General features: G+C 52.3%; 138 protein-coding genes and 6 non-coding genes across 144 annotated transcripts; 77 read left to right on the plus strand and 67 right to left on the minus strand.

Annotated features, from left to right (window-relative positions):
* Positions 1-6613: 6613 nt before the first annotated feature.
* Positions 6614-7510, plus strand: ColSpa_07571 (uncharacterized protein; the record flags this gene model as incomplete). Its single annotated transcript, XM_049273783.1, has 2 exons — positions 6614-7295; positions 7356-7510. The coding sequence occupies 2 exons, from the start codon at positions 6614-6616 to the stop codon at positions 7508-7510; spliced, it is 837 nt and encodes a 278-aa protein (XP_049129740.1).
* Positions 7511-8164: 654 nt separating this feature from the next.
* Positions 8165-8676, minus strand: ColSpa_07572 (proteasome maturation factor UMP1; the record flags this gene model as incomplete). Its single annotated transcript, XM_049273784.1, has 2 exons — positions 8165-8602; positions 8671-8676. The coding sequence occupies 2 exons, from the start codon at positions 8674-8676 to the stop codon at positions 8165-8167; spliced, it is 444 nt and encodes a 147-aa protein (XP_049129741.1).
* Positions 8677-8970: 294 nt separating this feature from the next.
* On the plus strand, positions 8971-11076 carry ColSpa_07573 (putative ABC transporter ATP-binding protein; the record flags this gene model as incomplete). The annotated part of the gene is made up of 1 exon (XM_049273785.1): positions 8971-11076. The coding sequence occupies one exon, from the start codon at positions 8971-8973 to the stop codon at positions 11074-11076; it is 2106 nt and encodes a 701-aa protein (XP_049129742.1).
* Positions 11077-12082: 1006 nt separating this feature from the next.
* Positions 12083-12555, plus strand: ColSpa_07574 (uncharacterized protein; the record flags this gene model as incomplete). The annotated part of the gene is made up of 2 exons (XM_049273786.1): positions 12083-12228; positions 12354-12555. The coding sequence occupies 2 exons, from the start codon at positions 12083-12085 to the stop codon at positions 12553-12555; spliced, it is 348 nt and encodes a 115-aa protein (XP_049129743.1).
* A 316-nt stretch (positions 12556-12871) lies between these two features.
* On the plus strand, positions 12872-15791 carry ColSpa_07575 (chitin synthase 2; the record flags this gene model as incomplete). The annotated part of the gene is made up of 2 exons (XM_049273787.1): positions 12872-14534; positions 14584-15791. The coding sequence occupies 2 exons, from the start codon at positions 12872-12874 to the stop codon at positions 15789-15791; spliced, it is 2871 nt and encodes a 956-aa protein (XP_049129744.1).
* An 899-nt stretch (positions 15792-16690) lies between these two features.
* Positions 16691-17853, plus strand: ColSpa_07576 (uncharacterized protein; the record flags this gene model as incomplete). The annotated part of the gene is made up of 2 exons (XM_049273788.1): positions 16691-17189; positions 17276-17853. The coding sequence occupies 2 exons, from the start codon at positions 16691-16693 to the stop codon at positions 17851-17853; spliced, it is 1077 nt and encodes a 358-aa protein (XP_049129745.1).
* A 3724-nt stretch (positions 17854-21577) lies between these two features.
* Positions 21578-22240, minus strand: ColSpa_07577 (uncharacterized protein; the record flags this gene model as incomplete). The annotated part of the gene is made up of 3 exons (XM_049273789.1): positions 21578-21996; positions 22055-22112; positions 22178-22240. 3 exons carry the CDS (start codon positions 22238-22240, stop codon positions 21578-21580), a joined length of 540 nt encoding a protein of 179 aa, XP_049129746.1.
* A 2290-nt stretch (positions 22241-24530) lies between these two features.
* On the plus strand, positions 24531-24840 carry ColSpa_07578 (thiol-specific monooxygenase; the record flags this gene model as incomplete). Its single annotated transcript, XM_049273790.1, has 2 exons — positions 24531-24585; positions 24716-24840. The coding sequence occupies 2 exons, from the start codon at positions 24531-24533 to the stop codon at positions 24838-24840; spliced, it is 180 nt and encodes a 59-aa protein (XP_049129747.1).
* Positions 24841-25110: 270 nt separating this feature from the next.
* ColSpa_07579 (thiol-specific monooxygenase) lies at positions 25111-26412 on the plus strand (the record flags this gene model as incomplete). Its single annotated transcript, XM_049273791.1, has 2 exons — positions 25111-25386; positions 25468-26412. The coding sequence occupies 2 exons, from the start codon at positions 25111-25113 to the stop codon at positions 26410-26412; spliced, it is 1221 nt and encodes a 406-aa protein (XP_049129748.1).
* Positions 26413-27153: 741 nt separating this feature from the next.
* On the minus strand, positions 27154-28327 carry ColSpa_07580 (uncharacterized protein; the record flags this gene model as incomplete). Its single annotated transcript, XM_049273792.1, has 2 exons — positions 27154-27952; positions 28014-28327. 2 exons carry the CDS (start codon positions 28325-28327, stop codon positions 27154-27156), a joined length of 1113 nt encoding a protein of 370 aa, XP_049129749.1.
* Positions 28328-30046: 1719 nt separating this feature from the next.
* On the minus strand, positions 30047-31230 carry ColSpa_07581 (uncharacterized protein; the record flags this gene model as incomplete). Its single annotated transcript, XM_049273793.1, has 5 exons — positions 30047-30439; positions 30529-30596; positions 30661-30697; positions 30751-30929; positions 31077-31230. 5 exons carry the CDS (start codon positions 31228-31230, stop codon positions 30047-30049), a joined length of 831 nt encoding a protein of 276 aa, XP_049129750.1.
* Positions 31231-32174: 944 nt separating this feature from the next.
* On the minus strand, positions 32175-32300 carry ColSpa_tRNA_204. The gene is made up of 2 exons: positions 32265-32300; positions 32175-32210 (listed from the first exon to the last, which is right to left on the minus strand). It is a non-coding gene; the product is annotated as a tRNA-Arg (tRNA).
* A 2753-nt stretch (positions 32301-35053) lies between these two features.
* Positions 35054-37833, minus strand: ColSpa_07582 (uncharacterized protein; the record flags this gene model as incomplete). Its single annotated transcript, XM_049273794.1, has 2 exons — positions 35054-37245; positions 37302-37833. The coding sequence occupies 2 exons, from the start codon at positions 37831-37833 to the stop codon at positions 35054-35056; spliced, it is 2724 nt and encodes a 907-aa protein (XP_049129751.1).
* A 1435-nt stretch (positions 37834-39268) lies between these two features.
* Positions 39269-39794, minus strand: ColSpa_07583 (ATP synthase subunit f, mitochondrial; the record flags this gene model as incomplete). The annotated part of the gene is made up of 3 exons (XM_049273795.1): positions 39269-39294; positions 39370-39435; positions 39500-39794. The coding sequence occupies 3 exons, from the start codon at positions 39792-39794 to the stop codon at positions 39269-39271; spliced, it is 387 nt and encodes a 128-aa protein (XP_049129752.1).
* Positions 39795-40306: 512 nt separating this feature from the next.
* On the plus strand, positions 40307-41043 carry ColSpa_07584 (NADH-ubiquinone oxidoreductase subunit, mitochondrial; the record flags this gene model as incomplete). The annotated part of the gene is made up of 3 exons (XM_049273796.1): positions 40307-40500; positions 40558-40668; positions 40734-41043. 3 exons carry the CDS (start codon positions 40307-40309, stop codon positions 41041-41043), a joined length of 615 nt encoding a protein of 204 aa, XP_049129753.1.
* An 857-nt stretch (positions 41044-41900) lies between these two features.
* On the minus strand, positions 41901-43020 carry ColSpa_07585 (glucose-induced degradation protein 8; the record flags this gene model as incomplete). Its single annotated transcript, XM_049273797.1, has 3 exons — positions 41901-42353; positions 42544-42739; positions 42971-43020. 3 exons carry the CDS (start codon positions 43018-43020, stop codon positions 41901-41903), a joined length of 699 nt encoding a protein of 232 aa, XP_049129754.1.
* A 1172-nt stretch (positions 43021-44192) lies between these two features.
* Positions 44193-46105, plus strand: ColSpa_07586 (uridylate kinase; the record flags this gene model as incomplete). The annotated part of the gene is made up of 9 exons (XM_049273798.1): positions 44193-44375; positions 44436-44513; positions 44566-44615; positions 44721-44865; positions 44919-44961; positions 45023-45141; positions 45164-45191; positions 45336-45567; positions 45622-46105. The coding sequence occupies 9 exons, from the start codon at positions 44193-44195 to the stop codon at positions 46103-46105; spliced, it is 1362 nt and encodes a 453-aa protein (XP_049129755.1).
* A 968-nt stretch (positions 46106-47073) lies between these two features.
* On the plus strand, positions 47074-49209 carry ColSpa_07587 (external alternative NAD(P)H-ubiquinone oxidoreductase B1, mitochondrial; the record flags this gene model as incomplete). Its single annotated transcript, XM_049273799.1, has 2 exons — positions 47074-49138; positions 49193-49209. 2 exons carry the CDS (start codon positions 47074-47076, stop codon positions 49207-49209), a joined length of 2082 nt encoding a protein of 693 aa, XP_049129756.1.
* A 278-nt stretch (positions 49210-49487) lies between these two features.
* On the minus strand, positions 49488-50921 carry ColSpa_07588 (ribosome biogenesis protein nsa2; the record flags this gene model as incomplete). Its single annotated transcript, XM_049273800.1, has 2 exons — positions 49488-50694; positions 50770-50921. The coding sequence occupies 2 exons, from the start codon at positions 50919-50921 to the stop codon at positions 49488-49490; spliced, it is 1359 nt and encodes a 452-aa protein (XP_049129757.1).
* A 934-nt stretch (positions 50922-51855) lies between these two features.
* Positions 51856-52367, plus strand: ColSpa_07589 (Ras-related protein RABB1b; the record flags this gene model as incomplete). Its single annotated transcript, XM_049273801.1, has 2 exons — positions 51856-51982; positions 52042-52367. 2 exons carry the CDS (start codon positions 51856-51858, stop codon positions 52365-52367), a joined length of 453 nt encoding a protein of 150 aa, XP_049129758.1.
* Positions 52368-53321: 954 nt separating this feature from the next.
* Positions 53322-54188, plus strand: ColSpa_07590 (inositol phoshorylceramide synthase regulatory subunit kei1; the record flags this gene model as incomplete). Its single annotated transcript, XM_049273802.1, has 2 exons — positions 53322-53363; positions 53454-54188. The coding sequence occupies 2 exons, from the start codon at positions 53322-53324 to the stop codon at positions 54186-54188; spliced, it is 777 nt and encodes a 258-aa protein (XP_049129759.1).
* Positions 54189-57026: 2838 nt separating this feature from the next.
* On the minus strand, positions 57027-60963 carry ColSpa_07591 (uncharacterized protein; the record flags this gene model as incomplete). The annotated part of the gene is given in 4 exon segments (XM_049273803.1): positions 57027-58923; positions 58935-59917; positions 59984-60813; positions 60825-60963. 4 exon segments carry the CDS (start codon positions 60961-60963, stop codon positions 57027-57029), a joined length of 3849 nt encoding a protein of 1282 aa, XP_049129760.1.
* Positions 60964-63594: 2631 nt separating this feature from the next.
* ColSpa_07592 (DNA replication licensing factor mcm6) lies at positions 63595-66579 on the minus strand (the record flags this gene model as incomplete). The annotated part of the gene is made up of 4 exons (XM_049273804.1): positions 63595-63732; positions 63792-64987; positions 65225-66240; positions 66302-66579. The coding sequence occupies 4 exons, from the start codon at positions 66577-66579 to the stop codon at positions 63595-63597; spliced, it is 2628 nt and encodes an 875-aa protein (XP_049129761.1).
* A 548-nt stretch (positions 66580-67127) lies between these two features.
* On the minus strand, positions 67128-67717 carry ColSpa_07593 (uncharacterized protein; the record flags this gene model as incomplete). Its single annotated transcript, XM_049273805.1, has 3 exons — positions 67128-67169; positions 67221-67489; positions 67576-67717. 3 exons carry the CDS (start codon positions 67715-67717, stop codon positions 67128-67130), a joined length of 453 nt encoding a protein of 150 aa, XP_049129762.1.
* A 2699-nt stretch (positions 67718-70416) lies between these two features.
* On the plus strand, positions 70417-72029 carry ColSpa_07594 (tuberous sclerosis 1; the record flags this gene model as incomplete). Its single annotated transcript, XM_049273806.1, has 4 exons — positions 70417-70824; positions 70898-71562; positions 71612-71867; positions 71919-72029. 4 exons carry the CDS (start codon positions 70417-70419, stop codon positions 72027-72029), a joined length of 1440 nt encoding a protein of 479 aa, XP_049129763.1.
* Positions 72030-72196: 167 nt separating this feature from the next.
* Positions 72197-73171, minus strand: ColSpa_07595 (RNA helicase aquarius; the record flags this gene model as incomplete). Its single annotated transcript, XM_049273807.1, has 1 exon — positions 72197-73171. One exon carries the CDS (start codon positions 73169-73171, stop codon positions 72197-72199), a length of 975 nt encoding a protein of 324 aa, XP_049129764.1.
* Positions 73172-73559: 388 nt separating this feature from the next.
* Positions 73560-75142, plus strand: ColSpa_07596 (histone acetyltransferase ESA1; the record flags this gene model as incomplete). Its single annotated transcript, XM_049273808.1, has 2 exons — positions 73560-73645; positions 73723-75142. 2 exons carry the CDS (start codon positions 73560-73562, stop codon positions 75140-75142), a joined length of 1506 nt encoding a protein of 501 aa, XP_049129765.1.
* Positions 75143-75697: 555 nt separating this feature from the next.
* Positions 75698-77246, plus strand: ColSpa_07597 (uncharacterized protein; the record flags this gene model as incomplete). The annotated part of the gene is made up of 3 exons (XM_049273809.1): positions 75698-76234; positions 76351-76506; positions 76572-77246. 3 exons carry the CDS (start codon positions 75698-75700, stop codon positions 77244-77246), a joined length of 1368 nt encoding a protein of 455 aa, XP_049129766.1.
* Positions 77247-77831: 585 nt separating this feature from the next.
* On the minus strand, positions 77832-79687 carry ColSpa_07598 (meiotically up-regulated gene 157 protein; the record flags this gene model as incomplete). The annotated part of the gene is made up of 4 exons (XM_049273810.1): positions 77832-77923; positions 78056-78223; positions 78275-79482; positions 79551-79687. 4 exons carry the CDS (start codon positions 79685-79687, stop codon positions 77832-77834), a joined length of 1605 nt encoding a protein of 534 aa, XP_049129767.1.
* Positions 79688-80897: 1210 nt separating this feature from the next.
* Positions 80898-82454, minus strand: ColSpa_07599 (DNA polymerase delta subunit 3; the record flags this gene model as incomplete). Its single annotated transcript, XM_049273811.1, has 5 exons — positions 80898-81067; positions 81121-81850; positions 81900-81967; positions 82025-82202; positions 82401-82454. 5 exons carry the CDS (start codon positions 82452-82454, stop codon positions 80898-80900), a joined length of 1200 nt encoding a protein of 399 aa, XP_049129768.1.
* A 2041-nt stretch (positions 82455-84495) lies between these two features.
* ColSpa_07600 (uncharacterized protein) lies at positions 84496-85993 on the minus strand (the record flags this gene model as incomplete). Its single annotated transcript, XM_049273812.1, has 2 exons — positions 84496-85873; positions 85944-85993. The coding sequence occupies 2 exons, from the start codon at positions 85991-85993 to the stop codon at positions 84496-84498; spliced, it is 1428 nt and encodes a 475-aa protein (XP_049129769.1).
* A 679-nt stretch (positions 85994-86672) lies between these two features.
* On the minus strand, positions 86673-88985 carry ColSpa_07601 (transporter aclS; the record flags this gene model as incomplete). The annotated part of the gene is made up of 1 exon (XM_049273813.1): positions 86673-88985. The coding sequence occupies one exon, from the start codon at positions 88983-88985 to the stop codon at positions 86673-86675; it is 2313 nt and encodes a 770-aa protein (XP_049129770.1).
* A 631-nt stretch (positions 88986-89616) lies between these two features.
* On the plus strand, positions 89617-90624 carry ColSpa_07602 (pre-mRNA-splicing factor CWC26; the record flags this gene model as incomplete). The annotated part of the gene is made up of 1 exon (XM_049273814.1): positions 89617-90624. One exon carries the CDS (start codon positions 89617-89619, stop codon positions 90622-90624), a length of 1008 nt encoding a protein of 335 aa, XP_049129771.1.
* Positions 90625-91044: 420 nt separating this feature from the next.
* On the minus strand, positions 91045-93295 carry ColSpa_07603 (transcription initiation factor IIF subunit beta; the record flags this gene model as incomplete). The annotated part of the gene is made up of 3 exons (XM_049273815.1): positions 91045-91313; positions 91361-91829; positions 91883-93295. The coding sequence occupies 3 exons, from the start codon at positions 93293-93295 to the stop codon at positions 91045-91047; spliced, it is 2151 nt and encodes a 716-aa protein (XP_049129772.1).
* A 1982-nt stretch (positions 93296-95277) lies between these two features.
* ColSpa_07604 (terpene cyclase atmB) lies at positions 95278-98207 on the plus strand (the record flags this gene model as incomplete). Its single annotated transcript, XM_049273816.1, has 2 exons — positions 95278-95511; positions 95577-98207. The coding sequence occupies 2 exons, from the start codon at positions 95278-95280 to the stop codon at positions 98205-98207; spliced, it is 2865 nt and encodes a 954-aa protein (XP_049129773.1).
* An 871-nt stretch (positions 98208-99078) lies between these two features.
* ColSpa_07605 (ribose-phosphate pyrophosphokinase 2) lies at positions 99079-100793 on the minus strand (the record flags this gene model as incomplete). Its single annotated transcript, XM_049273817.1, has 4 exons — positions 99079-99633; positions 99823-100292; positions 100358-100505; positions 100683-100793. The coding sequence occupies 4 exons, from the start codon at positions 100791-100793 to the stop codon at positions 99079-99081; spliced, it is 1284 nt and encodes a 427-aa protein (XP_049129774.1).
* An 826-nt stretch (positions 100794-101619) lies between these two features.
* Positions 101620-103188, plus strand: ColSpa_07606 (uncharacterized protein; the record flags this gene model as incomplete). Its single annotated transcript, XM_049273818.1, has 1 exon — positions 101620-103188. One exon carries the CDS (start codon positions 101620-101622, stop codon positions 103186-103188), a length of 1569 nt encoding a protein of 522 aa, XP_049129775.1.
* Positions 103189-103400: 212 nt separating this feature from the next.
* On the minus strand, positions 103401-104990 carry ColSpa_07607 (uncharacterized protein; the record flags this gene model as incomplete). The annotated part of the gene is made up of 1 exon (XM_049273819.1): positions 103401-104990. One exon carries the CDS (start codon positions 104988-104990, stop codon positions 103401-103403), a length of 1590 nt encoding a protein of 529 aa, XP_049129776.1.
* Positions 104991-106167: 1177 nt separating this feature from the next.
* ColSpa_07608 (liver carboxylesterase 4) lies at positions 106168-107660 on the plus strand (the record flags this gene model as incomplete). Its single annotated transcript, XM_049273820.1, has 2 exons — positions 106168-106432; positions 106495-107660. The coding sequence occupies 2 exons, from the start codon at positions 106168-106170 to the stop codon at positions 107658-107660; spliced, it is 1431 nt and encodes a 476-aa protein (XP_049129777.1).
* Positions 107661-111733: 4073 nt separating this feature from the next.
* On the minus strand, positions 111734-113628 carry ColSpa_07609 (efflux pump aflT; the record flags this gene model as incomplete). The annotated part of the gene is made up of 4 exons (XM_049273821.1): positions 111734-112181; positions 112241-112450; positions 112511-112910; positions 113070-113628. The coding sequence occupies 4 exons, from the start codon at positions 113626-113628 to the stop codon at positions 111734-111736; spliced, it is 1617 nt and encodes a 538-aa protein (XP_049129778.1).
* Positions 113629-114617: 989 nt separating this feature from the next.
* ColSpa_07610 (WW domain-containing oxidoreductase) lies at positions 114618-115753 on the minus strand (the record flags this gene model as incomplete). Its single annotated transcript, XM_049273822.1, has 2 exons — positions 114618-115282; positions 115354-115753. 2 exons carry the CDS (start codon positions 115751-115753, stop codon positions 114618-114620), a joined length of 1065 nt encoding a protein of 354 aa, XP_049129779.1.
* A 1286-nt stretch (positions 115754-117039) lies between these two features.
* Positions 117040-118036, plus strand: ColSpa_07611 (hydroxylase/desaturase asaB; the record flags this gene model as incomplete). The annotated part of the gene is made up of 3 exons (XM_049273823.1): positions 117040-117341; positions 117441-117535; positions 117606-118036. The coding sequence occupies 3 exons, from the start codon at positions 117040-117042 to the stop codon at positions 118034-118036; spliced, it is 828 nt and encodes a 275-aa protein (XP_049129780.1).
* Positions 118037-118568: 532 nt separating this feature from the next.
* Positions 118569-119433, minus strand: ColSpa_07612 (short-chain dehydrogenase/reductase tropE; the record flags this gene model as incomplete). Its single annotated transcript, XM_049273824.1, has 2 exons — positions 118569-119092; positions 119151-119433. The coding sequence occupies 2 exons, from the start codon at positions 119431-119433 to the stop codon at positions 118569-118571; spliced, it is 807 nt and encodes a 268-aa protein (XP_049129781.1).
* Positions 119434-121415: 1982 nt separating this feature from the next.
* On the plus strand, positions 121416-122534 carry ColSpa_07613 (hydroxylase/desaturase asaB; the record flags this gene model as incomplete). The annotated part of the gene is made up of 2 exons (XM_049273825.1): positions 121416-121867; positions 121934-122534. The coding sequence occupies 2 exons, from the start codon at positions 121416-121418 to the stop codon at positions 122532-122534; spliced, it is 1053 nt and encodes a 350-aa protein (XP_049129782.1).
* A 678-nt stretch (positions 122535-123212) lies between these two features.
* On the minus strand, positions 123213-124891 carry ColSpa_07614 (citrinin biosynthesis cluster MFS transporter mrr1; the record flags this gene model as incomplete). The annotated part of the gene is made up of 4 exons (XM_049273826.1): positions 123213-123363; positions 123432-123870; positions 123924-124489; positions 124551-124891. 4 exons carry the CDS (start codon positions 124889-124891, stop codon positions 123213-123215), a joined length of 1497 nt encoding a protein of 498 aa, XP_049129783.1.
* A 1336-nt stretch (positions 124892-126227) lies between these two features.
* On the minus strand, positions 126228-127148 carry ColSpa_07615 (fasciclin-like arabinogalactan protein; the record flags this gene model as incomplete). The annotated part of the gene is made up of 1 exon (XM_049273827.1): positions 126228-127148. One exon carries the CDS (start codon positions 127146-127148, stop codon positions 126228-126230), a length of 921 nt encoding a protein of 306 aa, XP_049129784.1.
* A 460-nt stretch (positions 127149-127608) lies between these two features.
* Positions 127609-129486, plus strand: ColSpa_07616 (laccase abr2; the record flags this gene model as incomplete). The annotated part of the gene is made up of 1 exon (XM_049273828.1): positions 127609-129486. One exon carries the CDS (start codon positions 127609-127611, stop codon positions 129484-129486), a length of 1878 nt encoding a protein of 625 aa, XP_049129785.1.
* A 341-nt stretch (positions 129487-129827) lies between these two features.
* ColSpa_07617 (bifunctional pinoresinol-lariciresinol reductase) lies at positions 129828-130855 on the minus strand (the record flags this gene model as incomplete). Its single annotated transcript, XM_049273829.1, has 2 exons — positions 129828-130751; positions 130808-130855. The coding sequence occupies 2 exons, from the start codon at positions 130853-130855 to the stop codon at positions 129828-129830; spliced, it is 972 nt and encodes a 323-aa protein (XP_049129786.1).
* A 741-nt stretch (positions 130856-131596) lies between these two features.
* ColSpa_07618 (bifunctional solanapyrone synthase) lies at positions 131597-132958 on the plus strand (the record flags this gene model as incomplete). The annotated part of the gene is made up of 1 exon (XM_049273830.1): positions 131597-132958. The coding sequence occupies one exon, from the start codon at positions 131597-131599 to the stop codon at positions 132956-132958; it is 1362 nt and encodes a 453-aa protein (XP_049129787.1).
* A 1206-nt stretch (positions 132959-134164) lies between these two features.
* On the minus strand, positions 134165-135232 carry ColSpa_07619 (ketoreductase azaE; the record flags this gene model as incomplete). The annotated part of the gene is made up of 2 exons (XM_049273831.1): positions 134165-135109; positions 135137-135232. 2 exons carry the CDS (start codon positions 135230-135232, stop codon positions 134165-134167), a joined length of 1041 nt encoding a protein of 346 aa, XP_049129788.1.
* A 2637-nt stretch (positions 135233-137869) lies between these two features.
* On the minus strand, positions 137870-144459 carry ColSpa_07620 (non-reducing polyketide synthase pks27; the record flags this gene model as incomplete). The annotated part of the gene is made up of 5 exons (XM_049273832.1): positions 137870-138530; positions 138593-139980; positions 140042-140251; positions 140307-143759; positions 143815-144459. The coding sequence occupies 5 exons, from the start codon at positions 144457-144459 to the stop codon at positions 137870-137872; spliced, it is 6357 nt and encodes a 2118-aa protein (XP_049129789.1).
* A 1684-nt stretch (positions 144460-146143) lies between these two features.
* Positions 146144-148790, plus strand: ColSpa_07621 (O-methyltransferase aurJ; the record flags this gene model as incomplete). Its single annotated transcript, XM_049273833.1, has 2 exons — positions 146144-146362; positions 146424-148790. 2 exons carry the CDS (start codon positions 146144-146146, stop codon positions 148788-148790), a joined length of 2586 nt encoding a protein of 861 aa, XP_049129790.1.
* Positions 148791-150177: 1387 nt separating this feature from the next.
* ColSpa_07622 (O-methyltransferase aurJ) lies at positions 150178-151560 on the plus strand (the record flags this gene model as incomplete). Its single annotated transcript, XM_049273834.1, has 2 exons — positions 150178-151331; positions 151389-151560. 2 exons carry the CDS (start codon positions 150178-150180, stop codon positions 151558-151560), a joined length of 1326 nt encoding a protein of 441 aa, XP_049129791.1.
* A 6063-nt stretch (positions 151561-157623) lies between these two features.
* Positions 157624-159024, plus strand: ColSpa_07623 (high-affinity glucose transporter; the record flags this gene model as incomplete). The annotated part of the gene is made up of 2 exons (XM_049273835.1): positions 157624-158709; positions 158782-159024. 2 exons carry the CDS (start codon positions 157624-157626, stop codon positions 159022-159024), a joined length of 1329 nt encoding a protein of 442 aa, XP_049129792.1.
* A 1288-nt stretch (positions 159025-160312) lies between these two features.
* On the minus strand, positions 160313-161086 carry ColSpa_07624 (uncharacterized protein; the record flags this gene model as incomplete). The annotated part of the gene is made up of 1 exon (XM_049273836.1): positions 160313-161086. One exon carries the CDS (start codon positions 161084-161086, stop codon positions 160313-160315), a length of 774 nt encoding a protein of 257 aa, XP_049129793.1.
* A 1219-nt stretch (positions 161087-162305) lies between these two features.
* Positions 162306-164277, minus strand: ColSpa_07625 (ATP-dependent RNA helicase DBP9; the record flags this gene model as incomplete). The annotated part of the gene is made up of 4 exons (XM_049273837.1): positions 162306-162573; positions 162659-163411; positions 163464-163939; positions 163990-164277. The coding sequence occupies 4 exons, from the start codon at positions 164275-164277 to the stop codon at positions 162306-162308; spliced, it is 1785 nt and encodes a 594-aa protein (XP_049129794.1).
* Positions 164278-164628: 351 nt separating this feature from the next.
* On the minus strand, positions 164629-166424 carry ColSpa_07626 (lactose permease; the record flags this gene model as incomplete). Its single annotated transcript, XM_049273838.1, has 7 exons — positions 164629-164820; positions 164893-165323; positions 165382-165632; positions 165689-165840; positions 165933-166199; positions 166253-166365; positions 166418-166424. The coding sequence occupies 7 exons, from the start codon at positions 166422-166424 to the stop codon at positions 164629-164631; spliced, it is 1413 nt and encodes a 470-aa protein (XP_049129795.1).
* Positions 166425-167324: 900 nt separating this feature from the next.
* Positions 167325-168582, minus strand: ColSpa_07627 (cytochrome b2, mitochondrial; the record flags this gene model as incomplete). Its single annotated transcript, XM_049273839.1, has 3 exons — positions 167325-167339; positions 167459-167532; positions 167592-168582. The coding sequence occupies 3 exons, from the start codon at positions 168580-168582 to the stop codon at positions 167325-167327; spliced, it is 1080 nt and encodes a 359-aa protein (XP_049129796.1).
* A 2717-nt stretch (positions 168583-171299) lies between these two features.
* ColSpa_07628 (regulatory protein gal4) lies at positions 171300-173669 on the plus strand (the record flags this gene model as incomplete). The annotated part of the gene is given in 3 exon segments (XM_049273840.1): positions 171300-171468; positions 171479-171500; positions 171596-173669. Coding segments are annotated over 3 exon segments (2265 nt in total).
* Positions 173670-174264: 595 nt separating this feature from the next.
* Positions 174265-174855, minus strand: ColSpa_07629 (uncharacterized protein; the record flags this gene model as incomplete). Its single annotated transcript, XM_049273841.1, has 1 exon — positions 174265-174855. The coding sequence occupies one exon, from the start codon at positions 174853-174855 to the stop codon at positions 174265-174267; it is 591 nt and encodes a 196-aa protein (XP_049129798.1).
* Positions 174856-175771: 916 nt separating this feature from the next.
* On the minus strand, positions 175772-176241 carry ColSpa_07630 (uncharacterized protein; the record flags this gene model as incomplete). The annotated part of the gene is given in 2 exon segments (XM_049273842.1): positions 175772-175843; positions 175855-176241. 2 exon segments carry the CDS (start codon positions 176239-176241, stop codon positions 175772-175774), a joined length of 459 nt encoding a protein of 152 aa, XP_049129799.1.
* A 6270-nt stretch (positions 176242-182511) lies between these two features.
* On the minus strand, positions 182512-183365 carry ColSpa_07631 (ubiquitin carboxyl-terminal hydrolase isozyme L3; the record flags this gene model as incomplete). Its single annotated transcript, XM_049273843.1, has 2 exons — positions 182512-182882; positions 182993-183365. 2 exons carry the CDS (start codon positions 183363-183365, stop codon positions 182512-182514), a joined length of 744 nt encoding a protein of 247 aa, XP_049129800.1.
* A 607-nt stretch (positions 183366-183972) lies between these two features.
* Positions 183973-186275, minus strand: ColSpa_07632 (ATP-dependent RNA helicase suv3, mitochondrial; the record flags this gene model as incomplete). The annotated part of the gene is made up of 2 exons (XM_049273844.1): positions 183973-186136; positions 186241-186275. The coding sequence occupies 2 exons, from the start codon at positions 186273-186275 to the stop codon at positions 183973-183975; spliced, it is 2199 nt and encodes a 732-aa protein (XP_049129801.1).
* Positions 186276-186812: 537 nt separating this feature from the next.
* On the plus strand, positions 186813-187591 carry ColSpa_07633 (vesicular-fusion protein sec18; the record flags this gene model as incomplete). The annotated part of the gene is made up of 2 exons (XM_049273845.1): positions 186813-186850; positions 186922-187591. The coding sequence occupies 2 exons, from the start codon at positions 186813-186815 to the stop codon at positions 187589-187591; spliced, it is 708 nt and encodes a 235-aa protein (XP_049129802.1).
* An 841-nt stretch (positions 187592-188432) lies between these two features.
* On the minus strand, positions 188433-188675 carry ColSpa_07634 (uncharacterized protein; the record flags this gene model as incomplete). Its single annotated transcript, XM_049273846.1, has 1 exon — positions 188433-188675. The coding sequence occupies one exon, from the start codon at positions 188673-188675 to the stop codon at positions 188433-188435; it is 243 nt and encodes an 80-aa protein (XP_049129803.1).
* A 398-nt stretch (positions 188676-189073) lies between these two features.
* ColSpa_07635 (putative oxidoreductase) lies at positions 189074-190327 on the minus strand (the record flags this gene model as incomplete). Its single annotated transcript, XM_049273847.1, has 1 exon — positions 189074-190327. One exon carries the CDS (start codon positions 190325-190327, stop codon positions 189074-189076), a length of 1254 nt encoding a protein of 417 aa, XP_049129804.1.
* A 548-nt stretch (positions 190328-190875) lies between these two features.
* Positions 190876-191601, plus strand: ColSpa_07636 (uncharacterized protein; the record flags this gene model as incomplete). The annotated part of the gene is made up of 1 exon (XM_049273848.1): positions 190876-191601. One exon carries the CDS (start codon positions 190876-190878, stop codon positions 191599-191601), a length of 726 nt encoding a protein of 241 aa, XP_049129805.1.
* Positions 191602-193180: 1579 nt separating this feature from the next.
* On the plus strand, positions 193181-195643 carry ColSpa_07637 (protein transport protein SEC1; the record flags this gene model as incomplete). Its single annotated transcript, XM_049273849.1, has 5 exons — positions 193181-193214; positions 193298-193335; positions 193408-193495; positions 193555-193904; positions 193958-195643. 5 exons carry the CDS (start codon positions 193181-193183, stop codon positions 195641-195643), a joined length of 2196 nt encoding a protein of 731 aa, XP_049129806.1.
* Positions 195644-201770: 6127 nt separating this feature from the next.
* Positions 201771-205276, minus strand: ColSpa_07638 (uncharacterized protein; the record flags this gene model as incomplete). Its single annotated transcript, XM_049273850.1, has 2 exons — positions 201771-205063; positions 205120-205276. The coding sequence occupies 2 exons, from the start codon at positions 205274-205276 to the stop codon at positions 201771-201773; spliced, it is 3450 nt and encodes a 1149-aa protein (XP_049129807.1).
* A 415-nt stretch (positions 205277-205691) lies between these two features.
* On the plus strand, positions 205692-206442 carry ColSpa_07639 (mitosis protein dim1; the record flags this gene model as incomplete). The annotated part of the gene is made up of 5 exons (XM_049273851.1): positions 205692-205772; positions 205836-205971; positions 206074-206162; positions 206223-206322; positions 206417-206442. 5 exons carry the CDS (start codon positions 205692-205694, stop codon positions 206440-206442), a joined length of 432 nt encoding a protein of 143 aa, XP_049129808.1.
* A 509-nt stretch (positions 206443-206951) lies between these two features.
* On the minus strand, positions 206952-214267 carry ColSpa_07640 (cell morphogenesis protein PAG1; the record flags this gene model as incomplete). Its single annotated transcript, XM_049273852.1, has 3 exons — positions 206952-207860; positions 208086-213932; positions 213992-214267. The coding sequence occupies 3 exons, from the start codon at positions 214265-214267 to the stop codon at positions 206952-206954; spliced, it is 7032 nt and encodes a 2343-aa protein (XP_049129809.1).
* A 16768-nt stretch (positions 214268-231035) lies between these two features.
* On the plus strand, positions 231036-233229 carry ColSpa_07641 (NADPH--cytochrome P450 reductase; the record flags this gene model as incomplete). The annotated part of the gene is made up of 3 exons (XM_049273853.1): positions 231036-232817; positions 232875-233153; positions 233212-233229. 3 exons carry the CDS (start codon positions 231036-231038, stop codon positions 233227-233229), a joined length of 2079 nt encoding a protein of 692 aa, XP_049129810.1.
* Positions 233230-238643: 5414 nt separating this feature from the next.
* Positions 238644-240306, plus strand: ColSpa_07642 (sporulation-specific protein spo7; the record flags this gene model as incomplete). The annotated part of the gene is made up of 5 exons (XM_049273854.1): positions 238644-239554; positions 239610-239700; positions 239753-239842; positions 239902-239993; positions 240045-240306. 5 exons carry the CDS (start codon positions 238644-238646, stop codon positions 240304-240306), a joined length of 1446 nt encoding a protein of 481 aa, XP_049129811.1.
* A 66-nt stretch (positions 240307-240372) lies between these two features.
* Positions 240373-240644, plus strand: ColSpa_07643 (uncharacterized protein; the record flags this gene model as incomplete). Its single annotated transcript, XM_049273855.1, has 2 exons — positions 240373-240452; positions 240509-240644. The coding sequence occupies 2 exons, from the start codon at positions 240373-240375 to the stop codon at positions 240642-240644; spliced, it is 216 nt and encodes a 71-aa protein (XP_049129812.1).
* A 424-nt stretch (positions 240645-241068) lies between these two features.
* On the minus strand, positions 241069-242372 carry ColSpa_07644 (serine/threonine-protein kinase RUNKEL; the record flags this gene model as incomplete). The annotated part of the gene is made up of 2 exons (XM_049273856.1): positions 241069-242256; positions 242310-242372. 2 exons carry the CDS (start codon positions 242370-242372, stop codon positions 241069-241071), a joined length of 1251 nt encoding a protein of 416 aa, XP_049129813.1.
* Positions 242373-242879: 507 nt separating this feature from the next.
* On the plus strand, positions 242880-245745 carry ColSpa_07645 (26S proteasome regulatory subunit rpn-1; the record flags this gene model as incomplete). Its single annotated transcript, XM_049273857.1, has 4 exons — positions 242880-243000; positions 243054-243124; positions 243186-245663; positions 245719-245745. 4 exons carry the CDS (start codon positions 242880-242882, stop codon positions 245743-245745), a joined length of 2697 nt encoding a protein of 898 aa, XP_049129814.1.
* A 5797-nt stretch (positions 245746-251542) lies between these two features.
* On the plus strand, positions 251543-252465 carry ColSpa_07646 (isopentenyl-diphosphate delta-isomerase; the record flags this gene model as incomplete). The annotated part of the gene is made up of 3 exons (XM_049273858.1): positions 251543-251735; positions 251824-252164; positions 252226-252465. The coding sequence occupies 3 exons, from the start codon at positions 251543-251545 to the stop codon at positions 252463-252465; spliced, it is 774 nt and encodes a 257-aa protein (XP_049129815.1).
* Positions 252466-257102: 4637 nt separating this feature from the next.
* ColSpa_07647 (putative N-acetyltransferase) lies at positions 257103-258174 on the plus strand (the record flags this gene model as incomplete). Its single annotated transcript, XM_049273859.1, has 3 exons — positions 257103-257407; positions 257549-257801; positions 257923-258174. 3 exons carry the CDS (start codon positions 257103-257105, stop codon positions 258172-258174), a joined length of 810 nt encoding a protein of 269 aa, XP_049129816.1.
* Positions 258175-258818: 644 nt separating this feature from the next.
* ColSpa_07648 (replication factor A protein 3) lies at positions 258819-259835 on the minus strand (the record flags this gene model as incomplete). Its single annotated transcript, XM_049273860.1, has 3 exons — positions 258819-259463; positions 259555-259769; positions 259832-259835. 3 exons carry the CDS (start codon positions 259833-259835, stop codon positions 258819-258821), a joined length of 864 nt encoding a protein of 287 aa, XP_049129817.1.
* A 1234-nt stretch (positions 259836-261069) lies between these two features.
* ColSpa_07649 (LON protease 2, peroxisomal) lies at positions 261070-261735 on the plus strand (the record flags this gene model as incomplete). Its single annotated transcript, XM_049273861.1, has 2 exons — positions 261070-261538; positions 261602-261735. 2 exons carry the CDS (start codon positions 261070-261072, stop codon positions 261733-261735), a joined length of 603 nt encoding a protein of 200 aa, XP_049129818.1.
* A 14-nt stretch (positions 261736-261749) lies between these two features.
* Positions 261750-264205, plus strand: ColSpa_07650 (LON protease 2, peroxisomal; the record flags this gene model as incomplete). Its single annotated transcript, XM_049273862.1, has 3 exons — positions 261750-263681; positions 263752-263921; positions 264118-264205. The coding sequence occupies 3 exons, from the start codon at positions 261750-261752 to the stop codon at positions 264203-264205; spliced, it is 2190 nt and encodes a 729-aa protein (XP_049129819.1).
* A 21683-nt stretch (positions 264206-285888) lies between these two features.
* On the plus strand, positions 285889-286551 carry ColSpa_07651 (uncharacterized protein; the record flags this gene model as incomplete). Its single annotated transcript, XM_049273863.1, has 1 exon — positions 285889-286551. One exon carries the CDS (start codon positions 285889-285891, stop codon positions 286549-286551), a length of 663 nt encoding a protein of 220 aa, XP_049129820.1.
* A 1571-nt stretch (positions 286552-288122) lies between these two features.
* ColSpa_07652 (uncharacterized protein) lies at positions 288123-289052 on the plus strand (the record flags this gene model as incomplete). The annotated part of the gene is made up of 1 exon (XM_049273864.1): positions 288123-289052. The coding sequence occupies one exon, from the start codon at positions 288123-288125 to the stop codon at positions 289050-289052; it is 930 nt and encodes a 309-aa protein (XP_049129821.1).
* Positions 289053-292851: 3799 nt separating this feature from the next.
* On the minus strand, positions 292852-293490 carry ColSpa_07653 (uncharacterized protein; the record flags this gene model as incomplete). Its single annotated transcript, XM_049273865.1, has 2 exons — positions 292852-293323; positions 293414-293490. The coding sequence occupies 2 exons, from the start codon at positions 293488-293490 to the stop codon at positions 292852-292854; spliced, it is 549 nt and encodes a 182-aa protein (XP_049129822.1).
* A 1466-nt stretch (positions 293491-294956) lies between these two features.
* On the plus strand, positions 294957-297282 carry ColSpa_07654 (DNA mismatch repair protein MLH1; the record flags this gene model as incomplete). Its single annotated transcript, XM_049273866.1, has 3 exons — positions 294957-295055; positions 295112-295291; positions 295345-297282. 3 exons carry the CDS (start codon positions 294957-294959, stop codon positions 297280-297282), a joined length of 2217 nt encoding a protein of 738 aa, XP_049129823.1.
* A 2727-nt stretch (positions 297283-300009) lies between these two features.
* Positions 300010-300784, minus strand: ColSpa_07655 (uncharacterized protein; the record flags this gene model as incomplete). Its single annotated transcript, XM_049273867.1, has 2 exons — positions 300010-300494; positions 300733-300784. 2 exons carry the CDS (start codon positions 300782-300784, stop codon positions 300010-300012), a joined length of 537 nt encoding a protein of 178 aa, XP_049129824.1.
* A 469-nt stretch (positions 300785-301253) lies between these two features.
* ColSpa_07656 (uncharacterized protein) lies at positions 301254-302182 on the plus strand (the record flags this gene model as incomplete). Its single annotated transcript, XM_049273868.1, has 5 exons — positions 301254-301357; positions 301454-301563; positions 301650-301829; positions 301928-301989; positions 302051-302182. 5 exons carry the CDS (start codon positions 301254-301256, stop codon positions 302180-302182), a joined length of 588 nt encoding a protein of 195 aa, XP_049129825.1.
* A 185-nt stretch (positions 302183-302367) lies between these two features.
* Positions 302368-304462, minus strand: ColSpa_07657 (uncharacterized protein; the record flags this gene model as incomplete). The annotated part of the gene is made up of 2 exons (XM_049273869.1): positions 302368-303137; positions 303190-304462. The coding sequence occupies 2 exons, from the start codon at positions 304460-304462 to the stop codon at positions 302368-302370; spliced, it is 2043 nt and encodes a 680-aa protein (XP_049129826.1).
* A 1519-nt stretch (positions 304463-305981) lies between these two features.
* ColSpa_07658 (putative aryl-alcohol dehydrogenase AAD14) lies at positions 305982-308062 on the plus strand (the record flags this gene model as incomplete). Its single annotated transcript, XM_049273870.1, has 2 exons — positions 305982-306377; positions 306443-308062. 2 exons carry the CDS (start codon positions 305982-305984, stop codon positions 308060-308062), a joined length of 2016 nt encoding a protein of 671 aa, XP_049129827.1.
* Positions 308063-308551: 489 nt separating this feature from the next.
* ColSpa_07659 (J domain-containing protein spf31) lies at positions 308552-309272 on the minus strand (the record flags this gene model as incomplete). The annotated part of the gene is made up of 2 exons (XM_049273871.1): positions 308552-309121; positions 309198-309272. 2 exons carry the CDS (start codon positions 309270-309272, stop codon positions 308552-308554), a joined length of 645 nt encoding a protein of 214 aa, XP_049129828.1.
* A 346-nt stretch (positions 309273-309618) lies between these two features.
* Positions 309619-312380, plus strand: ColSpa_07660 (ATP-dependent RNA helicase DBP10; the record flags this gene model as incomplete). Its single annotated transcript, XM_049273872.1, has 2 exons — positions 309619-309898; positions 309955-312380. The coding sequence occupies 2 exons, from the start codon at positions 309619-309621 to the stop codon at positions 312378-312380; spliced, it is 2706 nt and encodes a 901-aa protein (XP_049129829.1).
* Positions 312381-312780: 400 nt separating this feature from the next.
* ColSpa_07661 (uncharacterized protein) lies at positions 312781-313623 on the plus strand (the record flags this gene model as incomplete). The annotated part of the gene is made up of 1 exon (XM_049273873.1): positions 312781-313623. One exon carries the CDS (start codon positions 312781-312783, stop codon positions 313621-313623), a length of 843 nt encoding a protein of 280 aa, XP_049129830.1.
* Positions 313624-313909: 286 nt separating this feature from the next.
* On the minus strand, positions 313910-314350 carry ColSpa_07662 (N-glycosidase R617; the record flags this gene model as incomplete). The annotated part of the gene is made up of 1 exon (XM_049273874.1): positions 313910-314350. One exon carries the CDS (start codon positions 314348-314350, stop codon positions 313910-313912), a length of 441 nt encoding a protein of 146 aa, XP_049129831.1.
* A 3095-nt stretch (positions 314351-317445) lies between these two features.
* On the plus strand, positions 317446-318171 carry ColSpa_07663 (uncharacterized protein; the record flags this gene model as incomplete). Its single annotated transcript, XM_049273875.1, has 1 exon — positions 317446-318171. The coding sequence occupies one exon, from the start codon at positions 317446-317448 to the stop codon at positions 318169-318171; it is 726 nt and encodes a 241-aa protein (XP_049129832.1).
* Positions 318172-319167: 996 nt separating this feature from the next.
* On the minus strand, positions 319168-319255 carry ColSpa_tRNA_203. The gene is given in 2 exon segments: positions 319168-319203; positions 319220-319255. It is a non-coding gene; the product is annotated as a tRNA-Cys (tRNA).
* Positions 319256-319600: 345 nt separating this feature from the next.
* ColSpa_tRNA_199 lies at positions 319601-319688 on the plus strand. The gene is given in 2 exon segments: positions 319601-319639; positions 319653-319688. It is a non-coding gene; the product is annotated as a tRNA-Lys (tRNA).
* A 1452-nt stretch (positions 319689-321140) lies between these two features.
* ColSpa_07664 (uncharacterized protein) lies at positions 321141-321632 on the minus strand (the record flags this gene model as incomplete). The annotated part of the gene is made up of 1 exon (XM_049273876.1): positions 321141-321632. The coding sequence occupies one exon, from the start codon at positions 321630-321632 to the stop codon at positions 321141-321143; it is 492 nt and encodes a 163-aa protein (XP_049129833.1).
* Positions 321633-322497: 865 nt separating this feature from the next.
* Positions 322498-323547, plus strand: ColSpa_07665 (uncharacterized protein; the record flags this gene model as incomplete). The annotated part of the gene is made up of 1 exon (XM_049273877.1): positions 322498-323547. The coding sequence occupies one exon, from the start codon at positions 322498-322500 to the stop codon at positions 323545-323547; it is 1050 nt and encodes a 349-aa protein (XP_049129834.1).
* Positions 323548-323870: 323 nt separating this feature from the next.
* On the minus strand, positions 323871-324869 carry ColSpa_07666 (WW domain-containing oxidoreductase; the record flags this gene model as incomplete). Its single annotated transcript, XM_049273878.1, has 1 exon — positions 323871-324869. The coding sequence occupies one exon, from the start codon at positions 324867-324869 to the stop codon at positions 323871-323873; it is 999 nt and encodes a 332-aa protein (XP_049129835.1).
* Positions 324870-326352: 1483 nt separating this feature from the next.
* Positions 326353-326598, minus strand: ColSpa_07667 (uncharacterized protein; the record flags this gene model as incomplete). Its single annotated transcript, XM_049273879.1, has 1 exon — positions 326353-326598. The coding sequence occupies one exon, from the start codon at positions 326596-326598 to the stop codon at positions 326353-326355; it is 246 nt and encodes an 81-aa protein (XP_049129836.1).
* A 2505-nt stretch (positions 326599-329103) lies between these two features.
* Positions 329104-330546, minus strand: ColSpa_07668 (putative transporter; the record flags this gene model as incomplete). Its single annotated transcript, XM_049273880.1, has 1 exon — positions 329104-330546. One exon carries the CDS (start codon positions 330544-330546, stop codon positions 329104-329106), a length of 1443 nt encoding a protein of 480 aa, XP_049129837.1.
* A 6440-nt stretch (positions 330547-336986) lies between these two features.
* ColSpa_07669 (carboxy-cis,cis-muconate cyclase) lies at positions 336987-338294 on the plus strand (the record flags this gene model as incomplete). The annotated part of the gene is made up of 4 exons (XM_049273881.1): positions 336987-337184; positions 337243-337332; positions 337404-337851; positions 337906-338294. The coding sequence occupies 4 exons, from the start codon at positions 336987-336989 to the stop codon at positions 338292-338294; spliced, it is 1125 nt and encodes a 374-aa protein (XP_049129838.1).
* A 3284-nt stretch (positions 338295-341578) lies between these two features.
* ColSpa_07670 (alcohol dehydrogenase) lies at positions 341579-342554 on the plus strand (the record flags this gene model as incomplete). Its single annotated transcript, XM_049273882.1, has 2 exons — positions 341579-342469; positions 342522-342554. 2 exons carry the CDS (start codon positions 341579-341581, stop codon positions 342552-342554), a joined length of 924 nt encoding a protein of 307 aa, XP_049129839.1.
* Positions 342555-346099: 3545 nt separating this feature from the next.
* Positions 346100-347236, plus strand: ColSpa_07671 (uncharacterized protein; the record flags this gene model as incomplete). The annotated part of the gene is made up of 1 exon (XM_049273883.1): positions 346100-347236. The coding sequence occupies one exon, from the start codon at positions 346100-346102 to the stop codon at positions 347234-347236; it is 1137 nt and encodes a 378-aa protein (XP_049129840.1).
* A 3155-nt stretch (positions 347237-350391) lies between these two features.
* Positions 350392-352317, plus strand: ColSpa_07672 (membrane primary amine oxidase; the record flags this gene model as incomplete). Its single annotated transcript, XM_049273884.1, has 1 exon — positions 350392-352317. The coding sequence occupies one exon, from the start codon at positions 350392-350394 to the stop codon at positions 352315-352317; it is 1926 nt and encodes a 641-aa protein (XP_049129841.1).
* A 2009-nt stretch (positions 352318-354326) lies between these two features.
* ColSpa_07673 (putative inactive purple acid phosphatase 16) lies at positions 354327-355628 on the plus strand (the record flags this gene model as incomplete). The annotated part of the gene is made up of 2 exons (XM_049273885.1): positions 354327-354504; positions 354571-355628. The coding sequence occupies 2 exons, from the start codon at positions 354327-354329 to the stop codon at positions 355626-355628; spliced, it is 1236 nt and encodes a 411-aa protein (XP_049129842.1).
* A 798-nt stretch (positions 355629-356426) lies between these two features.
* ColSpa_tRNA_202 lies at positions 356427-356509 on the minus strand. Its single transcript is given in 2 exon segments — positions 356427-356462; positions 356474-356509. It is a non-coding gene; the product is annotated as a tRNA-Arg (tRNA).
* A 1102-nt stretch (positions 356510-357611) lies between these two features.
* Positions 357612-358819, plus strand: ColSpa_07674 (putative methyltransferase tdiE; the record flags this gene model as incomplete). The annotated part of the gene is made up of 4 exons (XM_049273886.1): positions 357612-357763; positions 358003-358122; positions 358231-358654; positions 358706-358819. The coding sequence occupies 4 exons, from the start codon at positions 357612-357614 to the stop codon at positions 358817-358819; spliced, it is 810 nt and encodes a 269-aa protein (XP_049129843.1).
* A 736-nt stretch (positions 358820-359555) lies between these two features.
* On the minus strand, positions 359556-361417 carry ColSpa_07675 (bilirubin oxidase; the record flags this gene model as incomplete). The annotated part of the gene is made up of 4 exons (XM_049273887.1): positions 359556-360800; positions 360853-360972; positions 361032-361257; positions 361314-361417. The coding sequence occupies 4 exons, from the start codon at positions 361415-361417 to the stop codon at positions 359556-359558; spliced, it is 1695 nt and encodes a 564-aa protein (XP_049129844.1).
* Positions 361418-362931: 1514 nt separating this feature from the next.
* ColSpa_tRNA_201 lies at positions 362932-363021 on the minus strand. The gene is given in 2 exon segments: positions 362932-362967; positions 362986-363021. It is a non-coding gene; the product is annotated as a tRNA-Pro (tRNA).
* A 1464-nt stretch (positions 363022-364485) lies between these two features.
* ColSpa_07676 (sulfate permease 2) lies at positions 364486-367043 on the plus strand (the record flags this gene model as incomplete). Its single annotated transcript, XM_049273888.1, has 3 exons — positions 364486-364762; positions 364825-364970; positions 365025-367043. The coding sequence occupies 3 exons, from the start codon at positions 364486-364488 to the stop codon at positions 367041-367043; spliced, it is 2442 nt and encodes an 813-aa protein (XP_049129845.1).
* A 4111-nt stretch (positions 367044-371154) lies between these two features.
* Positions 371155-373485, plus strand: ColSpa_07677 (uncharacterized protein; the record flags this gene model as incomplete). Its single annotated transcript, XM_049273889.1, has 1 exon — positions 371155-373485. One exon carries the CDS (start codon positions 371155-371157, stop codon positions 373483-373485), a length of 2331 nt encoding a protein of 776 aa, XP_049129846.1.
* Positions 373486-375378: 1893 nt separating this feature from the next.
* Positions 375379-376983, plus strand: ColSpa_07678 (uncharacterized protein; the record flags this gene model as incomplete). The annotated part of the gene is made up of 1 exon (XM_049273890.1): positions 375379-376983. The coding sequence occupies one exon, from the start codon at positions 375379-375381 to the stop codon at positions 376981-376983; it is 1605 nt and encodes a 534-aa protein (XP_049129847.1).
* Positions 376984-378676: 1693 nt separating this feature from the next.
* Positions 378677-379718, plus strand: ColSpa_07679 (uncharacterized protein; the record flags this gene model as incomplete). The annotated part of the gene is made up of 3 exons (XM_049273891.1): positions 378677-378841; positions 379082-379352; positions 379387-379718. The coding sequence occupies 3 exons, from the start codon at positions 378677-378679 to the stop codon at positions 379716-379718; spliced, it is 768 nt and encodes a 255-aa protein (XP_049129848.1).
* Positions 379719-380729: 1011 nt separating this feature from the next.
* On the plus strand, positions 380730-381950 carry ColSpa_07680 (mannose-6-phosphate isomerase; the record flags this gene model as incomplete). The annotated part of the gene is made up of 1 exon (XM_049273892.1): positions 380730-381950. One exon carries the CDS (start codon positions 380730-380732, stop codon positions 381948-381950), a length of 1221 nt encoding a protein of 406 aa, XP_049129849.1.
* A 3470-nt stretch (positions 381951-385420) lies between these two features.
* ColSpa_07681 (pleckstrin y domain-containing family A member 8) lies at positions 385421-386340 on the minus strand (the record flags this gene model as incomplete). Its single annotated transcript, XM_049273893.1, has 4 exons — positions 385421-385715; positions 385783-385901; positions 386042-386100; positions 386196-386340. 4 exons carry the CDS (start codon positions 386338-386340, stop codon positions 385421-385423), a joined length of 618 nt encoding a protein of 205 aa, XP_049129850.1.
* A 979-nt stretch (positions 386341-387319) lies between these two features.
* On the plus strand, positions 387320-388439 carry ColSpa_07682 (gibberellin cluster GA4 desaturase; the record flags this gene model as incomplete). The annotated part of the gene is made up of 3 exons (XM_049273894.1): positions 387320-387480; positions 387583-387780; positions 387911-388439. 3 exons carry the CDS (start codon positions 387320-387322, stop codon positions 388437-388439), a joined length of 888 nt encoding a protein of 295 aa, XP_049129851.1.
* Positions 388440-391189: 2750 nt separating this feature from the next.
* Positions 391190-393946, plus strand: ColSpa_07683 (phospholipase D1; the record flags this gene model as incomplete). The annotated part of the gene is made up of 3 exons (XM_049273895.1): positions 391190-391378; positions 391473-393666; positions 393732-393946. The coding sequence occupies 3 exons, from the start codon at positions 391190-391192 to the stop codon at positions 393944-393946; spliced, it is 2598 nt and encodes an 865-aa protein (XP_049129852.1).
* A 663-nt stretch (positions 393947-394609) lies between these two features.
* Positions 394610-396673, plus strand: ColSpa_07684 (tryptophan--tRNA ligase, mitochondrial; the record flags this gene model as incomplete). The annotated part of the gene is made up of 10 exons (XM_049273896.1): positions 394610-394720; positions 394780-394818; positions 394884-395061; positions 395150-395244; positions 395372-395439; positions 395488-395592; positions 395616-395821; positions 395880-396125; positions 396187-396298; positions 396373-396673. 10 exons carry the CDS (start codon positions 394610-394612, stop codon positions 396671-396673), a joined length of 1461 nt encoding a protein of 486 aa, XP_049129853.1.
* Positions 396674-396938: 265 nt separating this feature from the next.
* On the plus strand, positions 396939-397570 carry ColSpa_07685 (uncharacterized protein; the record flags this gene model as incomplete). The annotated part of the gene is made up of 2 exons (XM_049273897.1): positions 396939-397034; positions 397061-397570. The coding sequence occupies 2 exons, from the start codon at positions 396939-396941 to the stop codon at positions 397568-397570; spliced, it is 606 nt and encodes a 201-aa protein (XP_049129854.1).
* Positions 397571-398533: 963 nt separating this feature from the next.
* ColSpa_07686 (thaumatin-like protein 1) lies at positions 398534-399639 on the minus strand (the record flags this gene model as incomplete). Its single annotated transcript, XM_049273898.1, has 3 exons — positions 398534-398641; positions 398701-399327; positions 399526-399639. 3 exons carry the CDS (start codon positions 399637-399639, stop codon positions 398534-398536), a joined length of 849 nt encoding a protein of 282 aa, XP_049129855.1.
* Positions 399640-400619: 980 nt separating this feature from the next.
* Positions 400620-401620, plus strand: ColSpa_07687 (uncharacterized protein; the record flags this gene model as incomplete). Its single annotated transcript, XM_049273899.1, has 2 exons — positions 400620-400636; positions 400699-401620. The coding sequence occupies 2 exons, from the start codon at positions 400620-400622 to the stop codon at positions 401618-401620; spliced, it is 939 nt and encodes a 312-aa protein (XP_049129856.1).
* Positions 401621-402580: 960 nt separating this feature from the next.
* Positions 402581-404275, minus strand: ColSpa_07688 (uncharacterized protein; the record flags this gene model as incomplete). The annotated part of the gene is made up of 2 exons (XM_049273900.1): positions 402581-403178; positions 403236-404275. 2 exons carry the CDS (start codon positions 404273-404275, stop codon positions 402581-402583), a joined length of 1638 nt encoding a protein of 545 aa, XP_049129857.1.
* Positions 404276-411554: 7279 nt separating this feature from the next.
* Positions 411555-412679, plus strand: ColSpa_07689 (pantothenate synthetase; the record flags this gene model as incomplete). Its single annotated transcript, XM_049273901.1, has 1 exon — positions 411555-412679. The coding sequence occupies one exon, from the start codon at positions 411555-411557 to the stop codon at positions 412677-412679; it is 1125 nt and encodes a 374-aa protein (XP_049129858.1).
* Positions 412680-412847: 168 nt separating this feature from the next.
* ColSpa_07690 (dihydroxyacetone phosphate acyltransferase) lies at positions 412848-415463 on the minus strand (the record flags this gene model as incomplete). Its single annotated transcript, XM_049273902.1, has 3 exons — positions 412848-413309; positions 413362-415216; positions 415306-415463. 3 exons carry the CDS (start codon positions 415461-415463, stop codon positions 412848-412850), a joined length of 2475 nt encoding a protein of 824 aa, XP_049129859.1.
* Positions 415464-416307: 844 nt separating this feature from the next.
* ColSpa_07691 (ribonuclease P protein subunit rpr2) lies at positions 416308-417000 on the plus strand (the record flags this gene model as incomplete). The annotated part of the gene is made up of 1 exon (XM_049273903.1): positions 416308-417000. The coding sequence occupies one exon, from the start codon at positions 416308-416310 to the stop codon at positions 416998-417000; it is 693 nt and encodes a 230-aa protein (XP_049129860.1).
* Positions 417001-417980: 980 nt separating this feature from the next.
* On the minus strand, positions 417981-418054 carry ColSpa_tRNA_200. Its single transcript has one exon. It is a non-coding gene; the product is annotated as a tRNA-Asn (tRNA).
* A 925-nt stretch (positions 418055-418979) lies between these two features.
* Positions 418980-420371, plus strand: ColSpa_07692 (uncharacterized protein; the record flags this gene model as incomplete). Its single annotated transcript, XM_049273904.1, has 2 exons — positions 418980-420025; positions 420080-420371. The coding sequence occupies 2 exons, from the start codon at positions 418980-418982 to the stop codon at positions 420369-420371; spliced, it is 1338 nt and encodes a 445-aa protein (XP_049129861.1).
* Positions 420372-420842: 471 nt separating this feature from the next.
* On the minus strand, positions 420843-421763 carry ColSpa_07693 (short-chain dehydrogenase chyC; the record flags this gene model as incomplete). Its single annotated transcript, XM_049273905.1, has 1 exon — positions 420843-421763. The coding sequence occupies one exon, from the start codon at positions 421761-421763 to the stop codon at positions 420843-420845; it is 921 nt and encodes a 306-aa protein (XP_049129862.1).
* Positions 421764-422696: 933 nt separating this feature from the next.
* Positions 422697-424818, minus strand: ColSpa_07694 (uncharacterized protein; the record flags this gene model as incomplete). Its single annotated transcript, XM_049273906.1, has 2 exons — positions 422697-424422; positions 424487-424818. 2 exons carry the CDS (start codon positions 424816-424818, stop codon positions 422697-422699), a joined length of 2058 nt encoding a protein of 685 aa, XP_049129863.1.
* A 782-nt stretch (positions 424819-425600) lies between these two features.
* On the plus strand, positions 425601-425899 carry ColSpa_07695 (uncharacterized protein; the record flags this gene model as incomplete). The annotated part of the gene is made up of 2 exons (XM_049273907.1): positions 425601-425653; positions 425689-425899. The coding sequence occupies 2 exons, from the start codon at positions 425601-425603 to the stop codon at positions 425897-425899; spliced, it is 264 nt and encodes an 87-aa protein (XP_049129864.1).
* Positions 425900-426486: 587 nt separating this feature from the next.
* Positions 426487-428214, plus strand: ColSpa_07696 (putative ethanolamine kinase; the record flags this gene model as incomplete). Its single annotated transcript, XM_049273908.1, has 4 exons — positions 426487-426868; positions 426901-427689; positions 427746-427932; positions 427995-428214. The coding sequence occupies 4 exons, from the start codon at positions 426487-426489 to the stop codon at positions 428212-428214; spliced, it is 1578 nt and encodes a 525-aa protein (XP_049129865.1).
* Positions 428215-428648: 434 nt separating this feature from the next.
* Positions 428649-429259, minus strand: ColSpa_07697 (enoyl reductase LovC; the record flags this gene model as incomplete). Its single annotated transcript, XM_049273909.1, has 2 exons — positions 428649-428654; positions 428693-429259. 2 exons carry the CDS (start codon positions 429257-429259, stop codon positions 428649-428651), a joined length of 573 nt encoding a protein of 190 aa, XP_049129866.1.
* A 1299-nt stretch (positions 429260-430558) lies between these two features.
* Positions 430559-431146, plus strand: ColSpa_07698 (levodione reductase; the record flags this gene model as incomplete). The annotated part of the gene is made up of 1 exon (XM_049273910.1): positions 430559-431146. The coding sequence occupies one exon, from the start codon at positions 430559-430561 to the stop codon at positions 431144-431146; it is 588 nt and encodes a 195-aa protein (XP_049129867.1).
* A 763-nt stretch (positions 431147-431909) lies between these two features.
* ColSpa_07699 (thiamine transporter thi9) lies at positions 431910-432968 on the minus strand (the record flags this gene model as incomplete). The annotated part of the gene is made up of 1 exon (XM_049273911.1): positions 431910-432968. The coding sequence occupies one exon, from the start codon at positions 432966-432968 to the stop codon at positions 431910-431912; it is 1059 nt and encodes a 352-aa protein (XP_049129868.1).
* A 5263-nt stretch (positions 432969-438231) lies between these two features.
* ColSpa_07700 (uncharacterized protein) lies at positions 438232-438702 on the plus strand (the record flags this gene model as incomplete). The annotated part of the gene is made up of 1 exon (XM_049273912.1): positions 438232-438702. The coding sequence occupies one exon, from the start codon at positions 438232-438234 to the stop codon at positions 438700-438702; it is 471 nt and encodes a 156-aa protein (XP_049129869.1).
* A 494-nt stretch (positions 438703-439196) lies between these two features.
* ColSpa_07701 (mannan endo-1,6-alpha-mannosidase DCW1) lies at positions 439197-440891 on the minus strand (the record flags this gene model as incomplete). Its single annotated transcript, XM_049273913.1, has 4 exons — positions 439197-439871; positions 439934-440041; positions 440097-440719; positions 440801-440891. The coding sequence occupies 4 exons, from the start codon at positions 440889-440891 to the stop codon at positions 439197-439199; spliced, it is 1497 nt and encodes a 498-aa protein (XP_049129870.1).
* Positions 440892-443259: 2368 nt separating this feature from the next.
* ColSpa_07702 (uncharacterized protein) lies at positions 443260-443676 on the plus strand (the record flags this gene model as incomplete). The annotated part of the gene is made up of 1 exon (XM_049273914.1): positions 443260-443676. One exon carries the CDS (start codon positions 443260-443262, stop codon positions 443674-443676), a length of 417 nt encoding a protein of 138 aa, XP_049129871.1.
* A 5786-nt stretch (positions 443677-449462) lies between these two features.
* On the plus strand, positions 449463-451911 carry ColSpa_07703 (putative metallocarboxypeptidase ECM14; the record flags this gene model as incomplete). The annotated part of the gene is made up of 4 exons (XM_049273915.1): positions 449463-449804; positions 450020-450280; positions 450317-450699; positions 450762-451911. The coding sequence occupies 4 exons, from the start codon at positions 449463-449465 to the stop codon at positions 451909-451911; spliced, it is 2136 nt and encodes a 711-aa protein (XP_049129872.1).
* A 4637-nt stretch (positions 451912-456548) lies between these two features.
* ColSpa_07704 (uncharacterized protein) lies at positions 456549-457092 on the plus strand (the record flags this gene model as incomplete). The annotated part of the gene is made up of 2 exons (XM_049273916.1): positions 456549-456725; positions 456778-457092. The coding sequence occupies 2 exons, from the start codon at positions 456549-456551 to the stop codon at positions 457090-457092; spliced, it is 492 nt and encodes a 163-aa protein (XP_049129873.1).
* Positions 457093-461438: 4346 nt separating this feature from the next.
* On the plus strand, positions 461439-462224 carry ColSpa_07705 (uncharacterized protein; the record flags this gene model as incomplete). Its single annotated transcript, XM_049273917.1, has 2 exons — positions 461439-462129; positions 462202-462224. The coding sequence occupies 2 exons, from the start codon at positions 461439-461441 to the stop codon at positions 462222-462224; spliced, it is 714 nt and encodes a 237-aa protein (XP_049129874.1).
* A 936-nt stretch (positions 462225-463160) lies between these two features.
* On the plus strand, positions 463161-464084 carry ColSpa_07706 ((R,R)-butanediol dehydrogenase; the record flags this gene model as incomplete). Its single annotated transcript, XM_049273918.1, has 2 exons — positions 463161-463244; positions 463368-464084. The coding sequence occupies 2 exons, from the start codon at positions 463161-463163 to the stop codon at positions 464082-464084; spliced, it is 801 nt and encodes a 266-aa protein (XP_049129875.1).
* Positions 464085-467577: 3493 nt separating this feature from the next.
* ColSpa_07707 (uncharacterized protein) lies at positions 467578-468276 on the minus strand (the record flags this gene model as incomplete). Its single annotated transcript, XM_049273919.1, has 1 exon — positions 467578-468276. One exon carries the CDS (start codon positions 468274-468276, stop codon positions 467578-467580), a length of 699 nt encoding a protein of 232 aa, XP_049129876.1.
* A 53-nt stretch (positions 468277-468329) lies between these two features.
* Positions 468330-468584, minus strand: ColSpa_07708 (uncharacterized protein; the record flags this gene model as incomplete). The annotated part of the gene is made up of 1 exon (XM_049273920.1): positions 468330-468584. One exon carries the CDS (start codon positions 468582-468584, stop codon positions 468330-468332), a length of 255 nt encoding a protein of 84 aa, XP_049129877.1.
* Positions 468585-474950: the final 6366 nt, after the last annotated feature.

A 474950-nucleotide genomic window follows, 5' to 3' on the forward strand; every position in this document is an offset into this window, starting at 1 on the left:
TCGACGACACGCTCATCTCGCAACGACCTCTTCCATTGGCCGCAACCCCCCCGGCTCAACGACGCATGTGACATCCCTCTGCCTCTGCACCCCTCCCACCATCCAAGACAAGTCAGGAAACACTGCGGCTTCCCGCCAACTTTTGCGACCGATTTTCCATTGGGTGGCTTGGCCCTAGTCCAGGGAACCCAAAGTCGACATAGATCGCGCAGCTGGGCGTGAGGGGTCTGTAGCGTTATCGCCCACCACTACGCGATCAACCACCGGCGGAAAGCTTGGTGGAGTCCCGTTCGGAGGGACTTGTCTGAGATTCGCGTTACGTCCTACCACACCGGTATCTTGTACGAGAAGAAGCCGTCACTATGTCGGGCCCTCAAGGTGGAGATTCCAAGCTGTTTGCCAGGGTAAGCTCTGGTTCTTGTCTCTCTTGGCCTTGTTTGCAAACCCCTCGCTGTTGGATATCTTCAGCTGCAACAGTCCTGCTTGCTTCTATCCAACCCCTGTCCTAGACTGCTAGGAACTTGATGTCCGGGGCTTGACTTCTGCACGCTGTCTTCCCCGCCATCCCCAATATCAGCCTTGCTGTGCCTCGTGTGGTTGAGCTAGCACTCCCCTCTCAGACGTTGACCCCCCCTTTTCGTGATCCGCTCAAAGCACTTGTTGTGTTGGATACCTTCTCATGCACTGCCCATCATGTTCATGGCTTATGTGCCTCCGCCAGCTTATTTGCCGAAACTAACAACCTCCAAGGGCAAGGTCGCCGAGCTGCGGCTTGAGTTAAACAGCGGCGGCAAGAAGGACAAGAACAATGCGAACAAGAAGATCGCGCTCAAAAAGATTGTCGCCAACATGACCATGAGCAACAATGACATGGTCGCGCTGTTCCCGGACATTATTGGCTGCATGCATATCCAGAGCCTGGAGATCAAGAAGATGTATGTCTTCTGAGCGCTCTCACGTCAAGTGGATTGATGTTGATGATCAATCTAGGTGCTTTTTATTTCTGGTAAACTATGCACGGATGCGACCTGAGATCTCTGTCCAGGCCATTCCCGTGCTGGAGCAGGTGAGAGCGCAAAGCCATAGCCGAGCGTAGCAACTCGAATGGACTGACAATCATCCAGGATATGGAGGATCACAACCCACTAGTCAGAGCTCTTGCTCTCCGTACGATGTCCTACATCCACGTTCGAGAGTTCGTCGAAGCGACAGTGCCTTTGGTTAAGCACATGTTGAAGGACGCAGACCCATATGTCAGGAAGACGGCAGCTTTCTGCGTAGCGAAGCTCTACGACCACGACCGGCGCATGGTAGAGGCTTCAGACCTGATCGACAGGCTTAACACCTTGCTCAGAGATGACAACCCAACCGTTGTCGCCAGCGCACTCGCATCGCTGATGGACATTTGGGAGCGCAGCGACGCCATCAAGCTCACCATCGACTACAGCAACGCCTCCAAGATGGTCGCTATTCTCCCTGACTGCTCTGAGTAGGTACTTCAATGCCGCTTGGTGATCGATTGCTAACAAGATGTGACAGGTGGGGCCAGACGTACATTCTCGAGGCGCTGATGTCCTATGTTCCCCAGGAAACAGGGGAAGCCTTGCTTCTGGCTGAACGCATATCGCCGCGCCTTTCGCACTCCAACTCGGCCGTGGTTCTCACTTGCATCCGTGTTGTGCTCTACTTGATGAATTACATCTCGGACCAGAGACAGATCACAGCACTATGCAAAAAGCTGTCGCCCCCGCTGGTGACCCTCCTGGCAAAGGGGCCAGAAGTACAATACCTCGCTCTGAGGAATGCGCTCTTGATCTTGCAGCGTCGACCCGAAGTGTTGCGCAACGACATACGTGTCTTCTTCTGCAAATACAACGACCCCATCTACGTCAAGGTCACAAAGCTAGAGCTCATCTTCATGCTCGCCAACGAAGGCAACATTGACGAGGTTCTGACAGAGCTTAGAGAGTACGCAACAGAGATCGACGTTCACTTCGTGCGCAAGGCTGTGCGAGCGATTGGCAAGTTGGCCATCAAGATCGAACCGGCTTCGCGGCAGTGTATCAACCTGCTGCTCGAACTGGTTGCGACCAAGGTCACATATATTGTACAGGAGGCTACGGTCGTCATTAGAAATATCTTCCGCAAGTACCCCAATCAGTACGAGTCCATCATTGGCACTCTGTGCGAGCATCTCGACTCCTTGGACGAGCCGGAAGCAAAAGCCGCCATGGTATGGGTAATCGGACAGTACGCCGACAGAATAGAGAACAGCGACGCCCTCCTCGAGGACTTCCTGTACTCGTTCGCAGAGGAGCCGGTGGAGGTGCAACTAGCGCTGCTCACGGCGACCGTCAAGCTGTTCATCCAAAGGCCGACCAAGGGCAAGAGCTGGTGCCGCGGGTGTTGAAGTGGGCAACGGAGGAGACGGACAACCCAGATCTCCGAGATCGAGCCTATATGTACTGGCGTTTGCTGTCGACGGACATGGCCGCAGCCAAGCAGATTGTCATGGGAGAGAAGCCGCCCATCACCGCCGAGTCCGAGCGGCTCGACCCGGCGACGCTGGAGGAGATGTGCCTCAACGTCGGAACACTGGCAACGGTGTACCTCAAGCCTGTGCAGACGGTGTTCCGCTCGGCACGTCCAAGGAAACTGCTGGACTCGCCGGCGCTGCAGAAGCACCTGCTCCCAACATCGATCGAGAACCAGAAGAGCTTGAGCATGCTTGGCATGGGCGGCCAGCCGCAGGACATGAACATGCACAGTCAGCACGTCAACCAGGCCAATGGGAACCTGTCACAGGCGGTCAACGACGCAGACGCCTACTTCAACAGCATCGGGCCCCAGCAGATGGCGGCCATGCGGATTGACCAGGGCGACGTGTTTGGTGAAACGACGGGATACGAGACAGGGTACGTTGTCAACCAGCATGCGCCTCAGCAGGTGGTGCAGCCGGCGCAGGGTAACAACGGGGATCTTTTGGTCCTGTAAGGGTAGACACGGAGTGCGAGACAAGGACGGAGGAGGAGAAGGAGCGGGATACGGGAGTTTGCTGTAGAATACGGACGATATCCCCAACAATCAGTAATGGCACGGCGTGTGCTGACAATTGATTTAATCTAATGCGCGCGGAGGTGACACGTTCTGGCGTGTTGACTTCATGTATCCTTTATCTCAAGGTTCCATTCCCCTTGCCCCGTTCAAAATGAGTCGAAGCAGGGCAGAACACAGGTTGAATTTAAGGGGTGGCTCTGTAGTTCAGACAAAGAAGAGACCAAAATCGCGCAATGCGGGCGCGAGATGTGGGTATTAGTTGACGGGCCAGACGGGAAGTCTAAAAGGTCGGAACCATAGATCTCAAGCGGGTGGTACAAAAAAGAGGAGTGGATGAGATCGTGACAGCGACAGCATGTGGTGGAGCTGAACGACCGGTCCGGCTTTGTGGACGACTCACTGGAGGTGGACGGCACGACAGGATTGGGAGAGGGAAACTTTGGATACAGAACCGGTTTCTTGGGGCAGCATGTGTGGTGTACTCTGCTCGTCTTGGCAGCGCTCGGCGGCCTTCGCAAGCAGGTGGGGGAGGGTCTGGGGCTTGGTTGGAGCCAGTCCGTCCTCCCCACGATTTCTGCCCGGGGTACTGGACTGGTGTTTATCAGTAGTCCGGGGGAGGGGAACTGGGGATGGTGGAGTTGGGAAGTATCGAGTTTCCCTCCTTGTGAGAAGGGAAAGAGAAAGATGGGGTCAGTCTCTCTCCGTACTGCCCTGGAAGTAGAGAGATGCCCCCGGTTCCTCCGACAAAGCTGTTGACGATGGCGTTGAATAGGCGTTGACCAATGTCCAAAGAAGAAGGTGGTTGTGTCTCTTGGAGTTGACAGCTCAGTGGTTGAATCGACCTCGTCTTCTGGCCCGTGAGGGGATTGGCTGGAGTGCGGACGCATTCTCCCCGCTGAAGGCGTGGATAGAGGGGGGAGCTAGTTCGCCCTGACGACACCGCCTCGAATCTGCACAAGTTGGGGGACCCAGATACGTCGAGTTTGGCTGCCCGTGTGGAATTGTTGCTCGTTTCCCATGTGGTGTTCTGTCTTGGGCGTATGTTCAGCCTCTGCATCGTCAGGGTCTGTCCTCCGCCGTGATGTTAGACCCCCCGGCAGATCGGCAAGCGGCTCGCTGTCTCCCATAAGCGCAGCTAAACAGCAAAGGAGTGCTTAGAAAGCTCGTGCCTGCCTCTTCTATTCTGCCACCATGCTTTGCGAGTTTGGAGTGTGCATGTGCGTCGTGTCGTTCCCGGCCTCTGTCCCGTGCAGCGGTGAGTCTCGAGGAGAGTTTCGCAGGTTCCTAACCGTCTCGCCTGTGCAGTCCCATATTCAGAAACATAACAACCTTGATGCCGCCTGAGTGGTAGAAAAACAAAGCGGTGAGTAAAGGGAATCCCGCCTTCCCACTCGCGTTTGGGGGATGACTGAAACACCTCACGTCTTTTCCCACGTTGGAGGGCTGCCTTTCCCTCTCGGACTTGGGATGCCCAGACACGGGCAACCCAGGGGCCGCAGACTGGCCATTCCCTGTGAAGACGAGGGAACGCCGCCGATATGTACCCGCTTTTCGGTCACCGAGGTACTAGAAAAGACGGCTGAGCCTCTTTACGTGCACTGGCGGTGTCATTCACAGTCGATCCTTCGGTTCTCTCGCTGCCCCAGATTGGGAGCACAGGAGACAGTGCGTGCGGTTGGGATGCGTTACGTCCGAGATAGCGGCCTCTTTGAGGTGTTGATGGGCGGGGGCATCCGTGGGCGCCGCCGTCATGTTTGGTGCTGGCGAGGACTTGCCACTCTTGGCCAGGACGCTAACCTAGGCGGGGCCTAGCATCGCTAGTACAGTACGAACTTGATGATTAGAAACATTGTATCTTTGGCTGCAGGAAGCACCCGATCTGAAGGGGGAATGGCACAATTTGACGAGAGGGGACGGACGGGATTGGGATTGATCGGTGGATGGAACCGGGGAAGAACGAGGGCAGAGGAGGCCGAACGAAGGAAGGTATCGGGAAAGATGGGCCTGGGTGGATGTTTCCCTTCCTGCCCGCGTTCGTGAACCAGCAGTTCATTCCCCTCTTCAACAAAACCACACTGGGAAAAAGATAGCTGCATCCTCTTCCCCCGGACAGTTAAGCACACTTCGCAGCAAGTATCGCGGCATATTCCGCATCCCTACTGCCAAAGAAGACCCTGCGTAGAAAGGAGACGGAAGTGACAGACGAGGAGAATCGCCGTCGAACAAGTGCGCAGTACACCATTTGCAGTTCGGGCACCACCTATCATCTCTAGCCTGGAGTCTTGCACTTAGTCCTCATAGTGTACTAGCTGCCGATTAGGACGCGGGGTTGCTTTACTGTTGTGTCTCATTCCCACGTCAACTTGTGCAGTCATTCCAGCATTCGCGCTATCGTTTGCCGACAACGGCATTGGAAGTTGACTCCGAGAGAGGCTCGACCTGAGAAACAAGGGGACACCAGACAGAGAAAGAAGGCCTGTGATACCGTCTCTGCTTCTCAACGTTCCCAACCCTTGGCCAGCTATCTTCCTTTGATGCCGGTATCCGTCGCCGCCGCCGCCGCCATCGCCGTCGCCGTCGCCGAAGGAGTTTCGTCCAGGAGGGCCTGATAGCCGAAACAAACTGCACGACTCGACTGATACCGACTGCTCGGACATTCGACGGGAGACAGCTTCGAAGGCCAGGAGCCTCAACACGCCATCACTCTGTCCTGTCTCTCGTCTTTGATTTCAAATAACTGACTTGCCTGCCTTGCTGGCTTCGATAACGCAAAGGCGACGTAAAAGAAGACACCGCCGCATCTCATCAGCAGCAGCAGCAGGTGCACGACACCAGGTAGTGCATATAGCCAATTGCCAGCTGCCGCCAATCCTATGCCCCCATCAAAACGGGCTTATTGCCGAGCCATCCAGCCCAACCTGGCCCCAGCGACCAGCGCCCCCAGAGTCGGTCCAAGTCCACCACGGCCCACGGCCACGCTTCCGCCAAGGTCTAGGTAGGCTCCAGTCTCCATTCAACCTCTCCAACTCGGCCCCGGTCCCCATTTTATCCTTCCTTCCTTCTCCCTTTTCCCACCTGGTTAGAGGATACGACCAGCATTGGACACTACCTAGACACTACACTGCAGTTGACCAGCCGCTGGACGCTGGACCTGGATGCACTGATCACCCGTCTTTCCATCCCCCTTCCTGTCACCCACCACCACCACCACCACCACCACCACCACCACCACCATCACCCCAAATCCAAACTCCCCCAATCCACGTCCCGATCCTGGCAACTGTCACAACACCGGCCTTGCTGCCCACGCCAACTGGTACCATCTCCGACCGACCTGCGTCTGACCGTCTCACCCGACGACGAAGAACAATTCATCTTCCCCAATTCCTTTCCGCGCAACATCGATCGCAGTTATCGAATTGTCGTCGTCACCTAATCGCGACCTGCCGCATGTATTGAGCCATTGCGTCCGAGTCAATCCAACGACCTCCGTCACGAGCCCGCATCCCTCCCCGAGGCTCGTTGCCCTGTGTGCCTTTGCCGCTTCCTATCCGCAATGGCCGACACCAAACCAGCCGACGCCAACATGAGCAGCGGTCAACCAGCCAAAGACTCGTTGCCCGAGTCCAAAGACGCCGTACCCATGAAGACGCTGCCGCAATCCTCATCGACAGATGCCGATGCCGCCGCCGCCGCGAATACAACAAAGACGACGACCACGACGACGACTTCATCAAATGGGGCACTCGGCGCTGCTGCGTCAACATACCTCGAAGCCAGCAACAATACCACCACTGATACCGCCGCTGCGACCTCGACGACCAGCGATGTCAGCGACTCAATCGAACGATCCACCAAAGGGAAGGAGAAGGAACCCACTCCCCCGCCAGTGGCCAAGAGCCAAGATGACGCCATGGCTATCGGCCCTTCCGTCGATGATGTCCAGTCCATCAACAACTCTCCATCAGATGGTCCAGTCTGTAACATTACGCTCCTGTTAACGACTGGCGCACGACACCCTTACAAGCTGGATGAGAAGTACCTGACAAAGAGAAACGTGAACGTCCCTGGGCTGACCGAGGCGGGAAAGAAGGACCCCTTTACCATCAGCGTATACACGTTAAAGGAGTTGATACTGCGGGAGTGGCGTGAAGAATGGGATCCCAAGCCGGCGAGCCCCAGCAGCATACGGCTGATTCACTTTGGAAAACTGTTGGACGACAAGGACCAACTGAAGCGTAAGCGTGCTCCAGCGATCATGTCCTGCCTACACCTTTCCCTTGCTAACACATCGCTAGAATATCATTTCAGCGCAGAGGCAGCCAATGTCGTACACATGACAGTTCGGCCAGCCGACATTGTTGAGGAGGAAGAGCCCAAGGGAGGCAACAAGTCAACCTCCGGCGGTGGCCGCAGCCGAGAAGGTGGCGGCGGATGCTGTGTCATCTTATGATCCAACCGACCAGCATTAGCTTTCTTTCTGCGGCCAGTACTTTTTTTTCTCACAAGAACCATTCCTTTTCTATTGGAGAGAATGACGTGCATGGAGGAAGGTCGGGGCGAGGACAACCTGTCTGGTCTGATCCAGGCCTTGGTGCTCTGCGTGGTACACGACCCAAAGAGGCAGAGGCTTGGCTGAGGTCACGGTTTTCGACACTGCATACAATTCCAGATGTGCCCACAATGGGTGGGCTGGCTGGCCTGGAGAGGTTTTTGGGATGGATTGCTTCTTCAGGCCCCTTTTTCTCATGTCTTGTGTGTTATCTCTCTTTGGAGACACCACCCCAACATCCATCGAGCGTATTACAAAGAGCGAAGACGATAAGGGGAAACCAGGAGTACGGCGGCGTATCATAGCTTTATGTATTTGTTCTGTTTGATTCTCTTCCCACGCCCCCCCCTCCATAGGGTGTTTTGTCCATAGGATAGTAGAACGCAATCTGTTCCCTCTTCCCTGAACCTGAACGCTCTAGCGAATCGTTGGTCTATGGTCTTGATGTCCCCTTAGCCACGCCGTCCAGAATTCGTTACGCATGTCGTGGTTGTACAATTCCAATCATCCTCTACCCATGTGCACCTGTCCTAGGCATCAGGGCCCCCCTCGGTCTCAAATCTTCAGCTTCCTCTCCATTTCATCGTGCATGCCCACAATACCCACGCTCTCCTCGCCCGAGTAGACATCCTCCCACGTGACGCTAGTGTCCTTACCGCGAAGGATCTCCTCGTGGACGCTGGGCCTCTGACCGCCGAGGGCAAGAGGCCGCCACTCGCCCGTCTGGGTAATCTTGAGCTCCATCTGGCGGCGGATGGGCTCCGCGAGGCCAAAGGTGCGGCGCAGCGTCTCCATGCGCATGTTCTCCTGCGTGGCCTCCCAGTTCTTGAGGCGGGACTCGAGCGGGTGGGCACTCGCAGGGACGTTAGACTTTGCGTCGAGGGCCGTCTGACCGACGCCCGCGCGGAGGGTGTCGTGGACGCCGGGCGCCGAGGGAGCGGCGGCGCCGGCGGCGAAGGTTGTGGGTTGGTTCGCGGCGGGGACGATTCGCATCTGAGAGAAGTTTGTGTTAGCTATGTTCCATTGCAAGGTAAGCAATAGACTGGGGGGGTAGGACGTACAGCCATCTTGAATAATTTGGAGGTGGTTGTGTTGGAAAAGGTTGTTGGTGTTTGGTTTGATGGTGATGCAACTTGACGACGAGGGACTGACTACTGGGAGCTTGCGCTTCGGTGATGTGCCTGGAGCTTTCCGCCTGGTTGCGTTGCTCTCCCCCAGTCCAGTCCCGCCATTAGCTAAGGCATTTGCACGTGACGTCCAGGCTGAAATGCAGGCGCGGCAGCCAGCTTACCTTATCCCTGTCGCTGCCTCCGCTCCCCGAGGAAGGTGGGACCGTGCGGTGGGGCGATGACAGACGAGCTATGCACCGAGATCGCAGGGCGTTACGTACAAAAAGTCTGGGGAAAGCTATCAGCCCCAGATTTGAAGAGGAAGAGTCACGATGTGGACTACCAGCGGGAACGCAGGGACGATACTCAATCGACCTTGGAACCTTTACCAAAGATGCGGCTACCGAATCGCTCTCCCCGATCTTGCGGATTGCCAATGGCACCTTCTACCGCCGTCACCCCAACGCGCATTCGACGCAGCCGAACCCGCCGCTCTTCAGCGAACTGAGCTTCGAGCTGCCGTCCTTTGCCGAGACCAAGAACCACTGGTGCGTCGTCGGGCCCTCTCTTTCCGGAAAGACGACGCTTCTGCAGGTTCTGAGGGGTCAGCATCTTGCGGTTCCGCCGACGGCGCGGACATATCCCTATCTCTCGACAGATGAGGTGCCGGCGCGGTTGCGGAGCGCGAACCGGGCGATCCAGTACGTCGGGTTCGATGGCGAGCAGGGCAGTGCCATAGGCGGGCCAACAACGAGCGCATATCTCGCCGCGCGGTATGAGTCAAGAAGGGAGAATACAGACTTCTCGCTAAGGAACTTTTTGCTGGGGAACACGGAGCTGAATCCGCTAGAGACGTTGCCGGGCGAGGAAAATCTTATTTCCAAAGAGCTTTTGGAGAGGGTGGTCACGGACTTGAGGCTGGAACAGCTTCTAGAACTGCCTGTTGCCTTCCTGAGCAACGGCCAGGGAAGGAGGGCGCGCATCGCGAGAGCGCTCTTGACGACGCCCGAGGTTCTGTTGCTGGATGAGCCTTTCATGGGGCTCGACCCACCGACTGTTGCGTCGTTGAGCCCGCTACTTCAGTCGTTGGCTGAGAGGCAGAGTCCCAGGCTTGTTCTGAGCGCGAGGCCTCAGGATCCCCTACCCGAATGGATCACGCACCTGATCTATCTGCGGAGTGACTGCCAGGTCGGCTCGATGGGTCCTAAGGATATCGTACTGGAAGGGTTCAGGAAGTATGTCAGGGGCGTATGGAAGGGCGGGCTCCAGGAGGATGAGAAGCTTCCTGTGCACTCACTAGTGGAGATGGGTAAGACATTGACCGTGAAGGGCATTGAAGGCGACGGGCTTTTCGAGTCAAAGGAGAAGGATCAGCATGCTGCTGAGTCGACGGCATCGGCGGATACATCGACTTCCGAGGTGCCACTCGGCGAGCCTTTGGTCGAGATGGACGGTTGCCAAGTGAGATATGGAAGCAAAATCGCACTGGGCAACTGGTCTCAAAATACACCCTCCGGGCCAAAGGACGGTCTCATCTGGACGGTCCGAAGAGGAGAGCGATGGGGAGTGTTTGGTCCGAACGGGTCAGGCAAGACCACTGTCGTGTCTCTCCTCTGTTCCGACCACCCTCAGACATATTCTCTACCCATCAGGCTTTTTGGCAGGAGTAGACTGCCTGAGCCTGGATCGGGTCGACGGCCCCTTACATTTTGGGACATCCAGTCACGGATTGGACACTCGAGTCCCGAGGTCCACCAACACATGCCCCGCGGTCTGACGGTACGGCAGGTCCTGGAGAATGCGTGGGCAGACACGTTCAAGGGGATCCCCAAGCTCGATGACGAGGCACGCGGCAAGGTCGAGGCAACACTGCGATGGTTTGCTCCTGAGCTGAACCCAGGCCACCAAAACTCACCCGCCAGCAGCGTCGACAACCTGTCTTGGTCTAATGAGCACCTCTTTGGTGGTCTCTCCTTTAGCGCGCAGCGCATCGCCCTGCTGCTACGGGCCATCATCAAGAACCCTGACGTCGTGGTGCTCGACGAGGCATTCAGTGGCATGGACGATTTTGTCCGGGATAAGTGCATGCTTTACCTAGCCAAGGGCGAGGAGAAGACGTACAGCGGCGAGCGAATCGTGGATAGCGAGGTCGCCAAAGCAGACGAGGTGAGGGTCAAGGGTCTCACGGATCAGCAGGCGTTGATCTGCATCAGTCACATCAAAGAGGAGGTTCCGGATTGCGTGCGCGAGTGGATCTGCCTGCCCGAGGCCAACGAGGGGCTACCGGCACGGTTTGGGCGATTTGATGGACCTTTGAGAACGGACGAGAAGCGGTGGAGGGCGCTCTGGGGCGTGTAAGAAGGTGCTACAGGTTTGGAGGCGTGGAGATGGTTGTTTACCCCAGAGACGAATTGCAGACGTATAGAATAGACAGAGCCACTTATGCACATGAAGGACGTGGGCAATGCCAAGAAAATATTACTGAAGCCCTCGGGGGCCTGTTCGACTCCGGATGGAGCAAAGATCGTATCGTGGCACCCAGTGCAGATGTTGACAGATGCAGCTCAGGCGGAGATCACGTCACCTCAACGGACAAAGAGGATACCATGGGCACTTTCATGTCAGGTGTTACTGGGATCCGGTGATGTGCAGGCGCAGGTGAGTGATCTTGCGAACAGATGTTTGTTTGCGCAGCCGCTTCAGGCAACGGGTTCAGGAACGGTCGGCGGGACCCAGAAGCGCTAGTGGGTCGCTAACCGCTAAGAGGTTCCCCGACCAGGCTCAGCCCCCTGCGCCGGCCCGCTTTGGAGAACAAGGACACCACACGAATCCCATGCAACCGCGTCCCGTTGCCGTGCCAACCTGATACAACTCTCCGATCCGCCCTGTTGCCCCTCGACACTCGCGGATGCGCTGGGCGACAGAGCACGAGAGAAAGAGAGGGAGAGCGAAAGAGCTGCGCAAGCAATCCCCGACACTCGACCCTCCCTCCCGCAGCTCCTCTGCCTTACCTCCTCTTATCATCTCCTCTGTATCCCACTTTGCAGAAAAGCTAGTCTCCGTACTATCGATATTGCCTGCCACTGGGAATTCCACCGCGAAATTCTCAAGGCGACACAATCGTCACTCGAGACTTACACGCCCCGATTCTGACTTTGCAACATCAAGACACTGGAACCAGCCCAACGCCACGAACCGACTGGGAGCTACGTCAATTCCTCGCTCGCAACAATCTCATCGTGGCGCCGGCTCGTTGTAGACAAAGAAAACTCCACACCACCGGCCTCTCGAGAAGAATCGTCCTACCATTCCTCAGACCGTTTCGTCCCAGTAACCATCGGGGCGCGCAAACAACACTCTCGCCATGGACCCAAATACCCCCTCGCGGCCGCCCGACTACAGCCTCCCGCCCTACGATGATCGCGACGACACACCGTCGGGACGCTCCAACAATCCCGCCGCCATTCGCCTCTTGACTTCAGTGGAGGAGCCCATTATGGACAGCCGACCGTATGTAACACCCAGCTCTCACATCCAGACACCACCCGTCAGCAGTAGTCGCCCCAGCGCATCGCGACCCCTTCATTGTGTTTCTACTCCTGTATCTGCGTCTTCCATTCCTCGCCTTCGCCAAGTTCACAAGACGCCCGAGTTGTCGCCCAGCCTCTTCCCGCGCCCTCTCTCTCTGCGCAGGAAGAAGTCGGACGCTACAGACCCGGCGGTCTCTACCCCAGATCACTTCGATGCATTGCGGCGGCAGGAGGAGGCACGGTTAACCACGATCTCGTCTCCGGAGCCTGTCTACACACCACGTCGAAGCGGCGTGAGTGTCGTTGACTTTGCGGATGCAAAGCCTGCCTCCCGCATCCCGGTGCGGTCCACTACTGTTAAGTTGCAGAAGAGGACAAGGCCCAGATCCATGAGAGAAGCACAGCTTCGGGACAGTCTCCCGACCATACCAGAGGGTCCCTCGGTGCGGAAAAGTCAACTGCACCAGTCTTTCAGCTGCCCCGTCGCTCCTCTATCAGATGATTCTAGTAATAGCATAGGCACAAGCTCACATCCAGAGAATCATAGGCCCCGATCCAGTCGACGATCCTACGCGTCGTCCATCTTGTCCGACCGATCCGCCTCTATCCGAGCCCCTCCCAGCATGCCGCCGCCCGATTCGACTTACGTTCCGTTCCAAGGCCGCGACTACGCCCGCGAGTATGAGCGCACTTATGAGCAGGAGTACCAAGACGATTACCCCTACGAGTACCAGTCCGGACGCGAATCGCCGACCAGGACATACAGCCCGTCCCGCCTTTCCTCAGACTTCACCAGGCCACCGCCGTCTGGAGTATACGAACCATCGGACCTCAACGGTAGCCCAAGACCAGGAACTCCGTCATCCAGATACGGTGGAAGTCCCAGACGACCGCTTCCTCCTGCGCCGTTATTCTCAACCGGCGTGAACCGCAACTCGGCTGCTTTTGCAGACGATGCGACAGTCTCGATTCCTCTTCATGATACCGACGACGTCTTTGGACCAGAGACGGACATCAGTGAGACTCAGCCCATGAGAGAGTCTTACTTGTCGCAAGACCAAGTGACCCTTAGCGAAGGCGAGACAGACACCGACATTAACGAGAAGGTTGAGCACTATGGCCCGGCGCCGGATGGCATGCAGGAACGCCGAGGCGTGCGTGCGCCCCAAATGTCGAGAAAGGAGGTCCAGCTTATCAACGGAGAACTGGTTCTGGAGTGCAAGATCCCCACGATTCTCTACAGTTTCCTGCCTCGTCGTGACGAGGTTGAATTCACCCACATGAGATACACAGCCGTCACCTGCGACCCCGACGACTTTGTTGAACGCGGCTACAAGCTCCGCCAGTCCATCGGCAAGACCGCCCGCGAGACAGAACTCTTCATCTGCGTCACCATGTTCAACGAAAACGAGTTTGACTTCACCAGAACAATGTACGCCGTTATGAAGAACATCTCTCACTTCTGCGCCCGTTCCAAGTCGCGCACGTGGGGAGACAACGGTTGGCAAAAAATTGTCGTCTGCATTGTCTCCGATGGCAGAGAAAAAATCCATCCTCGAACACTCGACGCGCTGGCGGCCATGGGTGTTTACCAGCACGGCATCGCCAAGAACTACGTCAACCAGAAGGCCGTGCAGGCTCACGTCTACGAGTATACGACACAGGTCTCACTTGACTCTGACCTCAAGTTCAAGGGTGCCGAGAAGGGTATTGTTCCTTGCCAGTTGATTTTCTGTCTGAAGGAAAAGAACCAGCGGAAGCTCAACTCGCATCGTTGGTTTTTCAATGCTTTTGGAAAAGCGCTCAACCCGAATGTCTGTATTTTGCTCGATGTCGGTACGAGACCCGGTGGCACATCGCTCTACCACCTGTGGAAGGCCTTTGACAATGACTCCAACGTCGCTGGTGCTTGTGGAGAGATCAAGGCTATGAAGGGCCGTTTCGGAGTCAACCTTCTGAACCCACTCGTTGCCTCGCAGAACTTCGAGTACAAGATGTCTAACATTCTCGACAAGCCATTGGAGTCGATCTTTGGTTACATTACCGTCTTGCCTGGTGCGCTTAGTGCATACCGCTACCACGCTCTGCAGAATGACGAGACGGGCCATGGTCCTCTCAGTCAGTACTTCAAAGGAGAGACGCTGCATGGACAACACGCAGACGTATTCACGGCCAACATGTACCTAGCTGAGGATCGTATTCTCTGTTGGGAGCTTGTCGCCAAGCGTGGTGAGAGTTGGGTGTTGAAGTACGTAAAGGGATGTCATGGTGAGACGGATGTGCCAGGTAAGAGTCCACGTCCACTGAATGTTAATGCCAACTAACGAGTTACCAGACACTGTTCCTGAGTTCATCTCACAGAGACGTCGTTGGCTCAATGGTGCCTTCTTTGCTGCAGTGTACTCACTCGTCCACTTCAAGCAGATTTGGTACACCGACCACACCATCACGCGCAAAATTCTCCTCCATGTCGAATTCGTCTACCAGTTCCTGCAGCTTATCTTTACGTACTTCTCCTTGGCAAACTTCTACCTGACCTTCTACTTCGTGGCTGGCGGTCTCGCTGATCCCTTGGTTGATCCCTTTGGTCACAATGTCGGTCAATACATCTTCACGGTCCTACGGTACATTTGCGTTCTGCTCATCTGCGCGCAATTCATCCTCTCTCTGGGCAACCGTCCACAAGGAGCGAAGAAACTGTACCTCTTCAGCATCATCGTGTACAGCATCATCATGATATACACAACATTCGCTACCTTTTACATTGTCATCCGTCAGCTGAAAGAGAAAGACAATCCGGATATCCAAATGGGCAACAACGTCTTCACCAACTTCATTGTCTCGATTCTTTCCACAATCGGATTGTACTTCGTCATGTCCTTCCTGTATCTTGACCCCTGGCACTTGTTCACCAGTGCGGCCCAGTACTTCATGCTATTGCCAGCGTACATCTGCACTTTGCAGGTATATGCCTTCTGCAACACGCACGACGTCACATGGGGCACCAAGGGAGACAACGTCATGAAGACAGATCTGGGTGGTGCCATAGGCAAGGGCAACAGTGTCGAGCTTGAGATGCCCTCGGAGCAGCTTGATATCGACTCCGGATACGATGAGGCGCTGCGAAACCTCCGCGACCGCGTTGAGGTTCCGGTGCCGGCCCTTTCAGATGCGCAGCTGCAAGAGGACTACTACAAGAGCGTGCGCACTTACATGGTTCTATCGTGGCTCATTTGCAATGCCATCCTTGCCATGGCCGTGTCTGAAGCGTATAGTGAGCGCGGCATCGGTGAGAACTATTACCTTGCCTTCATCCTCTGGTCCGTGGCGATCCTGGCGCTCTTCCGCGCCATCGGCTCTACCACTTTTGCGATCCTCAACGTCGTCAGCATGATTGTTGATGGCCAGGTGCGCATGAGTCTTAAGGTACCCAAGTGGATGGGCGGTTTCGGCGAAAAGGTCAGCGAGAAGATGAGCAGCGTTGGGAGTAGCGTGGGAAGCAGTGTTGGCGGCAGCAAGCTCAGCAGCATTTTTAAGCGCTGATGAACTCTCCTCTGCGCGCGGCAACTTTTGACGAAGGCATGACTTGCAGCTTTTGGCGTTTATGGTTTTCCCATTGTTGTTCATCTTTCTTCCTCAACATCTCCCACTGCAGAGCCAAAGCAAGGAGAGAAAAAGTTGCAAGGAGGTAGGTTTGGGTTGTTCCTTTTTGCTTTTCAATGATATCAGACTGTTTTATATTGTTTGCGGGACGAGAGATGTGTGGGACGAGGAGATAGTTGGGCTTTTGCTTCGTGATGACTGAAGGATTTTGTTGGATTTCGGATTGGACATGGCGACGAGAGACGACGAGAACGACTAATCGACGACTCGACGCCTTTGATGTATGAGGGATGGAGAGAAGACTCCCATGTAGATAGATGAGATTGAACAAAATGAAAAAGGGAGTGGATCCTCAAGGGGAACACCCTAGTGTGCTCGCGAATATTGTTTCTGTTTGTGTAACTTGTATGAGGTTGACACAAACCACTCTGAACTCCATGATCCTTAAATGTTGACAGTTAACACAGGCACGTGTCTATAGAGGATAATGGCATTCCCGAGATGGCATTCACGAAGAGGAAGGCCAAATCTGAATAAACTTGTATAGCTTTATTGACTCTCTGCTTAACGAGTGTATCCTATTTTCTGCTTCATCGCTCGCTTAACTATCTACTTGCGTTTCTTCAGGATGTTGTTATTGTATTCGCTCAGCACTATTCACAATCTATGTCTTCTGCCAGATCCGCCACGGCTGCCAGTTGTCAGCTCGGTTAGCAATTAGTATCCAAGATACGTAAGCTTAGCCCTACTCTCAGTATCAGTGCAATGTCCTACAACTTCCACTCTGTCCATGGATTTTGCTCACAGCAACCACCGCAGCAACGCAGAATATCGAAAACATGCCTCAAATCACAGCTGAGCAGCTTCCCACCCTCCCCGTGGATGTCACTCCCGAGTGGCTGGGGTCAAAGCTGGGGCATAAGATCAAGTCAATCAAAAACACGCACACCATCTGGGGTACGGGCAGCAAGCTGTTCTACACCATCACGTACGAGGATGAGAGCAGCAACGACGACAGGCCGACGCACATTTGCGTCAAGGGCGTCTTCAGCCCCGAGATTATCAAGGCACAGCCGTGGACCGTCAGCTTGGCACAGCGCGAAGCGGACTTCTTCTCCAAGGTGGCGCCTAACGTCAAGAACATGCTCTACCCCAAGGGTTGGTGGAGCGGGACGAGCGAGACACAGGGCATCGCCGTGATGAGCGACCTGGTCAAGGACGGCTGCACCTTTCCCGCCGAGGTCGCCTCGTACCCGGTCAAGAAGGTCATGAACGGTGTCGAACAGCTGGCAGGTCTGCATGCGCAGTACTGGGGCCAGAGCCAAGAAGACCACCCTTGTACGAAAACCCCGCCCCCTCTCCTCTCCTCTTTCCTCGTAAGGCCTTCGACCAGCTCTGGTTGCTGACGGACCCCCCTCGGACAGGGATCTGGAACAACTACGATCCGGCCATGAAGTTCATGTGCACGCCGTGGGACGAGGTGGTGCGGACACCAGGCCGGCCGCAGCTGCCCGACTACCTGATGGACGGCAAGCGTTGCAACGAGGCGCTGGACCGGTACTACGCCGAGCGCAACCCCCGGTTCCGCACGCTGTTGCACGGCGACACGCACATTGGCAATGTCTACTTCACCGGGGACGGCCGCATCGGGTTTCTGGACTGGTCGGCCTTCCACTTCGGCTCGTGCTTCCACGACATTGTCTACCACATGACGGCCATGCTGAGCGTCGAGGACCGCCGCGCCCACGAAATGGAGATCCTCGACCACTACCTCGAGACGCTGCACCGCCTCGGCGGGCCCAGGTTTGACCGCCACAACGACCCGGAGGTCATGGTCGAGTACCGGCGCTCCTTCATGACCAACGTCATCTGGCTCATCTGCCCCGACGGCCTGCAGACTAAAGAGCGCGTTGCGGCCTTGTGCGAGCGCACTGTTGCTACGTACGACGACCACAGAGTCATTGATGTTATTCTGGGGCAGCCAAAGCCTGCTACTGCTTAGGGAACGAGAGAAAGGGATACTAGTTCAATATTTATCCTACTTAGCAGTAGTTCTTCCCGCACTAGTGATTAGTAGTACATTCCAGTACAAAGAGCAGCGATGTGCATTCTGACCGTACTTAGATACCGTTCTTAAGCGATGTACGAACAGCAGCTCTGTCTCTATGCTCACCTGAAGATTGCTCTTGTCCATTGTTCCAACTTTAACATTGATCGAGTTCCCTTGCATAAAAGCCAAGTCAACACCCGCGCTCTCCAATTCAGGAGCGAAGACTTGGAGAAGGCCCTACTCTCACTATACACTTTAGTTGCTTCATGAACACAAGACTTCATTCCTACAGCTCTTCAGTGTTCATCCACTCTTGCATTAGTCATACTTGTTCTTATGCGTTGCAACACTGAATGTTTATTTCGGAAAAACATCGAAATCCGACAGCATTTCTTCTGTTAATACTTCTTTGACATCATATTTTCTGCTGCTAGTGGCCTTGTCGAACAACAACACACCACCGAAGTCTATGGAGAGAATCGCTTCACCAAATATCGAATGTTGTGTGTTCAAGATTCGACAGGTGCCCATTCATACTTTTCAATGGATTTGCCATGCAACTTAAGTAACACTTCCCAGAAAGCAGTTGCCACCCACCAGCGGTTCGAGGTCGGAGCAAACTAGGGTACTTCAATCCATTGAACACACACAGGACGTCGCCTTCAAGGGCCTCCTCTGGAGCAAACCCTAGCTCGCCTCTGGTGTCCAGGAACATTACGCGGTTTTTTGTATTCCCATTAACATTATCCAGTTCCTCGTCATCGTCAAGAAGTTCCCTATCTTTGTTGTATCGGCGGTGCTGTACATATTAGTTAGTTTAATGCTGTTTGTCCATACTATTTTTAAGTACCTACTGCTTGAAAAAGAAGGGCTAAATGCCCGGGTTTTAACGATAGTGCTTGAATAGCTGTGATGAATTCATTAGTATAATGTTATACACACAGTCACTTCGGTAACCATACCTTCAAGGATCGTAAGCGCTAGGCTGCAGTGCATCGGTTTACCTTGGTTGTTAAGTTTCATATTGCCACTGACAAGATCAAACACTTCAGACATTTGTTTTCTTACATCCGCTAGGTCCTTATACCATGTTGGTAAACCAAGATGCTGGATGTGAGAGAGCTTAAAGCCCTTGGTTTGGAGAACCAGGTGAGAGCCTTTACAACTACCACACTGGCAACTCCGATCTTGTAAAGAAATACTCTCATGCCAATCCTCCAATACAGGCGATAGGTGTTCTGGATCAAACCCTTCGAAATAAATAAAGCTCACTGTGGAGATATGTCTAGTTTGTGTCCAGTCGGGCACCCAAGAAGGCATGTTCATCGGACTAGGATGCTCAACAACAGAAAGCATATGCAAAACCGGCTCATGCCTGAGAAGGTACACCGCAACATTCGTAAAAGCTTCCTCTGGGCTGGCGTTATAGTCTATCAAACTGTCCAGGTCCGTGTCATCGTCATATACCAGCGCCCGAAGCGCAAAAGCCTTGTCTCGAGGATCAGTGGCTTGGCAGGCGTAGCTATAAAGAAGAGCCTTCCATAGGGTGGAATCTCCTTGGCGGAGAGATTTCATTAGGTACGGCCATTCGTGACGTGTAACCCGGTTGTTAGAATAACCGCCTATACATTGATCTAGGGAAGTCAGAGATGCCGTTGATTGCCCGCAAACAATATAAGTTTCAGGATTAGCAGCAAGTTTTGAGTTGTGGACCTCCTGCAGAACCCAGACCCTTTTGAACCAAGGTCTCTCCAGGAGAGTGTCCATTGCGTCAATAATGTCCTTTCCAGGTGTAGGGCGGTCTGGAAATGGCCCACGACTTCTCTTCTGCACCCAAGGAATGTGATCTGCCAAGGCAAGTTCTTCGAACAGCAAACGACTGGACTGGGTTTCTTCTTCAACATAACTAATCACCTGATGGGCAGACGCAAAGATACGATCCATCAGGCGAACTTGGCTTGTTCTTTCTATTAAGTCGTCTTGGTTGATGCAGAGAGCATCAATCCATAGCAGAAGATTTGAAACCGACATTCGGAGGCTTTTTAGAGCTTCAAAGCAGTTCCGGGTTATCATAGTAGAAGTCCCTGTGGGCTCTAAAATGATTGGCAGTCGATCTGAGGCATCGCCCCATGTGTAGGACAACGCGTCGTAAGCCGGAAATTGCGGTAGTCGAGTCACGCTACGGTGAAACCGATTGAAATTCTTTCGTAGAGGCTCTGAAAATTCAGAGTCACTGCGTGCTTCGTCGTCCTCTCCGTCGTCCTCTTCGTCGTCCACGTTGTACGGCTCTTATTCAGAAACGACGTAATACTTGTCGCAGATATCATCGCTGCAGCTGTCTTCTCTCTTATCAGACCCATGGTTAAGTCCGATAGGGGCTTCTTCGATCTCGGAATCTTCCTCATTAACATCCTCATAAGAGTTGATCTTCGGTATATTAAAATCACCGCCCTCCCAGTCGCCACTATTTCCCATGGAAGTTCCGTTTGAAGGAAGGCCATAGCTAGATGCCTCTTCGAGACATTCTCCGGAACACGTATACCAAACAGGAACTCTGCATCTTTCTTTTCGAATAACCGGCAAAATTGGGGTTTCGTCCAGAAAACTGCATCTGATCGGCGCGTAGTGAACCTTGGCCGGGTGCAAGACGAGTATTCGTATTGATTCAGGATGCTCAAGAGCATCGTACCGATGCAACTGAAGCGTTTCGATGTTTCCGGTCATCTTGATGTCTGTTCGTAGCTCGAATGATTCTGAGGGAGGGTAAAACTCAATTATCGTACCAGCGCCCCTAAAGACTCGCTGGAATCTCTACACTAATGGTGATGACGACGACTGAGAAAGGGAAGATGCTGGTTGTTCGCTGATTAGGGGCCAAAGGGGTCAAAAAGCGCGTTCAAGGCATTCGTGTTCTGGATGTTTCCTAAAGGTTGCCCGCCCCCTCAGGGATCTGGGTGCGCGGACTTTTATCCCCAATTCATGATTGTCTGAGTAATAAGCAGCTTCCACTCTGACACAAATTCAACTCTAATCCACATACACACTCATATCTTACAGCAGATAACCTCGCTAACAGTCCGTTTCTGTCCTATCAGGCCCCGTCACGTAGCAGTACGACCCGACTACAGCAGCGCTTGTACTGCAAGGCATCTGGTGTGCAACCCACCAAGGCATCTGCAGCCAGTCGAGGGGGGTGCGTCAGAGCCTGCTTAAACGTGGGTCAATAACTTGCTAAACCTCGGAATGCAGCAACCCTGCCGTACTTGTAGGTCCAAACGATCATTGCCAATAAACCCACCTGCAACAGCAAATGAAAGTAGGGAAACATCAAGAGCATTCATTTTTGAAACGGATTGTGCTGTGCTCGCTGAGTTGGGTTTCCCCGACATGTTGCCGCCATCATTACCATGCGTTGGAAGGGATCAGACAGCGACTCTTCTTTTTCACTATTGTTTTTAGGTGTCATCACCCAGGCACACCAGCGCTTGACAGAAACAAGTGCCAAGTTACTAGAGCTGAAGCCACAAGAATCCCCTCCCCCCCCCCCCCCCCAGAGGTTCAACAGAATGTCTTCCCCAGAGACCTCGGGAGATGCGCAGGCTTGGACAATTACCTCGTGATGCCAGGGCTGGCCCAAAGCAGATTGTTTTATTTTTGACTTGTTTTGCCTGTGTCTTTAGCTTCTTCGGATACCATTCTGTACGAGTGGTTTCATAGTTGAAAAGGCGTATCTTGCAATCTTCCAGCTTCCACTTTCCTTCTTCATGATAAATAGCTCCTGATTCGCGTGCGGCTCCGACTCTTGCGTCGCCAACATCGTCTTAGTGCCCTCCGCCGTTGTTCGTGCGAACGCCCACTCAGAGGACATGACAACCACCTCCTCGATGTCAAACTTGATGACTAGCTGGATCGTTGAGAAGATACGCGTGTACGATTCATAGAGAGCACTGGTGCCTTGGGCGGCTGTGAAGTGAGGCGGCATTATAACACCATCAGATGTGTAGAGGGCCACCGCATCTTCCACTTTACGACTCTTGAGAGCCGCACCGTAGGCGTGGAGAACGGCGGTGATACTTTCGGCGTCCGAGGATGACACTAGAAGTTATTAACGTTACTTGGCTTGTCGAAGACATGTTTTTCTAGGGCAACGTACTAGTGATAGGGAATTGTATGTTGGGTTCCAAGAAGTTTTTGAACAAGAGGCTAACGACCTAAAGCGGAGTATAAATATCATGTCGCCTATAGCTAAGTGAAGCGATACTGAACATTCACTTACATCCTGTGATGGACCGTAAGTGGGGGTGGAGTTATCTCGAAAGTGGACGATACGATAGCACATGGATGGATTATCTCTATCTCGGAAGTGGAGGTTCACAGAAACGGTGGAGGCTGGCCTCCACTATGCTATCCATCAACCTCCTACCCCAATAGCTTCCATTAGACCTTGGCTAAGCCAAAGGAATCAAATCAAGGTGAGAGACTAGGCGAGGCGATTTCCGAACAAAGGAGTCCTACGGCACCAGACATGCTCAATACATAATTATAGCATCAACTATACAAGCTGTCACTGTGGTATGAGTAAGTCGCGTGATCAGTGGAAGCCTATGGGACCAAAGAGTATACAAACGGAAAATGCATACATCGTAGAGCAGATATGGAGGTTGAGACTTAGTGTTATGCCTTCTATATCGTACTTAGCACGGCCAGATAGTATTAATTGATGAAAGGTGCTTATGAGCATTTGTTCAATAAGTAGTGCATTGATTTTCAACCTTGAAAATTATACTTTTGGGAATCTGAAGCAACTGCAATAGGGCAAGGCAATTCCAATTCATTGGGTCCACGGGTCTACGGCATGACATTTATGGGCTACAATAACGTTAACTAAGCTCTGAACATAGCAAAGGGTAGTATTAACGGACAACCACAACACTCTATCTTGTCAACTGGGTTACATCCTTAAGCTCCAGGCCATAACTTTAGACTGGAGATTCTGTAGATCTCAAAGTGCCATCTATTGCCGGCATAGCGTTGTCGGTTTCGAGCACTATTGCACTTCAAAGACACCGTTACTAAAAGCCAAAGAAAAGAAGTGCCCCCTCGATTTTGTTCGAACGGCATATGGGCCATACAAAAATCCGGGAACATTCCGTGATTGTCAACAAGCCACTAGCAGTAGATATCTTTTTTGAAGGCGGTCGAATTGATGATCTATTGTCTCTCAGGCTGTATTTGCTTCTCCGTTTCCGTCAGGCGATATAGGCTCGTAATCTTTTGGCCCCTTGTCTTGATATCTACTCTTCTGCTAAAGGAGCGGTACTCAAAACTTCCTGTAGTTCTGTGGCATTTGCGCCATTTTTTTTATAAAATGCACCATCATGCTGATTATAGCTTGTCATAACAAGGCTCTGGGAGAGATGTCGGCTTGTATGACCTTGCGGAAACTCCTTTTACACGTTTTGCTCACATTTTAATGCGACCATTATTACTCTCAACGGTGCTTCTTTCAGCCGATCTCAATAAACAACAGGGATTCGATAGATATGATCGAGTCCAGACGTATATTGACAATCCTCAAGTCTTATGAAACGAAGTGAGTGTAGGGATGTAGAGGTTGTTCTTAGATCCATCCGAACGTACGCTAGAGCCGCCATCATACACCGAGCCCCTTTAATTCCAACGCAAGTTGTACTTTGATACTGATTAATCAACAGCCCTCTACTTGCTGAACACGCCCAGCTCCCACTACGCTGTGTATCCGCAATTCAACTACATCTAAGGCAACACAGTAAATGCCGTCTTCGCGTTGCCTTAGACCTTCTAGATTGCAAACCTTTTCTCCTTGGATGGCTTACATATGTCTCACAGCCGACATCTATATCTGCTTCCCTGATAATTTTTTATTACCCACTAACTTATTCCCTTGATCGAAGCTTGATGATTTTGGAGGCCATACTTCAACCTCAAAGCTTTTAATAGCCCAATCAGTGTAGCCCGAGATGGTTACAATATAGTTAGTTTTCAAGCAATACTAGGAAACTGGTCTTGATGACAACGCGAGTCGGAAGACTTGTACATTGCTGGACCGGCTTTCTCGGACGTTTTCCCTAGAGAATTGCTCGGCGAAGCGGGGCATTTGAGTTCGCGACTCATCAGCCGTAAGGCAGGAGAACCATGCAAGTCGGGTACATCCGTCCTAATCAGCTTTACTTACCTTACACAAAGCATCTGTATCTACAAACTCAATTGAACCCCAAGTTATTTATTAATCGTTTCCCTATTCTCTTAAAGGGATTCCAAAGTTTGAGTCTGCTGGTTGCCCCCCGAAAGTGCCGATTCCTCACCCGAACACTCACGTGATGCAGCGATGGTGAAATCGCTTCTGAGGATGGCGACAGATGGCGAATGCATCCGATCAACCCAGTATCTCTCCAAAACCCCTCTCAGAGCCCTTCAGATGACAAATTACCATGGGCTGACTCGTTTGCGAAGCTCTTCTTGCTGTGGGATTCGCTCTTTCTCAATACTATTTGTACATGGTGCATTCCTTGTTAAATTAAATTTTGATTAAAGAATCCGGGCCTTTCTTTGGATTGTTTTGGTGTACAGCTTGAAAAGAAAGGGAAATCATGGGCGGCGAACGCAAGATTAAGTCCGTTGCCATCATTGGGGCTGGTGCTGCAGGTAAATTTACATCCAAACCCCCATTGTCTGGCGCAGCAAGAAAACCGACTCGAAACCTCACGAATCGGCTTTCCATGCGTTGAGATCGTCACGAGTTGGACTGACTAACTTTTCCGTGTGACCGCGATAGGCGCTGTTACTGCTGCCGCGTTCAAGGCTGAGAACTACTTCGAGAGGATTCAGGTCTTCGAACGGCGAGAGTCTGCTGGCGGAACATGGTATTCTGTCTTGATACAAGTCCGCGAAAGCCAATGATTAACATTGCGTCGCAGGATTTACGACCCAAACCCGTCGGAGCTTCCACCACTCCAGCCAGGAAGTCTTCCCCCAGATGTCGATCCCGCTGTGGAGATTCCGAGCGAGCTACCCCAGGTGAAACCTCACAGCCAACGGGAAAGATACTCTCAGACACCAATTTACCAATCTTTGACGTAAGCCTGGATTATTCTTAGGTAATTGTGTGGGTGAAATCAGACACAAAGTTACTAACCGTATTATCACAGTACTAACGTTCCCGATATTGCAATGTCCTTTTCGGACGCGAGATTCGCCTATGGTCCATTTGCACCGCACTATATTCCTCGGCAATACATTGAGAACTACTTTTCGTTGCACAAGACTGACTCTATCTTGGTGCTCAACACGACTGTTGAAGATGTCTCCAGAATTCCGGCAAAAGACAGACCTGAGCAGTGGAGATTGACACTGCGCAAATTTGATGCGGCGCGGAATGTCGATGTCTGGTGGCAGGAAGTTTTTGATGCCGTTGTTCTCGCTAATGGGCATTACTCTGTTCCTTACGTATGTATCACCCGGATCCCCTTTAACTTAGCAATGATTCAAAGAGCCGTCAACAATGGTCAAGTGCTAAGAGCTTGTTAGGTGCCTCATGTCAAGGGTCTGGACGAATACATCAAGAAGTTTCCGGGCCGGGTAGTCCACTCTAAGACCTACCGCTCCCCACAACCCTTCACTGGAAAAAAGATTGTGACTATCGGCAATTCTGCATCAGGCCACGATGTCACAGAAGAGCTGGTCCAGACAGTCCAAACCCCAGTATTCCAGTCTCGGCGCTCGAAATCTCGCTGGGATGGCGACGAACCGCCCAAAGGAATCGCATGGAAGCCTGTCATTCAAGAATACCGTCTAGACGGACGGATCATCTTTGAAGACGGTTCATACCTCGACGATGTAGATCACGTCATCTACTGTACGGGGTACAAGCCTTCTTACCCCTTCTGGAACTCTGATAACAACGGCGGGAGGGCCTTGTACGACTATAAGAAGGGCAAACTCATCAAGACATTTTGGCATACCTTCTTCCAAGATTTCCAGACTCTCGGGATTGTGGGCATGCCGCGAGTTTTGACGTTTCGAAGTTTCGAGTACCAAGCCATTGCACTGGCCCGTGTGTTTTCAGGAAGGCATTCTGTTGCGCTGCCGCCTATTGAAGAGCAGGAACGCTGGGAAAGGGAGAGAGAGGAATTAGTTAGGAAGGATGGGCGGAAATTCCATGATATTGCATGGGAGACAGGCGAGACGTTTGAGTGGCTCAACTGGCTCTTCCGGGTTGCGGGCTTGCCTACGCTCAGGGGCAAGGGGCGGACACCGCCGGTGCTCTCAGAAGAGCTGATTTGGGCTGTGGAGCATTTGAGAAAGTATCCCGAGCCTGGAAACCCTGATTATGACGACGATGCCCCGAAGAAGAAGGTCGAGATAGCCAGTACGGGGTTCTACGGAGATGGCCATGAACATCATGGAGAGGAGCAGAAGGCAAAGTGGATTCTAGTGCAAAGGCCTAAGAAGGACTTGCTAGGGTTCATATAGAATGGTCTCACTGCATTTATCTCAGATAGAGCAGACTTTAGATTAGTGTAGACCTCCTTCCGTATATATATGAGTTTTGACGGCTCTGATGACGATCCTAAGATTAGTTCTGGGACTTATCCTAGCCAGGTCGGTCCCCTGTACTCAGCCAAGCCAGCATCTCAAAGGTGCCAAGGTTATGGTAAGACAGTTGGTGCCCTTGTCACATCGTAGCCATATTCGAAGAATAGCTTTCAACGAAGGAGTCAGGGGCATATATTTGGACATGATAATCAGGACAAGAAACCAAATCCGTAAAAGCCGAAAACTTATCTTTTGAAAACAAATCAAGACAAGAGTTTGGAGTAGAGAGAATAATCTACGGTCTTCAGTTTAGCACTTCAAGGCTTGAATACGTCAGTACACTGACTGACAATAAGACAAATGTTAATACACCAGCCCTTTCAAAGGACGAGAAGGTCTTCAATTCGCAACCAGCTTGAAGTCGAGCAAGGCCATGACACAGCATTGAGAAACCCTTCAGCATTGCCTTGGGCTTTAAAATGTCATTTCCTATTCTATCGTCTATATTTCTTCGTCGTGTATTGTCTATGTACCTCGTCACACATTAATTGTACAGACCCGTCACAAATCGTTTCTCGGAGTAACACGTGTTTCTGAGACAGTATCGAGGCTCCCGGACTAATGCAGCCAGCTACTCATGTCGCCTAGTCTCCTATTTCAACCCTCTACAGTGTCAGCTTACAAAGCCTCGTCATACTCTTTCCGGGGGATGTTGAAAGGCGAATCCCTTCCAGTATAGATGAAGGCATCGTATACACTAGCGCCCATCACGCCGCCGGCTATGGCGGCAACCCACGGCGCCCAGAGCCAGTAGAAGGAATCGTGAGTGAAGACGCCGGAGCCATAACCGACGATAGCCAACGCGATACGCGGGCCAGTGTCACGGGCACCGTTCATAGCATAGCCCGTGTTAATGCCCAGAGCGGAGCCAATAGCCAGCAGGGCCAGGAACATTGCGAAAGGCTGGGTGCCCTTAGGCGGGGACAGATTGTTCTTGTCAGCCAGCGCGAAGACAATTGCGACCAGCGTGGCCGAGGCGAGGAACTCAGTGTAGAAGGCACCCGCATAGGGCAGTCCGGCGGCGGGAAAGGTGAAGAACAGGCCGGCGGTGGCGTGCTCGCCGACCAGCGAGCGGGACGTGCCACCCTCATATGCAGCAATGCTGGTGGAGTAATTGAGGTAGACGGCGAGACTGGCGAGGGTGGCACCAAGCACCTGGGCGACCAGGAAGCCCGGCACCTTGCGCCAGGGAAAGCCGCGGAACAAGGCCAGCACAACGGTCACGGTCGGATTGCAGTGGCCGCCCGAAACACCGCCCGACATCCACACAGCCATCGAAACTCCTGCTGCCCATGCCAGACGGCACTGCAGGAAATCGCCAGCGTTCTCGCGGATGTCGGACCCTCGGTAATTCAACCGCGTCTCACACTCTACGCCTGCGCCGAAGAGCAGGATCATGAACGTACCCCAAAACTCGCTGTCTTTGGTCAGCTCCTAGATTTTCTTGTTTTGGCGAATGGCATCAGGTGGGTACTTACGCAAACTCCTCGCGCCAGGTGTGGCGGATTTGAGCCCACGTGTTGGGTGGCCTGTCGCTCAGCGCCCATTGGGGTTTGTGCAGACGAGTCTCATGGTGAGCAGCGACAGGGGCGGCCGGCAGCACTGGCTCGACGTCGTCGTGGTGAGGATGCACCTCCAGCAGCGAGGCGCGCCGTACCGATAGGGGCGACACGCGCCGACCGCTATTAAATGAGGGCAAGTTAAAGCCGAATGTGCTGGTGTGTCGCCGCTGCTGCGAAAGCAGCGGCTGGCTGGGGTCGCCCGGGTCGTGGATGGAGGATCTGGTAGACATAGTACAGCGGGATAAGGGCGGATGTGCTTCAATGACTGTCCGTATGAGTAGACCAGTAGACGGCTGAGAATGAGAAGAAGAAGAATAACGGTTGACAAATTTACAAAATAGCGATGCCCCTCGTCAACTTATGTTTCCAAGGCTCGTGTCTGTTTTGTCGATCCATCGCAGCACGGTTGCCTCTGCTCACCGTATCAACATGATGCATGGCGAACCCGCTAACCAAGTGGTCCCAGAGGCCAGCATTTTATTTGATAGAACAGGGAGTAACAGTGTCTTTCTGTGGGTTTTGGGCGGATTTGTGGTTCAACAAGTTGATAACACTGTGAATTATCCACCCGGCGCATCCACTTGCTTTTGAAATGGCACAGCCCCCTGTCAATACGCGGTTTATCTACTAAATATATATCTAAAGAATAGCATTGAACTTGGGATGACTTGGATGTAATGATCATTTGTTAAGTTTCTCAATTTCTTTTTGCTTTTCATGTGTAGCAAGGCCGTTCAGAGGGACTCGCTCTGTCCGAGTCGGAGCCGTCATCCTCTGATTGGCGCAGTTAAGTAACCGGCTCCGTCGATATCCACTTTTCCGGTGCCGAGCCCGGCTCCCGGTCGCTGCATTTGACTGCCGGTGTAGTTGACCACGATGGCAAAGTAGGTCGTACTCTGGTAGTCTGTTGCGCCGTTCGAACGCCAATACCCTCAGATTTGGAAATGCACAACACAAAAGTATCTTGTAAAGTGATCTCCTAACCTCCCCCAGACGTGCATAGTCCTTAACCAGCCTGTGTTTCGCCCCTTCTATTCCCTCTCACCCTGATAATGTCTTTGGGTATCCGTGAATCTCGAATTTCAAAACCAAATTATTTACGACCATGATGTTTGATTTGTTAGCTTTTGAGCCGAGAAGCATGGACATGGATCAGACGTGTGGCATTCTTCGTCAACTCCAGAGGTCTTATTAAATGAGAGCCTGAACAATGAGACCTATCCCATCGTTTCTTCGAAGAGTAACGTAATGAAACATATAAAGGCTGGGCTCGGAATCCTGGTACGGAGGTGCTCCCACCACAACTTCTCCATCACCCCAACGTGATCCCTGTGGTCCATAATCTGATCATTACATAATAGTACATGGCATTAACTAGTCGGAGCGGTGCATAAAGCCATCGGGGCTTCAACCGGGTCGCATGAGATACGACGGAAACTCATTCTAGCTCTATGGTATGGGTTTGTCCTGGCTGGTGCTCATGAACAGTATAGCCTTGAGCCTTTTGGTGGAGTCATCCTGTCGTGCATGAACTTGATACGCTGGCGAACCAAGACCGATCGATCGTAGAAATTTGGGTACCAAATGCCGCCAAAGTTGGCGCGCTGCCGGAAGGCAAGCAACTACTACTCCGACAGAAAGTTCTAAATAGGACCACATGTGGAGATAGAAAGAATCGTCTATGTAAGAGAAGAATCGGCGATGAGCAAAGTTCGTGAAGGAATCGGGATGAGGCTTGGATCAATGCAAAGGAAGAGTCTCGTGCTTACATGTTGGATCTTTGAAGCTCTCTGTGCTCAACAATACTTTCATTCGGATGGCGCTAACAATCGTGATGCTTTCCAAAGTCACTGGTTAGCTATGAAAGATCTCACGCCGATACACAAACTGGACATGAGGAAGCTGACGAAGGGAAAGAAATCGAAAAGGGGGACACTCGTCGTCTACACTTACAACACTCCAAGCCCAAACATGAACATAATCTCTGCCTTCTGCCTTTTCCTCAAATTAAGCCAGAGGACCTGTGTGACCGGTAGCACCAGCAACCATACGTCGAAGGTAATATTAATAGCGGCGTGCGAGATGAACATGGCGTATACATTGATACAGTAACCCGGGTGGTTGCCGTCCCATGCCTCCCAGGCGTTGCTGAAAGGGTGGCACTGGGCCAGGTTGGCGATGGTGAAAGCAATGCAAAAGGCAAGATTGAAGGCCTGCGTAGACCACAGTACGATGGTGAAGGTACTGCTGACCATGCTGAAGACGCGAATATAGAAGAAGAGTATTGAGGCCTTGAGGGCAGAGATGCTAAGGGTGTAGATCACCTCGAAGGCGAAGAAGACCTGTAGGTTATATGCTTAGTCTGGTGTGGCTCTATGTCCAAGAGATCCGCCGTCGTGCTGTCTAGAATATCCAATGCAAGGAGGCTTACCTGCATGAAGCGAGTAATTTCATCGTATGTTAGCGTCCATACATCTCGACCGATGCCGAGCTCGTGACCTGGAACAGTGTTAGATACGACAAAGGGAGTATAAGATTTGAAGCGAATCGCAAGGGAAATTACCATGAAACTTGGAGATGGCGAATGATAACGAGAAGAACTGCATGTCTGATTAGTAAGAACACCGTGGAAAGAGAGGCAGCATAGACTTACATATCCAATGATCAATGATACATCATCCGCTCCCCAAGACGATAATCTCAAAGCCTTGGAGAGCAATCGCACGGCAACGAAGAAGGCTGTGCCGATTACTAGGGTGAACCTGCCGGCCACGGTACCCGTCTGGTTGTGATATGCGAATCCGCACCTCGTCCATGTCGCGTTCTTAGCAACTGAGAGAGGTCAGCATGTCAGTTGCCGGCGGGGGCCGTAGATGGTGAAGTGAGATCCGAGAGTGGCTTGCAAAGCCAGGAAGATGTATTGCAGGAAGATGAAGTTATATGGACGAAAGAGTATGACAGAAGGCAAACATGACTTACTATATGACTGCTCCAAATCACAGGCACCGCGTATACAGCTGCGCAGGGTGCTGATGTAAGGGCCGTCCTGACACAAACATGCCGAAGTCAGGTTGGCCACGGCACACGTGGTGAAGTTGAGCGCCTGCGAGACGCATGGAACCTGGTCAAGCATCACGAGCATTAGTGACGCCCGTCCTATATGCATGACGTTGTGGGGAAATGTCGGGGGAAGTCGACTCACGGCGCAGGCCGGCAGACTATTGGTCAACGGGGCCGCCATCAAATTGGGTGTTGACTGCAAGACACTGCGATGGAGCAGGGACAGACACACAAGCCAACGACAACGAGAAAGGCATTACGAGTCCAAGGTTCACTCGTTGGGAGACCGGGGAGGGGGCAGCGCGGGCCGCGGGGAAGAATATGTTTATGTCTGCAGGAACGGTCTTTTTGTTGCGGATGCAAATTAGATGGCGTTTTACGCCGGACGATGGGCTCGCCTGAATCCCACTCTTCCGTCTGGGTGGAAGATCAAACTGCGGTCAGTGGCTGAACCGTTTTCGGCGAGATGAACGGTTTGGGATCGGCGAAGGCGACTCTTCCTTTATCAGTATAGAAAGAAATCAAGGGGACGCTGATACGGTTTGGCCAGACACATGCACTGGCGCACCCATGATTCCGGAGATCTGGTAGGAGGGAGGGGGAATCGCCGTCGTTGGTGGACGGGCAAGACAAACCCTCGATTCATTTGCCCAGGACCATTTTCCCAGTCTTGACTCGGCCACTGCTCTTGGGCACTCAGATCCCGGAAGTCTAGACTTTGGTGATTGAACACTTGGCAGACGTCGCGATTTGTCAACTGCGGGCTAGAAATGATCGGTAGTTGAAGCGTACGGGTTGGAGAACCCCAGGGAAAAGGGTTGGAAGAAATGGCGTATCATTACCGCACATCCACAACGCGTTGGTTCGGGGGACAAAGCGTCCTGAATGAAGCGCGAAGAAAATTAGAAATTTCACCATGATTGCTCGAACCACGAGAACATTAGTTTGTGGAAGGCAGGCAAACGACTGAGCCTTGTCGCATTTATGTGAACCGTTAGGTTTATAGATTAAAAATTATGACCAGCCTGGGGGTCGAACCCAGAATCTCCTGATAACTGATGTAGAGCCCGTCCTATCCGCTCGAGATGAGGGAGATGGGGGTTGAGATCGTAGTCAGACGCCTTGCCATTGGGCCAACCGGCCAGTTGATTGCCATGATTCGAGGACCTCATCCTCGGAGATGCGGATCTGCCGCGGAGGAACAATACTTATTGTTTGTGGGTTGTGGGTTTCGCGAGTGGATGCGGGCTCTCGAGGTTTGGTGTTGATGGCATGGATGGGTGGAGGACGAGGAGGGGGACGACCGCGACAGAAGAGACACTAGTTGATCCCCCTTCGAACATGGTGACATGCACGAGACATTGCTGAACCGCAAAGGGACTAATGTCTGCGACCGCCGCCACCATTTCCCAAATGCTCAAAGTAGGGTCTCAGACTGAAGCCACAAACTCCCCTACACCACCGCCCAGACTTGGGCTTATATTTGCCCTCATGACGAGTTTGACCGCAAACAGCCAGAAAGAGTCGCCAAAACCTACCCACTCTGCTCTCCAACTCGTTCAACTACGAAATGGTATCCGATAATTAAGAGCCAAAGAGAAATTCGGCACCAAAAAGCAAGCCCCCCACCCTGCCCATTCCTCTCCCCCGTTATCCGCTCCACCATTTTCTCCCCTGTCAACCTCAGCTGAAGTCCGTCTCTTTCTTTCTTCAAAAGGCAGCGCTGCTCTTGGAAGAATCCATACCCCAGGCACCCCAAAGACGCGGCACTTCTCCGCTGCAAGGCCGCTGGTCCGACTCGGTGAATAAGGACGCTTGCGAGAGAGCACACGCCTCGGCGGCTCGGCGATGAAGATGAATTTGATGTTGGTATTGCCTCGTTTACAAGAGAAAGAAAAATTATGCCCCAAGCTGTGCATGCCTTCATGTATCTCAGTCGTCGTCGCACTGAGTATCCGAAAAGTCATCAAAACCATATCTTACGAATCAAGTATCGGAGTTTTTTCTTGAAGATAGAACCAAGGCAATACTAAGAAACAGTTGCGTTTCAAATAGGTAGGATAACACAATGCTGCGATCCCTCATGCGACTTGCGAGAGCTGGGGAAGGAGTAGTTTGTGAGACATGCTTACAAAAGGAAGATCGGCACCGTTTGAACAGCATCATCTACATGTGGTGTCATCTACATAGCATCAGTGTATGGCATTCGGCAACTAAAACCGACACGGAACTACTGGTGTTTTCTTCATTTGTTTGTGTATTTTTTGAACTGCAATTACCAAGGACATCCATTTGCCCGCAAGCATTTACAGCCTGTTGGTCTAGCAGTAACCGAGTATGTGCCAGTCACAAGACAACCGCCCTTATCCGAGTCCTGTAATGTCACCTCATTCGCATCAGGTGTTTGTAAAAGACCGCGACCGTCCTAATATTCCCTTGGACACCCGCCACCTCGTCCATAGTCCCCCCTTCCGGCCGTTTCGTTATTCGTGTCATGGAAACCAATCATACGAAGAAACACTTGACCTTGGTCAACATGACCAGTGCTTTTCCTTGTTGATCTAGCGGGGACTTGGTGTTCGTGTTGAGTCGGGATATTGGTCGATGGGAGTGGTCGAAGTTTCGTATGTCGTGAGAAGCGGTCGAGAGAAGAAAGTCACAAATAGAGTTCGCTCTCGCTTCCACACAACCCGTGTGTCCACGTCCTTGCGAAATTGGTCATGCTCATATGCTGACCAAAGCAATCCGGTTGACTCCGGGTCATCAAAGTCTGAAAACGCAAAACGCTCTCTGCGGAAATAATCAAAATTTCGAGATGGTACATACTGCCTATCGCTCGTAGCGGAGGAGTTCGCGCATGCACACAGTTACAGCATGCAGAACAGTATCCATACGTTTCGTGTGGCCTTCGCTTTTGTCGGCTACGATTGGTAGTGCATGCTGCCCACCACAAGTGAACAACTTGTTATCGTGTTTTCAAAGTTTTATGTTGACAGCACTTTCTTATGCTGCTTGTGTGGGAGGTGTCCGACGAGACCAGTTCTCGGATCCGCGCCCACGAAAGCCGCCGCGGCTTCCACGGCTGGGAGGTGGTGTCGAATTGCTTGTCTCGCCAGAGTAAGAGGGCTCGCGACCTTTACCGCCTCGATGGTTTGGGCCGGACCCACGCTGCCCACCTCGCCCACTGGATCGTCGTGGGTTGCTACCCGATCGAGAGAATGGAAGGGCAACGGTCTTGGCCTCGGTCATCCCGGGTAGTAGAATACGGTACACACTGCCGCTAGAGGACATCTCATGAGGGAACCACAATGAGCGGACCGTCTCAACATCGGACACCCAGAAGCGCCTCGGCAATGGCTTGGTTGGGGCAGCAGCTGGGTGCCATGCAGCGTCCGGCGTCTTGTGCGGGAGTCGAATCTGAGGGAGAGATCCCATCTCCTGTTCCTCAAAGCACTCCTCTGCCATTGGCTTTGTGTTGAAAGACTTTGCGTCTTCTGACGAAGACTGTTGAACACTCGAACGAGGCAGAGAGACAGTAGCCGGATTGAAGTGACCCGAGTAATCGAGAGCACTCTTAGTGACAGGCTCGACGCCCGGCGCTTTCGGGGGGGAGTTCGGCTTTCGTCCTGTAAGCAGATTGTTGATACGATCCTGCCAATTCTCGTTTCCCGTTTGGTCTTGCGACCGATGCGGCGCGTGACTCGGCTGGTAAGGCCCGCGCGCATGGGATCCAGGGCCGTCCTTATACCCGGCTGGGGTAGCCCAAGCGAATTGTCCAGAAGATCTGGAAGCAGGAGGCTGCGCAGCCGAACCTGAAGGGGGTAGCTTCACAACGGGATGCGGGCGGGGAAGGGATACATGGGGATGAAGGGCGTCTCCGTCGAAAGCTGGGTGACCTAGCATATCCGGAGGCGGTGGTGAAGGTGAGTTGGGCCTCGATGGCTCCGTATGGGAACCTGAAGAATCATGTCTGCTGTCCTTGGGGGGAAGAACCTGGAAGAGGTGCGAGACTGGGTTGCTGCTGACGGACCGGTGGGAGGCAGTATCGAACCTGCTGATGAGCCAGTGGGTGCTGAGGGGTGGTCAATGCCACGACCGGAGACGTCATGGTGAATGACTTGTGCGGGATCGCGTCTGCCGTCTCCAGAGGGCCGCCATGTGTCTTTGATAGAGGCCTGAGCTTGCTCAATAGTGAGCCCACGCTCGGCAAGAGTTCGGTCGCGCTCGAGACGCTGTGTTCTCTTCTCGTCCAGAACTATCTTATCCCCTTCCAACACCGAGTTGGCCCATCTGTTTCTCATGTCGCTGACTTCACGTGGGCCTCCAGGTGCAGGGCGAGGCTGGGTGGCCGCCGGAATTTGAGGCGGGGCTCGTTGCACGCTGGGTGGTGCGATGGGCGCAGGTCCCTTCTTGCCCTGAGCCTGAGGAAGCTGACCAGGCAGCTGAGCCAGGTCAGTGCTGAAAGTCCCGTTGCCGAGTCCGCGATCGTTGTTGGGCGACCCCCAAACGTTGCGAGGAGCTTGAGGAGCAGAAGTACCCCAGGTGGGAAGACGTTCCTGCTGAGGTGAAGGTGCCACCCAAGAGCTAGATTGTTTAGCTTCTTGACCGCCAGGTCTTCTTCCATGATCTCCACCAGCAGTGCTGGGCCTGTCGCTGAACGGTTTGTCACTCGCGTGAGAAGTAGTCACTGGCGCGGTAGATGAATCAGGGCTCGCTGCTGGTGGCTGAGAGCCCGAATCGGCGCCAGCAGAGCCGTCCCGTTGTTGAGATTGCGACTGTGCTTGAGCAACCCTGCTGAAATCCTCGGGTGATGATTCCTTCTTAGCACTCTTGCGTTCCGGAGGTGGTCCCATAGCTTCCAACTTGGCCTTGATGCGCTCTTTCCTTGCGGCCTCCTCGCGGGCCTCTTCTTCGCGTCTTCTCTGCATCGCCAACTCACGCTTCTCGCGCATAATCTTCTTCTGTAGTTCAAGGTCCTCCTCTAAGCGGGCCATCGGGGGTGGCTGTACTGGTCTGACATCCGGCTGGGAGCCAGCGGAGTGCAAGCTAGCATGGGTAGTTCCTGGCGATGGCCGAGGCTGCCACTGCTGGTTCCCGTGCATCCGAGGACCCTGTTGCAAGCCTGAGGGGGAGAAGTTTCGTGGGGAGACTGGGCTATCGACCGACCCGGCCATGGACCCTCTACGTGCGTTCAGCAAGTCCTGGGGAGGCATCGGCAACTCGTGGCCCTTGCCCGGTCGTTGCAGATAGGATCCGCTACCAACGCTAGCAACAGAAGATCCGCGACGTCTGCCGTAAGGACCATCGGGTACCGAGTTTCTACTAGTCTGAAAAGCAGCGGACGGCTCCGGGTGATCAGACTGGGATGGGCGCTGCAACAAGGCAGGCTGTCTAGGGTGAGCGTCGGACCGCATCGAGCCCCTTCGATCAGGTGCCGGCTCGTAACGTCCAGACTGAGAGTTGAAGAGCTCCCTGTTTCCACCCGCGGCGGGCCCTTCCCTCCAAGCCGATCGACTGAAGTCATCGGCGGCGATCTCTTTAGCATGGTGAGGCGGCGGGGTTTTGCTCTTGGCGATGTGGTCTCTTGCAGAATATCTCGTGCCGGCTTGAGGCGCAGGTGGCTCTGCGACGACTGGTGGAGCCTTTTCGATAGGTGGAAGAGGAGCCCATGGTGATTTTACTGGCGTCGGAGGCGCAGGCGGCTTTGCGACGAGTGTTGGCTTGTCGGCAGACCCAGCCTTGAGAATCAACCCCTTGCCAGAAGCAAGACCTCCAGACTTGATGGAGGGCGAGGCGGTGGTGCGAGGCGGTGGTGCGGGTGACTTTGGCTTCTCTATTGCTTTCTCTTTCGGCGGCGCTGGGATCGGCTCGGGCGGCGGTGCAGGCGTTTCGTCGGGGTGCGGGAGCGTAGTCTTGGTACCATCTGTCCAAGTAATAGTCTCAGGAGCCCAATCATCGTCGTCATCCTCTATGTCCGCCCAGTTGCCTTGTGCCTGACCGCTTTCCGGAGCAAGCCGGCTTGCCATATGAATGCCATACTTCTTAAGTTCCTCGTCTGTCAGCTTCTTGGGTTCCGGAACAGGAACAGCTGAAAGTCCTCGTTAGCAACAGACCGTAATCGCCATGAACACCCGATAGCCTTACGTCGGTTCTTGTTCCACACTGCGTTGGGATCAGGGCCCGAGGCGGGCTGGGCGCCATTGGCAGCCGAGTTCACGCGCGGAGTGGAGCCCGTGCCAGTCCCCGACTTTGCGACAAGTCTCGGTCGCGACGACAGAGTCGAGTTTCCCGACGGTGAAGAGCTTAGGATCGACGTCGAGTTCGTCTTCTCGCCGGGTTTGGTCGTCGAGGTACTCACGGGGCCTTTGGAGGCTAGAAACTTTTTGTTGACCGACACAGCCTTGAACGTCGCAGGTTTCTTGACGGATGATGACGTCCTTCCGTGACCCTTCTCTCCATCTCGGGCAGCCCGCGATGCTTCCGTATCCGACCCTCCACTAACACTAACATCTGCTGAAATGAGCTGATCTTCAACACCGGTGATGTGCTTATTTTCTAAGTCATCGACGGCGGGACTACCGTTCAGATCCGCGCGGTCTGGGCCGACATTGTGCGAGTGGTTGTCAGCGTCGTTAGTCTGTTGAACGGGGGTCCCGAAGGATCCCAGATTAGCCATGGCAAGCGACAGGGTGGCAGGCAGGGTGAGGTTTGCATGGGGGACAAATGAAGAGGGGGACGTGGGGATCGTTGGGCGATGGGGCTGGCGCCAGCGGTGAAGTTGGAAGAGGGGAAAAGAGGGAACTCACGAGCTTGGAGTCAGAATGGACAGAAGCATCAACGGGGGCGGCGAGGGTGGCTTCAGTTGCCATCATACGTCGTCGGATGTTCTGCGCTGGAAGAGCGAGGTTGGGCTTTTCCGGACTCGAGTCTGAGCGAGGGAGAAGACAAGTCTGGGGGTGGTAGAGGACGGGTTGGTTTGGTCGGGTTCGTGGATGATTCTCGACTGGGCGACGAGTCGCAGAAATCAGGTGGTTTCGTGGATCGATGCGCGGGGTTTATGCGATCTCGTAAGTCGCGGATTCGGAACTCCCCTACCAGAAGGACGGGTATCGTCGTCAAGGTAGTCGTTTGGGGGGAGATTTGGGAGTCGGGAAAAATAAAGGAGCGCTGGGCTGATGGGGGTGAGGTGGTGGTAGAAGGGCACACCTATGCGGCTGTGATGGTTGTGAGGTCGATTTTCCAGAGGAGCTGCAGTCGCCTAATCAGGGATTAGCGTGCGGCAGGGGAGCAAGCCCGAGGTGCTGTGTGTCCAGTGTCCAGTGCAATGGGGGAGGCAGGTGAGGGAATAAAGAGTGGACCCGATGGGGGTCCTGCCCGCCGACGTGGTCACTGGAAGGCTGTGACAGTGTCGGTACATGACCCACTGTGCGCTGCTAGCACTGTGCCACGGTTGGCTCTCAGCTCGGGCTGGGAAGGAAGGTGGGTGGGTGAGTGGGTGTGTAAGAGTGCTCCTGGGTTGGCTGGGGTGGAAAGAGTCAACGCGGGATCCCCCGACATGGAAATGGGCTATTCTTGGACCTTTCTGCATTGATGCGCAACGCCATGGTCTGAGCATTCATGGGTTCAAAGGTTGGCGCAGCCCAGCCGCAACCTCTGACTGACAGGTGTTTTACCGACCGTGAAAGGATGAGTGAATTGATGGTATTCTTACATTAGACTACGAAACGGTCCCTCACCGGCTGCGCGCATGGCCAACCAAAGTCAATGAGTGTCCCCTTCTTGCAAACTTCAACCCACTACACGTTTTTCTTCAACATCGCATCAAGCCTATTTTTCTTGCAATCAGGGCCAGTTGGGCACTAGCACAATACCACTCAGTTAATCTTCGACTAGCTGAAACAAACTCTCGGCACTAGCTCTACGTATCGACGGCCTGGCTGAACGAGGAACCGGGTCTTTCGTCGGGTCACATTGACGAGTAGATGGTGGACACACATAAAGGAATTTGCCGAGGAGCCTCCTCCTGGAGAATAGGTTCTAATTCTTATATACACAGTCCCAATGCCATTACACAGCCTTAGGCTGGACTACAACCGCTGATTGGGAGTCGCTTAGTGAGCATTGTTCTTGTGGTGGCCTGGAAACCGTTAGCATCGTCGCTCGCACATCTTCTTGTTTTCGCCGAGTTGGCGGAGCCAACAGGCCGACTTACGGAGGTGGAAGTAGTAGTTCTGGGCGTAGCCGATGACGAGAAGAAGGCCAATGGCGTGGACGATGGCTACACACGAAAAGTCAGACTGTTGCTTGGAAACGATGCACATCACGATCGGGAAATGACATACGCTTCGCCGAGGCGTTCTTGCCGCTGAAGTGCTTAGCGGCGTAACGACCGAGAATGCCAGTGGCCTTGGCCTCGGGAGCCGGGCCACGGGGAAGCTTCTCGTAGAAGTTGACGACGCGCTGCATGCGAACAGCGTTGGGGTCCGCACCAAGGGCCTGGAAAGAGGTTCGTTTGTTAGCCCATGTTGATTTTCCCATAGCTCCGAGCAGCTCCGTCCGGTTTTCTTCGTTCTCCGTGTTCCGCGCCCAAGCTCCGATTTGCGGTGCAATCTTCGCAGTGGCGTCGCATCCATCCATCAAAACAACTGCAAGTCGGGTAGATTTCGTACCTTGGGAGAGGCAACCTAGTCGCATTCAGTTAACTCGATGTTCCGCATACCTGCTGTTCGGGCGGAGGGAGAAGCGCACCTTGGGGGGAATGAGGGTCGAGAGACCGCGGCGGGGGACGAAGCTCATGGTGCCTGGGTATCGAGATCGCGAAAAAGGATGGAGGGAAGTTTCGTCGGTCGCTCGGCGCAAACAGTCAATTGAGCGGGATCAATTGACTTCGATTTCGACGTGAGGGAGGCTGATGCAGTAATGTGGACGAGGTGACGCTCCGTTGCCGAAGTGAGGTTTGACGAAAAGCACTCGTTTCTTCGGGTCAAGGTTCTTGCGGCGACCAATCAGCGGTCACCAAACGGAGCCCCAGCAAGGCCCTTTCGCCTTGCCAATACCGAACGTTAACCACCACCATCACATTCCCTGAATACCAACCCGACGACGACGACGATTTTCCGCTGCATCAATTGAGGGAGCGAATCGTCGCAATGGCATCCCTCCGAGCCTTTAATGCGGCGCGCCTGCTGCGCAGCGCCGCTCCCTTCCGAGTTTCCGCCCCGATGACCGCTCGCCGATTCGAGAGCCAGCTCGCACCCGGCACCACAGGAGTGCCCGCCGCGGTTCCCCCTTCCACTGAGCACAACGGGCCCGACTACACAATTGCCGCCGATAAGGCGACCTCGTGAGGACTTTCTAAAGGTCTCAAAATATTGGAAACCATCGCTAACTCCCATCGCAGCACCTTTACCCCCGTTCCCAAGAAGGTTCAGAACGGTAGCGAGGACGTTCCCTACCTCCAGGCCGCCGTTATCTCGGGTGCCCCCATGGAGCTCCAGGCCCGCACTGTCCGGTACGCATACAATCCTCGCGTCAAGGCTCATCGAGACAGGTTACTAATCAATTGCTTATATGCAGCATCTACCAGGAGGCCAAGCCCGCGACGCAATCCGGCAACTGGCAGGGCCACCACTGGCGCATGGACTGGGATATCCTCCCCAAGGGCCACCGATGGGAGAACCCCCTGATGGGCTGGCAATCATCAGCAGACATGATGCAAGGTACCAAGCTCAACTTCAAGTCCAAGGAGGACGCCATCCACTTCGCCGAGAAGCAGGGCTACGAGTACTTTGTGTCGGAGCCTCAGTCGAGGAGAATCAAGCCGAAGGCCTACGCCAACAACTTCCTTTACTCGCCCAAGAAGCTCAAGCATATCCGCACCAAATAGACGTTGTACCAACTGTATATAACCCTTACAAGAAGTTTCTTGATTTCCTATCTTATGATACTGAACTAAGCCAATAGTCCCTTTGCTTCACTTCCATGTGATCAGATAGCTTGAACATGAACTACTATAGTACACAAAATAACACCTGAAAGCTGCCAGACATAGCGTGAAAGCAGAGGAAACCGGTGAGCTCTTGGACATCATGCGGTTGCTCAGTTGTAAGCGGACTTCTCTGTATGATGATTGGCCACTCAGGCCCCACGTCGAACAGGCTTCTTTGAAAGAGTTGGCCGACGGGAGTAGAAGGCTGATGAGACATTGTGTGTAGCAAATCTGATGTTCTTAATCAAGGAGAACGGTAAAGCAGACAATCTGAAAGCGCAGTTGCTATGATAGCTTCTATTCATATATCGGTCCTCTGTTGACCCGATGCCGAATACTCCTAACAATGCTATATGTACCATAATCTCATTCAGTCATGACCGAATGCCAAACGCCTCCAGGATATCCCGATCCTGTTGTCCATATTCCTAAATCAAACCTTGCTCTTAAACGCCGTGCGCTGATTGTATTTCCAAGGCCAGTTATTCAGGCCGTGATCCCTTAGATGATTCATCGACAAGCATGTGTGACAGCGCCCTCGCTCCCACGCCGATGCTCGCTCAACGACTTAGGTTTGTGTGAACTTAAAACCCAACCAACGTCTCTTCCGCATAGCCATTCTCCGCCATAGCCTGAGATCGCTCGCGCATGCGCGGCGGAACATGGTACAAGTCGAGGTCCATGTTATCCACCAGAGCGTCCATTGGTGGGCCCAAGTCCTCTTTGTCATTCTTGAATGCGTCACTGCCATCGTCCTAAGACAGCTGCATTTGATCATGCCCGTCACTCTCATCTCCATTCAAGCCGAGTCCAATTCGGTCGGGAAGTGCCTTCTTCTCTGCTCTCGCAGTGGACTCGGCCCAAGCCCTCATCTTGACTAGCTGTCGAATCGCTGCCTCCCTACGCTCCGATTGACGCTGCAAGATGGCCTTGTTGACGTCATCTGCCACATCCCGTCTCAGGTCTGGGTGCAGAATGGCTGCCAGCTGAGGTTCAAGATCGTTGTGAGGAAAGATCAATAACGCCATCGTCTCTTCAAGATCCTTGAGGAAACGAGAATCAGTTGGCGCCCGAGGCCCTAGATGATTTGTAGCAAACGTCAAGGCGGGAGTAATATCACCGCCAGGAGTGTTCGTGCACGAACGAATCAGTTCAACGAGCTGCAGACGAAGCAGAGCGAAGTGCAAAGTCGGATCACGGTCCAGGATCTAGTGTACTTGTTAGACAATGTGCATGGAATTGAATGCATATTGAAAAGTAGAAGCATGAAGGAAAGCTCATATAAAAAGTGGTTGTTTCTCATCAAAGACCCGAAGGTGCTATGAGTGGTGCATGATAACTCAATGTCTAATCACGGCAAAGTGTGGGAGGGCAGAATAAGAAAATTGCAACACGTACCTCCGAATCAAAATCATTCAGCGCCTCAATGGCGGACTGAATGCTTCCGGTGTGGATTGACTTCTGGATCTGCTGACGGACCTTGATCGTCTCGTCGATTTGGTAGGGTTGCAGATTGGCTTCCTTGCTGAATTTTGCGGCAGCATTAGGATAGCCCTCCATAGTCAGGTAGTCGAGGATCAGGGCGTTGATGTCGCTAGAGAATCATGTTAACAGAAGTTCTCCTCTGAGTGCGCGTCGAAGTTGTAGATATGTAAAACAGCAAAGGTATCAGGGTAAATTTTATATCGAGTTCTCCGCATGGTAATTGCTAGGAGAGATTCCCATTTGATAGTCGATCATCATGTGAGCTGGAGGGGAGGGTGATATGGGCCAGCTCGAGAGCTAGCGCCGGGCTAGTAGGCAGCAGGAAAATGAAAAGGCTTACCTCTTGGGCGACTGAACGTCCTGAACACGCCTCTCGAAGGCATGCTTCATGGGAGTAGCCGTCGACGCAGACGAAGTCTGAAAGACATCTTAGCTGCTGTCCAGCAAGACCAGGGCCAGAGCCCGGCAGGAGGGCACACAGGAGCTCAACGGACCATGATTCTCTCCAAGGTCTCCCGCACGAGACGAGCAGCAGCTCTGTTCCAGACTGCTATCGCTGTTGGATCGTTGATGTCCGGCAATCCTGACATGCGATGGAAGGTGCGCAAAGCAGGGAAAGCAAGGCAGGATCAGACTCTAGGCGGCCGTCACATTTGAGTGGCCGTTCGAGCTCCCGTTTGTTTGTTGTTTGAAAGGTTTGAAAGAAGCTGAAGAAGAAATGGGATTGGATGTGGAAGAAGGAGAAAACGTCAGAACAAAGAGAAAGAGGCTGGAGCGGAGCTTTATTCGGTTCCAGAGTTTGCGGCTGCAGGGGACCAATCGCAGAATCAGCCGGTGCTTGACGTGGGGCAGCCATGATTATGTAATTCCGGCCACATGAGCAGAAGCTGCAAGCGGGCTCGACAGGGCAAGAAGTGCAGGGCGAACTCCACCAGAGGCACAAGAGGCAGGTACCTACGAAACCTAAGGTACCGCACCGCAGCCTACCTAAAACCGAGCAGCGTGCCTACCCATCGGCGGAGAGCTGCGAGCGTCTAGACCCTGAGCGCCATGGGAGGCCCAAGAGGCAAGATAGCACACGAGCACTTCTACTTCTTCGTCCTTGCTGAAGTTTCTTCCTTTTCTGATGCTTGGTGCTTGAATCCAAGCAAGACGACAAGATTTTCCAACTGTCGAAGCTTTTTCTAACAACCTTCCGGCTACAGCTTCGACCAGAGGTTCTCTTCCTGCTGGCCTGTCAGCACCTGTTACAACGTAGCACACCCTTGATGTTCAGAAGCTCCACCTGCCCAGGCTTGTCAAAGTCCAGCATCCCCCTCAGCGCTTATCTTTGGATACCTGGACCCTGACTTTTGCCTCCTGTTTTCATTTTATATTTGAGCCTCTTTTCTTCTTCACCCCCTCGCAAGGAAGCAGACCCGAGGCTCCCAACTCCTGCAGCGTATTGTCGGCGTCGTTGTCGTCGTCTTTGTTCGCCCAGTTGCAGTTTCTCGAGGTCCTAGCTGCAGTTAACCAATACCATCCTTCCCCCGCGCCTCGACATCGGCGACCTCCGACTCACAATGGCTGACGACCACAGTGGCACCGAATCTCATGTGACGGTTCAAAGACGAACTCACTACTCTCCACCATGGGCAGATGTCAGCATCATTGGCATTGCTGGCAGTTCGGGCTCGGGAAAGTCGACTTTGTCGCATGCCATTGTGAGGAAGCTGAATCTGCCTTGGGTGGTGATTTTGTCAATGGTATGTGTGCATCTACCCCGCCAACCGTTTAGCACCGACTCTGACTCCTTTTGGTGACAGGACTCTTTCTATAATCCCTTGACTCCTGAGGAATCCAAGAGGGCTTTTGATAACGACTTTGACTTTGATGCGCCTGATGTGAGTCGTGGCTTGTGGTTGTTGGCAACCTGGTTGCTGACCATGTTTACAGGCCATCGACTTCAATATTCTCGTGCAATGTTTACGGGATCTCAAGGCTGGGTAAGTTAATATGCCATGGCACTCGCGTCCTGAATTCGTTTCGATAATGGAGCTGTGTACCTGCATTCTGTGGTGAAGTAAGTTAACCATCTCACTCAACCTTAGTAAACGGGCTGAGGTTCCTGTTTACTCCTTTGCCAAGCATCAACGACTAGATCAAACCACAACCATCTATTCGCCTCACGTCATTATTCTGGAAGGCATCTTTGCTCTTCACGATCCCCGTATCATAGATCTTTTGGACATGAGGGTATATATTCCCTAATTAGACCAGGACTTGAATCAGGCCTGACAGAAATCTAGATATTCTGTGAAGCGGATGCCGACACATGTCTTTCCCGAAGAGGTTGGTCATATACAGCTCGGAGATAACACTTGTCTAGATAGAGGCTGACCATATGTGGTAGTGTTGAGAGATGTCAAGGAGCGCGCCCGAGATGTTGAGGGAATCATGAAGCAGTGGTTCAAGTTTGTGAAGCCCAACTTCGAGAAGGTAACGGAGCTCAAATCAGAGTCTCTCATGTCTGTCTGTTCTGACGCATCACCAGTTCGTTGAGCCTCAACGCAAAGTAGCAGGTAAGTTACACCCTCTTCGCAAAGCCCCTGCCTGGATACTGACAACAAGAAGACATCATCGTGCCCCGAGGCATCGAAAACCATGTCGCAATGGGTAAGTATGCCGATCCACTTGCGTCAGCTCTCAACTAAGATATCAATTAGCCATGGTTGTTCAGTACATCGAGCGAAAGTTGATCGAAAAGTCAACTCACCACCGGGCAGCATTAACACAGCTTGAGCTCGCTGCTGCCAGCGACCCTCTGTCTGACAGAGTTGTGATCTTGGACCAGACACCACAACTCAGAGGCATGTGTACGATCATCCAGGACATCGACACGTCGGCAGAAGACTTCATCTTCTACTTCGACCGCCTTGCCTGCCTTCTGATTGAGCAGTGAGTATCGCCGGATTTGGGGTTACCACGAACGCATCAGGCTGACTCCTGCAGGGCGCTCAACAATGTACAGTTCAGAGAGAAGACAGTTTCCACGCCACAAGGTCATAAGTATAACGGACTTCAGCCTACTGGCGATGTTAGTGCGGTGCTTGTTCTCCGAGGTGGTGCTGCCTTCGAGACTGCGTTGAAAAGAGTTGTCCCAGACATGAGGACGGGTAGAGTCCTTATTCAGTCCAACGTACGAACTGGAGAGCCCGAGCTGCATTATCTAAAGCTTCCGGACAACATCGACGAACATGAGTCGGTGTTACTGATTGACACACAGATGGCCAGCGGAGGTGCCGCACTCATGGCTGTGCAGGTCCTTGTGGACCATGGCGTTGCCCAGGAGAAGATTGTACTGGCATGCTATGCCGCCGGAAGGCTTGGTGTTCACCGGCTTGCTAAGGTTTTCCCTGGCATCACCATCGTCCTTTGCAATATGCTTCCGGATATCGAGGATCGCTGGGTTGAGAAGAAGTACTTCCGATGCTAGCTCATGCCCGTTCTTGAGGAGGTTTGCAATTCAGCCGGTCGTAGTCCACCTGCAACAAGCAGCCATATAGTAACAACAAAGTCAGTCAGTAGAAGAAGAAGATGCATAGGCAGTGCCAACATAAACCAAGCTGTATCTTGAATCTCGGTACAGCGCGAGCTTGACTCAAGACAGCCTCAGCTTCGCATGTAAGGCAACATCCGTCGCTTCCACAGTTCTGGCCGAGCCGCAGATAAGATTCTGGTTTACTGGGTGACGTCGAGCTTCAATTGGCCGAGTGAGGCACCGAGGAGTGGATATGGTGGTGGGGATTCCGGCACGCGGCATGCGCCTTTGATGCCGCTGACTGAGATCACAGTCGCTAAAAACCTGGTCTTGGCGAGCGAACCCCCCGTGAAGATCCTATCAGCTCGGAGGACGAGGAACGCGGCACCGACCACGGGACGAGGAATCGAAACGAAAGTCCGAGTTGTCGGCGGGAGGCGATATGCAATAACATGAAAGATTGGCCAAGGATTCTTCTTTCTGATCAGCTGCAGAGAAAAAGCCCGGCGGCTCTTGGAATATTCTGGCGCTGCCTGCCGTGCTGGGTAATTGCATGGGAGGCGGGTTTTCGGCTTAACCGAACAATGACGTACTAGCTGGAGCTACCGGGACAGGAGCTCCTCGGATTTGTCGCTCCTGACTTGACCTAGTACGAGCATCATTACGCATATGTCAGGGAGCTGTCCCGCCAGCCCCTAGATCGTTGTTTTCCGTAGCCATTACGCCTTGGATTTTCTGTTCCTTGAAAATCACAATCATCAATTCGTTTCTGGTTCTCCAATTGTCAGAACCAACGACCCAGCGACACCACCAAACAGCTTCAACTGCTTCCCCTTCACTCGTTTCGACATGACATCTCCCTGTTGAATGTACACACGACTCCATCGTCAGACGTTCCAACCCAACCGAGTCGCGATAATTAAATGCCTCCCACCACATCGGCGCTGATGCGCCTTCCTCGCGCCACTTTCCAGATCTTGCCAACCAGCCTTGTTAAGACCTCGCCGATATGCAGAGAACAGGTTGTCGCCTCTCAGAGGCGCGCCTTTGCTAATTTGCCTCCACGATCACGAACAACCCGGACACCTATCGCAAACTCCTTCTTCAATGCTCACGGCCTGCCCAAGGGAACCGCTATCCGATCCGTCTCAGGCGCAACTCCTCTTACTAAACCAAAATCACGAATTCTTCGCTTCGCATACCGCAGCGCGGTATGGCTCGGCAGCGGTGTCATCTTCGTCGGCCTGGGCGTGGTTGGGTTCTTCGTCTACGACGCCTCCACATATAAAGAGCACCCCGATCAATCCGAAATTAATGTATGCGAGTTGGCGCTGAATCCCAAGAGGGGCGGACCCAAGAATCTGCCAATTGCCGAGGTTTTGATCGACGACCTGGATAACGAAGACATGAAAAGCGCAAAGGACAAGCCGAAGCTAGTTATTCTCGGCGGCGGATGGGGCGGCGTGGCCCTCCTCAAAGAGCTCAACCCGGACGAATACCACGTTACCGTTATCTCGCCAACCAACTACTTCTTGTTTACGCCCATGCTCCCGTCTGCTACTGTAGGAACACTGGAACTCAGATCTTTGGTTGAACCGGTCCGTCGAATCCTTTCTCGCGTTCACGGTCACTTCATCCGCGCATCAGCAGAGGATGTAGAGTTTTCCCATAAACTGATCGAATGTTCTCAACCCGACGCCTCTGGCAAAGAGACCCGTTTCTACGTTCCTTACGACAAGCTGGTTATTGCTGTTGGATCGACTACAAACCCCCACGGTGTCAAGGGACTGGAAAACGCTCATTTCCTCAAGGACATTAGCGATGCGCGCAAGGTTCGGAACCAGGTCATGCACAACCTCGAGCAGGCATGCCTGCCGACGACTGCTGATGACGAGCGCAAGCGTCTCCTATCCTTTGTCGTCAGTGGAGGTGGACCTACCGGTGTCGAGTTCGCGGCCGAGCTGTTCGACATGCTCAACGAAGACCTGACGCAGCACTTCCCCAAGCTCCTCCGCAACGAGATCTCTGTCCACTTGATCCAGAGCCGCAGCCACATCCTCAACACCTATGATGAAGCTGTCTCCAAGTACGCTGAAGAGCACTTCGCCCGCGACCAGGTTGACATTCTCACAAACTCCCGCGTCAAGGAAGTCCTCCCTGACAAGATTGTCTTCACTCAGAAGCAGCCCGATGGGTCTCTCCTCACTAAGGAGCTCCCTATGGGCTTCTGCCTTTGGTCAACCGGTGTCGCCCAAGCCGACCTTTGCAAGCGCCTGGCCGCCAAACTCGGGCCATCGCAGACGAACCGCCACGCCCTCGAAACTGACACCCATCTCCGCCTTAATGGCACGCCTCTGGGCGACGTGTACGCCATTGGCGACTGCTCGACGGTCCAAAATAATGTTGCTGACCACATTATCACCTTCCTTCGCGGAGTCGCCTTCAAGCGTGGCATGGATCCCGAGACCCTGGAGCTGCACTTCAGCGACTGGCGTGATGTGGCCAACGACGTTAAGAAGCGCTTTCCCCAGGCCGTCAGCCACCTGAAGCGCCTCGACAAGCTTTTTGAGCAGTTTGACAAGGACCAGTCTGGCACCCTCGACTTTGGCGAACTTAGGGAACTGCTGAAGCAGATCGACTCCAAGCTTACATCACTGCCCGCTACGGCGCAGCGCGCTCACCAGCAAGGCCAGTACCTTGCGCACAAGTTTAACAAGCTGGCGCGCACTTCGGACGGCCTGAAGGCGAACATGGTCTTAGACGGCGACATCGATTCCGTCGTGTACAAGGCGTTTGAGTACCGCCATCTCGGCAGCTTGGCGTACATTGGCAATTCGGCTGTGTTCGACTGGGGCGAAGGTTGGAACTTTGCCGGCGGTTTGTGGGCCGTCTATATGTGGCGGTCCGTCTACTTTGCGCAAAGCGTCAGCTTGCGGACACGTATTCTGCTTGCCATGGACTGGGCCAAGCGCGGTCTTTTTGGAAGAGGTAAGCTGCCATTGACGTATGCGCTTGAAGGTATGATTGCTAACAAATATCTAGATTTAATGAGCTACTAGATACGACCAACAGTGCCGTACGAATGAGTTTTATTTTCCTTTTGTGTCAGCATACCCTGTGGAGTACGAGGGATAAAAGGCACCTGGCGTCATGCAGAGAATAGAGTTGCACGACCAAAGGTCAAGAGAAGAGAAAGAGACGAGCTACGTAGATGTCTGTTATTGTTATGCCGCTCGAAGACTTTTGATAGCACCCTATGTATGACCGAGTCAAGTGAAACCCCAGAATATGCACGCTTTTGAATTATTATTCCGATGCCCTTTGATGTAAGTCCCCTTTAAATCTTGAAGTCCTTGTACGACCACTTCTCCGTGAGTTTCGTCCTCGCCTGCTTCTTGAACGGAATATGTCTCCTGGCCTCCACCCTGCCGCGGACGAGCAGACTGCGGTACCGGTCCTTGAGCAGATTTCCTTCCGGTCTCAACAAGCGCAGCGAATCCTGAAGCTCATCAGGGAGCACCAGCTCAAGGTCCTTCTCCGGCAGCTTCATCTTGCCGAGCTGTCTCCTCCTCAGACGGCCCTCGTCGACGACCTCGTCATCATCATCCGCGTCACTGCCCTCACCGACCTCCTTCGCCAACGCCAGCGCGTTCTTGGATGCGTCCCGCTCGGCAATCTCCGCGGCGATCTGCTTAATCTGCTCCGCCTGCGCTGCCTTCTTCTTCATCGCAAGCTGGTGCTTGGCCTCGCGCTCGGCCTCCTTGCGACGCTTGATGCGGTTTCTCTGTTGCGGCGTCTTGCGCTGCGGTCGCTTCAGGGACGGTTTGTCGTCGTCGACGCCGCTCTCGAACCCTTCCCAGGCCGAGTCTTCATCCCACTCGGACAGCTGTGCGCGGGCCTCGGCCGCCTCGGCCTCGGCTGCGGACCGGGCGACGGCTTCACGCTTGACGCGCTCCGCCTCCTCGGCGGCCAGACGCGCTTGCTCCGCCGCCACTGCCTTGGCGCTCTCCTCTTCGAGCCTGTCGGCGTAGTCGTCGAACGTCGGGTTGTACGAGTAACCACCCGTCGGCTTGAGAACCGCAGGGATCTGCTTGCCGCTGGCGGCAAGGGAAAGAGGCTTGTGCTTGAGTGTCTTGGGAGGCTTGGCTTTCACCACGGGCGGGAGGAAGTTGTCTTCCTTGGTGGTGCTGGGGTCCGCCTTTGCCGCCGCTACAACGGCAGGCGCGGTGGCGCTCCAGAGATCATACGTCGCTTCCTGGGGAATAATGCTCGACTCTTCTTGACCATCGGCGACCCTGCGCAGGCGGTCGAGCTCCTTGTGCGAGACCCAGTCGGTGCGCTGGCGCTTCACGGGCAGGAGGCCGTTGGCCGTCTTGGTGCTTTCGTTTTCGCGCTTCTTGCGGGAGGAGACGGCGGGCACGGAGGAGCGGGCGGCAATAATCTCTTCCGACTTAAGGGTCTTCTTAGGCTTGGGGCGCTTCTCGATCTTGCCGACGGTGTCGAGGGTGAAGAGGTCGGCCGAGTCCTTCTCTGCGACGACACCACTTGGGGCTTATTAGTATTTTACTCATGCTTTTGTGACAATTGGATCCTCCTCGCAGGAAGAGACTGTATCGTACCCCGTGATGATTTGCTTGTTCAGCTCATCAAGACCGTCCTGCACCTCGGTAACGTCGACGTTCTTCCGCCACGCCTTCTTGCCTTTTCTCGAGGGTTGCTTGTGTTGCTGCGGCGCATCACCGTCGCCCGAAAGGGGCTTGAGAACAGGCATGCTGACTGTGGGCCAAAAAAACAGTAGTGGTCACTTTTCGGTATGTTCGAAATGTGAAATAATCCGTGGAATATTCCTAGGGGAAGGTTTCTTTTGGCTGAAAAAGTCGATCTGCGCACCCTGCCGTTTGATGGACGTCGGTTTCTGCACTCTGCACCACGGCGGGGCCTGGACCGTCCAGAAATTTTTGAGATACGGTTAACAAGGTCTCAACGCTAATCGATTGTCTTATCCCTTATCTCGTATCACCACGTGATCTTCCCCGTCTTTTTGGATGGATCCTGAAAGTGGATGACGGGGGGTGCAATGCGCCCAGAGGGAAGGAAAGTTGACCTCCTTTTACCGTCCAATGCTCAACCCAGGTCGCGACCCAAAAGCCACACGTCCCCTCCTCGCTACCTGATCGCCCTCGATCTGTTCCTCCTCTGTCCCCGGCCTTCCGCTTCGTCCCAAAACTCATATCCCTTGCATCAAGCGTCTTTTGCTGCAACCGTTAGTGTCGATCGTCCCACAAACCAACCGGTCCCTAATACTACTTCGAGCTTCCCTTTGATCACCACGAGCACTTAGCAACCATGGCGTCCGGCGGAAGCGGGTCTTACAACAACCCTCTCAAGAAGTTCAAGTACGATGCGCAAACTCGACAATGACAATTGAATATCCCACTGACAACATTTAACCAGGCTTGTCTTCTTGGGCGAACAGAGCGGTTTGTTTACCGGTTGTCCTTTAGTCTTTTGCATGCCTTGCTAACAAGCTCTTTGTTGCAGTGGGGAAAACATCCCTCATCACTCGATTCATGTACGATTCGTTCGACAACATGTACCAAGCGACGATCGGAATCGACTTTCTTTCCAAGGCAAGCTGTCAATGATCCTCGGAGGGGCCGCCTTCCCGGTCCGGCTCGAATACACCGTCTAACTCGTTGCAGACCATGTACCTTGAGGACCGAACCGTCAGATTACAGCTTTGGGATACCGCCGGACAAGAACGTTTCCGCAGTTTGATTCCCTCATACATCCGCGACTCAAGTGTCGCGGTCGTTGTCTACGATATCTCAAGTATGTGGCGGGCGAGGCAGAAAGGAGCAACGGGTCAGCAGCTAACAACAGGTCCACAGATGCGAAATCCTTCCAGAACACAAAGAAGTGGATTGATGACGTGCGCGCCGAGAGAGGAAACGACGTGATCATTGTCCTCGTTGGCAACAAGACGGACTTGAACGACAAGAGAGAGGTGACGACCCAGCAGGGCGAGGAAGAGGCCAAGAAGAACAACCTCATGTTCGTGGAGACTAGCGCGAAGCTGGGTCACAACGTCAAGACGCTGTTCAAGAGAATAGCGCAGGCTCTCCCGGGCATGGAGGGAACAGACGCCGCGGCGCAGGCCTCGAGCCAAAGTGCGTATTCGCTCAACAGCAGCAGGCATCAGACCGAGATTTGCTAACCTCGACGCAGTGATCGACGTGAAGACAACCCCGGCTCAGTCCTCGCAAGAGGGATGCGCGTGCTAGACGGATTTGAAAATAAACGTGGAATGACTGTAGCAGCCCTGAGACGAACCGTCGCGGACGAAGCAGGGGTTGAATTGCCGTTACGTTACGAACATGACTGGCGGGGCAGGACATCTTAAGCATAGCGTGCAATGGGGATTTTCAGCATCAAGTTACAGTTTGTATAATAACGGGCTATAATCCACAGTCGTTAGTACATATCTACATTTAATGGCTCTTTTTTCTTCTTCTTTTATCCCGAAATTACTATGCATTTTCCCATTGCAAGCCTTGCTGACGTGTGAGATGATGAGGGTGCCCGTCTTGGCGAGAGGCTGGAAATTTGGCTTGTTCACCGCCCGAAATGACACGAGACCACATTGACCAGACTCCAACGATGGTTCGACGTCCGTGGTGCCGCGGCGGGCTGTCTGTCACCAAGTACCGGGGTCCATCGAGCATGGTGCCAGTCCGGCGGGCCAAAATCGATTTTCACCTCCTGGATACGACACTCTCCGCAGCCGGGTCATGGTGTCAGTGTTGCAATCAGCAGTGCCAGCAACACCGGCACCACCAATCGCCGCGGCTGCTGCTGCTGTTGCTGCAGAGAGCGGCGCTCAGGCACGAACGCCCCGGGGCGTGACGCTATGACGGATGCGGTGGGGCTCATCATATGTCATCGAGAACGCAGGGTCTTTCCACTCTTTTTTTGCCTAGTATTTTTCCCATGTCATCCGGCGCTGCCGCTTTGGTTAAATGTGACGGGCCTTCCTTTTGCGACCGATTCCTCCAAAAGCTTCCCACCACCCTTTATCAGAGCTCCTGGACCCCTTGTTTCTGACGCAATACGCTCACACGACAACTCTCCACCATCACCAAGTGAAGTACGAAGTGAAGACGTGGACATTATGGCGCTCTCGAGATTCAGGTTGCGGTTCCCGCGTCCAAAGGTATGCCTTACATGATCTCGGCCTGACATCCAGCCGCGCATCCATGATCGTAATCGCAAAGGCGGCTAACACGCGATGCTCTCGCAACAGACGTTCCTGGGCTGCATCAGCCTCCAGACGGGCACTGAGGTCATCTCCTTGATTCTCCTCTTCAACAGGCTCACCGGCCTTTACGGTCTGCTCGCCATCCTCACGGGCTACGAGCTGTCAGTGACGCAGCTGTCCATGTATCTCTATTCGCTCGGCGTGGTTGTGCTCCTGGCCATGTTCTTCCCCCACATCCGCAAGCAGAGCCCCTTCGAGAACCTCGGCCTTGCATGGCTCTACATCATCGACACGATTCTCAACGCCGCCTACACCACCTTCTTCGCCGTCAACTGGTACCTCAACAGCACCGCCCTCGACAAGCACCCGGGGAGCGCCAGCACCCCCGCAGGCGCCGAGATCGCCGAGACGGCCCTTGCCAACGGCGCGCCCGTCGTCCCTGACGTGCCCAAGACGACGAAGCACATTGGCCCGCAGGAATCGTGGATGAGCTTGGGGCTCATCTGCTTCGTAACCCTCGTGCGTGTCTACTTTGCGCTGGTGGTCATGTCCTACGTGCAGCAGGTGTTGCAGCGGTACACCGAGACGGGTTGGGAGGAGGAAGGCCGCAAGAAGGGCCCCGATGGTCCCTTTTCACAGGGCGAGCCTGGCGGCGAGGGATCCCGCGGCCGCCTGGGTCGCGTGATGCTCGCGCTCGGTCGTGGGTACTGGATGAGCGAGAGGCCGCAGGAGGAGTGGGCGAGCGCGGCGAGCGCCAAGTTCCGGCACGCCGGGGTTTAAGTACGTGGGAGTACGGGAGGCTACGGCGGTTGTTCGGTCGGGTGTGATGGGTATCGGCGCGGCAGGTCGGCGGCATCGCGGATGGCCTGACCGCCCCTGGGCGGGTCCGGGAACGGGTCGTGACCCGTCACCCCAGCGATGGTGGTTGGGGTGCGATGATGCCATCTCGCGATGGTGTCATTGGTCGACAGTGCATCGCTGGAATGGGGGATTTGGTCAATGTGGATGGAACAGCGCACGCGATCCAGTGGATCACCGAGCGCTACAAGTCGGGATTTACTGGCTTTTATTTTATTTTAATTCTTATTTTATGTAACAAAACGACTGCTGTGGTATGAGGATGTCGGCGTTTGGGATGACTGGGAAGCGGAAGGGATCATTAGGTTGTGGCCAAGAGGTGACGAGGAGTGGGACTTTGGGTCACTGGTCAGACGCTTCAAATCCCGAATAGGGACAGTATGATACATTATACAAGACGCTTAGTACAATAATAATCCATGAAAGAAGCTGCTGCTGCTCAATGAAAGCCCGATGATTCGATGATTTGGAAACCAGTAAAATGCCGGCCAGGCTGGGCTTCGGAGAGAGCATCCGGTGACAGGCAGAAACTGCAAATACAGTGTCAAGCATTTGTAATCCGAAATATTCCCCGGGGGATGGGGACGTGGGCTGGGCTCAACGGGGTCCACGACGGGATATGGAGCACATGTACTCCGTACGGATGGATAAGATGCTGTAGCGTTGGAGGCGTTCGGTGTTAGTTTGACTCGCCTCCATGTGGATGGGAAAGATTGTTTTCTCCATCCAGCGGCCCAGGTCTGCGGACTGAGGAATGAGTGAGAGAGTTCCCGGCCGACAACGGCCTTTTTCGGCATTCGGCCATTGGTTTTCGGTCTGTCTTGGGACAGCAGGCGACTTTGTTTTTTTCCCCCCCATTTCCCTTCCTCATTGTCCCCGCTGCTGGCAATGTGTTCATGGGTATTTGGGAAGCCAAGAAGTGCCATCTTTCTTTGGTCACTAGCGAGTACATTACTTACTTCACTGGATGATTTAAAGAATAAGTGAGGGTCCTGGAAGGACATCCGACACCTGCTGCCCGTCAGAGACTCCAAGTCATGATTAATACAGGACACTAAACGACAGGGACAAGAGTCAATGATGAAGAACTGCGAGGTACCCAATGGGGCAAAAGTTGCCGGCAATGGTACAGAGGGACACCCGCCCGCCGTTGGCCACCCGCGCACTGGCTGACGAGCTGCTGCGCCGTGGCCGGTCGCTACTACGCAAGTACCTATTGCCATGGCGGCATGGGGGCATGTTCCCCCAAGAAATGCGACCCCCCAAAGCCGCAAGAAGAGCAGTGCGGCCATCAGCCCGCCAGCAAATTGGGACTGGGGGAGACGCTGCGCTAGCCGATCACGCAATCGACCCTGATGTCGACAAAATTCATTGTTTTCTGCGGGGCAAAATTCATCGGTGGGAACGAAGACCAGCAAGAGCAAGCCGTGGCCCAGCTTTAAGACGTGCTGAGGACGACGAAACCTGGACCAGGGAATCAAATCCGAAAGTAGAAAGCATCGGAGCTGTTTCGCAGTTTCTGGACTTTTTTTTTTATTCCCCCCTTCCACTTTGCTTTCCCTGCCTTGCATCCCTCCCTCTCCGTCGTCAATCTCCATCACCGGTGGTTGTGTTGCTGTTGTTGCTACCGCTGCTGTCGTATTGTTCACTCTTTTCTACCAACAACTGCTTGTAAACCGGTTCAGAGGAGGAAAAGCGCACAGCAAAGAGCATCTGTTCGACGGCGAGACCAGCGACTTATACGATACCCCCCAAAAAACAAAAACCCCAGACACATCGACAATGGCACCGACAAGAGGCCAGATCCAGACGCCTGGAGAGGCCGGTGAGTAATACCCTATTCCCCTGTTTTACGGCCTGCAGCGGCGGCGTCCTTCAGCGCATTGCCCGCTGTAGCTATAGCGAAGCTCCAGCGACGCCGAGGACGGGCCAATCAGAGCTCTGCTATTTGTCGCATCCCAGCGTCCAGCGCCCCCCCCCCCCCCCCCCCCCCAGCGCCCGCCACCGGAGGGACGATGGACGATGGGAAAGACGAGATAGAGAGAGCGACGATGATGGACAACGACGACGCCCGCGCAGGCCCACGACAGCAACAATTGCATTGCTAACATTGCGCCCTCCCCAGTTGCGAGAATCGCATACCTCTCCAGCGATGTCGTCGTCTCCGTCCAGCCGTCGCTGGCCAAGGACTCCGAGTTCTCATCCCACCTGAAGCGCTACGTCGCTCGCGGCGACAAGAGCCTCGTCGCAAAGGCCTCTGTTCCCGAGGTGAGCATCCAATCCTTTGCCCGTCGTTGCGGCGCAAGAGAGAAGACACTTGCTGACTGAAGTCTCCCCCAGGTCCAACACGTCAGACACAATGCCGACCCCCTTCTCTCCGTCTTCGCGCCCTCGCGCGCCGGCAAGCTCGTCGCCGTCACGACATCCTCAACCACCCTCCTGCCCGCCGTCTCCCACCTGTACAAGCTGGCAAACTACCCCGTCGTTTTGCACGTCTCACTCCAGCCCGCCGGCTTCCCCGACTTCTCCGCCATCACAGCCATCCGCAACTCGGGATGGACCTTTCTCCAGTCCGAGTCGCTGCAGGAGGCTCAGGACATGGCCCTGACGGCACACGCCCTCGCCCTGCGCTCCGGTAAGGGTGTCGTTCACTTTTTCGCCTCGTCCTCGAGCGACAACGACGCGCCCATCGACGCCGAGGACCCTGAGCTCGTGCGCCAGATCCTCGACGTTGACGCCGCGAGGCGCTTCCAGCAGCCGTCAAACGGCACGGGAGCGGCTGTCGGCATCTATGCCGATGACGGCCGACTGCCGGTCGCCTCTGACCGATCCGACGTGCCGCCGACCGGCTCCTCGCCCATTAGTGGCCTGAGCTCCTCCGAACTCGCTTCGTCCGTGCACTCCAAGCTCGACTCGTCCCGAGCCTCGGTACAGTCCAGCGCCGAGCATAGCGTCACCGACAGCCCCCCTTCGGTCATCTCCTCCAACGCCACCACCATCGACTCGTCGCTGCCCGTCGTCTCCTCCGAGGACATTCTCAAGTACGCCAACGGCATCTGGGCCCACTTCAAGAGGCTCACCGGCCGCGAGTACCAGGCCTTCTTCTACGCCGGCCCCACCAATGCCGAGAACTGCCTCTTCGTCTTCGGCTCTGGCGCCTACTTCTTTGGCGATGTTATCGACCAGGCCCGCCGCGGCGGCGACTTTTCCAAGGTCGGCATCATCACCCCGAGACTGTACCGCCCCTGGCTCAGCTCTGCTCTGGCCGAAGCCCTTCCCAAGTCCGTGAAGCGTATCGCCGTCCTCGAGCAGATCCACCGCAAGACGACAAAGTGGGGCCCCGTTCTCATCGATGTTCTCACCAGCGTGAAGAGCGGCTTTGGTGGCGTCCAGACTGTTGTCGGCTACCAGCTTGGCTACATTGACCCCAAGACCGTCATCCAGGCCCTGCGCGGCGTCCTGCAGAACCTGACTTCCGAGTCGCCTGTCCAGAACCTCGAGGTCGGCCGCAAGGAGATTCCCCAGGAGGCCCTCGAGTACGGACTCGAGAAGCCCCAGGTCGAGAACTCTTACACCAAGATCCTCGACCAGCTGTTCGGCCAGAGGGCGTACGTCGCCAACGCGCTGAAGGCTAGCAACGCAGGCATCAACTCGTCCATCCAGGCCAGCCCCGAGTTCGGCTTCGGTTCCCTGTTGGCCCGTAAGGAGCGCCGTGTGCGCTTCGTCGGCGAGGTCAAGGAGGCCGCCAACAGCAACCAGTTCGTGACTGATGCACCCAAGAGCTGGCTCGCTCGTTGGGCCGCCAACGAGGCCGATGCGAAGAAGGCGAATGAGATCGCCGATGACCTGATTCCTCGTCTCGAGACTGATGGTTCCTCCATCGCCCGCAACCTGCTGTCCAGCAAGCGTCTGTTCCGCAAGGAGTCTCTGTGGCTCGTCGGGTCCGATGCCTGGGCTTACGACCTCGGCAACTCTGGTGTGCACCACGTTCTGGCCTCTGGCGAGAACGTCAACATGCTCATCATCGACTCGACTCCCTACTCGGAGCGTGCCGCTGCCGACGCCAACCGCCGCAAGAAGGACATTGGTCTGTACGCCATGAACTTCGGCAACGCCTACGTCGCCTCCACCGCTGTCTACGGCTCCTACACCCAGGTCCTGCAGGCCATGCTCGAGGCCGACCAGCACAACGGCCCCTCCGTTGTCCTTGCCTACCTTCCGTACTTCGGCGAGACTGACTCTCCCCTGACCGTCCTCCAGGAGACCAAGAAGGCCATCGATGTCGGCTACTGGCCCCTGTACCGCTGGAACCCTGCCAACGAGGCCAAGGGCCAACCCAACTTCACCCTCGACTCCGAGCGCATCAAGAGCGAGCTCAAGGCCTTCTTGGATCGCGACAACCAGCTGACCCAGATTATGCAGCGTGACCCCGTCTTCGCCGCCAACCTGTCGCAAGACTTTGGCACTGAGGTCAGAGCCCAGCAGAAGCGCAAGGCCAAGGACGCCTACGACCAACTGCTCGAGGGTCTCTTCGGAGCCCCCCTCACGGTCCTTTACGCCTCCGACAACGGCAATGCCACCACCGTCGCCAAGCGCCTTGGTAACCGCGGTAAGGCTCGCGGCCTCAAGACCAAGGTTATGACCATGGAGGACTACCCTGTTGAGGACCTGCCTTCCGAGGAGAACATCGTCTTCGTGACCTCCACTGCAGGCCAGGGTGAGTTCCCCAGAACGGCCACGCGTTGTGGAACGCTCTCAAGGACAACACCGAGCTTGACCTCGCCAACGTCAACTACTCCGTCTTCGGTCTCGGTGACCGCCACTACTGGCCCCGCAAGGAGGACAAGATCTACTACAACAAGCCCGCCAAGGACCTCGACCGCGTCCTTGCCAACCTTGGTGGTAAGAGACTTGCCGATGTCGGTCTCGGTGACGACCAGGACCCCGATGGCTACCAGACTGGCTACCAGGAGTGGGAGCCCAAGATCTGGAGCGCTCTTGGCGTCGACAACGTTGACGGTCTCCCCGAGGAGCCTGCCCCCATCACCAATGAGGACATCAAGATTGCCTCCAACTTCCTCCGTGGTACCATCGCCGAGGGTCTCAAGGACACCAGCACCGGTGCCATCTCCGCTGCAGACCAGCAGCTTACCAAGTTCCATGGTACCTACATGCAGGATGACCGTGATGTCAGAGACGAGCGCAAGGCCATGGGATTGGAGCCCGCCTACTCCTTCATGATTCGTTGCCGTCTGCCCGGTGGCATCTCCACTCCCCAGCAGTGGGTGCAGATGGATGATATTGCCAACGAGCTGGGCAATGAGACGATGAAGCTCACCACTCGTCAGACCTTCCAGTTCCACGGTGTCGTCAAGGGCAAGTTGAGGCCCGCCATGCAGGCCATCAACCGCGCGCTCATGACTACCATTGCCGCCTGCGGTGATGTCAACCGTAACGTCATGTGCAGTTCGCTGCCCACGCAGTCCAAGTACCACAAGGAGGTCTGGGCCAGCTCCAAGAAGATCAGCGACCACCTGCTGCCTTCGACCACCGCCTACCACGAGATCTGGCTGGCGGACGAGAACGACACTAAGACCCAGATCGCCGGTGACGCTGTCCAGGACTTTGAGCCTCTGTACGGACCCACCTACCTGCCCAGAAAGTTCAAGATCACTATCGCCATCCCTCCCCACAACGACACCGACGTCTACGCTCACGACATTGGTCTGATCGCCATCAAGGGCAAGGACGGCAAACTCGAGGGCTTCAACCTGCTCGCCGGTGGTGGTATGGGTGCCACGCACAACAACAAGAAGACCTACCCCCAGGTCGGCCGCATGTTTGGCTTCGTCAAGACGGACCAGGTTCACATTGCCTGCGAGAAGGTCATGCTCGTCCAGCGCGACCATGGCGACCGCAAGAACCGCAAGCACGCGCGTCTCAAGTACACCATCGACGATATGGGCGTCGACGTGTTCCGCTCCAAGGTCGAGGAGCTCTGGGGCCAGAAGTTCGACAAGGAGCGCCCCTTCGAGTTCAAGTCCAACGTCGACACGTTCGGCTGGCAAAAGGACGAGACAGGCCTCAACCACTTCACGTTCTTCATTGAGAACGGTCGTATCGAGGACACCCCCGAGTTCCAGATGAAGACGGGTCTGCGCGAGATCGCAAAGGTGCACAAGGGCGAGTTCCGCCTCACGGGCAACCAGCACTTGATTCTCAGCAACGTCGCCGACGAGGACCTGGACTCCATCAAGGCGCTCATGAAGAAGTACAAGCTCGACAACGTGCACTTCTCTGGCCTGCGCCTCAGCTCCTCGGCCTGCGTCGCCTTCCCGACCTGCGGTCTCGCCATGGCCGAGTCGGAGCGTTACCTGCCCGAGCTCATCACCAAGCTCGAGGGCTGCCTCGAGGAGAACGGCCTGCGCCAGGACTCGATTGTCATGCGTATGACGGGCTGCCCCAACGGCTGCGCCCGCCCATGGCTCGCCGAGGTCGCCTTCGTCGGCAAGGCGTACGGGGCGTACAACATGTACCTCGGCGGTGGCTACCACGGACAGCGCCTGAACAAGCTGTACCGCCAGAGCATCAAGGAGGACGAGATCCTGGCCATCATGAAGCCGCTGCTCAAGCGGTACGCGGCCGAGAGGGAGGAGGGCGAGAAGTTTGGCGACTTCTGCATCCGTGCGGGCGTCATCAAGGCTACCAAGGAGGGCCAGGACTTCCACGAGGGGGTGAGTTGATTATCCCGCACAAGCATCTTTTTGCAACCGTGAAGCAGCGACTAACGAGACAAACAGGTTCCCGAGGAAGAATCCGATGAGGAGTAAATTGCATTCGTCTACGGACTGACGTGAAACGACTTTGGCGCGAGGAAAATTTTGAAAAGAGGGTGATGATGAAGAAGGGCAAAAAGAAAAGTAAAATCTTGTAAACTGTATGTCTTATATCCGCTTTAGCTTCAGCATCAGGGGCAGGCGTTGCGATGTTGTTTTTTTCTTGGTTTACACTTGCCATATATCAAATCGTACTTCAAAGTTCCGAAGTTTGTCTTGCCCTTAACAATGTGAAGACGCCTAGATTGACGTTGGTCTCCGCGAGATCCAGCTTGATACGTCATTTAAAACTGATACCTGCATTCTGTCGTTGCTTGATTCTCGGTGCATACGACTGGGACGATGGCGGAAACGCCTAAGTGATACACGGGCATAGAGCGTCTCGGGGGTAGACGTAAAGCTGTGCTGCTAATGGTAACCCAAAACGCAGACTCGTTGCTTTGTTCATTGACGCATACCGTTGCCAGCGAGTCCGCAGAGCTAGCAACAGCCGCCGGCTTTGCTTGGCGTTTCCTGCGCGTGAGGGATGTGTTTCCATACAGCAAGATGGCGTTGAAGGGACCGAGCAAGGCTGTATGGATGCCTCGGTGCATTTGACTGCTCCCATAGGCATGGATGCACAGAGATATAACACCATTCAGACACTGAATCCCATAGTGGTGATGTACCAGTAGCAAACAAGCTGTCTGGTGTAGATTATGCTCGTTGATGTTGCCAAGAATGATTCGGCACTTGATGTAATGGGTTTTCTGCTGATCGGAGCCTCCGACTGTCGTTTTGCCCTCGAGCATTTGTAGCGCATCCCATGAAGATCACCCGCCATGAGAAATTGACAGGAATGTGTGTCTTGGGCGTTTATAATTTGCTAGATTTCATGCAGGGACGTCTGCCGAGCATAGGTAGAAGCATGTGTGGTGACTACATCGTCGATTCTCCGCCATCAAAAGGGAGCAGAAGGAGTGACTAGGGGGGTGGGTGTGTTGCCACTTGGAGTTGATGCGTGTCTATGTATCTTGCATCAGGCTAGCAAACGCGGAGACGATATTATGGCATACATGTTGTTACAGTCGACAACCTTTTTGTGATGATCAGGCACAGGAAAAACATTAGCATCTGGTATATTTACTGAGTTCAGACAGTTGTATCAAGACTTCTCATCTTGAAATTTAAAGAAAGGGACTGCTTACCTTGCCTATGGTTCTCATGAAATGATCACATGCATGATGGATCTCGTCTAATTCCTCCATGGCTCTGTCGTAGTAGGCCCTTAGGTAGAACTCCAGGTTTCAGAGGGCAAATGCGGGCTTCGATGGGAGTTGATACGATAGCGGTCTAGTCTTTTTTCTTGCTGTTGACTGAGTGAACTTTCGGGATCACTTATGTTGGGGCTACTCTCCTGTCTCTTTCTGAGAAGAAACTTAAGGCGTGGCCTTTGCGTTAAGGAAGGCTCGAGTTTGGCGAGTACTGGCAGCCTGCGTGGCGAGAGGGAAGCGGGAGCTTTGATTGCTGCAGCTCCATGCCCATACATCGCTCTCTATCCAATGCTGGTCCTCGTGGTACGCGAAATCCATACTGTGGCACAGAACAAGGGCATGCGTGCAAACTAAGCTGGGCTCGGCGGATCCATCAAGTCGTGAAAGGCATGAAGCCCATCGCAACGGCGTCGGTGGGCTCATGACATCAAGGTTGAAGAATGAACAGGCACATAGCGACCTCAAGATAGTTGCGGGATCCAGTCTGTTCCTTTGTTCAACGTGAAAATGAAGCCAAAGATAAGAATCTCTAACCTAAAGAGCCCACAGTGGCTCTAAAATTTCCAAATCGATTATTCTGGTCAGTACAACACTGCTTTACCAAAGGCAACCAGCGACCAGTAACCAGCTCAACAGACTGAAAGATATCCAGAATCGTATGAGACCACACTGTTCTTGGGCACTTGGTTAGCATAAATATCGTCAGAATTTGCGTTTTATGATCCGACTTGGCTGTGCCTGCCTTTGGGGGGTTCACGAGTCTGTGCTGCCGTGCTGAGGCAGGCTTTTCGGCGTATCTTGCCCAGGACTGATGTCTGACATGCCCAAGAGCGCTTAGAAACCAAAGTCGATGGTGTTGGCCGAGGCGGGTGGGTTCATATGATGACGTTCGTTATCCAAATGCGACGGGATCTGGAAAACAACGCACGAGCGCGCAAACAGTAGCTTGTCACAAGGATATGAAAACCAGACAGCAGAAACATTCTAAATGGGGTTCTCTTTTTTTCATATGCATCTTATCTCAGTATAAGACAGCTCAGCTCGTCCAACGAACGCCCCAACTCCTGGGCTGCATTAATACAAGCCCATGATCCCTTCCACCCATTCATGGCTGATAAAAAGTCCAAAATGCCGCGGACATTAGCTTTACTTTTTCTACTCGTCATACTCGTCCAAACCAGGTCCAATCATCTCAGGACGACACTTAAATCGTCAACATGCATGTGATGAAGTCATTGTTTAGAAATCCTCGACAGCACAGTTGGGATGCAGGACGTAGACAATGCGCTGGTCCGCCTCGGCGGCCGCAGCCGCTCCTTCGCCTGTCTCGTTGTCGTCGGCAAGACCCTGGCCGCGGACAGCCATGAGGATGTTCTCCTGTAATCCGCAATTAGTTTCCATTCTGACATCGACAGTGACAGGAAAAGACCACATACCTTGACCATCCTCTTGAGCACCTTCTTGGCCAACGCCTTCTCCTCCTCGGCTTGTGCGACGTCTTCCAACTCTGCTTCCTTCTGCTCCAGGTACCACTCTACGAGCGTGTCGCCGTCGACGCCTTCGCCATTCTCGGCCTCGGCCTCGCTGACGCGCTCCACGAACAGGTTAACCATGCTCGAGTACTTCTCAAACGTGATGGTCTGCTTGGGCCGGGCCGCGGCTGCTGGTGTCTCTTCAGCTCCGTCGACGGCCATGCCACTCTCTTCAACCGGCTGGCCCGCCGCCTCAGAGGCCGCACGAAGCAGGGCTGCGCCCTCCTCTGGCAGCTCCTCGTCATCGATGTCGACATCGTCGTGTTCGACGGAGATGATACTCTGTCGCAGCAAGTTGAAGGCTTCGGTGACCATGGGCGGCTCGATCTCCTCCACGCAGTTGACCTTGGCGATCGCCTCGGAGAGACGAATCATACTTTCCAGTTGACGGACAGTGATGCGGTACGAGTTCTTGCCGATTCCGCCCTGTGCGTCGTCGGCGCGGAGCTCCTTGTAGTGCTTTACGAGCAACTCCTTGGCCGCCGGAGTGAACTCGGGGCGGAAGGTACGGGCGAAGCGGATGTATCTTTGCAGGCATTCGGTGCTGAACTCAGGCTCGATAGCTTCGTCGCGCAGCTGGTGGATTCCAACGATGTGTTCCGCAAGGTGGCGATCTACGGATTCGTTGCACTCATCGAGAACGACGAAGAAGAGATCGAAACGAGACATGATGGGGGCGCTCATGTTGATGTTGGCGCGGAGCGTCGTCTTGCGGTTGTAGCGACCGCCAACAGGGTTGGCGGCAGCAAGGATGGAGGTGCGAGCGTTCAGGGTGGCTTGGATACCGGCCTTGGCGATAGAGATGGTCTGCTGCTCCATAGCTTCGTGGATGGCAACCTGGTCGGCAATATCCATCTTGTCGAACTCGTCAATGGCGCAGATGCCGTTGTCTGCCAACATGAGGGCACCGGCTTCAATAGTGAAGTCGCCAGTCTCTTCGTCCTTGACCACAGCGGCTGTGAGACCAGCGGCGGAAGATGCCTTACCACTGGTGTAGACGGCGCGAGGAGCGAAAGAGCAGATGTACTTGAGGAATTGGGACTTGGATGTAGAGGGATCGCCCACGATACAGATGTTGATGTCACCTCTCAGCTCCATGCCTTCAGCTGTGGTCTTGTGCACACCAGACATGAGTTGAAGCAAGAGTCCCTTCTTGACAACCTCATGGCCGTACACCGTTGGTGCAATAGAGTTTACCAACCGAGAGTAGATGTGATCGCTGTGTACCATGTGACGCAGCTCCTCAATCTCTGAGGGGTTCATGGATGCAAGCACAGCGGCCTGAACATCTTCGACCGACTCTGAAGCATCATGTGTGTTGTTCTGGGTCAGCGAACTGATGATGTCTGAAACCTGTCCACTCGCCGACTGGCCTGGGTTAGAAACGTCAGGGGTTACCATACAGGCAAGGAAGGCCAGACGGTAGGTCAAATCGCGGACACCGAGAGACTTGAGACCACTGACACCAGAGCCACCAACATCGGCACCGTTGGCATTCTTGTCATCTCGAACGGCGCTCGGCCTCAGACCAGGCAAGCCCATTTGGCTGACATCTGGCACCACGATGAGCGCACCGGTGAAGATGCACTTCTCTCCAGCCTTGGCCCGGTCCACGATCTCTCCGCGCATGATGACGTCCATCGTTCTCGGCATGCTTCCCGTGGGTATTTCTGAGCTGTTCTCTTGGATGCGCACCTTTTGCCAATCGACGAATGTGCTGTGCCTAATGTCCAACTGCCACGCCTGGCGGTTAAGGCAGGTCATGTTGGGGCACTGGGTAGGCTCTGTGTATCTGAAAGTCTGTTCAACATTGGGGACAACCGTCCTGCAAGCCTCGCACACAAAGGTACCGAGCGAAAGCTCAGGACGAACTTCTGACGTCCGCGTGACGGTTCCGGAGATGGAGAGAAGCTGTCCAATGTTGGCTGCTCTAAGACTGCGCACTCGCGAGATCAGGGGCAGGTTGTAGAATGCAATGGCGAACAGTTTGTCGGTTTGCTGGTTGGCGGTCTTATCGCCCATCTCTGTTTGGCTGGCGGAACCCAACTGGCTGGCGGCAGAGTTGGTCGGGTTGCTGGAAGAGGTGGGCTGTCTATGTTCGCGGAAGTACTGCGGCTCGTGCTTGGCGATCATGTTGTGTAGGGCGGCGGTAAGAAAAGGCAGGAAGCGGTAGTAGCCACGCATGACACCATCGGCCAGCTCGCCGTTCTGCCATGTGACTAGGTGCTTGAAGTCGACATAAAAAGTGGAAAGCTGATATGTGCGCATGCCGTGGATCTGGGCAACATAGTATTTGTCCGTTGTGACGGCGCTGGATGTCGGTGCGCCAGAAGAAGTCGGGTCTTCTACGAATCTGCATTGCCGTATGGTCAGGCCTGTTACATAGCCAAGAGAAGCACAGCTCAGCGACTTACCCCTCGATGAAGGATTCAAAGTGGTCCTGAACCATGAGACCAATCCTGTCCTCCACACGAGGAATGTTTGCGATATCGGGTATCCTTGATCCGCGAGGAACCTGGTCGTCGGCGAAGCCCTCGGCCTCGTCGTCACTAGGAGCGCCCATGCTCTCGGAGGGCGGCACTCGTGGCCTGCCGCCAGCAGAGGAGCTGGGCATGAAGGAGCGCTTAGGGGTAGCCGCTGAACGGGACGGGGCGTCCGACATCAGGATGCCGGCGTCGCTGGAGGGAGCCATTGTTGGTAGTTTTCGTCTGCAGCGACTGCTAGATGTCGTCGTTCGGGGTGGGAGATCAACAATGGGTGAAAGAAGCGCAAGCGGCGGAGATGAGGCTGATATGCGGGATGTTGTTTTTTGGTGGAGGTAGTATTTTGGGTGGTGGGATGCGATGGATCCTTTTTCGCAGTTGGAGGCGGAGACACAGTAGGGGCTTAATTGATTTTTGGCGCGTGAGGGGCAACCAGCGCGTCGGCGCGCGTTGCTGGCGCGACGGCTTTAATTGACTGCGTCGGCGCTAGTCCTCTTTGGGAACACTTTCCCAATGGCTGTCTGCTCGAAACTTGTGATGCTTAGCATGGTGTGTCGCAACACAGAAGGGGTGTAGCAAACAATGCACCGAAGTTTATATGAGCCAGCTGAAAATTGGGATCAAGTCATCTTGTATTCGTTCTGCTTCACAGAGCTTCCGTAACGCCTAAACCATGCAATACCCCTGCTATTCAGTGTGCTCAGAAAAACTCAGCTAATAACCACCCAACACCCAACTCTGCTGGTCCTTCGTCTACCTATGCGCCAGTCTTGGTCTCCGGAGAAGGGTATGAGTGTATCTGCAGTCAAGTTAGTCGAGTACGTCTCTTGAAGATTACAGAAGGATATACCGATTCGGCCACAGTCAGCCATTCCTCAATACTCCTCACGTAAGGATCCGACGCCGCCTCGGCGCTCGACTCGTGGCCCCAGATGACCATCTCGTCAAACTCGGCCTTGACGTCCATGGTACCCAGCTCAACTAGATCGCCCTCCGCCTCTTCTCCCTCGCCCTCGATTTGCTGGGTCTCGACCTTGTCGCTCTTTTCCATTACAACGCCTCGGTATTGTTCCGGCAGCCTGACAGTCGTTCCGTGAAGTTTCCTGCCACGGAAGTACGCTACACGTTTCCCATCTGATGGCGGCGGTCAGCATCGATTAGAGTGCACTCCTGTATCCATGGCTCGATCGAACGTTTTGACACACCTTCTGACTGGATGGGGTTCCAAAAGGTATTGGCATCACCAATAGGTCCATCGTGGTGGATTCGACATGGCAGCAGGTTGGCGACTGCTTTGTTGTTCTTATCGGCGTCGTTCGACTGAATTGAGAGGATTGCTTTCGACATGATGGCCTCTCTTGTGTGTTCGGCGATCAGCTTGGGTTGGTGATGGGTGCTCTTTTGCTCAGCGGTTTACAGATACTCTGGGTCCCTAGACGCGTCCTATCCCACGTTACTCCCCCAACGACGCGTGTTCAATTAACCGCCGATAAGGAGTCGCGATAAGCTCATCGCTATCGATAAATCAGTCTTGTCTCCCGGGGGCACGGGCCGCCTCCTTCAGGACCACGAGCCTGTGGTTCTTGCCATTCCCGTTGTTTCAGCAATCGAGCCAATCGAGGCAGGGGCTGGTGCGTCACTGCATCTGTGCGTGTTGCTCAGCGCCTCAGCAGCGGGAAAAGGCCTCACTGGCACCTACGCTGGTGGCTGGCTGCTGTTGCAGGTGAGAGACATGCGTGGTTGCGTAAGCCATCAGGATCGCTGTCACTGAGACCTTCGGGTCGGTATCAGGAACTTGTCCAATCCTTAAGCACCCCAGCCCCTCTTCATGGCGTTCTTACATCTCTAGTCGGATGGCCAACAGGGTATTCACCCTTTCTTCTGCGGAATAGGGCTAGCCTTTGACATGGCTGGGCGGGTTAGGTATCCTGTGACAAATGTGTGGCAGGTATCCAGAGTACCCGACTAAATGCTAGACACTTGAAGCACCTCCCCGGCGAGAAAGTTGTCTACCGCCCCTTTCCGGTCGAAATATAGATCTCGTCCATCTTTTCCGTAGACTCCTCTAGGGAATTCTTCAGCGCAAGGCGATCCAGGGTTCATGCTCGGAGCCAGGTCCAGAGATTCTAAGCGGTCAGCTGCCGTCGGCCGATGGCCTGTAGTGGGGGATACCAAAAGTCTTGATGTCATTGATCTCGAAAGACCCCAACCGAAGTTGGGAATTCGGGTTAAAGCTCCGCAAATTCGCACAAAGACCCTGCCGCACGATGGAAGCCGGGGAATGCCCAAATCGGGCAGACCCCTTCTTCTTCGGATTTACGACGGGGTTTCTTGTAAACTACGAATGTCCATAGGGCCCGATCATCGGGGTTTGGATGCTCGATCGGCCGGTCTCTGCCAAGAGCCAGACTAGGCTTTGATCAAGACGAACAACCCGTCGGGATCAAGATTCACACCAGGCGTTGACGGCTCAACTGGCGCAGCCACATGTCAACTCGGGAAGTGGCTATTCGAAGCAATGCTACCCAAGTCTTGCCCGGGAAACGCTCCTCTGTTGGGATGCAGGGACCTGCCGAGCGCATCTACTGCCGTACTGCGTAGTACACGCGTGTGTGTTGCCCAAGGATAGCAGGTCGCATGTTCGTTGCTCATGTCGACTAGTTGCTGAACATGCACACTCGTGCCGCTTGCAGAACCTGGGTTTTTGTCTTCCGGGATGAAAGGAAACTTATCTTCAGGCCAGCGCGCTTGAAGGCAAATTCAGCCTTCATCCGATGACCAGAACCTGAGTCGTCAACCAGACGCTAAGCTGTCCGTTCCCTCAGTCGGGGCCCTACAAGCCGGGACAGATTCCGACAATCTTCTCGAAACCTGCAGCTTGGGCTTCTGTCGTCTTCTGCTCTTCTCCCTAGCACCAACGGTTCGACTGAACGTAGCCGGACGCTCCGGCGGCGCACTGGCCCAATGTCTCTTACATCGTGCTACGGGTAGGCCTTCATCGCATATGCCTCGTTGACGAATGAGCTTGCTGGTCCAACTTGCGACTTGAGCTGCAGGAGTACACACATGCGTTCCCATGCGCTCGGTTCGCTGTCCCTCCGTTAGAGGTTGCTATCGTCCCTAGCCCTGCCCTAAGCAAATTTGACGAGTCTCTTTTTTCATTCAGTAGGCTTATCCGGCGCAATGTTTCACAGCTGATTAATGTTGCTTCGACCTTGAAGATTGGTAACAGACTTGATGCCATGAGTGCCCAGACAATCTCATATGGCGGTCAGTCTAGCTACAACCTAAGAAACCTTATGTAAGGTATTTACGATGGTATGAACATCAGGTGCCGATGAGATCGTCAGCTATACCACCCAAATGTGTCGATTCCCTCGATGAAACAAGCGATGGCCAAGGCCTCTCTCTTTCCCCCCTCCCGAGTGATTCCCGTCTGAGCTACCCTTGCTGCAACCCACTCCCGCATCCATGCTGGGTCCTAGTTCGGATCCTCCTGTGCCCACATTTTTGGTCCTCGGGCTTGCGATGGTACCGATGGGCGAGACAATAGCACGCGCTTTCATACCTTCTTTTTTTTCTATTCGTTTTGGGCCCCCGCGAAGAAGGACAAGATTATGTGCCAGGGTTCCTGTGCTAGACAACAGGCCTGCGACCAGGACTGTGTGTATGTGCGCTTGACCTAGGTAGCATGGCCTCTCGTAACTAATAGCATGCATGGGCGCATTAAAACAATCGTCCTGCCCAGCCGTTGAGTCTCAGATGCGAACGTGTTCTGCTCCTGTTGACTTTCGCATTCCACCCCTCCTCCAATCCCCCCCCCCCCTTCGCTCCCATCCACCTTCCAGAAACTCAGGCAAGCATCCCAGTGTACCTCACTACCTGGAGAGCTTCATTTAGGTTCCTCAGTGGCTGCTCAACTCAATTGGCCTTTAGCCTGCGCCAACCCGTCTCATACAAGCCATTGGGCTTCCGTTCCCGTGTACATTGACATACACAGCCGACCCCGAGATTCTCACGTCTCTGTCCCTCCCGCGCGCGCAGTCATGCCCAAGCTGCCCTCGTTAGTCCCGGCGGCCGTCGCCCTGCCGCTGTCCCGCGGTACAGAGTTGGTAAGAGGTGCCGTCGGTAGTTTGACCTGGGGTCCGGCTCTGTCCGTAGCCAAGCCTGCGATCCTCTCCGTCTTCTCCAAGATCGAGCGCGGTACGCTTCTCCTAGTTGACGAGCCTGCCGAGATCAGGCAGGTGTTTGGTCAGAAACTGGGCGCAAAGTATAACGAGAACCTCACGAACGGTGAACACGTTCCCCGCCGCGCAGATGCTGTCCCTCGGGTCGAGCTGGTTGTAAAAAGTGAGGCGTTCTGGATGCGTCTGTTCTTGTTCGCCGACATGGGGTTTGCCGAGTCGTACATGCTCGGTGAGATCGAGTGCAAAGATTTGACTGCCTTCTTCCAGGTCAGTAACCTCATAGCTGGCTCCGGTCACCCATTCCCTTGCCGTTCTTGCCGCTGACTTGATCCCGGTGCAGCTCTTCATTGTCAACCGTGAGGAAATGGGCAATGGGACAACATGGTTTTCAAGCTTATCCACCGCGATCTCGAGCCTGGCACGAACCACCAACACCCTCTCGAACGCGCTCCTCAACATTTCGGCGCATTACGACATTAGCAACGACATGTTTGCTGCATTCTTGTCTCCAGACATGACCTATTCGTGCCCAATTTGGAGGACGCATCCCGATCCGAGCGAGCCAGAAGAGACATTGGAAGAGGCGCAAATGACGAAGCTGCATCGCTTTATTGACGGCGCCCGCATAAAGTCATCGGACCATGTGTTGGAAATCGGCACTGGTTGGGGCTCCTTTGCGATTGAGGCGGTGAGGAAGACTGGCTGCCGAGTGACAAGCCTGACGCTCTCCAAGGAACAAAAGGCGCTTGCGGAAGAGCGCATACAAGCAGCAGGCTTCTCCGATCGCATCGACGTCCGTTTGACGGACTATCGAGCCTTGGAAACCCCGGAAAACCCTTTTGACAAGATTGTGTCGATCGAAATGCTGGAAGCTGTCGGCCAGGAGTTCCTCGGGACGTACTTCGCTTGTATGGACAGATTGCTGAAGAAGGACGGAGGCATTGCCGTCTTCCAGTGCATCACCATGCCCGAAGGCCGTCACGAGGCGTATTCCAAAGGAGAAGAGTAAGTAAAGTGAGTCGCAGCAGAGGAGTATGCCGCTGACAGGTGGCAGTTTCATCAACCATTACATCTTCCCCGGAGGATACCTCCCATCGATCACTCAGCTCCTGAACCACATCAGCAAAGAGTCGAGAGGAACTTTAATCGTTGAAAATGTCGAAAACATTGGAGGTCATTATTCTAAGACCCTGAGATTGTGGAAAGAGGAGTTCATGCGAAACTTCGACTCGAAGATTCGACCGGCGTTGAAACGGGAACACGAAAATATGAGTGAAGAAGAGATAGATGTATTCAGAAGGAAGTGGGAGGTAAGACACATACCATCTGTTCCTCGTATGCTCTATGCTAATTTTGTGCAGTATTACTTCACATACTGTGAAGCCGGGTTCCTAACGAAGACGCTGGGTGACGTTATAATAACCGTGGGCCGAGAAGGTGCTCTAGAGTTGATGGAAGGCATTCCGCTATGAAGAGTGTTGGCTCACGGCGGCAACCAGGATGAGATCCAGTTGCTGCTAGGTTTGACTGGATTTGACATTCAGGCATTGAAGGGCCTTAGAAAGTAGCCATAACGCTGGAAGAGGTGGTTCATGAGGCTCGGGCCTTGATGGGATTTGTGTGTATTAGAATCATCAACTCATTTCTTCTTCTTAGGCTTTTTAGATTTTGGCCTCGATTTTGTCGATGCGCCTGCAGAGCCAGGGAAGCGATTTGCATGATCGACGTCAAATCCAGATTTGTGTTTTCTGAATAAGAGCATTGTCACTCTAGCATCTTCAATACTAGAGTGCGCGCCGCTCTGGATCGTGACGCCAAGTATCTCTTCCGCCAGTCTCCTTAGCGCTGGCTTTCTGCCATTGCCGTATTGCCTGAACGGCGGGTAACTAGATGTGTCGCGGACATCTTTACTCGGGTGGCTTAATTTGAGTACATCCAAATCGTGCTTGATGTCGTGACCGACTAAAATCCTATCCTTCAATAGTTTGGCGACGTCGGCCTGGACCTCGTCGAAATCTCGGGCGAACCTCATGTGCTTGGGGAGGATTCCGCTGACGGCGCTCCGCCAATCGGTAACACGTTCTTGAGGCCGCACGTATGAGTCGTACACCTGGCGCCCGTGAAAGTCGACGATGCTCACGCGAGCGAGCACAGATTCGTGTCCTCCTTGTCCGACACCCACCATCTCGCAGTCGATGGCGACGTACTTGCCGACATCAAGCGCTTCCGTTAGACCAGCGTTGATCTTGTCTTTTTCCGAAGCGAGCATAGAGTTGTTCTTCAGACCCAGACCATAAGCCTCGGCCAGTGCTTCGGTGGAGATGTCATTCTCCTCAGCCCAAAGGGCAAGGGACGGCGAAGGGCCGACCTTGGGTTCAACTTCGACCTTTGAGCTTTGCGTGACACCCATGCGTTCTTTTTTTGCTTTTTCGCTCTTTTGGAAGAGTTTGGCTGGTGCTTTCTTGTCAGAGTTGAGTTTTGACTTTTTCGGCGGCTGTTGATCAGAGGTGTCTGCTTTCCTCTTGACGGGCCCAGCTGTTGTGGAAGAAGATGAGCTCGCCGCTTTGAGTTGGGCCTGAAGCTTCTTCCAATTTGACGATAGCTCCGGGGCCATATTCTCTGCCTTTTTGAGTTCAATAATTACCAGGAACTCGAATCCTGTGGAACAAGAGACATGAAAAATTTTCCTCGAATATTTGAGATTCGATGACCAAGAAGCAGCTGAATGTGAAGTCAGTGATGGATGATTCCCAGTAAGAGAAAATTAAAAATGCAATTATCGAGGCGAGATAATTGGGACTATCGCTTATCGCTGCTTGGGCCCCCCCGTATCAGCGTGCAGGGGTTCATGGCAGTATATCCACCGCCTTTGGGGATTCGCGTTTTCTGCCACACCACCTTCCTCTTCCCGCTTCTACTTTGCCATCCTTTGCGACAGGAACGCAGGAAGCCAACAAAACTATACTTCCATCAACTAACAACCACGACCTGGAATTTCCATCATGGCGGCACACGGCGCCAATGGCGAGCCCACTGTCGGCTCCAGCGAACCTCGCCAGAAGGGCAAGGCCACTCCGGAAACCATTAGGTGCGTCTTGCTACGACCCTGCCGTCTTGCAAGTGAGGCGGTCCCCTTGGAGCAACCCACTAACCCATACGCTGTAGAGTAGGATGCATCGCCATGGTCAGGAAAGAGGGCATACCACGCCGAGCCGAGATTCTCAGTATCAAGGAAACGAAAAGCGGCCGACAGTTCTACTGCAACTTCGATAACTTCAACAAGCGTCTCGACGAATGGGTGCCGACAGTCCGCATCGATTTCGATCACGATGTCGAATGGCCTTTACCCGAGAAGGAGAAACCCAAGGACCCGAAAACGAAGAAAGGCGTTGCCACGTCGAAGAAGCAGATTTCCAAGAAATCCCAGAAGAGGCCCGCGAAGAGGGAACAGTCGGCGCCGTCCGAGGCTGCCACCCCACACCCATGGACCGAGTTTGTCGAGTCGCAGAGTCGCAAGATAACGCCTACAGCCGAGGAAAGCCAAAGTCAAACACCAGCAACTGGCGATGCGACCGCTACACCCGCGGCGGGAGGCGACGAGATGGAAATCGACCTCGAAGAGGAAGTGCAAAAGAAGGACCTACTCAGCGGCTTCAGCCGCGAGGACGAGATCGAGAAACTCAGAACACACGGCTCTATGACACAGAACCCTGCCGAGATCTCACGTATCCGAAATATCTCCAAAGTGCAGTTCGGAAAGCACGATCTATTCCCCTGGTACTTCTCACCGTACCCTGAGGTCTTCAACCAGGAAGATGTTATTTTCATCTGCGAGTTCTGTCTCGGGTACTACGGCGATGAGAAGTCCTTCACAAGGCATAGGCGCAAGTGCACATTACAGCATCCTCCCGGTAATGAAATCTACCGAGATGACTCGGTATCCTTTTTCGAGATCGATGGAAGGAGGCAGAGGACGTATTGCCGCAACCTCTGTTTGCTGTCCAAGATGTTCCTTGATCACAAGACGCTCTACTACGATGTCGACCCTTTCTTGTTTTACGTCATGACAACCCGAGACGACAAAGGCTGTCACATTATTGGGTATTTTTCCAAGGAAAAGGAGAGTGCTGACGGCTATAACGTTGCTTGTATTCTCACACTGCCTCAATATCAGCGAAAAGGTTACGGTCGCTTGCTAATTCAGTTCTCGTACGAACTGTCCAAGATTGAAGGCAAGCTGGGGTCGCCGGAGAAGCCTCTCTCCGATTTAGGCCTGCTGAGTTATCGCCAGTACTGGGGTGAGAACATCTTGGATCTTCTGATAGGGTACAATGAGCGTGACGAGAAGACGACGATCGAAGCCATTTCGACAGCACTTGCCATCATTCCGCAGGACGTGGAACACACATTACAAGCGCTTAAGATGCAGGTGTACCACAAGGGCGAGCACAAGATTGTAATCCCGGAGAAGTTGATACAGCAAAGGGAGAAGCAGAAGGTGAAACAGAAGAGGCTCATCGAGCCTAGCAAAATCCAGTGGAAGCCGCCTGTTTTCACTGCTTCAACGAGGACATGGGGATGGTAGAGGTGTTTTGTCATTTGTGGCGAAACGTGTTGGCTACGATGTTTTTGAAGCAATGATACCCCTGTCTTTAGCCGCTTAACAAAATAAACTTCTATCTAAGTATTCTGTTTGTATGACAACGAATGATGTTGGGTATTGACCTGAGTCCGAGGGTCAGCTCAATTGCGAGATTCTGCGTGGGGCACACCCTATCTACATGCACCGGCATGTCTCCGAATGCGGAGGTAGCTCGTTGAACTTCGACCTAACAACAAATCCTCGTATAAATCATCGGGTGTCCTTCTCAGGACCCATTGCGGTATCACCTTTTGGTTCGACTAGTGTACATTTTGTTCAGTGGAGGTTATGAAGCACGGCGTGATAAGAGTCTCGAAGCACCTCACTCAATTACCTTACCATCATCAACCCCTCAATCACAGCACACGCATCATACCGACTCTTTCCAACGCTGCAAAGACGTACAATCGGGGCCCATCCTCTATAGACTTTCCCTTCTTGTACAGGTATACTCGGTCTCGTTGCTTCTCCTCATCAGCGCCACCGTCAAATTTGAAAATGAACGCCCCTCTGCATAAGAAACCTATCAACCTCCTCCGAGGCTGGCCCTCCCCCTCCCTCCTCCCAGCAGCAGCCCTCTCCGCCGCCGCCGTCAAGACACTTGCCGACCCCGCCGTCTACGTGCCGGGACTCCAGTACGGTCCGGACCCGGGCTACCAGCCCCTCCGTGAGTCACTCGCCCGCTGGCTTTCGGCGTTCTACCCCGCTGTCGACCCCGCACCTCCGTCGGCCACCGGTACGGCCACCTCGGACCTGGGCAACGACGGTCGTCGCCAACATCACCCGCCCGACGCCCGCCGCATCTGCATCACGGGAGGCGCGAGCCAGAATCTCGCGTGCATCCTGCAATCCTTCAGCGATCCACTGTACACGAAGAATGTCTGGATGGTTGCGCCGTGCTACTTCCTCGCGTGTCCCATCTTTGCCGATGCCGGATTTGACGGGCGCCTCAAGTCGGTTCCCGAGGACGATGACGGAATTGATATCGAGCATTTGAGAAAGGGGCTCGAAGCCGCAGGAAAAGGTGGCGATGAAGTGAGTTCAGCCCACCTCGGTGGTTCCCTCTCGCCGGTCTTCGTGCTTCTCACCATGAGAGGACTTGTCCTGGCACAGCCAAGGTGAAATGAGGAAAATCCACTAACAACAGACAGCGCTTCAAACAAGCGAAGAAGAGAAAGCTCTACCGCCACATCATCTACCTCGTCCCAACCTGCTCCAACCCGACCGGCAAAACAATGTCCCTCACCCGCCGCTACGAGCTCGTCGCCCTCGCCCGCCAGCACGACGCCCTCATCATCACCGACGACGTCTACGACTTCCTTCAATGGCCCTTAACCTCCTCCGACACCCCCCGGGCCCCTACACCCCTGAGATGCGCCTGCCCCGCCTCGTAGACATTGACCGCGCCCTGGGTGTCCCAGACGCCTCCTTCGGCAATGCAGTCTCCAACGGCTCCTTTAGCAAAATTGTGGGGCCGGGCGTGCGGACAGGTTGGGCTGAGGGGAGCCCGGCCTTCGCGTACGGTCTGTCGCAGACCGGGTCGACGTGCAGTGGCGGCGCGCCGAGTCAGTTGTCTGCGATGTTGGTCGCGGAGCTCCTCGAGAGCGGGGAGTTGCAGAGGCAGCTTGACGAGGAGACTCGGCCCGCGCTGGCGAGGCGGCATCGGGCCATGATGAAGGCCATTGCGGAGCACATCCAGAAGCCGCTGGGCGACGGGGTTGTGGTTCGCGAGTCGGCGCTGAAGGGCGCCGGGGTGTATGGTGGGTATTTTGTGTGGTTTAGCCTGCCGGAGGGCATGTCGAGTCGAGAGGCTGCGCTCCGGGCCAAGGAGACGGAGGACTTGGTCATTGGCCACGGTGCTCAGTTTGAGGTCCATGGGGACGAAGCATCTGCGCGGTTTGACAGGGAGATTCGATTGTGTTTCTCGTGGGAGCCGGAGGGGGATGTTGTCGAGGGCGTGAAGAGACTCGGTGCCGTGTTGAAGGCAATGAAAGACGGCGTTCGATGGAAGCCGACGAGCAGACTTGATGTCGATAACGTAAAATAGGCGGTTACATAAATCCATGGGAGTCCGTGAGATGAAGTGGCTTCTTTCCTTTATTCACTATTCACAACGCTTCGGTCAGTCTATACTAGACACATTGGGCTACTAAGTTGGCATCTTGTCCAGCATCCTCACAGAAGGCACCTGAAACTTCAAAACGCTTCAGCAACCATGGCGATGGCCATTGTATCGTTTTGTACAAATAGATACTTATGTACAAGCGGTCTTATCACATTCTCTGCAGTCCGACACTGGCCTCAGTAGAAGTGGGCCAACCGGCAAAAGACAAAAAACACTGTGTCAGCTTTAATATTACGATTTGACAAAAATAAAGTCGACGAGTCTACCGAACGGCTATGATGTGTCGACTAAACAGCTTCAGTCTGGTGTCGACGGTTCTATGATTCCAATGATGTTTATTCACGTCAGTCTTTCGAGGGAGCTCTGTGGGTATATAAAATGCAGGTAGTCCAGTCGCCACGCCTGACTCTGCTCCTTTGTTGATGAGTCTATCATAAGGCCAATGCCCGCAATGCTCTGCATTGACCAGCGGACCTCCCACATCAGCTTGGGCGGTCGCTGCCACGTCTAAATGTTGTAAGGCTTTTTATCCGTAAAGATAAGGTGAGGCTTCCGTTTGGCGAGGTCTAGGATCGTTTCGGCGAAGACACCATTGGCCCCTGGGTCTTTGTTAGTACGATAAACATATCATCAAGGTTCAGCGTCGGTTCTTACAAGCAAACCAGCTTCCTATGGTGTGTTGTCAGTATTAGATCAAACACCGGGTCATCGAGACGCGTGGGTTTACTCACTGGTATATGAGGAAATGCGATTGACATCAACACTCTCGTGGACCAAGCCCAGTCGAGCGGAGCGGAGAACCAAGTCAAGACATTCTGTGATCTCCTCATCGTCCTCACTCGTCTGTGCCTGAATCAAAAGACTCATCGGCCAGGCATTGGACAAGCCAATGTGGGGGCCTGTGCAACGTCAGCAGTCCAGTTTTGGTTCTCGCATCAAGGATCACTCACCTCCAATTCCGTGGAAAGCTGCGCCTTCAAGATAGTACGGATTACCAGTCTTCTCCAAAAGCATCTTCCTTGTGTTTCGGTATGTTTCATCGGCCGGCGGCAAGAATCCCATCAAGGGAAGAGCAAGCAGTGAAGGGTAGTTTGCATCATCCATGAGGATAGAGGAGCCGTAGCCGTCAACCTCATATGCAAAAACATTTCCATATTTGGCATGCTTGACGACACCATTGTTCCAAACGCCATCCGTGATGGTCTGGCTCCACTTCTCCACTGTCTGCGCGAGGACGTTTTTGCCGGCGTCCTTTAGAATCGCCGCCGTACGCTTCAGTTCCACGGCCATCATGGCGTTCGCCGGGATGAAGAAACCAAGAATGGTAGCATCGTCACTGGGTCGAAAGGCTGATCTGACGAGACCAGTGCCGTTGTTTAGGGGGTTGCCGACACCCTTTAGGTTCAGCGTCTCGGTACCTGCATCCGTCTTGCGCTGGAAAGTGTATTCGTTCTTCAGGAATCGCCGCGTTTCCGGATCAAATGTCGAGCGGGACTGTTCCTCCAAAACATTGAGCAAAGTTTCCAGAGCCAAAAACCATCTCCCCGTCAAGAAGTCCTTCGACTCTGTGTGCTCGTAAAAGTCATTGCCCAACGCCAGGAAATGTGCCAACGAATCCAGCTCGTATTTGCACTCGAAAACGAACGAGGGCTCGTATATGGGGTGTACGATATCGTCCTGTCCATTATGGCTCGGCTGAAGGTTCGCTATTGGTGGCGGTTGGAACGCGTTGCAGTACGGCGACTCGATAACGTACTCAGCCTGGGTGTTGATGGCCCCAAGGATCAATTTGAAGATGGCTGGGTCCTTCTTGGCCAATGATTGGTAGGGGGAGAGCTGGTTCGTGCTGTCACGCAGCCATTCGGCAATGATGTCGCCTGTGATGATGAAAGACTGTGGTCCCTCCCATTTGCCCTCGTCGCGCAAGCTGCGGCCGTTCACGTCAACAAAGCGCGTGTCGGTTCCATCGGTATGAAACTTGACGGTGGTATCGGTCGTAGAGGGGAATGCGTTTTCGAAGAGCCGTGCCAGGTCGGGATCCTTCATTCGAGACGTGACATCCGTGATGACTTTCTCAATGGCATTGGAATTGAAGGTACGGCATCGGGGGTCGGGTCGTTGGTATGGCAGGGCGAGGGGCCCTTCGCTTAGCGGTTTACTAGCAAGAGGTTGTCAGTACTGGGCTGTATCTCACAGCAAGATGCCAAGATTGATCCTGCGACTCACTGGGGAAAGGTAGAGTATTGCGCGTAGTTTGGGCATGCTACACGATCTTCGCCCGTCAAGGGCTCTTGCGCCGCGTAGGCCTGGCCGGCGAAGAGGCCTAGGGGGAGCAGCAAATCGACAATGGATCGTAAAGACATGATTACGAAGCCTAAGAGGCAGAAGAAATTGAACTCAACTCTATGTCCGCATAGGTATTTTCGAGAACTTTTGCAAAAGGCACAGGGGTGGCAGTGGCATGGACAATGAATTACGAAGCAGAGCAATGTGCGACGCTGAAAGTGATACGGCAAATGGAAAGTCGGGAGAAAGCTCTCACAAGACAGCCAGGTGTCCGTAGTCCTTAGGGATACCGCAGCGTCACTGTGGTCCCTTGCAGGAGCTCTGGCTGGGGCCTAGGCTATTAAGATGCGACGCTAAACTACCCAGCCCACTGCGGGGTTGCGCGGGGCACTTCCGGCGTCCGTGGCGCTTTCTCTCACCTTGGTAGGCCGGCGCCGTTGGTTATGGGAGCCAACATCAACAACTCGGTGTAATTGCCAGTCCCGAACGCTTGGAGTTGGGACTCCGAAGCAAATGAACAATGAATATTACGAAACATTTGACTGGATCGAGACTTGCTCACTAGCCACTAACCTCCTTGTCATGAGATACCTATTCCCTCGCCCTCAGAGGTAGGGTACGCAAATTCACATGCTAAATAAGTGATAGTGCTGCTGTATCGGGTTTCCTTTGGGAAGGGGTTTTCGGCAGTGTTTTTTATTTTACTAATCTTATTCGGAGAACGAAAAGAGACACAGAGTCCAAATGGACATGAGGAGTAACGTATGAGCAAGCTACGGCAGTCAATAATTGTTAAACATGAAAATTGACGATTCGGAATTCGAACGTCCAAGGGGCGCTAAGGTCATCAGATCTCTGTCACAAGCCTGTCGTACCACGGTGATACTTTACCAAAGGTCACATTTTCTGCGGGATCTGTAGTGTCGTTTGTTAGTCGAACCTAAAGCTCTCTGCGGACTACTTTGTTGTTCGGAGAACGGACATATTGAATGTTGATGATCATTGACAGACCAACTCCGATTCCACACCATTATCTAGATCACATGCACCTCTTCGTCCTTATCTAGGTAGAATTGTCCATGCATGATATAAAGCCCTGTTCATAATCCTGCAAGATGCTTGCAATTCAAGACCGCTTACTTCAAAATCCTAATTCTTGTATGGTTTGGCAAATCCATTCATGGCAATCCATCGTCATTCGCAACATACGGTCACGTTGGGTTAGACAATACCGTTTTTCATGCCAACTTGATAGGTAATTTCCCAGCGAGAACAGTCTACATAGCATTACTTCTTTGAAAAGAAGGACATGATATTGCCCTGTCCCTTCGGCGCCGCCTTCTTCCCCTTTGAAGCCTGGCTTCCTGAACTAGGCGCAGATGAAGGCTTAGCCTTAGATGACGGCGGAGGAGCCTCGTCTTCGGAAAACTCTTCCCAAGCAGGTTCTTGGATGGTCACTGGTAGTGCGTGGTCAGTATCACGAACAGCAGATGAATGGTTTCAAACTTACCCAAGTAGCCCTGGTCATCCATAATCTGCTTCTTCTTCATAATTCTCCGCTTGCCACGTCGGCGGCCATCGCTGGTGCTAGAGACGACTTCCGCAGGTTCGGGCTCGGGCTTCAGTTCTGGTTCTGGAGCCTCCTCCATCGGCTCGTCCGCAGGCTCCTCCTTTTCTTCAGGCTCTTCCTCTTCCTCGCTCTCCTCCATCATCCGCTTCAGTTCGGCCTCACGGTCCTGTCGTGACTTTCGGCCAGGGTTCGCGGAAGATTTGGCAGCTGGAATGTCTTCATCGTCGTCTTCGCCATCGTCAGACAGTGCAGCCGGGCTTTCTGGTTTCGGGGCCTCCTTCGGCTTGCTTGAAGCCTTCGCCGCAGCCTTGGCAAATGACGACATGATGCCCGAAGAAGCGCTTTTTTTCAATGCTGGCGGTGCCGCATCCTTCTTTGCAGCTGCGGTTGATGACGGGGCCTCCTTGACGGACGCCTTTGCCTCTTCCTTGGCCAGCTCTCCTGCCTTGGGCTCAGAGGGTGCGGCCCTGGCTGCAGATGGTGCGAGCTCCTTCTTGACAGGCTTGGCCGCTGGCGCCGCAGCCGCGGGAGTAGGCACTGGGCGTCCTTGGCGATCGCGTTTCCGAACATTGGGGTTGGTGATGGTACCATATGTCTCGGCCATGGATGAGCTATCGTCAGTTGACTGCTCCTTGATTTGCTGCGAGACATCTGCCAGCATTTGCAACTCCTGAGCGGCAAGTCAGTATTGACGAAAGAGATCGAGTTAAGAAGCTTACTGTTGTGGGATGCCTAGCCAGGCTATAGATATGGAAAGACGACAACTCTTCGTATGTGGCCAGCACTTCTAGAAGGGGGTTAGTGGGCCAAGAAAAGTCACTGTATAAGTGAGAATTGGACATACCCTTCAGGCGATCACCAGGGACCAAGGTCAGGGAGCGGGTGACGACCTCGTCAGACAAAGGCTCAGCATCAGGAGGAGAGCTGGTCATCTCGACGTCTCCATCTTCTTGAACCTTCACCGCCTTCTGGATACCATAAATAAGATAGGTGGCGTGGACTGTGCCAGGACGCATGCCATTCTGTGACCTATGGAACTCATAGAGCATTCTGTGGAGTGGTGAGTAGCTGAAAGGTGCAATGGAAGGGGCCTGACGAAACTGACCCTTTTGCCGAATTGACGTGCACTTTTAGTGCTCTGCTGAGGCTACGATATGTGACCTACGCAAGTGTCAGTGTCGAAACCAACTTCCAGCAGGGGCTCCGTTTTCTTAGCTTACAATCTTCTCCTCACTGAGGATTTGATCCGCCAGGTACTTCTTGAATTCGTCCATGGTGAGGTGACCAGAGGGGAGAATATGGAGACCAACTTGGAAGGTATTGGTGATACAGAGGGGGCCAAAACCGCAATCGAATCTTTTGCAGGGAGTGTTGGGATGCTTCCTCGTGAAGAAGCGACAATGGGGTTGGTGAGACGCGTCCTGGAAGGTAAAGACGCGGTTCATACTTCCTCTTAATTGATTTTCTGCGCACACCCCCCTACTTGGACCATTAAGACAAGAGCGATTGGTGAGATTGGTGACGTTATCCACTAAAATTACACCCCAGCCTCTAGATCCCTGACTCCAAGCGCGCTGCCACTCGACGCGACTTTCACATACTCCCAAAAGTTCCTTGGAGCCTTCACAACTGGTTGCAAGTTTCGTTGTGCCCGTTTTCTCTCCAGTCTCCCCATGTAAGGCACAAAGAGACCCCTCAACCATAACCAATCCTAGACTCGAGACCTTACATACATACTGCCTCCATCACCCACAATGACCGACTTCGAGGACGTCCCCGATTCAACAGACTGGTTGTCGACACCCCTCCCAGCCCTCTCAGCGGTCGAAGCCTCCTTGCGATGCCAGGTCTGCAAGGATTTCTTCAAGACGCCCATGCTCACATCCTGCTGCCACACATTCTGCTCGCTATGCATTCGCCGCGCCCTCTCCAACGACGGAAAATGCCCCCTTTGCCGTGCTTCAGACCAGGAGTTAAAGTTAAGGAGTAATTGGTCAATGGAGGAGGTTGTTGAGTCGTTCGTCAAGGCAAGGAAGGATACACTGCAGTTCGCGCGGACAGCGGGCCAGCAAGTAACGAACCGAGGCTCGCCCAAGAGGAAACTGGCCGACATAGACCCTGCAACAGGCGAACATCAGCCCGAGACCAAGCGACTTAGGAGTTCTGCGAGGCTCAGCAGAACGAGATCGGGACAGGCGGCGGCTGCAGCGACCCACGAAGAAACCGAACCCGAGCAGCCACAGTATGTGGAGGATGACGACGAGGCAGAAGACGAAACGTTTGGTAAGTCAGCCTATGCCATTGCACGCCTTTCATCTCGTTCTAACATGTAACTCTTAGCTCCCGACGACGGCCTTGTTCCGTGCCCTATATGTAACACCCGTATGAAGGAAGCGCAAGTCTTCCGACACCTCGACACCTGTACCGGCGCGAAGCCCCAGACGACAGCTCGCACCAGCTCTAGCCGTACACCCACCCCCAACACCCCTGCCCGGGGCGGTTCTCGACCGACTCCGGCCCCCGATCGCCTTCCGGCCCTAGCCTACTCCATGCTCAAGGACGCCGCCCTGCGCAAGAAGATGTCAGACCTGGGCCTCTCGACGACGGGTACGCGCCTGCAGCTCGAGAAACGCCACAAGGAATGGGTCACGCTGTGGAATGCGAACTGCGACTCTGCGCGCCCAAAGCGTCGCGCCGAGCTGATGCATGATCTCGACGTGTGGGAGCGCACACAAGGGTCCAAGGCACCCATGTTTGTGCGGCCTGGGGTGGCGGTCAAGGACAAGGAGTTTGACGGTACGGCGTGGGCGGCAAAACACGATACTTCGTTCAAGGACTTGATTGCCAACGCGCGCAAGTCGCGGTCGCAATCTAAGCCGAAAACAGAGGAGGCGGCCCTCCCTGGCTCTGGAGACGGATCACCTGCCGCAGCACCGGATGCCGTGACAGGCCCTTCGGGAACGGAGGTGATGATGGTTGATCTTACCGAACGACCGACAAGCACCGCAATTACCCCAGAGGTTGATGGAGATGGCCCGGAGGGTGGGACAGACAGGAATCAGGGGTTTGCGGTGGAACACGGGGACCCGACAGTAAAGCCTCAGCGGCCAACAGTGGCACATTGCTTGCACGACAGCATCTCTGAGTCGCAGATACCAAGCAGTCAAGAAGCACAGTGATTTTGCGTTGCGATATCATGGCATGACGCTTCGTTGTTATACCCATCGGATGTAAGCCGCACAAAGCTTACTTCAATTCAAACCAAAACGCCGTGATCTAAAACCCCAGAACCCCCAATGTTATAAACGTGGCCATCTACTGCGCGGGCAATGGCTTCTCCCGCTCTCCGAGCTCCAGCTTCTCCAAGCTGTCCGCCGTTTCCCCCGTCGGTGTCTGCGTCTTCTCCCTCGTGCCCTCCTTTTCCGAGGGCTCCGTGACAGGCGGCCGCAGCTCCGCCATTTCCTTCTCGAGCCGGCGCCGCGTCTCCTCGGCCTCCTTTGCCTCCTGCGCCTCCTTCTTGGCCCGCTCCACCGCCTCCTCCTTCTCCCTTTCCTCGCGTTCCATAGCCTCCAGCTCGTCATCGACCTCGAACTCATCCACCGGCGCCGCGCCAGCCTCGGAGATGATCTTGCCAACCTCGTCGACCTCGCCCATTTGCTCGCGCAACCTGTCGACGACATCGCCCACGCGGTCCGCACCGCCGACCTTCTCGTTGAGACCCTTGAGCGCGCCGGCACTCGCCTCCATGACTTTGACGAGCTGCACGTTGTCCCTGGCCTCCTGGATCCGCGACGCGACGTCCTCGAGCTGGTTCAGCGTAGCGAAGCGCTTCTCCAGCGATGCCTCGGTTATCTTCTTCGACTTGAGCGCCGCCAGCGCTGCGACCTTGTTCTTCTTCGAGACGGCCTCCTTGGCCGCGGCCGTAAGATCATCGACGCGTCGCATGAGGAGCTCCGTCTGTTCCTTCATATCGGCGATGAGCTCTTTGAGCGACGAGACGGCCGCGTCCTCCTCCGTTATAGCGGACTCGTCCTCGTCTGTGGTGCCCTTGATCTTGACCACCTGTCCGTCGTAGACCACGATGCCCTTGTCCCGCGAGAGGAAGACGAGGAGGATGTCAACGTCCGTCTCGGATAGCCTGCGATCTTGGACCAGGGTGTCGGCGAAGGTCTTGCGGAAGTGGGATTTTGTATACGTTCTGTCGAATCTTGTGTCGGACGAAGTCACTTTCTCGGCGAGGCTCTTTGCAGTCGTTTCGACGTTCTTGATGACCACGAACCGGCCCTGTGGCAGCTTGTCCTCGCCCGAAATCGACTTCCCACTGAACCCCAGCTGCCCTGCCGCCCACGATACCACGCTCCACGGCACCTGTGCCCATGTCTTCCCCGCATATATGCTCTCCTTGGCGCTCAGGAACTCCTTGAGCGGGTATAGATCCTTCTCGCCTACCGCCTCCCTGACGACCGTACCCAGCGCCAATGGGCGGCCGAATTGCTTGCTTTCGAGGGAACGCACGAGCTGCTCGTCTACATTTACGACTAGAAGGTTTGGGGCCGAGACCTGGGACGCTATCCTGCCTTCCCAGGCGGCGCGGGCGAGAGCCTGACGCCAGGCGCTGACGTTGGCCTGGAAGCCATCCGGATTGAGGGTTCGTTGGGTGCGGAAGTCGGAGTAAAGGGCGGGTAAACGGGCTCTGAACAGGTAATGCCATGTGAGTGAGCTGTTTTTGAGAGCGGGACCTGTGAAGGGCGAAAAGTTCATACTTGCGGAAGTTCTCGTCTCGTTCGACGAGGAAATCTGCCAGCTCTCCCATCCTGGCCGAGTGACGTCGAGGTTTCGATTCGTCTTTGGTTCTGTAAGTTTCTTGGGGTTCCTCGTTTCGACGTCTGCTCGACCGATGAAGCCGTGCAAACAAAGTATACTTCGGCAATGAGTAGCCTCAGCAGGCGAAGAGATATCGCTTTGGGGGGATCCCGGAAAATCGCAGGTCGAGGAAGATAAATCTTGTGACTTTCCAACGATGCCAGTGGAAGGTCGCAGCTTGTTCGGCGGAACGGTGGGGGTAGTGCCTTATCGGCGCGCACCTACCGATGTTCTCCCCCTATCGGTTGCCTGTGAGATCACTGTGGGACGGACTCAAGGGTCCCCAGCAGGAGCTGCTGTGGGGTACGTACCTGAAAGCTAAGGTACTGACAACCGAATGAATGTCACCCGCATCAACTCGAACCTCAGTCTCGGGATGCAGCCAACTTATGGATGTAAACGAGAAAGCAAAAGAAATGGAATGGTTGAAAAATCCCGTACCATATGAGTACGTTCCATATCTGTCCCTCGGTTTGATCTAGGCCTCAGGGACGAAAGCTTTGATACAGATAATCACAGCTCTGCGACAGGCAAAAAGGCAGGCATAATGCTATTAATCCGCTTCATAAACGCATCTACCACTTTACACATCGAGCGCCGTGACCCCCTCCGTCGTCGCCGCGCTCTTCTTAGCCGAACTCATCCTGTATCGATCCGTCTGCCTTCTCCTTGACAGGCGACTTCACCTCATGCAGCGGCGCAGTCTCAAGGCTCGCCGCCGGCGCCACCCCACGCCCCATCATGCTTGCCCTCCTCGATCTAAGATCCAAGGGCTCGCTCTCCTCGTCAAAAACGAGCTCCTCCACGTCCTGCGAAGGCGATTGGTTGCCCTCGTCCTCTACGTCGAGCTTCTCGTCAAGGTCATGCTGTAGGCCACTTACAAACTCGTTGGCAAGGTTGAACTTAGAGATGCCGTTCTCGTGCGGTAGTTCAGAGTATATCCGCCCGGCCTCGTTGAGACACCGCTGGGACTGGATGTACTTTTGTTGGGTATGCCAAGCCTCTCCAGCGAGGATGCACCACATAGACGACTTGCGCTTCCGATGACCCCATGCGCCGGAGCCGATGCCTGGTTTCGAGGCATAGCAGACTGCTAAACGTTCCTTCATGAGAGCGTCGCCGACGGGACCAAGGATCTTCGAGTCGAGAAGGCGGATGCCCCATCTCACAGCATCGTCGACGCTGCTTCCACCCCTGAGTCGCAGAAGCTCAATACCCAAAGTCAGGGACCGCAGTGCGCCAAAGGGGGAGCTGCAACGTGTGTGGTAGGAATAGAATGCCGCCTCCAACATCTGGTCGATCGTCTCGGCGCGAGACTTGGAGGGCAAGCTCTGCGGCATGATAAGAAGACTAGCGGCAGCCATCTCGTTGGCTGCTGCATGATACTTCCATGCTTTAGCGTCGCTGAAGTCGGATCTCAGCAGGTCATAAGTTGAGTGTGCCAGTTTCCAATCCCTCAACATGAAGGCGAAATCGGCGAGTTTCCGCATTATCGCCTCAGATGCGTCTGGACGGTAAAAACCGAGTGCGTCGTAGGCGCTGGACGAGCTGCCACCTCCCACCACCGAGTTCCGTGAACTGCTGCCGAAACCGCCCCACTTCCTCGACAGATTCATGAATCTTCCCGTAATACCTCTCCTACGAGATGCCACTTGATCGTTCCAGAGCGAGACATGCCGCTCCATGGTGGGAATAATGGACTGTGTCACCATCTCCCTCACAAAAGTCCGAATCGCCGTCGCGTCTGACTCAAAAATGTACCTCGTTGGATCCTCAAAATCTTCCTGGTCTTCGCTGTGCCGGATATCCGCCATCTCTTCGGCCGCCGACATCCAGTCACTCCTGGGTAGCGGTATGCTATCATCGTCGGTCTCGGCGCTCTGTGTGCTTCGTAACCGTAGCAAATGACAATGCAGGCCTAGGTGGCGCTTCATTTGATCGAAAAGAGCGAGTGATCGCGTGATGTCGTCGCGCTCCTCGTCGTGTACCAGAACATAGTACCGAAGGTAATCACCGTCTACCCAGACAGGCAACTTGTTCTCGCCGGAGCTCGTGTCGTTGTATAACTTGCGAAGGTCCTCTATAGGCGATGGACTGCGTGAGCTGATGGCAATCACGCAGGCTACTGGATGCGCAAAAGTCTCGTGAGGTGACACAGGGATGCCAGACAGCAGCCTACGTAGGTATAATGAGTAGTAGGGCGAAGTGGCCTCAACATCCAGACCCTGTCTTGTCAAACCATGGTGCGGCGCGTTCAGAAACGATTCTTCAGCATAAGAGAGGTGGCGGTCGACCACGCTCTCAACATCCTCGTAATTGCCCCTTGAGCTTGAGGAAGACCCGGATTGCCCGTTGGCAACGGCAGACTGTGCTCCTTTCGCACCGCCAGCGTCTGGGTGCTCAATGTTGTCTCCGAACTTGACGAATCGAATAGAGTAGTCCTCCCACGATCTACTGGCACCGTTGCTGTCTCTGATGGTGACTTTGCCCTGGATCTGCTCTCCGAATGGGCGCAACAGTTCCCACACGCCGTTCTTGAACCCTTTGTCCTTTGCCAGCTCCTCCGTGTCTGGCGAGGCGTAGATTGCAACGTGGGGTACGTACGCCTTCATGATGAGATTACGCGGGTCACCTGGGCTGTCGGAAGCGCTCTCGATGAGTGACCGCCCTGCTGGGCCTCCAAAGACCGAACCGGAGAGCGGGCGACCCGGCGAGCCCCTCCCCATAGGAGAACCCGATCGCGATCCCGGGGGCGTCAGTGTCGAAGCGAAGAGCGGCGCAACTGAGGGGTTCGATCTCCGGTACGGCAGGCTGACTTCGGATTGCGATAGCGGCTGGCCCTCCGGTACGGACTGCCTCTTGGGCAGTCTCGCAGTGGATGCCGCCATCGGCAGCGCCTGGAGCGGATCGGTGGGCGATGCATCGTTGTCCGGTGACTGCATGAGGAAGGCTCGGTGAGGCGTATCAGTCGAGACCGACTTATACCCTTCTGCCTTGGTCTTGTCGAAAGTGGGAATTTATTATCCCGGTCAAACGTCGAAAGGTGTATGCTGTTCTAGCATTCGTATTGCAGCCGGATGGCTTTGGGCGTCGTAATCATTAGGGGGGGCCCGTGGGTGGATCGCAGGAATAAACGGATGGTCGGCTCAGTCTAAAGCTACAATAGAGGTCAGCAATCATGATGTCTGTACCAGACATATTCGGCAGTGACGACGTACAGAGACTGTTCCATGACGATGCCACAAGGTACGCTGCAGCATGGCCAAATTACCTCCCAGAAGCCGTCACTGTCAGGTTCGACGTGGGAGACCACTCGACCCTCTGATAAGTGACTAGCGCCCCGTCACATGCATGCCCATTCGCGGAAGACGGGGGATGTAGGGGACCCCTTGTTGCTCCACGGCCCCTGCTTTTCTGGTCGGGCTACCACGTCCGTGCGTCGTAGATGTGCAGTGATGTCGATAGCTGGGAACATTTAGCAATTGTTGAACATCAAATTGTATAGCTGAGACCAACGCAACTCCCGCGATACCCCTTTGCAAAACCCTCTGCCGGGAGCGAAAGCCTGCGATCATGCCCTCCGATCTGTCATCATACCTAGCGACGCGCTACCTAGTAGCAGATCCGAAACCCACCAAGAAGCGCAAGCGCAAGCAAGCCACCGAGAACCAAGGCCTCATCATCGCAGACGACGACGACGACAGCGGCTGGGGCAACTCCACAACACAAGACGACGATGCAGAGTCGGGACCCGCGCTCGTAGCAGGGACATCAGCAGAATTCCGACGCACGAAGAAATCAAACTGGAAGACTGTCGCCGCCGGTGCCAGCAGCACTACAAAACCAAAAGACGATGACGGCGCTGCGGCAGCCGACGCGATCCTCGCCTCGGCGGCGGCAGAAAATGCCCGAGCCGCCCAAGCAGACGACGAGATGCCCGTCATCGAGGGCGGTGAAGAGGCAGGGGTGATCAAGATGAGTGACGGCACGCACGCGGGCCTGCAGAGCGCCGCCGCCGTGTCGGCGCAGCTGCGTCGCAGACAGCAGGCGGAGGAGGCCGAGTTCGCGAAGCTACGGAAGCACGGCAAAGAAGAGGAGACTGTTTATCGCGACGCCACGGGCCGACGAGTCGACGTATCAATGAAGCGCGCCGAGGCCCGCAAGCTGGCGGCGGAAGCAGAAGAAAAGGAGCGGCAGGCCAAGCTAGCGCCCAAGGGTGACGTGCAGCTTGAGCAGGCGCGGAAGCGCAGGGAGGCGCTCGAGGACGCCAAGCTCATGACATTTGCGCGGACGGCGGATGACGAGGAGATGAACAGGGAGCTCAAGGACCAGGAGCGCTGGAACGACCCCATGGCGCAGTTCATGAGTGAGAAGACGGGCGGTGGTGGCGCGAAGGGCAAGAAGGGGAAAAAGAGGCCGATCTACAATGGCGCTGCGCCGCCGAATCGTTATGGTATCAAGCCAGGGTACAGGTGGGATGGCGTGGACAGAAGCAATGGCTTCGAAGGGGAAAGGTTCAAAGCGATCAATCGTAGGGAAAGGAATAAGGGGCTGGACTATGCTTGGCAGATGGATGAATAGTGAGGTGCCTAAAGACAAGCCATGGTTGAGGATCACGAAGTACCCGAATCCACGTCTGGTGATGGTAGTCATTACAGCCAGGCTCTATTCCATTTGAAAGTCTGAAGAAACTTCCAATATGAAAGGTTCCCACGATCACGTATAGAGTCAGGGGTAATTATCGGCCACAAAGCATGATCCACCATCTCAGGCTTATTTATCAGTTTCTATAGCCCAAATCATCTGCATTGAAACGCTGCATAGATGATCTAAGCTCTATGTCTAGGAGCTTAGCAACGTTGAATGTCTGACTAACATCCAGCAGCTGCTCACGTCATCTACTACTACTCAAGTACGAAGTTGAACCCTACAGAGCTGGACAACCTGTGGGAAGCACCCATATCAGTGCGGCCTCGCAGAACACCCCCAATCGTATGGCCCCTAGGTCGCCCTGCGTCGAAGGATCTTGTCGGGCCCGTAAGCGCAGTTTGCTTTGACGAGCTTGATCCACTCCTTGCGGTCCATTTGACCAGGGCCGTCACCAATACGGCCTTGGAACCTCCTCATGAGGTTGCCGATGCTAATGCCACCAGGCAACTCGGGCAGGGCGTCAACAATCTCGGAGGCCTCAATAGGCCCGTTGGGCGATCCAGCACGTGGAGCCGGAGAACCTTCAGGGAGAGGCGAACCGGGCTTGGAACCTTCATACACTGTCAGCATATACATCGCAGAGGGAATATTTGAAGAGCATGCTTACCAGATGTGGCGGGCATGGGACTACCGGCCCTCGAACCGACAGGTGTACCTCTCGCCCCGCTGCCAACGAGCTTGATTTTCTTCTTTCTCAACTGACCATCTGACATCTCACCCCCGGTCGCTTCTCCATCACTCATGGCCCCCTTGCCCAAGTTGCTCTTCAGGCCAGCCGAAGGCGTCGACGATCGACTTTGGTGCACTGAAGCCGCAGCATGCTTCTTAAGCTTCTTCCGCGATGACTCGTTGCCGCTAGATTCGGACAGGTTGGGAGATCCTGGACGCTTCAAAGACTTGCCCTTCTTAAGAGCATCTGTGTGTTTCTGTCGGCCAGACGGAGTTGTGTTGCCCTTGGAGGAGATGCCCGATGCTGTCTTGTCCTTTGAGTCTGGATCCTTGTCCTTATTCTCGTCTTCTTTCTCCTTGTCTTTGTTCTCTTCCTTCTGCTTCTCTTCATCGGACTCATCTTCGCTCTGCAGATGCAGTTAGTCGAGTTGAGACTTCTAGAGTACTTTGGGAACCTTACCGATGAGGATTCAAAAGGATCGTAGCCACTGGAGTCGGACTGGTAGATGGTCTCCTTCTCTCGCTTGATGAGAGCCTTCTGGGTCTTTTTACCCTCTTTACGGCGCTCCTCCTCGGCCTTCTTCAGCTCGTTCATTTCCTTCTCAACTCGGCGTTCATCAGCCTCGCCGAAGAGGTTGGCGCCAAGCTGGTCGCGACGAATGCGGTCATTTGCCTCCTTGTACTCCTCGTCGTTGTCCTGCTCCAAGCCAGGATTCTCATCGTCATCTTGGAACTCGTCGCCCTCCATGTCAATCTGATCGTGATCCAACTTTTCTTCCCTGGAAGCCGCTCTGAAGGTGCTACTTTCCGTCTTGATTCTGGCGGGGCCATAGAGGGCATGTCTTGTGGCCTCCCACTCTTCTTGCTCGCTCTTCTTCTGCTTATCCCGCATGTACCAACGCCCAATGTCTGTCTTTTTGCTCATCAAAGCCTCGGCTTCTTCGAGCCTCATGGTGTTGAAGTGAGGCTTGGCGGTGAATTTGTACCATTTCTCCAAGGGGACAGCAGCAAACTTGCCATCGCGAGTAGCAACGAAGCAGACTGTGGTCTCCGACAAAGGAGCAACATAAGATCCCACCCAGACATTTTTGCCATCAGCATCCTCTAGATGCCAAGGAAGTGCCTCCTCGTATCGTAATTCCTGTTGCTTCTTCTCCTTCTCCGATCTGGGTTGTCGATGGAACTGGACGTCTTTCTCCTTTTCCTTTGGCTTTGGCTTCTTGTCAGCGTTGGGGTCCTTCAGGCTAGGCGCACTCTTTGCTAGCTCAACAGCCCGAACGGCTTCACGCTCGGCCTTGAGTTGTGCTAGTCGTTCCGCTTCCTTTTCGTCGACTGGCTGCGGCTCGGCTTGTTCCTGTTTCACTTCGCGACCCGGAGGTGGTTGGCGCGGGTCGCGTCGTTGAAGAGTAACAGGTCGGGTGAACTCCTCCTGGTTTGTAGGATCGATGCCTCTCTTTTCGAGGTCGGCTTTGGCAGACGAGAGTTTCATGACGTGGTGGCGTACGCCGTCCCTCAACGCCTTCTTCGTCGTCACGATCTTGAACTCCCTCACATTCTGAGGCGCGGGATCGAGCCAGCCACCGTTTGCGGCTCGTCTAGCCTTGATATCTTCTTCGGTTTCGGGTCGATGTAGGCCATGGTGGCCCGATGCGCCGGGTGACGGCCTAGCTCCCGACGCAGTCTGCAGACCCCCCGGCGGGGGCCGCGAGGCAGCTGGTCGCGGAGCTCCGGGTCGTTTGCGGGCAACGAGGGGATCGCCGCGAGGTCTTCGCTTGATCGGAGGGGGGCGTGGCTGGCCGGGCTGCGCAGGCTGCTGGGGTTGCTGGCCATTCGAATTCTGGCCGTTTGGTAGGCCGGGCGGAGGCGCGCTCATGATGTAGCTGTAGCGCACGAGGGGAATGCCCTGAGCTCGGCGGATTTCTTTGAAGATGCCGGTCCGCGAAGTTCTTTCCACGATGACCTCCCGTGTTTCCTGTCAAGCCCAAGGCTGAGGGGAAGAACTAGGCGTGACGACGAGAGGAACCGCTGCGGCGCAATAGGCAAGAGCGGATGGCAATAGGCGCGCTCATGCGACTGAGCTGCGAATATCAATGCTCGCCGAAAAACCTGCTGAAATGCCTCGGCCGATGGCTAAAAATCCACGAATGGATGAATATGAATGAGATCGCGAAAAGAAAGTAGTCGAGGCGATGACAATGAGTAGAGAGCCACAGTAGGGACGAGGTGCGAGCGGGAAAGGTTGATTGGAAGGCGCCCCCCGAAACCAGGCCAGACGCAGTCAGCTTGGGAAGCTTGCAGAAAAGCTAGGCGGTGGGCTGCCTGGTCGAGGTACCAGTGCGGCTGTACTCTGCCGGCAAAAGTCTGGCGCAAAGTACATGAGGCTTTGGGGCTGCAGGTTCGCAGTACTTTCCTGGCGGGTCTGTCACAGTGCCTAGTAATGGCAAATCCGCCAATGGCAGCCGCATCGGGAAGGGGGTCCACAGGTGCCTTCGGCCTCACCAGGACGTCATAGCCGTACATGGAGCTCAAGGTGCAGCCGCCAGGATTCATATTAGTGAGCACGATCTTTAATTTGATGCTGCGCTGAACAAAGTTTACTCGACCGAGGGGCAGAGAAATCTAGAAAATGATTGCTCTTGAAGGTATTATGTACTCAACTATTATCTTCCCGCTTATTCCTAAGCTGGCTTGTAAACCTACTGAGCGGGCTTTCTTGATGAACAGCGGTACCTCGCACAGCAAACAACTGACAAAAGAAATTGTAAGGAGACACGGTTCCTTGGGGACACGACAGTATGGGCAAAGGGATAAGAGAAATAGACGTCACGAGAGCGAGAGCGAGAGAGAGAGAGAGAGAGAAAGAGAAGTGGAAAGGCGTGTATGCTTGGAGCCGTCCCTGGTTGTCTTGTCAATAGTGAGTTCGGTAACCTACTCCGCTCCCTTGCAGTGTCTGATATGTACAGTTTGAAATTCAATCAATCCATAGACTTAAGAGTTGTGCATGCCAAACAATCCAATTCATTCCACGGATTATTGGTCTCGACTTTGCAGCTGTTCCACATCCAAGTACAGTTAGCGGAGGCCAGTTTCCGTACAGTGACAGAGCGCGCTTGTGCTGGGCAGAGAGCCACGGTGTGGATTGGGTTCATACTGTAGCCCCTCATCGCAGAATGTACCTTCCCCCACGTACAGCTTTCAACTTACTGTCAGTTTCATTTACACAACCTCACCTTACAGTTCTGAGGTGATCAGCAATCGGGAGCTGATGCCGAACTGCTCCATTTTAGAACACCCTCCCCCGCCAGCACTCCATCACATCGCGAATCTTCACTTTTCCCCAAAACATGCGTCCTGCACGCGTCTGACCAGGTAGGTTCTCTCTGGCGCCACTATCCAACGGCACACATGATTGCTCATCCACCCCCACAGCAACATACCCTTCCCTAACCGTGGCCAAATCCACTGCCTCACATGCGAACGGACTCGAAGGAACTATCACCATGCAAAACAGCCCGGGAAGATCTGGTCTTGACCAGTCCAGTGGCTCTCATACCAATGGCCTTGAGGATCACTTGCGAAACCTGATTCTCACCAACGGAACCACGGGAACCGGCCCAGCTCACTTCCCTGATGCCCCGCGAGCGACTGCACCTCTCTCTAGCGATGGCTCCATGAATATGAATGGCCCCAATGCCTTTCACTCTGAGGATCCGTCTGGTGGCTCGATTCCTTTTAACAGCAAGCCTCCTGCCTCACCCAAGGCTGCCAGGAAGCGTCCAAACCAGGCACAGAGGCGCCAGATGAACGCTCAGTTATCCATTCCGATCGATCCTCGCCCGTCGCCGCCTACGCAACATGGACGCCCGTTCTCAGGCTCACCCAACTACCCGTCCCATAATCCTGGGCTCTATGCCAACAGAGGCAGATACCATCCTCATCCAGGCCCCCATCATGGACCCAGTCAGACGACAGGCCCCTACGGCGGTGGCCAATCTCATTCACCCAGACAAAACGGACACCATCATCTTGCGCATTCTGACGCATCCCGAAATCATCAAGACCAGCACCTCAATGGCCGGCAAGACAATGGTTCGCCGCGTTATCCGCGAAACAACCATGGCACGCTCTATAGTCCCCGGAGTCAACACCACCAGGTTCGGCCCGAGGAGTTGGAGAACCAGGCTGCCTATCTAGAGGGGCTTTGCAGCACGCTTGTTGCGGGCGCTGAAATTGAACGAGGAGAAATTGCTGAGAAGGAGGCATTCCGCATCAAAATTGAGCAGGTTTGTCGGGCTGCCATCACCGAGTATGAGGTGACTCAGAACGGTCTGGGAAACTTCCCTCCGCCCTCGGTGCAATTGAAATGCTTTGGCAGTCTTTCTTCTGGCTTCGCAACAAAAGCATCGGACATGGACCTCGGCCTAGTTTCCCCCCTTTCGCTGCCTCAACCAGATGCGGCCGGCTCCCCGATCCCTAGGCTCATCGAGAAGGCGTTTCTTGACCTCGGCCTTGGAGCTCGCTTACTCACTCGAACAAGAGTGCCCATCATCAAGCTTTGCGAGAGGCCGCCCGAGAAGTTGCGACTGGATTTACTAGAGGAGCGCGAAAAGTGGGAGAAGGGCATTGTGGACACCGAACATGTTGACGTTGCGGAGGAGGACGAGAATGCGGAAATTGAGTCTCACGTCAAGGAGGTTACCGACGAGTCAACCGACGATCCGACTAGCCAGAAGCCGGAAGGTTCATCCCTTACTGAATCTACAAACGAGCATAGGCTGCCAACGATTCGCCAGCCCGAGAACCAGTCCCTTTCCGCTTACTATAACGTTGCGAAGAGGACTTTGAGAAAGATGGGAGGCCGGGATGTCACGCTTTCGAACTGCCGGGAACTTGCAGAAGAGGACTATGCCATACTCAACAAAGTCTGCGAAGCGTTCTACAAAGGTCTTCGCGACCCAGAACTGAAGCGCAGACTTTCGAACTACCATTCCCTCTCTTTCAAGCAGCTTCCGAATGTCCCCAACTACCGCTCTCTGGCGGGTGTCTATGCGCAGATGGAGGGCGAACGAATCGTCATGCTGTGCGAGTCAGACGCCGCCATTGGAAGCGCCGAGGACACTGAGGATTCGACCCGTATGTTGATCGCATCATGGAAGACGCTTCAAAACCAGCCTCACTTCGGCATTGAGCCCCTTACCTACACGAAGCAACTGCAGTTACACCTCGAGAAGCTCAAGAAGCTCCCGACTGCGCAGCTGCTCACCCTCGAGCAGAGCCAGCATGAAGCCGCTGCTGGGTATCACGCGAGAACTCTGAAGATTCTGTCAAACCTCCGGCCCCGCAACGACGGCGATGCAGAGGCGGCAAGACAGATTATCATCGACAGATACACCGCCGGCATCTGGCCCAGCACCGTTCGTGCCCAGGTCCGCGAGTTCGTCGATAGCACTAAAGGAGCACTCAGCCTTGCCGCCGTCGCACGTCGTCACAAGAGCCTGCAGCTTGCCCTTGAGTTGGATAAGGCTGTTGAACATCAACTCTACGACCCGAGTCTCGAGAGTGACATAAGAGAATACATTTCAATTCTTCGGGGTCCCATGCGGGAAAGTATGGTCCAAGACTCGCAGTATGACTACGTCATCCCCGTCACGAAGCAGAACATAGAGACCATCAAGCGCATGCGCGACCTCAAAGATCCCGCCAAGATGGCTGTCAACCAACCTCGCGACCCCTACAAAGACAAGCTCGAGTTCCCTAAGAACGGCGTCGGCGTCCAGTGTGACATCAACTTCGCCGCCCACCTCGCTCTGCACAACACCCTCCTCCTGCGCTGCTACTCCCACACCGATCCCCGCGTCCGGCCTCTTGTCCTATTTATCAAGCATTGGGCCAAGGTTCGCGGCATCAACACGCCCTACCGCGGAACACTCAGCAGTTATGGCTACGTCCTGATGATGCTGCACTACCTCGTCAACATCGTCCAGCCTTTCGTCTGCCCGAACCTTCAGGCCCTCGGGCCCCCGCCGCCGCCCGAGGGAATGTCGCCCACCGGCCTTGACGAGAACATCATGTGCCGGGGCCACTTCGTCGGCTTTTGGCGAGACGAGGCTGAGATCCTGCGCCTCGCCCAGATGAACCAGCTCAACGGTAACCGCGACGCCCTCGGCCAGCTCCTGAGGGGCTTCTTCGAGTACTACGCTCAGAACGGCTCCATGAGCACGTATCCGGGCCGAGGCTACGACTGGGGCCGCGACGTCCTCAGCATCCGCACCCCCGGCGGCCTCCTCTCCAAGTCTGACAAGGGCTGGACCGGCGCGAAGACTGTCATCGAGTATCGCCCCAATGCTGCCGCGAACTCCCCCAGCACTGACAACCCTCCTGCGCCGCAAATGGCTCTGAAGTCCCCCATCGACCCGCCTACCCCGACCCCAACCGCCGAAGGCGCCATCACCCAAGACGTCGCGTCGCCCGGTCTTGGCAAGGCCGCCACGACCACGGCGACGGCAAACAAGAACGGCGAGGTCAAGGAGGTGCGCCACCGCTACCTATTCGCCATTGAGGATCCCTTCGAGCTCGACCACAATGTCGCCCGCACGGTCACGCACAACGGCATTGTCGCCATCCGCGACGAGTTCCGGCGCGCGTGGCGCATCATCAAGGCCGCGGGCTCGGGCCACTTCAACGAGGAGCTGCTCCAAGACGTCGCCGCCGTCAAGGAGGAGGGCGAGAAGAGCTCGTACCTGCAGCTGCTGGACGAGATCCACGGATGGGAGTTGTTTGAGTAGAGGTTTCCGGCTTCTGCTCATATCACGCACGCATAAAAAAGTGGATTGGATGCTGTACTTCAAACCTGACGGTAGCAACAAGCAAGAAGGGGAACCAAAAAAATTTGTGTCAAAAGCGTCAAGAGTGTCAATTGCTTGCTCGGAGGAAACTGCGCTTGGGACGATATTACGACTTCAAGACGAACCAAGACCAAAAAAAGTTGAGCATGTATGTATTGTATTACTATGTCTAGCTGTAGTTACTCGAAAGAGTTGAATTCTGGCAACGTCATGGCCCACTGCATCGTCCGAAACACTGAAGTCACTTTGAAAAGATGTTCGAAGGTTTCTCTTATCCCTCCCCCACCCGAGCCCGAAGGTGGTGACTGTCAGAAGACAGCCGGAAGAGGGATCTTCTTTGAATCGAAGATTAATCTACCAACGGTCCGTTAGAGGCAATGCTGTGGGATGAGCAAAGCCCCTGCTGTCAAGAAGACAGCAACGCTGGGACGGAACCGAGCGGATATCAATCCCACTCGGTTCCGTATGAGAGAGAAAGGAAAGAAAAAAACGGATCAGCCGCAGACGCGCACACACACCATAAAGGTAGCGGCCGGTTGAAGGTATCAAGATTTCATCATTCATGTCTAGTACTGACCGTGGGTTTTGATAGACCTACCCTGAGTCTCCCTTAATTTTTGGTGCCGTCATCTGGCTGTTCCACTGTGTGCCGTGTCATGCCCAGAACGCCGCGCTGATATGCCCCCAAGTATGCCACACAAACTGGACTCAAAAATCCCTGAGCCAGTCAAAACAGAAAGGCAAGAAAGAAGCTGTGTATCTAGTGAACTGCAACCAGAACAATCCCAGGTTCTACGCTCTCTCGCTGGACCTAGTCCAGAATGTGTTGATACAGGGGGGAAATCGACTCGCCGTAGTGGTTTCGACGGATGGCCTCGGCAAGGAGGAAGGAGAGGTCCAGAACAACGAGCTTGGATGCACGCTTGGCCTGGTCCTCAGGGATGGGGAAACTGTTAGTCACCAGAATGGTGTCGATGCACTCGCATTTCTGCAACTGCTCAAGACTATCGCCGCCAAAGACACCGTGAGTGGCCATGCAATAAACCTTCTTAGCATGCCCCTTCTTGACGACGGTCTCGGCCGCGGCAATCCATGAGTTCGGCTTGTCAATCATGTCGTCCACAATGAAGACAGTTCTGTTCTTAACATCGCCGACGAGGGTGATCATATGCTCGACCTTGGGGTCCTTCAAGACCTCGTCCTCTTCGTCCGACTCTGGGGCGGCATCTCCGGAGCCTCCCAGGGCATGAGGCTCGGGGGCAAAGAAGGAGGAGGCATGGGACATGGCCATGGGATCGTCGTCACGGACGCTGCCGCTCACAGTCGATGCAGCCGGCGATGGATAGTCGTCATCCACTATGTGACCCTGAACCAGTCGTCCGTGCGTGACCTCGTGAGCACGACGGTCGTCGTACTGGGCATCGCTCTCCTCCTCGTCAACAGAGCCATCACCAGGCTTGGACTGCGTAGGCGTTGTAGGCCGGTCATCCATGGAACGAGGGTAGGAACGCGGGGCGCTGGTGTGCTGGGGAGAACCTGTGGCGTCGGCTCTCACCCTAGCAGCACGACCAACGGGAGGAGGCGTGGATGGCCGCGCCGATGCGGGCTGGCGACTGCCCTCCAGCACTGGCTCCCGATCTAGACCATCCAGGTGGTGCATGATCATGCTTGAGGTCATGTTGGTTCCCTTTCGGTTTTTCTCCGTAGTGACCATGCCAAAGTTGAGCTTCAGCGCGTCCGCAAGCGATGTCACACGCTTTGTTCCGCCAGCGTTCTTGGACACGACGACAGCCTCCTTCCAATTGGGCACGTTGTGACGGATCCACCTAGCAATCAACGGCTCGGCGTGAAGGTTGTCGACAGGACACTTGAAGAATCCCTGCATCTGGGACGCGTGGAGGTCGACGGTGATGACGTGCTTGACGCCAGCGACGCCGAGAAGATTCGCAAGCATTCTCGCTGTGATCGCACCACGGTGTGACTTCTTCTTGGACTGGCGGCTGTAGGGAAAGTACGGCAGTACAGCTGAAGGCAGGACTTATTAGAGAAATGACGAGATTGAGAATATGGGACGGGGGGGGAAAGCATACCAGTGATCTTGTTGGCCGAGCCGCCATTGCAGGCCGAGATCATGATCAACAGCTCCATGATGGTGTCGTTGACCTTGGCGCTGCCAGATTGGACGACGAAGACATCCTTCTCTCGGACGCTAGTCAAGATTCGTACGCTCGTCTCGCCCTTTATGTGACGGTCAGCCTCAACAGGGAGTCCAAGCAAGGTTGGAATTGGATCCAATCAAGGCAGTATGGGAGGCCAGCCGCGACTAGGCCTCGTGGGAGAGAGAAAGCAGCATGCGCAGCTTTCCTTGTCTCCCGCCATTGGTATCGACGGCAATAGCGATCGCACTCAGCTTACATTGGAAAATTGGGTAAGCTCCGCCTCGGCAGGAGCCATGCCCAGGTTCTCACATATCTGAGTAGTGAGGACTGGGCAGGAAGAGCCCGCGAAGATGAGAGTGCCGCGCATTTTGGGAAGAGGAATGCGAAGGACGAAGAGTTTGGCTTCGTGAGGTGGGAAGCTTTTATGGCTGCGAAGGAAAAAATTGAGTTGACCAGGGGGGTTAAGCCGAAGGGCGGACACGGAGCAGGCAGAGGGAGTGGGGGCTCCTCTAAGGCACTGTATTTATCCGGGCCGGAGAGAGCCCAACTGGACAGAAATCTAGCTACACCGTGTGAAAGGCACTGGGACCCCGCGATGCGTTCCTGTCCCACTCAGGTTCCACCAGGAACTGAGAGTTTCTGCTGCGTCACTTCCACGAGTGTCGCAACAAGCCATGCTACTTCCGAGGCTGTCTCTGAAGATGCCGAACTAAACAGTCTTCTTTCTGCGCTGCCGCTGGCCTTGGTATACTTGTGCAGTTCTGACAATTTAGATACGGAATATGCACATTAGACGTACCTTGCAAAACTAAGGTCAGTGGAAGATATTTTTTGAAAAAGCTAGCAACTTGCTTGCAGCATTGAATGAGAAGGGCCTGCCAAATGGATTAAACTTAGTCCCATTTCTAATACATGTTCAGATCAAATTGCTGTTCACTATCATGGGCATTCCTCATCTTCTAAACCACCTCTCCCCATATGGAGTATTGGGGCCTATTGACGGCGACAGGGTCGTGATCGATGGCCCTGCCTTGGCGTACCACATCTACCATCTTTGCACAAGAAGCACTCCCGGATTGCCCTCGTATGACCTGCTTGGAAGAACAACTATCGCATGGCTGGAAAAGCTCACAAGTCATAAGATTTCCATGTAACTTCCCTGCTATTGAGGTCTCTTTGGACGTCACCAGCTGATGATCTTAAGCGCCGCAATCTACTTCGACGGCTTTCTCCCGGCGTCAAAGTCGGAGGTTCGTCTGGAGAGGATCCTAAAGGTGTCTTCATCTTTAAAAGTCTATCGTTCCGGGTTCCCAAACGGATGTCCAGCGCGACAGATAGCTTCAACACGCATCTCGCTGCCTCCCCTGTTCCCGACTGATGCACCCAAGAGAGACCAGCCCCTGATACCGCCGCCACCGTTTCTGGTCGCAGCTGTTGTGGACAAACTCTGCGAGACCACCAAGTACGCGACCTTCGTCCGTCTCGTTCCTGGGGAGGCAGATGCGTACTGCGCCGAGGACGTCCTGCGGAATGGGGGCACTATCTTAACATCGGATTCGGACCTGACAATCCATGATCTGAAGACGGGCGCCGTAGCGTTCTTCAGAGACCTCCACGTTGCTTCTACCGACGAGAAGGATAGTCTTGTGGGCCCAAAGTTCTCGCCGTCAGATATCGCAAAGCGCTTGCAGCTTCCCGAGGATCAAGGCATGCGAAGGTTCGGATACGAACTGTCCAAGTCTAGCCGACCAAAGTTTGCCCAAGTCCTCGAGAACTGCAAAGGGGACGTATCAGATCCGGATGAGTTTCGCAGCTTCTGCATCCCATATGAGACGCTGGAGACGACGGACTGGAGTGATGTGCCGGTACTCAGTGGCATCGACAACCCCATACTCGATGCGAGATTATCAGAGGTTGTTCTGCAATGCGTAGGATACTCTGGCGTCGCGAAGCCGCCTCCAGGAGACTCTGGCGCAGAGAGCTGCATGATGTGCCTACCGCCTCTCTTGGACTGCCCAGCCCGTGCAAGCGCATGGGATAGCAGTGCCTCCATCAGACAGTTGGCATACAGTTTGACGTGTCTACTACGACCCGGGGCTGTATCTCATGTCAGGGAGTACAGGAGGATATACTTCGGGGCGAACCAAGGCAGGCACGTCGCCATGCTCCCTCGGCCGTGGATTAAAGACTCGGTGGACTCTCTCTTGAAGTCCCTTAATCAAGCCAAAAACAGTCTTCAACACGAGAAATCAACGTGGCAAGCCGTGGCGTTACAGTTGATCCTCGCTTACGCACGGGAGGAAGACAAGCAAGAGGCATGTCTGAACTCCATCAAACAAGTCCTCTCAGTCGTGAAGGACTCGAATCTTATTCCCTGGGACGTCGTCCATCTGTCAGCGCAGGTCCAGGCGACGCTCTACTCTCTTCGCATCCTAGCCCAGGTTCTGGACCTCATGTATGAGATCAAAGCAGAAAACCCTGTCCAAGGCTCGAAGCAGCTGCGCGAGTTGCTGACGACCCTACCCTCTCTCACGGAGTATCCATCAGTGGACGGGACGATTGCTCTGCTGACGAGCATGAAGGCCAACAATGCATTGGCAAAAATTACAGCAACACTCGACTTACCAGAAGAGGCCCTCCTTCCGTCGAAAGAGAACAAGAGTCAGAAGAAGAAGCGGAAGAAGACGGCCGAGACTGAGCCTGGTACGAGGCCAGAAAAGAAGCTGTCGTCGAATCCATTCGATATCTTGGGAATTGAGTGAATTCTGGATGGACAGGCACAGGCCATGAAGCTTTTTGTTCGAAGACGCCTTCGATTGGCGAGTGGGAAGTGCTGAACAGTTTCACAATTGTCCAACCATGATAGACTTAGACTCACGAGGGCACAACATAATTGTAAGTCGATATCAAATCGTTCTATTATAAGTTTTCCTATTTCCACACTCACTCGTTATTCGTGTCATCATACCATTGCTCAAAACAATGTCCCATCATCGTGGACCTGCGGAATGAATCCGGGACACAGCCAGCCCCTGCCCTCAGGGCAAGTAAAGATAACCTTTCCATCACTGCGCAATAGGCCCATCTTGAACCGCCAGTCCGTCTTCACGGCGATGCCATTAATCCGGAGCCAATAAGCCAGTATTCCCTCCGGTGTACATCCCTCCTGGCCCTCGGGCTTCTTCTCCCTAGTCTTGGTATTGAAGCCCTTCCACTTTGCTGTCTCCTTCTCCAGTGTTCGCATGTGAATGAACTCGCGATATAGGGAGAGGTACGTGAACATTGCGTTGGGACGGCCGAAAGCTGTGATGTCGGTGACACCCGCGCGTAGCTCGCCGTCGTGAAGCATTGCGTACCAAGTCCAGTCGAGGGTGACGCGGGGCGCGAGGATGCCATTTTCAGGCACCTTCAGCGATGACAGCGCGGGTGAGTCGCCCCAGTAGAGTAGGTCGAGACGGCCCTTGTAGATGTAATCGTACGAAACTCCCTCCTTGATCATATAGCTCTGCACCTGTTGGCTGGCAAGGTACAGCGCTTTCCACTGACTGAGCTGGTGGTTCAGCTTATCCTCACCGCACTCCTTGACCAGCACGTCGGGAGGCTTTACGGCACTCTCTCTGACTTCATCTAGCTTCCTGACCTCGACCGTCTTCAGAGCGTCTCCGAAGCAGGATTTGAGGTGCTTCTTGATGCTGTCTTTTCCTCCTGGGTCGCTGGCGTCGTGATCCACATCCTCCAGGTACGTAAAGACGTGGATGTCGACCCCGCCGCTTCCAGTCCATGTCTTGACAAGCTTGTTGTTTTGCTCCTTGCATGTCTTCATATATGTGCGTAAGAATCCAGTGTAGACAATCGCAAGTCGACCCATGTCATCGGCGGCGCGGTGTAGGAGGCATGTCGTCTTGCTGCCAGAGCGGACGTGTAGCTTGCCAGAGTCCAGGAGCTCGAGGACTGGCTTCTCGGCGCCGGTCTCGACGGAAGCGCAGTCGGGTAGGAGGTTCGATATCCATGGCGTCGCTCCATACGGAGCGGCAGTCTCGTTAGCCCAGGAGAGCATCAGCACACCCTCTTGGGTAAGCTCTACCTGCCATGTGACGGGCCAGTAGTACTCGGTGTCGGAGGTGAATAGCTCGGCATCGGTCTTCATGTCGAGGAGCGACAGCGATCCGCTATCGAGAAGGCGAAGCTCATAGCGGCCGTTCGGAGAGATGAGGCGGAAAGGAGATAGGATCTGACCAGCTTCGAGCCTGGAGACCGTCTTCGTGTTTGGAACCGAGCCAGAGGTCGGCTTCGCGGGTAAACCCTTTACCTCCGTCGCGCCAAGCGATGCGGCAGGGACGGCAAGAGAGGTAGTCGCATCTGCGCCCTCGGCGGGCTTACCGGCAGGATCGTTCGGCTTTCCGGTTCCGGTCGAGGCATCTTTGCTGTCGGTTGTAGGGGTGTTGTGGCTGAGGTTGGTGGGCACGTTGTAGCCAACACTGGGAAGTTGAGGAACAAGGAAGATTGCCGCGATGAGGAAAACGGCGGCCACAATGGCCAACCGCACACAAGTACCGCTAAGCATCGTCGATAGTATTAAAAAATTATTTTAAACTCGAAAGACTGTCCATTGCTGAAGTTAACAGTTTGTTTTGTACTTTCTGCTTGTGACGCAGGGGGCGTGCCGAGGTGACTGGAGCTCCAATGCGCCCGGTTCGCGACGGTAATGCACGTCCACTTGTTGCTTATCACTTATCGCCACTGAACCTGCCCGATGCACAACTAAATGCACAAATGCCAATCAGTTGCATGCTATCTTGTCTACATACATATCCCATCTTTCAACAAAGCACTATGTAACAAAAGTGACTTCAATGGCGTTTGAGACTACTGGAGTAGCTCCATACGTCCAGTTTTAAGCCGAGAAAATACCAGTCACTTGTACAAACCAGTTTTGATGGGAAGGATCCATGTATGTTGCAAAAGTTGGCCTCTTCATATAGCCGCACAGCAGCTATTGGAGGAATAGAAGGAATGATCGTATCGTCTAGCCGACTGGGGCTGCTTGCTATCGGCCCGGCCCAGCATCAAGCTGGTGCCAGCACTGGCAATTACGTTGTTCAGCTCGAATAAGCCCGCGCCTGGCAACCTCCGCAACATGATTCAAGTTGCCCGAGATGTATTTGAGCGGCGAGGCTGAGGCACAGTGATTGGTTTTCTATCAACCGGTCTTGGACTAGGTTAGACTGCGATCCTTCCTTCTATTCCTCCAATAGCTGCTGTGCGGCTATATGAAGCGAGAACTTTTGTTAAACCCCAACATGAATCAACATTGCGTACTCAATAGCGTTCACCTTTGTGGCGCCTTTTCATCGCTTGGAGGTTGTGATTGCGGTTTAGAAGGAATAGTTTAAGCTATAAGTAGAAGAGCTGGCATCCCAGTATACTCAATCGCCCCAACACTTTCCAACGAGCGCGGCAAGATGACCTGTCAGATAGTGCTCGCTTTTTGGTTTCTTTTTGCTTCGGCCGCACAAGCCGTTCTGGGCCCTTCAGTGGTGATCGGGCCGGGTACCATCGTCGGCACGACCACGACCTTACCTTCGTCAACGGCTGTTGTGAACAAGTTCCAGGGCATTCCATACGCGCGGCCGCCAATTGGGGAGAGACGATTCCTTCCACCAGAGTCGTTTGACTCCTTCGATGAGAACCTTGTAAATGCAACTGCGTGGGGGAGCAAGTGTTTCCAGTTCGATGGCGGTATGCTCATGAAGCACCCTGCTTCCCCTAATGTGCCTCAAGCTAATTATGTAGTTGAGGATGGCGTTGCTGAGAGCGAAGACTGCCTGTTCCTGAACGTTTATGCGCGGGCCACAGCAAGTTGTTCAAGGTCCGGCCGCCCAGTCCTGGTGTGGATCCACGGCGGGTGGCTTCGATCCGGAACGGCTAGCCAACCCACGTTTGACGGGACCAGCTTTGCGTCTGAGCATGGGATCGTTGTTGTAGCCTTCAACTACCGCCTTAATGGTACCTGGCTTTCGAAACCAAGAACTCTTATTGGCACGCCGCTAATTACAATTTTCCAAAAGTATTTGGGTTCCCCAACTCTGACCAACTACCTCTCAGGGACCGAAACCTCGGCTTTCTTGATCAGCGCCTAGCACTTGAATGGGTGCAGACTAACATCCATGCCTTCGGCGGCGACCCCGCTAAAGTCACTATCTCAGGTGAATCATCTGGTGGCTCGTCTGTGGACCGACTCGTCACTACCATCCATACAAATCCTCCTTTCCGCGCGGCGGGTTTATCGAGCGGACAGGCGACGGTCAGTCCTATTGGTAGGGATGCTGGTCCCCGATCGTGGGCGGCTCTTGTGTCCCTTCTAGGATGCACTGGAGACGACGAGATCGCATGCGTCCGAAGGACAGATGCTAAGACAATGAGGAACGTGATTGTCGCTAATGGCCTAGATTTCAGCCCGGTCAACGACAACTTCACACAGATGGAGCTCCCCTATCTGCCAAGCCGCGCAGCTGGCGGCCTGGCACCAGTACCAATCATGATTGGCTCTACTGGGCAAGAGGGAACCTATTTAGCACCTGCGAATCACCTGGATATTCCGTCCTTCACGGAGCCAGTCCTCACGCAGTTCCTCATGGGCTTTACTGGCGGGGATCTGGAGCTCGTGAAAGGTCTTTTGCAAATTATCCAGTTTATACAGCAAACGAGTGGAACATCACTTTTCCACGCGGCTACTCAAGTCTACACTGAAGTCGTTTACCAATGTGTAAGTATCTTTCCGATTCAGAAGATCAGTTTCATGGCTGACACGCGCAAGCCTGCTCTTCTGGTATCCCAGGCTTCGTCCAAGAGCGGCATTCCGACATGGAGGTATTACTATAACGCCTCATTCACAAATTTGGCTCCGGAAGGGTACACCTCTGAAGAGCTCGGCGCATCACATGGTTCTGATACGTCCATGATTTGGGGAACGTATCCTCGAGAGGGAGCCACTGATCGACAGAAAGGGTTGAGTCGTTACTTACAGGCCATATGGGCTAGTTTTGTGAAAGATCCTGTCAAAATGGGTCCCGGCTGGGAAGAGGTGAGCGCCGAAGGGAACAACATCGCATGCATAGGATGTGATGAAGTAGCCGATGATATGACCCTTTTGGAATCGGCTACTGTGGATGGACGATGCACGATCTATAATTCTTTCTTTGACAAGGTCAAGACCCCATTCGTGAAGGTTTAGTTCGGAGGAATATATAATCGTTTCGTGTACCGAAGAGTAGAAATACTTTTGGGCGTCGGCATACCGTGTGACGACTCATGAGTTGTAACGATACTTTTCTAAAACCGTAGAGCTTCCTTGTCCGGCACACATTCGTGACTTTTAGTCTTTCGGCTCGGATGCAAATGGAACCTAAAGCTAGAGGCTGTGTACTCGGCGATGGAATCCTCGTAAAGTTTGAGAGTATGCTTGTTGTAGCTGTCAGCCTGACAGCGCGTTCTCAATATCGTCCATTGAGAATTTTGACATTTAGAATCGTCGATGACAATCTTATGTGTGCGTGCACTAAGAACATATGACAAGTGAGAAGGATATAGTGTCGCAGAACAAAGTGATGAAAGTAAATGTATAGTCTATAGCTAAAATCCCATTTCCCTATTGGACAGCAGGAAGAAGCTTTTATCAGATAAACACTAACCTGACCAACCACAAACGACAAACACAGTAGGCCCCTTTGCTTGTTGCAGCCATCGTGCCCCTGAGAAAGCAAGAAAGGGACCACCAGAGATCCAGACGTACCTGCCAGAGCAAACGAGGTCTACGAGAGAAAATGGAAGTGCCTAGAAAATCTACCAAATATACGTCTCGTCGATGAAAGTGATTGGGATCGGTGCCCTCAGAGAGAGTTCACTTACGAGACATCGCGCCTCATCAACCATGGGGGCAGGTCCGCTAACGATGATAGCCAAGTTTCCTTTGGCATTTCTGACCTCCTCTTCCAAAATATTCCGAAGTTGGAATCGTGTACCAACCGAGACGCTTGACTCAACACCCTTTAGATCAATACGTCGGATCAGGCTCTCCGATCGTGATGACCAATACAACTTGGCGTTTCCGGAGTACGTCTTCATAACAGGGGCTACCGCGGTGATTGCAACACCTCCAACGATACAGACAAGTGTCTGGTATTTGTTCAAGTCCTGGTGAGGGAGATAGCCGGCCTCAACGAATACGGGAAGTCGCCTTTGCGATCGCAGTAACTTTGTACAGCCGTTGAACGATCGAACGAGAAAGGATAACCCGACGCGCGATTCGTCCTCGACTGGAGCAACTTCTGTGGCGCTTGGCTCCTTGGGAGACGATTTGTTGGTGATGGGGTCCGATAGGGTGGTCGCTGACTGGGCTGGTGCAGGCTCCACTCTGGACCTGAGTATCGAGAAAGGATGACTCTCCCATGGCCGCCAATTCAACGTTGGGAAGTACAGATAAGCATGACCGTTTCCTACTGCCCCCTTTATGTCGAGCTGCAGGTAGTCTTCGTCGATAATGGTAATATCTGCCCACACTAGACCGTTTCTAGCGATCCTAGCCACCCTTCCAAGTCGATCGAATCCCCAAACAGCGAGGCAGATGTATAGCCATACCTCGTAACCCCACTGGTTCTGAAATCGGTAGATGATGTGAAAATAGGAACCGACAACCGAGAATACTGCAAGGATGATATGCAAAGCCAAAAATATTTCGTACAACTTTTCCCGAAAGTAAATCGATGAGGCAGGGATCAAGGCGCTCAAAGAGAGGGTGGCAACGATTCCCCAGATCCAATAAGGCAACCTAGCTTCAGTATTGTGCTGCCCCATGCTGAGGTATATCTGAAGCCATGCAGCTGAGTGTAAGCATGCCTGGAGGGTACAAAAGCACGCCGTCCATCGATGCATTAACATGAAAGTCGACTGACTCCAGTCAGTGACCCAGTAAAGGAAGTTATTCCTTCCGGCGTATAGAATGAGAAGAGGTAGATTGGCAAAGCTCAAGACACCCATGCGATTGCTGAAGGACGTAAGGAGTTCCTGGTCTCTGTCGTTGACCCACCACGCATTAGGTTGAGCTGAGTCGTAACCAGCACAGCTCAGGACAACGTTAATGATTACTACGTACGCAATGAGAATCGTCTGACCACGTGTTGGAATAACCAAGAGGTTGAAATACGGAACTTTGTGTCTGCGTCCCAGGAGAGGAGGGTCAATGAAAACCGCATGAATTTTAGACATGGACAACTTGGGCAGGGGAAGAAATCGGAGCAGCGAGAAGAATATGGGAATGATCGCGCCTAGAGAAATCAAAACGAGGCTGCGCCTCAAGTCAACAAGAATAATCTCGTGGTGTGCAGTTTGTTTTCACATACCCATATCTCTCATGGGTAACCTCCATTTTCTCGAACATGCCCATGGTGTCATATTGCACTTGATAATCGCCATCCGAGACCAGAGCTTTCTCCCTGAGAGGATTTGCAAAAGCTATGGTAGCTTGCGGGGTTCCGTTAGTATTATTGAGAGCCTCTTGATACGTCCATTTTGGAGCCGGAGGATTGGCGTCGACTTTGACACCAGGTTCGTCAAGTCTTCGGTGGCTGTTCCGAATGCTGGCCTCCGTTGATCGCCAATACTTCTCGATTTCCCAAATCGACAGATCAGTGCAACGCTGTAGAGTAACTTTCAGCCACCGTGGTTCATTTTGGGCCTTGTAGTTGTCGATCTTACCGTGTGAATACACCATGCCAACGACGCAAGGAAGGCATCATCAGTGGCGAAGCAACTCGGTGGAGTATCGGCCATTGGCATTTCTTGTACTTCCATGATGTTACTACAGTTCAATGGGCTAGCCGAAAGAACTACGCGACACGAGTATGCACATAATGGCTTACTACAGTCAGCTTGATTTGATCTACGATGGTGGGAGCGTTAACTGACCTGGTACATGGTGATCCCATACCCAATGAGGCCATGACCTGGAAATCCAACCTCTTCCGCAGTCACACCAACTAGCATGGATGCTCCCGTAAGCAGAACGAGTAGAACAATGCAAGATGAAGACATTGTGACGATCTGTCACAACTGTTTTCAATGAGGTGACCGCAAGCGCGACTCGTGATAGTTTGCAGAAGAAATCCCGTGTAAAGGTCGTGGTTCCCAATGCCACACTTCGCAAAATTTATCGGGGTCGCTTTCGGTTTCTTACTACAGCCGTAATAATTTACGCGCTTCAAATTGTACTGTCGAAGGATTTCACAGAAAAATATTCGAGTCAAGAAGACCTTTACGGCGCTAATCGACGCAGCACCGAGTTCACAAGGTTGTGCAATAACACTGGATCAGACGTAGAACCTCTGAAAGTGGCCAAAAAGAGTTGACCAAGGTCCAGGAATGCTACTGATTGCTTTTGGGCAGCTACTAATTTCGTATCGCTTTCCCCGGCTCATATTAGGTGATCGCCGCATTTCCGCCGATTCCCCGATCCGAGTATGTTCAATTGCCGGTCATATACTATCTGACTCTTCTAAAACACACCGCCCTTCTCTATTAAGGTTTGCGAAAAGTCATTTCCACCTGTTAGCACCCTCGAACCCTGGAGTGATGGTGGACAGTGCAACAGCGCAACAGCTAGCCGTGCACATGCTGAATGCTGTTGCCGAACTGACTCCCATGCTCAAAGTAAAGCTTGGGTGTAGTCAACTGAGCAAACGGTTGAAACCGAGTTACACTCTGCTCTTGAACCCAAGAAGCGGTAATGTCTTGATGGTTGCACAACAAAGCAGGAACTTATCTTAGCATCTTTAACCGGCTCTAGGAGTCGCAGAGTTTGAAGAACAGATCACACATGCCTGCGAACCCAAGTCTGACTCCAAAGGACAATACCAATCATCATGAATATGTTTTCGAATTGTCCATGGGGGAAAGTAAAGATTATTTCGGGAATCATAGAGAATAATGAAAACAATCTTGCACCGTATAGATGATCCCTGAGCCTGAGTCTTCAGAGAAACCTAGGCTGCTATCATTCTCTGATCGCGAATATTAAGAATCACTCCGCAAATGATTCTGTTATAGAGCCGAAGGGCGCTGAGTTCAAAAATATTCAACTGCTCAGCCAGAATCTTCAGATGCCTAGCGGGCTTTGGTTAATAAGACTAGTGTCACTGAGCGTACATACGTTGCTAATGCTCGGATAGTATAGATGCTTTCTAAATCTATTCTTGTTACTAATGTAAGCTGATGCTGAATTATGTCTAATAACGGGTGTTCGCCTCCAAGTCCTCATTTCTTCTCCTTCGCATCGTCAAATCCCCTCTTTTCCTTCTTGACGCTCTTCCATTCCAAGAGGGCACCAAAAGGGAATGAGATGGCAGCAAGAATCATGGCGAGCATGAAAGTCCTCGTCAAGGCACTGTTGACCTTACCCAAGGCATCCTGATACTCGGAAGTACCGTTGCCGAAGATAATTTGCAGATTATCTTTGATATGCGTTGCTCCGCCGTCGCCGTAAATGGTTGCTGCAACAGAGGCGCCAAGTTTCTTCGATAGTTCCTGTTGGAGAACACTTTGGGCGATAGGGACAGACAAGGCAACTCCTAAAAGTCTCGTAAAGAGCGTTAAGCTTGTTCCCTTGGCAATCATCTCGTTTGGCAGCACTGTCTGGACAGCCACGTTGGCTTGCTCAGCTCCCACACCGACGCCTGTGCCGACCAAAATCTGGGCGCCGATTCTATGAGTGGTAAGTAATCATCACAAGGAATCAGGTCAGATTCTTTGCTGAAAACTTACAATATGCCAAGACCCGTGTCAGCTCTAATGGTCATCAGAAGTGCAGAACCAGCTGTGACCAGGAGGGAGCCAAGGATAACAAAGGGGTTGTAAAAGCCAATGGCCATGACCAGTCCGCCAGCAACAATTGAGCCGACAGCAGTGCTGATGCAGAGAGCCAATTGCTTCAAGCCAGACGCTTCAGCATTGTCGCTCTCGATCGATTGGAACCTTATTATCGCTTTAGTACATCTTCTAGAGTCATTGTATCTAGCTATTTTTCGCACTCACCAAACAGGCAGATAGAAGATGGAAACTCCGAACGCTCCGTTCAGGAATAGTAAATACAAATTAGATGATGCGACAGATCTTCGATTTACAACGCTGAGAGGTACTGTCGCGTTGTCACCCTGGAAGTATTGCAGCACCATCCAAGGGAGCATGGTGATCGCAAATACCACCAGGACCGTAATGACACGGCCATCGCTCCAGGGGTATTGGCCGCCACCCCATTGCAAAGCCAACATTAAGCAAACCAGAGAAGAGAGTAAGAGAATCGTGCCAAGAAGGTCGAAGCGCTTTGCCAACTGTAGCGGGCCCAACGTCTTCAGTTCCGTCGAAGTTTTGCACAGAGACAAGGGTAGGCATAAAAAGACGACTGCAACTACTACGGCTCCAATGGGTAGATTGACTGATTGGCCGCTTGTCAGTATAGAAGCGGCAAAACTTATGGATGTGGAAACCTACAGTAGAAGCACCATCTCCAGGAAGCTCGCTCAGTAATAGCACCACCTAAAACAACGAGTTAGTAACCCTCCCGAACTAGAACTAGTGTCAAAAGTTGGATTACCCATGACAGGACCGACAACACTAGCAATGGCATATGCAGCACCAAACAAGCCGGCAAATAGGCTTCGCTTCCGGAGCGGAGTGATGCGAGCAATGACGATAAATGAACCACCGAACACTCCCGCCATTCCAACTCCCTGGACTGCTCTCCCAACAATCAATGCGGCTGATGAAGGTGCGGCGCCACAGACAGCACTTCCAACCAGGTATATGAGCACCGAAGCCAAGAAAGTCCATTTGTTGTTGAAAAGCGAGTAGGCCTGTCCGAAGGGAAGCTGAAATGCCACAGCCGTGATCTGTTCTCCTGTGCTATACCATGCAATATCATCAGAGCTGTTGAATACGCTCGTAATTGTTGGAATGGCCGTGGCCAAAACGGTCTGGCTAACGGCTACAATGAAGACTGAGCAGAACAGTGCAAAAACTATCAGGCCTAGTGTAATACCTGTTGGGTAAGGAGGCTCGTTCGGATCGTTATCAGGGCCGTCTTGCTTCTGGGAATCGGTCGCTGACGAGTTGCAAATTCCATTCTCCTTGTTGGGTATAATTTCAGCTGGCATCGTTTGGTTGGTGCGCAACTCCGTCTTCGAGGCGCCTGAGAGACTTCCCGAGCGTGACATGCTTAAATGCTTTGGATTCCAAAAGAATGCAATATCAGAGTATGATTTGGAATCGTGTGGAGAAAAACGCAGGTCAATAAATGTGTTGGCTCGAACATGACCTTATGATTCTCGTCCTTAGACTTGTTGATGGCTTGATGGCTTTATCTAAATGAGGCATAGCGGTAAGCGGATCGCGATTTGTGTCAGAATTGACTTCGCCGAGGATCATCGGATTATATGCCGAGGACCAGGACCAGGTTGTGAATTGAGGTCGCCGTTCTCACTTAGTATTTACTTCGGGTTATACGCCTGAGACTAACACCATGAGCAGCCATGACTAAGATTACAGAATTTCCAAATCTAGAGTTTGTCTTCCATTGCCTATTACCAATTATCTTCCACCAAATCAATAACATCCATGCACATTGTCGGATGTCATGATTCATCTGAAATTGCACTATCCCAATCAAGAATACGAGTATCCTCAACACCCATAAAGACGGAGAATCTGTTTCTAGATCACAAAGTCTAATAGCATGATCGAAAACCCCTTTCTCGATTATGGACATGGCCTCTAAAAAGGCTCTAATCTAAAGTTGCTTCATGCGGCAACTACGACGATGGCGCGAGAGGACAATTGATAATTATGTTCCAATACTCAAAAAGTCATACTAAAATTTGGCATTAAACATGACCGGCAAGAAATCCTAGAGGGAATTGGCAAAGCAGCCCAGGGTTATATTCATCGGCGTGCCAATTTATATCGAACCAAGCATGACTGGGGACGTATCAATGTGTTTGAAGATGTACATATCGAGACTTCGCGTTGCGTTCGTCAGTTTGATATTTGTCAGAGTGAACAGAACAACCTTGCTATCAATACGAAAATAGTGGAATGTGAAGCCGTGCTTTCTTTTACAATGCTCATGCTGGCAAGAGCAATCGCTCTAGTGAAGATCATCCTCCAATCCAACCATCTTCAAAGAATCAGCCCACAACTTCTTCTCGCCTTCCTCATCAAATGCCCATGATTTGAACCCATACCCAGCCCAGTTGACATCGTCAGGGATTGGCTTGCTCACACCACAGTCCTCCATATAAAATCCTCCGACTCCATCGTACTCGCTGCCAACAGCTGCCAATATGCTAGTGGCAGCGCCCTGCTGGACGCTTTTCCATACCTTCTTAATGTGGGGCATCTGGATCAACTTCTCAAGCATCTTGCGAGTCTCTTCGTCCGAGGACTCCATCAATCCGCTTCCGAAACCACCGGGGTGGATGCTGATGGCATGGATACCCTCGGACCCGTAGCGGCGCTCAACCTCGTTGCAGAACCAGATTTTTGCAGTATTTGAGTGGGCGTACGACACACCAGGCTCGTAACCCTTGCCATTGGGGTTTGCTGTGTCATAGTTGCTCTCAGGAAGAACAGTACATGCTGTGTGCGATGTGCTTGACGTAGTAACAACTCGCACGTTGATGTTGTGATTCGCAGCAGTATCTAGGAGAAGAGGTCTAAGTAATTGGAATAAGTAGAAGTGAGCAAGGTAGTTGACACCAAATTGCTGTTCATAGCCCTCTTGAGTATAGCCGCGAGGTGTAGCCGCAATACCTTTTTACATAGAGTTAGTAAATGACAATTCTTATACGCAAGTGTGTGGTGTTTCTCAAATTATGACTTACCTGCATTGTTGACAAGGACATCCAACCTTTCGGCGTGATTCATCACTTGCTCAGCGCCCTTCTCCACGCTCTTTAAGCTCTTCAGCTCCATCTCAACGACCTCCAGTCTAAAGCTGGGTTCTTCACTTTGAAGTTGATTCTTTACCTTCTCGCCTTTTGCAAGATCTCGAGAAGTGAAAAAGACCTTCATGCCGGTTTTAGCCAGATGTCGCACGATCTCGAGACCAATGCCATTAGTACCACCCGTAACCAGAGCGACTTTGTCGCTTAGCTTCCCAATCAGACCTTCATCTTGAATAATTTGGAGGGCTGTGGGACGGGCGTCCCCTTCGCCTTGTGGGCTGGCATGAGCCGCAGCATAGCGGTTAGGGATTTGCGGCAGATTCGGAACGTAAGGCATGTTGAAGTAGGCTTCTTGGCTTTGGTTAACTGGATTCTCTCTTTTTTGAGTTTGCTTTTCCTGTGATTTACTGCGGCGGCGTCGTTTTTCAAGAGGAGTGTCTTGGCAGTTCGCACCTTGGCAAGGAGAGCGAGCACGAAACGAGGTTTGTGTCAACGAAGGAACGTCTTTTACTCTTGGAATGTGCATTGTGAACAGCATGATCGCGCTGCTGCTTTATTCTCCTCCTTGCATGTTTGACTCGTCTGGCAGTTGACAGTGTTTCGGCTCGAGCGGCAGTAAGGCCATCTAGAAGTCCTCCTCACCGGGAACATCGGGAAATGCTTGTGGATGGAGAGAAACTCAAAGCAGAACCTTGGTATGGAGTTTTTTTCTAAAGAATTACACGAGAAGATATGGCCGGTTCCAACATTTCAATGAATGTGGAGTTTATCCATGGTCGTAGGTTAGATTAGTCACCGGTGTTTAAGCGTTTATTGCTTTTTTGCAGTGTCGGAGCTGATGTTTCAGCGGAGATCTACAAAGTCGGACAACAAATTTTAGTAAAGTTTTCGGGAATAGGGTGTAACTACCGAACAGGAACTGAATCGGAAGGAAAAGGAACGATGGATGTGCCCAGAGCTTGGCCTCGCCGATGACCCGGCGACTAGCACGCCGGCAATTAGTGGCCGCAGAGGGTTCTCCGACCGCCGATTGTTGGGGGCTCGCTGCCTGAAAGGGAAGAACGACGACTTATTGACCGATGGACTTCAACTACGGCAATTGGCAACTGTGGTCTGAGCCGGCAAAAGTTCATGTGGGGCCACGCAACCACCTGACTTAACAGGGATACGAGTCAAAAACGGATCCGTCCGACGTTTCGCAGCAACGACACTCAATAGCGAGCACTTGGCTTTGGTGGCCGTGACGTTGCCTATGAAAGATGATTTTTCTACGAGAGTGGGCCATAACCTGCTCGGGCAGTTGATGGCGACTCGCTGATCCAAGGTTCTCAGAGATGCGCCCAATATCCCGGCCGATGAATTCATGTATGTGAGCGATCTCGGGATGTCTGAATCTCAGACTTGAATCTGGCCCGAACCTTAACCATATTCTGGGGATATCAGCACACTAATGAAGGTCGAGATCTCGCTTGAATCTGATCCCCGAGTGTAGAGGCTTGGGCCCCCATTTAATACTCGATCTAAGTAACATATTCACCTGTCGTAACCCAATTGATGAATCATTGTCTTCTACCCTGAAGTTTGCTGTGAGCCTCTACTCTCCTATTTAGACACCCAAACAATATGCCTCACTCGACTGAAAAGCCTGAGTCCATTGAAGCCTACGTTAACTATCATCTGCCGCCGCCGAAGGGCGAGCCGTACCCAATTCAGATGATCGCTACGATAGGGTTCCAGCGGACCAAGTACGATCGGCAACTAGTCCCTGTGACGGACATGCGTACCTGCGATGAAGAATTCGGTCTCGATAAGCAAGGTTTCAAGGTGGTAGAGAGTACAATACAAGAAAAACAATGGGATGGAGATTATAGATTTGGTCTACCACCACAGTTGCAGAGGGACGTGCAAGAGCTGCTGATGAGGCAGTAAGCTTTACAATCTTCACTATTTCAACGACACGAGGCTAACAGTGCTCGCAGTACGGGTGCTACATACGTACATCCTTTTGCTCCTCATGTCATCAGACGTGATCCCCATGAAAACATCCTCAACATCCCCGACCACCTCCCAGACTCAGAGGTGCTAAGCATGCAGCCACCAGCAATGTTTATTCATGTTGGTAAGTACCATTGAGCCTTGAATTACCACATCAGGTCTCACACAGACAGATCAATCCTACCTTGGCGCAGAAATCGTCCTTAATAGACTCCCCGAAGCAGAAATGCTTAGAGGCAAGACCAAGACGCGGTGGGGTATTGTTAACGTCTGGCAACCTCTCAAATCTGTCCGACGTGAGCCACTGGCTGTTTGCGACGCTCGCAGCGTCGAAGAGTCTGATCTTCGTCCGGTGACCACGCGCATAGTGATTGGTAAACCGCCCAACACGATGAATAAAGACAATGAGCAATGGCATATGGTTGCGAGCCCACAGCATAAGTGGTATTACGCCAGCAACATGAACCCTGACGAAGCGCTGTTGATCAAGATTTTCGATACGAAACTAGACGGAAGGGCTAGAAGAGTGCCGCATACCGCAATTCAAACACCCAAGGATGAGGGACCGCCCAGGGAGAGCATTGAAATTAGGTGTCTTGTTTTCTGGGAAAACCAGGATCTTTAGTAGAATATCAGAGGGGTTCTAGTAACATCAGAGCCTTGGTTGCACAAGCCAAATTGAGACGAATTTGGTTTATTTGACATTGACATGATGAAGAATGAGTGCGACCTTCCACTGCGCACCAGGATCAACATTATCAATAACATGTTTGGCATTGCCACTCAATCTACAAAAGTTGGCCCTGTTCATGGGTGTGGGGCCTTGCTTTATGGACACAAATGACAATGCCCCTATGTTGGGTCGCTGTTGACTAGTTAGAGACCGAGTATACAAGAACTGACGACGTAGAGAAATACAACCGTGTGAATTTTTGCTCAATGCCTAAGGGCGCCTGCATAGGATGTTGATTAAACAGATTGTAATGCAGCCAGATTGCGCTGCTACAAACAAGCCTAGACATAATCGCCCATTCTCAAAGGCCAATTACCTACACTATGTCCAGATTTTGACGAGGCGGTGCGATAAATCCTCGTCTGTACAGTTCCATGAAACTCAAGATGCAAATTCCTCTTGGTAGGCATGAGTATCTTTGTTTCTACCAAGGTTGAACAGGAGTACCGTAAATTGCCATATTGACCACCTTGCCAACATCAGCATCTCTCTTTCCTTCCAGGACGTCAACCAAAGCCTTGCCTCCGCCAGCGGGATCCCCCGCGCCCATCTTCTTCATCGAATCAGGGTCACCCTCTCCTATATCGGTAGCAAAAAAGCCTGGAGCCACACACCAAACCTTAACACCATCATTCTTCAGCATTCGCACCCACTCGAGCATGACCATGTTCAGTCCAGCTTTGGCCGCTCTATAGGAGATGGTGCCAACAGGCTTTGGCGCTCCAGCAGGGGGAACCTTATAGGTGAAGTGGGATGAATCCGCCGCGTTCGTCAGCGAGGACACTCCGCTGGTGTTGAAGATGAGACGCGGGTCGGACGACTTCAGGAGAAGTGGGAGAAAGGTGTCTGTAAGGATGTGAGCACCGGTGACATTGATATCCCACGACTTGTTGTACGCCTCGCGGACAGTCATGTTGCCGCGTTCAATTTGTTGATCAAGCATAACGCCTGCGGAAAGTATTAGTGAACATTTGAGCCCTCCGAACCCAACCAGAAAACAACACACCGGCATTATTGATCAGCGCATCGATTTTGCCGACTCTGCTCTTGACCGTTTCGAATGCGTCCTTGATGGAAGCATCACTCTCAATGTCAAGCTGAAGTGGTTCAACGGTGCTATGTGACTTGACTTCCGCAATCGCCGTCTCCGCGGCAGATCTACCCTTGTCAAAGTCGCGACTGCCAAGAAAGACGTGGTACTTCTGCTTTGATCCCAGAAGGGTTTTGACAGCTTGATAACCGAGCCCCTTGTTAGCGCCAGTGATGAGGACAATCTTGCGGTCGGCCATCTTTCGGATAGTTGAGAATTGGTCTAGAAGGTTTTGAGTACTGGGGAAGTACAAGGAAGTGAAAGGAAAGAAGATTTGGTTGTGGCGGAATCTAAATATGTGCGCTATTGAGAGTTCAGAGAACCAACCAACGTTGAGCGCCAACTAGAAGACGACGCAGAGCGATACGATTGATATACTAAGACTCCAAAACTAATGGATCAAGATTCAAATCCACGATTGGCACCAAGCGGCGATCCATCGCTGTTAACCCGATCGTGAACTCAAACACTGTGAGATTTGCGCGCCATCGGGCACTTTGCCTCGCACATTTCAGACCCTAGATCGTTTCTTGACTCAGTAAGTCTTATTTAACTCTTGCTTCGGGCAAAACTTCGGCTCGCGGCGAACGGGCCGGGAAATGATAAACTTCCCAGCTGTTCTATCCCCGAACCACCCCTTGTTGCAGGGAACCGCCATGGGGAGCAATTGCGACAACTCTGACAGCCGGAGCATTATTCAGTTCCAGAAAACCAGCTCCGTTTTGATATTCCGGCATATCTGTCAAAACCAAGTCTCCCCCTTGCGTAAGTCCCGGAATAAGAGTCCTGGGTCTTTCGCAACATGCTCCATATCTAATTATACTAGGCTGCACTGGACACTGCGCAAAATGAGTAACCTCGACAAGCCAAGGCGGTTTTTTTCATACAGCATCTACATCTACAAGAAACTAGAAATGGACGAGCGGAGTCATCACAATCACATAGAGAGTGTTAACACCCCTATCATCACGCCACTGCTTCAGAAGTATGGCGCTGTATCTTATACTGTCGTACGTCATCGTTGGCTTCCGTATAGTTGACAACGAGACCGAACTAACCAGTGCCGGGAAAGACCCACAACGACGCCTCATCAAAGGCAGACTTCAAAAAGCTATTTCCTGGTGCACCTACTGAGATGTTGCTGGACTATGACACAATCATCTCGATCATAGTCCCAAACCTTGAATGCATCGAGAAGATGCGTGGGGATCCCGAGTTTCTAGGCAAATTTATCCCAGACCATTTCAACTTTGCTGACATGAGCCGTAGCCGGTAGGTGTTGACAACAATTCTGTCTTTGCGACTTGGGAAACATGACTAATTTGTCTTCCGCAGTTGTGTTGTCGGGTGGGCTGAGCATTACAACTTTTAATACTTTGATATGGATAGAAGTCAGGTAAAGGAGAAATAAGAGAAAACGGTAGCCGTCTCATTTTTTTACGCGGTTTTTCTCTTGCCAGTGATGTCAAGAATGGTTCACCGATTGAAATTGCACTGCTATGGCTTGCGGAGCAAAATCTGGCACCGTTATATTGCAGATGGACGGAGGCACGAAGTCGAGTTCAATGATTATGAAAAATATAGACGCAATGACTTTCTGAGTGTGACCTGCAATGCCAGGTCCATTGTGGTCCGTTTGCAAAATCTGAATAATTATGATCATTTCTTAGCATCATGAGTTCAAGATGCAACCTTTCTACCTCTGCTCGTCAAGAAGCATCAGAATTACCACTCAGTTCAAATCATCTATACTATAACAATGTGAATCTAAAGGAAATCCGACGTCATGCTCCTAATCATTAGCCCGTTTTGGTCGTCTGTTCTAGAATTCAATTGCTTCGACCCCGAGGCTAGAACTGGTACTGTTTCAGCATGGGTGAGAGCAATGATCTTTGCCGGAAAACTGTGCTTCTGCTGGTAACAATTGTTCTTTGACACGGCTTCTGCAATATGCCGACCGGGGATTGAATCGCCGCAAACCAAGACAGACCTAACAGAATGTAGCGGCCCCTGCGATACCGGCCATTAGAACGCCGTAAGTCTGCCGATGTAAACGAGCTATTGTGATTATCCGTACCAATGTGCTGAGTCTAAATGTATTAAAGGCCATGTTGCGCAGATTTTCAACCAATGGGTTTGTTCGCTGATCAACTCCAGTTATCTGATTATACCACCGAAATCATGCCTACTCTTGAGTTAAACTACGCCACCACTGACGAGCTCGCTTTCCTCGACACAGACGTGAAGAGAAAGCTGCAAGTATCTGGTGACAAAGTCGAGTACACCCCAACTGAGCTCGCTGCCAAGGATCAAGAGGAGCGTGCCAAGCTCGCCGGTGTCTACAACCACGACAAGCCTTACTACGACGTTACTCTCAACTATCGTCTTTGTCCCACTAAGGGCGGCGATGAAATGATTTGGGGTGGTACTTTTGCCCAGATGCGCCGTAAGTACGATCCGCGTCAAGTGAGAATTCAGAACGCCAGAGGCAAGGAGTCGGAATTCAGCCTCGACAAGACTGGCTTCCAATTTGAGCATTTCCCGACTTCATACAAGGATTTCCCCTGGAGCCCAATCGACGAGCAACTCAACAAGGTTTACAATGCCGAGTGTGAGGAATTCATGAGAAAACTGTGAGTCTCGTCAGAATACCAGATCCATCTCAATTGAAAAGTATCGATTTGTTGACTTTGTACCAGCACTGGAGCCAGCGATGTTCGCGTAATCTCTCATATCATCCGTCAACGCCAATGGGAAAGCAACCCCGAGGAAGATGAGAAAAAGCCTGACATGGCTATGACGGACGGCGGGCTTCTGTCCGCCCGCTTTGTTCATATTGATCAGTCTGACCTCGGAGCCCAACGCCGCCTGTACGATGATCTCCCTCCTGGCGAGGGCGCTAAGCATGACGGTAAACACCGTTGGGCCATCGTCAACCTTTGGAGGCCAATGGACGAAGTCCATCGTGAGCCTCTTGCCATGTGTGATGCTCGAACAGTACGCGACGACGAACTTCACGATACCATGCATTGCGTGCCCTTCAGATGGCCTCATAAGCCAACGGAGAACCACATGTGGCAGGTCGCGGCTCCTGAGAATCCCGACCAACATAAATGGTGGTTCAGGGGCGGCATGACTCGAGATGATGTTATCCTGATTAAGATCTTTGATTCGAAGAAGGATGGCCGGGCTAGACGAACGCCTCACAGCGCGTTCCCGACTCCAGATGATATTGGTCCCGCAAGAAGAAGTATTGAGACGAGATTTTTCCTTTTTTGGGAGGATCAAAGCTATGAGTAGGCGCCATCGGGGAGAACCTGGGTTCATATGACTAGATCGGAGTAGAACTGAGTTCGTCATGGTAGCTCAATGCAAGTGTATTTTTCAGCTAAAGAAAGATAATCAGATCGCTCAATTCCCTACTAAAATCGTGATTTCCCCACAAAAGTAACCCGAAACACAATTGCTCAGAAGAAGGGTCGCACGTGAGAGAAGTCTCGTACTTGTATTTTGCTCGATTGACTCTGTGTGGGACAGTAAACAGGAACCTACTTCCAAAAACGCGCATAGAAACACGACCTTCCAACTAGGAGCTGTTCTATACCGACTATAAGTTGTTTAGGTTGAAAACAATCAATGAACATAAGCGCCCTCTACGAAAGATCCTTGCTGATCGCGCTGGAGATAGGCTGTAAGATAATTGGGATGCGAGGTAAAAATACCTAAACAAACTGAGAATTCTGCAAGTAAAAACTATAACTTCCTGTATGATTCAAGGCTACTGTTGGATCTTAGCATGGCTGATTTGCACCCGGTTAGCTTACTGGCTCTGCCAATGAGTACGCTGAGAAGAAAGCTATTGAATAATCTACGGCTACGTACAACACGTCTGTAAACCTTCAATATCACGAGGACCGTTGCCAACATGACAGCACTTCGATCTGTTCCGATATCCAGTGGAAATTCTTTCTTTCAAGCTTACTTACCGTACGTAGGTGACCATCTGCTTCGAGCCCGAATCTGGTCACCATAGTGATAAAAAAGAAACGGAATAGGTGCCAGAATAATACCAAAAAGCCCCAAAATTGAAGTGGCACGAGCAACACCGATCGTGGTATACATTGAAGTCCTACGATTGAGTCAAAAAGGCTGTAATGAGACCCAACGCTTGTCGAAGAGTGCAGAGAGGGGGCTTACGCAAAGACAGGGAATCCAGAAGCGAAGAGCGACCGCATGAATGTGTTTGCTGCAATAGCAGAATTCGAGTTGATGCCATAGCAGTCGACAATGTAGTTCATTCCTTGCATATTGATCAAGATGATGCCCATTCCCATAGGTATTCCAGCTATGATCTGGGGCCATGGATTTGTTGATGGTGAGCTTGTTGCGGCAAACCAGAACATTCCAACAGGGAGGCAGACTGTTCCAATCATCATCAGCAGCAGTCTGTTCTCCTGAGGACGGCCAGCCTTGGGATCCGGGGACAGTCTGGTGTTGACTGTCGCGATGATGAGAGCACCGCCAAGGAGTGTTCCGAAAAGGATGGACAGGAGAGGAAGACCGGCAGAGGTCTCATCCCAGTGACGTTCTCGTGCGAAAGATATCGGATAGGCGAGAAAGAATATGTACATCAGCCCTGGAATCGGTTAAGAACACAAAGTCGACCCTCTCGAGGTTGTGTGTACATACCGAATACCACTGATATATAAGTGGACATCAAGAGCAGGATCGGTTCCAGAACAAGCATTTTCGCAGGAAGAGATAGACACTTCTCGACAACATCATGGAGACTAGTGTCTAGCTCTTCCGATTTGGCTCGCAATGCCCAGTTGCGAGTCATATGACGCATCCGTTTTGCGCGTCTCTCTAGCAGAGTCGGAGAATATGTTTCGGACAAAGCTGGATATGTAATCCCAGCAACGGCAAGAGCAACAATAGCCGTTATGTTGAAGATCCAACGCCATCCCAATGGACTCTTAACGATGACTGATCCAACCATTGGACCAATTACGGGACCAATCATGAGAAAAGTTCCAGTGCATGGCATGGCGAAGCCTCTCTGCTTCGGGGTCCAAATGTCCGCCAATGTTCCGCTGAGAATGGCAGAAGGGGCTGCTCCGAATGTTCCTTGAAGAAAACGGAAGAGGAAGAGAGTGAAGAGACTCTGGGCGTTGGCTGCTGGAAGTTGGAGAAGAGCGAAGGTAACGTACCCAGTCATCAAAGGACGCTTCCTTCCATAGCGCTCAGAGAGGGGTCTTTCGGGGCTTGTTAGCTAATCAAATCCTCGCCTTTGATATGAAGTTGCAAACAACATACCCAAAGATGATAGGGCCGAGAGCGAAGCCAAACATGAACAATGAAGTTCCTCCAAAAACCATAGTCTGGACAGTAGTGTTGAACTCATTGGCTGTAACAGACGCTGCAGCACTGAAAACTGATGACGAGAATGTCGTCGACAGTACAAAAAGAGCCAAAACCAGAGTGATGAGCCATTTTCGTGGCGTGGGCAAATTCTGAGGATACCCTTTGTCATCTGGACCGAGCCAATCGACGATGAAATCTCCGCCCTGAATTTTGGAAATGACTTGTTCGTCGAGTGACGATGCTCTCTCGGAAGTAGCAGCATCCACTGCGCTAGGTGTTGTTGTTGACGTCATTGATGTCTCGAATGAGTATCATTTAAAAAGCGAACTTTTCTAAAGAGTGCAAAAACCGAAAAGAAACTTAAAAGACTAGGCGATGTTCAGTATTTAAGTATCGAGCACAAAGGGTATAGATATCATCGGTATAATACAAGTCTCCGTATTACCCGAACATTTTTGGACCAGAAGCTCGAGTGGTAGGTCTTCGCCTATAAAAGGGCAACGTCTTTACCGACCTAACGAGTCAGAATACATATCGATGCGAAAAACTATCGAGGCGGCGGACGATGTGAGATCAAACTTTCGGAGTGCGTGATTCAGAAACCGAAAAATCAAAAGAGCAGCAGTACTAATTCCAAGAACACTCTTGGCATCTTCGCAGCTTTCGCCATGCCCCACCTGGCCAGCCTTACTCGACGACCCGGCGAGCCCTTCTCAATATCCCTCGATGCCCACTTGGCTTCTAGAAATGGTTTCCAAAACTCGTCAATCGAATTAAGCAAGGATATTCCCTCGCCGACTTGTTCTCGGAGTTACCAATCTTAACGAGCGCTAGACTCTGATTGTTTGCATGGTAGGGGGATTGCGAGGTGTAGTAAGCCCGGCAACCGATCCCCGAATTGGCCTATAACACCCGATCATTCTTCTTTGGGACAGGATGAAACTGGCTGACGGGCTACGGTTTCCAGCATGCTTCGTCCCCGTCTCCCGCCAGCTTTAAGCTTTATGGGTAATCGGTATGTGCCTTTACTTTTGCCACCTCAGTATCCTTTCCCCTGGGGTGAACATCCAACTTGAAGTGCAAAGAGAATATTACGAGAGACAGATATCATTCTAGAAGTTCACATTCTAGTCTCCAGAGGAGGGCGTGGGAGCACGATGTAGCGCGGCAACTAAGTTGTTTCTATAAGTCAATATTCTTTGGTTGACTACATTTAGATCCAAAAGCGCAATTTCTGTCCAGCAAACATCCGAGTGAATCCAAAAACAAATTGTATGAAAATCACATATGAGTCCAATAAACGTTAGAACTTCGAGCTGTCTTTCTTGATCTCAACCATTGATGTGCTGTTCCTTTTCGGTTGACATCTTCCAAAGCATTCCTCCTGGAGTGTTGATGACCAAGTTTCAGAGCGTTCTTCATTCGATGTGCGAGTGAACGCCTTGAAAATGGCTAAGATTACCAGAATAATCAAAAATGCAGTACTGATGCCACCTTGTTTCAATGCTTTGAAAAAGGCAGAGTGACTACACTTTGAGGATCGATGGCCCCAAACTTTGCCCATTGATGAGCGACAACTTAACTCTACTGATACTGTTAAATTGGAGTCCATCTTGTGTATGTCAGAAATCATAACCTACCTGTAGAAGGAACCAGTACATCATCCACAATGTGTGCAACACCGCCGAATATGAGCACGTCTTTAGTCACGACCTTTGCTGCATTGACGAATATATCGCCTTTGGAGTCGTGTTTTACTACGACTTTCATGCCTCCCAGTGTCTCAAGCTCCATCTCTTCATCTGTGATAGTGGTATGATACAGAACGTGGTTCATAATGGCGTGGTTCGCCACTAAAATTGACAATTGCTCAGCCGTGAGCGCGTCCAACAAAGGAAGCCGTTGCTTCACCGCGTTGTTATTCGGTAGAAAGATGGTAACGTCTTGCAAAGGTTCCAGAAGTTCTTTTGTACCAGACTTCTCAATGATGTTCCAAAACTCCTGCAGATTGCCAAGTTTGGTCGTTTCGGATAGGTTGTGTGGAAGAACAAGATTGCTGTCGATTGTATGCAGCACACCATTGTCATGGTTAATATCCGAGTCGTTGACGTGCAAGACTTTCTGAATGCCGGATTCAGCGCAGAATATGCCATCTTTACCCATTCGAAGTTTAACCACAGGGCCTGCAGTGACATTTGTAAGAATCGGTGGCCGCAGCACCGAGTGGACAATCTGGGTATCCGTCTTCAATGACGGATCAGTTGAAGGGTAAACGCCTTCGAGGAAGTGGTACTTGAGAATAGATTTGGAAAGCGATGGGTCAATGGTGCTCATGTTAAGCCCCCAATTGGCGAGGTAAATGAGCGCGTCATTTGTCATGGCCAGAAACGTGGACCCCTCTACTGCCTCGAACCGGTCCAGGAGGTCGAGTTCCTTCAGGAGATTGTGAAGCATGGAGAGCGATCCATGGTTGCCCAGAACTTGACTCAAGGACGCAGCTGAAGCATGACCCAGCAGCATGATACCAGTGATGATGAATGGCAGGCGCATTGTAAAAGGATAAGACTAGAGAGTGCTTGGACGATGTATGCTTGTCTATGGAAAAGAATTGAGGTGATGTGATACAGGTAGTTTTAGAAGTAGTCCTAGGGCCTAAGCTGTGCAGGGTTCAGTAACGTGTCAAGTTGCCACAGCCCGGGTTTTGTTCCCCGATATCACTTGTTCAAGTCCGATCCTTCAGGGTAGTTGGGGCAGCCAGTGCCCTTAGCGGAAGCCATTCGACAGGTTATTGTCCAAGGTTCTCTTAGCACGCACCGAGAGCTACAGTAAATTGTAATCACGTTGGTCAAGTAAAACCAACCCGTATCTGCTTTGATCTTTTCTGTCTTCGATATCACCTAAACAGCTTGGACTTGTAAGCCAAGTCACCCAAAACACCCACTTTTGTTTCTACGTTTGGTCTCCTTTGTTCTATTGCTATTCAATTAAGAATTCACCGCCGTGTAGCACCATGTACTTCTTCAAGCTTCTATCATGGACTTTGCACGGTCTGTCACCCAACTGGGATCCAGCACCGCTGTTGAAGCTGGGAAACACCGAACTCGAGTCCACCATCCGAAATCATGTCCGGTTTGAGATTCATCTCACTGCTGGTCAGGTTGACGCACTCGGTGCTGGTCCGCGAGACGCAATTCTCATCAACGGCAGCTTCACAGGTCCTACACTACGCCTCAATCAAGGCGATGAAGTCGAGTTTCTGGTCCGCAATTACTTACGGGAAGATACAACAGTTCACTTCCATGGAGTTGACCAACGAAAGACTCCATGGAGCGACGGTGTTCCCGGACTTACACAGGGTCAAATTCGGCCCGGCGCTTCCTACTTATATAGATGGAAAGCAGAGCAGCCCGGAACGTTCTTTTACCACGCCCATTCCAAGGGGCAACTCATGGACGGCCTCTATGGCGCAATCATCGTCGACGCAGCTCAGAACGTGGATCGACCTTTTCACCTCATTGACAGTGATCCGAAAGAGGAAATGGCCATGCGCGCTGCTGAGTCACAGATGCAGCCCTTGCTTCTCTCCGACTGGAGTCAATACAAGTTTGATGACTTCTATCACATTGAAAAAATTGCGAACTTTGATCTCGCTTGCACCGATGCTATCATAGTCAACGGTATGGGATCTCAATATTGCTTGGATCCGGAATCGTTGGACAGCATGACGAATCCCGTCATTCTTAAAATGTTGCAAGACCTTGGAGAAGATCACATGACTGCAAAGGGCTGCGTGCCTCCTATCCAGGCTCTCCAGGGAGACTTTGACGTAAATATAGGCGAGCTTCCCACTGATGCGATCAGAAAATGCGTGGGTGGCTGGAACCCTCGGGGAAACTTTACCTTCACAGTCGACAGCCGGAACGGGTGGGCAGCCCTCACGTTTATAAATGTCGGTGGCTTGTATCCACTGCAAGTTTCTATCGACAACCACGACCTGCATGTTTATGCCGTTGATGGACAGTACATCAGACCAACCGTCACAGACCGCGTCTATGTTGGTAATGGGAACCGGGTATCAGTGATGGTGAAGCTCAACCAAGAACGAGCTCTGTACACGGTTCGCATGGCCAATGATCTTCTCAATCAGATTTTGGGCGGATTTGCGAATATGGCATACGATGGCGCTAACGAAATGTCCAACTGCTCGAAACCAAAGATGAACTACGCCGGACAACCTCTTATCAAAAATCTTCGCTCATTCAAGCCTGAGGAAGGCCGCCCGTTTCCAGCTCGGACACCATCTCGTCGCTCAAACCGGACTTTTAAGCTGCATCTGAGGAAACCCGGCCGTCCCCACGGAGCTTATGAGTGGAGTCTCTCAGGCCACGAGGTATACAACATGACAAGGGAGCAGCAGGATCCTCCATTTCTTTTCCTACAACCGGATGAGATCCCACACAGCGAGTTAGTGTTGCGAACTCATGTCGGTGAATGGATCGACCTAATCTTGGAAACTGAGGGTCCATTCGCTCAAAGTCACCCTGTGCACAAGCACGGAAACAAGGTCTACTTCCTCGGGTCTGGTACTGGTAAATTTCCTTGGCATACGGTAGAAGAAGCCCAGAAACATTTGCCGCCCGGTTCTTTCAACTTCAAGGACCCATCTTATCTGGACACTTTTACGACTCCAGATATCGCTGGCGATGCACCTGCTGTTTGGACTGTGGTTCGATACAAGGCGGATAATCCAGGCACTTGGCTCCTGCATTGCCATGTCCAGACTCATCACGCTGGTGGGATGGGTGTTGTTATGTTGGATGGGATCAGTCAGTTTCCGAAAGTGCCTACTGACTACGTTGAGTGGAATGGCTTCAATGCACCATTGTAAATTCTCGAAGGTTGAAGCCATACGATGCTTTCAATCCTTTTATCTGTGTCCAGTTTGCAACCCTGGATCTTCAAGTAGGTAGCTGTGTAAGATTACTGATCGCCATCATTTGACCGCGTTCTTAACAGGAAATCGGACTGTGTTTTATTATCTTGATCAGCAAGATAATATGCCTCTTACCTCCGCAATTCTAATGTGTTTCGTAGAAGATACGAGAATTCATTAAAAACCCGAATGTCAGCAGATGGAAGTCACAGATGTGACTAGATAACGGTGTTATGATTTCTGTTTCATAATATCAATTTGATAGCAGAATACTTTGACAAAACCCTAAGGGATGTCTAAGGTACATTCCTTGGCTTCGGTGCTGAGTTCCAAGGCAATCCACCGTCAATAGGCTCGTTTCTAACCCTTTGTGCAATCAAGCCTTCAAACTCTTCTGCAGACATAAAGGGCAGACCCAAGAACATATTTCCCTCTCTATCCCATGCTGTATTATACTTCCCCCCGAAGATGGTGCTATGTATTACAAGAAAAGTGGCAAAGATCGGAGGAGAAGTCCTCTCAATCTTTGCTTTCTTGATCATGGCAAGCCCCTCCTGCAACTTCTTGTCAGCATCAGCATGCTGGACAGACCACTTCTTGCCACATAGTCTCTCTGCAATCTCAAGCATCTCATTCTGTGTAGGTGTATAGTCTTGAATGAAAATAGGTCCGCTTTCCATCTCCTTGGATCTTGCAAAGATACCTGCGATGGCTTTGGCAAGAGTAGGTCTCCGAGTCATGCTGACCCTGTGCTCGGCATTGCCGACGTGGAGAGCAGTTTGGGTTTGGTAATTGTACATGTAGTCTCCATTTAAGACACAGCCAAGGAGAGGACCAGTAGCTACGATGGTCCACTTCATGCCACTCTCATCCGCTCTCTTTTTGAGGTAGTCCTGGATAGCCATAGCGTCCTTGTAAAAAGGAAGTTGAGCAACTGCAGGATTGGTAGACAGAGCAGTGAAGTCACTGGGGATAAAGTGTTGGATGGAACCGACGCTGACCGCAGCATCGATCAACCTGTACTGGTGCGGCCATCCTGCCGGGTTGAGAGTGGAGACGACGGCGTCTTGTCCACGTAGGGCCTCTGTGAGGCTCTCTGTTGAATCGTAGTTGACAATTTTGACTTTCTCCTCGTTCCCCGGGTTAGATCGTGATAGAACAGTAACATCATACCCGGCGTGGACCAATTCATTGTAAACTTTCTCGCCAACGTATCCTTTCTATGACATTTATCAGTGATGACGCGAATAGGTGAGGAAGATGAGCTAGTTCGTACTCCTGCTAGTGCAACTTTGCGGATGTCGTTCGATGTACGGCCAGGCATTGTTGCAAATCGATAAGTGTGTTGTCAGAATTTGTTATATGTTGAGTGTTTGTCAATGAAACGATTCATTTGGAGTTTTATTTGCTATTTGGTAGTGTATAGTGTATATGTAAGATGCCTACGTTGAGGCAGCTCGGACCAGTCCCGGGAAATATGTAACGCGGGGACAGGGATCAGTCGCCGTCTGTCTATTTCCCGGAGTGCCAGGAGATCAGAACAAGATTGACCGGAAACGCGACAAAGTTTGATAATCGCCGAGACCGCAAACCCAGTAGTCTATCCTGTGCCCGGTCAATGATCACAATCATAACCTCATGTCTCCTCGACATGAGTTTGGTGATTCCAATCTTATTGTCATAAGCATTCTTCGTTCATAGTAAGCAAGGCACAAGATACTATTCCGGAGCAATCGAAAATGATTGGTGTAGTCCTCCAACAAATTTTGCTTGGGCTTCCAAGTCTGGGATTTTTTAGCGGTCAATCTTGGAAGTCTCATTTGGGCAATCCGCACGTGGACCTTGAGAGTAACATCCAGGTGGCCATTGATTCCTCAACGTCCTGTGTAAGTGATCAGATCTGAGAACCTCCTGAGACGGCTGGCTGATACCTCTTTAGTGTCAGGCACTCACCGAATCATTGGGTCGTAACACAGTCGCTTATCCAGGTGCTTCCACATACAAAACGTCCGTGGGGTCCTATTTCAGTCTGAAGGAAGCCGACCTGCAGCCAGCATGCGTTGTCATGCCTAGGTCAGCACAGGATGTCTCAGTAGCTATTCGGACGCTTACAAGCGGTGCCGATGTTTGGGAAGACAAATGCCAGTTCGCCATCCGGGGAGGTGGCCACACTCCATTCAAGGGTGCTGCAAACATGGAAAACGGCATCGTTATCGACCTCAAAAACCTACCTGCTGCAGGTATCTCGACGGACCACAAGACCATTACAGTCAGCCCCAGCCAAACTTGGGACCAGATCACAGAGCAGCTTGACCCCTATAATTTGAGCACTCTTGGTGCCCGAGTTGCCGGTGTTGGTGTGGGTGGCGCAGTTCTCAGCTGCGGAACCTCCTTCTTCTCCGCTCGCTATGGGTTTATTTGTGATATGGTCGAACAGTTTGAGGTGGTACTCGCAAATGGAGACATTGTTTATGCAAACGCCAACCAGCACTCCGATCTCTGGAAGGCCCTTAGGGGCGGTTCCAATAACTTTGGCGTTGTCACATCCATTACTATGAAGACCTTCAGCCAGGGCAGGTTCTGGGGTGGTCAGACTTTTCACGACATCTCAACCCGAAAGGAGCATTTCAAAGCACATGAGGACCTCGCATCAATGCATCCTTATGATCCATACGTTCATTACATTAACAATCTGATTCTCAATAACGCGACAAAAAGCTGGTTCATTGGCAACAGCTTGCAGTACACCAAAAGCGACCCCCCCGTTGCTGAACCTGAGGTGTTCAAACCTCTCCTCGCCATCGAGCAGACTGCGCTCTTTCCTGGCGGCCCTACCAATACTATTCGTATTGACAATGTTACTTCAATTTCTCGCGAGTATGCCGCTCTCGCCACGTACCCTAAGCGCTGGCTCTTTGCCACTGTCAGCTTTGCCCCTTCTGCGGCTATGATGGAGGAATTCTTCCAAATGGCAGACAAGGCTTTCACATCCTTAATCGAACTTGACGGCTTCATGGTGTCCATGGCCTACCAGCCTGTCCCAAGTGTCATGTCTGAGCGCAATGGTGCCGTGGACTCTCTCGGACCAATTCAGACGCAGGGAAACCTCATCTACATTCACATGAGTGTCGCCGTTGACGAGTCTGAGAGAGACAGTGACAATATCATTGAAAAGGTGGTGCAGTCGCTGGTTGCTGACGCAGAAGCCAAGGCCAAGAAGATGGGTTTGTACAGGAGCTATCTCCAGGCGACGTATGCCGAGAGTTGGCAGAATCCCATCGAACGTCGCAGCAAGGGTACACTGAAAGAACTGCTAGCAACGAGCAAGAAGTATGATCCTCGACAGGTATTCCAGAGGCAGGTTCCTGGCGGCTTCAAGTTGCCCAAGTCTCCTTATGTCGTAGGTGTCAGGGCCGACCTTAAATGACCATTGCGTACTCTTTCGGCCATCAATTGTGATTGTAGATCCGGGTTGTAATTGAATAACCTGTATGGAAGGATTGTGAACAGAAAAAATTTGAGCGATGCAGCAACTAGCTGAGTTTTCTAGAACTGAACAGATTCCTATAGTCAACGAAGTCGCACTTTAGCATATGTGATAGTAGGATGAGTCTGTGCTCAGCGTTCATGATGTCTCACTCAGCAACTAGATTTGAGCAGTCAAGTATTGCACAGCCATGACGATTTCTAATGGAATCATGCTCCGAGACATTCTCACTGCTTTGTACATTTCAAGCGGTACATGAAATCCTCGAAAATACAGAAAATTGGACCTAATTCCGAAGTTGATCCCAACGCTTGTATTCCGCAGATACTGTCAATTGGTGTTTACCCAAGCCTTGTAAGATACACAGCTCCATGGTATTTCAGGTGCGAGTAAGCCATGATAAAATGTCCTTGTTATCAATAATCACGTAGTTCCCAATATTATGGGCTCAAAACATCCTTTGAATGGACTGCCACAGACAGCTGAGTCTTACTAGTTAGAAAAGCACACTTCCACAACGAAGATCAAGATTTAACGCTAAGCACGATTGCCAATGACAGAGCTTTAATTTTAGAATTCATCATAGTTTAAGGTTAATTAAGTGTTTCATTGTAGCTGTTAGCCTTGATGTAGTTGCATGGTTCAGCTTTTGATATTTGGACGGCTGGAAACAAAACCAACGTTGAATCCAGGATATAGCTTGAACTGGAAAAGCCCTAACTCATATGCCTTCATCGGCGGACCCAAATTCCAGCTTCAGGACACGCCTATGGTACGGGGTACCAGTTGCTCTACCAGATAAGAATTTGTCTTATTGAAAGACAGTTTAGTGATCCTTCCTTGGCCTAATTAGCAGATGATTTAATTTAGTCGAAATGCGCCTCGATTCTTTTGGTCTAATTCCCCCTTGTCCCCTCCATTAACCGTCTCCTAATTACTCTGGGAGTTTAGAAATCATAGTCCATCCTCCCAAAAAGAAAACGGTGACTTATAGATGGAAAAAAGGCCGCCCGTCTTGCTAATCATGAATTTACGTTATCACAGGGGGTGACCATGGTATGTAAGACATTCCGCTATTGACTAAACTATCTCAATTATGATCCAACATTGTATCTCTGCTCATATGATCATCTTTGCCTGCCGACATCAAGTGCTCTTCTTCGCGACCTCTCTAATGTGAACAAGTTGTGTCGCAACCTGTTTGAAAGTGTCTTCAAGGCTGCTAAATTCTAGTCCTAAGATTTCCCGTGCCGGTGACGCGTCCAGAGTGAAAATTCCCTTCGGCAACTGCAAATTGTCTGGCTCTCCCCTGGGAATTCGATTCACCAACTGAGGGAGTGTGTCTCTGAAAAGGTTTGCGATTTTCTGGCTCGAAACTGCCCCGCCTCCAATGACAAATCTCCTGCCGCCAGCCTTAGGCTTCAGCAATGCCAGTACATGGGCGCGCGCCATGTCTCGTACGTCAACATACAGATGCAATCCATTGGGAGGCAGTGGAGACTCGGATGTCAAGCTCGACTCGAGAAAATTGCGCCACAAATTGAAGTTGCTTTGGTTGAGATCCTGCGGCGTCTTGTAGACGGATGGGTCAACATATGGCCCATACACCATGGGCGGGTTGATAGTAACGAGATCAAATCCAGGTTTGTTGTCGGAGATGAAGTTCCAGGCTGCTCTCTCAGCGAATGATTTACTTGCGCTGTAAGCAAGATTCGGTGAGTCAGTAGAGAGAGCATCATCCCAGGTAATAGGGTTCCAATCAGCGTCAGTGTAGACCTTAGGAGGGTCCGTCTCCTTGGGTGCGCCCCAATTAATAACGGCGGCCATGGAACTGGTCAGGACTACCCGCTTAACGAAGGGAGCAACGCGTGTAATACTAGACAGAATCTCGGTTGTTCCCTTCACCGCAGGGTCGAGAAATTCGAGGTTCGAGGACACAGCACGATAGTTGAAGGGCGACGCAGTATGTATGACTGCATCGAATGGGTAGTTCGAAGTGAGAGCGGCGTCAAAAGCGAAAGGGGTAGTGATATCTGGGACGATGTAGTTTTCGAGTTGGCTAGAGGTATAGGTGCTGAAGGTCTTCGAAAGCTGATTGGCTTTGGACTGCGTACGTACAACGGCCCTGACGGAGTGACCTGCCTTTAAAAGCTGAGAAAGAATATGCTGGGCAACGAATCCGTTCGCGCCTGTCAGAAGAACGCGATAAGGCATCTTAACGATATTGAGCTGTGTAAAGCTAATGAGTTTACAAAAGCTGAAGTCTTCAGGTTAGATTGACTCGATGAATGTGAAACTCTAGTACACTTTAGAAAAAGCACAGAGAACAAGCGAATATATGTACTCTACGCTTACAGATCGAACTTCTTGACTGCAAGATTTCTCCACATCTAGAAGTGTGTAAGCAAAGGTGGAAAGGAAAGCCTTCGTGTCTCAAAATTTTGCGCAACAATGTCAGATACTGAAGGATCAGTACGCGATAGACTGGCTGCTGACTACTAACACCGGTTAAAAAATGCCGGCTGATTCACAGTGGTAATCAGTGGTGAGTAATCCACGCTTACTATTTAATGCTAGTTTGTCACACATTTTCCGACTTTACAAATGTGCTAGAGCCACATTTTATCTAAAACGAGGCGAATAAACGGGCCCGGCGAATGCGAGAGAAGAAAATACCTCGGAAAGGATTACTCACAGCAGCATTTAGTACAACTACCAAGTCTTGCTCAGCGACTGGAGAACACCGAGGTATTATCTCAACGAAAATTAATAGGTTTATATAATAAGACAGACAGCCTCCCTAGGTTCTTGACGTTTTGGATTTAACAAACACTGCTTCTGCCAAGACGTGATACGTTCTGCACCTAGCACTATTCATTGAAGTTCCGATTATCACCACAAGCACGATGAGCAAAACCATGAAAGCAGTTGGTGAGAACCTACATTTTCGCCCTCTTTTCAGGATGCTGAACCGATTCCAGATATCAAAGAGGGCAGGGGACCTAAGGAGAACCTATTCATCCGGTCAGACATGCCAAAACCCATCCCGGGCGACGGAGAGGTGCTTGTTAAGATCAAGGCGTTCGGCATCAATCGAATGGACACAATCCAACGCCTTGGAGACTACCCTTTGCCACCACAAGCTCCGAAAACTCTCGGGGTTGAGTTCAGCGGCATCATTCAGGCTTTCGGTCCTGGCAGTCATGGCACTTTCGAGAAAGACGATGAGGTCTTTGGTTTAGCCTACGGAGGTGCCTATGCTGAATTTATTGCCGTAAATCACCAAATGCTGCTGCACAAGCCTGCGAGTTTGACCTGGGAGCAAGCTGCTGGAATTCCAGAAGTAAGCCTGCTTCACGACCCCTAAGCTTTGAATCACAAGCTGGTTAACTATTTAGACCTGGATTACCGCTACGCAGGCGCTTTTTCTCGTTGGAGAGTTTACTGCTGGCAAGACGGTTCTTTGGCACGCTGGCGTGTCAGGGGTCTCTATTGCCGGCATCCAGCTTGCCAAGGACGCTGGTGCGGCCGCGGTTTACGCTACGGCTGGATCGAGCATAAAATGCGATTTTGTTGTCCGTGAGATAGGAGCAACAGGGGCTTTTGATTACAAAACAGAAGACTGGGTGGCGCGCATCAAGGAGGCAACCAACGGTAGGGGGGTGGATATTATTATTGACTTCATTGGCGGCGGCTACTTCCAAAAGAACCTTGACGTTGCGGCCCGGGACGCTCATATTGTGCAACTGGGCTTGTTGGGAGGGAGCAAAATTGACGGCGCAGATATTGAACAATTGCTCTATAAAAGGATCCGAATCGAGGGAAGCACCTTACGAAGCAGGGAGATTGAGTATCAGGGGAAACTACGGGATAGGCTGGAAGAATACATCCCACACTTTGAAACAGGTGATCTCAAAGTGGTAATTGATACAGTACTGTCATGGGAGGAGATTCAAAAGGCGCATGGCCTGTTGGAAGCCAACTCGACCTCAGGGAAGATTATCTGTACTATTCCATAGGAGATTTATCGAGCAGATGTTCTTTTATGATCTTGTTAAACTATAGATCCGATGTAAAGAAAGATATAAGTCATAAAGAAAAGTAGGAGTTAGTGTAGGCTATGTAGGCCTGGATACATAGAGAACCAGGTCATACGATGTACAGAAAGTTCGTGAGGTTGGCACAAAAGGTCGACCTTGCTTGGCTCGGGACATGGAATCATTTGCATATTTGTATATAGTCATGATTGAATTAAAAATTAAGCCCTAAAAGTTTTAACAGCAGTGATTGGGTTACTGTTGTCCGTATACCTACTTACGTTGGCGCTGTCCAAGCACAAGTTGCAAACTAAAGGTTCTCTTTTTGCATTATTAACACACTACTGCATCCACCACCGGAGTTCAGCCTCCATAATGTTATTTCAATACGTGAATAAAAGTTGATCATAGGCCCACCTTGGGTCGCAAAATATGATTTTCAACGGCAGAGAAAATATTACTGCGTGTGTAGCTCAGCCCGCACGACCTAGGTTTGATTTAGCCTGGATCCTCACACTGCTCAGCTGTATCTCATATCAAACCTGCAAAGAGTCCTCAGGTTCTAGAACAGAGATACGACTTTGCATATCAGGTCGCTGTAGTTTTAAATCAAAGGTTTTTTTTTTAATTCGGAAAGGAATGTCAAATGCAAGATAATTCAACGGTTGACGTAAGCTGCAGGATGCAGGATGACACGGTTGTGTCATCACATTATGCTCAACCATCCTAGAAACCTGCAAACCCAAGCCCAGCATCACAAAGCATTAACTCCACAATAATAACGTCAACAGATCTTGTAACAGAACCGAATAATTCAGAGGCCACTACGAACGAATTTGACCAATCTCTCTGCACCACTACCACGCATCATGCTAAAGTGATGCTCGCCCTCTATAACCCTGGTGGTGATAGATGCCCCAGGGAATAAAAGGGCCCATTCACCAGGCCCAAAGTCCTTCCTGCGCTCAGTCAAGAACTTCATACCTTGACAATCTTCTCCCTCCATCATTGCAGGAGGAATGTGTGGATAGTGCACGCCGTCAAACGCGCATTCACCAGCCCAGATGATGTTAACGCGCAGCTTACGGGCTGCTTCGGGTGCCATAGCAGGCGCGTGGTAGTCACGAAGAAGCTCAGTCGAGGCTCGAAAGTGCGGCATCAGCCATTGGGGCGGCTCGCATTGCTCTACTCCACGTCTCATCTCGTTACGGAAGATCCCAACCTTGTTGCAGTGGTTGTAAAACCTGTCGGGCAAACTGTCTAAGCCGTTGTTGGGCGGGGGGGAATCGATAAGTGTCAAAGATGCAATTTCTTCGCCAGCGGCAATGAGTTCTTGAGCGACAGCAAAGGCAAGGATACCTCCAGCCGACCAGCCGCCTAGGTGATAGGGGCCGTGGGCCTGACGGTTGCGCAGACCAGCGATGTATGACTGTAACACGTCCTGGAGGGTATGATCGTACATGCGGGAAGGATTCCTGGGTGACGAAGTCAGTATTGGCTTGGTTTGAAAGTGTATCATGCTTGAAATGTTACTTACTTTGCGAACGGCGAGTTAAAACCAACAAGAGCCGTAGTAGGTGAGATAGACGGAAGGCTCAGGTAAGACGTAGCCACTCCGCACCCATCAGGGAAAAGAAATAGTGTCTTTTTTGATCGAGCGCGAGATCCTTGCAAATACATGGACCAGGCAGGAGGGATCGTGGAAACAACAGTTGGAGTTGAGACTTGATCCTTCTCCTTCAGATCGCCCATATTGATCTCAAAGTAGGAAACTGGGGTGGGACAACTGCTTGGAGTATCGAGACCATTATTTGGTGTCATCGCAGCAGAGAAAGGAGACATCGAGCTCTCCAAGTCCTGGGAACCGATGGAAGACGCGGTGTCAGACTCGACGCTCAGAATATCACTCTCATGTGAAGCCGATGATCCCGAAGAGGAAGCGACCGTACCAGAGACGCGCATCCTGATGTCACCAACAGTCAGACACTCCTCAAAGAGTGCACGTTCTGGCAGTTCAATGTCCAGCTCGTCGCGAAGTCTGCCACAGATGACTAACGATAGAAGAGAGTCAACCCCAACGTCAGCCAAACTAACATCGTTGGCAAGCTCGGCCTCGGCGAGACCAATCTCATCAGCTAAAATCTTAAGCGCAATAGGCCATGAGTCGGTGGTGTGCTGCTGGACATTTTCAACGGCTTGCTCCTCGCCTGCAACAGTGTCTCTGGAAGTTAAATCCATGTCGGAGGTATGACCTAGTTGCGGTCCATGAAGTGTCTTGTCTGTAGCGCTGCTTCTGGAAACCTTCTTCATGGCAGAGTTAATGATGTAGCTCATGAGTCGCTTCGGCACGCCCTGAAGCGCAACACCACCAAGAACGCCCACGAGCTTCTTGTTTTGGTCAAAGATGATGACATCTCCAGTCCATAACTTGTCCTTGCCCTCGTTCATCTTGACATAGGAGTAGTAAGTCATGTGGGCATCAAGCTTGGGCGTAAACAGCTTCATGGACTCCCATCCGTGGTTGACAAACAGTTCTTTCTCCAGATCTACACCCTCGTTGGCATTCATGACAAAGCCTGCCAGCTGAGAGATGGAATCCAGGAAAGCAGGGTTGCAGTACCATTTGCCGGAGTCATTAATGCCGTGGAAAGAAACAGTGCCTGTGGCCTCAAAAGTTTTGTTGCTGAGGGTAACGGCAGACAGGCCACGATACTTGTGGTCGAAGTCGGCAAGCTGGCCAACCATCTTATAAATCATAGACTTGCTGAATCGGAAGGTGCTGTCATCATCTCCGACTTGTGCCTGAATGGCCTTGATGCGAAGCTGAGCTTCCGCTGCAGCTTTCTCGAACTGCATTCGGGTTGCTTCGACGTCAACAAAGCGAATTTGGCAGTTGGCATGCTGCTCCACAACCTCTCCCTTGTCCTGTTAATCGATGGTTAATGATGAAACGTTTAGATGTTTAACTTGTATAAAGTGGGCTTACATTAAGAGTGGAGAAAGTGCAGGAGAGCACCCTTTTGACGACGTCGAATTTAGCCTCGGTGCGAAGGGTCTGCTTGTTACCCATATCGTTGGCTATAAGAGCGCTCTGTATGTGCATATCTGCGACCTCTGTTGCAACACTGTCAACGTCCATCCCAGTAATCTGCTTCACATAATTGCCGATCATCTGAGCGACATCTGCGTATACAGACTGTGAAGGCGAGTAAGTCAGTAAGTATTCCAAATTGATTTATGGCTAAACTAACCGGAGTGCAAAGAGGTACGCCATAAACCTTGTGGCCTTGAGCCATGGAGTGCACATCGTCGGCATTGAGGTCGATATCCACGACTACCTCGCCATCGGAACTGGGCCGAAGGGTATTCTCCACAATATTGTAGATAGATGAAAAGGCTAGATGTGCCGGGCTCATAGCGGGAACAGCATCGCCTTTGCGGAGACTCCAGTCATTGGTGTATTGCATCCAGTATTCCTTCAACGTCCATCCGTATGAGGGCAGCTGGAGAACCTGCTGGCACTCTGGAAAGTCTTCGTGGTATCTATTCCATTCGATACTTGCACCTGACAAGTACATACCAGAGAAGGCCTCCGTCAACAACTGCCACGAGTCGATGGTCTTGTGTGCAGATGCAAACGTCTGCATTGTTGTGCCGATAACCTCTTTGACCATCGGTGCGACAACTGGAGCAGGTCCTATTTCAACAGCAATGGTGCGATCATCCAAAACACCCTCTGCGTTAGCGACAGACACAGCCTGCATGATGTTGACTGGGTTGCGGCAATGCTCGATAAAGTAGCCATCTCCAAACTCGGTAGAATCTCGGAGGACTTTACTTTTGGTGGGCGAGATGACAGGAATCACCGGCTTCTGAACCTGAATACTCTTCGCAATTTTGCGGAATGGAGCAAGGATTGGATCGACCTGAGAAGTGTGGAAGGCGTGGGCTGTGTCAAGAATGTGACATCGTATACCCTTCGACTCGAGAACAGTTCGGAATTCCTTCACGGTGGCAATTTTTCCACCTAAAACAATGTTGTGCTTTCTGTTTCGGCAAGAAACCTCAAGGTCGCGCCCAATAATTCCAGGGATGGCAGCAAGAACGGTTGCCTCTTCCGCCATGACAACAAGCATTGCATGAGTGCCTCGAGCCAGATACTGTTCCATTAGTTGGGATCGCTTGCCGACTAAATAGATGGCGTCAGCCTGAGACAAAGCTCCAGCAGCGTAAAGCGCCGCATATTCGCCGAGACTATGGCCAACGACTGCCTTCGGCTTGATACCAAACGATTCCCACAGTTTGCACAGAGCCATCTGGAAGGAAACGTGTGCCAACTGAAGACAAGTTAATGAAGCGCAGTTGAAATAGTCCCGTCGCTCAAATAAAGGCAAGATAGACGGAAACCCCATCTGGATGCACAAGTGGTCGTAACGCTGTAAGTTAGACCTGAATGAAGCGAAGCGTGAATACAGGTCTGCTCCCATTCCAGCATGAGGCGAGCCTTGTCCAGTGAAAGTGAAGATGAAGCCGGGTGCCTTGGCGGGCACTGGGAGAATCTTCTCACCCCCGCTCCGCGAATCCAGTTGCTTTTGTAAAAAGGATTTAAGTTGTGGCACACTGGTTGCCATGACGGCAACCCGGTAACGGTGGTGCATTCGACGAGCGGTAGTTGTGTACGAGAGCTTTGCGAGAAGATTGGGGTCTTCTTGCGGCGCTCCTTCATCAAGCCATTTAATAAGGTTGTTAAGGTTAGCAACTAGAGAGTCTGCAGTCTTAGCCGAAATCGTTACGATGTGCTGACGTCTCGGGTCAGGGCCTGTAAAGTTATGATCGACAGGAGGGGCATCTTCCAGGACGATAGCGGTGTTGCCCCCAGCGGCAGAGAAGTTGTTCAACAAAACTCGACGGCTGTTGTTATGTGGCCTAAGCCAGGGAGTAGGCACTGTGGCAATTCGAGTGTTACGCTCCTGTAACTCAGGCAGTCTATGGTTGATCTTAGTCTTGATGCCAATATGTGGAGGAATCGTGGAGTGCTTCATCATCATGAGCACCTTAGCGAGACTCGTGACACCAGCTGCAGCTTCACCATGACCGACGTTTGATTTTACAGCACCAAGATAGAGAGGATCTGATGCTGGACGAACGGATACGCCACGGGCAGTCAATGGAGAGAGCGAAGTGACAACTGAAGTGGTTTCTCCTGCATCGCCAGCTTGAGTGCCAGTGCCATGCATCTCAACGTAGCTGATTTCGTTTGATCTGACCTTGGTCTCTGCCAGAATATGCTCAAAAAGTTCCTTCTGGGCAGCAGCGTGTGGTCGTGTTATTGATTCAGCTTCGGCGTTGTGGTTCGTAGCAACGCCAAGGATGCACGCCTCAATAGGGTCCTTGTCCTTCTGCGCGTCGACCAGCCTTTTCAGAATAATTGTGACAACAGCCTCGCCACGACAGTATCCATCGGCATTATCGTCAAAAGTTTTACAGTTGCCAGTGCGAGACAGAAAGTGGCCCCTGTCCAGTCCGGCCGTCATATCCGGGTTAGTCAGAACGTTGGTACCTCCCACGATGGCAGTGTCGACTTCACCTCGCCAAAGTGCATTACATGCCAAATGTAGAGCAGCCAAGCTAGAACTACAGGCAGTATCAATAGTGTAGCTCGGGCCGCTAAATTTGAAGTGGTAGTTGATGCGGCCAGGAATAAAAGCACGGTTGCCGCCAGGAATAAAGTAGGTGTCAATGTTCTGCGCGCTGTTTGTTTCCATCCAGTCGTTGCTAGTAGCACCAAACCAAACACCTACACGGTGCTTCTGTGTAGACGGCGTACGATCAGGTACAATACCAGCCTTCTCAAGTGCCTCAGCAGCAGTCAAGAGAGCCAAGCGCTGAGCAGGGTCCACTTGAGCGGCCTCACGAGGGGACATATTGAAGAAGGCGGCATCGAAGTGAGGGGCTTGGTGAAGCCAGCAGCCAAAGCCAGTGCCTGAAACATTCTTTACTGAGGTATCGCCGACATGAGCTGCGGCATTCCATCGAGAAGAAGGAACCATCTCATGAGTGTCAACACCGTTGTAGAGGATGTCCCAGAATTCGTCCATAGTGTCAGCGTTTCCGGGGAACCTGCCAGAAGCGGCAAGAATAGCAATAGGCGACTTTGAGGAACCCCCGTCGGAGCCCAAGGCCCCATTGGCAGCTAGTGAATAGAAATCTTCCGGCATCAAGTGGGACTTCTCTTTCACACAGTAAGAATCCGACGATAGCAGGCGGCGAACAGGAGCTACCAGGCGTTCTGTGCTGTGGAAAGCGAACGGTTGAATGACAACTTCGGTAATGTTGTCAGATTCGGACTTCGTTACGAGCTTTGCGTATTCAGCAATGCGGATTGGTAATTGTTCCAGGGCCATTTCCCGCTCAAGGCAGTCGCGAGCTGCCTGTTCGAGTGCGTCACGGAGGGTTGCAGTATTAGGAAGTACCTGGCCCTCAGTACTAGTAGATATAATAGGAATGCGAGCTCGAGGAGCGTCATCCTCGGGGATGCCAGAGAGAACTTGCGCGATGTCGAGCTCACTATAGAAAAGCTTGGAGTGGTAAGGTGCTGTGATGCGCAGTGCACATGACGTAGACGCGAAAGACTTGCCGATGCCTGAAGAAAAGAAATCGGAGAGAACGGCAGGCGGACCAGAAACCGTTGCTTGGTTAGGACCCTAGATTCGCCGTTAACTAAGTATCAACCTATGTTCAAGGTTGGGTGTGACTTACAATCACAGCCGAGATATAAGGAGTAGCAGTGACAGGCAGGCCAGTGTCCGCAGCATACTGGCGCAAGGCATCAGCGAGGGCTTTGGGGCTGGGTCCTGTCACAGCCCGAGACCAGGATTCAAAGGTGTTGCTTCCAGCAGTAGTGCCTTCTCGGTTTGTAATTCGATTGGCAACGTCCCATGCAAGTGCACCCAGACGAACTGCAACAGCTACAGCATGGAGAGCCGGGTACGTTAGGCTGGGTGCGCTGTGAGCACAGCTCGCTGCTGCAGCTGCGAGCGCACCGGTACAGATACCAGCCAGGCAGCTACTCTCAGAGCCAGGGTAAACTTGGCATCCGCTGCTGTGTTGACGGATAAAGAGGCCAAGTTGTGTAATACAAGTCAAGGCCTGGACGAGGCAGGGGTTGAGTTTGCCAGATCTATATAGGGAGATCAGGTCCGCCAAGGTAGCGAAGCGTGGGCATTGCTTCTGCTGCTCTGGTGACAAGCGAGCTACCTCATGCTTCAGCACTCCGCAGCTACGCTCGATGAAGTCGATTACCAGTGGGTCTTGATGCGTTTTTACCAAACTGCACAAGGTATCTGCGATATCATGTGTTTGGTCGCCAAAGACGTAGGTGAAAATTTGATCCGGACAAGACATGTTGAAAGACCCTTAGTTAATGGTGAAAGAGATTGCGTTCCCAATGGTCCGTAAAGGAAAGTGAAAAGTCTTCGTCAGGTCGGTAAATCAGACTGAGACTTCGAAAAAGATTCCTTGAATAGTGAACGAAGCGCCAAGTACAGTTGAATGTAGGGACTGCTTTGGAGTAAAGTCAAGCCCCCAGAATGCAGCGCCAATCATGCTATCTTATACCTTCACCATCGCAATTGTCAGTCAAAATAGTATATAGATATACCGACCGGTAACCGGGTAGACCGGGAATAGCTAGCTCATGTTGTTGTGTATCGAGATACGGGATTGCCTCATTTGGCCTGTTACCGTAGCGGCAGCTTCTAGAACGCACCTTCACCTCCGAAGAACTAGGCAGGAAGAAGGAGCTTTGCACCAGGAAAAAGTTACATCATATCTCTACTTAGTACATTGGCTAATTTAATTAACCTGTTTCGTAACCGTTCGACCCAAATCTGGTACAGGGATTGGACATAACTGGGCAGTATGATTAGAGCGGATACATTGCTCACTCGGGGACATTGGAATCGTGCACTTGCTGCGGCAACACATCATTTTTTCTTCTTCGCCGTACGTTTGACATCTGAGATGTGCCTAAGGACCCGGTGTAGCAGTACTACTTGCGGATACATGGTCCCCCTGTGATACACTCAATAAGTACCTTCTCGCTCATCTTGTGACTGGCCGTTTAGTTGAGGGTTGTAACACAGCTGTTGGCCCATCGATATGGTACCAAGGGGAGGAAAGCTTAATTCGGGCTGCACAGCCTACATGTACAATAATAAAACCGTTAAACCAGCATTCCAACTCAAAGAATATGGAAGAAAGACATAGAACGATGTTCGGTTGAAGAGACCAGTCAAAGTCAACTCGGCTGTAGGGTTGGGCAGCAATCGGATGGCACCTCAACGTAAGATGGTTAAGCAATCTTGGCATGCAATTACAAAACTCATTTGGTTCTAGGTGATTACATTGTATCTCGCACATGGGTTTCCGAGGTTTCTCATAGACTCAGCGAGGGACTAATTTTCGAATGGCTCAAGAGTTACGTAACGCTCAACCCAAGTGCCTCAAGGTTTAAAGCAGTCTATGTCAGAATCCTGAAACCATCTCGGCATACTGTCATGACGAACAGTTCAGGATCATACCCTTCCCTGCAAATCGCGAGGTGATTTCTGGCTAGTCATGGCTTCCATCGGGGATATGAAAAGTGAGTCCGCGGATTTCGCTAACCAGATGTCGGCAACCAGCCTGATCGGGGTTCCGCTTTTACCGGTCATCGGCTCTCATTGATTGGCCCCTTATTTGTCCGTTCCCGAAACGGTAATGTGCTGTGGTCAGCCCATCAACCTAAACTAGTAGATGAGTGAAATTTTAAATCGCAGCCCGCGGTCATGTGTTTGACGATCGCCGTACGCGGTGATCGAGAGAGATTTTCGCGGTCTGTTCATTCGTTGATAGCCATAGCTGCCTGTTAGAAGCCATGCCCTGGACGCGTCAGTGTACAATTACAAACTTTTGGGGGCTGTTTATAACGCAGACAATTCGATGATATGACTATCATGGATGATTTTGCGTCAAGACACAAAAGGCTACAGACTCACTACACGCATGATCCTCATAGAAATTATTGTTTCGTCACAAAATCTACGTTATGGACTTTTACCGGAAGTTGAGGAGTTCCTTAGACTCTATCACATCTCATGGTTCCGAGCTCCTACGTCAATCGGAAAACGGGTTAATCAATGGCAACCCTCTCGACGACAGGTCGAAGGCTGTACAAGAACCTCGGAAGAAACTTCTTGAGGCCGCAATCAAGCTGATTCAGTTTGCTACTCTTCCCGAGGAGTATCTTGATCATCTTGCTAATAGTGTACACTTTAAACCACTTGCCCACAGTAATTGACGTGCAAGCTGACATTGACTTCGAACAGTACCAAGAACTGACTTGTGTGCGCTGGCTTGTGGATCTTGAAGTTTTACAACATCTTCCCTACAATGGCTCAATATCGCACCCTGTGTTAGCAGCCAAAGCTGGCGTTCCGGAGAAACAGCTGAAAGGCGTTGCTCGGATGGCAGTGTTGAACGGATTCTTGGAGGAACCTCAGCCTGGCCACGTCGCACATAGTCGATCGTCGGCTCTACTGGTACGCGACGACAACTTCATGAATTGGGCTCGTTGGATGATGAACTATTCAATGCCCGTAGCTTACAAGTTTGCCGACGCTACTCGCCGATGGGGTGAAACCGACGCCAAGAACCAGACAGCCTTCAACGTGGCCCAGAACACTACGGATCCTTTCTTCGATCACATCAGGAAGAACGCGGAACTTACATCGGTTTTCTCTGGCTATATGCGCAACGTAACTGCGTCTCGACCATGGAGTTTGTCCCACGCTGTCGAATGCTTCGATTGGGCTTCACTTCCTGAAGGTGCAAAGGTCGTCGATGTAGGCGGCTCTCACGGCCAGCTGGCAGTCCAACTAGCTGCCAAATTCCCGCATATCAAGTACTTAGTGCAAGACTTGCCCGAAACAATTGCAACCGCTCAAAAAACTTTCGATGCCGACTCCAGCATCGACTCTGGAGTCAAGTCCCGCATTCAATTTATGTCAGCCGACTTTTTCAAGTCGCAGGCGGTATTAGATGCCCATGTCTACTTCCTACGCATGATCATTCACGACTGGCCCGACCAAGATGCTCGCATTATCCTGCGAAACCTCCGTGCGGCTTTGGAAAAGAACCCTAAAGCTCGAATTGTTATTATGGACACGATTCTGCCTCCCCCAGGCTCGACAACTTTGCAACACGAACAGCAATTAAGAGTACGGGATCTTATGATGATGCAAGTTTTCAACGCGAGGGAACGCGAATTGGATGACTGGAAGACTTTGCTCAACGATGTCGGCATGGAGATTGAGCAATTGCGTCAGCCCGACGACAGCGTCATGGGACTTTTGACAGTACAGCTGCAGTCTTCTGCCCCAGACAGTCCCAATGAGTTCGTACAAATCAAGAAGCCTATCATGCCGGCGACCAACGAAAGACCCGTTCTCATCATCGGTGCAGGTATCAGCGGTCTGTGCCTTGCACAAGCTCTGAAGAAGGGTAACATCCCTTTTCAAGTTTACGAGAGAGATCCAGCAGTCGACTCCCGCCCTCAGGGATATCGCTTGAAGCTGCGGAAAGATGCTGCTGTGGCACTTGCAGAGAGTTTACCCGAAGAAGTCTACCAGACTTTCCAAACTTCTTGCGCCACTTTAGCCATTGGAGAGACCGATTTTAATCCATTCACCGGTATGGTGATCAATAGTCGCGCTGGTGGAGGGCTTAGCGGAAAGCTTGGCCTAAATCCCAGCTACTGTGTCGACAGAGCAGCCTTCCGCACCGCTCTGATGACCGGGATCGGAGATTGTGTTCACTTCTCCAAGGAGCTTGGGTCTTATAAGTTGGATGTCGATAAAGGGGTAGTCATTGTCACTTTCAAAGATGGAGAAACAGTTGAGGGTCGGCTTCTCGTCGGTGCAGATGGTCTACACTCCGCCGTACGCCGTGATTTCGTTTCCAGTCACAAGATCAAAGATACAGGCGCTGCTTGTATTTACGGCAAGACCCCAATGAGTTCCGCTGTTCTCGAGAAATTCCCAGAGAAGGGTATGAGATGGATGACAATCGTCTCTGATCAGACACCGATGCTCCAATCATGCGTCATTGGAGAAGCACCGGTAACACTTTTGCTCGAACCGATTCGCTTCAGCGAGGTTAGCCGTTCTCAGCATCAACTGCCTGAAGATTACATTTACTGGGCACTTATTGGGCCTGAGGCACGCTTTCGGTTGGACGGCGAGACGTCAACCTCCAAAGTCAGCAGTTCAAAGTCACACAAAGCAGCAATAGAGGCTGCCCGTCTCAGTCTCTCCATCACACAGGAGTGGCATCCTTCTATTCGTTCAGTGTTAGAGCTACAGGACACACGACAGGCAACTTTAATCCGAGTCGTGTCTTCAGTTGCCAACATTCCTGCTTGGGAACCATCTGCCTTGACGACTTTGCTCGGTGATGCTATTCATCCTATGAGTCCTTGCGGTGGGGTTGGTGCGCAGACTGCAATTTGTGACGCTTCTAGTCTAGCAAAGACAATCATTGCAGCCCAAGGATCACCTTCCGCAGAAGATATTGGGGCATTTGAGAAGGGTATGCGGAAGCGTGCTCAAAGCAGCATTCTTCAGAGTGAAATTGGCTCAAAGAAGATGTTTGGGTTGCGTTCTTTGGAAGACTGCGATGCTTGGATAGAAGTTTGAATCCCCAAAGGCTATACGTGTGTGCGGTGTTAGCAAAAAGAATTATTGGACGACTGTTCTTATCTAATAAAATTCTCACACAAGTAAGATTTGGCATGTTTGTACTAACACTGGATCTTACGGGTTTAGTGACTAACTGCCTAAACTAATGAAAGCATGAATGAGTTTCTGCTAAGAAGTTTCCTTGACTTGATGTCGATTTCTGATAATAAGAATAATCATTGCAAAAAGATCAAATTGTGTTCATTGTGAAGTTACAAATATGGAAGATGACCTCAAAGAAGGACGCAAGGGTTCTGGAACGCTCGCGGATACCAACATGTTTGATAATGAGTCTTACAATTGCGTATCGCGATTGCTTGCATCACAATAACGACCATGTTAAATTTGTCGTGCTGCACTACAAGGTGTTATACTAATGTTCATGTTGAAACATCAGGGGCTTTATTAGTGTAGTCACCCGGCATACAGGCTCGACTACATCACTTTGATCCAGAGTGCAACATTGACATTTATACTCTACACTAACCAGGCACCGGTAGTGATTTAAATGAAACAACGCACGAGATCTGGTACCGGAGTTGACTGAACAAACTTGTCATCCTAATTACCGGCAACTCGTCAAGGCTTAAACTTGATCGATATGGATGATGGATATCGGCAACTAGCATGACAATGAATCCCGATTCCGTCCAACTGATGGCACCATACGAAGTTGATGGTTTTCATGTAAACTAGAATGGTCGGGCACAAGGGCTGCGGCGTCTACCAGGCCCGGAAAGCCCGGAGAGGAACCAGCAGAGAATCAGATGCCTGCTAGGGAGATACCCGACCGGGGACTTTCTGCCATCATCCATTCGCAGACTCGAATGAAGAGTTCCCCACTTCGACCGGGGATTTTGATAATTTCAGTTCCGCTTCAGGAAGTCTACCCAATTAAGCTTTCTGTGGGACCCAGAGGTGCCGTCCAACTCCTAGGCCCACCCATGACACGAACAACAGTCGGCGATCAATAACCCCATCCAAGCTTGTTCAGATCTCTGGCTTTCAGAACTCTAGGGATCCCAACCTGATGACGATTTTAGCTAAGCAAAGACATGAACAGGAACCCGCACTGGATGCCGCCGGCGGAATTTGCACTCGGTCACTAAGTCAGCTCGGCAATAGTAAAAGCATGTCGAAATTTGATGGTAAAATGCTGGATGGTCAAACTTTACGTCTGGAACGATGGTCCTTTTCTTGATTCTTCAGATTATCTTAAAAGAAGTCCTGTTGCTACACTCTTCCTCTGATACCAGAACGAGAACTGAGTTGCCACACACTTCCTCGGCTCTTGTTTCTATCATTGTATCAACCTCGGCTACTTTCACCAAGTCGGATTGCAATTATGCCAAGCCGGATTCAAGAAGACGAGCTCTCTGAGCTTGCGTTAACCCTTTCTTCTGCTTCCCAAGACCTCAACAAGTTTTTGTCTGCCCGCGGCATCCAAAAACTCTCAACAGACGCACCTGCACCCAATATCGCGCTCACCAATGAGAACAAACCTTTCTTCCAAGCTAAAACCTCAATCATCGACGCCGCTGAGCGGATTATCCGCCTGGTGCGTGGACCGCGAGACGCTTTGGTCACTCTCAGCTTTGAACACTGCGCCACGGCTTCTCTTCAAATTGTCATGAAATACAAGCTGGCTAGTTATATTCCACTCGAGGGGAGTATAACGTATACGGCGGTGTCCGAAGCTGTTGGAAAGCCCGGGGTTACGCCTGCACTTGTTGAGCGTGTTCTCCAGCACACCTCCTCGTTTGGATTGTTTGAGGCCCAGCCAGGTGGCACCGTCGCACACAGTGCCATGTCCTCCCTTCTTGTAACCGACCCAGACTTAGAAGCATGGATGGATCTGAGTGCCACTATAGCCTATCCGGCCGGAGCTTCTGTGCCTAAAGCCATTGAGAACTATGGTTATAGCATGGAGGCAGATGAGGCGGCCTACGGAGTTTCCATCGGCAGGAAGATTTCTCAGTTTCAGCGTTTCCGTGAGGCTGATAAGCTGCACGATATGTTCGCTCGTGCCATGCGCGGTATTTCTCTGGGTGGTGCTTATGACATTCGTCACGCAGTAGACGGTGGATATCCATGGGACTTGCTGGAGCAGGAACACATCCGCCTTATTGTTGATGTTGGCGGCGGCCCTGGTCACGTTTCCATGGGACTGGCCAAGAAATATGCGAAATTGCGATTTGAGGTGCAAGACCTGCCGGAGACTGTCAAAGTTGGCGCACAGTCTTGCCCTGAGGAGTTGAAAAGCCGCATTACCTTTCGTCCGCATGACTTTATGAAGCCTCAGCCGGAGCATAAGGTCAGCGGCGACGAAGGCATTGCTTACTTCTGCCGCTTTATTCTTCATGATTGGAGCGACAAGTACGCCCAGAGAATTCTGCAGAGCCTAGCCTCATCTCTGCGGCCTCAAGATCGCATCATTATCAACGACGTTGTGGTCCCTGATCCAGGCCAGGATAGCCGCGAGAGAGAGCGACGGATGCAGTAAGTCTACATTAATTTCCTTACTACTCATTAGCAACTGACTGAAGGTTTTTACAGTGATCGTGACCTGTTGATGCTGATGAATCTCAATGGTCGCGAGAGAACGAGATCTGCTTTTGAGTGTTTATGCAATAGCGTGACGCCGAAGTTAAATGTACGAAACGTATTCCGACCAGAACTCGGGGAACTTTCTCTCATTGAGATTGCCTTGGCGGATACGCAATATTGACAGAATATGATCCGCGTTGTCAAACTGAAGCGTTCGAAGTCTTACGGTCTGGATTCGGTACTGAACTTGGCAACCTATCTAAATTCGATTAACTATAGCAACCAGCTAGATATATGAGCGAATTGTAAACCAAAGCGAGCCTAAGATTTGACTGTTCAAAGACTTTCATATGGCTCAGTTGCAAATACTTTCATTCTCACGCAAAGGCTCAAAAATATGTCTGCGGATGTCGATATATATCAACCAAAGCACACTGTCGCTTATCTGTGGAACTTGGATTTACGAGTGCTAAAAGATTTACTGTAGCGGCGTATAAGTCGGAGCCCAACGAAACCTCAAACAAAAGCATGTAGTAAGTATCTAGTTATAATTAGACACGTTGTGTCAGTAATTGAATCGGTCCTGCTCTTACAGCCATCAATTGTGCTCCTGAACTAGGGGATACGAGCCTGCACGTAGAATTGAGTGATGTGCATGAATTCTGGTATGTCTAAATTCTGCTATGCCTAAAAGCTGGTTTTGTTCCAACATGAATTCTTATGCCTAGTCTTCACAGGTATCTCGCTTCAAAAAGAAACTCAAAAAAAGATCGAATCCCCTCCTACAACAAATAAGATAAAAAACCATACACGAAAAGTCAGATCATGTGCTCCTATACTCCCAAGTCAACAACCCAGCCAGAATGGCTTCCTCCAGCTTTGAAGACCATCAATAACAACAGGAAATAATTTACAGAATAAAAGAGAGACTATGTTCGTTTAATGCTGTTCGCTTTGAAAGTGATTCGATCAAGTTCCTCCTGAAGGGCCTGGTGATGTTGATCAATAACGCTAGACATGCGTCCTTTGATGAGGGGCACAGAGCAGATAGCTGCGTCCGAGCAAGGCGGTGTGGGTGGCATCGAATCGTGTCTGGCTACCGGAGGGTGCCACTGACGCAGCCTCTTGATGAGAGGGTCAACATATTCCCGAAGATGTGTCAAAACCAGGTGTGCAGCTACAAGACGCTGGGCTTCGTTGTCCAGACAGTAATTCCCAACAAAAGATGTCGTGATTGCAATGCGTCCAAAGCAGGAAGATTGGGTCTGTTCTTCTTGGGGAGAACATTCATCGTCCAGAATGGCTGCATACCAGCCTAGGGCTTTGTATATGGCCAAATAGACCAAAACGAGAACCTCTTGCCTCATGAAGCACCGGCAGTCGAGGAGGTTATGAAGGTTTCGTAGATTCTCGCGGTTGTGAAATAACACAGTTCCCATCTCGCGGGGAGTATCCTCAAGTAACTGGTCGAGGTGCGAAGTGCAAGTTGGGTCTTTCACAGCGGTGAGACAACCCTGTGCAAGAAAATGAAATTCGGAGACAATTTCCAGGACCTCCATGGTGCAATCATGGATTTTGCCCCGACGGGATAACCCGTCATCTGAGTAAGTGCTCAAACTGCTGCGGGCGGAGTCCACCGTACCGGAACGACTTAGTTGAATACTCATTGACTGTTGGAGTCTGTGGTCCATAGTCTGATCGAGAAAAGATGCACGTTCATACTCATGTGTCATTGGAGTAGGCATTGCCATTGACTGTTGCTTTGTTGTAGGAGCGGGCAGATCGCCGAGAGTCATAACCTGCCCAAACTCGTGCGATGTGGTTGTGTCGAAACACAGGCTCTGATCAATGAGGTTGTTCGGGTCCGAGGTGACTTCCAAAAGCCACATCATGTCGTCTTGAAGGTCGGTATGGTGTTCCGGAGGCTGCTCGGACATGTGCTCTTGTTGTGATACTTGTGATGATGAAGAAGCGCTGGAAATGGCCGATGATGGTTCCTCTCGCATCGCTAGCGACGTTGATACCTGAGCTTCGGACATGGGCGTCACAGAGGGTAGTATACGGGGACGCTCACCGGTGCGCATAGACATACTATATGCACACTCGAGTCCCTTAAGCTCACAGCGTTGGCATCTTGGGCGTTGTTTGCCACAACGAATCTTCTGAGAGCTGCATGCGTTGCATGATTTGCGGACTTTGCGACGTTTGCGATTGTAAACAAGAGCAATGTCGTCGTGAGGGGTTTGAAATGCGACTGATTGTGCTGACATCTTCTGTGATAGACTGTTGGATGTTGAATCAATTTGTGCACAAGTGGGTTTATGTGCACACTAGGCGATAGCTGGTAGCAATCTCGCTCAAAAGGCTTGGCAGCTAGGAAGTATAGGTGACTCAGTCTCAGCAGTTCGTTCAATTGACCCAATCAATGGCCGAGGTTGCTGTAAGTAGAGAATTTCGACAGGAGAGAGGTGGTGAGGAGAAAGTGAAACCCGTTGACACAGCTGTTAAATTTTAGTGTTCTGCTGAATTCGGAGAAACAGGAGAGCTTAAGTAGAATCTTCATGTCTGAATATCACGCAAACTCAAAAGAAAACTTCATCCCGAGTCAAGCCCTTGCTCAGATGGAAAGTTTGTGAACGAAAGTTCACAAACGTGACGAATCAGCGGGTCAAGTGCAAAATCTTAGATTCAACAGATGAAGTTCTGACAGGTAGGCGAAGATTTCGGAGAACGAACGTCTTCAAAATCACAGTTGAAATGCCTATTCTACTTCCCAAAAATGAGCTTGGTGACCATAAGAGACTGTTTCGGAAGGGTCCTTCAAGAGCGTTCATGTTGGAGTGCAGCCTTTCTATAACACTTCATATTCTAGACCCCGCCACCAGTAGGGCTTAGGCCCCATGATATGAAGTGAATTATTTGCCATAAGAAACAGAACATGCTGTATCTTTCCGATCTTCTTGCCTATTTGGTAGTTTCTACGATAGATTGCAAAGCTCTTGTTAAGTAAGTTACCGTGGCGTCATGTCGTAAACCCAATTTTTAGACTGTTATGCCGTAATGATAGTTATAATTGGTCGCTAGGATCATGCTACTAGCGGTGAAATGAATCCACGAGTTTTGCGTCAAAGGATTTAGGTTCTCAATCAAAAAACATCCCATCCAGCACGGTGGAACCGGTGGGCTGGCGGTCAAATCCCGCCGGCGATCACGCTCGAACCTGTGGAGCATCTCCCCAGGATTTCTTCTCTGTTTTGTCGTCCGGCGGTCTGGTTTCAGATGCTATGGGCCAGTTGAAAGTGACTTTACAGATCTTGGCTCCACAAGCAAAGTCAATCTGATAGTATGCTCATGCTCGTGGTAAGGTTGAAAACACCCCGTATCAGTCGCGCCCGCGTTGGGGTGATTATCGAAACGTAGAGAAATGCCCGAAAATCGAAGCTAGTAGTGCACATCGACGCAAGGGATCAAAACAGACGAGCTTAGACTTTGGTAAGACATTTAGAGCTGGAGTTGAAGGGGGGCAACGCACCCATTAAGTCTGTCAATTGCAATTCCTAGGTTGATGGATAAATTCGTAAACGAAATATCATGTCGATTGTGAAAGTGATTCACTTCCAGCATTTATTCGGCTTGACATCTTCCTTCAGACATCCCAATAATTGAGCTTAGGCCTACATTTAATTCAAGGTTCGTGAGGCTTGTAGAAAGCATGGGTTGAAGAACTGGTGCAGACTCTACATCCTGACATTACACAAGTCCCTAGTAACTTTAATAATTGCCGGTGCTACACTTGCATCTTCCAAAGACTCGGTGGGCCGTTAGAGATGTCAAGGTCGGGAGGGGCTGGTGACGAGAGCATCTTGGATTATCGCTGTATTTCACGTTGAATTTGGCCGACTGTTATGGAGGTCGCCAATAAGCCATACTCGATCAACTCCCATTTGATGTTTCCCCGGGTATTATTGTATGGTTACTTCAGTCTCTTATAGTATAATTTGCCTTAAATTCGTCTGACAAGGTCCAGACCCGACGCTATGGTGCTGAATCCCGATCTTCAAGGAAGTTCTACGACAAGTCCAAACACTTCATGGCTATCTCACTGACTAGCTTGAGATAACCTTTGTTCGTTTTCGAGACGGTTGAATACGCTCTCCTTTACCTTTAGCGTTATTGGAAGCCTTTTTTGGTATAGCAATGAGCACTTTCTGTTCTCTACATTTTGCTGAGTTATCCCATACTGATACAGTTTTCTCGCTTTGTATTGTCACGGCGATCATCCATACTTGTGATATCTACTTAGGTGCACAGCTCAAGACGTCGTAGCCACGAACGGCTTTTAAGAGACAAGAAGGGGGGGGTGGCTGCTTGAACGTTGAAAATATAATAGCCCGGCGAGTTGCTGCATGCGACATGGCTGCGACAATGTGAGATTGAGACTGGGTATGGGGATCGTGTATTCTTTGAAGATCGCAGGTTTAATCTCACCGGCCAATTATACATATCTTGTAACATGTCGGTCTCTGTTTCGGGATCCACTTGGACAGGAAATGGTGTGGTATCATTGAGACAGTGCTTCCGATATAATACCTGTTCCAAGCCCATGTCTTGAAAAGTCCGCTAAAAGCTCGCCAAAATTAGAATTTTGAGCAGGTGACTCTGGTTTGGATGATTTCAGGCTGACTTGATCAAATCTTGACTCTATGAGCAAAACCAGCGTTCTGGGTGTGGTTGTAAGGTAGTAGTATCCGTAGTTTATGTTCTGAGCCAACTTCGCGTCCAACTAAGCAATGAAAGTATGTATGACGTGATCAACCCGAGCAAGTCTCATCATGAGTATTCTGCTACGTGACATAGTCATTTTATTGACTTCCAGCTCTGTAACAAACGCCCGGTGTCTTTCTAGTGGAGGAACTTTAACTAGGAAGGGGAAGTGAACTATCCAACGGCTCCAGCTCTATTCTAATGAGTCAGAACCAAGATGATGAGGCCTTCTAGGAACACTGCTAGTCGATTGACTGAAATGATTACGTTTCTAATGACTTAATACAAATGATAGATAACGGTATCGGGATACCTGAAATTATTTGCCTTATAATAAGAAATGATTGTGCAAGTGGTAAGCTTATAGTCGTGGCCTGTTGGTTGCTTTTTGAGACAGAAGCTCATTTCTACTTCTCAAAATACTTCTTCCAGATGGAATTTTTAATGCTACATGGCTTTGAGTTGATGAAGAAGGAAATGGAATGGAAAAAATGAAACATGAAAGAAGGGATAAACATGAGAAAGGGCGAGTCAGCCCATGGAAGTTCATTTCAAAGGAACATCACATAGCAACCTCGATCTCCGATGCCTCTAAGGAATTGTATGCCAACTATCGGATATTTCGTAGTTTACTGTTGCTGCGGATCACAATGTAAAGATACGCTAATTACCAGTCAAGCTACTCTCAAGAGTAGCATGCGCCTTTTACTTGACATGATAAGTGGCCATGGGACTGCATTGGCGTATTGAAGCATAACACCCTTCGGCTTATCATCTGATAAACTGTTAAAGTCTTACGTCTAATCAGAGACCGATCTTCTTACTTCCCGGGGAATTTTACTTATTACCGGTAGTCACAGGGTTTTTTGCTGACCGCTTCGTCCGGTGGGTTCCTTGTGGCTCTCTACTTTTCTACCGACCCGTGTCCAAACAGTGTACTGCTATTGGATATTTGCAGAGGATTATAGTGGGACTCGACTCGGTCATTTCTAGTAAGACGATTAACCTGAGTCAATGTCCAGTGGTTATCTACGAACCGGGGATTACGAACACGTACCGAAACCGGGGATATGATGTGGGCTAAGCCCCGAATTTTCGCTCTCACCGGTTTTAGTATTTGCAGCTCATGCCGTCGCTGAAGCCGTCGTCGTCGCTACAAGGGTCAGCTTCGCTCATTGAACTCTAAAGAATTGCACCGGCCACTTTTTATTAAAGCTCCTCCCTGGACTCAGGTCCCCGATATTCCCCAGGATGAGGAAGACATGTTCAGTCTCGCTTTACGTGAGAGCGAGCATGATCGCTTCATGCGTCGCCATGCTGTTTGGGTGTGTTCTTATCTAGCCTCGCTTTCGCAAGCTCCTCGCTCTGGCCCTAGCCTCAACTGACACGGTGATATGAACGAAGGCTCGACACCGGCAGCATTGGCCCCGTAACGACCATGCCGTCTTTTCGCCAGACTTTTGGAGATTTCTCTCCCACTATGCACGGAGTCATTGTGTCGTCCGTCCTCATCCCCGGGGCTCTGTCAGCCCTCGTTTCAGGTGCAATGGCAGATCGATTCGGGCACGTCCTACTTTTCGCCTTGGGCGCCTTCGTCTACAGCTGCGGTGCTGCCATCGAGTGCGCGTCGCCCAAGCTAGGGGTCTTCATCTTTGGCCGTCTAATCAAGGGTGTTGGCGAGGGCATGTTCCTGAGCAATGTCTACGTGCAGGTATCTGAAATGTCTCCTACCCGTGTCCGCGGTATCATGACGGCCCTACCGCAGTTTTCTATCGTCACAGGTATTGTCCTTGGGTACTTCATGTGCTACGGTACTGCCCAGATAGGGCCGTCATCCCTGGCATGGCGCCTTCCGCTGGCGGTTGCCTCATTACTCGGCTTCGCCCTCTCCAGCACGTACTGGATAGTTCCACCATCGCCAAGATGGCTGCTCAGTAAGGGTAGATTGGACGAAGCTCGAACTGTGCTTGATACACTGGGACTAGAAGAGAATGAGCGATTGGAGCTCCTCGAGCAATCAATGTCAGCAGTTCAAGAGCACAATGCCGATGTAACGCTCTGGGAAACCCTGCGACAAACGTTTATGGAGTTTGGGGAAGCTTTCTCGGCGCCTTTCAGAAGTAGAACAGCGTTTGGTTGTTTTCTTATGGCTATGCAACAATTCTCCGGCATTGACGGAATCCTATACTACGCTCCTATCTTATTCACTCAAGCCGGGCTTGGTGGAGAACAGGCCACTTTCCTTGCGTCTGGCGTTTCGGCATTGGTCATTCTGGCCGTGACAGTTCCGGCCACATTTTTTGCTGATCGATGGGGGAGACGAACGTCGAGTTTGTTGGGAGGAGTGCTCATCACCGCTCTTATGCTATTGATGGGCTCTCTATTCGCCGCCGGTGAGGTTCACGCCGATTCAGGGCCGGGAAAGTGGGTGGTGATTGTTTCAATCTACCTCTTTGCCATTGTCTACAGTTGTACGTGGGCCATCGGCTTCCGGACTTTTATGGTCGAGAGTCTGCCGAGAAAGACGAGGAGCAGTGCATCTAGCTTGGCCCAGAGTGCCAACTGGGTAAGTTTTCTCTTGTTGCTCTCGCTCAAACATCTTAACTCTCGACATAGACTAAATTAACATCAAAACAAGTTTGCCAACTTTGTTGTTGCCTTGATAACTCCAGTTCTGTTATCAAAGTCCACTTTCGGAGCGTATTTTCTTTTTGCGGGTTGTTCTTTTCTTTGCACCATGGTCGTGGCTGTCATCATGGTGGAGACGCGAGGGCACAGTCTAGAAGCGATTGAGAAGAGATACTCCGAGAGGAAAGCCTCGACTACAGGCACGTGGAAGATGAAGGGGCTTAGGCCGAGAAGATTCCGAATCGCGGTCTAAATCACGCGGTCTCAAAGACAATAGAGACACATAGTCCACCTGGCAGGGCGAAGTCAAGGAGTACATATGCTACGAAACTTCCGATACGCAAGCTACTCGCCGAAAATGGGACTGAGAGACCGTTCATCCATGACACATTGAGTAGATGGTACAGAATATGGCTATTACAACAACTCCAGGTTACGTTTACTTGTACGAGTAAATTTATGTGTGACTAGAATTTTGTTGGATTCATACTTAAATGCCCGTTGAATGGAAAGTATCATGTACAGATTGCAATACATCTGCCTTTTACATAGTTGATAAAGCTGAATGACATTGTGCAAGTTTCTTAAGATACCTTCTTCTCTTGGCACCTCATCAATCCCCCTAACGTGAGAAATTGATTTTACCACGAGTACAGATCTATCCCACGACATGAGTGGGGTGAGACGACCGTTTTACTTCGAAATCGATCGCATATATAAATTTATTGGTGGCGTGCTGCAAACTTCCGGTCTAGATGGACTACCCTGTTACTTCGTTCGAAATCTTAGAATAACCTTTCCAAATAGAGTGACGTGGGACGAGGGTACATGTATCTTGAGCTGATTTTGACTTTCGACCACGTTGGTGATACATCTGCACATGCCATTGCGAACTTAGAAGGAATTAAGCAAGGCAATATTCATTATCCACTTGTATGCATTTTTCTGGGCTTCAGTTGTACTTTTGCTTTAGATTCATTTGGACCTCGGTAGCTGAGCTGTTTCTCAGTATCGCCCCAGGGGTCACAAATCAATGGTTTGCTGCATCTAAGTTATATACTGGCCATGATTGGCAACTGAGCGGTGCTAGCGAGGTGACGGAAGAGACCGTTCGAGAACGCTCACCCGATCAATAATGAACATAGACAGCTCACGATCTACACAGTGCAAACATACGAGGCTTATGTGGGCACATGCGTATCATAGCAACGCAGCTTGATTGCAGCTTAACATATGAGGGCGAGATTTGCATGGAGGAAGGAAGTTGCGAAACGTTCCGCTAAATCTCAATCTCATTTATTCCTATCTATTAATGAACGGTTCTTCCCGGACCATGTTAAATAATAGCAGGGGAATCTTTCCGGCTTCTCAAGTTACAAGCATAAACAGGATGATATACATTTTCTCTTTGGCTCTATCGCACTAAATACAGCAGTTACACCAAATGGTAGCTCTACACATTGTCTAAACCTACCATCCCACTGTCGTTACTATTAATAGGTTTTGTCTACTTTACAATCAACAAAGTTCAGTCCAAACCATCAAACCTTTGGGTTTCTCGCTTCGAACAAGAGCATCGTGCCATGTACCTCCCACATGACATCTTCAAACACCGCCCTCAAAGGCCCAATGAAGCCCTCGACATCGTCTTCTGTATTTCCAAACAACCTCAATAGGTTATGCCAAAACATCAACTGTTTCCCCCATATGTTATGCTTAACGCCGCGGCCCAAGATTGTCATTCCAAACAGAGTACCTCCAGGGGCAAGAAGATATCGTAGACGGATCAAGGCGTCAGCTTTTCTCACTGGAGGGCCCGGCAGGCAGTGAAGCAGCATCGTTGTCGATATAGCGTCGAACGAGCCACCGCCCAGATCTTCACAACGCAAACCCTTCCCTCCTGGATCCAGGAAGTCGGCTACTGACGTTTCACATGTCGTCTTTGGGTGTGCCGCCATAGCTCGTGACCTGGCGGCCTGGAGCGCGGCCCGGTTGAGGTCGACGAGGTAAATCTTCGATCCTGCTGGAATGGACGCATGCTCGAGGAAGTACCCGGTCCCAACACCGATATCTAAGATCCGACATGGCGAGTATGTGCTTGGTGCAGGCTGGATACTTGTCGTGCCGACAAGGTTTGGCGATCGCAATGGCGAGGCAGCATTGGCAATATGGCCGTTGAAGAACTCTCGCATCTTACTCGACGGGATTCGCCACGCGTATGGACAATAGAGACCGAGAACGACCGGGTCGTAGATGTAGCGGAGGAATACCGGGACATAGATCGCCGCACCGGCGAAGGTGTCAGGCCGCGCCATTTCCCAGGCTTTCTCAATATCCAAGGTTGAGGGTGTGCATCGTGAGGACAGCGGTGCGCCGATGGTACTCATGACCTGAGAGTTGGAGTGTTGGTAGGAGACTGCCAAGACACTGAATCAAGAAGGGGCTCGACCTCTTCTTATGTTTGTGGGTTTGCTCGCAGTTGGTGGATCAATTCTGGATGGCGATAGAACAGACAGAGTGAGACACCGCTAAGATACCATAAATTCCAGGGCACCCCTGTTTCCCTTATATTTTCTTCAGTCGTAACATTCCGAGCTCTTCGGGAAATGCAACATGCACGCCGAGGCGCATCGCGAGACCTACGCGCCTCCCTAAGAAGTACAACGAACAGCCGCATTTGAAGCCAAGCTGCAGGTCGGGGACTCGCCCGATCTCCGCGATGTCTGTGCGGTGACGGTCCGTCCGTGGTACGGACTGGTCCGCGACGTGACAAGCTTCAAAAGCGCGACTCAGAACCCGTCAGCGATTCGTTGAGGTAAAGTTGCGAAGGGTCAGTCTCGCAAGCTCGGAGACGAGATGAAAGCTTAGATTGATGCGAAAGGATCACCACGACCTGAGTACGTGCTCGGGAGGTATCGGGCAACTCTCCGGTTCGCCTCACCACCTCCGCGGTGTAGAGGGAGTTGCGAACATTCGACGAACCCTGCTCCCGGTGGCTTGGAGCACTTTTGAAGCCTGCTTTGCCATTTTTGGACTGTTCTGTCGGGGAGAATTTCTCTTTGACAGCTGTTCGGGCCGGGAGCACATGCCTTGGCAAACTATACTAGGCTTCGAAAGGAGCGAGACCCGAAGTATATGCTTCTACTAAATCAACTGCTTCTTGCGAGCCATCTCGTCAATTGCTTTGAGGAAGATATAGAATCAACCAGTGGGATAGGCTAGCTATAGAAAATTGCTGCTAAAACTTAGAAGGCCGATAGCGGCTGATACCACATGTTGGGATCAAGCCTAGGTAAAGAGTGGCATAAGGACTTCATTCGCATTACTGACAACCACGATCTCGACAACCCGAGGAGTCTCGGAACATTCGCATCTTTTAAGGTGAAATTGTTGAGATCTCAGGTCAAATACAAAGTCGAATCAGAAAGGCGCGTTGAGCAGACTACTCGACAACAACCGCTCACATATGAGGAATAGCATGTCTCTATTAGTATGTACAAGTGACTGCCGTCAGGGTATGGTTGAGACTTTTGCTTATTTCCTCCGGGCCTTAAACGTCTTCAAAGGATTCACTTTTCGCGTGCCAATCTTTTTCCGTCCTGGCTTGCCCTTATTCCTCCTCTGCTTGCCACCAACCTTTCGGAATGGCACCATGCCGACGTCATTCCTTGTGAGAGAGTCCTTCCCCTCTTTCGGGAGCAAATACTCAGGTATGTGCTTCAAGTGAGGCTGCTGTCGAGCTGTTCTCAATTCTCCATCGTGCCGAAGGTGCTGAAGTTCCGTGGGGTTCTCCTCGAAGTATCTATGATACGTTAGTAGAGCTCAGGCTTCAACGGCGACGGGTGGCCTGTCTAAAATGCGGTCAACCGTAATTAGAAGGCACATACCTCTTCAACTTCTCGCTTTTGAGAAGTTCCTGCTTTAACTCCCTCATACGCGCTTCGCGAACCGCCACCTTGGTAACTGCTCTCAGCGCATCATCTAGACGGTATCTAAACGCATCCAGGTGCTCCTTCTTGAAGTTATAGGGCTTAACCTCTTTGCCTTGCTTCGCTTGCTGCTTCTTAATTCTCGCCAGAATCTTCTCGTCGTTCTCGGCTGTCTCTATGCTCGTCGGCAAGTGCTTGCGGTATAGTTCGCTGGGAACGTAGAAGGATAAAGCCATGCCTGTCCGGCCGGCTCGTGCAGTACGTCCAATGCGATGTGTGTATGATGAGGCGGATGTAGGGAGATCAAAGTTGACCACTGCTGCGACGTTTTTGAAGTCGATGCCTCGCGATACGCCGAAATCAGCGTCTCGCTTGGATTTCCGCTTCTTCTTGGATTGTTCCTTCTCCTTCTGGCGTTGCTCCGTGTCCTCTTCCTCTTCGCCATCTTTCTCCTCCGCACCCATAGCACTCTTCTCGTCGGATGCAATAATGATGTCGTAGACTCCACGGTTGAATTCCTCGAGGACGTGCGCCCTTGATGTGACTGGCAGCTCTGAGTTGAGGATGCAGCTTCGGACCTGGAACTGTTCCAGGAACAGCTTCAGACGATACGAGCGATCGACATCATTGACGAAAATCAGGCATTTGCCCTTGACGAGCTTAAGCTTGAAGATGATGAACGCCAAGAGGAATTTCTCGTCCTCTCCACAGCTGCAAGCCGTTAGTAAACAGCGTGCAACGATGCGTACTGTGAGCAACATACCTGACGACAAACTGAGAAAGACTGTCACCCTCCGTCTCCTCGTCGTCGAGATCCAATACGGTAGGTTTTCTGCCAAAAATCCCTTGTAACGACGTGACGTCTGTTGAAAGTGTCGCGCTCATCATCATCAGCTGCACACCCTTAGGCAGCTTTCTCGCAATGTTCTCCAAGTCTTCATTGTAACCATAAGACAGGATGAGATCGGCTTCGTCAAGGATCATGCACGCCAAATTTTTCAGCGACAACGCTTCGGAAACGACATTACGCCATGCGGTGGCTGGGGTAGAGATGACAATGTCGGGGAAGTTGGAGAGGAGGGAGCGCTGTACAGCATCGGAGATCTTGTCGACAAGCTTGATGGCATGGATATCCTTCGCGCAGTACGCCGAGAACTGCTCGATCGCTTTGAGAACCTGGTCGGCGAGCTCGCGAGTCGGCACAAGAATGAGGGCGGTCGTGGCGGGTGAAGAGTCGGTCTAAATGATCAGCAAGATTCGATTGTCAGGTCGGAGGCGCGTCTACGTACAGTCTTGCGCTTCAGGATGCTGGAAAGAACAGGCAGAACGTATGCTGCAGTCTTTCCGGAGCCACAAGGAGCCTTTGCGACGACATCTTTTCCGTCCAAGGCCAATGGGATAGCCTTTTGCTGCACTGGAGTCGGGTCCTTGAAGCTTTCGGCGGCGACGGCCTGTACCAGCCGTGTGTCGAGTCCAAGGTCGGCGAAGGAAAGTTCAGTAGTAGTGGACTGTTCTATTTTTGCGCGCTTCTCGGTTTCACCCGTGGGCACGGAGTCTTCTGGTTGCTTTCTCTTCATCGTGGAATCGGTCAATGTCGCAAAAGTGCTGTTCTGAGAAACCTGCAGAAGTCTTCGATGGAGGCGACTGAACAAATGCCAAATCAGAAAAAAAATCTGGAGGGGCGGGTCTGGCCGTGCCTTATCTTATCAGCAACATTAAGAAGTGAACGCACATGGCTGATTAAGCATGACTAGGCCCGTGCACTCAAACAACAGCACTAGAGGATTACATTATATGGAATGGCTGTCGCATACATCAGGGATTATTATGGCTTTCTCTTCAAGAGTTCAGCCTCTCAATCTCGAGCTCGAGATGTGGTAAGGTAGAGGTCGGCGATTAGGATTAGCTTTAACCACATCATCGAACTACTAGCCCGACCTCCTCATGATTTGGTGCTGTCTCTTTTTAGCCTGAACCGACGCTTTACGAGGGTTTCCGGCCTCAAACACTTCATCCAACTCCTCCAGTGTAAAACCTCTAGTCTCAACAAAAAAGAAGTACATGAACAAGACCTCGAAGCTGTCCCACACCACGAAGAACACATAAAACCAATAGCCAATCTATTTTCATCAGGTCAGGGAATGTGTCATAGTCGGAAAGCGTTCTGTAGGAAGCTCTTGGGGGATACTCACATTTGACAGCGCAATTGGCCCAACAAAAGTGTTCAAGAATCCAGCCGCACCGGCTGTGAGCTTGAACGTGCCCATCGCCTTGGCACGCATTTTGTTGCTCACGACCTCGGCCGGGTAGATTGGCTGCATCGGCGTGAAGCCCGTGGCGAATACGGCGCCGAAGACGAAGATGAAGACGATGCTGACGGTCGACGCAGTCGTGTTGCCGTAGTCGGTGTAGCCAGCCGAGCAACCTGCAACAATGGCTAGGCAGACGGTCATGCCGGAGGTTGTGGTGATAAGCATCTTGCGGCGTCCGATGACGTCGTGAAGGCGCGAGCCGACTGTTGAGAAGACCCAGCCTACGACAGAGTAAACAATGTTTAACACCAGTTTAGTGCTGGTATCGGTTATTCCAACACCCGAAAGCATTATGGGAAGGTAGTAAGAGACTATCAGGGAGGTTTAAGTTGCGTTGTCCTGGCAAAACGGGTCAAGAAGTGTTCTTACTGATATTGTTACCGCTGAACTGCCCAAACCAGGAGAACGCTACGTTGAGCATCAGTCTGTAACGGCTGGATCGACTGTCGACCAGAACTCTAAGATCGAAGAGGTCTTTCCAACATGCCACATTGGTTGGTTTAACTGAGCTGATCATCTCCTTCATCTGTAATACTACCAGTGGGTGGTTCTGGTCGCCGTTGGTGTGATAGGTCGCGATGATAGTCTTAGCCTCATCATGGCGGTCCTGGGCGACAAGCCTGCCTGGCGTCAGAGATAATACGTTAACATCCCACCGGGGACGGGAACCACCTACCAGCGAGGCGACTCAGGGAAGAACTTGATGAAGACACACACGAGTCCAGGACAGACCATTTGCAACCATAGCGGGATTCGCCAGTCCAGGTCGCCTTTTTCACTAAGGTATCGATGGCAGGAATACACTGCCGACGTTGCCAATATCGAACCCTGCATCGGAAACATCAGCATTAACCCCGGCATTAATCACAACTACACCTTTCCAAACTCTCTTGAAGACTGCCAGCTGGGGTTTCACTCACCACATTGTAGAAGGTGTTGTAGAGGCCTGCAATTGTCCCCCGGTACGTCGCAGGTGCCAGCTCAACCAGGTAAAGAGGCGCCGACGTGTGAGCACAGGTGGCGAAGAACGATAATATGAATCGACCACCGATGAACATGGGCAGGCTGGTGGATAATGCCGTTATGATCGCTCCTATGCAGACGCCTAGACAGCCGAAGAAGATGTGCCATGTCCGGCCATACCAGTCTGCCATCCAGATGAAAAGGGCGCCACACATCTGACCGACCTGCATATCAATGTTAGAACCTGGAGTGGATAAGCTCCGGAGGCATGACCAACCTGGAAGATGGCGAAGACTATGCCGGTGCTCGCGTTGCCATTTGCGGGAAGTCCGAAATACTGTGTGTAATTTGGCAGTGCGTTTATGGATCCCAACAGAGCGCTGTCATAGCCTGATGAGTCGTGAGTAACTCAAAGAAAAGAAGCTTCCACACCGGTTCTTACCATTCATGGTTGAGCAGAAAAAGCAGACTCCAGCGAGGAGATATAATTTCATGTATCCTAGCCCTCGTGGATCGGGCCTGTGTGTTGCCATAATGGTCGCGTATGTATCGGTCCCTGTTTCGACATCATCGACTCGTTTAAGGACCGGACTTCCCTCTCTTCTGTCCATTGCGTGCGTAGAAACCCTCCCTCTTGGGCGAAATGCGTCTCAATTCTCACCTCGGGGCCAAGGATAGAGCGTTACGATTCGAAAAGGGGAGCGGCAATGCTTATCATAACCCGAAACCCCGATAATTCTGAGACCTTGCCTGATGCCGTTCTCTTAACAGCGACTGATGGCACTGCAGCTTTTTCCCGGCCGCATCCAGCGCTGAGTTACGACGGAGCCACATGTTGCGCTCACCCATAGAGGACCACAGCGTTCGTACGCAGGGTTATGGGGGGTTTTTCTTTTCATTATTTTAGCCTGTAAGGCGAATTATGGGGCTGTGACGCCGCTATCTTTAAATCCAGGCTAGCTGAGACTAGGTAGTGAGCTAGTTATCCATGCATTCAAAGGACCTTGAAACCGTTGAAATCTCCGCACTGATGTGTATTCGACACGAAAAGTAGACAAGATAGCCAGGTGATGATTGCGGTTCTTTTCGTCGGGGATTAGTTTAGCGGAAGCAAAATCAGCTGCAAGCAAAAAACATCGATTGATCTCTTTGTACCATCTTCAACTTTAACTGTCTTTGAATGCAGCATGTGATTGGACACAAAACGTAGATAAGGTCTCAGCACCCGTAAAGCTTGTGATGTTATAGTATCGCAACATTTCTCAACAGAGTTCAATGTTCGGCAGTGGTGGGCGGTTACTGTGTTTGTTCTCGAATGGCGAATTACATTTTAGACTTTAACTCTCTGTCTACATCCTCGAGACCTGAAGGGCCACTGTAGAACCGCGATTGCAACACACTCACATTGACCTGTCGGCAACCTAGTCAGCTATTTTAGATTGGCGGAAGAGAACATGCGTATCATCTAAACAGTCAAACTTACGTGTTTCGGGGCAAGCTGGTCAACGCGTTCGGCACCGAGGAGCCTCATCGCAGTAATTGTCTCATCGGCGAGAACTAACAAGGAAGCCTAGGTCAGTAGTCGGCTAAACTGCTAACCATTGTTGTGTACTTACTCTGTAACACCCGTTCGACCCCTGCCTGACCACCAACCGCGAGACCGTACAACGCAGCTCTGCCAATGCCGACGCCTTTGGCACCCAGAGCCAGCGCTTTGACAACATCCGTCCCTCGCTTGACACCGCCGTCGATCAAAACATCAACCTTGTCCAATACTTGTGGACAGAACTTTCGAATTTCTAAAAGCACCTGAAGAGGCGTCATCGTCGTGTCCAAGGCACGTCCGCCGTGGTTCGAAATGATTATGCCCTTGACGGCCGGGAAAAGAGTTGCAGCGTACGCGTCCTCGTGTGTCTGGATACCCTTCAAAACGATCGGGAGCGAGGTGTGCTTGGTGAGCCACTCCAAAGTCATCTTCCATGTCAGACCCGACTCCGTGCCCCAGACCTGTGGCAGCGCCCCCCCGGCGACCTCGGCCATCTTGAACCGTTCGTCTGCCTCCCTCTTGCCTGGGAAAGGCGCATCGAGAGTGAGAACGACGAATTTGATTTGAGGAATGGCCCGGATCTGGGCCAGTGTTCGTTCGGTCGCCTCAATGTCCTTCAGGACGTAAAGTTGCCAGGCATAAGCCGTGTGTGGTCCAGCTTGGACAATCGCCGAGGGAGACATGGATGCGTTTTTGCTGATGATCTGCAGCCCGCGGAATTCCGAGCATGCTGCAGCGATGCCTGCTTCGCCGACAGGATGAGCCAGCTTGGCCATAGCCGCGGGCGAGACGTAGATGGGCATTCCAATAGGGTTCCCAAGGATATTGGTTGAGAGAGAGCACCGGGTACAGTCGACAAAGACTCGTGGCCTCAATAGGATGGAACGGAAGATTGTGCCGTTTTCAACCTTGGTGATCTCGTCGTCGGTTCCTGAGGCGTAGTATGAGATCGCCTTCGGGCTCAGTTTCCTTAGAGCGTACTGTTCCATCTCAGGGATGCTGAGGATGTGAGATACCGGGGGCTGGCCTCTCAATCCACCCTGAGATGATGGCAGCGCCATAGGCACATCTGGAGGGGGGTTCTCCTCTTTTGGTGACGCATCTTCTGCAGTTGATTCCAATGTCCCAATCTGTTGATCAGGTGTCAAATACTCCTCCAAAATCTCAACCGGGTGCACTGCATTGAATGCATCAGTTGCATCTTTGCCTGCATTATTTAATAGAACCGATTTGCCGCCTGGGTGTCTAGGGAGGAATGTGGTGATCTGTGTATGAGAACGTTGGTAAGTCTTGGGGCAAGATTCAACGGAAGGAGGTGGTTTGAATACGTTGTAAACTCTGCCATGAATTGCCATCCAACAATCGTCAGGACTTTGGTGTTGGCGGACTGTAGTAGATCAATATCACGTTTTGCCAAGTCGGCAAGTCTGCAATGGACACATGCCTTCTGAGAGGGACCACGTTCGACTCATCGTGGGTCAAACACACGCTCTTCTACATCACTTGTCGCGGGAACTTGTCATGAGCGACGGCTCGCTGATCGGTCGCAAGACTTCTCACTACAATAACCTCTCGAAGCGGGTCGATAGTAACGCGTCCTGTGTGCTGTGTTGATCTTGCAGTACGACTGGCGCAGATTCGCCCTTCCTCCAGGGGACGGCAACATATGTTTCCGGATGCCTCGTTTGGATAGGATAAATCCTTCTCCCCAGCCAAGTGGGGCAATGCTACCTAGTACTTCTCCACACCCACTCCCAACCCAACCAGACCCTTATTCTTCTCTCACACGACAATGCACCTGCGAACTTGTCTGTGTCGGCAAGCCGAGAGTCAACTAGCTTTGCCCAGTTGCAGCCTGTCTTACAGCTACTTTTCACCCAGCAAAAACATCGACTCATTTTAGATTTGAAGGAGCTACCAAAGAACAGCAATCATTGGCTTGAACAGAGCTAGAACTGGCGCAAAGCAACCTGGGAAGTTGATTGCACCATTATTCGTCGTTTTTCGTTCTTCATCCAACCATCAGATCGTATCAAGCCCTGCCCGGCTCTCGTCACGAAACTTCAGGTTCTCAGTCGATGGTGAGGGCGGGTTACTGAGTGTGACACAAGCTTGCATGATTAGCACAATCAAAGTGGACTTGATACCTGGAGCCTAAGTCAAACGCGGCGCAAGGCGTTTTGAGGTCACAAGCTAGCCATGTAGGCTCTTGCCTTACTGTTTAACATTCGTAGACTGATGACTCAAGACGTTTTTGCTCCCTCACGAGTAATGTCAAAGGTCCTTTACTATGAAGTATGTATCTGCCCGTTTGGTCTCGTCTTGACGTTCTCACGCTAGCAGAACCAAGCCGTGGACAAGAGGTGGAAAATCTGGTGGTTGGGGGGCCAAACCGCGTGAGGGTGCTTTGCCATGGCGCGGATGGTGGATGCCTCTGCCGCAGTACAACTACCACCATAACAATCTTGGACTTAGTCAAGTGGAGCGGATCAGGGTGGATTCACCGAGAAAATGCCCATCTCAAACTATACGATATTTCATCCGGCGGGCCCACCGAGGACTACACATCAAATGAGCTCAGCCTGAACTTGCAAGTGTAAATACTCATCGAAAGTATTCTATTGATAACTTGACAAGAGTCGCTAGATCGGGCGAGCTTGTGCTGTGGCAAGCTACGATACCCTCAATGGAAAATTCGACCTCTTGCATGGCGATCGTATCGTCGAAACGGCCAGAGGGACAGAAATTGAGGCCAGTCGGCGAACCCATGAGTCAAAACATACTGTACGCCGTGATGGACTGTCATGCACGTAGAAAAGCCGCTGCTCAGAGCATCTTCTGAACGGCAATCAATCGGCTGTCCCTATTGGGGGATCTCGGAAGGAACGTGACTGAGGAGACGACAGGGCTTGATTACTGTTTTCACGTCACAAAAGGCATCATGCCCAATAAGATACGTACTGGCCACCGGGTTTAGGACCACTAAGCCTTGCCGTTGGAGTTTGCACGCCTCCTGTAGTTTCCTCTTGTGCTCCTGCAGAACCGGAACCGGAGCCTATGGTGACTGAAAACATCAAAATCAAATTGTACTCTGGAAGTGTAGACCAAGACTTTGACGGGTAGTTGTATTTCAGCGCTGAGAGATAGCGTGCTGAGGTTGTGAGGAACCAGCATCTCAACATCGTAGTGTGGTGAGGACTCGACATGGTTAGGTGGCTTGCAATCGGTGACGCCCGAATTGAAGGACTGTCCCATACAAAATAGAAACGGCTGGAGCGTCTGTTGCCTAGAAATAGTCTCGTATAAATGTTTTTCAAACTGAAGAGGCCCGTGAGAAAGGCAGAACAGTTGTACTAGACTAGGCAGCCAAGTGTAGTGTAGAAGAGCCTCGGTGATGTTCCGGTATAGGCGAGTCTCGGCTCTCTCCAATGACCCCCGGCCCTGGTCATCCCCACACCCGGTGGCTTCCCCTTGCCGGTTGCCAGGAAAGCATGAGCATCCCTTCACCTTCCCCGCGTCGCCTCCTTCGACATGTTCCCCTCTATTCGTATCCTCTCTCTCTCTCTCAAAAAAAAAGGACACCCTCCTCTCTCTTTAATCCACATTTCCCCTTCCAGGCCCTCTCCCCAAATTCCCGCCTCCGCTTCCGCCTCCGCATCCCATCTCCCCCAAATGTCTCCTACTCGATTGGGTCTTTTTCCGTGCCCAGGGCCGTGTAATTGCCGACGACAACTACAGCAGTAACAAGCGTGACGGGGACGGGGCGGAGAAACAAGCAATGTTCCACTCGTTTGATAGCCGCCGGAGCCCCTCGGTCTCGGCAGCCGCGTCTCCGACTCCGTCCCGGAAGGTTAACCGCTCGTGCCAGGAGTGTACAAGGCGGAAGGTCAAGTGCGACGGCGGCCACCCTTGCGCCAGCTGCCAATACTATAAAGTGGCAGACGCATGTGAGTACAGGCAGCGAAGCAGACGACATGCTGTGAGCAGGAGGTATGACATAACGCCCCTCAGCCCTTGTGTATGAGGCCTGAAGCTGTTCTGTCAAGACCACAATGATTAACGTGCACCCGTCAGCACTCTTGAGAAGACTTCGGAAAAGCTCCGCGCCCAGTCCCGCGTCCTGCAGGAACTCTTCCCTGACATCCCCGTGGATGACCTGGTTGGCAAGAGTCGAGCAGAACTACTCGTCCTGCTACCCCGAGACTCACTCTTTGGTGTGCGTTCCATCGCTCCACAGCCAGATCTCTCGCCAGCCGGCGCCATCTCGGCTGCCGCTGACGAGGACGAGGACGAGGACGATGGCCCGGACGACTCGACGCAGATCTCTGAGGGTGGGGAAGCCGCCAACGACAGACGCTGGGAGGAATCCGCGCAGCAGCCCGCCACCATCCGCGCCAGCGACGACATCAACGCCATCAGCCTGGCAACGGACCAGCACCGCCGTTCCTACCTTGGCGTCACCTCCATGAGCGCTGTCCTGAGAGCCATATTCCGCCTCTGCCCTGCTGCAAAGGAGCATACCGCCCAGCGCGCAAGGACGTGGAACGAGTCCCAGAACCAGTCCCAGCTGCTGCTGTCACTGTCCCTAATCAGCCCCGGCGCCGGTCAGAATCCCCTACGTGAGCAGCGCTGTGTCGACTTCTACTTTGATCACATCCACCCCATCACCCCGATCCTCAATGAGGACGACTTCCGGCGAACCCTTGCCACGGGGGACCGCCACGACGGGTCTTGGCAGGCCCTCCTCAACATGGTCTTCACCCTTGGCTCCATCGCCTCCGGCAGCGACTCACTGCATGTGCACTACTACAAACAGGCACGCGCTCACCTCGACCTAGACTCCCTCGGCTCCGGCAATATGGAGAGCCTCCAGGCTCTCTGTCTGCTAGGTGGCTACTACCTCCACTACCGCAACTCCCCAAACATGGCCTATGCCGTCCTTGGCGCCGCCCACCGCGTCGCGATAGCTCTAGGCTTGCATCGAGAACCTGCCCGCAGCCGCGCCGCCGAGCGCGCCGAGAACCAGTCGGAACAAGGCACGCACATCTCTCGTGCCGAAAAGCGCCGCCGGACCTGGTGGAGCCTCTTCTGCCTAGACACCTGGGCGAGCATGACCCTGGGCCGTCCGACCTGCGGCCGCTGGGACAGCAGCACCATGGACGCGCTGCTCCCCACATCGCTGTTCCCCGATGACTACGTCGCCGCCTCGCTGCGGGCGAGCTGCTTGTTCTGTCATATATGCGACCGTATCCAGCACCGCTTCGCTCAGCATGCCCGCCTGTCCGCCCAAGAAGCCATGGCCTTCGACCGCGAGCTTAGGGAGTGGTATGCCTCTCTCCCGGAATATCTGAGGAACCCAGCAAATTCCCCGCCCCGACTGACGGTGGCCCGCGAGTTTATGCGCAACCGGTACCTAAGCGTGCGACTTATCCTGTCTCGCTGCTTCCTGCTGTACCTCATCCACGATCATAGCCTCAAGCGCGGCGCCGCTACCATCTCCGCAGTCATCGAGCCTTCTCCTGATGACATGATGCTAGTCGACACATGCCGTTCCGTCGCGTCGGAGGCCATCGACGCGATAACTCTCTATTGGACGCCCAACCGTATCCATGTCTGGAACTCGGCATGGTACCTATTCCAAGCTTGCATGGTTCCGTTGCTGTCCATCGCCATCGAGACCAACCGCCGCATCTCGTTCCGCAAGCAACAGCAACACCAACACCAACAGCAAGTACAACAGCAACCGCCGAGTTCACAGCAGCCAACCATCTGCTCAATAACATCCCTAACCAACGCCAGCATCCCGGCATCAACGCCAGCCCCTTCTCCAGAAAACGATACCCTCCTGGCTACCTGGTGCACGAGCCTCACGAAAGCCCTTGAGCTCTTTGCCGAGATGCGCCCCTGGATGCGAGCCTCGGACCGCACCCCAGACATCATTTCCGCACTCTTTGAGGCCGTCACTGCCGACATCGAGGGATCCGGCGCCGGCTCCGCCACGCGCACCCCCTCGGCCACCACGGACAGTGGCATGGACCTGTTTGGGTGGTGCGACGAGCAGCTGACTGAACTGGACTGGGGCTCGTACCTCAGCGGCGGCGGAGGCGGCGAAGGAGGCATGCATCAGGGCATGTTTGCCTTTTCCTGAAAAGTTTGGGATTGTGGCGGAGACGTGTTTACAAACATTGGTGGGTTGTTTCCTGAGCGACATGAGACTCCATCATCGCTTGGACGCAGGACGCAGACAAGGCCAAGGGCCGCCTTTTCCACTATGAATAGGGTACATGGTGTTAACATTAGCTGCATACTCATATTGGCGCGAACATGTCTTAATCCAGAGTTGTGTCGCCCAACTAATGGTGACATTTGTTACTACCTGACAAGGATTGACGAACGGGTGCCAAGTTGTTGATTAAGAAGTATTATAGTTTTTTTTTCTTTTGTACGGTTAAAAGACAGACATTATTCATCGCACTCGCTCATATCTGCGTTCATTTATGGACTCGCGCCAACCAGCGAATGGCACCGTGCCCGTATCTTTGAACCTAGGACCGCTTGCCTTCCCTGTTTGTGCCGTTCAGAAAATCCTCCCCCCCCTGGGTATAGCTCAAACTCCTAGGATATAGTAATGTTGAAACGCAAAACAAGTAGAGCCCCGCCCTTCCACCGCAAAAACCCGCGCGTCGGATAACAGAATGTGTCTGGTCTGGCCAAGACCACGCATGTCGAGCGGCACTAGTTGCTCACCCGCTGCCGCGACGTTTCTCTGCAACATCGTCGGCCCGCCTCTGCTGCGGTTTGCTGCCGGGCTTGGCCATCGCCCGCTGCCGCGCTTTGGCCTCCTTCCGCATCCGTACGGCCGTCCACAAGTCGGCCTTGTCCTCCTTTTCCTCTTCGATGCTCTGGTACATTGTGCCCAGCGCCGAAATCCTCCGCGTACCCCTGCGCCCGAGCGCCAGGTCCGCCCTCGTCGGTATATCGAGAAGGTCGTCCTCCTCCTCGCCCCCCTCCTCAAGAGGGGAGATGGGGGCCTCGATCCAAGGGTCCAACGACATCCTGCGGGCGAACCGGCTGGGGCTGCTCAGTGAGTATCGCAGGTTCGGGCGCTCCGGTGACGTGGTGTCGGGATCCGGGATGTTGGAAAGGCTGTCAAAGAGCCCGGGCAGCTGCAAGCCACCTTCGCCGTAGCCGGTGTCGCTGAACAGGAGTGCTTCTTCGTGGCCGTCCATGTGGCCCGAATTCCTTACACGAGTCGTGATAAACGAGTCCGCATCAACATCGTCATCGGATGACAGGTAATCGTCCATGTTGAAGTCTGTTCCGGGATTGGCCATTTCAATGGGAGAAGTCAAGGCACTCTCGAGGGCTGTACAGAACGAGGTGTAATCGCCTGTACCGCTATGCAATGAGATGTGGCTGTCGTTCATGAAGGATGACTTTGTTGCTAAATCAACAGAGGTCGTCGTGGTGTGTCGAGAGTGCGGGCGCAAGAAAGAACTGGTGCTCGACATCGTCGGTGTTGCAGACGAGATGGACCAGTCGCGTAAACTGTTCCTCCGTATTGGTACATGGTCAAAGACATCGTTCAACGTGCCTTTTTCTTGCGGAAATCCCTGAAGCTTCGGGCTCTGATGTGAATCGTCTAGGCTCTCAGGCCACGAGTGGCCACTTCTCATCACATCTGTTATGATCACAAACACATTAGCAAGAGATGACAAATAAGTCGACAGATGGCACACAAAAGAAATCGGCAATAGACACTAACGAGGTGAAGGCGCCGGCGAGGCCACACCCGCGGAATCAACAAAGCTCTCGACCCCAATTTGGCCAACCCAACCTCTTGGGCCACTTCCCTCGTCGAGCTTCGCGTTCCGCGGCCACTCGGTATGGCGGGCAGTTGCGCCTGTCGCAAACAAGGTGTGCCGTTTGGATGGCGGCTTCTGGGTTGGGGAGGAGAATGTGGAACTGACTACTGACCCTCCGCGGGATGGCGGCCTCGCCGCATGAAGTGGTTCAACATCAGTATGGCCCGAGGTCCTCGGGCGTTGCTGGACAGGCAAGGAGTAGTTGTGTTTGCCCATGTGGACTGGTTTCGGAGACGTCTTTGCTGACAATGGCGACCCGGTCGGTCCGCCACCCGAAGCCGAGAAAATACCTAGTTCATCCAACAAGACCTCTCCACCAAGTGTGGAGCGTCGTTTGTGCTGCCTTGTACTTTGGGGGCTACCTGTATAGAACATCGGCGGATGGCTATTCAAGGGTCCGGCCGGAATGAATGACGATGGCGCGGTCGGGATGTAGGCGCCCAGCGATTGCCTCCGCCTGACACGAACAGACTCGGCAACGGACTCCATGATTGGTTCGCGGCTGAGAGAGCTCTCGGGGTTGAACATGGTGGTCCGGAACGGGACTTGGCCGCTAGACGTGGTCAACGACTTTGTGCGGCCTTCGTTACCAAGAGACTCGTGGCGTCCGGATTGCTTGGACGACTCCTTTTTGGGATGTTGAACTGGCGGGTTGGTAGCCGATGCATAGAATGCCTGGACCCTCTCGGACGTCAGGTCAACGCCGTTCTCGCCAATGTTCCTGTCAGCAACATCTTCGCCATAATCCCGTGCCCCCGAAGCCTTGACCCGGTTCTGGAAGCCGGAGGGCTTAATCTCAGACTGGGCATCTAGCAGATCGATGAAGCCCTTGGCACCTGTACCAGTACTTTGCATGGAAAAATGGCGAGTGTGTGAGAAGGGAGCTGGCGGAGGTTGTAATGGGTCTCCCTCGAAAGGAGCCGCCGGAAAATTGCTTCTTTGCTTCGGCGCGGGAGATAAGCCCAACGTCGACGACGACACTGATCCAACACGTGGTTTTCTAAAGGACAGCGGCGAGCCCCTCAACGAGTCTCTCCGTGATCGAATTGATGGGGATGCGTTACGCATGGCGCTGCCGGGGGCGGAGCTGGGACGTTCAATAGCATCGCGGAATCGTGGAACTGGTGGAGCCGGAGCTGCAGTCTCTGAGCCTGCTGTAAAAGACAAGTTGGTCTCGCTCATCTTGTGGTGAGACCGTTGCAAGTTCTCAAAGACATTTGTCGGGCCATTTCCAGCCACAGGATATGTCCCTATCTGTGTAAGCTGGATCCGCGAAGCTGATAGAGGCTGGACTTCATCCTACCTAGAAGCGGGGGAAGAGAGGCAGTGGTAGCATCGTAAGCCTGAGCTTTGATTCCGTTTGGCGGCTTATCGGACGACCTCTTGGAAGAGAAGAACTTTAGAAAGCCCATTATCGCGACTTGTCGCCCGCCATGTGGCGATTCCCCAGAAATCGGTCAGGCCGGGAGGTTTCCACAGAGCCAGACAGGCGGTGATTGGAGGCCGGTATGAAGACTGGTCTAGGCTTGCAAGCACACTGAACAATCCAATGTTAAAAGACCGAGGTCTTATCGCTTGTACGAGAAGGTTGTGACGAGAGGATGGAACAGACGGCATAGAAGAGAATTGGGGGAACCGGCAGACGGGGGAGGGGAGAGTCTAAAAGCCAAGCTGGTAGTCTACATGGCGTCAGTTATTGAGGGACTAGAGAAAAAGAAAAGGAGGGACAATGCGACACGACGAGTCGTGTGAGGGTGCTAAGGCTGAAGTGCGTGCATACACACGAGAGAGCGGAGCAAATGGTCAGAAGACGATCCACGCTAGGGCGAGTTTCGGGTCTAGGTTGAGGGCTTCGTGCCATCGAGACGGTGCAGACGATACAATGCGTTAGTACCTGAGCGTGGCTGCGTCAAGCGGCACATTGTACGTAGGGAGCCGTAGCACCAACTCTTCGAAGGGCCTCTCGTGGCCTCCAACGAGGGTCGAAGCGGTCGGTCATCTCCTGGAGAGCAGACCAAGCGTTTGCGAAGCATTCTAATAACCAGGGATCTCTGCACTTGCTATATCGTGGCCTGGTATATAGGCATGTCAAGTGACTTCTTTCGCAGCTTGCAAAGGCGGGGGGGGTTCCTGGGGATCCAATGAGTTTGTGGATGCATGCTCTTCCATGGCTCTCAGGGCCAGGGCAAGAATGGCCGCAGGCCGAGTCCTTGTGCTGGTTCGCGAAGCAAACAGACTCCTGAGCGCAGTAGGGATTGGTTCAGGCCTGGGGATGGGAACGTGGAGAAGAAGGCATCCGGGTTGGTCGGTGTGGTACTGGACGAGACCGCTGCTCTGACGAAATGGCATATTGCGGTTTCGAAAACAGGCAAGCAAACGGATAGATGGTCGGACGGAGAGGGTGGGATGGGGTGGGATGGACCGCGGCCCGTGCGAAAGTGACAACAAAGGCGCAAACAGGACGAAACAGCTTTCAAGCCAGTTCCACGGTCCAGCGTTCGTTAGCTTATCAGGGCTTTCACCTGATATTGCAGCGGCCAAGTTTGGGACGAAAGTCAAACACGTCCCAGGCCTTCGGTGCACTGTACCGGTGGTGCAGATACATCTGCTTGACATCGTCCTTTGCTCGGGTCAGCGACAAACGCCGTCCAGATATGGGAAATCATTGGCCTGCCGGCGCAGAGAGGCAAGCAGGCGACATCCGAAGCACTCTCGGCTTAGGGTATCTTGGACGTCCCCCTCCAGGCTCTTGTCAAGATGGACAGGGAGAAGAGCCATCAAAAGGACAAACTTGCATGGAAGCGGTTCCAAGAGGTGAAGATGCGCGTCCGCCACACTGAATGATAGCAACTTTGCTGATCGGGGTGGGGGGAAAAGAAAACATAGCCCCGGTGCCAGGGATCAAACGTTTTGATTAGTGCGTGCCACTTCGGAGAAAAAAGAAATCGACGTGCGTTGGAAACAGGCCCATTTGCCAGGTTCTTTAATTGGCAGCACCAGCTGACTGGTCGCGAGACTAGCGTATCAGCGCGTTTCCCAGAAACAAAGTCAAAGAAGTCTCCTGTTACGCGACGACGCCAGTCGGTAGGAAGTGGCTTTGTTCCCCTGGTCTCAGCGAGGCAGTACTTTGTTGGCATGGACTGAACCCGACGTTTGGGATTCGAAAGCGACCGGTTTACCGTGTTGATCATTGCATGGTTGAGAACACCAAATCTTCGTCGAGGGTAGCAGCAGTGTTGTCAAGCCATGCTACACTACATCAATCGGACGATGTTGACAACAATTGCTCCCCGTTTGCCGTGTTAAGACGCATCTGTCTTGCCTGGGTGAGGGCCCCCTGTATCTGATGCAGGTCTGTGAGACACATCTCCTGTGACCCTGCTGATTGGAAGCGGGAGGCAGCAGATCGTCCAAGGGTTTGCCCCTGTTGTCCCGCATATGTGTTGGCTGCGGTTCGATGAAGCTGAATGACGCATCAAAAGTCTATTGGGGAGGGGGGTTCGTTGGTCTGACGGCTGAGCCGGCAAGACGGCTAGTTTGGTTTCTGGTCATGTTCATATCCGAACCGCAACGAAGTACGGCCGAGTCGATCGAGGTTCGAGACATGATGCAATGCGAACAGCAGCTGCTCAGGTCGCCACCATCTGCAATCTCAATGAATCTCCGGCGCTTGTTGCGGTGGTGCACAACCATCGCAGGGTCTATCGGTTCCGTGCGGTGTGTCGCCCGTAGGTCTTAAATGAGTAGCAGACGAACGAAATGACCCAAGAATAGCTTCGTAGAGGACGTTGTGGAAGCTGCACCATGGTCAATTAGTACGAACAAGATGCGAGTGAGCTGTCTCGGTACGAGCTCTTTTTCTTTCGCACGGTAGGCTTAGTCATGATGCCCTGTGAGGCGTTTTGGGCGATTGCCAGCTTGCATGCTGCCACCATTGTTGCTTTTCGTCTTGGTTGTTTGCTTCTTTTCCCTGCAGGCCAAAAATTCCACGAATTAGGCTGGAGTCTGAAATGTGCGAGCATCATTGAAAACGCAGCTCCGGTATGTCAGGCAATGGCGTCCACGACAAAACGTATCAAGGGGAAGAGGCCAGCCGTTTTGCGGTCGCACGCATTTGTTCGCTCATAGGAGACAGGCAACCACTAGAGTCGCTGCCCTATCTTTCATGGCTGCACCAACAAGCCAAGTTCCTATAGACTTTTCTTCAAGCACCTTTCTACCTCCAACTTGACGCATTATTGGGTCGTTTGCGTGTATGCCCGCCTCGGCCATCCGCCTTGGAGGCATTAGTGCTGCCACCAACGGGCCTGCGGCAAACGGCAAACGCCTCAATTCAGGGGGGTTGGGCTAGCTCATGCTCTCCCATTGACTGTTCGCTAAACATAGGCAAGCTCTCAGAGTTTCATACCGCGATCTTGCTAGCCTTATAACGGCGATCAGCCACCACGTGGAACAAAGTGACCTCCATCCGAACTCTCGTCGCTCTTCCACCCCCTGACTGCCGTCACGGCCCCATCTTCCTCACCCCAACTACTGGCTTACATGATGCTATGGCCTGAATAAGCAAGAGACCCAGGCAGCACCGACTCCAACCGCAGGAACATCAGAGTTGCCTCCTGTGCTAGTCTCACTCGTTTCTCGATATGATGCCTTTCAGCCGGCAACTTAATCTGGTCGAGACGACACTGGTTCAGAACTATGACTTTCCAAGCCTTCCACATCGAGGATGCATGGACCGATAAGCCCAAGGTAAACCCGCACTACGAGGGACCGTCTGTTGTATCTATTCCCCTCCTGGTGAACTATCCGCGATCCAAGGCACCAATCTCCAGATTCGAGCACCCTAGCCGGTGCCGCCGCTCGGACGGCCCCCGTGCCCGATGCTCGTTCGACAAACGAACGCTGGACACTGCAGCGTCCGAGCGGACATGTCAAACTGAAGATGGTGCGCGCCATCCGCCTTCAAGCTTGAGCAAACACGAGCGGCGCGGAGCCGGTTCTCGAGCACCGGAAGAGGAGAGAGAACAAGCTTCCAGATGATACAAATGTTGTCAGACGGCAAGTGACGTAGCAATCCGACGATACAGGATACTGGGCCATCGGATGTGATGACCTGTAGGTGCCTCGATGCTCTTGTCGCACGGCGGCTGCAAGGCTCATGATCCTAGCCGGTGAGCCCTGTTTTCTTCGACTGATTCAACCGCCACAGGCAAGTGTCTGGTGCCACCTGGTTGGAACTGTCGACGCCTCGCAGTTCGGCCAGCATCCAATTGCAAGTCTTCAGATTGGAAGTCATCAGAGGAAATTAGTTCTCGAAGATTATTGGTTCTTGACATGCGTGCCAATCGACGTTGTCGTGTCTTAGCTTGAAGCTTTCCCCAGGATCTTACTGACCCAGTCACTTGACGTTTGACTCACCTGCAGCCGGGACGGAAAACCCGAAACACAGAAAAGAATATTGGAAGAAAAAAAGTAACAGGAAAGCATTTGCTTATGATACGTTCGACTCGTCCCCTCATTTACCCGGAACCTCGCAACATCCTCAGGATGTTCGAGAGTTTAATGGAGATGTCTGAGATTGTATGACCCTGGTACTTGATTGACATAAGCAAATCCTAGGGGTAATCTTTTCCACCACTCTCTTTTCTGTTACCTCCAATGGTTCAGTGCCGTTCGTGCCCATTGAGTCTGCTTGTTTCTCTGTTGCCCCATTTGGTCCCTCTGACTGCTTGTATGGCAAAAGACTTGGGTGACGAGGGACGGGGCAGAGAAAGTGAATAGGTAGGAAGAGCAGGATGCAAGACGCATACCTTCCCGCCAAAGCCAAATGGCCGCTCAAGGAAGGCAGAGGGCTGCCGTTGAAAGGCATGCGAGTTTCACTTGCCTTCACAGGCATCCTCCTAATGATGTTGGTCCTCGACTTTGCACATCCAACCTCCCTTACTCCACCATCCACCCCTTCTCGTCCGAATCATCATATAGACCTATCCCCTGAACATCATCATATCCGTCTTCCTACGTCCCAATCCCCAACTCACGAGCTTCAAAACTCGACATTCACAGGGTGATAATATCCTTCAGGACTTGCCCGTCACTAGCACATTAGCAATGGCCAAACCCAACGACTACGACCCACTTGTCCAGTCAGACGAGTCACAGGACTAGGTGCCCTTCTTTACTGAACACGACGGTTCTCCAATCATAGAGGACACAAGGAAGAAAACCAATCTGCAACGCGCCGACCAAACAACTTCCACTGCCGAGCAAAGCAAGCCCCTCCCTACCCCAGTCGGTGATGCCGCACCCTCCGAATTCATCACCTTCGCCGAGAGCTGTGGATTAAGCACACAAGTGCTCGAGGCGTCAGACAATCATAAATATGGAGACGTGCCGTTGAATGTGCCCTCGCTTCTTCCAAGGTGCAATGCATCGTACAACGATGTGAAGTCCAAGTCTGCATCGGAAATCATTAGGAACCAGTATGATTCTACAACATATAATATGGCAGCGGACAGTCACCGAAAGTCAAAGACGGAGTTCAACTCGATTCCTGCCGAGGTCGTCCATGTAAAATTGGACATGGCTAGAGGCCAAGACACCGGTTCCCAGGCAGATAGCATGTCGTCTACCGAATTGAGCAAGATCATGGCTGCAGGCAAGTGATCTCCCCTCCATACATTTTACCGCTCTCGAGACTAACCTCTTCCCCAGAACCCGCTCCAGGAGAACAGCTATACATCTGGGGCGAGGTCACTACTGTTCCAGCTGGGACCCCAGAGCCTCGCTCCGAACCAGACAAGAGGCAAAGCAACAGGGAGCGGAAGTCGAACAACCAGCTGTGGCAGAAGCCTGAGGCTCAGGGGTCCCCACAGCAACTCTGGAACTCGAACTGCCGCTAGACTGGTTTTCGTAGTTTCTTGTGATCGAGCAGGACTTTGGAGATGCCCCTATATTACTTGTAGTCTTCCTAAGAATGCTCTCTGAATACAACAGTTACTAGTAGTTTCGACCAAGAGTGTTTCATGCCATGTTCACACCGCATACAGCGTGACTGTATTCCCGATATCCTAAACGCCAAATAAGATCCTTTTCTTTTGTGGTTTGCTCCAAGCCTAGCCATAGCCTTTAATCAAGAGATCCCGCCAACGCAACAGCGCTGAACCGCAGATCTGCCCCTTCTCTCTCGAGGAACTTGCGCGGTCCCCAGGTGAGGGCCTTCTCACTCAGCACGTCCTCGCCGGCGTCCAGCTGGCCGCGATTCAGGGGCCCCTTGCGTCGGCCGTCGAGCTCCCACAGAGTGCCGTCCTCGCCTCGCACGAAGCAAACGTAGTGCAGGTCGACGTCGTCCGAAGCCTCCGGGGCCTCGGTGGCACCTTGAGAGGCGGCTTCGCGATGGGCGGTTGCCAGGGAGGGTGTCTTCTCGAGCAGCTGGGCGCGGGCGACGGGGTCGAGGGGCACGGCGTTCTCGATAAGGGTGTTCAGGTCGGAGGGCTTTTCTGCATGGCGGAGTGAAAGGGTCAGCAAAAGCATTCATCTCAAGAAGTCCATAGTCACCTGGTTATGGGAGGTAATGGATAGGAAGAGCGACGAAGGGGGATGGACGTACGGATATACTCCCTCGCAGGCCCGTTCGCAACAGCATGCAACAGTCCCATCAGCCCGCAGGCGTTGCGGATTGTCTGACGGAACCACACGACGGGCTCTTGCGGCCCTTTGCCCTTGTACTCCTCCAGCAGCGAGTCCTCGGCCAGACGGTGGCTCTCGTACGCGGCGCTGACGGGGAAGACGAGGAGAATGGCGAGGGCGGGGCGGGGCACGAAGGATAGCATGTCCGGGTCGGTAAGGGAGTAGACGTCGTGGACCGACAGGGCGGGCGAGAGGCCTAGCTTGTGCAGGAGCGAGGTCATAAGCTCCGGGTTCGCCTCGAGGGGGATGAAGGCGGGCGCCGCGGCGGCGGGGTCGGGGTTCGTCGAGGTCATTTTGGCGGTGGCTCTCAGCCTTGGTTTTGGGACAGATCGGGTTGCAATGCCTCTTCCAGCCGTGGTTTATGACGACTGAGCGTTGGTGGTTGTTGCTTTTCGAGGGCCGAGGTGTTGCTTTGTAAGAGGTCAAGTTGTTTAAGGAAGGGCGCAGATCGGAGTCGCTGGCTGAGAAGAGAGCTGTCTACCCCTCCAAGGCATTACGGGTGGATGGTGGGGTCGATGAGGTAACCGGCAGGGGCGCGCCACTGAGCTGCCAAAGCTTGGATGCGGGGTGCTAAGAGCTTGGGGTACCTAAGCTAAGCCATGTCTTGATTCAGGCCGACAACGTTGATTTACCTCGGACGTTCACTCATCTCTTTCCCTTGAAATAGGAACAGCACATGGTAGAGATGTTTATACACTACGGACAATTATCGTCCTATCTAGAGTGGCGCCTGGTTTCCATTTTTTTACCATGCTGGTGTTGTACATGTATCAAGTCCCCCGTCTTTGCGCCTTTGCAATGCTCGGTGACCATCATCCCTCTAAAGTTGATTCATACACTTCGAAATATTACAGGGTTTTACAGCCAAGTCAGTCTCGAGGACCTACTTGAGAATGCGCTTTATGAAGACACCTGTCGAGCGGCAGGCTCACTCCGCGGCCGGTCTTCCAGTTCTTCATACTCACTCTCATCCCCAACAAGGGGCTCCTCGTGGCCCGGAGAGTTCCACTGTCCGGGACCCTCGTCAGAAGGCTCACTATCGACAGACTCTTCGCCTTCGGCGCCCTCAACCCCCTCGCTCCGCTCTTCCTTGAGCAACTCCTGCTCCAACTGCTTCTGCATCGCCGCCTTACGTTGCCGCTCGCGGGCCTTGCCGTGCACAGCCGCGTCGAAGACGGCATTGTTCTCAAGGTAGAACTCAATCTTCTCCTCGACGGCGTCCTTGACGTGGAACGCCAACGCCTGACTCGTAAAGATGTTGGGGAAACGGTAGCTCACCCACAGGTAGAGCGTGATGGCCTGGTGTAGTGTTTCGATCGAGTGCAGGTACCTCCTACCCTGGTTGTTGAAGTCCTCGAGCGTTGCGTCGAGAAGCTCGAGGTTGATGGGCTGGATGTCGTACAGCGCACCATTGCTCCGTGTGGAGATGCACTTGGCGATAGCCCTGACGATCTCCTTCTGGCCATTCTCGCGGAGCGAGATGGGTGCGTGGAGGATGGTGATGCGCTCCTGGATCGTCATTGGAAACTCCTGGATAACGTCGGCGATTTGGAGGTTGACTTCGGGAACGTGAACCGAGTAACGTTCCGAGACTGGGGCGAGTTCGCGCAGTCGCAGGAGGATGAAGCTGAGGGGTGTGTCGGGAGGGAAGTATTCCGCAAACTGCTCGACAATGAAGGCTGGAGGTTGGATCGAGGCGACCTCGAGCGGTGCCGTCTCGGAACTGAAGGCCTTCTCAATGGTTGGCAAGTCCTCGTCGTCAAGCGTCGTGACATAACCCATCTTCTTCTCCTCGACGGAGGCGGTTCCGCTGGGGTCTGTCGCCGCTTGCCTAGCTGTCTTGTATCGGCCTGCTCTGCCACCAATTTGCTTGACCTCGGAAGTAGTCAGCACACGGTACTGGGTGCCGTCGTGTTTTGTCGCCGTCTCAAATATGACACGCTTGATCTCCAAATTCAGACCCATGCCAATGGCATCGCTAGCGACGAGAAAGTCGTAGTCATTGTCAGGGTCGTTGAATAAAGCTGCCTGTTGCGCTCGAGTTTCGGGTGGCAGAGACCCATAGACGATGGCGCAGCGGCGACCAGTGGCCTCTTCAATGGCGTTCTTCAGACCGTGCAGGTTGACTCGAGTGAAAGCGACGATCGCATCGCCCTTTTCGAGCTTGGTCAAGTCGTTGCCAAGACTCTCCTTCATGGTCTGTAAGGGGCTCAGTCTCTGGTAGCGATGGACGATACACTTGTCCCCAATGCTGGAGCATATCGACTTGATGAGGTCTACAACACGCTCCTCGCCACACAGATGGACTTCCTTCGCCATGACACCGAGAAAAGCCTGCGTCCACGCCCAACCTCGCTCTCGGTCGCCAATCATCTGGATCTCGTCCAATACTGCAACGTCGACGAGTCGGTTGAGCGGCGTCATCTCGACGGTGCAGCTAATGAAGTAATTGTCCGCATCTGGTATACGCTGCTCCTCGCCCGTAACCATGGCACAGTCCTTTCCCTTGGCCTGGAACCTCGAGTAAATCTCGTGGGCCAGAAGACGCAACGGCCCTCCATAGATGCCTGATTTGGCGTTCTCGAGCGCCTGTAACGCGCGATATGTCTTTCCAGAATTCGTCGGCCCTACATGTAGGTGGATGGTGCGCTGCATAGCCCGTGTGGCAGGGAACCACTCTTGAGGAAACCTCAGGTCAGCCAACTTCTTCTGCCTCGGTGTAGACTGCGATAGCCGCGACCGCATCATGAAGCTCTGGAACGAATAACGCAACTCCGAAGTCAGGCCCTTGACGTCGCCACGGATGAACGCATTCCGCAGGGACCAAAAGAGCGGGTTCTCCTTGCGCAGCGTCGCACCCTTGTTGGCCATCTGGATCGATCTCTGTATCGTCTCTCGGAATAACGCGACCTCATTGTTGAGCCCATGCTCGCTTCTGATACCAAAGTTGCGGTACTCGCGGTTGGTCTCTGACCAGCCGCCCATGTTCTCGAGGACGACATTGAACTGGGTAAGGATCATGGATCGAAAGACGTCGTACTTTGACTTTTGACGGTCTTGGGGACTATATCTTTTGGTGGAGTTTCGCGCTGTAGCCGCCTACATGTCTCAACTGTCAGATATTTCTACTACACAGCATAGCCTATGATCTGCAGCTGTTGCACTCACCTGGAAGGCGGCCGGGGATGATGTCGCAAAGCCATGGCTCGGAGCAAGCCGACTGCCCGCAGAGCAGAGCTTTACTGCTCGCAAAACTGGTCTCATGGTGGATTGTGTTCAGGCCAGCAGATCATGGCTGGTGGCATGCCAAAGACATGTCAATTCGCGTCGACGTCAAGCTAGAAGCAAACCGCCCACCTTTCGCCTCCCGAGCATCGACACTCTTACAGCTGGGAAATTTTGGGTCCGATAAGAAACATCTTCCCTGTTACGGTTCCTTATCACACGGAGCTCTGATTCGCCCTTGGTGTGTGGCCGTGAGACGACCCACTCCGGCTTAGCGCCTCCCACTCCGATTGCACCGTCTACATCGTCATCACGCATTCAGGTCCCAGGTTCCACACTGCGTCCTGCGACAGCGCCCTCCACGCCAACTCCCGACCTCGACCACTTGCATACGTACGCTCCTCGCCGTCGCATCTCGAATATCGCTGCCTATCGACTCACGGCGCATTCAAAAGAACCAGCAGAATCTCTTGATAGGCTTCTCAGATCCTGTGGATATACCCATTCCAATCATCATGGCTTCCTCATCGACGCCCATCACTCCCTTGCTCTAGTAAGTCGCCAGTGACATTTCCACCCTGATCGCCCGCCTCGATACCAGTCGCAAATCTGACCGCCCCATAGCTCGTGCATAGCACACAACAACACCATCCTCAGCGAATGCACGACATCAGCCTCGTCGCAAACCTCGTCCCTCGCCTCCCTCATCCTTCCCAAGATCGAGCACAGCAGCCCCCAGAAGCTGACCTACACCCACGGCTCGCACCACATCCACTACATCGCCGAGGCGCCCTCGGACCACCCAGACCACCCATCCGCCGGCGGCCTCACCTTCCTAGTCATCGCGGACGCCTCGCTGGGCCGCCGCATCCCCTTTGGCTTCCTCTTCGAGATCCGCCGCCGCTTCTTCGAACAGTTCCCTGCGGAGTCGACCGACTACGCCGAGCTGCCCAACTATGGCGCCGCCAGCTATAATGGCCAGCTGAAGAAGTTCATGGTTGACTACGGCACGACGAGCGGCGGCAAGGATGACGCCATCTCCAACGTCCAGCGCGAGATCGACGACGTCCGCGGCATCATGACGCGCAACATCGAGGGCCTGCTCGAGAGGGGCGAGCGCATTGACCTGCTCGTCGACAAGACGGACCGTCTCGGCGGCAGCGCTCGTGAGTTCCGTGTCCGTAGCCGCGGTCTGAAGCGCAAGATGTGGTGGAAGAACGTCAAGCTCATGGCGCTTCTCACGCTGGTCGTCGTGCTGATTGTCCTTGCAATTGTGATTGCTGTGAAAAACTGAAAAGTGGGCGTGAGCTGGTACCCAACTCGGCCCTTCGCGTCCGCGTCCACGCGGGGTTTGTACACATGGGGGAGACGTCTTGTTCCGATGGTGTAGATGCTGATTTCAGATTGGGCAATGGTTTGAATGGCGAACGGGAAACTCGACTTTTGGGAACACAAAACAACGGAGGCTTTAATTTCATTATCAACAACCACGAGGGATCCCACCCTCGACTACATATCTCTTAAAACTGTCACTCGTGGATTCAGGAACCACATTGAATTACGAATAAATCACTTAAGCTTCGACTTCGTGTTCCCCTGGGCGTATATCTGTGGGTCCCAGTCACAAACAGTTTCTGATGACTCCATTGAGCGAGAGTACTTTCGGTATCAATCACCTCGCGAGCCAGTAGTAAAGTAATTAGGAGCAAGATCCTACGTTACGGACCATGTCTGAACCCCAAAGTCTTGCGTAGTAGATAATGTAATTGATTATCATACACAAGTAAGCCCCAACGCCATACCGAATCAACGCGTCGGACTTTCGCAGAGTATTGATACAAGAGCCATCCATCATCGGCCAGTAACACTCTTACGATAAAACATGTCGGAAAAAACGCACCCCCCATGCCTTCCATTGCAATGTTGCCTTTGAACACAGTCACGCACCACTGACGACGGAGCTGTTGGTGCTGAGCGACACGGCGAGCATTCAACGCCTCAGCTTTCTGGACCACGATCAGTTTATACGCCAGATAGCTCCCCGTCCAGAAACTGACATTGCACACATCTCGTCTCACGCACATGATCATTCCCATGGCCTAGATGCTTGACTGGACCCGCACGTGGGGGCGTCTTCAAAGCTTTGGCGCCGAGTTCCCATCGGCCCTCCGCCCGTCCTGGTAGACATAGCCATGCGCTACGGGACTCATGGCCATCCCGGGCCCGAACGACGGCGGCGGCCGCCGTAGCTTCTCCGTGAAGAAGACGGGGTGTCGGATGGAAGAGTTGTGCTGCATCATCTCGGCGTGCCTCTCCCACGCCGTCGGGAGCTGCGGAGCTCTCATTTGAGGCGGTGGCGCTGGTGCGTGGTTCGTCATGACTGGCGCTGCCGAGGATGAATTATCTGACATGATCTCGAGCGGGCCTGGCTAGTCATGTATTCTGGGAAGGGGGTTGTACCCGGGAGCAACTCTATCGAGATTCGGGGTTTTATCACAAGGCACGTCTGCCAGGTTCTGTCGTCATCCCGGTCCAATGTGTCTTTGGTGTTGCGGGGAAAGCTTTCCCCCAGTTCGGTCGTTGCACCGAGCCACGGCACTTGGACGGTAAAGGTGGGGCCCCCGGAGTTGGAGGAGGGAGGACGTGAGGAATGCATGCCCAAGTAGCGGCGTTTGGCAAGCCAAAGCCGAGGCACGTTGGAGAGGTTGTTTACGCCGCCCAAAGCACGGCGCTTGAGTGTCATTAAAAGGTCTATGTCTATGATCTCGTAATATTTTCACGTGTCCTTCTTTGCCTTCTTCTTGCTGCCTTTTGACTTTTGCGACTCCTTGCCCTTTTTGATGGCCTCGACTAGAGCCTCGACCTCCTTGACCTTCTCCGCCTCCTTCTCTTGCTTGCTCTTTTCCTCCTCCGCCTTCTTCTGCAACGCCCTCATGGCAGCCTGCTCCTTTTCCGTCGTCTCGATGAGCTTATCACTCTCCTCCCACAGCTTTTTGGCCACCGCTTCGTCCTCAACGTCCTTGCGCGCGAAGTCGACCACCTGACACTCCTTGATCAGCTTCCCGCCACCGACACGCACGAGGCTCGACTCCATGGCGGCGTAGAGGATCGACTGCGCGCCCTGCTCAGGGCTCTTGAGGAACAGCCACGGCAGCGGGTATGCGGCGAGGTATGTGAAGAGGCCCCACAGCGTGCCGCGCGAGAGCCAGCGTCGCATACCCGGCGTGCGGGCGAAGCCCGGGTCGACGAAGAAGACGCGCGAGTTCATAGGCAGGTCGTCGGGCCGCTTGTAGGCGTCGAGGTGCTTCTGGAAGGCCTGACCGAAGACCATGAGCGCGAGCTTGCTACGCTTGTACGCCTTGCCCGGGGACCAGCTTTCCTTGCTTAGGGGCTCCTTAAGAGACCCCGCGCCGATGTAAGAGGAGCAGGTTGCGAAGACGATCCGCACATCGCGGTCCCAGGGCTGGGCCTTGATGGCAGGGCTGAGGATAGAGAGGAGGTGGAAGTTGGAGAGATAGTTGACCATCCACATCTCCTCGATGCCTTCCTCTGTCTGCGTCCTCTTTCCCGCAGCGGGCGTAACGGTCGCGGCGCAGAGGATGATCATGTCGAGTCGGCGCGGCGGGGAGTTGTCGATCCACTTAGTCGCGAACTTGCGGATGCTGTGAAGGGACGCGAGGTCTACCTGCTCGGCGTAGATGAGCTCGTTGTTCGTCCGCGCGCGCACGTCGCCGATGTACTCGACGAGGAAGGGGTCCGACACGGGCGTGTGCGTTAGCAAAATGATTTGCGCGCCGCGGCTGCCCAGCTCTAACACCGTCGCCGCCCCTATACCCGACGTCCCGCCCGTTATCATGACGACCCTCCCGTGCATGTCCCGCTCAGCCGGGTTGGACGAGCCAGAGCTCCATAGCTTGATGACCACAAGGACCGCGACCGTCACAATGGCCTTCGTGATGAACCACCAGTTGTCCGTGACCCATATCGGGAGGCCGGTTTCGAGCACGTGGCCGAAGAAGTCGAGAGGCATTGTGTTGAACTTCTGACCTGGGAGGGGTTTGACGATAGCTGAGGTCTACTTGCGGTCTTCGAGCATGCCGGGACAAGAGGTAGGTAGATGTCGTCGGTGTATGTAGGTTCGGGCCCGGTGAATATCGTGAACAAGTTCGTTGTGGACAGGAAGCAGACAGGCCGAAGTGAATTACCGACGTGGCCGCCAGCTTGCTTCTAGAACAAAAGGGAAGAGATGATGCGCCGCCAGGGGGATTTCCGGGTTGCGATGACAGGGGCAGGCCCACTCCGCTGGCGGCGCTGTTGGCGTGGCCCAGGACGCTAGTTGCAAAATCTGCAGGGGATGGAAGCCTGCGCTGCCTGCCGCTGGCGCCTTCCAGATTGCTGACATAGCATTTTGCCCCCGGACATGGAACTGTGGAACTCTTCATCGACCCTTCTCCATCAGATTGTCCCTTCATCTCATCAAGAAATTGAATCGTACACCACAGGCTTCAACCCCTTACCGCGCAAACCTCTCCCGTGTAACTTGTCGAAGGGGATGATTCTAGATTAGAGGCTGCGCCAATGCAAAGACGGGTCGAGGACGATGAAGGAGATGGCGAGGAAGAGGATGTGCCACTTCACCACCGGCGACCGTTTGGTGCAGGCATCCAGCGCAAGCCGATTCAGTTCGTCAAGGCATCCGACCCGAACCTAAGAACGACTGAACCGGTCAAAACCACCAAGTCTGGTTCTTCTGTGGGGGATTTCTACCTCAGCCTCGTTCTCCCGAGCGAGAAGAAGGAAACAGAGGCCGAGAAGCCAGAGGCACAAATGTGCGCCGTTTGTGCGTTGCCACTTGGGAAAGACGACGCCGTGGAAGAAGTCGGGAAGGACGGCAGCAGCAGCAGTAAGGATAAGACTACGAGGCAGAAGCACGAGGCCTCGATTGCTCATCAGGTCTGTCTCACACACTCGCATCCCCCGTCGGCGCTGGACCGGTCGCGCATGGGCTTGACCTACCTGTCATCGCATGGCTGGGACCCGGATTCACGCAAGGGCCTTGGTGCTGTGGGCCAGGGTATACAGTATCCTCTCAAGACGAAGCCGAAGGAGGACAAGTATGGTCTTGGTCTGAATATTCCCAAGGACTTGAAGAGCAGAGTCGAGAAGACGAAGCAGAAGCCTCAGACGTTGGACGCGAAGAAGTGCCGGAAGAAGGCTGAGGAGGATAAGAAGAAGGCCGAGAGGTTGCGGCAGATGTTCTACGGCAGTGAGGCCATGGATAGATACCTTGGTTCGGGATTGTAATGACGAATGAGATACCCATAGCAGAGTGCAACGATTGGAGCCGAGCACATTATATACAGGAATCGAACCTGGAGGTTCAATTTCTGTCTCTCATACTCACAGTAAACCGGACGACATGTATGATCGTCCTGCTCTTCTCTTGACTTCCTTTGCTCTCATCTCTACCTACGCTCCATCATCCTAGCATGGACATATACAACCAAAAGAGAGCAAGAGACAACAGTAATGGAGGTAAATAGGAAAGAGAGCAAAGGCGACAGCACCAAGTGTGTATGTCAGCCGTTGGGTAGTCTTGGGCGCCCATGCGAAAGGCGCGTACTATGTAAGAAGCCTAACAAGAAACCCAGACGGATATGTTATGTATCAATGACAGGTGGAACACATTATTAATGCTCAGCTAGTCAACAGAATAATCAACAGAACCGACCAAGAGAGACGTCTTCTCGAAACATGCAAGGGATTGTCGGGGCGCGACAGCCATGATCCATGCAAGTATGCAGACTACCAGACCATCTCCCGTGTCGTTTCTTTAAAGGAGCCCGGCTGTGAGATGGGAATGCAAAGGCGGTGACCCCATTCGTCACCATTTGGGGGCCGAAAGTGGGGGAATGCCGCCGCGCTAATTACAGTATCCGTGCCAGGATGCGCAGTGCATAACTCCAAGGGCTCTCTTCTAGTGTGTGTAGCGAGGGGTCAGGCCCGTCCTGTCCTACCTAGTCAGTAGGTAGCACTGCGTATCGAGTGTGCCAGTGGAGGAGTGCTGGCCCCGCCTTAGTAGCGGCGGGCACACACTCACTCAACTTGAGGCGCGAACGGGAGACAAAAGCTGGGAAAAGTAGGTAGCGGTGCGATGCGCAGTGGGACTAGGAACTGGAATTAGGACTAGGACTGGGTCCGGAAATGCGCCTGGCTTTCCCAGCTCTCGTGGGCCACACAGCAACAACAGCCCAACGGACAGACATCCCCTTCTCATCAGCACATCCATCGCCTTACCTGGTCTGCTTGCAAGACACACGCCACGTACCAATCCATGTACTGCGCCCAACCCTGCCCGCCTCGATCAACCCCCCCCCCCCCCCCCCCCCCCCCCCCCCCCCCCCCCCTCCAAGCTACCTAGTATACCTCCTCCCACTTGGCCGCATAGAGCCGTGCCGGACCTTACCCTGCTCGCCTTCTCCCCTCCCCATAGCTCAGGTTCACGGCCCAGAGCATTGAGAGTCCCACAACTGCGACCGCTTCTCCTTCCATCTTGAAACCCCGCCAGGCCAGAACGTCCACCGGGCTGGACACACCGTAGGACTCAAGATCCCAAGACGCCAGCACACAGAACTCGGACGAAGATAGAAGCCCGGACTTCTCGAACCCCGATTCCCTCCACGTCAACACCGCGCATTCCAGCCTTGTCCGCCTCCTGCTCGACAACAGCCCAATCCATCCTGCAGTCCGACGGCGCACCCGCACCTGCGCCTCCCTCCGACCAAGGCACGAACCGTCCTCTCTCTGCCTCGTAGCGACATCACTCCGTCTCCTCTCACGACGTGTTTTCGCCTGGTCGCTACCCACGCGGCAACTTGCCACGATGGGCGTCTCAACGCTCCAGGAGCAGCATGACGGTGAGTGAGTGAGCTCGGGACCCGACAGCCCCTGCTTCCACTCCCCAAGCTTGTGCCCCTTGAAACTGACGACTTCGCAATAGTCATTATCGACACTATCAAGAACATTACCCAAGGCGACGTGAGATCTACCCAATCCCTGACGACGTCGCTGCGTGCCGTCACCCGAAGCTAACGACGACGATACCCTCAGTGGAAAGTCCTAGTTCTAGACGAAGGTTCCAAAAAGATCCTGGACAATGTCGTCAAGGAAGATGACATTCTCAACCACAATATTGCCAGTACGTCCTGCAAATGTCCGTTCCTCTGCGGCGACCTAGCCCCTGACTTGATTGTACAGACATCGAGCGCATCGAGCAGAAGCGAGATATGAACCCCGAGATGGACGCCATCTACATCTTGTCTCCGCAAGAAAACATTGTCGAAATCCTCGTCAACGACTTCGAGCGCCGCAGATACAAGCAATCCTACCTCGTGTGGACCGGTGTCTTGGACCCGAGAGTTCGTCGCATGATTGACGGCTGCCCGCCCGCCAAGCAACGCATCGCGGGGTTCGAGACCTTATCCATTGACTTCTTCCCTCGCGAGTCACACCTTGTGACGTTCAGAGACCCCTGGAGCTTCCCAATTCTGTACCACCCCGCTTGCAACAACTTGGTCGCGCGTCACATGAAGATTCTGGCCCAAAAGGTACGTGGAACAGCGGCCCATGGACTGTCCGTCTCGCTGACAGCCGCAACCAGATCACTGGCGTTTGCGTTACGTTGGGTGAATACCCCAAAGTACGCTACTACAGACCGAGAAACCCTCTGCACGAAGCTGCAGTACTCAGCTCCCATCTCGCCCGGTTTGTACAAGAAGAATTGGACGAATACGCGCAATGGAACCCCAACTTTCCACCACAGTCGTCGCGACCTGCGGGAACTCTCGTCATCACAGATAGGTCGATGGATATTTTGGCACCGTTGGTGCACGAGTTCACATATCAGGCGATGGCTCACGATCTCCTCCCGATACAAGACGGCGACAAGGTGACATACCACATGGTCACCAACGGCGGCACCCCGGAAGAAGAGGAAAAGGATATGGAGCTGTCAGATAAAGACCCCGTCTGGGTAGACAACCGTCACCGGCACATGAAGGATACCATCGAAAAGCTCATGTCAGACTTCCGAAAGTTCTTGGCCGACAATCCGCATTTCGTCAACGAAAACCAAGACACGACGAGTTTGAACGCAATCAGGGACATGCTGGCTGGGCTGCCGCAATTCCAGGAGATGAAGGAGGCGTACTCACTTCACTTGAATATGGCACAGGAGGCCATGAATATATTTGAAAAGCACAAGCTACCGGACATTGCCTCGGTCGAGCAGACTCTAGCGACAGGATTGGATGAGGACTTCAAAAAGCCCAAGAATATCTTGGATCAGGTCGTGCGGCTGTTGGACGATGATGCTGTTTCGCCTTCCGACCGATTGCGCTTGATCATCCTCTACGTGCTTTACCGAGACGGCGTCATTATGGAAGACGTTAACCGACTGCTGGCACACTCCGGCCTACCGCAAAGAGACGGAGAGGTCGCAGTCAACCTCGAAATGTTGGGCGGCCGCCCCCTGCGCACCGGCTTGAAAGACGTGCGGCCGCCCCAGCCGCCTCTGTTCCCAAAGAACACCAAATCTGCGGAAGTCAGCGAGGAATACTCGCTGTCCCGCTTCGAGACGGCGATGCAGACGATGCTCGACGAGCTCAGCCGGGGCACCTTGGATCAGACGACGTTCCCCTACGTGAAGCCGCCAGCGGACCCAAATGAGGACCTTTTGGCCTCCCAGCAAGGTTCACTGCGCGCAGGCAGGCCGAACTGGGCGGCAGCGGGCCGAAGACCACCAGAAAACCGACAGCGTTACATTGTCTTCATGGCCGGTGGCGCGACGTACAGCGAGAGCCGCGCATGCTACGAAGTCTCGGCCCGCCAAGGCAAGGATATTTTCTTGGTGACCAGCCACATGCTCACACCACAGCTCTACGTTCGTCAGGTAGGCGACTTGGGCAGGGACAAACGCACGCTCGATATCCCCATGGAGCGGCCGACACCCCGTGCGCCGGCGTGGGTCTACGAAAAACCCGCCCCTCCACCCAACCCCATGGCGCAACGGCCTGCCCCTGGCATGGCACCACCAGGTCAACCGGCGGCAGGCCCTGGCCGGAGAGCCCCGGCGCCGGGCGGTCTTCCGAGCCGGCCCGTGGCGCCACCGACGGCTCAGATGAGCAGCATGAGCCTCAACGCCCCTGCGCCCGTTTCGAACGGAGGCAGCGCCTCGCCTGCGCCGTCAGACGGCGGAAAGCCGCATAAGCTCGAAAAGGACAAGAAGAAGCGCAACTTCCTGGGTATGAAGAAGAGTCACAAGGACAAGGACAAGGACAAGCACTGAAAGGCAGGACGGACGACTGTTTGGAGACAGCCCCCCCAATACACTTTTTGGGGGGCCTTGGTCGTTGCACCTTTTCTTTTTTCTTTTGCCAGCGTGGCGTTCTCTGGTGTTGACCCAGAAGGGGTCCCATACTCGGCCTCCAGATGCTTGTGGGACCCGATGACTCGAGGTGGTCGGCGGAGCGACTGGATGATCGCCTTGGAGGTGGCAGATTTGGCTTCTGGATATCTGTAGAACCATATAAATCCATACAAAGTACAATGTCCGAGGTCATGAACGAGCGTTGCCCCCCCTCCTTGAGTATCGTACCGTCATCCACGTGCCACCGAGGTGTACTCGGGTTGTTGTGATTCATGTGTCGGAATACACCCGTGCGCTCTTCGAGAAACATTTGGACAGCAGTGAGACTGAATAGGCAGAGCAGCGGCATGATACCGTTGTCTTCGCTTTCCTGCCAAGCAAGTTGGGCAGTTGAGATGGGCAGAAGGGCACACACACATCACAAGGAACATCACCAGACAATGAGGGAAAAGAGTTGTGGAAGCGAGGGAACAAGACATCCATTTCGTTTCATTCATATCTACCGTGGTAGAACAATATCGGAACATCACATTCCAATCCTCCCCTCGGGAATTCGTCGATCCGTTTTTGTATCTGATTCCACCCCCCACACCTTCGGATTGTGTTGGATGGACGAGGCCCTCATGGCCTGGCCCGAGACCAAGGTATATTTGATTGTGAACAGCGTCTGCTCTGGAACGAAGAAGACGTAGCCGCAGAAGTGTTTTTCGTCGTCGGTATAACCGAGGTATGGTTCACTGTGCGAAACGAATAGAGCCAAAAGAGACCGCCCTCTCCAGTCAGGCTGGAGAGACGTGATTACCGAGGATTAGAGATAGGTTGTTAGTTGAACAGATCCGATAAGACGTCGCTATTCCGACACTTTCATTGGGTTGTGTACAAATCATGTCCTTCTCGGACATACATCTGAACATTTCGATGTAGAGACTCGAACAAGTTAAATGCAGCGTTTGATGTGCTGCGGCAGTGTGACCTGACCCCAAATGTCGAGGTCGAGACTGAATCCTTAGCTAGGTGGGGTTTACTGTCTCCGGAACGCCTGAGCGGCACCGGGAGGAGGCATGCGTCCGTCAAAGGGGAAGCCGTGTCCCTCAGGCCCAGCGGGCCGGGGAAGCCAGGCATTCCAGGGGGAGGGATGAATCCAGGAGGGGGGCCGCCGAAGAAGCCCGGAGGAGGGGGCATGTTTCGCGGCGGCGGGCCTGCCATGGCCTCTGGGGGTGGGAATGCTCCGGGAGGGAAGTTGGGCGGGAACATGGCGGCCATGGGGTGGTTGCGACCAGGGCCGCCGGCAAGACCAGGAGGAGGGATGATCGATCTCTGTTGAGGGGGGATGGGACCGCCGGCCTGGATCCAGTTGGGGTTCATCTGGTCCAAACCGGGAGGCGGGGGAGGACGCTGCAGGATCTGCGTGGGCTGCATACGAGGCTCGGGTTCCGGATGGTGAAAGGCTTCGTCCATGAAGCCCGGCGGGCCCTGGCCTCGCATCTGGCGTTGAGAGCCGCGGCCACCCTGCGGAATACCCTGCGGAATGCCCTGCGGGAAGTCGGGTTCGCGCTCTGGGGCATGCGGGATCTGAGCGGTGCGCTGGGGCTGCGGCATGCGCATGAGAAGCTGCTCGGTGCGCGGAGGCTCGGGCTGGTTTCTCATCAAGTTCATCAAGAACTCAGTGTTGCTCATGTTGCGACCTTGGTTCGGCTCCATCCTGCCCGAGCCCTGGCTAGAGGCCTGGTGGCGCTGCCCAACCAGCTCCTGAAGCAATTGGTCTTGACGAGCAGCAGACTGCTGGCCTGGGATCGTGGGGCGTGGAGCAAGGATATCAGACATGGACATAGATCCTTGAGGCATGCGAGGACGGGGATCCTCTCGGCGCTCGCCACCATACTGCTGGAATGGCTCGGGCGATGCGACGGAGCTCGACGGAGCCGGCTCCCGTGCGAGCGGAGGGGGTTCCTGGAAAGGCTGCGAAGCGGGAGGAGTAGAAGACTGGATGTTGGAGCGCTGCAACTTCATGAGCAAGGCCTGAAAAGCTTGCTTCTCGGAATCAGGAGCCGGCGTAGACCCGTCGGGGCCGCCAATGGAAAGTCCAGCAAGAGGTGTCGAGGGCTCTGTCTGCATGCGACGGTTGGGGTCGTCTAGGGGAGCATTGAAGAATGACGTGAAGCGCGACGACTTGCCGCCGCCAGTCTTGGGCTTGGCGGGAACCTCCTTCTTGGGCTCACTCGGGAACTGACATCCAAGCCAGCAGTGGATGCAAACTTGAGGAAGAACTGGTCGGGACCGACCTCGACAGCGGGCGCAGAAGCAACAGCCGGCTGCTCAGCCTTGATCGCAGCCTCGGCAACGGCAATCGGTGCCTTGTCCTCGGCTGGCGCGTTGCGGCTTGCCTTCATGCTCTCCATAAACTTCTTGAAGTCCTCTTCGGTATGGCCTCCCGATTTCTCTCCAGCGGGTTCATCAAACCACTCGGGCTCCCGCTCTTGCCTGTGATCACCACGATCCCAGCGACGTTCATAGTTTCGGCCAGTGGTCTTCTCTTCAACGACCTCGGCATCCCGGTTTCGGTCTCTCCAGCTCTTGGCACGATCGATGCGCTCGCGAGCCGTCATGGCAGGCTTCTCGGGCGTGTTGGCAACGTTGTTATTGTTGTTGCTGTTGCTACTGGTATCGTTTTTGAACCAGGGCTCCGACTTGCCCCTGCTGAGGCCATTGCGGGGACGCGGTTCAGCCTCTTCGTGCTCATGGTCCTTGTCCTTGTCGTGATGGTCAAAGTTGCGGTGGGTTCGGTCTCTAGGGCCTTCCCGATCATCGCGATCGCGCGGGCGACGTTCGTTGGGAAGTCTGTCGCCACCGCCAGCGCCCATGCGACCCTGAAAGCGCTCAGCGCCCTCGTGTCCGAAACTCTTGCGTGGCTTGACGGTGCTCCATCCCTCCTGATCCTGATCGCCGTCGCCGCGACGACGGAAGCTGCTGTTTCTCGAGTCGCGGAAGCGGTCGCCCTCGGGAGTATCACCGTTGCGGTTGCGGAAGTTGAAGCGACTTGGCGAGTCAGCGTCCTTGAGCCCCTTGTCGTTGTCGAAGGGCTTCCCATTGCGCAAAGTCGCAGAAGCGAAAGCTGTTCGGGGCGGTCCGAGGATAATGTCTTCCGGGTCTGCAATTGGCCTCCCTGTCAGTTATTGCACCAAAAGGGCTGGGGGAACGGGACGATCCGCGCAGGTGGTAGCATACTTGCGCTGTTCCGCGAGACGTGGCGATCGAGACCGGGGCGGCGATTCGTCTGGTCAAGCAGGGGGTTGTCGTGGCTTCTTCTGTCGGCAGGAGTCTTGGTCTGGCTATTGCTGCTGTTGCTGGTTCCTTGGGTGCGAGTATTGTCTGGGGGAGGTCTATATGGATTGTTAGAAGAGCCAGGTGGGATGAATTGGGGGTCATGGCATACCCCATCCATTCTTCAGCGGGCGGCAGTGCGGGCGGTTTGATACATAATGGTGATTCTCGCAGATGAATGAGGAACTCTGCCGTATATTGAAGTGCCATAGCAGTGTGATGATGCAAGGCGCATCCGAGTTGGGCTGGGAAGGCTATTGATGTTGTGGCGAGGGCGGTGATGTTTGCATGGACAGAGGGTGATGGTTTAGCCCACAGAAAGAAGGAAGCCGGCTGTCGCTGTTACACCAGGAAGGAGAAGGAGATGAAGAGAGGAAATTTATTTGTTGTTGGTGGTGGTGGTGGTGGTGGTGGTTGAGGAGGGGAGGCTGAGGTTTGCAGTTGTAGTTGTCGTAGTCGTACGTCGCACAGAGTGAGGAGAAAGGTAAGTAAGTGTAGGGTCGAGGAGGGTCAAGTCAGTCAGTTGGACGGTTGTCGCTCGGTCGGGGGTCGCAGTCGCTGGTCCAGTGCAGTCCAGTCAAAGGCGGTGGTGGTGGCAGACGGAGGAGAATGGGCTCCAATCGGGCTGCGCTGCAAGGTGCAGATGAGCGTCGTGCCTCGTTGCGACCAGGCTGGGTATGAGAGGCTGACAAGGCGAAAAGGGATCGATGATTTGTTTGGCGGTAGAGTGATGCAATACGGATGCGGTGAGAGAGATTATTCGTGATGGGTGGTGAATTTTGGCAGCGAACTGTCAGGGCGTGTAGAGATGGTGGTCAAAGGAGGTTTGGGCACTTCGGACGAAACTTGGTGGAGGAGGTGCTCAGGTGCTCAGGTGCAGCAGCACCAGCAGAAGCAACGCAGCTTTGCCATTCTCTCCCCCCCAATTCTGTTCCCCACCCTCGTCAGGCCAAATGCGTGGTGCGTGGTGCGTGGCAGTCAAGAGCCACTGCGGGTACGTACCTTATGGGTTCCTACCTTCCCTCACCTCCTCCCTCACCTTCCTTACCTTACCTTCCCTGCCACACCTCGAGGAAGGTGGGGCCACCTGCACTAGTTGACCAGGTAAGGTAGGTAGTGTTCGGCTTAGGTAACTCCCTCCACCTGACCACCGCAAAACTTGGGTGACGATTTTTCCCACTCACATCTTCTCTCCCATACACTCATGAATGAGTGAAGAAGATGCCTGGATGTATGTTCCGGCTCCTGTTTGTCAGGTTGCTATGCTGGTGAGTGCTGTGCTTAACGCCGGTCACTTCTTCCTGCGGGACATCCGACCTTGAGCAGCCAGGGCCAAGAGACCGGGCCAAGTCAGTGCAACTCTGCACTGTGGAATGGGGGGGTTCGGCATCGTCATTTTGCCCCATTTTTTTCCCTCTTGGAGCTTAACCAAGAACCTGAATGCCGCTTAGCGGCGAATCGTTGGATCGATCTGAGCATGGAACCTCCTTCCTCGGGCACCTCCATTCTTGATCCAGAGTGAATTGGCAAGCTCTCCTCGCTTGCCTTGCAACTCCCGACGCCATTCAATCATATGCATGATCGATTTCTGCAACAGTACCATGCGTCACCCGTTGCTTAAAAACTACTTCAGGCAAGATGCAACGTATATGAACACGTTATGGAGCTGCAGTCCAGAGGCGCCGCTGAAGGGCACTAAAAAGGCCTTCCTTCTCCCGGGATCATGAGAGCTGGCAATCCCGCAATGTTTCAATCTGCTTCAGAACTAAGCCAGGGCTTTGGTCATGATGGTCTAAACTTTGTCCCCCCTTGCTGCTGACCTGACTACTTGACAGACTAGTGCAGTCTTGCGAAACAGCTTGTTTTGCCCAAGGCAGTAAGGTAGAAGAAGAAAATACTGCTTTTTGAATTCAACAGTCCTGCTGGCGCTCACACCACCTGCATCTCGGCTTGCCTCTCTGTTGTATCCTAGACGAATTGCCGGAAAACAAGATGATAGATTATGGAATCAAAAAGAGGAAAAGAACCCCAGTTCAAGTTTGCGCCGATGTCACTAGGTCTTGTGCTTCTGATCGGTTTCTTCGCCAGGTAAAGGCCATTTGGGTCTGGTTTTAGGTGTATTGATGACTTTTGTGTTTTCTTCATTACATACTCCGTTTCCTCCATCTGTATATATTTATACACAGGCCGCTCGCTTTCTTTTCAAAAATCCTCTTGGCGGTACTATCTTGTTGACTTCCAGTGAAGTCCGCCTCAACAATGCTGGAATGTTATACAACGGGCTCATACTCGGGCTGGTACACGTACCGCAGATAACTTCTGACGTGTATCATGCTTATACTCTTGTCAAGTATTTAAACCTCTGCAACAAAGATATTAGACAGACAACATTTCGCACCTTGGATACTTGCAACAGATTAAGATCGGTACCTCGGATTGAGCAGACATACAGCACGATGAAATGTAGAAGAGTTGATCCTGCAGGAGTATAAATTCGCAGACGAACGGATGAACCCAGAGTTCGCCATCTGCCATCTTGCAATAACTGCCAGTCTCCAATGAGCACGTCTTGCTAACAGCCGTCTTGTACATCACATCGTGTCCAGCATTGGTCTGCACACAAAAGAGCTCCATGACCTTGACACAGGATATGTTCTAACCGATTTCCATTCCACCTTTTGTTTTGTACATTATGTAGCCTATCCCGTCTTCGCCTCCTCACCCCTCAAGCCTCTAACGCTGAGGGGATCCCTTTCCGACTCCACTCCCCGACCCTCTCCTGATCGCAAGTGTCCCAAACCCTTCTCCTCAGCGCTCGATACAACCGCCTCGTCTCTCGACTATCCGCATCAATCCTCTCAACCTTGTCCTCAGCCGATGCATCGCCACCGCCGCCGCCATCGCACCTCGCCTCCTGCGCCTCCAACCAGCTCACGATCCCAAACCTCGTCGCCAGCGTCGTGCTCCCACCCTCAATGCACGTCGCCCGCCACAACACCCTGAGGATCCTCGTCCGCAGGTTCGCCCGCATGTAAGGGTTCCCCGCGAGCGCAAAGACCTTCTCGAACCATTTCTTCTGGTGGTACACGGCCAGGTCCGCGGGCGTGCGCAAGCCGTCCAGCAGGTATGCGAGAAGCCAGCTCACCTCGGTGTAGTATCTGTCGTCGTCCGAAGGGGCGCCGTGGAGGATGTCGTGCGCCAGAGGCACCTTGTCATGCTGCCACACGGGCCCGCGCGTAAGGAAGCTGTTGACCTTGGGATAGAGGCAGTGCAGCGGGTTCTTGAGAACCTCGAGGGCGCTGATGGCAAACGAGACCAGCGGCGAGGCAACGGGGCCGCCGGCCACGAGGGCGCGTGAGGATTCGGCGAGTTCCGAGAGGAGAAGCCAGATCTGGTCCTTCTCCTCATAAGTTGATTCCTTGAACTTGGCGGCCATCTTCAAGATGTTTGTGAGGGCCTCTTGACGGATGCTGGCATGTTCCGACCACAGGAGGCGGATGAGCGCCGCGGCGTGGCCCTCGTCGATAAGGTCCTCAACGCTCTTGGAGTTCCACTTGAGAAGCGCCGAGTTGTCTTCGTCAGGGCCGAACGGCACGTCAAGGATGGCTTCTAGCGAAGAATCGTCGAGCTCTCCGTTCACGATGACCGGTCTTTGTCGTTGTGGCTCGGCGCTGTTGTCTTCTGATGCTGCTTCCTCTTCCGCCTCGCCATCGAGCAAAGCCTTGTCAGCCTCTGGGGCGATCGCCGGGGCGCGGCCTGCCAGAACCTCTGTCATCTTCTTGGCAAAGGCGCTTATCACCGCCGGAGTCTCCCCCTTCGTCTGGGCACAACTCAACAATACAGTCAAGAACCTGGACAGAAGTTCCAAGTCCTTCTTGTCCGTTGCCTTGTCGACGACGAACGGCAGCTGCTCGACCATGGTGGCCAAGATCAAGCTGGCAGAGCTTTCGTCCTGGCTGCCAGCGACACTTTCCTGCATCAAGTCGACGTACTTGAGAGGCGAGGCGGCGCATCGTCCGGCGCAGTTGTCGAGGAATTCCCAAATCAGGTCCAGGTTCCGCGATTTGCCGCCCTTTTTCAGCTCCCCAGCCGCGCGGAGCAGGGGAGTGAGACCGGTCTGCTGCAGCACGAGCTGGTGTTGCACCGCCACAGACTCAAGAACCTCCTTGAGCTTCGACCGCCCCTGTGCGTTCTCGACGTAGAACTTGAGAAGCGCGACGAACGGCGAGGCCGCAAGCCCCTCCGTCTTGGCGAACCATCTCATGCCCGGTGAGTACCCCGCGATGGCAATCAGGTTCTCCAGCTCCATCAAGGCCAGGGCCTGGTTCTGCGGCTCCTCGGCCCTGCTGTCGAGGCGGGTGAGTGAGTTGACCAGGAACGGCGAAACGTCAAAGTTGGCGCGCAGCGCGACCTGCGGGATGACCTCGTAGTACAGCAGCAGCAGTCTGCTGGCGGCCTCGCGCTGCAGGACGTTTTCCTCCGCCATGGCCTTGTAGCACTTGGTCACCTCCTTCATGTCGGGGATCTTCTGGCAGAATTCATCGATGAGCTTCCGCGCCGCCATCTCCCAGGTCGATTTGGACGACTCAGCCGCTTCGCGGTGCATCTTCAGGGCGACCTCGAGTTTCTGGAGGGCGAGCACAAGGATGCGGATGGCGAAGAAAGAGACAAGGGTCGACTTGCTGGAGAGACAACGGACGAGGTCTCGCTGCTTGAGCGGGAGGGGCATAATGTTGTCCAGGAGGATCGAAGTCGGCGGAGGGACTCGGCGGTACCCTGTCGTAGGTCCATAATGCGGCGGTAGCGGCAGGTTTACCGTGTTGAACAGGAAAGCGGCGTATCCAATCCACGTCATGGACAGCTTCGGCTCAAAAGTGAAAGACTTGTTGTTTAAGAAGTAGCTGGCAACCAGCTCCGGCGCCGCCTGGAAGATGGCCACGATGAGCTCGCTGTGCTTCAGACTGGACCACGGGCGCAGCTTCTGAATGAACTCTGAGAGCACAAAGTTCGCGACGGCGATATCATCCTTGTACTTGTCCATCCACGCAACACGCTCTAGACCGTAGTCGTCCAGGCTCTTGACATCCTGCGCCGCCTCGTCCTCGAGCTCCTTCGGGTAGAGGCCGGTTCCAGGATACAGCACTCCAGCACCGGGTGTTGTGCAGGTGTAGAGCAAAAACTCATGGACGACTTCTCTGACCGAAGGCTTGTCATCCTCCTCAACGTCATGTCTGTACGTATACAGCCCAGCCAACCGATCCAGAGTCTTCGTGTTGAAGGCGCGGAACTTGACTTCGCGCGGCAGCTTGTCGTCCAAAAGCACATGCTTCTTCAGTGCGGCCAGCATCTCGAGGATCAAGAACGGCGGGTCATCCTTCAACAGGAACGTCAAGTGAGAAAAGACCTCCTTGAGCATCAACATCTCTTTTTTCGCCTCGGCCGGCAGGAACTTGAGGCAGCTCAAGAACAGCTTGATCGCATTCGTCCGCACCGAAGGCTTCGACGGGTCCTCTACACCGCTCCTCTCGCCATCGGCGCCCAGATGCCGAATCTCCAAGTTCCTCGCGAAGCTCGCAAACGTATGGTCCCGCGCGCGGAACACCCTCCTCGCTAGCGCTCCGCCGTCGAGCGTCACGATCTCGCGCACCAGCCGCAGCGTCGGTGAGATGATGTACCCGCTTCCCTTGGGCGCCGAAAGGCAACGCGCAATGAGCTTGAGTTGGCGCTCCTGCAGCAGCGTACGGGCAATGTCGAGGGCATGCGGCAGCAGCTCGAGGGTCTGCGAGGCGACCTGCAGCAGCAGGGCCAGCACAGCTGGTACGGCGGACATCATGGCCTCGTTATTGATCTGTGCGCCGTACGACCATGTCTCCATTATGTCGCCGAGGTGGACGGCGTCGTCGCTCGTGTTGCGCGGCCGGGCGGCGTCGAGGTACTCCCGAAGAGTGGTGAACCGGTCCTTGTTGTCGCCATTGCCCGAGTTGAATCCGTCGAGGAAGACTTTGAGGGATTGGATACCTGAAGACACAAGGTCAGTTTCAAGCAATTGAGTTCCAGTTGCAGAACCAGCCTACCGTGTCGAGCTCGCTTTTGGTCCTGGTCGAAAGTCAAGAGTTGTTGAAGGTGTCGCGAATGGTTGACCTCTTCAAAGGTCGGAGCTTCATGCACGACCTTCTGTCTCTTGCGCGAGGCATCTGCGCCCTCGAGTCCACGCGAATGACGTTTAGGCATCGTTTCAGTGGCGGGATCTCGAAAAAAAATTGGGCGATTATATAGAGTTGTGCAGCAACGAGAATTCCCGTCCGCTGCTTCTCTCGCACGATCTTCCAATTCCTCTAGAGAACCGAGCAGTGGACCCTCCAAGAAATAAAAAGTTCTGCCGACCCCCACCGCTTCCAACCTTGTCCCTTCCAAGCTTAGCGCGGGGATCGAGAGGGGCATTTTGGGGTGCCGCCAGCAGGGGACGACCCGCAATGACATTTCGCCGAACGCTGGAAACCCAAACCTCGAATTTCTAGAATCACCTTGTCGCAATCCCTCCCTCGACCAAAACACCACACAACAACCTCACGATCCCACGGTACAGAACCGCGCAACCCACCACACCGACCCCAGAAACCTCGAACCGAAACAACCATCGCTCGCCATGGGTTCCATCGTCATTCCCCATCTCAACAGTGGCTGGCACGTCGACCAAGCGATCCTCTCCGAGGAAGAGCGCCTCGTTGTAAGTCGCACCTGGACTCAACCCTCCATGATGGCGCCAAGCAGCTAACGGTGAGAAATAAAGGTTATCAGATTCGGACGCGACGCCGACCCGCAATGCATGCAGCAAGACGAGGTGCTGTACCGCATCTCCGAGCGCGTCAAGAACTTCGCCGTCATCTATGTCTGCGACATTGACCAAGTCCCAGACTTCAACCAGAGTACGTTCCGTCTACGTCTCCTTTCCTAGACACCTGCCCTTCTTCCATCTGAACGTGTTATTTAGAGCCGGAATAGACTGCTGACATCCTTTCCCCTACCAGTGTACGAACTGTACGACCCCTGCACAATCATGTTCTTCTTCCGCAACAAGCACATGATGGTGGATTTCGGAACGGGTAACAATAACAAAGTAAGCTACGACCCTTTATGCCTCAAAGCTCGCGGCCGGCGTGCTAACCATATTCCGTAGCTCAACTGGGTCCTCGAAGACAAACAAGAACTCATAGACATCATCGAGACGGTCTACCGCGGCGCCAAGAAGGGTCGCGGTCTGGTCGTCAGTCCGAAGGGTAAGAACACCCTCCCAAACTCTCCGTCGCTCATACGCGCTGGCGCCATTCAGCATACACAGCTATGGTTTCGCTAACGCTCTTCTGTCTGCAGATTACTCCACCAGGCACCGATACTAGACGCCCCTCCTCGAATGGCGATGGCTACAGCACCGGCCACGGCCAAAGCTACGGCTTCATACGCACACGCGCACACACACATACCCATCTACTCACATTGTAATGTTGCAGCTTGTATAAGGCAGAAGGGCAGAAAGATTCCCCGGGAAAGACATAGGGTTGGTCTCACACAATCAAGAACACTATCATGTTTTGAACTCAGAAGATGCTAATTCCGTGATCCCAAGAATCGTGATATCTTTCTTAATTTCTTTTCATTAGGTAAGGTACGCTCCGCTTCCTCTTGTCTTCCTTCTATGCATCATTCATCGTGATATGATAAGTAAGTCGTTTACATGCTTCGCAACTCCCCGTATCGGTCATGGTTGTCATGGTTGTCGCTCTCAGCTTGAGTTGTGAACTCATGCCCTTCTTCTCACCCTTGTGTCGGGCGAGTGGTGCTGTATTACATGTTGTAGATTCTGTAGATTCTGTAGATTCAATCATAACTCCATCCTATGCATCCCCCCTCAAAGCATCTCCCCTTGCGATGGCATCTTGGTCAGGTAATTAGTCGGCACCTTGGGAACCTGGTGCGCCGCGGCAGCCCGCTCGGCTCGGAATAGTTCCTGCTGTCGGTCGTTCTCGCGCGATCGGCCTCCCGTCAGACGACGCATCCGCGATCTTGTGCTCTGCGCGAGCGGTTTGATCATGCTCTCCAGGGAAAAGGAGCCTTCGCCGCCGTGGCCCGTGTTCGGTCGCTCGTCGTCTGCGTCCGAGAAGACGTCTTCGGGGAACTCGTCGTCCGACGCGAACTCGCTGATATGCGGCTGGTACGACGCGGGCGCAGACGGCGACGTGATTGATCTGTAGTGGAGCCCCGGTCGCGAACCGCCTCCCATCCCGCCGGCCGCCGAGGATGACGCGCTAAAAGCTCCAGGATTCATCGTGTTGGAGCTCGGATCCCTTGCCGTAGCTGGTGGCCTGTCAGTAAATCCATTCTGGAATGTGCTGTTGTTGGAAGCCTGATGCAGGATTGGCAGGATTTGCTCATCATACAACTGCGCTCCGGATTCGAAGCTGTCCGGAGAGAACTCGGTGATGGTCTTCGATGAGCGGCCGTCGCTGGGCGGGCTCGTGCCGAGGTCGTCGAAGAAGTCGTCGAGGCTATCCAGCTTCGTAACGAGGTCGCCAAGGTGTCCGTCGCCGCGGCCGTCGTCCGACATCATCGTCTCGGTCCTGTCGGGCATCTGGAAGTAGCTGTACGGGAAGTCGTCGTTGTGGAACTCAACATCGGGCGTCGGCGTCGCCTCCGTGAGGATTCCTTCGGCGGTCTGGCACATGTAGAAGGCGGCGTGGATATTGGCACGCGTGGAATCCGTCTTTTTGGCCGGGATCGGAATGGCCCAACCCGACGCTTCTGGAATGCCGAATAAACTCTGGATCCGCTCGTATTCTTTGCGAATCGTCTTGGACGTGGATCGTGTCATGCTCATTCTCAAGTGTTGCTTGTCCATGGCGCTGCCCGACATCGTCATGATGTTGTCCAGCACCTCCAGTGCCTCCATGCAGAATTCGGTCTGCAGTAGACGCAAGAGGGGCGAGATAAGATCGGAACCGTGGCCGGCCAGCTCGGGCTTCCGCATGTCGATCTCGGGAATAACGATGCTGAGGATTCTCATGGTCTTAAGCTTCACCCACGCCGTGGAGTTCGTAAGCAGGCCCATCAAAAAGATGACCATCTTGAAATCCAACTTGGGAAGGAAGTGATCCTTCAGCGCGGCAAAGAGACGGCTTTGAAACTCTCTGCTGTTGCCCTGGTACTTGAAATTGACGTATTCCCCAAGCACTTCAGCAATGTTGCCATACCCCTGAGACTCGCAGACGGCGCACAAAACCCCAGCAGACTGTAACGCTTGCTCGCTGGGCTCGTCCTGTTCCATCTCGTGTAAGAAACGGGGAAAGTTGGCCAAAACAGCAAAGAAAAGCCGGCTGTCGTCCCCAATGAGATTGTCACTAGGTAGCTGGACCAGCTTGTCAAGTGTGCTCAGAGTGGCCTCCATACACATGGATGACCGCATTCCCTTGTACAGAAGGGACTGAAGGCCTTCGAACTGGCCGTCCCATCTCGAGGGTTGGCCGTCGAGCAGAAGCCTGCGGACGTTGGGTGACCGAAAGTCGATCTTCGTGAGGAATTCATTCAGCATTTCCACAGCCTCGAGGTACTCGCGCTCGTTGATAGACTCCAAGCAAGCACATGTAGTCCAGAAGAGCTGGGGGAATGTGAGCAACTTGTCTGCGTCAAGCTTCAAGATAAGCGTCTTGAGAGTGGTTAGGATCTCCATCGCAAAGGTCTGGATCTCGGTGTCTTCGTCGGCGATAGTATTTGATAGGCGTGCGAGCATGTCTCCCAGCATAAATTGATCCAAGGAAGTGAGGATACACCGGAAGATTTGGAAGGAGCGACAAGCGAGATGTCGGACCGGGCATGACGTTGCCCATGTCAGCGACAGCCTGCCCCATTGGTCCTTGATGCCCGGGTAAGTCATCTCAAACGTCTTGACAACCTCTGCTGTCAAGAACTCCATGCTTGGAGGGACTTTGTTGTCGTGATCGTCAGCTTTGCCGTTGCTGTCCTCGTAACCCCAGACGACCGAGCGATCATGACGACGAATCAAGTCAATGAGATCCTCGATCGATGCCCTGGCCGTAGGCTCCGTCTGATCATCCAGTTGAGAGATGACAAGTTCGTGAATGAGATGGACCAGCATTTCTCTGGCTTGTTCTTGGACCAGAGGAGTGTAGTGATCCCAGAGCACCGTCACCACCTGGAGGAGCACTGGTACATTCTCGGGCGTTAGGTGCACAGGGGATACCATGAGATCGACCAGCAGGATCAGCGAGAGCTGTCCCAGAGAAAATCCAGCCTGCTTCGTGCCCACAGGAAGTGCCTCTCCTAGGTCTGCGCAGTAAGGCAAGAGGCCAATGTCCGGTGGTGGCGGCATAGCATCCTTCTTCTCGTTCGGCACCATTGCCTTGGGAGTGATCTGCATGAGAAGGAACTCGACAACCTTCATGCCTGGCGTACTGGTGGTGCTAGAGAGGAAGACGACGATTTGCTTGGCGTATTCGACAAAGTTCTGCTCGCGCCTCTCGAGGCACAGAGAGATAATGAAGTCGAGGATCAATCGGACATTGCCTGGATAGGGTCCGGTTGCGAGGGCTTGCCACAGTGCCTGAACCTCGTTGTGCAGTGCGCCACTCGATTTGATGGTGATCTCTAGCAAGTTGGCCAAGAGAACGTAAGACTGGGCGATGGGGCCGCCGTTCGGATCAACCTTCAGCTCGATTGACTGGATCCAGGGCAGGATGACGGCTACAACGTTGCGTTGTGAAGCGGGCTGGAGATCTTTGAAGTAAAGGGTAAACTCTGAAAAGATGTGGAATGCCAACTCGGTATGCTGTTTTGCAAGTCGCTTGGAGATTTCGAACTGAGCCAACTTATACACTGCCTTCGTTTTGTCGGAAATGCTAATGTCGTAGTCCTGGATCTTGGAGGTCCGACCTGGTTGTTGCCTTTCTTCGAGCGATCTCATCAAGCGAGCAGACTTGGAACGAATTTCGCTCTCGTCGTTACCAAGTGTGAAGAGGCAGAGCCCAAGCAGCTTCCAAAAGGCGCACGAGTAGTCGAGATGATCCAACAACACCTGAGTCACGACAGCGAAGTAGCTCTCCTGCACTTTCGAAACGTCGGACAGGTAGCAACGAGCAATGCAGTGTTCCAGGAGGTATGGTAGCTCCTGGTTGTGGATGATCAGGTTCTTCAGAGCCCGGCGGCCGATTACGTTCATGCGGTCGCTGCCCGAGTTGAAGATGGCCTCAATCCACGCGAGCATTCTCCGGATATCGAATTGGAGCGTTGCGCCGCTCTCAGTGGTTATGCTCATTGGTCCACCACAAAGGGCCGCCATGGCGCTGAGGGCAGCGGTACGGAGATTCCGTTTCTCTATCTCCATGGCCGCGGTGACCGTGCCCCTCTCTCCAAGAGACTGCTGGTCGATGAGGGACTGCCGCATGGTGTCTTCCCGGACGCGGATCTGAGTCTGATTTGGCGAGAAGCCGCACCAGTCTTCCATCAAAGAGAACGCGGATTTTCGGGATTCAAACGTCATCCACCGAGATGGGTCCTTCGTCCTGTTGATTCCCTCAAAGAGTTCCTCCGTCAGGCCGCAGTAGTGGCGCCTAAGTTTCTGGAACTCCCAGTCCATTTGAACTTCTCCGTCCATGAGGAAGAGCTTGAGGTCCCGGGTATAAGTGACGAGGTTTGTCAGGACCCACTCGTCGTTGTAGACCTCCTCTACCTTGAGGAAATGGCAGGTGAGCTTGTACACATGGGTAATTTCGGTTCTGAGGAGATCCATCTTGCGGTTGCGTCTTGGGCTGCTGTTTGTGCGTTGATGGATACGAGCACGCGCTTCGTCGTTGCAGCGCGAAACCTGACCTGCCAACTCTTCCAGCAGGGTGCGGTAAATGTGTATGTTAATCGACCCCATAGCCAGGACGACTGCATCTCTGACTGATGCCGAAGAAACGGACAGGAGGGGTATTAGATACTTGAAAAGTACCCTGGCTGAAACGATCTTGTCCGCAGAGGCTGGCTTGGATGTCTTTCGGCTATGTTGTGTGCCTTGAGAATTGGCGGGCACGACGCTCCCTGGATCGGCCAAAGTCGTACAGGCGAATATGAGATAGAGCTTCCACTGTTCCACGAGGATCTCCGGCTGTGCCGTCGGTGTTCTACCGGCGACACGGGCGCTCCCAGGATCTGAACCATAGTACAACCCCCTCGAAGGCTCCGACAAGAGCACGATGGCCTTGTACATCTGCAAAATGCGGTTGCAGATCAGGTCCCGGCCAATGGTAACTGTAAAGGGACACTTTTCGTAGGCGATGCGGATGAGATTGGGGAAGAGCTTGAACCACAGCGTCGTGTCGTATGACACGTCACTGGTGCACAGCTCCACAAGGGCGCCTCGATTGTTGCTGTTTTGCATTCCCCTCTGGAGCCTGCTCCTTTCCGCGACGGAAAGACCTTCATCTTTAAAGTTCATTACCTGCATCGAGTCGTTTTCTAGGATGTCGATAACCCGCAAAGTATCCTTGTCCTGATTCTGGAGTGCTTTATCAAAGTCGGTGATGAGCCGCAGGACGGTAATGGCGAAGTACCGCACTCTCCGAGACTGCGAACACAAGAAGAACAAACCGTGAGCTTCCGCCTGGTCCACTTCGGCCCAGATACCGGACAGATCGAGCTTTGCGCCGCGCTTGTCGCTCGCCTCGAGTTGGTCTAGAGAAGCGTCGCGGGTCTTCCGTCTAATCTCTTCAATCCATATTTGTAGCAACTCAACGTACAGGCGAAGTGTGCTTTCAATGTGACCCGGGCCGAGCATTCCGCCATCGGACATTGTTGAGTATCGGTCGTCAAAGTTGAAGATGAAGCGAGCAAAGCCCATGGTGACTTGCTGCGCATGGGCTTGTCGGGCTATAGCTTTAAGTGATTGTGCTGATGAAAAGGCGATGTTATATTGCACGTGAGCGGTACCCGTGCAGAGGAGGTTGATCAACGAGTTGAAGGGTATATCGACAGAGAGGCAACGGGGCAACGCTTGAACCGCAACATGCAAAAGCTCGTAAAACGCCTGTTTATGGTCTGCGGGAGACTGGTCGTCTCGCCGCGCGAAGTTAAATGTGTCTGCGATCGGGGTCTTGGGGCCCGGGCTGCTGAACTTCTCGTCCAGGACAGCCTGGCCTCCAAACGTGTTGTCGCAGATGATGGTGATCTTGCCAAGAATTTCGCAAAACTTATGATAGTACTCTTTGACGACGTCGTTCAGGGCGGCTATCCGCACAGGGCGGGAGAGCTGTTCGCCCTCTCCCGATGTTCCAGTAAAATTCATGGATGAGCCGTGGTGAGGCGGAACCATCATAGGGGACGCTGGCATGCGTTCGCGTTCAATTGCGGGCGGTGGCGGAAACGAGCTTGGAAAGGGGGGCCGGCCTTCGTCTCCCTTCTCGAGGTCTGACATGATAGCCAGGAAGGCTCTGATTCCAATCACCATCCGGTCTGGGTCGAGCTGTTCCACCCGGAGATCTTTGTTGGATACGAACAACTCGGCGTTGATCAGGGGAAAGATGATATGCTTGAAGCAGTACTCGGGTTGCTTGTACCCGATGATTCGAATGATCTGGATGACTGGTTCGGCAACGGCCGAGTCGGATGCAATGAGGCCGCGCTTTGTTGGGGGCAACACCAACTTCATCACCTCGTCTAGTTTTCTTGTAGTATTGGGCAAGGTATCGTTTGTTCGATACAAGTATGTCCATAAGAGCCGCGCAATTACTTGGAGGCACAGCGGCCGCGTGAAGCGGTCTTTAAGTTTTGGCTGCAGAGGAAGAATCAACTGAAGCCATTGAGACCCGAAGGTCTCCGGGGGAGATACGCAGAGTAGCGTTGCCGTCAGGGGAAAGGCGAAGCCCCAGTGTCGGGGCTTGATGAACATTTGCGCAAGCCGGGGACCGATGGCCCCAAGCACTTCGATCCACTTCGGATGCGCCAGGTCTTGGTTCGTCGCCTGGGCAGCGACGGTGAGCAAAAGCGTCTCGAGCACCTGGCAGAAGGCCGTCTTAACACGCTGGCCATGGGATCGATGGAAGAGACGCCCGAGGGCCACCATGAAGTCGCACGAGTGTTCCCAAGATTCCGGGTGTGACATGTTAACCTTGAGATGCTTCATGCCCCCGAGGACCAGCTCAATCTTGCCTTCAGCGTCGCGGCCTGCTGGGGAGGTTGGGCTTTTGGCGACCAGCTCCTGGAGAGAGCGCTCGAGGTCACCGAGGAACCTGTCCGTGACGCCCCTGAAGTTGATCTCGCTCATCACGCCGAGGAGCTGCGAGAAAAGATTCCAGTTTGCGAGTTTCAGAGGGCTGACCATCAGCTGCTCGGTATCGGCGATCTTCAGTTGGCCAAAGATGATGCCCTCAAGCTTCTCCTCCATCTCTAACGTCAAAAAGGGCAGGCTGGTCTGGCTGATGACCTCCAACAGAACACGACATAGGATATAAATCGAGACTGTCGAGCGGCGTTCGGCGTGGGCTACGAATTCTTGTTTCGCAGCAAGCGATGTCTGGGGACTCGTCAAACCGTTGTCAATGGTTCCAGCCAAGGGTTGAAGAGGCTCGGTATTCCTTCGTTGGAGCGGACCAGGTGCGGCACCTCTCGACTGCTGCAACTGGCTTCGGGCTTCGTTGGCTGCATCGCTCTTGCTCTTCCTCCACAGCATCATGGAGTCTATCAGGGGTTTCGGTCGCGGGCGGGCAATGTGGCCCAAGGCGGTAATGATCTGGTCAAAGGATGGATCGACTCCCGGGCCGCATATTTGCTCGACCTGCGGCTCGGGTTCAAACGGCACTGTAATGCAGTCATTCAGTTTCTCTTCGGCTTGGGCAATGAACTGGGCCACGATTGTCAGCGATCATGACGCTCAAAGAGGGCGGCGCAAGCAAAACATACGGACGTGAAGAGTACATGTAGGGCGTACTCCCCGACAGTCTTTTGCTCATCCCTATGGTGCTTGGAAGAATGAGAGTGGTGGTGTGCGTGTTCGCGCCTCGACTTGCTATGCATTCGCTCTACTTTTCTCTGCGTGGCGGAGGAATTCGTGAAGTCGGTCGCTGAAGATGTCCTCTCGGGCACCTGAGGCCCCGAATTGACAGTCGTGCCGGACAATGCGGTGCCGGGGCGCGGCCCTGGGGGCGCGTCCGGCTCCAGACGGCCAACGGCATGCATATCGGGACGGTCGGGGGTGTTGAGGCTCGCGCCAGCAGCAGCGATTATCTGCGGGCTGAGGGGACTCGAAGAAGTGCTGGCGTGGCTTCCATTTCTAGAGTGTTGAATGCCGTGGACTATGGACGTCTGGCGGTGGTGGCCATAGGACGCGCTCTTGGATCGACGACTCGCTCGATGATACCGCCGTGGCCAGAGCGGGAGTGGGCGTGATTGTGGGTTCGGGGCGAGGTGAGGCTCGAGCCGGAGAGGGGGGCAGCGGGTGGGAGAGCTTTTCGATGGAGGATTCGCGCGAATGGGGGACGGAGCGAGGCAGCGGAGGGTGAGGATGCGGTTCGAGGGCGGCGGGCCTGAGGGTTCGGTCCCAATCGACGTCGTCCTCGTCTTCTTCGTCGAGGGTGGTGACGGATCGCGGAGAGAACTTTAACGGGTCCTGCAGAAGATCAGGCAGCGTCGTCTGGGACGGAGCTAGTAGACGAGACGACGTCTTATGGTCAGTGACAGGCTTTCCCCTCTCTTGTGAAACGGCAGGCTGCGCGAAGGGACGGAGACGGGGTGGAGGTTTGGATGCGTTAGACGTTTTGAAGGTGCACAGGTATGTGTAGGTAGTCCGGCGCACACCAGCGCCAGGCCAGACCAGGAGCAAAGGTTGCGACGAAGACGAGGGATAGGCAAAGATGGACGAAGGGGGCACACAGCAGGCAGGGCGCAACGCTAAGCCCAGAGGCGGAGAGCAAAGAGAAGTGCACACGGCACAGCAACGATCAACAGGAATTGGAGCCGGATCCGTGCAGCGAGTCGGACCTAAGGGCAGAGCGAAGCAGGCAATAGGCTGAGCAAGGGCCTGGTGTCTGTGGGTTTGTTTGTGTGTGTGTAGTGCAATGTAGTAGCGCGGGTGTGGATGCAAATAAGGTATGGTGTTGGTGGTGGTGGTGGGAATCGTAATGGTGGTGTAGCAGACATCGGGCTAGGAGGCGTCGGACGAGGCGAGACGAGAGACCAGACCATAACTACGGCAGGCCAGGGAGACGGGACGAGACGAGACGGATCTATACGAAGAGACGGGGGCAGCGCATCGGCGTGGATTCCGTCCTCCCGTCATGTTGTACATAAGGCGCGCGCGCGCGCACATGGCAAGGGACGGCAAGGTAAGGGATGGGGGGGAGGGAAAGTCCAGACGGACGATGAAAGGCATCACATCCGTACAGTCCGTACATGTGCAGCCAAAGCAAAGCCTATACGAAAACCCAAACTGGCACTCACCCATTGTTGCGTCGGACCGTGTCCCATGATCCGGGGTCCTTACGACATTCGGCAGGTTTCGTGCACCGTCGCTGATGGCCGCCACGAGCAATCAGGGTGGAATTGAGGGAGAGAAGTTGGAAGGAAATGAGCGGCGACGGCGGGAGAGCTGGGAGGATCAAGGATCGAATTCGGGATTGGGCTGTATTTGGCGGTGGTGGTGTTGGTGTTTGTAGTGGTGAGCGTTGTGTATGACGATGGGAGGAAAAGGAGACCAAGAGCAAGCAAACAGACAGACGAGGCAATCAGACAAAGTAAGTAGACAAGGCAAGCAGACAAGAAAGCAAGCACTCGAATCGGTAAATCGTGTTGATCAATAAAGGCACCCAAGTCAATAAATTTGGTCAATCCGTCAATCAATCAAGTCGACCGGAGCAAGCACCAACCCCCCTCGGCCACTCGGTCCAGCAAAAGCCAGCCAGCAGGCAAGCCGCAGCCCGGGAGGGACCAGAATAATAATAAAAAAATTAAATAAAAAAGACAAGACTGGACGGGTGTGGTAATTCTGCGGGCTGCATTGGGACGGTACCGAGCTGCGAGAAAGGCAAGGAAGGGCGCCATTGGCCGTTAGAACATTGGTCCAGGGGTACAAAAGAAGCATAAGGCAAGGTGTCGCCTGGGTGTGCCTCTCTTCGCACCCTCCAGGGGCCATGGCAAACGTATCCGAACTCCGTCCTCTGTGCTACCACGCGCCGTACCCTCCGGACACACCTCTCGTCGTCCAGCGCCCGCCATACGGCCGTCTTGTCTTCCACTTCAACCCAGCCCAACCCCCTCAATACCTTGAACGCCGTGTCGATATCTCCCAAGAGCGGCATAAACACGCAGCCGAGACCAGGCTATATGCTGGCCCCACGTCATGCTCTCTCTCCTCTCCTCCTGATCCTGAGCCACCTGCTGCCCAAGGCACCGCCGGCTATGAGATCACACACACACGAGTCTTTATATTGAGACCTGCATCTCTCATTCAGCCTTTGGATTTTGCGGCGGGTTGCAAGGCTTCCCACGGCCCGCTGCTGGGCCAGCCGCCCAGGTCTTGAAATGGTTCGCCATTCAGGGCTTATAATATCCTTCAATGCCTCAAGCGAACGTGTGTCTTGACATGTGGCTTCATGATGCTCCAGACCAGGCCTCGCCCGAACCATCAAAAGCCATTGCATTTTTTTTAATATTTTTATTTGTTTATTTTGGATGGCATGGGCCGAGCGACATGGGGCTCTACTAGGTATGCATGCAAGGGCCGCGCCCAATCACTTACCTCCAACGGCTGGAAGGATGAGGGGCACGAAAGCGAAGTACTCTGTATTGGTCCCCCGAGGGTTCCCTACTGGGTAGGTACCTACCTAGAGATGGGCGGCCAAGACCCACGAGGGAAGAGGACAACAGACAACAGACGGGCCCAGCCCAGAGACGGAAACCTTGGCCGATTTGCAAGGTGGAAGGAAATGGAGTCCCCGTCCAATCCAGCCGAACCGTCGCCTATGCGCATCATCTCCAAAAGTAAAGATGAGGTCGTCAGAGACCCAATTGCGATACCAGAAGGGGCATGGTCCATCGGGCCACGAGCCTCTATCCTAGTCCAAGTAAAGGGGCAAGCTGTTGACTGCAAAGGCGTTGCGCCCCGTTGCACAAAGGTTGTCGATTGGCAAGCCCGTGTGTGATACATGTGCACCTTGGGGTCTTGCATGTGGGTTGGAAGTTGGATGATATTCTCTATCTAATCTGCGGTGGTGTGGTTCTATATGTGGCGTCCTTGGTATACCTGAGGCATACCTGACAGTTACTAGGCCCTTTTGGATAAGGGAATGCCTTTGTTCTATGCTTCCCCACCATTTTCCGTACTACCCTCGCTTTTCTAATATACCTCTATATCTATACTATTATAGTTTTAGCAAAAATAGTAGAACTAATATCTTTATATAACCTATTATAAAATAGTTATATTAATATACTCTTATAGTTATATTAATTAATAAGCTTAAGTATACCTTTTTAGTACTATGTATTTTATATACTAGTACTAGATTAACTAGTTAACTAAACTAGGAGCTAAGAGTTATATATTAAACCTTTAAGTAAATACTAATAATAATAAAATATAAAATAACTATATAAAATAATTATAAAAAAGTAAAGTAATTATAAAAAAATAGAATAATAAATAAAAAAATAAAAAATAAAATAATAAACTAAATATAATAGTTATAAATTTTAACTATATATAAATTTTATAATATAATATTATAGCATTTTAGATTACTTAATTATTATTAAAGATATAAATAATATAGTTATTAGTTAAAATAAGTAGTAAAATAAATAATCATATATATATAAACTTAATTAGTCTATCTTAGATCTCTTTACTAAGAAAAACGTTAAATAGCGTCTAGATAGCGTCCTAGAGTAATTACTAAGCTTTATAGTATTATTATACTATTAATTTAAAGGTTAAATAAAGACCTTAGAGTGTATTTAGGTAGCCCTAAGTTATATATATTATTAAAGGCTAATTAATTATACTATACTTTATTAAAGTAATAAAAAAGTTATTAGTAAAAAGATTAAAGAATTAAGTAAAAAATATATTATTAATATTAATTATAAATAAAGTATAGTTTAATAAGTAGTTATACTTTTATTTAATAATACTATAATTATTAGTGTTATTAAAGCTATCTTATAAAGTATACTTTATAATAAATATATCTTCTATATTATTATCATCTTCCTTTATATTTAATATATTATATTAATATATAGCTAGTTATATACTTATAGTCAGGACTATAGTAGGTATATTAGTTATAGTCATAGTAGGTATAGCCAGCAGCATAGTGATTGTAGCGGGCTACTGGACTGGCGGCATAGTAGTTGTAACAGGCTAAGGTAGTATAGTGGTTATAACGGGCTAGAGCAGCACAGGTGTAGGCTAGGGCAGTACAATAAGTACAGGTTTAGCAGTCTATATTAAAGGTAAAGCCTTAAGTCTTAGGGTAATACTAGTATAGTTAAGGAAGATTATAGTATTCTAGATAATCTTAATATCTCTTATACTAAGACTTTTATTATAGCTAAGATTTATAACTACCTAGCCTATAGCGTAAATAACTTAATAGTTAAAAAAGGTCTTAAAGTATTTACTATAGTTACCCTTAACTTAAAACACTACTCACTAAGCTATAGTATATATAATTCATTTGTTTATTTTAAGGTTTTTTATAATAAACTTGTAGTTATTATAGTTAACTAAAATAAGTATAACTAAACTAATTTATTCCAAAAGTATATTTAAAATACTCTTATAGTATTTAGTTAACTTTAAATTATAGTTATTAGTTTTTTTATAATTAATTATATAATTAATAAAATTAATCTATTTTTACTAAATAATAAATAAACCTATATAAAAGTACTTATACTTAAATTAAGCGCTCTATTTAGCTTTAATTACAGTAGACTTAGCTATTTAAAAGCTAATATTAGCTATTATAGCTATAGTATTATATATAGCTAAGTATTATAAGGTCTTGTATCTTTATTTCTTAGTATATAAGTTATTTTATAGCTTATAAAAAAAAATAAACATATAATAAATATATATAATATTTATATATAAAAAGTTTCTTTACTAGTAATATTATTCTTAAATATTTTTTTTTTTTATTTTTTAAATTAAATATTTTAAGAAATAAAAAGTTAAAAAAAAAAAAAAGAAAAATAAGAGAATAAGAAAAAAAGTAGTTATTTATATCCTCTAGAAGTAAAGCTAAGTTATTAGTTTTTTCCTAGTATTTGTCTCTTTATAAAGTAAATATTATCTTATAAAGAAAATATATAAAAGTTAAAAGTAATTTAAGAAAAAGGCCTTATAGTATTATAATATAAATTATTTTAGTATTACTTTAATAGTTTCTTTAACTATTAATAATATTACTAATCTTTAATTAAAATCTATAAGACTTTTAGTAATAAAAGCTATATATTATGTTTAAGTCTATAGTATTTATAAAAAATAAGATATTAAAGCCCTTTAGCGTTATAGTACTATACTTTTATACAATCTATAGTTATGTTTACCTCTATAACATATTTTAGTTATATAATCTTATAGCTAAAAGGGTTAGTTATACTAGTAAGTTCAAGGTAATCAATAGAGATAATAAGGTATATTTTCCATATTTTAAGGATATCTAGTTAATATATAACTCTACTAACACGCTTAGTAATATAGAATAGTCTAGTATACTTTATGCTATATTTACATCTAATAACTACAGCTTATAAAATAAGGTATCCCTAGTATATTTATAGTATAACATAATTATTAATATTAAAAAATCTTATAGTATATCTCTTGTTATAGTAGTATTTTATAGTTATAAATATAATTATAAGTATATTATAGACTATGATTTAGCTAGTAGGCAGTCCTCCTAGGGTTATATCTTTATGAATTATAGTAATTATATTGTTAAATATGAAACCTTTTATAACTTTATTTAAAGCTTTCTAGATTAATATAACCTTAGAATTATTATACTTGAATTAAAGGTATAAAATTAATTTTAGCTATTTTATTAGTATATTTAAAGCATAAATATAATACTTTAATATAAAATTAATTATTTATATTATATACTCTAATTATTTATTGGTTTATAAATAATATATTATAGTATATAGAAGTATTATACCTGCAGTTTACCACATCTTAGACCACATAGCAGAGAGGAATTTTAGGTCCTTATCACTAATAATAACTTTAAAGTATCCCTAGTTAGTAGTCAAAAAGTAGTCTTAGAGTTAGTATCCCTATATATTAACTATATCTATAGCTTATTTAAAAATAATTTGAATTTTTTTAGTTAACTTATTAATAGTAATAAGTACTAAGTTAAATCCTTTTTTTAACATTAAAAAGGTAAGCATAAAGTCAATTATAATCATATAGTATAAGTATAGTAGAGGCAAAATTAGTTATAAGTTACTATACGCCTAGTATCTCTTAGTCTAGAAAACTTTGTATTATAAATAATATAAAAAGTATTACTATAGCAATTTATAAGCGTTATAAATATAGTATATATTAAAAAATTCTATTATTTTAGTATACCTAACATAATTACTATTATAAATAGATTAGAAGATATCTTTAATATAAGAGTAAGGTATATATAATTATTAAGATATATTATTATAGTCTATTTTCTAGATAAGGCTATTATTAATATAAAAAAGTAAGTTAATTATATTATCTAAGTTATTCTACTTAATTTTCTTATTATCTTATATTATAAAATAAATATAGTACTATACTAGATCTTTATTATAACCCTTATAAAAGCATATTTAGAATTTAAACAATATATAGTAGATCATAGCTACTAGTTAAAGTTTAGGTTATAATAGTATACTTATTATAATTAGTAGTAATATTAATAGCTATATAAGTTATTATAATATAGTCTAGTTATACTATAGTTATAGGCTAAGATAATTATAAGATAAAGTTTTTATAAGTGTTATATTAATATTATGTCTTATATATACGTGTTTTAGTCTATTATTAAATATTATATCAAGTTCATTAACTTACTAGATATAGTCATAGTTTACTAGTAGTCTACTAAGAGCATCTAGAATAATATAGTCTTTGTTAAGTTTATAGTATATCTTAAGGTTAAACTAGCTTATATATTTAAGTACTTTAAGGAGTTTTTTATTAGTTATGGTTTTAGTAGTAGTATTAGCTATATCTAAGATATAGTATAATATAATGTTTATAATAGCCTTATAGTTAGTAAACATAAGTGCCAAAGACACTTTAGTTTATTAGATCTAATATTATGTTTTAGCTATTATCCAAATATATCTATAGACTTTAAGTTTAGTAGACTAGTACCGTTTTTTAACTACATTTAGTTTATAAGATAAGTATATAATAAGTTATATAGATATATATAACAATATACTAATCTTAGTAATATTACCCTTTATATCTACTATAAGACGTTATAAGGTTTTGTTATTAACGTAGTAAACCATAACGCCTATACTATCTAGTAATATATTAAAGTCAATAAATAACTAGCATTATACTAAAAAAAATATAAGTATAAATAAAGATATAAAGGCTTGTTTTATTACATTAAAAGCATTAATCTTTTTAGCTATAGGTAATAATAAGTTAATAGTAATAGACTAGGATTTTTATATACTTTTTAGTATTTTACTTATCTTATATATTCTATCTAGGTTTTATTAGTAATATTATTATAAGAGTAAGGTTTTATAAGCTTCTAAGGGTTCTATAATTATTACATATTATAAGATATAGTATTATATAGATCTTACTAGGCTAATAAATAACTTAAGTACAAAGAGTATTTTTAGGAATTAGATGTTAGTAATAGCCTTAGTTTTAGCTTCTATAGTAGAAATACTAAAAAAATTAACTTATTTACTTAGAACAATTATAAAAAAAAAGCCTATAAAAGATTTTCTTAGACTAAGAGATATGTTAGCCTTATAAAGTCATATAAGGACTTCATATAAATCAGTAATATACTTATTTAGTCCTTTAAATACTATAATAATATTATTATAGTATCTATTTACTATTATACCCTTAAAAACATAATTAACTTACTATTAAATATAAGAGTTAAAGTTCTTATATCCTATAAAAGGAACATAAAAGGTGTATTATCTATCTATTATAATAATAATAAATACCTATTATAACATAAAGTATACTTACCATTAGTAAAAGAATACTATAGCATTAAAGGTAATAATATATATAGCGTTAACGCATTTAGTTATTATCTCTAGTATAGTCTTTATAAAGTACAAGTCTATTATAACAAAATTATTAATAAAATATACATTTATTACTATTTAACTATTATTATTATTAAGTTTATTATTCTTAGTTATAATAAAAACTAAGGATAATATAAAGACTATATTATATATAAAGTATATTTTACTATTAGTAACTAGTTTTATTATAGTCTTAGTAATAATCTTATATCCTACTAGTCTAATAAAATAAATCTTATATTTCTTAAAAATATTCTATTACTAGTTTAGTTTAAACTATACTTTTATTTATTTATTATTAAGTACTTTAATAAAACTAATATTATAAAAGATATCCTTATATTCTATAATAATATCTAAGATTCTTTATACGTCTAGTTATTAGTTATATATTATAATACTAATAAAGTATTTAATTAAGTTATTTTTAGCTATAAGCATAGATTATATAAGGTAGCGTTAATGTATTAGCAGTAGTACTAGTGACTTAGTTGCTAGCTCTGTAGCTTTAGTTACTACGTCAAGGTAGACTGTCTAGGCTTAGGCAAAGAGGTTAATAGAAAACAAGTAGCCTAGTATCTATTTTTATAGTATAACCTTATATATATCTAAGTTATTATAAACTTAGATTTATATAAGCAAATAGTTAATAACTAATATATATATAGTGATAAACAAGTTGTCTACTAGGTTAAATATAAGGTCTTATATGTTATCTAAGATAGTATAATAAACGTAGATTATAGCGGTTTATTATAATAAGATAATTATGCTTTTTACTGCTATAACCTTAGTATAGTATTATTATCTATTATATTAAGCTAACATAGGTATCTTAGTTTTATAAGTTTGAATAATAGTAAACCCTTAACTATTAAGAATATTAAATTATTCTGGTCTTATATAATCTATTTTTAGTAATATATTAGTAAATAGATTATTTATAATTAATACTTTACATTAAAATTTTATAAATTATAGTTATCTTATATAAATATTAGATCCCTTAAAATATAGGTCTATAATAACGTACTTATTTATAAAGTATCAGTTATTACCTAGTCCTCTAATAGTAATAGGCAATATACACAGTCATACCTCCAAACAGGAGTAGTACTTATAGAAGCATATCCTATTAATTAAGGTAGTAGAACATCTCATGTTACTATATATATTAAACTATTATACCTAGGTTAAGAGGTCTAAAGTAATCTAAAATCTAAGGTAAAACTAGGAGCAAAAACTAAATCCTATGCCTAATTCTATACTTAAATTAAAAAAAGAGTTAACTACTAGTAGTATAAGTGCCTAGGTTATATATATAAAGTCTAATAGTTATACCTAGTGAAACTGCGTGGGATAAAGGAAGCCAGCAAGTGGGCAGTTGACACACAAACCACACCAAACACCAAGGTCCCAGTATCGTCACGAGTGCACCTGGAGTGACCGATTACCCCAAGTGACTACCCCAACGCCTAGACCGTGAGATACTACTCTTTTCAGGTCCTCCTTGGCCTGATCAGGGCCATGAGCAAACCAGAAAAGTGTATCCTTCACGTCTTGCAGTCTGTTCGGATTTGCCCTTGTTGCTAAGTGGTACGCATGTGTGTGTCGTGATCTCTGGAGGAGGAGGATACCCTCCTAGACCTTAGAGGTCTAGTCAGGCCTAAGGAAACAAAGCAACAGTCACTTATTACACGTCTTGTTTAGATATCAAAGTGATGAATTCGTCCGTGTCTGTCTAAGTGCCTGTCTAAAGATGTCAAGCTTCTCTGTCTGCTTCGTCATGAGATCCCGATCTCTGTGATAGTATCTGACTAGAGCCCCCTTTTGTACTTGGAAGGGTCCTGCTTAGTCACATCTGATCAGGCCTGTGATTGTGTCTGCAGGCTGATAAAAGGAAAAATGAAAACGCGAAACCCTGCCCCTTTCCACTAGATAAACATAATGTCTTATACTATTATTACTATATTAGTTATATATTAATATAATATGTTATAGTTCTTATATATATATTAATATAGCTTATTATTACTTAAATAGACTTCTTTATATATAAAACATTAGTATAAGCTTTAGTTTAACTTAATATATATTACTATAAATTGTGTTATGTAATTATCTTCTATTATAAAAAGATAATCTTCTATATCTAGTTTTATTTATTCTTGTTCTAGGTTATTATATATATTATAATTATATATACTTATATTAAACTCTTTTATGTTAACCACTAATAAGCTATAATATAGCGTATATTTTTAAGGTTTCTTTTTAAGGTTAAATTCCTATGTATTTATGTAGTTAACTACTATAGGTTATAGGTTAAGAGGTAGAAGATATTATAACTCTAGTATAAGCTTAAGGTTTAGGTCTTGCTATTATTCTTGGTTATTCTAGGTATTATTGTATTTATTGTATAGTTAGTTATAGTTATAGTAGTTACTAGGCTAGTATATATTATTCTAGTTATAATATTAGCTTTATAAAAGGTTACTATATAGTTATTAGTTATAAGTAGTAGAAAACCTGTAAATAGTAAGGTATATAGTATTAAGGAATAGTTAAGGTTATAGCTAGCTAGGTTAAAAAGCTAGTTATAATAGTTTTATTTAGTCTTAAGTTAATATCTATAAAGGGAAAGTAATAACTATATCTTAGCCTTATCTTTACTAATTAGCTTATAAAGTCTAGTTATTCTTGTAGAGTTAGTTTCTCTAGTAGCCTACTTAACATAAGTATAAGTTATAGTTATACTAAGAGTAGTTATTAATATACTATTAGTTATAATATAGTATTAAGTATAATAGTTATTAATATAGCATCTATTAAGGCTATACTTATCTTAGTCTTATAAGCAAAGCATATTTAGCTATAATAGTCCTTATAGTAGACTTATATTAATATATAGTTTAGAGGAAAGTATCTAAGGTTATATATTTATTAGGTAATAGTATAAGAGATTAGATTATACTATTAAATAACTCATGTACTACTTAGAGTTATACCCCTATGTTAGTAATACTACACGCCTTAGCGTCATAAAGTATACTTTAAACATAGATCATAAGATCTTTAAAGGAATATATATCTTGTATAGTAAAAAAGGCCTATTTTTAATAGTATATAGTATCTTTATAGTAAAATTTAAAGCGTTTTAGTAGCTTAGTAGTAATTATAGTAATAGTAGCTGTATAATAGAGGTTATAATCTATAGGTATTAGTACCTAAAAGTACTATATAAGCGCTAAGCCTTAAAGGCATTATATCCAGATTTTGTAGATAATAGTATCACTATATAAAGCTATAAGATCTATAAATTTATCTATAAATATATAAACGTTTATATATACTATTAGTTTACTATTATTAACTATACCTAGTTAACTAGGGTCTTTTACCTCTAAGTTAAATAGTTCTATATCTATAAATCTTAACAAGGCTAGTTATATCTTATTATAAGGTATAGGTTTATATAAGTTCAGTTTATTTTATATATTTTAGTTAGTATTATTAGCTTAAAAGGCCTCTTATATTAAAGCTATAAAATCTATCTATATATCTTATTAATATATAACCATGGTAGCTACTATTAAGGCGCTTGTTGCCTCTATTGTTAGCAAAGTAGCAGGTAATATATTACTCTAAGAGGTTTATAGTATAAGTTATTAAAGTAAACGTCTCAGGGGTTATTATAGCAAGCGTCTTACTAATTCTATATCTAGGGTAGTATCTTCTTATATAGTATAGTCTTAGGTAGTATTAACGCTGGTTATATAGATATGTAGCCATAAGAAGATAAAGCTAGTCTTTTTATATATTAGACATTAACTACTAAAGTCTAGTGGTCTAATATATAGGTTACTATTAAGTATAGTTAGATCCTCTAGGTTATATAGTGTAAATATACTAAAAAAGTCTAGTACAGATAACCTAAATATTAGGTCTTTAAGTTAATTTAGTAATAAATATTATTAATAAGTTTTAGCTAAAGATAAAAGTATAATAAATAGAATTAATAGTAATATTATATATTAAGGTACTAGTTATATACTATAAAAAGTTTAGAGTTAATATTACCAGGTTCTAATAAAAGCTTTAATTATATATTATTATGTTTACTTTACTAAGTAAAAGGTATTGAAATATATAGCTTTTACTTTATTTTAAGGTATATTATTAATAAGTTTTATTACTTTAATAATATTATTATTAGTAATAATAATTAACTAAGTAGCTTTCTTAAAGTAAAAGAGTTATTATGTTTAGTGTCTTAACTTAGCTAAGGCTATAGATATTATATTATAACGTCTTAGCTTAACTAGGTTATAAACTAGTAGTCTATGTAATTATAGGGTATAAGTTATAAGGTATTAAGGATAGATATTTAAGTTATAAGTATCTAAAATAGTTAGAGAATAGTTATTTTTATAGATATAGATAGATATAGATAGGTAAGGCTATAAGTTTTCTAGAATAAGCTATTAGAAAAGCGTTAGGGATGTTAGAAAAGGGGTTAAGCTTGGTTAAGTGATGTAGCTAATATAGCTATACGTTGAAAAAAGAAAATCTTGGGCTCTCTGATCGTGGTAGGGCCCTGGATCTTGCTTTAGTTATGCTACCAACTATGATATATATGCACCTTGGGGTCTTGCATGTGGGTTAGAAGTTGGATGATATTCTCTATCTAATCTGCGGTGGTGTGGTTCTATATGTGGCGTCCTCGGTATGCCTGAGGCATACCTGACACCGTGCTTCCTCGCAAGCGCTGATTACTTTTGGTTCGTTCATGCAGGGCCGCGAGGACGGATCGATGCACGGCCGCTAAGAGCGTTGGCTGCTCCCACTGGCCGGAGACAGGGTCGAGAAGGAAACGTGTCTCGTCGACGTCAGCCAGTCTCAACAGGCGGTCGCGAGGTAACAAACTTGTCGATGAATGTCCCATAGCCGGCGACGTCGGCAAAGTGCCAACAATGTCAAGAAAAAGGGTTGCAGCTCCCGGACTGAGGGCAGGAATGGTGTGGTGATCTGCAGGCTGGCTATTGCAATTGTCCGCTGCACGCGTGTGTCGAAAATATCCGAACAATATCAATCCCGGCTTCTTCTACCAATGGATGACAAGTCAGGGGAGCCATTTACGGTCGATACACGGTTCTAGGCTTGATCACCGTCGCATTCCGCGAAGGGATCGAATTTCAATCTCCGCTAGCCGCCGAGAGCGCATGCTGCTGTTCTTCCTGGACAGTGCAGGGCTTTCGTAATGTAATGGCAAGTCCAAAAGCCGAAGAATTCGTCAACGTTCGATGGCACTCGTCCCAGGATGCATGCACGGGAATTGAAGCTGAGTAAGAGCCAACAAATCGATCAGTGACAAGAAGAAGGAAAAATGACCAACGTCCGTAAGAGAGGTAGGTATCCATAGGTCAAGACAATGAATGAACTGCCCACATACTCCAACAAGTCTGTGCAGGGAATAAGGGAGAAACGATAAGATCATCCGTCGCCCCATCCGATGTCGAGAGGTTGTCATGACTTCCTTTTAACGAAATGAAGACGGCTTGCCTTCCCTGTCCATGATGCATGCCGTTCGACCAGTCTTTAGCCATGTTTCTCCCGCTTCGTTAGGCTCAACGGCGGCGGCGGCAGCGACGTTGTCGTGTCGCGCTGCTGCTGAAGGCCCGGTTTCGCCCAAAATAAGTCGGGGAGATGGGTAGGTCGCCGGCAGTCTCACGGACGGGGGTGTGGTTCACGTAATGATTAGAGTGGATATCCGTCGGCGGTGGATGGTCAGAGACTGTTGAAGGTCCGAGACCGAAGCTGCGGTGAAACCTGCCCCAACCCACCGGAGAGGCCAGTTTGCCCGTCCCAGGCCGGTTCTTCTTGGAAGCACCCAACGAATGTCTCCGAAGGGGTTTCGGTTGCCAATGCCGCCCGCCTCCGGAGCAAGCGGTGTGACTCAACCGCCTGGCTAGACAAAGGCAGAAACCAGCGATCTCTGTCGCACATCGTCGCCGGCCGGCATCATGGGAATAGCGGGTTTTCAGACGGACCCGGTGCACCGTGGCGTCATCTTCCTGCCGGCTCCACTGGGGCGGAATGGCGGTAGGCAAAACTCGGCCGAGAAGTAGAGTGGTACCCCGCCTGGGCAGATAAACATGCTGGGGTTCTCGCAGTGTACGTATTCGTGTTCGGTGAGGTAGTGCCTGCCATCGAAGATCCATAGCATTGCGCCTCGGCATCGCAAGCAAGCGTACAAGCAAACGATGCTGTCCTATCCGTAATGAAGCCAAGGGAAGCGTTGAGAAGCAGGGTGGTGTGGCCTGCGCCGAGACCTGCTGTGTCTGACGGCTTCCCCAGTTCAGGGTGGCCTCACATTGCTGGGCCGAGTCCCATGTCATTGAACGCTGTCGGAGAGGACAGCGACCGTTCGTGGCCAAAAGTGTGGCTGTCATGGACATTGTGGTGGCCTAGGATGCAACATTTGGTTCCCTGCAACGGAACCCGAGGCAACGGGCAGCCGCGGAACAAGCCAGCTGCACAGAGTTTGGGTCAAGGTACGGGCGCCAAGCGCCACTCACACCTCCATACGCAGGTAATTCGAGGACATGACACGGCACAAGCGTCAACTGCCGTGCGGTCGTGGCAAGGGCAGCATGAAGTGTGGGCTAGCCCGGTGGCCTCGCCTCGTTATCGGTCTCGCGGGGTTCCCTTGCGCAAGCGTGAACAGATAGGTAGTCGTCTTGCAACCCAATCAAGGTCGACATCTGTTACCATCTCCATCTGGGCGTGCATCTCTGCCGCTCGGCTGTAGTCTATGATCAGTGACTCAACGTATATGACCGGGTTCGATACACCGGCCTTGATCTGTGATGCTCCGACGGGCAGGTAGCACTCCAGCACACCGATCGACGCCTCATCAGCCCACCATTGCCCTAGGGGTCGTGTTCCGAACGGTCGGCCCATTGGGCGCCTGGCGCAGAAAGTTACTCCCAAGTCTTCTGCTGCGCTTCCATCGGATTCTCCTGCCACGGCCACTGCCGCACGACGCAGGAAAAGGTGAAGGTAGAGTTTCCGACGCTGAGCCCGGGTGTTGGAGTATCTCGGCATCGACCCCTCGGACCCACTTTGTTGAAGCTCTGAAGACGATCGGTCTCACGCTGAGTGGCTCGCTCGAGGTCTGACTAAGCCGCTGTCGGAGGGTAAGCAAGAACGGGGGTGTGGGTCTATCGGCCCTCCATGTACCTACAGTACATGAGCAATAAAAGGTCAGCGGCGAGGAATAAGGTGCAGCAGAACATACCTAGCGGAGGGAAATGAAGAAGCGATTTTCCGCTGGATGGAAGACGGAAGCCGAAATGCCTCGCTTTCCACTCGGAATGATCCCTGCCCAGCCTTCAGACCCTGGGAGCCACTTCAGAGGAGCCACAAGCCACGCCCGTCCAAGTTCCCAAGACAAGGTACCTGTTTGCTGGTGGCCCGGGTGCGGAATGCTTTTTTTTAGGTTGAGAGAAGTGCCTGTATGCCACCTGTGTATGTACACTATAATGGTCGAATCAGCCCAGTTCCAGTTCCAAGCCATCGATGCGACCTCTCGGCTTCCGATCTGCAGTTCCGTCCGTTTTCTCAGTTTCTGGCCTCTGTCTCTGCCACTCGCATCCGACTTCTGCAGCGCACAAACAGGCCCTCTTCTGCCCAACCCTCTCCCTCTTCACTATCTGCCTTACTTCTTCTGCCGCTTACTGCTCCCACGTTCATTATCCCCCCCCCCCCCTTTTGATCGACACGCAAGATAATCTCTCTCTCGCGCGCTGCGTCTGTGGTGGGCTCCTCCCCCGTTTGTAGGTTGTTTGGTTACTTCGCAGAGGTGCAATACCTGAGTCGGGCATCCTCATCCCCGCCGGCGCGGCGTCCTTGCACAGACCGGTGAGTCGGCCTCCAGTTTTTACCCCGTCCATGTACGTAGTGTACATGCATAGTAGTTAGTGCACGCTGGACGGACACTTTGAACTCTCCTCTCATCCAGCCCCAACCCGCCGCTTCTGTGTGTGCTTTTGAGTTAGGTTCAAATCTGTTGCGCTGCAACTGGAGAAAAAAGCCAGGCTGGTTCGTACGCTATTGGCGCCGACGCTCGCGCTGTATGTCCGAAACTCGGCATCTTTTCGTCTCTCCATCTCACTCTCCGGCTTCCCGTTCCCGCTTACTTCCCTTCTCTTTCTCTTTTGGCCCGACCGACCCTCCTACGCCTCCCCACCAGCGGCCAATTGTCGAATCACCCCCCGCTGATCTCATGTGAACACGATTGCAGTATCCCCTACTCCTTCGAGGCTTGAATTTCCCCAACTTCCTCCAACAACCGCCACTTCCCGCGGCTGTTAGATCGCCCCCGAAACCCGCCTAGGTACACACGGCTGTCGACACGGCAATCGCAGGATTGGTGATCTTTCTCATCGACCGCTGAGAATCTCACCTTTTTTGTTTGTTTTACTTTCTCTTTCCTCTTGGACAACCGTCGCTTCTCGCGCAACCCCGCCACCTCGGTCTACGACAACCCTCTGCTCTCTCTCGCGCAACACCTCGGAAAATTCGGTGCTTCCGAGTCGCAATTCTTTCCGAGCAGCCCAGTTGAGTCCGACGGCCCAACATGGCGGAACTCGATACGCTGGACATCGTCGTCCTGGCCGTCATCCTGCTGGGTACGGCCGCCTACTTCACAAAGGGCAAATACTGGGGAGTGGTCAAGGACCCGTACGCCAACGCCTTTGCCAACGCAAATGGAGCCAAGGCGGGTAAGACGAGGAACATCTTGGAGAAGATGGAGGAGTCGGGCAAGAACTGCATCATCTTCTATGGATCCCAGACTGGTACCGCCGAGGACTACGCCTCGAGACTCGCAAAGGAGGGCAAGAGTCGCTTCGGCCTCGAGACCATGGTCGCCGACCTGGAGGACTACGACTACGACAACCTCGACGCCATCCCCAACGACAAGGTCGTCATGTTCGTGCTCGCCACCTACGGCGAGGGCGAGCCCACGGATAACGCTGTCGACTTTTACGAGTTCATCACCGGCGAGGACGTTTCCTTCTCCGAGGGCAACGACCCTCCTCTGAGCAACCTCAACTTTGTCGCTTTCGGTCTCGGCAACAACACCTACGAGCACTACAACTCGATGGTTCGCAATGTCACAAAGGCTCTCGTGAAGCTCGGCGCGCACAAGATCGGCGAGGCTGGCGAGGGCGACGACGGCGCTGGCACCATGGAAGAGGACTTTTTGGCTTGGAAGGACCCCATGTGGTCTGCTCTCGCCGAGAAGATGGGTTTGGAGGAGCGCGAGGCCGTCTACGAGCCCACCTTCAGCGTCCTGGAGCGCGAGGGCCTCGATGCCTCGTCCCCCGAGGTCTACGTCGGAGAGCCGAACAAGATGCATCTCGAGGGCACCGCCAAGGGCCCCTTCAACGCCCACAACCCCTACATCGCCCCCATCGCCGAGTCCAAGGAGCTCTTCAACGTCAAGGACCGAAACTGCTTGCACATGGAGGTCGACATCAGCGGATCCAACTTGTCCTACCAGACCGGCGACCACATCGCCATCTGGCCCACGAACCCTGGCGAAGAGGTCGACCGCTTCCTGGACCTCATCGGACTTACGGAGAAGAGACACTCGGTTATCAGTGTCAAGGCTCTCGAGCCCACCGCCAAGGTTCCTTTCCCCACGCCCACCACTTACGACGCCATCATCCGCTATCACCTTGAAATCTGTGCCCCTGTCTCCCGTCAGTTCGTCTCCACGCTCGCCGCCTTTGCCCCCAGCGAAGACATCAAGGCCGAGATGGTCAAGCTTGGTGGTGACAAGGATCTCTTCCACGAGAAGACTGGTGCTCACTTCTTCAACATTGTTCGGTTCCTGGATTCTGTCAGCGGCGGCCAAAAGTGGACAAACATTCCCTTCTCCGCTTGGATTGAGGGTCTGACGAAGCTCCAACCCCGCTACTACTCCATCTCCTCCTCGTCTCTGGTCCAGCCCAAGAAGATCTCCATCACGGCCGTCGTCGAGAACCAGATGCTCCCCGGCCGTGACGACCCGTTCCGTGGCGTTGCCACTAACTACCTGTTGGCCCTCAAGCAGAAGCAGAATGGCGACCCCCAGCCGACCGCCTTCGGTCTGACCTATGAGATCAGTGGCCCCAGGAACAAGTACGACGGCATCCACGTCCCCGTCCATGTCCGCCACTCCAACTTCAAGCTGCCCTCCGATCCCTCCAAGCCCGTCATCTGCATTGGTCCTGGCACCGGTGTCGCTCCTTTCCGCGGTTTCATCCAAGAGAGAGCCAAGCTCGCTCGCGACGGCGCCGACGTTGGCCAGACGATTCTATTCTTTGGATGCCGCAAGTCGACCGAAGACTTTTTATACAGGGATGAGTGGGAGGTAGGAAACCGAACCCCTTTTTCACAAACCAAATAACAGAAGCTGACCTGTTCACAGCAATACAAGAAGGACCTCGGCGACAAGTTTGAGCTCGTCACCGCCTTCTCCCGCGAGGGTCCCAAGAAGGTCTACGTCCAGCACCGCCTTAAGGAGCGCTCCGAGGAGATCAACAAGCTGCTCGAAAAGAAGGCCTACTTCTACGTGTGCGGTGACGCCGCCAACATGGCCCGCGAGGTCAATACTGTCCTCGCGCAGATCCTGTCGGAGCAGCGCGGCATCTCGGAGTCCAAGGCCGAGGAGATTGTGAAGAACATGAGAGCGGCAAACCAGTACCAGGTACGTCGCCCCGCACCCAGCTGTGCAAACTGCGAGCATCCGCTAACAACGAATCTAGGAGGACGTATGGTCATAGACTTGACCTCGGCCGTAATGGCGAGGATGCAATAACTCAATAAACCAGCGCCAATGGGGCCAAGTGCGTTGTGTTACGCGGGGGGTTGAGTAGGCGATAAGTGCGCACGTCTTCTATATCAGCATGGGGCGGCGTATGTTATATGCATGTTGGAACAGGATGAATTGGAGTAATGTCTTGGGGAACTTAAACACAGCCCGCCCTACCTCCCTCTTTGCAGGCATTTCGCACATTATTGGAGCGGCAGGCATGTTGAGGAGCAAAGGAGGGGACGAGGGCTAATATGGTTCAATTTGGCACATAACCTTGAATTATTGCGTCTTTTGTCTTGAGTTCAGCTGGTTCTGTCCTTGGAGCCTGTGCCGCAGTTGCTTCGATCAGAGTATAGACAGTCCATTATATAAATTCTCCAATTCGTCCACGACTTCCCACGTGTGAGAATCGTGCACCATTGCGATGCACTGTTCACCGACCTTATTGTCTGGTATGCTTGAAGTAAGGGAGGACCCCCGCGCGTGCGAGAGAGAGAGAGAGAGCGGTCAGCACGGTGCTAGTGAGACGGGCAGATGCAAAGACCATGTTCGTTGCAGAGGCATGATTCGTCCTCGTCGAATTAGGACATCCCACCTCATTTCCTCCCTTGAACCACTTGGGGATAGGGGAGTGCATGGGAAACCAATCACACCGCCGCCTCCGTCATATGTTCAACAATCACTTGTCGGATCGAAACACAGCTAAGGTGGAAACGCATCTGCAGCGAGGGGCCTGTCTGTCGTAGCTATATGTGCGTGATATCTGCCGACGCCCGGTGCGAGAGTGAGTGGCGGACCTTCGAGTCGGAGGTGGGCTGAGGGCTATCAGCCATCGGGGCGGGACGCCATCCGAACCAAATACCACGACTCCCCGCAATGATTCCCTTTAGTGTGTACAGAGTACTGCCAAGTTTGTTAGCTTGCCGGCGAGCCAACTCGGTGACCGGGGTATACATTGGGTGAACGAGAACAGCAACGCTCTTCGAGGATCTCTGCCCCTCCCCCCTGCTCCTCATCTCATCCTCCTCCGCCATCGTGAAGTTGGGACCATGAAAGAAACCCCCGGCCCGGCATGGGTTGTCACCCCCACGCAGCAACTCTCCGATCCTGACCAAGATTCCCCTCGATCCGATCTGCTGTAGCGGCGGGATGGATATATTGCAAGACCAGGGGAGGAAAAGCAAATGAGGAATAACAACATGTCCGGGAATAACAGTAAAACACGGACGAGACCGGCGAACCGACAAACGCACCCCGCCTTGGTCGATTTCGTAACGGTCACGGGATCCCTGGGCCATCGTCTGCTTTTCCCAGCGCCTCGCAGCCATTGTCCGACCGAGCCCTCCATCGTCCCTATCAAGTACTCAGAGCCCCGGCAAAAGCAGTCTTCGTCTTGGCGGTGGAGGTTTCGAGGAAGGAGTTTGAGACATGACAAGTCGGCATGACTGCAAGACCGCCGAAGCAGGGCGCAAAATGGCACGACAGGCCTGGCGCGACTGACTGGTCAGCGCTCTTCCGGATCATCGTCCGCGTCTACGCCCAACCTGTGTCTTGCTTGTTAGACGGGTCTCATTCGTCAACTGATTAGTTTTTTTGTTCTCCTGACAGCTATGGCGAGGGGGCATCGTCCTGGAGCTATGCAACCGAAGCAGTAGAAGTACAGGGCAGCGAGCGATGTCCAGCAACACTCCCACGCCCGTATGTTGCTGCAAGCTGCAATAACAGACCGATGTTTACCATTTATCCTCGTCTGCAGCTGCAAGATCCGATCGCCGCCCCAGCCAGGCTGCAGCCTGGCAGCCCAGGCTTTGCTTACCGCCACTTCGAACGACGGAGATCCCAAGAGATCTGTCATCCTAATATTCGCTTTGCAGAAATGTGGCTGCCCAATTCCAGACACCGCTCGAAGCGAGGGGTTACTTAGCACTTCGTCCTCAATCTCCCGCAGTTCGCCGAAGTGTGGCAACAGCTGGACTGACTACCCACTGCAGTACCGAAAGTTCGGACCAGCCGAAGCGGGTGAAATTGCTGGGAGAAACATGGGAAATAAGGGCGACGGGACGTGTGGAGGTCGCTATGTCGCTTGTCGCTGCCACATAAAGTCTTCAGCCTCAACTCTCTTACAACCTCGCAAAATATGTCGATATCTCGCCACGGGCGTGAACCACCAACCCGCTCCAAAAGAAACCAGGCGAAGGCCCCTTGCAAATCTTGGAGTCGGCTTCGTCTCATCATGTGCGTGAAAAAGGCGGCACGGTCATCTCCTCCCACACCCCACGACATTGCTTTTTCCTTGTCTGCACTAGCAGGGAACGAGCATATTAGTCTTCAGGTTGGGCCAAACGCAGGGCGCCTGCTCAAATCAGAAGCACTTTTTTTTTTTGGCTTGGTCTGAGTGAGTTCGATGTGAAAGCTGGCATGCAAACCTTACGGTTGGACAGATTGCTGTTTGTCTTCTTGGGAATGTCGTCAACGGGCAGCGGCAGATGGTCGTCTAAAGAGCTGTTCGTCAACCCTATCACAAAACTAAAAGAAGAAACATACCCTGGATTATCCGCAAGCGGGCAGAAGCATGGGCAGAGATCCAAAGCCTCGGAAAGGCTTACTTCCCAAGCATTCTTCTGCCATGTGCCTCGAATATGGTCTCAGGTACCCGCCACGCCATGTCTGGTCACTCTGTGCTTCCTCCAACGCCAACGCTCCAGATTACGCCAGCCCCAGACCATCGTGAGTTGCAGGCCGCATACTTTCTAATCCAAACGCGGCTAGGCCCTGTTTCGTCTTCAAGTGGAAGAATCTCAACAAAAAAAAGGAAAGCGAGGGCCATCGACTGTGGACGAACCGTCTCTCCGTGGTCGCCAAACTGCAGATAACTCCTGTCTGCAACCCAATAGCGAAGGAGTTGAGTGGGCTGCCTCGTCTTGGAAGCGGATTGAACCCTTGATCCCGGGGATCGAGACTGGCAGAAATCAGCTGGCCAGTCAGTTTCTACAGCATGCGTCTGGTGTGGTGGTGGGCGCCGGGTGTGTCTTCCCAAACTGAGTGCTACATGCGATGTGTTTGCAAGCAGTCATTGGTTGAAAGTGAACACCTGGATCGGTGGTGATCAACCACAGGTTGCTCTCTGGGCCTCAGGGCGGCCGCATCCCAAGAGAGACATCAGACAGCCCGATTTCCTGAATCTCGGCCGGCAACTTTCCATTCTCGACGCTAACCCTGTCTCAGAGATCAGTGGAAAGAAAAGAAACAAGTTGGGTGGATCAGCACTTTATGACAACCACGCTTGGCTGCAGGGCAAGCGTAGCGAGCCGCAAAGCAACTGGGGAGAGCAACCTCCATAAAGACGAGCAATGACCCTCCTCGACCGCCGAACCATTTTCCTGTTAGTTCGGAAAATAATATCCAGATAGATTTTCTCTTGCCCGACTGATCTTTCGTGGGTTGAACGGTTACCCGGTATTCTTAGGACAAACGGACGGTGCATGGCGGTTGCATTCTAATATGGGAATTTCCTTGTCGATTTGGGTACTTGCAGCTTCGTCTTTAGGGGCATACGTTGGAGAAACGGTTCGACACAGACGCCTTATTGCGTATCGCTCGCACACACTTTGAGGTCGGCAGCAGCTTCGGCGTTGGCTCTGGACGATATAACGGAAGACTAGGTTGGAAATCTAGACCAACGGTTTGATCAGCCATGTTGCTCTTCGTTATAGACAAGGACTGACGCAATTTGTAGATTTCCAACGTCTTGTCACAGATAACAACCCAAGCATCACCAGTATCATCGGCTAAGAGGATACACGCGGAGACCAATCCGAATCCTTACGAATCTATCAAGCTCACTGGATCAAGGGGGAATTCCTGATTATCACACCTGTCGAAAAAAACGCGCATCAGGAGATTCGAAGACTTCCGGATACAGCACCGCCAAGGGTCTTTGGGAGACAATTCCGAAGTATCTGATCAGGGAGAGCGCCATATTCCCGAGTGCTGCTCAAGCCAGTATTGTCAGCCAACTCTGCACAGCTGTTATTTCGAAGGAGACACCGCCCCGAAGCAGTACTGCATCATTTCCCCCTTACTGCTCGCTTTATTGGTTTGCCTTCTCGAGAAGGAACTCTCATAAGCCAGAAAACTCTGGATTTCGGAGGAAACATCGACATCGAGGAAACTGTGAAAAGACACGGAAGAGGGAATCGAGTGCTTGGTGTGTCCCACCTCAAGGTAACTTTCCATGTACGTCCGCCTCTACTTGCCCTCTATTTCCAGTCATGGAAGGAATGTATGGATGCTCTAGCACGTCATTCGGGGCAATTGCTAACGTGAGGAAGCAGCAAAGCACAGCAGCGGTTCAGGTCCTGGCCGGCTGTCCTCCCCTTCTCGGCAGACCCAGGTTTTCAGTGCTAGGTCCCTAAGTGGTCCTATCACCTTCTCTGCCTACGTCGTCACCGAACTTGTTCTTACCCTCGTCAACATCTCTTCCCACAGCAATCGCCTTTCAACCCTTCCTTCCGGGTTCTCCGTCTAAATCGATCTAAAGTCACCAAAGGAGAAAGAGAGCATCCTTAGGTAATCCCTCTTCTGGTTGTCCTTTATCTTCCCCTTTGGTTTTCCTCTCTTCTTCCTCTTCCATCTTTCTCTCCACCCCAGCATCACCACCGCACTTCTTCAACCCACCACACAGTCTCTTCGGCTCCGGATTGCTCCCGATAGCTTGTTCCATCTTTTTACTGATCACTCGCTTCTTCACAGAGTCTTTGGTAACAACATTTGCCATTGTTGACGTTGACCGAGCCCCCCTTCCTGATTCCAAGCCTCTGTTCATCTCCAGACAGCAAAGGTAAGTGTGACAGCATCCATATCCTGGACCAATCAGCCCCCTTTTCGAACATCTTATTCTTATCCGCACATCTCCTGGCCTCCTTTTGATCTCTTTGAGATGATCCTTTCTTTGCTAGTCGAGCCTGAACTGTTTGTTTGGATTTCAGACCACTTTGAAAGGCACCCTGCAAACACATGTCCATTTTCCAGCCTCCAACGTCTCTTGAAATCAAGTCTTGGCCAGCATCATCGCCATCTTCCCTGCACACAACGCATATCCAGGTCGCTTGAATACTTTTAGCTAACATATTAGCAGTCTCGATAATCGGGATCTCCTGCCCGAAGATTCTTCTCCAATCTTGCAAGCGTTCGGCCTCGTTCAAGTAAGTCTACAGTCCCATCCGAAGTACCCCTAAACTCTATGTCCACTCTCCGGCTGCCACTCCGTCCCTATACCTTGATGTTTTTCTCTCGTTTGGGTGCATTTTGTTCTAGCGATGGATCGTTGACAGTTGTTTTCCCCAGACTTCAGACATGACTATGTCTTATCAGACTCACACCATGGACCCCAAGCACTCTATCGCATTTGCCAGTGCCGGCAACCACCACATCCCCGGCAATCACGTTACCCAGTTCCCCGAGAACCAGTTGGCCGGCATGATGGGCGGCGTTGACTCCTTGGCTGGCGCCATCAGCCAGTTTCAGGGCATGACCTTGGGCAACGGCATGTCCCACAACGCCAGCGGTATAGGACAGATGGCTACTGCCCACACATACATGCTTCCACAGGACTACATACTCGCTTCCCATCTGCCCTCTGCCATGGGAATGGAGCATCTCACCCAGGGTCCGTATGGTCCCGCCCCCGGTGGCTACTTGGCGGCGCCCGGACAGTTCAGCCCATACGTCCCATACCCAATGATGCCATTCACCCCCGGACGTGCTGTCAGCGGTAGCACGGCTCTCCAGGACCGTACCAATCGCGGCCACAATGACTTGCCAGGCCTCGAAAACCGTCGTCACAGTGGTGGCTCCTATACCACCACCGAATCCGCTCCTACAACTCCTTTCTACAACGGAGTTAGCAAGAACGACAAGGTTCCTCGTGTCGCTGCGCTCGACCGATCGACGTACACCACGCCCTCTCCCCAGCAAGTTGTCGGCGGCAACATCTTCGTTGAACCTGCTTCCAAGCAGGGCGTCATCAACATCCCCGTTGACCGCAACTTGGAGGAACTTCTCAAGCAGGATCCCGCTGTGCCCAAGGCCGTTCCCGCTGTGTTCACCCCCGCCACCCAGATGAAGACTCTGGATCAGAGTTTGGAGAACCGTATCCCGGGTAACCGAAACGTCTACATTCGTGGTCTTCACCCAACCACTGACGACGACCTCTTGTTTCGGTTTGCAGCCCGCTTTGGCGACGTCGAGACATCCAAGGCAATCATTGACACTTCCACGGGTGCTTGCAAGGGGTGAGGTCGGCCCACGTTTTTTTCGATGTTTTCTTCCTTTACTGACATAATGAAGTTTCGGCTTTGCCAAGTTCTATCACGTCCGCGACTCTGAAATGTGTATTCGAGGTTTCCACCGTCTTGGTTACGAAGTTGGATTCGCCCGTGTAAGTGCAGTCTTCCAACCGTGTCTTGCTACGTGTCTGACGTTTTGAGCAGGAATCTTTCAACTCTCGCCTCAAGGCTGAGGGCGACGAGGGTTCCACCAACTTGTACATCTCTAACCTTCCCAAGAGTTTGACCGAGAATGTGGGTTTCTTCTGCTCATTTGCTGGCTTGGGAGCGTTCATGCTTGCTGACAAACTCAGGACCTCGGGGACATCTTCAGAGGCTACCACATTATGTCGTCCAAGATCCTTCGTGACAGTATGGGCAATAGCCGCGGTGTTGGCTTCGCTCGGTATGTGACTATTTTGTTGGCTCCAACCGATGGACTCTAACAAGATTTTAGTTTCGAGTCTCGCGACGTGTGCGATGCTGTCATTAAGCAGTTCAACAGCATCCCCATCGGCGAGGAGGGAATGGTGATGAACATCCGCTACGCCGACACTCCTAGTCAGAAGGAGCTCAAGCGGGTGACCGCCGAGCGCCGACAGTTCCGCACTAACGAGTACAACATTGGTGCCTACGGCACTCCTCTTGTTGGCATTCAGCCCAACATGTATAACCAGCCAGCCTGGAAGCGTGCTCTGCATGCCACCGCCAACGCGTGAGTATTTCTGAAGTCTGCCTTCAAATTCCAGTAACTGATTGTACTCAGCGGCTATGCACCTCGCTCCATGACTGGCGGTCTTGATCGAATGGGCAAGATGGTCAAGTCTGATGGCTACCAGGCGGGCACTGTTCAGGGAAATCCCCAGTACGGTGACCACCCTCGCCATTGGAGCATTCTTCTTGACTAACTTGCTTGTTCAGATCATCCGCGGAGACAACCGTTGTCGAGGCCGCGTCTGACGACAGTGACGAAGGCGTAACGATCCATGCCGACTCGGCCACTCCCGTCATCGTCAGCACCCAGTCTTCCCCAATCTCGAAGAAGGAGCAAAAGTGAATCAAGATTATCAGGAGCATTTGAATTTTCGGGGTACATCATTGGCCGTTGTGTGGGACTAGGGGTATTCTGCGTCATAGCACATGGCAGTATGGTTTTGATCAGGGAACATCTTATGCTCTGAGGTAGTTGATACTCTAGGTGCACGGAGCTCGCATGGGCCAGCTTTAGTTCTTCTTGTACCTTACGTTAGTTCTTTTGGGAGGCGCAAAAGTCCCTACGGCGTTACCTTTTACCCCCCCTTTTGCCAGAGACTCACGATGTCGTTGAGAGAACATGATGTGTCACAGGTCTTCAAAAAACCTTCAGTGCCAGACTTCGCGTTGACGCAACATTCCCACCAGATTTACATCTCAGTATTCAAGAGGCGCTTTGAAAGAATGGTAAAACAATTCTTCATCATGTCATCATGTCTACTGATGGCTCATGCCCCGTCTGCTATTGCCAGCTTTGAAAACTTTTGGGTATCAATGTCATCTTTTTCCTTGCCATTTTTTGATGCATCCTCTCCCTCTCCACTTGCTGATGGCTCAGTGGGCTCCTCACCGTCAGCTGCCTCCTCGCTCTCTTCCTCATCCTCTTCGTCGGAGCCATACTCCTCGTCCTCGTCGCCACCAAGGTCACCTTCATCACCCTTGGATGCAGCCTGCTCTTGGATAGCCTTTTCCAGGTCCTTGGCCATCTTCTTTGTGAACCCTGATGCTTCCAAGGTCGCATCTATCCTCTTGACGCCGCCCTTGCCAACAAGCTTCTTGGCGTCCTTGTAGAACGGTCCGGGGGTTGTGCTAGTAAAGTGAAACCTCTTGTTGAAAAAGCGCTTGATGCAGTCGACATCTCGATCAAAATACATCTCGGCGTTTTGATGGTCCATTGAAACCATTTGCGGGAAGTCAATGACTATCGGGATCAATTTAATTGTCTCTTCTTCTCCTTCATCCGTCTTGGTGACGGAAGTCTCCTCCTTGATGAGAATGTTGAACTCGTTGAAGTCGCCGTGGATGAGTCCATGCTTGGCCAAGCGGAGGATCAAATCGATCAGCTCAGCATAGAGTGTAGCAGGGTCGGGGATGGAGGAGATTTGGCGAAGAGGAAACGAGTCGATGAAGGACATGACGATGGTGTGCCGGTTTTGTGCGATGGGCTCGGGTACGGGAAGCCCCTCCTCTTTCAGAGCCTTCATGAAAGCGAACTCCTTCATTGCTGCAAGCCGCGACAGATACATCCACGATCCGGACTGCTTGTTCTTGAGGTAGTCTCGGTTTGACTTAACTGTCCGGAAGGAAATACGGCCCAATCTGTGGATCTTGAGGATGCACTGCATGCCTCTGTCGTCGGCTACCATCACAATGTCACTCTCCTTGCCGACACCAACTCTGCTGCCGACGCTGTAGACCTCCTTGCGAGTTGAGTACGTATGCATCGCTAGGTAGTCGAGACCGCCATATGTCAGGCGGTAACCGTCGTACTTGGCCTCCTTGACCTTAGCGATGAGGCCGACCTTGGCGAGATTCGAGATGGACCGGTGAACGCCATTTGCACCGCCGCGGAGGCGCGACAATTTCTCGATGAGCGGTGTCGGGACCAACTCGTGGTTCTTCGTGCCTTGTTCGACCTGGGGATATGTAAGTGGGTTGCGAGGGGTCATGGAGGGGTAAGGAGTCGAACCGCTGCGAGGACGCGCCAGTCCTCAGCGGCCAGGTGGCGCAGTGCTTTGGTGTCCAAATGCATCTTGAAGTCGTCGCGATCGTCCTAGCAGATCTTTGCGAAGTCGGGCCAATGTCAAATCGCTTTACTTCGTTGATGGCAGAAATATAGGACTCCGTTGATGAACCTCATTCACCCCACTCTGTGCTGGAAAAAGTTGGCTTCTGGTGGGAGAGACGGCTATCGATAAGGGAGCGCCGAATGGGTTGAGTCGCTTGGCCACCGCCTTCCCCAATAGGACCGGCTGGTGCTCGGACCCATAAATACCGGAGCTTCCATTTTCCCGGCACCGTCTGCAGGCGGCAAGGCGCTCGCGTAACCGGGGAGCTTCGACTCGTTGCTTAGCTTTACAAAGCTACCATCATCCTCCATCCCTCACGATTCGAACCACCCGCGATCCTATCCTCCCCATCCGCAGACCATCGATCCGATCTCGCTTTTCTGAAGAAACACAGAAACATCCGCGCTCATTCTTGACCGAAATCTCGAGGACACACACACCCCGCAAAGAGGTCACACACTTACGTCAAGATGGCGCAGGACAGCGAGAAGCCTACCGCTGCCGACAAGGGCAAGGGAAAGGCCGTGGAGGACAACAAGAAGGAAAAGCCCCAAGTCAACGGCAAGAAGGAGGATGAGAAGATTATCGACTGTGAGAGAAGTCCGGGCATTATCTGGAGGAGAGGAGGGGCTAACTGTTTGCAGCCGCGGAGGAGCTCAGCGAGGAGGACCAGCAGCTGAAGAATGAGCTGGACATGCTCGTTGAGCGCTTGACGGTGCGTTGTTCCTCGTTGCTATCTTCGTCATTGGGGTCCGGGCGCTGACAATTCATTGCAGGAATCCGATGCATCCCTCTACAAGCCGGCCCTGGAGGCCATGAAGACCTTCATCAAGACCTCAACCTCGTCAATGACGGCTGTGCCCAAGCCTCTCAAATTCCTCAGACCACACTACGAGACGATGACGAAACTGCATGAGGAGTGGCCGGCGGGCGAGAACAAGACTTCGCTCGCAGATGTCTTGTCAGTAATCGGTATGACGTATTCTGACGAGGACCGACAAGACACCCTCAAGTACCGCCTACTGGCACCCTCATCCGATATTGGATCGTGGGGCCACGAGTACACTCGGCACCTGGCCTTGGAGATTGGTGAGGTTTATGGAAAGCGGATAAATGCCGACGAACCGACAAAGGACTTGGTCGACCTTGCTCTGATCCTTATTCCCCTGTTCTTGCAGAGCAACGCTGAGGCTGACGCCGTCGATCTGATGAGCGAGCTTGAGATCATTGACCAGATCCCCAATTACCTGGACGAGAACACTTATGGCCGCGTGTGTCTGTATATGGTCAGCATGGTCAACCTGCTTACCTACCCCGACAATGAGCTCTTCCTGAAGACCGCACACGACATCTACCTGACATACAAGGAGTACGCCCTGGCAATGACGCTTGCTATCCGCCTCAACGACATCGACCTCATCAAGGCCGACTTCGAGAAGGCCGAGGACCCGGCCCTGAAGAAGCAACTCGCCTTCCTGATTGCGCGTCAACGCATTGTTCTGGATCTTCCTGCTGACGATGCCGACTCGCAAGCAATTGTCGAGTGCTTGTCTAACCTGAAGCTGTCCGACCACTTCAAGTCCCTGGGCAAGGAGCTTAACATCCTGGACCCCAAGACGACCGAGGACATTTACAAGAGCCACCTGGAGAGCAGCCGTGTCGCGGGTATGACCAACCTCGACTCCGCCCGCCACAACTTGGCAGCTGCCTTCGTCAATGCCTTTGTCAACGCCGGTTTTGGCAATGACAAGATGATGTTGGTGGAGCAAGATAAGGAGAGTTGGGTATGGAAGACTAAGGGCGACGGCATGATGTCAACTGTCGCTTCTCTGGGTACTCTGCTTCTTTGGGATGTCGAGGCTGGTCTGGACAAGATCGACAAGTACACTTACGCTGCGGAGCCTGAGATTCTGGCCGGTTCGATGCTTGCTATTGGTATTATGAACTCTGGAGCCCGTGTCGACTCTGAGCCCGCCTTGGCCCTGCTGGGTGATGAGGATAAACTTAACCACAAGAATCCTCTCGTCAGGACTGCCAGTATAATGGGTCTGGGTCTATCTTATGCTGGATCGAACAACGAACTCCTCTTGGAGCTTCTACTGCCCATCATCACCGACTCTTCTCAGGAGATGCAGATCTCCGCCATGGCCGCTCTTTCGTGCGGTCTCATCTTTGTTGGTTCATCCAACCCTGAAATCAGCGAGGCCATCGTCACTACTCTGCTCGACGATGAGCGTAAGAACCAGCTCACCGACAAGTGGACTCGCTTCCTTGCTCTCGGTCTCGGCCTGCTCTTCTTTGGCCGTCAAGAGGAGGTTGACGTCATTCTGGAGACCCTGAAGGCTGTCGACCACCCGATGGCAAAGCCCACGGCCGTTCTGGCTGAGATCTGCGCCTGGGCCGGTACTGGCGCTGTTCTGAAGATTCAAGAGCTCCTGCACATTTGCAACGAGCACATTGAAGACTCGGACGAGAAGAAGGGCGATGAGCTCCTCCAGTCTTACGCTGTGATTGGTATCGCTCTTGTCGCTATGGGAGAGGACGTTGGCCAGGAGATGGTTCTTCGCCAATTCGGCCACCTGATGCACTATGGCGAGCCCAACATCAGGAGGGCGGTCCCCCTTGCCATGGGTCTCATCAGCCCTAGCAACCCCCAGATGAAGGTCTACGACACCCTGTCAAGATACTCCCACGACAACGACAACGACGTGGCCATCAACGCCATCTTCGCCATGGGCCTACTGGGTGCGGGTACGAACAATGCTAGGTTGGCTCAGCTGCTCAGGCAGCTGGCCAGCTTCTACCACCGCGACCAAGAGTCCCTCTTCATGGTGCGGATCGCCCAGGGCCTGCTGCACATGGGCAAGGGGACGATGTCGGTCAACCCATTCCACACGGACCGTAACGTTCTTTCGCGCGTGTCGGCGGGTGGTTTGCTGGCGGTGCTGGTTGCCATGATTGATGCCAAGCAGTTCATCACTTCCAACTCACACTACCTACTCTACTTCCTGGTAACGGCGATGCATCCTCGTTTCTTGGTGACGTTGGACGAGGACCTGAAGCCTCTGAAGGTCAACGTGCGCGTTGGTCAGGCAGTGGATGTTGTTGGCCAGGCGGGCCGTCCCAAGACTATCACCGGGTGGCAAACACAGAGCACGCCGGTTGTCCTGGCGTACGGCGAGCGTGCCGAGCTTGAGGACGAGCAGTACATCAGCTTGAACAGCACACTAGAGGGACTGGTCATTCTCAAGAAGGTAAGCTTTGCGTGAAGATATGTTAGGGGCAGTGGATGACGCTAACGATGGACAGAACCCCGACTGGGTGGAGGACAAATAGATGGCTTAGGGGTGTTACGGGGTCTTGGGGGATCGTAGGTTCAGGCTTGGGACTGGGACACGATACACTGTATAGTAATTCTGCGTCTGTGAGTGGCATTCGGAATGGCATCAGACAGATGAGATCCCACATGAATAGACGGATCAGCTACTGCAATGAAAAGGCGTTTCAGATTGTTACAGAGTTCTCAGCGGACGTGTGCGTACGAAAGGTGTATCGTTATTTCTTTAAAAATACAAATGCCCCGTGATGAATGTTTTATGGTAGATGGCGGTGAGACAGGCCCGACTTTCGGTGAGGCGAGGGGTAAACATGGCAGCATACCATGGGGGAACCAAACTGCTTCCTTCTTGCCCCATACGGAAAATCTTACCGGCACGAACAGACGCCCATTGGGCCAAGGGTCTATGGACGGCCACCCAGATGTTCTCGACTGGAACCGGGTCATTGGGGAAATTTTCTGCCAGGCAACCGAGGCATATCAAGAACAATCAGACACCTATCTGAGACAGACAGCATCGAGATATTGGCCCTCGTGGACAAAAGACGTCTTGCTTGTACGTAATGAACGTCACAATGGCAGTGGTGGGATATTGCTTGTAAGCGATACGGGGGGAGGGACGGGACAGATAGGAACATGGGTTGACGTTTGATGGGTAAAGAGCTAAACCAGGCTGAGTAGCAGTGGCCGTGTGCACCCTGTCCGATACCTACTACCTATGTAAGCGAAGCAACGGAGGGGCGGTCTCAGTCTTCCCTCTTCCACTAGTGTACTGGTGGAGGTTGGGGTGGCGGCGAGACGAATGTTGATTCATCGACGTCCGTCATTGGCTGTCCACGTAGTGTAGAGCACCGAAGCGAGACATGGACTCTGCTCAGCCTCTGTCGCAGTCAGGTCTTGGGCACGATGGGGTTGTGGTAACGGAGGTGTTGAGAAAAAGCAGGGTGGACGCGATGGACACGAAGCCTCCGAAGCACGGATGCCGCCGAGGAGGGGGTCGCACGATGCATGATGCGAGCCTTCTCCATTGAGGGTCGGATCCGTTGGTTGGATGCTCTGTATTGTTAGCGATGGTTGATGGAGATCCTGGGGTCCCGGTCGCCGCGGCGGAGCGGGGAGGTCAGCCGCCGCCTGCTTTGTCTTCTGGGCTCCTCTTACCTGCTCTCTTATCTAGCGGGCTATGTATTACGCTTCCAATCGCTTTTCTCGTGATAATTGGAAAGGCAACACGGCACGGTTGCTGATGGTTGCTCGTACCCAGTGTCTCACAGGCTTATGCGAACCGATGCCGGATGCCAAGGAGCGTACCTCGAGGTAACCTGGTACTGAGTGGTCTGTCATTGGCCGGGTGAGTCAGACAGATTGGCGATTGGATTGGCATCGATCTGCAGCTGCTTGTGATGTGCGCCCTTTGAAGGTCTGTCTTGTTCCAGTGTAGAATTCGAGGGTTCGTCTGTAAGCTGCAAGTGCGCGCTGTTGCGCTTTGCGGAGAGGGTGTGATGCAAGGTGCCCGCTGCCATTTCTGCAAAGAAGTGGATAGCGCAATGTACAGAGTGGACACAGGCGAATCTAGCCGCTCTGTGGGCAACCAAGCCAAGTCACAATCGCGGACCCATGGAACCACCCAAGAGTTCAGCTAGCAACGGCCTAGGCAAAGGACCCTTGGAAAGGACCTCTCCAATCCCTTTCCATCTTTGTTTTCCATGCGCCGGTGCGAGGCGCGCCTCCGTATCATTTCTTGTTAAAGATGGTCTGGTTCCCCAGCTTTTGCCTCGGGAACTATACCGACGCCGCCGCGTTCGACTTCCCTATCTATTCCCTACACGCAGTCTCTCCGCCTCCTATACTCCCCCCCCCCCCCCCCCCCCCCCCCCCCCCACCTCACTCGCCGAGTATTCTCCTATCTTTGCTTTTACTCAAGAGAATTGTCGAGTAGGTGAGACGGACGAACCTCACGAGGAGACCATACCATCATTGCATCTGCCGCGCACTCACAACTTGTGCGGGTGGATAGTCTGCAACGTGTGGCATATATCTTGGGGCGAGCGCAACCCGTCCTACATTTCGGAGGGGTTGGAGTCACCGATAACACACCGGTCTCGGAACACGCATTCTTGTCACCTTTGGCTACAACATCGTCTCACGCCAGACCCGAAATACGCAGTGCCGAAACAAGAGCAGATCGGTGGTTAGAAGAAACTAGCTGATTACGCCATTGCTGACGATCTCTGAACCACCGGGCAGTAGAACGAAGCTCGATTGGCCCAGAGCTCTGAACCAAGAGGACACACCTGGACTTTTCTCCTTTCCACCTACATCAGCATCAAGAGTTGGGCCAGTGGCACAAAACCGTCACCATGGGCGACGACCACAGCATCCCCATTAAGGCCTCCTCGAGCCGCGACTTTGTCGCCCAACTCAGCTCGTCGTTCCGCGTCGGCACACCACAGGCACAGGAGATATTGGCCAGGGATTTGGCAGAGTGCTCAGACGAGGAGAACCCCGACGACAACGACGACGCCATCGGTTCCGCCTCCGAGTCCGAATCGGAAGAGGGCCCTCTATTCTACCGGCGGCCCAGCGGTGTGGCCTTTGGTACCTCTCGGCCCGTCATGAACCCGCAGACATATGCAGTCGAAGAACCGCCGGTTCTCACCAGGGTCGAGAAGAAGCAGTCGCGCGACGCCGAGCGGAGTCTTCTTCGAGACAACCACATCCTACCGCCCAAGACCCCTCGCGCAGACAGTGAACCGTTCTACCGCCGTGCCTACAGACGCCTTTTCAGCACCAAAGTCCCGCTGGAGCCTCACGATGAAGAGGCGCCGCGGGTTGTTGTCCGCCGGCCCACCGAAGCGACCCCGTTGCTGTCTGGCACGACCCCGGCGCCGGACGCGGATGGCCACGAGCACCTCAACGAGCAGTGGGAAGCGGCAGTCGCGACGGGTCAGCTCCGTACGACCTGGCAGCGCGAGGCCAAGACCATTGTCCAGTATGCCAGCCCGCTCATCGTCACCTTCATGCTGCAGTATTCGGTCAACGTCGTCGCCATCTTCGCGGTCGGCCGCATTGGCAGGATGGAACTCGGCGCCGTGAGCCTGTCCACCATGACGGCCTCGATCACCGTCTACGCGCCCTTCCAGGGCCTCGCAACAAGTCTCGACACCCTCTGCGCGCAGGCGTACGGTTCGGGTCACCGCCATCTTGTCGGACTGCAGATGCAGCGCATGACGTACTTTTTGCTCATGTGCTTCGTCCCCTCGCCGTGCTGTGGTTCTTTGGTGAGCAGGTGCTGAGCTCCATCATCCCGGAGCCCGAGTCGGCGCGGCTGGCGGGACAGTACCTGCGGGTCATGATCCTGGGCGGGCCGGCCTTCGTCTGCTTCGAGGCCGGCAAACGGTTTGTGCAGGCGCAGGGTCTGTTTCAGGCGACCACGTGGGTTCTCCTGATCGCAGCACCCATCAACATCTTTTTGAATTGGCTGTTTGTCTGGAGGCTGGGATGGGGCTTCGTCGGGGCCCCCACCGCCGTCGTCTGCACGCAGAACCTTCTCCCGCTGCTACTGTTCCTCTACGTCCGCTTCGTCAACGGGTACCAGTGTTGGGGCGGTTTCAGCAAGCGGGCCTTCACCAACTGGGGCCCAATGCTTCGCTTGGCGCTGCCTGGCATGATCATGATCGAGGCCGAGTACATGGCCTTTGAGGTCCTGACCTTGTTCTCGAGCCACTTTGGGCCGTCGTACCTCGCGGCGCAGAGCGTCGTGGTCACACTGTGCGCCATCACTTACCAGATTCCGTTCCCGTGAGTATCGCAGCGTCGACACGAATCGCCAACCTCATCGGTGCCGGGCTGGTGGATGCCGCCAAGACTACCGGCGCAGTGGTAAGTTTGCCCCATCGCTTCCCTTCCTCGATGCTGGGGAAGCCCTGGTTTCAGGCCGCAGGTTTCCAGGGAGAGATTCTAACTGATTCGACAGGCGTTCGGTGCAGCACTGATTGTGGGCATATTCAACGTCATCCTGTTTGGCAGCTTGCGGTTCCACCTGCCGCGCCTTTTCACCAACGACGAGGAAGTCATCGCCATCGTGGCCGACGTGCTCCCGCTGTGCGCGATGATGCAGGTGTTTGACGGCCTCAGCGCGGGCGCCCACGGGCTGCTTCGTGGTATCGGCCGCCCGTCCATTGGCGGGTATGCCAACATCGCGGTGTACTACTTCATTGCCATCCCTCTGTCTTTCGGGACGGCGTTTGGCTTGGGGTGGAAGCTCAAGGGACTGTGGCTGGGTGTCACGGTTGGGCTTGCGTTGTAAGTGTTGTGCCCTTTTGAAACGTCGTTCCTCAAACTTCTCGGAGATGGGATGAGAGAGGAGGCAAGGTGTACATGCGGATCTTGGCTGACTGAGTGATATTTCAATACAGGGTTGCATTCATTGAGTATGCGTTTGTGTACCTTACCGACTGGGACAAGGCGGCCAAGGAGGCAGACGCGAGGAACCAGGCCGAGTAAATGATCTTGGCCGAGGTTTTCCTTGATGATACCTGGTATCCGGAGTTATCGTCTTGCTTGGGCACGAGAGTGTCATCTGTGGTCGGATGTCAAAAGCCTTGTGAGGCATGCGCGCATGCGGATTACTTGCGATTGTTAATACTGAACGGTGTCATGTTGCATATAAGAGCGTCTGTAGCGTAGGGGCTTTCTTCCTCTCTTTTTCCAAAACAATTCCGAGCCAGCAGGCCATCGAGCAAGGCATGAGTGGCGTCCAGGGAGCGGGAGAAGGATACAACAGCACGACACGATACGATACAAAACACGGCTCGGTCGTTGCATTTTCGGAGTCTGTTCTCGCTCATGTGTTCCAGGAAAGGCAATCGACGACATGCCATTGACATGTCTTGTGACGTTGTGGGCCCATCCGCTCTGATGGTGACGGACGTCCGTGGTGGCCCGCACGAACTCGGGAACATGCTAAGCAGCACTTACACACGCCTCCCGGGACGGGGTTTCGGGAACCGGAGCAGACTCGACTCCAATCGGCGTGGGGTCAATCTGACTCCGTTGCCAAAGTCTCCGGTCTCTTGGGTAGCGGTGAGAGCATCGAGGAAGAAGAAGCTAGGAGGAGCTTGGTGTGCTGAAGGAGGATGTCGCAGTCAGGCGGTTGCTGTGTGTGTGTATGTACTTTATGGAGACTTTCAGACTTTCCGTGGCTAAAGTCTCCGCTCCGGTCTACCCCTCCCACCCTCCTCTACACTACACTATTGAGATGCGAAGCTTGCCTGCCAGGGACCGTTTGATGGCCAAAGCGGCGAACCAAACAAACTGACCAGGGGGGCAGGAGATTGGGGGACAACAACGGCGACGGTGACAAGCAACCAAATAGGCGCGGTCCCGCATCGGGGGGGAACGAATGGCGTGTGCAGGGGTGTGAGGGGCTCATTTTCATCTTGTCGCGCTTCGAGCTCGGAGACCCCTCCTCTCTCTTTCGTTTTCGCCGCCTTTTTTGCTCCCCTCCCAGCGACTGACCACAACCATCCCACAAACCCTTCCAGAAGACGCTTCGTTCCTTGCGCGTTTCGCACTTCCGCACCTTTTTTCCCTGGACGGTTGTGGCTCCGATTGGTACCTTGAAAGGTTTTGTCACGTTCCGTATATATATTTAAAGGTAACGCTTCCCCTCCCGATCCCTCTGTGCGCGCATGCCATCCTGCCTGTCCCTGCAACACTGCATGCAAAAAAGATTGAGCATTGGAACTGGAGGCTGACACGCGAACAACGCACAAAGAGGCAGAACGAACAGCAATAATGGCGACCACTACCACGACGACGACCAACGAGGCCATCACGGCCGAGTCCATCCTGCGCCTCTTCCCTGACATCGACACCAGCACCGAGGCCCTCTCTGGCCACGACGCCGAGCAGATCCGCCTCATGGACGAGGTCTGCATCGTGCTGGACGAGAACGACAAGCCCATTGGCAACGCCAGCAAGAAGGCCTGTGAGTGCCTCCCTCCCTCGCGCTCCCAGTCCCACGGGCGGCGCATATACGAACCAGAAGTAACCCAGCTGACCGAGACCGACTGCAGGCCACCTCATGACCAACATCGACAAGGGCCTCCTCCACCGCGCCTTCTCCGTCTTCCTCTTCGACCCGGCCGACAACCGCCTGCTCCTGCAGCAGCGCGCCTCGGAGAAGATCACCTTCCCCGACATGTGGACCAACACGTGCTGCTCCCACCCGCTGGGCATCCCCGGCGAAACGGGCTCGAACCTCGAGGACTCAGTCGCGGGCGTGAAGCGCGCGGCGCAGAGGAAGCTGGAGCACGAGCTGGGCATCAACCCCGGCCAGGTCCCTTTGAGGATTTCCACTTCCTCACGAGGATCCATTACAAGGCCCCGAGCGACGGCAAGTGGGGAGAGCACGAGAGTACGTCACCCCGTTGGGTGGACAAGGGCGAACAAGACATGCTGGGAACCGTGCTGACAAGAACACAGTCGACTACATCCTCTTCATCAAGGCCAAGGTCGACCTCGACATCAACAAGAACGAGGTCCAGGCGACGCAGTACGTCAGCGCCGACGAGCTCAAGAAGCTCTTCCAGGACCCCACCCTCAAGTTCACCCCCTGGTTCAAGCTCATCTGCGAGTCCATGCTCTTTGAGTGGTGGCAGAGCCTCGACAACGGTCTTGAGAAGTACACCAACGAGCAGGAGATCCGCCGCATGTGAAGAGACAAACCGACAAGCCGTGTGTGAGTCTTTGTGGTTGCGGCAGGGGTGCTACTGGTCTCGGTGGAACGTGAAGATCCGGGACAGCATCTGGAGAGAGAGCATTAGACGTGGAGTTTTGCTGTCATGTGGCCCCCCAACCAAGGGGTATTGTTGTTGATGCGCGCCCTCTTATTTTTCTTCTGGATTTTGTTACACCTAGATATCCCCCTTTTTTTATCACATGAATACGACTTGGGGCGCTGGCTGGTGGCCATTTTGATTGACAAAAGTTTCATACCCCAAATTTCCCTATGCAAGTGAAGCCCATGGCCGTGTCGTTTGTCGATTATGTACAGGTTTTGATGCTGCGGACGCTACCCGGAGATGCGCATGGCTTTCAAGGAGCGTGTGACCGCCGCGTGAACCCTACAGATTGCCCGGTGCCGTCGGCCTAGATGGATACCTAACTGATCAAAATATACACCGAAGACAGCCCCGGCAACCGGAAAGGACAGGACATCCAAAGAAGCGTGTTGGGGAAATTTCACCGAAAGTCTCCGAACGGAGGCTTTTGCCCATCAAGTCTCCGGGCCCGGCGCAGTCCTCGATGACCATGCCATGCGGTGAAAGAACCACCTCATTGGGTACGCGGGAGGCACTCGGCGAGCTCGAGAGGAGGGTACACGAGGGAGAAAGCCCAGGGCGAAATGCACCTGAGGTGGGCTTGGTATTCCACCGAAGTCCATTTGGGGTTCTTTGATGTATTCGATAACGTCATCGATACAGCGAAGTCACTAGGTCTGCCAACAACGAGGCCCTGGAAATGTTTGAAAGAACCACTCAGCAGAAGAACGATCTAAATCTATCATAAAGTCCTTATTGTTCAAATTCTCCGAGCATACTAGACATCTCTAGTGCCGAACCTTACTTAGAACGCTTTATTGTCGGGCGGATGTAAGTTGTCTGTATGGTGCGAAATATGACTGTACGGTCACGCCTTTGATTGTACACACGCAGGAACATCAACTGGGACAGCTTTTCCGGGTCTGCTCGTCTCTAAGGACTTGTTCCTTCTTGAAGATATGAATATACGAACAGCGATGATCAGAATCGAGGAACAAATGTTGTAACTCGATTCTGGGGTCACTTTCCGCGCACGACAAGGTGGGCACAGTCAAAGCCTTGAAAGCAACGAATCTGACTGAGATGTTGACTCAGTTGTCAAGATCGAGCAACTCGTTTGTGTGCGGAGTAATTATTGCTTAACCCGGAACGCGGTTGTGTGGTAAGCCGTATTTAGACAGGCTGTTGCGGCTCAAGAAAGCGAATCCCATCCGGCGTTTAAGCCTTTCAACCTTCTTTCAACTTCATGTAGCATTTCCGCCGGCGAATTTCAAATTCACCCGAACCGCTTGGAGAACCACTTGGAGAACCACTTTGCTTTGTTCGGAAATTTTCTCTCCTCTTCTCCGAAGGAAGGGATGGATGGTTGGACCCGAAAGCCTCGGAGCATTATCTCTCCCGTGCAGATTGGCAATATTGCTCGTTTTATCAAATTAAATATCGAGGTCATTCAGCTTTAGACGAGCTGGAAATATTACGGACCGCACAGACGATTGTTTTGGAGCAAACGAGGCAGATGTGAGGAGTCCGATCTCAGGATTTGTGACCTGCTTCCACTATGCAGGAAAGAGAGGAGCCTCGCCTGCTGGGCGACGTGTGACGGATTTTGAAGACGGGCAGGCCCTCAAAAATTTGGACCTTCCACAGGGTTTCGTAATTGCCGGTTTCCAAAGTAACATGATGTTTCTCAAAGACCGCGAGCTTCTCCCGACCCGAGTCACTACTCTTTTGTTGTCTGCCGACCTTCAACTCACTTCTGTGCCACACATTGACCAGCTGTTCTCCTTTGAAACCAGCAGTATAAACCCTGGAGGTTGCCCTTGGCCTTTGAGAGACACGGTGTTGCTTTGCGAGTAGTGCAAACCGCCCTTGCTTTTCACCGAGATCGGCAATTTCAGCAAACTGCGGACGACTACCGATACTGGATGACCGTCAACCCCTTGACATTTTCAATTTGTGTCTCGCAAGATTCAGTACGTAGTTTGACGCATTGTCACGTTGTTCCCCATGTCGTGTCGTACCACAGGTCCTCTGAAAAACAAAAAGCACAGGACCTTCTCGCATAACACTTGCTTCTAGCGAGCGATCTCACGATCTGTTTGCTCCAAGCTTACAATAGCATTCGTTCACATATTGCCGATGAATCTCTGCCCTTTCTGGCAGAGGCTCCCCCGCATTTGGCTTCCCGGGCGTGACCTGTAGCAGCTAACGACTCACGATTTCCGAGCAAGCAGTGCCATACAACGGCGTTTGGCGAGGGGTGAAGAGACACATCATCGCCAAGCCCGCTCCCGCCAACACGACGCAATAACTTCGACCGAGACCAAAACATAAGGCCACAAGCTTTTAGGTCGAGAGTGGTGAGACACAAACGATCTGACACCCACGAAGGTAGCAATATGAAAAGGCACAGTGCCTCCCCAACGGGGCAACAGTGAGGCGATCCTTCGCCCTTGGAACTTGGCATATCACTGCATATGCACCCCACGTGCGCAGGCTTTGATGCCATGCCGGTTTGGCTTATCACTCTACCCTGTTGGTCGTGGAACCCTTATCTCAGCAAACATTCCCGACTCGTCCCCACGTCGCAATGGACCAACAGAGCATCCCAGGCACCAAGGACCATCGCCCGAAGACGCCTGCACGGTATGTGTAGTAAGGCAGCTTTGTTGGGACAAGCTTGGATCGGAACCCGAGCCCGCCTCTGTCAGGATGGGGCGGCCGCGGGGTACGGGGCCGCCACACGGTGCGCCCGGACACCGTCGTCCGGGGAGCGCCGTGGCCCCAGGACGGAGCTGATAGGAGCAGTGGAACACCTTGGCCACGCCACACGACGGCTCGGTGAGCTAGGCCGTTGTTGGCATGTCCAGCCGCTTCGATTGGCCAGGCTTGAAGATTTGCATTGGTTGATCCCCCCAGATACAGGGCACAGGATGCACTCGACCGACAATCCCTAGGATACCTGACCCAACGACAGGGTCTGGCAGGCCTGCCGTTCCCCGCACACCGGCTGTGAGCCCGCCGCTTCACCTCATCCCCCCGTCCCAAGAAACACAGTGAGAATGCATCGTACGGCACTCGCACTCCTCAACAGCTTCCTCAACCAGGCCTAGCCACTTAGCCGCCGCTTCCTGTGCAGTAGGGGGTCGGACGGCGTTGGTTAGACCTGCATACCCGTGCATGCCAGGCCCGGATGGTAACCACCAGTGCTTGCGCGGCACACGAACACATGCCTCATCCATAGCCAACGGTCCTCTGTTTCTCGAACTGCAGCCCAGGTCATCCTAGCCCGACTTCCCCTCATCAGCTTATACGCCGCTGTCCTCGTGCCTCCCCCATTACGGCATATCCCAATAGTCTGAGTCCATTAGCAAGGTTCTGGCTAGTGTTGAGGCAAGCCAAGGCGGATACCAAAGGCAAAGTTGCCCGCATGTTGTCGGTGCAAGCGGCCTACTCTGAACCCCCCCCCCCCCCCCTGGCCAGGCGTCATTGATGGTCGGCTTGCCGTTCTCGTCATATTCGATCATCCGGTTACGATAGGGCAAGCGACGTCTCATAGCCATCAGCTCACTGCATATGCGATAGAACCTGTGCATCCGCACGGCTGTGTTTAGTTGGTTCTGCAGCTCGTCTCAACATCCCACGCTCGACGGCTGCCGCAGCCTCTCAGCTATCTCTCTGCAGCTCATCCCACGCAAGAACTCCTTGTCTCTCCACTACCTCCACCTTTCCCGTCGTCCCAGCTTCCTGTCTCACTCTCCCTCTCACCCAATGCTTACTATTCCTTGTACCTAGTACGTCTAGTGACACTTGTCCGGCTACATAATCCCCATCTCCTCTCCGCTCCCAACTGACCCCTTCTTCCGCTCCTCTCCTCTCCTTGTCTTGTTATCACATACTCTGGATAGGCTCTCACCAACTCAAACACACACATTGTTTGGCTTCCTACCAAGGCAAGGATAAGGATTAAAGTCCTTTCTGCATCGAGAGTTCCTCATCTCGAAGGCCCCAAGAACCGGGGGGCAGATCTCTGGACAAGATCACAGCCGTCAGCTGTGCTTTGTTGCTAGACTGCTACTCATCGTCTCGACTACAATCAATCCCAGCTTCCACTCAAACCTTCTCTCAACTACCTCTCCCATTACCGTCGTCTGACGTCCTGCCTGACAATACCCTTTCAACCAAAACCATCCCGCTCATCGCATATCGTGAAGACGTTGTTGTCTCCCGCGTCTTGCTGACGACATCCTTTCTACACCTCGAACCCCCACAAAACCCAGTCCAAAGACTTAACCCGTCGAAATCATTATTGATGTCGGTTGACCTTCGTACAAGCCTCAATTGCCTGCGTCACCCATCCAGATTTATGCCCGTCTCGAGAACCCAACTCTCGAGAGTACATACGGGCGATAGTATACAGAATTTAAGTACGTCGTCGCACGCTAACAGGACCCCCCACCGCGACGGGCCCCCGATGCTGATACTGGTCCAGATTCGTGAACAAGACAGGCCCCTCTGGAAAGAAGCCCGTCATGGAGCACGTAAGCAAAAGCGTCACCCTCGTTGAACTCAAACGTTCCCTCGTGCCCCCGAAGTGGGAGGATACCGTGCGTGTCATTGGCATGTCGGAGTGCAAGGAGGCCGGCCTCTCGCTGGCCCATGCCTTTGCTGCTGATGATCTTAGCCAGTATCTTCTCGACGCCGATGACATGGCGACCCTGTCGGCCGAGTCTAAATGGAAGCTGCACGTCGACATCATGGTTTACATTGCAGCCGCCCACTGCCTCAACGGCATTGTCACCACCATCGGTCCGGACCACGATGCTGTGGCTTTGTGGTGAGTTCTCTTCCGTGTTGAAAACTCCCATCCAAGCAAGGGCCCAGTATCTTTGACGACCCATCCCTACGGAGCCTCTGTAAAATCACTGGCCAACCCCAACAATGACAAACCCGAGCTAACACTAGACGGATTGTACAGGATGCCTCCTGGAAAGGACGCTGACGGGTGGTGGACCATCCTCCGCAGTGGTTTGTGGCGACTCTACTTCCAGCTCACAGTGGAGGCCAGGCGTCGTTATTACGACGAGCTGCTGCCCCTGTTGCATGATACCAAGCTCGAGGTCATGGGCGAGCGGGATAATGACTGCTACTACCTGGTCTACTTAGGGACCAAGCCCAACGCCCGGGGCAAGGGGTATGCGCGGAAGCTGCTCAACGACATGATTGAGAGGGTATGTTGATGCTTTGGGCTTCTCCCCGAAGCCCCGTCTCTGCTGCCAGTTTTGATCAGAGAGATCTCGTCAAAATGTGTCAGGTATGCTAGCCAAAAAAACTTTTGACTAACACGCACAGGCCGACGCGGAAAACCGTGCCGTCTACCTCGAGTCCAGCTCTCTATCCAACAACGCGTACTACCGCAAGTTTGGGTTCGAGTACAAGCGCGAGATCCGGCTGACTCGCGGGGACACCCCCGTCAGCCTGTTCATCATGGTCCGCGAGCCGTGCCCGCGCAAGGCGGGCGGCGGCCACACCTACTCCACCGTAGTCTCGAGCAACATCAAGATGCAGATCAATGCCGTGAGGAAGGAGACGGTGCGGGTTTGATTGGGGCCTGCCCGGAACCCGTCAGCCATCCGGCCTGTCCAATTCCGGTACCGCGTGGAACTGGTGACGTGCTCTTGTTTTTTTGTTGTGCAAAATCTCTTGGAAAGTTGTCGTTTTGTTCGATAGCGGTCCTTCTGGGCTTGCGCCTGTGTCTCATGCTGACCACAGCCCAAGAGTTCAACATCCCCACGATGGGCGCGGTGTCCGGTTCAACACCTGGCGCAGACTCGACCCGCTTGTCTCTAGCGCAGCGGCGATGAAATGCTTTACTCTTTTGTTTTTAGTTTTCTTCAGAGTTTTTATTTTATTTTTTACAAATGTTTTTGTGTTTCTTGCTTTCAGTTTTGCTTGTATCTACCGACTAGCTCTAGCCATTCATTAGAACACTGACCGATTCAATCATATCATTCATATCACTGAGTCGCGGTTGTTCCGCGCGCGCCTCCGTTTCCGCCTGTGTTGTGACAAATTCATCAGCTCTGTGCTGAACCTTTTGGCCCAAAAGTCAATGGAACCCTTCGGGGGTCCCTTTTCCGCGTACTCCGCCGTATTCTCTTGACGAAATGGTCACACACACACACACACACACACACACACACACACTCCCTTGTTCCCCGAGACACTTGTTTTTTCTTTTTGATGGTCTAGTAATCAAGGATGGCCCACGTCTCGTCGTCAATCGTCGTGTAAATCAGGCCCTGGCCGAGCAGCTCGTCCGCCGCCGCCAGCACGTCTCGCATGCTGATGCCGGCCCCGCTCGAGATCTGGTTGAGGTGGACGCCCTCGTTGCCGCCGGGAGCGTTGTTGATGAAGTTGAACATCTTTTGCGCGGCGGGCGAGCATCCTCTGAGCTTGCCAGCCTGCGCGGAGTTTCCGCCGGCACCGGTACCGGCACCACCGCCGTATGAGTCGCCGCCGTCGACAAACATGCCATCGCCACCACCACCACCACCAGCACCGTTGGCACCGTCAGCGCCGCCCGCGCCGTTCAGCGGGCCCTTGGTGAAGTAGAGGTGGACGTAGGTGGCCTCGAGGAGGTGGTAGTTGACCTCGTTGAAGTCGGTGACGGGGCGGATGAAGTGGGCGCCGACGTGGCGCTTGCCGTTGAAGGACTTGAGACGGCCCCAGACGCGGACGTGGCCGTCGAGTTCGAGGTTGGCGTCGGCGTCGTCCTTCTTGTCCGTGTCGACCCACTTCTTAACCTCGATGAGGCCGGTGCCGTCGTCGAGCTTGAGGGTGATATTTGTCGGTTGCGGGGAGATCTGGCGGATCTGGGCTACAAAGGTTACCTGTAGACGGGAAAGTCGGAGGTCAGCTGGATGGTTCTCGAAAAGAGGGGCTCATCAGAAGCAGGCATGCTCAGGGACGGCAGAGACTGACTTGTGTGACGGTGGCACCGTCAATCTTAAAATCGGCGCCCGGGTAAGCCTCGTCGGCGTCGATGATCTGCTTAATGGTGACGGGACGGAGGGATTCCTCGCTGTAGGCCTTGCCGCCGCCTTGGCTGCCCTGCTGGGAGCCGCCGTAGACGAAGCCGCCGGCGTCGTCGCCGCCCTGGGCGCCATAGGCTGTTTTCGTGAACCCGCCGTATGAAGCTGTTGCGCGGGGGTGGTTAGCTTGAGCACTGGTTTGTCTTTGGGAGGCGAAGAGGACATACTCATTGTTTCTTTGATATCTGAAGGAGTCGAGTGATGGCTGTAGGTCGCGGGGTCGTGAGGTGGAAGGGCGGATCGTTGGTAGGTTGGTACGGAGGTGGGTGGTGGGCGGTGATGGTTTTGGTCGGGACGCGTCTTTTTGCCTGGCGACGCGACGGGGGAGTTTAATTGATGTGCACGCCCACTATGGAATGCTGCTGCCCCGCGTTTAGACCATGACTGGATGAAAGCTCATGGTGCAGTGGGTTGGTATTTTAGATGACATAATCAAGATGGGCGGGTTCCCGTCTGTGCAGGGATTCCGGTTATCGGGACGCGACTGATGTCAGCACCTGGTTCACTGAGGGACCTTGAAGTTCATGTGAGTAGATACCGATACCTCACTTGGCCTCCATGGTTGTTCGCAAACCACTAAGCTTATTGACAATTAGATGAAAAGCAGCAACTGTTCAATTCCGACGGCAATGAATATAACTCAACATTTGCTGTTACCATGTATCCGGGGTCTATTTCACGTTGTCTTGACACTCAAAATGCACACCCAGTAGTTCATCGGCCCATGTCTTACCAACAGTGTCTAGTAAAATGTCTTTTACACGGAAAGGAAAACCCACGCATTACTTACAGACAAGTTTTGGCGTTGATCACGACAAATATGATGGCAAGACCCTGACCGCTCGAGATCTTCCATGAGTTTCTCTCCACGTTCGGGGCCCGGTGTGGCGGTTGTCACTGCGCCGATTAGCCTCGGCTGACCTCCATTGCGGAGGCTCCCGCACCAACAGCGCCCCCACACCGGCTTCGATGGCGACTGGACCGCTGGGACTGCACCCACCAACCACTGCACGCTTCATCAGTCTGGAGACTGCAGTACCGCGACTGGGGGAGCTCCTCTTCTGGTTCTCGGGACTGGAGGCGTTGGCTTGACTGTTGCTTCTGACATTGTCTTTATCCCATCCATCCCAACGCACTATCAAACCCAAAACCCAAAACGTCCCCCATCTGCTCTTCTTCCACAGCTACTGCGACTACCATTGCGACTGCCTTTCATCATACACCCATCAGCTCGCCTCACTTAACCTACGTTTCTTTCATCCTTCATCGTATATAACCCGACGCCATCCACAACGACATCGGCCTGCCGTCAATCTCCACCGATAATCCCCCAACCGTCACCATACGAGGTGCACGTAAACCAACATCAGCCCACGTCACGCGACAACTCCTAACCGACTTCCACATGGCGCGATCCCAAACAAAGACCCTCCCCGTCATCCCCTTGGCCCGTGGCACCATCCTCTTGCCAGGCGTCGCGCAGCGCATCCCCGTCACCGCCGCCCGTCCCGACATCCCCGCCCTCCTCGCCAACGTTTACACCCGCGCCGCCTCCGCCGCACCGAACGAGCGTATCGACGCCGTCCCCATCGCTTGCGTTCCCGTCTCCTCCCCTTTCGTTGGCCCTAATGGCCAACTCCTCATCCAAGATGCCGACCAGATGGACGAGTCCCTGATCAAGGAGGTCGACCCGGGTACCGCCCGCAAGGCCGATCTCTTCAACTATGGCGTCGCCGCCCGGATCACCGGCATCGAGGGGAGGGGTACGGCCGAGTTCGCCCTACGTGTAGAGGGCATTGCGAGAATCCGTGTCGAGAAGGTCACACAGGAGAGGCCACACTTTGAGGCCAAGGTCAAGTACTTCTATGATGAAGGTTAGTGCACCGTCTCTTTCCGGACACCGTCGATCGTACCACACAGGCTAACATTCTTCATAGTTGCGACGGACGCCCAGATGCAAGAACTCTTTTCCCTCCTCAAGTTGCGATCACGAGAGCTCGTAACGATCCTCCGCATATCCGCACTCCTTCCCAGAAGCCCAGATAGTCCCGGTGGCTTGTCCCCCTGTTGACTCGGCGGCTTGAGATGTTCATCAATAAGAAGGAGCTCAAAGACGCCGGTCAGCTTGCCGACTTCATGGCCAACATTGTCGAGGCATCATACGAGGAGAAGCTTGAGGTTCTGGCAGCCCTCGACGTCAAGGTCCGCCTTGCCAAGGTTATTGAGCTGCTGGACCGTCAGGTCAGCGGTATCAAGAACAACTTCAAAATCACCACATTCACCAGCGTTCCTGTGCAATTCCTCGATAAGCTCAACGACAAGACATCCCGCCGCGTCGGACCCAACGGCGCCCCGCTACCGCCCAACACCATGTTTCCACCTGGCCCCAACGGCGTCATGGGCCCTAACCAAGACGAGGAACAGGAGCCCAACGAGTTGGAAGAGCTCAAGAAGAAGCTGGATAAGGCTAGACTCCCACCTGAAGCGGCCAAGATGGCCGAGAGGGAACTGCGGAGGCTCAAGAAGATGATGCCTGGCAACCAAGAGTACCAGGTCACTCGGACATGGCTGGACGTGCTTGCTGAGATTCCCTGGTCTGTGACTACAGACGACAGACTGGGACCTGACACGCTCGCCAGAGCCCGAAAGCAGCTGGATGAGGATCATTATGGTCTGGACAAGGTCAAGAAGCGGCTGGTTGAGTATCTGGCCGTGCTAAGGCTCAAGCAGTCTATCAACGACGATGTCGATGAGCAGATCAAGAAGGCAGAGCAAGAAGCGGTTCCTCCCGAATCCGATAAGGAGGAAGAGTCCGAGAAGAAGGAGGCCGCCGATGCCGATCTGGAGGAGCGGACGAAGCTGGCAAACACCAAGATCGATGTACTTCGATCGAAGCGAATGGTCGACAGGTCACCCATCATGCTCTTGGCCGGCCCGCCTGGTGTGGGCAAGACGAGTTTGGCCAGGTCTGTCGCCACAGCTCTCGGCAGGAAGTTCCATCGTATTTCGCTTGGCGGTGTCAGAGACGAAGCCGAGATTCGTGGTCACCGACGGACCTACGTGGCAGCCATGCCCGGTCTCATTGTCCAAGGCTTGAGAAAGGTTGGCGTGGCGAACCCTGTGTTCCTCCTCGACGAGATTGACAAGTTGGGCATGTCCAACCATCAAGGGGACCCGTCCGCAGCCATGCTTGAGGTCCTGGATCCCGAGCAGAATAACTCGTTCACGGACCACTACGTTGGCCTGCCCGTTGACTTGAGCAAGGTATTGTTCATCGCCACCGCCAACAGTCTGGACACCATCCCTGCCCCGCTTCTGGACAGAATGGAGACAATCTATCTGCCGGGCTACACGACCCTTGAGAAACGCCACATTGCAATGCAGCACCTCGTGCCCAAGCAGATCCGGGTCAACGGACTCTCGGAGGACCAGGTCAGCTTTGACAAGGAGGTCGTGTCCAAGATTATCGAATCATACACCCGTGAATCAGGGGTTCGGAACCTTGAGCGCGAGATTGGCTCCGTCTGTCGTGCCAAGGCTGTTGAGTTCGCTGAGGCCAAGGACGGAGGACAGCTTGAGACGTACAGGCCGCAGCTTACGGTTGAGGACATTGAGGAAATCCTAGGCATCGAGAAGTTTGAGGAGGAAATCGCCGAAAAGACGAGCAAACCTGGTATCGTTACCGGTCTGGTGGCGTACAGCTCGGGCGGCAACGGTAGCATCCTGTTCATCGAGGTTGCCGACATGCCTGGAAACGGCAGTGTGCAGCTTACCGGTAAGCTGGGAGACGTGCTCAAGGAGAGCGTCGAGGTCGCTCTGTCTTGGGTCAAGGCCCATGCGTACGAGCTGGGCTTGACCTCGGAGCCGACTGCCAATATCATGAAGGAGCGCAGCATCCATGTCCATTGCCCCTCGGGCTCGATCCCGAAGGACGGCCCCAGCAGTGGTATGGCACAAGCGATTGCCCTCATTTCCTTGTTTTCTGGCAAGCCTGTGCCTCCTACAATGGCCATGACGGTAAGCATCCCTTGAGTAACGAGATGACCATCAGAGAACCGGTTCACTGACACAACATGTTGTACCACAGGGCGAGATATCATTGCGGGGCCGTGTTACTGCCGTCGGAGGCATCAAGGAGAAGCTCATCGGCGCCCTCCGAGCGGGCGTCAAGACGGTGCTACTCCCCGCGCAGAATCGGAAGGATGTGAAAGATCTTCCCCAGGAGGTCAAGGACGGCTTGGAGATCCTCCATGTCAAGTAAGTCTAGCGCCCTGCCCCTTGTCTCGTGTAGCCCAACCCGTCGCTTCTTGAAGTTGTACCCCCTATCACCAACCGTCTACACTTTTGTCGTCGTCCTCCCGATGCCGTGCGGCCAATTCAACAACTCTTGAACCCCCGGTCCTGGGACTGTTCTGCTTAATGTACCGTGCCACTGACGTTTGTCTCACCTCAGTCATGTCTGGGAGGCCATCCGGCTCGTGTGGCCCGACTCTCAGTGGCCCGGCGCGGAGCCCTTCCCTCCCATCGAGAGCCGGCTGTAAACATTGTCGACTACTCTGCGATGTGCTCTTTGCATAGGCACATCTGCGAGCGCTTGCTTTTTTGTACTACTCAACTCAGACATCTCGATCGACATCATATACCGAGGAAACCGCTTCTTACAACGAAAATGCATGTAACGAAAGGGAAGCGGCATTGTGCAGGGGAACTAGGCCTCGGTTGGTTCGGCGTTTTACGGTGTCTCGGGCGCGTGGGACGAGCGCGTGGGACGAGCGTCCCAGACATGTACTATCCAGCACGCTTTTGCGTGCAACGTATCCATGTCTATATGTATTGATTTAATTTGCATTATCAACATGTTTTCTGCACTATTGTCCTGTTGAGACATTGTTCGGGCGTCACATTGTAGTGAATCATCTCCATGTCCAGCTCAGCCCATTCTCTTCTCCCACGTTGCTATGTGATGGGGTGAGCACCGCGTAGTAGTGGTATCTGTGATGCCCACGCTTCCGTGCCTGACCAGTTCACGCAAGGGTTCCCGATGAAACCTGCAGAGACTGTCGCGGACACAGCGGCTTACGCGGCTAACCTCTTTGATTGAATTGTCACCGTGCCACTGTCGGACCAGTGACGGGGAAAGAGCCGTCAGGAGGGTAAACTGGCATGGCACGATGCCGTGGTCTGCTCGGGATATACGACGGGATCGAGCGCAAGAACAAGAGGCGGGACAAGATAGGGGCGAACACGCCGCTGGACAGCCAGCTCTAAGGAAGACTGAAACCTTTCCTCGTCATGTGCCATGTGCCTTGTCGTCGTGAACCCGTCTTCGTGGACGAGGCTCGATGAAGTCCGAGACCTACCCTCTGGGGGGGGGGGTTCCGTTGGCAAATTGGAGATGGAGCTCGGCTTCTTCCTCGGGTACTCTGTCCCAGACCTAACGGCAGCCTGCAGAACGAGATTCTCGGTGACCTTGGTAACCCAATCAGTGGCACCCCCGGGCGTCTGGCACACGCACAGTCCCGTCCACGTCCTGTCCCCCATCCCCCGCTTCCGCTGCGCTGCCACTCCAGGCCCCGAGGCTGCGGGTAGCCGTCCACTCCAAGGCGGCTGGGAGAGGGAGAGGAAGGCTGAGGTGAGGCCGATGGTGAAAGCCTGCTGGCTCCCGCCGCTGGTTCCTGGGAAGGGCCACCGCAGAGGGGAGGAGGTCAGGGGCTCGGGCGTTGACGACGGGGCACAAGTGTTCCTTTTTGACCGCGGACGTCCCGACTGCCGCCCCGGGCTGTCACGGCCTCGGGGTACCCACGGTCATGAAGATGGGCCATGCAACACAGGCACCCGACGGCCGCGGGCTAAGAGGAGGAAATCGATGCTCAGCTGTCACGAAGGGGGTGGGTGTGCGGAGGGCTGTACTGAGCGGACGCCGTTTGCCTCTAGATCCGGCGGTTCTTGGACAACGCCGCGGGCTCCTCCACGCCCCTCCCCTTCTCTAAATCTTCGTGTCACGACATGGCCAGAACCTACTGGGACTCGATAAGCGAAATGTCCTATTTCCCGGGAAGTTCGTCTTGGTTGCATGGAGAAAAGGGAGGGAGAGGGGGGCATGTGCTACGGAGACTTCTTCCCGTCTCCTCTTTGCCTCCCGTCCCTCTCTCTCAGCTTTGCTTGACATCTACCCGTTGGGTTTAGTAGCGCCACCCACCATGCCGTCGCGGAGGTGGCTTGACGATAGTATGGGAATGGCAAAGGGAAGGGGAACGCCTATCCCAAGGGGAAATATCTCCGAGGAACCACGGTCCGGGTCTGTGAGAAGATAGTCTGGGGCAGGAACAGATATCGCCATGAAGGATGCTTTGACACTATCGTATCGATATTGTGAGGTTGTGGTCATTAAAGCTAGCTCATGTACTAGGCATTTGGGCTTTACATTTGCTATACCGACGAGAGAGACTAAACCCAGCGACCCCCTCCCAAAGCCGCTCTACTGGCGCTAAAACACATGCCAGTGGAAGCCAGTCGTTTGCCCTCGCATTCGAGATCCGGGGCTATTGGCACTCAGGAACGGGCCCAAGGAGGGCGGCCGGGAGCAGCCACGCGCCGGCGCGGTCGGGATATTACGTTTCCTATTGTTTTTTTCCGACGGTCACGGCGCGACAAATTGACAATCAGGCAATCAGACAAGCGGGGAGGCCGGACTGCCATCCACAAGCCCCGGGCAAGAAGCCGTCATGAAGCCGTCATGAAGCCGTCTCTCGTGCTTATGATGAGGTCCCAAGCCGCTCGGACCGGCTCGATATCAAGCCCGGGAGGCTCAATAGTGTTGGCCCGCTCGGGCTAGCACGAAGCCATTGTGGCTGAGTCGATAATGTTGACAACGACCAGACATGTCGTCTAGTGTTATTCCCCGGCTAAACTGCCGTCCCGTCCACCATTGTGCCTCTTGGTTTGGACGCCAAGTAAGCCGGCGGCGGTAGCTGCTCACGAGCGATAAAATGGACGACAACCTACATCTTGGTGGCAGATCTCGCGGCGCCGATGAACAGGTGCCGCCGTAGTCCATGCGGCACAAACTATTAAGCAGATCGCTTGCAATATTGGGGCACGTTCTAGGCGCCGAGACCGAGCCCGTGGCGATTCTGGCAAAATAGCCTGAGCAGCTTTCTTGACTGGCGGTCCGCTAATCGCCATCCAACCCTCTCTCAGCCTCGTCGACAAGGCTTGTAAATGTTCCCAGCTTGATGACGTCGAAGCAGGGAGTCTACCCTCACTGAGTTCGCGAAATGGTTGTACCCCAGCCCGGCACCCCATTGGGTTCGATAAGAGGCCAGTTGGGTATCAAACAACAGCAGGCAGGTCGGTATGGCCTGATCTCGAGGGCCACCATGTCCACAATCGCATCGGAGACTCCTCCGTCCTCCGGGGAAAAAAAAATGCCTCGAATGTTAAGATCATTGCTCAGTTGAGAACTAGCCCGACACGGTTCGTCGGCAAGGTTTGCCAATGAGATCAACATGGGTTGCTGCCAACTTTCACGCAGCATCTCCATTTCCATGACCCCTGTTGTTGCGTACCGGTAGGTGTAATTTTGACCATTCCAGGACGTCGTGCCCGTGGCGACATCCAAGAAATGATCAGGGTCACCCAAATGCCCCCGACAGCCCAAAGACCCCAAGGAGACGTGTCGAGTGCATTGAATCTGGAATCCGCTAGGCTTGCCCACGTTACATTGACCGCCTGGTGTAGGAAAGGACGTCCTTCTTCGCAACAACCCGTGCTTCACGACATTGACAGGTTGGGATCCGACTGCCGGGCAGCCGCGTAACGCACGAGCGTTTGTATATCCGTGACAATGCAAGATCCTTTGGCAATCCGCACACAGGCCCGTTTTGGTCCGATTTGGTAACCTTGTGAACGATCATGAGGGGATTGCTTGACCGGACGGGGCGCGTCATTTTGTTCTGCCAGGAAACGGCATGAACCCGAAGAGGGGTACCTACTTGCGTGGAGCAGGGCGCCAAAAGCTAGCCAACCGGGCGGTCAGGTCCCCAAGATCCAGCGCCCAGCAAGCTTTCCCTGCAGCGGCCGGGCACATATGTAAGCTTGAAGGCACGTAGGTATGTAAGCTTGAACATGTGCGTGCGGATACAGGTGCCGTCAGAACCAGGGGCTAGGGCCATCTCTTCTGCGAGCACCTTCACAGCGGCTCGGATGCTATCTGTGGCCACGAACAAGGGTGTGGGGGTTCGTCCGATGTCTGTTAGGAACCGACTTTCTCTTTTCCCGCCGCGCCTGTGGCTGGCCACATGCGGCCGACTCATCGGAATTCAGATGCGGTCGTCGTCAGGTCGGTGGAGCCGTCGCAGGCTTTCGTGACAACCCCACCGCCAAAGCGCGCGGGACGATACACTATTCACCGACCGAATGCCTACCTAGCCCAGAGACCCTTGGCGGGTGGTTGACAAGCCGTGGCCCGTTAGCGTTGGCGAGTGCACCACCGTTAGTTGGCCGGGTAGTGTGTTCAGCAGAACCAAAGACTTCCTGGGCCAGTCTAGACGCTGGTGAGATCGGATGTGCGTCACCTCTCTCTCCTGACCCCAGCTTCGCATGGCCTGCCATTGTATTGTATCAAGGACAGCCGAGCTAGTCGGTGTATGCGTTGCAGTCTATTTGCCTGAGTCGGTCTCGAGAAGAAATGTGTCAAGCCCAGCGGTGTGTCGTGATGATTGGTTTCCTTGCCCTAGCAGCATCATTTTCGCTCCCGTCAGATAAAGCGCCGCGGGAACCAGTGGCGTTCTCGGGCCCTCGATACAACCGCTTTCGATGTAACGTCGGCTTTGACAGCCCAGAAGTGGGATTGCTACGAGGTCTCCAAAACCGCACAGATTTCCCAAACCCCGCGAGCCCATCCGTGTGAAGAATCAGAGACTCCATCGGGGATTGTAAACTAGACTGACGTCGCACACCGTGGACGGTGTCGCCGAGCATCTACGGCGGGGGAGGGGGCCCGTTCCAAATGCACCGTCGACGCTGACGAGTGAGTGCCGCACAGGAGTCAAGTCATTTATGGTTGATTCGGTACCCTTCCCCATCGTCGTAACCCCTCACGAGCCCATTACCTACTGTTGCCGTTGACGAGGCGGCCCAGACGGGGGTTCTACCCCTCCAGAATGACACGAGACTGCGTGGTCGTGGTGAGTTGGGTTGGGTTGGTTCGAGGTAACACGCGTGCGTGCGTGCGTCCCGTGGTGGTTGACCAATGCTGGATGACATGATAGGTGCTGCGTGGCCCCGGGTATTATCGCCAGGGAAATATCAGATATAGGGGCCCGGGACTTAGGATTCCGCTGCAGGACAGCAGGCATGACGATCGGCCCAAAGTATCCTGGAGCCTACATACGGGGCCATTCGGTACCAGCCTCCCCTCCGTCATCCCCTGTTCTCCCAATTTTAAATTCGTCCCATCTTCTCAGCCAACCGCCCTGACATGGATGCCACCGAAAACCTAATTGAGGGTCCCCCATGCATTCCGAGGGACATCAACCAGTGGGAGTCGCTGCCAGTGACGATGTGACCGCTTTTTAGCACACATCCGCCTTTGGGTGGTCTTTGCCAAACCTCGACGATGGCCCAGCACCCACCCAGCCCAGGCGTCGTCTTGGTCATGTAGGGTTTGACGTGCTACGGTAGTCCATGGTATTCCCAATCCTCATCACCGTGACTTTGGGGGACGGGGGACGGGGGACGGGGTTGGTTAGGACGACCCGCAGTATGATACGGTAGACCAGACAGGGCCGTGCGAAACCGTCCCTGTTCCCAGCTGGCCGGTACCGTTGAGGATCAGGCGAACGCCGCCCTTTTCGGTAGAGTGTCCGTGTGCGCGTACCGGTATATAGTACCATCTGACATCAACCCCGACCAGCGATGGACGTTCCAAGGCCCCTGCGTTTCTCCTCAATCGCGCAACGTGGACTGTTACAGCGGTGACACGACTGGACGGGTGGAAGTTTGTGCATAGCGCGCGCGGCCCAGGGCTGCAATGCGAAGCGATCGCGCCAGTTTCCTAGATCCTGTCTGGACCAGGTCTTTGGACTACGGCGCTAAGGACCGATCTGCCCAGCTAGATATCCAAGCATGCCAATCTGATCCCAGGCCCAAAGGGCTCCAGGTGCGCGACAAATTCTCCGGCCGGTTGCATCGAGGCAGCGCATGAAACCTGCTGAGATGACGCTTGCCCTGATCGTATGCGCACAAACATGGATTGGCGGCGACGAGGGATCACAAAGAGGCCCGTGAGAAACGAAGGGATTCCCCGTTCGAGTGTCACGGCTCTAGTGTATCATGCATGGCCGTCCTGACCACCCTGGCACTCTGTACCAGCGAATTTTCATCGTTACCGCGCATATGGCGTGTGTTCGAATCCTTGTGTCGTCGGCGGACCGGGGCTGGAGGGCAGTGGTAAGAAGACACACAGGTCACGATGGAGACCAGGACGGACGAAGCCCGGGCCCGTATAGGTTTGCTTGACTCAGTCGACTAGCGGTCAGTCGAATCGAGGATGAGGCCGGTGAGGCAATTGCCATATTGGTTCTGCTGCATGGCGCTGGCTCAAAGCTTGCAGTCAAAGCCAACGCTTGTCTCAAGGACCGCCGACTGATATGGGCAGCCCTCTGAGGAAAGACACAAGTAACGGAACCGGCGCCAGTATGGATGCTGGCCAGTGATGGAGCATGTCCGGGATGCCTTGAAAACCCCGTCGGGCCCAATTCACAGTTGTTGTACTGTATCGCGGAGCCCTGGCGTCGTGGTGGGTGGGGGGGGCAAACAGTCATGTCGGGTGAAATAACGGCGACGGGTTCGTCTGAAGTGACTGAAAAAGGCCGATTCGTCAGTAATTACAGCCTGTCGGTGTCCCAATGTGTCTTCCCCGCCACTTTATCGTCCCTGGCCGCCACGGCAGAGTCGTAATTAATCGCTCGGAGGTCGCTTGCAGCCGACAAGGGTGGGCATGCCGTGTGAGGCGTTTGGGGTACTGGAGGCCGTGGGCAACTCGTCGTTTCCTCCACGACTGGCAAGTCAAGGCGCGATAATAGACCGTGTCGTGACTCGGATGTCCACCGTCTGTCTCCCTGCCGACGTGTGCCCACGACATCGCATCGTGCCGCGGAGGAAAGACGCATCGCTCAAGGTCAGGAGTAGGACACAATGATCAGGATACCTGCTTGCTCTCTCTGGTAGGGATGGGGTGAGTCGTCCGATACGGGTGAGCCTTGGCAGCGATCGTCAGAGGCTGCGACTCGTTATGCCGCACGTCGGGGAAATCGGCCGACGGAGAAAAAAAAAAGATGGGATGACAAGTTTGACATGTGGACTCGTCGGATTTGACAAGGCTCGGGGATCGTTGGGGCCTGGAGTGCTGAACCGAGCCAGACCAGACCTGGGCCTTGCTTGACCTGGGCTGGGCTCTTTGGTTCTTGGGCCGTCACCTGGCTGGCAGCTGGGGGCATCAGCCGGCATGCGCCTACATAGTACCTGGCGATGGGCGTGGGGACCAGAGTTGGTGACGGCGCGGTACCAGGTGCGTGGCAGGCTAGTACGGTAGGTACGTATACTAGTAGGGTGGCAACGGCGTTTGATTGATTGCAGGATGTGCGTTCGGGTAGACCAGCAAGCAGCACACCCCCTCCCAGTCTTGCAGATAATTCAAGTACTCGGCCGAGTGGTGAGGTCTGTTAGGAATTCAGGTGAGGTGGGGAAAGTTGGGGGTTGTCGCTGTTGGCGCACGATTCAGAGCACGTCGCTGGGAGGCACTGGAAATTGAATAAGATGAAGCAACCCCAAGGTACCCAGTAAGCCTCTTTTTGGGAGAGTGATGGTGCTGGGGAGGTGCTTGCTTGCTTGCTTGCTTGCGTGCTGCTTGTCGTATAGGTAGTGTGTCCGTGATGCAAGGCACCCAGGCCGACGACCCCCTCGCTACAGTAGATGTTAGTCTGGAAAGCAAAGTGGCATTGGGAGAGGGGACACGACGGACACCTCCCGTCTGTCGACGAACGACGACGACGAACGACGATGGGAGGGTTCCGGACGACGGGAAGCAGGGGACCCAGATGTATCGTTCCGCGCGGCCGACTGCGAAGAAGTACACGATGGCTGGATGAGACATTGTCCGTACGTACGGGCAGCCCTGGGGAGATGCTTGGGTTGGGTGATGAAGGAGGGTCGAGATATACGTACCCTTCTCTGTATACCGGTACACCAAGTGTGCACAGCAGAGCAGTGTAGAGTACCTAGGTCCGCGTAGCGGCACAACAAGCAAGATGCACTACCTAGGCGCTGCAAGGGCGGGCGGGCGGGCAGGCGGGCAGCCCAGCTTTGCAAGGTCTCAGGGAAGCTGCACCGGGGAGTTTTTTTTTTTTTTGTCTGATGTTCTTCTGCTGCCCCAGTCGAGCGCAAATTGAGTCCGCGACACCCAGCGAAAGGCTGGGTCTGGGGTGTTTCCGTCGGAGCATTTCATTAAGTTGGATGAGGATGTCCGAGGCGCAGAGGGAGAAACCTGGCGGGTTTGCTGCGAAATGTCCGTCGGCGAGGCAATTTGCTGGCGACGCATCCGCCGAGGCACGGTCCTGCGGGACAGTCTTGATCCTTCCTGCCTTGGTCCGATGTAACCTTTTTGCGGATACCGATGCTCTCGGAGCAGACGTCTCATGGATGGCGGCCCTTTTGCTATTTTTATTTTTTATTCTCTCGCCATGGCCGGTAACGAACACGAGGACGGAGATGGAGAGGGACAATGAGAAATCCACAACGGAAGGCTTCACAGGCACAGATGGACGGGTACGCAGCGTGAAGCTGGGAGCTTTAGAATCCGTCCATTGATGGATAGTGCGTACCAAAGTATGCATTCATTGGGAGGTGGCTGGCAGACGTCGGCTGCCGTGGTGGAGAATTTTCGTCGTCCTTTCTTCTCCTTGCCTGCCGCGTGCCCTACGGGCGTGGCGGCGCCAGTCAGGATTCGCCAAAGTCGGGAGAGGGTGTCCCCAGGTAGAGAAGGAGAAGGAAGAAAAAAAGTTCAGAACGCTGTCGCAGCTTCCTTCCTACCTTCGTTGGATGGGGCCTCGTCCTCACCCTCATCTTCATCCCCATCTTGATCCACGTCCAGTACAGTCCGGTCTAGTCCACACGTCCTTCCGAGCTTGCGGCAGTCGACGGCGCCTGCCTTTCACGGAAGGAATCTGTGCGGATTCACGGTGGGTGGTACCTGGATACCTGCCTTACCTATTCCACCTACCTGCTTATCTCATCTCCGTCCCGCCTGCACCCTATCGCGCTCACTCAGGTGATAGGGAAGCCAGATAAGGCAAGCAGAGTCAGGTCTTGTCACATCTCATCGCTCCTGCCTTCATCCGCCGAATTCGAATTCCAAGGTTCCTACCTACCTACCTGGGTGCGATCCCAGGCTGCATCGTCTCCTCCAATCTCGTGCAGTACATAGGAGGGCAGGTGCGCGCTTTCAGGTGAGGCGGACAGGCAGGCAGGCGCGGGAACACGGCTGTCATGTGCAAAATATGCTGTTCGATCCCATCATCGTATCCCAAAATGATTGCCTCATTTATCTCCGCCTAGCCTCAACCACCCTCCATCACCCAACGGACTCCATCGAGGACCCCATTCCAGACTCCATCACAGACCACCACAGCCTCCCCGTCGTATCCCGTCGCATCCCGCCGCCGTGTCTGGGCTCGGCTGCCGGAGCACGGCGAGTGGATGCCCAGATCCATCTTTGGATCTTATCCTATCCCTCCCATTGTAGGTATAACCATCAATAGTAGCAATCACGGATACCCAAACTTGTATCCGGGCTTTGCTAGCAGATGGATTCTCCCAATCTCTTGGATTCTTGCCGCCACCCTTTCACAACGGGACTCACCCCCGCCTCTCCCACCTAACCAGACAGGGTCGGCCGTCGTCGGTCACCACTCGAAAGATCCACTCATCAACCGCCACCAAAGAAAGCACATCCACATGATGAACATTGCCCGTGCCATGTATCTGCCGAGGTCAAACTGTTCTTCGTTCCCCCTTCTCGCGTCTTCTCCACTGATGAATCGACATCTCGCAGCTTTGTAGCGTACGGATGGATACCCTAGGCCCAACCACAGGCACCGCTCTGGACCCGGTCCACGAACAAGGCATTTGTTTGCACCTCGCCCGGACAGGAGTTGCACTACCCAATGGTGCTCTGTCGACTCGGCTTCTCTGCTAGACGAGCCGTGCTTTGCTACGCTCTCATCTCTGCCCTGTGTCTGACGATATGCTCGTCCATACAGAAACCGACGTTGCTTACCAGCCGCCAATCCCTCCCCATTGCCGACCCACTGCCGACCCACTGCCATGTTTATCCTTCTCAAGCTTCGAAGCTGCAACGTCTCTCGGTCGTCGCCATGGTCCCCATCGTCAACACAGTACGAGCCTAGACCTGGCCATCGCGGTGGACACTTGCGGCACTTCCGACCGTCTAGCTTGTCGCGTGCGTACCTCGATGTTATACGTGGGGCACTTCGGAATGGAGGAGCGAAAAAGCCAAAAAGGAAAAAACAAAAAAACAAAAAAAACAACAACTAAAAACCAGAAACTCTCCGGGGCGGAGGCAACGACACCAAGCATCCAGGGAGCACGGCCCCTCAACTTCGGAGCAACTAGCTCCCTTATGGTTATACTTCCGTACCACATCACATCGTACCCGCTCAAACAGCCTTTACTTCCTCATCGTCATCGGGATTTTGACTCGGTCGCTCTGCGTCTCGTGCCTTGACAGTAACATCTGCATTCCAACGCAGAGTCGGCCATCCCCTGAATTATATTAAGCCAAATTAATGCAGCAACTTGAGCTATGGTACCTGGTCAGGTAGCGACCCGTAGCTTCCTGCAACCTCTTCTTCAGCAGCGTTGCAACGAACCATGCCCAGACATCCCGCAGCTTGACGAACGTGCCAGGAGTTGCCCTGCCCTGTCGGCTCCTCCCACCCCTACCCCTCCCTCCGTTCCTTCACCACGCCCGCTCAAGGAGGGGGGTGTCCCTGGTCTGGCCGCCAGAATCCGAGCAGATTGAGAGTCCACTGATACCCATCGAAACTGCTTCGACGTCCGCTTGTCCGGACGGCATCACACGGCCGAGATATCCACAGCCCTTTGCTAACTTACACACACACACACACACACACCCCAGTCACACCTTTCTTGTGCGGTCTCCATGCCTTCTCCAGCTGCGTTCAAAGACGCGCCAATTCTCGGCGCATAAACGTTTCTCTACTAGACGACACAGGCAAGACGGCATGCTATGTGTTCAAGTTCGCTTGCTTTGCTCCTCTTTTGAGCTAACGCCAATCGTCATCCTAACCTTCTCAAAGAGCAAGTGCCGCCGAGTTTTTGCTTGGGGTGCCCGCGGCGGTCGACATAAATGTGAAAGCATGGAGTCCGAGGAGCAGCGACTGCCACTTCAACAGCAAAGCATATCAACCTCCCGCTGCGGGGTAACATCTGAAGTTCGGACGATGCATACATCAGGACGTCTAAAACAAGGCCTAGTAGCATTGCCAGAAAATAATGGATCATCGCGGCGACAGCTGTCGCGGGATACTCGCTGAGACACGCGTCGACCCGAAACTTGACACAACTACGAGTCATCGGGACGCCGATCGAAATGCCCACATATCCATCTCGTCTTTTGACCATGAACCGCGAGTACTGTTCCTAGCAACGAATGGTGCCCAGCTACGATACTTGAGCCTATCCTCGGTGTCGGACCCAAGCTATCGGGGCGCCTGTAACGCAGCCAAAACTGGACCAGGCACTTTGACGATACACGATGCATGAAGGGACCGTGCACCAGCCAGGCGTCTTCGACGCATCTTACAGGCGACACCTCGATTTCTCGGACGATTTACGATGATGTGCTGGGGAAGATGAGGGGGAACAGCAGCAGATCAAACAGGTCGCGGGAACCTGGACTGCCGAATCCCATTGGTTATCCAAGCGAAGTATTGGCATCGAAGTCTTTGGCAAGCTGGCTTGTGTCAACTCAAAGGAATGGCTTTGAGAATGGCACGTCAGAGGCAAGTTGCCTTCTAACAGGAAGTCGTTATTAGCTTCAGTCTTGGGTCCAAACGCCTCAATGCAGAGTACGTCGCGACGTCTCTTTTTTCGCCACGACTGCAGACAGCACTATACCTTTGGCAGGCCAGCCTCGACGATCCTGCTTAGTATGGATAGATAGCGCCTGGGCTTGGGCCGGGTCATCAGACAAAGGGACCAAGGCAACCGTGGAGGCATGTCTACCGAGTCCAGGGTGGAAAAGACCACTTGCGGCGCCTTTGCTAGCGGCGCAACCAGGGCTAACCCAGTGCCCGTGGTATCAGCGCGGGACGCAGATGCCAGCCGAGCGCCCTGCAGATCGATACCTACCAGGTTCAAGAGTACCTGGCTCCGTGAGCTCTGTTGTCAATCCAATAAGCTTGCCTATGAGAATATGCACAGAGTATCCAGGCGGCTACTGTTGTCAATGAGAGTATCATCTCACAGCAAGCGAGCTTCAAGTCGTTGTCTTGGTAGTCGGTTTGACATGTCTTGGTTGGGGTGCAAGCGAGAGACCCAACTCCGAAGCAGTACACCGAGAGGTGACGTGACGACAACAGATGGGCAGCAAGCGTCTTTCGCCTGTCAGCCAATCCCGCACTGGAAATTTCCATGGTTTGGCTTGATCCACAGTGGCCTTGGAAGACTACCAACGTGGTCAGCGGCCTGGTACCAAGCAAAGGAACCCTGTCGCATGGCTTACCGGCTACCGGCTCTGGATGATACCAATCTTAAGCAGCTATCTGGAACTCATTTCGTTGTGGAACAACAGCCACGATCGCCCATGGAACATGCGCTTACAAGGTTCGGCTGGAGAAATCTCTGGCGCGCTTGCTAGTGGTCGAGACGGGTGAACCTCTATCTTCGCCCGCAACAATGACGATCAGATGATGGGACTTCTCTCGCGTTCCATGAGATTTGGGGAGCCACAGTGTTATCCTCCAGACGAACGATAAGACATGGCCCCTTGGCCAGGATGCAGCGAGCCTAGACCTGTGCATCACTACGCCGCGTGAAAAGCGTAGACGTAGTTCTCTCTTAATTGGGACGGCACCCGCAGGGTCCTCGGAGGCATCAAGGCGATCACACTATTGATCAAGCCCTGATGGTCCCCACGCTAGAGCCGACCGTGTCAGGAACAGCAGCACCCCGAAGAGTGGCTGTTTCGATGCACACACATCCATGGAAACTCTGCCACGGACACTGGCCCGCAGCTCTGTGGAAGCCAAACCACAACGCAAGCCAGCCACATGGGTAGGTTGTTCGTGGCATAATTATTTTACGGCACGCACGCAGTAGTCGCCTCGGAATACTTCCAATCACGATGGCGCTGTCTGTCATGAAGCCAAATGCATCCACTGGCCCCACGCAAGAGGCCATAAGCCACCCATCAGACAGACGAGCCACGCCCGATCTGAAGGAGATGACATGAAATACTGAGTACACTGGGTTAATGGGGAACAAGCTTGTGGGCCAAATTGGCCAAGTTGGAGAAGCATATACAGGTAGACTGGCAGGAACACAAGCTCCAGACAACCATTAACTTATTAGGACAGATTAGATCCATCCGACCAGTGGACCACGCACATGACCCGTTTCGCAGTTAGGACAAGATAAATGACACGGTCAACCGGTGAAGCAAGAAGCAAGCAAGCCTCAGCCAGAGAGCAAGAGTGAACCAATCTCTTCGTTCATTGGGGTCAGTCGCAGTACTGGTCGGTGGCAGTATCGAACACACGGCTAAATAGGCCAGGAAAAAAGCGAAGGGAGCGTGCGTCTCTTTGTGTCTATCGATCAGTCAGTCGCCTTAGAGCCCGTGTGTCAGGGTCCCTCTTCGGGATGGCACAGTCACATCAGCGCATCCAAAAGAGGCCGAGGGTATGGCCTTGGTTGGGGCCAGGTCGACATCCTGTTGGTGGATTTTGGTCTTTCCCTAAGAAGCAGCCAGACCGTGAGGGAGGGGCGGCGGCAAGCGAGCCATCGTGGCCATTTGGCTGATCTGGCGGGTTGATGGTGCCTGAGTTCAGCGATCTCTGGGCACACACGCAGATACTTGGAACGGGTGCATCAAAGAGGATCCAATGATCCAATGGCGGTTCGAACAAATGGGACGAACAACCTGCATATGACCGCTGCATAGACGCTTCGTCTCACCCCCAAGTGGTGTCGAGGCCTTGCTGTGTGCAGTTGGAGTCGATACTCGCTCAACCATCCGTTCCTGCGACTAGTGCTTCCCCAATTCGCTAATTCACAATGGGGTTGATGGTTGTCGTTCGCAGCTCGGGTGTTATGCGGGCCAGAAACCTTACATAGATGGGTGTCCCCATTGCATTGCTTTCGTGATGCCGGCACTTTTGATTGCCTGTCTGCTCCGCTGTGCGGTAGCTGCGCTGTATGGGAGGTTTACCGTCTGCAACGGGCCCAAGACTCTCTGGACTGACTGCTGGCAATTGTCTCGGCCATCATGCACCGCATCTCAGAGGCACTGGGGAAGAGTGAAGAGATGCCCGATGAGGTACCACAACGATGGAGCGGAACTTTCGAAAGAAGCAATATCCTGAGGTAAACATGGGGGACCAACAAGCAAGGGGAGTCAGCCTCTGAAGTGGATGATGAGCCGCTTCACAAAGATCAAGTTCCAGAACGTTGCTGGCCGCCAGGGACAGGGGGTTCGAAGGACAGTGCACCAGCACAAAGAAGCTGGCGGGACTTGGAAGCAAACAAGCCTCGAAGAAAGGCTACGAGAATATTCGAGGCAAAGCCACCTGAACTTCGCAGGTAACCCTGGCCCTGCGAGCGAAGGGAGGGGGACCACCACAACCGCTCGGGCGTCAACATGGCAGACTCATGCATACATACAGAGTAGTGTGGCGTCACACCACGGATGCAGCAAGATTTCCCATTTCTTTTCGGGGGTTGCCGGGGCCAGAAGAAACCGAACAACGTGCAGCTTCCCTGACCAGCCTCGTCGTCAATCCGATGTCGCCATCTAGATACGTGCCTGTACACACACACACACACACACACACACACACACACACACACACACACGACATAATGCGACCGGTCTGGGCCACTTCAATTCGTTCTCCGAGTCTTGCCAACCGTCGGGAATGATGATGCATACGGTGGACGAGGCAGTGGCACGGATAACCTTGTTAGCACTGCGTTGCTTTCCAGTGGTATGCCATCAACGTAGACTAGCCCTTTAGCTCAGCTTGAATATGCCTCGAGATTCATACACCCAAGGATGACAGCCCGAGTTTGGTTGTTCCCGCATAGCGTGGGGCATAACACGATGCCTGTGTGAGCAGCAACAAGTCATCTGACAGCATTGGCCAGGACCACGGTTTCGACATGACGACGCTACTGTACGCTGGAGATTGGAATCGCATATCTAATGCCTGACTTTCAGGTCGACAGTACTGAGTGTTATTAAAGACGACCAGGCCTGTCGGTGATGGGCTTTCTTTTCTTTTTCTCTTCTTCCCGACCCTCGCTGTCTCCCCTTGCCCCCCTATGGTGCGAACGGCCTAGACCCGACAGCGCCGGGGGGCGGCACGCTGCATCTCAACCGTGGCTGACTGATTGGAGATGGGGCGCTGGAGAAGCTTCATTTCGTTGCGGACGGCTCAACTGAAGACAATATGAGGCGGCTCGGGGCTGGTGGGAGTTGGCTGGGGCTCGGTGTCCCAGCGCCTGTCCCCATTGGGAGCAAGTGAGCCGGCCGGCTAGGTACTGATCGGAGGCGGCACCGAAGCGACGCACGAAATTTCGCTACGTACTATGAACTCACGGTACGTTTCGAACGAGATGCAGACACAGGATTTATTAGGCAGGTCCGTCTGCTCTGTCGATGCGATGCAAGAGGTAGGTGACAAGGCCTACTGACGGCACCGACCGATCTTGCAGTTGGGTTGGCCGGGGGCCATATGCAAAGTTGCTGACACGCCGACTGGACACCTCTCTTCTCATGCGGCAGCGACGACGGCGAGCAATAACTACAACAAGGCCCAAGAGAAAAGGAGAACAAGACCCGAGGTGTGAGTTGCGGTTCCTGGGCGCCGGTCTAGTCGATTAGGCTATCGGCTCCAGAGAATCATGCTTGACAACCACTGTGGATACCTTGTTGTGTTATATTGGACACCTGGTCTCAAGGTTCACTGGTCGAATAGCATCAGTTGAGCGGTGCGGAATGCATCGGTGCGGCTTCTTCTCTTGGGCTCTTCTATCTCGGGCGACGTGCCTTAGTGACGGCCCCAAGACCCTAGCCCCGGTGCTGGGCTAAGGCAAAGCAAGGTACCTGGATGCTGGGAGAGGAAAGGCGGTGGCGGCGCTGGCAGTAGTAGTTGGTGACTGGGACAGGCCGCCCAGTCCACCGTTACAGCCGGTTTTTCGTACCCGTGAGACTCCTTCGCTACCCCGGGACTAGAGGCTACGGGCGGGCGGACAGATGAATGGCTGCTGGCAATGCTGGGTATGATCTGAAAGGTGCGACCCTGTTCGGATCGCTAACACATGCAGGATCACGGGTAGTACCCAGCTGGTATTCCAGAGCGACCTATTACTGCATTAGCTTGTGAGAAGGGGAAGAGGGGTGCCGAAGGACAAGTCTCGAGTCCGGACGGTAGCCGTTTCTTCCTTAGAGTTGCGGTGAGACGGGGCACAAGACGCATCAACAGGATACCTACCGCCTGCCGACCTGCAGAGTCTGCAAGGAAAGGGACATACGCACAGATGGCAGGTTTCTGATAGACTGAGGTCAAGAGCCGACGCGGACGGACGTCTGACAGTGCTGACCGACGTCAAGAGGTGGGCGCGGCCCGTCTTCGTGCCTGGCTGCGCAAGGACTGTTCCTGTTCCTGGTCCCAATACCCCTTTCCAGCAGGTTCGGACGCAGACTGAGCTGGGCGGACCAGCTCCATACCTCGACAGTAAAGTTACCAACATCATTTCCTGCAAGGTAGCGCGAAGCCTTTGGAAGGGCTAGGATTACGCCTTGAACGGGCAGACGAAGTTGGAGCCACCTCACGCCTGCTCGCGGAGATGGGGAGGCGAGTTTTGTCCTCTTTGTCTTCTGCCCCGCTGCACGTCTTGCGTACCAGTTTTCCTTTTCCCGCCCCAGCCTCGACGTCCCCAACCGCCACTAGTCACACTTGCGGAGTACACACCATCCCGGAATGCATCCGACACTCGGCCCTGCCATGTGGCATCCGACAGCCAACGCGGCCGCAGAGACAACGCACGCGACGAGGGAAGCACCATATATCATCTTAGTGCTTGGCCGTATCCCGGGCTGCTCCTCCCAGCGTACCTTCTGAACCACGGACCGGCTTTGAGGGAAGCGGAGGCACTCACAAATGCTTTACCCACTGCGGCATGCCTTGGAGCACTAATCGGCCATGACGGTAACGGTCTCAATGCCTCGATGTACATCCAGTTTCGGGGTCTTGAGTGACAACCGCTCAAACTTGGACCAATTCATCTCGCCTCTTGTCCAATCTCGTTCTTGCACGCGCACGACCCCGAAGTTGGCCACAGCCACACGCAAGCGCGCGCACACACACTACTCGAGTCCTCACGTCAACCGTCAAGCTAACGGAGAGTGGAAGCCCAAGCCCAAGCCCAAGCCGGCCAACCGGTGGAGAGTAACGGCGACAGCTAGTTCTTCAAGGTTCTTCGCCAACGGCCCTCCATCCCCGGTCCATGTCGCCATCTTTGTCGTCCCCTTCCAAGTCTCTCCACCACAAACGCTGTATGCCGGACATGGCAGTGTGGCTTCAAGGTCGGTCTCCATCACCGGTGTCCAGTTGCATTACCATCTCAGCCCTCTGCCCCTGCTTGTTCGCCTTGCCCGCCCGGTCTGGCCGTCAGCCACACAGCCTAGGTAGAGCTTAGGTATCACCCGGCCGGTGGCCACTCGGAATAAGACCACCCATGAGCAGCGGCTGAAGGAGAAATTGCGTACGCTGGTCTTCTTCACCGGGGCCCTATCGTCATTGTCGTCATTCCTTCCCGTCCAGCAAGGCATGCCTATACAAAGACGACCGCGGCCGAGAGACCCTGACTCTCAACGACGTCGCCACCCAGGTGGGACTTCTTTTTCGGGACACCTTCAGACCGAGCACGAGACTCGACTCGACGTTGGCGGGCTTGTAACAAGCCGGGGTCGCGGCGGCCGAACAACCCATCATTCATCTCCTATGGTACCATACATTTCACCGTACGTGCCCCTAGGTTTGGTGCACTACGAATCAACTTGGCCCAGGGCATCGCACTTCCTGACTGTATCAACACGAGCACAGGCACGGACACTATTTATCTGACTCCAACCCAGCTCGGCCCATGCGCGGTACCGCCGAGTCTCGTCGAGAGGTGAAGCGAGTTGCAACGACATCAACAGTCGGTCGGTAAAGACGCCCGGCCTCGGCCTGAGCGTGGCATGCCCACTGACTTGTTGACATGCACGTCTCGTCTGCGCCCACAGTCTACGTTGGCCGCCTCCATTTTCCGGTTCTGCGCTAGGGCGCAACGTGCCGTCTGTCTTTACTGAGGTGACACCAGGCGCCCGCTAAGACAGGCTCCCTGCCTAGCCTGTCCATACGGATACTTTAATCGTGTCTTTAATCGTATCGAAATCTAAAGGGCCCATCCGAGACAGACACGCGAAAGGGACGGACTCGCCTCGAACCGGCTGGGACCATGGCAGACCAGGGCACCAACACGGACGGAGGATAGGTAGTGTACGCCGGACGGCGCGCGCAGTGGAGGACAGGACAGGACAGGAACAAAGGAAATGGGCTAGGGCAACAACCCACTCTCGGAGAGAACGAACGTGGGCGTGACAAGACGAGAGGCCCTGTCGTCCTTTTTCCTTCCGATGCCACGCTGCCATCGGCTGTATCCCTGAGCACGTCCGACACCTGGTCCCTACCTCTCGTGTGCCCTCCCGGCTCACCGTACCTTGCCTCACGATTTAGCCGGTGCGGTACCTTCTTCTCACCCAGATACCTTGCCGCACCGTGCCTCTCTAAAGCTGACGAGAGATGGCCGACCTCCCTTACCACGCACGGGTTTGATCTCCATACCAAGCAACAGCCTCGAATCAAGTCTCTCACATGGCCCATCAGCCATTGCATTCTCTCTCTCTCTCTCTCTCTCTCTCTTTCGGTCTCCATCGCATGGTTTGCAACGGCGTCCGTCCGTTCAATGCTACCTTTGTGAATCCTTCATCTCATCTCTCTGTTGCGCTCGCAGGTCGATCCCTCTGCCCGCCTCTCCACATATCCCACAACCTTCTTTCGACCCCATCAGCCCTGATCCATCCACACCCCTCCTCCAACTCTGCTTTTCCTCTTCTGCCCCATGTCCCCCGTGGCCCCGTCCCACGCATCCACGCCCGCTCGCCTGCGTCTCCCCCCTCCTCCTCCTCCTCCTGCCCTGTACCCTGGGGCTACCGACACAGCAGCAGCTATTTGCAGCAACGACAACGTTGGCGCGAGCTTGGCCTATGCGTTCGTCGCTACGTACCTCGCTATGCCGGGCTTGAACGTGGTTCTGCCTTTGGTTGTGCCTTCGCACCCTCTCCCTCCCCTCCCCCCTCTCTGTACCTTACCCATCTCACCGAGGCCATGCTTTGCATAGGTAGCCGTCCTTGGCTCGCAGCTGTCGTCGTCTTTGTTCGGAGGTGCCATGGCCAGGCGTTTCTACTTGCTGGGTATCCTGATGCCAGGATAGAAATGCCTTTGCTGCATCCATACTTTCTTCTCCTACCTAGATCCGATGTCTCTCCTGCTGTCCACCTATCCACATTTACCTGCCTCCCTCCACCTCGGCCGGTCTCTTCAAGCAATATCAAGTCAATCTTACAGACCCTCCACTCCTCTCCCGCCGCCTGTCTTGATCCCGGCCTGGCGTCTCCCTCTTCTACATAGTGAGTGTACCTGCACCATTCCTACAAGAGCACCCCCCGGGGCGTTGGCCTGTCCCACCCCCGTCCGCTCGCCTGCCATCCATCCCATCTCATCCTGTGCCATCCCATCCTCGACCACCACCACCACCGCCGCCGCCGCCAGTCTTCTTTTCCTCCTTCCTGGCTCCCGGCTACTCCATTTGCACATAGTGTACATATCCATCTGCTACCGGCTCCGACATTCGAGACAACATCCACCCCTCCCTGCTGCTGCCCACTCCCACCTGAACCATGCCTCCTTCGCATCCCCAATCAAATTTGGCACACTGCACACTGCACACGCTGCACACGTTGCACACACACGGGTCACCGAGGAGAGGGACCTTGCAAGCGCACCGAATGCCTTTTTCTTCTTCTTCTTGTGCGTGTTGATTCCCACAGTGGGTTTCCCGGCCTCTGCTCTCCTGTTGTCTCTTACTTTTTGGGGCCCTGGCCGCGGCCGCGGTTCCGTCCCGTCTTTGGACCTGTCCCTGTCTCCTGTCCGTCACCCGCTGCTCCTCTCAGCTTCCACTGACTCTTGTCTCCCCCACTGTCTTATTGCATTGTGGCTTCAAACGTGCCTGCTTTAATCTCGTCGAGGAACCCTCAGACCCAACGCTACCATCACCGTCGCTACCGCCAATCAATACACTCATCTCTCACGCCTGGGTACTGCATCAGGTCAAGCTACTGCTCACCTGTCCTTTTTATTGTATTTTGTTGTGCTCTTGCTGCCCATGTCTGCCAGTACAACCTCCCCTCCGGAGCCATCTCACCACAACTCACACACCCACTGCCTCAGAGTACAGTCCTCGTACGAGTCCCAAGAGTACCTGCTGTACCGTACCTCACTCACTACACACGCGCTCTCTCTCTATATCTCTCTCTCGCACACGCCCTCACACACACTCCCTCTCTCATATTCACACACAGACGCGCGGAGAATTGTCGTTAGGCAGGGGATCGTGATGGCATAGCCCTCTACCCTTGATTAGCAGCCACTCTAAAGACGTCGACCGGGGTCTTCCCTGGCTGGCCTGTCCCTCTCGTCCAGATCAACCCTGAACCACCCTAGCTTCATCTCAATTGCCCCCCTCCTTGTAGACCCAGCAGACCTGCCTCCAGTCACACAAAAACCGACCGGGAGCCACCGATCGACTGCTCCCAAAAAAAAAGTCTATGGGCCCTACTCTCCAACGTATCCAGCCGTCGACAAATAACGCTTCTTTACTCCGGCCGCCGAGCGTAAGAGGGATACGAAAACATAGAGAGACTAAGGAGCGGGCTAGAATTCCATCTCATCCTCCTTCTCCTTCTCCTTTACTTTTGCTCCTCTTCTACCCTACCTTTCCACACTTATACACCACGTCCAGCCCGACGAACAAGCTGCCGGTACCAAGGCATCCATCCAGCCATCCATCTCCGCATCCCGTGCCTGAGGTTCCGCCGTAATACTTCCTGCAGCTGCCCGCACCAGCATCTCGCTCGACGAACCACCAATATCGCCGCAGGTAGCTTCATTGGAGCCCGAAGGATTGTTGCTGTGCCAGTATCACGCTACAGCAGCATCATCGTCGTCTCACAGCAGTAGTAACTGTACCCTCTCCCATCCGCTATCCCAGGACCGCCGATTCAACCTTCTTTGTTGCCATCTGTCACTGGCACAGACGGCCTATTGGCACTTTAAAGACGTCGCGAACTTGCCGCCCCCCATCATCTTCGATATTCGGAATCTCGGCTATCTCAGTCCCTCGGTTTTGCGAAAGTGGGCGTGATTCGTCGTGGTTAAATTCAAAGGTTTCTCTCAGCCATCGCCGGCAGGCTAAGAATCCGTGCGTGGGAAAGGAACGGAAGCTCGAATCGATCCGACCCCAAGGAATCAACTTGAACAGCGGAATCACAGACTTGCCCCTCCTTGCTCAGAACAGCCGGCAGGAAGGAAACGCCTTTCGCCTCATCTGGACTGATTAACGAGCGCCGAGAAACACGAGCTAAAGAACACCAACGGCGAGCCTGCAACAGGTCGACAAAAGTTCGCGCGAACGATTCGGTCTCTATTTCAACGGTCTGGGAAACGAGGCATCGTCTGGAAGAAGACGTAGAGAGCTCTCGACCCAGACGCCCTAGTGAAGCCGCATCACAACATCCATGCAAGACATCAGCAGAGACTGCGACTCGTTATCTACTTCGCTCGGCCAGCGCCGAGGCATCTCCGATCTGGCGCGATTCGCACTCGACCTGACCTGGGCAACTCCCCCGAGAGCAGAGTCCGAGACTCCTGCTCGTCCCAGAGCATATCCTTCTCCGCCCATGTCAGGGTCTCCTCCTCTTCCGCCCAAAGCAAACCCAGACGCTGGTGACCGAGGGCAACTGCATGGCAGCTATCCGTCCACCAGCCCGCAAGATGCCTACCGGGGAGGACTGCCGCCAACAATACACCAGGGCGACCCTCGAGGTCCGCCGCTGCAGCAGTCCTTGCCGCCGCCACAACCCCGATCCTATCACGCCGAGCAGGACAGGATGCCTTACTCTTATCCTAGACCCGACGACCATCTGCGCAACACGCCGTCCGGATACGCACACCTCGCGAGCCAGGCCTTGCAGCAACGGCCTCCGCCATACATGCAAATGTCTGGGCCGCCGCCACCGCCTCCGCCACAGCCAGCAGGACCTCATCAGCATGGTTATGCGACAACCATGTCGCAGACGTCCCAGGACAGCGCTCCCTACACATCGCCCAAGACGCAGAGAAAGACAAAGGGCCATGTGGCATCGGCGTGCGTGCCTTGCAAGAGAGCCCATCTTCGGTAAGGCGCTCTCTCCCCGCAGACTTCCAAGTGAAACGCGTGGTGGCATTTTTAACACGGTGACGCTAACACTATATGCCTAGATGTGACGGTACGTATGGCGGCGCGCTAGTTGATTTTCTTTTCGTTTTCGTTTTGTTGCTTGAATTTTTTGGGGTCCCCTTTGGTTTGCGCATCCTTCTTTTCGGCAATCTCTCTCCGATCAATTGTGGAAAAACCCTCTTCTCTGTAAGGGAACATCGATGCAGCGTTTCGGGGCGCTCGCATGTGGCTGCAAGTCTCTGGGCAATTCTCGACACCATTACCGGTCGAGAGTTCCCGGGAGTCATTCTGGACGCAGCGTTAACCCAGCAGGCCCGTTCGGTGCGAGCGACACTCGACGACGCAGCGCAAGGATTAACCCGTTGAACTGAGACCGATGCTGAGGGGCAAGACGATCCCGTTCGGGCGGATCATTCGCAGAAACTCGGACGGGGGAGTTGAGATGGTGGCTGCATGGCATGGGATGGTGCAGCCGTCGAAAAAAAAAAAAGACGAAGGCTGTCATGTCTTGGGTTTGTTTATGGTATCCTTGAGCGCGAGAGACTGTGTCGTCAGCAGCGCCTGTGGCCGAACTTCCGTCGTCTATCGGACCTCATTCAGCGTCTTTTCCAGCGACTGATGGGCCGCCGCCACTGCCGTCTATCAACCGCCTGGTTCCTGGACCCCCCGTGCAGACCGGAATTGCGGGCCGGACATGACGAAAGATTGGCGGGGTGGCAGCCGGCGCGCCGAGGAGCGAACCTCGATTCTTGGTTATGGTTGGGGATCCGGCGAACTCGCCAATCGCAAGCCGCGGCGCCGGGTGTGGTTGCTACCGACTGTGCCATGTCTGAAACAGAAGCGGAGGTGTGGTCTTCCCTCGCGCCAGACCTCTCCGGGTGGACTTGGCTGGTCGATCGTTGCTCCGTCCGGTCTGGTCGCGGGATGATCCAAGTGGGCAAGACTAGCGTGTCATTGACGTGTCGGATGCGACGCATGGCGGGACGGGAGGGGCGAGAGCGAGGGGGATTGGGGAGGGAACGAAGCTCGGAGACGGACATCCAAACGTCTAAGCCACGCGGTTGACGTGACGAGCAAGTGCTTGTTAAAGAGGGACGTCATGCATAGTCTTCTTCTCGCTCGGTGACCATTGCACTTGCAACAGCCCTGAATCGCGTGCTTGCTTCTGTTTAGTCTTTTTTGCGGAATGTTGGATGGTGGCAGCTTGCTGACTTGTGTCTGCGACAAACAGCTCAACGACCGTGTTCGCGATGCACGAGCAACGGCAAGGAAGACGCTTGCGTCGACGTGCAACACAAGAAGCGTGGCCGCCCACGGCTGAGGGATGACCGAGAAGCCCGCTACGGCCCCTCGACATATCAGCATCCCCAGGATGCCGCAGCAGCAGCAGCAAGGAGGCCGCCGTTGAGTCACTACTCAGCCGGCCCTCCCATCTCAGGGTACGATGACCCCATCCGAGGCAGTCACTCCTACCGCGTTCTAAAGTCTCAACCAAGCGAACCCATTGCTCCGCGTTACCTGGACAGAGTCTCCATGGCCGATGCGAACATGTACGCGCAGCAGCCACCGCCCTTGGCGGCGGGAGCGCCGGAACCCGTCGTCTTCCTGACGATGGAGCTGGAAATCGCCCGTGTCTCGCCAGCCTTTGCCGATGCCGTTGGAATTCCCGGCGTGAGGGGTCGGTCCCTCTTGGACATTGTGTTGTCCTCGGAGCGCGACAAGATCCAGAACCACCAGCGAAGCATGCAGGACGAGCGGTCGAGAAAGGACCCCGTGTACCTGCCTCCCATCTTTGGCAGGCAGGAGCAGGAGCGCGTGTTTGACTCTCTGCGGTTCGAGGCTGACGAGCTCTCGCGGTTCCAGCTGGATCGCCAAGACTTCTTCATTTTCGCTGCGGCCGACGGGCAACCGCGGTCGTATTCCGTCCGACTGGGTCTTGCGAAGCGGGAGTCGATTTACTTCATCGTCCTGCTCATCAACGCGGCACCCAGGTTTCCCTACCCCTCGCCGTCGCCCCATGCCAGAGAGATGCCGTATTCGTACCAGCCTCAACAACAACCTCAGCAACAGGCGTATGCGCAGCACACGCCGGTCTCGGCGACGTTTGAGCAGGCGAGACCTCGCTTCGGCGAGGGCGCACTCGCGCCGCGCCCGTCCCCCGGACAACCCCCGCACATGATATCCGGTGTAAGCCCGGGCGTCAGTCCCGGCATGCCGTCGTATTCCGCGTCGCCAAGCCGGCCCGACTACGCCGCCGGCCCTTCGTCGTATCAGATTCCTCGCAGTGAGTTGCCGCCGACCACTCGGCCCCCGCAGCCCTCGTTCCAGCTGCCGCCCATCCGTGCCGGCCCACATCAGCCGCCCCATTCCGAGCCCTCGTGGCAAAGGGACGACCGATCTGGCCGCGTCGATATCGGTGGTCTGCTCGAAAAGCCGGACCCGCACCAGCGGCGTCCGCAATGATTTGATGACTCTCCTCCGCCCTAGCGGTGGTTGTCGATAATTTCTTCGCTTCGTCCGGCCCGGTGTCGTCTTGCTTCGCGTCGTCGATCGAGTCGTCATCCCGGCCGACCCCCCCCCCCCCCCCCCTTGGCCCATTTGAAACTTTTCTGACCCTATGGGATGGACGTGGCGTCCATCTCTTGTATTTGTACCGAGTCCCCCTTCGTTTCCATCTTTCGTCTTCAAGACCGCGCCGCCTCGTTGTTTTTCCGGCGGCCGCGAGCCGTCACGAGATACCACTTGTACAACCACCCTTTATTATTTGCTCATCCGCTGCATATACTGCATTTCTTCTGTTGCCGATTGGGGGCATTCGGGCATCCTTCTAGGCGTTTTGTTTTGGCTTCGGATTACTGGGTTTTGGCGGGCTGTGTGTGTGTGCGTCTGTTTGTAGCATCCGTCGCTGGAAGACCTTGGAAAGTGTAGGACTATGGCCGTCTTTCTAGGGTTTGGCAACGGGAGAGGAGGGGGGGACCATGAGCGCCCATCATGCGTGTGTTTTTTGTCGCCGTCTGGGGTTCCGGGCCACTTTCTCGTTGATTTACTCAAAACAGAGGGATTCACCTGGCGTTCTTACTCGCCGGCGACCATCATTTTGCTTTTCCCTCCCCTGAATCCTGTGCTGTACATTGTCTGTCCCTTGATCATTTTGTTTTGTTTTGTTTGTTTGATAAAATGGTTCAGCTCTTGAGTGGGGGTGATGAGTGGTGGTTGCGTTGTGTGTTCTGTCAAGCGGATGACGGCGTCGAGCAGTTGTGATGGACCGAGGACATGGGGCCCGGACGAGAAGCTCCAACGGCAAGCCGGGGGCGGCTTGGCGAGCAAGACTCCAAACGGCTCGCCTTGTTTGTTTCTCGAGAGGGAGAGGGGGGTTTGGTGAGGGCGAGGCCGCAGGTTTTTGATGGGAAACAGGTGCCCCCATCCATCACCCAATGGTCCGATAATTGCGGAGACCATCGGGCGAGGCCAATGCGGCGGGACAGATCCCGCAAATCCGGCAGGTGGTCCCGGCGAGCGGCCATGGCCAAGGTGGTGAAGGGGTGTCCCATGCTTGGGGGCGAGGTGACGTTGCGGTGGTGGTAATGTAATGTCTCCTTGGTGGAGTTGCCGGAGGGTCTGGTCATACCGCACCAGGGGGGGATAATGGAAGAGGACGGGAGAGGGAGAATAGAGAAAGAGGGCACAACCAGAAGGAGGAGGAGAAAGAGGCGGCGGAGGAGGCCGGCCAGAGTATAAGAAAGAGAGGAGAGGGTACAGAGTAGAGGGCGAGAGGCCCCCTCCAGGTGCCGCGAGAAGCAGGCCCGTAGATAATTTCAAGCACCTGGTTCTTAACAAGAATAACAAACGTGCCGGCCACTCACGGATTCGATCGCATGTCTGCCCCCCCGTTCCCTTCCTGCAAGTCAGTCTGCAAGGTCCGCAGCGCCCATCCCACCCAGGGCGCCCGCCCGGGCTGCCGGCGGTTGCGGATGCGCGCTGCCAAAGGGAACCAACCCCCCTCCCCGTCTGCGTGCGCTATGTCGTGCGTGTCCAATGCAAGTGGTGCAATGCGGAGCGCGGGCTGATGTGTGTGTGTGTGTGTGTGTGTGCGTGTGCGTGCGTGTGTCATTTCGGGTGGCCCTGGGACCAAGCCCTTGGTCGCATCCGCTTTCGAAGGTATAATCCGGCCATGGTATTGGTGCCGGTCTGGAGGCTTTGGGAATTTTGGCGGCGGCACCGCTCCTGTTGGATGACTCCGTCTTGTTGCCGGCGAACTGTTACAGGTATCCATGGTCTTAAGAGACGGGAAGCGAAAGTGGCCTATGGGAGAGATCGGCCACGGATGAGGGAGGAGGCGAGGCCTTGGCCGGGAGTTTCCCTCCCCCCCCCGTCTATCATCCTCTCAGGGTTTCCATGGTTCTTTGTTGGGACGCTCGGGACTTGTTATTTTCGCCATTGGGCTCGGCGTGATACCTTTGGCGGCCAGCTTTCGTGTTTTTCATCGTGCTCTCTCTCTCGGTGCCAAGTTGTCGGGAGTGCCGTCTCACCTGGCGGGCATCTCCGTTTCTTCTGGTCGAGGTCGTTTCGCAGATTTCTCTGTTGCCCGCCGTAATGTGGGCAACATCCCCAACAGAGTCAAAGTGATGAGCGAGCGGGACTTGTGAGATGAGATGAGATGGAGGGAAGAAGACGCGAAGCTCGGGGGGAAGGAGGAAGAAGAGGATATGGGGGAAGGGGTAGCTCTGTCCCCAGGCGGGTGGATGGGCATTCCTTTTGTTCCCCTTACCGTCAGTCAGTACAGAGGAACTCGGGCGTGATCAACCGTTTGCGTCCCTTCATTACCTTAGAGCCAACCAGAAGGAGGGACAGGTGATGGACGAGGAAACGAAACGAAACAAAAACGGATTTAGTGGCATGCGTGGGGACGGCCGGTGAGGCACATCCCAGGATTATGGGATGAAGACTGCAGGGGAGGTGTTTGTTGCGGTTGGGATAAATCTCCGAGACGGAGGAGCCAGGTGTTGCTGCTCCAGGCCCCAAGAGCATTCGTTTTGTCATCGTGCATGAGCGGTCATGGGCCATTGCCCAACATTGACTTCTCGTGAGCGTTATGAGCCCGTCGACCTGCTCATCGGAGCGAGGTGGAATAGAAAATGCAGACGCTTCTCTCTCTCACTCTCTCACTCTCTCCGGCCTTGGGCGAGAAGAGGGCGAGGCAGAGCGATTTGGCTTTGGGCCGGCCAAGGAAAAAGAAGAAACAACCATCTATTTTGGCATTCGTCCGGGCCACGGGGACCACAACTCAAAGTTGAAACACTGATGGACACATTGGGAGTGTGGTGGGTGCGTGCAGCTAAAAAGGGAAAGACGCGGCAGGGGTTCGTAATTGTCTATTTACTATTTCGAGCATGGGTTGGCGGCAGCTGGCGCAAACACGAAGTCGTAGTCTCAAGGGACGGGGAGGGGGGGAGAGGAAGCCGACCAAAATGCCTACAGAATCAGGAATCATTGAAGACGAAAGAGGGCGAATGGGGACGTCGACCTGAAACAAGAGAGGCGCTGCCGATGCATCTTTTGGTGACGGCCGCTGGATTGGGACACTCTGCATTCGAGCGTGTGCAGCGCCGCTAGGCTGCGAAGAGGTCGCGAGAGGGAGGCGAGACTTCCTGAAATGGGTTCTTCGGCACCCTCAGTCATGGGCGTCGACGGCGCGAATGGGAAAGGCGTCGACTGTTAAGGTTGTTTCGAAACGGGCCTCGCATGGTAGCCGGGTCTTGTGGCCGCATGCCTGCTGGGCCCTGGGCCTTGGAGGGTGGGAGGGAAATGACCGAGGGGGCGCCGAACAGGTGGCGGTGCCGACCGCTAAACCGCAACGCCGACGGGCTGGCCACGCTATAGGCGCCAACCGACGGCTTCATATCATGCCTCTGATGAACCTAAGGAACCTGAGGACTGAGGACTAAGGACTCGCTGGGCCAGAATGAGAAGGGGGGGGGAAGCATGCCATCCCATCCCATCCCCTCCCCTTCCAACACTTGCATTCCCGGTCCGTCGAGGGCGATGGCGCCTGCTGCCGACGAAGAAGGTAACCTGAACCATGTGAGGCGCGCTGGGTGCTAGTGTGCCGAAGGGGGCCCTACGGATACTAGACTGTGATAAGAGAGGGGCGATGCTGCGTTGCCGGTGGATGTAGAACGGTCAGTCGTCCTGTTCCTGCATGGATGCCATCACTGGATGCATCGGGTGGATGGATGGTGGGTGGTGCAAGGGCTTTCGAGCCTTAATGTTCTGAAGAGTTTGCAGGGGAGCTGGGCCGCCCTTCTCTGGTATACCCACCGCCTCCCTTGCCGTTGTTGTCTTTGTTGTTGTTGTTGTTGTTATTGTCCGTGCGCGGCTTCGCATCGTGTACCAGGGGTTTGCCTCGGTAGGCCAGTTTCCTCTGCCGCTTGCTCTCTTGGGCTTGGGTCCGAGATGAAGCTTCTGGCTGAAGAAGGGAGGTAGCGGCGCGGCGTGCCTCGAGGGCCTCTTCGTGTTGCCGGTCGAGCTCGCGTTGCAGCTTGTCAGGTGACGGCGGCGTGCCGTCGACAATCAATTCGTCTAGGCCTCTTTTCCTGCTTGATCGGGGTGACGGCGACGCTGGCGGGATTTGCATGTCCATCAAGCTCTCGGAATGGGATGCGAGAGGGCTTCGGGGAATGTGCCGGCCGGCCGCCACGTTTGGGTCCGAGGCGACAGCATCCGGCGAGGGTGGCCTGGAGCTCCGTCCACTATGGCCCGCTGTCAGACGCAACACTAGCCATGCAGCATGTACACGGTAGACCGGGTATAGCCTAGGAACTCACCTGGCACTCGGAGGGTCGGCGCGTGTCGAGGCCACGCAGTCGCCCGCCGTGCTTTCTGAGTGCCTATCTTCGCACATGGCAGCAGTGAGCGCGGGTGCTACTAGTGAGTGTGTGGAGTCGTTTAGTGCAAGACTGGTGATTAATTAGTCGAGGTATAGCAGGTTGGGCAGAGCACGTTGTGACGGTGCGAGCAGTTCGGGTTGGCCTTCATGTTGAGGGCCGGCTCTAATTAAATGCACGGCGTCCGAGCAAAGAAATGTGGCCCAAAGTGGTTGGAGGCGACCGTCGCAGGTCGTGGGCGATAGGACCTTTTTTCCTCTTTCGACCAACAAGCACCCATATGAAACGCCTTGCAGTTGGGCAGATCATGAGGCCAGACGAATGGTATTGAACCGAGGGAGTGGTTGATCAGCGACGGTTGTCGGCCTCTTGTGAGCAGGTCCAGGATTGTCTCGTAGTAAAGCCGCCCTCTGCAAGAGGTAGCTGGAAACGAGTGAGGCGGTTGGGGCTTTGCCGGTCACTCGAACAGCATGTTAGGCGTTCTCGGCAGAAGAAGTGCAGACCGAACGTTGGACGGCATTGGTGCCTGGCCTGGCGTGGATAAAAGTGTAAGTGACATCGTGACTCTCGATGACGGGTGGCGCCACAGCCTCGACGAAATGTGTTCGTTATGGTGGCTTTGGCGGGTTGAGCACAGCCTAGGGTCCCGGCCCATGACCCTTGGGTAGGCTTGTTCGAAAACTGACAGAAAGTTCGAAACTTTGAGACAAGAGTCAGATCGGACTGGGGCACGGTGTCGTCCCCGATTCACGAAGACAACTTTTATATGCAATCATGGAATGGATGATAGGCCTGCGGCGGTCTTCAGATGCGCTCGGGGTGCTGGCACTCGGAGTGGCGCTGCAGGTTCCATCTGCTCATATCTGCAACACCGGGCGAATGGTGCGGAAGCTGTAGAACGCAAAAGCATTCACTGGGGTGTTAGTTGTTGATCGAGGACCTGCGTCGTTGCATACAATCCCTAGAGTAAGGAATCAAACGATCCAGCGGGCCGACAGTGAGGTGCATCTGCGCGACGGTATGGGATGGAAGGGCAGTGGATGGAAACTGCAAGCCTTCATGTCCCTGCCGTGCCTAGCCAAGCAGTGGGGTGCGCCAGGCTCCCTGAACACTGGACAGGGATAATAGAGTGGTTTTCCGAATGACTAATCCTTATTCACGTGAACGCGCGTCGGGGGGTTTTTTGGCAGGTGGATCCTTTGATTTGACCCTCGCGGCCGTGACGTCCTGCTTCCTGATGGTCTTCCCGCCGGACAACTGTGAGAGCTACGACTACCAGGATTACAGACCAAAATCTCCCAGTTAGGGCAGCCGGCACTGCGTCAATCCGAACTCCCTTGTTCGATCTGTGTCTCCGTGATTCCGAATAATAATAGGCAAGCCCGTTAGGGATGCATCTTTCCTCGACGCCAAAGTAGTTCGTCTCCGCCTCACACCTTTAGTGTCTTACCCGCCTCCAACTGGTCCCCTCGATATCGCGGTCATGTCCGACTCCATGGAAGTAGACCCGCCTCCTTCTGCTGGGATGAAGCGGAAGGCGGAGGAAGACCTAGACGAGTCGCGTACTCCCCGTCGTATTCGGGTGAGTTGCACTTGTCGCCTCACTTGGCTTGTCATCTCTCTGACATGCACTTGTAGGCGCTTGACCCCAATGTTGTCAACAAGATTGCCGCAGGCGAAATCATCGTTGCCCCTGTCAACGCCTTGAAGGAGTTGGTCGAGAATTCTGTCGATGCTGGCGCCACTGCTCTCGAGGTTCTGGTCAAGGAGGGCGGCCTCAAACTCCTCCAGATTACCGACAATGGCTGTGGCATTCAGGTATGCTTCCGTCCATGTCTTGAAGCTGTCCTGTCCCTCTGACCTCCTCGCAGAAAGAAGACTTGGAGATTCTCTGCGAACGCCACACAACCTCCAAAATCACCGCCTTCGAGGACCTCACTTCCATCGCCACCTACGGCTTCAGAGGTGAAGCATTGGCAAGTATCAGTCACATCGCCCACCTCTCGGTGACCACAAAGACCAAGGAGTCGGACTGCGCGTGGCGCGCCACTTACCTCGATGGAAAGTTGGCCCCTCCGAAACCCGGCCAGTCGGCCGAACCCAAGCCCACCGCCGGCCGCCAGGGCACCCAGATCAGCGTCGAAGACATGTTCTATAACATACCAACTCGTCGACGAGCTTTCAGGTCCCCAGCCGAAGAATTCAACAAAATCATTGACATTGTCGGTCGCTACGCCATCCACTGTAAGGGAGTGGCTTTCTCATGCAAGAAACACGGGGAATCCGGCACCAGCGTCTCCATTCAAGCATCCGCGAGCGAGGTCGATCGCATAAGGCAGATTTACGGATCCGGTGTGGCCAACGAGCTGATGCATTTCTCAACATCCGAAGACCGCTGGGGCTTTAAGGCCACCGGTTGGGCTACGAATGCCAATTACAACATCAAGAAAACCACCTTCCTCCTATTCATCAACCACCGATGCGTCGAGTCCACCAACATTAAAAAAGCTCTGGAGCAGTTGTACTCTACCTTTTTGCCCAAGGGCGGTCGGCCATTCATCTATCTCAGCTTGGAAATTGATCCCGCCCGCGTCGATGTCAACGTCCATCCGACGAAGCAGGAGGTGCACTTTTTGAACGAGGACGACGTTATCCAATCAATATGCGAGCACATTCGGTCGAAGCTCGCAGAGGTGGATACAAGTCGCACATTCATGACGCAAAGCTTGCTTCCAGGCAGTCATCTGATAGACACGGTCCCTCAATCCGAGGGCGAGGGCACGCCAGCAACTCCGGCTCGAGAAACACCGGGCTCGAAACGGCCGCGAAGGAATTCTAATAGCCTTGTCCGCACCGACACGAGCCTACGCAAAATCACAAGTATGCTCCCATCCGCTGCAGCAGCCACCCCCTCCAAGGCATCTCCTGCAGCAGCGGCTGGATCGTCTGACGAGAACGCCTTGTCTGCCTCGGAAAATATCCAGTACGAGATCGTGGACAGGCCTTTTGCGCCGATGAGGCTCACTAGCATCAAGGAGCTTCGTGCCGAGGTCAGAGAAGACATGCACAATGACCTCACAGACATCTTTGCTAACCATACGTTTGTCGGCATCGTCGACGAGCGCCGCCGCCTTGCCGCCATTCAGAGCGGTGTCAAGCTGTATCTCATTGACTATGGCCGAACCTGCTATGAGTACTGCTACCAAGTCGGCTTGACGGACTTTGGTAATTTTGGCACTATTCGTTTCACGCCACCCCTGGACCTGCGGGAGATCCTCCATGTGGGCGCCGAGATAGAGAAGAATAACATTGAGTCTCCCGATGAGGACTTTGACGTTGATGACGTTGTTGAAAAGGTCGCCGCCCAGCTGATCGAGCGACGCGAGATGCTTAGCGAGTACTTCTCGCTCGAAGTCAGCCCCGCAGGCGAGCTGCTCACCATTCCCCTCCTGATCAAGGGCTACACACCGGCCATGGTCAAGCTGCCCCGCTTCTTGCTGCGTCTGGGGCCCTGCGTCGACTGGGCCGAGGAGAAGTCGTGCTTCGATACGTTTTTGAAGGAGTTGGCGTCCTTCTATGTGCCTGAGCAGTTGCCGCCGACGGTTGGTGGGGAGGCTGATGAGGACGAGGGAGAAGGCAAGCTTGATGACCGAGTTGCGGAACGGCGGCGGAATGTGCGCTGGACCATGGAACATGTTTTTTTCCCCGCCTTCAAGGCGAGGCTGGTGGCGACGACGTCGTTGATGAAGGCAGCCGTGTTGGAGGTTGCCGACCTGAAGGGCTTGTATCGGGTATTTGAGAGGTGTTAGTCGAGCGGTTCTGGAGTGGAATTCGTTCATTGCACCAAGGCATGACGTGGTATCACAGTTCTACAGTCAATGGATGAATCAAAGAAGCAGCTCGAAACAACCCGAGCCGGCAATCACCCCCTTTAGCGCCATTTCTTCCATTTTGCTCTTTGCTTAGCCCGCGATGGATAAGTGATTTCAAGAACTTTACAGTCATGTCAGGAGTAAGGGAGTTCGTGGGTAAAGATTGAACTGGAGAAAGGGAAATCAGCAAAATCAGTTTTTCCTTTGAAGAGATCCTACGTTCTTCGTGTCTCTGTATATTCTTTCAGGCAATGCTGTTTCCTCTTCATTATTTTGTACCCTCATCTATCTAGCACTACTTCTAGTTACCGAATAGAATGGCCTCTTGGCGATTCTGGCCTGAAGTAGTAGGGGATGGCTGGGACGGCAAATGTTTCGTTTGAGCCCGATGCTGCAGTTCCCAATACTGGTTGTTGGGGTTGCTGTCAAATTGGCGTCGAAGCTTCCCTCTGAAGGTTGCGTCTGAACATTCTTAACATGCTTGCTGCGCCTGAGACTATGTCAGGAATAGACAGAGACTCTTTATCCATATGTTTTGCAACATGATGTTTCAAGTCAGTGCCTGGGAACGAACAGAAAGGACGTCTCGAATTATCTTCCGGGGGCATTGTTATACACAGGTCACCGCCGTGAGCGCTCTTGCTGTGGCTGGTCCAATCTGGCATATCCTTACAGAATCTTCTTAGTGGGCGTTGATAATTATAGTGCAGACACATATGAGGTCAGAGCATATGTCGTCTGAAAGGAGGTGTTTGTGAGTTTTAGCGTGGTATCTTGAATGGTACAAACTTTACCAACGGATCAAAATGGCGCCTTATTCGAAGGCAGCGTTTGCGCCGTTGGCATGTTCCGTATGGGAGCCGCTCATAGAATCTCTGAAGATCGCTCTGGGAATACAAACTGACTTTGATTGGGACATGGACCACCATCTGTGTCGGTTCGCCTGCCTCAGACTCAGATCAGGGGCAGTGCTGCTGACTGTCAAAGGCTGGGATCGTACGGAGTACTGGAGTCAACAAAGGTTACATGTAGGGGTTAATTGTGACTTGCATTTAAATCTATACCTCTTTTCCCTGCTGAGTGCTGTCTAGGTGTCCTTTAAAAGCCGCCTTTATTAGGCTAAGAATGTTTACATCCGGTAGGCCTACGCCAGTGCCCCCCTGACGCCCCAAGTGATGCGTCCCGGTCTCTGACCCAGACAGATAGTCAGGGTTCATTTCCAACCGAATCCACGTATATGAAATGATGCAACGCTTAAAGAAAACGGCTTTACCAACCATTGAGGCACGATTAGGCGGGAATTAGTCGTTGAGGAGTTTGACATCAAAACTCTCGTAGGGGCTTGAACTAGCAATGTGGGATAAAATAGACCAAGTATTCTCAATCTTGGTAACAATTCGTTTGAAGTCTGGGTGCTCCCCGGACAAGGTAAGCAGTTCCAGCTCATTGATTAGAGCCTTGCCAGTCAGCTGCTCGATGCAATAAAACGTCCTTCTGTCTTGCAATGCATGATCCTGCCAAGATGGTATCGGTTTTGGTGGGCCGTATTTCTGTGTCGTAGCTGAACGGGAATCGCGAACCGTAGCAGACCCTTGGAAAAGCTGGTTCTTGCAGTGTGGGCTGTTATAGCAATCAGCACTGTTTTGTTTGTTCGAGATACTTGCAATTTGGGATGCACCCACCATTGCACCCAAACCTTTGAAACCTGCAACAGCTTGGCTCCTCGACATGGCCGTCTGAGGCAGAGTCGCTGTTGAAGAGGATCAATGCTATCATCGAGTGCAATGCGAACCATCGACATGGCAATCTTGCAACCAGGCACAATGCTATTGGACCAGTTGCTTTCGTCAAGTATTTGATCGCTCTCTCCGATTATGACATACTGCCGACGGTCTATGAGTGGGACATTGCTGAATTGGCCGTGGATGAAAGCCTTCAGAACCTGCTCCAGAACCTTATCAGTATCGAGCATTGCAAAATCAGCTAGTCTCAAACTAACGTTAAAGGTTCGGAATGTGTCATATCTGAGTACCCGGCTCCGGTGCCTCCCATCGCGTCGAAGAAACTGATGTTATGTTTGGCCATGAGAAGCGGCGTCAACTGTTAAGAGGGTTTCACTAAGGCTGACAGATACAGACTTCGCCAGGCGTCTTGGATGAGTTCTCATGCATAGTTTCACACAGTTACGGAGGCGAACTTACAGTAGGTTGCAAAGGAACGATAGGAATAAGCGTTGTCTTCGGTGTGGTCAGATCTTGCAAAGAAATCTCATTGACTGGAAAACACTGAAAAACGTACAGGTCTTGAAGAGAAACTCGTTCGTCATCGTCTAAATTGATGCATTGTTCGGACCAACGAATTACTTTGGCGCAATCCTCTCCGGTAGATAGTGCGATGGAGGATTGTCGAAACTCCCGGGCTTCACGAATAGCTTGCTTGAACTCCTGTAATGCCATAAGGGTAAGCTCTCGAAGCTCCGACCTTTCCGTTGCCGATACAACAGATAGGCAATCAAACTTCTGTTGCAGGACCTCATTGATTGCTGTGACAAGATCTGTGCGACTAAAATCCCGAAGTACAGAGCGCACAGTTCCTGGAATGCCCTTTGCGCTGTGACATATAAATTCTCTAGGGAGTGGTCAGCCGTGGCTCATTCATGGTTTATCATGGACTAGTTCCTGGGACGTACAAAGATGACTGAATCATGAGAGTGTTCAGGATCTGTACGTGAGAATTGACTCGTTTTCTCAAGACAAGAACGTTCTTGGAGCAAAGGAAGTGCCACTTGATCTTTGGCACAATGTGTCGGAACCGACCATCCTTGACTGTGTTCCCCAACCTCTTATCATACTTCTGTGTTGAATTGATGAATTCGTCGACAGGAGGTTTGATGAGTTTCACTTGCTCCCGGATCTCGCTGTTGTAGGCCGGATAGTCGTTCCTGTCAGAGAAGGCCTTGAGACGATCTAGGATTTGCGTCAGCGACTTGAGGAAGGCGACAGCATCGCGGTAGTCTCCAGAAGCACCGCTGCAGTCGTCAAGGGCTTGATACACGTCGCAGAGCAGCTTGGTGGCGGCAGCGATGCCGCCGGCCGACCAGCCAAACGATATGGCTACAATCGAATGGAAGATTGCAATGAGATGGATGACTGGTGTAATGATTCAATACGGAGAAAGGAGGGGTTTTGGGAGAAGAAGAAAGCCCGTCAGGGAAGATGGACAACCGAGAGAAATTGTCTTTCAGGCTTGTCTCTTGCCCAACCACATTCTGCATCTTGCAGAGACCAATCGAGACTGCAGATGTGCGCGGCTCAGCCACAGCTGATGATTCGTCAAGGGATATTACTGCCACTACGATGGCTGGCAAAGAGTGTTAGAAATGAGAACCGCAAGGCAGAATTGAAGGCGGTCCGTAAACATTGGAGTATAATGAAGCCATGCCGACTAGAAAGCGCCCAAAATGGCATGCCCAGGCCCTCAACCCAAAAAGTCACATACTCTGTCAACTCAGAGTTGCTTGGCAGCTAGAAGGGAGGACAACAATTATTTTATATCATAACAACAAGCTTGGGCACTGAAACCCTACGCCTCGGTGTTCACACAAGCTCACGCGTAGGTCCAAAGGTGATATTCAAGTAGAAAGTAGACGGGCCGGGAGTGGATCCCGAGCGCCGATCGCCGTTGCCGTACAGTGTCCGCGTTGTTCTCAAACGTTCCATTCGCTGCGTTGTCGCACCGAGCCCCGCACGGTGCCCAGATCGCATCATACATGGCGCTTGTGATCAAATCCGGGGGCGTTCCAAGACTTGATCCCCCAAGTCGCCCGCGTCAGTATACACCAGCGTTCTGAACCCCTCCCTCGGGATTGTGAGCTGTTCCTCACTCAATTGGATCAATTGCAAGTGACAATGGCATCGAGGCCCGACATTGACGATGAGGATCTCACCTTCCACTGCTGCGCGCCTCTTCGCGCCTCTTCGATGCTGAGGCCCATTGAAGTCGGCGATATTGGGTGAGTAGCCTCCCCTACCTAGGAACAAGCTGTGCTCCGCGCCCAATCCTTCCACCGGATTGAGCGAGGACACCTCTGACGTTATGGACGTGACAGCGGCCCAGGCCACGCCGGCAAATCGACGTTCCTCGCCTGGCCCATCTTCGGCCCCCTCCTCTTCCAGAATGAAACCAGCGACGCGCGGGACCACTGCGCGAATGAGAGGAGTACGTCGCACAGCTCACACCCGAATCCCGACCCTCGAAAGAATGAGTGACGGACACAACTAACAACGGCAATCGTCGCCGCGCAGCGTTCCTCTCCTACCTCCGCCTCTCCGTCTACATGTCCATCGTCGCCGTCGCCATCGTCCTCTCCTTCCACCTAAAGTCGGAGCCTAGCCAGCTCGAGCTGCGCATGGCCAAGCCTCTGGGCATCATCTTCTGGATCCTCGCCGTCGCGTGCCTGTGCCTCGGCATCGGCAACTACATCAGTGAGTCTCCTTCGCCATCTCTTCCCACAGCTTCCCCCGTCAATGGCAACGAGAGAGACCGAAAACCAGGGACCAGGACACACGCCTGACACGTTCAGAAACCGTAAACAAGTATAGTCGGAAAGCCGCCATCGTACAGACGGGTTGGCGGACGCAACTTGTAAGTGGTCACCCGGAACCCGGGATTTGGTGTGCTTGTGTTGGCCTACTGACAGATGCAGGTCCTTTCCATCGTGGCCCTCAGCATCATCGGGACCTGCGTTGTGCTGCTAGTCGTCGCCAAGATCACCGCCAGCACCCAACAAATAGACTCGTCAAACAGCGCGGCCTATGTAGCAGGCCACGTTTTGTAGTGAACAACTCAAAAAATCTCATTTGCCTATTGTATTTGCCGGGTTCCAAATGTTTCGTCTCGCCATTACCAGTCCATGCTGTTGTTTATCCCGTGGGTATATAAAGTCTATATCAAATACAGTCGGCACGAGACCTCTCCTGCCGCGGGGCCTGAAATGTAATCCTGTGAATGACGCCTCTCGCATTACCCCTTGAGTTTGCCGTCGGGCCTGCAAAACAGATCCTTTGCAGACCCGTCAATGTGATCCCTCTGCGACTCTTCTTTGCTGCAGCCGCCAACCTCCTCGCGCCACGTGAACATGTACTCCACCGCCATCTGGTACACGTGCCGCAGATTCGTGCCCTCGCCCTCCCAGTCGAGCAGCGGAAGATCGTTGGCGGGCGTGAGACTGTTGTTGTTCCGGAGCGTGTCCAGCGTCTGCACCAGCGACCCGAAGCCGCCTGCCGACTCTGACAGACTCGCCGTCTTCTTCCTCTCGCTCTCCTCCGTCTCGTATTCCTCGGGCGCCTGATAGAGTTCGCGGTGCACCGTCGCAAGGGTGGCCGCCGTCTCGGCGCTTGGGTACAGCGTGAAATAGCCTCGCAGCCGAGAGAGGCGCAAGACGTGCTCGAGCCAGGACGGGAACCTTTTGCTCACAAACTTCTCCGTCACCAGGTCCGGCGGCGGGTCGGCTCCGCGCGCATGCTGCAGCGCATCGACTTCCGACACGAGACCGTGCAGCTCGATCCACCTGTCGCCAAAGATGAGCATGGCGTTGCTGTTGGGCGCCTGCCATAGATACGACGTCTCTTCACCGTCGCCATCGTCACCCTCTCTCGTCGGCCGTACGAAGTCTACCTTGCCGTTCAGGTACGTAGAGGGCGACGCCATGCTGATGCCGAGAATACGCTGGTCCCATTTCTGGAGCATCGACAGGCGCGAGTAACGGTACTCCAACATGGTGTACTTGAGATCTAGGCTTGGTCAGCGAAACTACAGAACAACCGGTCGTGCGCCAAAACTCACAATGGAAGAAGCCCGGCGCAAGCTCGGCTTGCGGCGACAGGACAAGGATGTGAGAGTGCCTGGGCGTCGTTGGCCAGAATGACTCCAGGAAGCGGATGGAGCTCTCTTCCTCCGTCATGCGCTGCCGAGGGATCCTATGCCTCAGCGAGAGCATCTGCACGCGCCCGGGGTTCTGGACGTGCGGCGGCGGCCACCGAAACGTCTCGAGGAACTTGGCGGTCGCCGGCTCGACATCCTGCGGAAGCTCGATTGTGAGGTGGGGGATCGTGAAGGCGGTAAAGTCGGCGTCGTTGAGAGACTTGAGCAGCCGCAGCAGACTGCCGGAGCCGCTGGCCGGAGCCTGAATCAGGATGTCGACGCTGACCTGGTTCCACACCGCCAACGAGGCGCTGTCCAGTTTCGCCAACCATGAAAGGTGTGTCCATGCATTTGCCGGGAGCTCGATGAGCGGAGTGTTGAGACGTCTGGTCTCGTCTCTCATGCCCTTCATGAAGGGTAGGTACTCGTCATCGGAGCCGTCGACTATGATGGCTTGCGGGTGCATGTAGGTATAGATGTGGCGCATTGCGCGGAGGGCGGACTGCTCGAGTCGCGCATCGGTCGAGAGGGTCGGGAAGTCGGCTCGGGCATCGTGCCAGATGATGTAACAGGTATCGTCCACACCATTGATCTTCTTGAGTTCGTCCACATCCATGTCGCTCCTGCTCATGACTGCGAAATGCACATAGCTCCTCAGCTCGGTTCCCATCTTGCAGGCGAAGGGCAGCAGGTTCGAGAGGCTACGCAGGTTGGAGGCGGCGAAGAGGACGTTTTGGTTGACGGGCTGGCTCCCCTTGGTGGCGGCGATGGCGTGCAGCGAGGTAGCGAGATGGTGGAACTTGACGGGGCCGTTGTAGTCGTGGTGCTCGGTGCCTTGCGGAGCCGGCTGGCCCTTGGGTATCCGGCCGTTCTTGCGGAGCGTGGCATCGCGAGACTCTCGGGGGTCGTCGGGGTACGGGTAGATGTAGTTCGGAGGTCTCTGGCCGAAACCGAGGGAGAGATCGCTCAGCAGATACCAGAGGCCGCAGGCAATGAGGAGGAGGTAGGCCACGCGTCGAAAGAGGCGGCGGGACGGCATCTTGGCGGCGGGCTGCCATTGGGGGTTGCGGTTTCGAAGCAGGATGGGGTTCTTGATGGCGCTGGCGCCAGCGCGGTGGTGGTCGTCGTCCTTCTTGCCCATCTCTTCATCGCTGAGGAAAACGAGGGAGCGTAGTTGGCGCCATGGATCCGGCATGCTTCTCTATCGGGGGGGGGGGGGGGGGGGGGGGGAGGGGACGGAGAGGTGCAGCGGTGGGCGGGACGAGAGAAGAGGAGAGAAGTGTAGGGGACAAGAGTAAGGTTCGCGGGAAGCACACGTTCACCAAGGTGACTGCAGCAGGTTGGCTGGTTGCAAGTGAAGGGGGGAGGGTGATCCGAGGGTCGGGCGTCTCACATCTTCCCGTTGACGTCGGTGTTGGCTGCGTATCCGGCAAAGACCAAGATGCAGCAGAGGAGAACGAGGACGAGGACGGGACAGCGCAGCAGTTGAAACCGAAAAGAAGCGGACGGGTCAACGGGATGGCGGGATGGGATGGATGGGATGCGATGGGATGGTCGCAGTGGGTTGTCGCTATGTACGTAATGTGGGAAACAAGCAAAAGGTGGTCCCCTTTTCCTGGCCGTCCTCCCCTTCGTGTTCCCCTGGTGCCGGCAATTGATCAGCCAGACCAGATCCAGGGTCGCTGTGCTCCTTGCTGGGCCGGGCTGGGCTGGGCTGTGCAGCCGTGTTGCAGGTGTGAGCCAAGAGCTTGAGTGCTGTGGGTTCTCGAGTGTTGGCGGTGGATCTGTGGAGCTGTCCAGGACTCCAGGTGTGGTAGAGCTTGGATGGGAGGGACCTCTCGAGCGGAGCAGAAGCTGGGGCGTTGTGCTTTCAGTGCACTGGTCTTGCCACACGTGTAGGGACGGAGTTGTAGATGTGGTTGCATGTGCGAGAGACCGAGGGGTGAGGGAAGAGGAAATGTGGCATCAAGTGACATTAAGTGAGTTCGATTAAGGGGACGCGACCCAGTCGCCCATTCAGAAGGGGAGGGAAGCACGGACGAAGAAGCTTAACATTGTCCGGCTTGGCGTCCGTCCGCATCCGTCCCAGGAAACTGACAGCAACGGCATCCGCAGTGTTTTTGAGTGAGACCTGATGGATCTATCTTGTCGGCTGGCTGGTGCCGGTACTGGTGCTGGTGTTGGTGCTCTCAGTGTCTCATCCACATGGACAATGACGAGGATATGTCTGTATGTAGTGCGACCATGTATGTATTGTTCCTGAACCCAACCTTAGCGTGGCGCACTCAATTATACTACATATGTACGTACTGCCATAGTACGTAGGCAGGTACCGGCAAGCGGGGAAAGGCCCCCGCCCGGACTCTCTCTATCTCTCTCTCTTCGTCTGCCTGGCTGCAATACACTAGGCAGTCCCACTGTCAACGTGAGCAGGTACGTACCCTGCCATCAATGACTGACCTCAAATGCGGGGCGCCGGGCGGGAACTCGAGCCACACTGTGGCTACCCGTAGCAACGCCTTTTTCGAATTTTTTCTCAAGTGAAGCATTGGACTTGAACAGGGTCGGTCACGAAAGCAGCCCAGGCACATAATTTACGAGTAAGAAGCCATTTCCAAAACTCCAATTTTTGTCTCTCCCTCAGCCTTTGCATCCGCACTCAACAGACGTAAACATCACTACCGCATTCATACCCCAGAAACACTTTGCGCAACATGGGCAAGTCAAGACGAAACAGAGGCGGCCAAAGCCATCGCAAGGACCCCATCGCCAAAACCGTCAAGCCGCCCTCCGACCCCGAGCTCGCCGCCCTCAGGGAGAAGTCCATTTTGCCCGTCATCAAGAACCTGCAGAGCTCGGAGCCCAAGTCGCGCACCGCCGCCGCCGAGGCCGTCTCAAATCTCGTCTCCAATGAAAAGTGCCGGAAGTTGCTGCTGCGCGAGCAGATTGTCCACATCGTCCTCAATGAGACCCTCACCGACGCGAGCCTCGACAGCCGCGCCGCCGGATGGGACATTCTGAGGGTCCTCGCCGAGGAGGAGGAGGCCGACTTTTGCATTCATCTGTACCGCCAGGATGTTTTGAGTGCCATGGGTTTTGCCTCTCAGACTGTGAGTTACCCCCGCGCACTAATACGACTAGTTCAATGAGACGCAGTGGTGCTGACCATTCCCAGATCCTCGAAAATCTCACCAAGAGTCCTGCTATGAGCAAAGGACAGTTGAAGGCTACCTGGGCCATCACCGAGCCTGTCGTTGCCCTTTTGTCCGCCCTGGCTGAGGCCCAAGATGAGATCCTCGAGGCCATTGTGGCTATCGAGGGCATCAAGAACCTCCTTTTTGCCATCATCGCTTACGCCGACTCACCTCCAAGCATCTGCCTCGATGCCCTCTCCGCCCTCCTGACCCTGTCTGAGGACAACACCCGTCTCGCGCAGGACGTTGTCGCTGACGACAGCCCCAAGCCCCTCACAGCCTTGCTCAAGCTGCAAGGTGTACCTGGCGCCAAGGGTGTTTTGGCATGCGGTGTTTTGCACAACATTCTCACTACTCTGCAATGGTTCGACGGCACGCCCGACCAAAAGAGCCTGTCCGATGCATCCCTGATCCCGACCTTGTCCTCGGCACTCAGGGACGCCAAGCAGGAGTCTGACCTGCCGCCCAAGAGCCAGTGGTCCAACCCGACCGAGGTCCTTCAGCTGGCCTTGGAGATTCTGGCTGACATCGGAACGACCCTTCAGCAATCTATGCGGGGCGACAGCAAGAAGGACGGAGAGGAGTGGAACGGAATTGGCGACGAAGACGACACCGCCATGGACGAGGACGACAAAGACATGGAGCAGGGCTCCGGCGAGGAGGACAACGCCGAGGACGACGACGAGGATGACGAGTCAATGGACGAAGACGCGATGCAGGCCGACATGGACTTGGTCACTGGCGTGGACGATGACGACGAGGAGGAGGCAAGAATGGACGACCTGCCGACCCTGCGTGAGTTGGTACAACAAGCCGTCCCGCAGCTCATCAGCCTCGCGACCGCGTCTTCGCAGTCCGAGGATGCCGCACAGCTCCAGGCGCATGCCCTGTCCGCCCTCAGCAACATCGCCTGGTCCATTTCTGTTTTCGACTTCTCCGAAGACCACAACGCCGCCATCCTGAAGGCGTGGACACCCTCCGGCAAGGCCATCTGGGGCAAGGTCATTGTCCCCATTCTGGCCGCCAACACCGCCGACGTCGAGCTGGCGACCAAGGTGACCAGCCTTGCTTGGGCCGTCTCCCGAAGCTTGCCTGGGCGTGTGCCCCTGGGTGGCGACGAGCACAACAAGTTCATGGCCCTCTACCAGGCGACAAAGGGCCTTGCCCAACCGAACGCGAACGGCACCAACGGAGACAAGGCCAAGGACGAGGAGCCCGAAGACCCGTTCCAGGGTCTCGGCGTCAAGTGCATTGGCGTTCTGGGCCAGCTGGCACGGGACCCGGCCCCCATCGCACTCAACAGGGAGATTGGCGTCTTCCTCATCACCGTTGTCAACGCACTGCCCGAAACCCCCGCCGCCGACGCCGTCGAGGCTCTCAACCAGCTGTTTGACATTTACGGCGACGAAGAACTGGCGTGCGACAAGGAGGTCTTCTGGAAGGACAACTTCCTGCAGCACCTCGAGGCCGCTCAGCCCAAGGTCAAGGCGTTGGTGAAGACGATTGACAAGAGGACGCAGCCCGAGCTGCGTACTCGCGCCGACGAGGTTGTCTTGAACCTCGGACGGTTCATCCAGTACAAGAAGAAGAAGCAGCCATGAAAAGGGGGGGAGTTGACGGAGAAATGGGCAGCTAAAACTTTTCTAAACTGGTGGGGTGTCCATATGCTTTGGCTTATCACGAAGGCTCTCAAGTTTGTTGGGAGAAATCGGAGAATGGACGCGTGGGCAGGATGTCAAAAGGTACATGTTTTAGAATCATGAAAGCATATTCACGAGACAACGGACAGGAGGGAAAGGTGCTTACCTGGCTGGATGAAGCCCTCGAGCGGGGATAGAAAAGTTTTTTTTGGGGGGAGGACACGAGCATTGCACTTCTGACATAGTTAGGGACATAACCGCGGTGTTCAATATCAAACTCACTGGCTCGTTGATGTAACCATGCTGCTGCGCCCCGCGTGATCGAGAAAAAAAAACCCGTAGTAGTCGAGACCTGTCACGTTATAACGAAGACCCCTTTCCCAAAAACACCCGCCACCCGTAGAAGAAATATGCAAACCCGTGGAACCCATGCAACCGTCACCGCAGGCTTCAGCCGATGGGCTTCATCTTCTTCTTCTTCTTCCCGTCGCCCGACTTGCCCTTTTGGAAATCCCGCCAGCTGCTGATACGCTGGTCCCGCGTGGCCTCCCAGTCCTGCTCGTGCTGCCTCTTGCGCTTGCGCTGCTCAATCTCCTCCTCCTCCTTCTTCTGCTCGCGGCCCTCCTCCTGCATCTGGGCCTTCATCTGCCGCCGCCGGCGGTGCTCGTTGTCGATGAGCACGTCTCGCGCCTTGTCGCGCCACTTTTTCGCAAACTCGTCCGTCTTGAGCTCGGGGCTGTCGACGGTCCACTTGTTTTCGCGGATCAGCAGCATGCGCGCGTCCGCAATGGCCTCGTCGAGGCGCTCGCGGTGCTTCTCGTCCATCAGCTCCGTCTGTGCCTTCTTGAGACGGTCGAAGGCGTCCGGCGCCAGCGGGTTCTTTGTCTTATCCGGATGGATCAGGAGGGACTTTTTGCGGTAGGTGACTTTGATGTCGGACTCGGGGACACCGGGCTGGAGATCGAGGACGGCATAGGCGTCTAACCTGAAGGCCTTGAGGATTCTGTCGATTTCCGCATCCTGTTCAAGGGAGGGGGCCGCTTGTTAGTACTGGTCTTGTGACTTTGCTGCCGGGCTTGTTTGCCGGCGCATTTACCTTGTCAAACTCCTTTGCCTCAAGCTCGAGCGCGTCGAGCGCATCCTTCTCCTCTTTGACGTCTGGCGTTGCCATGACGAGGTTCACGGTTCTATTAATCGGGATCTAGCACACGTGTGTCGTGTTGAAAGGTGACTTGGTGGTGGTGGTTTTGTAGGGTGGAAGGTTAGCGAGGTTGAGCACGAGGCGAAGGTGCTGTGACAAGCCACATGGGCCCGCTGAAGATCCCTGTTGATAAGCACAAAACCCACGAGGCTAAGATAAGATAGCGATAAGAAATTTCTCTCCCGCCCGCCCAAATTTTCGAAGACGGGTTCGCCAGCTCTTGGGTGCTCGCTCTGCTTGTTTCGCAACTCGCTGAAAACCATTTTCACGGGCCAATCGACCGCACACACGGCCTCGCCAGATTTTCCAAGTCACGATGCCTCGTCGCGCAGCATCGCCCGCGCCCTCCGAGGGAGAGGTCGACATTGCCGACTCTCTCTTCGCCACGAACGCCAGCGACAACGGGAGCGACGATGGACAGAACGCCGGAGGCTTCGACTTTGACGTTGACGGGATCCTGAACGGCAACGAGGGAGGGCAGGCCGAGGACGATGGCGACGAAGCCTTCATTGCGCTGCAGCAGGCAGCTTCGTTCCGCAAGTCGTCCAACCTCAAGGGAAAATCAGTCAAGAAGGGCGGTGGTTTCCAGGCCATGGGTATGTCGATGCAGGCGTGCCTATCGTTTGTCGGCGCGAATCTAACCAGCCCACAGGTCTGAATGCGAACCTCCTCCGCGCGATTACGAAAAAGGGATTCTCCGTCCCCACGCCGATTCAACGAAAGACGATCCCTCTGATCTTGGACCGCAAGGATGTCGTGGGCATGGCGAGAACGGGTTCCGGAAAGACTGCGGCCTTTGTCATTCCCATGATCGAGCGCCTCCGCGCCCACAGCGCAAAGGTCGGCACGCGCGCCCTCATCATGTCGCCGTCTCGTGAGCTTGCGCTCCAGACTCTCAAGGTTGTCAAGGAGTTCAGCAAGGGAACGGACCTGAAGTGCATCTTACTCGTCGGTGGTGACAGCATGGAGGACCAGTTCAGCATGATGTCGTCAAACCCGGATATCGTCATCGCCACGCCCGGTCGTTTCCTCCATCTCAAGGTCGAAATGGGTCTGGACCTGTCGTCCATCAAGTACGTCGTCTTTGACGAAGCCGATCGTCTGTTCGAAATGGGTTTTGCTGCCCAACTTACCGAGATTCTTCACGCTCTCCCTCTGTCGAGGCAAAGTCTGTTGTTCTCTGCGACGTTGCCGGCCTCCTTGGTCGAGTTCGCCAGAGCTGGTCTGCAAGACCCCAACCTTGTGAGATTGGACGCCGAGACCAAGGTCTCCCCCGATCTCGAGAGTGCCTTCTTCTCCGTCAAGGGAGCCGAAAAGGAGGCTGCTCTGCTTCACATCCTCAGTGACCTCATCAAGATGCCGCAAGGTACACCCGACGGAATTCCCCTGGATGTTGTGCCGTCGAAGAAGCGGAAGCGCGAGGGCGAAGGCAGAGGAAAGCCGACAGAACACTCAACCATTATTTTTGCAGCTACGAAGCATCACGTCGAGTACCTGGCGCAGCTGCTGACGAAAGCCGGTTACGCTGTGTCGTACGTCTACGGTTCGCTCGACCAAGAAGCCCGTCGCATCAACACCGAAAACTTCCGCAACGGACGAGCCAACATCCTGGTGGTGACGGATGTCGCGGCCAGAGGTATCGATATTCCCGTGTTGGCCAACGTCATCAACTACGACTTCCCTCCTCAGCCCAAGGTCTTTGTGCATCGTGTCGGACGTACGGCTCGTGCTGGTCAGAGGGGTTGGGCTTACAGCATTGTGCGCGAACTCGACACCCCTTACCTTCTGGATCTCCAGCTCTTCCTCGGCCGCAGGCTGGTGGTGGGCCACGAGATCGAGAGCCCATCCTACGCCGAGGACGTTGTCGTTGGTGGACTTCGACGTGACAGAATCGAAATCCAGATGGAGTGGATGGAGAAGGTTCTGAAGGAGGAGTCTGACATTGAGGCCCTACGCAAAGTCTCTACAAAGGCCGAGAAGCTGTACCTCAAGACCCGCCACTCTGCGTCCAGCCAGAGCGCAAAGCGAGCTCGCGAGCTGGTAGGAACCAAAGGATGGCATTCGCTGCATCCTATTTTTGGCGCGGACATCAACAACGCCGAACAGGCGCGCAACGAGATGATGGCCAAGATTAGCGGTTTCAGACCAGCCGAGACCATTTTCGAGATTGGAAGGGGAGGAAAGGGCTCAAGCAATGAGGCGGTGGAAGTCATGAAGCAGCTGAGGAAACGCATTACACCACACCGTGGTAACAAGGAGAAGAAGGTCGACTCTGACGACGAGATGGAGGACTTGGGTGACGCCGCGAACGACTCAGATGACGGATCCGACGACGAGGCGAATGCTGATGCCATGGAGGCTTACAACTCTGACGGCGACGAAGACGACGATGACGGGTTCGAAGTCACGGTTACCAACACTGGCGACAAGAAGAAGAAGCCGGATTCCTGGAAGGATTCGGAGGTCTTCATGTCATACACGCCGAGAACAATCAATGCCGCCGAGGAGCGCGGTTACGGTGTCACATCAGGCGCCCAGATGTCAAGTTTCGTCGAAGCGGCCCGCGACCTCACGATGGATCTCACAAACGACGATACGGCCAAGGGCTTTGGCGAGCCGTCGCGCGCCAAGGGCATGCGCTGGGACAAGAAGCAGAACAAGTACGTGGCGCGCCAGAACGACGAGGACGGTTCCAAGGGCTCCAAGTACGTGCGCGGCGAGAGCGGTGTCAAGATCGCAGCCAGCTTCCAGAGCGGACGTTTCGACCGATGGCGCAAGGCCAACCGCCTAGGACGGATCCAGGTGGGCGGGCTAGAGAAGGCCAACGTGCCGGAGCTGCCGGCGAACCACAAGTACAAGCACAAGCAGGAGAAGGCACCGAAGCAAGCAGACAAGTTCCGCGACGACTACGAGGTGCGCAAGAAGCGCATCGCCGAGGCCAAGGAGAAGCGCGTGGGCCAGTACAAGGACGGTGCGGGCAACCGCAAGGAGATCAAGGGCGTCGACGATATCCGCAAGGCGAGGTGGGAAAAGCAGAAGCGCATGGAGAAGAACGCGAGGCCGGCGCGGAGGAAGTAGGCTCTGTAACGGTCTCAGGAGAGGAACTATGTTGGCATTTAATCAAAAAAGCGTTGTGTATGAATGAGGATTTCGTTTCTATCGCTCACTGTGCCATGATATCCGAGGCCACGCCTCCTGTAGTTCTCGGTCGTCTCGTGAACGATGCCCGGCATGCGGGCTCTGTGCCGGTGTTTCCACCCCTACAATGCCGGAGCCGACGGACCCAAACTTGTTTGGAAGATTGTGACGGTGACGTAAGGCAGGTCTGGCTCCCGTTCGGCGTTGGTTGCAATATTGACAAAACAGGATATCGGCATGGCTTCCTGAGCATAGCCTCCCTCCCTTTAGTACACAACAACAATTTTTCTGAGTCGGAAAGTATCAGCTTCTTCATTTAATTACCAAACATTACGCAACAATGGCGAAACCAACCGCCCGGAAACGGTGTCTTCTATGGGACTACACCAACACGCGTGACCACCCGGACGCAATCGATCAGCTCTTCCCGCCCACCTCGACGGTCTCGCCGGACTCCTCCGCGGCAAGCACAACTACCACAGCCGCGTCCCCGTTCAAATCAGTCCACAATTGGAATACCTGGTACCCGCCCGAGCTCAAGGGCCGCCTGCCCTTCCGGCCCATGATCCGCACGCGGGCGCAGCTGGACGCGGAGGAATGGGACTGGATCCGCGACTCGGACGCCGAGGTCGTGCACTACCTCAATGAGCCGGAGCGGCAGGGCATCTCGCCGCGGGACGCCGCGGCGTGGTGGCTGTGCAAGGTCGTGCCGGAGCTGCGGGACAAGAGGGGGAAGAAGCTCGTCGGGCCGGCTTGCGCGAGCGACGAGGCCGGCGAGAGGTGGCTTGCAGAGTTTATGGAGGTCGTCTGCGGCGACGGCGACGGGGTTACGAAGGGGGGTGGGGACAAGGGGCCGGACTTTCTGGGGGTCCATTATTATAGCGGCGACGTCGAGCATGCCAAGCGCTACATCACGGCCATGTGGGAGCGGTATCGGCTTCCGCTGAACGTTTCAGAGATTGCATCCATCAGCCGCGACGAGAAGGAGGTTGAGCGATTCACGGTCGAGTTGAGCGACTGGATGGACGAGAAGGAGTGGATCGATGAGTACGGGTGGTTTGGGTGTATGGCGCATTGCGCTGATGACTTTGTTAGTCCCGCTGCGCAGCTGATGGACGAGAAGGGAGGGTTCAACCCGCTCATGAGGCGGTTGATGAGGCAGAAGTCCCCGGATTGTGGTTGAAGAGAGATGGGTTGGGGGGCAGAGAGAACGAGAGAGAATGCGAATAACTGGTCAATGGAATGTTGTAAGTAAGGTCGACAATCACTCAGGACATGACTCTTGAGAATCACACCCTCGGGTTGCAGTACAATGACTTACCTACAAGGGCTCTATAACATTATGACTTTTGATTGTATAAGCAAGAGAAGGTAATGCATTGCCTGAAGATTCAATGCAAAGCCGCCGTTTTATGAAGTCATGGTCTTTGCTGAAGCCAGATACATGTGTGACTCTCCCACTCAGGAACTCAGCTCCCTGCTTCGTTTTCGTTCTCTGTTTCCTCCAGTTCCTCATGTTCGTCGTTAACGCTATTATTTTCCGGGCGGTTTCCTTCTCGAAGATGTCTTCTGGCCTCCATGAGGGCTTTGCCCAGCCGATTTTCACCCCAGTTTTCCCGATTGGCCATGGCGTTCTTTTCGGTGTATCCGATCCCCCATACGCGATCACGGCTCGCCGCCTCGACCAACAATTTGTTACCGGTAGCCATCAGCACCGCCTTTAGATGCGGGTTTTGGTCAAATTTGGCAACATTCCCCATTTCCACGACCCGGCTCTTGACTTCGTCCCACCTCGTATCCTCGAAGTCCACTGTGCCCTTGCCCAGCTTCTTCTGCTCTTTTGGGTCCTTCTCGTTTATGATCCGCGCCTGCCGTAGAGTGTCGCCAAAGCAGGCTGCTTTGCAATACATCATAAACTGCTCGGCGCAGTTAACGATGACGCTGCCGTGGGGGTCGTCTAAGTCGACTTCCCGGCCGAGAAGGGCGGATATGTCACGCTTTGGGACAGTGAAGGCGGATGGATGCCATTGGCAAAACTCGCGTCATTTGTGTCCTGCATGAGGCAGGTAGAAGAAGACAGGCCGATCTCCTTCTGGTGCCATGGGTCTGGGACTACATTTGGGTTGACAGTGTGTGTTATTTCGGCCAGGCTTTTTGGTCTTGGTCGGAGACATGGTGTCGCTCGGTAAGTGTAATTATTAAAGTATATATACTAATAACCAGGAGTTTACCCTCTACTTTTTCTTTCTTTTGGGTAGAAAATTTATAATCTCAAAGAAGTCAGGGAATGTGATGTCCCTTTTCTCAAATACGTATCTAGACTGCGCCGCAGTTGACAAGAGATATTCGAGCTCGATTTGGACTATGAATTACAGCTCATCCGCGCGGCTGTACTGCTTTCGGAGATGGTTGCCTGCTCGATGACTCCTGGCCGCCCATCAGGCCAACCGGGTTGCGTACCAAAGCCACACTGATGCATGCTTATCTAAAGGATATGAGTCGAGGCCTCTTATCAAAACGATCACAAAGTAGAGCGCAGTCTGACTTCATGATCAAACGGCGGAGCGATTTGGGATGTAATTAAGGACCTTGAAGCGCTGCTATTTGATCTCAAGACCAGACATACTCCCTGTTAGCTTTCGACACGGCGATGGTAAACGCTGAGTTCTTTACCTTTCCCAAAGACGAAAAATAGCTGCAGTATGTGAATTGGGGTAACAGTGCCAGGTTTTTATCACATTCTAATGCTCCAAAAGCAAGGGGTCATGAAGAAGTGGCTTATGAATATGCGCAGCGAATCATGTTGCATTTGATGACAGTCTGAAACAGTCAACAATAATTAAACAGCTGGTTTAATGACTGATTAAACATCTTTTTGACCGCAAAAAAACAAGAGATAGGACTATTCAGAGAAGATTCCTGAGCTATATGACTGTCCAAGGGAGTAGAACGAAGACGGTTGCAGTGATTATCAGCACAACGACCCTGATGATTTAGGAATCTACAAAAAAATGCTCCAGATGATGCCTTGGCAGATCTAAATACCAAATACGTCATGATTCTCCTACCGTTACCGTTAAGGTTTATCGACTGCCTCGCAAAACAAACAGCTAACGAAGCGGGGAAGACGGAAATGCTTGTCACCAGCTCATACCAGACACGCGAAGAGCTGACAAAGTCCACCACTACAGAAAGCCCAAGGTGTGTGAGCAGACAAGGTCCGAACGAGAATTCGGAAATGTTTGCAGTCATAGGTTCGGGATGTCGGACTAACGGCACGGGCCAAACATTCAGCAAACGTTCGCTGCCACCACGGAGACATCGCGAATCTCAGCACACAGGTATAGGAACTAATACCCTTTGAGATCTTTCACTAACCTTGAGAGGTAGAGAGATTTGATTTAATGAAATAACGTTGGAAATGTAAAACCTACAACAGGATGCTCATTAATCCTGGTCTTGGCTCCGCGACCGCGCTACAAGTATTGGCAGTAATCAACCCACTCTGTCTTGGCCACCGCAGATTATACGGGGAAAACGGTGACGGAGGGGACTTAGGAGTTCTGATCATTAGATTCAACGGAGCATTGTATGTTTCAGCTCTAGTTGGGCGCTGCACGAGTCAATCGTATGGAGCTGGGAATGACTCGCAGGCTTCGGATCCCTGAGAGCATCACTACAAACGAGCTCCTTGGAGGGCAGTGCGCTGGAACCGGAGTCGACGGCAACTGGGGCAAACGGATAGGATCCATACATTGTCACTTGTAAAGTAGAGCTAACCGGATAAGCGTAAATCATAGGGGAGAAAATGAGACGACATACCCACAGGCACATGTGGTGGGTAGCTCATTTTTCGGGACGCTCCCGAGAACTCGTTGGCACGTTGTAACAGGCCCTCAAACGGAAAGGATTGGGTGGCATTCAGTCGCAAGTATAATGGTAATAATTCATTAGTTTTTGGTATTTGAAGTCGAACGTACAGACAAGGTGAGGTGCTTGAGACACAAGAAGACATCATTTCTAATTCGTATCTAGTGAGCTCATAACTCACAGCCATCATCATGACCATCGTCCGCCCAGCCACATCCCAACTACCCATGCCAAGGACGTCCTGAGGAATACACGCATACATCCCATGACTCAATCATGATCGGTTCAAGAGCCGAGCTGGAAGCTGAAACATGCAGATGTTGGATACGCTTGGCCAACCTGACCCCAAGAACTTTTTGTAATAGGGGCATGTCCCCTCAGCTCGTGAAGAGTGGTTCGTATGGGGAACAGCATTCCCGATTTGTAAATTAATGTGACCTCAGCATCCAATTACGGAGAGGTCTATGATGATGCCCCGGCTTGGGCGCTGAGAACATGTCTTGAACCCAATATGCTGCGAAGATGAGATTTGTAAGTTTATTTGTCTAGCATGATTGTAACGCAGAACTCATTACTCGACTCTTCGAAGTCGAAATTACTTACGCCTCAACCAACGCCCAGGATGTTCTCTTTCCAGGGTGTTCTCCTTTCAGGTAACTTTCATTTTTACAAGGAAAATTCTCGGCAGGTTTTGTGGCACTAGCACCGATGGAGTTTTCTATCCAGTGACTTTCAACGAGTCTGCTTCATACAGGGGCTTTGTGGAGGAGATTTTATCGAGGCAGCCTGTTTCTGTCGAATTTGATGCCTTCGGCAGTGCTAATTCTGGGTCTTATGAAATGGTTCTTCTTGGCAGGAACGGGTGGAGTGAAAAGACGGAGTACTTCGAGTTGTGACTATTGTGACAGCGGAATCGAAAAGGAGTTCTGGTGACTGACCTTGAAATACATAAACGAGCCACTTTCGTTCCATCTTGCCGTCTCGTTCATAGTATTTTCTACCAGAGAGTGTGTCCAACTCATCTTGCCCGAGCATTTTTACAGTTCTTTTTCTTCATATTTCAGCATCATCGTAGGTATTAACACTATTAGCTTTCTCGCATAGTCTAGGACTCATAAAGTCGACAGCACGCACAATGAAGGCCGCCAGCAACATCTTTGTCGCCACTCTGGCAGCCCAGGCCTCAGCTCTGGTCCAGATGGAGGTTCGCTACAGCGACAGGATGATCGATGTCGGCAATCTCGATCTGTTCGAAGTGACATGGCAAGCCATCTACGGCGAGACCGGCAACACCCGAGCCATTATGACCGACCGCTCCTTCGGCGCCCAGACAAACGAGTGCACACACGCCGAGGACTACGACCCTGACGTCACCGTCCAAGTCAAGATGAACGGAGCCTGGGGCCAGACGCCCGGCCTCACCGACAACCAGATGCGTGAGGGCCTGGTCCAGTCCATGTGGGAGGTCCTCAGTCGCGTTTCAGACCCTTACGGATACGAGGTTTTCAACGGCTGCCGCGGTCTGACCTGGATGGAAAGTGTTGGATACACCTCAGACGCCGCATGCGGTCCCAAGAGCGCCCGTGACTGCGAGTACGCCTGCCGCAACGAGAACTCGCCTGGTCTGGCGCAGTGCATGAACCACACATGGGGCCATAAGGTCCCCTCTTCGCTGCGTGTGACGGCTTACATCGACGGTCGTCTGCAGCCTGATGACTTGATCATCGAGTTTGGTGCTACTGTTAACCCTGTTACTGGAGGTTGTGGTTGGGTTGGAACCATTGCTGGTGCTCTCGCTGGTTTCATCCCTGTCGGTGGCGACCTGTTCGCCGCCGGCATTGACATTGGCTGCAGCGACTAGACTGTCAGATGGAGATAGGTTGAAGATATGATTGCATTTAAGAGGGGTTCCATCACACTTGAGTTATGTCAACGTCACGTTCTACAGGCTCCAAAGTTAGGTGTAGGTTTCAATGTATATAGTTAGCATCTCCATTAGTTACTTTGCGTTACTGATAATCTTACATAGCCTATTCACCGAAAACATTTTCAAAAACTAAATGTCATTATGTGAATAGCTACAAGTCTTCTATACGGGGGGTTGCCAATGGAAAACATTGAGCACCTTTGTGGAGCCCTTTAGCGATGAACTCCTGTGATGATGCCCTATACAAAATTGCTGGTTAGTATGCATTCGTCAAGGATGGACAGTGTGGTCGACATGAAAACACTAGACATTTGTTCACCTACCATGGATGAGTGATTGAAGGAAACGTATGGTCAGTGGGAGGAGGCTTAGTGGACTACATCGCGTTGACTGAGAGCATACATAGATGCAGACTATATATAGCACGCACTAGGAAGGAATTTTTAACACCCCAGTCATAACACTGTTGAACAGGGGAGCTGTTGCGGCCAAGAATTCGACCGCAATAGAACAAGGCGACAAAAAGGGCCCCAGCAAATTACCTAGTTAGTGCTGGCGTTCGCGGCACAATTGGTCTCCCCAGGAGAATCTGTGATGATGCCTGTTTGAAAAATTGCTACTTTGGTTAGTGCAGTGCTCATGGTACCTTTTTGATACGGCTAGGGAACATCTGGGATATAAGTCATCTTGTTGATCAGTTTTGCACCATGTATTGTTACAGACTCTATTTCCACGATTCTTAATAGCAATGAGAGCAATCAATGTAATGGCAAGTGGCTATTTTAACTCATCGAGTCACTGAGAGAAAGTGGAGACGTGCTTCAACTCTAAGTGGACGACGCTAATTCAAGCGAAGCGAAGTTTGGGTTGCGGAGACGCACAAAAATGAAATAGTGCATGGTGCCTCTGCCAGCAAAACAAAAGCTATCAAGGACCGACCGCGATTCGAACGCGGGGCCTAGAGATAGTTGCAGATGAGAAACTGCAATCTCTCGCTCTACCACTGAGCTATCGATCCTCATGGTTGGTGATGGAGAGAAGAGTCTCAGAGAAGCTCATGGATGCCAGACATGCTACGTCCAGTCGCGCTAGAAGGTACGCTCCCCGCCACCATGAAAGAGCGGTCTGGGTTGCAACAAAGCTTAGCTCTTTGACTCAGCAGCCCTTAATGACTTTTCTTGTTATTACCATTACTATTGATATCAAGAAATTCCACCCAATTTGTGTCGTTACCCTGTAACTAAGTCTTTGGGTGCGTCGTAGACAAGTTGAAGATGCTTTCGGACCAAGACCCAGTCATTACTCCACCGCTGTGGCAACATAAGCACCAAATAGGGAGGAGAGACGTACCCGAGAGTTGGTTGCTTTCCTAGCTCAATTTGGTCAGAGCGTCCGACTTTTACGTTGTAAATGCTATCGGAAGGCTGTGGGTTCGAGTCCCACGGATCGCGGTCTTTCTTTTGTAACGTCGTGCTTCATTTTTTATTCCCATTTTAGGCTGGTTGTTCTTCGGAAGCTAAGAATAACAATGACATCACTATTAGGGCCATACGCGCATAGTGTATGTGAAACCATACCGGTGAATGCCGAAGCCGTAAGACTAGTTGCTGTGCATCGTTGTCACTCGTTCCTATTCAGCTATGGGTGATTGAGCCAAGTGACACCGGACGGTCCCGGGCGGCAGTCCGAACGGCTTTCACATCATCTTGGAGCCGAACTACCCGCAGGGAACCGGTACGTCGCAATATAAGGAACAATCGCGATCTAGTATATCCGAAATCATGACCGAAGCATTTGTTCGAAAGAGCTACCTAGTCGGGATTCGGACGGCTTCAAAAAGGGAAGGTTCGGATCGGTTGCCAAACGGCATCTTGCATGTCGGGGCCGAGCTGATCACTAGTGACCGAGGACGCCCGAAAGCGACGCCACAAGAATGTTTCAGAGCATCATGTCTATTTACTCTGGACCTTGATCTCAGAAAATTATGGGTTAATGGAGCTGTTTGCGGGCAAAATATTTGGATTGCTGTTAAACGGTTAGCGTCAGTAAACTATGACCTCTTACACCGTAGTAATCCTATCAGACCACTTCCAAGGATGCCACTGAGGCCTTGCTGCGTAAGCCATTTTAGTAGGGCCATGTGGGTTCGTCTCAGAGTGTGAAAGCAACCCTTGCTGAATTGTGATGTATCAGGCCTCGATAGGCGGTTTGCTGCCTAGGTAGATACGCCTCATCTTGGATACTTCAAGCTCCCAGTCTCTCGTGTCATCTTGTAGAGAGAATCTATTCAAAGTTTTGGTATACCCAAAGCCTGGAAAATATCGGTTGCATCAAATAACGTCTGGAGAAGTTGCCCAGGCTGAATTTCATCACAAAAACGTCTTCGTTGACTTTAAGTGTCTGAGTGGGCAAGACTGTGTCCCGGCAGTGACTGAGAAATATATCCGTTGCCCAACTAGATATATTAGGCTACAACAAGCCGTTGTGGAAGAGACCTCTAGACTTAGGATTTCATATCCTTAACCTAATAACAAACAGATGACGTAACTGGGCTCATGCTGACAGGCTTAGGGACCGTTTGCGAACCCAACAACTACTTCCTTGTGATAGGAATGTGCCCCATATAGCCCCTGATAGAGATGGTTGGGTAAGCTATTGCTCCCATTCTGGTGTACCTCCCCCAAATCAACATGCAGACGGACTCAAAAAGTTAAACTTCAACCTGGGTATTTCCATTCCACTTGCTAGGATTTCAAAAAGTGCGGTTAGAGCAAGAACGAGTGTGAATATCCTGAGACTGCCGTGGAAGTTGAATGACGGTATCCTCTGGAACTTCTGCTTGAGACGGAGTCCAGATGCCTCTTTAGAATTCGTACCACTCAAAGTGGCCTATCTAGGCTGCGCTATGGCGATACGTTCGGGAGACTTCCATTAGAAGTGTTTGCCATCTTTACAGTTCCATCCTTATCAAGGAATTCAATCACCTTCCTGACCCTAGACCCATCCTCATTGAAGTACAAGGTGAAACTGCACTCAAAGGGGTACGACTCTTCACTATTAACTACTGCGACTTCTGAGACGGCCGTGAATGCAGCCCGGCGGGCTTCAGTGTCGATGACCAAGTTCGAGATGACACCGTTACGGAACTTGAGAAATTGAATATCCTTTGCAAAGACGTCTTGAAATGTCGTATTGTCAATGCTGAAGTCTGCCGGCAGGCCTAAGGCCCCAGGCACTGATGAAGGAAGTAGGTGGCGGGTGCAATCAGGTGTGACGTTACGATTGATGATGGCAGGGTCGTTCTGAGCTGCGCCATCTTCGTATGATGCTAAGAAGGCTTCGGCTGTAGCCTTGATCGACTTTCTGATGTCAAAGGAGGATGGAGTGGTGGCCATGATGAAGTGAGTTTTTGAAAATTCGAAGGAAATATGAACTGTCTGAAAAAAACTTTGGGCTTGCCGTCTATTTGACTTCAATGTGTAACAGGACGATGGCCTCCCTATTGCCTAACATCAGCTAATTGGAATTTTGCAGCCAGCCTGCGTGCATTCGTACATGTAGCAAATTCTCTTGGCGCTCCTAGCTTCGCCACTGCCATTCCTAAGCTGTGATTAGTATACAGTACGAGAGCAAAAGTCTAAATGGGCTCTTTAGGGCCTTTTCAAGGGAGTGGGGTAGCCAAGAGAGGGAACAGTGAATAGTGATTGTATTTCGCGTGGGGCTTACCACCTATTCAGCTTCCAAGTGGAACGACATTGTTACCATCTTACATCTCCGTTGGCCCTTGTCTCATTCGAGCCATAGCTCTTCCCGGCGATAGGGCTAAAGCCATGAATTAACGCCGTCCTTTGAATAATACTTTACGGACAAGCCCGGTTGATGGAATAATCGTGTACTGCCATTAACCATCCACATCACAGACTTTTGACTCGCCAGGATGACATTTTGCCCCTTTTCGGCCTAGTGTAATACTCCTTACTAAAGTTAAACAACAAATTTGGAGCTCCCTGGGTTTTATCCTACCTCCGCTCGATGACATTTTTCTCCTTCTTGAGCCTAGCCCACGGGGTGGGGGCCACGGGGGTGGGGTTCATGCATGGTGCGTGTACTTGTCTAACTCTTGTTGATTGACGTTGTTCAGTGCACGACACATATTGATCCCGAAGACCAGGCCCGGCCAGGTTGATTTCTTCACTGAAGCACTTACGAGTACGTTTCAACAATCAAGACACAAAACTGGATGCTCGGTGACTCAGAATAATGGAAAACTCCGTTACTCCGATTTCTTCGTCCGTGGGCGAGAGCGAATTGAATAGGGTGGGCGATCACCTGAACCACGTCGAGGCCAATGAAGAGGCCATGGCCAAGAAGCAGCGCAGGAAGCTTCAAAACCGGAAGAACCAAAGAGCACACCGTGAGTTTTTCGTCAATGCTTCAGCCCATTCCGAGCTCATAAAATTTAAAGGACTGCGGATTAAGGGACAAGACCCGGGGCCTATTCAGACGTCGCGCCCGTTCCAAGTCAGGCGCTGGCGCCTTGACGAACCCAATAACTGTCCCTCACAAGACGCCTCATCAGCATTGAAATGCACAACCGCTATGCAAATATCCTCTAGGCCACCTCCCACTCAAGACAGTACATCGAGGTTCACACCTGAACGTACTTATGTCCTTCGAGGACCACCGCCCAACGCCGCGGTCCATACTCAGACGTCCCTCACCCCCCCGTCCTTCATTTTCCCCCTTTCTGCGGATCACCTCCTTCATCTTGTCCAGTATAATGTCTTTCGCGCCTTCGTATCGAATAAGCGCACGCTCAACACCCTTCTCACGGGCTGGACTGATAACCCTCCTTCCCCAACTACATGTCCCATCAGCGGTCCTTACCGTGACGACACAACCGTCTACCCCCTCAACCCCAATATTCCTCTTTCTCTCGTCCCTACCCGCCTCCAGCAGACCCGCTTACACTCCTTGTGGATCAACCTCTTTCCCTTCCCCTGCGTCCGTGACAATCTAATAAGGCACGAAGGAAATTTCGATCACTGGGAGCTGCTACAAGATCTCATCGGTGAGCTTATGAGTGCCACGCCAGTCCAAAAGCGACGAGGCACACCCGTCACTATCACCGTTTCCGACCCCAAACCTATGTCGACCCTGCCCCTCACAGCAGGAAGTGACGAGGACGAGGTCACTGCGGGCCGCAAGGGACTTATTGTTTGGGGCGAACCGCATGACATGCGGAGCTGGGAGGCTACCCCGGGTTTCTTGCGAAGTGGTCATGGGCAGTGGAGGGATGCGATGAGTTAGTTGAATCTAGTAACCGCTGGAGACTCTTGAGAGGAGAGGAACCCATGCGCTTCTCTGAATCGAAAAGGTGACCGCTACGCCAAACAAGCCTTGAAGCAACTGAAGGATGACCGGCTAATGGGTAATAGGATCTGTCCTTAGGGTGCTGTTGATCATGATTACACCTTAACATCAGATAGGCCAACGGCGACCCCGAGAATAGTTACGGAAGCTTCCTTCACCTCGTATTGCAAATCGTATGACTCTGTGATACATAGGGATATTGTCTTCAAAGGAAGTGATAATTTTGACTGTACACTAACTGCCAGGTCCCTCTCGGTTCCCTACTCCTCGTCCGGCAATCCTACCATCTCAAGCGAGTCTTTCCATAGCCTCTTCGCCTTTTCCACATCATAGGCGTGCGGGGCATACCCGAGCGCAGAAAATTTGTCATCCCCTTCCGCGTACGGCTCTGCCACAGCGCAGTTGACAAGGTACTTGCCACCTTCGTGCTCCCATACTTTGCTGACAGCTGCCCATACCGAGGTTGCGGCACCCTGCTCAACGCTCTTCATTGTGGGGTACAAGAACTCCATCCCCTTGAAGGCATCCGGGGGCATGTGCTGGGTGAGGCCGGTCTGTACAATACCGGGATGGACGCTCGTGGAGTGTAGGTGGCGCGAGCCATAGCGACGCTCGATCTCGTTGGCCATATAAATGTTGGCGGTCTTAGATTGGCCGTAGGCCACACTGGCGTCATAGCCACCTTTCTGGAAGTTGTAGTTGTCGGAGTCATTGATCCCGTGGACGTTGTGGGCCGAGGAAGAGAGATTGACGACGCGGGATGGGAGTTGGGGGGAAGCGGCAGCGAGAAGAGCGGGTTCCAAGAGCTTGTAAAATAGGAAATGTGATAGGTGGTTCGTGCCGAACTGGAGTTCGTGGCCATCAGCGGTTAGACGAAGGTCGGGTATGGCCATGATACCAGCATTGTTCACAAGGAGATGAATCTTGGAAGTCTTGGCGAGAATGGCGGCGGCGGCGGCGCGGACGGAAGAGAGGCTGGCCTGGTCCATTTCGATAATCTCCATACGGGAGGGTTCAAAGATACCAGCGAGGGCGGATTGGGCCTTGGCGACGTCTCGGGCCGTGAGAAAGAGGGTGGCGCCAGTGGTAGCCAAGGCGCGAGTGGTTTCGATGCCGATGCCGGAAGACGTACCAGTGATGACAATGACCTCGCCTTTGAGCTTGTCTTCAACACCCTCGTCCATGATGATTTGCAGGGCTGTTGGGCGCGCGTCGCCAGGGCCGTTTGGCTTAGCATGGGCTTCAGCGTAGCGCGACATGATTGCTTTGGTGAGGGTTCAAAGAGACGGTGATGGGGAACAACAGTCGCTTTAGTGCCACAAGGAAGATTGCTGTGATGTTGAAGAGTTGGATTCTGAAGCTGAGTGGAAGCAAGAGGGGAAAGTGGTTCACTTATATACTCAACTCACTCAAGACATCTACACGGCGCCGTGGTCGCGTTGCATGAGAGCATTTCCTCGTGAAGACTATGACTTACAAATCACGGTACGATTCAGAGGTCCTTTCCGGCGATAAGACAAACTTGAAGCTGTTAATACCGCCTCGTTATGAAAGCTTTAGAGACTGGAATTACTTGATGTGTTGTCGTGTTCTGTACTTTCCTCGTCCTTTGCTATTTCCACTACTGATTCATGACTCGTCGTGATGACCTTTTTTCCCCTTTCGGTCTAGTCACTCGCTGTACAAATAGTAAGCTCCGGGTCCATTATTCCTGGTTATCAACATTCCAGGGTCCGGGTTCAAGCGTACTTGCCTCGTGAGACTATACACCCACAAATTTTATTTTGTCTAGTAGTCTGAATCCATCTTGGCCTCACATGTGTCTGGGTCGTAATATTTACCGTCAACAATAGGCATGCCGCGTTTGTCATTCTCCGAGCCTGTCAAGGTCCACTGCTGCACGTGCCATGTTACTGGCCTCGTAGTATCAGAACGATCGGGGTTGAACATTTTCAAAGGATGGCGATAAGGTGTATAAAAGTGAGAAAAGGTCAAAAATGGCTTGGAAAGGACAATTGGGAAGAGAGGGGAGTTTAGAACTCACTTTTGGAAGACATGTAGTTTCTATGTATGGTGCATTTGAGCGTCGGGATGCGTGATCAAACAGGTAAAGCGCTGTGGCGAATATTGCTAGAGGGAATGTGTTAGTTATAACTATCGTATTTGTTTGTTTGTTCGCATGTAGGCCTGCGGGTATTACATGTGTTTAGGGATTAGGTCTTGGTAACTGAGAAAAGGTTCCTTGGCACAGATGTCTACGCTATTTGTCAAAACACACTGCTTTCAATGAAGTGGATGTATGGTTCAGCATTAATGACGGCTTATAGGTATGTAACAACGGAAGCCAGACGAAGAATGTAAGATAACTGCCAAGAATACAGATACCCCCGTCTCCGCCCCCGACTAACAGTTCAGCGCGGGTCAACGGGATTGGCATGGACTGTGGGCGTATTTGCCAGAACACCGCATTCATACATAGTCAAGACGCAAGCAACTTCTAAAAACGAAACCAATGTCATTGATGGTCGTTCTAGATATGCAGCTGTGCGTCCGTCGAGACTCTTGGTAATCTCTGCAAAGCGGGGGATCAACACAACTTTACGAGAAAGAACCAAGGAGACCAAGCGGGAAAGGGTGCCATAGTTCAAGTAAGAGTGCTAGTTTGTTTGCTGGTTTCTAGCGCAAGTTGACGGTGTCATAACGTGAGTTCTACACTCCATCTCACTTCTTTCACTTCCAATCTTAAACGAGAACCAGCCGTTGCACCTCGGCTTTCCCGAAGTAGTCAAAGTCCTTTGGGATTGCAAAAACGCCGACTCGCTCGAATGCGCCTGGCGCATAATCTCGTTGAGTGGTGCGCAAGACCAGGCCGACATCTACGCGGGAGCCGATGAAGCCAGCGTCCTCGGAAGAATGGTTGGCTTCTTCGACTTCCATCTCGCCGAATAACAGAAGTCGGAATGGCACGCGGATTCGCGTGGACTTCATTGCTGAGATTAGGTCTTCGCAATCTGGCCAGAATCTCGCAGAATGTAAAAGACTTTCAGTAGGGTCAGCTTCAGGGGTGAATACCAGATGACGTGCAGTGTCCATGCTTTCCTCCTGGTCCGGGGGGAATGTGCCCTTCCTTGCAACATGACTGCCGATATCTCGATTTTATACTGACTGGCCAGCAGGCCGTCTCCTATACTTCCTGGTGCCGAACGAAATTTGGTGCCCCAGACGTGAAAGAAAGGGCTTAGAATGAGAGAGCCGAGTTTGAGGCCAGGCAAAATCGATGCGGCGCTTTCAATAACTTGTCCGTCTTTAAAAATCATGGATGCCCAAGACCACGTTGGAATGCGAGGAGTATGACAGCGATGGCTTCCGGCAACGAGCCCTGGTCCGGAGACAATATCGTCCGAGACCGGGCTGAGGTTCCATAGGAGCCCTCTCACCAGTTCCAGAGGCGAGCCTGCCGGGATGGCGGCAAAGCACCGCTTACCAGTGATCTGGGCGCTGTGACGAAGCATACTCCCCATGTGAACCAGCCTCCGGTCGGGTCGTGAGAGTGGCAGGTCCATATACATTTGAAATACGTGACCGAGATCTCTGACAAAACCCATTCGATGGAAGGTGCATCTTGGGAGCGGGGACGAGAAGTTGGCGTGCGTCGTCAGGTAGTATTGATCCTCGCACTCGCATCTCGTACCTTCCAAACAGTCCCATACCATCTCGGACCTGTGCAGATGAAGTATCCTTGGCGACAGTAGCATGCGTTGGAATGACGGTGCATGCCGTAAAAGTCCCATTAGGCGACCCGTGAGTCTGGTCAGGTGGTTGTCGGTCCCCATTGGTTGCAGCAAGACCTGTTCGGCCATGATCAAGTGGCTCCAATGCATGCTCTGACGGACATGGATGGGATATGTACGACCATGCTGGCTGATTTGAATAGTGCTAGACATATTTCGTTTGTCGACTTCATCTGTGATGGTTGGGCGGGTTGGGCGGAAGTTGCTTAGTCTAAGGTCTTTGATATCGGTTAATGCAATCGTGAAATGAGCAAGTCGGAAGATAACATCTTCCCGGTCTGAATGCCAGTTGCAGTCTTCCTCGTCGTCCTGAACGACACACAGCTGTGGAATATAAGCGTATCGCACGCCTTGCTCGCTGGCAACTGTCAAGGCTTCTTGCAGTGCCACCGGGATCTGCCACCACGGCATACCCCTCTGGCGCTCTTCCAAATTCTGAGCGGTCGTACGTGATGAAGGCGCTGGTAATGGGCCAGCAACTCCATGTATGATGGCGACGTAAGCGCCAGGAGAAGAGGAAGAATCAACGAGCTTGACGCCATTTCGTGGATTCTTGCTCAGGTCCAGGTATCGCCGAGGAGCCGACCCTGTGACCCCCTGGCAAAGCATTGCGCTGCAATGGTGGTGCGACGCAGTGCAATTGTTAACCCAGTCAGTAACTATCTTCTGTCGACGTCTGGAGTGCAGCTTTGGGGTGACGTCTTTGGCCGAGCCGAATGCCGGCCAGGGGGATGGTTTCCCTGCGACAAGTTTCACATCAGTACAAGCAGCTGGAAGCAGGTGTAAGAGACTCCCACCTGGTTTGGTAAAAAGCTCAAAAGACGTTTGAACCGGGACCATGTCGCCTTCGGAGTTCTTGTAAGAAACAACTGCCACTACTTTGACGAGACTACCAAGGTAGACGCAAACAAAAGACAAGTCAAACAGGAGCTTGCTTTCGTGACAATCGATTTTTGCCATAAGCAGGACGCCTGACTTGATGGCGTAGCATGTCTGACATCCGTTTTTGCTGGATTTGGTGAACTGTTTGAGTTCACATGTCAGAATCACAAGGCTCCCGAAATTCGAAGCTGGGATGCGGTTCCGATCCAGGTTGTAGCACACGGGGCAAACCGGCTGCTCAGAGGCGACGGCCTGGCTTTGGGTGTTGTCACCCGACATGGCCAGTACAGGCGACTAGTAGGCGAGGAAGCGGATGTTGAGAATGCTCATGCTGGTGTCTGCTCTGGTAGAAACAGGTGTGATTTGGTTCTGATATCGTTGGGATGTGGTTGAGCGTCGCAATTGATCGTTGATCGTACTGGAAAGAGAAGGTTCGAAGACGGGGAAACGGGGGTTGCACGTCGCCACGTGCGGCAGCACCCTATCCTGTCTACTCCGCGCCTTGGGCCGCTGCTGACATAATGTGGTGTTGCGACTTTGCCGGTCTTGCCTTCCCGCACAACACTATGTCAACATATGGCTGAGACGGATGATTTCGTGAAGATCGCCGGGTCGAGGCTTGACATCAGTTCGCCTCAGCACCAGTAATGGAAGCGGAGCATCTGAGTTGTGATCAATAATCTATGATGTTCAGAAATTCCAATCACATCCATCGGGATTGGGGCTTCGTTGCATGAAGTCGGCCTGACGCCTGAAGTATAATTGCTTTGTGTCTATATGCAACCACGCTATCTTATGCTATGCTGAGAGAAAAGACGACTTACAAGCCTTCCCTTTCCCTTACGCTTTCAACGCAATCTTGCCATCTAATAACCTTCATGTATATGCACTCAATGACGGCAATCACAACCATGCCACCGCCAAGGCCAACCCAGGCACCGTTGAGCTCCAGGCCTGGAGATCCCAGCTCCAGCCAGACGGCGAGCGGCACCGCGGCCACGTAATTGACGACAAACACGACACAGGCCGCCACGGACTGACGACCGAGACCACGCAGCACGCCATTGCATCCACTGATAATGGAGTCGATGAGCTGGAACGCCGCGACAGCGAGCATTGAGTTTGTGGTGAGCCTTTGCACAACTTCATCCTCGGAGAAGATGAGACCGAGCTGATTGCGGAACACGAAAACGAAGATGGCGTCCAGGACTCCAACGACAGTGAAGACGACGGCGTACAGCGTCGCGGCTCGCCGGGCAGTCGACACGAGGCCGGCGCCAATGAGGTGGCCGATGCGGGTGCTGATAGCAACGGAGATCGAAAAGGGGATGTGCCACATGACGACCGAGATTGTCGTGAGGATGGTCTGCGCGGCGAGATGTTCCGTGCTCAAGTAGGAGGTGCTAAGCGTCAGGATCTCAAAGGCAGCCCACTCGCCAATGTTGACGGCCGAGCCGGCGATGGAGAGCCGTACCGGGACGCTCCACTCAGTGAAGGCCTTGCGGGAGAAGCCGCCCCAGCACTCATGCGACCATTGGCCCCAGAAGATAATGTAGATGAGCAGGAAGGCGGGTCGCAAGTCGTTCGCCAGAGCCTGGCCCAGGGCCGCGCCCTCGAGGCCCATGTCCAGCTTGAAGGCGAAGAACCAGCTGAAGAGGGCGTTGAGAGGAGCGCAGATAATGAGGACGACCATGGCGCTCTTGAAGTCACCTTGGGCCTGCAAGAACCGCTTCAGAGCCTCGAAGGCGGCGTATCCAGGAATGCCGACCAAGCTGACCCGCAGGAAGGAACCGGCCTTGACGGCCAAGTGGTGCTGCTTCACAAACAGCGAGAGGATGGACGGTGAAAAGATCCAAAAGAGGCCGATGGGCACGGTGGCGATGGCCATGAGGATGAGCATGCGCTGAACATGCAGGCCGACGGCAGTAAGGCGGCCAGAACCGTGGGCCTGGGCACAGAGGGTGTCGAGGGCGGTGGCCATGCCTTCGTAGATGGCGAGGCCGATAATGTTCATGGTCGTCAGGCCGATGCTGGCGGCGGCGAGGTCATCGGCGCTAAGATGGCCGGCAACGAAGGTGGTGATGACGGTGAAGGAGTACTGAAGCAGATAGGTCGCGATGAGCGGCAGCGAGTACTGGCAGAGTAGCCATGCTTCCGCCAGCCAGCTGTGCGTCACCGGCTCGATGTCGGGCTTCTGGTGCGGCTGGTCCGACAGCAACGGCGTTGTCTCGCCGGTCCGGTCATCTCGGTCGCGGGGATCCATGGTGGGGATTGTACGGCGGAGGAAGGGTGTGATGGGAAGAAGGAGAGAAGGTGACAGGCGACTCCTGACAGGGCACAGGCAGGGCCGGCTGAAAGTTAGACTATTAGACTGGGTTCGGGCTGCCGGAAGGGTTGCTTTAAATAGCGGCGGGCTGCATCAGCGCATCAACCCTTCAAACTTTGTAATCGGATGGTGCGAAACGTGCGTTGGATTCCGACGCGGTTCAACCGCGGAAGCGAGCAGCGAGCGAAGAAGCAGCAGCAGAAGCAGCAGCAACGGCCCTTGCGAGGCGGCAGAGAGAGAGAGAGTGAGAGAGCTCTGGATCCCGGAAAATTCGGCTCGAGTCCGTGCAACTGCACTGCAACAAAGGAAAAGATTTGTCCCGGCAGTGCAAGCGGACCAATTAGTGGAGATGGATCCACCTCTCCCGTTCCGCCAGCCGGCAACGCTTTGAGAAGCATCGTGCCATGTCGGGGAACCGGCGTGCCGCTGATTCCGTTCGCCCCGAGGCGGGATCTTGAAGATTGTACATGCCACAGTACTACTATAATATGAGGGAGGAAGACCGAGTCCCAGTCCTGCGCCACTTTTAACCGCCTTATGCATGCGTGCCATGTCTTGGATGCGATGCTTCTGCTGCTATTTACACAAATTGAAGCATCAAGATTAATAATCGGTTGCGTGATTAAAGTGTTGGTGATACATCTCAAATGCCCCGTCCACCGGTTCCCCTCAAAGCATATTCATCCGCATTGTCCTACTTCGAACACGACTTTGAAGATCAACATCATGTGAAAACGGTGTGGAGGGGAAGTGCACCTTAACATAAGGTTTAGGGTGCTGCATTACAAATGAGCTCTGTCGACCCTTTGGGTGATTACGTTGGGTCGAGAGAATGACCAAGTGCTCACTAGCGACCACAAGTGTCTGAAACTCCTAGGGCCTCTCATGTCAACTCGACAACCGCCGTTCATCAGGAAGCGGAACACTCTACGACCAGTCAAATCCTTCTTGCTATCGCTGCAGCTGGTGTTTTTCGTTCTTGTTTGTACAAGAATACCCAGGCCCCTCTTCAAAGGAAATGTCTGGTCCAATAGTATATGATTAGCTGTCCGGCGGGTTGTCTGGAGCTGCTGATGGGTTCAACTTGCTACATTTGCTTAATCTTGTTCGTCGGTCTTCTTCGGTATCTTATTGCATGCGACGCGCCGTATGCCTATCCGGCAGCTGGATAGGTATTTCTCTCATGTCTCACTTAAGTCGTCCCACATTCTCTGGTTGCACCCGCTAATATTTGATGAGATGATTTACGCGTATTGTCTTAAACTCTCCTCTCGTCTTGTAAATCTCTTACATCGCTTCTAGTCTCCCGAGAGATACTGTCCGTGCTACCCGTAACCGTCTGACCCATCTATCCTAGACGCGTCATTGATTCTTGTCTGATACCTGACGTTAACGTTACCGCAATCATGTCCTTTCCAAAAAGATCAAGGTGCAAGGGGTTTCCAAAGATGCTTTCAAGATCGGCGCAATTGATTCGAATGATCCGAGTTCTTCAGTCAGAGAGAACACCGGTAGTGCTCTCCTTCCCACAGCTCTTTGCGCTGTAATCACCACGGAGGACCGCATATTTTGACTCGGAGTGTCAGGATTATCTTCCAGCGACCCCATCTCGTAAGCCGCGTGGCTGTAATTTCGATCCAGCCGGCCGCCGGCGCCCAACACCACTTGACACACCATCTTGCCCCCGCGTGTGTCAGGAGTTTTGTTATTTGGGTTCAAGTTGATATATATAGGTTGATTGCGTGTCCCTCTATATGGGTATCGCTGACTTGACTTGTACCATTTTCGAGCCCATAAGCGAGTTTAATCGCCCGTTTTACGTCCCTAAAGACTGGCGTTCATTAGCATTCGCCATTAAAGTGTGGCTTGTGCAGAGGACAATGAACCCTCACTGCTTCAGGGTCTTCCCTCGAGTCCATTTGATCGCGCGTGTTTTCCATGTGTGCTTCCGTGTTGTAATTTTCGTCATCTTGTCTGCAACCGATACACGATCCTCTGTAGTTTGTTTTAGAAAATGAACAATGCGTTCAACTGAACGAGTACGATACGCTCACCTTCAGGGGTCGAGGTATCTGCCGGTCTTTGGCATTTCACTGGTACATTTGCCCAGAACCAATGTATAAATGCACTTTCTCCAAACTTCAAATGATCAGCAACTTAGGTTGAGACTACGCCATCCAAATTAGTACGGAAACCCATAAAGACAAGTCTGCTGTATTCACCATGTGCAATGATATGGCCCAACTGTATGAACAACTTCCTGGGTTCCATGATGGCTTTCGCCGTTCTCGTATCCATGAGAGTTGTTCTCTGATTTCCAGTGGAAGAAAATGGACTAGGTCGAACCTTATAGTTTTATATTTGGTGCTGGTAAACTCACGATCAATCATAACAACGCAAGTGACCTTCAGCGTTTAGACTTCAAGCAGGTTGAAATTTGCCGGCAAAATTGTGAATTTAGGAATGATAAAGAAATCTTAATACAGTCGATATTGATAACTGAGCTTCTCAAAGCGAGAAGGACGCCGAATCTGGGGGCCCACACCTCAGGTTTTCACTTCCGCTTCGCAGGTTCTCACAAAATTGACCATTCTACATCACTGCTGTCCGAGCTATGCCTGCGACTACTTATGGACCTCTGTCTCTTATGGTCCCACAGAAACCACCATAGTAGGACAATAGTGGTCAGCGGTATGGCGAAAGCAAAGTATATCCAAAGATTGGGAGCGACTAGAGATCCTGTTTTCAATAAGCACAAGTATAGTTCCCGATTGGACCCGTAGAAACCTAAGAACTCCAAGCTTGCTGGCTTTGAATAGTCTTTTGCTTACCTGCTTGGAAGTCGAAGAAGGTCATGCTGAAAACAGACGCCAAGAATGTACCGGGGAGGAAAGTGGCGCCCAATACAGATAGAACCTTCATTGCCTGGCTGTCACTCTTGCTAGCGCGTGCTATGAGATCTTGGTCTTTAGCGATGGCGAGGTTGAGCTTCGCATCCCTCTGAGCGATCTCTGCGGTGACGAAAGATACCTTTTTAAGCTTGTCATTATGATTCCCTCCGACGCAATAGCATAATGTTTTTGTAACTGACCATACTCCTCTGGATGTTCAGTCGTTCAACTGTGACTGAAACATAGGTCTCAAGTCCGATCAATCGGGCCCTATGGCAGCGGATGCGATCCAGGATTCCTGCGTGAAGACTCCTGATGCTCTCAGTTTTCTCCTCGGACGACATGTTCTCCAAAAAACAGTCCATGGCACTCTCGAATGCGTCGATTATCTTGAGATACAGCCCAGGTGGCCTGTGAAGAACCTGCCGATGGTATTCTGTCAGGTTGCTTGCCATGGTGGGGAGATCAACTGTTCTCTTTGCGGAAGAATCCATGTCGCCTGAGTCTTGGTTCTTGTTCACGCTGATTGCATGTTCGAGACGGCGTATATCAGTTCTGGCATCTCGTTGCTTGATTTCATCTCGTGTCGACACGAAGTCAGACAGAATGAGTGTTGGGATAAGGAATGGATGTGCAATGTCGCTTCTGCAGCTGTGGATGTGGTTGATGCACTGGACTACATCTGAAGTTAGTGTTCCTTTGATGAATCCTGTCGTCTCACGGCGTCGAAAAGAATACGAAAGGACTAGCTCCCAGCCCCTTGTCTTTGCTTTCTCACGCCCATCGTGTTTTCCAAAGGTGATCTCTATTGAGAAACGGTATTAGTAACCAAGAGTTGATCCATGTGCTAATGCCTCATCAGATCTTACGAAGATGCGGATCATTCCCCTCAAGCATCGCTAAGCGGTGCCAAAAGAGCGACCCCACGAAGCTAGTGAGTACTACCACCTGCAAGGGAAGCCTCATGTCCCTGAGCATCTTCTCAAAAATCGTTGGAGGGAGTGTAATGGCCATTGGAGAGAACGTGCCAGGGTCTCTTGCGTCTTTCTGAATACTGTATGGCAAGATATCAGCCATTTTGCGTGAATTTCTCATAGCATGATTATATAACTACACTAAGCGGAGTCTATTCAATAATTTGGCGTCGCTCGTCGGCGCGGCGCGACTGAAGGATCCCTCAACAATGTTTTACTTTGTAAGCAGATGATTCCACGATAAAAAGTGTTAGCTTCATGAAGAATGAGCGAAATGCAACTCACTTCTTGGCTGACGAAATCTAGAAGATTTGAAATCGACAATTTTCCTTCTTCGCACTTGTTCATGGATGTATCCTGGCAGAGATAGCCAAGTATCATGTTAGCCAGTCTTCAGTAGATACTGAAAGCAGGGAAACTCTGCAGCCGAACCGTGTAGTTGAAAATGTCGAGGTATCGTGTAGCTTCAAATACATGATGACATCTTGCCAAATTAGTGCTGAATATGCGCTCCTCCATAGCTGGCTGTAATACGTCAACCGAGTCTCAAGCTTCTGCCATTACAAATAATTTTCTGTAAACTCAAAGAGCCTCAGTATGAAGGGAGTGCAGCGTGGATGTTACCGTCTCTTAAACTGTTCCCCGCTCGAGTAAACACAGATGGTGATTATGAGGCTGTCATAACGAGGCGGATGGAACTTTCCATTCAAAGCGCAAAGCCGTGAGTTCTCCTCACTTATGTATTGGACGTCGGTAACCCTGCCAGGTTTCTCTGGCCTATCACTCCTCGTAATTTATTGCGGTCATATGCAGGTTGCAATTAGCCTGGAATTCGAGAAAGTGCAACTTTTGAGTGTGTCGGCAAAATCAGGGTCCGAAGAAGTAAACAGCATCTAACAGCTAAGGGATGAAACGGGTGATACATTTGTTTACTGACAATACTGAGAATATTTGTCTCAAGACAGTGACCGTACTTTGATAAAATGGAAGATAAGTTAGCTGAGGACCAGAATCACTTAGGGTGATGACTGCTTCAATTATCATATTCTTTGCCCAGGTTAAACTATGTCTCGATGCACCAGAACCATTAATCAACCAAAGCCACAGTCTCTCAACTTGCTCGAAGTAGGAGGCGCATGCCTCGAGATTGTGAAGAAAGCACACACGATGAAGGTTGTGGCATTAGTGATCAATATTCAGTTCATTCAGAGGCTAGAGGAAATTGGTTGGCTGGACACCAAGCTCAATAATCACTTGATGCTTTTGTAGACTCATAACTTCTGTACGCATTACCGTCGAGAAGCTGGCCAGATTTATTGTTCTCTTTCAACCTTAGAGAGCCATTAGCTCGATTGCCAAAGTGTTGCTAACGGGACCGAAATATCAGCGACGAAAGATAGTGTCCGAATTTACACTACTGGGTCTAATTTAGTCTAAGAAAACTGACAAAGGCTTTGAGAATCGAGCCACGTCCATAGTTGAGCACTAATCCAGTAACTTGATTGCGGGCAAGGTTCTCCGCAAGTAAATCAGATTGTTCATGCAGAATCCCCATACCATGATCTAGCAGCACTACAATGCTTTTGATACCGTCTAGGTCCTGGAGGCGTTTGGTCATATGTTCCATCGTGTTTTGAATGGTTATCTTCAGAGGGGGGGATAAGAGAAAAACCCTCTCCACACAACTTGTCCATATGAAACGGCTTACATCTAAAAGATGGCCATCGTCATTGTTGTTCCATGATGTTATCAATTTACTTACGGAAACACAGCCTTGATGATAAGGTCGAGACATAAGGGCTTGGTTCTCCAGTATGTTCGTAATCCTAGAGAGTGAATTGGCTACTCTACATCGGGATCCCCGGGGAAACATGCCCCTGGGGAGGGGAGAGTCCCGTGCACCCGGTCCCGCTTCGGGATGTGGGTGACCCACGGAATGAACTTGAGTCGTCTGTGATTGAGCATCAAAACACCCTTTTAGCAATGGCATGTGGATCGAAACAAACAGCGCTCAGTGGTGAGACGAAGGACTCACCCGCCCAATGACACTGTATCTGGCCTGGCTGAGTCGATGATTACGCATGCATCTGGTAGAACACAGCCGCCAAATCTCTCGGCCAGGCCCTTTGAGTTTCGTCAAGAGTGGTGCTGGGCAGCATTTTGAGGCTGATCTTGGCGTGCCCATTCTCTGACTTGTAATGAACGCGAGTCCCCCTAGTCGTGGTCTATCCTTTTATTTACTTTTGTGATCTCCTCATTGAATATCTACTCCACAACGGCATTTTGTCCCAGAGATTGCGTACCCCATGCGAAAAAAGCTTGGTATACTTTATTGAGCCACGCAACAATCTTCCTCACGGGGCTCTGTGTCACCGTGATGTGGAATGTTTTCCGTTTAGTGGAACAAAGGGGCGGCGACAGTCATCGTTCACTTATAAGTGAGGCTTCCGCATGTGACATGTGCGTCCTCTCTGCCAAGCCTCTCGATTTATAGCTGTGCACATCTGACAACATGCGTTCTTTTCAGTTGCTTTCGCTTGCAGCAGCAGCAGCAGCTCCAGCTTTAGCCGACACTCATTACTTCTTCTCAGGCTTCTTCTCTGGCAGCAATATTGTTGGCGTGGAGTTCAATGACCAGACTCAATCGCTCACTCTGAAGAAGAACATTACTACGGATGCATCGTCAGGCTCAAAGTGGATTGCCTTGGATGTATGGTTCATTCCCACATGGGGAAACTTGAAGTAAACGCTGACTAGAGGCCTCTCAGTCTCGCTTGAAGAATTTGTACGTCGGAACCACTGGCTACTTCCAAAGCTATGCCATCACCGACGACCTCGACTTGTCGTACAGCAGCAACGTAAGCTTGTCATCGGATTGTAAGGCTTATGGTGGAAATGTGTGTTACTTTGAAGGCCTTACTTACAAGAGACAGGTTCCAACGCCAACTTCATCGCTGCTTCTACTGCAGCACCCTATACCGTCTTCGGCACCCCATACGGAGGTGGATGCTCCAGTATCGCGATTACGGTTGACGACGCGGGTGTTCTTCAAGAGGCGACTGCCAATGTTACCTACGACAGCGCTGCCGGCGTTCATGGAACATCCTTGAGTCACACTAATGACTTCATCTACTCCGCTGACGACATGGGCAACGCCGTTTGGGTACACTCTTACGACAACACTACTGGCGAAGTCACAGAAGTTCAGTACCTCGCTGCGGCTGAGGGATCGAACCCAAGGCACTTGGCTGTGCATCCCAATGGCAACTGGGTCTACGTCGTTTATGAGGAAGCTAACTCAATTGCTTCTTACAAGCGCGACACGACCACCGGCAAGCTGACTTTCACGAACACTACCTACTCAATGCTGCCTTCAGGTGCGCCACCCACCTTTGGATACTCGGAATGATTGGTGACTGACATTGCTCCAGGGTACACCAACACTTCTTCTTACTGGGCCGATGAGGTTCTCTTCTCTATCCCCGGCAGCGACGGCGACGCCAATGCGCCTAAGTACCTCATCGCTGCCACACGCTCCCGCACAACCGGCGTCCCAGGATACGTCTCTGCTTTTTCTCTTGACAGCACATCTGGTGCCATCACTGAGCAACTGTTCCTTGTGCCTACTACCAACAGCGGCGGCTCCGCTAATGCCGTCTCCCCAGCCAAGTTCAGCGAGGATTACTTCGCGATCACCGACAGCGGCTCTAACTTCCTGGAAATATGGCAGATTGTCACAAAGGACTGCTCAACCACGGCGTCTGCAGTAGCGCATCTTGATTTGGCGTCTGGACCGGCCAACGTTGTTTGGTACAGCTGAGCTAAAGCGCGGATACTTCAGTACTTCGCGGCCAGCATGCAATGGATAAAAATCTTGCTTGGCGTTGTTCTTATCACATGGTTCAGAATAGCAAATAATATCTGATACACGTACGAAGCCTACTCCATTCTTCCCAGCGATTGAGGTAAGCTTTCTAGGTCGCATCGATTTATATCTTTCTGGTGCGCGTTATTTGATAACTCGTCCATGTCAGCGTAAGGCAGAGCTGTACGATTTTCCGGGTTGGTTGAACTGCGTGACTCCCATCAATGAATTCCACCCTACAGTTTGAACCTGTGCGCCGCTTCTATTATTCATATCTAACTAACCCCTTTCCTTGAGGTTAGCTCAGACGGTCACAGCAGTACGCCACACCAAGTTGCACTCATTCTTGATGTCTCTGATCCTTTTTTATGTTGCAAAACTAACTTTGTTACAATACCGCATAATAGTCTTCCTCACCAACCCAAATTCATAACCTTCATAACCACGGATGTTAAGATCGTTTATTAGAACACCTTCCCATCCAAACCCACTCTTGTATACACGCATTTGCAGCCAAGTAGTTTTCCTTGCTACCACCAAAGAGGTTTTTTGGCGGCGACGGCTCCATGTGTGACCAGCTGAACGCACTACTATGCAAGAAGACCGACTTTCCTGCATGCTAAGAGGTGTCGACGCAAACGTACACCCGCAAGGTTGACTGCTCGTAGCCCACGCCATCTGCGGCCTTGGTGATACGTGGCAAAAGATTACCGAAGATATCCACTATCTCGCTTCGTAGCAGGAAGCGGAGGAGCCTTTCGAACCCAAACAGGTGGGTTCAAGTGCTATGCTCTTCAAAAGAAAGCCGATGCGTTAAGATAAGGTCTCTAGCCTCGCCCGGGAGCTTCTGTCCAAGCAGGCAATCACCACAGACAGCTTCGCAGCACAATGGATGGATTGCTCACTGGACGACAACGCTGTCCGCAGAATGGACTTGCCCAGGATGTCTCTTTTGGCCGATGCTATCATTGGCAGCCTGGACAACATTACCGACGGCATGGTCATTTACCCTCAGGCAATTGCCTCGCATGTTCAGGAACAACTGCCTTTTACGTGCGCGGATACATGATTATGAAGCTCTGTGCCACGAGCATATCCAGGCAGTAAGCCCGCGAGCATATCCACGTCTTGTCTCACCAAACTGTACGTGTCGTGAAGGTGGAGGGTAAGCCGAATTATCTTGTAGACAGGATCAAGGGTACTGAGTTCTTCCGAGCTATCTGGGCTGATCTCGACTTCATTCTGAGACCTCACCTTTGCATTGGCCGTGGTGTTGAAATTATGGCACGCTACTGTGTCCTGCAAGGCGTAGCAGAGAAAAAGATCCAGCGATACAGGGCCGTCTTCGAGAAGTCAGCAACGACGGATCTCAAGTTCTGATAATTATGATCAAGAATTTGTTGGGGAGGGCAGGCTGGTATCAAAATACAAAGTATGAAACTTTGTTTTGATGTTGTATTTGTGGATTTCAATAGGGCAGATAGGCTGGATTACTGCAGTACGTGAGAAGTGCCAAAGTGAAGTTATTCAGGAAGGGATTTGGGGCTGACTATTCACCAATCCTAGGATTAGGGAAATATCAACAAGGACCGGCTTACCGATCCTAGGACTCAGGACCGTGGGCAGCTTAGCAGTCTTAGTATTAAGGAGGCACTGTTTACTATTCCTGGACCGGGGGATATCAATAGTGACCATATACCGATTCTAGAATTCGGGGCAAGGAAAAGCTTACCGTTCCTAGAATTAGCGGGTCAGTTCCAAGGATTTACCAGATTTCTAGGATTAATTGAGGTGCCAGAGTAGCGGTGCCGGAAAGTGGGTGGCTAACGTTATACTATTACAACGGCTAGATCTCTATATCACACACAGTCTCCAGCCAACATCTTTGCATTTCATAGTAAGTGAAACTATCAAAAATGATACGGATCAGGCCAGGATGATACCAACGGCTACCTCAGTTATGATTGTCATATCCGTAGCCACTTACCCTTTCTCGTTCACTGTCTGAATACTATAGATATCCATGCTGCCTCAGTGGAGTTGATACAAGGTACAAGTCAATCCATACAAAGCGGATGACCCGCTCCTGCATCATAAAGGTGATATACGTCGACCCTACTTCAATGGACTCCGATGTGGAGGCGTTCACGCCTCAATTAGTAGACTCCATATATAGGATCGTTGATATTGTATCATAAGGCATGAGGTGGCATCATAGCTTGTAGTCTGGCTTTTGTACATGCGTGACTGCCTCAAGCTACCTCGCAAGGTGTCTAGAAAACCTAAGTGAAGCCATCTCCAGTACGCCAGGCGAAACGTTCCACAGAGTTACTCAAGATATAAAGATTTCCAAGGCTTTCGTGATGGGTCCAAAGAAGGCACCCCTAGTAAGTAAAGATACAACGCTCTAGTGACGACACTTCATTGTTGTGACCGAGACTCGTCGTACGTCCGTCTGTCTAAACCCTCGATTCCTTTCCGAGCGTATGTGACTACGATTTAACTAGGTCTGAGCCAGCAGCCGCTCAACGCTAATGGGTACTTTTAGCCGCGTTGAAACTCGGAAATCTAGCACAAGCGAGTGGTACGAGTTCAATGAGTTATAAGGCTTCATCTGTTGGGGGTTTTCTTCCGAACAGGGCAAACTGTACTTGACTGCTTATGGTGGGGATGAGGGGGTCGAACGATAACTTGATGACCCGGACATGAGCTACTGCCGTCGCGCTCAGGCTTCCAATCTTATGACGCAGGGCTGTTATCTGTGAGCGTAGTCTCCCAGGCACGGTTTAACTGATCAGCCCATGCGCTGCAGGTTTCGCACTCGGCTATTTCCAGGTGAGGGGTACCGATGCGGCGGAAGCAGGTTTCCGCACTTGCTGGCGTAAAATGGTGGGGAAGTCAACACTACATCATAGGTATTGGAAATCATAAGACGCGGAATTCATTTTGTCTAACTACTCAAACCCAGGCTGCAGCACTCTTTGCAACTCTTTCATAATCATATCTAGCCGCGGATATGGACACACACAAGGCTGCTGTTTTGACGGTGAGTTTCTTTTCAGATAAACCTATCCTACTCCATCTGTATGATGCATGACGAGACTTACTTCCAGTAGTCACCTCAGGGTGTAGACGTGAAGCCCACGATTTCAGTGCGAGATGAGCCGCGTCCAATCCCAGGCCCAAACGAAGTTCTTGTCCGTCTTTCAATGACAGGACTTTGCGGCTCCGACTTAGGGATGGCCATGGGCCATTTCGGACCCGTTGGCAACATCCTTGGACATGAGGGAGTTGGCCGCATTGCAGCCTTGGGTTCCAACGTCGCTGCTCTTGATCAATCAGTTCAAGTTGGACAACGAGTGGGAGTAGCTTGGATTCGCGATATCTGTGGCACTTGCGAGTCTTGCGTTGATCTCGTAAATGAGGGCGAAACACGATGCGACAAAGCGCTTCACTCGGGCAAAGCCTACGATGGCACGTTCGCTCAATACACCCTTGTGCCACTTCGTTACTTGGCCCAGCTTCCACCGCAACTTGATGAGTTACCCGACGAAGAGATAGCTCCGATTTTGTGTGGTGGTGTAACCGCCTACAAGGCTATCAAGGGGTGCCATGTCACTCCAGGTCAATGGTTCGCTATCTCAGGAGCGGGTGGTGGCGTCGGCGCTCTGGCAGTAGCTTATGCTCACGCCATGGGTTATCGTGTGATTGCCGTAGACGCCGGCCCTGAAAAGGGTGAGATTTGCAGAGCTCAGGGAGCTGAGCATTATATCGACGTCACGATGCCAGGAACACTGGGTGAGAAGGTGAGGCAGGCGACAGGAGGCCACGGCGCAAAAGCTGTGGTTGTCACAGCTACGGCAACAGTCGCGTATCAAGAGGCATTCCAGCTGTTGGCACCATTTGGTACGCTGATGTGTGTGGGAATTTTATCAGCCGAGGCCAGGGTCGACTTCAACCCCCTGTGGCTCATTGCTCATGGGTGGAAAATACTAAGTTCATCTGTTGGAACTCGAGCGGATATACTTGAGGCTTTGGAGTTTGTGAGACGTCGTGCCGTTGTGCCAAAGGTCCAGTTGGGACGGCTCCAAGACATTGAGGAACTGTTTCAAACTATGCACGCAGGTCAGGTAAGGGCGTAACACCCTCCAAGATTTCGACATTTCACTAACGCCCAGTTAGCTCCGGGGCAAGTGGGTATTGAAGCTGGATTAGTACGCCCCATAATCACTCAAAATAAATGGCAGTCTTTTGGTCATTTGAGGATGGGATGTAATCGCAGACACCGTATATAGAATTGTTGGGCATATAATCAGAAAACAAGAGAGAAGATGCTGTAACTCCCGGAAAGCCAAGGAAAATGAAGAAGAAAATTGCCATATGAGATGATGATGTTGAACCCACACGTAGTTATTTTGACGAAGCAGCCTCACTATCCTTCCGCGTGGGCCATTCCACCATTCACATTTGACAGAGAGCTAACACTTCAGGGCATGGCTGAAATTTCATGAGGCGGTGGGAACGTGCTTTACCCCAGACTAGGTCTGGATGATTGACACACAGCAACCACGGAGTGTTCACTATCCCTAAACTCCGAGACAGGCCAACACTATGCATCTATAGGCCCAATTAAGGTTCATTTATCTAAGACTCCCATATTGGCATTGCAATTAAGCAATTGTGCATCGGAGCCCTCTATGGTACGATTTGTGCAAATCAATCCATTTGCAATCGAGACCTCACGTGAATGTCTCGTATGTTACTCACGTAAACTTTACGTATGTCGCACATGGACACCCCCCAACTCTTCGCAATTTTCATCTTCGCAAAGATGTACTAGACGATAAAAATAGAAAAGGAAAAAAAGGTTCATGATTCCGACTGTATCTGTCTTGATGGCCATGCTCATTATCACCATGAACCCGGATCCGTAACTGATTGATAATCAACACTGTAACAGCTGATGCTACAAAGTGCATAGTGAGAGTCAGGCTCTGTGAAGCAGCTTCTGGTCTAATGTAGAAATGCAATACAGCTCCCAGGGGCTTCTGACGAATGTCAGACCGGCCACTTTCCATAGCCCAAAGTGCGCATATCGGTTATGACAACGGCAGTAATATCGGGGCGCGTCTGTTGTTTCGGGCGTCGAGGCAACATCCTACACTCTCACGACTCATGACCTGTGTGAAATATCCAGCGCAGCCGTCGGGTATGTCACCCGCGCGCTCTGTGCTTTCCGTACAGCGTTTTTGTCCCTCTGCAGAGCGGAGTCATCCACAAGTAGTTCGGGGATTAATCTCTCCAACTTTAATCGCGGCCTTGAATGATCGGGGGCTCAACAATGTGCAAACTGGCCTCGAGACTTCTCAAATCCAGATGTGCATCAGCACTTGTGTTTTCCAAGTTTACAACCTGCTGGTGTCAACATGGAATGGTTGACAAGTGGAAATCGGGGCAACTTCAACTGAGGCATGGCTTGGCAGCCTCCAATCAGCCACCTGGACCTGTACGCTAACCATGTTAGCAGGACGCTAACTAAATTAAAAGTAATGAATGCCAACCGCGCCTAGCGAACAAGTTGGCAGATAACGGCTAGCCGGGCTTTGCCTCCCTCCAATTCCCGCGCGGCTGACCGAGGGTGAATGAAAATAGAAAGCATCGCTACGGCAGGCCCACGAGTGTGGCAAATGCGACGTAGCCCTGGAGGGACGGGAAGCTCTCGCTTGAGTTTCAGCCTATTTGGCGGTGCGGAGGAAAGTGTGAAAGACACGCAAGTTTGGGAGAACGCACGACCGGGGCCCGGGCACGCTTAGTACAGCAGTCGAGATGTGGTGGGAGTAGGCGTGAGGAATTGACTGAATTAAGTCGGCCTAATTCCGCAATGCTGAGCACATCAAAGTCCGAAGTAGAGTTGGCAGTCATCGGCAGACAGAGCCATGTGCACCCATCGATTCTCCTTCTTGGCTCACATTCGTGTCCCAGGCCTCAGGGCTGATCTTAACGCAAAGAGGCTAAACCTCGACTCTGTACGTACCTGTAGGTGGGCTGTCTTTTCCAAGTTGCTTCCTGTTCGTTTTCGGAATTTGGACTTGACCTGCAAGCTTTCCCTGTGACCCATCAATCAAGACTCCTAGTCGAAAAAGGAATCCTGATCTATTTTCAGGGGTATGGGCATTACCATGTCGTCCAAGTGTCCATTGCTCTGAACCCTGAGGTTGTTCACCCACATTAAGCAGGGCCCGGGATGGGATAGTATGTGTTCGAGGCCTGCCCCTCTCGACAAACCCGATAGCACCCAGAGCGTTTATTGCGGGAATAGAGTTCTGTTGCCAAGTATAGGTATCAGCTTCCGTCCAATGTTGTGCGAAAAGGAATCAATTGCGTGCCCGTGCTCACCAGATAAGCGCAAACATCGATGTCCTGCCCCGATGTCTACTACGTAACACCTGAGCATTCCGAAGAGTATGAAAAAATCCACGTAAAAGTTTGTGTGGTGAGGGGATCCTGCCCTCTCTGAAGCCCCAAAAGCTCGGTAAGTTGGCGACAGACGCGCGCCTCAAACTTGGGACGACGATTCAGTAACACCAACATCCAGAGGCTCGGCTGAGTCGGAGGCAGTTTTTGCCCTTTTTGAACTCTGACACACGAGCCCACGTGGAACTGGGCCATTGCTAACGGCTTGTGGAACATGCAGTGGAGTGAAGTGACAAGGCGCGGGCATCCCAAAACGCCAAGACTTATTAAGGAGACCCTTGTCTTAATCCATGAATAACTTCGACAACCCAGCTCTCACTGTCTCTCCCTCACTTGTACAAAAAAAAGCAGCTCCACTCGAGGACTCTACAACCGAGTGGCACCTCGCAAGTCTCTGAAGCGTACTATCAGCCTCGAGTGAGATGTCATTTGGGTAGTCGGAAATTGTCTCATTGAGTCGGTCTAGTAACGAAACCTCATAGACTTGAAGGATAGGTCTTGGGCACTGCCCATTGCATTTTAAGCTCTTCTCGGGCCTGTCCAAGTTCGGATGGCATTACGGACGCTCATTACTGAGTAAATAGAATGTTCAGGGGAAGGAGACCCACGGCCTCCAACAACTTCATGACTCGCACCTCAACCCTGTGACCCCTCCGTCAATGTAACAGGAGCCAATGCCGCCCAGCCCGTTGCTTTGGGAGAGAAGTGGACGACTTTCATACAAGATGTTACCCATTTCCACCCCAACCTTGGAGTCGCCACATGGTGTCAACCAACATCACTGACGTGCGGGTTCACGATGTCCTTCGATGCGGCAGTCGCATCTGTCACTCTCACGGGTAGTATACTTTCTTTCATAGCGACCTCCGGTGTTTTAATTTCCTTCATTTTCTACCATGACCAACAACGTTCCTTTCGCCATGCGCTTGTTTTGAACCTGACTTTGGCCGGTAAGTTCCAATCCAGATGTCTCGAGATCTAAACCAAACTAACAGCAATGGTCGGAAGAGTTCATGAATTCGCTTGGCAACAGTATATCAGGCATTATCTATATTAAGAATCGAGAACTACAGCCCGGAGCAGCATGCGTGCTGAACGGGATGATCGGACAGCTCTCAGTGCAAGCATCTGATTTCTCAATCCTCGCCATTGCGGTAGTCACATTCCTTACGATCACGCGAAAAACGTACATGCCAAATACTTCAACCTCAAGGAAGATCATTATCTGCCTTTCTGTTTGGGTTGTCCCCATCATCACCAGCATAACAGCGACTGCAATGGGCACCATGAAGCCCGTCAGTGGAAATTGGTGTTGGATATCAAGAGACCGACCCGACCTTCGGTACGCGTTAACTCACGGCTGGCGATTCGGCATAATATTTACCACCATTCTTATCTACCTCTATGTTTGGTGGTACCTCGGCCGACATTTCCGCTCTATGGTCAGCACATCTGACCCGCTATACGAAACCGGCGATACAAACAGCAACGTGGTAACGTCATCTATACGCAAGAAGCAAGGATTTGAGATTATTCAAACGCCAGAGTTGGAGATGGACCAGTTCGAACGACCGAAACCGACCCCGAGCAAAACACCGCAGAACTATTCGACTCTGCCAAAACAAACAGATATGCCCTTAGGTCAAGCTCGTGAGACTGGACCAGCTGGGAGACTAAATTTGAACAAAGACGAAGACGAGGAAGCTGATGAACAACAAACCTGGCCATCAGAATCCTCCAGAAGGTTGCAGTCCATCGAAGACAAAGTGGAGGAAGAGCCGAGACGAAAGATGTCAGCAAGAATTTCGCGGTTTGATAACGACGATCTTGATATGAGCCAAGCCTCTGAGGCAAGGTTCTCGTATTTGGAGCAGGAGGAAAAATTGCACCAAAGTGCTACTGGAGGACCATCCTATCTTCATCGAGACATGCAACCTCCGACGCCCGCACGATTTTCTGGCCATGGCATGCGCTCAGTAGCTTTTGGCTCCAATGACAAGCGCGGCAATAAAAACGGAGACTCAACTTTGGAATGGCAATTACCGGCCTCTCGGGAACTAAATGCAAGGGACTTCCCTTTGAGCCCGAGCCTCAACAATGTTCAGAAGCAGGTGCCGCAGAATGTTACTGCTACTATGATGAGCGACTTCCCCATCCGAAAACAAACGAGAAAAGTCGAGCGCGAGATCAGGCGTATGATGCTCCTCAACGCGTACCCGATCATGTATGTTGTGCTCTGGATCCCCGGCCTCGTCAATAGACTGATGGAGGCGTCGGGCAATGACTCACAAAGCAGAGTTCTGGCAGCATTACAGAGCTCGAGTCAGTACATCGGCTTGGCAAACGCAATCACCTATGGTTTCAACCAGCATGTGAGACATAGGATTAAGGGTGATTTATTTCGTTGGATGCGACGAAGATGATGGCCGCAAGAGCCGACAGTGTGGGACGAGTTATGAATCGGATGAAATAATACTATTCTAAAATACCCTATTATTTAGTCAATCAGAAGGACGATGAATCATTGGTTGCGTACTGAAGTTAGTGCATTAAGTTAGCATATAAAAATGACTTTCCCACTGCACCGGTCCGACACAAGTTTTGTCTAACATCCTTATCAGGTTGGTATGGTCTCAAGCTTATTCTGATGCTACATTCAAATCCACCTTATGAAAGCTTGATATTGAGAACACAATCATCAAAAGCATTTCACTTTCTGTTGAATATCTTCTCAGTGACCAGAACAGGCAGGTATCTCTCAATGGGCCATGCGTCTGTCATTGTACAAACGCAGCCGACCAAGGCCAAGTGCAGTTAGCGGGGTTAACCAACATAATGTTCCACGTCTGCTCAAGGGCCATTCGGAATATTCAGGTCACAAACCCAGCAATGCATCTTGATACACTTTTGAAACCAGATGCGAATTTAACAAATGTATTCCGCGAAGCGTGTAGCGGAAAAGAGGTCGTGGGTTTACATCCGCCAACGGAGGCGGCAGAACTATGTGCAGTTTGACTGTTATTTGGGGGCGGTGGTTATTTATTGTGTTCTCTATTAGTTTCTTGCACGGCTTCCAGGGATGACTTTTAGAAATAAACAAAGAAGAAGAACTTTCCAATATTCTATCTTTATGAGAAAAGTCTATGACCGAACATGTCTTGACAAAAACAGTACTGCTACAGACTATAAGCTCAATTTCAAGCACACCCGTGCCGATTCACTTGATCTTTCGGGTTTCCTGAAGAATCGCCTTATGAGGGGTTCCATCTAAAAGGGACTGCCTCGTCATCGAATAATCATTTTCTGAGTCACTTGTCTAGTGAATTTGGCTGAGGTCTTGTTTTCAGACAAGAAGGTATTCAACCTTATGTAAACCAGCACGGGAAATAAAAACACACGGCCAACACCTCATTCGATGTGTTTTTTCTCCTTCTGACCATGTCTAGGCTTTTCCCCTGGACAATGGAAATATCTTAGTGAAGATTTTCTTAGCTACAAGAGCCTCTTTGAAGCAGGCACAGTCGGTCAGAGGTGGTGTGTCGTGCGCAGTGCCGACACTTTAAGACAACCAAAGGAATAACGATAATAGCCTTTAAATCTATCCTCAAAAAAGTGCATGACGACAGTGGCAATGTGGTCCTGGGCTAAGCTATGGGCTGATGGCGCTTCATAACATCGCACCATCTCATGAACAGAGTCACAGACACTATTCTAGGCATGTTTGTTCTTTGTTAGTCAGCATTAGAGGAACATATTACCCACACCATCTTGATTTTCTTATTAAGCTCTGGTGCTAGTCTAGATATGATATGGTGCTTACAGTTGCTAGCCATTCGATGTCTGAGATCAAGATCTCAGCACAGCTGAAATCTAAACAGTTGACCATCAGGTATTTGCATTGAGTTCCACAACTATTTCCTTTGCGTTCGAATAACTTATACCGAGCCCTGCTATTAAGTACATGGCTGTGTGCAAAGGTCGCCTCAACATCACAAACGATGAGACCTCTAAGCACAGTGGTAAGAGTAGTTTTCAATGAAAGAGTGCGTGGCGATTGCTGATAATTGACTGCCAGAGTTTATCAAGTCAATACTCCGCAAACCGGATGTGAAAAGTCTCCCCATAACCCCTCACTAGGTCAGATACTATGGGTATTCATCAGTTTTACCGTTTCTTATCTCGCACAACGTCGGCCGACGCGGCTGACGTTGTGCCTCTTCAAGAAATTTATCCCCGAGGGAGTTTGTCGGCCATAGGGTCTGTGACATCGACTGTTGGCCCACATTGTAATCAATTCTTGGTCACCACCATTTAAATCGCTTGCTTACATCAGGCTGCAAACCCGATCGACTCTCGTGGATTTCGAGACCTTCCTAGGTAATTGGGCAGAAAGGAAAGAGATCAAAGAAAAAGGGATATCCCCAGAGCTTTAGCGCAGCCATAATAAACCTTCGATATTCGAAAACTCAATATTACCGTGACTCGTGTCATGTTCTGAAGCTAAGTTAAGGTCTGACCGGTTTTCAGCACAAACGCTTGGAGGCTCACATCAGCAACCCCGGTATAGATGACCAACTGCGGAGGCATTGGACCGGGTATCAGGCCACATCGCCTCCAAAGAAAAAGACGCGTCGGCTCGGCCCATCATTCGAGGCAAAGTAGTAGGTAGAGTTCCGAGCCTCAGATAAGACACTGACGGTAGAATGATAACATGCATGCATGGCGGTATCTACTTGCAGCTTGATAATGCAGAGTTGGAGTACAAAAGCCGTCAAGAAGCTTGGCATGCATGCTAGATTAGAAAATTATCCTGTCTCGTTATCTCTTTCCCTGAAAGCAGTCGACAATGCCATTCTACTCGGGCAGTTTTCCTTTATTGACACCAGACATAACCCATTCTTTTAGTCAAACCTGCAAAATCAGCTCGATACCAACCATTCAGAACTAGACTGTCTTTGTAAGGTCCCAGCCTTGGCAATATCGTCGCCCGAACCTATGACCTTCCAGCCACTATCTTGGCTCCTAGCTATTATCAGTCGATACAGAAAACATCAACTGCGACATCGGATTGTGTCGGTTGATAAAATGACATACTGTTCGGGCCTTTCCAACAACCTAGCGCTCGCTGAGTACAACGCCCCAGCTAGACCGAAACATCAGTGTCGAATCGGACATGTATCTGAGAAACCCTTTTTTAGTCATTTTTACCCTCGTTGAGGCAGCTCATGGAGTATCAGGGCCAAAGACACCCTTCAAACGTGCCGCCAACAACAGTACCTGCAACATCAATGAAGTTGCGCCGAAAGTGAAGGCTCCTAAAACTAATGTCTGGTCTCCGATCTCCCCCCAAGACAACCTTGCCGTGTGGAACCTACTTCATGCTCCAGCAACCGGACTCAATCTCACCGATCCCAGCAAAGCTACGATCACAGACAATTACGTATATTGGATTGATACTTTACACACCAACAAATCAAGTGTCCTACCGTACCTCAGCGGCACTGCCAGTCCACCGCCAAAATATGCACGAGTGGTCATCTTTGGTGGAGGGAAAGAATTCCCAGATTCTCAAGAGTATATGGTTGGGCCTCTTCCAGTCAGTGCCGAAACAAAGGTTGAAAAGCTTGATTACATCTTCAATGGTGGCAGCGGAGGCAAGATCCCGTTCAACAGTCGCTATTTCGATGCTGCTCGTGTGGCAGCCACCGAACCGCTTTTGATATCCGTCATGAGCAATATCTCTGATATCACGTCGGACCTTATCGGTGGCGTGTACTATGGTGCGACGGACAACCGAACGACTCTCACTTCAACCAGTGGCACACCTCTCTCATTCGACGGTACCCAATCTTTTCGCACAGTCATGTTCAGGTATCCCAATACAGCATCGTATCTGACACCCTTGGACTTCTTTGTACTGCTAAACGTCACGGGAACGGACCCATCGCATTTCAAGCTGAGAGGCATCGTAACCAACGAAAAGTTCTTCCCAACGGTCGCAGCGTTTCGGACTGCTTGGGATGCAGGAGAGCTAAAGGAGCACTTCAAGCAGACCCGGACCCCAGATTGGGCCCTACTCGACTACAAGCCTGAATTCGGTGTTAGGGACCTAGAAGATAGGTTGGCACCCCAAAGTCTTGAAATCGGAGGCAAGCGTTACAAAGTCGACGAACAGGAAAAGTACATTGAGTACATGGGTTGGTCTTTCTACACATCATACTCTCGAACACTCGGACTTATGTACTACGATATCAATTTCAAAGGTGAGAGAGTCATCTACGAGCTCTCACTACAAGAAGCAGCTGCTCAGTATGCCGGTTTTACACCAAAGGCCGCTGGAACTGTCTATCATGACACATATTACAGCCTGGGCACTGACCTTGGCACCTTGGTGGAAGGATACGATTGTCCATTCGGCAGCACTTTCTGGAACGTCACATATCACGAAGGCAACTCATCAGTTGTGAACACTGATGCGATATGCATATTCGAAGCAGACTCAGGATATCCAGTCTCACGCCATCGATTTGGAGACGGTAATGAATATGGATTTCGTTATCTGGGGACCGTTAAAGCCTCGGCGCTTACCATGCGATCCGTTGCAACAGTCGGCAACTATGACTACATGTTTGACTATTCTTTTCATGTCGATGGGTCTCTCGAAGTCACTGTCCGAGCCTCCGGATTTCTTCAATCTTCGTTCTATTATCCGGACCAGGAGGAGTTCGGGCCCCGAATTCAAGAAGCCACCATGGGGTCTCTACACGATCACATCTTGACCTACAAAGCTGATTTCGACATTCTTGACACCAAAAACAGTCTTGAAGTGAGTGAGCTTGTTTTGGTCAATCAAACACAGCCGTGGTATCCTGAGCTTGGTTCTTTTGAGCAAATGCAGCTGCAGAAGTCCATCATGACGGACGAGTCGCAATTCAACTGGCAGCCAAACAACGCAGCTATGTACTGCATCGTCAACCCCAATGCAACGAACGCATGGGGCGAGAAGCGTGGTTACCGAATTGTTCCTGGCAAATCCAACATTCACCTCACACCTCTTAATTCTCCCTGGACCAAGCACCAGAGTCCATTTGCCAAATCTCATCTTGCCCTATCACGGCACCACGACAATGAGCCGTACGCAAACAGCCACGCCAACGTCAATCTCCCTCTGAGGCCACAGCAGGACTTCCTCAAATTCTTTGACGGCGAGAGCGTCGACAATGAGGATGTTGTACTCTGGTTCAACTTAGGCATGCATCACTTTACTAGGTCCGAAGATATCCCTGTGACGCTTTATAGCGAAGCCGTTAGCAGTATCGTCTTTGCCCCCCAAAACTTTAATGACAGAGCCCAAGACGGCGATTTGCTCAACAGAAGATGGATTGTCTACAATGAAACCTCTGGGGACCTTTATTTTGACTCGTACGGAGTCGAGATACCTCCTCAATGCCAAGTTGGTCTCCAAGAGCCCGTCTATGGCATCAAGAAAAACGAGGAGATTTGATTATACAAGCCATTTTAGCTACTGTAATTATGCTGCCAACGATAAATTACTGAATTGTATTCAACATCACACGAAGTTACTCAATATGACCTCTTGTTTTACCAAGCCCCAGGCCATCACAAGGAGACTACCGTGCTTTATCTTGTTTGGTCAATATCTGCACAAGCCCTAAGAAAACTTGACTTCAGGCACCGTTTGGCATCCATCCTGGGTCTGCCAGCTCAACACCTTCTGGAACAAAGCCGGGGGCGACTGCAACATTTTGTCAGTCTCTCCGGAATCACACCAAGCAATAATGTACGAGTACCTGTAGTCCCGACCAGAGTCCAGTCTCCGTGACTGTGGGCTCTCTGCCATTGATCCTTTGAGAACACTACCTGTGGTCTTTGATCATTGAAAATATCAGGCCCGAGTACGTAATTCTTTGAGGGCTCTCCGTCTTCATAGGACAGGGAAGAGTAAGAGGAGCTCCTGCATAGTCATGCCATAACTCGGCAGCGTCAACACGGTGCCATATCGAGGGACCGACATAACCTTCTATAAGGTAGTAGATAGCCGTGCTGACAGATCGGTTGTTGCTCGAGTCGGGGTCTTCGAATGTTTCTACGTAGTATCCTTTCTCTTCGTTAGGGACTAGTCCGAGTTTGTCAATGACCTCTTGCACTGTGCGCTTTTGGACTGAGCATAGGTCCCTCAACGCTGTTGGTGTAACATGAGCCACAAGGGCGAAGATGCCGATGGTAAGACAAGAGAAGAAGTGCATCTCGCTATATTTATTCGGGATGTTCGGGATAAGAATTAACACAGACCCTACGGGAGAAGCCATTACTTATAGTCTTAGATGATGTCAGCATTGGACATTTGCACTAATTTCATCAGGTGGCGCCATTTAACAATTAGCTAGTTTCAAGCCTATCATCTGGAGGTTTCCTGTCAGCTCCGTCTGTGTATGCATGAACGCTATTTGTAACTTGAAGGCTGTGGAGATAACTCCGTTAGGATAGGAGTTCTTCACGGGAGACCCAGGATTTTGGAACTGCCCGCCAATGGGGTTACGGCCTGTAGAACACGTTCGCAAACTTACCACCTCAAAACCCGCTTTGAATCTCGATACCCCTTAAAAGCATCAGGGAGGTGCACTTCAATGTCAGCTACGGTAAAATCAGTATCATATGGCAGGTCGGTAAGATAATCGAAGACAGAGACAATAGAGGCCACCGTATTGCATCTAAGCTCATATTCGTCGAATCGACACAAAAGCCATCTGCGGCTTTCCGTATACGATTGCAAGTTGAAGAAAGAAATTGAGAGACCAACCGACATATTTATCATGAGCATCATTCAGAAGCAAGGGAACAAATCCCATGATAACACCCGTATTTGTCGCTCATAGCCGAACATGGGTCAATTGATAGTGCTGAGGAAATCCATCATGTGTTCAAATGGTTTCCACCGTTCCTACAGATGTCACGATCAGGGACACATAGATTTGCTTGCTACTTCAGCATGAATGAAGTAACTCCAGTTTCGATCAAAGCGCTAGGGGCTAGCGTGATTGGAAGCTGTCGATTGATTGTGACAGTTCAAGGCCCGTGATCGCTGCACAGACGGTCCGGGTCCTCTCGCTCGGGTTGTGTGTTGACAAGGTGTCGACGGTTGGTAAGGCATACCATGTCTCCAAATAGTCAACCTTGCCTATTATACTACCAAGTTGAATGATATTGATACCTTCCTCTCCGCTTTCAGCAAGAAATCAACTGCTTCTGCATACCCTTCGCATATAACCAAATTTAGCACAAAGCAGACCTTTTGTTCATATTCTCCATACAGAGAATGCACGTTTGGTAGTTTCCACAGTCTCTTAGACGCGGTTATGAAACGATGTCACAACGCATCCAGGCTGAGCCACGGTGGAACTTCAGACGATGGCTTCATATATAACTCCGCGAGGCTCAACGAAGCAAGGTCCTGTTAGAATCTGTAGGTCCTAGAGCACTTCGAAGTCAACAATGGGGGCTGAAACGGTAGCTAGATTTTGCATGCTGGCTATCCTAGCAACAGGTCTTTCAGACCAGCTTCCAGTACTGTGCCGGCGACAAAACAACAGTAAAGCTTCCGGTCCGCTGAGCTTTAGCAACGATGGCACTTTCAAAGTATCCATCTTCGAAGATCTCCACTTTGGGGAAAGTAAGCTAAGATATTGGCATTCGGGGACATGGTTAGAAAACTGTTGCTGACAACATATTTTCGCAGATGCCTGGGAGGCATGGGGACCTGCAGCAGACATCAAGACTGTTGGAGTTATCAACAAAGTGCTTGATGATGCTAAACCCGACTTGGTGGTCTTGAACGGCGACCTCATTACTGGCGAAAACGCGTTTTTGGAGAATGCCACATTCGTCCTCGATCAGCTTGTCAAACCAATGGTTGACCGCAGCCTCCCATGGGCCAGCACCTATGGCAACCACGACTATCAACTCAACGTAACAGGAAGCGACATCCTTGCGAGAGAGAAGCAGTGGCCCAATGCTCGCACACAAAAAATGGTTTCCGACACTAACTCTGGTGTCTCCAACTATTATCTCCCTGTCTATCCCTCCGATTGCACGCAGGATGATTGTAAACCGGAGGTTATTCTCTGGTTCTTCGACAGCAGGGGTGGCTTCCAATACATGCAGACCAATTCCGACGACTCGAAGGTGTTGATCGGACAGCAAAACTGGGTCGACGAAAGCGTAGTCAGCTGGTTCAAGTCGACGAACTCCGATCTTAACAAGAAGCATAGCAAGAATATTCCTGGCGTTGCCTTCGTACATATCCCGCCCAAAGCCTCGGGGGCCATTCAAGCGCAAGGGATCGACCCTGAGAAAAATCCTGGCATTAACGATGATACTCCGCTGTCTCATCAAGCTCAAGGATGGTGCAAAGACGGCAGCCAAAAAGACAATTGCAACTACGGTGGTCAAGACGTCGCGTTCATGAAGGCCATCTCTGACAGTCCGGGGATGATTGGCGTCTTCAGTGGCCACGACCACGGCAACAGTTGGTGTACTAAGTGGAAAGGCACAGTGGGCGACATGACGGTGGATGGAAATGGTGTGAACTTGTGCTTCGGCCAGCGCACTGGCTACGGCGGATACGGCAATTGGATTCGAGGTTCGAGGCAGCTTCTTCTGACGCGAGACAAGTTGTCTAAAGGGGAGCTCGTCACTTCCATTCGGTTGGAATCCGGGAACATTGTTGGTTCGGTTACTTTGAACTCCACCTACGGCGAAGACCAGTATCCTGTTACCCCTAATGACAAGACTTGACCACGACAACGAGAAACGTTAGTTGGAAATCCTCTCCATTGTCTTTGGGCTTCCGGTCCTCAAGGATCATTCCAGAATATTAGCAAATTGGACAATTCGAAGATACCACGCTGATTAATCTGACATGTGTAATAGCTCTAGCTTGAAAGCCAAGACTTTGATTTTCTAATATCTCAATTTTTCAAACCGTGTCAACATCTACAGCACGCTCTTGAAAGAGTATCGTAGAGTTGAGTTTCGTGATGAACAAAGCATTTCGATAGTGCTCTACAAACCCTCCGATTCGCGTTCTCGAGCGTATTGAAAAGTGATGGAAATTATATCCCGCCCCTGAATATGCGCGTTTCATCTTTTCTAAACTGTTACTGCCACCGTACTTAGTAGAATTAAATAATTCGGTCTACGTACCAGAAGCAGCTATTTAAGCCAATTTGAACGCTTCGTTCCGTCGTAGACATTCGCTACATAGTATACCTGCAAAAATTAATTTGCAAAACAAACAACAACAATAGAAATCGACGCGAAAACCTGAAACATCTTACTCAAGATCGGTTCGCACTTGATTCGAACCATCCTGAGCGACTCAGTTGTCCAGGTGTGCAATAGTAGTGAAAGTGATTAATTGGATGGACTTCACATGATCAGCAAAACATTAGTATAAAGCCCTGAAATAAGGCTAAGGTCTTGTACACAAATAAAAGAACGTGGATCTAAATAACCATGAAGCATGATTGCCAAGTTAGAAAAAGAATAATAATGCAACAATGCACTTGGCAAATCATAAAATGGGGGAAAAATTGACCAGCATGGGGGTCGAACCCACAATCTCCTGATTCCACGGTATATCGTAGTCAGACGCCTTGCCATTGGGCCAACCGGCCAGACAATTGAGAACACCTAGGGTGATCGTCTGCGAACAATATCCCCAAGCTTGGAAAAAATCGACTATAATCATAAGATGCTTCACATCTTGTCACTACTCATGCGTCATACCCCTGCCATGGCTTCACCCTGGACCCTCTTATCATCGTCAACACAGTGTCTGTTGGAGTAAAACCCCATCAAGAAAACCATCCCCGTCACCGCCACCCCCCCTGTTGCACCCTATTAGATCCGACTCCTCTTGTGTTGTTGGTGATGATTAAGTGACAATCCCTCCCTGTCATACCTTGGTTGAACCAAGATAAATCGGCAAGCGCCTAGCGCCTAAAGTCTTCACCAATATGCCGCACATCGAACCAACAGTGAAACCAACAATTATTTTACACGTGTGCGTACCCTTGGTAAGTGGGCTCTAAACCCCCCAACTTATTCAAACCCCGATTAATTACCCATTCCCTCGTTTGCCCCGACCTTCCACCTGTCCCTCCCCCGCACCACACCTACTCAGATTCTCCAAGCAACGCACCCGACAGTTTGGATCGAGCTAATATCTCGTGTCGGGTGTTTATTTTTCTTCTTAACTTTGCCGCGCAGAGAAGTGATGGCCAACAATGGTATTGAGTGGACCACAGACGAGGTGAACCATCATGAGTCCGATTACTTTTTCTTAGGTGTGTACGTGTAATGAGATGCTGACGGTATGCAGAACACAGACTTCGACGCTATGGACTCTGACGTCGACTCCGCAATTGATGAGGTATGCCGCCATAAAGTGGACATATCCCTCGCCACTGGAGTATACACTTAACATCAGTAGGCAACAGGGCAACCCGACTTGATTTCGTTGACGTCAAGTATCATCGATTACCAGTTCGAAAACGGTAGATCATACCACTCCATAAGCGAAGGCAGTTGAGTCATCCATGGGTTATGGTCTTGCGTGCAGCCAACTAAACAGCTACAGAATACGCATATCCAAATGACGATGTACTTCTTTCCTTGACTTATCTATGAAAGCCTATGGAGCCTCATTAATCTGACAGTTTCGTTCAGCAAGAGCTCACACGCTACGGTATGTGGGCACTGGCACGTGCCCCCGATATGGCCCCAAAGACGCTCACATGGTCCAGATCTTCAGCATCACATCTGGCTGATAACACTGGATGGAGAATTAGGAGCAAGTCCCGGCAGACATACCGCGAAGAGAGTGTTGGATTTAGGCACAGGGACTGGTATCTGGGCCATCGATTTTGGTCAGTCCGAAGCTGGTGCTGTCTTTCTTTTGATCTAACATGTTTCGCCAGCTGATGCATATCCTGGCTCCGAGGTAAAGAATATCTGCATCTTCCAGAGCATTTAGAAGGCTGACATGTCTCAAGGTCATTGGTGTAGACTTAAGTGCTACCCAACCTGAATTGTGAGTTGTATACCTAATCACTCGCATACTCTTCTCATTCAATGAGTTACCATATAGATTACCTTCAAATTGTAGTTTCGAGATAGATGATCTCGAGCTTGACTGGGAATGGAACCGACCATTTGATTATATTTTCAACCGTTCTCTGGCTGGCAGTTGGTCAAACTTCCGATCCATTATCCAAAAGGCCTTTGAGTAAGCTGTCATTTCCATCTTCTGTTTCTTATGCCCTCGTTCTTTTGACCGAGAAATTTTGTTTCAGCTCTACTAAACTGATGGGAAAGATACTGACAATGAGCGTAGCAACTTAGAGCCAGGTGGATATTTTGAGATCCAAGACCTGGAGCTCCCTTCGTACTGCGACGACGATTCTGTACCACCAACGGCAGCACTTTATCGCTGGCAGCATGCGCTCGTAGACGCTTCTAACGAAATCGGCCGCCCGCTCAACTACGCACCTACCTGTATCGATGATCTTCGAGATGTCGGCTTCGTCGAGATCCACCACCAGGTCTTCAAATGGCCGTTCAACAACTGGTCCGATGACCCGAAGCTGAAAGAAATCGGCCGCTGGAACTGTGCGAACCTGGACATGGGGCTCGAGGGCTTCTCTTTGGCGCTGATGACAAGAGTCAAGGGGTGGGCCCGGGATGCGGTCGAGAAGTTGTGCGACGAGGTCAAGAATGAAGTTAAGGATACGAGATTACACGCGTATTGGAAGCAGTGGGTATATTCTTTCTCACTCTTGTTTTGTAAAACTACTAACACTCATCGTCAGGCATGTAATCTACGCAAGAAAACCTGGCGGGGCATCAGTATGAGTGATCGAAAGGGTCATGCTGTTCGCAATGTCCTGAGTGATGTGACCATGCTGACCAAATCTTCGAGCTGAGTTTCAAACAAACTTGTACAGTGTTTCCGGCTCACCACTAAACAAGTCATAGCCTACGTCTCTGGCAGTTCCAGACAAATACAATACTCTGAATCATCATGTCTAGTGGAGAGGTCGTATCTGATGTAGTGATGGTTTTCTGTTCAAGTACACAAGTTCTTTACATGACCTCTGAGTCACCCTCTGTGAAATGTTTCTCTACAAGTAGAATGACATTTTATCAAACAGACACGGCATCGTCGAACTTTCTTTACGTCGGTTTAAATTCTAGATAGGATATCACCCCAAGGCGCCGGCTACCTTAAGAGACCAAATCTGTTGTACTCCTTTGTTTCTCAGAGTCTCTATCGTCCCCAAAGAGTATCTAGTGTATCATTCAATATGATTCAACAACTTTGAATTTTGATCTAAAACTCATCCTCCCGTAATGCGGAAAATTTAGTCGCCCAGCGTTTCTTTATAAAATTATCCACTCCAGTTACATTGCTGTATGCCAGTGTATGATTACACCAATGGTTACCAATGTTTCCTTCATTCACATTTATATGCAGAAGCTGAATGTAGTTATTTTCTATGTTTATATGTCATTTCGGACCAAGTTACAGTTCTATTAGTATGTACAAGTAAATGCTTGCAAGTAGCTCAACCCGCGTAAAGATCTCCTGTACACTTCGTTCCACCCACATAATAACTATACTACAGTCATTGCAGCACGTATCAGACTGTAAGATCTGCACTACTGTTCGGGTCCATTGATGGCGTCCTGGTTGAATCTCTTAACACGCTTCATCTTTACACCGCCGTGAGTAGACCAGTACTGGTCGAGTCTCGCCATCACCTCGTCGACATTGTTGTAAGGCTGAAGAGACGCCATGAACTGGACCTTCCTGATGATGGCGTCAGTGCTAAAGGCGGCGGGTGTGACGGGTACAGCTCTCCATCTGGCCTCCATTGGATCGGCGAAAGAGGTTTCGTTGTAGCCAAAGTCGGCCAGTGCCGTCACGTTGAAGGCGGCCATCATTTCGTGATCCTCATGGATGAGATTGTGGCAGTGGAACATGTAGACCCCGTCCCAAGGGGCATAGTGCGCTTCCACGCGGACTACCTCGCCGGAGTCGAGCCACACCACGTCCTTCAGGCCAGCAGCCTCATAAGGAAGAACTGGACGCTTCGCCTTTGTTCGGCTAAGAATGCGGAAGTCGACCAGGTGCACATGAATGGGGTGCGTCCATCCACCGCCACCATTTTCAAATTCCCAAATTTCAACAGTGCCGCGGGGAACCCTGGCGAGAATGCGGTTCTGGACGTCACTGAAACCGACACCGTTAATCTTCCACAGACCGTTCTGTCGATGAAACTCGAAATGACGATCAACACCATTGCCTTGACGCGGCGGAAAGGGGACGTCTCGCAACTTGGCAGGAACGACAGAATTGTCGACCACAGCTTTGTTCCCGACGACGAATCGCATAACCTGGTTAGTGAAGCCGTAGTCCTTATCCTTGCCAACATCCTTCTGATTCATGAGCGTGATGTTTTGTCCGGCATAGTTGGAAAAGTCGAACACCACCTCCCAACGCTCTGCCATGGACATAGTGAGTGTGCTTGAGGTGATGGGGCCAGTGAGAAGGCCGGCGTCAGAGGCGATCACCTGGAAAGGAATGTTGGCCCCGCCGGCCTGGCGCTTGAAATAGAGAATGAAGGACCTGGAAACTGCAGCGTTGAGAAAGCGAAGACGATACTTGCGAGGCTCGACCTTGAAGAAGGGCCACGGCTGACCGTTGACGTGAATGACGTCGCCCCAGAGGCTGTCTGTCTCGCCAGCAGGAGAGAAAAGAGAACCATCTTTGTTATATTGCTTGGAAGCCAATACCAAGGGGATGTCGTTCACGCCATAGCCAGTAGGAAGACCTAGTGCATCTTCTGCAGGATCTTGAATGATGTAGGCGCCGGCCTGGCCAAAGTATGCGTTCACCGCCGTCTGTGTTATTTGTTCAGCAAGGCTCAAGTTCACCAATGGGCCAAATTCTTACAATATCCATTGCGTGGTCATGATACCACAGAAAGCGGCCACTCTGGCTGTTGGGGTAGTAGTAGTCCTTGTACTGCCCGGGTAAGATCCTATCCTCAGCCCATCCATCCCAAGGTGCCCTCTATTAGTCTGTTAGAATGTTGCCGTGAGGCAGAGGTCTGTAATAAATATTGTACTCACAGACGGCGACCCATGGAGATGCACAGCACTCGGCAGGATAGCCTTGTTGGTAAATCTGACAACAGTCTCACGACCCCTAGGGATGAGAAAGGTAGGGCCTGGGGAAATACCATCGTAGCCAACGAGTGAAGTCAGCCCCTTGTCGGGGTAGACCTGCTGCTTGAAAGGCACAATGTCGATCTCATAGTAGTCAATTTGCTTGCTAGTGACAGGGTTGGTGATCGACCTAGTCTGGTGTTAATATCCGTCAACAGTCAATTTCTTCTCTCTCAGAAATCTTACAACTTCGGCTGCTTCACGGGCGGTATGGGCAAAGGAAATTGGTAGAAGAACCGGTATTCGGGACTCAACCAATCCTTCGCCGATGACCCTTCAAGAAGTGCCATCACGGCTACAAGCTGAGAAGCGCGAAAGAACATCTTAAAGAAGACCGGGGTGAAGAGGCTGAACAAGGGAAGCAGGGCACCGTTTCAGGGACAATTGTTTCTTGGTAACTTTACACAAAACTTGGGAAAGCTTAGCTAGTCTATATACACCTCAGTCGCCATGGGGCCTCGTCATAACTCTACGCCTCGTGTCCTACCAAGATATGATTCACCCGAGTGGTGTTGCCTGCCCTTCCAGGCCATTTCCGCCTTGTTGTGCTCCCGGTCCAATCAGTCCGAACATTGGAGGAAGCGGGAGGTCTGGATGTGTTCTTTGAGTTGTGGCTCAGACTGCGTGACTCGGTTAGGGCCTAGTATCTCGACGAGTCCAGGAAGAGAGAATCCAGTATCTATTCTTTCTTCTCAGCTGCCTTCAGTAATCGGACGAACGTTAAGCGGTCAGCGCGTATCCCGAAAGTTAGCTGTTCCTGCAGAAACCATGGCAACCCACCCACATCCCGTCGAGGTCTCTCCCTTTGGTGAATCAAACTTTGCTGAGATCACTGACGCACGGCGCTGGTATACAAGGAATTGATCCACCTAGGGGGTCACGAAAGCCATGCTACCAGTTGCAGGTTGTGCATTCTACTGAAAAGGTTAGTGCCATAGCGAGATCCCTCGAGAGATTTTTTAAAAGTGAAGCATCCGTTGCGCTTGGCATCTGGGGGAGGCAGGGGGAGATTGCTGTGAGGTCGAGTTTTGGGCTGCGCGCACATACTTTGATTGATCAAGAAAATGCTATAAATGCGGCTTGACTCCCCTGCTTTTTTTATTTTTTAAGGTGGAAAGCTGCATGCTGCTGCTGCAACATGGACTGCCAAGTCGCGCCGCCGAGAGTGTGGGCTACCCCACGGACATGCTATCGTTGATAGCGCTTTCGAAGGAGAGGCATAAGGAGTTTCGCGGCTTCGTAGATGGAGGTTCCATTCAGACAACGGGCGCAAAATATCGCGGGGGCTGCTCTTGCATCTCTCCAATATCCCGAGAAGCCGCCTGTAGCTAGTTCAATCCTTGAGTAAGCCCATCCGCAGGCTCGGGCGCCACCCTCAAACTGATACTCTAGCTTGCGTGGAAAGACTCGGGCTGACAGCTAGCTCATGGCGTGTAATGCACGTGGCAGCACGTATTCATTGTTATGCTTTAGTGGCAATCCGATGTCTCCTAGAAGGCGGATGGGTCCTCGGTATTTCTTGACGTGCTGCGTTTATCAGCCTACAGAAATCATGTACAACTTCGGACTCGAGAAAGCCTGTTAAGGTCACAGCGCAGACAATGCATTGTCACAGCGACTGAGCTGATTCAGGGGCTGCCCCCGACTCACGAGGCCCACTCGGGCTCCGTGCCGACACCGTCAACGACCCATGCATCGGCGTTGTCGCAATCAGTCTGAAAGCATAACAGATGGAATATTTGGCAAAACATGGGAACCATCCATCCACTCGCGCACTGCAGATCACCCAAATAAGCAAAAGAAAGGGCTCAACCGGGGATCGAACCCGGGGCCTCTCGCAGAGCAGACTATGTCAAAGCCCAAAGCGAGAATCATACCTCTAGACCATTGAGCCGATGAGCCAAATTGTTTTCAATCTGGAATGGGGCTGACAATCTCGCTGCGCTTACAATAATATGTATCGTGCTCCAATCGATGATTGATTCTTGGTTATGCTACAAATTGGAAATCAATCTGGAAGCGAACGCCATGTCTTTTCGTCTACTTGGATTCGCACAATGACTGCCTTTTGTTAAACGGTCATGCTAGGTTGAAGGAAGAGAATAGCGTAATCTGACGTTGCTAAAGGAAATTTTGACTAAGGACGGAGCCGTCGTTAATGTGTCCGTCATGTGTCCGATTTCCTCGATAAGACCCATTTGAAACCTTGACGGTGATTGGCGCCATTGAGCTTTCCCCAGGTGCCGCCGCGATAGTGAACAAGCCCCTTCGATACAGGCCGAGTGCCGCGAATGACATGGGTCTTGTCTATGTGTCTCTGTTGGAACCTACCCGACAGCATTCAAACGTGCATCGCGATGTGTCGTGGCCTTTGCAAACACTCTGAGAATATGGTGAGATGTGTTCAATACTGTACCGTCAATGGGAGGCGCACAGGCCTTCAACAGACGCATGAATCCATTGCTAGAAGAACACGCCGTAGCCGTTCAACTTTAATGCCCGGTGGCAAGGGATCGTGATCTCCATAGATCCCCGACAAACGGGGCCGGTCGTGGATCCCGCGCACCGACGGCCGATACCCGCCCTCCCAGACTCCCGGGACGGCTGTCGGCCGGGGACAAACAACCGCATACCGTCAAGATGATGTGGAATACAGAGCTTTCTCCCACGTCACCCACATTGGAAACGCTTGCCAAGCTGTGATCCACTGTCCACGTTCGTAATCCACTTCTAAGGCACTAGGTCATCATGTTGGTTGCCGAGGGTCCAGCCTGCTCCGGTATCATAGGGGCATTTAGTGCGGCCTCCTTCCCCGCGACATATCTCCCTTAATCACGATGACGTTTAGCCAGCAGGATTATCGACGGTCGTTTCGTCGGCCTTTAACTCTCGCTTATGTGGGATTTTTCCAGGCCGTCGATGAGGGAAGAGCCTGGGACAGCGAGATTCAAACCTCGCTGGGCTTTCTTAACATGCTGTCAAAGAAACCCGAATCAAACAGTCTGGATCGCCGTTTCAAGCCCCACAACGTAGGGACTTTTCTCCCTGACCTGCCGCCAAGCTAGCTCCTCCTTGTCCTCCTGATAAGTCGGGCGCCAAGGCGGCTGGCGGTGCGGCTTCTTGAAAGATGTTCGCCTTCAGACAGCCGGCGCTCTGTACTGTAATAAGTGCCAATGTAACGTTTGGAATTTTTACTTAGGTACACCGCTTCTCTCTTTCATCTGAACGCCGGCGGTCTGTTTCCGCTTTGCTACTCTTTGTGCGAAAGTGAAAGCTTTCACTGAGAAAACGTCCAGTCTTTTCGAAACCAACCTTGGACTAAAACGCAACATCGGTCCAGTAGTATAGTGGGATGAACATGGCAGCCAGTAAAGCTGGGGCGGTTTTGGCCAAAATACTTGGTATCGATCTCGAGGCCAGCAATCGTCATCAGACACCGGAGCTACATGAGCATATCGCCAAGACTATTTCACCTTACAAGCCCTACTACGAGGAGGACCCGACAGTAAAGGAATGGTTATTAGAACACGTCCCGACAAAGAACGGATCGGCTCGCTATCTCAAGAGCCTATTTCCATTTACAACATGGATCTTCAGATACAATGCTCGCTGGCTTATCTCTGATGCCATCGCAGGTGGGCTCCAAGTCTCTTTCATCAACATTTGCAGTCGACATCTCGTTACTAACATCATCCAGGTGTCACACTCGGACTCGTAGTCATCCCCCAAGCCATGGCATATGCCCTCCTGGCACGCCTCAGCCCCGAATATGGTCTCTACACATCCTTCACTGGCGCAGCTCTCTACTGGATTTTCGGCACATCGAAAGACATTGCGATAGGCGTAAGTTCTTTGCAATTCTCAGCCTCATCACACTTTCTCCTAACTGCAATCCAGGCAACAGCAGTGGTCTCCCTCCTCGTTGGCAAAATCAGCGCCAAAGTCCTTGAAGAACATCCGGGCGAATTTCAACCCGAAGAAATCTCCAAAACCCTTGCCTTCTTAGCGGGCGCCATCCTCCTTGCCTTCGGCCTGCTCCGCCTCGATTGGATCATCGAGTTTATCCCTCATGTCGCCATCTCTGCCTTTGTCACCGCTGCCGCAATCACCATCACCCTCAGCCAGGTGCCATCCCTTCTTGGTATCGACGGCGTCAACTCCAAGGGCGCTGCGTACCGTGTCTTCATCGATACCGCCAAGGGTCTGCCCCGAGTGAAGCTTGACGCCGCTATCGGCCTGACGGCGTTGGTATCGTTAGCCGCAATCAAGTGGTACTGCGAACGTATGGCAAAAGCACGGCCAAAGCACAAGCGCATGTGGGAGATGCTCTGCTCACTGCGCATGACCTTTACAGTTGTGCTTTACACACTTATAAGCTTTTTGGTGAACCGGGGCTTGGCGGGCGAAGACCACAAGTTTCGCATCACTGGGACGCTCCCTCGGGGCTTCACCCACGCTGGCCCACCCAGCTTGAATCCAAAGTTGATCTCAGCTCTGCTGCCGGATCTCCCAGCCACAGTCATTATCCTCGTGATCGAGCATATTGCAATCGGGAAATCATTTGGCCGCATCAACAACTACACCGTCCAGCCGTCGCAGGAACTCATTTCAATCGGCTGCACCAACCTCTTTGGCCCCTTTCTCGGCGCATACTCCTCAACCGGCTCCTTTGGCGGCACCGCGATCCTCTCCAAGGCCGGGGTGAGGACGCCCCTGGCTGGTGTCTTCAACGGCGCAATCCTGCTTCTCGCCTTGTACGCCCTGACCTCAGTGCTCTACTTCATTCCCATGGCCAGCCTAGCCGCACTTATCATCCACGCCGTGATCAACCTCATCACCTCGCCCGACCACATTTTCAAGTCATGGCTCATGTCACCACCCGATGTCTTCATCTACTTTACTGGTGTGTTTGTATCGATCTTTACCAGCATCGAAGACGGAATCTATGTTACCGTTGCCCTCTCAGCAGCTTTACTTCTGCTGCGACTTGCGCGATCTAAAGGCCGATTCCTGGGCCAGGTGCGTGTCTACCGTCATCAGAATCATGCCGCCTCCGCCGATCAGAAAGACTCAGATCATCATTCCGTCAGCAGCTCGAACACCCTTTCGCATAACAGGACCTCGTCTTCGATTCGTCCCCCAGCACACGATGTCTTTCTCCCAATTGACCGCAGAGATGGCACCAACCCAGCTGTGCATGTCGATGAGCTGTATCCAGGTGTTTTTATCTACCGATTCACCGAGGGCTTCAACTACCTCAACCAAGCGCAGTATGTAGACCGGCTGATCGAGCACGTTACCCAATCAACCAGACGTACCACCACGCCTCACTACGATCACCCTGGGGATCGCCCTTGGAACGAAGCTCTTCCGCCGGCGTCCGTCGAAACCGATACAGAGTCTCCCGCAACGTCCAAACCATTGCTCCGAGCCATCGTTCTTGACTGTTCCGCCGTTAATAATATGGACTCGGGGGCAGTCGAGGGTCTTATTGACCTCCGTAACCAACTTGATCGGTGGGCGGTGCCTGAACTGGTTGAGTGGCATCTCGCAGGCCTACACAACCGATGGACCCGCCGCGCTCTATCGGTCTCTGGCTTCGGCTCTCCGGCTGTGGGTCACGTAAAGAGGTGGGAGCCGGTGTTCAGTCTGGCCGACCTAGCAGGCAGGCCACCTATGCTTTGTGACCGACGGGTCTCCACAGCTGGGATGAAGACGGCATGCGTAGCCAGCGACTCTGAGGATCTTTCATCCTCAGCACTGGAGGAATGCAACTTTGGTTCCAAGGAAAGTGGGACCAGGCACTTTGCCGCCGTCAGTGGGATCAATAGACCGTTTTTCCATCTTGATCTCTCCTTGGCCGTCGAGGATGCGGTGAAAAACGCGATGAACAAGGATCATCAGCCAGGAGTTTGAGAAACTTTTTGATCCCGAGCTTGGGTATGGGAATGGCGTTTTATTAGAGGAAGGTTAAGCGTGTTTTTCCTTGGAGTATTGATCTATTTACCTTGTAGATACTCCACCAGTGTGCAGTCTCGTCTAGAAGTTTCATTTCTCAACCAACCAAGGGTCATTAGACAAACTCCAAGGCTGATTTGTTAAGGTTTTTGAACCATGCCAGTGACCGGCCGCCTATGCTGCATTGCCAACTCTTTGACAAATGGTTTATCTAACAAAATATCTATGCCCGTCAGTCTTTTCATGACTCGAACGTGGTCGCCAATACCCTCGGGGTGCCAGAAAATCGCGCTCACAGGGGATAGACTGATTTTGAGCGAGTAGTGGTACCAAACTCTTAGCATACTGACTGAGAAGACCCCACTCGCAACTGCGGCGTCAAGCTGAAGCGCAATAATATCTGGTGGTGGAAGAACAAAACACTGCCCGAGTCTTCACACACAAGGTTGACCCAGGTTTCGAATGGGAGATGATTGAAAGGACAATGAGTTCTTACTGGCACAAAGGTTGCGGAACATTGTGTCCTACGTTATTATATTTTAGAAGCCCAAATGTTCACAGCCATTGGGCGTCGCCTATAGCCCCAAACTATGTTAACTGGGTATACCACAGACTAGGACCAGATTTTGTCAAAGAGCATCGTAGAAGGATTTCGAGCAGCGTTCAGATGACCCACACAGAGCATCTATTGCCTCGAATCCATCAACAATGCCGTGTCATCAAGTCGACCAACAAGCGCTGTAATCACACCCTATGATCACTAGACTGGAACTTTGTAGGCAACAGGCGTTGATGAAGGTACTATTAGGGCGACGCTCTGCTTCCCTTTGGAACGTGTCACCCCTCGTTAGACCAGAGTGATGTCGGCACGTATCTTAATCTCTGGCAGCGCGATCTCAAGACTTCTATAGTGACTCAATATTGCATCAACGGTTGCTGATATGAGGAAAAGTAAAACATCACCGACGTAGCCTCAATTAGATTGGAAACTCTCACTGGTGTGTCAGACAAATGCCGTGAACAGACGGTATAGGACGCGGCATTCTCGGGGTAATCACGTCTTAACACTTCACTTCTGCAATTGCCATTCTGCTCCGGCTCTGATGCCGGTCGTTGTGTATTCGCCGCAATAAGTTGCCGGACTGGCTGAGGCGGTACCACTCACAGTCGTTTAACAGGGATGGCACTTCGTCGTGTTGTCAACCACAGGCACATGTATATAGTTCTAGATCATCGTATCGATGATCATTTGATGAAAGGGGATGAATGCTTTATTCCGGATTATGCCGTCATGGGGCTGGCGAGATGACATTCTCGTACCTACAAGGCTAACAAAGATGCAGGCTGCTTGCGCTCGTAGCGAGTTGCCTCAAAGTAAGACTTTAGGTAAGTCCAGTAGCGACTTACCTCATCCCCTCACCACAAAGTAGAGGTGTCAAGCCTTAATCTACTTATCAAGATTGATTTTCTGGAGGTGGCAGGCATCGGGAGATTACCCGCCGTTCCTTATGATGTGTCTCGGTCATTGGTCTCCGCTCCTCGGTATGAAGTGCCGACATAAGGCTTGGAGCCTCGGTTTCGGTTTCGATCGTCGCCCCGAGACCATTTAAGGTACATCCACTACGATGATCAGCAGTTAACGTTAAACGTTGCAATTGTCCGAATGCATAGAGCGGTTCCACCGAGGGAATGCATTGTTTTCAGGTTTGCGGGATAAAACAATGTCTTCGAAAATCTCATTCCTCCAAGAATCGCACATCAGGCTGGGGAGAGGCGCCAACAAGATATTCACAAACTTTTGTTGGTGGCGGCGATGGTGGAGCAGCATACTGAGGAAATTCGCTCGATGGGAAGTTACACTGAGATGACTTGGGATTAGTGTCAAATGACGAAAAGAGTTGTTTATGGATGCAGGGTTCCGGTGGTCGGTTTAGAAGCTTCCAAGGCGATCGTTTGCCTCGTGATGACCGCCATCCTTGAAAGATAGGATGGTCATTAGAGAAGGGGGTCTAGACCCTCGGGGAATTTTGCAGAATGTAGAGTGCTTTTTACCTAAACCTGGCTGGCTAAGACAACTGGATGTTTTGAGGTGATTGGAGCGATTTGCGAGTTTGGTGCTAGGCGCGGAGCAAGGCGGCTATCTGCACGATGATCCTTGGAGCCGCGAGGGATGGATGGGGAATTTCCAATTCGCGATGTCAACAAACTGGGGTTATGTCATAGTGTGTTTGCAACGTATGAAGACGAAGATGAAAACGACCAGTTGCAAGCTTGTCAAGCTGGACAGCCATCCGGCAGTTGAGCAGATTGGTGTTTTTTGAAAGAGCTTCCCCGAGCGATATGAATTGGTTCTACGACGGCGAGCTACGAAGAGCGGTATTACCACGACTAAATGCAAATAGTTATTGACAACATACCAAAAGTCGAAAGCCATGGAGAACCAATGTCGATATGGATGAGTTTTCGTCCCAATTAGCTTAGCGGCAGCCTTGAACCGCTAATCAAGCTGCGACTCGGCACAGCCAAAGCACCAAGGTGACCCCCAGTCAAACGCTGACAGGTGTGACAAGGGACTGGAGACATGCAAGCGAAGCAGAGGTTGAGAACTGACGGCATCGGGAAGCGCTAGGTTTTGCAGCAATCAGGGGCCAACTAACGACTGTGCAGTTGGAGTATGAGCTGACGCAACCCTCGCCGACGATGCTTTTCACAGTATCAGGTTTGATGACGATGGGAGAATTGTCAGGCTCCTTGCTCCCCGGATTTTCGGAGTGCTCCAAGGTTCAAGGACTACCACCGTAAAGACAGCAAGGAAGAGAAAGACGTTGGGACCGGGTCTTGAAACTGAGCGACCATCTGGCGGGCGCCTCATTGGTGGAATGGGCCACACCTCACCCTGTGCTTCCCCCACCTGTTTGACATGTATTAAGGAGTGACGGGAGACACTACTTTTTCACACTCTAGGAGCTCTTGGCGGTAGCAGCCCGGTCGTTTCCTCACTTGCATCCTCTCTCCCCTTACCGTCTTCCGTTTCTACGATGCTCTGTCTGGCCGGTCCTTGGAAGATTGTTCAAGAGACTATCCTCTGAAGTTGAAGTTTAAGCTGGGGTGTTGCGTCGAGGTTGTGAGCTTGGGTCTTGCGATGGCGCCAACGGCAAATTCTCTACGAAACCAAGCGCCGCGACTCTCCGGAGGGTTGATCGCAATCAGACGAAGACCCCGGTGACGGAGACAGTGGCGGTGACGGCGACGGCGACGGCGCACCGCTGACGGACACGGGATGACCATCCGGTCGATGGAAACAACAAGAGTCTAGCACAGAGTATGCAACGAAGCCAATGTCACCATCTACAGGAAAGCAGACAAATGTTCGTCGCCCGGAGCCACGGAAACCCTAGCGTCTGGTTTGCCCGTGGTCATTCCATGTTCCACCTGCTTGGCTGGCGTCTGACCATGATGCGCCCCAAAAGGCCAACGCCAACCCCGGGCCCAGCGAGTGGAGAAGAGTCGAAATTGCGTCCTCCGCCGCGTTGGTCGTGATGAAACTGCTAGGGGAGATTTGATCAGCCCAAGACCGTTCTACAGTCGACTTACACCTGCCTACATGCGCCCAAACGCGCATACACAGAGGGGCCTTGTCTCCCGTAGCCCTGTCGTCTGTGTCTTTTGCTGACACCGCCGCTGCGGCGACGACGGCTCCCCCCCTTACGGATACCATACCATGGTGCGGGCCAATATGGGGATTTTTCGTTGAAGGCTCCATTCGCGCCAATGTCTTCTTTAAATGGAGGCAAACACCGCACCTCTTGGTCTCGGCGAGAATCCTTCTTCCCTCTCTCTCCTTCGATCAAGGGATTGTTGACCATCTCCTTGCCCGTACCGACATTCGTTTTTTTTTGTGCGCCATTCGTTCATTCATTCATTCGAGGTTCCAACCCCTTTAAGCGATCAAACGAAACATACACGCCGGGCGATACTCACCAGATCCGACCGATTTACATTCTTTACTGGACTCTGAGAGTCCCTGACATCTTTAGCTAAAGTTCGGAAACGCCCGGCAAAACCAGCAATGCGTTTCCTTTCCGTCCTCGGCTTCGCGGCCGCGGCCGTCGCCCAGTTGACTTCGACGTCCCTCGAGAAGCACGTCGACTCGGCCACCCTCAGCAAGTCCTTCAACCCAATCAAGGAGGCTTACTGGACCGGCTACCCCCACCACCGCCGCACCCCGTTCGCCGTCTCCCCCGACGGCAAGTCGGCCTGGCTCGCGTACCTCGACTCTTCCGAGACGGGCGTCCACGTCCAGCAGATCGACCCCACCACCTTCGCCGCCACCGGTGAGCCCATTACTATTCCGGGCGGTAAGGAGGCCGGCGGTCTCGTCGCCCACAATGACGGGTTCGCCATCCTGACCAACGAGCTCCTTTCCGGCGGCCCTGTTGACACGCCCATCGCCGTCCTCTACCGCTTCACCGCCGGCAAGCAGACCTTCAAGACCCCGCTCGGCGGCCCCAACGTCGACGGCAGCCAGGCCATGGCTTCCCCCGACATCAACGGTGACCTCGTCTTCTCTGAGAAGGCCGGTTACTACGCCGCTTACATTGTCGTGACCGCCTACGAGGGTGAGGCCACGGGCCATTTTGGCGACGCCATCCGCTACGTCGACACCGCCGGAAAACTCACCAATATCCCCGGTGCTTCCTCCTCCTGGGGCTGCTCCCACAACACTGGCATCGCCTTCGAGGCCGCCGACGCCGCGCCCTTCGCCTCCCTGTGCGCCGAGGACCAGGGTGCCATCTGGCTGAACACCAAGACCCAGGGCATGACCAACGACGGCGTCAAGGTCTCCAACGAGCACGTCATCAACGGCGGCGCCAACGAGGCCATGGGCGGCATGTCAGGCTCCTACAGTGTCCTGGCCCGCTTCATCGGCGCCGACTCGTACATCTTCTCCTGGGTCTCCCGCGGCGCCAAGGACCTGACCCTCAACGCCTGGATGGGCCAGGGCTACACCACGTCCGTCAACCGCACCAGCAACCGCAACGTCGCCATCGCCCTCTTCTCGGACAAGGAGACTCTCGTCGGGGATCAGGCCACCTCCGAGGTCGGGGCCGCCAACGGCGACAGCCAGATCAACTGGGTCACCTCTGGTGCCAACGACTGCTCCAACGCCCACGCCGCCGCGTTCGACAGCTCCAAGGCCCTCGTCACCTGGGAGGAGATCTCCAACCCCATCTGCGACTTCGACGCCATGGGTTGCCGCGGTGCCTTTGCCGGCACCAAGTTCCAGATGGTCGGTAGCGACGGCAAGAAGCTCGGCGACGTCATCAGCTCCGACGACACCTACGTCGCCGGTGACATGGTCACCATGTCCGACGGCCGCATCTGCTGGCCCTACGTCGCTATGGACTGGAAGCTCGACGGCCCCGTCCAGGGCTCTCCCGTGTCCAAGATTTCCTTCGCCTGCATGAGCGGTGGCACAGGCAACGGCGGCAGCTCTTCTTCTGCGGCTCCTTCGTCCGCTGCCCCTGCTTCCAGTGCCGCCCCTGTCGCCTCTTCCGCCGAGCCCGCCACCACCGATGCCGTTGAGGCTGTTGCCTCCATCAGTGCCGGCGCCGTCGACCCTACGTTTACTCCCGGCGAAACCCCCCAGCCCATCTTCGTGACTCTTTCCGGCCCCGCCTTCACGCCCACCGCCTCACTTCCGGCCGCGTCCTCCGCCGCTCCCACCTCCGAAGCCGCGGCCGTTCCCTTCGAGTCTCCCGCTGCTTCCAGCGTCGCGTCTGTGTCGGTGCCCGCCGGCGCTCCCACACCTATCTTCGAGACTCTATCTCAGGACCCCGTGGCCTCCTCGGCCGCGCCATCTGCCAGCGCTCCCGCTGAGGATCTCGTGTCTTCTCCTTCCACTTCCGTGTCGGCTCCCGCTGGCGCTCCCACCCCCATCTTCGAGACCTTGTCCCAGGACCCCGTTGCTTCCTCGGCCGCGCCGTCTGCCAGCGCTCCCGCTGAGGATCTCGTGTCTTCCCCTTCCACTTCTGTATCGGCTCCCGCTGGCGCTCCCACCCCCATCTTCGAGACTCTGTCCCAGGACCCCGTGGCCTCCTCGGCTGTCCGCTCCGTCAGCGCTCCCGCCGAGAATATCGTGTCATCTGCTTCCACTACTGTATCGGCTCCCGCTGGCGCTCCCACCCCCATCTTCGAGACCTTGTCTCAAGACCGCGCCGCCTCCTCGGCCGTTCCTTCGCAGACCACGAGCAAAAGCAGCACTCCCACCAGCGGCGCTGGCGGTTTCGGCAACGCACCCAGCCCTACCAAATGCACCGGCCCCGACGGCCAGGATAGCAGCACCCGCACAAGCATCAGCATCCGCACGATTGTCACGACCGTATACGTCACCGTATAATCAAGTAGATGGGAGATGAGTGTATATCACCCTGTGAGGATGATGATAGAATACCGAAAGAGAGGGAGAGGAAGAGCAGAGCAACCTGCAAATCTCTTTGAAATGAGAGACTGAAGGGATTGGGCTCGGATGAGATTTCTTGTACATACTATGTACGACTTTGTACACAACTTTTCCCGCTTCGCATTTCCAGCTCCCATGCGTCCGCTTGGATGAAGGGGCTTGAGAGCGAACCAAGGCCAGTGGCCGATTTTGAGCAACTTGAACCAACAAAAAAGGTCATGGTCGGATCCTGCCGACATGCGTGTCAGACTCCATAATTCCTTGGCTTTATTTTGCGGGTCTTTTCGGTAAGACACCGGCAAATGGCCGTGTGATTGTGTTGATGCCGATTGTTAATGCGATCAGGTGCGATGGATTCGTACACTGAGCGCACGTGGGCTCGGCCGAGGATGCGTGGTGGTGAGCATGGAAGATGAGTCGTGAACCAATCCAAGAAAGCCCATGGGAGGAAATGAGCAAAAAAAATGATTCAAGCGGCCTAGAACCAGCCATTAAACCCACCATCAAAGAATCAATAATCCCACTTATTCCGCGCGCCAACCAACCAGACTCGAGAAACGTACGTCGTCAGCAGGGAATGGCCAGCAAACAGCCGGGGAATTCTTCACAGAAATCAACTCTCCAGCATCGGTATACCTGCTTGTCAACTCTATAGTTGCTCATCCACAAGAATAAGAGGCGGCCTGAACACGACAAAGGGACGGCGCTGGCGGAGCACATGTCACGCAAAGCCACCTACCACCCCTGTCGCGCATCTGCTTGTCTTCAGGGGTATCACCTGTGTGACAGTCAGGTACGGCGATAATGAGATGCCATTGGGACCTATATCCTCCTGTACGGCGCAGGGCTGACAGGGAAACAGTCCAATAAAGGCGTTGTGACGGACATAAACATCCTAATTGGGTGCTTGTCATCCGCGCAGAGACAGGATCCCCCGTTGAGTCAATTTGATAGGGGACCATCGGCTTGAGCAATATGGCCAATGAGACTCGTGAGAGCTTGAACTACGTCGGCCTCTTTGGGAGCGATACCGACATACCTTAATTCTCCCACCTGATCCTACCTGAAGGCACATCGCCTACGGGCTCCATCGCCACCACCGGCCCCCCTTGACGACAAGAGGCCCGTGATATCGCCGCTTCCAAACGCGGACGAGGACACGCGATGGCCAAGGCCATTCGCTGAGCATGTCTCCGAGCCGTCGCCGAACAGAAGGGACAAAGTCCCACCCGCGGCCAGTATCCGACCATCTCCAAGACCATGCGCACATCACCGCGGCTTAATCGGAGGCCCGCCAAGCTGTCGACGTTGCACTCAGCAGCCCCAATCTGGCCAGCCGCCTCTACTCTGACCTGAGTATCCCTGTCACGGATAACAGAGACACATGTCCTCGTTGCCCGAATAGGCATCACGCCATCTCCTTTCGCGCCTCCCCCCATGTTGGGCCACCCAATCGGTCATGGGCATGAGTGAGATGCGGATCGTGAGATACTAGTACGGTTCCCGTTGCCGATATCTGCGCGTCAGTGCCGAAGGCTAATCTCATTCATGTGCTAACCGTCTACAGGGAGGTAGGGAGGGGACGACGATGGGGGATGGGGGAGGAGGATGAGGAGAAGGAGGAAGGGTAGTTTTTGCCCACCATATAAGACGTAGTGGCTGCCTCTCCTCCGAGTTGCTTGGAGTTGATGCTGCAGCATCTGCTCGTCGGTGGTTCTGCACTCGCCAAGTCAGTCTCTTGATTCAACCAAGCCAGCTTAGTTGCTGTGCGTCCTTTCGTTTTCCACTACACTACACTCGTTAATCTCTTAATACAACACACTCGCTATCATGGTTCGCGCGACCCTGGCCGGCCGTCTTTTGGCCGCTCTCCTTCTTGCAACCGGCGCTGCCGCGCATGCTGAGGGATGCAGTTGCTCTTCCGACGGTGTCCAGCGCGTCACCTACATTGTGGTCGAGATGCCCGAACAGCCCGAGCAAGTGGCGCCTGCATCGACATTGACTACCCTGTTGATGCCGACGCCTACGGCCCAGCCACATGTCATCGAGGACATAATGTCTTTCGAGGCGGTTGTTGCCAAGCCCGAGCCCGAGGCGCTGCGTCCCGCCGTCAACACTACACACACTTTCGGTCCCTCCACCGCACCGGGCATCGACACCAAGGACCCCATCAACATCGTCCCGGCCACCAACGTCTCGCTCCACTACTCGGCAGCCGAGACCGAGGAACAGGGTTCGATCGACATGACGCTCGCGTTCAAGAACCCGGCCGTGGTTCTCGAGCACGTCGACGCCGTCAAAGCGGTCGTTTGTGCAGACGACGAGCTCACCGTCGCCTTCTCCGACCTCGACGCCTTTAACAAGGCCGCCAAGGATTGGTCCGAGTCGGAGGAGGGCTTCATCCTCATCACCAACCACATGGGCAACTGCGACGCCGAGTTCGAGCGCGGCTTCTTCCTGGCTACCAGCCTAAAGTCGAACGAGGATGAGCTGTCCATCACCGTCGCTGCGTCAAAGGAGGAACTGACCAACATCGCTGGAGCATGCGAAATGTCCTTCACCTCCCTCCCCGCCGCCACTTTATCCAAGCGCCTCACGCTCGACCCTACTGTCTCGCTCTCCTTTGCCGAGGGGCTGGCCGACAACACGGTCCTCTACAGCGACGGCCAGTACGTGAACATCACGGCCGACGAGGCCTGGTTCAGCTCCAGCATCACCTTCTCTGGCTACCTCAAGTACAACTTCTGGGGCTTCAAGCTGGAAGCCCTCTACTTTGACCTCGATACCACGTTCGATTCCGCAGTAGGCCTCTCGGTGGACGTGGCCGCTTCCTACAGCCACTCCCTGAAGTACGCCCCGGACGCGCTGGCTTACTCCCTCGTCACCGTCCCGGGTGTGGTCCAGCTCGGCCCGGGCGTCGCGTTCGCGGTCGGCCTGGACTTTGACGTCTCAGCCGCGGTCGGCGTCACGGCTGGTCTAAGCGTGTCCCTCCCCGCGGGTAACGTGCACCTCGACCTCCTCCACAGCGACCAGTCGACTGCGACGGGCTGGGACCCCAAGTACAGCAGCCACGCCAACATCACCGAGTCGGCCGATGTGCACGTCGACACCTCGGCCGACCTCACCATCCGGCTGGCGTTCGAGCTGATGGGCGGCCTGGTGGACCTCAGCGCCGGCATCACGGCGTCGCCGGGCTTCGACAACACGTTCAAGCTGCGCGGCGACCAGGATCTGGCGCTGGCCGGCAACTTCACGAGCAAGCCCACAACGGCGAGCGCCGACGTGGCCAAGGACGGGTTGGTCTGTGCCGAACAGAACGGGGTCGAGTTGGCGACTGACTTCTACTTCAACCTGACCGGGTTCGCGACCAAGTGGTGGAGCGGCGAGCTGTACAGCACTCGCGTCCCTCTCTGGGATGTGTGCTACAGCTTCTAAAGCGGTAGTGTCATTGACGACATGTTCCTGGCACAGTAATAATGACCATTTTCCTTTCTCATAACGTACTATACAATAATCCTATTAGTCAACTTTCCACGTGCTACTGCGTCTTTCCTGTGCCACGCCTTGATACAAGCTTAAAGGACATAGGCGTGTACATTTTCCCTTTTTGGGTTTCCCTAAGGTTTAAACTCGTAACCGGAATGGAATGATGATGGACCTTGGACAAGGACCAGAATATGCCGCACCAAGACGTGATTAACCCGGGGGGTTTCGCAGACGATCACGGATCCAGAACCGCAGAATTCAAACGATAGATGTATGGTTTCCAAGAATAGCTCTGTATCGGAACAATGGGTAGGCGTGCCCAGAAGGGCAAGGCTCAACCTCCATCTGCCGCTCGGGAGGTTGAGAAGTGGGTGGATGATGCCTGGACCCGGACTCGGCACTCTCCCCCCCTTTTGCCGATCAGCAGGAACCTCAAACCCCCACAACCCCCTCTCGTTCAACCCCGGGCCCGGGGCCGTGGTTCCCCGTCCACTGTGTTTTCAAGCTTAGACTGCCCGAGAGCGGTGCTTGTTCTTGTCTAGTTGTATTTTCTCCGTGTTTGCACACATTTAAGCAATACAGCACGCGCACTGGGTGCGGCGTGCCGGTGGGTGCGGCGCACCGGTTGTTTCAGCATTTTCCTGACGGTTCCGGGACCAAGTTCCGGATGGCAGATGACGTTAGCCGCCCTTTGGATGAGCAGCACGATAGACGAATAAAAAATGGGACGAAAACGGACAAGCAGAATATCTCACGTTGCCAGCCATGGAAACCCCAGACGGATGCTTGGGCGACACGGGTTTTGGCGGCACTCACGCGTCGTGCAATCGCCATGGTCAGCCTCCATGGACGCTCTGCCAAGCCCAAGCAGGGCGATGTTCCTACCGCAGCACGACGTGAGATGTTGACAAGCTGCGCTGGGCCAAGACTTTATTTTTGAGGGGGGTTGCGACAATCGAACCCCTGAGACTGATGCAACTCGGCGAAACTTTTGTGGAGAGGAGTCAGCGTTTTGGATGGTTGCTCCTCCATTGTCGATCGCCGGATGGCTGTGGGAACTATCCCGCCGCCAAGGTTGTTCTAACAAGTTCCAAGACGTCAGAAGGGCTTCCGAGTAGTGAAGAGAACTGGAGACGACGCCGATCGAATAATCCAGCTGTCTGGTACATTTCGTAGTAAGAGAGTGATGGCTTGGCTTCGATGTTGGTTGTTTCAAGAGTCTTCTCGCCCGTTGGCCGCCAATGGGATTCGATGGGAAAGCGACTATCATCTTCGGACACTCCACCGCCGACGGGACCTTGGCGAAAGAATACCAGATGATGGCGCAAAGAGGGGGTGAACACATAGAGAGGACGAACCGGACCTGACAAGTTCAAGCTGAGAAGACGGGTTATAAAAATTGACCTCCTGGCCGCCCATGATGGATGCTTAGTTCTTGCTCCTAACCCCCATCGCATCACACTTCATCCATCACTACACCTTATTTCAACTTTCCTTTTACTTTGAGCTAGTCTCAGTCTCTTCAACACTACTCGGGCAGTAGTCAGTCTTTTCGCTTGTAGTTCACTCTCCTCCGACTTTGACATCCGTCAGAAGCACTCACTTGTTCCTATTTATTCATTTCCACATCCCTTTCCTCAAGATGAAGTTCTCCACCGCAGCTATTGCCATCCTAGCCGGCGTCGTCGCCGCGGCACCCGCGTCAAACGTTGCCCAGAGCCGCGAGCGCCGTGCCACCGGAGGTAGTGACGTCGCCCAGCAAATGCAGTCCACTTTTGCCCGCAGCAACGGCGACGCCGGCGTCAACGTTGTTGCTGCCGAAGCGGAGGCCAGCAAGCGCAAGCGCGGTGGCGGCGGCAAGCAGAACAACGCTGGTGGTGGTGGCGGCAACGCCGCCGATGAAGAAGATGCGGCCGGTGGCGATAACGCTGCTGACGAGGCAGATGCCGCTGGTGGTGGCAATGCTGCTGATGAAGAGGACGCGGCCGGTGGCGGCAACGCTGACGAAGAGAACGCGGCTGATGCCGGTGGTAACGCTGCCGACGAGGAAGATGGTGCTGGAGGCGACAACGCTGCCGATGAAGAGAATGCCGCCGACAACGGCGGCGGGAATGCCGCTGATGAGGAAGATGCCGCTGGCGGGGGCGGTGCCGTCGAAGAGGATGCCGCTGGCGGTGCGGCCAACAACGCGACCGCGAGCACCGGAGCCGATGGCAGCGCCGGATCCGCCAGTGGGTCCAACAAGAACAAGAACAAAAACAACGCGCGCAGCGGCCGCTCCCTTAACCTCTACGCCGCGAGGAAGATTACCCGCGGCCGTTCCTCCCGGCGCAACTAAATCCGCTCTCGAAGACGGGTCCGCTTTCGCTGTTGCCGTCCACAGCGGTGGTAGCGACAGCAGCCCCGGCAGGGGAGACGGGGAGGACTCTGACGGCTCCAGTCCTGTAGATGTCAATGACTATGACAATGACTGGGACAACGGCAAGAAGCGGTCGAGGAAGAAGCCGTCTTGGACGTCCGAAAAGGGCGGGGGTACTCGGCCCAAGGGCGACGGGAGACTTGATCGGACTGGTGGCGGTCTCAGGGCGGAGGAGAGTATCGCGGCGATTGGCCGGCCGGACGTCCCTGGGTTCGGGCTCGGGTTTACTGAGTTGTCGGAGTTTTACGACATCCGGTGTGACTAGTGGAGATGGTTTTATGATAATTCGCACTGACGAGAGTTTTGTCGGTGAATGGATAAGTCTGTCTTTACTGTATTTACGGTTTCCGGTGAGATGCGGGCGATGTTGCTTGGCCGTTTTGTGTAAGTGGCATGACATGTGACGTGCGGTTGTGAGTGTTTTCCGTCTCAGTGGGCCTTCAGTGAGTGAGTGAGTGAGTGGAGGAGGGAGTGAGGGAGTGAGAGAGTGAGGAAGTGAGTGAGAGCTCAACACCGGCTCAGCAACATTCCAAGAAGTGTCGAAGGATAAATTGGTGTTTCCGGGCTCGTCTCTTCCACGGGCCAACATGAGCCAACACGAGCACTATTGTCGCTCGTGTTTCTTGACGCTAAATCGGGTTCAAGCCGATCACACAAGACGGGTTTCGATTTCATCTTAACCCAGCTCCAGGTGCCTATTGAGGTGCACAAAAGTCGGCACTCCAGCGCGGCCAGACAAAATTGTAATCAGCTCAACTCGCAGCTCTTCACCTCATATTTGCTATGTAAGCAAGCCCACCACCGCCGCAGGACGCGGTCGAAGGCATAGTTCGGTGGGCCGAGTGAGGTAATTCGTCGCACAGCAGTGTCCACTCCTCCCCGAGGCTGCCGCTGTCAAATCGCTAGCCGGAGGCCCTAGTCCGGCTTTTAGTTCGCCACGGCCCGCCGAGCTCCAGCGCTGTGGGACCGGGCGTCGCCCCGGGGGGGGAGCGATCGCCTTTATGATAGCTACGGACGTCTTGGTCTTCGATGACGACCCTGTTGCGTCAATTCGACCCGACGTCACCGGCCGTCACGCAGTATGTTGCCCAGGCGTTTCTCACCCCATGAAGTCACCTTGCGGTGCTCATACATAAGAGCAACGAGAAACCCTTCTAGAAGTCAATTGGAACACAGATAGTTCCTGAAATACCACCGATCGACCAACACGCGAACCAAGATCAGCAGCACCACCAAAACCACCCCCAGAAACACATCACAACAGAAACCCGCCATCATGAGTTCACAAAGCACAGTCTTCCAGCTGAGCGGCACGTGTAACAACTACGGCTGGGGCCGCAAGGGCCGCGACTCCCTCGCCGCCCGCCTCTGCGCCAACACGCCCGGCGACTTCGAGATCAAGGACGACGAGGCCTACTCGGAGATGTGGTTCGGTGACTACCCCGACTTCCCCGCCCGCGTCCTCGAGACGGGCGAGCTGCTCAAGGACGTCCTTGACAAAAACAAGGAGAAGCTCCTCGGCCCAAAGGTCATCAAGGAGCTCGACGCGCAGCTGCCCTACCTGCCCAAGATCCTCTCCATCGCAAAGGCCCTGCCCCTCCAGATCCACCCCAACAAGTCGCTCGCGAGCAAGCTGCACGAGCAGGACCCCGACAACTTCACCGACCCGAACCACAAGCCCGAGATCGCCGTCGCCCTAGGCCACTTTGAGGTGTTTGCGGGCTTCAAGCCCCTCGACCAAATCTCCCCCGTCTTCAACATCCCCGCCCTGCGCGACTTCATCCCCGACGGCACCACCCGGTGGACCGACGAGACGCTGCGCGAGGTCACCCGCCGCATCCTGCTCGCCGACGAGCCCACCGTCGAAAAGGCCTCCAAGGCGCTCGCCGACACACCCCGCGAAGAGCTCGGCGCCAACGCCTACGTCGCCGACCTGCTGCCCCGCCTGCAGGCGCAGTACGGCACCGGCGACCCCGGCACCCTGGTCGCACTGTTGTGCATGAACTTCTTGTCGCTCGAGGCCGGCGACGCGCTGTACATCCCCGCCGACGGCATCCACGCGTACCTCGAGGGCGACATTGTCGAGTGCATGGCGCGCTCCAACAACGTCCTCAACACGGGCTTCTGCCCGCCCGGCGACAGGAACAACATTGACCTGTTCAGCAAGACCCTGACCTTCAAGGCGCACAGCAAACAGGACGTGCTGCTGCCCGCCGAGAAGAGCGCGAGGGGCACCCGCGGCCGCACCGTGGTGTACGCGCCGCCGCTGAGCGAGTTCGACATGCTCAAGACGGACCTGGACGCGACGAACGCGACCGAGGTCCTTAAGGCCGGCGAGGGGCCCGCCGTCGCCATCGTCACGGACGGCGAGGGTGTCCTGGAGGCCGATGGCAAGACGTTTGACGTCAAGGCCGGCTACATTTACTTCATTGCTCCCGGCATCGAGGCCAAGTGGGAGACGAAAGGCACGATGCAGATCTTCACGACGGTGGTGTAAAGGGATACCCGGGCCGGGGCTAGACAAAAGCTGTAGATTACATGTAAAAAGGTACGACGTAATGAGATGATGACCTTACACCCTACAACGGTGCTTGCAGGCTCGACTGAGGTGTGCTTCAATTTCTGGGAAATCACGGTGCAAACTGGATGTAGCAATTTGTTGAGTGGCTTCCGAGATAAATATCGGACGTCTTCAGCTTCAACTCCAACAACACCACTTTTTATTGTGTCCTCGGAGCCGACGAATAGTCTTGAAATACGGCTCCTTTATTGTTTTCCGGCTTGGAGTTATGGTCTTGCGCCCCCAAAGGCACACGAGGACAGACAAGCAACATACCCGTTTATAGCCAGTCAGGACTATTTACATTGTAAGACTTACACCTGACCACTTCAGAAGAGAGGGGTTCGCGGATGAAGCAATTTGTCTGGCGCTGGGCATTGAAAGCCACAAAACACACAGTCATAATCTGCCACGCCTCTGAAGGTCTATTGATAAAGCACCCACGGCACATACTGAACGATCGTAGGTCAAATGATTATGCTACGTCCTCTTACCGAACCCATACTGTACCAAGATTAACAAACCCATAGTCCACCGCGCCACCTGGCAATATCCCCGAGCGCCAAGACCCCCAAACAACAAAAGCACCCAACAAACAGACGAGGCATGCCCCAAGGCCGGAACCACGGAGCAGCAAGCCAGAGCAAGGAGAGTGCCCACCTATCCATCGGCAACAGAAGGCTGTCTTTCGAACAAGACCCGAGCATAAGTCACCTGTTTGAAATGTCTCCAGTGCTCCCTGGATTCTCCCAACCTTAAAGTCTGGTACTCGAACCAGGGGCGGAGATTGCCCAACAACGCCACCCCGCCGAGTTCCAGAAGCCGCCAGAGGAAATACTCGTGCTGGCCTGTCGCCGCGGCCCAGTCGAGGACGCTGTGCCTGTACTTCTTCACGCCGTCGACGGATCCAATGCACCTCGGAATGGCAAAAGGGAGCGTGCCGCTGGCCTGCACGAGGGCCTCAAAGATGTGCCTCTTGCGGTCGTACGCGTGCTGCCGCAGCATCGTGTCGACGCCCCTGTCGCGCAGCTCCTCGTGAAGGCTCACGTCGCGGCGCTCGTCATACAGCTCGTTGTCCCACAGGAGAATCCGCCTGAACCTAACCTCGAAACCGGGGAGGGCGCACAAGGGCAGCAAGCCGCCGGACCGCCAGCGCTCGATGCAGAAGTGGATGCCGAGCACGTCGAGCATCCATTCGCCGCAGTTCCGCTCGGCCAGCCTGACCATCTGCTTCCATATGCTGTCTTCCAGATCGTGCTTCATGTGGACGTTTCTGTAGATCCGGCCGAGGGCTACCTCCAGGGGCGTGGGCAAGGTCGCGGGGCGGTTCTCGATCCTGGCGCCGAATGCCAGCAGCAAGTCGACGGCCTTGTCGTCGAGCCAGAAGATGGCGGGGTGAAGAGGGGTGAAGCCTTCCCTGTCGGCGATGTTCGGGTCGGCGCCGTTCTCTAAGAGCCACTCGACGAGCCTGGGCCGATAGAAGCTTTCCTCGCCGGCGCCGTGGTGGAACCGGTGGCTTAGGAGGGCTAGAAGAGGGGACATGCCGTACGGCTCTGTAACGGTATTGATCTGTTCTCTGATGTCTTGATCGCATGCGCGAAGCATCGCCGCGGGGATGCGCTCGTCGTCTACGAGTGGCTGCATGAAGAACAGTTGGAAAGGCGTGAACTCACCATAGTCTTCGACATCCAAGACGCTGCGGTCGACCCAGTACTGCTGGCTCATCTTCGACCCAGCGTCCCGTGTGTCAAAACGGACGTTTTGCCTGAGCGAGAGCGCCCGTCGGCCGAGAGGGTGTTCGCCGTTTGAGGGGTTCTTACGAGAAGAAGCGGACGAGCATCAACGAGAGTGCCGTGTTGTGCTCCGCCTGCTGTGGCATCATCAACGGCAACTCCGCGGCGGACTAGCTCTTCGATTGCGGTATGGCAGTCGGTCGAGCGGAGACAAACAGCGTGTAGAGCATTGAGCCCAACTTGCAGCGGTGTGTACAGCGTCGCTCCGCATTGGAGCAGTTTGTCAACCATTCTACCAGAGACGGCGTGGTGGAGGACCGGGATTTGCAATGAGTGTACTGTGAGTCCGCCGTGGTCAAAGTTTGCGTTGTGATGCACCAGCAGGTCGATCAAGTCGACTAGGTCCGCAGCGACCGCAAAGGCAAAGATCTTGGCATCGGAGTCGACCATCTTGTCGAAGAAAGCATGCGGGACCTTGACCAGTATTCTTTCAGTGATAACCGCGGCGATTTGGACAGCCGACATGGCGCAATGGACGGCCGTTACGTGATCTACGGCAGCGACGTCCTCCGAGTCCCGGAGCATGGAGTCGTAACTCTCAGAGAAAAGCCCGGCAGGTCGCCAGATGCTTAAGCCAGAGGCCCTGAATTCACGAGTAGTGTCTGCACCCTTTTCCAGCAGCAGCTTCAAGACCTCCGAGTATCCTTTCGCCGCAGCCACCATCAATGGCGTAAAGGACGGCAGTGCGAGACCGTGTGGCACATGATCTAGGTCGGCCTTCTTCTGTTTCAGAGCCTGGCCGAGAAGTTTTACGTGATTGTTCACGGCGGCGTGGTAGAGGGCTCTGGGGTTCTCGCTCTCGGCATCCCACCGAAGAGCGACGAGGAGAATCCTATCACGGTAATAGCGGTTAACTATGCTGGCTTCCAACATAGACAAGGAGGGATACATCCCCTTTATATGCTCCGTGACCTGACGTACTCTGGTGAGGGAGGCGGCGTCGTCGTCACCATCGCTCAAATCATCATCTTGGACTTCGTCGTCTTGGGCCATGACCCATGATGGGGGGAAACCTGGCGGCAGTGACGCCCAATTCGGGCGTGACACGCTTGGAAAATTTGCTGGTGGTTGTTCTATAATTTCTCTACCAAGGTACTCGGCAATCTTGATGTAAATCTCCGGGAGAATCCCGATTTCTAGGTCAGTCAGCTTGCGGGGAGACACAGGAAGCGACATATCGAGGCACCGCGATGGAACGATTAGGATGGTAAAGGTAATTTTTCGTGTTGGATATGTGCTCGTTGAAGCAGCAATGCCAAATTGCCGTCAAGGAGACTAGGCTCGACTACATATGGCACCGCTGGATTTCTGAGCGACTCGCGACGTTCAAAGTGATGCTGGCTAACAGAGCACCCAGTATCAAAGCGCCATTGTAAAGACGTTGTCTCATTGTGTCGACTCAAATCCATCAAGAAATCAAAAGCTTTGTCTGAGCTTCGAGGTAGTGGTTCATTTCTAGGCTGCGTAAATTGGCTCATGGCTGACAATGTACTCGCACTGCAGCTGACATTGACACGGACATGTTGCTTTCTTCAATCATATCGTCATTGTTTGTTCTTGTTTCTCTCCTTTTGTTTTCATTTCTTCTCCACCAGCACACGGGGGGTGCTGCGCTTAGAACTTGGCGTCCTTGCTGGCAAGGAAACCCTTGAGGATGCCGACGATCTTCTCGAGAGCGGCGAGGTAGACGCGGAGCTCGGCGGCGACCTTGGCCTGGTCGGAGCCCAGCTTGGCGTAGAAGTCCTTGCGGTAGGGGCAGGCACCCATGGCAGCGCTGAAGATGGGCTTCACGAGGAAGCTGTGATGGGGCTTAAGGGTGGTCGCGTAGGCGCCGCGGAACGACTCGGAGAGCTCCTCGGACTCCTTGGCGACGTTCTGGCTCAGGGCGATGCAGGTGAACTCGAGGCCACTGGGCAAAAGAGCACTGTTAGCTTCCATCCATGCCCCATCGCGAGTCTCGAGGCTGGGTGGCTTACCGAGTCAACCAGAGGAGACCCTCGGTGGCAACGTGCTTCTTGGTGGCCAGCTCGTTCTTGACAAGCTCCTGAAGGGTGGCGGACTCGCCGGGGGCGGCCAGCTGGCGCTCACGGATTTTCTGCGCGACAAGGACATATCAGCGGCTGTTTGGTGGCGGGCAATGGGGACAATGGAGGTTGTGTGGTGGCGCCGCGGAGGACTCAATGGAGGGAACAGATGTCGAGGGAAAGGAAGGACGTTGGACGTTACGGTTCGTACCTTGATGTTGCCGCCCATGTCGTTCTTGACGGGGCTGAAAGCAACGCTTCCGAGGGCATCTGCGAAAGGAATCGTTGTTAGAAGAACGGACCCCCAAAGACGATTGCATGGGCATGTAGCCCCTTTGTTAGGGAAGGATAGCAGGCAAACATACCGAAGATGGTGGTCAGAGACTCGGCGGCATCGAGGAACTCGGTAGTCGCGATAGCATTCTCCTTCTCGGCATCGACGGGAACGTTAACAAACGACTGCTTGAAGGTGTCGAGGTAGGTGCCGCCGGGGGGGATCTGAGCTGCCATTGTGTCTGATTTTGGGGGAAGTTGTCTCGGTTGTTTGAAGGTGGGAGAGATGCGAATTGGTGAGAGTGTGAAAGGAGTTGGAAAGAGAAAGAGTTTCCAAACTATGTCGAGACAAGAAACCAGAAACCAAGCACGACGGGATGGGAAACCGCGAGGGGCGGTCAAGCACGGGAAAGCCACGCATACGCAGCGGCGGCCATGGCGGGGACCTCTGGCACCTCAGACAGGGCCATCGAGACCCATGGGAACCCCACCAGAGCAATGCGCGCCGGGCTCTGACAGGCTGGACCTGGACCGCCCACTGGAGATCGTATGCGCTAAACCGTAGCTGTCGCAGTGGGGATACTACATAGTATGTACAGGTATGGAGGGGGGTTGAGGGAAGGGAGGGAGACGCTGAGGGTCCAATCGTGGCGCTGCAGCAGCAGCAGCTTCGTTGCCGATGTTCCTTGTCTCTCCTCTCCTCCAATTCTGAGACGCACAGCACAGTGCCAGTCGAGCTACCCCTCATTGCTGCTGAGACCAGAAACGCCCTCCTCTCTCACCGTGTGTCTATGCTTTACCCACACGGGGCATCGCGGGGTCGCGGGAAAAGGAGGACGCGGCGCTCCGTCCAGTCCAGTCGGGCCTCTTCCCCGCTTCCACTCTCGGCCGCCACAGGTACCGCCGGCTAAGCTCAGCTCAGCTCAGGGTCTCCCCCTCCCGACGCCCACCGCCTCCCGCCTCCAGTTCATGCACAAGAGAACCAAGTGAACTGGTGAGCGCCATTACGTTCCTGGACCTGTTCTGCTTACCGGTATTGCACTACGTGGCTTCGTCTGATCTACCTTGATCTTCTGTCGTCCTGGCCCACGCACGGCAGAATTGCAGACTTACCGAGTGGGACGAACCGTATCTCCAACCCTGCTGCCACCAGTGCGGAACCGACTAAACTCATCACTCTGAGACGAAATCCAATATCGAGGAAATAAACATCACCATGGCGGTGGGGACGACGCAGCAGCAGCAGCCTCTGCCAGGCATGGCACAGCCAAAGTCTACAGACACCCAGGCACGGGATCGCCGTGCGGTTGTCACCACCATCAACTACTACGACGACCCCGGTGACGGATCTCCTCCGACCCCAATCGTCGTAGGGGGGTAAGCCGCTTTTCAGTCGCCATCTCGTCTCGTCTCATCTCGTTGCGGATGCTACTATCGACGTCTCCCGTGTTCCCATGCTCATGTCCCTGCTTGCTCCAGTCAAAAAGTCACAAATGAGAGGAAAATGACGCCGAGAACCATGACCGTGACCGACATCACGGGTGACGAGGACAAGTTCACCCTCGACACCCACGGCTTCCAGTACATCCGCCATACCAGTGTCGAGAAGAACTTTGCGGACGAGGAGACGGTCAAGGCCGTTTACTACCCCGAGATGGAAAAGGTGTACAAGGACATGTGAGTAGCTCCTCGGCCCCCAAGTCGCCGGCTCGAGTGGGCGCCCGCCCGTGGGCGGTGTAAGGGTGGTTTAAACGGCGGTGGGCCGTCTCTCACGAACCCATGCTCACCAGGGTCCTCGACGAACCAGCACGGGAGCCAGCAGGGTCGTCATCTTCAACCACCAGATCCGTCGGGGCCCGGCCAACTGGCACAGCTTGGGCGAGCGTAACACCGAGCACCGCGGGCCGCTGCACAAGGCGCACGTCGACCAGTCGTACGACGGCGCCATCATGATGGCGAGGCACCATCTCGGCGACGAGGCCGACGAGCTGCTGAAGCGCCGTTTCCAAATCATCAACATTTGGCGGCCCATCAAGACGGTCCACAAAGACCCGCTGGCCGTCGCCGACGGGAACACGGTCGCCGAGGAGGACCTTGTCCCGGGGGCCATCATCTACCCGAGGCACCGTGCCGAGACGTGGACCATCAAGCCGAACCCGGCACACCGGTGGTACTTTAAGGACAAGCAAACTCCGGACGAGCCCTTGCTGATCAAGTGCTTTGACTCGGACACGTCGGTGGTCAGGCGGGCGGCCCACTGTGCGTTCCGCGACCCGGAGATGGACGACATGGAGAGTCGGCAGAGCATCGACATCCGGGCGCTGGTATTCCACTGAATTGCCGACACGGCCGGGCCGTCCATGAGACAGATTTTGACGGTGTCTCGGCGCAGCGTAGTGTCTTACTCTGACCGTTGGACTGGAGACAAAGAGGAGGATTCAGGCCTCAACGACTTGTTTCGACACGAAAGCCACGGCGAGTATGCGACGACGGCCAACCACGTGGGAGAACAGGACTCAGCAGCTCCTAAACGAGCAACACGTGTATATATCACGATTGGACCTGGCAGATCGAATGCCAAGACACAGCACTACGCCCTGTGAGGAGGCTTGCGGCCGATCTCTTCTGACTGGGGTGGCTTCCATACCTATTAGTTTGGCCAGGTTGTAACTCAAGCCTCATTTACAACTACATTCGTTGCACTAGAACTTTTGGCAGCGGACGTCTGGACGAGGGGGGACGTTCCCCAAAGCATCCTGTGAGATTGAAAAGACGCGCCCGTGGCCAAGTAGGCTTGCTCGGGTTAGGCGAGACTGCAACGCTTGAGATCGTAAATCGTCCTCTAGAGTGATGGACAGGACCCGACGTAGGGAGCCTCGGTAACAACGGTTGAGCTCTGACGGTCTTCTTCTGACGGTCAACGTTTTGGGGAATGCCACCTCATCCATGCAAGGGAGACATGTTGCTGAACGCAAGGGCTTTGATGTTCAGCTCAGCCTCCAGGCGTGAAACGGCAAGCCGCGTCGGTCAAGCAGCACTCTTTGCAGTGCCAGCCAGCTCCTTGGCCCAGACATCCCGTTTCGAAGACAAACACCGATGCTCGAGGGGACCAGTCCAAGGAGCAGAGGCACATGAGCAAGGACGCGGCAGTTCGCAGTCCCCCAGGTCGACGGGACGTGCTGGCGTGACGTCACAAGCAGCGATATGGAGGCTGGCCCGGAACCCAGTCCCAATCCAAGTTTCCCCTCCACTCCACGAGAAGGCTAAGGCAGCTCGAATGGCGCCATGGCATGGCAATTCGTCCCATGACAGGTCCAAGACGGAATTCGGCACTTTGTCGTGCTGATTGTCGTCTGGGCAGCCGTAATTGAGACCCGGGGGAAATACCTACAATGCATGGGGTGCTTCCCGATCAAAAGCAACAAGCCGCATGTCGCGGTTCACAGACATGGACCGTAGGCGGCGTCCCCCAAGTCCCCCTCAGCAGAGACGGGCTGGAGCTCCGACCAGCTTCTTATCGATAAGACCCCACCCCACCAATCGGTTGCGTGTTCTCAGCCCGTCGTGCTAAAATGACGTCAATACCAAAATAGAGTAGCAGCCCACCTTCCCTGTGCCAGCGTCTGGCCAGTGACGGCGTTACTTTGACCAATTCAATCGCTGTTGGCCAATGTCGACCGAGGCTTTCCCTGCCACCGGTGCACCGAGCGCGGGGCAATCGTTCCTTTACGTTTTGTTTCCTGCAGCTCTCTGCCTTTTTTTCTTCCCAGCTCCATGCCAAAGAAATGACGGCCATACTCGACAAGAGAGATTGGGAGGAGGGGCGTCGAGCTTGGACGAGGTTGGGCCCTGACTCCTGGGGGTCCAGTGACTCCGTTCCAATGTCTAATCAAAACCCTGTTACAGCGCCAGCAGCAGTTCTCCCCCTGATCATCAATCAGAGAGCACGCGATCCCTTGCTGGGCTCCGAGCTGCGAGCTGCGATGTAGCTGCTAGTGTAGTCCATTGGTCCCAGCCACCAATTGGTACAGATACATACCTAGTTCCAATCCGCTGGCAGAGAGGCGCAAGACGCGCGGCTTTGCATACTGGGACAGCCTGTTGTACACTACATACGTCCTTGGTGTGTACGGGCACAGAGACAGACGGAGGCAAACCACCACCATGCCTCGGGATCATTCCTCTCCCAGCCCAGGCCTCTCCCAAGACAAATGCAGCGTTGAGCTTGGCTGGATTTAGCCTTGTCCCTGACGTCCCTGGCGGACCAGCAGGGGCCCAAATCTTGCATCCGGATCACCACAGGCACAAGGAGAGACCCGATGGAGTCGTTGGGTACGCTGGACAAGGGCCACGCCGGGTCCCAGACTCGAGTCGTCCGACCCAGAGGATCGTCAGATTTGCCCCGCCATGTCGTTACGTTACTGCCTAGGTGGTCGAGCAGCAAGCGAGGAGACGAGCTACCGTACTGTAATAGTAGTGTACAATGTTGCGCCCAGCTTAGCCCACAACCAGCAGCCGAGTCTTGTCCCGCGCCCGTCTCACCACCGCCAGCAAAACGTCGCGTCGTATCGAGTCGCATTCGATCCGGGCCCCAGTCCGTCCCGGCGTTGCGCCCACACCTTTTTTTTCGTTTTTCCCTCCGTCTCGTTCTTGGTCGCAATCCTGCTTCCGGCCAACCTGCCTTGTCTTGCCTTGCTGCTAGCCTCTTACGGATGACATAGCCTGGGTTTCAAGCTTTCCCATAAGCTTTTGTCCCGCGCCATTCCTCGTTGCCATTCTTCCGTCTCGTCTTGTCTTGTCTTTTCTTCTTGACCTTTTCCCTCTCACGCTGAAGATCCAACTTCGAGCTCGTCTTCCCCATCCGAGTTGCCGTTGTTGTTGCTGCCGCACACAGCTGGATCGCTTCGACCTGTTCTCTCCCCGCCATTCACTGTACTGTACCCCTCCCGTCCCGAGATACCCCTCCACACCAGATCAACCCACCATATTTTCATGACCTAGAGATACCACTTGAGACAGAGGCGGCTTGCGTAACTTCGATTCAATACCCCCATTCTCCCGCGTCCCCTTCCACACATCCGCAAGCATGGGGCTCATGACGACAAGTGACCATGGTCACAAGGAGCAGGAGAAGGAGAAGGAGGGCGGTAGCTTCATGGACAAGCTGAAGAAGCCCTTCCGCGAGCTCGAGGAGAAGCTCGACGGGACCCATCTGCATGACGCAAAAGTCCACATCGTGCACAAGAAGCACCAGATTGGAAAGCTCGCCAATCTCGTAAGCCGGCCCCTCCCCTTTGCCCATAGACAAGCACTGCTCGGCTCCTCCGCGGCCCGTGACCCAAGAGAACTGACTCTGACGTGCCCCTCAGTTCAACGCCAATCACCGCCATGACGAGGAGCACGAGAAGGCCACCGACGACAAGAGATCCAAGATCGCCGAGGAGCACCGCTTCAACTCCTTCTTCCCGGAGCGCGACGGCAACCTGATCAAGTGGTACGTCGATGGCCGAGACTACTTCTGGGCCGTCTCCGAGGCCCTCGAGGCCGCCAAGGAGACCATCTACATCTGCGACTGGTGGCTCTCGCCCGAACTGTTCCTGCGCCGCCCGCCCTACTTCAACCAAGAATGGCGGCTGGACCAGGTCCTGAAGCGCCGCGCCGAGGCCGGTGTCCAGATTTACATCATTGTGTACCGCGAGGTCGAGGCCGCGCTGACTTGCAACTCCACCCACACAAAGCATGCGCTGCAGGCGCTCTGCCCCGAGGGCTCGCCGGGCTACGGCAACATCAAGATTATGCGCCACCCCGACCACAACTTCATGTCAAACGGCGCCGATATGACCTTTTACTGGGCCCATCACGAAAAGTTCATTGTGATTGACTACGCCACCGCCTTCATCGGAGGTCTCGATCTCTGCTTCGGCCGCTGGGACAGCCACACTCACCCCCTGGCTGACGTGCACCCTGAAGGTGTCCAGAACGAGGTCTGGCCGGGCCAGGATTTCAACAACAACAGAATCATGGACTTCCAGAACGTCCAGGACTGGAAGCAGAACGAGCTGAGCAAGGCCGAGTTCGGTCGCATGCCCTGGCACGACGTGTCCATGGGTCTCATCGGACCGTGCGTCTACGACATTGCCGAACACTTTGTCCTGCGCTGGAACTTTGTGAAGCGCGACAAGTACAAGCGTGACGAGCGTTTCGACTGGCTCCAGCTGCGCGGCCGCCTGGGTGACGATGAGGACCTGGTTGGAGTCCAGCGCCCCAAGCACCCGGTGGGAGAATACATCACCCACCCGCTCGATGAGCGAAGCCTGCAGAACCTGGAGAACAAGGGGACAGTGCACGCCCAGATTGTGCGCTCCAGCGCCGACTGGTCCAGCGGTATCCTGACGGACCACTCGATCCAAAACGCCTACTCCGAGATCATCAGCAAGGCCGAGCACTTCGTCTACATTGAGAACCAGTTCTTCATCACGGCGACGGGCGATCAGCAGACGCCGATCCACAACACGATTGGACGTGCGATTGTTGACGCCGTCGTCCGGGCCGGCAAGGAGGGACGCAAGTTCCGCGTCATCATCCTCATCCCCGCCGTCCCCGGTTTCGCCGGCGACCTGCGAGACGACGCCGCCACGGGTACTCGAGCCATCATGGACTACCAGTACAAGTCAATCTGCCGTGGAGAGCACTCTATCTTTGAGCAGGTCAAGAAGGAGGGTGTAGATCCCAGAAAGCACATCTTTTTCTTCAACTTGCGATCGTATGACCGTCTGAACAAGACGACAGCCGTGGACAAGAGGGAAAAGGACACGGGTGTCAAGTACGCCGAGGTCCAGCGCGCGCAGGCCGAGGAGGTCATGGGCGGCGGCATCCACGGGTTGAAGGACCCCACCGGGAAGGAACGCGATGAGCACATGGGCGGCAAGGCAGAGCAGACCGGCCCGGGCAGGGAGGCGGCGGCGGCGGATGCGCTGGACGCGAAGCGGCGGTTCGAGGCCAGCCTCGGCGACAGCGAGCTCAAGGGCGAGTTTTCCGTCGCCCACCACGCCATGGCCAACTCGGGCAGCGTCGAGGACGAGCCATGGGACGACGAGGACCCCGAGACGGAGATCCGCAACTGGATCCAGGAGGAGCTCTACATCCACTCCAAGCTGCTCATCGTCGACGACCGCATCGTCGTGTGCGGCTCCAGCAACCTCAACGACCGCAGCCAGCTGGGCTACCACGACAGCGAGCTGAGCATCGTCATGGAGGACACGAAGCGCGTGCCCAGCACCATGGACGGCCAGCCGTACGAGGCCGGGTGGCACGCCACCTCGCTGCGCCGGTACCTGTGGCGCGAGCATCTCGGCCTGCTGCCCGCGCAGGACCTGGACGGGTCCAAGGACGACAACGCGCAGCCGCCGGGCCACTCGCCCAACGACCCGTGGGACCGCGACGAGTCGTGGAAGTTTGTCGAGGACCCCATGAGCGACGAGTTGTGGAATATGTGGACCGAGAACGCCACCAAGAACACGGAGCTGTACAGACACCTCTTCCACGCCGACCCCGATGACCACAGTAAGTATCTTTGTGATTATGTCGAACGAGGAGAAGGAAGCCAAGCTAACGCAATACCCCCCCAGTCAAAACCTTTGACGACTACGACAGATACCTGCCTCCCAAAGGCGTCAAGGCCGGCCACATTTTCGACCAGTTCATGCCCGCCGCCGACGCGCGCAAGAAGATTGACCAGATCAAGGGCCACCTCGTTTGGTTCCCGCTTGACTTTTTGAGGGACGCGGAGATGGCCGAGAAGGGACTGCAGGTGAACCAGATTACAGAGAGTATCTACACCTAAGTTTTGGTGCTTTTTTGGGAGGGGATAAATAGGTGGGCGGGACTAGAAGGAGACGAATCATTGGATAATGGCGGGGGCTCTCACGAAGTAACCTGGATTAATGTATTGATACCAAAAGGCGGCCGTCTGGCTGCTCATGCTCGCCGTGTGAGCGGGCGGTACTCGAAATGAAATTTTATTTATTTATTGCTTATACGAATATTGCATACATTCTCGACCGATATTGCCGGTGTTCCTGATGATACCGCGACTGAGTAGTATGTGAATGACGGTTGGTGTTAATAACTGCGACTTCTGTCTGTTTCTTATCGGCAACGGTCGTCTGCCGATGATGGTTCAAGTCAGACAGGCAAGATGTTGATCCAGATCGCTCAAGATCTCATGCGACCTTCACCGAGCTGTCACCGAGAATGTATCGGTGGCTGCGGGGTAGCGGGGTACACACCGAGATTAGCCGCCCCGTGTACTGGTTGCACCCCTCACCCCTCCATTGACTCACCTTTTTCGGGAAATTTGGCCAGACAAGCTCCGTGCCACTCGAAACCGTCGTCCAGTCCAGTCCCTCCCCCGTACTTCTCGAATCCACACTGCTCTCGCGGCCACGACTTCCTCCCCTCATCCCTCGTCGCCCATACACCCGTTACGACCGCGATCCAAGAGACAATGGCCTCCGCACCCGAAGCCCCGACCGCCGCCGTCCCCACCGAAGCTGTCGGCGACGCGCCCGCCTCGTCTGGCGGCCAGAAGGTCGACCCCTGGAACGTGTCTGGAGAGGTGGGTTAATTCGAATTGGTGCCTGGGCCCTGGAGTCATGAACTGACTGGAGTGGACAGGTTGGCGCGGATGGCAAGGTCAAGGCGATTGACTACAAGGTACGACCTCCCACCCGTCGCGTTGCGACGAAGATTGTCAGAGCTGACGGGCGGCGCCGTGATAGAAAATCGTGGACGAGTTCGGAACGAAGCTGATCGACGATGCCCTCCTGGAGCGCTTCGAGCGCGTGACCGGCCACAAGCCGCACCACTTCCTCCGCCGCCAGATCGTCTTCTCCCACCGCGACCTCGACCTCATCCTCGACCGCGTCGAGAAGAAGGAGCCCTTCTTCATTTACACTGGTGCGTGGGCCCGGGGGAATGCTGCAGTCCAAGACGTACTGGGAAGAGCAATGTTATGGGGCAATGGACTGACGAGGATGTTGTGCAGGACGCGGGCCGAGTTCCGACAGCATGCACATTGGCCACGTTATTCCCTTCCAGCTGACAAAGTGGTTGTCTGACGTACTCGATGCGCCGCTGGTGGTATGTGTGCCCAGATTTGTTGCTTCGAAACAGTTTTACTGACCAGACCGTAGATCATGATGACCGATGGTAAGACACCCAAGACGTCCCGTTGAGGCTATGACTCACACGCTGTCAAGACGAAAAGTTCTTGTTCTCCGAGAAGAGGACGGTCGAGGAGGTCCAGCACTACACGAGAGAGAACGCCAAGGACATGTGAGTGTGACGCTGCTGCATGCCGGGAGGCTCGCTGACGACTCGCAGCATTGCCATTGGCTTCAACCCTGAGAGGACCTTCATCTTCTCCGACTACGACTTTATGGGCGGTGCTTTCTACAAGTGGGCTTCACCCCTGAACCGCAGCTGCAAGTGAAAGACTGACCCCCCTAAAGGAACATTACCCGTGTGGCCAAGAGAATCACCGTCAACACGGCCAAGGCCGTCTTTGGCTTCGACGACAGCTCCAACATTGGCAAAGTCCACTTTGCCAGTATCCAGGCCAGCTCGGCCTTTGCCAACTCTTTCCCCCACATCTTTGGCGAGGACGAGAAGAGGACTACCCAGATCCCGTGCCTCATCCCTTGTGCCATTGACCAGGGTTAGCATCTTCTGCACCTGTGCCCCTTCCATTGTATGGGTCGACTGACGCCAGATAGACCCGTACTTCCGTGTGACGAGAGATTGCGCCGCCGGCCTGCGCTACGCCAAGCCCTCGCTGATTCACTCCCGCTTCCTCGATGCCCTGCAGGGCCCCGGCTCCAAGATGTCTGCTTCGATCGAGTCGAGTGCCATCTTCATGAAGGATACGCCTAAGCAGATCCAGAACAAGATGAACAAGTACGCCTTCAGCGGTGGCAAGGTCACGGCCGAGGAGCAGCGCGCCGAGGGCGCCGACCCCGATGGTATGAAACTGCGTCTCGAGCAGTCACCCCGCTTTGCGTGACGGAGCTAACCGCGTTGCAGTCGACGTCAGCTACCAGTACCTCCGCTTCTTCCTCGAGGACGACGAGGAGCTCGCCAAGATCCGCGAGGACTACCGCACAGGAAAGATGCTCACCGGCGAGATCAAGAAGAGGTCGGTTCGGTCCCTACCAACACCAACCCCCCCCCTCCGGCGGCATGAGCACGATGGCGCTAACGAGTTTGCAGGTGCGCCGAGGAGCTGGCTAAGTACTGCACCGCCTTCCAGGAGCGGCGAGCCAAGGTCGACGAGAGCACCGTCGACCTGTTCATGGCCCGCCGGCCGCTGGTCTGGGGCGGCTCCGAGACCCTCAAGTCCCTGCCGATCCGCGAGGACAAGGCCGCGGCCGGCGGCGAGGGCGAGGGCGGCGACGGCAAGATGACCAAGAACCAGCTCAAGAAGCTGGAGAAGCAGCGCCAGATTGAGGAGAAGAAGGCCGCCAAGGCCAAGGAGAAGGAGGCCGCCAAGGCGGCTGCTGGAGATGCGTAGACGACGAAAAAGGAGAAACGAAATATACCCAAGATTTGTTGAAATTATGGGACTTGTTGCGGTTGTGTTCAAGTGATTTGAATTGAACTGAATTTCGGAATGGTCTCGACTATATTCCATCACAGGCTGACAACGAGGAGGTGGGTATCCGGCCTTCACTGCTGACGGACCGGGCCACGCGAACGCTCCACAGTATTTCCGCCTCTTCCCATCCTCATTCAAGGGCAAAGGGCTATTAGTACATCGCCCACCCCCGCTGGCGCTGATGACCTGCCCGCTCACCCACGAGCTCTCGGGGCTCGCAAGCCACAACACGACCCGCGCGACCTCCTCCACCGTGCCGACCCTGTTCTGCACCGGCGTGTGCCTCTTCTGCATCTCCACCAGCTCCTTGGGGATGTTGTCGAGCATGTCGCTCTGCACGGGGCCGGGGGCGACGCAGTTGACCGTCGTGCCGCTGCGGCCGAGCTCCCTGGCCCAGACGCGCGTCAGGCCCTCCAGCGCCGCCTTGGACGAGCAGTACAGCCCGAGCCCCGGGAACCCCTGGCGGCCGCCGACGGAGCCGATGTTGATGATGCGAGCGTCGGAGGGCGCGAGGCGCGGGAGGAGGGCCTGGGTGAGCAGCAGTGGCGCGCGCACGTTGACGTCGTAGACCTTTGCGAAGTCGGCGGCGGAAATGGCGCCCAGGGGCGCGTTAACCTCCGTGCCGGCGTTGTTGACGAGGATGTCGACGCGGGCGGCGGGCCGAGCCAGGCGTCCAAGGCGGAGAGGACCGCCGACGGGGCGGCCTCGGAGGAGAGGTCCGCTTTGCAGGAGACCGCGGAGGGCTTGTGGGGGAGAGAGGTGATTTGGGAGATGAGGGCGTCGACCTTGGAGGCGCTTGAGTCGGAGGTGTAGAGGAGCATTACCTGGCTGGTGTTAGTGCGGGGTTGTAGGAGAGAGTTGAGAAGATTGGGGGCTCACGGATGCGCCGTTGCGGGCGAGCTCGAGGGCCATGCCGGCGCCGAGGCCGCGGGAGGCTCCGGTAACGATTGCTGTCTTGCCTTCGAGGGGCGCCATGGTGTTGTGGTGTAGAGTGATGGTGATGGAGGTTGGGTGGATGATGCGAGGATGGTGTTCAAGAGCGGTGAGATGTCTCGAATGGCACGGTTGTCTATGAGGAAGCGCGAGTGTGACTCTGTGAATTGAGGCGCAATGAGGTCCAGAGCCTCGCTGTCTTATACTTGCGGCGTCGCGGCATGTGAGTCGGCGTCGCGGCATGTGAGTCGGCGCCCCGGGCCGTGGCCGTCTTACATCGGCGATCGGGGCGCCGCACCCCCGACTTTGCTTAACACCGATCGGCGCTCCTAAGCTCCTACGCCCTTTCTCGTCGGGCGGGGAAGAATGAGGATGCTGACCGTCTTCGAGGCTTCGCCAAGGGTGAAAGCGGCTTGCCAAGCTTGCTTGCGGATCTTTTTCGACTTCGAGCTGATCCTGCGGCTGACTGCTATGACGTAAAGGTGCATTCCGGTGCATGTTTGAGCTGGACAGGTCCTGAGTTTCCCGAAATGTTCCTTGTGAATCCGCACAAAGGGAATACTCGGGATGTAACAAATGAAGCCAAACGCTACGGTAGGCGAGATCTCAAGAACGGGCGTAGGCGCTGTTCGGAATGGGTGTTGATGTGGAGACTAGCTGTTGTTAGATGGATACGCGTTGTCGTCAAAACTCTATGGATGCGGCTCTTTTGCGAGAAGATATTTCTACTACTTCTACGACGCTGAACGAGACAAAGTTGACATTGTCGACACATGATACCTGTTTTGACTCGATGTATCGTGGTCGGACGGTGCGTTGGATATGAGCGACTTGAAAAGTCCATTATTGACCTTGGTTGAAGTTCATCGAGTAACCTCCCGTCTTCTCGTCCTTGACCATCTGGAAGTTGTCCGTACTCAGACCGAAAGGTTTGAGGATTCCATTGCCCAACTATAGCCACACGTTAGCCGCCGGGAACATCAAAAACACGTCGCAGCCGTTCAACTCACGTCCTTCAGCTTCCCCCACATCTCGGCAGTCTCCTTCTCCTGCGCAGCCTTGGTCCGGGCCGGTAGCACACGCAGCTGCGTCTGCACAATCTTGCGGTCCGCGGGCGCCAGGTTCGTCATCTGGGAGAGCGTCTTGTAGTCCTCCTCTGCGCCGGCGAGGTTCTGCCAGCCACCCTCCTCGCTCCGCGCCCTCGCCCTGCGCATCAGCGCCTTAGCCCGGATCCTCAGCACGTCGTCCTTGCGCTTCCGGCGCGCCGCCTCCTCGGGGTCGTCCTCGGGCGCCGGTGCGGGTGCGGCCTTGCTAGCGCCGGAGCTGATGATTTCGTCCTCGACGTCCTCTTCCTCGGCCTTTTCCTTCTCGCGGCGCTCTTGCTCGAGGGCGGCCTCCTTCTCGATACGATCCAGGCCGTCGATGGCGGCGGTTGCGCTCGAGATGGCCTCCTTCCACTGCTCCAGCTTTAGGTGGCAGGCGGAGATGTTGGAGCGCAGGACGGCGAGCTCGTAGTCAAGGTAGTTGGGGCAGGCGGCGACGGCCTGATCATACATGGTGATGGCCTCTTCATACTTTGATGAGGAGAAGAGAGCGTTCGCCTCGGATTTGCTTGCGTTGGACTCGGCCAACAGGGACTAGAGAATGTCAGTCAGAGTTCTTGCACACTGATCATATTTGTGTCTTGTTCTCATCTCGTGGGTTGACCAACTTGGCCCACCGGATGCTGACGACATTCATCATGCTTCCGAATACACCCCAAGCTCAAATTTCGCCGACCAATGTTCTTCTACTGAAGACAACGGAATGAGACGTTGAGAAATAAGAACCCTTACCGCCTCTTCTTCAGGTGAGAACTTCTCCTGGACCTGTTCCTCGGCCTCGTCTTCTTTGACCGACTTGTCCTTGCCTTTGCCCTGAGGATCTTTCTCAGCCTCCTTGGACGCCATCTTTGAGACTGGTCGGGTGTCAGTACGGTTGGGTGATGGCTGACAGCAAAAATGTGAGTCGGAGTGGACAAACGAGGCGATGAAGATGTCGTCACTGTCTTGTACCCACGTGGATTGGCTTAGTGGGACGTTGAGGCTGTTCACATGTTTTGGGGTGATCGAAGCCACTAGCAACCGCCAGTGGGGGGTTGTTCTGGAACCCCAGCGGCTTGAACCCCCTGTAGAACCTGCATTTCGGGGTCTTTGAGTGCCTACGCAGCATCCCTGAAATCCAATCAAACCGTCAGGAAAGAGAGCATGCACCGTGTGCGCCATGGAATTTGCGATATACCCCCAAAATGTTCAGAATCTAGCAGTGCAAATCTGCTAAGAAACGTCTTCTGGCAGATAGAAACTTGTATAGTTCGGGATGGCCTAACTGTCGTGTTCTGCATCTTCATCTAGGAACACACATTGTTTTCTTGAAAAATGCCGTATAAGCTTTGTCCCGTGGGAATTCAGTAGCTGGATTTCATTTGGTACTGTATACATGCCGTTGCCCCACTTCCCCGTCCTTGAGCCAATTTTTTTCGGGCAAGAGCTGAGCGACCCCTCCATCCAGTGTCGCATTGCCCATCGGTGGCTTCCGCTTCCGCTTTCACCCCGCCGGTCCTGCCTGCCGCTGTGCTCGCCGTGTCGCCTAGGCTCCCATTGCTCCTTCCCTTCCTTCTCTCAATCCACCTTTGTGACTCTTTCCCAAGAAGGAACAGAACGGTTCACTTGAAAAGTCCTCGAGAACCTGGAGCTTGCTCACTTTTTCCCCTACCATACCCAACCAAGGAATCTTCTTCCTCAAATCCCACTTCAGCCTTTCCGACTTCCCTTCCCTCTCTGTTTGGACACTACCTCCTTCAGAAAACACACTCGACTTTCGTCGTTCTTTTGACTGCGCCCAATTACCCAAGAACCTTACTCAAGTCTTCGCCTCTCCCACTTTCACAATGTCTCCTCGTACCGAGTAAGTAGCAAAGAGCCTCCGTCCCTCGTCCCATGCCAATTGGCTGACCATGCGCTCTTCAGCTTCCCTCCCGTCCGTGCCTGTCTCTTTGACATGGACGGCCTCCTTCTCGACACGGAAGACCTCTACACCGCTTGCATCAACACCATCCTCGAGCAGTACGGCCGCCCCCTTCTTCCCTGGAGCATCAAGGCCAAGCTTCAGGGTCGCCCCGGTCCTGAGTCCACTCGCATCTTCCGGGAGTGGGCGCAGCTCCCCATCGACCAAGACGAGTATCAAGAGAAGCTCTCCGCCCTTCAGCGCAAGCTCTTTCCCACCACCCAGCCCCTCCCGGGCGTCCCCGAGCTCCTCCAGAACCTCGGCCGCACTCGCTACTGGGACCTGAAGCACGCTGACGCCGCCGCCGCCGCCGGCAAGAACCCCCACCGCGTCCACATCGCCCTGGCCACCTCCTCCCATGAAGCCAACTTCAAGCTCAAGTCGGACCACTTGACCGAGCTCTTCTCCGTCTTCCCCTCTCAGCGTCGCGTCCTCGGCGACGACAAGCGCATCGCCGCCGGCCGCGGCAAGCCCAACCCGGACATCTTCTTGCTCGCCCTCAAGACCATCAACGAGTCCCTTGCCGACGGTGAGAAGCCCATCACCCCCGAGGAGTGCCTCGTCTTCGAGGACTCGGTCCCCGGCGTCGAGGCCGGCCGCCGCGCCGGCATGCGCGTCATCTGGTGCCCCCACACAATGCTGCTTAAGGAGTACGCCAGCCGCGAGAAGGAGGTCCTTGCTGGTCGCACCGGCGAGGCTGGTCAGGTCGACATGCACCAGGTCGGCGAGATTGACGACGGCTGGGCCGAGTATCTGTCCACCCTCGAGGACTTCCCCTACGAGAAGTTCGGCATGACTATCCCCCCTATCGCGGTGGACAACGAGCCCTTCATGAAGGAGAACGTTGGCGATGTTCTCGTCGACAAGACCAACGGCTCGTCTTGAATATCTTGAAAAGAGAGATATTGGGTAGCTGACCTGGTGTTATTCGAGTTGGTTGCTTCTTTCTTGAGGACTCTTTTTTGCGCTGGGCGATATCACGAGAGCGGCAATAGACGAAATAAGGATTTCACGACGACTGATGAATGGATGGACGGGATCATAGAAGATGATTTTGAGAGAAAAACCTACACATAGAGCGAATGTCTGATGCGGACGACACGCTTGACTTTTGCTTCTGGGCATTGGCATTGCGATAGATTCCCGGGATAGAGAATGCAGACACAAGCAGAACAGAACCAAAAAGATGATACCAATTAATGCGCACAAGGCATTGTCTCTCTCTCTCCTATTGCGACGATCAAAGATGACAACGACAGAATTGAGTGCGGCCACGATAGAATAACGTAAATATCTCATGGTATCGGTGCCCTTCGCAGAGCGTTGGCTTCTCGAGCCTCCCAAATGCTAGAGCAGGTCCATGGCTGCCACTGATCCCCTTCCCTCCGTTACCAAGTGCCAAGAAAACATAAACAAAACCCAAGAAAGAAAAAAGAAACGCCGAAAAGTCCATGTCCAACTCCTCCAGCAATGCGGCCCAAAGACCAAGGAGCCCTTCCCACCTTCGACGCGATGCTTTGCCGGCCGTCCTGTAGAGCCGAAGTCCATCCCCCTGTACCCGTATAATCCTGTAATAACGATGCAAAGAGTACACAGTTTTTTTTAAAATAAATAAAAATTGAAAAAAAACTCGACGGAAGAAAGGGGGTCGTAATCGTAAGGCGGCAAACCAGTGCCGTTTCTTTTTCTTTTTCGTCATCCGCGATGCTGAAAAGGACGATCCACCTCCGGTATCGAGAAAAAAGGTTATTACATATAGACCATAGGTCGTAGGAAAAAAAGTAAGTCGGGATGAGAAGGTGCAGCCAGGAAGTAGCTGCGGGGCGCCGAAGCACCGGAGGAGTATCATAGGAAGCTCTGCGAGCTGTACGAGTTATTGCGGTTGGGCGGCTCGTACCAGTTCTGGTACGGGTGGTTCGGCAGGCTAAAGTCAGCAAACGACAGCGGGTTGACGAGCGCCTTCATGGGCGCCGACGACGCGGCGCTTGAGCCCGGGGCCGAGGCGGTCGACGTCGCCATGGCGGGAGGGTTCCCGGGGGGGCCGGACCTCCCGTACCCGACCGAGCCCCTGTGGTCGCCAGGAGTGTTGGCGTGGGAGGGCGCCGGGCTGGGCCAGCCCCAGGCCTTCTTGAGCTCGCCGTGGATCTTGCCGAGACGCCAGCCGCTCTCGGCATGGATCTTATCGAGGATCTCGAGGACCTCCTCCTGCTCGCGCGGGTCGGTGAGGACGGCCGAGGCGATGGCGAGAGAGCGGATCGCGACGGAGGCGACACCGCGGTCCTTTGTGTGCGCGACGATGCCGCAGACCTGGTGCGCGTGGTGCAGCTGCAGGGCGCGCATCTCCTCCGAGGCCTTGCCCGGCTCCATGGGGTTGGTCTGGGCGAGGAGGCACTGGGCCGTGTGGTAGAAGAGGCGGCCGATGATGGCGGCGCGCTTGATGAGCCTGCGTGCGCTGTTAGCTACTCGGTGCGGGAAGAAGCGGTGGGGAGAAGGAACCTACCAAACGTTGGGGAAGGCCGACTTGGAGCTCGTCTGCGAGGGGTAGAGGTAGCCAAAGGGGTGCATCGTCCTCGGGCACGCATTGTTCCACTTGTCGCACAGCCTCTTGAGGTCCTGCCACTGCGCGAGCCGGTTGCCGAGGCGGATCTGCTCGTCGTGCGGGCTCGGCTCCTGGAACCGCGGGATCGTGGCGCGGAAGTTGGCAATCTTGGCGACGATGTACAGGATCCGATGCACCCACAACTCCTCCTGGCCGAAGCCGTCTCCCGACGCCGACCTCGCGGCAGCGGCGGCGGCTGCGCCGTCGGCTGCGAAGTCCATGTCCAGGCCCCACTGGTCCGGGTCCCACGACGTCTGCCAGTTGAACGCCAGGCAGGACAGCACCTCCATGCCAATGTTGAGCCAGAAGCACGCGGCGCCGATGCCGGACGACTTGGCGTCCCACTTGCACTCGCGGATGAGCGCGCGGGCGCCGGCGATGTGGTTCATGCGCTGGGCGGGCTTCTCGGACATGATCTCGTAGACGTTGAGGACGACGGCGGTGGTGGCGCACTCGCCCGTGTTACGGTCCGGGTTTTGCAGGCTGCGGAGGAGCTGGGTCGTGGCAGTGTCGTAGTAGAAGAGGGCCTTGTCGTCCTGGTAGGCCGGGTTGATGAGGGTGAGGTGCTTGACGCCGCAGGCGAGGAAGGCGTTGAGCAGCATGGGCGACTTGAGGGAGTGGTAGGGGATGAGGCGGGAGAAGTGCTTTTCCTTATCGAGCGAGTCCATCCACACACCGACCTCTTCGACGAAGACCTGCATGTACAGGATCTCCTCGGGCGAGTTGAGGTACTCTCTCTCCCCGGCCGCGGCCTTCTCGCTCGGCGGCGGGGTCATCATGCCGTCGGGAGCAAGGGGGTTGTTGGCGGCGGCGCTGCTGCGGTAACTCGGGGGCGGCGCCGTAGGCTGCGGCACGATGGATGCCGCGCTCGATGCGTCGCTGTCGCGATGGCCCTGGTGGCGAGGGCCGCCGTCGCGATAGGAAGCGAAGTGATCGTGCATGCCGTAAGGGTGAGGTCCCGGGTGGGCAGAGTTCTGGGGGTAAGGTAGGGGTTGTCGCTCTCGCGACGTGGGTACGCCGACTCGACGGTTCGCGGAGGCTCATAGCGGTGCGAATAGCTGTACATCGGCGGCGGTGGCGGGTGGTGGAGGAGGTGAGTCCGTGGTGACACTGATGCATCCGGGCCGCTTGCGCGTGCGTGAGGGAGCAGGTGGCCTTGGTGACGGAGGGTTGGCTCAAGATGGCTCGTATGCCGAGGGGGTCCGGCGGCGGCGGCGGCAGCGGCGGCGGCAGCGGCGGCGGCTTGCTTATCTAGGTGAGCGTAGCGGCCAAGGCCTCCGACGTACTCTGAAGCGATCTGCCTCGATTCGTCTTGGAATTGGACTGACAGTTGCGTTAGCATCGACGAAAGCTTTGGACTGCTGCAGACTGGCAACCCACCTGACCACTCGACGGTGGGCGGCATATATGGCGGTTTCTTGACCTGTATATCTATAAAGTTTAGCCGCACGCCGCGTTTGCACTCTCGACTGCTTTTCCTGCAATTTAGGCAATCTGGTAACCCTTCGTCGCATTTTAGATGCCGTTCTCTACACGTTAGACACCCCGTCCGCACTCGTTTTGATTTAGTGGCGGTCCCGGCGGCGGCAGCGGCCGACTTCTCTGGGGACTTGAGCTTTACGAGGAGGTCGCGCGACGGGGTGAGTGAGTGAACGCTCGCGCTGCGGCGGGGCGGGATGTGGGAGCTGGGCAAGTTCATGTTGCCGGTTTGGTAGTGCTGCTGCTGGTAGGCTTGCTGCTGGTGATGAAGGCCGTGCTTGAGATACGGGCTCGAGGCGTGGGATTCCGGGTTGGACGCAGCGGAATCGGCGTCGGGGCCGAGAGCGAAGTCTGGGGTGAAGTCGGAGGAGAAGCCAAAGGAGAGGGATGAGACCTGGTCGTCGTCGTCGTCGTCGACACCTAGATAGGGATCGTGAACGAAGTCGAGGGGCGGATGCTCGTAAGGTTGCAGCACCGCCGAACCAAGGCCAAAGCCTGGCACGAGGACGCCTGCAGAGGCGTCGTATGCCTCCAGGGCTACCGAAAATCCGTCTCTGGTGGATAGAGACGGAGAGGGGGGTTCAATGGGGGCTAGGAACACCCGGTTGGCGCGATTGAGGCTGTGGCGCGGGTGTTGTCGTGGGCTTGAACCTGTGGTGCGAGCGGCGGCGGGATATCGGTCGTCGGGGGTTGGCGCTCTCTCACGGTGAGAAGTGAAAGAGATCGCGGGGGAAGTTGAGTGAGCTGGTAGCGAGCTCAAATGTACGGGACTTCCCTTCTATTAAAAGAGTGGTGGCTCAGAAGGGGCGTTCTCGGGTTGTGGAAGGTCTGAAACCGGAGACTTGTGAAGTCAATGGTGCGATGCAGCAACGTTCGACGTCGGTAGAGGTCGGTGAGGGGTGAGCGAGCGAGTGAGTGAGGGCAGGGAGAGAGCGGTTTTGTGAGTTGAAAAGTCGAGATGCAAAAGACACAAGCTCGCCTCTCGAAAGGATGGATTTGACTTGACTAGCGCAAAAGATGGCGAAGCGTGAAGAGTGGTCCCCTCTGTACACACTACACTACCCTTGGTTCAGGCCAGGCTTGGCCGTTGAGCCGTTTGTGGTGTGTGGTATGTGTAGGTGTGTGTGTCAATGTGTGTGGTGTGTGTGGTGTGTGGTGTGCGGTGGACTCTTGGTGGGTGAGACTTGGTCTGTTCTCGTGCCTACATATGCAGGAATCCCGGGTTATGGGGTGGGCGGGCAGTCTGGGGCGTGAGCGTGCGTGGGTGTGGGCGGCCAACAGCCAGCAACAAAGTTCTCGTTTCTCTCTTCCCGGTTGGTATCGTCTTGTATCCGACACCGCGATTTCCCCTGTCCTGTGCTGCGCTGGATGTATCTGGTTGATGGATGGGGTTCAGTCCGAGGATGGGGGAGCAGTACCCGGTCTAACGTGTGTCACTCTGAGTTGGGACTATGAGGCGGGAGCAAGAGAAGGAGAAGACTGGAGAACCTAGGCGACGGGGAATGGGTGCAGGTGTCGAGTTGAAATCTTTCTCGGCAACGCAACGGGATCAAGCGGGATGTCTTTCCTTTCCTAGTCGAGGACCTATGCCGGGTAGCGGGGGGGGACCAGGGGTGGTCTGGTTGCTTCTGGGTTATGGTTGTGAAAGAGTGTTCTAGCCAAGACACTTCTTGCAATGGAGAAAGACGCGAAGCCGGATGTGCGCGATGTCGCATATGCAGATGCAACCGCGGTTTGGCCAGCTGGGTCAAATCGAATGTTGCCAGCTCTCGGACCGAGTGTTTTCTGAACTCGACTAGTTGTGCACCCGACGACTAAGTCGTAAGCAGACGAGGTGAGGTGAACAAGACGAGCATTGAGAGGCGGTTATGTTTAGCAGGGCAGAGTGGGTGGCCTAATCCGAAGAGAGATTGAGCAGCGCCGGTTCTCGGGCAAGTGGGCGAGTTGGCGGGAAAAATGAGAGAGATGGAGGGACGGGGTCGGTCAGCGGCCGGTGGACGTCGGAATTGAGTGTGTCCTGAACTTTTTTTTTCTTATTCTTCTTCCACAGGGCGCTCGTTTGCCATGGGTCGTCGAGCTCAGGTCTGTTTTGGGGGGAACGACCCTTCAAAGGTGAGAGGGAAACACAAGGCAACCTTTGCCTAGGAGTGGGTGCAAAGGCGGGGAGGCTGAGACTGAAGGCTTGTGAAAGGGGGGAGTCGAGGCGGGTGAGAAAGACCGAGGGAGGGAGGACGAAGAGAGAGAGGTGTGAGACCCAGCCGACTTGAGGCGAGAGCGGAGGGATGGGTGACCAGTGGGTGTGTGGCTTGGAAAGGTCGAGAAAGGAGAGGGAACCGGGAGACAGAGCAAGGCGGCGGCCTCGGGGACACGGCCGCGTAGGACGTGTGTGATGGAGATACACAGGGGCGTGTCTTGAGCCCGAAGTCCGACCAGGCTAAGCAAGGTCTCTCGCTTGGTTTAGCACTCTGGTGTGGGATCTTCTAAAACCGGAGCGAGTCCCCTAGGCTCCACTTTTTAAGATGGAAGAAGCGTTTGCCGATGGCTGACAGGTACTATAGCACATACCGGTAGTACAATGTCTGTGGTTGGCGGACTGGATCTGCACTTGTGCCTGGTCCATTCCATAATGACGACGGATCTGCTGAAGGAATGTTGGGGAAGCTGTGGACTGGTGTACGTTGTGCCATATTGCAGCTTGCAGCTTGCGGTTTGCGGTTTGGTGACAATGCAGCAGAACCACTGTCGAGTCTTCCCACGCGTACTTACGTAGTTTACGTAGCCGAACTGTCGTCTTGTCGCTGACGTGCCCCATCGACTTGGCCAGAGCTCGCGATATCCGCCCTCCGCGCCGGTTAGCCGTCAGCCACGGGGTCAGATGCTTGCCCGAGGAGCTTCTGGCAAGATAAAGGTCCGGGTCGAATGTCTGATACCGGCACTGCAACCCCCCTTGGCATCGGCTCCTTTGGACGCCACTCGGTTGCTCCTAAACCTGCCAATGTTGCACGCTTGAGCAGCTGCCAGCTAAAGAGCAATGTCATGCGGTGCTCCTGAAGAACCAACGGTGGAAAGCAAGATCAGCTCGCGATCCATGTCCCGAGACCCGCGATTCTCGGACCATGCCAGCCTACCACACGCACTCCAATCACGTCCCTTATCTCCCCGTTGCTGCGTAAGCATCCCGCTCCCACATGCCCGTACCTTGCGCGGGACGTATTGCAGATCCGCCATTCCGGGGTTCCAGGTGCCGCTAGAATCACCGTCGAAGGGCGGGCAGCTTAGGGCCATCCCACACACCATCATCCATCAACGGGCCCTTCCACGCTTCCGCGAGCGAGGGTTGGGTAGAGTGAATTTGACCCCTATCATCCCCGTCCGTCTTGCGTCGACCGTTCCAAGTGCTTCTTCTTTGGTTTGTTTTTTGGTGCTCAAAGTCGTTTTCGAATGGCTACCGTGGAGACCATTCGACGTGTCGGGCAATGCCCAATGGCTGGACGCTCGACGAGTTCCTTTTCTTTTTTGTCCAGGGATGGGCCCCGAACACGCCCCGTCCGTGGCTGTAAGCTTTTGTTAGAGAATTGCTTCGGCTTCACTTCCCCCCCAAAATGCCGAGCTATCCTCTGCCCAGACCCTGATGTAGCCATCGTCAGTGCGTTTTAGGGCGTTATGTATCATCGCTGTCGAGGCCACCGCCACATACAGTCCCACGGTTATGAAATATGTTATTACAAAGAAGATGGGCTTGGCCTTGGTTGGCTCCTCCTTTTTGCTGCTGGCATGCGTGGGCTCTGCTCCACCGGATGTTCATCACTGGTCAGGCCGCGCGACGAAACATCCCAGGCCTCGTCACGGGACGACTTGCAGTTGCATCCGCTTGATGGTGCTCTCGCCTGTTCTCAACACCGGCTCCTGCTGCGATTTTCGCTCCGTGTGGGCTTGGCTTAGCCACCGCTGGCGTGTTGTAGTCGCGGAACGTTGTATTATGCCGTTTGTCGACGATCCGCAGAGGGAACAAAACCCCACCCTCGTGCCAGATGCTCGATTATCTCATGTTCTCCCCCGGCCGGGTGTTTGCTCCAGGCCGCTCGGGACGGTTTGATCGCCGTCCCCCAGTGCACCAATTCCCCCTGCCGGGTACGTAGATCCCAGAGGAAGTCCCCGCCATTCGAATGCGAGACTGGCCAATCACCGCTTTGAGGGCCGGTAGCTGTGGCCCGGCTGATGCCAAGGTTGCGAACAAAATTAGCAAGGCCGACCAGATGTGATAACGTTGGCTGATGGAGCGATCGGTCGTAGATGGCGATCAGAGCCGATGAGGCGTCTCAAACTTCCAGCTATGATGTCGAGATGCGATAGCATAAAGCTTTCATCATTTCGCCTGTCTAAGTATATCGGTATCGGTTGTCGCGGATATAGGCTTGGGCAACAAGGTTTGCTCCCGGGGGAAGTTTTTGCCCTTGTTTCGTTTGGTCTTGCGCTGGCCCAATGCTCACCACGCTGCATCTTTCCTAGAATAAACGCAAAGTTGCTTCTGCCGGGTCTCGTTGCCTTTCTTCGGAAAGGATGGGGCGACTTGTCCCTGTCTCGAGATTCACCTGGTCTCGCATTCTCTTGGTTTAAACTGTCAGACTCTACACTACTGTCGTGGGATACCGCAGTCCCCCGCCCTTGGGCCCGGCTGTTCAACCTGCCGAGACTGCTTGTCGTCCTGTCGTCCAACAGCAGGCTGAGGCGAGCGACTGCATCTGAGTGCCAAGAGAATGATGTTGATGGATTGCCAAGTGCCGTCTAGTGGTGCGAAACCTGCACCAGACGAACCAGACTGAAACAGAGTCGCGAGAGCCACGCACGAATGGTTATCTGGTAGTCGTCTGTCCTGTCAGCTGTGTGTGACTGGTGGGCCTCGAGCTGGTGGGTGAGATACGTCAGAAACGCAGCACATTCCGCGTTTTATCCGAGCAACCTCACAGCGCATCCAGAAGCGAGCTTCGTCCGATACTCTCGCATCAGAGCCAGACTGGAAAAAGCGAGTGCGGATGATCATCGAGAGGCAGCAGCTGCTGCACCACCATATTCTTCAGCGAGCTGGAGACACAAGGCTATGTTTTCAGGATGGTGGAGTGAATGGTGGGAGAACAGCAACAGCTTTGTGTCACGGACTGCATACATCGTGGCCAGAGGGCACTCCTACAACAGGACCTTGTTGCGATACATGGCTCCGTCGTTGCGTCCTGTTCCGTGCCCACCCCCACCGTCAAGGGTCTCATGCGGACAGAAAGTTGACACATCGCAACTGGAAAGGACAAGCTTCTCGGGCAATTCTTGCCTGCTACCGGGTAGCATTGCTAGGGGCTCTTGATGCCGCTGCTCAAGCTGGTAGGTAGCAAGTTGTGACGTCCCAGCTCCAGGGTTCATGCGGCTTTGGCGACTGCTAAGGCCGAGAAAGCTGAGCTAAACTCGCGCCAAGTGCTCTGGTATCCAGACTCAATTCTGTCAGTTGGTGAACCAGTCATTTGCAACTGACGCCCAGGCCGATCGAGCAGCTTGGCGGAACTGGTGGTACAGCACGAGTCTCCTCTGACACCTTCTGCCACACACGGTCGCGACTCTTGGCAGTCATCCGGCGGTGCCGTGGAAAAAAAACAAGTGTACTGTCAAGATGTGAGTCGATGGTGCCAACCATCTCTCGAGTTTCTGGTGCCAGGTTACGCATGCTGTCGACCGGGAGATGAATTGTCACCCCGCGCTGCAGTAGGCCGAGTCTCGATCTCCTTGCGCCTTTCGTCTGAAGTGCCGGTAGGGCGACATGGTTGGAAGAGAGGGGGGGGGGACGCTGGCGAAGTTCTGCTACATCTCAGCCGAGATGCCAAGAAAGTGTCCCCAGGCGTGAAACAGGAGACTTGACAAATCGATGTCAAGGCTGGAGAAAAAAAGGCGACATGACCCGAGGGTTTACTCGGGGAATCTGAGAAAGGAACCATGTGGTCTTGTTCAGACTTTGGGTCCATGATTGAGTGGTGAAATGCGAAAAACAGACAATGGATCTGGTATGCGTGAGATCGCAATCCGAGAAAGTCCTGCAAACGCCAGTGGCGATCTCGCATAGTCGCATGGTACAGAGTCTTCGGTACCGTGTGTACGAGGGATTGAGTAGCCTTGATTTCGTGTCATGCGTAGCACAGCGACAATCTTCTTCCTTTGCTTTCTCTTGCGAACCGACAGTGCGTAGGTGTGGTATGATGGCTGCAAGAAAGACGCCCGAAGGAGGAAGCCGGCCGGGAAAAGTGTGTGAGCATGGGAGCCCAGGAAGGATGGCTGTGACAGCGGGAAGTTTGGAGAGGTTATTCAGTGGATAACGCTGTGAATTCCCCGACACGGCCCACACCGAGCTCACCCTAATTAGCTCTGCACCATTCTCGGTGGGTCCTCGGTCAGCTGCTCCGGGCTCTTTCTCCTTCTAGGTAATGCTATCAAGGTGCTTAGCATGCTTATGTCAGACGCATCACGTGTAAGATCCACATAAGCTCCCGAGCTACATCTTTCACCGAGCTCACCGATATCACCGAAGACCCTCCATCCCCACCAACCTCCCTCCGTCCCCAAAAATCCGCCGCAGAAACCATCACAGCGTCGCCGACTCTATAAGCCATTGCGCCTCCACAATGGCGATGATCCCCTTTCTGCCTCCCTAAAACACGTCATCTCCAGTTCCTCGTCATTCCACACGATTTGAGCCCGCCCAAAATGCTCGCCCGTACCCTCCGCGCCGCGGGCACAAGTCCCACACGTGCTCATCAACAGCTCCGAACAGCATGCTCCTCCTCCTCCTCCTCCGCAGCCGAGACCCTGTCCTCAAGCCCCATCCGCGTCTTCCGTTCCGTCTCGGCCCTCCGAAACTGGCGCCGCCCGCACGTCGTAAACTACCGCTCCGTCGGCCTCGTCCCGACAATGGGCGCCCTGCACGAGGGCCACCTCTCGCTGATCCGCGCCGCCGCTCGCGAGAACCACCACGTCGTCGTCTCAATCTACGTCAACCCGGCCCAATTCGGCGTCACGGAGGACCTGGCCTCGTACCCAGTGACTTGGGCGCGTGACTCCGAGGTCTTGCGGAACCTGGACCGCGAGCTGGCGGGCGACGGCGGGAACCTGGGGCGGGTGAGCGCCGTGTTCGCGCCGACGACGGACGAGATGTACCCCTCGGGGTTCCCTGGCCAAGAGGTCAACAGCAAAGGGAGCTTCGTCACGATAACGCCCGTTGGAGAGGTCCTCGAGGGTGCCAGCCGGCCGACGTTCTTCAGGGGCGTCGCGACAGTGTGTATGAAGCTGTTCAACATTGTCCAGCCGGAGCGTGTGTACTTTGGCCAGAAGGATGTTCAACAAACCGTTGTGATCCGGCGCATGGTGGAGGACTTCATGCTGCCCATCGAGGTCGTTATTGGAGAGACGATGCGCGAGGCGGACGGCCTTGCACTTAGCTCAAGGAATGTGTACCTCGGCGAGCGGAGACGAAGGGTCGCGACGGTGCTACACCGCGCGCTCAAGGCAGCCGAGGAGAAGTACCACCAAGGCGTGTTGGACCGGGAAACAATCCTCGGCGCAGCCAACCAAGTCGCAGCCAACGTGCTGTCGGAGCAGTCGAAGCTGGCGCCCAAAGATAGGGTCACGTTCGAGGTGGACTACATCTCGCTGGCTGACCCGGATTCCATGCAGGAGATCAACACGGTCGTCCCGACCAAGGGCGGAATTCTTAGCGGTGCGATCAAGATGCTGCCGGTGGAGGAGCCGCAGCCGGGCGAAGACCTTGGTCACAGCGGTGGGCCGGTGGTGCGCCTTATCGACAACATCATTCTCAAGCCTAATACCCAGTAAAAGACAGAGTCGGCACCACCGATTGGGATGAGGAGTTGGACACCAATACTTGTTTTATTGCATGATGCTATAGGCTCTTGAACAACACCAGAGAATGCCATGCTTCGTTACCCAAAAGACACATCATAATAATCATACCCGCTCTACGCGCTTACAGTAGTACATCATTTACAAGTGCGCTCGGTTCTCCAGCGACCGGCGTCTTCTCTGCTCCTTGACGCTCATCTTGAGCTGCCGCGCATCCTCGATGCTCAGTGTCGGCGAGACGCCCTTACCGTCAATGTTCCGGGCGGCATCGAATAGCTTGCTACCCAATAGATCCGTCAGGCGCAAAACGCGAGTGCTAACAGTGGCACCGTCACGACGGTTCTTGCCCTCTCGTCGGCTTGAGGCAATCTTCTCGGTAAAGTCCCAGAGCCGGCCAGACGCGTTGAGGCTACCAGTTTCCGGGTCGCGCGAAGGACGCCACTCCGGGTCGAGACGCAAGCGTGGGGGGATCTTGGGGTCCTTCGACTTGACGACCTGGAGAATGCCTTCTTCTTCGAACCGTTGATAGGCGTTCTTCAGGGTCTCCTTGTTCACCGCCTCGAAGTAGCTGAGATCACCCTGGTGATAAAGTGTCTTGCCGAGCTGGAAGGCGTTAGTAGAGCTTCTCTCAACATTTCTATGGCAGCATGCTTACCAGTTGTGCGCTGCCTTGGGCTTTTGCCGCCTCGATCCAGATGTCGTCCTTCTGGCCCAGAGGTGGCGTTAAGCCCATTAATGAGACTGCCGCGAGCCAGCTAGCCTCGATAAACGGCCAAATGAGGAAGCAGTAGAAATCGTAGTTCTCTCGGCCAACTACTCGCTCGTGATCCGAAAGACCAACAACAACCACCTTGCCCTGGTCGTCCCGGTGCAGTTTTAGCACCTTGTCAGCTTCCAAGTCCCGTAGCGTCTTTTCCAAGTTGGCAGCAAGACCTTCGCTGGGGAAGATGAATTCCCCACGGAACAGTGACGACAAGAATTGGATCTGGTTTTGCAGCTCCTGGAAGGATATGTCTTGCATGGCTGGGCCGCCGCCCTGTTTGACCTTCATGTACATCGCAGCGCTCACTATAGCCTCCGAAATGAACAGGTGAATAGTCATGTTGCGGTAGAACGAAAGTTGGAAGCGATCGACGGCGTAGTAGGTCGGTTCAGGGAGGTCTTTCACAACGCCAACCAGGTCCTTGCCCAGGACGTCGAGACCACGCTCAATGATATCTGAGAGTGGCGCATTGCCAAAGTGAGCAACTCTGCCGCCCTTTGCACGCACGCGATCGGTGAGCCACAGGACGCGGCGCTCAAGCTCAGTCTTGCCCACACCTCTCCCTCGCAAGGTGAGCAGAACGGTGCCGATCAAGGCTGTTGGCATGACCACGGAGACATCATTAATGTCAGACAACACCTTGTAGCCCAGAATTCGGAGGAGCTTCTGGCGGATAGCGGTGTTTTCGGGGTTCTTTGTGTCCATGCTGAGACCCGTGGGTAGCCTGGACAGCCTCGTAAGCTGCTCGTTAATGAAGCCGCGCAAGCTCCAAGGTTCATGGAACCTGACATCGACTCTGCCGAGCCTCAGTGACAATACTGACGATCCACCCGAGAGAAAGTCCGCCAGATTCTCCTGTTTCTTAGGCACACCAAGCAACTCCGTCACGTAGCCTTCCGTCTCGATGACCTTGTCATATTGTGTGCTAACAGGGCAGATGATGGCGTCCTCTACCCGGCCCGACAGGATGCTATCCAAGATAAAACTGAGAATGCCAAACTTGGGCGGCAAGAGCTTTCCCGTTCTCGACCGACCGCCCTCGATGAAGCACTCAAAGTTGAATCCACCCTGCAGGAGAGTGTCGATGTAGGTCTGTACCAGCGTCGTGTATAGGATATCATCGCCGAAGGATCTCCGAATCCACATAGCGCCGGCGTGCTGCAAGAAACTTCCTACGAGAGGGAAATTGAGGTTGTCTCCCGCCACGACCACCGGCAGACCCAGCCCAAGGCGGTAGCAAATGAGTTGAAGCGAGACGTAGTCGACGTGTGACCGATGGCAGGGCAGGAATATGATGCTCTGCTTCTTCTTCTCTGCCTCCTCCGCGACCTTGCGCAGCCTCAGAACCTCCTCGCTGGATACATGTATGCCTTGGTTGTAAGCACGCAACGTCAGCTGGGTGACGAGGTAGTATGCACTCCGGATGAACGTCTTGCTCTCGAACTTGCAGATCATGTCGTCGGTCATCTTTTCTGCCACCTCTTGAATTCCAGACTCGATAACTGCCCGTCTGCGTGCGCGCTTCAGGTCGAAGTCCTTGTCTTGTTTGTTCAGCAGTCCCTCCTTTTCCTCAACGGCGACACGCCTCTCGGCCAGATCTGCGATGCGCTCCTGCAATAGTTTTGCCGACAGAACAGCTTCCTTCATCTTGTCGGTGAAGCCAGGGTAGAAGATGGGTTGGCCGATGGCGTTGTCGTAAGCGCGCCATCCGGTGCCGGAGACATACAAGGAGACTTCACGGAGGAACCTGGTGTCGAAGAAATAAGTTAGTCTCGTTCCTGGATCGACACGGAGGCTTGAGACCGGCAGGAGGGCCGGCGTGCAGGTGATACATACTGTAGCGGCTCGGAGCGGAAGCGGGCCATGTGCTTCATCAGAGCCTCCTCCTTCTCATCATCGCGTGGCTGGGATGGCTTGACGTAGCCGCTGGGCTGAAGGGTGATTTGGTCGCCGAGGATCTTCAGATCCGGCGCAGACTCGTCGTTCTTCGCCATTGTTGTTTAAGGCTTGGGATAGACAATGTCGCGCCGAGGTGAACAAGGTTGGTACCGTTGGGGACTGGTAAGGTTGGGGTATTTTGGTCGAGCGCGTTGAGATGTGCCGATCGTCGAACCTCGGGTCCGTGATGTTGTGGGTGTCGGTGCTTGTCCTAGATGCTCCGAAGCAGTCCGTCAAAGGTCTCTTGCCATTGCCGACAGTGGAAGAGCGCAAGAGTAAGCAAGGGCGAACTTGGCTTGGTTCCTCGTCTCCAAAAATCGCAGATGACGTTAGAGAAGCGACGGACTCTAAGGGGGGGAACGAACACTGAGGGGAGAGAAGAGAGTGTGTGGAGGATGCGCCAGACTGTTTTCCTTGCTCCCTCGCCCAAAAAGAAGTCGAGTCGCATTGTCATTGCCCGCCGGGGACTGGGCCGAGTGGACCGTTGAGGTCAAGTGCCACTCGCAGCGCAGCTGTGACCACCACTCACCCGCATCTTCCCATTTTCCAGGAGGTCCAGGTTCTGTTAAGCCGCGGCTTCGGCATGTGAACAAACACTAGCCATCCTTGCCGCTGCAGGAGCCACTCTGCCATCTACTTTTACAGTGTGCGGTACATACAGGTTCACTAGTATGGTGCCACCAACAGCAGGCAAAGAAAGGTACGTACCGTCAACTTCTGCATCGTGCCCCACCACCAGCCTGGAACCTGGAGGCACTAACATTTAATTTTCCCAAAGTCCGCCTCCAACATTGACTCCGCCAGCAATCGTTATCCATCCTTGCGGCTATTCTACGCCAGGCCGACCACGGAGCAGCTTCCTTCGCGCATATACGCGGGTGCTCAAAGAGACCTGTCGACATGGCACCCTCGAACCAGCCCATTACACAGGCGCTCCTCGCGCGAGCCCATTCCCCCGACAGCGTCAACCGCATCTTCTCCGACAAAATTCAATACCGGCCGCTTTACCTCAGACCGAGTTCGCCACCACCGCCTTCGAATGCCCGGAATGCCCGTCGCAAGGCTCGCGAGGAGGTGAAAAAGAAGCAAAAGCTCAAGCCGAAGCCCCTCTCTGCACGCGAACGACACAGGCGCGGTCTCTACGAGGTACCCCGCGAGGGTCAGAAATACGCCATCTTCGAGCCCCTCCACCGTCTGTGGCTGGGATACATTGAGGAAATCCTGGGCTCTGAGCTCTACCATGGCGGCGCCGCCGCTGCTGCGAAGTTGAGCGCGGCTGAGTTTCACGGCGCCGCAGTTGAGGTATCCAGAAGCTCCTGTCCGAGTAGAGTTGGAATCAAGGGTATCGTGGTCAAGGACGGCAAATTTGCATTCGAGATCATCACGCCTAAGAACGAGATTAAGATTGTGCCAAAGGAGGGGACATGGTTCAGGTTTGAGGTACCAGTCAAGGAGCCCGTCGCGGAGGCACCAACAGGACCAGATGCCCCTCAGCGGCGCTTCGTCTTCGAGGTCCTCGGCGACCAGTTCCTCATGCGCGGTGCGGATCGGGCCAACAAGAAGTTCAAGAACCACTACCTGAAGAACCTCTGAAAGGTTACATACTGGAGGGTTTGAATTTATTTCAGTCAATCAAGCTACAAGAGTCAGTCCGCGTCTGGCTCGGAAGTAACTCCTGGGTACGAGAGACAAACGCCAGAGCTTTGAGTAAGGCATGGCCGTCATGCGAGGAAGCAATCGCAAAAGGGCACCCATCTGAGGTTCATGCGTGGACACGACAGTTGGAGAGGTCGCCACAGACCAGTCGTTCGCAGCTACTTGAGGAGGATTCCTGCGTGGACGGCTTGGGTCGGCTCAACAGCGAGCAGGTAGTGCCTTGAGATGCACACGATACACAGCAGGCACTCGATGGGACGGCCACGTAACGACTCTTTACACCAGGATCTATCGATCTAGCCGAGGCTGGGGAGAAATGGAGACCGGGGACATGAGGCACATGTCGCGCGAGCAGGCACTATCATAGGGAGGTTCGAAGAACATCCGCCAGCGCTGCTATAGTCGTACATCGGCCTTCGGCTGCATCCTCGTGCTCTTTACGAAAGTAGGAAATTGGGTAGGGCGTCCAAGGCAGGCAAGGCAAGCAGAATAGACTTTGCCCAACTCAGGCCTAGATAATCTAACAAATATCATGTCACACTCGCCTGGCACTAGAGTTGCCAGCAGAGTCTCTCCAATGGCTGATGGCGGTCATTGCCTGCCGTATAGATCCAACCAGGCATGGTCTGGTTAGACGATACATGGTGCAGCGTGTGATGGATTGCGAGTAAATAGGCAATGGGCTCGCTCACGACTGCCATCAGTGCTTTGCTAGAAAGGATTTCGTTGCAGCAAAGACTAACCGAAAGGTTTCGTCCTGCCGAACCCCCAACAGCCTACTATTTACAGGCTGTGAAAGAACAGCGGGATATAGATCGTGGCCGGAAAAGTTTGACAAAATTCAACAGAAGAGTACAATGACCAAAACATTCCAAAAATAAATGAGTTCTCGGTAATGTGGAATTTAACCACTACATCTCCCCGAGGTGGGCTCGAACCACCAACCTCCAGATTAACAGTCTGACGCGCTAGCCAATTGTGCCATCGGGGATGAGACATTTGTTATTGAGAAACGCGACAAAATTAGAGATTATATTTCTGACACTGTGAGGGGCATCAGGTACACCTTGGGTTCAACAGCTTCACTTCGCCTACTTTGTCCCCTTTCCCTCAATGTCTCTCGTGTCCTGTTCCTATCATCCTATGTCCATTCTTCGCCGTCGTCGCCGCCATTTCGCCCCTTTGCCTAACGTGGTATTAGCAAGATTGCACAGGAAGACGAGATAGAATAAATGAACAGGGGCGTTACTTCACCCCAACTGTCTTGGTCAGTGTCACGGTTGCGCAACGGCCCCACTCGCAAGCGAACGTGCTCCTGACATCCGTTCCGGTTGCACTGAAGATTCATGTATTCCTAAGAAAGCAATGAGAATGCATGGCCGTGGAAGGCATGTCATATTTGATCTGGTTTGGATACAACCGAGCTAGGAACCAAGTTTTCAAAACCGTGAATTGCAGCGCAGTCTTTTCAAGCTGGGGCAACCAGTCGATTGGCGGCGCATCGAGGCGAGTGGATTCAAGCATCATGACATACAAATCGACCCTAAGAAGACGGATCGTCCGAGCCCCTCAATGCGGATTGCAAGTACGGACACAATGAGAAGACCGTTCGTGAAATGGAGCCGTATCACGTCACAGAAAGCGCGCCTGGTTACATAATGGCGGCTACTTGCCTAGACAAAAAGCAACGCGACGCGTGCGACCGCTGCCGATGACATCAGGACTCGATCAGATTCGACCTCGCGCGTGCCTCTCACAGTGTTCACCTGGCGACCACCACCCTCCAGCAAGCTCCATAACCTCCTCGTCCCCTTTCAAAATACTGTGCAATTTCAATTGACCCCATTGAAGTATAACCGTCACCGTAATCACCACCCCCATCTTGAAGCCACGCCTAACCATCTCACAACGCCACCATGGTTACCACAAGAAACAGAGAGCGCGTCAACAGCTCTAGCGAAGCAAACGGGAAAACAAATGCTCCTGCCGCCGCCGCCGAGAAGCACGGCATCGACAAGGACGCTGGCAATGGTTCTCGCGACGCAAAACGTGCCAAGAAGTCCGATGACACTGCCAGACAGACGACCTTGGAGGAGACCTTCGAAAAGCACGATGATACACAGCCCGAGAAATCAGAAGCGGCGGCAGAGAAGAAGAAGGAAGGATCCGATGTAGAGATGAAGGATTCCGTTGACGACACCGCAAATGGCTCCAAGCTGACCGAGGAACCGACGAAAGAAGAGGAAGAGGCAATGGCCGAGAAGGTGGAAGAGGCTGAGAAGATTGAGCAGGCAAACAAGAGTGAGGAAGCAAACAAGGCCGAGGATCAGCAAAAACCTGGAGAGAAACAGACGACGGAAGAGCCCGCATCGAAGCCCGCCGACGACGAGACCGCAGAGCTCCCCAACGAAAAATCCAAGGTGCCCTCCAACATCCTCGAGAAGGGCATCATTTACTTCTTCTTCCGTGGCCGTGTCAACACCGAAACGACAGAGGAGGTTGACGACATAGCTCGCAGTTACCTCATACTCCGGCCTGTCGGCACCGACTCTAAGCTCGGCGACGGGCCCATCGGCGACGCGGGAAACACCCGCCTGCTCGCCCTACCAAAGAAGGTCCTTCCTGAGAGCGGCAAGGATCGCTTCATGGTGTTTGTCGAGAAGTCGGGCACCTCGTTCAAAGAGTTGAAGGAGCAGTTCCTCTCGGGTGCTGATAATGAGACCAAGGCCGGCACGTCTCATTCGCCCTCTGCGACGCCTGCCGGAGAAGGAGTCTATGTCATCACAACTACTGGGCGTGAGACCCATCTCGCATATATGCTGACCTTGCCTTCGGACCTGGGTGAGGTTCAGGAGGAGCTGGGGATCAAAGAGAAGGGGAGCTTCATACTGAGCACCAAGAACCCCTACAAGTCCGGTCCTGCGTATGCCAGCCTGCCGGAAACACCTGATTTCCCAGACAAGTAAGTGATATCAGCACCATCACTACTAATAACTATGCTAACAGACTTTGCCAGGATAAAAGAGCAGTTTCGCGACCTTCGTTGGATGCCGACTAAGCCGGAGCACCTTGACTACGTCAACTCTCAGGTCCTCATGATCGGTGAATCTTCAGGTATCGAAAAGGCCGTCGAGCCAAAGAAGAAGGACGTCAAGGCTGGCAAGGACGATCCTGAAGAGGTCCTCCAGGAGATGGAGGATGAGGACACCAAGCGGATGGAGCACCTCTCTGGCGATGACTCGGCTTCCATCTTTGCTGATCTGCAAGCTCGTGCCAAGGACTACCCGCAGCTACAGACTACGTTTTGATAGCTTGCGTTCTTCCATCTGCATTCTTCGTGGCGACAAACCAATAGCCTCTGCTGTTGCCGTCAAGATATTAGAGCTCCTAAGAGGCTAATTGTATCTCATGTAAGAATATCGATTTTGTTTAGGGCATGTTTTGAGTACGAACAGTGTTTAAGAAACTAAGTTCTTATCGGCCATTTTATTACTGGTTACGTCGTGTCTACAAAAACATTGTGACTGAGCTTCCGATTTAACCAGCAAGGCAATCAAGAATGGCATTCTATACATAATGATAATGTCTGAAAAACGATTTTCGGGGTGTGGTCTATTAGCAACCTTACTACCGACTCTATGTTCATCACAACGATCATGGTCCTTGATAGTTGCTTGAAACTAGTGACTGATTGGTGTATTCCAAGTTCCAAGGTGGTATCTAAGCGATTTCCACGCCCAGCCAATTGGCCATTGCCTTGTTCAACCTGATCAGATGGATCATTTCCTGCTCTCCGTGATGATTTGTTCCACAACGTCCAGTTTGCTCATCCTTTTGAGGACACCTTCAAACATGTTACAAGGCATCGAAGTAGCCAATCGAGCCATTGTGGCCTTTTCACCCTTCCAGATGACAGCCGGTGGGCTATTCCCTAACAAGAGCGCTGCTACCTCGGCGGCCCACTGCTCCGCTGGGATTCCTATCTCGACGAGACCCTCCTGGCTCATGGCCTTCTCGACAACATCCCGGGCTGGTCCGTATATCGAGCCCTCCCGCAGTCTCTCGGCCTTAGAGTTGACGTTATTGTTGGAGATCAAGTTGGTCCGCACACCGGCCGTCTTGAGGTCGATGACGCTGATTCCGAAGGGCGACAGCTCGAGACGCATCGTCTCGGAGAGCATGGCGAAAGCCGCCTTGGACGAGTTGTAGATACCTTGAAAAGGGATCGCGGTGACTGATCCGACCGAGGTGTGGTTTACTATCATGGGTCGAGCCGGGCTGCCGCTTGTTGACGAGGAAGCCAAGGTTGCGGACTTGAGCAGCGAAGGCAAGAATGCTTGCGTAACGGCAACCTGCGACCAGACGTTCAGATCGAACAGTTCCTTCGCCGCATCCAATGAAACGTCCGCAATGGGCATCGTGTAGTTGCCCGCCGCGTTGTTGACGAGCATATCCAAGCCTTCATTCTCGGGCAGAGAAGAGGAGACGGTCTTAACAGCGGATTCGATGGAAGACGCTGATGTTACGTCCAAGGGTGTCGTTCTCATGCCTTGCGCCGCGAGCGACGACAGCTTAGACGGGTTCCGCGCCGTCGCGTAGACATGGTGGCCTGCATTGTGGAACGTGGTGGCCAGAGCTGCGCCCATGCCGCCCGGAGAGCAACCGGTGATTAGTATATTGAGGCGTTTTGGTGAAGACATGGTCGTTTAAAGTTCCGAGACGGGCTTTGACGAAGAGTAAGATGATTGCAATACACAAAAGCTTGGATTGTAAATAGTTTGGATGATGTCAGAGAATGTGGAATAGAACCGAGTTTTTCGTAAAGCTGATTGAGTCTTAAGACTGAGTTAAGAACTAGTTGCAAGGAACAAGGAAATTTCGATCCTCTTGCCTTTCTTCATTGTGAAACTTATAGCATTGAACCCATTCCCCAAGTCAGTGGAAGGTCCGCCGGCTCGTTAGAAACCGGGAGCAGTACATACTCAGTGACCGATCAACTATCCTTGCAAAGACGCGCCGTACTCCGTAGCCTGTTCACTTCAATCGATAGTCATCTATTCTGAACCCTCTCCGCGGCCTCGTTGTTTGGAGTTGGCTGATGCTGTAGACCCGTCCGTTGCGGACTTGCGGACTTTTGTGTGGCTGACTTGCGGGCAGGCTGTCTTGGGCCTAATTAGTCCGCCATTGTAAGCGGATCCTTTCATGAAAAACAACTACCTCTGCAAATGCGGCGGAACAGCTCAAGAATTTGCGAGGTCAATGCTAATTTCCGCCGTCGGCCGTCTGGCCGTGTTTGTCTTACTTCCAGTCCACCAAGATTCAGTGGTTGCTTGCTAGTGGGTTCCCCCCAACATCTCTACCTGTGCGGCTGAAGCACATAACGGAAACAATGAGATTAAAAAGGCGACGTCGATAGTAGTATAGTTCTTCAATACCGGACTGCGATCAGCCGGTTCCAACTGTTCGTGTTCCTAGCACTGGAGCGTGAATGAGGAGAATTGACATTGTCCGCTACGAGAGAGCAGGCACGCATTTCAAGAAACTCAACATGCATGCATAGCCAGGATGACACGGCGCGACACTTTGAAGCAGCAAATACTAGATCATTGAATAAAAACTGTCCGAATCTGCCCTCATGCTACTGTTTGACTCCCCGGACTTGAACCGTCGATGCACGACTTGGTCTCATCGCAATCGCCCCCACGCAAATTTACACGAACCTTTCTCGCAGTACTCTCCATGTCGCCGAGTGTCGTGCTGCGACTGAGGACTCCGCCCACGTCGTGTCCATGACGAATTGCACCCAAGGAGCTGCTCTTCCATAGTGGCACATCGCCTTCTCGTGAAGAACTGCTGAGAGTTATGAACAGAAACCCAATAGTTGCCACGATCATCAAACCATGCAGCGCGATCCACGGCCACTGGATGCGGTACAGTACGGTGGGCTTGCCCACCTTGCCGAAGTAACTCAGCGTTCCATCTTGGAAACGGTCTTTGTCTTGGCCGTTCTCTTGGTTTTGACCTGGTGCGAAGTTCCTCCTCATCTCGTTGGTCATGCTCGTTGCGAGGGTGTGGAAAGTGCTGGAGATGTTGTGCCTTGTCCAGGCCCAGAGACCATTCAGTGCTGGTGGTGTGGCTTCCATAGACAACTCATTGTAGGGGCCAAAAGATGCACCATTGATACCAGCGGCGCCCTTGCCCAATTTCTTCTCAATTTCTTCCCTCTGCGTCAAGCTGCCGGTCAGGTTGGCTCGGAACAGCTGTTGCATATGCGCGCCGATAGACATGACGGACGCCGGCGAAATTCTGAAATAGCTTTGCGTCTTGTTGTTAGGGAACTCAAGCCTGAGCTCTGAATAGCTCACGGCAGACCAGTACTTGTCGAACTCTAGGGTACCGTTCGCCTCCTCCGTGATAACGGTCTCCGGTAGACCGTCTTCCAACTCCGGGCCCCGCTCCCATGAGTCGGGATCCCTTATCGCATCTGTGGCTTCCGTAATGCTTTCGATGAGCTGGTTGCCCTCAACCTTTGAGTCGATGTTCTTTACACAATAGTAAAGTGCGCACTCTGTAGCCTGCAAGGGCACATCAGGCCAAAACTTGAGTCCGGCCTTTGAGTTCGTTTCGGACTCTCCAGGCGTGAATCCAGATGATTTATTGAGTGCCTCCATGTCCGGGTTGATGATGCTCATTGACCAAATCAGAGTGTTGATGTCTTTCATAGAATTTGTTTTGCTTGGAATCGCAGTGCCGAACGAAGTGGTGGTGTATCTTTCGTCAGAATATACCCCCAAGGGCTGGCGGTTCTCGCACTCGGCAAACCTTCCGTTGTACGGCGGGCAGCCGTTGATATTTGCAATGAAATGACCATTGGGGAGAGCGAAGGCAGTACTCGGGACTGTTGAGTCCGCATACGTGGTGTTTGCCATGGCGACAATGACCTGTCCGAAGTCTTCGACACGCCGGAGGTCTGAAGTGACGTCGTTGCACCTATGGCAAATGCCAACGGTGCTGAACTGGTTCCAAGTGCAATTGCTGGTAGGGCATTGGACCAACGCTTCCTGCTCGACTTCCCATAGCGACTTGGAGATCCCACTCAGAATAGCACCTTGCATAGACAATGGTATGTCCGTTGTTACAGACCATTCCGATTTGGACGAATTGAGAATTTGTCGCTGGTTACGAGCGACGGTACCCATGGAGTACGTACTTGTGCCAGAGTTGAGAGCGAGCGGACCATCGTCTAGTCGGTTGGTTTGCGTGTAGATCACTCCTTCTCGGGCCTGAATGATCTGCTGGGCTAGGGGATCGAGGCCAACAGCGAGGAGCGTGAGTATTGCGCCGAGCTGAACGACAAAGCTGGGAACCAGGGGTTCAGTAACGACCATGGGTATGAAAAAGCTTGCAGAGGACCTTGACTTACGCGCCCTTTGTCCTGAGCAGAATGCGCAAGCTGCCAAGAGGACCACGTGTGGCACTGTCTATCCGGTCGAAGTCGATGAGAGGTCGGTCTTCGCGGATGAAGAGAATCCACTTCCACTGAGCCAAGCACTCGGAGATTACAAACGCGACAGCTGCCTTCATCGCCACAGAGAGGATGGAGACGATCGTGTTCAAAGTGATCCCTTGCCAGGTGAAAATCGGTTTGTTGTCGAAGCGGGCGAGGAGCACTACCATGGCGATGAACGACACAATTCCACCGACTAAGGCCCAGTATTCCGGTCCCCATCCTGACCATCGTAGTGAGCTAAGCATTGCGAAAGTGCGCTCTCCCCAGGCCACGAGTAAGCTTGCGAAGTGAGATCTGAAAATTTGGGAACACTTGCGACTTTAAGAGTGTTCCATTGTTGGCGGGTAAGCTCACGTGGAAGGAAGCAGGCAACCACAGACTAATACGCGCTAAAGCGTGGCGAAACCCCTAAATAATCAGATCCTGTCTTACAGTAGGCTGTGCTGGTTGTGTATGGGAATACGCCTAAGGATTCGAAACCCTGTCGACACTAGGAACTTGCTTTAATCCGCACGAATTTGTCAACCTTTCCCCTTCAAGCTTACTTAGAGGCTGGCTCAGCCGTGGTGGGGCGACCTTTTAAAGTAGTCCAAAACTCCATTTTAGAGCGATCTACTACGCCCACTCAAAGAGTCCTTACGGAGAGTGGATTGGTTACTAACTTCACGTTAGATGTAAAGTGAGGTCTTCCCGTGTTTCCATTTCTGCTCTTTGCTGTATTAGTGTCCGTCACTACGAAGCCGCCGGTCTGTATAATCTGTGAATCAGACTTACCATTCGCTGTTATCAGCGGAATTTAAGTCCTCGAGCTGTGTCTTTTCTCAACTCGTTAATGACTGAGAGATGGATCATCCACAGTTTGCGCATTCGTGCAAATATCAGAGTTCACAGTGAGATGCAACGTTGTTGGTTTGGACAGAAAACAGTCTTGCCCGCTGTTCTTTCTGCTACCAAGCAAGCAAAGGCGTAAAGTAGCAAGCTGGATAGATTTGCAAGCCCTAGTAACATGCAATACTTTTAAGACGTCATGGATGCGGCAGCACAGGTCATCAAGGAGATGGATATCAAAAGAGGGCAAAGGTAGGTAAGTGGCATGAATCTGAGCTGATTTCCAGAGCTGTCACTGACGGCAGCAGGATGACAGCATTTGAGCCTGATCGGCGGGTTGGTTTCTCTGTGATGGCAGCGTCTCAGCCCGGGCGGCATTTCGGCACGGGGGACGCCACGGTCGACGTCAATTTCGGAGGCGGCTGGCGGTCACGGCGGATGAGTCGGAAGTCGGTGTGTCTTCTTCTGGGCGGCGCGCCCGAGTGCAGGTTTGATTAATTATACCACTAGGAAGATGGACGGCCGAGGTGAAAGCTGCTATAGTAATGTAACCGAAGGCCATTAGCTGGTACGGCGCTGGGCCGAAATGAGAATTATTGCCACCAAAGTTCCACAAACACGATGCAGGGCCATAAGCCCAGCTACAACATATAGGAGAACCCATAGAACATTATAAATGTTAATCGGACATTGAGTAATGGTCAGTGTAAAGGCCTAGCTCTAAATACTCGCAATACTTTCTTCTACTCTTCCACTCTCGGCCAACTCCGACGCCTACGCTAAGGATCTGCGATTGAGACTAAAGACCTAGCATTTCAGTGGATGGAATCTGTCGCGTTGCACACGAAGTCATTGAGTTAACCGGCTTGAGATCCGAATCTAGGCCGGGAAACGCCGGCGCATGATAAGACAGTCCGTTATCGGCCCCACACGGCACGGATCTCGGTCCATCTCGGAACACAGTTCTGCAACCGAAACAGGTCAAAACGACTGCACCAAGGCCTCCCGTTGGGTGAGACGTGATACTGCAGCAATCTTCCAACCATACATAACACAACTGCGAAAAGAAATCCAGAAAGGACACAATGGGTAACAACATTTCGTACCAAGAAACGCCAGTTGAGCTTAGCTTGGGCAACCGAGGCAAGATCCGCGGCCTCCAATTTGACGACAAAACTCGCCGCTTCACCGGAGTCCCTTACGCCCTGCCACCGACTGGCGAGCATAGGTGGCGCAAGCCGCGACCTTTGCCCGCTTCATACACTTACGCCAACGCTGACGGGGGTGTATACGACGCAACAAAGTTCAGAGCAGTCTGCCCTCAAAAGGTCTGGGGCGTCGTGAAGCCCGGTGTCGGAGAGAACACCTACAGCGAGGACTGTTTGTTCGTCAACATCTGGACCCCAGCACCCAAGGAGGGCGACGAGAACAGAAAATGGCCGGTGAAGCTCTGGATCCACGGGGCTGGTTCCAGATGGGCGATCCTTCGCACGAACCAGGAATGGATGCGACGGAGTTGATCACCACGGGCGGACTCAACGCGATTGTTGTGGCCATCGGTTACCGTCTGAACATTTTCGGATTCCTTGCTGGAGAGGCTCTCTTGAATGACAGCAATGGCGAGGCGGGCGGCAACTTTGGTTTGTGGGATCAGCGGATAGCTGCAGAATGGGTAAGAGATAACATTGCCTATTTCGGAGGAGACCCGCAAAACATTACACTCGCCGGTCGAAGCGCTGGTGCATACAGCGCCGAGGCTCAGATGTTGTATGATTTTCGCAAGACTGGCGAAAGCTCCTCGCTGTACCGCCGTATCTTCATGGACTCCAACGCCATTCCCGCACAGCCAAAGTCTCTCCCCGAAGTCCAAGGACAGTTCAACGAGCTGTGCAACCATTTCAAGATCGACTCAGGCGTTTCAAATGGTCAAAAGTTGGAGACACTACGAGGAAAAAGCGTGGAAGAACTTCTGGAAGCAATCCCTCATCTGAAAAACCACACCTTCAGGCCAGTTACGGACGACATTTTTATCCACTCTGGCATGATAGAATATCTAAAAAGCAAACAATTTGCAGATGAGTTCAAAAAGAGAGGATACAAGATCCTCATCGGTGAGGTCCGCAACGAAGAGACTCTATACTCAACTTATAATCCTCCGACTGAGCCGACCCTCGATGCTCTTCGGCTGCAGATCTCCAACTACTACGCGCCTGATGTTACTGGCCGTGCCATTAAAGAATACAAGCTCCCAGAATCGAGCAATTTGGAAGACTGGCAGAAGACATTCGGTAAGGCTCTAAGTTATGTCACAGAACACGAGTCAATTGCTGACAAAAGGATGAAGGATCAATAATTTCGGATGGACAGGTTCGCGCACCCTCTAGGGCACTTGCAAAGGCGCTGGTGGACAACGGTGTCAATATAAGAGACGTGTGGCGATACCATATTGGCTACAGACTCTCCTTTATTGACGAGAAAGTTGCGCCGATATCCTTTGGGGTTGCTCATGCTATGGACAGGCCCATTTGGAAGTGAGCTTTTTTCGTTCATTCCCCCCCCGTGATTGCGCTTGCTAACAGCGTGACACTCTCAGTTTTGCGATTACTCATGGTCCAACTCCAAGCGAGGAAATTCTGATGAAGGACTGGATCCAGATTCTGGTGGCTTTCGTGAACAATAGCGATACCTACGATTTTGGAACGAAGACAGTCCAACAGATGAAGGTCATGACTCCGGAGGGAACTATCGAGATCCGTGCGGACGAGCGGTGGGATGAGCTTGTGAAATTAGGCAAGATTTTTGCAGGCAAGTAGGCAATCGATATCGCCAATCAACCAATACACACTTAAAGAGCAGCATCCAGATATATTGTTCGAGAAACTCGAAGCTTTCATGGTTAAAACATGCATGTTGTAGGGCATTGAGGCGGATCTCCTAATACCATTGTTTTGTTGAGTCTTACTACAGGCAAGGGCCTCAAAGTGTATCCATATATAACCCTCCTATAAGTGAAGGTCATCATTAAAGGGCCTATATACGCTACAGAAAGCGAACATTATCCCCCAATACCCAGGACAAACAACGGTGGCCATGATGGCTAGTGACAAGGAAGCGGAACGGCAGCTAGTTGTATAAGAAGTAAAGTCCTTACATTTCTTTATGTAAAAACTACTATCCCTTTCATCGAATTGTTTTTTCTTTATAGTGGTTGAAGAGGAAATTTATGTAATTACGCTCTCTAAGCTAACTACTGCTTCGTTATATTGTATACACTAGTTTACCCGCACTTACTTTTCCTTCCTTTGACTCCTTAAGTCCAATCAAAACACCCTCTAGACCACTTCCACCACGGTTCTTGATGGTCCGAATCGGGATAAGCTTTCCTTGCTCAAGGAGGTTACGGCTCAACTCCCAAAAACGACGACCAAATTCGTGATCCTCTGGGATGGCATCGTAAGGAGCAAGGAAACTAAATCGCTCTCCGAAGACGGAATAGTAGAGAGTCATCTCTAGTCTCGCTTTCGGGTTGGTCCGCTGCAGCATCTTCCCTGATACCGGCAGAAGATTGCTGATAATACCGCCTTCAGTGGAGATAGCGTTGCCAACCATCATGGTAGACTCCTCGGTACTCTGACAGTCCCATGCCAGCGACAGCTCATTGTTTGTATAAGCCCGAATGTCGGCTGATACGGTGGGAGACTTGTAGTCAAAGACGGCCTCAGCACCAAGCGACTTAAGATAGTTGAAGTTGTGAGGCGATGACGTGGCTAAGACCCTAAAGCCAGACAGATTCGCATACTGGATGCCAAAAATACCCATGGCCGTGCTGCCGCCGTTGACAAGTATATGTTTCCCCATCTTAGCCGCCGCATTTGGCAAAGGTAGCTTAAGCGTCTGGTAAAGCGCTTGACCCTGTCTCTATGGGTTAGCTCTTTGTTCATATAAATTCAAGGTGGAAACCCGTACAACAGTGGTCACTGCGACTCCAAGCGTCGCAGCCTCATCGTCCGAAATTCCAATGGGAATATGAATTTGTAAGTTTCCCTTGACTACTATATACTTGGCAAAGCTACCATCGACTTCTCTTAACGGGTTGCTGTTCAATTTTGTTAGTACATATTCGGAATCTGCACAAATGGTCTGAATTTACGATCCATTGACAGGGCCGCAAATACGGTCGCCTTTTTTAAAACTTTTAGTGACTCCAAGACCAACTTTCTCTACGATCCCGGCGTAATCGCAGCCCACCCAGCTTCCAACGCAGCCAAAATAGTCTGCATTCTCTACGTGCTTCCAGTCGGTGGGATTGATGGCTACCGCAGTTGTCCTGACGAGGATATAGTCGTCTGTCGGAAGTTGGGGGATAGGAACATCAACCACTTGAGCAGTGCCAGCAGCAACAATCTTTACGGCTTGGTTCAGCGACATTTTGACTGTTTGAGGGCGGTGCTTGATTATTAAATGGTCTGATGAAATAATAGATGACCAAGTTCAAAACATAAAGGAATACGAATTAGCACTCTAAGAAACATTTTATAATCCGTATTATCCGGCCTGGACGCACATGTGATCTGTGTGAGGAAACTCTGGTGCCTGGTTCCCGATCTTTTGATGCGATACGAGAGTATGACAACTCTACAAAACTTGGCACGAACTAGATTGCACAAATATGGACTACCTGCCCGCGGCCTACCGATGCATGGAGTCTCGAGGAGATCACCCTTCCCAGTCTCCACCTTTGGGGTTTGGTCCATGTCTGAGTACGATTCGCAGTCGCTGCTGGGTCGCGGTGCAACATTCGGGCATCCGCGGGAGGCCGCCTGTGCACCTTAATTGATTACATGCCACGGGTTTTCGGAATGAAACCATTTCCCGTTCTTCAATCGTTGTCAACGGACGAACCGAATGCAGTTGAAATGACGCTGCAGCCAATAGTATGTCTACCCGGTGTTTTGGAGACTTTTTTGTCTATGTGGCCTTCGGTCTCATCTTGCCCATATATTGACAATAGCCTGAGATTCAGATCCAACGTGCAGTAGTATAATTATTTCCAGCGCTTTTCCAGTAACATAGATTCCACTACTTCTCTACAACAATCGCAGAAAAAGCAGCTCTATCTCTTCTATACGACGATTAAACCTTAAGATTTGAACCACAATGGCGACTGGTTCCTCCAACGCGTTCACAGGCAAAGTCATTGCTGTTACTGGCGCGGCAAGCGGCATTGGTCGAGCTGTGGCTCTGTGCCTAGGAGAACGCGGTGCCTCCTTAGCTCTTTCCGACGTGCAAAAGGATAAGCTCGAAAAGGTAGCAGCAGAAATAGTTGCTGAATTCCCTCAGTCTAAGGTGGTCGCGAGCGTTGTGGATGTCCGAAACAGCAACGAAGTCAAAGAGTGGATTTCCAGCACAATCGAAACGTTCGGTCACCTAGACGGCGCAGCTAACATTGCTGGCACTGGTGGCAATTACTCTCCTACACCTCTTGAGACCCAGGAGGACAAGGACTGGGATTTCGTGGTGTCGGTCAATCTCACGGGAGTCATGATCTGCATGAGGGAGGAGTTAAAAGTCCTCACTAATGGTGGATCAATTGTGAACGCGTCAAGCGTCTTGGGCCTTCATGGTGGCTTTTCCACCGGTTTGAGCGCATACACCGCAAGCAAACATGGCGTAATGGGCTTGACGAAGATGGCGGCGAGAGAATACGGTCATAAGAATATTCGTATCAACTCAATTAACCCGTAAGGTTTCCTTGTATTCGAACTCTTCTTGAGGTACACGCTAACGTTTGAAGTGGTATAATTCAAACACCAATGATGCCGGGTGACAACTCGAAGTACGACCTCTCGGGTGCGGTTAAGCCGCCTATCCCTAGAATGGGAAAACCTAAGGAGGTCGCTGCTCTTGTAGCCTTTCTGCTGGGAGACGAGTCAAAATACATTACGGGCACATCCATGGTGATTGATGGCGGATATATTTCTTGAGGAACTTTTGCATCGATGCCATGTTGTCAAATGTCAGCAACAGACCATCCCAGACACAAATTGTGTTTTTACTATGTAACAACAGCATGCACTATGTTTGGTTTGTTTTCATTGTACTGTAACACTAACAGGCGTGCATATGGAACTCTCTTCCTATATACCAGTTAATCAGCGGTGGAATCTGTTCCCCCAACACTGCAATGATTGTTCTTTTTGCCTTTGACTCCGATGTCTGCACGTGCGCTGGCAAATTGTGAGCCTGAACCGGATAACTGTAATGGAAAATAAAGAACAGTGAGAAGACCATGAATGTCTTTTGCTCTAGCTTGACCCAACGAGGGTTCTTTTTGATGTAATCTTCTCCAGGGGCTTTGACTGGTGTTTGGGTAATATTGTATGACTGAAAATAGTAAGATTGCCGTGCTAGAACAAGATTTCGGTCAAGGAAAAGAATACTGTGTCTCGGCCATTGTGAAGGACCAAAAGACGAACTAGAAACTCGATTTTTTTGCCCGACAAGGATTCTATGGTTCAGGCGCTTTGTTGGCCGAGTTATTTTCAATGTTTACTGATGTGCCCTCAATAGGTCCATTACCCTTGGGCCTTTCAAACGGCGCCATACCTTTCCTGATAGCAATGTCGTCCTCGAATGTGCCATAGATGTCGAAATCATCTTGATAACCGAGTCTTTGTGGTTTAAAAGCAAACGTCAAGATGGCGTAGAGCGTACCAGCCTCCAAAAAACCAAAGATGTAGTTTCCAAGATAGTACTTGTAGAGTCCTTCGTTGATTTTGACACCGGGGTTGACCGCTGCAATCATTCCGGGCATGGCAGGAACGAAGCAGACAACCCAGGCAACAAACGCTCTCCAATTGAAGCCGTAAGAGTACCAGTAAGCACCTTCATGAGAGCCGGTGTACAGTTGGCTTATCTCGATCTTTTGGCGGCGGACAACGAAGTAATCGGTCATCATGATGCCCGTCAACGGACCCATAAAAACAGAGAAACTGGCTGCTACGGATACGAAAACGCTCGCAGTATTGTAGAATTCCCACGGCTGAACTGCCCATGAGAGAGCAGCTGCCAAAAGAGCACCGCGCTTGATATTAATCCAGGTCGGAAGAAGCCCCGCGAGATCCATGCCGGCAGCATATCCGTTCCCGAGGATGTTTTCCGCAATCTGGCCGAGGACGAAACCCAGACTGCAGAAGAAAGCACCAGCGCGAGACTTTGCGTTGTAGTCATCCATCATCCACTGTGTAATTACCGTTAAAGGGTTCCACATTGGCTCATCCAACTTCCAAATCGCCATCGAAGCAGAGGCCGTCAGAATGGCGAGGATCGGGACTACCATTCCAGGAATAAAGAGCGAGAAGATAATACCGGGAACTTGAATACCTTGCCTTCGCGCTAAACGAGTAAAGTCACTCTGGTTAAGGATGCCGGCAGAGATGTTGCCTACCGACGCAATGATCCCATAGACCCATGCCCATTCTTTGGTGAGAGTGGAAGGTTGCTTTGCCCCTGACACAAACAAGGGACCCGTACCGCCAGTTTGGCATGCCCATATTGTGATGCCCATCATAGTAACAAAAACAATCAAGTTGGCAACAATGACTGGTCCTTTTGCTTTCTCGACTCTGATAAGCTATTCAGTAGGTGAGCGGAAGTTGGGCCTTTGGATAATGCGAGTGACATCTGGATTGGCTTACAAGAAAGGGGACTGAGATTAAATGGAATATGACGAAGCCCACTAGGTCCCTGGTTACCATATGGGCGCTCTCCGGGAGTGTATTCTCCATCGTCAAGAAGTTGTAGCTCCAGCTGCTCAGCATTGCGGAAACACAGAGACCGCCCAACCAAGCTTGAGACCCATACCAGACGATAGAAAGCATGATCCGGATCAGCTGCCCAAAGTAGGCACCATTCATACCAAGGATGATTCTAGGTTAGACTGTTAGTTCGATTTACTGCAGCATCGTTAAACCCCCGATTTTGAGATTGAACAGCTACCTTTGAGAGACGGTGAAACCGATATGCCACTCAGATCCCATCCATCCATTGCCAATGACAAGCAAGCATATGAGTACTCTAGCAAGTATCATAAGACCTATAGTCTGTGGGATGGTGAGACCCAGAGACAAAAGGGAAGCTGCACCGGTCCATGCTGAGATACAGAGACTAAACACCTGATTAGCTACCCGCGGACGTAGAGCTCACGTGGAACCATGATTGTTTACTTACTTGGAGATGGAACCGAATCCAAGAAAGGTCCACACACCCCAAGTCCTCCTACTTGGAGGAAGGGGTGCTATATCAGGATTGATCCATTTCGTTGTCTCATAGCCGTGCTCTTTATCGTCGCGAACTCGAAGTCTTTCGAAAAGTCCTCTAGCCATTGTTGCTACAGTCATATGTGTCGCTGAAGGCAACGTAGGCGGGTCCGCTATCGGGCTCCAATTGCCACTATGGCACGAACCAATTTGAGTCTGAGTTTGATAGATATCTACCGTTCAGAGGCTTTGCATGTCGCTAAAGTTCATTGAAAAACTCTAGATCTAGGAGAGAAAGGGTATTTCTGATGCGGTCTTTGTGACACTGAAAAAGTAGGAGCGCAAAGAGCAGACCCGAAACTTATGTCGGCAACAAAGACCGCATATCCCCCCCACGCAAACATGTGGACTGGTCCGACCTCTAGGGCTTATCAGATGGTGGTGCAACTGCATCTGCACGTCGACTTTATCAGATCCATTAATCCCTGAGCATTTCCCTAGGATCAGCAAGGAGTTCCCACCAAAGACGACGCCGATTCACCCCGAGGTCGCATTAGACCCCGCACTTGATCCAGCCACTTGTCGGAACCGTTCTTCAGTTTGTGACTCGAAAACCGGCTCGGTTGAGGAGTTAGAACGGCCGAGGTGAAAAAAGGCTCGATGTCCGATCCCAGCGTGGGTTTAAGAGGGTTTGAAGGGCCATGTGAAAAGCTGAGTGTGCATGACTCTAGTCTCTTATGATTGGACCAGTTGTCACTAGATTTTGAATGCCCTCTGGACAACCCCTGTCACCTTCTTATCAAGATAGCCTACGATGATAGCATAGATAGCTAACAGCTACGCCGCAACGTGGACGGCATGGTAGTTAACGTGATGAAACCGAGACAACGGATACAATGGCTACAACATTCGTGGGGATGGTCTAGGACAACACGTATTTGCAGCAAAGCCTATTTCAACGTCAACTTCCCTTTGTATTTAAAGTTGACCCAATCCAAGATCGTGCCTCTTCTCCGGGCCGATATTGGTAAGGGTAACTCTTCCGAGAGCCTGTGTATACCACCAATCAGACTTCAAAATTAAATTGGCAGGCATTCCCCAGGAAAAGCCTGCGTCAAAACCATCCAATTCCAGTCTCTATCTTCATCTCTAGCTTTCCATACCCTTTCTTGGACGAATTTCCTTGTCCTTTCAACTGTTACTGTTTTGCGATGCGAACCTATTGCGCCAAAAACATCGAGAGCGTCAGCCCTGTCATCTGCATCCAGCATCTCACAGGCGGCCATGAAAACTGGCCAAAGCAGCATCTTGGACTCTGATGGCGGTCCGCTTGTGTAGAGCATCACCTCGTGGGCTTGACTCAGGGCTTCCTTATCCGCTTCCAATGATGAACACGATGGTTGGAACAACCGATGCAGATACAAGAGAGCTCCCGCACGATAGCAAGCCGCTTGAGCACGAAACTTGCGTGCTGATCGAAAAGAAAGGCTGTCAGAGATTGTAGGCTTCCATGATTCCAGGCGCATGCGAAGGGAGTCTGCTCGAAGAGAGAGATCCGAGTAGCCAGTGTTAAGCCCGCTGTCAATGCCCACGGATGGAGATGGTTTGTCCTCAGTGCTAGGGGCTTGAGTACTGCTATTAGAGAAGTCAGGGGAGAGTGCTGGCTGAAGAATCTGCCCCCTAACCTCTTCAGCCAAAGCGCAAAGCTCTTCCAACAACGGCATGAAAGTTAAAGTGTAGCCCAGTAGTCTGTCGGGCTTAGTTTGCTCGTTCTCAAGCCAGACATAGCTTGGAATTTTGGGCCGCTGAAGCTGAACCAATGAGACAACGAGGTCTTGTCTCGCCAGTGCTCTGAGGTAATACCTCGCTACAGAGGAAACGTCTCCCCCCATTGAAATGTGATGGCTAATGAGGGAGGCTACGTTGGACAGGACTGTCGGGATAGTCGCATGGTATCCTGGCTGTGCTAGAGTAACGAGCTGGGCTCAGTGAGCCTGTGAACCATCTCATTGTCTAAGCAAGTCTGGCCAAGCCAAGGCGATGGCGAACGACTTACAGGGGCAAGACTCACCTCCATAGCGCATAGCCCAGAAGCAGAAAGAGAGCTTCTTCGAAATAATGACTTGAGGATTTCATATTCCTCAAGTTCGCAAGTATATTTGCTCTCCGGTCGAGCACCGGCAGAAGGCCACCGATCGAGTTACCAACCTCGTAGGAATATCCGATTGCCGAGATGGTATCGGCGACAACTATCGGATCCTGGTGCATCATCATCACGACGTTGGCGTTCATCTCACTCACGAACTCTGGACCAATCAGCAACTCGAAGGGATGTCTGTTGAAATAGAGCTCGATATGCGGCTGGTCTGCAACTGGTATTGTCCCAGGCGGAAGTAGTGAGAATGTGCGAGTGTCTAACGCCAGCGTCGTTCGACTTTCACCTAGGCCCGGCGCCGTCAGAGGTGCACCTCCACCTTTGATGGACCCAGCCGTCGAACGGACTCTCGGAGCCCTTGATGATGATGATCCCAATGCCAACTCCCCTACTGGTGAACCGTTCTTCACACCATCAACATCAACGAGCGATAAGGGTGAGTGATGAGAATGTTGCGCAGCCTGGGTCTTGTACCCCTGACATACGAGTCTGCGCCGCGCGCAAGTCCCGCACGAGGGGCGGATCTCGTCGCACTTGACCTTCGCTTTTCGGCAGTCGATGCAGCCATTGCGCGAGCGACGCATGGGGGGGATCAAGGGAGGCATTTGATTGTTGAATAAGCCGTAATGGCTAAAGTCAAAAGGACTGGGTGATACAGGGTCCGGATTGATCCTTGACGTGATATTCTATCGCTTCGATTTCGCGTTCAAAGATTGATTCGTGGCAGAAGACACGTCGTTATCAGGAGCTCTCCCTCTGCAAACGCGCGATATTTTTGCAGCTGTGGCTTCTCGAGTTAAAGCCCTCCTTCGGCCCAAGACAGACAAGGGCGTGGTCGCATGGATGGCGGTGGGATGCCGCACCGAAAGCGATAGCATTATCTTATCAGATCATCTCCGTCCACACTGCCCCGCGTGCTGCAGGGGTCTGGTAGAATTGATGAGGGGGAGGAAGACCACTTACGGTGTCACATCGGAGACCACGTCTGAGCATGATCGAGCCTTGTTCGTCCGTTCTTCTCCTGAGATCCACAGCAGGACCCATCGCGGAACGGCAATTGAGATCTATTATGTCGAACGTTTGCACTCGCAGCTCCCTTTCAAAGCTTGTAGGCTCAGCATAACGAAGGACGCAAGTCGTAGAGATTGCGGCATGTTCTGCTATACTCTACCATTACTGCGTGGGTAGTTAGAGAAATCTTTCTGGTCCGTCTTTGGTTTTGCCAGTATTTCTGGAGTGCCAACACAACACAGGCGCCCATGTTGGCCAGTCTCCGATACCAAAGTCTTGATATCCCTGACACCCTGGTCTTGTTTATGTACAACCACCCGAAAACCGGCCTAGTCAATCCAATACAGTGCCGAGGCGCTGCTGTGCTGCTTCGTAGATTCTCACTGAACACAAATGCGACGGTCGTGATAAAGGCCAACAGATTGAATAGAAAATAACGACGAGAGCAAATGCAAACTCGGTTTCAATTGCCTGGAGAGCACAATTTACTTAGTGGAGTTTTTGAAGCCGTCTTTATCGGCTTTGAGAGGGAGAACCATGACTTTTTTAATTCCTTCCACCTTGTTTAGTTGGCTGGGCACAAGGTGTGACTAGATAGGTAACTCGGAGAAATGTGTTTAATGTTATCGAGCGAAGCAAGCTTGCACATCTGCCTACGAAAGTCCCCGATTATTAGGGTCTCGCTCAGTCCGGCGCGGTGATAGGTGAACCGGCGAACAGCCTGTAATTGGACGTGGTTCTCACCAGAGTCCGAATCAGGGACAGATCCACGTGGTGGGAGGACACTCTCCTCCGTTTTCCTGTTTTTTTTGCAAATCTTACTGCTGTATCGACGCCTCACTGCACCTTGCCATGTTCCTCTTCCCGCAGATGGCCGAGTGAGGTTTACGGTGGGAAGTAGCGTAGTCGTGGTCGATCTCACTAATCCTCCTTGTCGGTGAGACTGATGACATCAACGCCGATCTCCGAGTTGGTGTCGCGCTACTGCCACCACCGTCACGATGCCAGCACTATCAAGCTGCAGGCAGGTAGCCAAGCCTTTAGGTGGCAGACAGGCACTCGTATTGCCTGATTAGGACAAGTTCGTCTCTGCTGTGCCACAGACAATGTCATTTGGGGTTATGCTGGTCTGGTACGATGTGAGGCGGTGATGTTCTTCATGATGATCTGCGGCGGTAGTGTACTAGACTAGAAATGACGTTTCTGTTGTGTAGTGCCTCGTGTTGGAATGATTGAAAGGGTTTCTCTCTTCTGGCTGGATTATGGCTTGACCACATACCCTTAAGCACAACTTAACTTCTCAACTCGTCTACTCTACTCTTACCCAAGCCCGGCACAAGTTAATCACCTCGCACAGACTTACGAGACATCATCATTTTCCACAGTATTACCGAAAAGGATTGAATATGCCTGCTGTACATATCAACACAGCCAATATTGCCGGCGAGGTGAGGAGCCTTGTCGCACGAGTCACCTCAGTCCGCGGCAGCAGCGGCCGGGCCAGAGGCGTCAGAATTATTAGTGGCGGTATCATCGCAGCTATTGTAATCGCTGTAGTTGTCCTCATCGTTGCAGTTATCTTTGGCATCTTCATCTTCCGCCGCCACAAGAAACAGCGCGCGAGACGCCAGCAGGAGATGCAAAAGTACTACGGCGACAACCGCTCTAGCATCGGCACCGAGGCACCGAGTGGCCCAGCTCCGGGTCAAGCGAACTTCGGAAACACCAGCCACGGTTATGGCTATGGCCAGGGTGCAGGCTATGGTTACGCACACACTGCTCAGCCAGGACAGGCTGGCTATAACGCGCAGAACCATGGCGGTGTGCCTCCCATGGCGCCCGCTTACACTGCCGATCATGTTACCCATACGAAATAGACACCGATGATCTAGAACTGTTTTTGATGTATTTATGGAAAAAAAACCGAATAGCTGATCGTAATGAAAGCATAAGGGCTGTATATGTTATCCGAATAATTGTATATTGCAGCACGATAGTTACTTCTGAATTCGTTGAGCGATGATCAAATGTTGCAATGAGACTACTTCGAATAAACTGTAAAGTATCTACAGACTGATTAGAGGCTGGTTATAAGCTCATTATACAATACTTGTAATGGCTCATGTGTCATTGAGCATGACAGTACAAATCCTGGAACTGCTAATGCTGTTTCAAAAGAGCTGATAATGAGATCCGATCTTACAGACAGGCAGTATAGCGAGGAAGATGGGAACTGTGTCTGAATATTTTGGCAAGCTGGAATAAGTCGAGCTTGTTGTGCAACAATAAAAGCCGCCCATATGCTATGAATGAAAGTTTTCTGCTATCACAAGACGCCTGGGGTATTTACTACATTGTAATCGGTATTATCCTAGCTTACCACATTAGCCGGAGCGACGCTTTCTTGCGAGACATTGAGATGCGTGCTTTTCGGACTGATCTTCTCTTTCTCTTTGTTCTTGGTCTCATTCCATTCTGCGTGGGGAATTGACATCCAACCCCATATAGCCACAGCACTAACAAGGACAACAACCGTCAGGATACCAGCACCGGCACGGTCGCCAGTGGTTATAGGTGAAGGTTCCTTGAAAGGATTCGAGTTTAAACCGGCATTTGGATCGCCCTTGGAGGTACCACCAGTATCATTCGTAGCCGGAGGGCTGACCTCCAAAAGGCTTTGTACTGCCGCCAGTACGTTCATGGCCTCACCGGCACCGCTTGTCTTGTCTACTGCCGGGTCGATGAACTCGCCTCTCGTCCAGTAGAAACCACAGACTCGCCCCGTCGCGCCACCGGTGCACTGTCTGATAGCCGATGCTGTCGAGTTGCGCAAGACTGGCATGATGAGATCACGCGTCGAGGGCACGAGCTGTGTTACTACAGTCATCCAGCGGTGGAGATAGCCTTTGAAGCTCAGCATGTCCTGTGAGCAGCGTCCGGTTTCAAATTCGCAAGGAATCTCATAGGCAGCGCCATCAGCGAAGAAGTCTTCGATCGCGCGGTTCGCCAAGGCTTGGGTGCGGTCGAGCCACTTTTGCTCTCCCGTCTGAATAGAGTGTTAGGCTGTGCTTGGCCCATCATGCACAAAACATATAACGGGAAACTTACATAGTTAGCGAGGAAAGCACAGCCCTGCATCAGAACACCAATGTTGTAGGAAAAGGTAGCCTTGAAGATGTTTGTACAGTTTTGAGGAACATGGCCGCCGTCATACACCTGCACAAGCGTCAGATACAGATATCGCGCCACACGTATTCCAACAAGGACTTACTCTCCAATTCTCATGGTCAATGTAATTTACAGCCCACAGCCAATCCCAAGTTTCTTCTGCGTATCGGGCGTACGTATCGTTGCCGGTATACCGAGCCAGGCGGGCGCCGATGTTGAAGAAGCAGCCGTTCGAGATGGTATTCTTGTAGTCGTAACCTACGTTGGTTCTGGGTACCTGCCAACGCATGCCACCACCGCAGGTGCTGTCGTGTCTTTCGGGATCCGCTTGGGTTGTCCATACGGCTTGTGCGAGGGCGAGCCATTGTGGTTTGTCTTCCGGCGGATCGGGAAACTTGTTCTCGGCCGCGAGCATTGCCGTCATGCCCCAGAATCCTTGGTCATCGTTGCCGAGAGAGAGGGTGTGGTTTTGAGGCATGTAATCGCGGTCGCTTCCTGTCTGATGCAGCATTCCTTCTGTAATAACGTGGTTGTAGCTGTCGTCGCCCGTATAATACCAATAGTCAACATAGGTCCCCATCATGGCGCCGCCCTGCCACCAGTAGTAATCACCGGTGCCAGAGTCTGGTGGTCCTGGCAAAATGCCGGGGATTTTGCCTGTTTGATTTCCATCGTAGAATTTCATGAGATCGTAGGCCAGTGTGCTTGCGGTTGTAAGGATATCTTCTGTGGGTTGAGATGGTGAGTTAGAAATCTTACATCAGATGACATGTAAGCGTTAAGTGGGCGTTGCGGTTGATTTCATACCTCTTGTGTCGATTGAATACGCTGCATCTACAGCCCCGGAGAAGACCAGCAACGCCACGGGCAAAGCGCCCGAAATGAGGCAAGGCAGCATCTTGAGCGAGTGAATCGAGGGCTCAAGCCGCTTTCAGGTTAGAATCCCACTTTTGAGGAAAACGAGTGACAATTTGATCGAAGGCAATAAATTATCAGTAGCACATGGCGAGGAACCCCGCTACACTGGCAAGGTGACGCTGGTGATGCGACGACCCAGGAACAGGATAGAAAGGTTCTAGAAAAGCGACTGGGGTCTTGGATCAAAAAGCTGCGCAATTGGTCGGTCTTGTACCGACTTTGTCGTTTGGGTACAAATAGCCGCACTTGCAGAAGGATTTGATGTATAAGTGTCAGCTGAGTGGATTTTGCCGCCGAGGTCGAAATCGTACGTGAGCTTTCGGGTCAATGTTCGTATTGGGCGAGAGGGGCGGAGGCCGTTTAAAAATAGCCTTGGAGACCACAATGGAAAAAACAACTGCGCCGCTCGATATATCAATACCGCAAAGTGTTGGGAACACCGGGAGATGCGGAAACGGCACAGCTAAAGCAGGTTCCCCAGGGTGTAAATCTGGGGAAAATATGACGGCGGCTTTCACGTTACTTTTGTTGTGTCCCTTTGCTTCACTTGGCGCGCCAATGGACTCTGTGACGAAGAGGATCAATTCCCGCTGATTCAGGGCCCTGAAGGGGGAAACCTTGGCAACATGAACAAACAGGACAGGAGTCTGCCCAGCGGGCATGAGGGAGCGTGATCCCTCAGCGCCAGAATAAGGGGCTCAGCAACCAGCAGTCAGGCCAACAGGCTAGTGAGGTATGCACCAAGAAAGACGATGACGCGGTAGGAAGTCGTGAAAGACAACACCAAGAAGCACAGCTCGCCTGGGCATTGGGGCGGTGCAAGGCCTGCCATCCAATCTCGATTTCTGCTTCTGCGGACGAGTAGTGCGCCGCCAAGCCAGATACGAAGGCCACGATGGGAATGCGCCCAGGGATGGCGGTCTAGGCAAATGTCTAATGGACTTTGGCGAGCCTGGGCGCAATCCGTATTTGTGAGATCATCCGCCGGACTTTCGGGCCAGGGGGTCTTGGGGTCTCTTGGAGTCTCTTGGTAGCTTCGTCAGCTCACGCAACGGTGACACACACCAGGCCTGGGCGCGTGGTGTAGGTGGGTTTGGAAACTTCTCCAGCCGCTGAGCTTATTTAATCTTCTGAGTAGTAAAAGTCCGATGATATTGGATGAAGTCAACATTAACTACCAGATGGTGTCGAAGGGTCAGCAGCCACTACTATGTAGTAGACGAGGTAATGAATTTCAGGTCTGGGGGCCACAGTTTCTCGCAAAGCGCCAGTGTCAGGATTGGTCAGCTCCCGTCCGAGCTGAGCTACAGCCCCGAGGTTTTGGTCAAGTCTAGCGCCAGCTTGCCCTTGCTCCAACTGAGGCTGATGAAATTGACACCTTGACAGCACTATGGGAGACATTCTGATGCAGCAGCTTTCAGTAGTTTACTGGACCCAGCTTGTGCTGTGCCAGTCTCATCAACCAAGAAATGCAAATCTTGGCGCTCATTAAAGAACATTTCGCAGGTAAAGGACCGAACTAAAACAGCCCCCAATGGCCCCTCACGTCCTAAGGGCGACTTGGAGATCTGATGAGCCAGAGGATTTACAAAACAAAAGGCAGATCCTGGTTTGATAAGGATGCCGCTCTCTTCTTGGCAAATAGTTCGTCCGTTTCTTTGCTCAAGCCCGCACTGTAGACCGTTCCAGAATGTCTGCAGCAGACCCTTCACATGCATGTATTCTATCGTATTACGGAATTTAAGAGACGATTACAACCGAATTCACTTACTCTATGGAAGTGCCACAATGGTATTCTACATGAAGCCTATCAACCTCACTTTGCGGTTGTTCGCTATCATATCGCCAACATTTGCCAATTTCCCTATGAGAGTCGCTCGAACTTCCACACTTCTGTTCTTCTTCCCCCAGGCTGCAATACGTCGCTAGATTGATCCTGATTGCACAAAGTCAAACACTGGTGGCGATTTTGTATCATGATTATAATGCTGGCTCGCGTATGCTTGGTGTTGTCAACTTTAGGTTCAGGCAGGCAGGGTAATGAATGTGACTGAAACCTTTGTTGGAGTCGAAAAGGATTGTGTAAGAGAATTGATAAGACAATGATGAGCACTGCGATGCACATACCTCGGCAGACTCCTTGAAAGCTTAAGTCGTGCATAAGGACCACATTGCATGTGCGATGAAGCGAACCTTGATAACCTCGGCTGGGTAGCTTCAAGGTTTCAAACCTGCAGCGTAATGGTGATATGCACGGTCCGATGAAACAAAATTTGGACAGCCCACAAGAACAAAACCAAGATGATTTCCTGATTTCGCTAGGGACCTCTCACTTACCTCGTATCATCATGGATCCACTCACCATCGTCACTGCTGCAGCATCTCTGGCAGGCGTCGTTCTGAAAGCATCTTTCAAGATCAAAGAAACCGTTGACGCTTACGAAGATGCACCGCAGAATATTTCCGACATCGCCGAGGAGGTGCACGCGGTTCAGATAGCCCTTCGACAGGTTGAGAGCGTCGTGCTCCAAGATCCAGAGGCGATTGAGCGGCTGGGACTGGAAGATGTCTTCGCCATCGCTGTCAACGGTTGTCATGCAACGCTTTTGTCGATAAGCAAAGAGTATGAGGACCTTTTCCTTCGCAGCGACTGGAAAGCAAAGATACAGGCTTTGTGGAAAGACGGAGAGATGACTCGACTCCTTGGTCGACTGGATCGGAAGAAGGCAACGTTAACTCTTCTGACGCAGACGTTAAACTTGTAAGACGCTTTATGTTGCAGCAGCTTGCACTTGAAGATACTGATGTTGAGGCAGACGATCTACTCAAGACATTAAGGCATTGCTGGTACAGAATCAATCGACATTAAATGCAGCGAAGCAAGACCTCAAGGAGCCCGCTGCATACTATCCAGACTTTCGGCCAACGAGTCCAGACTCGTTAGATGAAGGCAGCGTGGCTGGAATTCCGAGAAACAGAGATTCGGTTCTCAGCACTACAGAATTCGATTTCGATTATGACTTGATTAACACAAAGACCTACAGACGTGCTTTGCAAAGATATGCTGCCGGATGCAAGAGAGACGACTCGTCCTCCAGAAAAGAAATCAAAAGTACGCCTGCGTTTGAACAGACTCTCAATTCACTGTTAGAGGAGAAAGATGGGGTTGGAGATCTTATTGAGTTCGACTCAGACACGTTAACACCACGAACGCCGCCATCTCAGGCAACATTAACACGTTTTGACTTGGAGGGCATTGAATTTGACAATCCGCCTGCAACACCGCCCAAAGAACTTATAGCGAGAATTGGATATGGAGTCAACAGTCCCGAAGTCGACATCTCGAAAGCTGACAGCCCAAAAGTTGACCTATCAAGTCCACCAGCTCTGGATATGCCTGACAATACGAAGCCGAAGAAAAAGTTTCCCGCCAAAAGTTTAGACAGGCACTTCCCGCGGCATCTTACAGCAGAGCTCGCAGCAGAGAGGCATCATCGACGAAGAAAACATGAAAAGCCTCCCTTTCTTAAGACGTTTTCACCATCGCAAACATCTGATTTATCACCCAGTCCCAAAGCTAGTGTTCTTCCGGCCTCAAATTCTTCTATGATTGACAGCGAGACGGCTAGCACGAGCACCACACCTCAATTAGATTACAAATTGGACAAGCTCGCACATCGGCGAAAGTGTGGTCGTCCCATACACCACAGACGACGACATGGAAAAGAAGGTTTGCACACACGAAGCTCTGCGGATTCCACTGCCACATTGAGCTCTGTAGACTCAGTGACGGAAGCTCTAGAACATCTGGAACTCCCAACACCGAGGACTTCCGGGAGAGAAAGGGCAAGCCGGAAGCAAGTAGCTTAAAGTTCTACAATTTCAACAAAGCAGAAAACAGATCAGTTGAAATTGAATATGCTTGTAGTCTGGAAAAAACAAAATTCCTTCTCAGCTATTTTCATTACTCCTTGACAAATAATTTTTTTGAATGGCCGTTAACTTTGGACACCTTCTCGTTACTACTATAACTTCACCTCCCGCCTCTTTGAAGAGCTAGCGTCAGCTTTACAACTACAACTGTCCATAGCAAGTAACAATGCTTAACACCCCTTTGGATTTGTAACCTGTCTTTTGGGATCTTGAACGTATAACTGTTCCAACTTACAAAAGCTATGATCTTGGTTTTGAGAGTAGTTATTTTGTATCGCTTCAACGGCTAGCTTCCATCTCGACATGGTTTGCCATATCGAATGAGGACGCTTCACACGGACCATCTTCGTGGCATGATGCCCCAAACTGCGCAACCATCTTCAGGAGTCAAGGCAGAACCACAATGAAAGCTGGCATCACTGTTTGCTCGTTGCACGATGTTTTATTCTGGGCCTGCTCAGGGCCATAAAAAGGAAGGATATCAAGTATCAACAGCTCATGTGATTGAATACAACATGGAGGGGAGTTTAACTGTCCGCAACTTCTCTATGACCATTTGGATTGACGGTTCCACGTTTGACGGCTCTTGGAGCAAAGCTGTCTATGTCGTACATGACTTTGTAACCGAGAGCATTAATTCCATGTAGTGATTCCTTCCTTTCCAACTTCCTCTTTCAAATTATGCCAACGTTAAGAGGAGCCCTACGTGGAAGCATCATAACATGCTGTCTTCTAGCTGTAACTGTTTGACGAGCCGAGGAGTACATTCGCGGACAAGATGGAGGACGTAATGCCTCTAACCAACTGGGTGTAATGCTGTCTACTTCCTGCCGGCGTGCGCAGATATGATGGCTTGGCCCAATCCCGACGCCCGAGAGACGAACTAACCGTATCTTACCTGTTCGTGTTCCAGCGATACTGAAGTATCGCGATGGACTGATTTGACCAGTAACGTCAACTACCTCTACCTATTGTTATTTACAGAGACCTGTGTGGGAACCATTACCTACGCTATTTGGCTATTTCCCAAATCTTGCATTGATCACGCTGACCCAACATAGCCAACGACGATGGCTCATACAACGAGAACAAGAAAAACGTTTTGATAAGTGTCTTTGCCTAAATCTAATATTACTAGTTAAATCATTACAGTACATTCTCCTGAGCCCTTACCTTCGAGGCGAGTCACCTCACGAAGAATGATCCCTTGTGGCACAACATTGTGAGGAAACCAGATCGGATGCGTCAGAATGACGCCACTTATAGCCTGAGGTCGATATAGTCACTGAATTCTAGGTTGCAGACAGTCTTTTGTCCAACGCACAAGCTTGGTCCTCGATGGACTGGATGTTTGGCCATGCCGCGATCTGGCTCAACTTTTGCAAGGTCTTGGTGAAGAGTCTTTCCACCTCGAGAAAATTTGAAGTAAGAGATTCATTCGCCACTATCCTATGGCATGGATTGTAACTAAGTTATCCCAAGGGGTTAAGAACCTAGCTTCCAGCTACCATCCTACACCGAGCGACTGGAAGGCTGCTTACTAAATGACTGGAAACATGTTTGAGGCGAGGATGCTATGATGAAGACCCCAATCATTTTGAATTTGTAATTGACGGTAAATGCTGTGGTACCGCAGTGACGGGTAGATAACCAGGGCAACTTGGAATTTCCCAGCGACATCTCCCCAGGACGCTTTTCGGGCGTACACTATGAACCGAGGCTAGGTTGAGTCACAGATGATAGAGCTACGGCTTTCCAAAATTGACAGGCTGGAAGGGGCTAATGGTTACAGATATCTGACTGCGCAACCGGAAGAGCTTCCCATGCAGGACGCGAAGGGTATCGGATGGGTACGTGTACGCCGCCCTAAGGTCTTGGCACTTTGCAAAGATCCCCAAGAGACCCAAAGGTTCCTGTTGTTCGTGTAGAAATGGGCGGGAACCAGGGTACAAAGTCAGAATTAGCGTCCAAGGGAAGCACGCGAAGCCGTTTCGGGTGTCAATGTCCGGTGCTGGAACATCCGCCTTGCTAACTTCCTCCCATTGCGAGTCGAGATGTCAGAGCCTTAGATATGGGAGGCCAATCCGCCTATGCGGTATTTCGTGGTCATAGTAAACAGGCCGTAATAAGAATGTTTGTAAGCTGCGTAATGCGATGCGTGGCGCCACACCCGGCTGCTCACCGCGTGCTCATCTGGGGACCTTGGAGTCAAGGATCACCGCTGTTGGCAACCTAGGGTTTGCTGGGTCATTTTGTAGCGAGAGCAGGGCTAAGCTCAAAAGAGTGTCGGCAAAATGTCATGTCAGATGGCTATTTTGATTTATAAAAAGTCCCAAGCCGAGTTCAGCAGCTTCTTGTTTAGTGATGGGCCGAGAACACAAGTTCTAAATTGTCATACGTGCAAGTTTTGGTGTGTCAAGGGCCCGCGGTTGACATGTTGTGGATCATCGGCATAAAAGTTCTTGGTTCTGAACCAAAAACTGGGGTAAATGAAAAGCTAAGCTTTGCAGCAGCTCTTGGTATCCGGCTTGGAACTGTTGGTGGCTTGGTAGAAGACTCCAGACCCAGCACACTGGTTTAGGACATGCGCCAACAGAGAGCGGCACCCTCTAAAGAGATTATTCCTGGCGGCTGAATGGCGGCGGGGGTCAGCGAGGGTCGGCGAAATTCCGTAGCTGCTTGCACGCCGGTGGCCTACCTGCTAGCTGTTGAGGCTTGACTCCCGTTCAGTGGACCCTCAATATCAGCTCGGACAAGGATAAAAAAAGTAGCATGGTCTCAGGCAGCTCTCTACGCTCGGCATAATTGGGCGAGGTCGAGAGAGCTTGGATTGGGGGGCGTTTGGGTAGACACCCGCGTTTACCACGATCTCACTCGTAGGCTCGTAGGATCGTAGCCGTCGACGCATGCCAAGGCCAGAAAACCCCCAAACCGAAACCAATCTGCACCCTTGCTGCCCATAAATGGGCGGAGGACCTTTTGTAGCGTCTAGTTTGCCGCAACGAATGGCATGGCAAGCAGGTCCATCAGTCCGATTTCAGTCACATCAACTCATGAGTAAGTCGCGCGTATCCTGCGGAAAGCCTTCCTTGAAGTTGAAAGCCTACGAGTCAGCACGCGTCTTGCTATCGGCCACTTGTCAGATGCAAGGAACTGAAAGCAGTCCTCTCGATGCATCTTGTCCTTTCTAATACTCATTGTGTCAGCCCGCTGAAGAACATGCATTCGGTCTTTGCCCAGAGTTCTACTTTGATGCAGCAGAGAGCAGATATCGAAACTTCATTTTTCGCAAGCTCCTGGAAGTTGTTCACCCCCAGTCACCTGCCCCTTGACGTTGCAGCAACTATTACACTGTCGGTACCTACCGGTTCTGCGATGCTAGCGACATTACTCACACTGGTCTCAAGCATCTGTTGGACCTTCCCTCAGCTGGCCGCTGAAATGTTTCGAGGTTCCATTTCTCTGCACTGGGCCGTCTGATCTCGCCTGATGGTCTCCTAACCCCCTTCATTCGAAACTGGTCCTTTTGATGATCCTCTAGGGCGCGCTAGTGTCACCCTGGGGCGTTCTCGTGTCCCTAGTCGCCGGTTTTGGCGTCCAATAAGTGCCGTCTACAGTAAGACAAGCGGCCGTTGCAAATGTCGCGTATCTCGATTGCTCTTCAAGCTGCAACTGCGACGAGTGAAGTTCTTCCAAGGTTGTTCCTAAAGAAGCTTGACTGTCCAGTCCCTTGTCTCCTCCCATGACGATCGAGCTACATTTCCTCGAGTTAGCCGCAGCTGCTAACAAGAGGATTGAAATGAGATCATGAGATTTGTTTTCTAGAACACCAATGGAAAGGCATACTTTTATCTCGCCAACTAGATTGTAGCCGTGTGGTTAGGCTACAGGCAAGCAAGACAAGCTTCTCGCAGCGGCTAATGACGGGGCACTCTGCAACCTGAGAGTTCCAGGGGATACAAAGGACCTTCCTAATGTGGCATCGATGGACGGTCGATGCTTACCTCTGAGGTGCGATCATGTCCGGAAAGAGGGGAGATTAACAAGAGCAGCACGGGAGGTAGGACGGATACCTAGCATCATAGTAAGCATGTGCCGCGCAGGTCGTTCGTTGTGTAAGCTCGGCCAAAATACATTCCGACGTTGGCGTCCCTGCCTCCATCGAAAAAAAGTTCCGCATGCTTGTCTACCCTGCACCCTGCACGGTGGGCCTCAGTGCCACCGCACCTTGCTGGGAAGACAGGGGTAGCTCAACTATGCTGTGTCTGGGAGAACGGGGGTGTTGTTCGATGGTCAAGCCAAGAAGGGGTTCAATACGACGATACCCTTCACTCTGAGGCCAGTCAAAGGGGCTTCTCATATCGTGTACGGAGTCCTTTGCCTGCTAGACAGGGATTGGGCTCCGGCAACTGTGACTCTGAACTATAGTGTGCTGCCTACGCGGTAGGCTATTATTGAGAATATATATGAAGTATTTCATCCCACAGTCCGTATGTTTGGATTCCCTAGCCCGCAATTTTGTATTTGGCACTGTCTCTCTACATACGATCGCATTCCAAGTTCACACGACCGGCCGGGCTCACCGATACTACAGCTGGTGAAGCCGTTAAAGACCGCGATGACAGAAGAAAAGGTCACACCCGCGCCCGTCGCCCGGGTCGACAGCGCCGACCCGCGCCCGTCATACGCTGGAAGCGCCCGCATCCATCCCGATGAGAAAGGCGCCATGGGCGGTGAATGGACCGAGCCCATCGTCGACACGAAGGTCCCCGAGACCGAAGAGCACAAGGAAGAAGATCTCTACCGTCCTCTGCTGATGGACCCTAGCATCCCGAATGAAGAAAACATCCTGACTGTGCGCGCGGTTGTTATCGGTTGCATTCTGGGATCTCTCGTCAACGCATCTAACCTTTATCTCGGGTTGAAAACCGGTTTTACATTCATCGCTTCCATGTTTGGTGTAAGTCAAGAAAAACCACCTGCTCTAGTTGTGGCGGGTTTATACCAACTCGGTTGTCCATGTAGGCTATTTTCGGATATGGCTTCTTGAAGCTTCTTTCACAAACAAATCTCCCAATCATCGGAGGAACGTTTGGACCGCAAGAAAAGTATGTCTGTTGTATCGTATACTGTTTTGGCAGACACTGACGTTGTTGGAATAGCTCCATCGTCCAGGCCGCGGCCACCGGTGCCGGTGGTATCGCCGGCATCTTCGTCGCCGGTATCCCCGCCATGTACCGCCTCGGAGTCATGGACAGCACGCCTTCTGGTGACATCGGCAAGATCTTTACCTTGACGATTTGCTGTTCCTTCTTCGGACTCTTCTTCGTCACCCCGCTCCGCAAGTTCTTCATCATCCGCACCGCCCGGGAGCTGAAGCTCATGTTTCCCACCTCGACCGCCACTGCCTTGACAATCAGGTCCATGCATGCGGGTGTAAGTGGGGCAAGAGAAGCTGTTAGTAAGCTGAAGGCGCTCGGCTTCGCTTTCGGCGCCTGCATCATCCACCGCGTCGCATCGTACTACGCCATCGGGATCCTCTACGACTGGCACGTTTTCACCTGGATTCACATCTGGAGTGGTTATATGTCTTGGGCAATGAATATAGAGTCTTGGGGGTGGTTTTTTGAGATAACATCAGCCTTTATCGGGTCTGGAATGTTGATCGGAATGAACTCTGCTTGTTCCATGATGGCCGGGAGTATTCTGGCTTGGGGACTTATCGGCCCCTTGCTCGTTCACTACGGCGAATGCATTGGAATAGACGCTTCTGGCGGAGATCCGAACTGGAAAGGTTACTACAGTTTCACATCTCTGAAGAATGTTGGAGTTGGACCTCCTTCGCCCCGATATTGGTAAGCTTTAGTCTGAGTATTCTTCCTATGTTCTCCGACACGACTAACAACCCTAATCGAAGGCTTCTATGGCCCGGAGTGATGGTTATGGTGTGTTCTAGCATGGGAGAGCTACTTGTCCACTGGAAAATCATCTACTTTGGCTTCAAGGCTGGCTGGAAGTCGATTTGTCTGTCAATTCATGAGACCGCCATGAAGCGGAACAAGCGGATCGAATTTTTTGCCAAATATGCGGAAGCTGAGGAAAAACTGGACGCAGACCATGTCGAAGACCCTGCTACGCCTGAACAACAAGTAAAGACATGGATCTGGGTTGTTGGACTCTTTGCGTCCATCATTCTAGCTTGTATTGTCATGGGACTGCAATGGCAGGTCAATGTTGGTGTCACCATATTGGCGCTGGTCCTCGCTTTCCTTTTTTCTTTCCTCGCTATTCAGATTGGGGCCGTTACCGATCAGACACCTCTTACAGCTGCAGCAAAGGCCGCTCAATTGGTTATTGGTGGCACCACAACCGGTGCGGGATACACTGTCCAACACGCTCAACGCATCAACCTCATTTCGGCCGGCTTGGCGGCCGGTGCCGCCGACGTCGCTACGGCGCTTACCTCCGATTTCCGCACTGGTTTTCTGCTCGGTACACCGCCCAACAAGCAGTTCATTGCCCAAGCTATTGGCACGTTTGTGTCGGTTTGGCTCGCTCCCGGTCTGTTCGTCTTGTTCACCACGGCCTACCCTTGCATTACGGATGCCGAGCTTGACCACTGCCCCTTCCTGGTCCCTTCTGTTAGTGCTTGGGCTGCAGTTGCCCAGGTTGTCACGAGCCCTGACGTACCCATTCCCCTGTCTTCCGGCATTTTCTCTATTGTTCTTGGCATCTTTTCCATTCTGCAGGTCATTTTCCGTCACTATTATCTCACCGGTTCCCGCGAGAAATACCAACAATGGCTTCCAAATTGGGGTGCCATCGCCCTATCCTTTGTCATCCCAGGCCCCGTTTTCGTTAACGCTGCCTTCGTCGGTGCTATCATTGCCTTTATCTGGCGTAGGTGGAAGCCTGCGAGCTTCGAGCTGTATGGATACGCCATTGCTGCCGGTATGATTGCTGGCGAGGGAATGGGTGGCGTCATTGGCGCTGCATTGCAATTGGGCAATGTTTCGAGTGACCGATATGGAACCGGCGGCCTTGCTTGCCCCATGGAGTCCTGCTAAATAGTTGAAATATGATATATGTTTAAATGGGAGACCTGGGAATTTTGCTTTGCAGATTCTTTTTGAGCGTTTTCTAGTGATATGTGAACAAGGATGCTAGTGTACATCTCTAGCAGCAGTATACCAACTGTTCATATGGACCAATTTCGCTCAGCCGGTAAAGTCGGCCATGCATTCAGCATGCACTTGACTACAACCTACCCTTATCGGGGCTTTCGATGTTATGGTTGGTGGATGAAGTCGGAGATGTCCGGGATGCACCACCACCGCTGACCCACATCGCTCCGGCTCTCTCACCGGCCGACTCTCCGATGCTATCCTGGAACCTTTCTTTTGAGGGCAAAAACATCTCAGTTGTTAAGTATTGGATTTTGAGCTATATAGCATTATAAATATGTCAAAGTTACGGACAACGTTCGTCCCAAACAATATTTCCCGCACCTTATGAATCCATTCTAAATTGTCAAGTCTCATCGACGCGAGCACAATTCTGGCTGAACATCCCATAGTAATAACCTTTGGATTCAAGAGACATGAAAAAATTGACCAGGCAATCCTGCGAGGGCGAACGGAGCTACATAGACATTCATGTCTACCTCCAGGCGCGCATGTGTTCGTTGACGGACAAGGAAACAGCTCACCTTCTCAAACAGGCAATAATTGTAGCAATGGTCAAATAAAAACGGTATTTTGCAAATGATTCATTTAATGAAATCATGTGAAAATGCTCGACTTGCTATTCCTCGGAAGCAGCTACACCCACGTAGTCACAACAAGATTGTGACTATAAGTGACGGTGTGACATGAGCTACAAGAAGTGGATGGACATCAGTATGGGGAGGCTCCAGGTGGCTCTTACGCCCTTTCCAAACACTGCTAATTCAGATGAAATCACTAAACCGCGCTATTATGTTACTCACTGATTCTTATGGTCAATATCCTCACTGTGTCCTGGGAATGGCTGGTGATTAAGATGCTTCGGGTGGACTTTGAACTCGTCCACAGTTGCCTTAACCTGACCAAGATCAGAATATAGGCTATGCTAAAAAGAATCGATGTCACGACTTTTCGCGTTCATGTCGAGGACGGAAAGATTGCTGACTACACCGACGATGACCGGACTTGGATGCCTCTGCGAGCTTAGACTTACCTCAGGATCGGAATCACCGCATCGATGACATTTGGGAAATATCCTAAATAAATATATATATGTATATGTATTCTTGCTCGCTTGAGAAATTTGACTTAGTACGATGATAAATGGCACGCCACCAAGAATCCATCCATACAATTGTATCTAGACCTTACACAGTTGATTTCAGCAGCTGTTTGGTCTTAGATGGATAGAACATAACCTTCGGTTCCTTCATTACTCCATCTTATATCGATTTTGTCCCATTCAACACCATTAAGCACGCGGATGTTGAGTGGCTGAATTTCGAGCTGTTTTCGCACAAATTCTTGTTTCGCCTCGGGAAGCCTAGCAACGATCTCTTTCGGCGGACCATAGAGATTTACAAAGCAGTGGACGCCGCATATCGAACAAAATGGCGAACCGTTGAACTCGCGACCGAATTTGTAGTCTTGAGCCTGGCCTTGGCCAACAATTGTGACTTGAGATTTATGAGGGTAAAGTCCTATAAAGCCATTCTGAGGAACCGTCTCAGCTCAACTCGAGATTAAAATAGAGAAGGAAAGACCGGCAAACAGTATCGGACTTACTCGGATGCATATGCTGCAGTTGTCTTCCTTGATCTCGACATCAAAGAGAGGCTTAGTTTTGACAGCAACTTGAACAGCGCCGCAGTCACAGCCTCCTGAATAAGACTTGAGGTTGTCTCCCGGTACAGTAGGCCAGGTTCCGAGAAATTCAGCAGGTCGGGCCACAGAGTCGTTCTCAACCAAACTGAAAGAGTATTTAGACCAAGTGGTTAGGCTTTGTATACTTGGGACATACCTTACAGGTCCGGGGTAGGGTTTCATCCCTCCCAGCAAATCCAATGAAATCACCTCTCGGCCCTTGAGGAAAATCCCTTTCGCCTCAGACACAAGTACACGGAAATTGATGCCTCTCTTCCCAGCATAGGCTCCATATGCATGCGTTCCAAATAGCCCTGTTCCACAAGTAGCGCAAAACTGGCGACGTGATTATTAGCGAAGAAAGCTTCATACCAAATAGCGTGATCGTGTGTAGTTACATCATGCTTAAGTTCTTTAGAGTATGACGCTTTATAAGTTGTCAGAGTCTCGACAGTGCAACCCTTTGTGATTTTCAGACTGCTATCAACGTCGTAGACCCACACGTGGCCCTTTTTCGCGCAGAGTGTACAGCCACAGACCACCAGGGAAGGGAGATTCGGCAACTGGACCTCATAACGATTGGCTCCACAGTGACAGTTGCCTTTGTATGTGTGCAATGACACGGACATTGCGCTGCTTCTACGGTATTGGATGTGGGATGGAGTCGCAAGTAGTTATGAAGTGGCCAAAGATGATGGTGATGTGGAAACGCAAGATAAGCACTGCTAGGCTGCCATGGTAAGACGTCCCAGTGCTCATACTCCGAACGGATGTCGGCACCACTATCAAAGTCGGAAAACGTGGGGTATGCCATAATCCTTGACAGCGGGCGCTGACATGCATCAGTCAGACCAGCGAATACTGTACGGATGCGAACAACGGTGGCACGGGTGGATAAGTTCTTCCGAATTTCAGTGCCGCCTTAAACCAGTTACAGCAGGTCAAGTTTCCAAGCAAACGTATCTGAGGGGAAATTACGACCGCTCAATCGGTCTCTAAAGTCCCACTTCCACGGCTGTGGGATTTCACGGCCTAAATCCATTTCAACAGGGGCAGTGGATGAATGACAAAGAAAACTGTAAGCCAATGCTCAAATAAGTGCACTGAAGATCCATCAACACACTCCATGACAGAACGACATTATGAACACCACCTCTCATTTGCATTATTACAAAGTTAGCATGACTCAACGTCGTAACGCGCTGCCACCTCAGAATGGGCCAGCCCTCTCCCATGCATGCACAACAAGTTGACACCATCAAAACGAGGTTAAACCGATAGGCGCTGCTCGAATTTCCCCGGGTGTGAAGAATTCTCTATGCAATTAATTCTTGGTCCCTTAGATTGATTCACTTGACTTCACTAGTGCATAGAGTCATCTACCCGCGTATTGCAAATATATCTTCTTAACCCGTTTGCTGCGGAACTTTCGCTAGGAACTTTTAGTTGTATTTCATCGAACCAAAGGATGTTAGTTCACTCCCGCAGGCCCTGGGCAACTACCTGAAGAGCCCTTAACTGCTGCTGCGGGAAATCTTACAACTGCAACAACGTCAGCTGTTGCAGCAATCGAAACTGAGGCTGCTGTAAGCACACGCACTTTTTGCAAGATGGCTGGATAGCGTTAGAGAGGTGGCTTAAATGCCTCTACATCCCTTGCTGCAAGCGTCCGAGACAATAATTGGAACAAAAAGCATTGCTGTTATGAGTTTCCCGGAGGCCGCTGTGTGATGCCCGATGGCTAGCCCGAACAAGATTGCGAGAATTTGAAGCATCCAATGATGGTCGACTTCAGCAGTAGAGCTTTAATACATACCGTGCCGTTGGAGCATCAGCCAAATATTTTCGGTGTTAGTACCGATGCAGACATTGGACTAGAGATAGTAGATATTCTATGAAAGTCTGTTCTCATAGTGTCCATCAGCAACCACTGCTGCAGTGGGCGAGATTTACCTAGAGTTTGAGATTCATGGCACTGATCTTGGTCCATTCAACCCAACTTTGTACCGCCTAACGTACACATTCCGGTTGACGATGCTGAGGTAGAATGGCTATAATCTAGTGACACAACTGATTACATCCATCTGAGGCCAATGATTGCCGGTTTTGTTCAAACTTTGACCAAAGCTGTTTTTGCAAGATACCAGCCAAACATCACCTTCTGATTCTTATTCACATACCAAAGCCTATTGAAGGAGGGGGTTTTGGCTAAATCGTTAGATCGAGTTCTAGAAGCTGTACTGATGGATACCATAACTACATTACAAGACCCAGCTATACACCTACGAGAATGGTAAACCTGATCGATCAAGGCATGGTAACGCGGGGCTTTAAGCAACTTGTGGCGAAAAAACACCTAGAGCGTCTTTAAACAAGACTTCTTGTTCCTTGCATTGATTCGAAATTCAGACACGGTGATGCAGGAAACCCCAAGCATTACTAAAGGCTGTTCTGATATCAGTTTTAATACATTACCAAGGTTAGTTGCTCTGCACAGCTGAATAATCCTTGCATATTAGTTACTCATCTTTCGGAGGGTTCGGTAGGCTAACGGGGTTTGAAAGGCGACGGGGTCCGATCGATCGATGACGTATCCATTCTCAACGAATCATAGTATCGTCGTCAAATCGTCATCTCACACTAAAATCGGCCTTTATATTCGTCGAAAGATTATATTCAAACAATCATCCCGCATTGCATCGGGTGAAAAAATACAGATAAAACTCATGTTCTCTCAGAAGATCTTCCGCGTAACTCGCACCGTTACCAAAACCTCGCAAAGCCGACCTATAATTTCAGTGCCAGCGCAAGCCAAACGCTCATTTGCGACCAACAAAATGTCCAAATTCTCCACTCCCTCGAGCGATCGTCCTAAAAATGAGATGCAGTACTTCCCCGATATGACTACGGCCTTGCCGTCTGAGTCCGGGGAGTTTCGCCGCGTTCTGTGGACAGGTCTGTACTCGCAATTAGTTCTAATGACAATCCCAGTTGGCGGTGACATCGGTGAGGAGGTAGGCATATAATGGTTCTTGTATTGGTGTTCGACTGTTAACATGACTTCAGATTCACACTGTTGACCAAATCTTGACCTTTACCTCTGGAAAAGGCCTGGCCCAAGTGGGTGGCAAGGAGCAAGAGATCAAGGCTGGTGACATGGTCATCGTCCCTGCAGGAACCAAACATCAATTCTTGAACAAGGGCCCTACACCTTTGATTCTGTACACGGTGTACTCGCCGGCAGAGCACAAGCCAACAACAGTCCATAAAACTAAGGAAGAGGGCGACAAGGAGGAGGAAGACGGCATCGACGAGGCGCCTGAGTGGAGCCAAAGGAGTAAGGAGGAGAATGAGAAGGAGGGATGGGTGAAGGGCGAGTAACTATGTAACTGCAATTATAAATGACCTCAACTCTGTTGGACTAATGTCATTGAACATGGTCACAAAAGGTGACTCATACTCAAACATATCTACGTAATGTATGAAATGTGGCAGCAATAAGAAAATTCAATATGAGCAGGGGTGTCTGACAGTGAGGTGTAGGCACTTGATCAAAAGTCCAGATGGCTATGGTGCTGTACCGCAAGGATGTTCTCTATGGCAATAGTTAATTCCCTGACAGTTGTAGGCAATGTCATAAAAACTCGACAGAGTGTTGATTATTGCAATTGTCCAGCTAATCAAAATAAACCTATCCTTTGGAAATCTTCTGACCGATAAGTTTCCCTAAAGATTGTTGTCAGCGCCCAGATTGCTCTAGATTTTCCACGCCTGTCAGCACCCGAAGTTCTCTGGTCGGAAAGCTTCTCAAGCCCTCAAGCTAGCATCCTGTCGCGGTCGTGTTTCTCTCTTATACGACAATCCAGAGTAGCTTGAGCAAGTTGCACTGGAGCTCCGAATGCGGCAAATCATTGGAGCTGCAAGATGAAGCTAATAAAACGCAAAGAACAGTTGCTGAGAAAGAAGGAAACATCTTTTTCAATATTGTCAAGTTTGAAAGCCAACGAACGACAAAATTTTGAGGCAAAACTCTCTCGTAGGGAATCACAACTGACCAATGCAGCCAACTTTCCGATAGGGCAGCGTTTGAGAAGAAGAAAAACATGATGAGTGATTGATAAGGCATTGTCATATGTAAAAGACGGAGAAAGGACGCAGTTTCGGAGCTTCACCAAGAAAACTGCTCGGCGGTTGTAGCATAGAGTATGAGTAAAAGGCTGGTTCAAAGGCTTAGGCTTTTATTAGTAAATCTCCTTATTCCTTGAAATAACTAATTTCAGAGAATAATTAAAATACAGCGTTGCTCTCTAAACCATGAACCTTCAAAGTTTTCCAGCCAGGTGATCAGCGTAGAGATCCGGTAAGAAAGAAGCCAAGTTGGTGAACTCAGTCTGATCATGTATGAAGTGCTCGTAAGCAATGTTTTCCCCTGCCATGCGGTGCTTGAATCCAAGTGCACCTGCAGGGTAATCGATTCCAATTTTCATGCCAAAGAGTTTGTAATGAATCCCTCCACCAAGCCAATATCGACTTCGTAATTCGAGCCCATCCTCGGTCTTCCGCCATAGATGCAAAAAGTCCCCAATCTTTAAATTTGACACTAAACCATCGCGCAATTCCGCGCAAGCAGCAGCCTCATAGCCAGCCGCTTTGAGTTCCTCCCACGGCAGGCCGTATTGGGCAGGGTCGACGAAGTGGATGTTAATGGTCATTTTGGTAGCACCGACAAACTCTGTTACACGGTGCGTAGAGCCGAGCCACTTTTGTGTGTGAGAGAGGTCGGTGCGATGCAAACGATCCGCGTAATTCGAACGTACGCTTAGATGATCGTACGGAAACCAAAGGGCGTATCGCTCGGGCTCGAAGCTGTGCCACCAAAACCACCAGCGGACCATATCTCCAGTCGATCCCGGGAAGCGCGTTCGCGACGTGACGTACGCGGTCCCATCCGGAAGTGCACACCAGCCATTTTCATGTTGGTGATAGCCAGGTTCCAGTAAGCGACGGGAATCCATGATGGGCAGTACGCCTTCTTCAGGCATCGGCTCACGTATGTATTGTGGAATATCGGCGTAAATGTACAGTTGTTGATTGAAATACTTGGCGTACGGCTTGTCTTTCGTGCGCTTTTCATTATATTTGAATGCCTTTTGCGTGTCCAGGGGATAATAGGTAATCGGGACTTTTGCAGGATAGCCATCTTTGTCCGGGTTCTGTAGTCGATTCGAGGTTATGGTGTTGCTAGTTAGTGTTGGCGATATCAGCTGGCCTCGCAGCGCAGACAGCCGCGCTACGGATCTTTGGCGTAACGAAGTCGACTCCATACTGCTCTTTAAGTGCTGTCATCTGTTCCAAAACTCAATATAGCCAGAATGATGCATCCTGGAGAGTATTCAAGAGGCATTTTATAGTTTGTTGGAGGTTGCCATCGTCGAAGCTTGTGCGTAAGCCCCCTGGTTTGACTCTTGTCCGATGTGGTGTTGACCTCGGCACATGTGCTGGTGAAACCTGGTAGCTGCAGCCGCCGACCTATCGGAGTCTGACCTTCGGGCTTACGCTTACAGCGTGCAAGTGTGAGAATTCAGAGTATATCTCTATGGCGGATGCAAGCAGGATAATACAGTCTGAATGACAGTAGAACTAAAAGATGTAGAAACTGTTAACGTGGAAAGAAGAAGTAATGAGCGGGTTTAGTAATTCAGAACCGCAAGTTTATCAATTTGATTGGCATCACTGGATGAGCAAGTTGAGAACTTGATTCCTCGGTGACAAATAATTACTATGAGCCTTTGTATGAACCTGCCCAAGATTCAGGTGAAGAAGCCAACTCCTCGACCTATAGGCCAATTTCATCGATCTTTTATTCTGTAGAAGACTTCGTAGGTTTTGTCAACAGAGCGAGAAATGTAGAGACTGGAAAGAGCACACTAATAAACACTCTTACTGTTTAGCAAAACTGGGCCAGTTGAAACGATGTATTGTATCTCTTGGTAGACCAAAACTTTTATAGATGCTTTTTATACTCCTCAGGCTTAACATGGTGTTGATGAATACATTTTGTGGCTTTCGTGGGTGCCCCTTGACATACATTCGGCACTTAGTTCAATCTTGTCGTTCCGGTCGGACACTTTCAAAATCCTACTGAATCAGATGACTCTGAACATGTTTGACTTGACGTTTCTTTTCAGTCCTTCGGCCTTCCCGTTCTCATACTCGACGCCTGCTGCGCCTCCCTCCCCTGACATGCCCTCAAGCTTCAGTCGCAATTCCTCGTCTAACTCTGCCATCGTCTTCTTCTGCTGCCTATGTAGAGGTGCAACGCTTTCGTCGGCCGGTGTGGCTTTTGTCTGGTCACGCGGATTGCCTTGAGGGCTCTCGGTCGTCGGTGATATGGACTTGGTGGTCAGGTGCGCTGCCAATGCGAGCGCGTTAGGCAGTGTTGCCGGAAAGACGAGGGCCGGCGCAAGGCGCCGTACAGGCAACTGTTTGGCTAAACGTAGCATCGGAATAAGGCTCTTTGAGTGTATTATGTCCTGAAGTATTTGAGGTTGTAGACCGAAATGGAGAAATTAGGTTTGACGTGACGTGGTGCGGGTTGGAAGATGTGGTTCGACATGTTGCTGTCTGCGTCATCATTTGTCATGAACGACAGGTAGCCCCTGCTTTTGTGAGTGAATATGGGACACAGAAGAAATCCAAATCACATAGCTGTTGGAGCAAAATTGCATAATAAACTGCATATCATCAGTGTCGACATGAACGTCGTCTTTAATGTTCGCTGCATTTTTCATTTGTACACTTTCTATCCTTCCCCGTGATATTTTCACGATCGTGATGGGGTGGTTATTTGATAGGCTCCATTTCCCACACACGCAGTGAGTGTCGACTTTTATGCGCCCACCTACCAATTGTCTAGTCTACACCTCATCACTTAGACATGTTTTTTCACCTCAGGATTTAACCCTATTGTCAAGCTCGTTGTCGATGAGTCAGCAACTTTATTTTGAACCCGATGAAACCTGGTATAAATTCATGGCTTGACACTATTGAGATGATGCATCCCGGCGGAAGCATGCGGGTTATTTGCCTTTTTGAGTGCTATGATCCCAGTAGTCTGTCCGAGCAGCTCAGAGGTTTCCTTAGTGAGCGCCTAGAAGGTAATTCCATCGAAGAAAGTAGGATTCGCCCTCCGTATCCCATACTTGAATGATGAATCCTCTCGGCTGGAACCGAAAGCAGGCCGACCCAAACCGGCGATCAGAGCACACGGTCCCGCTTGTCTTACTAACCAAGTCCCATAACAACAGGGGTGTATATCCTCCACAACGACCCTGCCAATGAGACTGTGACGCCCGTAAATCATGCCCCGTATCATATCATGGAATTATGTATGCCTAGCCATTTGTCAAAACGAAAGCGCCTTACCGGGCGCACCGTTGTCCTTGGCTGCAGATGGCGGTAATATTTCCAGGGTGCATGGCCTCAATTTTGGCCTCAGCCACTCGCGAATGCCAAGAAACTAATACGATGCAAGCTTTTCGAAGCAATGGTGTGCTTACAGGCGGAAGGTACTTGACAAGATATATCCGGAAACCTCCCTCCACCTTTTTGTTTTTCGTCGCGCAAGCACTCCTCCGCACAGCTCACAGTTGCCTTTAACTGTTTCACAACCAGACTGAACAACACGGGAAATCAAAGCCATCAGTCCAAAAACTAACTTAATAATCATGGCATCCAAATCGTCTATGCTAGACATCGAGGACGTGAAACCTCCAACCTACGACGATACTCTTGCAGAAGCAAAGGAACAGATCAATTGCGGAGAGACACCGAGCTTATTTCTGGACAAAACCACAATTTTTGCCAATACATCACCACCTCGCGCCCTCTATGAATTGAGCAACGTCGTCACAGAGGCAAAGTCGCTTGTTTACGGGGTCCAAAAGGTCGTTTACAGAGTAAGCCCAGCAGTCGGCAGCGACAAGATCAGGACAAGACTAGATCACATCTACGACTTCACCCAAGATCCTCTAAAAGGACTCGAAAGTTTCAAAATGCAGCTGAACGACGTGATTGTTATCCAAGGCCAGAAGAGTTCGAAGAAAACATACAAGGAAGTGCACTTGATGCCCGGTGTGGTTGGATGGAAGGTCAAGGATCACTTTAAGGTCGGCGACAGTCCTGCGCATCAGCTGAAGCATGAGAACAAGGTTCACTGGAAGAACACGAAGGGCGAAGTGATTGCTATTGAGACACTGCCCAAGCGAGACAAGCAGAGGAGCTTGCTCAACATGCCGCAATTAGATATCAAGGTTCCGATGGAGAACAAAGATTTGGACCTCCTGGTTACGAGTTGGATGGCGAGACTCTGGCGACAGTCTGCAGATGAGACCAAGGAGCCTATGACGTGGCAAGACTGTAAGTTAGAGTCCCTTGGACAAGTGACACAAAACGAATCAACGAATATGCTAATGCTTGTTAGTCAAACAGATTTCCAAGATCGCGCTCAGTAATAACCGGCCAGGCGTTTGGATGCTGAGTGGATGAATTTGTAAGGATAGAAATCTACCATGTAGGGCGTTTTTATTCTCATTTCCACAGGTACGAAGTTGAGATACCCATTCTCCTTGTTTTGTCCAATGCAAACTTGAGGACATCGCTATGTAAGGCCGCTGTACCTAGCGAGCCCAATATTTGTTTAAATAGATACGTTTCTTCTGGCTTTGCGCTTACAAGTAAGAATAAATTCACGTTTCGGAATATGCATCCATGAGTACTGTGTTGAATTATGATAGTCGCATTCACTCTCAGGATTTGCAAGCAGTACCTTGGAATCTGGCCTACCGTCCAGACTTTGGAGTCCACAGCCTGATAACGCTGATCCTGTTTCCACTCGGCTCATCGAGGAATGAATGAAAAACAGATTCCTCTGCATAACGTATAGCCCACAACATGTTGAACAAGTACTGAAATACAGTCTGAGTCTGGTGTAGCCCGACGTACTAGCGTGATCCTATTCTTATTGCCACGCGTATTTCTTCGAAAATGTGGCTCCCGGATAGGTACCAAAAATAAAAATAAAAATATAGCCAGGAATATTCCAGCCAGTTGGGGGGCTGCGCTCTGTCTTCCGGTAAACTTTGACAGGAGAACAGAACATCCCCGAGGACATCCGCCAAGCACGTGGCCTGATGGTGCGGGGCAATGAAACATGCTTGCCGTTGTTGGTGGTCAAACGATGACACGACTGACCCATTCCCGTATTGATACCGAGAAACTTGTAGGACCAGGAAGCTGGGGGACCTGAAGTAACGCCACAGGACGATGAAGCATAAAAAGACCGTCACCGTGCTTCCATTTGTCCAGCTCCAATCCTGATGCAAAATCTACTTTGCACCCTGCCAACAAGATCAATTGCCTGTCCAATCACATTCTCTATTCACATTACTATGAGAGCTGCAAGATATTACGGCAGAGAGGATATCCGAATCGAACAGATACCGGAACCTCCTTGCGGTCCAAATCAGATCAAGGTAAATTATTTTCAGTTTGTTCCGACTTGCGCATGATATTTCCGACTCCGTGTGGGGATGACATAGGCAGCATCCTTTTTCAAGACCATTCCATCACTTACCATCGTTCTGCAATTGCTCCAGATTGCCCCGGCGTTTGTCGGGATATGCGGAACCGATCTCCACGAATACCTCGGTGGCCCCAACTTCTGCCCCACCTCTAGGCACCCAGTCACGGGCGATGCGATCCCCGTAACCCTTGGCCACGAATTCTCGGGCGTCATCAAGGAGATTGGCTCAAATGTCAAGGCGGATCATCTCAAAGTTGGTCTTCCCTGCGCCGTGCAGCCAACAGTCTACTGCGGAGACTGTGCAGCTTGCAAAGCCGGCGCTGAGAACGCGTGCCATACCGGAGGCTTCATCGGGCTCAGTGGCGGAGGCGGAGGTCTGAGCGAGGCGGTGGCTGTCCCCGCTGATCAAGTCTTCCCTCTACCCGAGGGAGTAACTCTCGAGCTGGGCGCATTGGTGGAGCCGCTCTCTGTTGCTTGGCATGCCGTCGCTGCCGGTCCCGTCACACCAGAGTCAACGGTTTTGGTAATGGGAGCTGGTCCAATTGGGTTGGCTGTTGTGCTTTGTCTCATTGCAAAGGGCGTGAAGAATGTCATCGTTGCAGAGATTGCCACTGCTCGTCAAGGATTCGCGAAGGAGTTTGGGGCTACTCACATCATTAATCCCAAGGAGCAGGATGTGTTGAAGGAAACAATGAGAGTCACTAGTGGCATTGGAGCTGATGTCGTGTTGGATTGTGCAGGGGCTCCAGCTAGGTACGAATGTCTATGCACATGTCTGAACCAATGCTGATACTTCGAACAGCGTGAAGGCTGCATGCGCTGCTGTCAAGACCCGTGGAACAGTCATAAATGTTGCCATTTGGGAAAAGGAAATCCCATTCAATCCCAATTGGATCACAGGGAGAGAAAGCTCATACAAGTCGGTGCTTGGTTATCAGAGAGCAGATTACCAGGCTGTTATAGAGCATCTAAAAACAGGTACAGATATAGATATAGTCCTTAAAAACTAGAAAAAAAGACTAATAAAATTACTAGGTGCCCTAAAACCCGCATCCATGATTACACGAAAAATCCCACTTGACGATTTGATCGAGCATGGCATCAAGGCCCTGATTACGGATAAGGACAATCAGGTCAAAATTTTGGTTCATGTGAATGCCTCCTTTGCAGAGAAAGACTCGCTCTGAGCAATGAAGAACCAATCACTATGCTGGCTACTAGCTATATGAGACGGGGTTTGGATGCTGAAGTTATGACTCTATGTATTCAAACTGCAGGTACACTCAGAGAATGAAGAGGTCCCTTTATCGGTAGTTGTGTATGCTCATACATGCTTGGCAATGATTGTCCGGTACTCAATTTACAGTCAGGTCCTTGTCGATGTTTTCGGAGAAACTCAATGAGGGACATGAGAGTCATGAAAGGCTTTCACTTCTCTTGGCCTTGTAAGCAGCTAAGTGTTTAAAAGCTGGGCAAGCGCGTTCCGTGTGCTTCGCCATCCTCCATGTCACCGAAACCCAACAATAGTGCAGCCTCGTAAAGTTTTGTGGCCACTAGTCCTACATGTGTCGTCGACAGTCGGGATTGTTACTCGACAAACGGCGTCAAGAACAAAAACGCGAGGCCATGTTCCACCGGTGAAGGCAACGGTGCGACTGCATGATGTTACATAGAAGATTATTGCCTTGCCAACGGCCTTAGCTTCAAATGAGGGGCTTGACAATGTAGGTTGGTGGATGCACTGATCCGACTTTCCGAGCCAAAGGATGTCCGACGTACTGTGGCAGAGAGAACCTCAGTGATGGTTAGTCATCGTGAATAGTTTCTGTGTTTAGAACCTCCAAAATGCAGAGAACTACTGCGAACTACATCTATTCTAGACCCTGGCTCTCATCAGGCTGTCTGGTGGGTGACGATGATAAAGCTGCTTGCAAGAGTGTGGAGAGTTGCGCAGCTAGCAACTTTATAATTAACTCCGGCAAAATCATGGCAAATGATGCCCTTAACGTTGAGATAGGCGCCAGGACAGCTGCCGGCACATTTATGAATATCACTAGGACCCCCACGTTCACAGTCACGATCTTGAACACTAATGTTGCAAAACGCTCGATAGATGCAAGTAATTCATCCAAGTCATCACAGGCGGCACCTTGACAGTTGGAGACGCTGACACTGGGTTTGGTGGTGGTTTACTGTTGGCGATGGCTCCTTGGGCGTTGACGGTAATGCTCCTGCGCGAAAGGAAGAAGGCCACAACGGCAAAGCTCCACATTAAGAAGCGGGTTATGGGGTCTTAAAAGAAGCTATCCTGTTAGGTGCGGGGTGACGCCAAAACCGTCATTTCGAACCAAATATCTTTTTTACTCCAAAAGACATTTATATCCTGGATTCCCGACTAAATCAAACCCAATAGGCAATGAGAGTCATTGCTTACTATGTAAGTAGTACGGATACACAGTCTCTGATGATGAAGATATCGTTTCTGCCGGTGGCGTAACGGGAAATCGCCGTCGTAATTACTTTGTGCTCCTAATCCGAGTTGTCGATTGTTGAGCATGAATGTTACTTCCAGTCATCTTATGGACCATGGTGAGGACAGCTCACAAGTAATTATGTTGTCCGAGTCAGTGAGAGAAGGCCTCCCTGCTTAGCACCTGATTCTATACATTGGTTGTCCATAGCAGGTCACAGGGCTGTGTTCTCCACAGAAATATAAGTGCTTAAAGCATACCTAGCCAGGCAGGGGAAGTACTATCCTATTTCTGGGGTAACCCTATGATAGATACACATCAGTCTCAGGAGGAGTGAAGTGCTTAAAAAAAAGAATGATAGGGCCGCGTAACGTCATATAGCCTCGAAACTTTTGAACGAAATACGCATGTAGCTAGAATTAAGCTCACTTCCGAGAGGGTTCGGACGATGCTCATCAAAGTGAACGAGTAGGGCGGAAAAAGCGCTTATCAAAAAACGGTTGACCTACATCTACACCTGGCTTTGCCGACTATATGCCTATTGCACGTTCGTTTTTGGCCATATTTTTGAGATGCTGAAAATCATTCCAAAGAATCCTCGATTCAAGCTTCGGCAAAACAGCTCATTGTGCGGCAATTGCAAGTTTTACTCTTGGTTTCCGCTGTGAGATCAAGTTATTCCATGCCCTCCGATGGCCAACCCGTTTCGGATTCTAGGGACGACAGAGGTGTCATGGTTGAAAGAAACATCAACCCAGAGACCGCATTCTACCCACGCTATTCACGAACCCGCTCTCAGGACTACCGAAACAAGACTTCTATTTAAATCCCCACGACATTCTCTTCCTTAATCAATGAGAGCAGTCACGGTGTTTCACCAAGTTCGTCTAGTTTCATTGCGCCATCGTCTACGACAGCTCCCATAACTGTTAATAACGGGGAAGCCGTGGCTGTGGTCGCCGGCGCGGTGATTGTGGGAGGTGCGTTGGGAGGATTTGCCAAAGCTCCTTCTGGTGCGGTTATCCCGATCGCAGAGGGGCAGAAAGCCATGTTATCGATGATTTCAGGAGGTGGAGGTGGTGGCACGCCTGAGTATGAGCTGGAAGCAGTCGAAGACAAAGACCGTGATACGCCTGAGTCTATACCGGACAAAAAGCCCACGAAAACCCGTGATATTCCTACCACGGCCGCCACTGAATCTGATTCATTCAACACGCTGAATTCTTCGAATACATACGAACCATGGACTACGGTTTCCGAGACGTCTAACACGATGACGACTGCCTCCAGCACTGCAACGGGGACATAATCCTCAAGTACAACGTAGTCGGCTTTTCAACAAGTGAGCTATCCTGGTTGACGTTTTCATTAACTTCATCTGCTTCTTCAATTGTCCCTCAGGAAGCCAACACACTCATCGACTGGATTAACCATGACAAGGTTGTTGCATTTACCCAGAATGTTTCTCAGTATCTCAGCTTAAAAATGGTTTCTTAAGCACTTAAAGTCACAACCAAAATAGATTAGTGTATTTATATACACTATCAAATCGTTACTATGAACGAGTGGAAGACTTATCTAATTATCATCGACGTTAGACACTCATTCCACTCCAACCCAGAAACCCCGGGAAGCTCTCTGGGTAAAAATAATGGTACTTTTAGGACATGTTGTATAAGTTTGGACCGGATGCGGTGATTGTGACAAACGACTTGCAAGTCCCCGAAGGAGCCAATCAAGAAAATTTAGTCCATGTAGATATGTGGTGTTTGCATTGCAGAAAAAGAATATTGGCCATGGTCCTTGCCTCATTTATTCCATTTCTGTAGAGCTGGGGCTGACTGCACCGGTAACAGTTACTGGGTCATCCGGAATATCAATCTCATCCGGCTGCTCTGAGATGCAATCAGCATCCGTCGGCAAGCCAGCGAAAAAGCCTTCCCGGTACGCAGCGTCCAACTGGCTCTGGAAGTTTGCATCGTTGAAGGGCGCCTGGGTCTTGTCGTACTTAACGTCGGTTAGTGCCTTTTGCGCTGGCTCCGGGAGAGAATCCCAGCTGATGAGAGTAGGCTGGTAGACGAGGTCGCCGTCAGCTCCAGTGAAGGGGGAGATGGCTTTATCGTGAATCTTCATTCTAGGATTTGTGGCCATGTCGACGCCCACACCTGAAGGCTTGAAGGATATCTCGCCAGCAGGTGCCGTTGCCCAAGTGAGGTGGTCGGATGTATAGGATATACCGACAGGCCAGAGAGCCGAGATATCGTCGGTGTCACACCCCCATTGGTTAACCCAGACGACGACGCTAGCCCAGTAGTGGCGGTGGCCGTTGCCGTTTCCCTTCGCCCAGCGCACCTTTGGAACATAGTAGCTGTAGATTATTCCTATGCGGCCTTGACTTGTTCCGCCGCGGACGTAGACCTGGGCCTTGCCGCCGTGATCACACCCACTTCTTCCGCCACCAGTAGGTTTCAAACCAGCTCTATTTAGAATGCAGTTAGCTACTGGTGACATGTAGCGGTAGGAAGAATTGATCAGAAAAAGCTAGGTGTTGCAACCACGCCTGCTTATCCGAGGTTACCACTGGCATCGACCGCGGGATACGGATCGCAGCCTCCCGCAACGTAGAGGTAAGGATTGAACCGAAGCTCGACCTGTCCTCCGAAATCGGCACTGGCATTTTGTGTAAATGCAACGACCTTGTCATGGTCAATCCAGTTGTGTCCACCAGGGTCATCACCCCGTGGCAAAATTGACGACAGAACGGCATGAAACATGACCAGGCCGCAGCCCAGCAGAGTGCGAAGAGCCTTCAACAACATGGCTTGCAATAAAAGTGTCAAGCTGAAGGAAGAGACTGTGAGTAACAAACGAACGGAGTGAACAAAAGCGTCATCGAAAGCGGTCAAGCGAAGGTATATAGAGTAAAGTTCTCTAGCTGTGTATGTGTACGTTGGAGACGCAACGAAGACTTCTGTGGGCCAGTGAGGCGTTTTTGTGCTACGATTATACTGCAATAACTGTAAGTGAACTGTTGGAAGGGCTGATGAACTTGGAGTCTGTCGGTTTTCTTACGGCGAATCAATCATCCCAAATTGCGATGGGCAATCGTCGCTTATCGCCGCTCCTTAGTAAACTGTATTTAATTGCAGTATATTAGTAGCCTTAATAGGTGGCTAGAGATATAAAATCAGCTTAAGACACCCAAATAGCTCGGGTGCATCTTGACGCTCTGACTTTAAAAAAAAAAACCTCCTCGAGTGGTATTTCATGCACTTGTCGTATGCAGATGGTGATCAACAGTCCCACTTTTGACGAATTGACATAACTAATGCATTCAAGAAGAGCGGCATCACAAGCTTGAAAACTTTTTGAATTTTAGCGAGGCGGTCAAAGGCAGCAAATACCCAGGATCTGAGTGCCTCTGCATGAGAAAGCATTAGTAAAGGCCAACTTCCTGTATCCAATTGGACTTCTCACTCACGAAGTCAGTTGCCGGCCCCTTCCAGTTCAATCGAGCAATGGGAAGATCAACTCAATCATAAACTTAGTACAATCCAGACAATAAGATCAGCTTCATTACGAAACTAAAGCCAAGTAGTGGATGGAGACCCCTGTAGAAACCCAGTCAACGAAACGGTAACCGACGGCGGAGCCTCGGGAAACACCGCATAGTACCTAGAGCATGTGGCTAAAGTACCAGTTTTTCTAGAGCTCTGCTAACAATCGATACGAACTCTGAACAATGCACCATAAAGCGAAGGAGTCGGCAATGAGATTACTGGTTCAATTGTTATTATTTTGCTCTGAGGTTTCTATTGACGCCGCACAGTGACCAATTGCGCCGATCATAACATTTCGATAGCCGCTTTCACCGTGGACGTAATTGTGTCATGGCCCAGACAGCCAGTCAGCACAACCCCATAGCAATTTAGGTTTAATCTCCAATGTCCCATAATATGAAGCTACTTGTTGTAAGTCAGCCATAACAACACAACAAAATGAGCTTTGAAGATGTCTTACAGACCCATTCAGCTACCATCGAGAACATGCGGCAATCCTGAACATCACAGGTATGACACAGACTAATCAACCATATTCATTGTTCAAGGGACAGGCAATAGATGGGTTCAAGCTAGTCTTAGAACACAGTGCGCAAAGTAGTGTATACCTAACTTATAGATGTGAGAAGCTGGTAAACAAAACATCGTTTTGCTCAATCGACCAGATCGCGCCTAATCACAAGTAGTCAGGTACTCTTCAGCTTGTCGCTGTCCGTCATCATCGTTGTTGGTCGTTGCTACTGAAGATAGCGGAACTCCGCTTCGTCAACCTTTTACTTACATTTTACTTGCGTTCATCTGTGCTATTATGCTCGCCTACACCACAACTCGAATCAACCCGTATCACAACCCAGACCCCTGACATCGCGGAAGGCTGCATCAAGGTCCGAGGTAAAAGATATTGGCAAGAGTGTCACCTCACAAGAACAAAGCCGAGACCAGGCAGAAGCCAACCAAAGAAAAATCGATTCTAGACTTCCGTATGCTCTCAACAAAAATGACCACCTGGGGTATCGAAACTTGTTTACTAGCAGCACAAAAGCTTCAAGTTTCCATAGTATTTCAATTTCAAGATATTCACACCGGAGCTCTTTGTTCAGTCACCAAACCTTTGATTAAACAACCGGCCAGCACAGTAACCCATACAGTTAGAACGTGAGCTACGCCAGACCATCGGCCAGAGCTACGGCCCACGCACAGAGTCGACTTCAAGTATGTACTTCAAGACTCAGAACAGTTACTGTTAACATGTCCAGTCCGTAGGTATTGACTATTTTACCACGTCGAACACAAAATTAACTGATCCTCGTCTGCCAGATCCAAGAACCCGCTTCCCTGAACCAGCTACATCCCCGCCATTAATATCCCTAGCAGTCCCAACACGTCCATCAACAACACCAGCACTGCCAAGCTCACTACCCCTAACAGCAATGCCTTTGGCACATTCCCTTCTCATGCCAGGTTTATCCGGCTCGGCCAACGGACGAATCGGTAAACCAAGCTTGCTCCTCGAATTTTTGTATTGGCCTTTGCGGACGCAAAACTGGTAGGCAGTCTTCTTAAAGGTCCCGTTGACGACAACGGCAAGCTCAAAGACCTGGCCTCATATTCGGTATCAAGCTTGACGTTGAAGCCGAGGTTTACCTCACAGCATGGGTCCAGGCTGACATCCTCATTGGACTATACTGGGCTCGCCTGCAACGAAGTGCCCGAGGTTGGCAGGTCGAAGATTAGGGTTGAGTATGGAACTATCATAACGAAGTGTCTGGGCAGGAGTGAATGTGGCTCGGTCAACATTGTGAAACATTGGTTCATTTCTTGGTCACTGGGACGAAAAGGCGTATTAATGGCACCTCGACTATAGTTGCAAAAAGTCAAAGCACCCACTTTTCGGCCACCCCTGCTTTTCGGCCACCCGAAAATGCCGCCTAGCCACCCATTTTCTAGATGCCCTCCAACTTCTAATTATCATAACATTTTCTATTCTTTATCAAATCGCTTTATTTTTTTAGTATCTATACTTTATAGTCTAATGGTCTAGTATACCGAATTTGAAGTTAATTGAGCGCTTGCCGACATTGCAGATGGGGTATCTGCTCGCAATGCCTCTAAGCGATAAGGGGTACTACGATTAATACTACAAAGTCGATTAAAGGGCAGCTAACCTAGAGCAATAGCATTTAAAGACCTCTAAAGGCTCTCTATTAGTTAAGAGGCTAAGCTAATAAGCTGAGTATAAATACAGGCTGACTTTAGGCTTACGCTAATGTATTAGCAAGTTAAAGAATTTGCTTAGTGTATCTTGAATACAATAGGTAATACCTAGCCTTTAAGAAAGAGATAATTAGATGCCTTTATATAAAGAAACTTATCTATTAAGGTCTAAAAAAGTTAATCTATTAATTTTAAATATATTAATAAAGTATTTATTAAGATTATTAAGGACTAGTTTAAATATCTTATAATCCTAATAATATTAGCTATTTAATTAACTAATAAATTGTTACGACCTAACAAGCATAATATAACCAGGGTTGCCCTATAGGCACCTAGCGGTTACAAGACAAGGTTATATACGGGATGCATAGGAACACGTTAATCCCTCTTAGAACAGAAGAACTAAGGAAAGTTATATAAAAATAAGAAGGACTAATAATAGATAAGCGGTCTATAACCTAGGACTAATATACCAAGGATTAGTTCTTATTAAGGACTAACTTCAGGAGATTAGTCTTAATAAGGTAATAATAGGATATAAGAACAATTGTTTTAACTAGACTAGATACCTTCTATAGTTCTTTAGTAATTAACTTTATGATTTATTTTCTTATAAGTGACTTTTAGATTATTTTTTTATTATAAAGCTATAAAGTTATTTATACTTAGATATACTTAATTAATTACTAGATATTAATAGACTAGTAAAATTACTAATAAGACTTACTTTACTATTACTAAGTATTAACTTTAGTTACTTATTAGCAAAAAATACTACTATTAGATATTTAACTATAATACTTTAATTACTCTTATTTAATAAATTAACCTTAATACTTACTGAATAGTAATAATGTTCTTTAAAGCTACCTTAACTTTATCTTTTAATAGATCTAAAAGAAAAGTAGTTATATCCCTTAAACCTATAAGCTTAGACTAAGAAATAAAGAGTACTAAATCCTTTAATAATAAGAATAATAATACTAAAATAGCTAAATAACTTAAAAAGGCCTATAAGGATATTATAAATATATAATAGATATTTAATAATAATATAATACTTTTTAATTAACTTTAGGCTAAGGTCTAGTAAACTAATAACCTTAAAAAGAAAGTTTATATTCTTTAAGTTACTACTAATATTATTTTAACCTTAGTAGATAAATAAAAGAAACTTAAGCTTAACTCTTTTACTACCTATAATAAGACCTTTAGAACGCTTAAAGGATTCTTAATATAGGTTAAGACCTATTAGACGTTTTACTTTAGTAACTTCTATATAGAAATAAAGAGAATTATTTATATAAGTACTTTTTTAAAGAATAAGTCTTTTCTTAGTTTAAACTTTACTTAGAAGACTACTTAGATAGTAAAACGCTAAAATACTATAACTTAAAGACTTAGTAAATCTTTAGGAGCTTTATAGGATTTAAGTATACCTTAAAATTCTTATTTTAGGACTTAAATAAAAAGTAATAAGCTAAATAAGATTTATTAAACCTTAAGTAAACTAAGTTAACTACTAATTATATTATAGAATTTTAAAGAATCTATATATAACTTAATTATACTAATAATACTAAGATATTTATGTTTTACTAAGGACTTAAGAAAACATAAAAGATAAGTTATTTAAGCTTAATTAACTTAATAACTTTTTATAATATATAAAAGTTATAATTAGAATTAATACTAGGCTATATAAATAGTAAAAGAAGAAAAAGAAGTATATTGCTTTTAGCTAAATACTAGTAAAAAGTATATATTATAAGGACTTAAGAACTTATAACTTAACTTATATTAGTAGAATAACTAATAATATAATAAGCTAAGTACTTCTTATAAGTAATATAGTAGACTTATAAACGTTAATACTATAACTAAAAAGCCTTATTAGAACTACTAAGATCTAAAGGACTTTAAATACTATAACTATAAGAAGCCTAGCTATATAGCTAAAGACTATAAATAGCTTAAATAACTTTAGAATTAACTTATACTTAAAGGTACTAAAAAAGCTAATATAATAAAAAAAAACTTCTTATAAATAAAAAACTAGATTATTTATTTTAATAATAACTATTTAGTTTATTAAGAATAAAAAGAATAAGTAGAATAATACTTATAATAGCTTAAATATAGAACTATAGTAATTTCTTAATAAACCTAGAAAGGAGGTTACCTAGAATAAACTATAGTTTAGTAACTAGAGTAATAAAACTAATAGCTAATTACTAAGCTTATTTAAGCTAAGAAAGCTATATAAAGCAAGAAAGATAACCCTTATATACTTAATACCTTAAAAGTTATTAAGGAATAACTCTAACTACGTATATAAGCTTAAAGGAACTTCTAGAAATAATAAGTACTTAAAGAGGACTTTAAGAACACTCTTAAAGAGAAAAGGAGTATTAAACCTAAGAAACTTACTAAGATAATAGCTATAAGGCAAAAGTAACTATAATAACTTAGATTTTCTTTTCTAAGACTTAGGTTTAAAGAACCTATACTTTAGGAATTAATTAAAGTACTTAGTAAAAAAATAAGCTCTAAAAAAGAACATAAAGAATTACTTAATAAGTTTAAACCTTTAAGTAAGCTTAAGAGAAAAGCTACTAAATAACTTATAGATCTTAGAAGATTAAACTAAACTTTTATATAATTAATATTTTATAAAAATATTAAGAAAAAAACTAAAATAATTATATTTATATTATTTTTAAAAAAAAAAGAATTTTTTAATAAATTAGACTGTAACAGACGCTGACAGTGACGTCGGTCGCAAGGACCCTTTGACTCTACGGCCTAACCAATTGACCTAATTGACCTAAAAGATCCGTTAGTGCTTGCACGCGTGCAAGCCCTGCTGTCAACACTGCTTATATGCCCTTGTGACGTATAACCATCTGGCTAAGGGAGTTATGCTGTTACATAGACCTTAAATAAAAAGTTTTTTATAAAAGAGAAATATAGCTTTATAAAGCTAACTAAAGCTTAACTTATTATAACCTAAATAAACCTATAGCTATATAAGTATATATTAATTTTAGTAATAACCTAATAGTTAAAAGAGCTTAGCTTACTAAGAATAATTACTTTAAGTACTAACTATAGTATAAAAAGGATAAGGATAATCAGGAAGTCTAGTTCTATAGAACAAACGATACTAAAATCAATAGGAAACCAGTAGTATTTATCCTAGAGGAACCTGTATTTAGAGACTATAAGTACTTTAACTAAAAACATATACGCTATATTAAAGTATTCTAGGCTAATTATGTCTATAATAAATACTAGTTTTACCTTCAGGATAAAGAACTTAATGACTTTTTTTTTTAATAAAGGAAATAGTAGCTAATTCTTATGATCTACTTTTATTACTAACTTAGTATATAAATAGTTAAGGAA

The sequence above is a fragment of the Colletotrichum spaethianum genome (assembly GCF_022836535.1).
Source record: "Colletotrichum spaethianum MAFF 239500 DNA, contig19, whole genome shotgun sequence".
Taxonomy (NCBI): Eukaryota; Fungi; Ascomycota; class Sordariomycetes; order Glomerellales; family Glomerellaceae; genus Colletotrichum; species Colletotrichum spaethianum.